This window comes from Gopherus evgoodei, chromosome 9, assembly GCF_007399415.2.
Source record: "Gopherus evgoodei ecotype Sinaloan lineage chromosome 9, rGopEvg1_v1.p, whole genome shotgun sequence".
Taxonomy (NCBI): Eukaryota; Metazoa; Chordata; order Testudines; family Testudinidae; genus Gopherus; species Gopherus evgoodei.
In genome coordinates this window covers 29,140,238-29,716,953 of record NC_044330.1, presented here as the reverse complement: position 1 = coordinate 29,716,953, position 576,716 = coordinate 29,140,238, and the positions used below count along the sequence as shown (strand labels likewise).

At 42.0% G+C, this 576,716-nt stretch overlaps 11 protein-coding genes across 26 annotated transcripts; 7 read left to right on the top strand and 4 right to left on the bottom strand.

The window, feature by feature from the left end:
• Nucleotides 1–110,543: 110,543 nt before the first annotated feature.
• Nucleotides 110,544–157,291, top strand: AGTR1 (angiotensin II receptor type 1). Of its 2 annotated transcripts, none has more exons than XM_030575354.1 (2): nucleotides 110,544–110,704; nucleotides 155,504–157,291. In XM_030575354.1, exon 2 carries the CDS (start codon nucleotides 155,553–155,555, stop codon nucleotides 156,630–156,632), a length of 1,080 nt encoding a protein of 359 aa, XP_030431214.1. In that variant the 5' UTR covers nucleotides 110,544–110,704; nucleotides 155,504–155,552; the 3' UTR covers nucleotides 156,633–157,291. The 2 variants fall into 2 exon arrangements, with proteins under 2 accessions (XP_030431214.1, XP_030431213.1); XM_030575353.1 differs by lacking the exon at nucleotides 110,544–110,704 and adding an exon at nucleotides 111,048–111,124.
• On the top strand, nucleotides 111,098–233,520 carry LOC115657462 (carboxypeptidase B-like). 3 transcript variants are annotated; one of them, XM_030575351.1, is made up of 11 exons: nucleotides 111,098–111,142; nucleotides 206,486–206,561; nucleotides 212,442–212,566; nucleotides 216,556–216,655; nucleotides 216,749–216,850; nucleotides 217,697–217,798; nucleotides 220,685–220,795; nucleotides 220,887–220,977; nucleotides 221,680–221,882; nucleotides 231,130–231,214; nucleotides 232,788–233,520. In XM_030575351.1, exons 2-11 carry the CDS (start codon nucleotides 206,556–206,558, stop codon nucleotides 232,973–232,975), a joined length of 1,113 nt encoding a protein of 370 aa, XP_030431211.1. In that variant the 5' UTR covers nucleotides 111,098–111,142; nucleotides 206,486–206,555; the 3' UTR covers nucleotides 232,976–233,520. The 3 variants fall into 3 exon arrangements, with proteins under 3 accessions (XP_030431211.1, XP_030431212.1, XP_030431210.1); XM_030575352.1 differs by lacking the exon at nucleotides 111,098–111,142 and adding an exon at nucleotides 188,470–188,598; XM_030575350.1 differs by lacking the exon at nucleotides 111,098–111,142 and adding an exon at nucleotides 206,307–206,377.
• A 17,532-nt stretch (nucleotides 233,521–251,052) lies between these two features.
• Nucleotides 251,053–390,218, bottom strand: HLTF (helicase like transcription factor). Of its 9 annotated transcripts, XR_004001978.1 has the most exons (28): nucleotides 390,055–390,218; nucleotides 387,050–387,260; nucleotides 385,901–386,067; nucleotides 382,806–382,939; nucleotides 381,557–381,654; nucleotides 380,871–380,945; nucleotides 380,417–380,608; nucleotides 380,232–380,327; nucleotides 379,125–379,173; nucleotides 375,163–375,253; nucleotides 373,774–373,853; nucleotides 373,647–373,691; nucleotides 372,460–372,549; nucleotides 372,135–372,232; nucleotides 368,837–368,980; nucleotides 366,479–366,617; nucleotides 361,838–361,973; nucleotides 361,369–361,548; nucleotides 360,112–360,236; nucleotides 357,231–357,409; nucleotides 353,223–353,348; nucleotides 351,887–351,999; nucleotides 351,251–351,431; nucleotides 348,327–348,407; nucleotides 339,169–339,264; nucleotides 296,244–296,501; nucleotides 294,182–294,255; nucleotides 291,323–292,143 (listed from the first exon to the last, which is right to left on the bottom strand). XR_004001978.1 is itself a non-coding variant. In XM_030575346.1 (26 exons), exons 1-26 carry the CDS (start codon nucleotides 390,072–390,074, stop codon nucleotides 251,068–251,070), a joined length of 2,961 nt encoding a protein of 986 aa, XP_030431206.1. In that variant the 5' UTR covers nucleotides 390,075–390,218; the 3' UTR covers nucleotides 251,053–251,067. The 9 variants fall into 9 exon arrangements, 5 of the variants coding, with proteins under 5 accessions (XP_030431206.1, XP_030431205.1, XP_030431202.1 ...); XR_004001977.1 differs by having other exon boundaries at nucleotides 291,314–294,255; XR_004001979.1 differs by lacking the exon at nucleotides 291,323–292,143 and having other exon boundaries at nucleotides 372,460–372,546.
• LOC115657461 (mast cell carboxypeptidase A-like) lies at nucleotides 253,893–270,756 on the top strand. 2 transcript variants are annotated; one of them, XM_030575347.1, is made up of 11 exons: nucleotides 253,894–254,031; nucleotides 254,120–254,195; nucleotides 256,210–256,334; nucleotides 260,508–260,610; nucleotides 261,260–261,361; nucleotides 262,737–262,838; nucleotides 264,170–264,280; nucleotides 265,510–265,600; nucleotides 265,775–265,980; nucleotides 268,034–268,118; nucleotides 270,365–270,753. In XM_030575347.1, the coding sequence occupies exons 1-11, from the start codon at nucleotides 253,928–253,930 to the stop codon at nucleotides 270,550–270,552; spliced, it is 1,293 nt and encodes a 430-aa protein (XP_030431207.1). In that variant the 5' UTR covers nucleotides 253,894–253,927; the 3' UTR covers nucleotides 270,553–270,753. The 2 variants fall into 2 exon arrangements, with proteins under 2 accessions (XP_030431208.1, XP_030431207.1); XM_030575348.1 differs by lacking the exon at nucleotides 268,034–268,118 and having other exon boundaries at nucleotides 253,893–254,031; nucleotides 270,365–270,756.
• On the top strand, nucleotides 297,081–326,966 carry GYG1 (glycogenin 1). 2 transcript variants are annotated; one of them, XM_030575355.1, is made up of 8 exons: nucleotides 297,081–297,244; nucleotides 305,092–305,227; nucleotides 308,182–308,356; nucleotides 308,659–308,821; nucleotides 315,749–315,875; nucleotides 320,760–320,979; nucleotides 322,597–322,647; nucleotides 322,887–326,966. In XM_030575355.1, the coding sequence occupies exons 1-8, from the start codon at nucleotides 297,238–297,240 to the stop codon at nucleotides 323,070–323,072; spliced, it is 1,065 nt and encodes a 354-aa protein (XP_030431215.1). In that variant the 5' UTR covers nucleotides 297,081–297,237; the 3' UTR covers nucleotides 323,073–326,966. The 2 variants fall into 2 exon arrangements, with proteins under 2 accessions (XP_030431215.1, XP_030431216.1); XM_030575356.1 differs by lacking the exon at nucleotides 322,597–322,647 and having other exon boundaries at nucleotides 297,086–297,244.
• A 17,660-nt stretch (nucleotides 390,219–407,878) lies between the features above and the next one.
• On the top strand, nucleotides 407,879–408,874 carry LOC115657641 (G-protein coupled receptor 55-like). The gene has a single exon (XM_030575703.1). It carries the CDS (start codon nucleotides 407,879–407,881, stop codon nucleotides 408,872–408,874), a length of 996 nt encoding a protein of 331 aa, XP_030431563.1.
• A 6,724-nt stretch (nucleotides 408,875–415,598) lies between these two features.
• Nucleotides 415,599–426,721, top strand: LOC115657344 (tubulin alpha-3 chain). The gene is made up of 5 exons (XM_030575050.1): nucleotides 415,599–415,658; nucleotides 417,440–417,662; nucleotides 421,494–421,642; nucleotides 423,163–423,843; nucleotides 426,425–426,721. Exons 1-5 carry the CDS (start codon nucleotides 415,656–415,658, stop codon nucleotides 426,719–426,721), a joined length of 1,353 nt encoding a protein of 450 aa, XP_030430910.1. The 5' UTR covers nucleotides 415,599–415,655.
• A 14,090-nt stretch (nucleotides 426,722–440,811) lies between these two features.
• Nucleotides 440,812–478,297, top strand: HPS3 (HPS3 biogenesis of lysosomal organelles complex 2 subunit 1). 3 transcript variants are annotated; one of them, XM_030574350.1, is made up of 17 exons: nucleotides 440,812–441,144; nucleotides 442,525–443,019; nucleotides 444,783–444,969; nucleotides 452,389–452,477; nucleotides 452,982–453,174; nucleotides 453,409–453,490; nucleotides 456,651–456,805; nucleotides 460,369–460,477; nucleotides 460,703–460,884; nucleotides 461,208–461,388; nucleotides 462,052–462,282; nucleotides 464,255–464,440; nucleotides 466,001–466,189; nucleotides 467,023–467,127; nucleotides 470,350–470,556; nucleotides 474,005–474,095; nucleotides 477,034–478,297. In XM_030574350.1, the coding sequence occupies exons 1-17, from the start codon at nucleotides 440,922–440,924 to the stop codon at nucleotides 477,159–477,161; spliced, it is 3,033 nt and encodes a 1,010-aa protein (XP_030430210.1). In that variant the 5' UTR covers nucleotides 440,812–440,921; the 3' UTR covers nucleotides 477,162–478,297. The 3 variants fall into 3 exon arrangements, with proteins under 3 accessions (XP_030430210.1, XP_030430211.1, XP_030430212.1); XM_030574352.1 differs by lacking the exon at nucleotides 440,812–441,144 and adding an exon at nucleotides 441,151–441,277; XM_030574351.1 differs by lacking the exon at nucleotides 467,023–467,127.
• A 1,913-nt stretch (nucleotides 478,298–480,210) lies between these two features.
• CP (ceruloplasmin) lies at nucleotides 480,211–521,417 on the bottom strand. Its single transcript, XM_030576110.1, has 19 exons — nucleotides 521,214–521,417; nucleotides 515,714–515,958; nucleotides 513,708–513,920; nucleotides 511,776–511,949; nucleotides 510,790–511,044; nucleotides 509,281–509,446; nucleotides 507,448–507,587; nucleotides 500,342–500,482; nucleotides 499,994–500,205; nucleotides 499,199–499,349; nucleotides 496,731–496,943; nucleotides 494,383–494,590; nucleotides 491,427–491,566; nucleotides 488,650–488,778; nucleotides 487,132–487,238; nucleotides 486,136–486,352; nucleotides 485,286–485,425; nucleotides 484,443–484,605; nucleotides 480,211–481,329 (listed from the first exon to the last, which is right to left on the bottom strand). Exons 1-19 carry the CDS (start codon nucleotides 521,366–521,368, stop codon nucleotides 481,268–481,270), a joined length of 3,231 nt encoding a protein of 1,076 aa, XP_030431970.1. The 5' UTR covers nucleotides 521,369–521,417; the 3' UTR covers nucleotides 480,211–481,267.
• A 20,596-nt stretch (nucleotides 521,418–542,013) lies between these two features.
• Nucleotides 542,014–549,768, bottom strand: TM4SF18 (transmembrane 4 L six family member 18). The gene is made up of 5 exons (XM_030575504.1): nucleotides 549,441–549,768; nucleotides 547,602–547,691; nucleotides 546,772–546,914; nucleotides 543,800–543,980; nucleotides 542,014–542,380 (listed from the first exon to the last, which is right to left on the bottom strand). The coding sequence occupies exons 1-5, from the start codon at nucleotides 549,615–549,617 to the stop codon at nucleotides 542,366–542,368; spliced, it is 606 nt and encodes a 201-aa protein (XP_030431364.1). The 5' UTR covers nucleotides 549,618–549,768; the 3' UTR covers nucleotides 542,014–542,365.
• A 10,119-nt stretch (nucleotides 549,769–559,887) lies between these two features.
• TM4SF1 (transmembrane 4 L six family member 1) lies at nucleotides 559,888–567,682 on the bottom strand. The gene is made up of 5 exons (XM_030576013.1): nucleotides 567,506–567,682; nucleotides 563,580–563,669; nucleotides 563,341–563,489; nucleotides 559,973–560,153; nucleotides 559,888–559,893 (listed from the first exon to the last, which is right to left on the bottom strand). The coding sequence occupies exons 1-5, from the start codon at nucleotides 567,680–567,682 to the stop codon at nucleotides 559,888–559,890; spliced, it is 603 nt and encodes a 200-aa protein (XP_030431873.1).
• Nucleotides 567,683–576,716: the final 9,034 nt, after the last annotated feature.

Here is a 576,716-nt window from a genome sequence, read left to right as displayed (position 1 = left end):
AAGACAAGTTTTCACTTATGCAGCTCATTCTTCTAACAGATAACTAGAATGGAGAAACAAGTCCATTATCTCAGTAGCAGCACATTAAAAAAAAAAAAAACAACCAGCCATTGTTTTTAACTATTTCAAAAAACCTAAATCCTTCACAAAAACATTTTAAAACATGAGTTTGTTTGTTTGTTTCTGGAGTGCAGGTGTGCAAAATGATTTATCCTCTACACACCCAGACAACTGACTGTCTAGAGAGCCTGCAGGGAGGAAAACACATTAAAATTGAGTGGCAACCTAGATTCCTGTATTTTCTGAGAATTGCTGTCTAAACCCTTAAGAGATCTGTGGGTGTGGTGACTGTCTGGCAGTGTCTATGTGGGCCCAGATTTGGTTGGCTATAGCATTGCACCATCTGTATTGTATGGACAGATACTAGATGCAGTTATTAAAAAAACAAAAATCACATATTCTAATTACGGCTATCAATTAATCGCAGTTCACTCACGCCATTAACTCAAAAAAATTAATCGTGATTCGTCACAGTTTTAATCGCACTGTTAAACAATAGAATACCAATTGAAATTTATTAAATATTTTGAAAGTTTTTCCACATTTTCATATATACTGTATTCTGTGTTGTAATTAAAATCGAAGTGTATATTATTTTATTACAAATATTTGCACTGTGAAAATGATAAACAAAAGAAATAGTATTTTTCAATTCACCTCATACAAATACAGTAGTGCAATCTCTTTGTCCTGAAAGTGCAACTTATAAATGTAGATTTTTTTTGTTACATAACTGCACTCAAAAACAAAACAATGTAAAACTTCAGAGCCTACAAGTTCACTCAGTTCTACTTCTTGTTCAGCCAATTGGTAAAGCAAACAAGTTTGTTTACATTGACAGAAGATAATGGGCTCTTCTTATTTACAATGTCACCAGAAACTAAGAATAGGCATTTTCCTGGCACTTTTCTAGCTGGCATTTCAAGGTATTTACGTGTCAGATATGCTAAACATTCATATGCCCCTTCATGCTTCAGCCACCATTCCAAAGGACATGCTTCCATGCTGATGATTCTCATTAAAAAAATTAATGTGTTAATTAAATGTGTGACCGAACTCCTTGGGGGAGAATTGTATGTCCCCTGCTCTGTTTCTGTCATATATTTCGTGTTATAGCAGTCTTGGATGATGACCCAGCACAAGTTGTTCATTTTAAGAACACTTTCACTGCAGATTTGACAAAATGCAAAGAAGGGACCAATGTGAGGTTTCTAAAGATAGCTTCAGCACTCGACCCAAAGTTTAAGAATCTGAAGTGCCTTCCAAAATCTGAGAGGGACAAGGTGTGGAGCATGCTTTCAGAAGTTTTAAAAGAGCAACACTCTGATGTGGAAACTACAGAACCACCAAAACCACCAAAACAGAAAATCAACCTTCTGCTGGTGGCATCTCACTCATATAATGAAAAGGAACATGTGTCAGTCCGCTCTGCTTTGAATTGTTATCGAGCATAATCTATCATCAGCATGGATTCATGTCCCCTGGAATGGTGGTGGAAACATGAAGGGACACATGAATCTTTAACGCATCTGGCATGTAAATATCTTGCACCACGGCTACAACAGTGCCATCCATGAGAACACCTGTTCTCACTTTCAGGTGACATTGTAAACAAGAAGCAGGCAGCATTATCTCCTGTAAATGTAAACAAAATTGTTTGTCTAAGCGATTGGCTGAACAAGAAGTAGGACTGAGGTGGATTTGCAGACTCTAAAATTTTACATTGTTTTATTTTTAATACAGTTTTTTGTACAAAATTCTACATTTGTAAATTCAACTTTCATGATAAACAGATTGCACTACAGTATTCTTATTAGGAGAATAGAAAAATACTATTTTTTTTTCGTTTTTTACAGTGCATATACCTGGAAGCAAAAATAGATATGAAGTGAGCACTGTACACTTTGTGTTCTGTGTTGTAATTAAAGTTAATATATTTGAAAATGTAGAAAACATTCAAAAATATTTAAATAAATGGTATTCTATCATTTTCAACAGTACAATTAATTGAGCAATTAATCTTTTTTTTTTAATCACTTGACAGCCCTAATCCTAACTCTTAATCCATGTCTGTGTTATCATACAGAAACATTATGGCTGGTGCATTTCTACAACTTAGACAGACTCCTTTAAGTGCCTATATCTAACTTCATTTTATCACTAGACAAGAGTCCCATCTCCTCACTCTTGCATTAAACATATTCACGGGATGCAAATGTTATTGAGCATTTCTTTATAAAATCTTTTTGTTTGTAAGTGTGGGTAAAGCAAGACTTTAGTCGACTTTTATGGCATTTCTTATCAGAAGCTCAACAGGGAAGCTGATAGCCTAGCTCAGTCAGTCACTCATTCTTGTATATGAGTTGAGCACATGGGAAGAACAGTATCTTTTGGAATCCATGCAGGATTTTCCTATACATTGTGCTTAATTCCAAAAATATATGGATATCGTTAACAAAAACCCAAGAAAGCTCTGCACCAGGGTGTGATTTTCTGAGGGAAACTGGGGGCACAATTTTAAGGATTGTATTTTTCCCCAGATGTCTAGAATCTTTTGTCCTTGGTTTCTATTGCACATTGATCCTGAACATAGCTGACCCATTAACCTTTGAATCATTTAAACAATGTTCAATAATATCTCATGATCTCATGATATCAAGGAATCATTGTAATTGTAATATCATTTGAATGCATGTTTTATGTCTCTCTGGACATCCTGCTCCACATATCTTAACCAGAGACTCCTTAAATTTTCTAATCTAATGAAATTCAAAATCACAAATAAGTGATGGTCAAATCATGTACTGATCAAAACATCAATTTTTTAGTGCACCTCACTTCTGTTGTCAAACAGAAGTGGATACATGACAATGAACAGGTCACTTTCAAAAGCACTTCCACGTATTGCTTGAAAACGTTCAGCTTAAATAGGAAAACAGGGAAAGAGTAGCTGTGGATTGGGTCCATATGGCACTTCGTATTCCATGTACAATGTGGAGCTTGGTGCCAGGCACATTCCTTGAATGGGGAGTTGGGCACAAGCCTTAGGGAAGTGATACTGTGTGGCCACAACTAGATCTGCAGTTATATAGATCCAGTGGTCACAAACTTTTGGGCAAGGAGTGCATAGGGACTGCAGCCAGTATTCTTGCCAAAAGGCTGGAACAATTACCTTGAAAGGGCTATATAAAACCGCTGCATTGTTCCATTCAGGCAAGGACATGGCTTCCATGCACAAACCCCATTTGTTAGTGTTAGTACAAGTGAGTGAAGCTGGATATGAATTTCACTTGTGCCATTTCATTCCCGGTAAAACCAGGAATGACAGAACATCTCACAAGAAATCTCATTCAGAGAGCTTCCTGCCTAATTTATTCATCCAGTAAGGCTCTTAATGAGCTTCTGGAAATTCAGCTTCCATTTATTTTACAACATTGGGGATTTTCTTAGTGTTTTTTCAGAATATTAATTAGTCTATCAGAGGTCAGAGAAAAATTAATTTACATACTTAGTTGGTGGAGTCGAGAGGGCCATCTCCTCAATATAGCTCTAGTTCAATGGAGCCAGCTGTTTAACACCAGCTGATGATTTGGCCCTAAATTCGTGAGAATAAAAGATGAAGGAGCAAACCCCAGGCCACCTCTTCCATCCTCACTGGAGAAACAGGCAGGGACCAGGGAAAAGTAGAAGATATAATGCTTGCACCCTACTTCCAGCTCCACTGAAACTCATGCAGGTCACACTCCACGGGTTTTCTGGATCCAGAGCTGTTCCAGGATGATCAAGGGTTAGGAAGGTATGGTAAGCATGTAAGCATCCCGACTCAGCAATGCCGTGTTTTGTTCAGATAATTGAGTGTCCAGAGCACTGGCATGGGTTGGGTCCAACATTCATTGTGCTTTCAATTCACCATTCACCGTTGATTGGTTTATGGATAAGCTTGAAGAGGCAGCAGTTGGTGGCATTAAGCTGAACACCATTCTGTCTCAAAATCTTGAGTACACTGATAGCAATGTCTTGTTGGCTCAGTTTGGTGAATTGCTGCAGCTAATGGCCGACCTAGTTGGGCAAGAAGCAACACACACTGGTCTGGATATTGATCCAGATAAAACTAAATACCTGGCCATTACCATTAAACAGCCTCCAGCTCCAGATTATAACCAGCTCAATATTAACCTGTCCAGACAAGATATCAAGCAGGTGGCAGCTGTCAAATATTTGGGCAGAGTCATAGACAGTGCTGGAGGATGCTCAAAAAATGTGGTTGCTCATATAGTAGCAACTGTTGCCATGTTTTGGTTCCTTCAGCACACTTTTTCAGTGCATCATGACATCAGACTTAGTACAAAGCTCTGGATCTATACAGCCACAATTATACCCACTCTGTTGTATGGAAGTGAAACATGTACTGAGGAAGGCTGAAGAACACCTGATTGATGGTTTCAGTTCTCATCATCTCCAACAACAGCTTCACATCAAGTGGCAGAACAAGATCAGAAACAAAGATATTTGAAGCCAAACCCAACAACTGCCTCCATCAGCACCAGCTCAGTTTTGGTAGCTTTCTCGGTATGGACATATTAGAATGGAAGAGCAACAAATTCTGAAGACTGTAACCATTGAATGCTGCTATGCAGATGACGAGCACATGGGTGCCAAAAGTTCTGGTGATTTGACATGTCTGCCAATGATGGACAAACAGTGAACATACAATTAATATTACCTTAGGAACCTTGCCAGATATCGATCTCAGTGGCACTTAGTTTGTAATGAGGTCATATCTCTATGGTATTTTCCATGGTGGTTATGAGGATGAATTCTGTTCAATCAGCACTGCTGTCTGCCCATTTCCAACCTGGAATTGTAGGAATTCACCCACAAAATACAACATGCTATTTTAAAAAGAAATTTCTCTGTTTTGGAAGAGACAGAAATTATCCTAATTTCATGCATAGAAATGCTTAATTTAATCAAAAGAATCAATGAATAAAACCAGAATCTAACCAACAAATGTATTGGAATGAGCATAGAAAGAGAGAGAGAGAGAATGAGGAGCCTAAGAGAGGCTGAGGAGGACAAAAATAATAGAGAATTCAACACATGAGGAAGTCTCCAAAGAAGTACCAGTTGTATCTTCCATCAAATAGGGAATTTCATGTGGTCTTGCCTTGAAAATTAGGTGAAGGTTTTGTAGCCTACAGGGATAGGTATTTGCTTGGTATGGCCTGTAAGACAATTGCTTAGCTAAACCATTCAAAGCATAAGGCCTAAAAAGCCTTAGCACAAGCAGCTAAGCAGGAGTAACCCTAGATCATACGGTAGCATGTATAACAAGTGTAAGTAAACTGCTGATAGGTAACCACAAGATGCCAGCTGATATCAGCTTTTGATATTTTAAGTTAGGACATCCACAGATGTCTGACCACAAGAATGCTATGGTAACTAATTGACCTACATGCTAATGAGCTTGAGGTAAAAGGCTTGGTAACCTGTGGGAGAATGGCACCCCAAGATTAGTAGAGTGGGGAACTACAGATAAGGAAAACGGGGTAAAATCCCTACTGATATGCATTAGACAGAGTGGTCATCAGCATAACACATTATAAAACCTTTATCCGGGCCTGCTGCCTTAGGAGATGCCAGGATGAGGACCACTAGTAATGATGATGAGGTGAGGATGAAGATGACTAACACTTTGGGTTTTTTCCACAAGGGATGGTTTGAGTATACAAATGATCTGGATGCCTAATATCTTGACCATTCTGTATTGTTTCTATCTACTTTGCTGGATGGGAGTGTTTGTGATTTTGCTAATTGTACTAATAAAACTATTGCAAATTCAGAAGAACTTTCCTTAGTGTGAGTCTCTCCTGTGCACAGGGTTTTCAACTGATGATAACTCTAACAACTCTGTGTCTGATCTTGAGACAGCAGCCTGCCAAACCACAAAGTTAAATTGGGGAATTCTAATCAATCGATCAGGCAATATTCTCATCAGAAACATGGCGTATGTGTCTAGCATTTGTTTTTGCAATTCCCAGTTCAGTGTGGAAAGTGAAGCTGCCAGCAATATTTGCAATATAGCAAAGAAAGAACTATGTCACAGGCTTTTTTTTTATTAAAAATAAATTACTCAACTGATTTCTCAACATATGTTTTCAAACTGGCTAATCAACAACTAAGAGAAATTCACCATTTGGAAACACTAGCAGATGTTAATCATCCAGTCATTGTAGGCCTATTCTCCACTGTCCTGCATGCTGAGCCAGATCCTCCATCCCAATAATGCCCTTTACATGATTGCAAAGGGTCCAAATAGCTGTCCTAACCTGTGGCAGCATCTACACGAATGCAAGCTCAAGAAGAATCTGTCTTTACTTAAAGAAAAGGCAGATTTAAAAGGAAAAAGAAAACCACTACTTACATATTATTACACACAATTATATATAAAATTTGGGGAAATTAATGTCTAGGGTTCCAGCCCAACAAAGACTTAGCCCACCAACTTAGACAAATGCATAACTCACCAGTCCAGGAAACAACAAGTGCCCCATGCCTGTTTCCAGCTCTTTCTTCAGTGCACATCTATTATTCCAACACAAAAACAATTCAGTTCCCTGATCAATGCAGACTGCAGCTCAGAGATGTTTTCTTAAATCACCTGCTGGGTCATGTGACAGGTAGGAAGCCCTTAACCCTTTCCTGGATATTTTATCTAGTCACAACATGCTGACTTTTTTTCTTATTCTGCTATACAAGTTTAGAACTTATAGGAAAACATTTCAAATTGTGAAAGATGGATACTATATTGTAGCAAAGTGTGTAATTTTAGTGTTTCTGGATTATTGGATATCTGTGTTCATAGTTATCAAAAACATATGGCTGGCACAATAGAAATATGGAATTAGCTGCCTAAATTTAGGCACCCATGTCTGAAAATGCTAGCCTAAATTTTTCTCTTTTCTTTAACAATTGCATCCAGTCTTCTCCTAAAGCTCAAAAACACTAAAATTATACACCTGTTTCCTAAGTAAACAAAATATTTCCAGCTATAAAAGACAAAAACTTTTTCAAACCAATGTTAAGAATGTAAGGATAAAAATGTTTGCTTATGCCTCTTAGTCTTATCAATATTTTGCCATTATATTTTATTTTAAATTTTTACTGGATCTTTGTCTACCTTTCTGAAAAAAAGGTACATTAATTATTTGGATAAGAGCCCTTTATTTTGGGCACTGTCAGAATTACCTAAGCCACTAACCTATTGTACCCAGCAATGACTTATCTTTTGCATTATTTTAGCAAAGACAATATGCCTAGTCTCACATTTTTGATTTCGTGTATTCAATAGGTCTTGATTTGAACTGAGGAAAGATAAGCTGTTTATACAGTTGTGACAGAATTAGAAATCCTAAATCTCAACTCTCCCTTGATAATACTAATTTCCACTGAAGTGAATTGGGCTTAGGGTAACCAGATAGCAAATGTGAAAAATCGAGGGGATGTGGGGGGGGGTAGTACAGGGGTGTAAATAGGAGTCTATATAAGAAAAAGACCCCAAAATCAGGACTGTTGCTATAAAATTGGGACATCTGGGCATCCTAATTGGGTTTTTGTCCCTCTCATTTCATTTTCTTTTAAATAAGAATGTCATATCCACTACTGCAAGACTACTTGCCTTACTCACTCAAGTCAATGGAACTGCTCACATGAGTAAGATAATGAGAATTTGCAAGTCTTTCCAATGACCACAAGGGGGTTTATATCATGCAATATTTTTCCATGTCATTGTTTGCAGACTTTCTGAACCTTTCCACATGTCTACCTTTATTTATTGGTAATAAAACTTTGAAGATAAAGAATAGATTTGAAATTGCAGCAAAGCTCAAACAAACAGCACACTGCATATAAACACACTATTTTTCTTAATGGTGAAAAACTTAATCCACTCTGAAGACTGTAACTGAACTACCAATTTGAAAACATTATTATAAGACATTTCTTCACCTCCAGAACATCACAACATATGTAAACAATTTTAAAAGTGACCATGTCCAGTTACAGATCATATCATTTACTTATTTTGCATACATTACTAAATTTTACTCAGCCTATTAAAATGTAATGGGCCTAATCATGATATGCTGCTTGTGTAAGTAAACAAATAGAAGGCAGCCATGTACATGGAACTAAAACAACACATCATACAAATAGCTTCTGTAGTTAAAGAATGACAGGGGAAACAAGGTTAGAAGACAAAGTTACAGCGAAAATAAATAAATAATGGAAAATTAGGAGACTTAATGAGTTGGATATTATTGTTTTCTTAGAGAGAGAGAGAGACAATGTTTGGAGTAGCGTGCCATGGAGAAAAAGTTAACTCCAAGATGAGACCTGAATGAGCAAAGGAGAAGACTGTAGACAGCAAAGGAGAACAGAAACACACAGAGAGACCATGGGGCCATATAACAAGATGACATAAGATGACTGAGGGGCGGCCCGGGGAAAGTTTGAAGGATAGAGATTTAAACTACAGTGTGTGATATAAGCATAATAAAGGGCAGACTGAAATGGTTATGGTGATTGTTCTGGAGGTCTTGCATGGGTAAAGGGGAAAATTATCTTGTGCCCAAGGTTTTTTTTGTGATGAAAGACAAAGTGGAGGTTGGACAGGAATTGGTCAAGGAAAAATTAAGAACAGATTTGTGAGAAAGTCCTATGGGATCAGTAAAGATGCCAATAAAGAGGGAATGCTGGTTGCTTATATATTTAACCCATCTAGTAAAGAGAAGGGGGGAAAAGTCACTTCTGATAAAAGTCACAAAAGTATGGGGGGATGTCTACACAAGAAGAGATGCACTGCTTTCCTTTAGCCCTTTGCAATGGGGGGACCATAGGCAGAGCAGCAGCAGAGTCGTGCTTTGTATTCTGCAGGAGTTCCCAAATAGACTGGGATGAAGGGAGCTACTGGAGCAGCCTAGGAGGTCTGGTGTCTTTATGCTTATAGAGAACTAGGGCTCCAAAAACCCATGTCAAGACACTTAAGGACAGTATCATAGGCTGTAACAGTGGTAACAGGGACCTGCACTTGCAGCCCCAAAGCCTGCCTATGAAGCAGAGGGTTGGATCTCTGGAGCACACCCACATAAATCCCAAATTACTGTGATTTTGTGTGAGGAATGGATTTCCCTCTTCAAGCATGGGGACTTGCATAGCAAGTTTTAGCAATATCTTCACCCAAGTGATATTAAGATTCCAAACTGCAAGTTTTTTATTATGGCAAAGCATGAGCCAAATTCACCATTTACCTTCACCTTGTGTTGGCATTTACACCAGTGCAAAATGAGACAACGTGGGTATAAAATGGTACAGTTCCGATCTGGTGGCATTGTACCCCAGCTCTGCACTGGTATAAATGACAACACAAATTACAGGGCAATGGTGGATCAAGTCCATTATCAGCACTACTGCTGTGGGTATGGAGGCTTAAACAAAAATGGAAACATTCTGGGGAAGTAGTTTTAAATCCATTTTAAAAAAATTTAAAACCAGCACTGAGTGCCTGGCAACAGTTAGATGCAATCTCACCAACAGCTCTCTCAGATAAATCAGCAGTGCTTCAGAGGCACAGAAGAAAGTCTCTGAAATCCTGTAGTGCTGTGCTTACTAGACAATATGCCACCTGTGGAACAGTTACTTTAATGCTAATCAGATTTATACACTAGAGGTGAATGCCAGGGACCAACCTCTCCACATTCCGGAAGAGCACATTGATTGTTCCAAAGTACAGACAGCTTCAGAAGGAGCCTTTCCATATCTTCACAAGACACAGTGGCTGCTGGGAAGACTTTGAGGCCGTAATACTGCTCTCACTTATACCCGACACCCAAACATCTCAGTCTACTCAGTATCAATTGATTCATTCCTGGAAACTTAAAACAGCTCTCTTGGCTTCCTAGGCTAAAAAAAACCAATAAAAAGGATGAGATTATCTGTAATTGAAAAGGAGGGAGCGTAGCAAGAGAAAAAGGTGTTCAGGTGCTTCAAGGAAGATCAGAGCTGCAATTAAAATCAAACAGAATGAGAAGTGTAGAAGATAGTTAAAGATTTGTCAGTGTTTCCCTAGAATGCTTGGACCCTCTGTTTTCTCAGCATTAGAGGTTTGACTTGATTTGTCAGTTTGGAACTGGCTACTGCATTTCATATGTTCTGTGGGGGGAAGAGATAAGGGAGAGAAGATTAGTGTTGTAGGGGCTGACTTGACCTTTAGTGAAGTACAAAACATGAATAGCACTCCAACATCGAAATTGGCACACTCAAGAAGATCATTCATCACTTCATCCCAAAAGATAACAGTTAAGGGAAGTTAGTCATTATTCCTTCTCCAATGTTGCTCCAGCAAATATTGGAGACAGAGACAAAATTTTACACCAGTAATAAATAACTAGTCACTAATCACAAAAGAAAAAACAATAGAACAACAAGTAGCTGTAGAGCTAGTAGGGTTTTTTCAAGTAACAAAAATCAAAGATGGCACAATGTACAAAAGATGAACAAGAAAAGCAAAATAATAAAGAAAACACACAGTGCTCTATGAAGGGGAGCAGTGAAATGGAACCTTTAAAATAATAAATAGTGAAAAGGACACCAGTGAAAGCACTAGGAACTTCAAGGACTCTGAAGCAAAAGAATTAAAACAAAAAGAGAACTACCAAAATTTTAGAGTGTAAAAGTCAATATAAAAAGGTGCTGAATTTTTCTAATAGCCATCTATTAGCCCTGGTCTTTTTGCCATGACTTTGAAACCTCCAGAATTAGTTATCATAGGCAACAGATTACAGAGGCAGAGTTTCACAATCTGCAGGCTGTTAGAATTATAATAAATAGTCTTAAATATACATTAGAACGTTTTTGCCTTAAAAAGGTCAATAATATAAAAATGATGTACATCAGTGAAATTCATATACAGTATGTGGGATTCTGTACTCAGTGTTTGTGTGTATTTGAATGGGGGAAAGAAAAGTATACACCATGCTCAATAATTCTTAAAATGATAACTAACACTGAATTCACAACTACAATTTATTGCATGTTTGTTTGTTTGTTTTTTGTTCACACTAGCCCAAACAGAGAGTGAAACAGAGAGTGAAATTCTGCAAGTTGTAATTCAGGAAATTAAAATAGTAATTCAAACAATTCATGTAAATCTTCAGACAAATAATTCTTGGCCTGCAGACTGATGGTGAATTATTCATTTTGAATATATGCAAATTGAAATTGTGTTGTCTTAGATGGTTAAATAAGTCATGTGGTATTATTTCTGTTCCCTGATTGGACAGCTTATGTAAATAATATAATGTGAATTCTGAATTTAGAGTTTTACAGTAGATTATGCAAAGCAAAGTTTGCTTTTGGCAAAAATTCAAGCTACTAATTGACTTTCCACAAATATTTGTGATAATAAAATTTGAGCACTGTAATTAATAAGAAAAAAATGAAAGGGTAATAACCATGATCAAACTAAAATTCACCATTGTGATCTCAGAAATGTACTTTTCTGTTTGTTTCTGATGCTTAATGTACAGAAAGAAAAATGGTTCAAATTATCTTAAAGGAATAAAAAGTGATATCATGCAACATAAATGGAGAATCCAGAAATCCAGCATTGCAGCACAGACCTGCCAAATGTTCCAGCATTTCATCTGAGTTCTTCTCCAAGCTCAATTCAGAGTCTTGGCCAGATACTAAGCAGCAGAGCTTCAGGTACAGATAATTCTTAATAATTTAATTTTGATCCCTCTGCCATTAGAACAAATACAAGTCAGTCTCATACCATGTTAGGAATACACAGAACTCAAAACTGAGGGAGGGAAATGAGACCTTTGGTGTATCTATTAAGCCAATTACTTAACTTTATTGAAGAGAAGAGAAAGGAAGAGTGGTTCCCTTTAGTAAATGTTTCCCATGTGTGTCCTAGGACCCAGCAAGTTAAGTGAGATGTTCGCATGCAATCAACCCAAGGCAATAAAAGAAAGTTGTGTGTTGACAACACTTGAGGAGGTATCCAATAAGAAAATAATCTGCCTATTTCATCACTAGTGATCAATCACTGCTCTTCCTCATCTTATTTTATGGCTCCAGCTGCTTGAAATTTATCTGCTAAGCATCTCAAATCCAGAGCACCTGAGTACTATCTCCAGAATCTGCTGAACAAGAGTTTCTGGGTTGAATTTAATTTCCTTCATTTAATAAATCCCAGGAAAAGCAAGATACAAGAGTATGTCACGATGCTCCTACAAAATTAGGGTTGCCTGGCGTCTGGTTTTTGACCAGACCATCCGGTCGAAAAGGGACCCTGGAGGTTCCAGTCAGCACTGCTGAACGAGCTGCTAAAAGTCTGGCCAGCAGCACAGCGAGACTAAGGCAGACTCTCTGCCTATCCTGGTTCTGAGCAGCTCCCGGAAGCAGCTGGCATATCCAGCTCCTAGCCATGGGGCGGTCACAGAGACTCCATGCACTGCCCCTGTCCAGAGTGCTGGCTCCCCAGCTCCTATTGGCCAATAACCACCTTAACTCCCACCCAGAGCAGGCATCCCTCACCCTCTGCCACACTCCAACCCCCTGCTCCATCCCTGAGACCCTTCTTGTACCCCAAATCCCTCATCCCTGGCCCCACCCCAGAGTCCACACCCCCCAGCTGGAGCCTGCACCCCCTCCCACACCCCAACTCCCTGCCCCAGCCTAAGAAAAGTGAGTGGGGGCAGGGGAGAGTGAGCAACAAAGGGGGGTATGGAGTGAGTGGAGGACGGTGCCTCAGAGAAGGGGCAGGGCAGGGAGAGTCTCAGGGAAGGGGATGGGTGGGGGGAGCCAGGGTCTTCAGTTTTGTGAAGTTAGAAAGTTGGCAACCCTATACAAAATGTAATTTATTGTGGTGATAAGCATTAAAGTAAGTCAGTTTACCAATTTCAAATTCACATTAATTTCCAAAACAAACTCCAACGGAAATGGAAAAAATTAACAACTGTGGAAGGACTTGCCTTTTCAAAACAGTGCTAATGAGAAACAAACAAACAGAGTATAAAAACAAAATCAATACAATAAAAATAGCTTTCATAAACCTGACATCACAGACTAAAGGGCTAAATGATATTCACATAAGTGCAATTAGGCATTTTCTTGGGTGACGTTCTGTTCTCAGTTATTGTGGTATGAATCCAGAAATAACTGCATTGTGTACAATGGATTTATTCCAGATTTCTCTCTGTGTAACTGATAACAGGATTTGACCCCTTAACTGTAATGCACCAGGTCAGAATTTAGTGCTGTAGAAAGGTCTGAACAGGCTGTGCTCAGCACAGGAGCAGACACAGTCAGGGAGAGAGGCAGCCTTTCCTATACCCACCACTGCAAATGGGTAGATGGACGTATGCCGAGAATAGAGACTATGGGGCAGATCCTCAGTTGAGAATCTGGCCTTATACTTAAAAATAAAATTCCAGAACCATGTAGTCTGATCAGTCATTTCTCATCAATCACAAAATATTAACTATGTGGCCAGATGTAGCTATGCTGATTTACACCGCTGAGGATCTGGCTATAGTGGACATCTGTTTAGGAACAGAGTCTCCATTAAAGAGGAGAAGAGTAAATACACAGACTCATGTCCTGAGGTTCACTGACTATCCTATTAGCTACCTCATTATTTATAAAACTCTTTAACATTCCAAGAGATAAATCTGGCCAACTGTGTATAGAATAATTTAACACTGACATGGTTTTAGATGTTTCAAGGCAGTTATGAATCTATGATGAAATATACCTTTAAGTAAATACAAACATTTTAATGACAACAAAAGACAATTACCATCATTATATTCTGACCCCAGTACAATTTAGTCTATTACTATACTACAGCAACCAGAGCTTCTTGAAAGTTGAAAAAATATAGAAAAAAAAATGAAAGTTCCAAGTTGTTCTCATTTTCAAACAGGGTTTTGGGGGGGGGGGTGTTTCAGCAGAAATATTCATTCTTTTTTTTTAAAAAAAAAATCATCTCTCCCCCCACACATGGACACACACTTGTAATAAAATGTAGTCCAGGTTTTCTTTTCAGAAGTTCTCCAAGAAAAAATGAAAAACTTACGAAGTAGCAAAATGAAAATTGAAGAAAGGACAACAAAAACCCTACACATAATTTGTCTATTGCATTCAGTGGCAAAAAAATAGTAAGGGGCGGGGAGGAAAAAAGAGGGAGAAAGGGAAGAAAGAAAACCCCCAAATTTGGATATTTTAAAATTTCAAGTGAAAACTGGATGCCATTTGTAAAAATGAAAGCTTCTCGCAGAAGTGGTCAGGTTTTCTTAAAGGCCATTTTTATGTTTAAAAAAAGTTTCAAATGAACAGTTTCTCCCAATTCCAATAGTACCTGACCCTCTTGTAATCACTCAAGTTTAAGGAGCTGGAGACAAAGCTCCATTTCTCTTTTGTTTGATGTTGGTTTGTTTTGATTTTAGAAAAGAATGATGTTCTCTAATGGCGCAAAGTGTGGTCTTGTGCTCACAAGGAATTAAATCTTTACATCTGCCCCTGTACCGTATGTAATAAAAATGTCCTAACCAAATTGAACCGATGCTAAACACCAGAACCTGGATTACAAACATGACTCCTCTTCCAAAGACATTTATGGCAAACATCTATGGACTCTATTCTCTGATTCTTCAACCATTGTAAATAACTAAACAAGATCTTGCATAGATAACTATTTATTTTTTAATTATGAAAAATATTGCTGTAGGTGAAAAAATAATTAACAAGTCCAAATCTAATTTGCTATATGTCTGATCTTATTCATAAACACTTGCATTGAAAAAACAATGTTTCAGTAGGAGAAAAAAAGATTATCTACTTAAAAAGAGCAAGTACACCCCTGGGTGTAAATACAATAATCAGAACCATTTGCCCTTCTTGAAGGAATTGCTGTTCCTGCTTTGCTTATTAAAATGTGAATAACTAGCTATTGTAATTTTCTGTCATGTGCTGAGTTTCAGCCTCTGATGATAGCTGGATCATCTCACTGCATTACAGCAACTGAATAGCTTGAAATTTATCACAGAACTGGAATATTATACTTCTGTAATATGTCAGGAAACTCTTCTAAGTGTCCAACAGCCCTATCATTTCTCTGACAGGCTATATAGTAGACCTGTTGTTAAAAATATATCAAATTAACATGGGGTCACTGGACAGAGCAAAAGGATATTTACATTGGCTCCTTAGCATCATTTTTCTAATTTTAATTAGAGAAAGGAGGAAAACAAAATAGCAGTGCTCCATCCTACCTTACACTGTGGTATTATAACTTCTTATATGGCATGTTTACAAAAGACATAGTCAAAGTAATTCAGATCCTATGTTTTCTCTAAAATTCGAGTCTCCTAAGACTAAACAAAGGAGAGCAAAGAGCAGACATGTAATTTACAGAACATTTAACATAAGGTGGAAGATTCTTAAATCAAAGGAACTATGACAATTTACAACAACTCAGCATTTTTGCCCTCAGGAGAACAAATCTATTATAACTCAAAGTGGTAACTGTGGTTGTCAATAGCTTTTATATATGTTAAATACACACACAAATAGTGAGACAAATATGTCCACACTTGTATTTAAAAATAAGAAGAATAACACTCTTACTCCAATGCTCACCTTTGTTTGAAATATTTTCAGACTTTTCAGACACCAGTTTTACCCTCTGGATGGTTTCTATTAGTGTAGCAGGGTGAACACCCGCTCCTGCTCAGAGGGGCTTAAAACAGCCCTAGGAAAGGACTGTGGCAGGAGAAAACAGACACTGAGTTGATTGGGGGAAAGCAGGCAGAGCTGCGGCCATGCCCTAAACAGAGCCCAGCTGACCCCTATATATGAGGCTGGGAGCCAGGAGCTTAGCAGTCTTTCTCTAGTTGTAGAAGGAGATGGGCCTGGCTGTAGGGAGCTGGAGACTGGGTACCTGAGTGGAGCAGGGCTGGGGAAAGGCGGAGGAGCCGGGGATCTCCAACCTGGAAAGCCCCAGGCTGCAGCCTAGCATAAGGCTAATAGATACTGGGGGTTGCAGAGGGCAGGCCTAGGGTAGGCAGATGCAGCGGCAGCAGGCCTAAACCCCTTGCCAGTGATGAGTGGCATATGCTGCAGTCTGCCCCAGGAAATGGGGGCTAGCTGCTGACTGGCAGTAGCCTTACACTAAGGCAAGGTGGGGATAGGGGGTGGGGGTTCTCCTGGGTGGGGAGACTCAAAAACTGTGGGGGTACTGCTGGGGGCAGCACCCCAGAGAAAGGGGCACTGGGGTACTGGGAGGGACACGGAGGGCCAGCGGTAAGGCAGATCACAGGTCTGCAGAGGGTGTTCTGGAAGCTGAATGAGCTAATTCCCTGGGAGACCAGCAGGAGGTGCTGCAGGGGTGAGTCCACACGCTTACAATTGGCAATGAAAACGTTAATCTAGTTATCAGAAATCTCATCTCTTTAGACCTGTAGTACATTAGACAAGAACAGATCTCTATGAAATATTATCCATATGGAGACGCAAGCTTTTCATACAATTCTATTTTTGTCTTCACACAATAACATACAAAAAGGTTCACTCTACACTTACATTGCAATCATAGTGATACATGTTAATTTGTCAGACTCTTGTCTTGTTGGAGCTGATATAGAAGCATCACCAATATTTTCTAAAACAGAAACTAAAACCAAAAAGTTTCAGTATAAATATACTTAGGCTTAATTCTATGATAACCCATTTGCTCCCCCTTTTTAATAGATTTTTAAGACCAAAATTTGGAGCACTGATATTGCAGATGATACTGGAAGTTATATTATATAAAGGAGCATGTGTACTATAATGTTGGGGGGTGCATTAACAACATGGTCTGCACGATCTAAAATTATGAGTTTCTGACATGGCATTAAAGATAGTGAAACATGCTTTGTAGTATCACTGTAACCTGACCCAAACTAATCCAGACATACAGGTAAAACAGAAGTTTGAACAATTTTTTTGTATTATTACTTTACACCTACTGCCTGTGACACATTTGTGTATTTCCCTGCTACCAGTCATTGGCAAGGTTTGAGCTCAGCACTGACCACCACATGAGCAAAAGGAGCAATTCCATTAGTGATCAGTTTCTACAGACTGCTTCTCTCTGTTACCCAATGGAGGGGCCTCTACACATCCTTTATTATCATATTACATTTGTACTCTGTGGTCCAGACTGTGAGCCTGCCTTATGCACCCACACAGTGGTTAAAAGGTGGTGTTATATCCACCCACTTCCCTGGGCATCTTCCCCACATTTCTACTGCAGGTGAGAACAAAGTCTGTATGCTCAATAATTTGCCTCCTTCCTTGCCCCACAAAAGTGAGCAGGAGTGAGTAAAATGGATGTGGAATGGGTGGAGTCTTGGCTCTGTTGCCCCTATAATGAATCAGTCAGCGCAGATGTAGAGGTAATCTGCATCTGGAAGGGGCATTGGTTCATTCCTTATCCTTGGGATGAGGATGGAGCAGGGATGTAATTGTGCCTTACTGAGCCACGTTGCTTCCATGGGATCTTCCTAGGAGAGTGCAGCTACAAGTCATCTGTTACATAGGGCTGTGTCTAAAAGCACTATCTTGCCCTACGTAGGGATGCACTTTAGCCATTCTGTATGTTTAAGAATTATGTCACGATCAAATATCAAAAAGCAAAAATGTTCTAGATTATAAGGAAATATCTTCATTTTCCTGGCCTTAAATTTAAAACCAAAACATTGAAGACATTCAGTTTCCAAGACAGATGACAAAAAGGTACATAAGAATCAGCACATACCTTTGTTTCTGCAACTATGAGAAAAGAAAAACGGCATGCATTAAAGCTTCATCCTGATGACAGTACATAGGAAATATGAGCTCACAGTAATGCCAAAGATGAAGAAATAGGGAAATCTATCAAGGGTCATATCTGGATTACAAGAATCTGTAACAAAGTTGAGAAATAATCTTTCCAATTTAGCCTCTAATAGGCCTATTCTCACAGTGGATTTTACAATGAACTATCACACAAGAAATACATTTTCAGTCTGTTGCAACAGTGAGCTTTACTTTTGTGACTATGTGTGGCCCTAAGAATCCCTCAATGCCCACAGGCAAAGGGTTCATTGTTGTGTAACAGCTATCACTAAAAGGCCTGACATACATGCTACACTTAACATGCCACTTTCATAGTATTTATCTATAAATGATATCATGTGAGGTCTGTAATAAAAGCTGATGTCATAATGATCTTCATATCATGGCAAGATTATATACAGATTGTTTAAGGAGGTATGTGTGTATGTATGTACTAAAAATATGTTTAATGTCTGTCACCAACCAAAAGAGAAAAAATCCAAGTTTCTTCCAGATAGGAGGTAAGATGTGTATCTCTTGGAAAATGCAAATTAACCATTGAAAGCCAACACAATGGAAGCCCTGTTTATATTTAGAGTCTACTGGAAAGGAGCACAAAGGAAAAAACAAGGGACAGTGGTAGTACTATCTCTGAGGAGAGACAATGAACTTTGGGGATATAAGTGGAAGGCACGGAGGCACCCCTTTGTCCTGCACCTGAGGAAGTACATGGACAGAGTATTTACATTCATGACAACAGGATCTCAGCCAGGCTTGGCTGAAATGCTGAAAAAAGACATTTGGTATGAAATAAGCTTCTATAGACAGCTGATTGAAGTTTAATCTCTAGGAATTGTGTTATGAGTTTGCTTTATATGTAAACTTTCCATTCACATTGTCCTTACTCACTATCTCTTAAATCTAAATCTTTAATACACTTATGACTGTTTTCACTATAACCCTTTCTCCGGAGCAGATTGTGAATTGTTCAGACAAGCTGGTGTGTACACTGTTCCTGTGGGGACAGCTGACCTGGTAATTCTGTGACTGTGCAGTGGATAAGTGTCTAGACACTACAGAGGGATGTTTCAAAGGGGCTCAGGGCCTGGGATGTGTCTGTTGTTAACCTGAAAGGTAAAGTAAGGGCTGGCATCACCCAGGGGAGAGTGCATGTGTGGCTAACAAGCTGGTGGTATCAAGAAGCTGACACACAGTTAAACATAAGCAAGTCTGCTTCTTGTGGGAAGCAAGGGGTAACAAAGTGACTCACAGTCCTGGGCACCCAGAGAACTGTCACAATCTGAGTCTCTTCTCCATTGACTTCAGTAGGATTATTCCTGATTTACACCAGGAAAAGTGATATCTGAATCTGGCCCTGTATCTCTGCAATAAGCTTAAAGTCATCACTAGCAGTCTAACAAGATTTAGCTGTAAAGGGGTAAAACTATCTCCTTCACCAAACCTAGGAATCCCACCTTGGCAATGGTAAAGTTTTGTTGTCCTCTCCCCAGTCTGCAGAGAAGTGGGCATTGGCGAGTAGGTATACTCAATGGATATATATGTTGCAGGAATATACTTCTGTGACATATCAGAGACACAATCCAGACCAATGAGTAGCTGTGTCACCCCTGCCCTGTAACCTGCAGTGCCCTTTATAAAACCTTGCTGCTGTAGCCTCCTATCTGGGCTGCTCACTAACAGCCTACAACATGTAAGTCACTCCCAGTTATGTCTGCATGTGTTGCAGTCAGTCAGCCACACTTTGGCTCTTACCATCCTTAAAGATTACCACAGGGTGACCCCAACAGACTCCCAAACCTAGATTTCCCCCCAGAAACATATCTCCTGTACTGCCTTGCCCTCTCCTGGACCATATAAATACATTGTCTGTTATTCCTTTATGGGGATAATATGCACACAACTTGTTGCCCCCAAGTTACCCAGATGCTTCAAGTTGAACACACTGGATTAGATAAAAGCATAAAACACGATTAACTACAAAGAGAGAGCTTTTAAGTGAGTATATGTAGTGAGGCATAAAAGTCAGAAATGGTTACAAGAAAAATAAGAGATAAAACACTTACTGGTATCTACAAAAGAAATGATCTTAGTTGCAAAGCAAACTTTCTCACCACATGCTCCAACAAATTAGTGACCAAACTCAAAGGTCAGGACCCTTCACCAGAGTCAAACAGCTGCTTTCTTTGTCTTTTCAGGTGCAGAGAATGCAATGGGCAGAGAAAGGAGCGTCTGCCCCTTCTTTTGACAGGCCTGCTCCCTTTTGAGAAGCATTTCCAGCTGGGACCAAGGCAACAGGCAGTCTGCCTGGAAGGAAACTCCATGTTGTTTCTTTACTAAATGTAGAATATTTTTTGACCCTGCTCTCTTTCCTGCCAAAACAAAGAATGGCCACCTAACAGGTAACAGTCAATCAGCCTTGTTAAAACCTGGCTGAGGCATCAGCTTGCCCTTTGTCTCTGAGGAAATGGTCTGGCTATTTTCCAGATTTATCTGAAAAACACACTTTTAGTCATGCGCTCGTCTTATGTTTATAACTTCACATATAACTCTGCTATGTACATTTTGCCATGATATTACTGATCAGCTAATTATGGGTTTTTTAATGATATCTCACAAGGCATCCCTGGTATAAACATAGTTAGAACAGCGTGTAGGGTGTGAACACAGGGATATATTCTGTTACAAGTTCCCAAGAAAATGTATAAAAGATCTCCTTGACAAAGTATTAATCTGACTACAAGTCTATGCCTCTGAAAATTTAGAGCCTGAGTCAAAATGCATTGAAGTCCATGGAAAGACTCCCATTGGCTTCATTAGGATGTAGATCAAAAGGATCTGGGAGAACTTACAAAAAGGTTGACTGTGAAATGCAGCATTTGATTGCAAAACCTATCCAGTATTTTTCTATATCAAGCCAAAAAGAATGGCTTCATATTATAAGAATCAGGTTTGTAATATCCAGACTCCCTTATAACCATAGCCATAAATCCATGTGGTGCCGACTCTGACTTTCATCCTTCTGAGGCAGAGAAATTGAATAAGAAACCACCTTATAATGGAGAACGTATTGTATCTGCTCTACATGGATCTAAAAGATGCCACTGCACAAGAATTACGGTACATGTACTACAGCAATATTGTATACACTTTTCAAGCTACTGCAGTGTCATTTCTGCCACCATTCTTTAATTGTATATCATTGATTCCTTTGCTGGGCAAGTAAAACAAAATATTCAGAACTAGTCAAATGCTAAAATAAATAAATAAATAATAAATAAATAATCACAAATTTACCTTGGTAGTATTCACTAACCCTTGAGGGAGCAAAATTTTCTTTGCAAGGAGAGTTGGCTGAGAAAGTGTTGTGATTTCTCTTGTAAATAGTACTCAGAGGGATCTATTTCCTCATTAAATGGATTGATTTCCCCCAACAATGGGTAAGCATGTTTTTCACTTTCCTTCCTATTAAAATGGAGAAACTGGTTTGCTCAGACTTTTCAAATAAACTCACTTCTAGAAAAAAAATCAGCCCAAAAGATGATTTAAGAAAGTTAAAAGCAACAAGACAGGACCTAGAATGAAAACAGCTACCTAATACAACCATAACTCTTTCTACCACTCCTGCTTTAATGCAAAACATCAGGTTTTAGAACACTAATCTTACGAGGTTTTAGAATAGTAATCTTATGTGAATGCTATTGATACAGTTTGACCTTCCCTTTAAAAATAAAGAAATCTTGTGAGAAATGTGTTTCATGACCTTTTTTGTGCCCGGGTATCTCATGAGACTTTGTTTTCCAGAATGATGAGGTTATGTGGTGAGGGAAAGTCCTTTATTTTCATGATGAGTACATGCATGACAGCTTATTTTTATATATCATTATAGTAGGGAACATGGAGTTCTGGAGAGAGACAGGCAGTTCTGGATGGCATCTGTCTGTGAAAAGAAAAATAGCATTTCACTGGGAGCTAACCTAATAAGAGAACACAGTAGCAGAGCACTGCACCTGTAAGCATGCTATTATTCAAGTATCCATGCCGTAGGGATATTAAAGAAGGTACTAACAGTGATTCTCCCAAGTGACAAAAATCCCACCAGGTTCCCCAAGTACAAAAATATTTTAAGTTCTTATGTTAAAACTTGTAAGCTCCTGTCTGCAGAAAACACTGATTGTATCTGTCCTGAGAAAAATACTCTATTACTATGTAAAACTTACAAACAAGTTAATTGACTTTGTTCTTGAAATAAACACTATGCTAGCCTTAATCTGTAATTGATACAATATAAACAAACAGACTCCCACCCTCTGTGATTACAGGGCCAAGGATCTCATAGGAATTAACACACACCCCAAAAGTGGTGGAGACAGTAAATTAAAATATAGTTAAGATATGGAATGTATGTTGATGAATGTTTGATGTACGTGAATGGTTAGAGAGATGCCAGCATGGAAAGGATCCGTGGGCCGAAGAATGTGTCAAGTGGACCACCAGACAACCCCTGGAGGGTAAACTGGGATCCACCCCAAACACCTGGAAGGAACATGCCACTTTAGACAGCGTGGAGCCACCAGGAATGTGCCATGTGCTAATTGAGCCAACAACAGCAGGATGAAACTGTTCCCATAGACATAGGAATTAATTCCTATAAAAATGGACTCTAAAAACTGAGGATTTTGAGTCCCTGGTTCTGCTGCCAACCTCCAGGAGCATCAGGTGCATCTGACACAGACTCAGCTCCATCCTCATGACCAAGATACCTGGCCAGTAACTTGGCATGAGCAACTTCTAGACTGGTAACTATAACACCTATACAGAACCTGAATGAATGATTGTGTGAATGAATATATATATGTGTGTGTGTATAAGGAATAAGTAGTGATAGGAATAAATAGTAAAACAACATTGTTTGCTTTTATCTTTTGCTTTATTATTATATTTACAATAAATGTGGCATCTTTGCCTTATCCCTCTTAATAAGATCCTGCTGGTTTTTATTATATTAATATAACAATGTTACAATTCACTGAGGGGAAATTCACACCTTTGCAGAGAGCCAGCACAAGATTGATGCACCACTTAAATCTCTTGGAAAAGCCAGAGCATTTGGGACTTAGCGGTTGCTTAGGGACCAAATCACAAAGATACATAGACAGCTAACTACAGGAGTTGCCTCCTTCAATAAGGATTCTGAGCTGTGACTCCTTTGCAGGAGTTAGGTGCCTATGTCAGGTCAGTTCTTTCTCTCTCAAAAAAATTAAAAATAAAATAAAAATAGATACACGGGTTCAAATCCCCACTCTGCCTGATTTAGGGCAGGAGCTTGAACCCAGGTCTCCAATGAAAGTGCTCTAACCACCAGGCTATTGGTTATTCTGGAGGATTGGTGGTTCTTAATTCAATATTCATTGGGCCAGAGAGAAAGAGAGATTGACTGTACATCACAGTGGTTAGGGTACTTCAAGTCCCCGCTTTGGGGATAGCTCTGTGGTTTGAGCATTGGCCTACTAATCTCAGAGTTATGAGCTCAATCCTTGATGGGGCCACTTAGGGATCAGGGGCAAAAAATTGGTCCTGCTATTAAGATGGGGGGCTGGACTTAAGGTCCCTGCCAGTTCTAGGAGATAAGTATATCTTCAATGTTACTTTATTATTTTTTTTAAGTATGTGCTTAATGTTATTGGTGCTTAATGTACACTAGTTTGCATAAATGGTGCAGGTAATGCATATTATTAATACGATATATATTTATATACTGGCTAGAATATATTATGCAACAGACTCTCACTTGTCACCTTGATTGTTATAGTCAAGGCTAAATTAACATATGAATTAGTGGTAAGGGCCTTTCTATGTGATTATAGTGTTTTAACAAACTGTGTAAACAGCAATACATAAATTAACACAGCTAAAACTAATACACATTGTAACACAAGAAAAGCCTTAGATGCAACTTTTACCAAGTGTGGGAAATCAGTATTTTAAGATCCTCCCCATGGATAAAGTCATTCAAGGTTTGTTTTACCTTGTGCATGTCATTGCTAATCAGAATACTAATGGTATGCGTGTGTTTTCTTTGTTTAGCAATGGTTTTAAAATGTCAAGTGATTAATATGCATGTTAAAACTGCTGGTTGCCATTTGATAAGCTGTACAAGCAGGAGACAGAAGCAGCTAGATTCTCCATCTTACTATTCTGAGCTGAGCCATTGTGACCACACACTGGAGTGGCAATGTCAAAAATATCACTTCAGCACATACACTGATATCCCATAATGGAACAAGCTGCATGTGGTTCCCTCCAGGTTTGTGTTCCTATGTGCAACACCAATAGTTGCAGGAGACCCAATTGTTCCCTGTAGATGCAGCTTTCCAGATAACCTACTTCTTATCCAATTTATCAAATATTGGCGTGTCAGGATCCAATATTGGTAGGATACCATAAAAGAAATGTATATAGAACCCGACACTGAGCAAGATTGTTTTGAATAACACGTGCCTCTATTAGGAAGAGATGCCACTGATCCCAGATTAGGACTGATACTAAAAGGGAATTTGTTTACATGCTTTAATACAGTACCAGTTAGCCTTAGTTTTTGTTATATACTGAAGGCAATACCAGTTAGCTAACTGTTCACTTTTAATAAGTGTAGGCAATTTTCCTTTTTCAATGTGCCCTAATGAGTTGGTTAAGGTAGGGTAGGGTAGTTACTATTTAATTCCCATAAGCCATTCAAATAATTTCTCTACCAACGTGGTTTTCCCTTACCTTCATATTAGTTGTTCCAGTTTGTTAATTTTTACTTGTTTACTGCTGAGCACTCTGTTTTAGCAAAAGAGTTAGCAATGGAATTTTTATCCAAGCTTTTTAGAGTTAATTTGTTTGTGATAGCATTAAACCTTTGTTAAATATTTGAAAGTACAAGCTTTAATAACCAACAATTTAACATAACACCAAAGAAAATAGTGAAAAATTAAACCAAAATGAATTTTAAATCAAGTTTATGCAAATACTTTGAGGGTATTAAATTTTCATGACACTAGGTTGTTCTCAGTAGACAAAGGTAGAAACTTGTTGAAATTGTTTTGTTAGCTAATGATTTGCAACATAATCAGACATAATATATACTGTTATATTTTTAGACATTTTGCTATGTTTTTATAATACAATTTTTGTGTTTATGTTATTGGTGCTTAATGCACACTAATATATATTACATATATTTATATGCTAGCCAGCACATAATAGTTAACACTTATTTTTAGAGGCTGGCAGTGGATACTGAGAAGTATTATGTCCAACAATATACAAGTTTTCAAAACAGCACCTGGCTCTGCAAAGACAACAGGAGCTGAAAATATGAAATTGATCTGAGTGTTGGCAGCGGTGAAGCAGCAAAGGTGAAGGACTTTTTCAAGTGTCAGACAATTGGCCAGGTAGGATGAAGTGTTTCTCCAAATACTTTATGAAATTTGTTTGGACTGTGGTTTGAATAACTTGTTGTTTTCCACATCTCTAATGATCGCGTAACTCGCTTAGCCTGAGCAAACAGAGGGCTGGAACTTAGCACCAGAGCTAAAAGAGAGCTTAAGCTAGCTCATTAGCTAACTTGGTTAAAATAGCAGTGTCTACATGACAACTTGGCTTTTAACTCAGTTTAGCCACTTTAAAGCCTGTAGGGGATCCTAGAAGGAGTTAAGCTGCTAACCCAAGTTAAAAGCCAAGTTGTCATGTCATCACTGCTATTCAATCTGTTAGCTAACTCTTGATTAGAACACAACCACTTTTGTGGGGGTGGGGCATTGAAGAAATACCCTGGGATAACTCTATCAGCTTTTTTTGTCCGTTTATAATTCTCAGGTTTTTCTCTTAAATAATGCATAAATAGAGGCAAATCAGGTTGAAATGAAAGATAGACTTAACAGCCACATCATTTTTCTCTGTTTGAGCTCAGCTTACTTACTTTTGCATACACTCTTCTCTTTACAAAGAAGAAAGTTCTGTATTGCTCCTTTCAATTACACACATAATACTCAAGCATTAGTTTCACATCTTTTGGTTACCAGTTCACCTTATATTCAAACATCTATCAGAATAAAATCTATAATACAATTTTGTATGGATCCCCACCTCATTGATGCATTTTTAACCCCAATATGGTTCACACTTCAGATTCACAAAGGAACTGGTTTGGTAACACTATTGCTAGGAGTCTTTAGTTCCTATAAAATCACAACAGCCTTCACATCTTTAACTCAAACTTCTTTCAAGTGACATTCTCTCATTGCCACCTACTTCTTTCCTCTCTATCGCATAATAATTTTATGACCAACTGCTTTAATTCAGTAGTTTTACAAACTTTGTCATAGTGAGAATCTGCCTGATGAGCTACTTTCCTTCCCATTTGTTATCGCATAGACCACTTTCCCTCCCATTCATGATCATATAATACCGCTGAGAAGTTACAGCTATGGCTTACAATGAAAAATGATATTACCTGTCTTAACTGTCTTTAATGTCAGAATTGCTTTACTTTCTTGGAAAAAAATTAGTCCCTCTCATGTTGCTCCAGATGTCATTCTCCTCCAGCCCCTATTTCTGTTCTGTTCCTCCCTCCAATCATGTTCACATCTCTCCACTGCCTGGTTCCACTTCTCCTACACATTGTCTAGACTTTTGGTTTTCTGCTCTCATCTACACTACCCTGCTCCCATGGTCACACCTCTCCCTCTCAAGGTTGATGGTAACTGGCTGCTCCCCTCATCTTTGTGGCTTCAGCCCTGCATCTCCTGTTTTTCAATGTAGCAGTAGCTCTGAATTGGATCTTCTCCCTTGTTTTCTTCTTTCATCAGAACTTTATGCTAGCATATATAAAATTATGGCAGAAGCCATGAATGGCTGTGGTTAATTGTGAAGTATTATCAAGTTATTTAGGGTAGTCCCCTGACTAGGTTTGAGAATAATGGCCAACACTATCCGATTCTTATTTAGGTACCCAATTTAGTGACTTTGTGAAAGTGCTGAGCCACTTCAGAGTCCACCCATTATGTCCATAATGGTAATATTTTTGGTGGTTGAATTGATCATTACATTTGAAATTTACAATTCAGGTCTTAACGAAGATCAATAAAGCCCTTGCCCTTGACAATGGTGCTTAAATATTTGAAAGACCATCATCCAGCTGCAATAGCTGTTAACAACTTAGCATCTTTATTGATTTTTATGACTAAGGTCTGCACTTTTTAAATTAGCAGAAATCACTGATTAACATTGAAGATGCATGAAGAATTCTGTCACCCAAAATAAGTTGTTTTCTTTTGTTTTGTTTTTGTTTTTTTTAAATATAAACACACCACATACATTCCCAATAGGGAATTCTATTATGAGAATCCACAAACTATAGAAAAAAGTAACAAACTCATGAGAGTATTGAGTACATACCATCATATTTGACATATAAATGTAGTAACCCACTGGATAGTTTACAATGTATAGTATATTTATTAATTCACGTTAGAAAAGTGCACAGTGATGTGAGAGAAACAAGAGGTACTTGTTTGCAAACAAGTTCATAACTACCTAGCAGAATACATCTACACCAATTCATTTGAGCAGAGTACACTTCAAATTGCTGATAAGTACATAACATCAGTCCTGTAAATCTCCTCTGCCTATAGGGTATTTATACAAAATTTAGTGATCTACTGTAGTTCAAATGATTGAGTAACTATTGTAGCTGAAATTAGAAAATGTTGCACTTTACATTTAGCATAATGAGGAAGGATGGCCATTTAGTCAAAGTACACGCTGGAAGTAAGGAGATCTGGATTTCATTTCTAGCTCCACTACAGATATCCAATGTGATCTTGGGCAATCATTCATCCTGTCTGTCCATCTGTTTTCCCCATCTGTGAAATGGGAATAACACATTGCTATCTCACAGGGGTTTTCTGAGGCTATATTCAATAGTCTGTATAAAAGGTCTTTCAGATTTAACAGGATGATGCCTGTGTATGGATCATTTGCATCACCCTTACCATTCCAAAGAGACATAAGCAACCCCATTCTCCAATCATCTGGTATCCTAGCTTGATCCCAGCAAACACATAGTAATCTATGAAGCCACTTCACTGTCTCCAACTGCCTTGATTATATCAATAGTTCTCATCTTTACCAGCTGCTTTACCATTCATTTTATTCAGTGCTTCTTTTACATTCTCTACAGAGATTGATATCTTTGAGGTTTCCCTCACAAGTCTTCTTTCTATGTTTCAGTTCCTCGACTGTAAAATAGGGATAATACTTTCTTTCTCCTGTTCTCTGTTCTCCTTGTCTATTAAGGTTCAAATCCTGAAATGTGATACACGTGTCTCTGAGGATCCCCACTGACCTCAGTGGGGTTCTGTATAGCTGCAAGTCCACCCATCAGTATCACATCACAGGATGGAGGCCTCAGACTGGAAATTGTTCAGGACAGTATATTGCACAATGGGGCTCCAGTTTTGATCAGTGTCCCTAAGCACTACTGTAATATAAATACAGGTAGAATATAAATAAGAATAATAAAAAGGATCAACAAGCTGAACAAATGAGAAGGCTCTGTACATTAAAGATGTCTGATCAGAAGTTATTCCCAGAATCCTAGCCATAGATACAGAGGAAGCTGTTCAAGAATTAGTCTCCAAAAATAGACAACTGGGAAATCATTTCCAAATATCCAAGGTCACCCACGTGGCCAACTAACCAAACAAACACTGATTTTAATCTTATTCAAGCTTAGCTTTAAAAATTAAAGCTGATTCCATTATATCACATCAGCCAAACTATGAGACTTAACCAATAAAAACTGGGGAGATGATGAATTTGCATCATCAGCATGAAAATGCCACAAACCCATGCAAATGAATTAGTTCTCCATATACATAAAGAAAATAACAATGGTCCAAGAACAGAAGCTTCAAAAGAATGCTGACTGATAAGACATAGGAATGGGAAAAATGTCCCTTAAGCTGTGACACAAACTACTGTGACTGATGGCTTTCAGCAAAGCAGAAGTGGGGGGAGATAGCTCAGTGGTTTGAGCATTGACCTGCTAAACCCAGGGTTGTGAATTCAATCCTTGAGGGGGCCACTTAGGGATCTGGGCAAAAATCAGCATTTGGTCCTGTTAGTGAAGGCAGGGAGCTGGACTCAATGACCTTTCAAAGTCCCTTCCAGTTCTAGGAGACAGGTATATCTCCAATAATAATAATTATTATTATATAGTTGATTAAGAAGAATATTAGTCAGTTTTTATCAAAAACTGGAGTTTAAATCAAACAGAATTAAAATAAAAAGGTAAGCAGCAGGACAAGTAGTCAAGTAATGGAAAAGACCTTGAGCCATGCAGTTTCATACAGTGCCTTATTTTAACACCACACCGACAAGCGCCAAACATCATGGCCACAAAAGAAATGCATACAGGAACACACAGTAGGAACTGCCATATTGAATCAGAGCAGTGGTCCATCTACACCAGTATCCTGTCACTGACGGAGACTTCAGATGTTTCACAGATGGGTGCAGGAATCTCCACAGACAATTGCAGAACATCTTCACCATAGCGGAAGTTCTTCCTAAGCCCCTATCACAGTTAGTTGGCTTATGCCCTGGACAATGAGATTTGCATTTCTCATATTTTTTATTCTACTTGATGTAATTTAGATGGTTCTCATTATCTACATAAGGCTCTGCCACAGGCTAGCCCTTTTAGAGGAACTGGACTCAGTCTCATCTGTAACAGATCAGTTACCTCCAACTGACCCTGATCAACTGGGGATCAGGTGGCCCAGTTCAAATATCATACCCATCGGGGAAAAGTTGGATGATTTCCATGAAGGGCTGGGAGACCTCAGTTGGGGAGGAGAGCTACATGAGGAAGGTGGCAGTTTCTGATAGGAAAGGGCATAAGGAGAAGAGGCAGCTCCTGTGGCATTCTGAGAAAAGACTAACCCAGAGGCAGATCACCTATAGACAGATAGAGAATAAGGCTTCAGACTAGGGAGAACAAGGCTGGGAGAAGGACTCCAGGGAAGAAGTCCAGAGAGTCAGGAGCTTGAGGAGGATCCAGTCCTCCAGCAAGAAGGTCCAGAGAGTCAGCAGTCTTTGAGTGCATAGGGTAGCAGGGTAACCTAGGAGGGGCAGAAAACCTTTGAGTTTTAATGGTTTTTGAACTAGAGAGAGCTACTTGACAGAGCCTCCCTTGAGGAACATAGGCCTGTTACAAGACTATTTTGGGGACTAAGAGGAAAAGAGCAATTGCCACATTGCATCACAGTGGGTCACAAGGGGGTGCAGTAAGATATGCTGCCACTGTCATCTTTTTTAAACTTGCTAAATTCTTGGACTCTGACATCTTGTAACAGTTAATCAACATGTTAATTATGTGTTGTGTTTAAAACAGGTCCCTCTGCACTACTGAGAGGGTAAATAGAAGCACCTGCTTTATCTTTAGAACATCAGAACATAAGAACAGCCTCTGACAGTGGCCAATGGCAGGTGCCTCAAAAGGAATGAACAGACAGATTATCATCAAGTGATCCATTCCCTATCACCCAATCCCAGCTTCTGGCAAACAGAGGCTAGGACACCATTCCTGCCCATCTTGGCTAATAGCCATTGATGGACCTATTTCCACGAATCTATCTAGCTCCCTTTTGAACCCCATTATAGTATTGGCCTTCACAACACCCTCTGGCAAGGAGTTCCAGAGGTTGACACTGTGCTGCATGAAAAAATACTTTTGTGTGTTTGTTTTAAACCTGCTGCCTATTAATTTCATTTGGTGACCTCGAGTTCCTGTGTTATGAGAAGGAGTAAATAACACTTCCTTATTTATTTTTTCTACATCTATCATGATTTTATAGACCTCAGTCATGTCCCCACTTAGTCATCTCTTTTCCACGTTGAAAAGTCCCAGTCTTATTAATCTCTCCTCATATGGAAGCCGTTCCATACCCCTAATCATTTTTGTTGTCCTTTTATGAACCTTTTCCAATTCCAATATATCTCTTTTGAGATGGGGCAACCACATTTGCATGCAGTATTCAAGGTGTGGGCATACAACAGATTTATATAGAGGCAATATGATATTTTCTGTCTTATTATCTATCACTTTCTTGATGATTCCCAACATTCTGTTCAAATTTTTGACTGCCGCGGCACATTGAGTGGATGATTTCAGAGAACTATCCACAATGACTCCAAGATCTCCTTCTTATGTTATACAAAATAATGACTCTCTCTATACTAAACAGTATTTATCTTTTCAATCCAATATTTTTTATCGCCCATCTCTAAACCCCCTCTAGTTCTAATATTTGAGATGTGTGGTCAGTGTGGAGCACATTATTCCAAGTCAAGACACATCATGGATTTATATAATTATGTTATTTTCAGTTTTGTTTTCTATCCCATTATTTGACAATCACAGCACACTGAGATGTTTTCAACATACAAACAGCCAGACTAATGATAGAACAGTAAACATGGTTACATGCAGGGCAGATAAGATTGTCCATGAACATTGCTGGCTTTGCACTGTTTACATTTTTCATGAGATGTTAATGTGCTTTGTTTCAAAGTGATTAATGATGACATGACAAATCTGCTGCCACCTTGCTCTGTCATGGACTGTTGCTTCCCAGTTGCTGGGGTCAAACCTGAAAGCATGTCAGGCTGACGTCAGTGTCTTTATATCATTGGACTGGCAATAAGAACAGGTGCCTTGCTTAGCTAACCATAAAATCTGGTCTTAGGGTGACCAGACGTCCTGATTTTATCGGAACTGTCCTGATATTTACTTGTTTGTCCCATGTCCGACCGAATTGTCCTGATATTTTGCCCTCTGGCACACAGGCGGAGGGGGCTCACACCTCCCCTGCCCCTACTCCATCCCTCCCTGCCCCAACTCCACCCCTCCCTTCCCCATTGGATCCCTCCCCAAATCCCAGACCTGACCCCGCCCCCAACCCTGCCCCCTCAGTGCCCTATTGGATCACTCCCCAAATCCCCGCCCTGGTCCCACTTCTTCCCCAAGCACATCACATTCATCCTCCTCACCCCTCCCTCCCAGGCTTGCATTAATCAGATGTATGGAAGTGCAAGCACTGGAGGGAGGGAGGAGAAACAGGATGCAGCAGCCAGCTTAGAAGAGTTGGAGGCAGAGCAAAGACGAGCTGGTGCAGGGGGGCGGGGCGTGGAGCTGCCGGTGAGTGCTCAGCCCCCACCAATTTTTCCTATGCTCCAGCAGCTGTGGAGGGGGGGAGAGGGTTGTTCGTTTTGTTTTTGTTTTTTCCCTCTACCGCCAGTTCTTGGGTTTTGTTTTTGTTTCACCAGCACACCCACACACACCCCGTCATCCTGATATTTCACATCTCTCATCTGATCACCCTATATGATCTTGGGTACTCTTGAGTCAGCCATATGAATAAGATGCGCAGATCAACACAGCTGAGATTTTATGAGCATGCTTTGAAAGCCAAACATCCAACAGCAATGAAGAACTTAGATACTGGAAATCTTGTACCACCTTTGATCTCACAAGCAAACTGAGGACAACACATACGGAACTAATCAAGTTTCCTAAGGTGGCCGCATGTTTCCATATCTCACAATCATATAGAAGCATTGTAAGTAGGATTTCCTGATAGACATTTAGCGAAGTACTTATTTTGACTCCTCAATCATGCCATAGGCAGCATGACAACATTCCAAATGCAGAGCTGGCCTTGGCTATGCGAGGGGTAATCTCAATCAACTCTGGCATTCTGTGACCGCATACACTGTAGGAGCAGAACTTCTCCAAGGATTTGAGGAGCACTCTTGATCTTGCTAATTGGATAGACATTAGCATCCCCCAGCACAGGTAGGTACAATACTTCAGTTTTCTTTAGGCTGATTGTAATTTAACTGCATGAGCAAAGTATTCACTTATAAAGTGAACGTCTATCAAGTGAGCAACCAGTTCACAGTCATCAGAAAATAAAAGTTCCTGACTCAGTAAGTCTGCCACTTCTGTGTGAGCATGGAAGCACTACAGATTAAATAACTTCTCCATCTGTATGGAAACTGGATATTCTCTCTTAAAGTCACGATATGCATTCATAAGTATAACCAAAAAAAAAAAGATGGAGAAGTGTGTGAGAGCCAGCACACAACCTTGTTTGTTTGGATGAGTGATCAGAAAGGGGTCAGATCTCTCTCCTTTTTCCAGCACTGTGGCCATCCTCCCATCATGGCAGGACCAGATAACAGAAATGACAAGGCATCCAAAGATGAACAAAAGTTTCCTGAGTCCCTCATTATTTACTGAGTCAAAAGTTTTAGTTAAGTCTTTGAACACCAAGAACCATAACAGCAAACAAGTAAATGTCGCAAGGAAAAGCACCAGGACCAGATAGCGTTCCAGCAGGGGTCTATAAGCAAGATGGCTACCACATTACAAGGCATCTCACATGGCTTTTCCTACATATCTGTCAGAAAGAATCAGTGCCACAGGATTTCAAGGTTGCCAACATTGCCCACCTCTATAAACATAAGGGTGATAAGGTAAACAGTGAGAATCCTGCAGCATTTCCCTACTCTCTGTTGCTAGGAAAAAATTTGCTCATGTCATATTGACTAGACAAAATGTCTACCTTGTCTCAATGGTGGATTTGAACCTGGATGGGGCACTACAGATGTGCTCTTCAAAGCCCATCAGCTTCAGGAAGCATGCTAAAAGCAAAGTCATGGTCTTTATACAGTGTGCGTCAACCTAGCTAAAGCTTGTGACTTTATTTATCGACACAACCAACATGAGCTATTTGGGGTATGACCCGTTCCTTCTTTTTTGTTTTGAAAGCATCTAGCACACTGCAGGTCTACTAAAAACAGAGACAAAGATATGTCCTTTATTCCACCTACACAGCATATGGTCTCTTTGGCATGTTAATCCTAGAAGATCATTTAAGCCACCTGTGGCCTGAGCTGATGTGTTACGGGGAAAGCTGACCTCAGTGCACCGATGGGATGAAAAAAATAAATGCCACCAAGTACCTGGGGTTGTGAATTCCTGTTAGTAATGGGATCCTCCCCCTCAATAATATATTGAACACGTTTTATTTGGTGCAATTTGGTTCACTCTAAAGGAAATAATCTGCTATTCAGAAGCATTTTTGAGAGCTCTAGATAGATAATTTCCCTTTTCAAGAAATTCTCTGGGTGCTACTTAAAGTGTGCACTCAGTCAAAGGCTACCTTCACTTTAGTTCAGTGGTGAAATCTCAGTGATATCTCATCTATCCAACATATACTGTCTCTAGGGTTTTCCTGACAATAAACCATGGGGGACAAACTGGACCCAGGCAGGTTCCTGCTCACTGAGAGTCAAACAAGTTTTCCCTATGCAGATATGGAAGAATGATTTTGCATGGTTGTAAACACAGAAAATAACAAACTTGTAGTGTACGTATATAAGTGTAATGCTTATTCTAAATCTACAAAACAACCCAAAAAGAAAGCATGAGGTATTAGGTTACACCTTAGTTTAGAGTACTCAGTTTAGAGGCCAGATCCTCAGGTGACATAGGACAACATAGCTCACTGACTTCAGTCAAGCCCAGAATTTTTATGCATTTTCCTTCCATAGGACTGACATTTGACTCTTATGCACTCATCAGGAATTTTCAAAAGTAAAGTTTCAGCTCCCAAATACTTGTTCCAGTCATATCTTGTAACTTAGGCAGCTGGCCTTAGCAACATTAACACAGCTTAAAAACTGTCCTTTTTCATTTCTTTTTAGTGCTACCGAAGCTTGAAAGCATCACCTAATAGCAGAAACAGTACTATGAATACAAACCTCTTTTCAAAACTGTTTTGAGTACTTTAAGGGCCGGAGGTATACATAAGAAATTGTACTGGCCACATCCCTAGGAGTGTTGTACATAAAAATGTGGAATATATTTTGTTCCACATAAGAAATGTGTAGATGCATTTCACTGAACTCTATTTACTCTCTGTATAGGGGATTTTTGAGCTAATATTTCATATCTCATTCATACTTTCCACTATGCAGATCAAGAACACCCTTCTCCAACAGGTCTTAAGCAAGCAGGAAATTAGCATTCTGACCACAATCTTTAGATCTGTATTTTTAAAGAGAATTTAATCGTCTGTACTGGGGTTAATTAGATGATGAATCTGCTATTTGCAGGGTCTGAGCAAAAGTGTCTGCTGCAGTAAATAGTTCAGCATCTCACCTATAGGCTGCCATATATCATTCTTTTAATAGAAGAACATTTGGGAAGCTGTCTGATTCTGATGACTTCTGATTTTATATAGATGTTACTGCTTGGTCTCTAAGTTCTGTGCTAGATTCAAGAGCAAAAAATCAAGACACCTCTTGTCAAGGTTCCTTCCCCACTCTGAATTTTAGGGTACAGATGTGGGGACCCGCATGGACACTTCTAAGCTTAATTACCAGATTAGATCTGGTATCGCTGCCACCACCCCCAAGCACTACCTTTTTTCCCTGTGCAGCCTTGAGAGACCTCACCAATTTCCTGGTGAACACAGATCCAAACCCCTTGGATCTTAAAACAAGGAGAAATTAACCATCCCCCCTCCTTTCTCCCACCAACTCCTGGTGGATCCAGATCCAACTCACTTGGATATTAAAACAAGGGGAAAAAATCAATCAGGTATTAAGAAAAAGGCTTTTAATTAAAGAAAAGAAAAGTAAAAGAAAACCCTCTGGGACAGATTAGCATACCAGCTACTCGCACAGACAACAGATTCAAAACACAGAGGAGGTTCCCCTGGGCACAAATTTAGTTACACAAAAAATACCCAAATACCCACTTCTGATAATTCCCTTAATGGTACCAAGACAAGTTATAAAGAAAATAAACATAAACCTATTTATCCCTTTCTAAAACTTACTACTCTGATAAGAGGCTGGTTCCTTGATCTTTTTCAGTCCGGCTGAAACTGAAATTTTAAACAAAGGAAAACTTCCCTCCTTCCTTTTGAAACATCTTGTTCCCCCATTGGTTCTCTAGTCAGGTGTCAGTTAGGCTAGGTGAACTTCTTAACCCTTAACTATCTGTTTATGACACCTCTAATGAATTCTATATTGTGGCAAGATATTGACGATTTTGGCAGCACACTTGAAATCCTGAGTTATAACTTTGGTTCGGAAGTTTGTTGCCCATTATCTTCAATTTGGGATGTAAGGTGTGAAGCTTCTTTCTGACTTATTAGCCAATGCAAGACACAGCCATTTTGTATCCCCATTCATATCATGTTTTGCTTTATACTTAAAGAAGAGTGGTAGCTAATAAAATGGTTTCAGCTCTGGCGTTCACTACTTTATCATCATCCAAAGACCTATGTGAGACCAAGTCATGCTTTTCTACCACCAATAATAATATTTCTCTCTTATATAGAACATTTCTTCTGTACATCTCAGAGTGCTTTTCAGAGGCAAGGCAAGTATCATTATCCCCATTTTACAGATGAAGAAACTGAAGCACAGAGGTGAAGTGACTTGCTCAGAGTCACACAGCAGATGAACAGCAAAGCCAAGAACAAGACTCAAGATTCCAGACCCATTCTCACACTTTGCCTCAACATATGGAATTAATTTGCTATATGGTGCTTTTAATCCGGACAATGACTTTGCCAAATATAGCCTTTGTAAAGGCTTCCCATCTATTCTGGGATAGCAGTTTGACTGTGTTGAAAGTGTTTTTTATTTTAACTTTTGTGCTTCTTTATAAGGGGCCTGCCTTCCTCTGAAGGTGAAAATGCTGAACTCCAGGGATGGAGAGGAAAGGTACTGCAAGACAAGTAACTGATAAAGAACAAATAGGAGATATTTGGAACATTTAAATATACACAAGTCTATTCCTTCCTTTAACTCATTTTGGATATATATTGCTTGAGTTGGCCAACCAACTCTACATTTTAATAAACAAGTTTTGAAAATCAGAGAACTGGAAAAAGGCAAGAAAAGAGTGGTAAAAATCATCAGAAAAAAGCAGTAAACTCGGAAATTGCTGCATGGCGAGTCTAACTTTGATTCTTAGAAAAACTAATGTGAACAAATAGTAAAACAAGTCATTAAAAATTAGTTTGCACAGCAATTTTAGAGATAAGGTAAGTGCTATGTAAATGTTAAGTAGAACTGTTACAAATAAAACATCTAGAAGATAACATACCCGTGAGCAATGAGCCACATGGATTTATAGAGAACAAATCTGTCAGACAAGCTTGATGATTTTAGTAGAGTTACAAAGTTAGCGGAACAAAGGAAAAACAGTTGATGTAATATATCTGGATTTTATTAAAGCAGTTGATAGTCTCTTGATATCTTAGGCCTTAAGTATACTAGGAATACTTTACTAAAAAGTTTCCCACCACTGCTACCACTTCATCTTCATCAGTGGCAGCAATTGAAGGAATGCAATTGTAGACAAGGTGCCAGCCTGTTGTGTAGACAGATCTTTCTGAGTGCCAAGTTGCATAGGCGCACTCTGTAGTATTAGATTACAGTGTTTCAAAGCCCAATGGCCCTCTGAGTGCCTTTAGCTTTGCTCCCATTGTAAAAATGGTGGGAATTTTGGAGCCAAAACCCTAATACAGACATGCCTCCATTTCTGAACATTAATTCAGGGTGGGATGGATAAAACAGTCATGTGGATTGAAAAGTGGATGAAAGACCATAAACAAGTAGTAATGACGAACAGTATTGTATCACCTTTCAGCGTGCTGGACAAGAATATCCAGGTAAGCTTCTCTGAGATCTTTCCTGTCTCATGAGCAAAGGGAGACACATGACAGAAGATTCTAGAAGTTAACTGTTGGCTAGGTAAGTGGTATAGGGTACAGGGCTTTGGTTTTGTGGAACATTGGTCCACCTTCTATAGGGAAAGGAGGCTGTATAGTTTGGATGGCCTCCACCTCAGGAGGAGGGAGACCAGTGTCCTTGGTGACAGGATGGCTAGAATAGTCAGGAGAGTGTTAAACTAATAGCAAAAGGGGAGGGTAAAAAAAAAAGAGGGAAAATATGAGCACTCAGCACAAAAATGGAGGTGTTGAGAACAGAATTATTCAAGGAACCAAAGGACATGAAAACAAGAAATTCCTGAATTGCCTATACACCAATGCTAGGTGCCTAAGTAACAAACAAGAGAAATTGGAATTGCTCATTTACAAGTATACATTCAATCTAGCTGGAATTACTGAAACCTCATGGGATGATTCACACCACTGGATTTTTAAAAAATGGTTATATAATCTATTTAGTAAGGATCAAGTGTGCAAAACAGGAAGGGAGTAGCACTCTGTCAAAAACAACATTAACTGTTTCTGAGTCACAGATAACTTAGAAGAAAATGAACTTGAGTGCATATGGATTAGTGTCCTAACAGTTAAAGCACAAGATGGCATACTAGATGCTGCCTGCTACAGACCACCAGGTCCCACTGAGGAACAGGATAACTACTTCCTTACACACTATTGACAATATGAGTGTGTCAGGAGGGGAGGGGGAAGCTTATCATGGGGGACTTCAATTTGAGTGAAATATGCTAGAGCTCTCATGTTGCCATTACTAAACAAACATCCTTGGAATTTCTAAACATTATAGATGATAATTTCCTAACTCAAAAGTGTTGCAAAAAACATGGGGTAGTTCTACATGACACCTTGTACTAAAAGATGATGATCACAGATTTAAAAACTAATGGTAGCTTAGGTACAAGTGGTCATGACTTGATGACATTTGTAATGTGCAAGTAGAATAAAGTCCAGCCCCAGTAATATATACATGATGCTTTAATAGCATCAATTTCACACAGCTGAAAACAATTATAAACCAAATTAGCTGGGAGAAAGAATTTAATCAGAAAAATGTAAATGATAATTGGGAATCATTTAAGAACACCATACTATTTACTTCAAAAGCCATAATTCCACCACTAAGGAAGAAGGCTGCGCTGGTTAAACAATGAACCTGGTTTAGGTATGAAATGAAGGAAGCTGTAAAAATAATATATAACAGATGGAAGAAAAGGGAAGTTGACAGAAAGGAATATAAATCAGAAGCTAGGAATTGTAGAAAATTGATAAAAGAAGCCCAAGGGACACAAGGAGACATCTACAGCCAGCAGAGTTAAGAACAATAAAAGGGAGTTTTTTAAATACTAGGAACAAAAAGAATCCTGACAATGGTATTGGTCTATTGCTAGATGGATATGGTAAAATTATCAATAATAATGCAGAAGAGGCAGAGGTATTCAAAAGTATTTGGGGCGGGGAATCAGATGATGTAGTCTCATCTTATGTGATAACACTTTCTAGTCCACTTGTATCTCTGGAGGATGTTAAATGGAAGCTACTTAAGTAAGACATTTTTAAAATCAGCAGGACCAGAGAACTTGCATACAAGAGTTTTTAAAAGAGCTGGCAGAGGAGCTCACTGTACCATTAATATTGATTTTTAATAAGTCTTGGAGAACTGCAGATGTCTGGAAAACAGCTAATGTTGTCCCAGTTTTTAAAAAAGATAAACAGGATGGCCCAGGTAATTATAGGCCTGTCAGCTTGACATCGATCTTGGGCAAGGTAGTGGAGCAGCTGATACAGGACTCAACTAATAAAGAAATAAAAGGAAAGTATGTAATTAATGCAAAGAAACATGGGTTTATGGAAAACAGACCTTATTAAGCTAGCTTGATTTTTTTTTAAATGAGATTACAAGTTTGGTTGATATAGGTAACAGCACTGACATCATATACTTTGACATGATGCCGCACAACATTTTGTATAAAAAACTAGAATGATCTAAAATTAACATAGCACGCATTAAACAGATTAAAAACTGGCTGACTGATAAGTCTCAAAGTAACTGTAAATGGGGTATTGTCTTCAAGCAAGTGTGTTTCCAGTGGGGTCCCACAGGGGTTCGTGGCCCTATGCTATTTAAAACCATTATCAATGACCTATAAGAAAACAAAATCATAGATAACATTTGCAGATGACACAAAAGTTGAAGGAGCGGTAAATAATGAAGAGGACAGGTCACTGACAGAGCAATCTTGATTGCTTGGTAAACTGGATGCATGCAAACAATAGGTGTTTTAATACAGCTAAATGTAAATGTATACATCTGAGCACAAAGAATGATGGCCACGCTGACAGGATGGGGGACTATCCTGGGAAACAGTAACTCTGAGTCATGTGGATAATCAGCTGAACATGAGTTCCTAGTGTGATGCTGCAACCAAAAAGCTAATGCAATCTTGGGATCCACAAACAGGGGAACCTTGAGTAGGAACATGGGGCATGGGTCACTTGCCAATATGCACTAATAAATGGTAGATTCTCTGTAACTGAAAGTCTTCAGTGCCTCAGACAGAGGTTATGAGTCTATTACAGGAGGGTGCGAGTTTGTGGCCTGTAAATGTGCAGGAGGTCAGACTAGATGATCACAATTGTCCCTTCTGGCTTTAAAGTCTATGAGGAGTAAAAAGGTTATTTTAAATCTGTATATGGCACTGATGCAACCCCTGCTGGAATACTGTGTCCTTTTCTGGTTTCCACAATTCAAGAAGGATGCGGACAAACTGGAGAAGGTTCAGAGAAGAGCCATGAGAATGATTAAAAGATTAGAAACCATGCCTTACAGTGACAGGCTCCGGGTGCTTGATCTATTTAGCTTAAACAGAAAGTTTAGGAGTGATCTGATTACAGTTTAAGCACTTACATTGGAACAAATATTTAATAATGGGCTCTTCGATCTAGCAAAGAAAAGTATAACACAATCCAATGGCTAGATAAATTCAGACTGGAAACAAGACATAAGTTTAGGTGAGAGTAACTAAGCATTAGAACTATTTATAGTTGTGGTGAATTCTCCATCACTGACCATTTTAAAAATCAGTAATGGCTGTTTTTCTAAACAATATGCTCTACGGGTTACTTTGAGGAAGTTCTATGGCTTGTGCTATACAGGAGGTCAGACTAGATGACCACAGTGGTCTCTTCTGGCTTTAGAAACTATGAATCTATCAATCTAATTTGGGGAATGCCTCTCATTAGTTTTTACAGAGATCAGTATTAGCTTTAATAGTCTTTAGCAGCTTCTTTAGTGGTCTGAAAGAGCTGGCAAACAGAATATGAATGAACTTCACAAATGACAGACTGAGACTGGTTGTATATACCAGTAAGAGGCAAAAATGAATACAAAAGGCAAGCCCTTTGCATACTTGGGGAGCTACCTAAATGTCTTTAGGCTTCTGCAAGTATTGGTGAATTGCATGAAGTTCAGAGAGTAGTAACCAGAAAATGGGGGAGTGGATAAAAGACATAATCGACAGATATTCCTCCACCACTTTCAACTCTTTCACAAGATATTGATCAAGAAACATATTTTGCTTCAACTTTCACTTGTGAAGATGTTTAATCAGTGTTTGATCTAACATGTACATTTCACCTATAGCATTTACAACTCGCAGCAAATTAGACACTTATATACTGGGTGACTGGCAAACAAATGGTCAGATTTGCTGTAGTCACCATGGACACCAAGGTAAAACATCAATACAATTTCAAATGTCTGTTGTACTTAGATGTCGGTACTCTGATGTTGAATCAATTTTTTATCTTAAATTATAATTTTATACCAATTTTGATAACAAATGTGATCAGCAGCTATCTGGTTCTAGTTTAGATGTCTAATTGGTGCCTGGTATATTATATTACTTGAGTATATTCAGCTGAATGGTGTTTCAGTGAGCCCCAAGAAGCACAACATAAATGAACAGTGTTAGCTAATTAAGGATCTAGCAGCAAAGAGATTTTTGTGGCAGATGAAGAATTTAAATAGGTAACCCTTATGTCCCATCTAAATGGCATTGTTTACAGTATTTCCTATTATACTGTACAAGACCATAGGACAGATTCTCTCATTTGAAGGCCTAGGGTGACCAGACAGCAAATGTGAAAAATCGGGATGGGGCGGGGGGGGGGGAAATAGGAGCCTATATAAGAAAAAGGCCCAAAAATCGGGACTGTCCCTATAAAATCAGGATGTTTGGTCACCCTACGAAGGCCCTTACTTGTGGAATTCATCCCTATTTGTAGTTTGACATGGTCTGCATTTAGGGCTGGATCCAAAGCATATTGAAGTCAATGGGAGTTGGTTCTTGGTGATTGCAACATTTGACAATAACTTTTTTGTTTATAGTTGCTTTGTTTATATTTCTGCTTACAATTATAGGACTTTCTTTGCAGCTTATGCTATCCAAAACATATACTGGACTAAACTCAGCCCTGAAGTATGTGTCTGCAATTTACGCTGAAGTCAATAAGAGTTGTGTCTATCATAATTCATACAGCATGAATTTGGTCCTTTGTATTTTCAACTTTGTACTAGAGCACTCCCTTATTAAGGTTAGAAGCTTGTAAGTTAGTTATTAAATAGTTAAATTTTGCTAAGTGTACTACACCCGGAACTTTTTATGTATCATGTGTTGTATAAAGGTACTTGATGCATTTTGTATTTTGAAACAAGATTAACAGATGCTTTTCCCACTACACAACTACATAACAAATCTATAACAGCTCTCTGTAAATCTCTACTCATTCTGGCTGTCTGGAGAGGATTCCCTTGAAATGGTCAACAGGTTTTTCAATCAACGCATTTTTTTCCCATGTCAGAGCAACTGCCACAGAGAAAAACAGCAGAGATATTCTGTACAAGAAATTCCATCCATTAAAAAAACCTAGTAGAACAGAGCCAGATTCTGATCTCAGTTGGATTAATGTAAATCTGAGCTAATCCTTAACATTTCAAGACATTTCCCTGGATTTAAACTGGTGCAACTGAGAACAGAATTTGGCCTAGTAGGAGAGAGATTGTTCTTCAATTTTATAAACTACATTGCAGTTACAAAATGAAGTGCCACAGAATATTATGGACTCTTCCTATTGCAGATGTGTACAATAGTTCAGCAGGTTATGAGTCAGTCTGGTCTAGTGGACAGTGCATGAGAGAGAGAATTCACATACCCCCAGTGTTCTAATCTTCATTTTGCCCAGATTATCTGTTGCCTTGTGCAAGCTGTTTCACTTTGGTGCCTCAGTTTCCCTCTCTGTACAAAGGAGATAATATTGAAGGGATGTGATGAGGATTACTTAGTTAAAGTTTATTCAGTATGTGAGTATGAGCATGTATGTAAAATGAACTGGTCACACAGGAGAGGTATCCACACATCTCAAACCACTCTATTTCAATTAGCAAAGTCATTCATTAAATGAGGGTGCAAGGCCATTTTCTGCTAGTGCAGGGGTTCTCAAACGTCATAGCACTGTGACCCCCTTCTGACAACAAAAAGCCCAGAGTGGGGATCGAAGCTTGAGCCCCACGACCCTGGGCAGGGAGGCCAAAGCCAAAGCTCAAGGGTTTCAGCTCCAGGTGAGAGGCCTGTAACCTGAGCCCTACCACACGGGGCTGAAGTCGTCAGGCTTGGGCTTCAGGCTCAGGCTTGGGCCCTGGACCCCCAGCAAGTCTAATGCCAGCCCTGGCAACCTCATTGAAACAGGGTTATGACCACTTTGGTGTCCCAAACCACAGCTGAAAAACCTCTATGCTAGTGTAATCCAGAGAAGGAAGCCCCTGAAATGGAATTCCAATGATGCAACCTCTGTTCCACCAGATACTGTACTGAGTAACTGCACCACAAAAATGGTGGCTTTGACTAGAAAGTGGAGGATGGGGATGTACTGATTCAGTCTTGTGCAGCCTCTGATAGTGGGGATCTGAGTTCAGTTGAAAGCTGCTCTGCCTCAAAGGAAGGAAGTGATGAATAAATAGATTGTCCTCCCCAAGGAGGAATTGCCAGTCAGTGGTATGTGCATCTGATACCTCCCTGAGCCAAATGGTCCTTCAGAAGACAGGGTTTGAACACTGACGTTTCCACTGACATTGCCCAGGATGTTCTTGTTGTGCAACACTGATTCTGTCAATGTCACACTATTCACAAGCACTAAAGTTCAATTTAAAGACAAATATATATGAAAGGAAGAAATTCTGCATATTGTCTACTGCAGTCTGACAATTAAGTACTGTAACATATCTATAGGAATATATAAAAGGGAATGAATTATTCAAAACAGTAAATCAAATGACTATGACAAAGCACAGCATTCAGTACACTGTAGCAGACAGTCAAGTATATATATTTTGAGCTATACTGATATTCACCAGGGACTGCAATGCTACAAAAGATATAAAATTATAAGTAGTCAAGGGTGCTCTATTTAAATACTCCAGCATTTGATATATCAGATGCAAATATGAAACTGTTAATGCAACGTAAAAATTGCACAACGAAAAGTGTCAAGAACTCAAGAAATGGAACAGCTTTTTCAGCCTGAACATTTACATCTACCACAACGCACCTATTAGCTGTCACTACTGACAGGGCTCTTATCTGTGGGCCAGCATGATCTTAATAGTTAGCACTTACATAGCTCTTCACTTGCAGATTTTCAAAGACATTTACAAAAGGAGGGTAAGTATCGTTTTATAGATGTGGAAAGGAAGGCACAAAGAGGGAACATGACTTGTCAACATCGCAGATCAAGTCAGTGACAGAGCTGAGGATATGGTCTATGTTTCCAGACAGAAATCCTGTGCTCTAACCACTGGACCAGCTGGTTCTCAAAAATTAAACATATTCACAAGTCAGAGTATTACAGCAGTGTAGTCATAGAGAGAGAGACCTAACTCTTCTCACTCCACACCCACAACAGTAGTGTGGTTGGTATCAGGGGAAGTGAGAACAAGAAAGGGGCAGAAAGAACTGAATGGTTCTCACAGGGAGGAGTTTCGGGGGAGTGGAGCAAAAATATGGGTGGAAAAGATGCTTTCAAAGAAAGAAAGAAAAATGAGCAAAATAAACAATGACACCCGTAATAGAAGTTGGTTTTCCTCTGAAATACTTACTTCATCCACACCTACTGCTACACTCATCCTTAAAATATTTGCTTTACCATATGAAATGCCCTAATATTCCAGTATGGAGATCTAATTAGTCAGGATCTAATTATTTAAATCCAATGTGCATCTTGGAGGAAAGCTATTTCAGTCCCTGATTAATTTATTTGGTTCGTCTGATGAAGGTAAAAGCAGCACCCTACTATACATTTGTTTTTGGTTGTATGTCATTTTAGCTTTTATAATTAATGTAGGCTTAATTTGCTGTAACCATTTCTACATTTCCAAATAATAAAAGCTGCTGGTTGGATTACTGACAAATTATAGCCAACTTCAGCTGGCAACTAACACAATGAAAGGACCCGTATACTGCCACGCAGAAAGTGTAGCATCTAGCACCTCTGAATTTCAATTCCATTCAGGTGACACTTTGCAAAGTTTTGCGTCTTGTAAAACAGATTAGGCAAAAAAATACAAACCACCTTCTGGGTATGAAAAATGATGGTGGGGCTTTTGTAAAAATCCTCTAGTAAGGTGCTGTGAATATGAAACATTAACATTAAAATGCAATTATTATTTTTTTTACTGGAACATTTTGGTGAAGAGATTTTTTTTTAGTTTCTGTTTTCAAATACAGAACATTAAATAGACATTGCCATCTCAGTAAGTCTACAGAGTAGGAGCTCAGTTTTGTATATAGACCTCAATATCACCATGCCTATACACACTTTCCACCATCCATACATCTATATTACCTAGAGTCAACATTCTAGGCTGTGGGCAGACTCAGTTTTGTTTTCATATTTCATTTGTGAATTGACGTTTGTCACTTGACTCTAGCCCACTTTTCCTAACTTGCCAACCAAAGCTCCAAGTCACCATGAAACAATGTATACACTAACAACGTAATAATGTGCTTCCCACTGAAACTGAAAACGTTTACTTTTACCTTCTGGAAATGATTCTATAACTGCCCATCCTTCTCTGGGCATCCATATGAAAGTAACTTTGCCAACCTAAGTGCTCAGTGAGCAAGAGTAAGTCTTCTAATCTCCTCCCATATGTATGGCAGATAACTGATGACTGGGTACCTCCTATGACTTATGTGAGTTGTAGGCATCATGTGAGCTGGTGGGGGGGGGGGATTATGTACTTTAAAGAGGATCTCACATCCTCCTTTTCTTTGGACTAGTATATCTCATTAACTTTGATGGAGTAAATCCTGATTTATACTGGTTGAATGACAAGCTAAAAATATGGTAAAACAAGCAAATTCTAGGAACTATAAGAAGGAAGCATGTCTTTCAAAGGAAGGGGCAAAATAAAGAGCGGCAGAATGATCACAGAGGATCGACTTCAAGTGTATTTTTCCATTTGCCAGACAGCACAATTTAAAAAACTACATGCATATTATACAGTAAATTTATACTCTTAAAATAACCAACAAGTCACCAGAATAACCTTACCCTAACCAACTCTGACATGAGAACAATCACATCCTTATCAGAGTTCCCTTAAACCTTGTTTCTATGAAGTGCAGCTTTTAAACACTAATGCCTTCTGGACTAGTAAGTGATGAACTCTTTAGCCTGTTCCAGTTCTCAATTAGCCAATGTAAATCTTTACACTGAGTTCAACAGGAGTTGGACTGGATCCTTAGTGCCTAAGTACAGTACCAGAATTTTACATCAGTACAACGATACATCTCAGCATGTTTTGCAGAAACCACTGTAAGCTATGCATTATATGAGAAAAGAAGTTTAAAAAATACAGACCATGAGGACACATGAGATTTTCTGAAACGACTCTACTCAGTATGCAAAGATGTCATTGACTTTTCACTTACTAACATACAGGGATCAATGCAAGAGGTGGAGAACTTGAATAACTGACTCATGATTAACGTGGCTATCCCAAATTCATGCCAATTGAACTTATAAAACTGTAGAATGCCACACCAACATTTAAGTATCTGTCAGTCAATTTCTGGCCCACATTCTGTGGGAACACAGAATATTTCTCTAGGAAATTTATGGTAATATGCCAAGCATTTTCTCATGATTCCCAGCAAGTATTTGGTACACAGACTTCATAAGTATATACCCACACAGCCACTATTAAATATTGACAGATTGAAACCATAGTCATGCAACTGCAACCCCATGTTGAATATGTTGCATATTCCATCTCTGAGGCTGATCCAGGGACAGTACCCCTACAGCTGCCAGCTACAGCCTTTCTCTCCCTTATATTCATTATATATTATGAAGTTAATAATGAGAAACTGAAAGCTAGGCAGAAGGAATGATAAGGATGAAAACTGGAGAATCAGAAACCAAATGAAAAAGATTTGTGCCATTATTTAGATTATTACTGGAATGTGTTGTGTGCATCATAAATTGTAAAGATATCTGTGTCTTCCTGTCTTGTTCGAGGGTCTGAAGATGACAAGAACAGAAGCAGCAGCATTCCATGAAGGTCAGAATGGCAAAGTACAGAGCCCTCTGGTCCAAAAGGAGAGACAAAATATTTTCAGGATTATCCACTGCTGCTGAGGATGTTGAGTTTGACTCTAATTCATATTTAACCCTTTTAAAATGTCATACCCATGGGGGGACTGAAATGTTTACCTGAAAAAATCCTGTAACAAAAAAACTAATATCAAAATCCTGTTCCTATAACAATCAATATTACATACTCGAATTAAAATGTACTATATACATAGTCAAAAACTGGTGATAGATTTAACTTTTTGAAGGTGCATGCACTGGCTGCCTTTGAAGAGTGATCTTATGGCTATTTTCTCCATCATGCCAATTCCCTCAAAGAGATGAGCATTAGTTCACAGTGACTTTTGGTGATCAGTCCCTGCTAGTGCCCCATGAGCACGGTCTCAAAGGGTTTGGGATAGATATAGAGTCATGGCCATGCTCTACATCCACACTGGCTATACAACACCTCTGGACTTGCACTTCAGTCTGAACATCCTAGGAGCCTCCAAAAAGAATTCTAGCTGATTCAGCCAGACTCTTCATGGGGGGCTTCAGGCACACAACAGCCCCTCTGCATGCACAGTTTTGCATGTTTGAAGCACGCAGAGCAGCACTGCACCCACAGTTTATTCTGCACTTTAGAATGTTTATAAAATGCTTTGAGATCTTTCTGAATGGAAGACACTCTATAAAATCCTAATTACCTGATGTTGAGTAATTTCCTTGGCCAGCTGGTGACCTTTTCTATCCCAAAATTCTCCATGGATACCTCATGAAGTGTTCTTTAGACCTATGGCTAGGAGCAGAATAGCTACCAATAGATGCCAGGTGTTTCAAGACAGCAGTACTACAGAACTAGATAATAATTATCTAGCTTTTAATCACTGCTGTTGACTTTATGGGTTTTGGAGTTTTATCAACTTTATTTTATTGTGCAACGGGCAGCAGGATACAAGACATAGTATAATACAAATCCCTTTGCAGGAAGATGAGCATGTTTCAGTATCATTTCCAATTTATTTTACATCTAAAAGAGATAAAGAGCAGTTCATGCAATATAGGGACCAATTCTGCAGCCTCTACTCCTGATGAATAATTCCACTGATTCAAGCAATACTCAGTGGGTGAAATTCACCTGTGTGAAAGCCCTTCACACTTCTTAAGCTTTGCATAGAGGCATTGTGGAGGTTCTGCTGCGTGAGCAGCTGTACTGTGGTGTGTCCATTTCCCCCATGGGACAAAAGAGATCTCCATACCAGGCCTACACAGGTTGGACGGTTACATAACACTGAGAGGAGAGAAAGGTGGCCTAGGAAAAGTACTACAGATACATACTGTACTCCACACAGCAACCCCTGTACTCTCTGGCCCTTGTGCATGGATTTCACCTTCACAAACCAACCCCACACTCCAAAAGAACCCTAACAGGAGGACAGATTTAGCCCAATGTGAGTAAGGGTTGCAAAATCAGGCCCTAGGGAGTCTTACATGGGAAAACTGTTACTGATTGCATTCCCAGCGAGAGTGGGGACTTTAAATCATTCTCCACACCAGAGTTTAAATCAAGGCATTAAAAAAAGAAAAAGACAACTTAAGATCTATGTTGTAGAGTTCTCAAGATCAGCTTTACAGGACAGGGTCAAAGATCAGAAATCATAAGTGGACTGGGGGGCATTCTTCCTAAAAAATGTTAGTGGCTATTTTTCACGTCAGTTTTTGAAATATGATTCACAATTAATGAGCCTTTTTCTGAAATTAAACACAACTGGAAGGAAGACAATTCACAGATCTCAAACAATGGATAAACCTAATTGTTTGCAAGGCAAAACATGGGAAATCAAAGTTTTAAAAAGAGAAGGAAAAGTTATAGCACACACATGCATTGTTTGTCACAGGAAATCATGAGAAGAGTCAAATAAAATTTCCTATACTCTACAGTAAACATAATTTAACACATTTAATATTTGAACTAATTGCTTGAAACTACCTCCAAGACCATACTGCACTACACTGAATGTATTTGTATAAACTACTTGCAGACATCTAGCCCAAGCCCTTTGAGACCACACTCATGGGGCACTAGAAGGGACTGATCACCAAAAGTCACTTTGATCAAGTCACTGTAAACTAATGCTCATCTCTTATATGTTTTGCAACCCTTACTCAGATTGTGCAGCTGAATAGTCAAGAGTGCAAACCATGGTTGAAATTCTGGATCCAGTGAAATTAATGGCAAAATTTATGAAAACGCTAAAAATCCTTATTTTTTTGTCACAGAAGTCATGCTCATGATAAATATACAGCTTTAGGGCCTGTCCTGCAAAGACTTACATGCTTAACTTTAAGCATGTTAGTGGTCCCATTGACCTCAGCAAGACTACTCATCAATAAAGATAATGTACTGCATGTCTGAGGCCTAGTCATAACCAATATCTTGAGCTGCACTCAGATTGGAACAGCGTGGAGATTTTGGTGCACCATTGCAACAAACTCCTTTAGTGCTTTGGAAATAGTTCTTTGAATATGAACATCATGCTAAACAGGAAAATAATAATCTGGACCCCAAAGTAAAATGTTGTAACCTCTATCTCAAAACAATTTTCGGTTGCCTTTTAAATATTTAATCCAAACGAGTTGCCTTTATCACCACAGGAGGGAGAACACAGTCAAACCAACCACGGATTTACAGCACAAACAGTTCAGAAACTGTCTTCAACTGTCAAGATTGAAAGCCAAGTCTCTCCTATATTTGCTGGCAGTGAGGATGATGGTTTTTATAAAATGGTCTAGGACCTGTGCTAAAGTCATTAATTCATATCTGTCACCCATCAGATGGTAGCAATTTTCATTTACTAGAAACTTGCATTGAACTTAAATAAATGACCTAGAGAGGAGAAGCCAGGTTGCTTATAGAGAAGGAGTTTCAAGACTCAAGTGATTCTACTTTTTCTAGTTGTTTTACGAGAGCCCCTAATCCTGCATGGTGCTGAGCCCTCATAATCTTTGATTCCATATTACTTACAACAAAAAGAGCATGAAGATTACGAAGTCCCTCACTCAAGTTAGGCATTATGTTGCCTGTTCCACCTTAGTTCAGACCCCTTGAAGAAACACATTATGATGCAGTCTTTAATTACAATTCACATACTATTTTTTCGAAAGGACCCAACCTCACTCAGTTCACAGCATAGTGCTCAATTAATAAGCAGCTATTCAATATTTTGCTTTATCTAATGTGTGACCATAGGCCTTATTTACTGCACGCTATTCAAGCCTTGCTGTGATGACAGAATTATTCATTTCCTCCTGGGCTTTTCTATGGCCCTCATCACCAGAGCATCCGAGTGCTTCACAAACAATTGATCTTTAAAACAACCTTGTGAGGTGAGGAGTGCTATTATTGTCATTTTACAGATGGGGACTGAGGCACAGAGCGATTAAGGCTAAGAAGCGTGCACCAATTTTGAATGACCAGTTTAAGACACCTAGGATCTAATTTCAGAGCACCTAGCATTATATTTTCCCATCACGGCTACCACTGAATTCAGTTGCCAAACAAGTGCTCAGCACTTCTCCGAATCAGGCTCAGAAAATGAGGAACACACAAGTCTGCTACTGAGAATGATAGGGGCAGAATTTCACCCTGGTGTTTAGCTAAAGGTTGTAAAGTGAATTAGTGTTTCAGAGTTACTATAGCTGTTGATCACAAGGGTATGTGTGACACAGGCTGTGTCTACACTGTAGCCAGGATTGACGCTCTGAGATCAATCCACCAGCAGTCAATTTAGCGGGCCTACTGAAGACCCACCAAATCAGCAGCTGATTGCTCTCTAGTCGACCCCTCTATTCTACCCCTGAAAAGAAGAATAAGGTAAGTCAACGGGAGAGTTTCTCCGTGGTAACTTGACCTAAGATACATCAGCTCCAGCTATGTTATTCATGTAACTGGAGTTGCATAATGTAGGTTGACTTACTGCAGTAGTGTAGGCATAGCCACAGTAAATTTCCCCTATATAAGGATTTGCAACCGTAATTGCAAAACTTCAGAAAAGTCAGAAATGTAATGTGTCCAGTACACCCAGCCAGAAACAAAGATTTGTATTAGAAATAGCTACCCTGTTCTTACAAAGAGGTGGGCAGAATGATACAATCTTAAAGTGTTGATGTTTTTATTTAATTTAGTTGCTTTTTTTAGGAGAGATCGTCTCTTGCTTATTGAAAATTGAGTAAATCAATCAGAATTTTTTTCCCCATAGTTAGCTTTTTTTTTTGTCCCAGAAAGAAAGAATATATGACTGTTGAGTCATCCACTTACTGAAATCTTCATTCATCCAACTGTTAAACTCGAGTTGTATAGCAGTTTGGCTCTGACCATGGGGAAATGACTATGCTAGCTTGATTGATTTGAGAAAAGAAAAATAGTAATCTAGAGTTTCAGGTTTTTCTAAAAGCTGGGCCTCCTCTACTTAAAGATCTCAGGAGCTATACAGATTTATTTTGAGGATTCACTTAGCACCAGAAAGGGAATTCTGATGAGATATTTTAAACTTGAGATGGTAATTTATTGGACAATATAAATAGGGCCCCTATCAAGATGTCAAATCATTTCTAATAGTTCATAGTGGTTCACTATGACATAATTTGATGCTGAATTACATCCTTCCAGCTTTCATGATATGAACGAACATCTCTTTTTAGCTACAGATTAGGAAAAGTTATTAATATTTGAAGATACGAACAGAATTTAAAATAAGAAAGACTGGAGAACAAATTCTTGTCATCTTTTATGCTTGTTCAGTACCTAGAAGAATAAGCTTCCAATTCTGACTGGGGCTTCTGAAGAACACTGCAGAATAAATAAGTAATATTGTTATAAACCCTCACTCCAGATTTTTGTCAGGATCAACCATTTGTGATGCTGTGTATGCATATATGACAATAAAATAGCATTTATAATCAATCATTTCTATATGGGTTTCTGAATGCCATGTACTTTAAAGAGAATAAAAAAGTAAGACCCATTTCCTGTGTTAGCCCTGATATCCCTTTCCTAGACCTGGAACATATTAGAACTAAATATATTTTCTTGCACAGGGCTCCCAAAGCTAACCAAGCTTTGTAAAAAAACACTCAAAAATATTATTCAGTTTCAAAATTGACTTTGTTATTAAACTTCTCTTTTCTTCTCATTTTTGTGTCTTACAAATACGCTAAGATAGGATTTTAGAAATTTTCATGAAAAGTATTAATATGCTCTATTCAGGCATTCTCCTAAGGGGGTATGTAGAAAGGTTCGGCCGGGTTCATCCCTCTACAGGGTGGTGAGGAACCAGACGGCCTTGCTACGTCCATTGGGTTGTTTCAGGGGAACTAGCCTGGCCACAGAGTTTCACACCACGGCAATGGTAGAGACCAACAAACAGCTCTATTCCGCAGACCTTGGCCCTAGTTCAGGGCAGGGCAGTCGAGAATATCTAGCTCAGGTCCTTAGGCGGGGCTAAGAAACAGTTTTAACACAGGCCCTAGCCCTGGGTCAGAGCGGGGCACTAGAGAGTCTATGGCTCAGGTCCTTATGCAGAGACTGAGCAAACAAATGAATTCAGGAGGTCTAGGCCCTGGTTCCAAAAGGCCTGGGGAGAGGGGGAGACTGCTACCCGCACATTGGGTGGCGGGGGGGAAGCAGGCCCACCCACTCCGCTGTGTCCCAGTCCGGGGCCCTAACAGCTGTAGATGGCCTGCTGCTGTGTCAGTGGAGATCCTGGCTGCAACACATTGACATCGGCTCTGGGTGTGCTGCAGCCAGACTAGGGTCGGCTGCCCCCGAACTACTTCCTACCGCCCCCTCTAGAGGTACCTGCGTCTGGACAGTGTCCTCCATGGAATCAAGCACCATGGGCTCCTCTGGGTACCCGGCGAGCGGTAGGCTTGGCAGCTCCTCTAGGTAGCTTGCAACAGGCAGGCTTAACAGCTTCCCCTGGGTCTGGTCAGCATCAGGCCTCTGCTGGTCTGGCCAGTCCTCAGGTCAATCACAGACTGCAGGAGTCTCCCCACCAGGAGCTAGGCCACAGGCATCTGGCTTCTCCGATGGCTGGGCCTCTAGTGAGCTCTGGGGTTGGGCTTTTGTACCAGAAAGAAAGAATATATGACTGTTGTAATACATATATTCTTGTATTCATAATTGTATGCTATGCAACATACAAGAATATATGACTTCCTGTCCTGTGCCCTGACCTCTGGGTGCAAGCTCCATTAGCTCCGCCCACTTTGGCATCCGGAGGGGCTCGTCCCTCTCCAGGGCGGCAGGGAACCAGACCGCCTCACTACAGGGTGTATTCCCTCCTCACTTCACACACGTAATTTCCACTAGAGGCAACAGGAGTTATACAATTACACTGAATGGAGAATATAATTTTTTTTTTTCAGAAAAAAACCTAGAAAAATTTACAATTTACAATAGAAAAATTAAAGTAATTGACCTCTTCTGTGAACTGCCCACAGGCCTTCACCATGCTCCCACTGGCAAAACTCCAGTGGGAACAGGATCAAATCCAAAATAACTATTAATCAACACTAATTGCATAGCATACAGTGTTGAATTCATCTGGCAGTTAGCTGGAAATGATTGAAGTTATGGTGGCCTATAGTTACTATTTCTGCTCACCGACCGGGCTGTATGATGAGCTGTGGTCTGAGCCAAAGCTCCAATACTCACTTAAATCAAAACAAAGATTTGTTTATCAGCTTTTCACTCTGAAACCTTTCCCCCAAGTGTTAGGTTTCATATGCAACAATTCCCCACCATTCAGCAGAAGAGTACTCCCAAAACTGGCTCATCTGTATTATGCCACTGAATGGAAACTGCAGTTAGCTTTTAAAGTATTGTTGATACTCTTTACCCAAATTCCATGAGTCTTTTATGTTGTCCCTACTATTTACAGTAAATATGCTTTGTACTGCTTTCAAAGACAGTCTTGGAGGATTGCTTACTGCATTTTTACAGCAACTGGCCCCAGGGCTCAAAATCTCTATCTGCACCACCACTCTCAACATATCACTGACCTTTAATACCCATGGGAAATGGAAAAGCCATGGCCTTTTACATCAGGAAATTGTCCATCAACTGTTTGTTATTCAGTGGCTACTTTAATGATGATACCAGAAAGCAGTCAACTATTTTTAATAAATAAAAAGACATCCCCCATTATGAATGTTTCCTGATTACTGTGGGAAATATGATGTTAGGTGAAGGTTTGTTTGCATTTACTTTTATCTTTAAATGTAGCAAAATCCTTCAAACTTTTCTTACCTGACAGCTTATTGCCTGATTCTATGCCCACTGAAGACAATGGAAAGACTCCTATTAACTTCAGTGGGTGTTGGATCCGGCCCTTATGTGGCAAGACACATCGTTGCAGCTTCCTAATGACAGCTGAGTTGTGATAATTAGCAAAGTACTAAAAAAAACCTTTGCCATTATTGCTCTGGCTAGTTAACATACACAGATTCACACAGGAAGCCACCGCTGCCTCTACAAAAAAGTGTTACTGAAAATATTCTGTCCAAACGGTAAGTTTACTGCAAAGCCAATTAGAGTACATGAGGAGGATGAACTAAATTATGACCTGATAATGAATCCAAAGTGTTTTATAAACTTCGCTGTTCGTTAATGAAGTATGAGCATGAAACTGGAGGGGGCAAAGGGAAGTCAGCTCCTTCTGACTTCAGTTTCTATTGACTTCAGCGAGACTTGCATGTGATCAGACCCACACAGAAAGCACTCATCTTGTAGTGTTGGACTCCATAGTACATTTATAACACTGTTCTTATGTGCCCACCACTGTAATATATATAAAAAGCAACCAACAACAAATTTTGTCTGCCCTGATTTGGGTCTGCTGGAAGGTTGTGAGGGGGAGACACCCTTCTTCCTTTCCCATCCACCCCACAATGTAATTGTCCCAGATAGGCAACACTGATGCCTGCTTTGTGGTTCACTGGGCACAAATAGGGCGCCAGTAGCATTGCCATTAACATTCAACAGCCCAGGAGGTATGTCTGGATGGAGTCATGCTGGCAAGAGGTTGCAATACTGCGCTGGGAGGAGTGCATGATCCAACTGTTCTGTATGGATAGAGAGTGCTACTACTGAATAGTCCCTGGAGGCATTATGTCTGTTCCTGGCCTCCACAGGCATAATTGCTGTACAAATTGATTCTTGAGTGGTGGTGGTTTTTCTCCTCATGTCCTGCCATCAATCATAGATTTTCCAATGTTCTGAATATGGTATGGCCCAGTCTGTAGCCCTGACAATACCTTCCATGGTGTACAGTTTCTCCAGGAGCCAGCAAGCCAACAGATGTTCTATGGTTTGTATTTCATCACAGTCACGTGTCTAAATAGTTGGAATAACCCCAGTTCCACATATTGATTTTGACCTGCCAGCTCTGGTTCACAGGGAATTTAAACAACACTACACTCTAATAGAACCAAAAATACATGTTTTGGGTGGTTCACCTCCTCCTCACATTCACTAATATACTTCAGGCTTTTACAGCTATAATTAAGGCCTAGATTAAACAGACTATAATAGACTTGTATAACTCTTCAACACATGATAAAAAACCTCCTCAGCACTAACTGGGAGCAAAAGAACACATCTCACACTAGCTAAGTACTGTCTAGAACTGTGATATTGCTGAGTAGGGAGCAGAGGTAAGTTGAAACAAGCATTTTTGTTTAGTTCAGAGAGTTCCAGTTGCGCTATATTTTGCATTATGGGCAACTTGGGGTCAATAACTGCCCATGATCTGCATGTTACAGGCGATGTGGTTGGTTTTAGTGGAGTTCAACAGCACTATTCTTTGACATGCTTTGTTAAAAGACTGCCATTACCTCCAGTATCTTGAATGGGAGTCTTTCTATTGACTTTTGTGGGTGTTGGATTGGGCCCTATGATAGCTATGCACTACATGCCACTCTGCTATGGCATAAGGAAACAGAAGGAAAATACAGCTGCAAATAATTTGTGTTGTGCTGTCAATTTAGATGTTCAAGACTAAAGCTAATCCAGAATTTTTCCACAATATTTTTTTTCTTAGAAAAAAAGGTCTGTCAAGTCCAAAATAGAGGCAGCTAGTAAGGCATGAAGAATCATGCCCCCAGTGTATTTTTTAAGCATTTTACAGCTTCCATTGCTATAGTAGCTCCGTGACTGAAGAGTCATGCTGCCATGCCTGGGGCAGAAGAGGTACCTTGCCTACTGTCCGTTACAGCTATTCCCCTATTCCATTTTGTTTCCCCAGACTCCATTTTGTTTTCTGTTCTTCCGTGGCCGCCCTTCCCTGGCTGTTAAGTTGTTTACCAGGGCCACTGCCCTTCTCAAAGGGAGGGCCCCTTAAGTTGTTTAACAAGAGCCATTGCCCTTCTCAAAGGGATGGCCATTTGTGCTGCATGCCAAGTGGGACCACTGCCCTTTTCAAAGGGTTAGTCCTGTTATCACCTCATTGAAGCTGGGCTTGGTGTAGGGTAGGCAATGTCCAGAGCTGCAAGGCCTATTGTGGTTTTAAGATCCTGGGCATGAGTCACAGTCTCATGTGCTCTTGAGTCACCTATTGCACAGGACTATGTCCAGGCATGTCTCTGGGCTTACCTTCAGTTTTTCCCCTGTGCCCCCTCCCCTGTGACAGAGGGAGCCTATCAGGATTACTGGTGGGAAACTGCCCAAGTTTGCCTTTAAAACCAGACATTTTTGAAACACACCTCAGAAAGGTTCCTGCATTGCTGCCTGGTCTGATCAGCCAGGGGTCCTGGGGGGTCCTTTCTCTGCTCTCGTTTTATTTTTGAGCGTACCCCCGTTTTTGAAACCCCCCCCCCCCCACGAAGAACGAATTGCTACCTGAGAGATCTCCTGATTATTGAGACTGTACCGAACCCTCCTTGCCTCTTCTGATGTTGCTGCTGCTTCTGCCTTTGCTGCTGCCTTGGGGACTGGTAAGAATCCCTCTGTAAAACTTTCTATACTTTTATTTTATTATTTTAGCTGCTGGCTCTGTTTCCCCAGCACACAGACTCAAGCTAAACCTTGGTCTGTGTCTTAAAACCTCTCTTAAACTACAGGGCTCTTTGCCACTGCTAAGCTCTGCTCCTGTGGGCTTTGCCTTGGGGCTCTCTGCTTTCAGCTGGATCCACTGCTGTAGCCACCATCCCTTGGCTTCCTTGGGAGCTGGGTCCTGGATACATACCACTCTGCCCTCTGTAACCTCCCCATAGCATAAGGTGCACCATAGGTCTTGTTTTTTTTTTTAATTTAATAAGTCATAGTTTGTTAAGATTGTAGAGCTTGTAAGTTTCTGTGATATTTGTTGTGTTGCCTAATTGTTGGTTAAGATAAGTTTAGAAAATCATTGCCTGGTTGTATTCTGTAGCTGCTTGTCATTTTATATAAGTTTGATTAAGTTAGGGGATAGATAAGGTTTTTACTATTTGAATTTGTCTTCCCACTGCCCCAATCTCCCCCCCCCCGAGCTCCCCAGTAACTCATTGCACTCTCTCTGCTGTTTAAACTTGCAGCCTGTCTGCTCTCTGTGTCTCCCTGAGTTTAAATCTCCCTCTGTAGCGCCTCTATCTTTGGTTTCTGCTCCACCACGTGCTCCTCTTCCCCCATCCCCTAACCTCATTCCTCTACCACTGCCTTTCTCTCTCTCTCTCTCTCTCTTTTAATCCCTTCCCCCACGTGTTCACCCCGCTCCTACTGCTGCCAAACCTCAATTGTATTACTGAAGTCTAGCATAAAACCCCATTGGTTACCCTTTTTCTCTCTCACACACCTCACATTTTATATTTACACCACTGTGACACATTTTTACCTAGAGTTGTTGGTTATTTAACACATTTTACCCATAACTGTTAGTTGGTTATATGCTGCTGTGACACACCCTTTACCTAGAAATTGTTAGCTACCTGTTACATTTATACTTCAGTGTTAGTTGGTTACCAACTGTATTGTACCCCACTGTATTGTACCCCACTATTGAAACCCCCTATACTATACTAAAAGAACTCCCTCCCCAATTGCCTACCTTAACAAACCCCATACCCCTCACTATTAAATTTTCCCTGTTTTTGCATTTTCTTAATAAAGTTTATTTTGCACCCCACCTGTGTGGTAATTGCTCCCCAAGATCCCATATACCTGCAGGCAGGGACACCTACCAGTCTGTTCAATCTGTGGTTCAGGGAATGAGGCCTCCCACAATCCTTCTCATTTTCAGCATCCAATATAGTGGGCAGGCAATATGCTACTCCCTGCACAATAAAGTGTGAACAACACTGGCCAGGATTGCATGCATGTATGTAACTGGAGGAGCTGAATTGGGCACAACAGACCAAAATCATTGCTGCTGCAATTCCAGACTTAATCATAGAAGTTTAGGACTGGAAGGGACCTCAACAGGTCATCTAGTCCAGTCCCCTGCACTCAAGGGCAGGGCTATGTCACAGCTAGATCATTCCAGAGAGGTCTTTGTCCAACCTGCTCTTAAAAAACAATGTCCAGTGATGGAGATTCTGCAGCCTCCCTGGGCAATTTGTTTCAGTGCTTAACTACCCTGACAGGAAATTTTTCCTAATGTCCAACCTAAACCTCCCTTGCTACAATTTAAGCCCATTGCTTCTTGTCCTATCCCCAGAGGTTAAGAACAGTTTTTCATCCTCCTCCTTGTAACAACCTTTTATGCAATCATTTCAAGTGGAATCACACCAGGCAAGAATTTAGCTCTATACCTTCTAATATTTGTTGTGTACATCTAGGAAAGGGTCTTCCATTTTTTTGTTAATTGTATTTAAGATCTCAGTGCTCAGCTATAGTGGATAAGATTAAGGATATCAACCACAGGGTAGGGCTATTTCATACTAATTTTATAATAGAAGTAAATTGATCAGATTCAGAGATCTCTTGGTCTTCCTTGCAGCACTTCCCTTTAACTATGCAGGCCAAAATGACTTAATGGAAAGTTGCTCATTGACTCAGATTTTGTATTATAAAAACTGGACTTATTTGCTATATTGGAAATTAATTCACTTTAATTAGCTTCAACAATTCTTAGAGTTTACATTTTTTTAGTTCTGTTAAACAAATAAATCAATCCTGCCATGTTAAGAAACTATTGATGCAAGAAGGGCCAGTTAGCTGCATGACAAGCTGTACACCTGACAGATGACAAATTAAAAAGTGTTTTTTGCCCTTGGGGCCCAGTTCTGAACGATATTGCTGTTCACCTCTTGAAAGGTAACAAGGGTCTGTAGCTCCCTGTGAAATCAATGGGATCTGAAAGTGTTCAATATTTTGCAAGATAGAGCTCTTGGTGAAGAAGTAGGCCAAGTGAGCCTGACACCCAGAAATTCCTCTCTACGCAATAGTTCGAACTTGTGAACCATTTTAACACCTACATAGATCTGTTTATTGCCTTTCACTTTCTGGAAATTTACTGACAATTTTTCCCTCTCATAGCACCTACTGTACATTTTAGAATTATTTCAATAATTGAATACTTTAATAGTGAATTAATATTGTTGCATAAATCCCAGTTTGCCTGAGATACAGTCATTTAAGTCTAGTTTGATACATGGTAGGAGGGGCCCTGGTCATAGATGTTTATGGAGATTTACAGATTAAAGCAATTATGTCCTAGCCAGATTACATCCCATGTTTATTTGGGATTATTTACATACATTGTTTTTTAAAAGATGCATCAGTTGCGTGTTTATATAGTATATATTTTAAAATAACGCAAGTTTGGCAGCCTCCTGTCTAAACTATAATGGCTTTCATGTGGCAGAAGAATTTTCACACTGGGTTTAATCAGGCATAAATCTTCATTTAGGATTTGGCCTCTTCCAGAGAAGCCACATGCATTGTGTTAATATAGCATAGACTGAGTTTATCGGTAAATACCTTGTCAAATATTTAACACATAGAGTTATTTTATTTTATACCTAATGCAAGTCATTCACCCTGTCAGTTGCATTGCCTACTTCCTTTCCTTGGAAATGGAAATGTCATTAGACAAAGTCACCATACAGTACCTTGGAGGTGAGAGTAAATGCATGAAGTGTAAATAAGTATAGCAGAACCTGGGTTTCACATTCCTAATGGTTGTTGAATGTATGCAACCATATTGACACTGTATTATCTTCAGAGGCAACAATGAAATTCATATCAACCCAGACACAAAAGATGCATCAAAATGCCAGGAACCCCCAATACAGAGGCCTTGATTAACAAGATACAGTACCCTAGGGCACCAGGAGTAATCTTTCCTACAAATAGTAACGCCCTCCCTAGGCAGGTGGCAGAGTGAGCTCTGTCACTATTGGTGTGAACCCTAAAGTGAATGATTTGAATCAGTTTTGAGAATATATTCTCTCTCAATATTGTTAAATATAAAAAAGTTAATTCAAGGTCCTATGCTGTCCCAGTGAAGTCAACTGGGCAAATCTACATAATCATTTTCAATACTCAAACTTGTGTCCTCAGACATGGGGACTACTCATGCAAAAGGAGAATATGGTCAGTTATCTCTCTTCAATAGTTCAAAATACCATATTTATTGCCAATATATGTCAGCAAGTGGTACAGAGACAGTCCTTGTAAAAACTTGCCTTTTGTCTTAGATAACTGTGTATTTGAAGTTACACCCTCTATTTACTATTGTAAGCACAGAGAAGTACCAGGGACTACTGGAGATTTGGGGATACACATATCCCTTTATCTCAAATATTTTCTGTAGCGTTTGAAGGGTTACTCATAATATTATTCATATTACTGAAAGATCGGAAAATTGAGGGTGTAATTAAACATACCACACACACCGCACAATAGCAGTAGGGAATTTTAGCTTGCGCTAACTTCCCCTTAGCTGGAAGCTGTAGTAGGCTGTTATCCTCTCAATGGAAGAGGCAGGAGGAGGGGAAAATGACCTTTTACTAACATGTTACACACAGAGAGAGCCAAATTATTGCAGGGGCTGAATACAGATCTGCACCAGAAAACCCACACACAGAAAAAGGGCAGACAGTTGAAGTTCTCTGTCCCAGTCCTTGCTATCCAAAAACTCATACATAGGTCTATCAAAAGGCCCTCTGGATATTTCCAGGGCGAAGTCAGGAGGCGTGCACCACATATTTCAGCATGGGAGCTCTCTGACTGGGCAATCACTAGTCCTTCATGTGCACTATTCCTGCTCAGAGCACAGGTGACCTGTGTGATGTTATGAGGATGCCATACTGGTGGTGTGATAATCAAGCCTATGGGTTCACCCAGTTGTGAGCTAATCTGCAAGGAGTGTAAGTTCATAACATGTCACAATAACCTGTAACAACAAATGTTGATGGGAAGAAGTGCGAAAGACTGAATTAGTCCAAACAGAAAGGCGTCCAGATGTAATCAAGGATTATGTTATGGTCATGATGGGTGAACAACAGTAACGTTGAACCAGAAATCAGTGAGAGCCAAAATTGATATGTTGAAAACCAGGCCTAACTGATGGACAAAATAATGAGAAGATGGGCTATTTTGCCCATAATTCCCTTCTGAAGTTATCAAAGAGACTCTAGGGGAAAAAGCAGGCTACTGTGATTCGGGCTGGCTGAAAGACAAGAGAAGAGGAAGCTTTGTGATCATGGCTGTCACCTGCACTGTCTCCTGGGACCCAGAATGACACCACTGTGCCTTCTTCATCCTACTCCTGAGGAACATCCTGACCAGATCAGGCCAGAGAGAGGGGCATCACCACTTCCACTGGCTCTAGATTAATCCTACCCCCCACCTGGGATGTGAGACTTTGTCTCCCTCAACCTCTAAGCTCCTCCAATGCATCCTTTTCTTTCTCTTCTTTATTTCTCCTTCCTATCTCTCTCCTTTCCCCTTCTGTCCAACAGAAGTCTAGCTTAGCCACTCAAGGCTGCATATTTTCCAACACTGCTCTAAGCCTATGATGAGAAATGCCACTAAAAGCAATGGTCTGAAACAGCCTGATGCTGGTACAAGTTTGCCAGGTGTCAGAGTGGCTGATAAGACTGTTTGCTGGTCTGTGTTTCTCCAGCAGTGAGGTTGCAAGTGAGCGTTAAAACCAGAGGCAGAAGCTGCATTGTGTGTGTTTGACACATTTTGTCTCCTAGGAAACAGGACTGGACTTTAACAGCTCCAACCATTCTTAAATTCTCTTTGGTCCCCAGCGAACAATTACCACGTAAGAGGGGGTCAAAGGTGTTTTTTTCCCTTCTAAGAAATTTCTACAGCTCAAAGGAAAAGGAATAACAAATGTCAAAATAAAAGCCTTATTTATTACTTTGCATTTTAAAGACTAACTGTGACAGGTTCAGTCACAGAGATCCCCTTGGGACTGTCACTTGATGTGCTGAAATTACCCCTGAGCCCATTTTCCCTGATGGGTTGGGACTCCAGAACCCTGCCTTGTTGAGCCAGACATGCTAGTCTGCTACAACACAGACCAAGGTCTGGTCCATGCCCCCAAAGCTGCAGGCTTTAACCAAAAACTGTGCAGCAGGTCACCCATCTCCAGCACCCAGACACCCAACTCCCAATTGGATCCAAACCCCAAATAAATCCATTTGACTCTGTATAAAGCTTATACAGGGTAAACTCATAAATTGTCCACCCTCTATAACACTGATAGAGAGATATGCCCAGCTGTTTGCTCCCCCAGGTATTAATCACTTACTGGGTTAATTAATAAACAAAAGTTATTTTATTAAGTATCAAAAGTAGGATTTAAGTGGTTTTAAGTAATAATAGATTGAATAAAGTAAGTTTCCAAGCAAAATAAAACAAAGCATGCATGTCTAGGCCTAATACATTAAGAAACTGAATACAGGTAAATCTCACCTTCAGAGATGTTCCAATAAGCTTCTTTCACAGACTAGACTACTTCCTAGCCTGGGCCTAATCCTTTCTTCTGGTACTGTTCTTGTTAGTTCCAACTCAGGTGGTAACTGGGGGGCTTGGCTACACTCACACTTTACAGCGCTGCAACTGGGATGTGAAAAAACACCCCCCTGAGCGCTGCAAGATACAGTGCTGTAAAGCATCAGTGTAATCAGGGCAGCAGCGCTGGGAGCGCGGCTTCCAGTGCTGCACGCTACACCCATAAGGGATGTGGTTTACATGTAGCACTGGGAGAGCTCTCTCTCAGCGCTGCCGCTCCGACTACACTCACACTTCAAAGCGCTGCCGCGGCAGCGCTTTGAAATTCCAAATGTAGCCATACCCAGGGATTTCTCATGACCGCAGCCCCCTTTGTTCTGTTCCACCCCGTTTTATAGTTTTGGTACAAGGTACAAGACAACCAATTGTCCTGGTCAATGGGAGCCATCAAGATTCTAAACCACCATTAATGGCCCACACTTTGTATAATTACAGTAGGACTTCAGATTAATACTTCGTATTTCTAGCTTCACATACAAGAATGATACATTCATGCAAATAGGATTAACACACTCAGTACATTATAAGCTTTGTAATGATACCTTACAAGAGACCTTTTGCATAAAGCATATTCCCATTTCAAGCATATTTTTATAAAACATATGGAGTGCAATGTCACACTAACCTTTTTTCTTCTTTTTCTATATCTGTAATAAAAAGTTAAAGGTGTGTTTGCCATGATACTAAGCAGTCTGCAGTCTCTATATACCAACCCCAAAACCTTGCTCAAAATCATTTAATGTTGGATAGGGTCATGTTAATATCTTTAACTCTTTGGGATCATTTATTTCATCTAAATTAATACAACACTGCCATGCCCTCTCTTTGGCCAGAACAGGCCTCCTCAGATGAAGTACTCTTATTTCTGAAAAGGGTGACTAATCAAGCGGACTCTGTATTAAATTACATACAGATCAGCCCTCTATCTTATTCAGGTATCGGTAATTAATCAAAAACTCATAAAAATTTTAATTTGTGTTAATAAATACAAATAGATCCTTCAAAAAATAAATCTCATGACAGCAACTAAATGTCTAACTAGAGGCTGAAAGTAATCCTTGTATTACCAGCTCCTCCAAGAATAGTTGATAAGGATCATGCTTTGAATATTAGGGCATCCTATATTTTAGCTGATAATCCTCTACTTCAGTCTGCATTACTCATTTCTCATGCTGTGAGGGAAGATCTACCATCTGTCATTACAATTCAGGATGACTAAATGGATTCTTAAAGAAGCTGTAGACATTAGCAGTAATAGCACAAATTAGTTCCTTCAAATATTCATCCTGGAGGGCTCACATGGACAGAAACGTGGATACAGTGAATGCTCAGGGGATGATTTGTTTGTTTTGTTTTTGCTTTTTCTATAATGAAAAATAATGCAATAAAGAGATTCTACCCACATTACAGTCTAAATCATTTAAAGAACAAGTGCTATATTTAAGTTTCAAAACCTTATCACTACTACAATTTAATGTTTACAAACACTCCTTATTACACATGCATTAAGGGTCAGATTTTGAGTGTTTAAAAAAGTTAACTTTGGACTCTGTCCTTGTATATCTTCTGCACAGCAAGATGTGTGGGAGCTGATCGAAGAACACCCAAGATACTACTTAACACACAATCTCCCAGGTGAGATTTGGTTATTCCATAAGAGTGTTTCATTTTCACCACACATTTCACTTTGTGGTTCTTGGAAAACCATTTCCAAAACAGCTAAGTATGCCTTAATATATAAGATAGCGTTAATAGTTCTATAAAGATGAAACCACCATCCAAAGCAGTCACCCCATGCCTACACATGTGAGATGTGACCATATCAAATTTTAACTACACAGATGGAAAAAATTAAGAAGCAAAAATAAAAATAAGGGTTACACTGGAATAATGCCCCAAGGAGGGATGATTTAGCTTAGCTGGAGAGTCAAACATTGATGTGAGAAAAGATTATGTAAACCTCTCTGGGCCAAGGATGTGAAGGATGGAAACTCAGGCGAGTACCCTGGGAAGAGCTGAAGGAATTTACCTTGGGCAAGCAGAAGAGAGGACCTGAAGCTGGGAGCAAAAGCCTGCTTGCTCCCCTTGCCAGAATCCAAGAGCAGAGTTTGAAGCTGAGGGCACAAGTGCAACCTTCAGCCTCATCCTAACAAAATGGGACCATATACAGCATATTTTCATGTTTGTCTCCATCCAGCACTGTTACCTTCCTCATTACAGAGAACTGAGCCTTCCAGAGTATTTATTCAAGATCATCAAATAGTTTAATGATTTTAAAAAATATATTAGATATTAGGTAATCAATACATTCACCACCTATCTGTGCAGGAAGATGAATGGCTGCATTCACCCTGTATGGCATGCTGTTACTAAAGGCTCACTCCCACTCCCACTTAGGCCTGTGGGAGTTTTGCCATTGAGTTCAACAGGAGCAGAACTGGGCCCTTCAGCCTATTTTTTACAATATAATAAACACTGGATGGCCAGAATTGAGTTGGCTATATGTGAGAGTGATACAGACACGCACAGAAACCAGTATAACACATGCCTGCTCAAGTATGGTGCTCTGATCCCCTCTAGTGATGGCTAGGCCAGGTAGAGATTGATGTGCCTGATATAGCCCTGCCTAAGGGTACGTCTGCACTATGGGATAATTCCGATTTTACATAAACCGGTTTTATAAAACAGATTGTGTAAAGTCGAGTGCACGCGGCCACACTAAGCACATTAATTCAATAGTGTGCGTCCATGGTCCGAGGCTAGCGTCGATTTCCGGAGCGTTGCACTGTGGGTAGCTATTCCATAGCTATCCCACAGTTCCCGCAGTCTCCTCTGCCCCTTAGAATTCTGGGTTGAGAGCCCAGTGGCTGATGGGGCAAAAATCATTGTCGCAGGTGGTTCTGGGTAAAAGTGGTCAGTCATTCCTTCCTCCGGGAAAGCGATGGCAGACAATCATTTCGAGCCCTTTTTCCCTGGATTGTCCTGACAGACGCCATAGCACGGCAACCATGGAGCCAGTTCAGCTTTTTTTTTTTTTACAGTCAGCGTATGTGTACTGGATGCCGCGGACAGAGGCGATACTCCAGCGCTACACAGCAGCATTCATTTGCTTTTGCATGATAGCAGAGATGGTTACCAGTCGTTCTGTACTGTCTGCTGCCAGGGTAATTTGGCAATGAGATGACGCTGTCTGTGCTGTCTGCTGCTATCATGGGTGCCCCTGGCTGAGATCGGCCGGGGGAGCAAAAGCAAAACTGGGAATGACCCCTTGAGTCAATCCCTCCTTTATGGTTTCTAAAAATAGAGTCAGTTCTGCCTAGAATATGGGGCAAGTGTACTAGAGAACCAGTGTATCAGAGAGCACAGCCACTCCATGTCAGATCCCGCAGAAATGATGAGCTACATGCCATTCACGGGGGATGCCCCTGCAACAACCCCACCCGTTGCTTCCCTTCTCCCCCAACCTTCCTGGGCTACCGTGGCAGTGTCCCCCCCAATTGTGTCATGAAGTTATAAAGAATGCAGGAATAACAAACAGTGACTTGTTAGTGAAATAAAATGAGGGGGAGGCAGCTTCCCGGTGCTATGACAGTCCAGGCAGGACATTAAGCGGTGCAGGGGAGAAGAGCCCAGTATGCCGCTGCTATGATAGTCCAGGCAGTATAGAATCTTTTCTTTACACAGGAAAGGGAGGGGACTGATGGAGCTCAGCCCCCAGTTGCTATGATGAGGACGGTTACCAGCCGTTCTGTCCCATCTACTGGGAATGACCAGGAATCATTCCATTTTTACCCAGGCGCCCCTGAGGCCAGCCAGGGGTATTCAGCAGTTATCAAGCACGGGCTGATGGTGACGACGGATAGCAGTCATATTGTACCATCTGCCACCGGGGAGGGGAGAAGAGCAGATACTGCTCTTCACTGCTGCAGCATCACATCTATCACCAGCATTCAGTAGACATAGGGTGACATTGAAAAAAGTCAAGAAACGATTCCTTTCCCTTTTCTTTCACGTGGTGGGGGGAGGGAGTAAATTGACGAGCTATACCCTGAACCACGCTGGACAATGTGTTTGAACCTACAGGCATTGGTAGCTCAGCCAAGAATGCAAATACTTTTCGGAGACTGCTGGGGACTGAGGGATAGCTGGAGTCCTCAATCCCCCCTCCCTCCCTCCATGAGCGTCCATTTGAGTCTCTGGCTTCCCGTTATGCTTGTCACGCAGCACTGTGTAGCCTGGAGATTTTTTTTTCAAACGCTTTGGCATTTCGTCTTCTGTAACGGAGCTCTGATAGAACAGATTTGTTTCCCCATACAGCGATCAGATCCAGTATCTCCCGTACGATCCATGCTGGAGCTCTTTTTGGATTTGGGACTGCATTGCCACCCGTGCTGATCAGAGCTCCACGCTGGGCAAACCGGAAATGAAAATCAAAATTTCACAGGGCTTTTCCTGTTTACCTGGCCACTGCATCCGAGTTGAGATTGCTGTCCAGAGGGGTCACAGTGGTGCACTGTAGGATACCGCCTGGAGGCCAATACCGTCGATTTGCGGTCACACTAATCCTAATCCGATATGGTGATACCGATTTTAGCGCTACTCCTCTCGTCGGGGAGGAGTACAGAAATCGATTTAAAGAGCCCTTTATATCGATATAAAGGGCCTCGTAGTGTGGACGGGTTGGTTTAACGCTGCTAAAATCAGTTTAAATGCGTAGTGTAGACCAGGCCTCAGACACACCTTTCTTTTAGCTCAGACAATAGAGGCTCCTGCGTTTAGTTCAAGAATTCCCAGGTTTGACCCCCAATAACAACGACCAGGGTAGTTGGTGTTACACCCTCCATAAATGACCATCCAAGGGACCTGCAAAAAGTCACTTCTTATGCATTTTTCTCCTTTTTCTTTCCTATTTTGCTTATTTTACATGTTTTTTGCTGACTTTTCTCTTCACCCAGCAGCTCTCAACCCCTTCCAATTCCCCTTCTCATCAGAATGCTGCTGGGGTAAGGAAGATCCAGCAGCAGACCCAGAAGAGAGAAGCTTAGAAAAGCAGGCTGCTTCCTGAGCCTGCAGTTCTGCATGTGAGCTTTGTCCACAGCCTGCTACATTATCGGCCATGACAAGAGCAGGGTGGGACTGTGGAGGGTTCTTAGAGCCACAGAGGAACATACATGAGGGAGATGAGGTTTGGAACCAAGAAGCTTATACTGACTGCCTACTAATGCTTTTCTATAATGAGCAAGTTTTCATAGGGAGCTCAACCCCCACAAGAGGGGACAGATTTTCACAAAACCCCAGCATGTTGATTGTGGAGCTCTTGAAAATCCAGCTTCACAAGCTTGAACCTACCAGCTGTTGAGCATACTGAACCCCCACTGATTTCATCACCTCTCAGGAGGTGCTCAGAACCTGGATAGGATCAGACTAAGGACTTTGGGAGCTCTGGACACAGTCCAGGCTATGCACAATCCTTCCTAGAAGTAGTGCAGCTGTACACCACCAGCCACCCAGGGCTTTGCTCATTCACCCCGAAGAAGCATAATTATTTTTCAGTCATTGGACTTAAGGATTAATGTCAAGGATGAAAAGTACACCAGAGAAAAAAATTCTTGTTTACATATTTCCAACCTTTGCCAAGTTGTAATTTTTCAGTATTGCTTTGTTTAATTTTGCCATTTGCTATCATCTCCCACCCTGGAATCTGTCCCACTGAATTACTGATTTGTTAGCCTCTCTCAAATCTCCTCTGTGGTACACCAGGATCCTCCTATGCAAATGTGATTTATGCATTCTGGTTACAATCATTACATGTCTCAAATATATTACTATATATTTAATACAATGCATCTCCAGCTGCACACCTGGGGAAGCAATTTGTGAGTCTGAGGAACCTGGCATTTATTGGGATACCAATAAAATTAAGATCCACCCACTTTAATCAGTGAACTTTGAGAAATATATATGCAGTCAGATGCAATAGTGAATAAAGTCTGAGGAATACCTCAGTTATCAGTCATTGTTAAGTAAACAGATTTGCACTGGCATGTTTGAGAGTTCTCAAACAGGACAGATTTGTGTTTTAAAGATGGTTCTCATGCTCCAGCCTGCTCTCCTTGGGTATTAAGTGCACTTCTTCTAAGCACTTAGAAACACAGATAATATGCTTTATTAATATTGAAATAGGGTTTGATGTGCCTCACAACTGTAATGTACTGAGACCAACAACTTTTGCAAGTCATCTTATAAACAAAACCACAACTTACAGTAATACTGCTTATTTAAGCTTCTGTTTCCCATTTCCCACCAGTTATGTTGCGGAGATTACTCTAAATGTATTTCTCAGAAAATCCAAAATATTCATAGAAAATTCTAATGTTTTTGGCTTAATTCTAGTATAAGATGATAGAGGAACACTTGGAGAGGATATAAATCACTTCTGTCATGTCTTTTCCATCTTTTAATTTCTACCTTCCTTTCTAACTCTATTATCTCAAATTCAATTTGAACCTCTATCAGAAAAACCACAGTCTAATGAGAGTATCTAGAAGTAAATTTATGAGCTGATTTTTCTTTCTAGCATCTGGGATAAAGACAGGAAAATTTACAATGGAATAGACATTTTCCTATAGAATTTCCCTGTATCTCTAAATTTTTCAAATGTACAAACAAAGCAACTTTTAAACACACACCCGCTTTCCTAGATTTTGTTGTTACTAAAGTATTCCCACATCAAAATAAGACATGCAGAAACAAAAAGCTCACTCCAGTGCACTCTTACTTTGAATCCAGGACACACCACCATTTTGCACCACTTCTTGCACCTTTCTCAATGAATCATTTCTTTAGGCATCTGCTATAATGAATCACAGGAACCATGTAGCTACCAGAAAATTAGGTGATCCAAAAGGTAAATCAGTCAGTCAAGCAATTGACTGAGCTCAAACTAGCTATGGGAATAAAGGGAAAAAAGAAGACTTTTTATCAATACATTAGAAGCAAGAGGAAGACCAAGGACAGGGTAGGCCCGTTGCTCAGTCAGGAAGGAGAAACAGTAACAGGAAACTTGGAAATGGCAGAGATGCTTAATGACTTCTTTGTTTTGCTCTTCACTGAGAAGTCTGAATGTCTAACATAGTGAATGCCTATGGGAAGGGGGTAGGTTTAGAAGATAAAATAAAAAAAGAGCAAGTTAAAAATCACTTAGAAAAGTTACATGCCTGCAAGTCACCAGGGCCTGATGAAATGCATCCTAGAATACTCAAGGAGTTAATAGAGGAGGTATCTGAGCCTCTAGCTATTACCTTTGGAAAGTCATGGGAGACGGGAGAGATTCCAGAAGACTGGAAAAGGGCAAATATAGTGCCCATCTATAAAAAGGGAAATAAAAACAACCCAGGAAACTACAGACCAGTTAGTTTAACTTCTGTGCCAGGGAAGATAATGGAGTAAGTAATTAAAGAAATCATCTGTAAACACTTGGAAGGTGGTAAGGTGATAGGGAATAGCCAGCATGGATTTGTAAAGAACAAATCGTGTCAAACCAATCTGATAGCTTTCTTTGATAGGATAACAAGTCTTGTGGATAAGGGAGAAGTGGTGGATGTGGTATACCTAGACTTTAGTAAGGCATTTGATACGGTCTTGCATGATATCCTTATCGATAAACTAGGCAAATACAATTTAGATGGGGCTACTATAAGGTGGGTGCATAACTGGCTGGATAATCATACTCAGAGAGTAGTTATTAATGGCTCCCAGTCCTGCTGGAAAGGTATAACAAGTGGGGTTCGCAGGGGTCTGTTTTGGGACCGGTTCTGTTCAATATCTTCATCAACGACTTAGATGTTGGCATAGAAAGTATGCTTATTAAGTTTGCAGACGATACCAAACTGGGAGGGATTGCAACACCTTTGGAGGACAGGGTCAAAATTCAAAATGATCTGGACAAATTGGAGAAATGGTCTGAGGTAAACCGGATGAAGTTCAATAAAGACAAATGCAAAGTGCTCCACTTAGGAAGGAACAATCTGGGAGGGATTGCAACTGCTCTGGAGGACAGGGTCAAAATTCAAAATGATCTGGACAAATTGGAGAAATGGTCTGAGGTAAACAGGATGAAGTTCAATAAAGATAAATGCAAAGTGCTCCACTTAGGAAGGAACAATCAGTTTCACACATACAGAATGGGAAGAGACTGTCTAGGAAGGAGTATGGCAGAAAGAGATCTAGGGGTCATAGTGGACCACAAGCTAAATATGAGTCAACAGTGTGATACTGTTGCAAAAAAAGCAAACATACTTCTGGGATGCATTAACAGATGTGTTGAAAACAAGACACGAGAAGTCATTCTTCCGCTTTACTCTGCACTGGTTAGGCCTCAACTGGAGTATTGTGTCCAGTTCTGGGCATCGCATTTCAAAAAAGGTGTGGAGAAATTGGAGAGGGTCCAGAGAAGAGCAACAAGAATGATTAAAGGTCTTGAGAACATGACCTGTGAAGGAAGGCTGAAAGAATTGGGTTTATTTAGTTTGGAAAAGAGAAGACTGAGAGGGGACATGATAGCAGTTTTCAGGTATCTAAAAGGGTGTCATCAGAAGGAGGGAGAAAACTTGTTCACCTTAGCCTCTAATGATAGAACAAGAAGCAATGGGCCTAAACTGCTGCAAGGGAGATTTAGGTTGGACATTAGGAAAAAGTTCCTAACTGTCAGGGTAGTTAAACACTGGAATAAATTGCCTAGGGAGGTTGTGGAATCTCCATCTCTGGAGATATTTAAGAGTAGGTTAGATAAATGTCTATCAGGGATGGTCTAGACAGTATTTGGTCCTGCCATGAGGGCAGGGGACTGGACTCGATGACCTCTCGAGGTCCTTTCCAGTCCTAGAGTCTATGAATCTATGAATTATTTTTGAGATTTACATCTAAAAAGACATTGGTTTTCCATGTACAGACATCACTGGTCATATAAAAAGCTTTAAAAAGGGTTTGCTTCTGGAGATCCTTATTGCGTAGGATTTTCATTGAACCTTTCACATTAAGACTTGAAAAGTTATATTAGCAATCAAGCAAGGACAAAATTCACACGAGGGTTTGTTTTTTATTATGACCTATGCTGTTGTCAGCCTATTCAATACAAACAATGAAAAAATAGGTTTGGTTCTCCTCCTGCCCCAATTTTATTTTACCCAGATCACTCCACTCCCTGATTCTAAAGAGAGAGCAAAAAGTTATGCAAGAATTTGAAAAACCTGATTTTGTATTTTAGTTCTATACTCATGACACTTTTGAGACTCACTTCGGAGATACCCAGAGTTTTGTTTTCTTAAGTCCATGGTGATTAGCAACATGAGGGAGGAAGCTGCATACCTTGAGGACCATCATGCTCTGGAGCTGGAGATAGAGAAATGACATTTTCCCAACAAGTTCTAATAGAGAAGTGTTATTAAAATGTCATTGAACGCTTATTTCCCATTGTTCAGTCTCATGTCAAGGTCTTTGTCAATGGCTTCAGAGTGAACAACGAAAGCCAGGGTTTTCAGACTGGGAACAATGGGAAATAAGCTTTCAATGACATGTTAACAACACTTCTCTGTTAGAGAAGTGACATTTTCTCAACACTGTCAGGTTCTATCTCCAACTCCACAGCATGATGGCCCTCAAGGTGTGCAGCTTCCTCTCTCTAGCGTGGCTAATTGCTACAAGCTATTTTTGGACTGAAATTCAGACAGAAGAGCTCAAAATTCAACTCAGAAAAAGACAAGTTCACAATGATAGCACTTGACATCCATTCTGCACAGGTGTAAATAACTACTGAAGGTGAAAAACAGAGGAGAATCATTTCTACTAACTTTACGCCAGATGCAGCTACTCATACTCTCGATAAATAGCAGCTCACTTTGTGAGTTAGTTAATGGTGACAGAATCTGGCACTTTCAGCTTAAAAAGCCAGCTGCTCAGAAGATATCTAGGGGGACCAACAACACTCAGTGCAACACTAACCTGATCTTAGGCCTCTCATGGCAATAAATAATGTTGTTTTTAGATTCCTGCTCTAAGTTTATTTTTGTTGTTTTATCCCAGGGAGACTTTCAATAATACATCTAGATTTTTCTATATCGTGTTTTTTTACTGTGGTGTGGCTGGAGCAGATCCATTTTAGATGGACACTTGGTTTTGTTATTGATATCTCTGTCCCTCAATAATTGTGTATTTGGTGTCTTATAAAAATTGACAATGGGTATGATTCATGTCTGAAAATCAACAAAAATCAACAGGTGCACTAATCTAACTTCAATACCTTCTCTCCATTTCACTGGGAATTTTATTCCTGATTCTGAATGTTCAGTCCCAGTTTTATAGTGTATGAAGTATTAGGGCAAGTAAAAAATCTTGGAAATAAGACTCCATAGGACTGTTTACTACCTTCTCTCTCACGCCATATGCTAGTAGAGACTAGCTGGCTATCTCTACAGATAAATCAATTCGATTTTTAAAAATCTTGATACAAGTTTCCATATGTGGCATGGCATACAAATGATGTACTTTTCCTCAGCATACAAATGACAGGGCCAGGACCACTACTCTCTTCTCCTTCAAATCCCTTATCAAGACCTGAAGCCTTGCTTTTCCATTTCATTGCCCTTGTCTTCTCTCTCTGCTCCTTCCAGTGTTCTGCACCCAGCTAGCATAACTTACTCCTGTTTACAACTAGCCCTGTCTCAAAGAGCTTACAATCTAATGGACAGTCTAGCCCATAGACTCTTAACTCCCTGGAGCTGGGATGAGACCTTTGTAGGTGTTCCTAAAGTGCCCAATGCAATGGGGGGCCTTCACCCAGACTGGGGTTTCTGGGCAATGTAGATATTGAACATTAATAACCTTCAATCAGAAGTTGGATACAGAGATGCAACAAACACAGGACATCAGTTTTAATGAAAATGAGTATGTTCCAGTTACACAGGATGAATAATTTTGCCCACATTTTGTTAATGTAACTTCAGTACATAAAATGTTCCTTTCTGGCCCCTTTATTATTTCAGCACAATCTTTCAATCAATCATATACCATCCCTTTTAACTAGATTTATTACAAATGTCCTTAAGCCCTTTTCAAACAAAAACACATTTCTAAGAATGGCTTAGAGAAATATTTCACAGCAAATGAACTACATGAGCCAAATGTACCAACTTATCTCTAATGGGGAAAAGGTAGATAATACAAAACATACTTTTGCTACTAGGGCAAAATTAGCATCACTGCTATATTTGTTCTGGAATTAGGGAACTCTCCTAAATTTTTTGATGTGATTTGGAAAACATCCACATTAACTTTGAAGTAAATGGCTTGTCTCAATCACCTGAGGAGGATCCCTTAGGATAGTTAAAGAAGATAGAAGCCAAGATGAAAATACATTTAAGCACCAGTTCTCACCCTTGTGGGCTCTGAGGTAAGATAATTGACTGGAGTGAGTTACGCATCTTGGTCTAGATGCATCAAAACCAATTAGTTCATGGCAGAGCATGTCTCAAAAGAGACTATTGTAATTAGGATAACAAACATTAATGCACATTGTGAATTTTGGGGGATTTTTTCATTTATAAATCCCTTTTGGACATAATATTGTTGTTTTGATATTTCTACTTTGTTTTTATTTCAACCTTATTAAAATGTCACTAATAAGCACTGGTTAAAGTGTATGTAATCCTCCCACACAATGTTAAACATAAGGGAAAACATCTGTTCTAAATCTTTAAGTATATTAATTGTGTTTAAGTTACCATAAATATTCATCTGACACTGTTAAAGGGCTACTCCAGAGCACTTCTAACATGGATTAAGGACTTCTGGAAACAAAAGTTAATCAGCAAAATTAAAATATTATGATTTCTCCCTTAAGATATTACATTGCATTACAAAATAAGTGGCAGGAGCTCAATCTGTCCAGGTCTACTGAGGAGAGGCATACAGGAATGGAAGGGTATGAGGACACAGGGAACCTAGCAATGAGACACAACGAGGACACAGGGAACCTAGAACCGGGCAAGATTCCAGCCTAAAGGAATGTCTACACCATGAAATTAGGTTGAATTTATAGAAGTCGATTTTTTAGAAAATCGATTTTATACAGTTGATTGTGTGTGTCCCGACTTAAGACCATTAACTCGGTGAAGTGCGTCCACAGTACCGAGGCTAGCATCGCCTTCCAGAGCATTGCAGTCTCTGCCACCCATTAGAATTCTGAGATGAGATCCCAATGCCTGATGGGTCAAAAACATTGTCACAGGTGGTTCTGGGTACATGTTGTCAGGCCCCCCCTCCCTCCTTCTCTCCCTCTGTGAAAGCAATGGCAAGACAATCGTTTTGAGCCTTTTTTCCTGGGTTACCCATGCAGACGCCATACCACAGCAAGCATGGAACCTGCTCAGCTCACCATCACCGTACATCTCCTGGGTGCTGGCAGATGTGGTAATGCATTGCTACACAACAGCAGCTCATTGTCTTTTGGCAGCAGATGGTGCATTATGATTGGTAGTCATCATCGTCATACTCCTGGGTGCTCTTTTAGGCACCCTTGGTGAGGTCACTCGGGACTGCCTGGGCAGACATGGGTGCTCCTGGCAGACCTCAGTGAGGTCTGTTGGGGCATCTGGACATAAATGGGAGTGACTCCAGGTCCTTCTCTTTTTTAAGTTTCATCTCATGGATATTCAGTCCTGCCTGCAGTCGTACTGCAGCATCTTCTGGCGAGCAGCCAGGAGATGACGATGGCTAGCAATCGTACTGCACCATCTTCTGGCGAGCACCCAGGAAATGACGGCAGCTAGCAGTCGTACTGCACCATCTGCTGCCAGCCTAAGATGTATAAAAGAGAAGGAGTGGATCAAAACAAGAAAGAGACCAGATTTGTTTTGTATTCATTTACTGCCCCCTTCCTCCCTCTGTGAATAGTGGGGGGAGGGATAGCTCAGTGGTTTGAGCATTGGCCTGCTAAACCCAGGGTGTTGAGCTCAGTCTTGAGGGGGCCATTCTGTATGACAGTTGTGTGTGCTTCTCCTTGATGCAAACCCACTCCCTTTGTTGATTTTAATTCCCTGTAAGCCATGTCATCAGTCACCCCTCCCTCCATCAGAGCAACAGCAGACAACCATGTCACGCCTTTTTTCAGCACAGATGCCATAGCATGGCAAGCAAGGAGCCCGCTCAGATCACCGCAGCAATTATGAGCACTGTAAACACCATGCACATTATCCTGTAGTATATGCAGAACCAGAACCTGCAAAACCAAAACCAGGCAAGGAGGCGACGGCAGTGTGGTGACGAGAGTGATGTGGACGTGGACACAGACTTCTCTCAAAGTACGGGGCCCGGAAATGTGGATATCATGGTGTTAATGGGCAGGTTCATGCTGTGGAATGCCGATTCTGGGCCCAGGAAACAAGCACAGACTGGTGGGACCGCATAGTGTTGCAGGTCTGGGATGATTCCCAGTGGCTGTGAAACTTTCACATTTCATGGAACTTTGTGACTTGTTTTCCCCTGCCCTGAAGCACAAGAATAGCAAGATGAGAGCAGCCCTCACAGTTCACAAGCAAGTGGCAATAACCCTCTGGAAGATGGCAACGCCAGACACTACTGGTCAGTCGGGCATCAATTTGGAGTGGGCAAATCTACTGTGGGGGCTGCTGTGATCCAAGTAGCCAACGCAAAGAGCTGCTGATATCAAGGGTAGTGACTCTGGGAAATGTGCAGGTCATAGTGGATGGCTTTGCTGCAATGGGATTCCCTGACTGTGGTGGGGCGATAGACAGAACCCATATCCCTATCTTGGCACCGGAGCAACAAGCCAGCAAGTACATAAACGAAAGGGGTACTTTTCAATGGTGCTGCAAGCACTGGTGGATCACAAGGAACGTTTCATCAACGTGGGATGGCCAGGAAAGGTACATGACGTTCGCATCTTCAGGAACTTTGGTCTGTTTCAAAAGCTGCAGAAAGGGACTTTCTTCCTAGACCAGAAAATAACTGTTGGGGATGTTGAAATGCCTATAGTTATCCTTGGGGACCCAGACTACCCCTTAATGCCATGGCTCATGAAGCCATACACAGGCAGCCTGGACAGTAGTCAGGAGCTGTTCAACTATAGGCTGAGCAAGTGCAGAATGGTGGTAGAATGTGCATTTGGACGTTTAAAAGTGCACTGGCACAGTTTACTGACACGGATAGACCTTAGCGAAACCAATATTCCCATTGTTATAACTGCTTGCTGTGCACTCCACAATATCTGTGAGAGTAAGGGGGAGACATTTATGGTGGGGTGGGAGGTTGAGGCAAATCGCCTGGCCGCTGATTACGTGCAGCCAGACACTAGGGCAGTTAGAGTACAGGAGGGCATGGTGCACATCAGAGAAGCTTTGAAAAACAGTTCATGACTGGCCAGGCTACGGTGTGAACGTTCTGTTTGTTTCTCATTGATGAACCTCCCCCTTCTGGTTCACTCTACTTCCCTCTAAGCTAACCACCTTACCCTCCCCACTTCGATCACCGCTTGTAGAGGCAATAAAATCATTGTTGCTTCACATTCATGCATTCTTATTAATTCATCACACAAATAGGAGAATAACTGCCAAGGTAGCCCAGGAGGGGTGGGGGAGGAGGGAAGCACTGAGTGGGGTGGGGGGAAAAGGGAAGGACAAGGCCATACTGCACTTTAAAACTTATTGAATGCCAGCATCCTGTTCCTTGGGCAGTCCTCTGGGGTGAAGTGGTTGAGTGGCCGGAGGCCCCCCCACCACATTCTTGGGCGTCTGGGTGAGGAGACTATGGAACTTGAGGAGGAGGGCAGTTGGTTACACAGGGGCTGTAGCGGCAGTCTGTGCTCATGCTGCTTTTCCTGAACCTCAGCCATATGCCAGAGCATATCAGTTTGTTCCTCCAGTAGCCCCACCATTGCCTACTGTCAGCAAGCTGATACCACCTATCATCTTCAGCCTGCCACCTGTCCTTGCATTCATAATGTGCTTTCCTGGACTCTGACATTGTCTGCCTCCATGCATTCTGCTGGGCTCTTTCAGTGTGGGAGGATTGCATGAGCTCAGAGAACATTTCATCGCGAGTGTGTTTTTTTCACCTTCTAATCTTTGCTAGCTTCTGGGAAGGAGAAGATACAGCGAGCGTTGAAACATTTGCAGCTGGTGGAAGGGAAAAACGGGAGAGTGGTAGTTAAAAAGAGAACTTTTTAGAGAACAATGAGTAGACTTTTTCATGATAAACCTTGCTGTTAACATTACATAGCACACGTGCTTTCGGTATAAGGTCGCATTTTGCCTCTTATTGAGGGTATGCCATTTGGTGAGAGAGATCACTCACATAGGACTGGGCAATAGAATTTGCCTTGCAGGAAGTCATGGTAAGACACAGTATTTGGCTTCTTTAACCTTCATAACATGTGGGAATGGTTTCACACAGCAGCACCCTCATTTCCCATACCAAGCACCTGTTGGGTTGGCCATTTAAAATGGGTTGGCAATTTAAAAGGAGGGGCTGCGGTTTTGTGGTTAATGTGCAGCACAAACCCAACCAATCCCCTCACACACATCCAATTCTCTGGGATGATCACTTCACCCCTTCCCACACTGCATGGCTAGCAGCAGGGAACATTTCTGGTCAGCCACAGTCAAACAGCCCAGCAGGAACGGGCACCTCTGAATGTCCCTTTAATGAAATCAACCTATTTCAACAAGGTGACCGTGAATGATATCACTGTCCTGAGGATAACACAGAGAGATAAAGAACAGATGTTGTTTGAATGCCAGCAAACACCGGGACCATACGCTGTGTTAGGCAATGATTCCAGATTACGTGCTACTGGCTTGGCATGGTAAAGTGTCCTACCATGGAGGATGGAATAAGGCTGTCCTCCCCAGACACCTTTTGCAAAGGCTTTGGGAGTACATCCAGGAGAGCTTTATGGAGTTGTCCCTGAAGGATTTCCACTCCATCCCCAGACATGTTAACAGATTTTTCCAATAGCTGTACTGGCCGCGAATGCCAGGGCAAATTAATCATTAAACACGCTTGCTTTTAAACTATGTATAATATTTACAAAGGTACACTCACCAGAGATTCCTTCTCCGCCTTGCGGGTTCGGGAGGCAGCCTTGGTGGGTTGGGAAGGTACTGGCTCCAGGTCCAGGGTGAGAAACAGTTCCTGGCTCTTGGAGAAAATAGCTCACAGCAAGCAAGCAGAGAAACCATCTTCCTCATCCCCAAAACCCGCATCCCTGTTGCATGCTACTCCATTGATGGAGTCAAAGCACAGGGTTGGGATAGTGGTGGCTGCACCTCCTAGAATGGCATGCAGCTCATCATAGAAGTGGCATGTCTGGGGCTCTGACCTGGAGCAGCTGTTTGCCTCTCTGTTTTTTTGGTAGGCTTGCCTCAGCTCCTTAAATTTCATGCAACATTGCTGTGGGTCCCTGTTATAGCCTCTGTCCTTCATGCTCTTGGAGATTTCGTCTTTTGGAATGGAGTTCTGATAGCACGGATTTATCTCCTCATACAGCGATCAGATCCCATACCTCCCGTTCAGTCCATGCTGGAGCTCTTTTGCGATTCTGGGACTCCATCATGGTCACCTCTGCTGATGAGATCTGCACTCACATGCAGGTTGCCACGTTGTCCAAACAAGAAATGAATTTCAAAAGTTTGCGGTCCTTTTCCTGTCTACCTGGCCAGTGCATCCGAGTTGAGAGCGCTGTCCAGAGCGGTCACAATGGAGCACTCTCGGATAACTCCCAGAGGCCAATACGATCGAATTGTAACCACACTACCCTAAATTCAACACTATTTCAGCACTAATACCCTAATTGGGGGATGAGTATAGAAATTGATTTTAAGAGACCTTTAAGTCGAAAAAAATGGCTTCATCATGTGGATGGGTGCAGGGTTAAATCAATATAATGCTGCTAAATTTGACCTAAAAACTCATAGCGTAGACCAGGGCTAACACTCTTTTTGTTCACTAGCAACCTAATCCAAAACACACAGAAGTCATCAGGAATCTTTCCACTGACTTCAGTGGGTTGCAATTAGGCCCTAAATGAGACTGGTGCCCATACAGTATACAGTTACTACAGCTCCATGAGAGTACGGGCATGGTGAGATACCAACCCCTCCTCCTAGCTCCAATATTGAGGTAGCTAGCAGATGCAGAGGTGGAAGTACCGGGTACATCAAATGCTCTTTTTTGGAGCACATTTCAACCTGGTCCTCATCAGTATCCCCTGTGCTGCCCCCATAGGATGTCCCCTGGACACTTTTCTTAGCTGCTATTTTGCTCTCCCTACGCTGTCAACCAGAACATGACACAGAGATGGAAGAGGAGGATTTTGCCTTACGCAAAAATAATACTTGCAGTCATCTGACTTTGTAATAGGGCAATTTCATCTGTCTATCTTTGAATTTTGTGGCTGTCTCCTTTAGTAAGTGCTCCAAGGCAGCATTAGGTATCTGGCACCAGAGAACCATATTTATAATTACATCTCAGTCAATTTATGAAACAATTTGTTAACATACAAAAAGCAAAAGCGCAGCACTGCTTCCCTCCTTTGAGTGCTATCTTCAGGATGATGCGTCTATAGATTACAATACAGATCACTTCATTTAACAGAGGGAACTGCAATCCACAGTCCAGTTTTATTTCTGCACTTAACCCCAGACAATCAGTTTTGGTGTTTCACCCCAATATCCTTTATCAAATCCACGCTAATATGCTGCAGCAGCTTTGACAGTTAAGCCAGATTTCCATTCACCTCAAAAGAGAACGTGGCAGCAGTTCTACAGCAGCATATCACACAGGAGGAGCTACTTTTAATTAGAGGCGGGCCTTATGCTATACAGCAAAGCCTGCAAAGCTCAGGCCTGAGCTTCTCCAAAGTTCATTGTGTCCAGAGCCAGGAATTTCATTTTGGCCTCGTCTTCAGTTTTGCCCTGATACTGGAGTGGTGGATGAGATAAAAATTCATTCACCAGAAGACCGACTGTGTCCCAAAATAATTCATTCCCACAGTCATCCATCTCAACTCTGTTCAGAGGTGAAAGGCAAGTTTTCCAATCATTAAGTCAACATCACCACCACCGAGACAAAAATCAAAACGTATCTGACTCATTACATCCCCAATCCACTAGGTATTGAATTGTGCTATAGTAATACTGTTACTCATGTTTTCATAATTACGTTGTATTTTTTGAGAGACTAGTAAAGATACAGTAGACATTTTGACTGCTATGCAGATCAATTGGGAAGTGTTATACTTTTAATGACTTTCCTCTGAGGACTAAAACATCAGATTCTTGCTCTCATTTGCGGGGTGTAATGGTCCCTCGCTCTCCTGCTCAGAGGGACGCCACTCAGGCTGGTCCTGTCAGGCCAGGACCAGAGTCTGTGAGATAACCAAGAGCCCACAATAGGGCTGGGCAAATAATAGTCCCTGTCAGGCTTTATTTAGCCTGGGTAGCTCAAGCAGTCAAGCCTTAAACAGAGCCTATCTGGGCTGGCTTTGGCCAGGGCAGAACTCAGGCAGCCAGCATACAAACAAGTCTATCTTGGCTGACTTTTGCCTGGGTGCTCAGGCAGCCAGTCAACAAAACAGTCTACAGGTGAAGTGGGTCTGGGCTTGAGTAGGCTCAGGGTCCCAGCAAGCAAACCAGTCTATCAGGGCTGGCTTTGGCCTAGGCGGATCTCAGGCAACAAACAGTGTCTCAGTGAGCTGGGCCTGAGCTTGAGTAGGCTTAGGTTGCCAGCAAGTAACAGTCTTAATTCTGGCTCTAGCCGGGGCAGGACTCAGGCAGTCAGCAAATGAACAGTCTACAGGTGAGCTGGGAAAGGAGGCTCCTTCCTCAAGGCTAGAACTTCCCTGCCCAGTGTAAGGAGTCAGCCACCCCAGGGTGGGGTGGCGGGGGACACAGGCCCACCCTACTCCACTGTGTCCCAGGCCAGGGCACTGGCAGGGGCAGGACTGGCTGCCTCTGCGGGGATTCAGCCACAACACACCAATTGAGCCACCCCAGGCTTGGCATCTGGCTTCTCCGTGACTGCCTCTGGGCTACTTCCTGCCACCCCGGGGCTCGGTACCTCTAGCCTCCAGTCCTCTTCCAGCTCCTCGGGGTAGAGGGCAGCAGGCACTCCGGGCCCATCCTCGTCGGCACCTGTGGATGAGGGACCACTCAGCAAGGGTTCCTCCTGGGGACACAGCCAAACCAGCAGAGAATCCTTTTCCTCCACAGGCTCCCCTGCAACTGTGTTTCAGGGCCAGCCTTTTCTACTTCTGGCCACACCGTGGCACTTCCAGCTAGAGGGGCTGGGCTCCGCCCTCCAAGGGGCATATAATGGTCCCTCACTCTCCCACTTGGAGCGGAGGACACTTGGCCCCATTCCAGGGGGTTTCTGCCAACCCTAGGAACTTCCCTGGGTACTCACTAAACTACAGAGTGCATCCCTTACTGGGGGAACCATCCTGTTTTTAGGCAGTAAATTCCAAGGAAATAACATTTAGGTTCAAAGTCTATGAATGACTTATATTTAGGCCTATGGCTAGGGTGACCATACATCTTGATTTGGCTGGGACAGTCCCCTTATTAAGCCCTGTCCTGGCCATCCCAACTTTTTTGGCAAAAGTGGTCATTTGTCCTGTTTGCTCTTGCCGACTTGATCAAGTTGGCAAAGCAAATGGGACAAATGCCCACTTTTGTCAAAAAAGTGGGGTGGCGTGCAGAGGAACATCAGATGGGGGGGTGAGCAGTGATGACAGCCCCTTGTGGTGGAGGAAAGCAGGGCTCATACATGGGAGCAAGCAAGGTTCCAGCAACCAATAACCCCAGCCTTGCAGGGGCGAAGTGTAGGACTCAAGCAAGCAGCTCGGGCCAGCCCTGTGCAAGGGAGAGGGCACTGGAGGAGGGCCAGCACTGAGCGGAGGGGGAGGAGGGCTTGGGAAATATGGTAACCATTTTCCTTTGGGAAATATGGTAACCCTACCTATGGTATAGCTACTGGACAGAAAGGAGCACTTGTTGTGCAGATTTCTGAGTACTGAAAGATTTTTTGGACAGAGCCTGACTTGGAGCAAACAAGTAGTATTGGTTTGCAGCCTTTCCTCTTGCCATTGTGGCTAATGTACCTTGAACGGAGCAGGAAGCATTCTAGCACCACAATGTCAGAGGTACAATCACCACACAAGTGGAAGGCAGTTCTATAAATAAACTGCCTAAATGTGAGGAAAATTTCAGTGGGATCAAAATTAGCTCACATACCAAGGATTGAGAAGTATCTGGAAAGCTGTAATGCCCGTATTGACAGCTTATACTCTGGCAATAACTTTCCTTACTTGATTAAGGAGAACCATAACAAAACAATGGGCCCAGTTCTCCTGGAATCTGCACAGCTTTACTTTCATGGAGCTATTCCTGATTTATACCAGGGTAAGAGAGGAGAATCAGGCCCAATTTACTGTGTGTATAGACTTAACTGCATAAAAGTTCTGTTGAACTGATTTTTCTATAGAATATTTTTAACTGTAGAGTAATTAGTATTAGTGAAAAAGGTCAGAGTCATTTTGGCAAAAAAAGCCTTTCCTCAAACTCCCCCCCCCGCCCCCGCTTACACATTATTTTCCTTACTGCCCCAATACGGTTATTTTATGAAGGCAGAATTTGCCCCCAAAATAGTTTATTTTCCTGATAGCATACTACAATGACAATCTTAACCATCAAATATAGAGAATTTAAATGTATTTTAAATATTTTCTACAATGAAGTGCAGTTGCATTGGGAACTAGTGATTTTTTATAAAATAAGACAAATAATTGAAGAAAGTACATTTCTGTATCCTCCTGAGTATTCTCTCAATACCTCAAATAAAAGGTTGATGTAGGATGGGAATTTTTAAAAGCATTTCAGGGACTCAGGACCACAAGTCCCATTGAAATTTGTTTAGGAGCTTCTGAAAATCCAACTCCCAATCATTGTGATTTCCCTGTACCTGTTACAAGATGAGTTTTCACTTTGGGAACCAGTTTTTCCTCACTGTCATCAGTATACTCTCTTTTTATTCACATTTGCATCAAACTTCCTGTATATAAATGAAAATTGCCAAAATAATCTTGGTCACTTCACTCAAAGACACATTGGTTTACATAAAACAAAAAGCAAGTTTATTAACTACAGAACGATAGATTTTAAGTGATTATAAATGATAGCAAACAGATCAAAGCAGATTACCTAGTAAATAAACAAAACCATAAACTGAGCCTAAAATACTAGAAAGATTGGATATAAATTAGCAATTTCTCACCCTGGCTGATGATAGAAGCAGTCAGCTCAGAATCCTTTTAACCTGGGACCAGAACTTCCCCCAGTTCAGTCTTTGTTTCTCAGATGTTTCCAGGAGTGTCCTTGTCTGGGGAGTGAGGCCACTAGATGGTGTGACACCCCAACTTATATAGCTTTAACATATGGCAGGAACCCTTTGTTTCAAAAAACAGTTCCCAGCCCAGTTTGTGCAAATATTCAGGTACGCAAAATGGAGTTCAGTATCATGTGGTCTGGTCACATGCCCTTTCTGAGTCATAGCAGCCATTACTTACAAGCTGGCCAAAACATTTACAGGAAGGCAAAGCTTTTCCACAACCCATTGTCTTTGTTGATTAGCCATTAGCACTGTCTAGCTTCATCATTGTTGTACCTGAAAGGCTAGACTCTGTTTTCCAGAGTAAGCACATTTGAAATACAGATATATAGTCAATATTCATAACTTCAGATACAAAAATGATACATGCACACAAGTAGGATAATAATATTCAGCAAATCATAAGTTTTCCAATGCCACCTTACATGACCCATCTTGTACAAAATGCATCATAATTATGCCATGACTGTATCATAATAACATCATTATGATAAATATAGGGTGTAGTGTCACATTCACCACTTGGCACCTCCTCAGAGCCAGGCATGGCAGCTCTCTCTCCCTCCTAGGGTCTGCAGTCACTGTCTGATCCATCCCTGCAGTAGCCTGTCTCTTCCTGTGACTGGGCACTCTAGTCAGGTCACTTCTAACTCTCTCCCTTTCCAGAGTAGTCCATAAGCAAAAAGCAAGGTGAATTAACTCAAAATGGGTTAGTAGGTGAGAAGGAAATGCCTCCCCTCTCACGAGGTATCAGAATCAGGCCCTCCCTTCCGTCAGGGTGGGAGATCCTGGCAGTTGTTACCAGTAAAGATCCTGTCATTCCTCAGAAGCTGAGGGTTGAAAGTCTGTTCTCTTCCCTGGCCTACTCACAAGTGAGCTGTTTCTGCTCCCCTTTTTTAACTCTCCTTCAGCTTGTGGATTGGCTGAGCCCAGCAGCAGCTCCATAAGCTCTTGTTGTCCAGTGTGGGGTTTGTACACCACATCACAACAGCACAAACGTTTACATCTAAAAAACGCTTCTTTGTATGTACTCTCTGCAGAAACTTCAGTGAGCTACAAATCACTTTCCTGACATTTATTTTCTCTAAGGTCATAGTTCTAAATATTGCTGCTTTCAGGACAATAAAAGTCATGTTTGTTAACAAAATAAGGCCTGAATATTGTATACCCTATGGAAACAAACAATCAATCAATCAATAATAATAAAATGCCCAACTACACTCATATACTTTGCTTGTTGTTAGTTTGTTATTCCTGTCTCCACATATACCTAATTAACAGAACAAGCTAGCCTAAACTGAACAATGCTGTAAACAAGCTAAGATGATCTAAATTGAACCACTTACCATTCATTATGGTTGCCTAGTAAGTCATTTGATTGTTTATCAGAAACTAAATGTCCTGATATACCACCACAATCCACCCAATGCATCTGAAAGCAAGGAAGCAAAAGTGACAAAGGTACACTCAGAGCCTATGTATAGCCATAGCTAAAGACTGATATAGCAGTTTACAAATAGGGGAGGTAATGTATTCTAGCCAAGATTTTTTAAAAGAAGCATTTAAAGTTAAGCTTCCAAGTTCATATTTAAACACATAGGTGTCCTGATCATCAAAATGTTGAATATCCAGTGGCTCTTACTAAAGTCAGTGGGAGCTCCTAGGTCCTCAGGCTTCTAAATTCATATTAGGTGGCCTAAATGAGTTGTCTGATTTCAAGAATGGTAAGTATAGGCACCCATTTTTAGAAATCTTGGTCTCTCGTTGGTTTTATCTGTTTAAAGATGGATCCAAATCAAGCCCTGGATTCAACACAAAGACACTGAAATAATGGTATGTTTGAAAGCTGGAATATGATCCATACTCACAATTTACAGCTTGAGACCAGCTCAAAAAAAAGTCTTAGATATCTACTCAGCATGATCTGCAGTGTTTTTCATCTATTGCTCACAGAGGTGAACATTTAAAATATTAGAAGAAGCAGCTCCAAGGAGGATACTTAGTCATTCACACAAGGGAGGGAGGGAGGTGACAGGACTCTTGTAAAGGCAACAAAATGTTAAAGGTCTGCACTACTTAGTTCATATGATGCGCAATGTTCATATTTCCAACTTACTGGATTCACCCCTTAGATTGCTTTTGAACTGGGCAAAAGATTTTTGAAATTTGAGAACCTTTCACATTGTTCATGTGTATATAACTAACCAAAGAAAAAGTGTAAATGAATTCATCAGACTGAACGCATCTTAGAATACCAATTTAACATTTATGTCTGAACTAACAGATGAGGCATTATGCAATGTGTTAATGAGGATTTTTAACCCCTGGACTCAAAAAGCCATTAAGCTTTATAAAACTAAGGGCAGCAGAAGGATGCTTAAGATACACTGGACCTGACTCTCCACTGCCTTGCTTCCTGTATAGTCATTTGTAGGGATGGTAAAAAACAGTTTTCAGTCAGAAAATGCAATTCCATTAAAATTGAAGTGTTTCATAGTAATGGGTCGCTTTTGACAGAAAAAAAATGATGGGAAAAAGTCAAAATGAAATTTTTTACCTACCAAAATGAGAAATTTGAAAGGATTCATATGACTATCATTTCATCTTTTATGTACCAATATGTTATATTATAATATTATAGTGTTTCAACATCATTAAAATAATTTGATGGCTCCAGACAATTTTTCAGAAATGTTCATTGCATGGGAAATTTCACCTTTTCATTCCAGTTCAAAACAGAGATAATTTCAAAATGCTGGAACTTCCTGCAGAATGAAAACTCTGGTTTCCAACCATTTCTAGTCATTTAGATCTAGGCACAGTGGATATAAAATGCTATTCTGTTCTGGCAGGGTTTCTCATACACCCACTTTAGACAGGTGTAAGTGATTACACAAAGTGTAAGCCAATGCAGAGTCGAGCCTATTGGCTCTGTAGGTGATACACAGCATTTCAGTAATATACTCAACTAATAACCTTGAGAATTAGAGAAGGAATTGTTTCTGCCATATCGCATATTTGGAAACTTAAATCTATTGCTTTTGTGATATCTTTAGTAATATCTTTCTTTGTATAATAAATTTTGCTTATATTTAAAACAACCTGTTTTGGAAGTGATGATTCTCATGTTAATCATAGAGGAAGGATGATCTTGTGATAAAGGCACTGGCCTGGGACTACGTAGATCTGGGTTCAATTTCCTGCTGTGTCACAGACTTCTTGACTTTGGACAGGCCACTTACCCCCTCTGTGCCTCAGTTCCCCATCTGTAAAGTGGGGATAACACTCCTTTTCTCCCAACCTTTGTCTCCTCTATGTAGACTGTAAGTTCCTCAGGGAAAGAGCTACTTATTGTCATTACAGTGCCTAGCACAATGGGGCCTCAACTTCAGTTGGGACTTCTAGGTATTACTGTGATTCATCATCACCACCACCACCACTGCCAGGTACTCTCACAAGAAAAGGAACATTTGACTTTATGGAAGTGAAAGCTGGAGCTTCCTAACCATCCGTTAGAAGGTAGTGTCTCATTTAACTCTTCTTTTAATTACATTTCCTCAAGGAGACAGCAGGCATCCTTGGCACTCATTGAAATATGGTCTGAGGTTTCCTCCAGCCAGTGTCCCCAACAATCAGTCAAGAGCCTCCACCAGTTAATGCCTATACAATATCACAAAGACAATCTTACAGCCATAATTCTAGCTGAGTTTAGGAGAGGCCCACAGATGGAAATAGGCCTCTGACTCTTCTCCCAACTAAGTTGGAAAGGAGAGTCCCTCTCCTTTTATTTCCCAAGGAAAACCCACAGGTAATTTGCAGTTCAGCAAAAATCCTCCACCTAGTAAATAAAGGGCAATACACACTTCAAAACATGTACTACAGCACTGGCCAGCTCTCTCCAGGTTGCATGTAAACCTGAGACTGTATTGTCTCAAACAGTTTGCTAATTATGGTTAATCTAAAACTCTTGTAACCTGTTAAAGAAGGTCTGGTGGTTAGAATGAAGAGGTGAGCCTTAAGGTTCTTGAGCCAGAGAATAAGTATGCTGAAGCACCGCCTTGTAATTCAGCACAAATAATAGGACTGCAAGTTTTAGATATTTGTAGCATAACTGACACTTATTCTATGTAGTCACAAAAATATGTCACCGGGAATCTTATCCATAATACATGGGCCAGCACTGAAATACTATGCATGCTCCAAGTCTGCCAAATTGAGCAAAGACTTTGTGGTACACCACAAACTCTTTTGCTTGTTACCCAAGAAAAAAATAATTCCCTTTGTGCCTTCTCCTGATTGCCACCACATTTGCTGGTACAGCCCAATGGCATAGACTCCCTGTTTCCATTTTGGGCAACTGGTAGCAAAGTATACTGGTGTGACAGGTGGGCATTAATCTGTCAATATAAAGTACAAATATTGGGAAAAGGAAATTATATTGGAAACCTATCCTGTTTCTTTTAAGAGACAAAAGTTGGTTTCAAGGTTAAGTCTTGGAATACAAGGGAAGCGCCAGAAGGCTGAAAGAAAGCTAAAGTTGTTCCAATATTTTAAAAGTATAAGTAGAATGACTTTGATAATTACAGACTGTCAGTCCTGACATCGATCCTGCGCAAAATAATGGAACAGCTGATACAGGACTCTATTAATAAAGAATTAAAGGGGGATAATGTAATTAAAGCCAATCAACATGGGTTTATGGAAAACAGATCCTGTCAAACTAACTTGATATTTTTTTCAATGAGAGTACAAGTTTGGCTGATAAAAGGTAACAGTGTTGATATAATAAACTTAAACTTCTGTAAGGCATTTGACTTTGTACTGCACAACATTTTGATTAAAAAACTAGAATGATAAAATTAACATGGCACAGAATGTGAATTAAAAACTGGCTTAAAAACAGGCTAACTGCTACATTTCAAAATGTTGTTGTAAACGGGGAATCATCATCCAGGGAATACATTTCTAGTTGGGTCCCACAGGGATCGGTACTGGGTCTTATGCTAGTTAACATTTATATCAATGACCTGGAAGAGAATATAAAATCAGGAACTTTCTGGAAACAATTAAGGCAGACAGGCTGATTAGAACACCTGCAGCCAATCAAGAAGCTGCTAGAATCAATTAAGGCAGGGGGGTTGGGTGCAGGAGGTGGGTCGGGGCAGAGACTCCAACTGGGTGGCATTTACCTCAGGTGGCTCCCAGCCGGTGGTGAGCAGTGGGGCTACGGCAAGCTCCTTGCCTGCCCTGGCTCCGCGCTGCTCCTGGAAGCAACCAGCATGTCCAGCCCCTAGGCAGAGGCATGGCCAATAGGCTCTGCATAGTGCGCACTGTCCGCACCCCAAGGCACCACCCCCACAACTCCCATTGGCCATGGTTCACAGCCAATGGGAGCTGTGGAGCTGCACTGGGAGCAGGGGCAGCACATGGCACTTCCCTGATCACTCCTGCACCTAGGGGCCAAAGGGACATGCCAGTTGCTTCCAGGGGCTGCGCAGAGCAGCTGAAAGGGGAGGAAATCTCTCCAACATTCTCCTTGCAGATTTCTTCCCAATCAGAAGAAGACTTTTGAACAGACTACAGCTCAAGAAGCCATATCCCATAGACTCTCCAGAATATTCATGATTTTAGGAGATCCGGCATTGTTCCCTGGGGACACTGCCTCTCTAGCAGCTCTGGCCCATACAGCCCAGGTCTTGTTACTTCGTGGTGCTGCTCCAATGGCCAGGATTGCCCCAAGGCTCCTCTTAAAAGGGACATTCCCCCACCCTGCCTGCCAGCAAGACAGCATAGCCTGGCCTTGTTCTATTGCCCTAACCTGAACTCCACAGGGGTGGTGAAAGGATGACAGATTTCCCTGCAGCCATCCATTCCCCAAATCCCTCCCACACAGATCCAGTGACTCAACACAGAGGCCACCAAAGGGTGAAGAGGAAAGTAAGTTGTTCCCACATAGATGGCTGCATCTTCTGTGTGGAGCATGGAAATCAGGAGGGACACAATCAAGCCCTTAGTTATCACTGTTAACTTCAGGAGCTGATAGTTTTATAACTCTACAGTCAAAACCAGCAAAATATTTACCATCAGTACTGAGGTAATCAGAATCTAAATGAGAAACATCCAAGGAATATAGTGTAATTAATACAGAACCATCCACACTCAGTTAACTTGGACAAACATGCAAGGAACTGTCAAATATTTCTGCTTCAGTCCATTACAGCTTCTAACTTTTCATAATCAGAATCTAACAAAGCTGATTAAACCCTACAATTTTGAAAGGCAGCTCTGATTTTTTTTTTGATATATCAGCTTTTTTAAAGACCTACATGCATTAGATTTTTCATCATGCCCTGTTATTTTGCTTGCACTATGCCACAATGATTATAAATGGCATAATTAAAGCACACAAGCTGAGGAAGACTTTATCTTAAACCATACAGCATCCTGGAAAGAGATTAACTATTTTAATTATTCAAGGACCTCTTCAGCAAATAAAAATAAATTTCCATGGCTCTGGCCAAGCAGGCTTTGTGGATATCAGCAAGTTTGCTACTTGAAAAGCTCATTCTAATTCAAGAACCTACATTACCTCCTTTACTTGTTTACAAAGTTCACACACATGCATATATCTGTGTTATTGGCTGTACCTGCTGTACACAATAAAACATGTTTGGCCCCAATGGTGGATTACAACAGTGATAGCCATTCCTAAATACAGGATAGGCTGGCTGCATTGTGGCTACAGCTGATAAGAAAGTGGGAGGGTTTGAGGGGAGGGAAAGAAAATCACAAAATTTTCTCTCTCGTCTAAACTTTTGTTTTCATTTAAGTTTTCCAGTCACCTTTAATTGTGGTAGATATTTAGGCTTGAAGGGAAACACACATTTGTTGTAAACAGTCAACAGAAATCTACAGACAAATGCCCTGACTGACTCTTCATAGCTGCACTGATGCAACATTGACTCCTTGCCCCTCTTCTCAGAACCGGTGCACAATTTATGAGCAGGGTTCTACATGACTAATGTTTACTAGTGTGAAGGAATTCAAAGGATGCTGAAGACTTGTGGAGTTTTCCTCCCCCTGAACCAGATTTTCAGCTTATGTAAATCCGTATAGCTCTACAATCTGTCCCATTATTCCATACTATGGGTTTTCCTGCAATTGCGCGAGACCTGGCTCTGAGTTACTAATCTTGTATTAAAGGGAAAAAAGAATTATTGACAGTACTAGCAATTTTCTGAAATAAACAACTGTGGAATAAGACGTCAGAAATACAATGTAAGAGAATACAGCAGAGTTGAGTTCTTACATGTAGTGTTGCCAACAATTGTGATTTCCTCAGAAGTCTAACCAATATTTGATGTTACTTAGGCCTAGATCTTGAAGTCACATGATTCTGTGAGCTCAGCTTTAATTTAAATACAAAAAAAGTTTCTAATCTCATGAACCTCAGAAGCTCAGAAACCAGAAGACAAATTAGAACCTAAAATGTATTAATTCTTAAAAATTCTGAGATTTTTAAAACAATCTCGTGATCTTTTGAAGCCAGGCTAAGGATTTTTAAATGCATGGAGTTAGTAATATTGTATATGGTATTGGTGACAGTAAATACAATGTTAATTAGAAAATTTAATATATACTAACTGTTTTTATAAGTTCATACCACCAGATCATCTTTCCTCAAATAGCTCCATAGTTAACAAGCAGTGGGACCAATTCTGCTCTCATATACCACTTTGATATTGTAATTCCATTAACTCTGGTGGCAGTACTCTGGATTTAGAGCAGTTAAAATGAGAGCAGACTCATACTCAGTAAATCTTTCTATTACTGGATTTTTTTTTTAAATAAACCACATTTCTATATGGGGTATTTGTTTGCACAGCCATAGTATTAAAATACATTTACTGAAAGCAGTCATAAAGATTCTTTGTTCAACTTCAGTCAATGAAGATATTTCCCCAAAGTTACATGATACATCATCATCTCCCATGTGAACTGCCACCAGAGAGAACTTTTTAGGAAAAAAATCCTTGTGAGAATTTTCTAATCGTGTTCCCACAAATTTCCCATTGGGGATGGAGTTTGCTCATCACTTTATGCAAAAAACTCTCTCCACAAACTGGCAGATTTCCAGAGTCGGGGGGGCTGCACCCTTCAGCATCTCTGATCTTTAGCAGCAACCATTGTACAGCATGGCTCCAATGGTGATGTACTTTCAGGAATGCTTTATGGCCACAACTGCCATCAGAGGGGCAGGGAGGCAGAGCTTAGCTGCTTTCCTCAGGGCAGGGAAAGGAGATCGAGGTACTTCTTTACCCCTAACCTGCCTCTCTTCCTTGCCTGGCCTGCCCTGACTCACTATCTTAAGATCCAGGGGCAGGTTGGACATTGTTGAGAAGGCACCTGACTGCCTGTTCTGCACAGAGGAGGGGAGAGGACACAATGAAGAACCCTCTGTGTGTAAATCTAAGGTTGTGATCATGCATCATAATAATAGGGATTTGGCCCAAAATAAAGTTTGCATCTAACTCCATAGTTAGGCACTTTATTTACAGAGGTGCTAAGAACCAACAACCGTTATGAAAGCCAACAGGAGTTCTAACTGCTCAGCACCCTCTGGAGATTAAAGTGCCTAAATATAGATTTAGGTCCCTAACTTTAGTAACCCAAGTCTGTTGGCCAGGATACATTGTACATGCCCCTGCAATAACTCTCTAATTTTCTGACATCCAGTCAGATGCCTTTTAGTTGTTCAATTCACTACTGGAAGGCGCTGAGATACTGCAGTGATGAGCATGGTATAAGATCCCCTGTAAAAAAGAATAGACAAGCTATCTCCAGTCTTTTCTAGTATAATGTTCCAATTAAAGGACATGGTTTAATTTTGCAATATAAGCTAAAAGTAGTTTCAGATGTTACTAGTGTTCCTTTGCCAATTTGTGGTTTTACAATCACATTTTTCCTATTTTTTTTTAAAAGTCTCTCTTCCATGTCACTGTCTGAAACATCCCCTCCCCCCACACAGAACATTTACTCATGGTGTTTAACTCTGCACATGTGAGCAATCCTATTGAAGACTACTCATATGTATCAAGTTAACTATCTGTGTGTACATGTATAAGTGCAAGATGAGATCCACACTCGGAAAAACAATTACTACCCAGAGCCAGGAAAAACATGAAATGGACTATATATCAAGTGCTATGAAACACACAAAGCAAATAAACTTGGGGTGGGGGACACAGCAAATATTTCTCTAGTGTCTATCAGTGATAATCATTTTATTTGTAACAATAATAGATTAGAAAACTCTGAGGCAGAGGAGTAATTTAAATTGTTAGTATACCTTTAACTAATTTATAAATATAATTAATAGAATATTTTTCAAGATAAAAATGATTTGGTTTTTCACCAAGCTTTTTAGTTTTCAGTACCAGTGGTCTGTGTTAACAGTGACTGAGAAGACTTTTTAGAGTAAAATTATTTAACTGATTTTAGTTATATTTGGAACCACTAATATCCTCTCCCTTCCATCTCATTTATTTGGCCTCAATACTGTCATGTTTGCTGCAGAAATATTTTGGGCCTCCTATTTGGACATCTTAAGAGTTTCCCTCAGTGAAGTGTTTAAAAGTAATTTAGGGCCAAAATCTGTTCTAACACACACAAGTTTAAGGATCTGATCCTGCAATCTCATAGACTGATAAATAACTTTACTCTTGTGAGTAGTTCCATTGGTTTCAAATAACTACTTATGTGAGTAAAGCTACTTATCTGTAGACATGCTTACAGTATCATACTGTTAAGACTGAACACAGAAAAGCACCTCTATCCAGGAAGAGCTCTAAAGTTAAGCACATGCTTAAGCGCTTTCTTGAATCAGGGTTTTATGAATCATGAGTAACTCCCCTGGAATTAAACTAGCGAAAGTCTGGCATTACTAAGAGGAAAACAAACAAAAAAAAACCCAGTTAAACAAGCCCTTAAATTTGTTTTTGTTTTGTTTTATTTTTTATGATTTCACACACTCACTGCACCACTCCAGCAGCCCACGCAAAGCCTCAGCCCCAATGTAATATTGCACTTATGGTGATGTAATTTTAATACATAAAATACTTTTATAAAGCAATTTATAATAAACATTAGGCCAAATTCCTCTCAATCACATGGATGCAAATCTGCTCGATTTATTACAGACCACAAAATTTTGCCCATGTCATTTTAGAAATGATTCAATATTTCAGTCCAGGAAACAGTTCCTGGAGGAATCCTCGCTTTTAGAGTGACAGAGGATATGCTCATCTCAAAAAGGGGAAACACACAAACGGAAATATTGTACATACCATACACATTTTACTGCACTTCTCTGCACCTGATTATCTTCCCATTAAGACTGAAATCTGGCTCTAGCCAGCACTGCTGGGGTACAAAAAATATTGCCTGGTGCATCCTCTGCCATAAAGAGCCTGCCAGCTAAGGCAAAGTTCCATGGAAAGGGATAGGGCACTGTGGGGTGCATTTTGCTGTTTGTCTGAGTGATATGCATTTCCACCATCCGCCAGATAAAGCTTGCTGCTGATAGCAGCATCTGTGCTATGGGATTTGAGGAGCTGAAAACCCCCACATATAGTTGCGGTGCATAAGTTGGCTTATTAACCTAGCTCATGTCCTAGTACATTGTCCAGGGATCCAGCCATAGGCACTGGAACTAGAGGTGCTGGGGGTGCTGCCACACCCCTGGCTTGAAGTTGTTTCCATTATACACAGGGTTTACATTATAGTTCAGTGGCTCTCAGTCAGGGCCTGCGCTACCATTTAGGCGCCTAGGCAATCGCCTAGGGCGCCAGGATTATTGAGGGGACAGTATTTTGCCGGGGGGGGCGGCAGGCGGCTCCAGTTGACCTGCCGCAGGCATGCCTGCGGAGGGTCCGTTGGTCCGCGGCTCCAGTGGAGCTGCCGCAGTCATGCCTGCGGACGGTCAGCTGCTCCCACGGCTCCGGTGGACCTCCTGCAGGCATGCCTGCGGCAGCTCCACTAGAGCCGCGGGATCAGCGCAGGGGGTGGCGAAATGGCCTTGCGCCTAGGGTGCGAGAAACCCTGGCACTGGTCCTGCTCTCAGTATGCCCACTCTACAAATTGTTCCAGCGCCCCTGAATCTAGCCCTTCTGTTTGTTCTGGAAGCAGATGCGACCTACACTCTTTCCTCCCCCACCACCTTTGACAAGCGTAGGGTAGGAATGAAACCTAAATGATCTCACATGCATTTCTTCTTAGAGAGCTAATTTAGAGCTCAGTCCCTGCAAACTGCTGAGCACTATGACCCCAATCCAGCAAAACACCTTGTAGGGTCCAGCATTTGGCCTCCTGTTATAAGCAGTATTTGGCACTCCTTAGTGATGCTCGATTCTGGCAGAAAGCCTTTTGCTGATGCAACAAAAATGGAAATAAAAGATAATCAGAAACTATTTTTAAAAGGTCACAATAAGGTAAATTCAGTGTAACCTTAAAGTTACACCAAATAATTAGTGGTGTTCACTGAAGCAAAAAGTGTGTGTGCTCATTATACTACTTCCCCGCACACTACATTATTGTTAATTACCAAAGGCTGTTGCCAAACTACAACTGACACAGAAAAGGTAATGGAGCTGTGGCTCTTTATACCCTCCTAGCTCTTCCATGGCCCTCACTCTATCCTTTGCAGTACCCACCACATTCTACAGATAGATTTTTCCCACAATTAATATTTATTGATAAAAATAGTTCAAGTTAATACAAATAAACATTTTTTAAACTGAGGACAAGTGAAGAGCAACTCTCATCTCTAAAACTCCTTTAATCATACTATGTAACGGGGATAATGGAGGCCAGAAAGGAGCCAGGAACAAGATAGCCAGTCTGGAGGTTAGGCTAGGAGAACTGGGCTAGGCAGACAGACTGGAGGGTGATGGACAGTAGGGGCCAGGTTGTCAGGCAAGAGCACAGTTGCATAGCCATGATTCCCAACCTGACACACTGGTCCCTGAACACCTTGCCTTTATGGTCTGTAGTTCCCCTGCCCTTTCTGTCTCAGTCGCTGTAAAACTGCAATTCATTCAGGCCTGTTCTCTCACCCATGCCTCTCCAGAACAATACTGCCATTCCCATGCCTCTAAAGTCATGAGCCGCAACCTACTCAAAAAAAAAATCAAGAAATTGGATTTAAAATTATTAGGGTTTTTTAGACTGGAGTTCGTTTCATTGGCCTTCTGGGGTTCATGTCTCAAGCTTTTCTTCACAGTCATGAGAGGTAATTTTTTATTAATGAAAGCTGAGTTTCTCGCATAATAACATGACTCTATGAACTCAGGCTTTAAGAACATCACTAAATATCAGGTTTCAGAGTAGCAGCCGTGTTAGTCTGTGGCCTTGGCTACACTGGAGAGTTGCAGCGCTGTAAACCCACCACCAGCACTGCAACTTACTCACCGTCCACACTTGCAAGGCACACACAGTGCTGCATCTCCCTGATTGCAGCGCTAGCTGTACTGCTGCTCTGCTTGGGGTATAAGGATTGCAGCACTGGTGATGCAGCTCTGCTCCGCAAGTGTGGCTACCAAAAGCGCTGTAATTGGCCTCCAGGGTATTAGGAGGTATCCTAGAATACCTGTTCAGCCACTCTGCTCATCAGTTCACACTCTACTGCCCTGGCCTCAGGTGACCCGCCCTTTAAATGCCCCGGGAATTTTAAAAATCCCCTTCCTGTTTGCTCAGCCAGGTGTGGAGTGCAATCAATCAGTGAATCTTTCCAGGTGACCATGCCTCCACGTGCCAAACGAGCCTCAGCATGGAGCAATGGCGAGTTGCTGGACCTCATCAGTGTTTGGGGTGAGGAAGCTGTGCAGTCACAGCTGCACTCCAGCTGTAGGAATTGCGATACCTATGGGCAGATCTCAAGGGTCATGCTGGAAAGGGGCCATGACCAGGACGCGGTGCAGTGCAGGGTTAAAGTGAAGGAGCTGCGGAGTGCCTATTGCAAAGCCCGTGAGGGAAACCGCTGCTCAGGTGCTGCCCCCACGACCTGCCGTTTTTACAAGGAGCTGAACGCGATACTTGGGGGTGACCCCACTGCCAATCCGACGACCACGATGGACACTTCAGAGCGAGGGGGGGGAGGGTGGGTTAGAGGAGGGGGAAGAGGAGGAGGAGGGGGAAACTGAGAATGAGGGTACTGGGGTGGGGGGAGACACCCCGGAGTCCCAGAAGGCATGCAGCCAGGAGCTCTTCTCAAGCCAGGAGGAAGCTAGCCAGTCGTGCAGCTGGAACTAGTTGGAGAAGGACAAGCAGAGGAGTGGGTTCCCAGTAAGCAGCTTTTAGTTTCAGGATGCAAATGTTTCGGGAGGGGGGCGGGGTTAGGGCTGCATGCATGCATGCCTAGATGTGGAACAGCCCATTGATGTGGTCTATCACGTCGCAGTAATCGGCCTCAGTAATCTCTTCAAAAGTTTCAGCCAGAGCGTGAGCAATGCGCTTGCGCAAGTTTATAGGGAGAGCCACCGTGGTCCTTGTCACAGTCATCTAACGCATCCATGCCACTGTGCCGCAAGGGGTGGGAGGACCATTGCTGCACACAGGCAAGCTGCATAGGGGCCAGGGCAGAATCCGCATTGCTGTAGAAGACCCTCCCGCTCTTCCCAGGTGACCTGCAGCAGTGAGATATCTTCCAGGATTAACTCCTGTGGAAAATGTTGGGAGAGCGTTCAGTGTAGGTGCCCCCCGGGCCGGCACTACCATTTAGGTGACCTAGGTAATGGCCTAGGGCGCCAGAATTTTTGAGGGGCGCTATTTTGCTGGGGGGGTGGCACGCGGGTCCGGTGGACCTACCGCAGTCATGCCGGCGGACGGCCCGCTGCTGGAAAGGCCCCGGTGGAGCTGCCACAGTCATTTCGGTGGACGGTGCGCTGGTCTAAAGGCTCCGGTGTATCTACCGCAGTCATGCCTGCGGCAGGTCCACCGGAGCCTTTAGACCAGCGGACCGCCTGCCGACATCACTGCAGCAGCTCCACCGGAGCCTTTCCAGCAGCGGACCGTCCGCCGGCATGACTGCAGTAGGTCCACCGGACCCACGGGGGGCGGCGAAATGGCTGTCTGCCTAGGGCGTCAGAAACCCTGGCGCTGCTCCTGGTGCCCCCTGCAGCATTTTGCCCTCCCCCATGCACAGAAACCCCTGCACATCCCTGAAGCAATCATTCCCCCTTCCCAGGTGACCCGCAGCAGCGAGATAGCTTCCAGGATTGACTCCTGTGCAAATGTTGGGAGAGTGTTCAGTGTAGGTGCCCCCTGCAGCATTTTGCTCTCCCCAACGCACAGAAACCCCTGCATAACCCTGAAGTAATCATTCCCCCTTACTCACCATTTCCTGCCTCCTGTGGGTTAGGTGCACTCTGTTTGGTATGGGAAAAGTATGCTAAATGAAGACTGTAAACTCCTTCACTGTGTGAGAATAACTGTCTGGGTGAGATTATAAACAACGCAGCCTGTGTCCTGTTTTAACTGTTGCCATTTTTGTCTTTCGAACAGTGTCCTTGACTACTGGACTGCCCGTATCATCCACTGGGCAGAGGCTACAAAACCTCAGGAAGAAGCCACGAAAAAGCAAAGAAGATATGCTTAAAGCAGTTATGGATCACTCTGCCAGACTGGAGACAAAGGGAAAGCACGCTCCGCCAGAGAAACGCAGCAGCTAAGAAGAAAAGCACAAAGCAGCTGATAAGCGTCCTGGCACGCCAAACGGACTGTATCCAGTCACTCGTAGCCATGCAGGCAGAGCACTACCATGCCGGCCCTCACCCCTCGTCCCAAAGCTCTTTCCCTTGTGCCCCAATGTCAGCTCCAAACCCCCTTCCCCAGCATCCAGGTTCTTACCAACACCAGCTGCCCCCAGCACCTGTACGTTCACCAACCAGCCCTGAGAACTACGACCCTTACCTTCTGCACTCAACCTCCATCACCATGCAGTATTTTCATCCTGAAGTGCAGCAATCATTGCACAGCACTCCAGACAGGACATATTCAGACCTGTGACTGTACAGTTCACCACCCCCCCCCGTGCCCTTTTAGGTTCCCAAAATGTTGTGTGTCTCTCAGGAAAGTTATTTTCTTTTCAAAAAATGAATTCTTGACTTTGAAAACAGTCTTTATTATTGCAGAAAGTCAAAGATACCATAGCCCAGGAAAGAAACATGCACTGCAAATCATTTTAGGAAAAACAGATTCCTTCTATTGTAACCACTGCACTTCACTCCCGTGCAAGGCACCAAACATTACTGTTGGTTTTCAGCTTCAAATTCCTCCCTCAAGGCATCCGTAATCCTTTTCAGCCTTAAATTCCTCCCTCAAGGCATCCCTAATCCTTGAAGTCCTGTGCTGGGCCTCTCTAGAAGCCCTGCTCTCTGGCTGTGCAAATTCAGCCTCCAGCATTGAACCTCGGAGGTCCGTTCCTCACGGAATGTTTCACCCTTCCCCCTTCACAAATATTATGGAGGGTACAGCACGCAGATATAACCGCAGGGATGCTGCTTTCCCCCAAGTCTAGCTTTCCATAAAGAGATTGCCAGTGCCCTTTTAAACGGCCAAAAGCACACTCCACAGTCATTCTGCACCGGCTCAGCCTGTAGTTGAACCGGTCCTGGCTCCTATCAAGCTTCCCTGTATACGGTTTCATGAGCCAAGGCATTAATGGGTAAGCGGGGTCTCCAAAGATCACAATGGGCATTTCGACGTCCCTTACTATGATCTTCCAGTCTGGGAAAAAAGTCCCGACCTGCAGCTTCCTGAACAGGCCACTGTTCTGAAAGATGCGTGCATCATGCACCTTTCCAGGTCAGCCTGTGTTAATGTCAATAAAAGGCCCATGGTGATTCACAAGCGCCTGGAGAGCCATAGAGAAATACCCCTTCTGATTAATGTACTCGGATACCAGGTGGGGTGGTGCCAGAATAGGAATATGCGTCCCATGTATCGCACCTCCACAGATAGGGAAACCCATTTGTGCAAAGCCATCCAGAATGTCCTGCACGTTCCCCAGAGTCACGGTTCTTCTTAGCAGGATGCGATCAATGGCCCTGCAAACTTGCATCAACACCATTCCAACGGTCGACTTTCCCACTTCAAACTGGTTCGCGACCAATCAGTAGCTGTCTGGAGTTGCCAGCTTCCAGACTGCAATAGCCACCTGCTTCTCCACTGGCAGGGCAGCTCTCAATCTCGTGTCCTTGCGCCGCAGGGTGAGAGCGAGCTCCTCACACAGTCCCATGAAAGTGGCTTTTCTCATCCGAAAGTTCTGCAGCCACTGCTCATCATCCCAGACTTCCATGACGATGTGATCCCACCACTCAGTGCTTGTTTCCCAAGCCCAAAAGCAGCGTTCCACGCTACTGAGCACGTCCGTTACTGCCACAAGCAATTTATTGTCACGTGCGTCAGGCGAATCAATATCACTGTCACTTTGGAGCTGAAGGAATAGCTCAACTGCCAAACGTGATGTGCTGGCGACAGTCATCAGCAAAGTGTTCAGCAGCTCGGGCTCCATTTCCCACAGAAATCGCACTGCACAGAGACTCACAATGGCGCCAAACGTGGACGGAAAAACTGTGAGTGCTCGGATGTGAAGCGATGCACCAAGGGGCGTTGCGACAGGAAGTGGAATGACCCACACCCTTCCGTCCCCTTCCCACAACCCACGGCGCCAAAATGGGACGAGGTGCTCTGTGGAATAGCTGCCCACAATGCACCACTCCCAACAGCGCTGCAAATGCTGCAAATGTGGCCACACTGCAGCGCTGGTAGCTGTCAGTGTGGCCACGCTGCAGGGCTTTCCCTACACAGCTGTACAAAGACAGCTTTAACTCCCGGCGCTATACAGCTGTAAGTGTAGCTGTGGCCTGTATTCACAAAAAGAACAGGAGTACTTGTGGCACCTTAGAGACTAACAAATTTATTTCAGCATGAGCTTTCATGGGCTACAGCTCACTTCTTCAGATGTACAGAATGGAACACATAGACAGCAGATATTTATACATACAGAGAACATGAAAACATGGAAGTATGCATACCAACTAAATATCAGAAGGCTCGCAATAAAAGCCACAAGAGTTGGTAACGCTCCCCAAATCCTCTGATGAACTGTCATAACATTTTCCCCAGATCTGGACCTTAGCGTCCAAAATATGGGTGTTAGCATGAAAACCTCCAAGCTTAGTTACCAGCTTGGACCTGGTAAAGCTGCCACCAGCCAGAAATCTATACAGTGCCTGGCACACTGTGGTCTCCCCAAAACCTTCCCTGGGGGACCCCCAGACTCAGATTCCTTGAGTCTCACAACAAAGGGGAATAAACCATTTCCCTTCCCCCCTCCGGGTGTTCCCTCCCTGGGTTCCTGGAGAGATATACAAAAGCAAGCTCCGTGAATCTAAACAGAGGGACTCCACCCTCCCTATTTCCAGTCCTGGAAAACACAAGTACCGAGAGAGAGCTAATCTCTCCTCTTCCTCCCTCACCCAGAGGGTATGCAAAGTCAGGTTAGTAAATCTAACACAAAGAGATTTCCCCCCCTGACTTCTTCCTCCCACCAATTCCCTGGTGAGCTGCAGACTCAATTCCCTGGAGTCCCCACTAAAGAAAAAACTCTAACAAGTCTTAAAAAGAAGGCTTTATATAAAAAAGAAAGAAAGGGACATAAAAATGGTCTCTCTGTATTAAGGTGACAAATACAGGGTCATTTGCTTAAAAGAAAAAAATGAATAAACAGCCTTACCCAAAAAGAATATAATTTAACATATTCCAGCAACTACACACATGTAAATACAAAAGAAAACAATATAAACCTATGGTCTTCCTATCTTTGTACTTACAACTTGGAAACAGAAGATTAGAAAGCTGGAGATAGAAAAATCATTCTCATAGCCGAGAGGGCACAGACACAAGACAAAGAACAAAGAACTCACACCCAAAACTTCCCTCCACCCAGATTTGAAAAAATCTTGTTTCCTGATTGGTCCTCTGGTCAGGTGTTTCAGGTTACTCCTTTCCAGGTGAAAGAGACATTAACCCTTAGCTATCTGTTTATGAGATGAACCTGCTAACATTTGGCATAGAAATCCTCAGTCTACTGTAGTAGTGATTCTCTGACCAGGTTTCCAGTCCACAGGAAGTTCAGACATAGAAGATGCCTCTTATCTAAGTTACAAGTCCAGCTGATCAGGCAAAGTTGACTAGTTTATAAACCTTTCCCTGCCCTGGTTGAGGGAAAAGAGGAGATTTGGCGCAAAGTTGCCTGAGAAGCATAGCCCTCGTGTCTTTTCAGTTTCCTCCTTTGGGAAGAAATATATTTTAATTTTATACAATGCTAGTTTCTACTTTTATTACAGACTATTTAGGATCATTTTAAAATAAATGAAAGGGTGTGGTGAGTACTCCATTTTTATGATTAGTGTCATTTCAACATGCTGCTTGATTGGTAACGACAAACTGGCCAAATTCATCCTAGATGTATCTCCATGGACTTCTATTGAGTTACATCTGAGATGAATTTAGGCGACAATGTTTACAAACCATGGAGATGTGATTTAATTCAGAAACAGTACAGGAAAAAGCAGAGTGAAACAGACTGACTACAGCGAGATACGAAGAAGTAATTATGATAATCATTCTGTTCTTCAAGATGTGCCAAAATAGAGATTGAGGAAATTATCAACAAGTTAGTTTAATATCAATACTGGGAAAAATACTCTAAAAAATAATAATTGATTTGGATGCACTTAGAAAAGCCTAATGAGTCATAAACACTGTGGCTTCTTTAGCAGAGATCATGCCACACAAACTTAATGTCTTATTTGATAAAAGTACAAGGACTGATACAGAGCCTGATCCTGGATTTACATGGGAGTTTTGCCTGAGCAAGGACTGCACGATCAGACCCCCACTACATACACACAATGAACTGACTAAAAGAAGAGTGTTATATCAAATTTGTTCCAAAATTTACATTGTGTAAAAATAAACTTTTACAAAATTTAATCCCAGTATCAATAAAAAATGTTTCAGAGTTGTCACGTTATACTAGCAGAAAGTCGTCATCGTTCCACTAGCCACTTCCCCTCTCCAAATAAATACCCCCAGCAGTAGGATGACCAGACAGCAAGGGTGAAAAATCAGGACAGAGGTTGAGGGGCAATAGGCACTTATCTAAGACAAAGCCCCAAATATAGGGACTGTCCCTATAAAATCGGGACATCTGGTCACCCTACGTGGCAGTGTTTGCAATTCAAACATTGCAGCACGGTGCTTGTGCATGAGGACAGAAAACTAAAATTAACTAGAAGCAGAACTAAAGACGACTAGTCTAGTGTCAGTCTTCCAGCTTAGAGCAATAAGGGAACCAGCAGCACAAATAGCAACTCTCACATTCAAGCTTTAAAATACCAGGTGTTTTGTGCTTCAAAGCCCCGTCGTATTCCCTACTCCAATCCATACGTGGTGGAAATTGTCTGCTTATGGACTGCACCTGTACCTTCCCTTAGGCACATCAGTCTCTTCCACCTCCCTCCCAGGCAAACAGTGGAACTCAGAGTAGAAAGATAATAGTCCTCTGTGGTGAGGATCTTCCTTAAAGAGGGTTCCCTAGGGCTAGGGTTGGCTGCAGGAGTCTATCAGCACAGCTCCACTGAAGCCAAGGGAACAATAGGAGACAAATCTCTGCAAGCATAATCTTGCAAAGATTTCCTCCCTTTTAGCCCCATTCTCTGGGTTTTACCATAGGAAAGAATGATCAGGACCATGCTTTTATACTGACAATGTCCCTTTAGCACATTTACATTTTAGTAAAGTTTGATACAGTCAGTTGTACAAAAGATACAATGACATTTGAATAACAATTAATGTGTCCCATCAGACATTTATAATATTGCTCACATTAAATGTTAGTAGGTGATCCAGACTTCATTGATTCTTTGGAGGTGAGCCAAAGTCTCACGTGGCTTATATATATAAATCGTCGTATTTGAACTAGGGCTGTCAAGTGATTCAAAAAATGAATCACAATTAATCACACTGTTAAATAATAATAGAATACCATTTATTTAAATATTTTTGGATTTTTTTTCTACATTTTCAAATACAACACTGAATACAAAGTGTACAGTGCTCACTTTACATTCATTTTTATTACAAACATTTACACTGTAAAAACAAAAGAAATAGGATTTTTCAATTCAACTAATACAAGTACTGTAGTGCAATCTCTTTATCCTGAAAGTTTAACTTACAAATGTAGAATTATGTACAAAAAATAACTGCATTCAAAACCAAAATAATATAAAACTTTAGAGCCCACAAGTCCACTCACTCCTACTTCTTGTTCAGCCAATCGCTAAGACAAACAAGGTAGTTTACATTTGCAGGAGATAATGCTGCCCACTTCTTGTTTACAATGTCACCTGAAAGTGAGAACAGGTGTTCCCAAGGCACTGTTGTAGCCTGTATCGCAAGGTATTTATATGTCAGATGCACTAAAGATTCATATGTACCTTAATGCTTTAACCACCATTCCAGAGGACATGCGTTCATGCTGATGACAAGTTCTGCTCAATAACAATTCAAAGCAGTGCAGACCAACTGCTTTGGATCATTATCTCAGTCAGATGCACCCAGCAGGAGGCTGATTTTCTTTTTTGGTGGTCTGAGTTCTGTAGTTTCTGCATCGGAGTGTTGCTCTTTTAAAACTTCTGAAAGCATGTTCCACACCTCATCCCTCTCATATTTTGGAAGGCACTTCAGATTCTTAAACCTTGGGTCGAGTACTGTACCTATCTTTAGAAATCTCACATTGGCACCTTCTTTGCATTTTGTCAAATCTGCAGTAAAAGTGTTCTTAAAATGAACAACATGTGCTGGGTCATCATCCGAGATTTCTATAACATTAAATATATGGCAGAATGCAGGTAAAACAGAAGGACACATACAATTCTCCCTGAGGACTTCAGTCACAAAATATTTAATGCGTTATTTTTTAACAAGTGTCATCAGAATGGAAGCATGTCCTCTGGAATGGTGGCCAAAGCATGAAAGGGCATATGAAGGTTTAGCATATCTGGCATGTAAATACCTTGTAATGCTGACTACAAAAGTGCCATGTGAACACCTGTTCTCACTTTCAGGTGACATTGTAAAGAAGAAGTAGGCAGCATATCTCCCGTAAATGTAAACAATCTTGTTTTTCTTAGCAATTGGCTAAACAGGAAGTAGGACTGAGTGGACTCGTTGGCTCAAAAAAAATCTACATTTGTAATTTGCACTTTCACAATAAAGAGATTGCACGACAGTACTCATATGAGGCGAACTGAATAACACTATTTCTTTTATCATTTTTACAGTGCAAATATTTGTACTAAAACAATAATATAAAGTGAGCACTGTACACTTTGTATTCTGTGTTGTAACTGAAATCAATATATTTGAAAATGTAGAGAACATCCAAAAATATGTAATAAATTTCAATTGGTATTCTATAGTTTAACAGTGTGATTAAAACTGTGATTAATCGCGATTAATTTTTTTGAGTTAATCGCGTGAGTTAACTGCAATTAATCAACAGCCCTAATTTAAATTGAACCTTAGCTTGTTATCAGTGATACACTGCATGTCATCTTTCTGATCCTTAAGAATTGTGTCCACATGGTCAGAAAGGGACTACATGTGACTGATGTGAGGAAGCAGTTTTTTGTGAATGATAATGATCTATTGGGAGATGCTTTGAGCTTAGCAGGAACTTCTTACAGATGTTTTTGTCATAATGACTTTACTACAGGTGTCTTTCAGTTATCAGTTAGGTAAACCAGATACCATGAAAAGACCTTCATGGGTCAATGAGTCATTTTCTTTGTCTCTTTTGCTGTAAACATGCATGATATATTCAAGGAAGAGTTCCTGGGTGTTAGCTGGGAATGAATCTAGCTGGAAAGTCACTTCTCCACACTGACTTGGTATGCATAACCTTTCTTTCTGTATTGATCTTTGACTAATAATCTCTGTTAAATAAATTTCAGTGTAGCCTGATTATTCAACATCTTGTATTATTATTCAAATGCAAACTTGGGACTTAAAGAAAAAAATGCAGGAATTTGCTGCTAGTGCAAAAAAAGGCCAGGACACTACTACCCTCCACATTGGGATGCCTTCCCTGTCTTGGAAACTTTGAGCACACGCACAGCTTGTTTAGATACACTGCTAAAACAATATAAGATATACCAATAGATTTTGTGTATAGACTAAGCCTGTGTCTTTCTATCCACATGGCAGGGGGCAGCACACTTCAATCCTGAGGCAGCACTGACAGCTTCTGGGAAATGGAATCCTGCCTGTGTAGCTGAAATTTCGTCAGGCTATCGGTTTTGGTCATGAGAGAAGAAGAACAAGAGAGGGAAACGTAAAAAGGAGAAAAGGAGAAGAATAGGGGCGGGATCTGTTATAGGGTGCACTCACCAACAGAGCACCCCTCATGTCAGGACATGGCATTGCATCTTTATCTCTAGCACCCCCTTGTGTCCTGATTCTGCAACAATATGTCACCTCCATGACCTCGTCCTCTGGCCAGATAAGGTCTCAGTCCAGTTTCCTTCCAGGGTTAACCAAAAACAAATTAAATCTTCACTCAAAATAGCCATCAGAGCACTAAAGTCCATAATATAAATGCTAGTCCTTCATAGAGACCCATAGACAATGTTGTGAAGGCTCACCCACAACTGGGCCAGGTTACTTGGGTTAGGGCAGGGAGCGCCTTCCTTGCCCATCCTGGCTTCACCCAGAACTGTCCCCTAGTAGAAGCAGCCAGATCTCACCTCTGCTTAGCTCTAATTTGCCTCTAGCCCTTCTAGGTGCTGGAGGATCAACTCTTGCTGGTTCTGCTAGTGACTGATTGTGGGAGGCCTCTCTAGACAACCCCTAGGGGTCTGAACTCACTGTTCTTCCCTTCCAGCTGGGCATCTTTTTAGGGTGGGTATACCAAGGCAGAGGGGCCTCCAGCAGGGGGCACTGAATGCCTGATCTACCCCATCACAGGAGCCTATATTTAGACCCCCTGTGTAGGTGCATCAATCCTGTAGCCTAATGTGAGTGACTAGTTAAGAAAAGATTGTATCTTGAAGCCCCAATGATTTGTAAAAGATTTCCAGGCAGCCTGTATGGCAGGGGAGGATCTTTTCTATGCTCAGAATATAGGTTTGTTCATTTTTCCATTCTGTGAAGGGGGGGGGTGGGGTCTTTTGGTTGCCTAAGGAATGTTGTTTCATATAGTGACATGAATTTGTTTAAAATGCAATGGAAATGGATTCCCTTCATTCAGGCCCACTCAATACAGCTTGATCATGAAGGCAATGAGTTGTTTTGATTACCTTTGTCCAGCAGGAAATATCAGTCAGTCACAGAACACAGGAGGATGAATGAGATCCAAGAGGACTGGAAAAGGGCAAAGCCTGACCTGTGAGGAAAAATTGGCATGTTTAGTGTTGAGAAAAGATGACTAAGGTGGGACCTGACAACAGTCTTCAAATATGTTATGGGCTGATATGAAGGGAACTGTGATTAATTGTTCTCCATATCCACTGAAAGTAGTACAAGAAGTAATAGATTAGATATTAGAAATAACTTTCTATCTATAAGGATAGTTAAGCTTTGGAACAGGCTTCCAAAGGAGTTTGTCAAATTCCCATCATTGGAAGTTTTTAAGAACAAGTTGGACAAATACCTGTTGGTAACGGTCTAGGTTTACTTGTTCCTCCTTCAGTACAGGGGGCTGGACTTGATGACTTCTCAAGGGCCCTTCCAGCCCTACGTTTCTTTGAGGAGCAGGCAATTTCAGCCAGATGTGCACTGTCTGGGACACATGGCTTTTGGACTGTGCAAAGTCATGTGGGCTTGCTACAACACTGCTCGTTTAACACATGGCAAAGTCAGATTGCTCTATCATTGTCAAAAAAGCCTGCGTGACATGCCTCCCATTTTGCTGACATATAACACCTTCCACAATTACTGCAACCTCAGAATGCACTTTGAATAAGCTCTCTAGTGTGTTACTGAACAGATGGGATTTTAAAATAAAGGAAAATTGTGCCTAAATTGCTAATCACAGAACTATGGAGCTTTTAAATGTGGTCTGATATTGTTATACATTAGTCATTTTGTTCATGCACAGAGATGCTTCTCTCCTTTAGAAATTTCATAGTATTATCCTGGTGGAAAAATACCTTTTCTTTGCATAACTTAAACAATATTAGGACAACACTGTGTCCAGGGATGTATTTGTATCTCCAGGTATTTCATTAATTGCTAAGAGCAATAAGGCACTCTTTAAACAGTTTAAGTCCATGTCATGCTTCCAAGTTCTATATTTCTCATCTGAATTTCTGGTTTAGCTAGCAGATGTTTAAAAAAACCTGTAGCCAGACAAATCCCTATCGAATACACATATGCAGATGCTGAAGAACATATGTTATTCCAGCCAATGTCAGCATACAGAATTGGAATTTTTCCTCCTGATTTGCTTTTCTTTCTTTTGTGGCATGGCATAGTAATGTATTTCCATGGTTCCAACCGCTTATGGACACCATGAAAATACACCAACATTCAGTGAGTTTTATTATCCTGCGTAGCAAGGTCATCCTCATTAGGGGGCTTTCACAATTCACCCTGGACAACAGACATTTAGAGATCAGCCTTTTTTGCAGCATGCCATCATACCAGAGGGATCTATATTCCCTTCACAGAGGGATCTATATTTTTGATGGTGAATGATGGCACTTAAACACATTCCTAACAGCATATTTAAAAAATCCTGTGCTGATCCAGCAACATCAGGAGGGTCTTAGAAATCCTGCTTGTGAACTTTCTCTATTTCAAGCTAACTGAGATCAGACTTAAGATAAAAAAAAATTCCTTGTCTGGCACTGACCTTCAGTGCATGCCCATTTGCTGGGCATATTTTCCTACCTGATGTAAAGTGGATGCTTCCCTGTCCCTTTCTTTCACCTTTGTTTGGGTATTCAGCTGCAAGTAGTAAAGTCTGATTTACTGCATATTATTAATTTTCAGATCACTGTTAATATTTTACCACATGGCTCTGGAGATGCCTACAACTGAAGCTCTATGCAAACTGGAAATGTATATGCCTCTTCATGCAGCATGCACCGCAGAGACTGAAAAACCCAACCCCTCCCCTCCCCCCCACATCATGCATGTATTAGCCCCACACAAACTACCCGATCCGCATTTATGGTGGAGTTGCCCCCCCGCCTTTAAAATAACTTTTTTCCCTCGGGCTGCCGAGCAGCATGTCTATTGGACGCTGTTTTAGGGTGTGAAATAATGGCCCGGGAGCAGGAAACCTATGTACAAGGTCGCCTTTATTTTATCCAGTGCTCACCACAACTACATGTCCGCGTGCCTTGCCCTTCCAAAGCACGCAGGTTGCGATCAAACAGCTAACACCCGAAAGGGGAATATCGGAAACAGAGCAGCCCAGACGCTGCAGAGCAAAGTTTCAGCTCGTTCGGTCCTTTCGATTCCCCTCTCACTGGGCCAAGTTCTGGAGGAGGAACGAAAAGTTCCCTGCTCCGGGCGTGTAATGAAAAGGTAGACAGACAAGCACCGTGCGAAGAGGCAGACAACGCAGCCCAGCCCGACTCTGGATGTAAGCTGGACCCGGCAGGGGAGGGGGTCAAGCGGCAGCAACCGGAGAAGAGGAAGGGGGCTGATGAATTCGGGGGAGTCTCTAGGCTCCACTCATGCGTGGGGGGAAGTGGGAGGGGCAGAGGTCACAGGGGGTCTCCCAGGAGGGAGAGGAACCGGGAGAGTGAGAGACGAGAGGGACCCGGCTGCGCAGCAACGCCTCTTGCTATAAATCTTGGAGGTCCGAGCCGCAGAGGGATACAAGCGCGTGACAGGGACGGGCGGCCGGGCGGCTGCTCCTAGCAGAGGAGGGAAGATCCGGAGGAGCCTGGTTCGCCCAGGGTTGAGCTGCTTGCCCCAGCCAGCGCGCACAGAGCCCGGGTGGGACCTCCTGGCTTTGCCATTGCACCGCCAGCTCACCACGCGGAGCACGCACCAGCCTGTAAGTTCTTGCTGCCTTGTAAGTTTTTTCAACGGGGCTTCATGCATAGACTGTACTGGTGGCGGCTGGGGCGCGTGTACTTTAGCAGCACCGAGGAGGGGGCAGTAATTCTAAGTCTGTCAGTACTTCAGGTAGTAACAGCCCTTGCGGTTTTCCTTCCTCTCCCCACATCAGGGCCAGGTAAGTTGGTTTTGTGCTCATCTATCTCTCAAGCACTGCGGGGGCTACTTTATAGACATCAGTGAAAAGTTTAAGGCTTTTTGAATTTGCTTTATGAGAGCACTAAACTATTCTGCATTGTGTCTTGGTTCAGTTGCTTTTAAAGTTAATTGATAGGACAGAATTGCAGGAAAGTAAGTTTACAGCATATCTGAGGGAGTTAATTCATATTTGTTGGGCATTGCATTTTCCCTTGGAAGGTATTTTTGTTTCATTTTCATCAGGGGCGTATTGGTTCAGATTATTTTAATTTACTCTTATTCTCACAGAAAAAAAAATGTCCAGTTGCCTAATGAAAAAATGTATCCATGGTTTCCGATCTGTTACATAGTTTATAAATTTATCATAACTTTGTTTATATAAAATTGGAAGTGGAATCCCTTTTCCCTTGCCAAAATGCAATCATCTACAAGCTGACCCCAGCATGACGATAGTACAGTTGCATCAAGGCCAATTTATTGAAACCATGTCACATACTTATCTTTATTTTGCAGATAGCTAGATAGGTCCAGCTTGCAAACTCACAGCCATGTCATGCTAATGCCCTCTAATGTCTTGTCAACAGTTCCAAGACAGAGTAAAGATGCCACTTAACCAAAAGTGATGGAACTTAGAGCAGTGACCCCTCTGACTCAGGAGATTATTCAGGCTATTCATAACAGACCATATGGAGTCCTGGTGTAACTCCATTAAAGGCACCAGAGATGACAATGGTGCAATCTCTTCTATTTACTTTTATTACAAATCCAGACTGAACATTCTAAAGGGTTGGAAAAGCAGCTTTCCTATCTAATGTCAGATATTGGTTTGTTCTAGATTCTATAACTTTCTCTCTGCATAACCAAATTTCATTCCACTTTTTCTGAACGTGTGGAGAAAAATACAGCAACAGGAGGTTTCCATATTGTAATATTTAAGTGACTGCAGACCTTAAATGTATGAGGTACAATGCTTGTAAAAATCTATGATATGTTATTTACAGAGATATGCATCCTGGAATATCTCAAGATCTGAGCAAACCCATTGGTGCCAGCAAAGCAACTGGATAAATCACCAATTGGTTCACAGTATTTACAAGTAATCAACTTGCAGAGTCAAATTATGCTCTTGTTACACCTGTGCAACTCTTCTGAAATTAATAGAGAATTAATTAGAATGAGTGGCAGGATTCAAACCATAACAGTTTGCAATTCATTTTGAATTTCCACAGGTATTGGAGTGTAACCATATTGTATTTTAAAAACCAACTGCCATATCATGGGAAAGTTCAGTAAATAAACTTGGTGAACCTGTCACTTGTAATTGCTGGACGTAATGAAACCTTTCCAAATTCAGTCTGTATATTCTTGATGGGAAATCACCACTCCCTTTAACATAGCTGTATGAACACAACAATGCTGTAGATTAGAATTAAAGTCAATAGGACTGGCCTGAATAAGGGGGGTTGAATATGGCCTAAAGCAAGTAATCAATGTGGTGATGTTAAAGTGCTCTGGCAGCAGCATTTTATGATTAGACAAACCTTTCACACTCTTGATTAGGGTGATCCTTTTTGTTTTACGGACATCATAATATTTTAAAACATAATCTTTTACTGGTATAATTCTCCAGCTGGAAATGAGTATTTGTTGTGTATTTTTCATCTCTACAAACCCTGAACCACATTCTCATAGCAATGTTAAGTCAGGAATACGTCCCTTGAGTACTTCCTGATGTACTTGCTAAGAGTATTGCTAAGGCTACATCTACACTACAGCATGAAATCGAAATTATTAAAACCGGTTTTATAAAACTGGTTTTATAAAATCGATTTTACGCGTCTACACTAGGGCACATTAATTCGGTGGTGTGCGTCCATGGTCCTAGGCTACCATCGATTTCCGGAGCGGTGGACTCTGGGTAGCTCAGTAAAAGAATGAGACCAATAACTTCGATTTCCGTCCACAGTAACCCTAAATCGATATAGTAATATCGATTTTAGGGTTACTCCTCTCATTGGGGAGGAGTACAGAAATCGATTTTAAGAGCCCTTAAAATCGATTTAAAGTGCCGTGTAGTGTGGACGGGTACAGCGTTAAATCGATTTAACGCTGTTTAAATCGATTTAACGCTGTAGTGTGGACCAGGCCTAAGAGTGGGAAGCTAATTTGCCCCTTTACTGCTTGTTGTAGGGGGAACAATGTTCATCTTGAGATTTGAAAATAGTGAGCACAATTATTGTGTATTTTGTTGACTGAAATTGAGTTAATTCCTGATTTACACCGGAGAAGGGGAAAAGAGAATTGGGCCCATTGTTCTGAGGTGGGTGACATGTCCTATCTTCTAGCCTAGCAACAGTGCTTTGCAATGTGCACATGCCATACCAACCCATGGCAATGGGAAGCTATCTGTTCCTATGGCAATAATGACAGACAGAGGTGTTAGTACCACAACATTGCAGAAGGGAGGAACATGGTGTCTTGTCAGGTTACATCACCACTCTAGATATTGTTAATTAATCTCCTAATGTAAGATAACAAAGAAGTTCAGTTTCTACATTTTATTTGCAAACTAATAATAATGTCTGCCTGGTAGCTTCCTTTTTGCCACTATTGCAAATGTGTAAAAGAAAGAGGCAGAGAGACAGATTGTGGAAGTAGAGTCCAATTTACACTTTAATTACACCATTGAAATACTGTACTGTATTTGCAGACCTAAAGGGGATTTCCCCCGCCCTCTTGAAGTCTACAGCGAAACTGATGTATGAAACTCTCTTCTTGGGCTAGATAATCTATTCTTTTAAAGTGCTGATCTATGAGAACTGACTGAAATTGGCATCATGGTGTTACATATTTATTGCCTCTCCACAAGTTCCAGATAAAATCTGTTCAGTTAAAAGCTAGTTTTGAAGGCTACCAGCCATCAAAACTCAGCCTGGGATCTGAAAGTCAAATTGATTTTTTTTTTCTGGCTCATGGATTAACACCACTAGAGTCTCCTTAATCTGAATTTAATTAACAATTCTGCTGATAATACATGAGCCAGAATCGATTCCATTTCAGTCTCCTGGTGCTGTATGGAATCTCCAGAGCTCTCAAGAGTGAGAGGTAGGAAATATTTATTTTACTCAGTAAATTAAGCAGATATTGTGAATACATAAAGGTAGCTGCTCTCTGGAGCAGAAAGTGTTCAGAAAGTATTAATATTCAGAGTAGAACAATATTTTAAATTCTTGACAATTTCATTTCAGATGGTGGGAAAGCACTGCATTTATTTGGGCCCACTGCATAAGTTTTCTGTACTGTAATCATTTTTAAGTCCATATTTTGTAATGAAATAAATATTTAAAAATCAAATCTCTTACTTCAGTATTACCAGTCTCTCTGGCAATCCCCTGTGCTTCCGTACCATCGGTCACATTAACTACACAAATATGGGAATGTCATTGTTTTAAAAAAATGATATAAATTACAAGCTCCAGTCACAGAGCACCAATTAAACAACTCTCACTAGTGAGAAAGGAGAGCTTCATGTATGGATACTAGATCGAACATTCACAGTCATGCATTCAAGTACTAACTAACCCTCCATTTTCTTCAGTACATTTCTGGAACATATTTTTCCCATGTGGAAATAAAGCAGCCAAACTCCTTGCCAGCACAAAGCTCCTCTGTCATGACTGGTATTCTCCTGCAGTGCTCAGACTGCAACCACCTCCCAGTATGACCCCAACGAGATGCCAAGCAGTACCAGAAGAATAAGAAACTGCTCTCGTTTATAATTCCTCACGTTTTACAGCATCTGAGCTGTTATGTAAAACCTACAGTGCTTTCTGAATTTTAGACACACTGCTATGTGCCTAACAATTCCATCTCCTTCTCTTCCCCAGTGAACTTCATAAAGGATCAATTCATGTCCATGGTTTCATATGTACAACTCCTGTTGAACACAGTAGAAGCTGCAGGCATATAACAAAGTTACTAAACATGGCATCATTTTAATTTCCTGTTCCCACTTATGACTTTAACATACTTTCACACTCTACAAGGTATAGAGCAAGGTATCGGATCAGGGCAAGCTTTTGTTAGACACATTTTCTTTCAGTTTAAATGACATCAACAGATTTACCTCCCCCAATATCATTTCCATTTATATGTACCACTTACAGAGCAAGCACTCTGAAAACACCACTACCGAAAAGAACATGAGTGTAAAAGTATCTCGCACCACACTCTCTTTCTCATCTAATACAGCTGTGCACTCTTCAGTCAAATATTCAGTAACAAATCAGAGCTTCTAAAGAAAAACATCAAAATGCTCATGCTTCTTTCCTTTCTTTGTAGATACGTGATCTGAAATATTGAACACCTTTCTCTAATCCCTGTTGTTCTGCTCCTTCTAACTTTTGTACTTTGCAAAATATATTTTGGCAAAAAAATAGTATTTGATAAAGGTGCTTAGCCCATGTCTTCACACTAAGAAGAATCTGCATTATTTTGAACACTTTTGGGGGGACTCAATAGATAATAATACTTTAGACACCCTAAAATATATAGTTCCTGGTACTTTGTTTTGGACCTTTGTTAGCCAGCAGTCTTGGGAGGTTGTTTTTTTACTATAAATCATAGCAACTGTGATTGCTCGCAACAAAAAGGCTTATGAAACTAAATGGTTAGTTTAATCATTTACAGACTTATCTTTTAGATAAATGATGGACCAAGCTAAATTGACTTTGGGCTTTCAAGTGAATCATAACTAAAAGTGGAAAACAGGATGGTCAACAAGGTCTGATCTTTCTATTCACTTTTGTGCCACCTCCTCAAACTATTACAGATTTACTCTCCTAATCACCTCTTGCAATCTTCATTCCATATGGTATCTGTGAGATAGCAGAACTATCCAGGTACGACATGTATCAACTGTGTACAAATATTGGCTAGCATGCTTGGTTATCATTTGTGGTGTTATCTGGTATCATTATTCCATAGCATGTCTCCTGTAGGGGTAGAAAAGGGGTAACAATTGAAGACAATCTCACATCAATAAAACAAGGCAACAGTTAGTGGCATGACTGTGGGAGAGAGAAAAATCAAACAGCAGCAGAAGGCAGCACTGGCAATATCTGAAGAAATGTGCTAAAGTCAGGCACCCTAAGATGTAGGGTGACAGGGCGGCACGTGAAGGGAAGATGCTCTCGCTGGTGCCTTTTAGGAAATAACTGTTAGATACAAGGCCAAAGAAATAATGTATATTACCAGTGTCTGATGATAGACTCCTTTGAGGGGAGACTTCCTGATAGAAAAGTGAGAGTGGGTACCTCTACTCCCCCGCTCCTTACCTCTCAGAACATACACATTTCCCAGTGGCTGAAAGATTGCTGGCTAATGACATCACAGTGGTGTCTAAGCACTGTGGTGGGTGCAGTACGAGACCCCAAATAGAACAGATTTTTCACTCCACTTTAACCTTGCCCAAAACGTACAGGTGTATACTGAATGGAGTACTGTGCCTTAGCATTTCTACCTCAGACAGACCTATGTAAAGCTGGGGAAATATTCCTGGAAACTTCTGCATAACAACTTTCCTTTCATGTTGGCGGGCTTAGGCAAGGAAAAAAAGAACATTTTCTAGTGAAGTCAGAAAAAATGTTTTTCTATTGGCAATATCCTCCAGCTGGCCCTGGTTCTAGTTTTGCTCTCTCCTGGCAGGCTTGTCTTCTTGAAAGATAAGCAATCACCCTGAACATTGTTGCCTAAATAACATCCTTTCCATGTAATCTACCTTTATAAGGGCTAACAATCTTTTCTCCACACACCCCTGAAGTTTCCCTTTCTCTTTCACTCTGTCCTTGAATTTATCTCCCCATTACTCTTCCATTTGTCTCCTCCTTTTCTCCCTATCTCTTTCTCTCCTGAAAGGCTTCCTTTCCCACTATCCCCTCACCTATGCTCCTGTTACCTGAAGGGTTGAGGGTGGGTCTGTTGTCTCTGGCAGCTGTTCAATGTTCTCTCTGCTCTGAGTTTTCAGTTACAGCCCCTCATGTAAGCATGAGAGGAGCTGGACACAGAGAGGCAAGTTCCTCTATGAGGTCCTGGAATGGAGAGAGAACAAGAGAGTCTGCTACCCTCCATTCCCTAGCAGCAGTTACCCACAGCAGCGCCTGGTTCCTCTCTCCTATGGAATACATTGTATTTTCCATACCCATGCTCCTGCTCTATTTAGCTGCATGCACTGAGTGGGTATTTTAGAAGTGCTATTCTAGTTCTGCACGGAGGTGCACCTCTCCACTATTAACTATTTTTCCGTGTCATTTACTCCTATTCTTTGCTTTCTTTGTCTTAATCAGTTTTAACCCATGACAAGTGTGATGGATTGGACCCCCTTTTCAGGGTGCCAATGGATGTGCTGGGGTTCCACTAAGCTCACCTGTCCCACCAGCCTGGGTTTTCCTTACTCTGTGGTGCTGTGATAGGCTCTCAAGTCCCTTTCCAGCACACACACAGACAGGGACACACCCAGCTGTAGAATCACACAGAGTCTGAGATTAGCTGTCTGTGGGAGGGCTCAGCTAAGGGAATGCCCAGTTTTCCAGTGCACACAGTCTCTGGAGTATAGACCCAAAATTATATTGTCTTGCGCTGTACAAAGATCTACATAGTGTAAGCTCATAAAAATCATCCCCTCCCTCAGTGTGGAGGGAGATATGCACATATTCAAAGATCCAGTGTCTTTCCTAATGGCTCATCTAGATCAATTGCATATTGTCTGTTGGGCATTTCCCAGATGTAACCTCAGTTGTAATTGTTAGTCAATATTCCTAACATCAGATACAGAAGTGATACATGTATACGAATAGGATAATCATAGTCAGTAAAACGTAACCTTTCCAATGATACCTTACATGACCCATCTTGCATAAAACATCTTAGTTATATCATATTCATATAACAATATTTCTATGAAGAATATGGGGTGTAGCATCACAACAAGATTCATCTCTAACCCAGTTACAAAATTTTCTTAAAAGCACCTTGTAAGAGAACTTTTTTTAAAAAGTTAACTAAATAATATCTTCCTACTCTTCTTTAACAAAATAGTGGATGTTTCTATCATACAGTTAGGCTACCTTCACCCAGAAGGTAATTCTATTAGTATCAATTTTCTCTACTATTTCCCTGGTACCAAAGTAAAGCTTACTGGAACATAACTGCTGGGATTGCTTTTAGAACTTTCTGGTGGGGATATCCCTGGACCTCTGAGGGCTGGAGAAATGAACACAGGACAGGGAGTCAGGAGGGCCTGAATTCTAATCCTGGCTCTGTCACTTACTCTCTGTATGATCCAAGGCAAGTTTCTTCAACTTCAGTAAAATGGGAATAACAACACTTATCCACCAGTCTTACAGGGATGTTGTGATGAGTGATTTCATGGAAATGTAGGGCTTGAAGGGACCTTGAGAAGGTGGCAAGACCAAGTCAACCTAGACCATCACCGACAGCTGTTTGTCCAACCTGTTCTTAAAAACTTCCAATTATGGGGATTCCATGGCCTCCTTTGGCAGCCTATTTCACAGCTTAACTGTCCTCATAGTTAGAAAGTTTTTCCTAATATCTAATCTAAACCTCCCTTGCTGCAGATTAAGGCCATTGCTTCTTGTCCTACCTTCAACAGACATGGAGAACAATTGATCACCATCCTTGTTATAACAGCCCTTAATATCTTTGAAGACTTATGAGGTCCCCTCCTCAGTCATCTTTTCTCAAGACTAAACATGCCCAGTTTTTTTAACCTTTCCTCATAGATCGGGATTTCTAAACCTTTTCTCATTTTTGTTGCTTTGCTCTGGACTCTCCAATTTGTCCACATATGTCCTAAAGTGTAGCACCCAGAACTAGACATAATACTCCATGTGAGGCCTCACCAGTGCTGAGTAGAGAAGGACAATTAGCTCCCATGTCTTACATGCATCATTCCTGTTAATACGCCCCAGAATGATAAGCCATGAGAGGCACAAAGTAAAAGAAGCAGTGAGAGGCAAAAAAGCATCCTTTAAAAAGTGGAAATTAAATCCTAGTGAGGAAAATATAAAGGCGCATAAACTCGGGCAAATGAAGTGTAAAAATATAATTAGGAAGGCCAAAAAACAATTTGAAGAACAGCTACCCAAAGACTCAAAAAGTAATAGCAAAAAAAAAATTTAAGTACATCAGAAGCAGGAAGCCTGCTAAGCAACCAGTGGGGCCACTGAACAATCAAGGTGCTAAAGGAGCACTCAAGGACGATAAGGCCATTGCGGAGAAACTAAATTCTTTGCATCAGTCTTCACATCTGAGGATGTGAAGGAGATTCCCAAACCTGAGCCATTCTTTTTAAGTGACAATCTGAGGAACTGTCCCAGATTGAGGTGTCATTAGAGGAGGTTTTGGAACAAATTGATAAACTAAACAGTAATAGGTCACTAGGACCAGGTGGTATTCACCCAAGAGTTCTGAAGGAACTCAAATGTGAAATTGAAGAACTACTAACTGTAGTCTGTAACCTATCATTTAAATCTGCTTTTGTACCAAATGACTGTAGGATAGCTAATGTTAGCGGAAAGCCAAAGAATCAAATGGATGCTCATGGAGGGAGGGAGGTGGGATTGAGGACTCCAGCTATCCCACAGTCCCCGCAGTCTTCGAAAAGTATTTGCATTCTTGGCTGAGCTCCCAATGCATGTAGGGTCAAACACATTGTCCAGGATGGTTCAGGGTATATCTCGTCAATTTACACCCCCCCCCCCGTGAAAGAAAAGGGAAAAAAATTGTTTCTTGACTCTTTTCAATGTCACCCAATGTCTACTGCATGCTGCTGGTAGACGGGGTGCTGCGGCAGTGAGCAGCAGCATCGTCTCATCTCCCTTCCCTGGTGGCAGATGGTACAGTACAAAGGACTGATAGCCGTCCTCGTCATCATCCTGTGAGTGCTCCTGGCTGGCCTCAGGTGAGGTCGGCTGGGGGCGCCTGGGTAAAAATAGGAATGACTCCCGGTTATTCCCGGCAGATGGTACAGAACAGTTGGTAACCGTCCTCATCATAGCAACTGGGGGCTGAGCTCCATCAGCCCCCCACTTTCATGTCTAAAGAAAAGATTCTGTACTGCCTGGACTATCATAGCAGCGGGATGCTGGGCTTCTCTCCCCCTGCCACCGTTTAATGTCCTGCCTGGACTATCATAGCAGCTGGAGGCTGCCTCCCCCTCATTTTATCTCACTAAAAACTCAGTGTTTCTTATTCCTGCATTCTTTATTACTTCATCACACAAATGGGGGGACACTGCCATGGTAGCCCATGAGGGTTGGGGGAGAAGGGAAGCAACGGGTGAGGTTGTTGTAGGGACATCCACTAGAATGGCATGCAGCTCATCATTTCTGCGGGATCTGACATGGAGCAGCTGTGCTCTCTGGTTTTCTGATGCACTGGCTGTCTAGTACACTTGTCCCATATTCTAGGCAGGACTGACTCTATTTTTAGATAAAACATAAAGGAGGGAATGACCCAGGAAGTAATTCCCATTTTTGTCTTTGCGCCCCTGGCCGACCTCAGCGAGGCCAGCCAGGAGCACCCATGACAGCAGCAGACGGTACAGAATGACTGATAACCGTCATCTCATCACCAATTTACAATGAATGGCACAGCAGATGGTACAGAACAACTGGTAACTGTCTCTGCTACGTTGCAAAGGCAAATGAATGCTGCTGTGTAGCGCTGCAGTACCGTCTCCGTCAGCGGCATCCAGTACACAAACGGTGACAGTGACAAAAGGCAAAACAGGCTCCATGGTTGCCATGCTATGGCATCTGCCAAGGCAATCCAGGGGAAAAGGGTGCGAAATGATTGTCTGCCATTGTTTTCACGGAGGAAAGATTGATTGACAACATTTACCCATAATCACCCGTGACACTGTTTTTGCACCATCATGCATTGGGATCTCAACCCAGAATTCCAATGGGCGGGGGAGACTGCAGGAACTATGGATAGCTACCCACCGTGCAACCCTCCAGAAATCGACGCTAGCCTCGGTACATGGACGCACACCGCCTAATTATTGTGCTTTGTGTGGCCGCATGCACTCGACTTTATACAATCTGTTTTACAAAACCGGTTTATGTAAAATCAGAATAATCCTGTAGTGTAGAATACCCTTTATCAAAACAACACATTGAAAACATGTATCTCTGAGTTATAAGAGCACAAGTTGTTTTAGTTTGGTAGGGGAGGGCATAAGCAGCTATTTTTGTGCATCTGAACTTAAACCGTTTTTACTTTCTTACTTAAACAGTAAGACAAACATTACTTGTTCAGTTTTAAGCCTTAAAACATTGCAGTACAAAGGATTTTTTTCTCCCAAAACCCTTGGATTATAATAGAATTCCTGATAGCTCTTTTACTATAATATGAAGAACGTGATGCCATAATTTGTGTGTTAGTTGAATTTGTAAACATGCCTGTTATCTGGGGACATAATGCCGGCACACACGTGTATGTGAGAATACTATGTTAGCATGAGTAAATATTTTTATAAGCTAGTGCTGGCATACATTCTTAAAGTAAAAGTTTCTGTCAGTAACTTTAACCTCATTGGTACCAAATAGGAATATTCTTATGTATTATACCAAATCAGTCAGTAAATCCTATATTTAGTAGATGGGAGAAACCCTCTCTTTGTAAGTATGATGTGTAATTACTACTTTTTTTACAGCTGATTAGTTGGTCATATAGGCTCTTTACATTGGCTAAAACGTGGGAAGATTTTTAATTTTCAGGGGTATGGTGCCTGGGTGCAGTATGCCAACATGAAGTTACTTTGTTTCTCTTCCCAGTTTGTGTGTGGAGGCGGATTAGTTTGGTTTTATTTTGGTGAGGTTACTCCTAGTTGCAGATGAAGATGCATTATGTGCTATAATGTTATCTGAAAAGTTTCAGTGGAAAATCTATTATCCTGGAGCCATCAAATTATATTTGTCCAGCAGGTGAATACTAGTAACACCTTAGTTCCAAGAATAAAAGATTCTCCCTCCCTCTCTGCAGGACAGGTTGTTTTTTAAGACATCAGGGCTCTAGCAGTGTATTGTTGAAACACTGCTCATACCATGTAGCTTTGAGAAAGCTACATGGAAAAGTGGCCTTGCCAAGGACTAATGTGGTAGAAATACCACACCTGAACATCAGAAATGAGCAATAAGGGTAGAATTTAGGTGGAGAATTTCCAAGGCATGTATGTCAGTCAAGCACTGTATCTTTGAAAGTCTCTAAACAACGTAAGCATTGTTGCTCCTGTTACCAGGAAGGAACTAAAGCTTACTTTATAGCCACAATGCTATCAAATGTTGATGTGCCAAGGGTACACCATCTAGAGAGGCCCAGCAGTTCCCCATTTGCAGTACAATGCAGAAGGGGCTATTTTATTCTATCCAGGTTCTTACACCACCCTCATCATCAGAGTACATAAGTACATTCTAATAGTGCATTAAGTAATGTAACGAACATCTGTTACATATGGTTCATCTCTTTCTCATCCTCTTCCCTGGGGTAAAAGTGTGTGTTCAGTGCAGTGCTTGTTATTTAATTATATGTACACTATGCTGTGTGCCTTATATTAGCAAACTCAAAGTTGCACACCTTTTGCTGTGAATGGAAAGTGGAGAGGTTTGAAAGCCTGAGTTCATGTGGGAGTTGCTTCTTGTCTGGGACTAGCCCCCAAGGGTTCTATTTCCTGCATAGACAAGCTTTACCCTGGCTGTGAATAGCTGCATTTTGCCTAAAGAATGAAATTATCAATCACAATCTTAATCCCACAGCTTTAGTCAAATTTGAAGGTGTTCTGGGCCTAGAGAATGTCTCAAAGGTAAGGACCAAGACCATGAACTTGATTTTGCATTCCATGGGAAGCCAGCATAAAGAGCAGAGGACAGGTGTAATGTGCTTGTGTTAGCCCCTGTTCCTTACAAAACATTGTCATATGTGGACGACCTGAGATCTAGGTGGGAAAAAACACCTTCTGTCTTTGCAGAGGGGGATAAATGTGCAGCTGTGAGGGAGAAGGCCAAGGGCAGTATGGTCCCTGAATAAGCCAAGCTACTAGACAGGAGAAGGAAGGAAAGGCAAAAGGCAAAATTTGACAGCAAGCAGAGGAAGTCTCTGCAGTCTTTGCCCACAGATCCTTGAGCTCTTCAGAGTTTGCCAGTCACATCCCCTTCTTTCTTCATGCAGACAAAGGCTTCCCTATTGAAGCAAGACTGCTGCAGAAAATTTGAGGGCCTGCTTATAATATCACTTTCACCATTTTCATAAGGGTGTAACTCCATCGATTTCACTGGAGTTACTCTTACTCCTAATTCATAATGGTATACATGAGATCAGAGTCAGGCCCAAGAGTTTAATGCTTGGAGTTACAACAGGACTCTTCCTCTCCCACAAGTTTTTCTGTGTGAGTGAATGACTTGGCCCAGAAGGTGATTATATTTTCGGTCTCTCTTTCTGTGATGACGTGTTATCTCTGTCCATAGTATTAAGGATGCTAATGATGTTGGTCTCTTGCCTTATGCGTATTACCTACATATTACAATGCTTTGGAATATTCTAATCTCCCAATTTTAGACTTCCTAAACCCTATTTTTGGTTAATTGTCAGGCACCCCTCATAAAACTACCTATGTTCTTCTTGGAATTACTGTAAATCAAAAACCTACGCCAAGTGTCTAAAGAGATTTACTTATAGACTTTTCTATGGCATTCCTCACCATAATAAATGAGCACTTCAGAGACATTAATGAATTTATCCTTACAACAGCCCTGGGAGGTAGAGAAGTATTATCCCCATTATACAGATGACAAATTGAGGCACAGAGAGATTAAATGACTTGCCCAAGCCAGGTGTTCTTAATCCTCTCCTATACCTTCCCATACTATACCATACTTCACCTTCCCTTCCCCCGCACCCCAGTGTGACAGGCCTTTTTATGGCTTTTGCAAATTCAAGAGAATATGAAGGATAATTCTATGTTTTGTCAGCTTTTCCTTCTCTCTCCAGGCTAAGAAGGCTCCTGGGCCCAGATTGAAGTACATAAGACTTCAATCCAAATTTAGTAGCCTTGATATGCTTCATGATTCAGAAACAGCTATCAAATATTTTCCTTAATCATTGACTCATCCATAGAAAACAAATGTTGAGGGTGGTAAACCTCCCCAGTGCAAGGGACAAGAATCTCTAGAAGAAAAGTGAACTTTATAAAGACAATTACAAATCATTTCCCTGCAGACATTCTACTAGACTAGCACCGCTTTTCTGTGGAATAGGAATCTCTTACTCCTATAAGAATGACTCGGGAAGAAAGAGCTGTTAAACAAGATTTAAATTTCTGAACTGGAGTTATTATATTATATATTATTTGCACACTCTGTGCACTGGTAGGAAGCCCTATATGTATATTTGCAGTCTCTTGCATCCTGGAGAACCAGAATTATTTATTTCCATGAGCAAAGAAAGCCCAAGAGACTCTAATACTCATGGGCTCTGTGACGGGTTCCCCCAAGGGTGCGACCTGGAACTGAGCCCTGACCCACCAGCCTGGACTCTCTTTACAGTGTACTGCTGTGACCAGCCTGCACTTTCTCCAGCACATATACATGAAGGGACACACCCAGTCATGGCCACCAAGAGCGGGTTTGGGCCCTTGTGAAAACTTTTTTTCGGGCCCCCCAGCAAAGGCAGACCGGCTAAACAGGGCCAACGAAGCCGGGCCCCAGGCCACCTTCCAGACTGCCAGGCCCCAGTAATTTGTACCAGCTTCCCCCCATCCCCATCTGCCCTGCACCCAGTTGCAATTACATGCAGATGCTGTGATCAGCCCTACATGAGAAGGCTCCAGCTACGGAACTTCCCAGCTACTCAGGCATGCACCCCCACTGAAGTGTAAATCCAAAATTATACCATCTTGCTCTGCACAGGGAACTGTGCAGCGCAAGCTCATGAAATTCGCCCCCTCCTCACTGTGGAGAGGAATACACAGTAGCTTTCTGCCCTGAGTTATGACTCCCACACACTGGTTTAAACAAAGTAAAAACAAATTTATTAACTACAAAAGATAGATTTTAAGTGATTATAAGGGATAGCAAACAGATCAAAGCAGACTACCTAGCAAATAAATGAAACACACAAACTAAGCTTAATATACTACATACGAATAGCATACGAATAGCAAATCCTCACCCTAAGTGATGATACAAGCACCCTGCAGACTCCTAAGGGGCAAGGTGCACTTGCTTATAGCTTGGAATCCCCAGGTGTTCCATTCACAGGCTAAAAGGATTTTTAGCCTGGGTCCAGCACTTCCCGCAGTTCAGTCTTTGTTCCTTAGGTGTTTCCAGGAATCTCTTTGGGTCAGGAGTCAGTGAAGAACCATGATGATGTAACTCCCTGCCTTATACAGCTTTTGCATATGGCAGGAACCCTTTGTTTCAAAGCTTGATTCCCACGCCAGCCAGTGGAAAAATACTGATATCCCTGGATGGAGTCCAGTATCAGGAGCCCTGGTCAGATGTCCCTGTAGTGTCACAGCAGCCATGACTTGGAGGCTGTCTGCAGCGTCCTCAGGAAGGCTCCCGAGGTGGGAAATAAGCTTCTTCTACAGGCTATTGTTTTCTCTAATGGCCCTTCCCCACCCAGCTTTTCAGAATTATAGCATCTTGTCTAGTGGGCATTCCCCAAGGATAAACACATTTGAAATACAGATACATAATCAGTATTCCTAACTTCAGACACAAAAATGATACATGCATACAAATAGGATAATCATATTCAGTAAAGCATAACCTTTTCAATTATATGTCACATGACCTATCTTGCCTAAAATAAATCATAATTACACCATACTCATATCATCATAATATCACGATGAAGAATATGGGGTGCAGTGTCACAGGCTCAATTTGGCAATCCCTAATTTATGTGAAGAGTCCTTACTCATGCACGAAGTCCCTTGGATTTCAACAAGGATAAAGACTAAAAATCTGAAAAATTACTTGCTGGATTGAGCCCCATGGGATTCCTTGTGTCACAACTGTGGTCTTCAGTAAATTAAAACCAAAAGTGTATATGGGGGGGAAAAAATCAAAGGATGAAAAATTTCAAACTCACAAAAGAGAGTTAAGTGGTACTTTGGAGATTAATAATCTTGGAACAGTCCTTAGTCCTGTGTAAAAATAACTTCCACCAATATCATACAAACTCTGAATTCTCAATGTATGTTTGAAACTCCTACCGGATAGATGGCTTCATCTTTCCATTGTCTCTTCTTTAACAAATAAAAAGGCTGTCACACAAGAGCATTCTCTACACCCAATACAGTTTTTGGGTTCCTGTGCTTCAAACATTTTCCTCCTAGAACACTGTCACTTTGCCAACCACACTAACTAGGAGTGTGCCTGCTCCCTGCCCTTTGTCCTCTTTCTATACTTAATAATGCCAGCCACAAGCATTCAAAAATTATGAGTCAGACTCCAAAAAAATCATCATCAGTCTTCGCAGAGAGAGGTAAATATCAGGGTCCCCCAGGGATCTGTACTGGCACTCGTGCTGTTCAACATATTCTTAAATGATTTGGAAAACGCAGTAAACAGTGAGGTGGCCAAGTTTACAGATAATATAAAATTACTTAAGATACTTAAATCCAAAGCTCACTGAGAAGAGTTACAAAGGGATCTCACAAAACTGAATGACTGGGCAACAAAAGGGCAGATTAAATTCAGTTGATAATTGCAAAGTAATGCACATTGGAAAGCATAATTCCAACTATACATACAAAATGATGGGCTCTAAATTAACTGTTACCACTCGAGAAAGAGATCTTGGAATCATAAGGGACAGTTCTCTGAAAACATCTGCTCAATGGGCAGCAGCCATTAAAAAAGTTAACGGATTGTTAGGAACCATTAGGACAGGGATAGATGATAAAATAGTGTCATAATGCCAGTATATAAATGGTACTCCTAACCCTTAAATACTGCATGCAGCTCTGGTTGCCCCATCTCAAAAAAGATGTATTAGCACTGGAATAAGTACAGAGAGGACAATAAAAAAATGATCAGGGGTATGGAACAACTTCTGTATCAGCAGACATTAAAAAGACTGCGACTGTTCAATTTAGAAATGGCACAACTGAGGGGGGATATGGTAGAGGTCTATAAAATCATGAATGGTGTGGAGAAAGTGAATAAGGAAGTGTTATTTACCCTTTTACATAATGCAAGAACCAAGGGTCATCCAATGAAATTAATAGGCATCAGGTTTAACACAAATATAAGGAAGTATTTCTTCACATAACACACCATCAAACTGCGGAACTTGTTGCTAGGGATGTTTTGAAGGCCATAAGTACAACTGGCTTCATAAAAGAATTTGATAAATTCATGGAGGATAGCCATTGATAGCCATTGAAGAGGACAGTTGAAGCTCGTGAGACTGGGGCTACAGAGGAGAAACTGATGGGGTGCAACCACTGGAAGGGGTGTTGGCCTGACCAAGCTAATCTCCAGAACCGCCAGGAGGCAGTACCATCCAACAGTAGGTAGAGTAACTGTGACAGGAATACTGATCGATCTTTCTTTCTGACCATTTTTAAAATGGCTCATGAGTGTTAAACTTCACATGTAAATTCTATATCCACTTTAACCTACCCTTTCAGCTCTCTCTCTTTTAGGTACTTTTATGGTCCTCTTCACCATGGCATCTGGGTGCCTCCCAAGTATATAAAAATAGAAATAACAATAATAATCTCTCTCCCGCTCCTGCCTGTAGGAGAAATAGCTTGAGTAGTTTAGTGTTTGTGTGTAACTTATTGAAGGAAAGCTAAATCACAGGAATAGGTTATGTATATCATTCTGAGTGTAATTACTTCCCAGGTCATCCTTATTTCTTGCAGAAGCGAATTCCATAATGTACATTCAGCCCTGTGAACATTCTGATTTTCACACTCAAGATCTTTTCCTCGATGATCAGCACTTTCATTATTCCAATGGAATGTAGATGTCACAGCCATGGGGGGAGGAATATTTCTCAGGTAGTGAGGCCCAATCATGGGGAGGGCTTTGAATATCAGGGCAGAGATTTTCGTTTGGACTCTCCCTATTGAAGGGAGAACCAATGCAGAGATGCATTAGCTGTGACCTGTGTTGACACTGCACTGTTTTTCAGTAGCATCTTGAGCTCTATCAAGGCAATGGCTTTATTTCTAGACATAGGCACCTCTGTGGGTGCTCCAGCCTTGGAGCACCCCAGGAAAAAAACTTAGTGGGTGCTTAGCACCCTCCAGCAGCCAGCTCCACCTTCCCACCCCCCCATGCCTCCCGTCCGCCAGTAGCCCCATTAATCAACTCCTTCTGCTCCCTCCCAGCGCTGCAGCCCGCCGGGAACAGCTGTTCTGCAGCATGCAGGAGGCACTGGGGAAGAGGAGGAGGAGCAGGAATGAGCTGTGCTCAGGGGAGGGGGTGGGACTGGGTGTGAAGAGGTGGGGTGGGGGCTTGGGAGAAGGGGTGGAGGTGGGGCCTTGGGGAGAAGGGGTTTGGTGAGGGCGGGGCCTGGGCAGCGCATAGGGGTGAGCACTCCTAGGGCCCAGAGGAAGCTGGCACCTGTGTTTCTAGATACAAGTTATAATATTCGAGCCTGGGTGTCACAAGCCTTTTTGAGATTGATGGCTGTGAACTCTCCCTTCAATTCATGTGACAAAGGAAAAGTGAATGACAAGCCCCCACCTAAAATAAAAGGAGTTTGCTGTAAATTGAGAGTCATGGGTGGCATGTAAGTTGAGGGGGGGGGGGAACATACGAATTCTTCCCAGGAGAGGTCTTGGGGCTGCAGCAAGGGGAAGGAGGTTATGGGGAGGGGGATAAATGGGGATAAGTGGTAGGGGGAGGGGAGAAAGGGTGGGACAAAGATGAGGGAGGCATGACACCCCCCGAGTTCCGCCAGTGCAGCCCAATCCCCTTACATCTTACAACTCTGCCAGTGCCCCTCCACTTGTGCTCAACCCCCCCGGCCACATCCACAAATTCACTTAGGTTGTGAGCTCTTTGGGCTAGGGACTGTCTTTGTTATAACTGTGGCACGGCAGTTACAGTTGTGTCACGATTTCTGTATAAAGGTCAACCTTTCTAAGGCCTCAAAATCAACATGCTTCGTTGGAGTCCTTTGAAATGGGCGTTCAGGGAGTTCAGGATAGGGTTACTGACCCAAAGTGTGGGAGGGGAAGAGTCATTCAAGATAGGGGTTGCAGTAGGGTGACCAGATGTCCCAATTTTATAGGGACAGTCCCAATATTTGGGGATTTTTGTTATATAGGCTCCTATTACCTCCCATCCCCTGTCCCAATTTTTCACACTTGCTGTCTGGTCAGCCTAGGTTGCAGGGATATAACCCTAAAAAAAAAATTGCCCATTTTTCCAAAAAGTTTCTATAAGGGTAGGTTTTGCACAGGGCTACATCTCAAACTATTGATTTCATGCTGGTCAAACTCGCTCTGCCAAGGCAGTGCATCACCCTCACTGAATCTTTGGGGGACCCAGATTAACCATTGTATTTAAGAACATGTTCACTTCTTCGCTTGTGAAGATGTATTGTCCAGAAGGCTTATAGTGTGCATGCACCAATAAAGAAAAAACATGCAGGGTGAACTGGGGGTGAATGGGTGTCAATTGTACTGAGCCCCGAATTCAGTATGCACCAAAACATCTGTAACATCTGTATAAATAAAGTGAAATGGGAGGGTGTGGGACCTCACTGAATATGATAAACCAGGGCCTCAAATTTTTCTCACTGGGCCTGAAACCATGAGAAGGTTTCTATGCAGCCATTTTGTTTTCCTGGACAGTTGGAGGGAATATGTCAACACCATTACTCTGGTGAACACCTTGACACTGATGTGTCTAGTCCAAACCTTTGTACACCTGTGCAATAAAGATTTAATAACTCATGTTGCTTGCCAAAAGTTGTCTCTGTTATAATAGGATATGTTTTTATTTTATGGGAAGATTTACAGTGAACACAGCAGAATAATCACCACTTGGTCTAATCCACATTTTTGTTATATCAGTGGGGGAGGAACTGCAGACATTGGGGAAGAGGACGATGGACAGGGAGAGGGGTTGCAGTTGCAGAGAGGGTAGACAATGAATATGGGTTGTAGGTAAACCTTGGAGTGGTTGAGAAAAATCTGTATTTTACTAGGCCTGGGGAGGGAAGGAAGGGCAAATGGCTACTTCCTGGCTGAAGGATAAATTAATGTGGCATTTGCAAAGAGATATAGGGTCAAGGTTTGGAACTGACAATGCAGGTACCTTGACTGCTGAGGGGAAATAAATATATATGCAGCCAGGGTTGTCAACATGCAGATTCTGGGCAATTCCTGTATCACAAGGTTGCAGAAGTCTGAGAGAGAGCAAGGAGTACACCATGACATGGGGATTGCTTTTTCAGTGTAGAGAGGTGGTCTCCGCTGGCATCATGTTTTGCCCACTCTGCATTGCCTCACTGATGGCTTCTGAGGTTGTGATGAAATCCAGTGACTCTGTAACGTTTTGGAATGCAGTGATTCTGCAGCATTTTTTAATTCAGTCCTAACTCAGAGTTTTTCCGTTAACTGCAGTCATAGCATAGTCAGGCCCTTTATAAGGAAGAAGAGCATATGGAAATCAAAGGTCACCTTTCGAACGAAATCCAACTGATCTGAAAAATGAAACGTACAAAGTGAAGTACTTTGCTAAAACTGTATGGGAAATTGGAAAATAGCATTCTTTCAGCTAACCCTTCCACAAATGCGCTTGCAAAGCAGCAAATAGCATACAACAAATTGTGGATTATATAAAAGTATTTTAAAACAAAAAGTCAGTTTAGTGTTAATGTCTGAATACTATTAAAGTTGCATAATCTGAGGGTGGTGCAATCTATCATGTATGAATAGAAATTGTATATCAGGATTTCCCAACTTCTGGCAGGAGAGCACAAATGAGAGATGGAAAATTACAGCTCCTAGGTCTATGCAGAATTAACTGTATGCTGCTAAAGGTGAAGAAAAATATATAATGTTCCTGGACATTGTAAGTAATAGTGCAAAGGCAAAATTGTAACGATGAAACTTTTGGTTACAACTGATGTAGTTCCCATATGTGGAATTACCACTCTGTAGTTTACTCACAACTAGGGCTGTTGATTAAATCGCAGTTAACTCATGCGATTCACTCAAATTAACTGCGATTAAAAAAAATTAATCACTATTAATCGCACTGTTAAACAATAGAATACCAACTGAAATTTATTAAATATTTTTGATGTTTTTCTACATTTTCAAATATACTGATTTCTATTACAACACAGAATACAAAGTGCACAGTACTCACTATCATTTTCACAGTGCAAATATTTGTAATAAAAATATAAACAAAAGTAGTAGTAGTATTTTTCAGTTCACCTCATACAAGAAGTGTAGAGCTCTTTATCATAAAAGTGTACCTTAGAAATGTAGATTTATTTTTGTTACATAACTGCACTAAAAAACAAAACAATGTAAAACGTCAGAGCCTACAAGTCCACTCAGTCCTACTTCTTGTTCAGCCAATCGCTAAGACAAACAAATTTGTTTACATTTACAGAAGATATTGCTGCCTGCTTCTTATTTACAATGTCACCTGAAAGTGAGAAGAGGCATTTGCATGGTACTTCTGTAGCCAGCACTGTAAGGTGTGTATGTGCCAGATAATACTAAACTTTCATATACCCCTTCATGCTTTGGCCACCGTTCCAGAAGACATGCTTCCATGCTGATGACACTCGTTAGAAAAATAATGCATTAATTAAATTTGTGACTGAACTCCTTGGGGGAGAATTGTATGTCTCTTGTTCTGTTTTACCCACATTCTGCCATAGATTTCATGTTATAGCAGTCTCTGATGATGACCCAGCACATGTTCATTTTAAGAACACTTTCAGAGCAGATTTGACAAAAAACACAAAGGTACCAATGTGAGATTTCTAAAAATAACTACAGCACTCGACCCAAGGTTTAAGAATTTGAAGTGCCATCCAAAATCTGAGAGGGACAAGGTGTGAAGCATGCTTTCAGAAGTCTTAAAAGAGCAACACTGTGATGCAGAAACTACAGAACCCGTACCACCAAAAAAGAACATAATCAACCTTCTGCTGGTGGAATCTGACTCAGATGATTAAAATGAGCATGCATCGGTCTGCACTGCTTTGGATTGTTATTGAGCAGAACCCATCATCAGCATGGACTTATGTCCTCTGTAAAGGTGGTTGAAATATGAAGAGACATATGAATCTTTAGCGCATCTGGCATATAAATATCTTGCGACATCGGCTACAACAGTGCCATGTGAACGCCTGTTCTCACTTTCAGGTTACATCGTAAACAAGAACTGGGCAGCATTATCTCCTGCAAATTTGTAACCAAAGTAGTTGTCTGAGCAACTGGCTGAAGTAGGACTGAGTGGACTTGTAGGCTCTAAAGTTTTACATTGTTTGTTTGTTTTATTTTTGCATGCAGTTATTTTTTGGTACATAATTCTACATTTGTAAGTTCAATTTTCATTATAAAGAGATTGCACTATAGTACTTGTATTAGGTGAATTGAAATATATTATTTCTATTTTTTTACAGGGCAAATATTTGTAATAAAATAATATAAGTGAGCACTGTACACTTTTTATTCTGTGTTGTAATTGATAAATATTTGAAAATGCAGAAAACATCCACAAATATTTAAATAAATGGTATTCTATTATTGTTTAACAGCCCAATTAATCACACGATTATTCGCAATTTTTTAATTGCGTGATTATTCACGATTAATTTTTTTAATCGCTTGACAGCCCTACTCACAACAAATGTTTAGGCAATTTAGCACATTTTTATTGATACAGTGTAGTATTACTAAACATTATTTCTGCCTTTTAATAGTAACAAGATGTTTTACTAAAATGAAAACTTTTCTGAATAAATGTTGTTAGTACTTGGCTAGTCCTGCCTTAAGGGCCTAATCAAAAGCCCACTGATGTCAAATGGAAATCAGACCCTATGATTTTGACATGCTGGAGGCATGACTTTGTCCCAAGATGTCCATGCTGATCTCTCCTGCCCCATACGCAGCAGGGGGGTCACTCATCCCATTCCAACTTCTTGGCTTTCAGAATGGCCAGGTCCATGCTGACAGAGCAGTGATAAAGCACACCTAGGGTTCTGTTCAATGTGTTCATCAGTGATTTAGATAATCGCACAGAGAATACACTTATTAAATTTGCAGATGATACCAAGTTCGGAGGGTTGCAAGTGCTTTGGAGGATAGGATTAAAATTCAAAATGATCTGGACAAACTAGAGCAATGGTCTGAAGTAAATGAGATGAAATTCAATAGGGACAAATGCAAAGTTTTCCACTTAAGAAGGAACAATCAGTTGCACACACAAAATGGGAAATGACAGCCTAGGAAGGAGTACTGCGGAAAAGGAGCTGAAGGTCATAGTGGATCACAAGCTAAATGAGTCAACAGTGTAACAGTGTTGCAAAAAAAATTGAACAGCAATCTGGGATGTATCAGCCGGAGTGTTGTAAGCAAGACACAAGAAGTAATTCTTCTACTCTACTTCATGCTGATAAGACCTCAGCTGGAGTATTGTGTCCAGATCTGGGCACCATAATTCAGGAAGAATGTGTAGAAATTGGAGAAAGTCTAGAGAAAAGCAACAAAAATTATTTAAGGTCTAGAAGAAAGACCTTATTAAGGAAGATTGAAAAAATTAGGTTTGTTTAATCTGGAGAAGCGAAGACGGGGAGAGGGGAATTTTCAAGTGCATAAAAGGCTGTTATAAGGAGGAGGGAGAATTGTTGTTCTTAACCTCTGAGAATAGGACAAGAAGCAATGGGCTTAAATTGCACCAAGAGTAGTTTAGGTTGGTCAATAGGATGGTTAAGCACTGGAATAAATTGCCTAGGGAGGTTGTAGAATCTCTGTCACTGGATATTTTTAAGAGCAGGTTAGACAAACACCTGACAGGCATGGTCTAGATAATATTTGGCCCTGCCTTGAGTGCAGGAGACTGGACTAGATGACCTCTTGAGGTCCCTTCCATTCATATGATTCTGTGATAAGAGGGTGGGCTGGAAATAAGACTGTAATTGCTGCATTCTCCTCACCAATCCTGCAGATTACTAGAAAGAAAGAATGCTGCTTCAGGCTGAACCTTGGCAAGAGAGACCCTGCCAATGTAGTCCTGTTGGAGCTGCACAGCTAGGATACTGGAGTGAGCAGGGTACTGAAGCCTCAAAGCACAGGTCCTCTATGCAGATGCTCCTTGTTTCCTCTGAATCTTGGAGAATCTGCTGGCTTCTGGGGGCAGAAGAACTCATTATGTCTGTTGTGGGGGGGAAGGGGCAAATTCAGTCCTCCTCCAGTGACATTACTTTGGGAGAAATTCCCAAGGAGAGCCTCTTGGATTGTTCATCTGCAAAAGTGCAGATGTGTCCCCCACCCCAGCATTTAGGTGAGGCCTGTTGTTCCTGCTGACTTTTGCCACAGTCGACTCTCATGCAAAGTGCAGAATTTGGGCCTGTGCAGGTGAAAGCCTTTTTTTTCTTTATTCTGTCTTTTAAACAGCCTAGAAAATTGGTGGCACTAGTGCGATCCATTCACCTTGGGTTTTACAGCCACCACAGATGTCCAGCCCTTCTCCCCACCCCCATCATCACCCCATTTTCTCAGATCCCTTGTTTTCTCTCAAAAATATTGCTGTTTTTGCTGGATCTGAGATGCACCACGTCATTGCTTAACTCTGTAATTCCTTAACTCTCATGAGACATAACATAACCACTTTATTGGACACAAACATGAGACATGGTAGTGAAAAGCAGAATACACCATTTATTTCTGTTTGTCTGGCATGAAGTAATAGATCTCACTTGTGGTTCCCTATGGTTCCTCTTCCAGTCCCCAAATAAATAAATACCATTGTAGCAATCAACTACTGCAGAAGTTCACCTCTCCGTAGATTTAGAAGTCTCGTATGGAGGAAAGAGTTACAATGATGTTTACTTCAATGGGGACTGGCAGGTGGCCTAGCTCAAAGGAGAATTATTTTAGTATAACAATTATATAAACACCATCATGTCTCACGAGGGCCCCAAAGGTTAATGTGAGAGTTAGGTGTGTAAACAGAAGGAGGGGAAATCAGACAACTATTATTTTAAAACCTGAAACTGATTTTACAGGAAATTAAATATGTCAAGACCTTTAAGTCTAAAATTGACAGTGTGGGTATTAAAAATCAATATAGAATCACATTGCCATGTACTTTTCCAAAATCCCAATTTAAAAAAAATGGTGCTTTTTTTTTTAATAACAACCACAGTAGATCTGAAGTGGAATCTTCATACAACTTGAACAACAAAAACACCACCCACTAAATAGGAAAATAAATGTTTAAGTCAAGTAGACCTAGAATTAGCTAAAATTACTTTCAGTATTATTCTCTGGCTGGCATTTGAAAAAAAAATGCTGTATAATTAATAACAAAGAACTAAAAATTTTACAGAATAATATTTAGTTGCCAAGTATTTTCATTTACAATTTTATATGAAACTATAATTTTCTCCCAGACTGCAAATACATTTTTTAAAATTTGCATCAGGAAATTTAGGGAGGTCAAACTCCATGTATCCTTGGGAAAACAAATGTCAGGATGTTGCTCCATGATTTACTAGAACAGGATACTGGGTTAAATGTCAGCAAAACCAGGAATATCCTAGATTAATAGCAATTGCAGAGAGAAAACAACTATTATGTCCTATAATCCATCCTAAAATTGCTCTTTCTGCTATACTCTTTGGTGCTTAAATGCAAAGCTTAAGGATAGTACTTTTTTGTTCTGTGTTTGTGTCTTTGAAGCAATTCTTCTCGTAAACAACATTCTGGGGTTGACACTGAATGATGACAGGAGAATAAAAAACTGTTTTTCTATATTTTTTAAAATAGCAAATACAGACCTCTAGTGGTCAGAATGTCATACATAGTGTGAGCAGATTTCAGAGCAAATTAAACAGCGTCACTATGATTATTGCTATTATCTTCTTCCCATTGCTTTTCCATTCCAAAAAAAAAAAAAAAAAAAAAAAACCTTCAAAATACCTTCCCCATAATTTCAACCCTGGTTACTCCTTCTGAAAGCAGATGATTTTCCACAGAGTATGCACATTAATCTGCACTTTTCCTTTACAGAAACTTGCACTGGTAAAACTGAGCAAAGTTGAACGAGGTTTGGTAACGAAGTGAAAAAATTAATCAAAGTCAGGAAAGCAGATGGGGGGAGGAGTATGAAAAACTGGAAGTAAGGAAGAAAAGCAAGAAATGAAAATAATTTGATTTTTCTAAGTATTGAAGTATGTAGAAGGAGATAAATATAGAGGAGAGTTCTCAGCATCACAAAGTGTACCAGTTTACAGGCTAACAATAGCTGGACCTCTGCCACTCAAGAGCCAATATCATGAAAGCTAATTTGACAAGGAAAGTCAGTGTTTCACTCTAATGGAGAAATTCACATCCTCCTAAGATGTCAGGCCTCACCTTTGCAGTTTGCTGATTATGAAAAACTGGCACCATAAAGCAGCCCATCTTTTACCATGGTAGCTTAAAAACTGTTGTCACATATTTGAAAACTCTCATCACAAACTGAAAATTTTAAGATTTAAAATATTTTGATTAAAAAAATGGTATTTAGATCATCTAACTGTCCAGGGCAGGCGATAACTCAGTCCTTCTACTCATGCATTACTTCAGCTGACAATATTAACCAAGTATGTTGAGTACACAAGTAATTAGCCTAATTGTGTCATTCTTACAAAGCCTAAATAGAACAGGACTGCCCGGGGTGGGGAGGAGGAGTGAGGCAGTTTGCCCCAGGCCCCGCAGGGGCCCCCACGAGAATAAAGTATTCCACAGTATTGCAACTTCTTTTATGGAAGGGGCCCCTGAAATTGTTTTGCCCCAGGCCCCCTGAATCCTCTGGGCAGCCCTGAAATAGAAACACAATGAAAGAAAGCAACCAAAATAATTACTGCAAGTTAGGGCCCCAATTCTGCAAACACTTGAACACACAGGAGTAGTCCTGCTGAGCTCACTGGGATTATATACTCGTATAAATGGACTGGAACATACATGGGAGTAGCACAGGGTCAGCCAAAAGCATATCAATGCAGATCTTACAAACAGACATTGTTTTTCAAACAATAGTACTTTTACACAGTACATTTTAACAGTCAATACAAGGACATACATTCACTAATACTTGTGAAACATAAAACCAAAAAGTAGCTTAATCCAATTCAAAAGATGGTAGCAGAAAGAAAGCACTTAAATAATACTGGTAGTGAGTTCTCATGTGATTATGGTAATTGCTTAGTGAAAAAGTCCAAATACGTTAGAAATGGATAGGAAGGCATACAGTTCCTGGAATTTCTGGTGACTCACATGCTAAATCACTTGTAAGCCGGTCGCGTCGGGGCTCGTCCCTCTCAGGCGCGGCGGGGAGCCAGGGCGCCTCCTAGCACGCTGCAGTCCGGGTAGGCTTAGCCCCTCCGCAGGTGTTGAGGGGGTACAGGGTCTGCAAACAAGGTAGAGCCCCGGCCCTCTAGCCGAGGTCGGGGCTCTCAAAGTAAATAAGCCCCAGCCCTTGGACAGGGTGGGGCAGTAGCAGTTCAGGCTCAGGCCTCTAGCAGGGGCTGAGCAAACACAGTATCAGCCCAGGCCCTTGGCAGGGCGGGGCAGCAGCAGTTCAAGCTCAGACCTCTAGCAGGGGCTGAGCAAACACAGTATCAGCCCAGGCCCTTGGCAGGGCGGGGCAGTAGCAGTTCAAGCTCAGACCTCTAGCAGGGGCTGAGCAAACACAGTATCAGCCCGGGCCCTTGGTTCGGGCGGGGCACCAAACACAAGTCTCGTTAGCTCTGGCCCTCTGGATCAGGGCAGAGCAGTGGCAATAGGCGGGAGGAGGGGGAGGCTGCCACCCGGTTACGGGTGGCAGGGGGAACGCAGGCCCTCCCACCCCACTGTGTTCCAGCCCAGGGCCCTAGCAGCGGTCAAGACCCACTACAGTCAGTGGGGATCCTGGCCGCAACACACTGACATGGGTTCGGGCTCTTCAGGAGCCAAACCAGGGTCGGCTACCCCCGGGCCACTTCCAACCCCCCCTCTCTGGGTACCTGGTCCTTGCCAGCATCATCTGGGGGGGTCCCAGACCATGGGCTCCTCCGGGTACCGGTCGTGGGGAAGCTCAGGCCACTCCTCGGGGTATCGGGTACACGGCAGGTCAGGCCGACGTTCCTCCGGGTCCCGGGTCTGAGGCAAGTCCAGCCAGCACTCCTCTGGGTAGTGGGCGCGGGGCAGGTCCGGCCAGCACTCCTCTGGGTAGTGGGTGCGGGGCAGGTCAGGCCCGGCGGGAGCCCGGGCACCAGCGTCTGTCCTCTCCGGCAGCCTGCGCCCAACTGAGCGCTGGGGCCGGGTTTTTATACTTCCTGTCCCGCCCCTTGACTTCCGGGGGGCGGGAACAGGCAGTGCTGACTCCGCCCACTGAGGCACCTGCTCTGGCTCGTCCCTCTCAGGCGCGGCGGGGAGCCAGGGCGCCTCCTTAAATCACTGTTTTATCTAATTATTCCAAAATGTGCCGAAGCAGAAACATATTCAACAATTATTATCAAAGCTGCTTTTCTGTCTGCTTGTATGATACAAATGAGTATATCTGGAGAAAAGCTTCTAGTTCTGTATTGTATTTCTCTAATTTTATTCTTCATGATTACATTTGTAAAAGGTTAAAGTCTTAGGCACTAAGCATCGTGAAACGTGGGGAGGCTGTCACGTGACTGTAAAGCCCATGCAATTAGGAAGACTACAATATTTATAAATACATGGTGTGATTTAAAGGCAGGAACACATTTTTTACAATCTCCTCAGCCTATATGTGGGCTCCTCAGCAGTAACTCTGGACTAGAGAGACCTAAGGAGCCATTTGTTGGGGGGAAGGGCAGAAATCCCTGAACCAGCGAAAGGGCAGATTGTGGCTGAACAGCAAGTTAAACTTGACAGGTCTGAGGAGTTCATGTCTTGCCAGAAGAGGGCGCATGCCATAGCTCCCGAAAAACACCCCTGGGAAAGTCTCTGGCACTTAGTTCTGATCCGAGCTGCATTCTGATCCCACTTGAACCCCTGCTACCCTCCATTCCAGTCTCTGCCAGCAAGGCCCTGAGGCTGCTGCTGCCTGTTCTCCCACCTGGTTGTTCCAGGCCAGCTGGATGCCACTAGGGTGAGCACTGAGAGCAGAGGAGAAGAGTCGGACTCCCTGCCTTCAGTGGTAGCCCCACAGGAGCTCTTGAAATCCAGGAATTGTAACCGCAGGGGAAACCCTGTGGCTCAGCTCAGTCCCTGCTGGGTTTGGGATAGGCTTTAGCTGGAGCTGGACAAGTACAGAGAAAATAAGAAAGAAAATCCCCTGCAGCTATTTGCAAATTCTTATTTAGGATTGTAACTAAAGTGAGACCAGGCCACATAGTTTGCCCATCAGCCTACTATATATACTAAAAAATATATTTTAAAAATACACTCATCTTTAAATCTGAGAAACTGAACATGTTTCTATCTTGAACTGCAAGTTACATCTGTTACATGGAAAGCTGCCCACTAGGGAACAGTCTGAAAACAGCAGCTTATTCTAGACAGGCCACTGAGTAGCCATCATACTGTTAACACTTTTTGCTTTTATTGACTTGTACTGGATTGACCCAGCAATCTAGAGGAAGCAGGCTCTCTGGCAGTGCTCATCAGGCTTCACCATCAAGTCTTCCCTCTGTACCATAAGTCTGGGCAGAGGAGCAATCACAGAGCTCTTTAGAATTCAGACCACCCTGCGTTAACTTATCCTATTTAAGCACTTATATTTTTTCTGCCAAAATATCTTGTCATGTAGAGGCAGAGAGGAGTGTCATTAAGTACATCTGCTACTTTATCTTTTGTATCTGTTTTGTTAAACAAGAATTCTACCACCACCTACTTTTTCTGTGGGTAGGCTTTGGTTCTAGTTGGTGGCAGAGTGTTTACAGGATGCAGTCTGTCTCATTGCCATGAGAAGCGAGATCCTGGGAGATAAGTAGGAAAGGAGGATGAATTTGTGATCATATGAGGTGGAAGAAAGTACAGTCACTTATGGCTGTGGGGATGAACATACTGTTTATACTGCTATATAGGAAAAGGACAATGAAATAAAAAGCTTGTAAAACCTTAACAGTTTTGCAGCAACCAGTTACAACACACCTAGAGAAGGAATGAAAGCAAGACTACCTGGGACAGTTTTTTTTTAAAAGGAACACACACACACTTTTTAATATAGAACATATTATTCCAAAATGTTTTCCAGCCTGTCTCAGGAAGTTTACTCTGAGTTAACTCCACAGCCCTCTCATATGAAAAGAAGATTTCATCTTTATAAACACAGAGAAGTCTTATTTCTCATTTACAGGGGGAACAAATAACCTAGGCAGCATCAGGAGAAGAAAAAGGGCATATTACCTACTGTAATACAGCTAAATGCTTAAGGCTGGGTCTGCCTGTATCGATAGAGTCAGTGCCAAAGCACAAATATTGAAAGCATTTTTGTTTGTTTGTTTCAAACCTGACTTGTGACATCTGGTTACCCATTTATAGCTAATGAAGTTTTCACAGGAAGCTGGAGTCCGTGGTATCTCATCTTATGTTTCAGTTGGCAAAGCACTATTTACCTTGCCTGGGCCCAGCATCCTGCCTTGTTACCACAGGCAGTTTAATTAGAATGCATGCTCATCCAACACAGGAAATGAATAGAGTGGTAAATAATAGCTAGTAGAACAGTCTGAAACCCTGCATTACCAGTGACTTATTATAATCATTGTAATTAAAAAAATAAAAGGTCAAACAGGACAGTAATGTACAACAAGGATTAGCAGCTCACCAGACACTTAGCTTAGAGATTGACTCTGAAGCAGCCCCCACCCGCTATTCTTAGTCACTTGAAAGCAATCCTTTTAGCAAACGCTACTGCCATGTCACGCTTAAAGTTACCAGGCACTGGCTAGAGTAAAATCTGTCTGTCTGCAGCCTCTGTGTTTGTCTTTTATGCACCATTCAGACTATTTTGATGCTTTGGCACTCATTGATGAGGTAATAATGCAGATTGCAGTAGGTGAAGTGTCCCCACATTAACGTATTCTATTCTGTATAGCTTTAATGTAACTAAACCCCAGTGACGTCTAGCAAAGAAAGAGCACAGTTCACTGCAAGGAATTGATATCAACAGTGATGTTCCATCACACCTCTCAGAGCTGCCATCTTGAGTAGCTCTTCAGAAGGAATGAGTTTCCACTTCAGGTTTCAAGCTTTTTCTATCGCTTTAAAGTTTCCAGAGCAGTGAGGGGGATGTGCATCTCCTGAGAAGCAAAACCAGCTGTGTCTTCTTTTGAAACATTAAGAGTTCCTTAGACTGTAAAAGTCCCATTTGAGCATTAGCAATGCTTTCCTTATGAAACCTTAAGATGTCAGGCCATTCAGAAATTCAGTCTCGCAGTGATATAAAGCCATTTGTGTTCTCAAATATATAGAGCACAACATACATCCAGGTGATAAGATTATAAATGTGTAAATTTCCCTTGATTGACTAACAGTGACACATCTGTTTCTCCTAGGAAGACATGGTCCCCATTCTTTATTTGCACTCAAAAGGAAACGTCCTTCCATATTCCTATTGCATGCAAACACTTTACAAAGCTACTGTGTATGTTTCTAACACTTCAAATATATCCACAAAAACATTCTTTTCTTTCTGATGCATCAAAATCTTTTATAAGGAAAATGCAACAAAACTAAGTTTCTTACCTTATTCCTTCTTAATAATCTCTTTCTCCACTCTCCACTTCCTCAGCTCTGTAGTATTTTTTAATTATTATTTTGCTATTTCTCATTTTGTAATTAGAATTAGCATATTTTCTTTTTTGTACATGTGCATTTGAATAATTAATAAAATATTTGCAATTGCTTGATATATTTTGAAGATGATAACGTGCCAAATTCATCCCTGGTGTAACTCTGCTGAAATCAGTGGTGTTACACCAGAAATGAGCTTGATCTGTTAACTTTGAAATGGCTGTTTTTAATTTAGTACTCATGTACAGCATTTCAAAACTCTTTCCTGACCAAGGACCTGATTCTGCTTATGAAAGGCTGAACTTCCTTATTTCCCTCCTCACTTCAAAGGGAGTTAAGGCCATTCAGTACCTCACAGAAAGAAAGTGCTCACAAAGCCCACGTCCACACTACAGTGTAAAATCGATGTTATTAAAATCGATTTTATAAAGCAGGCTTTATAAAATCGATTTTGCGCGTCCACACTAGGGCTACTTACATCGATGTTGAGCGTCCATGTTCCCTGGCGTCCATCTTTTCCCTGAGCGTTGCACTCTGGGTACCTATCCCACAGTTCCTGCACGGGTCCCTGGCCTTTGGAAACTGTAAATACTTCACGCATTGTCGTTCTATCACTGCTGACCCATGATGCAGAAATGCAAGAGAGAATGCTTGAATGCGGGGATGACAGCGATGACGAACTGGAGAACGAGTTTTCTGACACCCCGGGCCCCTGCACGTTGGAGATCCTGACGGTTATGGGTGAGGTTCTACCCGTTCCGCGCCGCTTTTGGGCACGGGAAACTAGCACTGACTGGTGGGACCGCATAGTCCTGCAGGTGTGGGATGATTCGCAGTGGCTGTGGAACTTTCGCATGCGTAAGAGCACTTTCTTTGAACTTTGTGACTCGCTTTCTCCTGTCCTGAAGCGGCATAATACCAGGATGAGACCAGCCCTCACAGTGGAAAAGCGAGTGGCAATAGCCATATGGAAGCTTGCAACGCCAGACAGCTACCGGTCAGTCGGGAATCAATTTGGAGTGGGCAAATCTACTGTGGGGGCTGCTGTGCTGGAAGTATCCAAAGCAATCATTAAGCTGCTGCTTCGAAAGGTTGTGACTCTGGGAAACGTGCAGGCCATTGTGGATGGCTTTGCTGCAATGGGATTCCCTAACTGTGGGGGGGGCCATAGATGGAACCCATATCCCTATTTTGGCACCGGAACACCAGGGTGCCCAGTACATAAACCGCAAGGGGTACTTTTCGATGGTTCTGCAAGCCCTGGTGGATCACAAGGGACGTTTCACCAACATCCACGTGGGATGGCCAGGAAGGGTTCACGACGCACGTGTCTTCAGGAGCACTACACTGTTTAAACGGCTGCAGCAAGGGACCTACTGCCCTGACCAGAGAATAACAGTTGGAGATATCCAAATGCCTATAGTTATCCTTGGGGACCCAGCCTACCCCTTGATGCCTTGGCTAATGAAGCTATACACAGGCAGCCTTGACAGTGCTCAGGAGTTGTTTAATTACAGGCTGAGCAAGTGCAGAATGGTGGTAGAATGTGCATTTGGCAGGCTTAAGGCGAGATGGCGAACGCTTCTTACTCGCTCAGATCTTAGCCAAACCAATATCCCCTTTGTCATTGCTGCTTGCTGTGTGCACCACAATCTCTGTGAGAGCAAGGGGGAGGCCTTTATAGCGGGGTGGGAGACTGAGGTAAACCACCTGGTCGCTGATTATGCGCAGCCAGACACCAGGGCAATTAGAAGATCACACCAGGATGCTGTGCGCATCAGAGAAGCACTAAAAAGTAGCTTCCTCATGGGCCAGGGTACAGTTTGAATGCTGATTTTCCTTTCAATTGATTGCTGCCCTCCCCGTCTATGCGGTGTTGCTGCTGCAAGATACTTTCCCTGCAGCATTACTCAATTGCGTGCTTAGGTTACTTGCGAGAGCTGTCCATTGGAAAACATATAATTCTATATTTCCCAATTATTACCTACCTCCACCATTAGCTGCTTCCGTCTGCTGCTAGGCACTGTACCTGCAACCTCCCTTAACTGCTTTTTTATTGAAAAATAAAGTCACTATTATTTGTTAAAAGAATTGTGCTCTTTATTTAAAATCAGACCCTTTCATCAATCAAGCATCATGCTTGTTGTTACAATACTGTGCATGAAATTTCATAACTCAGCGTTCTATGGGTGATGGAGCGAGGGAGGTTTGGAGGAAGGGCAAGGGAGGTTGGAGAGAAGAAAGTGCATCAGAGAAGACAGAACAGGAATTCTCATGGACCAGGGTACGGTATGGCTGCTTTCTTTGTTTTCCCTTTATTACCCATATCCCCAATTGTCAAATCCTGATGCTGATAACTAGCTTCCGTGCAGCTTTCCAAAGCTGCTTGCTTTACTTCATTACCAAGCTACTGTCACACTGCCTTAATAGCATGACCTGAGAGTAAAAAGAGGCAAAGGTGCCATGGGATAAGTTTGGATCATTAGAGGAGGGAAAAAACAGGACACAAAGGCCTTTTCAATTTAATGAAAGACTTCTGGTTGGAGTGTCCGCAGCGGTGGAGGGGGCTGGTGCAGAGAGCCTTCCCCCACGCGTTCTTACACGCCTGGTTCTGGAAGGTGTGGGACAGGGTGAGTACTGAGGGAGGTTATACACGGGCTGTAGGGGCATTCTGAAACCACGGAGCTCTTGCAGCATATCGCGGAGGATGTCAGTCTGATCACGAAGAAGATCCACAGTTGCTGCTCGCCAGCGCTGATCTTCCTGCCACCTGACATCATTTTTGGCGTCCCTCCTGTCTTCGCGTTGGTCCCTCCTGTCTTCGCGTTGACTGGCAGCCTCCCTGTACTTTGCGACCAATTGTTTCAAGTCCCCCTGCTGAGCTCTCTCTGTACGGGTTACTGCCATAATTTCGGTGAACATGTCCTCACGGGTCCTCCTTTTCCTCAGTCTTCTTATTATACCCCCCCCCACGTAGAGGAGAAGCGAGAGGGAGGCTGGAGAAATGTGCAGCTGTGTGTGTGGGGGGGATTGGAAAGAGTGATAAAAGAATCATAAGAGGCACATTTCACACAGCAATGCATACAGTCTTTCTCCTCACTGACCTGTGCCTGTTATCGAACCTTGAACATGTTACTTTACCACAAGGTCGCCTTAGGATTCCTTTAATACTTATTGCTTGTGGCTGAGGACAAAGATTTCTGCTCAGACGCAGGTCAGGGGAGCACACAGACCATGTCCCGAGAAAATGGTAAGTTAATAATGGCTAGTAATCCCTGTAGTAGATTGTATTGGTAATCAAGCTGGTCTCCTTTCCCGGTTTGATCTCGCGTTCCCCGAGCAAGCAGGTCTCCTTCCCTGCGGTTTGCTGGGTGGTTCGGGGAACGCGAGAGCAAACCGCGGCGAAGCTGGTCTCCTTTCCCGGTTTGCTCTCGCGTTCCCCGAGCAAGCAGGTCTCCTTCCCTGCGGTTTGCTGGGTGGTTCGGGGAACGCGAGAGCAAACCGCGGCGAAGCTGGTCTCCTTTCCCGGTTTGCTCTCACGTTCCCCGAGCAAGCAGGTCTCCTTCCCTGCGGTTTGCTGGGTGGTTCGGGGAACGCGAGAGCAAACCGCGGCGAAGCTGGTCTCCTTTCCCGGTTTGCTCTCCGTTCCCCGAACAAGCAGGATGAATCCGCCCTGTTACAATGGAGACTTTTCCAAAAACCACCTCATGGGTCACTGTTTTAGAAAAGGTTTTTAATCTACTTGGTCAGTGACTCTAAGTACAGGTAGTGATTTGAAGCACCCAGTAAAAAAGGCTTACATTAAACAGAAACTTTTATTAAAAAAAATTACACTCACCAGAGGACGGTCCCTCAGCTTCATTTTCTGGAGTACTGCCTTGAGATGGCTGGCAGGGAACCTCAGTAAGGGTGAGGAAAAGATCCTGGCTGTTTGGGGGGATAAAATGCTCTGTGCTCTCTGCTGGAGCCTCCTCCTCTTGGTCCTCATCATACTGATCATCGCCATCAAATAAATCTTCCGTAGTGGCAGGAATCACGACGCCCACCTCTGAATCCACAGACAAGGGGGGGTTCGTCGTTGCGCTGTTCCCCAATATTGCGTTAAGCTCGTCGTAGAACCGGCATGTTTTGGGGGCAGAGCCTGACCTGCCCTTTGCTGCTTTGGTCTTCTGATACGCCTGTCTGAGCTCTTTCACTTTCACTCGGCACTGTAACGAGTCCCTGGTATGTCCCCTCTCCCGCATGGCATTAGAAATTTTTTCAAAGGTTTTCTCATTTCGTCTGCTTGAGCGCAGTTCTGAAAGCACTGACTCTTCTCCCCATACAGCTATCAGATCCTGTAACTCCTGTGTGCTCCATGCTGGAGCTCTTTTCCTATTTTCAGGAGACTGCATTCTTCTCTCTGCTGCTGAGAGCTCCACGCTGTGCAAGCAGGAAATGGAATTTCAAAGTTCCCGGGGTTTTTCCTGTTTACCTGGCCAGCAGTAGAGTACCTTTACCTGTGTAGAGCGGCCACTAGAGCACTGTGGGATACGTCCCGGAGGCCATTAACTTCGATGGCCGTCCACACTATCATAAAATCGATTTTAAGAAATCGATTTTGGGTTTACTCCTCTCGTTTAGATGGAGTTCCAAAATCGATTTTAGGGACCCTTAAAATCAATTTTATGCACTCTGTAGTGTGGACGGTTACAGCTTTAAATCGATATAAAGCTGTTTAAATCAATTTAAAGCTCTAGTCTGGACCTGCCCAAACTTACAGGGTCAGGCTCAAATTAACAAACTTGATTTTATTGCTGATTGCAATGAATTTTAGAACATTTAAGGTAGGTGCTTGTTTACGAACATTTAAAACACAGATAACAATAGTTAGCATTAATCAAGGCTGTCACCAGAAACATTAGCCACCATGTGAGCAGGAGGGGGAAGTCAAAACCTAAATACTGATGCATACCCTGAAGCACACTAGACTATGTGGTGCGTTGCCAAAGGGAATAAATTCCAAAGGTGGGCCCAATCTACAGAGAGAGCCCGGTATTCCTGCTGGTTATTAGAAATGCTTCAAGATTAATGGACTCACAACCATAAAAGCTGCAACCTGTTTTGAGAGGAAAATACTTAAACCCTCTGCAGAGGGACATCTACCAAATGTTGTATTAGACATGACTTGACTATTTGCTATGAAATCCATATCTTATGTCACAATTCCACCAACCTTACACACATAGAGTAGAACCTTACTACTTGGAATCAGTGGGTCTGCTCATGGAGTAAGGTCCAGCTCAGCACAACACTGGTAGAATCAGATTCTTAGCTAGCATACAAGAAGTCAGACTAGATGATATAATGGATGATAATTGTTCTTTCTGGCCTTCAAATCTATGTGTCTATTGGTAAGTGATCCTGAAATGACAGAATTCATGACTCCAAGGAATGATGGGCGAGACAACAGCAGAATAAAGACAATGGATTTCTAGAAGGCAGACTTTACCAAACTCAGGGAGTTGGTAGATAAGTTCTTATGAGAAGCAAGCTTCACGGGAAAAACAGTTTGAGAGAGCTGGCAGTTTTTTAAAGAGATATTATGTAAGGACACAAGATCAAACTACCCCACGGTGTAGGAAAGATAGGAAGTATGCCAAGAGACCCCCCCTGGCTTAACGAGGAGATTTTCAATGATCTAAAACTCAAAAGAGAGTCCTACAAAAGTAGAAAATGGGTCAAATTACAAAGGATGAATATAAAGCCTGTAGGGACAAAATTAGAAAGGCCAAGGCACAAAATGAGATTAAACTAGCTAGAGACATCAAGGGGAACAAGAAAACATTCTACAAATACATTAGAAGCAAGAGGAAGACCAAGGACAGGGTAGGCCAATTACTCAATGACAGAGGAAAGACAAAAACAGAAAACGTGGAAATGATAAACGTGTTAAATGTCTTTTTTGTTTCAGTTTTCACTAGAAAGGTTAGTAGCAATTGGACATCTGGGACAGTGAATGCCAGTGAAAATAAAGTAGTGTCTGAGGCTAAAATAGGAAAAGAACAAAGTTAAAAATTGCTTAGACAAATTAGATGTCTTCAAGTCGGCAGGGCCTGATGAAATTCATCCATCCTAGAACTGACAGAGGAGATATCTGAGCCATTAGCAATTATCTTCAAAAACGCATGGAAGACCAGAAGGATTCCAGAGGACTGGAATAGGGCAAATATATGCCAATCTATAAAGAGGGGAATAAGGGCAACCTGGGGAATTAAGCTGACTGGTCTGATATTTTCAGTACCTGGAAAGATAATGGAACAAATAATTAAGGAATCAATTTGCAAACACCTAAAAGATAATAAGGTGATAACTAACAGTCAGCATGGATTTGTCAAGAACAAATCATGTCAAACCAACTTAATAGCTTTCTTTCACAGGGTTACAAGTCTTGTGGATGAATGGAAGTAGTAGATGTGGTATATCTTGACTTTTTAGTAAGGCTTTTGATACTGTCCCACATGACCTCCTCATAAACAAACTAGGGAAATATAGCCTAGATGGAGCTACTATAAGATGGGTGCATAAATGGTTGGAAAGCCATTTCCATAGAGTAGTTATCAGTGGTTCACAGTCAAGCTGGAAGGGCATATCATGTGGGGTCCTGCAGAGATCAGTGCTAGGTTTGGGTCTGTTCAATATCTTCATAAATGATTTAGACAATGGCATAAGGAGCACACTTGTAAAGTTTGTGGAGAATACCAAGCTGGGAGGGGTTGCAGGTTCTTTGGCGAATAGGATTAAAATTCAAAATGATCTGGACAAACTGCAGAAATAGTCTGAAGTAAACAGAATGAAATTCAGTACAGACAAATGCACTTAGGAAGGAACAATGAATTACACATGTGCAAAATGGGAAATGACTGTCTAGGAAGGAGTACTGCGGAAAGGGATCTGAGGGTCATAGTGGATCACAAGCTAATGAGTCAACATTGTAACACTGTTGCAAATAAAAAAAATTAACAGAAATCTGGGATGTATCAGCAGGAGTGATGTAAGCAAGACACAAGAGGTAATTCTTCCACTCTACTTCATGCTGGTAAGGCCTCAACTGGAGTATTGTGTTCAGTTCTGGACCCCACATTTCATGAAAGATGTGGACAAGCTGGAGAAAGTCCAGAGGAGGGCAACAAAAATGATTACGAGTCTAGAAAACATGACCTATGAGGGAAGATTGAAAAAACTGGGTTTGTCCAGACTGGAGAAGAGAAGACTGAGGGGGGGACCATAACAGTTTTCAAGGACATAAAAGGTTGTTACACGGAGGGAGAAAATTGTTCTCCTTAACCTCTGAGGATAGGACAAGAAGCAATGGGCTTAAATTGTAGCAAGGGAGGTTTAGGTTGGACATTAGGAAAAACTTCCTGTCAGGGTGGTTAAGCATTGGAACAAATCACCTAGGGAGGCTGCGGAACCTCCATCACTAGAGGTTTTTAAGAACAGGTTAGACACACACCTCTCAGTAATGGCCTAATTATTATTTAGGGCAAATCTGCACTATATCACCTAGGGAGGCTGCGGAACCTCCATCACTAGAGGTTTTTAAGAACAGGTTAGACACACACCTCTCAGTAATGGCCTAATTATTACTTAGGGCAAATCTGCACTACAATTCTACATCAGCACAGCTGCATTCATGCATCTGCACCGTGGTAGTGCATTCTGTGCCGCCAGGAGAGCGCTCTCCCATGGGCACAATTACTCCACCTTGTCAAGAAGCAGAAGCTATGTCAGTGGAAGAGCATCTCTGGCCAACATAGCGCCGATGTGGACAGCATGAAACTTTCGTCACTTGGGGGATGGGGAGACTTTTTCATACCCCTGAGTGACGTAAGTTATATAAACTTAGGCTGTAGGGTAGACCTGCTCTTAGTCCTGCCTTGAGTGCAGGAGACTGGACTAGATCTACTGAGGTCACTTCTGGTCCAATATTTCTGTGATTCTATAGGAATGAAGAAAGGCTATAAAGACTAACAGACTGTACAGTCCCAGCCTGGAGCTGAAGCAAGCTATAAAAAGATGGACCATGTTGTTGCAGAGCACAGGCTACAAAAATATGCATTCACAGGAGTTCACATCATGTTGGGTGGCTCCACAGTGTGCTTCAGGGAAGTATTTGCTATTTTCCTTATAGGATCTGGATAATGTGCAGGCCACAAAGCTAAAACCTGTGACATGCCAGATTTTGTGAGGTATGGACAGCCATGAATTTGAGTCCTGAGGGGTTAATAAGTTAACATGCCACTGATAATCAGAATATAAGGTAATTGTTGTGCCAGCTGGTTTAGCGAGAGTTTTTTACTTGAATAAAAAAATGGTAAAAATAACAGGGTTGGTTGGGAGGGTTTTTTTGTTGGTTGTTGTTTTTGTTTTTGATGGTTTTTTTGAGGCATTTGTAACAAACGAGGTACCTAGATTGTAATTTACAGAAGGAGTTGCTGAGATTGGGAGGAATTAGCTGTAGTTCTTTTATATTTAAAGCTACATTTAATTAGATATTCCAGTTTTGGTGTAATTCCCAAGAAGCTAAATCTTGAAATTGCCTTTTATCTTTTTTTAAATTTAATCAGCTTTGTAAGTCCGGCATTATTCCTAGAACAAGGAAGTGTATCAGAAGGATAAATGAGGCATTAATAGATCATTACTCATGAAAAAAATATATTTGAGGCTCACTCCATTTTTAGAAAAGAGCAACCTATTAAAGTAAAAGGATGGTCTTGTGGCTCAAAGCACTGGCTTGAGCTTCAGGAGATCCAGTTCAGTTCCTGGCTCTGCCTGATTTCCTGTGTGATCTTGGGCAAGTCACTTAGGCCCAGATTTTTAAAGGTTTTTCGGCATTCCTCAGCTAAACACTGGAAGGCCAAAGTGACTTGGGCACCTAGGCACCTAAGTCCCATTAACTTTCAGTAAGACTTAGGCTATGTTGACACTGCTGTCAGAGGTGTGATGGCAGCTTGCATAGGCTTTACCCAGGATTCAAAGGGGGCTTGTAAGGATCTACTGTGTCTTCACTGCTGTTTTTAGGCATGCTAGCATGGGTATGCCTACCCAAACTGCAGTCAGGCCTTCAACTGCAGAGTAGACATACTTGGAGGCTATTTCTATGCTGTGCTGCATAGTGTGGACTACAGGGGTGTGAACTGCAGTGTGCACCAAAGTGCTGCGCTGTAACTCCCCCATGTGGACACTGCCAGCATGATACCTAGTTTGCATTAACTTAGCCCTCTTCCAGGAGGACTACATTAGTACGAACTAGGTACCTTTTACTTCATGCCAACAGGATCCACATGGGGCAGATACAGCGCAGCACTTTGGTGTGTGCTGCAGTTCACACCCAATCCAAACTGCAGGGCTGTGTAGACAAGTCCGTAGACATGTAAATCAGATAGATGTTGCAACACTGAGCAGAACACCTAAATACTTTAAAAAATCTGAGCTTTAATTTCTGTGTCTCAGTTTCCCGTTTTTTAAAAAAAAGGAAGATAATTCTCCCATTGTGTGTCTTGTATATTTAGGTTTTAAGCTCTCTGAGACATGACGTGTCTCCCACTATGTCCACTATGTCTGTGTAAAACTTTTATCATGATCTTAATTGGAACCTCTGGTGCTACTGTGGTATAAATAATGAACAACAACAAAGTATCAGTATTAGTCCCTGAAGTTTTCCGTTGCCTGTACAGTACTGTATATAGTTAGATTATTCAGATGCAGATGTCAATTTTTTTAAATGAACTAAAGTCATTATAATGCCCCAGTGGTTTAGGGGCATATTCATTTTTGTAATAGTGACTTAACATTTACCAGGTTGTTTTAAGAGTAAAGCCAATATATTAATCTGTGTTTCGGGCACAAGTTAGGTATGATAGTCAGCTAGGGTCCTCACAGACCTGTCAAATGAATGCTGTGTCATCTTGTAAGTGTCCACCAATTTGGGTGCAAAATTTGCTGATCTGTAGGTGGTTGAGAAAATGTTCTGCCTGTTTCAGTTATAATTTAGTATCTTGGAACCTCAGGGTGCATTCATTAAGTAGTAAGTTGTTTGTGCACACCATGGAGGCCCTAGCAAAGCCAAAGGTAGATTTTACACAACTTGCACATGTTTACACTGCTTGGATATATTTTTAGTAGATTTGTCAAAATTTTCACACTTGGGCACCTAAATTTAGGCATGAAGATCCATATTTAGGCACTAACTGAAGAGGTAACTGAACTGCGATTCCTTCCCTGGACAAAAACAATCTGGCCCTGGATTTTTACAGATTTGTTTTCCATTGTCAATTAAACATCATATTTTTCAATCCAAATGGCTGGGATGTGTAATTTGCGAGTGGTTTATGTGTTTACAATCCTGGTGAATGCAACAAACCACTTAGTTGTAAGACCCACTCAGTTCTGCCTATATAACCTCCAAATAGTCCTAAAAAATTAGGCTTAAATTACTGTGTCGAAAGAATATTAGAGTACAGATACCATAGAACAAAATAAGTACCTAGCTTGAATTCACAGCTTTAGATAAAACTCTAGCCTATGGCACATGTATCATATTTACTTTATGGACTGACATGACATCCAAGTATAGAATCTAAAAGACATCTGAGTAAGTTGGTCCATTTGGCACATCATTTTTATGATTATTGAAAAAGTAGCCTGGATAGACAGAAGATTCTTCTAAAATGTAATTACCTGTGGGGGAGTTTATTCCCTGCCTGTTATCACAGGAAGGCTTTTTTGCATAGTCATTAGCTATTTCCGCTTTAAGTTGCAGCCTCACTGAAAATTATACTGAATCTGAGTTTTAGCTTGCCTTAAAAAGAAGCTATCACTATTGAGCCAAATCCTAAAGACCTTACTCATGTTCAGTTCTGTTGACAAAGGTCTATTGACCTTCTTAATAGTATTACTTGAGTAAGCACTTCAGAATTTTACATTTACAATTAAAATGTTATGAGAAATATCATTTTAGAATTTGTAAGAATAAACATTTTGCGGGCTGAACCATCAGAAGGCGTAAGTGAGGATAGTTCCATTGTAATCCACGGAGCTATCACAATTTATAACTGCTGAGGCTCTGGCCTTCTGGTTTTTGTGCATGTTCAGAGAGTTAGAAATGCTGGTAAACCTCTGAAGGCTGCAGAGCAAATCTCTTCAACACAATTCATATAGTTTGCCATGGCTTCCAGAGAGCAGCCAAACATATGTTGGGGACAGATACAAAATTCTCACTGCATTTCAAAGTAGTTTATTTAGGTGGTTAAAATTAGTTTTTTCCCATGACTGAACTGGAACAGAAAGCAAGGACTTTTGGAACCATGGAAATTTACTATCTTTAGTCTTTACTGCAATGACACTAGAAAGATAGCGTCATAGAAACAAAAGAATCATTTATGCTAAATGAAAACTTTCCTTTTTATTTACAGTGCCACAGAAAAATGTGGAACACAGTTACACATCCTTTCTTTTCCCCATTTCTTTAGTATGCATTAAGGAAACTTATAAGTAATACTTTCCATTTGAGTATTGTCAGTTTCAGCTTGCTGTTCTCCACTAAAGAGTGTGGTATATAAACCATACCTTCAGGTTTGCTTAGAGAAGCAGCTGACTGCCAGTTCTGGGGATGGGAAGACATTTTTTTTTCCTATAAATCATGGGTTGGCAACCTTGCAGAAGTGGTGTGCCGAGTCTTCATTTATTCACTCTAATTTAAGGTTTCACATGCCAGTAATACATTTTAACATTTTTAGAAGGTCTTTCTCTATAAGTCTATAATATATAACTAAATTATTGTTGTATGTAAAGTAAATAAGGTTTTAAAAATGTTTAAGAAGCTTCATTTAAAATTAAATTAAAATGCAGAGTCTCCTGGATCAGTGGCCAGGACCCAGGCAGTGAGAGTGCCACTGAAAATCAGCTCATGTGCCGCCTTTGGCACATGTGCCATAGTTTGCCTATCCCTGCTGTAGATAATTGGCAGTGCAGTGGGGTGGTTTTTACCTTCCAGAACAGCACTGACATTATGTATCACATTTTGAGCTTTGTGTTTGTTCCTTGTTTGAGTTTTGCCTCATATTGTTTGTGGGCAAGTGTTGAGGATTCCCATAGGTGGGTTTATTCTTTTGTTACTACTTTGATATTGGGCAGTGCGTTGCAGAGGCTCAATCCAGTCCCACTGGAATCCATGGAAAGATTCCTGTGGATTTCAATGGGAGCTGATCAGGCCCTTAATTCATTACCTGACTTTATCTCTCATCCCAAATCAGTGAACAGGGCTGGGTGAGATACGTCATTGGCTCAATGAGAGCACAAACTTGGTTAGGGAATTTAAACATCACCACAACTTTTATTGTACTCCATATTTGGTCCTATGCAGAAATAACTATATTCTACCTGTTCCATGCATATTATTTCCACCTAGGTCCAATTACAGAGATTCTCTGACTTCAGTGGGAAATTCACACAATAAGAGTTCCAGGCAAGAAACAACTACAGGATTGAGACAGTTAATATCAATGGGAGTTTTGTGCAAAGAGTCTGGGGAAAATAGACCTGTGAGTTTGTATTTCTAGAATGCACCACTGAATGTTTGCTTCCACCTGAAACTAACCAAAGGCCCTATCCTGACATCCCTTTGTGCACTGAAACTTTGATTTCATAAAGAATGATGGCAGGATATGGCCGGGGGAGTGTAAAATGCAATAGAATAAATACAATGATATGAGGTTTAAAAGAATTAAAGATTTTGGTAGTGTTAAATACATAAAATAAGCATGTATAGCCCAGGGTACCTTAGTACAAAGCGAAGACAGCACACATTGAGAGAAATATAAAGAACTGGAAAATGTTTCCCCATCAGTTTGCAACAGGAATTTTGCCTGAACAAGGGCTCGTTAAGGATTTGGCCTGTAACCCAGATTTCAACTGAATCAGATGGAGCTGTTCAGTTAATGAAAAGTAGATTAATTTCTCATGTCCTCATTTCCTTAGAAGCGTAGTTAAAATTTCCTTCAGTGAACTGGATTCATCACTGCTACATAAGGTACAGTCTTGAAATTTAATGGCAAAAAAGCCCCCAAAAAACCTTCACTCATGATTTTTTTTTTCTTTTTCACCCAGATAAAGTTTATATTTTGCCTGAAACAAACCTGCAACTGAAGAGATCAAGATGAGCCTTAATTCATCTACCGAAGGGACTGTTAAAAGAGTCCATGTTGACTGCCCCGTTTCAGGAAGGCATGCCTATATATACATTATGGTTCCAACTGTTTACAGCATCATCTTTATTGTAGGCATATTCGGGAACAGCTTGGTGGTCATTGTCATTTGCGTCTACCTGAAATTAAAGACTGTGGCTAGTGTCTTTCTGTTGAACTTAGCCCTGGCTGACTTATGTTTCCTAATGACATTGCCACTGTGGGCAGCCTACACAGCCATGGAATACCACTGGCCTTTTGGGAACTGTTTATGTAAATTAGCATCAGCTGTGGTAAGTTTCAACCTGTATGCCAGTGTGTTTCTACTCACATGTCTTAGCATTGACCGTTACCTGGCTATAGTACATCCAATGAAGTCCCGACTTAAGCGCACCATGCTTGTTGCCAAAATAACTTGCATTGGCATCTGGCTGCTAGCAGGATTGGCTAGTTTGCCTGTCCTAATTCACCGTGATGTATTTTTTGTCGAGAATATGAATATGACAATTTGTGCTTTTCGGTACAAAACCCATAATACAACACTGCCTGTTGAGCTAGGTTTATTTAAGAACATGTTGGGTTTTTTAATTCCCTTTTTGATAATTTTAACAAGCTACACCTTAATCTGGAAGACGCTGAAGAAGGCTTACCAAATTCAGAAAAACAAGACCAGAAATGATGAGATTTTTAAGATAATTGTGGCAATAGTACTTTTCTTCTTCTTTTCCTGGATTCCTCATCAAGTGTTTACCTTTCTGGATGTATTAATCCAGCTAGGTATCATAACAGAATGCCAAGTTGTTGATGTTGTGGATACAGCTATGCCCTTCACCATCTGCATAGCTTACTTCAACAATTGCTTGAATCCCTTTCTTTATGGTTTTTTTGGAAAAAAATTTAAAAAATATTTCCTGCAGCTACTAAAGTACATTCCACCAAATGTCAGAGCACATCCAAGTCTAACAACAAAAATGAGTTCCCTTTCCTTTCGACCATCAGAAAACTTAAGTTTATCCATGAAGAAGACTATTGGGACTTTTGACATTGAGTGATGTCTTTTGTGCTATATGTTTCTAGAACAACCTTGCATATGAAATAGCAAGAGTGTCAAAGTTCACCCACGGTCCTGACCATCACAGCTTACTGCTCATTATTACTAAGAAATTAAATCATCTACTAGAAATCATCTTTGGAAGATTTAGCAGTGGCCTTTTATATTGTCAAGAGGACTGTTTGTTATTTTTATTTGAAGCAACCCAAGAAGGTGGCAGTCTTTTGGCATCCTGCCTCCAAGCTCAGGACTTTGGAAGAAGCACACATGATGCTCCTGGAAAGATCTCAGAACTTAGGTTAAGGCATGATCATTTGTGAATTATATGAACTCGGCAGAATTTACTTTCAACACACATAAGCAATTCTAAGCTAACCACTTGGAATTGTTATACAAAAAGCGTTGCCAGAGTCAAACAAAATGTTTTTCTTTCACATGATATTTGGTGGGGATGGTGGAGAACAGAGTTATGTCTGAAATACGAAAGATATCCATTTGTCCTTGATACAAATATAGTGCATCATTACATTTATAATACACCCAGTTGGTGAAAATATATGTATTCTACATATGCAGGTCTCACTCCCATCTCAGACTGAGATTTAAAGACTTCAAGACTGTGTTCACATATATTTTTGCTATCATTATTCATTTTAAACATGGCAAAAGTTTATATAATATATAAAATAAAATGCAGTTATTTATTAAATATATTTTTAATAAATCTATATTTCTATTAGTTATATTCTATACAAGGAAATATTACTTTGTACACACACATTTTTATCACTATGTTAAATGTAGGTTGGGTATTTTTATAGCCACAGTTTATATATGAACCAATCTTACTCTCACTTGACCATGAATATCCCTTATTGACTTCAGTGGGATTACTCATGGAATAAAATTTTACTTTATGTGACTAAGAGAATAAGAATCTGCTCCATATTAGCAAAATATGGACATCCTGTGACAGAGGTCATTATATCAGCCAAAATTATTTTCATAGAATAATTACAGCACTAAGTGAAAAATAAACACATTAATCCAATCCACTCAGAACTTCTCAAACTCCTAAAAATGTTCCATTTTCTTCAGTATTTCTGGACACTCAAAACTCTACAAAGCAAAAATGTAATAATACTTATTGGGTCAAATTCTGCTCTCAATCATAGAAATGAAAATGTACGACTAAATTTTGCTCTCAATTTCTATATTTACACCAAAGTAATTATGAGCAGAATTTGATCCTGAAGGACATCTTGAAGGATGTGGAACTATTCCCCTATTTACGTCTGAATAACAGAGCAAAATCTGGCCCAGAAAAAAAAAATATTTGCAGACAGATTCCTGCTGATAAACCTAGAACTTTTAAAATTTTCTCACTATAAGGGATAGTTAAGCACTGGAACAGGTTACCTAAGGAAATTACAGAATGCCTGTCACTGAAGATTTTTAAGAACAGGTTAGATAAACAGTTGTCAGGGATAGTCTAGGTATACTTAATCCTATCTCAGTGAGGGAGTTGGATTAAATGCCCTCTTGAGGTCCCTTCCAGCCCTACATGTCTACGATTCTATAATTCTAAATGAGAACAGTGACACCCCTTTGAGGAAACCTAAACTAATGACATAATTACATTTTCTTACCTCCTTTTTAATTCACCTAATAACTTTCCAGAAAACTTTGTTCAATTCTAATTTAAATGTCTAATCTCTGCAAAAGGAAATCTTCTCTTTACAAAACAGTCTGGCAGTGAAAGATAAAAATTTAAGAAAAAAGATCCTGATAATTTCAGATGAATGGTATAAACAAATACATAACAGTGAGATGATTATCCTAAATGTAGTATTTTCACAAATTAGAGATGACACAACTAGTTTTTGAGTCTGATTGTGAGTTGTAGGATTATCTCTAACTTCTGAATATTATATTATACACAGAGAAATATTATTCCAGGATTTATTTTCACTGTGAAAAAATGAAAGGCACCATTATTGTTATATTAATTATATTGATTTTAATATTAAAGTATAGCTCAGAATTAGACAATGAAATATATGTAAATTATAATCACCTAAATAAACTTTCTACTTATGTATTTAATATCTTACATTTAGGCTAAATCTGCTCTCAGATTTGCACATGATATTCAATTAAAACCAATGGGAGATATGTACCTGAAGGCAAAATTTGGTCCATTATACTTTGGAAAGTATCCAAAATAGTTGCATTGCATTAAATACTCAGTAAATTGAAGCAGGAGTATTAGATTTTGATTTATATGGATATAGGTATAGATATGCATTGATATTTAGGTCCTCATCTATCAGAGAGCATCCATCTTTCCCATCTGCAGGTTGGCTGGCTGTGGATGCTATCTGCTGGACAAGGCCATTTATGTGTGTTGGATACTCATATCAGCTTAAGATGAGAGATGATCTCCCTGTCTTCTCATGCATCTGCAAGCCAATTCGTCTTCCTATCTGGGGTATGAGTTCCATAGGAGTAACCACCTCACAGGCTTGTGAGTTTTATTTTTAAAATTATCTGGAGGGAAAAACATTTGTCTAACAGCAGAAAATGAACAGAGAGGTACATTGGTCAATGGTTTTGATCACTTTGGCCTCAGAAAAGCTTGTGGCTTAGTAACAAGTGCAGGAAAACTACTGCTTGGGGTTCTAAGCCTGTACAAATCTGGGGCAAATAAGAGAGATGTATACTTGGATGTGTGACTATGGGAGAGGTAGAGAAGGGGTGCAAATGGTTTGTTTTTAATGAACAACCAACCCCACATAGGTAATTAGAGGGAGTAGGGGATTAATCTTTTGCTACATAATTCTTTAGTCATGGCTTTTATTGGAGGAGAGGAAGAGAATAGATGCTAAATGTGTGTGGTTCCTAGTCTAGCATTTGCAAAACCAAATTAACAGATGGTGGATAAGAAACTACCCAAATACTAGAGATTAAAATCAAGAAATCTTAAAAAAAGACCGGGCTTCTAAGTATGAAGCCTCCAGAGACATTAGGTGGAGGCAGCCCTGCTAACTCTTTTAAAACAGAGAGTCAAAAGAGTGGGAAGGACAGTATGTACTGTTCCCGGGCCCTCTGCAAAGCCACCAAATTGACATTTAAGAGCAGACTCATCCCTGGTGCTAGTGCTATGGGTTGTTGCAGCAACACAAGTGTGTTATTGCTTTTGTGCCTCATATCTCCTAGCCTGCCTTGGAATGCTCTCCACAGGCCAAGTCTTGGTCTCTTGTACAAAATCTGCCTGAGCTCACTATGTGTAAGAGGGGAGAACAAAGCACTAGCACAGCTCCTTCATAGCCACTACTACAGCGCACTGGCTGTAGTGACAGCAGCTGCCCCTAATATATGGGGAAGGGGACTTGGCCCAGTGAATCCACATAGTGAAGACACCCCCCCCGGACACACCCCCATTTCCTCCTCTCCACTTCTGTGGAGAAAGCTGCCTCTCCACAATCTACTGTTGCAGTTCAGCTCTTTGCGTATGGTCAGAAGGAAGGTGTAAGATTTGGCTCCTTAGACATATCGGATGACTCCAATTCACTTCAGTGGACCTTTAATCAGACCTGTATAATTTGCCCTACATAAATGCTAGTTATACAGGCCTAAGGAGAACAGACCCCTACGGGCTTAATAAATACACGGTTTAATAAATATACTGTACACATTGTCCATGTATGCTGGAAGGAGGACAGGAGACACTGGATGTGGTTTAATTAGGCCACAACTTTATTCTCAAATGTCTGGGAGTACCCAGCAGATAAAAGTGTACAGTGTAGGTAATTCCATAATCATTTTACTATATACACCAGTAGCTTCCATCAGCCTACCCCCTTACTCATCTTGGTCCCCAGCCAGCCAGCTGCTGGGACCTCACCAAAATGAGGGCTATGGGGTAGCTATAAAGGAGGGGCCCCAAACACTTCATGTTTCTGCTCTCTTAAATCTTTTACCAATCCACTTTATCCGATCACTGTATCCATTCCCAATGGAGTACTGGTAATGGTCATCTGCCCAACCATGTAAAGAGTTGTGATATTATAGCCTAACTCCCATTTCATGTTTGCCCCAACTAAGCCCCCTCAAACCCACTGTGGGGAAGATGGAAAAACCCCACTTCACCTTGGTCAATCTGGCAGTGAAGGAAAACAATTTCTTCCCAGCACCCCAAGAAAGGAGCAACTAACACAATGCCCACAGCAAGTCCTGGCAAAACCTAGGATTTGACTACTTCCACAGGTAGGTGCTGCTCCATCTGGTTCACGTAAAAGAGGGCTTTTCCTGCATCAATGTGGACCTTTATAGTCCCCCACTCTTCTGGTAAATGTGGGGGGATGGATCAACATCCTCATGCTGACCTGGTCTTCAGCTGCAGCAAAGTCATTCCCTGGCTCTCTAACTCTTATGGGGCACACACCTTTTCCAACAAGCCAGCCAAAGGTGCCCACAGCTTAATGTGTGGTGAGGTCATTATCATGTGACTATTTTAAAATAGATGCATTTATAGATCACCTTTCATTCAGAGAAAGGCCACAGCACTTTACCAACTATGAATCTATCTCTATACTCTCCTCTGTTAGTATGGGAAACTCCTGCAGATATTAATGGGGTCTCTAGCTGTGAATCAAGGACAGTATACAGTCCTAAATACAGGAATTACTTCACCCACTCCTGTCACTTCACACATATATGCTGTTGCCATGTTTGAATGAATATTTTATATTTCCTTTCTGCTGGCAGAATCAAGTTTAAGCAATGGTATACCTGAGATGTGCATTATATTTATTCTATTTATTGTGTAATAGTTCTTTATATGACTCATGTTTCATACTGAACATTCTCCTAGCTTGTACTTTGTGTTCTTATGTTCCATCATATATGTGCGCACTTACTGGACTAAATTCCAATGAAGACAATAGAGTTATATCGGGGATGAATTTGGCCATTATCTTAACGATTTCTGTTTCACAGCGTTCGTCAAGGTACTGCAGAGTGAATTATGCCAAAAGGCTTTTCTGATTTTCCAGAATTATTTTAAGATTCTCATCATGTACTTAAACAAGGAGTCTGGTGGCACCTTAAAGACTAACAGATTTGTTTGGGCATAAGCTTTCATGGGTAAAAAAAACCCACTTCTTCAGATGCATGGAGTGAAAGTTACAGATGCAGACATTATTATACTGACACATGAAGAGAAGGGAGTTACCTCACAAGTGGAAAACCAGTATTGACAGGGCCATTGCCTTCTGAGGTACTCCCTTCTCTCCACTTGTGAGGTAACTCCCTTCTCTTCATGTGTCAGTATGCCTGCATCTGCAATTTTCATTCCATGCATCTGAAGAAGTGGGGTTTTTTTACCCACGAAAGCTTATGCCCAAACAAATCTGTTAGTTTTTAAGGTGCCACTGGACTCCTTGTTTTTGTGGATACAGACTAACATGGCTACCCCCTGATATGTGTCATCATGTACTTGACATTCTGGCAGCATCAGTGGCTGTGTATGATTCCCACGTTTTTCTCTTTTCCTTGTGTAGCTCCAGTAATGATGCATCTAATGTGACTTCCTGTCAAAATATACTGTATATTACAATTGTATATGCTGATGTTCCCCAAGATAAGTTTTGCAAAGGAAAGAGGGCCAAATGTCAGAAACACTGAAAAAAACCCTACAAAGTGGGAGGTTGCTTATATTGAAAATTTTCATCATTTAAGTTTGTAGAAAGTTGTTTTTAGTATGTGATGTTAAAACTCTAAACACAAAATCTGTTCATTGTGTTAGTAATAGCTAGAAAAAGTTTTGAAAGGCATATCTTTGAAAACAGCATGACCAGATCCAAATATACAATATCTATCTACTCTCATCAAACTATTGTTATCCCACTGCAAGGCCAAGGTCTCTTCCATGCTGTTCCTCTACATCATGCTGAAGGGCTTGGCCAAAACCCCATGACACCTGAGGGTGCAAGCCGACGAGGCCGAGTTATCAATCATCAAGTCTGTTTCCCCAGCAACCTTGCTACCAAGGCTGAACTAGCACATTGCTAATCCCAATGGCAAGACTTGTCAGGCTCATTGCCATTGACTGTCACCTTAGGTTCAAGCCCTGTCTATACACTCATTCAGATAATTGTGGGGGGATAACATATGAATTTAAAATAGCGCAGCAGTGAGAAATATGATAATTGTAGTGGCTAGTGTGATGTCCTATAACTTTAAATATACATATGAAAAACTAAAGCAACAAGATTTAAATGTAGAATGTTTTCTACAGTGTTTTTGTGCAGAATTTGTAAAGTGGTGAATGTTAACTGTTTGTTGCTTTCTTAGAAATAATTTTAAATTGCATAAGGCCTTCTTGTGTAACTGTATTATTCTTGTATGGGATAACAGTTGCTTCTGTTGTCTTTATTATCAACATTAATGCCTGGGTCATCATTTAATAGCTAATGTTTTTCAGAGGGGCAGCTTTCCTGTTATGTTGGCCATTTGAGAGTGACAGTTAAAACATTTCCATTTTATTACAAGTACTTAAGAAGTATTAGAGTTATGATGAAAAGCTAGAAAGTGGCAAATATAATGGCAGTTTGAATGAAATGTTAGCTCTGTTCCTCAATCACTATGAGTCATACCAAAGTTCTCATAATTAATACTATACTGTGTTCATTGTGCTTCAGGGAGGGTCTGATCCAATTCCCTTTGAATAAATACAAAGACTCCATGTGACTTCATTGTAAATTGGATCAGGCACCAGACTCCATGGATGTTTATTTGCAGAAAGAATGCAGGATCGGGCCCAAACACAGCACTCAGAACTTCTAGGCTGAAATCAAATGGCACCACTCCTGTCTATGTTTTGAACTCTAGAAACCATGCAAATACTTAGCAGTGCTCAGCCCGTAGGCATAGCCTTGTAGAGATTTCCACACTGTAGAAAACAGGATTATAGTACGTCTGGGCCTGTACATTCTTATTTAACTTACTTGGTTTCTATGTACTTTAATTATCTCTATTATTTATATTGTGGAAGTGCCCAGAGTCCCCAGTCAGGATCAGGGCCCATTTTAATAGGAGGCAAACACATACACAGGAAGACAAACTCCATGAAGCAGGGATTGCATAATCTAACTGGGGGAGAATACTGGCAATAGCTAGAAGCTAGCTAAATAAAAATTATTTATTTGTGGCAAAAGTGCAAAAATTTCAAACTCATTTTTGTTCCACAGGTTTTAAAAAAGAGCAATTAATTGGTCCTTCTGTTCCTTTTTCTCCCTTTACCACTGAAAAAGCAGAAAAAACAAAATATTGTAAAGGTTTTAATTTGGTGTTTTCTTGCGGGGGAAGCGGGGGGAAATGTTTCCCGTGCACAAAAAAAAAATTCCCCCAAATGTTCATAAAACAGGCTTTTTAATATAAAACTCAAACACAAATAATAAAATAAATCAAATCTTTGGACCAGATCTATTAGTGGCTAGTTGCCCCTGTTTGGCAGCTCTTTCATAAAAAGAACGGTTCTTAAGGGAAAAAGGCAACAATAGATCAATGGTTTTCAAACATAGTTTGGGAACCCCCTCTGGGTCCCTAGATCAGTCTGAGGGTCCATAAAAGGAGACTATGAAAATAAAAAAAATGTCGGAGCCCAGAAAAGGCATCCTGGTTTTCTGATCAATCAAAAGTATGTGAATATCCCCATCCACAGGTCAAAACCCGGACGTGTTGTCATTACCATAGAAGCCCACAGTTTAGTGCCCTTTCTCATGCTGCATCACAAGCCATGCTGAGCATGTGCAACATTTATAGTTTAATTCTGTTCTGTCCGTTTCCAGAAATTGTTCAGGACTCCACAAATGGAAAAAATAAAGTTGAAGACCACTGCAATAGATAATTCTATATCTATGAAAAGGAATATATGGCAATGTGTATTAGCTATGCATAAATAACCTGAGATCACATATTCCTTAGTTCATTGCACAAAAGATATACATCTATTATATATAAAATATATACACATAGAAAAAAACATCAGAGCTGGAAAGAAGAGTCTATATATTTAATATTATAACTTAGAATGTAATTTTTCACTGTGAAAAATAATCAGGTAAGCCAACAATGTTTAAACACACCCCCATCCCCTCACTGTGTACACCATATGACCACCAAGAAAGATTGTAAATGACCTGCAGTGTACCCTTCAGTGATTTGGTAAAAACAAATTATGTGTTCATTTTAGATAATAAAAATATATTAATTTTTAAACTTTTTCAAGAAGCTGGCTCAGATGATTACTTTTGTATGAATGTCAAGAAAAATATAGAAAAGAGTGTGCATTTTCCCATATTATACACTGTTCAGTATGATATTACAAAGCATCTCTGTGCTTTCCATATGGAAATGGTGTGTATCTGATATAATTGAGTAGTTTGGGTATTTACACTAACTTTGTCAATTGCCTATTTTATTTATTATCCCTCATATTTCATTCTTTTAATCTTTACATGAGAGTTGAGCAGCAGATGTGTTTATTGCACAATCATTAAATAGATGAGATATTTTGATAGTCATGTATTACTAGTTTGAAAATCTATCAACATTTTGACAGGAATCCAGTAGTAATTATACTACTAGTCTCAGAAATAGTAATGGTTTTTCACAAAAGGTTTTCCCATCAAGTTTTTTAAGCTGTCAGAAACATTAAAATAACCTCAGTCACACTTAAACTAAGCATTGATTCAAGTTAATCTTCAGTTTGTAACCAGTGGTGGTTTGTTCAAGTTTTGTTTGCCTACAATGTCTAATGCATGTGTTTAGCTTCAGCAGGATATTTGTGAACCTACTGAGGCTACTATTTGACAGTACAAACTAGGAGGCAAGACACCTGGGCTCTGAATGGCTCAGCCGCTGACTCTAGTAGGGCTCACTGCAGTCAGGAGGCATGATCACTGCACAGGTAGGCATATCTGAGCTAGCTTTGATTGAGATAGTTCACTAGCAAGGTAGCCACGGCAGCATGAGCAGCAACTCAGGCTAGCCTCCTGACTACAATCCCACCGGAGATCCTAGGTACACAGTTGGGCAGCTAACATGATGCCACAGCTACTCTACACTACTTTTAGCAAGCTAGCTCAGCCAGCCAGCTCTGGTATGCTTAAGTGTGCTGTCCCGACTGTGGGATAGACATACCATATGTGTGACCTTAGGAGAGTCTCTTGTTTACCTATCCAAAAAAAAAAAAAAAAGTCATACAGGTCTGTTGCATCTTACATGCATTTAACATGCATGAATTCAGCTTTACACGGTTGGCAAAAACAAAAGAAAGAGAAAAACAATTAAAATACTGTTCCTATAGTGCGGGTGATTCCGCCCGCCATTACACTCAATGTAATTTTGACTATACGCAGTTTTCGCTTTACTCGCTGACTGCAAAACGTAACCCCAGCGTAAGATGAGACAGGTCTGTACTTCTTTAAAAATGAAGCCTCTCAATACCAGTGTGATATCTTTGGCTGAACAGTGCTATAGCAAATCAGTTTAAACAAGTCCCAGTATATATAACAAAACAAAAGGAAGAATGCTGGGTTACAATTGGAAATGCAAATTGTCTACAATATATACTCCTAAAGGTTAGGAAGCGGTAATGTGATTTTTACATTGCTGATGAATTTGGTTTGTGAATTAGTTTACATGATAGACTATAAATGCTTATTAAACTCAGTGAGACTCTTCAGGTGTATAAAGTTAAGAATGTGCCTAAGAGTTGGCAGGATCAGGGCCAAAAAGAAACCGTAAAATTCAGGTTTGTGGTCAATACATTACCTTTTGTCTTTATGTGGACCAGTGAACTATGGTATTGTCAACATGTTACAAAAATATGGTACATTTAAAAAATCTTAAGTTATGTTCTTCAGTTTTGACCCTCTCTCCAATGGAACGCTGGAAACTTTAAATAAATTACAGTCAAGAAGCACATTTTTCACCCTGCATTTTAATGCTTATCTTGGAGCAGGTTTAGGGTCAAATTCTCTACAAATTAACTCCATTGACTTAAATTTACACTATCAAAGAATTTGGCCCATTATATTTGTGTAAAATAAGTGGTAACAGTAAAGTAGAACAAGAGCAACTCTTTTGTGTTACCATTTTGTTGATAATGCATCTGTGCAACAGAAGAGGCTAGCAGTATTTTGTCAAATCTACAGCTCCATAAATTCCAGCTTTAGACATGCTGAGTAGTGTTTTGAGGAGTAAGATCCTACTTAAAGTGATCAAGGTGGATGAATCTGGCCCAATGAATTGCATAGGCTGTGACCTCTTTTTTTCTTTGAATTCTAAACCAAACCAGCCATGTCCGTGCCTGCAATGTTCATTTCCCTTTATAACATACTGCATATACCAACTAGCAACCGCATGCAGTATTTGTTTGGTAGCCAAATTCTCACACACTACAAATGCTAATGAAGTACAGTTTGACTTGGTTTTAGGATTTGGCAGAGGCTTTAAATTTGATTAACTGTATCTATTAAAGTTTATGCTGAATTCTTGTAATACATGTTCTTTTCTTAACCTTTGGATAATACTTGATCCACAGCTGTTAAAGTGGGGGAAATACATAAGATAATATCAAGGATGCAATCCATAATTTTGTCATTTTATGTTTCTAGTTTTTAAATCCAATACAATTCTATAAAACATAAGGAGAAAGGATAAGGCGCTCTTTTATTTTTGGACTTTTTTGTCTATTACCTCAGATTATGTGCAATTACTTTTAAAGGACATCATCAGCTTGGAAAAAGTCAGGTTTCTGCATGAAAATTTTTTGTTTGTTTTTTTTGCAAATAAGATCCAAGGATGAAAACTGATTTTTCTTTCTAAATTTCAGTCTGTTCATTTTGTACAGTTAACACCACTCCCTGTGCAGTAAGATTCACTGTTTCCTCTGCATATTCAGTTTCTCCTTCCATTTGTCTGGATCCTTCACAAGAAGACAGAAAACATTTTTAAAAAAAAAATGGAAAACAAGTAATAAAAACCACACAAAATGGGAGGGGGACTCATTGGCAGGAGTAGTATCTAAAGCTATTTTTGCTATATTACTATTAATAATTAGGCAACTTGAAATCTAATCTGTTTCAATGTCCCTTTTCAGCTCTTTATTTTAAAAAACAAAGGGGGGGGCGCACATGTTCTTTCGGCCAATCAAGGCTGATTCCCATTTTAGTTTGGTTTAAAGATCTACATCTTCATACACTATAGCAGGGGTAGGCAATCTATGACACGCGTGCCGAAGGCAGCACGCGAGCTAATTTTCAGTGGCACTCACACTGCCCGAGTCCTAGCCACTGGTCCAGGGAACTCTGCATTTTAATTTAATTTTAAATGAAGCTTCTTAAACATTTTAAAAACCTTATTTACTTTACATACAGCAGTTTAGTTATATATTATAGACTTCTAGAAAGAGACCTTCTAAAAACGTTAAAATGTATTACTAGCACGTGAAACCTTAAATTAGAGTGAATAAATGAAGACTCAGCACACCACTTCTGAAAGGTTGCTGACACCTGCACTATAGCAATCAGAAATGTAAAAATACATGCAAGTACATGAAGTTTTATACCTAGAACTTAAACTGTTGGAAGATTCTATATTTCACCAATTTATTTCAGCAATGTTTTATGGGCCTGATGCTAAGAGTTTTGCCATCAACTTCAGTGAGGATATAACCAAGCCTTAAAAGCAATTCTGAAATAAGATGGTCCTGTGATCAAATATGACCCTTCAGTGTGACTTCTAGCATTCTCTCGTACCATTCTGAGATGGGTCTGCCTTAGTTCTTTCTACCTAAAGAATTACTTTCAGGAACAAACTGTATTTCAAGCCGGTTAAATGAGACTAACTTGGAATCCCTTGCAATGAACAATATTTAAGAAGTTGCATAGCATGGGTGGGATTATTGGAAGCTCTTCGTGTTGATTTAGCTCTGGTCCTACTGATGTCAAGGGATGGTTTTCCTATTGATTTCAATGGAAACACACCAATACTGAAAAAAATCGATCAGAAGTAAAATTATCAGATGTATAATCATGTTATCTCTTCTTGTACACACATGAAAATGACATACAATCACAACGACAGCTCTTGTGTCACAATGGGATGTACACAGTGCAACCCACTGAGCTGCTTAACAAAAAGCAATGCCAGTCAAAGTGATAGAACCTTGGGCAGCAAAGTTTTGGGGCTTCTGGTTCGAGAAGGAGGGCCAGCTCTTACATGTGCAATTACTACACTAATTCAAATTAATATTAAATCTTTGATTCCCTTTTGACCTTCAAACCAGCTTCCCAGCCTTTTTATCTGCCTTTTCCAGTGCCGCAGCATTTCTTTTTACCACATATTAATCAGAAAATTAACCCAGTGCTATTGGCACTAGACTGTGCCTCACTGACTGAGAGTTTGGAATAATTTGCGTTAACATGTACAGTGTTGCTTAGACACAAACAGCAGAATAAAGCCATTGGGGAAAAAAATCATAGCAGCATAAAAACTTTTATTGGCACTTAAACATATTTTTCCCTGATTGAAGCAGAATTCATGAAACAGTTACAACCCCATGACAAAGGCTGGTAATGATTAGCCTTCAAGAACTGCTGTTATTTTCTGACAGTTCAGACGCTGTTTTTGTTTGTTTCAGGAAAGGAAGCATCAAATCTTTTATGGACTATCCAAAATGAAGAGACAGAATAGTGCCTGTTAATTATCCAGTGTCAGCATTTCACTAAAGCTCCCACTATAGAACAGAAGGCTTATGTAATAATTTAGAATTCTAATTAATTCTTGTCACCCAAGCAGAGTTTTTGAAGTAATAACATACACTTTAGTACTGAGCACTTACATATTTTCCACCTTTGTACAACATAATATAACCCAATTACAGTAAAGGAATTATAAAGGGAACTGCAGTTATGAAACAATTTTATTAAGTACTGCCAAAATGACAGAAGAAATGGCAGAAAGAGAAATGTTATAAAGAGAAAAGTCAATGTTGTAACAAAATCTATTTTACATGAGCTCTTTCAGCTATTTCACTAAAATTTCTACTTCTACCTGAACAAAGATAGCTACAAATAAAATTGCACATGAATTACTTCTTCCATCTAGCAGTAACACATGTTACTTTTCTTGTTAACTTACACTAACACAACATTTCCAAAGATCAGGGGATTCTGAATAGTGTTCTTAAATGTGGACCACACTTCAGAAAGACCATTTCCTGGATCACCGCCCCTTCCAATCAAACCTATTCATAATTAGTCAACATCCTTGTGGCAACTACAGCATTTGTTTATATAGAAAAGCAGTATTGGGGAAGACATTGTACATTTTTATCTGCTTTTAATACAACACATATTTACTCCTCTTTGAAAAAGGACTGATCTCCTGGTCTCTTCTGGTCTTCATGTCAGCTGCCTCTTCCATTTGTTCCTGTCCATAATCCTGTACCTCCTTCTCTGCCAACAGGCCCCTAGGTCACTGAAAGGAACTACTGTACCCCTTTCAGAAGTTGGATTTGTTTCACCTAAGTTTTGCATACCCCCAAGTTTCACCTCACTTAAAAACTACTTGCTAATGAAATCAGACATAAAAATACAACGTGTCACAACACATTATTACTGAAAATTGCTTACTTTCTCATTTTGTCTGTATGCAATTTTAGTTTGTATTGACTTTGCTAGTGCTTTTTATGTAGCCTGTTGTAAAAGGAGGCAAATAGCTAAATGAGTTGATGTGCCCCCTGGAAGGCCTCTGCGTACCCCTGGCTGAGAACCACTGCCATAGGTCGCCTTCTCCTCATCTCATTTGACAGGACCACATTAAGGCACAGACACTATGACCCAGATCAACAAAGGGATTTAGTCTAAATACCTTTAAGCCCTTCCTCTTGAAGTCAGGTGATTATATCAGAATCTCAGCTTTCATTTAAAAAAATTATTAGATGTTTACGCCTTACTGTTAGAAGCTAGGACTGGACAACAGGGGATGGATCATTCAATAATTCCCCAGTCCTGTTAATTCCCTTTGAAATATCTGGCACCAGCCACTGTCTGAAGACAGCTGGGCTAGATGGACCATTGGTCTGACCCAGCATGGGCATTCTTATATTTCTCCTGGTTGTGGAGAAAAGCTTGAAAACATAATCACAGTTAACCTATGCAATGATGTTTGCCTGAGTCTTCAGACAGCACAAAAGAACAGTTCTAAGAGGGGGAAGTGTTCAATTAATCTGAATAGCGTCTTAACTCCAAGCACCACTGCCCAGGAGGCCCTACCAACGTGGCCCAAGCAGAGGTCTGTGTGTAACAAAAGAGTGCAGCTAGCCCAACCCACCCAGACAAGCAGATATACTCTGGCTGTTGGGTAAGTATTGAGGGTCACCCTGCTTCTCCAGAGGGAGAGGGTGCCCCTGCTCCTCTGCTGATACTGCCTCATGCCACTACTTCTCTGGGTGAGGAGGGGGGCGCTGTCAGCACTGCTCCAAGTGTGGGAGCCCCAGTGCAGACATGAGGCTATAGGGGCAGAGACACAGGGGCCCCATGTCAGGGCTCTGCCCTGGATTTTCTTAAACTCGCTCTCCACTTGCACATATTGCCTGGCATTCTCAGGAAGAGCCCGTGTAGCTGAAAACAAGGTCTAGCAGAAACGTAGGTCAGATGCCAGCTCCCTACTGACCACCACCAAGCAATTCACATGGTGCAAGATGAAAACTAACATCATAAATTAAAACATACAGCCTATTCAATGACAACTTACTTTGGGTTAACACAACTTGGTGCAAGATGCCAGGCACAAAAATAGCTAGATTTTAGCACTATAATTTGAATTCCATGATGATGGGTTGCGATCCCCCAGCATAAACACACAGCTGTGAATGGATATACGATTGCTAAGGAACGAATGCCAGAAACCCAAGAGAATGACTCGAAAGAAAAGCTCAAACAAATCCATAATTTGCTTCTTTTTCCTCTACCCTGAATGAGAGAGACATATTAACATCTGATACTTTCATACAATTGTAGAAACAACCAAGTAGGAACAGATGTATCCCAGCTACATAGAACAGTGAAATATGCTGGATAATAAGGATAAGCATTTCTTGCTGAGGGGTAATTCATTAATGGTATATCCTTAGCTTCCCATTACAAAACATGAAGGGTTTTATTTTGACATCACTTATGCAATACATAACACACAGAAAAGTGATGTGTAACATCAACATTCTGTTTAACTCGACACTTGTATCATCTGTTATTTTAAATATACACAGAAAGATCATGAGCATTTCAAACAGGAGCATGGATCAAGACAAAGGAGGATGAAATAGCCCAAAATAAGCAATTTACGCATCATTGCTTCTTGGAGAGAATGACGGCCAGAAAAAAATCCATCACACGTTACAAGAAACTCTGCACAGATTTCAATGACATAATACTGACTTTTTGCAGGAACCATTTGCTGCTTTCTCATGAATATAAAATAATCTCTACAAACTTGATATAACAGCTATCCTCAAACATCTATGATTTTCCCCTACAGCATAAATACAGGTTCTGTACACCGATCATAAAACAGTCTAAAAATATGACTGCATGAAAATAAAGAGGAAAAATGGCACCACCTTGCTAAGAATGACAAAAATTTGGTAGTTAGGCCCGTAAACTGCTGTCAATCCCACCCTGCTCTTGCCAGGATAGGTTATACATACATTGCATATATTGAAATTTACTCCCTACCTGAGGTTTGGGTTTAACTGGTGACTCAAACAACAACAAACACATATCTCGGCCTAAGCTTGCTAGATGGTCGGCTGTTCCAAGTGTTTTGCCTGCACGACCTCCTGTCCCAGGCTCTAGTTCACTCTATGTGGAGAGAAGATTTTATACCCTGATTAAAGTTAGTTGAATTCATATAAGAAACTCAGCAGTAATTCCACTGCATTTTCAGGAAAGCTTCAAATACCTGATAGGATGCCTAAAACAAAAGAGTCCTCCCGCACCATTATGTAGAGCCCTAGTATTCTACCCTGTTACAAAGCCTAGTATCATGACCCTGGTGTGATGTCTTGCATTGGCAAAGAAGGTACTGTATGCTCAGCCCCTGGCTTTGTCCCATCCATCTTGCAGGACAAAGAGATGCAGCAGATGGGGCAGAAATTTGGGATTGGAGCACAGGATCTCTCTGCCCTCTCTGTTTTTTCCTTTTGTATTCACATCATGACACTAAAGCATTAGCATGAGGTAAATCATACATATGTATAAAATTCATTCCATGTAGATTATCTTCAACACTGTAATTATTAAATAAATCCCCCTCTTTATAGTTAGAGACAATATACAGAATATATATTTTTTAAAAAATCAAGCAGGTGTTCCTTATGGATTTTAATCATGTTGCAAAATTATACTGTAGATGCATATGAATTATACTATATTCTGTATTGCCATTGCCTCTGCAGTTCCATTTTGTTCAAGTCACTAACTCCCCATTGTTAGTAAAGTTTGAGCATCCCTCCTGGACATTTTCTCTTCCACACTTTGCTTGCCCTTGCCCTTGCGCTAGCTCTCCACTCTCCTGAAACTTCATCCTAATTCTCCTCCCCTCTGTTTTTCTACCCTTTCATGTACCCGCCCAACTCTTTTACCAGTTGCCACTCCAGATCTGCACACACGACAACCAACAACTATATCTTTAAAAAATAAACATTCTTATTTACACACACATTTTGGTTCCAACAAACTCAAGCAACTGCAGTATTTTATCTGTGTTTTTGTGCTCCCTTGACCTTCCTTCAGACTCCTCTTCCCTCCCCCTTACTGTTATCATTCATGTTGTGCTTACATTTAAGATTGAAAATTCTTGGGGAAGAGATGCTGTTTTATATATTTGTTCTGTAAATCGCTGGGTGCATTTAAGATACTGAATAAATATTATTATTTCATAAGATTACTAGTAGGTATTTCTGTTCATGCATACAGTCAAAAAACCTAGAAGCCAGTCTGATCATTGAAAATTCTGGCCTGTTTCACCAAAATCCAATGCTTAGGAGACCATCATTGATCCACAATTTAAAAAGTAAGCGAGAATTCATGGTTAAAATAATATTTGAATTTTATAACCAGTGATAGGTCAATATTTTTTTAAATATTTTTGTTAGTGTAAGCCATACTACAGTACAATTTAAATACTCTTTCTTATGTTCCATATTCTTTATGTCAATATTACATTGTATCACCAGATGGAAAAAAAACACAAGTTAAAACTACTTGTCTAATGAGTACTGTGGTCCAGCATATTGAACATGGGCACGGGTGTCAGGAGAGTAAAATTCTGTGGAAATGCAAAATATTAAGGCCAGTAAGGAGTAGGGGCACAAATAAAACTCACCCCATTTCTGGTTCCTGTCTGTGCTTTTAGAACACTGCCACTTCTCCTGTTCCTTTGGCAGATGTTTCAAGATTGAAACAAATGTCACTTTCTGAGCAAGAGTTACTTTTTGAAATTTTGCAAACATCAACCTTGATTACTATGCCACTATCATCACCATAACAGCAAATTATCTGGAAAGCCACAAAAATTTGCAATTTTTTGTAAAATAATGCCTGCTTTCTTCAATTTTCAAAGCACAAATCCATCAAAAATATACCTTGAAAGACAGTGCACCCAGCTCTAACAATAAGTAACAAAATATTTAAACAAAAACCTCTCTCCCTAGGGTTTTCTGTGCTTTGAACAAAAAAAAAAACCAGACCACACACACACATATACACAACAAAAAAGAAGCCACTCTCCTAAACCCAAAAAACACAAATGCTATACACCAGAGGAACGATTTTGTTTACTATAACTTTTAGAACGACATATATGTTATTATCGACTCCCTAGTGATTAAATTTTTTGTTTGTTTGTCGGATGGTTGGTTTTAAATGGATGAAGCAAATCCGATGTTGCAATATGCAAGTACATAGCACACAACAAAGATAGACACAGTTGTTTCTACAGTCTCCAGTGTAACATCTATATTATCTGCAATAATTTAAGATCTCATGATTATATGTACTGGGCCAGAGTGTAGCACTACAGCTTTGGGAGTTGCACATGTGCAACTGAGACCAGAATTTGGCCAGATATTTTCTTTCTCAGCCTAACCAGCCAGAATCTTAGCAACAGATCATCTCACAGATACAAGACCAAGCTCAGCTCAGGTGTAATGACATTGACTTTTAACCCTACGGCTGAAAACACCATGGCAGGACTTTCAGCAGAACTTTTACAGATAAAATAACCTGGAATGTACCATTCACACACTTTAGGCATGTCACTTCTCAAAACAAGAGTTAAGAAGCAAACTTTTGCAACTCCACTGCCACATTTAAAACACTGCCAATATGAGTATGTACAGCACTACAATAGTGTCAGCTCACCTCATGACAGGTAATCTGCCTTGGTTTCCCTTGCTCTCAGATAGCTGGGTTCTTCAGCGGGTCAGTGGTTTTACTGCTTTGGCCCTCCAGCTAAAGCAAACAAGCCTTCCCCTCCCAGAGTAAATGAAGTCCAAAGCATACAGATACAACTTTGACCCTCCCCAGGCCAAAGCCTTCACCCCCTCAGGGAGGGCTCACCAGGCTAGACAATTTCTTGGTCACCCCAAGCCAAACAGTTCATTCTTCCTTTGCTTCTCAGTGCAGAGCACACACAGTTCCTCAGCCCTGGACCACAGAGCTGTCCATACCATCTCTAAGTGAGAACAATGTATTGCAGGTTCCAGCCCTGGAACCCTAACCACAGAGGGCTGGCTTGCCTTCTCCCAGGCCAGCTTCATCCACTGCCTATCTTCCTTTGAGGCTGCCTAGGAGCTAGCACCAAAGGACTAAGAGCTGAGCAAAGACACACCCTGCTACTGACAGGGAACCAGCAATAGTTATAGCAGATGGAATGTAGCCTACAGGCAGCAGACCACTGTGGAGGGCACAAAGCTTGGTTTATATAGTGCTGCACCCATTTCTCAGCCGGCTTACTTTACAATCCGGTGAGCCTCTGCAGATTGCAACTCACAGAAGATCTGTCTTTATGGGACCAAAACTTGAAGCAGAGACATACAGACCCAGGCTTGTCCTGAAAGGGACAGTAAATCCTGTGGCAAGCACCTTTCACAATGTGTGCTTAATCTTCATTGGTACCTCTAGGAGTTGCTGTAATACATATATTAATACTAACAATTTTTATCCATTAGAATGGTCTATTTCTCTGGACATTAAATTTTGGGTGTATTGAGTTCTGCAATAGAGATGGGTGCTCTGTTAAACTTTAGCAATTTACCTCCACATGAGTTTCTTTTGCAGATCAAGAGATAATGTGGAAGTGGAATTTTCTGTTGATTTTTTCATCTTTCTCCCCCAGAAATAATCAGAAATGTATATTCTTGCAATTAACATCAACCAAGAACAACTCCTCTTAAATCAGAGGACAATAAAAATACCATGAGCTCCTTGAAGCAGGAATTATATTCTAAAATTTTTGGGAAAGGCCTGTCATATAGCTGAAGTCACCATTAATAAGTAACAACAAAACCTATATAAACACACTAGCAGCCAGGATAGTGAAGCAATAGGTAGAAATGTAACTTGACATGAAAAATAATCATTACTAGCATAATTTCCTTAAATCCTTTTGAAAAACAGTCTTTTTTATTTAGTGGCAAGTTTGAGTTTAATTGAACAAGGAGCTTTTGAAATAAGAGACAAGAAAATAGTTGTTTTTTGCCTTTTGAAAAGTCTAATGATTTTTGTCAATTCGTAATTTAAAAGCTTGTTCTAAAAACTTCTCATTTCCTTTTATGGTAGTTCTCAGTGGCAACTGATATGCAGGACTATTTTTACTGAAGTGTAACTTGAGGGAATAATCACATTATTAGAGGTCAAATATAGAACTTTCATTATGTGGGAATTTCACAGGATAGTAGAATTTCTATGAAGTGTCCTGCAGACATTAGGAGCAACAATAAAGATATGCAGAGGTTGTAAACTCACTGATACAAAGGGCTATAGCTTGCCAGGGTTACAAAGGAATTTACTTGTGTATCCTATGAGAGAAATATCTATGATCATAACACTTACAGCTTAATCCAGCACCCACAGAAGTCAAAGGGGGGGGGTTCCATAAATACTAATGGAAGCTGTATCAGACCATTACTCTCCACTTTTTACATTTCACAATGCTTTAGAGGTCATCTCAAAAGCAGAGAGAAAAATATATGGTTGAAAGTACTTACAGAGCTGCTTCAGTTTGTAAGTTCTAGGAGAGGAAAAATTACAGATCATGGAACTTAGAAACTGTGCTGGCTTTGCTTCTACAGCTGCAATTCATGACACTGATAAGCTCCATTTGCACAGCTGAGAAGTCATAAGTGCCATATGTGAAAGAACTGTGGTTTGCAGCAGTTAGAAGCTTCAGAGGCAGAGCTGCCAGAGCTTGTAACTTCCACAGTATAATTCAGTGCAGTTATTGGCCTGCTTGGACCTTGGGATATTTTGACTACCCCAATATGTGTAAACTTGCAAAAATAGTCAAGAGAGAGCATCTATGCATAACCTCACTTCATGCAATTTTTAGTCTCCATCAGGCACCTTGTATTACTGATAAACTCTGAGACTGCTACATATGTATTGTAATATCCCACAAACCCTTTTTTTTATGGCTTGTAGTGTTTGTAAGCGCCCCCCCAACCAACACTTTATAGGTCCTGATGGCAGATTTTACTATTTCTGCCAGCCTTCCAAGAATCCAGTGGAGACTGTGGGTATGTCTACATTACGGGATTATTCCAATTTTACATAAACCGGTTTCGTAAAACAGATTGTATAAAGTGGAGTGCACGTGGCCACACTAAGCACATTTATTCGGCAGTGTGTGTCCATGTACCGAGGCTAGCGTCGATTTCCAGAGCATTGCACTGTGGGTAGCTATCCCGTAGCTATCCCATAGTTCCCACAGTCCCCCCCACCCCTTGGAATTCTGGGTTGAGATCCCAGTGCCTGATGGGGCAAAAAACATTGTCGTGGGTGGTTCTGGGTACAGCCTCACCCCTCCCTCCGTGAAAGCAGCAGACAACCATTTCGCACCTTTTTTCCTGGGTGAACTGTGCAAACGCCATAGCACAGCAAGCATGGACCCTGCTCAGATCAAGACCGCAATCGTGGACGTTGTAAACACCTCGCGCATTCTCATGCAGCCTATGCTGAACCAGGACCTGCAAAGCCAGGCGAAGAGGAGGTGGCTACGGCAGCGCGGCAACGAGAGTGATGAGGCCATGGACACAGAATTCTCTCAAACCGCGGGTCCCTGAGCTTTGGAGATCCTGCTGGTAATGGGGCAGGTTCTAGCCATTGAACGCCGATTTTGGGCCCGGGAAACAAGCACAGACTGGTGGGACCGCATAGTTTTGCAGGTTTGGGATGATTCACAGTGGCTGCGAAACTTTTGCATTCATAAGGGCACTTTCATGAAACTTTGTGACTTGCTTTCCCCTGCCCTGAAACGCCATAATACCAAGATGAGAGCAGCCCTCACAGTTGAGAAGCGAATGGCAATAGCCCTCTGGAAGCTTGCAACGCCAGACAGCTACCGGTCAGTCGGGAATCAATTTGGAGTGGGAAAATCTACTGTGGGGGCTGCTGTGATGCAAGTAGCCAAAGCAATCATTAAGCCGCTGCTAAGAAAGCTTGTGACTCTGGGAAACATGCAGGTCATAGTGGATGGCTTTGCTGCAATGGGATTCCCTAACTGTGGGGGGGCGATAGATGGAACCCATATCTCTGTCTTGGCACCGGAGCACCAGGGCACCCAGTACGTAAACCGCAAGGGGTACTTTTCAGGTGCTTCAAGCACTGGTGGATCACAAGGGACATTTCACCAACATCCACGTGGGATGGCCAGGAAGGGTTCATGACGCTCGCGTCTTCAGGAACACTACTCTGTTTAAATGGCTCCAGCAAGGGAATTACTTCCCAGACCAGAAAACAACAGTTGGGGATGTTGAAATGCCTGTAGTTATCCTGGGTGACCCAGCCTACCCCTTGATACCATGGCTCATGAAGCCATACACAGGCAGCCTGGACAGTAGTCAGGAGCTGTTCAACTACAGGCTGAGCAAGTGCAGAATGGTGGTAGAATGTGCATTTGGACATTTAAAGGCACGCTGGCGCACATTACTGACTCGCTCAGACCTCAGTCAAACCAATGTGCCCATTGTTATTGCTGCTTGCTGTGTGCTCCACAATCTCTGTGACAGTAAGAGGGAGACCTTTACGGAGGGGTGGGAGGCTGAGGCAAATCACCTGGCCGCTGATTACACGCAGCCAGACACCAGGGCGATTAGAAGAGCACACCATGAAGTGGTGCGCATCAGAGAAGCTTTGAAAACGAGTTTCATCACGGGCCAGGGTAAGGTGTGACTGTTGTGTTTGTTTCCCCTTGATGAACTCCCCCCTTGATTGACTCGTTCTCTGTAAGCAACCCATCCTCCCCCTTTGATGACAGCTTGCTTAAGGAAATAAAGTCACTATCATTTAAAAATCATGTATTCTTTATTAAAAAGTCATTATAAAAAGGAGAGAACTGACAAGGTATCCCGGGTGTGGTTTGGGAGGAGGATAGGAAGGAAGGAAAAGGCCACTAAAAATATTTCAAAGTAATGACAGCCTTTTGGTTGGGCTGTCTACAGGGGTGGAGTGGGCGGGTGCACGAAGCCTTCCCCCACGTGTTCTTACAAGTCTGGGTGAAGAAGATATGGAACATGGTGAGTGGTGAGGGTGGTTACACGGGGGCTGCAGCAGCACTCTGTGACCCTGCTGCTGTTCCTGAAGCTCCACCAGACGTCAGAGGATGTCAGTTTGATCACGCAGCGGCCCCAGCATTGCATCCCGCCACCGCATATCTTCCTGCCTACACCTCTGATCTTCCAGGCGCCACCTCTCATCTCAAGCGTCCCTCCTGTCCTCATGTTCACTGGCATCTTTCCTGTAATTTGATACCACGTCCTTCCACTCATTCAGATGAGCTCTATCATTGCAGGTTACTTCCATGATTTCCAAGAACATTTTGTCTCGCTTCTTTTTTTTCCTCCGCCTTATCTGCGATAGCCTTCAGGATGGAGTAGGGAGGCTTGAAAAATTTGCAGCTGCATGAGGCAGGTAAAAAAGGGAGAGAAGTATTTAAAAAGATCACATTTTACAGAACAATACTTATACTCTTTCACAGTGAACAACACTATTCACCTTACATAGCACATGTGATTTCACTACAAGGCTGCATTTTGCATCTTAATATTGAGTGCCTGTGGCTCTGGTGCTAGAGATCTCACAGATGCAGGTCCGGGCAGCAGAATTCGGCTTGCATGCAGCCATGGTAAGCCATTGTCTTTAGGCTTCTGCAGCCTTCATATACACAGTGCCCTCCTTTCCCAAATACCAAGCAAATCCCATTCAGTGCTGCTTCTTTCCTGTTAACATGCAGCAGCAGAAACCACCCCCGCATCCAATTCTCTGGGATGATCGCTTTACCCCTCCCCCCACCGCATGGCTGGTATCATGGAAGATCACTGCTAATCACCCCCTTTCCCCCCTCATCGTGTGGCTGGTAGCAGGGAAGATCCCTGCTAGCCAAACGCAAAAAAGCTCAGCACCATTCCCCTCCCTCCCCTCCCCCAGCTTGGCTACCTGCAAGGAAGGATTTCTTTTAAGCAGCAGGCAAACAGCCCAGTAGGAATGGCCATCTCTGTCCCCTTAATTAAATTCCTGAATTTCAACCAGGTTACCATGAACGATATCACTCTCCTAAGGATAACAGCAAGATAAAGAACGGATGTTGCTTGAATGCCAGCAATCACCGGGACCATAGGCAGCTAGGCTTTGTCATGCAATGATACCAGATTACTTGCTACATGCATGGCGTGGTCAAGTGTCCTACCATGGTGGACGGAATAACGCTGCCTTGTCAGAAACCTTCTGCAAAGGCTTTTGGAGTACCTCCAGGAGATGTCCCTGGAGGATTTCCGCTCCATCCCCAGGCATGTTAACAAACTTTTCCAATAACTGTACTGGCCGCGAATGCATCAAGTCCTCAGGGCAAATCAGTCATTAAAAAACGCTTGCATTTAAACCATGTTTTATATTTACAAAAGCACACTCACCAGAGGTCGCTTCCATGGCTTCATTGTCTGGGCTACTGGCTTGGGAGGGCTGGGAGGGTAATTCTGTCTGGGTGAGAAAAAGCTCCTGGCTGTTGGGGAGAACGGAGTGCTGTGTGCTCTCTGCAAGCTCGTCCTCCTCTTCATCTTCCCTGTCCACAGAATCCTCAGCCATGGCTGAGATTACCACTCCCACCTCAGAATCCACGGACAGGGGTGAGGTAGTGGTGGCAGACCCCCCTAGAATTGCATGCAGCTCAGCTTAGAAGCGGCATGTTTTTGGCCCTGCCCCAGACCTTCCGTTTGCTTCTTTGGTTTTCTGGTAGGCTTGTCTGGGCTCCTTAACTTTCACTCTGCACTGCACTGAGTCCCTGGTGTGGCCTTTCTCCATCACAGCCTTGGAAATTTTTTCAAATGTTTTTTCATTTTGTCTTTTGGAATGGAGTTCTGTTAGCACAGAATCCTCTCCCCATATAGCGATCAGATCCAGTACCTCCCGTGCGGTCCATGCTGGGGCTTTTTTCCGATTCTCAGGAGACTGTACTGTTACCTGTGCTGATGAGTTCTGTGTGGTCACCTATGCTGGTGAGCTCTCCACGCTGGCCAAACAGGAAATGAAATTCAAAAGTTCACGAGGCTTTTCTTGTCTACCTGGCCAGTGCATCCGAGTTCAGATTGCTGTCCAGAGTGGTCACAGTGGTGCACTGTGGGATACTGCCCGGAGGCCAATACCGTTGATTTGTGGCCACACTAACCCTAATCCGATATGGTAATACCGATTTCAGCCCTACTCCTCTTGTCGGGGAGGAGTACAGAAACGGGTTTAAAGAGCCCTTTATATCGATATAAAGGGCCTCATTGTGTGGACAGGTGCAGCATTAAATCGGTTTAACTCTGCTAAAATCGGTATAAATGCGTAGTGTACACCAGGCCTGTAACTCATATGAGCGCCTATCACCTTTTTGTTAGATCTTACAAGAGCCATAAATCATGGTGACTTATATTTGTTATGAATCCCTTATATATCAAACAATTGTGAGTTAAAAGGTTCATCAGCTTCCTGGTAGAGCTTGTAAAGTCCTGAAAGCATTGAAATAAGAGACATGCAAAGGTTATTAGCCAGACAAAGTGGGTGAGGTAATATCATTTATTGGACCAACTTCTGTTGGTGAGAGAGACAAGCTTTTGAGCCAAACAGAGCTCTTCTTTAGGTCTAGGAAAGCTACTTTGAGTGTGACAACGAAATGCAAGGTTTAGCAGAAGTAGTTAGCGCATATTCTAAAGCAGGGGTTCTCAACAAATTTTTGGTGGCTTCAGAGTGTGGCCACCAACCTTTTTCTAAAACACTTAATAACTTTAGGAAAAACAAATAAATATGCATGTATACACATCCAGATCATTGTAATTTATTTATGTAGAAGTGGGGTTTTTGGAAGACTCAATAATAAAAATAATGCTGTGAAAGTGATATTTGTATCTTTGTTAATATCGCTTTTCACGGCAAGTCCTGGTAAATTAAGAGATGGATAGAGGGGTGGGATATGAGGCAGCAGGGGTCAGGGAGGATAGATGTTGGGGTGGGGAAAAGAGCGGAGAACAGGAGTGATGGATGGGGCAGCCCCGCTGCAGCCATGTGGTCGGAGCTAAGCATCAGCACCTGGGGCTGGAGGTCAGTGCCCTGGGCCAGCACCTGCTGGAGCCGGGGTCAGTGCCCACTGCTGCTGATTGGCTCCCAGGGTTGGGGTTTGGCTCCACACAGCCACAGCAAGAGACTGGAGCTCACCACTGCATGGCCAGGGTTGGAGCCTGAAACCCCATAGCTGAAGGCCAGGGCCACGTGGCCAAAGCAGGGGGTCAGTGCCTGAAACCCCAGACCCAGTTCTGGGTGTTGGCATCCAAAGCCCCATGGCTGGAGCCTTGGTCAACTAGGCCCCCTGAGTCCCTGTTGCCCAACCACCTCAGGGCTGAAGCCTGAGCCTCACTAAACCCCCTTCCCCCCTCGGTAAAGAACTCACCTTGCTCCTTCAGCAATTTGCCTCATCTATCTCCAGAGGCAGTGCAGGGCAGTGCATCCAGGAGCAACAGGGAAGGAGGGTGAGGGACCAATGCTTATCCCCCTCATCACTGCCCAGGAGGCTGTCGTGGCCGCAGGGAAATCCCCCGGTGGTGGCATTTGAGAAACATTGCTCTAAAGGGACCACTCAAAGTAGATTGGCCCATTAACACCTCTGCAGCCATAAGACAAAAAGAGGGGGATAGTGGGTTACAGATTGTTGTAATAAGCCACAAATCCAGTTTCTCTATTCAGTCCATGATTTTTAGTGTCTAGCGGAGTTATGGATTTAAGTTCCCAGGCTTGTTTTTTGAAAGTGTTGTGCAGGTTTCCTTTGAGGATGAGGACTGATAGATCAGATATCGAGCGACCACTTTGTGAAAAGTGTTCACCCACAGGTGATAGGGTGTTTTTGTCTTTTATCATTTTGCTGTGTCAGTTCATTTGGGAGCGTAGTGATTGTCTGAGGTAGCTATATGAGGGTTGTCCATTGTCTTGTAAATATTTGAGGCAAGCAGCTATGCCATCATTGTGAGGGATGGTGGTATGTAGAGAAGTGACATCCATAGTGGCAAGGATGGTGCTCTGAGGGAAGTTGTTAACATTTTGGAATTTCTGGAGGAAGTCAGTTTTGTGCTGGAGTCCTTTATCTGGTCAGTGGTTTGAGGATGGTTGCTAGGAGTCCTAATAATCCTTCAGTAAGAGTGCCGTGGCCAAATATGATGGGTCTGTTTGGGTTCTTTTCTCTGTGTATCTTGGGAAGCATGTAGAAGCATAGGTGCTGGAACTAAGAGTGCTGGGGGTGCTGCCGCACCCCCTGGCTTGAAGTGGTTTCCATTATATACAAGATTTACAGTTTGGTTCAATGATTCTTAGCACCCCCGCTATAAATATTGTTCCAGCAACCCTGTGTACAAGGTCCCTGGGGTGAGTTTCTGGGGCATGAGTTTGTAGAGTTTCTCTTTGAGTTGTTTGGGGAAGGATTTGATGATGTCCTTAAGCTCCTGGGTAAATTGTGGTGCGGTGTCTTCTCTGAGTTCTTTATAGTAAGTGGTGTCAGAGAATTATCAGTTGGCCTCATTATTGTAGTCATCACAGTTGAGGACTACATTGGTGTCCCTTTTGTCTGCTGGTTTGATCACTATCTAGTTATTAGATTTCAGGGACTGTATGGTAACACTTGGTGGTGGAGAGATTATGGTGTGTGCATACAATTGCAATGATTATAGAATTCTCCAGTTCTTTGTGAACTCTAAAATGAACTCCTGGAGATTACAAAACCTGCCTGCTTGCCAATGCTAAACATAAAACGAACCATGAGTCTGAGAAGAATGGCTCCTGAAGGTTCTTAGCATGAGCGTAGAGTTTATAAGCCTGAAGCCCTGAAATTAATAGCTTATGCAGTTTGCTGATTCCATGAGACTATCCAAAAAGTTTCTAAAGTTTGTAAGAATGAAATTATGGAGTCATGAAGATAATAAAGTCCACTGGATAGTTGAGCATATGAACATAAGAACAGCCCTACTGGGTCAGACCAAGGGTCCATCTAGCCCAGTATCCTGTCTTCTGATAGTGGCCAGTGCCAAGTGCCCCACAGGGAATGAACAGAACAGGTAATCATCAAGTGATCCATGCCCTGTCACTCATTCCCAGCTTCTGGCAAACAGAGGCTAGGGACACCATTTCTGCCCATCCTGGCTAATAGCCTATCCTCCATGAATTTAGGTAGTTCTTTTTTGAACATGGTCTTGGCCTTCACAACATCCTCTGGCAAGGAGTTCCACAGGTTGACTGTGCGTTGTGTGAAAAAATATTTCCTTTTAATACTGCCTATTAATTTCATTTGGTGACCCCTAGTTCCTGAGTTATGAGAAGTAGTAAACAACACTTCCTATCTACTTTCTCTATACCAATCATGATTTTATAGACCTCAATCATATCTCCCCTTAGCTGTCTCTTTTCCGAGCTGAAAAGTCCCAGTCTTATTAATCTCTCCTCATACGGAAGCCATTCCAGACCCCTAATCATTTGTGTTGCCCTTTTATGAACCTTTTCAATTCCAATAGATCTTTTTCGAGATGAGGCAACCACATCTGCGCACAGTATTCAAGATGTGGGCATATGATATTTTCTGTCCTATTATCTAGCCTTTTCTTAATTATTCACAGCATTCTGTTTGCTTTTTTGTCCACCGTTGCACATTGAGTGGATGTTTTCAGAGAACTAACCACAATGATGCCCAGAACTCTTTCTTGAGTGGTAACAGCTAATTTAGACCCCATCATTTTATATGTATAGTTGGGATAATGCTTTCCAATGTGCATTACTTTGCAGTTATCAACATTAAATTTCATCTGCCATTTTGTTGCCCAGTCACCAAGTTTTGAGAGATCCTTTTGTAGCTCTTCACAGTCTGCCTGGGCCTTAACTATCTTTAGTAATTTTGTATCATCTGCAAATTTCGCCATCTCACTGTTTACCCCCTTTTCCAGATCATTTATGAATATGTTGAATAGGACTGGTCCCAGAACAGACCCCTGAGGGACCTCTCTCCACCCTGAAAACTGACCATGTATACCTACCCTTTGTTTCCTATCTTTTAACCAATTACCAATCCATGAGAGCACCTTCCCTCTTATCCCGTAGCACACTTTGCACAAAAGCCTTTGATGAGGGACCTTGTCAAAGGCTTTCTGAAAATCTAAGTACACTATATCCACTGGATCCTCTTGGTCCATCTGCTTGGTCCCCCTCAAAGAATTCTAGTAGATTTGTGAGGCATGATTTCCCTTTGCTAAAACCAGTTGAAACAACACTTTAAAAGAAGACAGGTTAAATTTGGTTCCCAAAACTGTTAAAACAAGCTAAGAGAGCTAAGACAAACAGAAGAATAGTTAACATGAAATATTTAAAGGACTTTTTTTCTTTTTTTAAACAAACATACCCTTGCAGTGATCTCATCCCAAATAGCACTGGGCTAGTTTATAGCAACAAAAATATGAAGTTTGATTTAGAAATTGTCTATTCTCTAAACCCAATTATTTTATTATTGTCCAAACAGAGAAAAAACAGAAAACTGAAATAAACAGCACAAGTAGTGAAAAGTTTGATTTTAAAATATTCCTTTACTGTGTTAGTCTATAAGGTGCCACATGATTCGTTGCTGCTTTTACAGATCCAGACTAACACGGCTACCCCTCTGATACTTAATATTCTAAGGCTCCCAGTCTATGATGAGCTATATGCAGGTGAACCTCTGGGGCCACACAGGATTGAGGACTAAGTTAGCAGTTCTCAAAATGTGGTCTATGGGGAGCGGCTGATGGCATGGTGCTGGTTCCTCCTTGTTTTCACATTATAGTGGAATAAAACAAGCTCAAAAGTACATTAAACTCTTTTCCATGTAAGCCAGTTGCTGCAAGGATGTTATGTGATTATGAATGAAAGCAGCTGAGGTCAGCACAGTTTATGAATGGGAGGGGAAGTGGTACACAAGACAGTCTCACTCTGACCATGTGGTCTACACTCTGAATAAGAACCTCTGATGTAGATTTATTTTAAACAGATTTTTTAAAAAACATGCTTATGTGATTTCTCAGATTATTTATATAGACATTCATACATATACATATAGAGACATTTACAGTACACATTTATATAGACTGTTCATGTTCTTCCAATCTCTTATCCTACTGCTCGATTGTAATTGTTCAAGGCAGATTTAATTATACAAGATAAACAGTATAAATCAAAAGCCCTTGCAAAATAGTACTGCAAAAAAACAAAATCAAGATCTGTAATGATCTTATTCCTTATACTCAATTACAAAAAAGGTACCTTCAATGGGAAAATCTTACTTTTATGATTGTTCTTCTATTGACCTATTTGTTCTGAACTCCCCTGAAAATCTATGAGTACTTTTTAAACTTTGAGATAAAAAGAGCGAAGTAGGTCAAAGTACACTTACATCTATTTTCTGTTATTGAGACACACTGAACTGTAGCAGCCAGAGTCAGCCTGAATTGTATGAGGCTCAGCATGATAATAAACTTAAAGCAAGATGTATTCCCTATAGGTTTAAATGCAAAATAAGAATGTAACTTTTTATTGCCAGTTTTAAAACTTATGCTGTTTTTCTTCCCTTTTAAGGTCAAGTATGAAGTATTTTGGAAAACAAACAATAAAAAAGCATTATAAGAAAAAAGGAAGATGATATTTCCTTCAGTCAAAGAATACAGAATCATTCTATCATTCTAGTGTAACTTTAAGTTGCAAACAGCAATGGCAGCATGAATGACGCACACACACTGCTTAAATTGCAAATGCAGTATTTAAGACAAAGCTTGAATTCAAAGAACATTGAGATGAGATGAGAAAGAGTCACAAGGGTTATTAGATTATTACTGGAGTCCAGACATTCCACCACAAATCCATATAATATTTTAAATTGCCATACATGGTTTCATTTTATACACTAAATATATACACTTTACTATCAGTAATTGAGATGAATAAAAGAAATCAAGAGGTGTAGTTAACATTTGACAATGGCATAATCTTTAACAGTGTAAATATATGCAGAGAACTTGATAATAGTGGGGGATTTCAATATTGACTGGGTACGTCACCTAAGGACAAAATGCAGAGACAAAATTTCTCAATATTTTAAATGACTGCTTCTTGGAGCACCTGGTATAGGAACCCACAAGGGAAGAGGCAATTCTTGATCTAGTTCTGAGTGGAGCGCAGGATCTGATCCAAGAGGTAACTCTAACAGGACTGCTTGGAAATAGTGACCATAATACAACAACATTTAAGATTCCTGTATTGGGAAGATAAAAAGGCATCTTTTAAAAGGTGGAAGTCAAATTCTAGTGAGTTAAATAGTAAGGAGTATAAACACTGTCAAATTAAGTGTAAAAATGTAATAAGAAATGCCAAAAAGGAGTTTGAAGAACAGCTAGCCAAAAACTCAAAAGGTAATAACAAAATGTTTTTAAGTGCACCAGAAGGAGGAAGCCTGCTAAACAACCGGTGGGGCCTCTGGACAATCAAGATACAAAAGGAGCACTTAAAGATGATGAAAGAGGAGAGAGCAATGGGTGCAATGGTGGAGGAGGGAAGGACAAGGCCACAGTGCACTTCAAAATTATTGAATGCCAGCTTTCTGTTGCTTGGGCAGTCCTCTGGGGTGGAGCGGTTGGGTGGCCGGAGGCCCCCCACTCCGTGTTCTTGGGTGTCTGGGTAAGGAGGCTATGGAACTTGGGGAGGAGGGCAGTTGGTCACACAGGGGCTGTAGCGGCTGTCTGTGTTCCTCCTGCTGCCTAGTTTTTATGGAACATGTGGATTCATTAAAGATTTGTACTTCATTTGATTCTACACTTTCTTTCACAAACAGTGCCATTCCCCTCGCACAACCTGTTCTGTCCTTTCAATATATTTTGTACTCCGGAATGATTGTGTCCTATTGATTGTCCCCACTCCGTCAGGTTTCTGTGATGCCTATTATATGAATATCCTCCTTTAGCGCACAGCAAAGAAGCGGAGAAAATGTTTTCCCCAACCGCCAGGAACTGTTTATCACCCTGGACCCAGTACCCTCCCAATCCACGCAAGGCGGGCTCACAGACCTTGAAGGCATCGAAGGCACCTCTGGTTAGTGTACCTTTGTAAATATTGTACATGGTTTAAAAGCAAGCATGTTTAATGATTAATTTGCCCTGAAGACTTGAGATGCATTCTCGGCCAGTACAGCTATTGGAAAAGCCTGTTAACATGTCTGGGGATAGAGTGGAAATCCTCCAGGGACATCTCAGTGAAGCTCTCCTGGATATACTCCCAAAGCCTTTGCAAAAGGTTTCTGGGGAGGACAGCCTTATTCTGTCCGCCATGGAAGGACACTTTACCACGCCTGTTCAGTGGTTCTCAAAGCCTGTCAGGTCTGTCCGATAGCACCTCCCACTGGTGGTGGTTTGCCGCTCCAGGCCAATGGGGGCTGTGGGAAGCAGTGCAGGCCGAGGGATGTGCTGGCCGCCCTTCCCACAGCCCCCATTGACCTGGAGTGGTGAACTGTGGCCAGTGGGTGCCGCAATCAGCCGGACCTGCAGATGTGGCAGGTAAACAAACTTTCCCTGAACAAGCGCAGACCGGCTTTGAGAACCACTGCTCTAGTTCACCCACCTGATTATTTAGACTTCTAGCATTTGTGTACAAGCACTTTAAAAGCTTGTCACTGTTTATTTGTCTGCCATTTTCTGATGTGTCAGATTCTTTTTTATGTAAATGTTTCTCATCTGATCTGGCCCATACTTTATCCTCTTCCATCCTCTCCTCCTGACTAGAACCTAGAGAATTTCTATCAATAGACTCTCCTCTAAGAGAAGTCTCTGTCCGATCCACGTGCCCCGCTGCAGCAATCGGCTTTCCCCCATCCCTTAGTTTAAAAACTGCTCTGCAACCTTTTTAACGTTAAGTGCCAGCAGTCTGGATCCACTTTGGTTTAGATGGAGCCCATCCTTCCTGTACAGGCTCCCCCTATCCCAAAAGTTTCCCCAGTTCCTAATAAATCAAAGCCCCTCCTCTCTACACCATCATCTCATCCACACATTGAGACTCTGAAGCTCTGCCAGCCTATCTGACCCCGTGCGTGGAACTGGAAGCATTTCTGAGAATGCTAACATAGAGGTCCTGGATTTCAGTCTCTTTCCTAGCAGCCTAAATTTGGCCTCCAGGACGTCTTTCCTACCCTTCCCTATGTCACTGGTACCTACATGTACCACAACCACCGGCTCCACCCCAGCACTACACATAAGTCTATCTACATGCCTCGAGAGATCTGCAACCTTTGTACCAGGCAGGCAAGTCACTGCTTGCAAGTCATGTTGTTACTGCTTGTGGTAGAGTGGTTTGTTCAGTCAACAGGCCTAGTGGTCCAGGCCTCCAAGTCAACTCTTTCTATCAGTTTGTTGCAGGATGGTTTGGTTGGCCAGCAGGCCCATTGGTCTGGGCCTCCAATTCCAGCCTTTCTGTTAGTTCAAGGTGTCCCTGCCCCCTGGATGAGGTCTTGGCTGAACTGGCCTCTTCAATGATAACCTCTAGCCCTGCCCTTCCTGGAGCCAGTGGCATAGTTCCAGGGTGATTAGGGGGACCTCTCCACAAGGTTCTGGCCCAGGGCCCTGAAAGTGGAGCAGCATGCACTGGCCTAAATTCAGCCAACCCACTTGCCCACCTTCCCCTACACTACTTCCTCCCACCATTACATTTTAGTTTAGGGCATGATCACAGTGGACTTAGGGTCTTTACTTTCAAATCAGCCCAGTCTAGGGCCAATGCCTGCAGCCTTCTCGAGCCCTTCCCAACAGTTCTTCCTTCCTCCTGGGGAGTGTCTAGGATGTCAGAGGAATCTTACAGCTGTAAGCCTTGCATGAACAAGGAGAGAAAACAGAAGTAAGGAAACAGAGGGTTAACAATGGACAAAACATGAATTCACAAGTGGCCTGGTAAATAACAGGTAGTCAACAGATAAGGAAATAGTAAGAGGCGTAATGTGTGATAAGTTGGTATCTGCAGTTTTGCCTACTAGCATATTTTGCAGCTTGTGGACAGTTGAAGATTAGTACTGGGGTTGGTTACAAAAATTATTATGGAAATTATGAAGTGTGGTACAATGTAAAATGTAATGTGAATGCATTAGTCTGTTTTAGAAGATGCATATAATCTGATTTATTATTAGGTGTTTTGGAGCAGTGGTAGGTCCCTATACGCACCACATTATGCTAGAGCTGGATCACCTCAACACAGTGTTCCTGTACGACAATTTTAAAAAAACCAAAACGCTCTGAGAAGTCCAAATTCAAGCTAATTTCTTGGGAACTGAGTGGAAAGGTCTCGGAGAAAAATCCTAACAGCCAGATGGTCTTGGTAGAAGTTTCCACTCCTATTGCTGAGGCAATGCCTGAGGAGTGGGGCCTTTCTGGCCCACTACACTAGCTCTTCCCCTGTCTCTGCCTTAGTTTGAGGTTTATAAACCCTGTCACACTGCTGTTACAGTATTGCTAGGATGATCTGCTGGCCTTTGCGGACACTGATTTCCCAACCCAGCAGCTTTCCAAACAGCAAACTACATAAAACATTCACTACAAACCAACCAAATCACCCAACTGTGTTTCATGCAACTTCTAGATTGAGAATTTGAATGCAAAAGAGAAAACAATTCAAAGTCATTTTCTCTGCAAGTCCTGTATCTTGAGGCCTTTGCACAAAAGGAATATGTTTTTATTATTGTATATGCCATTAAGGAGACATGTGATAGAAAAGTCCTGTGGCTCAGTTTCTGTTGCGTGGAAACCATAATTTTAAATACTCTGGCTTTTCTGCATTTAAATTCTCAAGCATTAACCTAGTATTTGCACTGAAATTTCTTTGTTTGGGTAATTTTAAAATGAAAAGAAAAAAAATAAGTGATTGCACATTGAAATAAACATGCACGCAATGTGAGATTCAACTAGTTAAGAAAAAAAGACTAAAATACAAGACTGATCACAAACTGAAATAATCACATGCTTCTGCAGGGCTATAATAATGCAATCAGAGGCACCATTAACCCTGCTATTATTTCACAGTTTCCCTGGTCTGGATGCATACCTTGGCCCAGAAAATCCACATAAAATAGATACAGGGATAGATACACTAACGCTGCTTTACAGTTCTCTGTAAGTTATATTTCCACTCACTTTCAGGGCCCTTTACACTGCCAGAGCAGAGTAAAAGGGCCTTAGTTTAAATGACAATCAAGCCCACAGTGAATAGATGTGTGCAGTCATAACCTTGCATGGCATTTCAGGATACAGGGTTAAAAAACAGTTAGATAAGTTCACCATTGATCTGATCTAGTATAACTATTCTTATGTTCTTATACAATAAGAAAGCCTTCAGTACTGCCATTTACAAATGTTTAGCCAGAACTATCACACTATGAACTGGAACACATGTTGTTACTCCTATATTACAGCTGGGCTGGGCTGATTCTCTCATCCAAAGTCTTTCTAAACAGCAAATTACATACCTTTTCAATACAAATGAAAAACCACAACCCCCACAAGGCCTTGCATTCCATTTTCTATTGATAATTTCAATATAAAAGAAGAAACTCAAACTTATGGTTCCCACGGGTACCATATCAAGTTTAGCACAGGGGTGAGCCTTGTGGAAAAAAATAGTATGTGCTCATTAAATTAAAAATGTATCATAATGCACATGCCAAGGGAGTAGGATTAAAGTTACATGGACAGTCATAACACTGACATTTCCTAGCTTCTGAGTGCTTGATTTTTCAACTTTAATAACATTCTTTAAGTACTTTTGTAGAATTATTTTGCCCATGTTTGGGAGGCAACACTGAAAAGGGTATTTTGATTTGCAGCATTCACAGAAGGCCATAGTGCTGTACAGAAGAACACTAAGAATTCTGAGACACCTTAAAAAATTTTAAAACCTCAATGTGAAACTAATAATCAGGATATAATTTTCATTTTCTGATTAAAAAAGCAGTATCATGCCAATCCTTTCCCACCTCTCTCATTACTGCTAGAGGAAAATGTATATGATACAGTGAATGAGCATTACTCTTAAGGAACTAATGCTAAATAAACACCCTGAATGTAATAGGAGTGACTTCAGAATAACATAGGAAAATGAACAGCGGTAGAAGGAAAATTAGGGAAGGAAAGATACATGCCAATGCAGTGTCTTGTGGGAATTGTAGTTCAGGTGCCTCATGCCCACATTTTCCCCTATGAACCAGTCTCCTTGGCCAGACTACATCCCCTATGATGCATCATAGCCTTCCCTCTTGGTGTGCTGCTGCTGTGCTTCATGTGAGTCCATGACCAGAATGCATCATGGGAGAGGTAATCCAGTGGGAGAATCTGGCCCATATAGGAGAATGGGCTAGGAGATATGCAAAATACAACTCCCAGGGAGCATGGCAGACATATTTCCAAATTAAAATTATTTGAGTTTTGGCTGAAATTGTTCAACAAAAAGTCAAAATTTTCCACAGAAAGCACACTTTTCAGAAAAAAAGACCTTTAGTCAAAAAAACCAAAATATAGTTTAGACAGAAAATTTTGGACCAGACCTACCGATAGCTTTCTGGAGGCATGGAGTCTACCATTTTGTCACCATGAAAGCCCAAAGTGCCCAGATTTCAGGGAAAAGATTCAACTGAACATTGATTAAATGGCCTTAGCCCTGAGAATTGGGCATTACAATTGTTTCTCCTCTGTCAGCAAGGTTCTAGGTACCATTCCACATGTGACAGTGCATGTGATGATAGCTTAAACTCTAGCAAGATATCTAGGATAACAGCACAAAGGCCATCCTTTCACATACATCATTTCAGACAGGAAAAAGTACCTGCAGTTGTATCATTTGGGGAGAAGTGGAAAGAAACCTAGGAGTAACAAAAACCTATCTAAGAAGGACACTAAACAGATTATCCTCGTCAAACAGTGTGAAGTTGCTGTACCGTGATATCTGTTCCTCAGTGAAGGACAGTTTCTCCATTTTAGCTGTCACAATGATACTTGTGTGCTCAGTAAATTATCCTGAGAATACCAATGTCTTTCTCCAAGTTTTCAGGGAAATATATTGTGATAAAACCAGAAACTCATGAGAGAAGATGAGACATGAGGGAAATCTATAACTGGTTATCACTGAGAACATCCAGGGCACAAAGCTCATATGCAACCCTTCATTTATGTCTGTGTTTCTTTACATCCTTCATAGTGTCTAGAGTAGCAGTGGATTTCAGGAATATGTTCCTCACTTATGGTTGTCATGTCAAAATCTCTCTGAAATGCAAATATTAGTGTGTATTGACCTTCTGCACTAGGAATGGTATAACTTTTGTAGATGTAAAATTTAACTGCATCACTGTAAAAATGAAGAAAAAATTACTTGTCTAATATTAATGGACCATCCTCCAGTCACTTTTCCATGTGCATCTTGAAAGTTTCATACAATATAGGTCCTACTGAAACACACAATAGATGCAAGCTGACACCTAAAATGTGTCGCTCCAGTTAAACAACTAAGGAGCTCTAGGTTATAATGGGCTGGAGGCTAACCCACCATCTCGTATTATGCAACACTTTATGTACTGGGCCTTTTCTTTCCTCCCTTATTCCTGTGTAATTTTTTGTTTTCCTGGGGAATCTCATACACCATTCAACTCAGGACTACACTGAAGACGAGTGTGCTTCAGATACTAATGTAGAAGGCTCTGGCCTCCATTTAAAGACCATCCTTTTATTTGTTAAAAAAAATCTACATAAAATGTGTTATTCATTGGCACTATGGCTAGCCTAGAAAAAAGGACAATGGAGCTTCACTGATGGTGATGGTGGCTGTCACACAAGAGAGCTGTTGACAAACTGACCTTTTAATTCAGTTGGTAAAGACAGTGGGGGGTTTGTTTGTTGGTTTTTTTTTAATGATACTTTATTGGGTAACAACAGAAATAGTCAAGTTTCACCACACACAGGTACAGACATGCAGAGTCAAATTTTGCTCTCCATTATACTGAAATAAACCAAGAACCACTCTACTATGAGATCAATGGAGTTTGGATTTACACTGAAATAACAAAGCAGACTATGGGCCATTGAATTTAGAATAGTTATGCTGGCTGCCAGGGCAGGCTCTACTGTTTTTGCTGCCCCAAGCAGCTGAACATAGAAGCTGCTGCCGAATTGCCGCCGCTGCGGAAACGTGCCTGCCACCCTAATGGCACATGGACTGCCCCCAGCCTCCGCAGAGGCAATTTGGTGCATTACTTGACGGCAAAAACACACAGACTGCCACCCCTTGCAGATTGCCAGCCCAAGCACCTGCTTGGGATGCTGGTGCCTGGAGCCGGCCCTGCTGGCTGTATCTGTGTTACCTGAGACCACACACTGAGGGGCAGGCGGGGGAACCTACTGGTCAGAGTCTGGCCTAGTTCTTGGAGCAGAATCAGATGGCAGAATCAGCAGTCTGGTCAGGAGACAAGCCAGTGGTCAAAGCCAGGAGTTAGGAATCGGGCGTCAGGCAGGACTAGGACTGGAGCAGAACATGCAAGGCCTGGAGCAAGGGCTGGACAGGAAGCAGATTTAACACAACTGCGGTGTAAAATGCATTGAACAGTACTGTCCTTCTGTTGTTACTAGGACTAAATTAGAGAGCATAGTCACTTGGATGGAGGAGGCGGGGTATTAGGTTCAGCTGAGCTCATTGGGTTGCTAGTGACCATGCCCAGTGCCAGCTGAGTTCCTGACACCTAAATTGTTGCCATATGGAGGGAGTGCTGAATTTGTTCCAAAATTTTGCTGATTTAGTTTGTACTGTAGTTTGCACTGTATTTTACAGGCCTGGTTGTGATCTCAATCTAGCTTTATACCAGTATTATATAATGTTATAGATTTCAGTGGAATTAGTTAACAGTTACATTGGTACAAGTGGGTTCAGAAACAGAACCCATGACTCTATCTTTTTCATTTTAGCATAGAATAAATTTTAATATGATTTCCCTGTGTGTCCTGGTAAAGTACAACATTCTTTTGCCTACTGAAGAATCATAATGAATTATCCTTTGGCTGAGAAATCTGCTGTTACCCTTATTTACAGAATAAAAAGAGTTTCAATGAGCAAGTGACTTGGGCCAAATTTAGTCCCATTCACTTCAATAAACAGAATTTGGTCTTTGGTATTGTAGCCCTGCATCACAAATGGCTACTATGATTGTTTAAATCCAATGGTTCCCTTGTGTATTCAAACACTGTTTACTTGTAAATTTATAGAGGAACAAGAAGTGCCAAATTCAATTCTTTCTGACTAATCTGCTGTTCCTTAATCTGATAACAAGCAAACTGCAGCTATGAACTTTTTAAAAATGCATAGCTGTTCAATAACTGCCTTGCTTGAGGTGTTCATATATTATTTTATTAGACTAATGAATTACTATGGGAAGTATTTTATGAAAATGTTTGCTTAATGAAGGAGGAGGGGACTGTTTTAAACAGAACATGCTGTGGTTAGATTAATAAATTTATGTCTAGAGTACTTGATTTATTGAAATTTGGATTGTTTAGGGATTTTTCACATTTTGTTTATTGATTTTCACAATTTACAATGTGATATATCAAACTACAGACCCATAACTTCTGCATTACAAAGAAAGGGCAGAAAGTAATATTAGTGTGCCTCAAATTATTTCTATCTTTTGTTAGTAGACAAGAAAAGCATTTACCCAAATTCATCCGTGGCTGGAATTTCTCTGCTTACTTAATTCTTTTATTATTATTTATTTTATTTATTTATTTGCATTACCGTAGTACCCAGGAGCCTATTTCAGTGAAGTTGTTCCTCATTATGACAGGGGTAAATTTGGCTTATTTCCTTCAATAAATAGAATTGAGAAAGTTCTCTTAGCTCTAAAATGTGTTGGGTTTTAGTAAATAGGGAACTCCCTAACCTTCATCCCTTCACACCAGCCTAACAGTAGTTCATCCAGCCTGCTTCTCATCTAAGCAAAGGCCACCAGATTTCAAAACCATTCAGAGTTGAAGGTAACCATCCAAACACTAAGCTTTAAACTTTATCATGTCTAGGGATCACAAACACCAGATGCAGAAGAAAAGAACGTTCATGATTTACATCATCCATGAAGGCCAATACACACCAAAAGCAAAACAGAACAGTAAATTACCCAGCAATCCTAAAAAAATTCCACTACAGTCCACCTTAGAATCAAAGCAGCAATTCTCTGTCTACTCTGTTCCTGACCTTAAACAACACATTTTTTGTGATGTTTTACAATGCATACTGAACTCTCAGCTTATCTTTTCTACTATTCACAGTGATCCAGGCATATCCTACAGTGCTAGGCTGGTTCCAGGCCTGTGTTGTTGAGACTTATTTAACTGGGCAAGATGGAGTTTCAATTGTTTGCCCAAATCCTTATGCTAAGGAGGCAGATGGATGATTGTACTACTAGTGACTGATTCATCAGACCATGCAGAGCCCAGGACAGGTACTAAGAGAGTATTGAGAGACACAGTGTGCTTTAGAGCTTAAACTAGTCTCTAATGATCAGAAATCAGGATTTTTTTAACTATTATATGGAGATATATCTCATAGAGCTGGAAGAGACCTTGAAAGGTCATTGAGTCCACTGCCCCACCTTCACAGCAGGACCAAGTACCATCCCTGACAGATTTTTGCCCCAGACCCTTAATGGCCCTCTCAGGGATTGAACTCACAACACTAGATTTAGCAGGCTAATGCTCAAACCACTGAGCTATTTCTCCTGCTGTAGGATGAGACCTATGTGGCCAGGGGGTGGGGGTGAAAAGTATCCCCTACTTAATGCGGGGGGTCTATGCCATTAACTGAAGCCTCTGGTTCTGGCCACTGTTGAAGACAGGATGCTGGTCTAGATGGACTGCTGGTCTGAATCAATATGACAGTTCCTATGTCCAGAGATAGGATAATGAATTGAAAGTCAGGAGACTTGGGGTCTATTCCTGGTTCTGCCACTCACCTGCTGAGTAATACTGTGGTAAGTCACTTCCCCTCTCTATGCCCTAGTCTCTGGTGTGGTAGGACCCTCCATTACTAGTACCTTGATTTGCTTTTTTCTGTTTAATATTGTCAAGAATGAACATGTCAGTCTTCAGACATGAATCATCTTCCACCCAAGAGGGCTACAGTCAGATTGCAGCACTTGAGAACAGGTTTTCCAAAGGATGTGACTGCAATGCATTCGTGAATTAGACAGGCTGAAAGTGACAAATGCAAGGCTTTGGGTAGTATTAGCAGAGTTGTAAATATAATTTGAATGTTATTTTTATTCCAGGCAGGAACACTTGAGGTAGTTACTTAGAGTGGCAGTAAATTGTACCAGATGCTAAGTGCATTTTAACAGCATTTTAGCTGTATTTCTCATACTCACAAAGAGGCTCCCATTTTAATTTTCAGGTAACTCCAGATTTTCTGCAGAGTACCTAGGAAGAGAGAAATTAAAATTGTTTTGTATTGAAGCTTAGTGCATCAGTTATTTGACTTTTCTTAACATATGCTTAACTTTATAAAGCACAAACTAAACTTTCCTAGGACCTTGAGGAAGAGCAAACCGCTGAGAAGCTAGTTTCCTGCTTAGCAGCTCTGTTATTGCTCCGCAGCTGCATCCACACAATTAAATTTTGCAGGTTCAAAGTACAATATTTTGACTTTTGACTATTCCCAGGGTCTTTTATCCAACAGGAACACAGATGACATACAGACACTAGTCTAGACCATCTACACATGTTATAATTAATAAATCTCTTTTGTTGCTAGATTAGATTATTGCACAAACATATCTAACAGCCTCTTTTGTAAATGAGTGATAAAAGTGGAACATTTTGAATTTATACAGCTGATTATCCCAAAATGCTTTCCAAAGTGGGAACAGACCCCAGATTCCTGACACCTACTCTCTTGCTTTAATTCCTAGACACACTCCCTACTGTAGAACATATATAGTGCCCATCTATAAAAAGGGAAATAAAAAACAACCCAGGAAACTAATTTAACTTCTGTGCCAGGGAAGATAATGGAGTAAGTAATTAAGGAAATCATCTGCAAACACATGGAAGGTGGTAAGGTGGTAGAGAATAGCCAGCATGGATTTGTAAAGAACAAATCGTGTCAAACCAATCTGATAGTTTTCTTTGATATGATAACAAGTCTTGTGGATAAGGAAGAAGTGGTGAATGTGGTATATCTAGACTTTAGTAAGGAATTTGATACTGTCTCGCATGATATTCTTATTGATAAACTAGGCAAATACAGTTTAGATGGGACTACTATAAGGTGGGTGCATAACTGGCTGGATAACCAAACTCAGAGAGTAGTTATTAATGGTTCCCAATTCTGCTGGAAAGGTATAACAAATGGGGTTCCTCAGGGGTCTGTTTGGGAACAGGCTTTGTTCAATATCTTCATCAACGACTTAGATATTGGCATAGAAAGTACGCTTATTAAGTTTGCAGATGATACCAAACTGGGAGGGATTGCAACTGCTTTGGAGGATAGGGTCATAATTCAAAATGATCTGGACAAATTGGAAAAGTGGTCTGAGGTAAACAGGATGAAGTTTAACAAAGACAAATGCAAAGTGCTCCACTTAAGAAGGAAAAATGAGTTTCACACATACAAAATGGGAAGAGACTGTCTAGGAAGGAGTATGGCAGAAAGGGATCTAGGGATTATAATGGACCACAAGCTAAATGTGAGTCAAAAGTGTGATGCTGTTGCAAAAAAAGCAAACATACTTCTGGGATGCATTAACAGGTGTGTCATGAGCAAGACACAAGTCATTCTTCCGCTCTACTCTGTGCTGGTTAGGCCTCAACTGGAGTAGTGTGTCCAGTTCTGGGCACCGCATTTCAAGAAAGATGTGGAGAAATTGCAGAGGGTCCAGAGAAGAGCAACATGAATGATTTAAGATCTTGAGAACATGACCTATGAAGGAAGGCTGAAAGAATTGGGTTTGTTTAGTTTGGAAAAGAGAAGACTGAGAGGGGACATGATAGCAGTTTTCAGGTATCTAAAAGGGGTGTCATAAGGAAGAGGGAGAAAACTTGTTCACCTTAGCCTCTAAGGATAGAACAAGAATCAATGGGCTTAAACTGCAGCAAGGGAGATTTAGGTTGGACATTAGGAAAAAGTTCCTAACTGTCAGGGTGGTTAAACACTGGAATAAACTGCCTAGGGAGGTTGTGGAATCTCCATCTCTGGAGATATTTAAGAATAGGTTAGATTAGATAAATGTCTATCGGGGATTGTCTAGACAGTATTTGGTCCTGCCATGAAGGCAGGGGACTGGACTCGATGACCTCTTGAGGTCCCTTCCAGTCCTAGAATTTATGAATCATAGTGCTTCTGTTTTGCAGTTTAATCCGGAAATTTGATGTCATACTGGATGACAGGAGATAAAGAGCCTGTTTATTTTACCATTAATTGTATGAATTACCAGCTGAAGCAGCAACTCTTGCAGGCCTTTGTAATAAATCAATGTGCCGCAAACAAGAGACAACTGGTTACACATCACACACTTCTCTAGCCAGAGGTCTCTACCACTTGAGCTAAAGGACAGCTTCCGTAACCGTTTGTACCAGTAGACCCTTTATCCTTTCTGTGTTTCAGCACTAGGGGGCAACACTGACTCACTCAGTGATACCCATTAAATCTCAGAGGAAGCAAGTAAGGAGAAGAAAAGTCCATGAGAATGTATGATGTACAGTATGTTCCCTCACAGCTGTGGTTTTCCTACATCTCAAATTCTTCAAAAAACAGCTTTCATCGGATAGAGCCACAGAAACCTAAGACCCAATAGGTCACAGGAAGTTGTGGCATCAGCCATATCTTTTTTGACCAAGCATCCCAAAAGGCTGAGGTTCTTTGTTTGAAGAGAGCTTTCAGGGGGCACTGGGCCAGCAGTATATGCAGTCTGAAATCCTCCCAGTCAGGAAGAAATGGGATGTCTCTCCCTATAACAGCAAACTCCTTCTACCTCACTGCCTCTCTATAGCTGCTCACTAATGACTGGGCCAGCTGCTCCTGCTTCCTTGTCCTACACCTTGAGAAATATTCTCTTGGGTCCTAGGTCCCCAGTCACACCTCACCCCCCAACTCCAGTAGGTATTCCCTGTTTTATAATGAAACTGGAGCATAGGGGAAAACTTGAGGTCTTCTTCCTATACCCTATTAGAGATGGCCTATCAGGCATTGCCACTAGCTATTTTTGCCCTGAGAACCCTCATAAAGGTGGGTTCTCTGCTACAGAGGGGGCTATAAGGGGACAGAATTGGAGGGGAACAATATGCAGCCCTCCTGCCATGTCCGTCCCTTTCCTCACCCATCCAGACCCTGTCCCCTCCTCCCAGACAGATCCCAATTCCAGGAAGTGCCCTCAGTTGGCCTAAGGGAAGAAGAATGTGGCCACAGAAGGGGACAATCTGGTCCTAACACATTAAACTATGTCTGCAAAGGTGAAAATAATGGAAGAAATCTATGTACAGCCACTAAAACAGCCTACCTCAATAATTAGGGTTGTCCCAGAAAATAAAGTTGAAAAAGCCTTTGATGAATTAAAAATGTAAATAGAGAAAAGGTTACAACAAAGCTTGGCACATAGGCTTGATGGCAGATTCTACAGTTCATGATATATTCAAAGAACTCTCAAAGGTCGTCAGAATATATTCAATGGCAATATCTTCCAAACTCAGGTTAAAGTTCAGGTATTATGTTAACAAATAAATGAAGGCAGGAAATTTCCCACTATTCAAACATGCATTGGTGTTTGGCTACATATATATGACATAGTTCAGATTTGGGCATTCATGAGTTTCTCATTAGTTAACTCTTTGGAGCATAATAAAGATTTTCAACCAGGATTACAAGAACCTACAGTATTTTGTGACCAAGAATACTGGAAAATTTTAAAACATAGTTCAGCCAGATATCTGAGTCAGGAAATCTGTTATCATGTTAGAACTAGAGCACAGATATTATTAATACTCACAGTGTTGGACTCAGTATGATAACGAATAGGACAAAAGGCTTCACAGGATGAAGGATGCTTGTGAAATGGTGACACTAATATGTATTTTTCCTCTTATCAGTCTGTACTTAGCCTTCACATGCATCTTCAAATTGGAGTACTGCAACATTCATGTTCTTAAAATTGAAATCAATAAATTGCTGGGAAAGTTGATTCCCTCTGGAATATATCCATTTATTAGTACACAATCTTTATTAGAGTTCATGTAACAGAGCCCAGAGAACATTTCTTGCAAGTGGCAAAATTCTATGTGGCTTGAATGCTAGAAGATGCACAAGCAATAATGACCAGAATAAAATTGTGGTGGCCAATAAGGTTTTTTTTTATGCATTAAATAACTTACTCCTTGTTGATGAACTCCTAAACCATGATACATGCTGTTTCTTCTGTAAAAGCAGCAAAGAGTCCTGTGGCACCTTATAGACTAACAGACGTTTTGGAGCATGAACTTTCGTGGGTGAATACCCACTTTGTCGGATGCATGCTGTCTCTTCTGTTTGTTTGTTTGTGTTTTATTTTTGGTTTAAAATAATCTTGCCTTCCAATCTTTTCAAGAAGATAGGCAATGTGCATGAACAAAGCTACCCAATTCTAACCTTTTCTGTCAGTTCCCATATATATGGCGATGGTTTACTCATCCATGTCCAGCTGATGTGCTATGGTCTTGTGTCATAAAATGAAGGGAGCAGCTGGTCTATCTAAATTTAATTCGCTATTTGATTTCTCCCTGTGCTGCTACTTTATCATACCGATACTGAACATTTATCTAATGCAGTTAGAAAAACAAGCCCGTGTTTAGAGCTAGCTTATGAGATAATTTGACACATAATCATCAATCCTGGGATGCAAAATGAACCACTTCAATAAGATTCCATGTCACTAGTTTTCTCTGACCTAATCTGTGATGGACACAGCAAAGACTGTCATCAGAAATTATAATATTCTACATAGCTTAACAGCTCAGTAGTACTAGCAGTAAAGCTGGGTTAGTGATTGTTTTGGAAACTGCATGAAAAGGCAAAAAGAATTTCTTGAAAGTGAATTCAAACACTGAAATCTGACAGTGTTCTATTTCTGAGATGCTTCCTAGAGCTCAACAGGGAATGATGACATCTGCAATTTGTTTGATTACTTCTTGTGATCATTTATTCATTGCAAGTTCTGGGCTTGATCATTCTGCACTATTGTCTTAGCAATGTTCATGAGACCATACAATTTTATCAAATATGGTAGATCTCATCTTAAAATTAAAACTTTTGAAGTCCTTGCATTATTGTTTTGGCAGTCTGTCAGAATAACTCCTGCTGTCATCTTGCTTAACAGACTTGACTCTAAGTAAGATTATTGTTTATGGCAACGTGCAGTGTTACAAAATTAGGTCATTAGTTGTACATTAAGTTCAATCCTTATATTTTGGCAAATATAATTCTCAGGTACATAAGATACATGCAATTTGGGAATCTTGTTTAACCAACAAATTCATCAGGGATCAGACTGTTAGGTGCAAATGGCTGCATATGTTGGATGTTCCAGTCTTAAAGTATTTCTAGGCTGTTCAGTGTAGTTTTGCAAAATTGCCTCCCAAGAGGATCATAGGATATTCAGGTGTGGAATCATGTTCATTCTTAAAAGAGTGTGACAAAGTTCCTCCTCTGTCTTGGCGAGTTCTACACTTTCTGGCGGATTTGCTCGCCTCGGAGGTTTTCGGAAGTCCTCAGTTTGGCTCCTTTTGTTAGTGGCACAAACCTGCCGTTCACTCGTCACTGGCCAGCATGGGGAAAAGGAGGAGAATAATCCCCCGCAGTCTCTGCTGGCCCACCTAATGGGTCGGGGGACAGGCCAGAGACCTTCCCCTCTGGTGGGACCCACAGTCCAGGTCAACTCCTCTTATATCAAATAGGGAGTTGAGGGGATGGGGGAACCCAGGCCCGGCCTCTACTCCAGGTTCCAGCCCAGGGCCCTGTGGATTGCAGCTGTCTTTAGTGTCTCCTGTAACAGCTGCGTGACAGCTACAATTCCCTGGGCTACTTCCCCATGGCCTCCTTCCAACACTTTCTTTGTCCTGACCACCAGACCTTCCTCCTGATGTCTGATAACGCTTGTACTTCTCAGTCCTCCAGCAGCACGCCTACTCACCTTCAGCTTCTTGTGTGCCTCTTGCTCCCAGCTCCTCACACCTCCTCACTGACTGCAGTGAGGTCCTTTTTAAACCAGGTGCCCTGCTTAGCTTGACTGTCTTAACGGACTGTAGCAGCTTCTTAAATGGCTCCAGGTGTCCTAATTAGCCTGCCTGCCTTAATTGGTTCCAGTAACTTCCTGATTGTTCTGGAACTGCCCCTGTTACCTTAACCAGGGAAAAGGGACGTGCTTAATCTGAGGCTTGTATACCTACCTTCTATCACTTTCCTGTAGCCATCTGGCCTGACCCTATCACATATTTCCCCCCCACACACACCCCGCTCAACATCATGGGGTTGGACAACTTGGGACATCAGGCAGTGTACCCATGACAAGCCATCTGCATTGCCATGGTGGCTTCCAGCCTGGTGTTGTATGGTGAATTGAAAAGTTTGTAGGGACAGGAACCATCTGGTCACCCTTGCATTCTTCTCTTTATTTTGCTACATCCACTGGAAGGGTGCATGGCTGGTCACAAGGATAAATCCTAGGGCCCTGTGGATTGCAGCTGTCTTTAGTGTCTGCTGTAACAGCTGCATGACAGCTACAACTCCCTGGGCTACTTCCCCATGGCCTCCTCCCAACACCTTCTTTGTCCTCACCACCGGGCCTTCCTCCTGATGTCTGATAACGCTTGTACTTCTCAGTCCTCCAACAGCACACCTACTCACTCTCCGCTGCTTGTGTGCCTCTTGCTCCCAGCTCCTCACACTCCCCTCACTGACTGCAATGAGGTCCTTTTTAAACCAGGTGCCCTGCTTAGCCTGCCTATCTTAATGGATTCTAGCCATTTCTTAATTGGCTTCAGGTGTCCTAATTAGCCTGCCTGCCTTAATTGGTTCCAGTAAGTTCCTGATTGTTCTGGAACCATCCCATTACCTTACCCAAGGAAAAGGGACCTTCTTAATCTGAGGCTTGTATATCTGCCTTCTATCACTCTCCTGTAGCCATCTGGCTCAACCCTGTCACCAGAGGTGTCAACAATTTTGGCCAAATTCAAACAGACATCTCTGGATCAAAGAGCCTAAATTACATCATGTGCACCCACAGTAGCATTGAGAGTAGAATAGACTAAATGGAACTTATATATTGCATAAAAAACCTGCATCATAAAACTTGGGGCAGCAATATTTCTATAAAGGAGAAAATTTTGTCTGATTAGTGCACTGAACTAGTGTTTCGTCATTATACATAAAAGGATTTGTTTATCAGGATATATTATATAATGTAGTGTCAAAATCTGTAGTTTTTATTTGAGCAAAAGGCTCACTGTATTAATTACATTTGAATTCAATATTAATTTTGATTGTTACAGGCCTCCAAATTTGATAGACAATGTTCATCCTCATACTCAGCACAACAACCCTGAATATTTGCTCACCTCTGTTGAAAGCCTCATGGAGCTATTTCTAAGTAGAATTCTGCTATGCTGATGAATATCTGAGAAACATATTAATTATTTCAATCATCTGCATTTCCATATTGACTCTATAGTTTCTAAACTGGGAATATAAATATGTTGATCCATTAGTTAAAATCAAAATGCAAAAGTGCCGCCATAAAGTCCAATTCTGTCTTTAGTAACATGTATGGCTGAAGCCCTAGAATCTATAGGACCACTCAGACATAACTGAGGACAGAATTTAGCCTTTACACTCCATTTTTTGTACATCTGGGGATAGCCCATCAAAAGAAATTGAAAGACTATAATACAAAGTTTAAGTTAGTATCAGTGAACACCATTAAAATGAATCTATTGCTTGATGAATTGAGTAGTATGACATCTAACTATCTGAGTTATGTGTTGTTATGAGCAAAATAGGGGCAAGTACTATTTTTCCTTTGCAACCACCTGTGTGCATTTTTGCAGGTGTGGAACGGAGGGAACAGCTGAAAAGTTGGCCCTTTATTTATATGACTACATGTCATTAGACTTTCTTTGTCCATATGCGGAGTAGAGTAGAGTATTATGTGAGCATTCAGAATATATGAAGGGTTAGAGGCAAATTCCTCCTAGACATTTAGATTAGAGATGCAATCATCACCTAGAGAATCACCAGCAATGATCCCCACCTTGCTGAATGACGTACAGGATGTGAACACTGCCCCTGTGGACCAGAGATATACTGTAGGCCCAATTAGCATACAGCTTGTGCATCCAATTTGTTCTCAGGAACATCCATTGAATTACTTTGAATAAAAATTCACTAAAATTGTTCACCAGTAATTCACAAGTGAAAAAAAAAAAAAGAGCAAGATTATCATATACATTCTCCACTATGAATAGGTCATCCAGTTTTAGTGGTGAGTGCCCTGGGCCAGCTGTGAGACTCAGCTCTGTTTCCACAGGTGTGCAACAAAATACACAGACCATAAACAGTGTACAGATGAAACAAGGACTGGAGAATAATCAATCAAGGACAGTAGAATAATCAATCAGTTAATGAAGGGCTGCTTTGCTGTGTGATTAGTAACAAACAGGATAAAACGGATTATAAAAGCAGATGAGAATAATCACACGCCCTTTATTTCTAAGAAAATGTGGGCTGTATTGGTTCTTGTAGGTGCTGCAGCTGCTTCAGCTCCACTTCGCAGTCACAACTTTGACGGGTAAGAATTCAAATTAAGGTTAAACTGGCACTTTTTTGCTAAACAAAACTTTTAGCTGATCTGCCTGTTTCAATTATGCCTTTTTCTCCCTCCTCCTCCACCGCCAAGAGAGAAGGTGTTTCGTGTAACACCACACAATGAAGAGCATGTAGAATTCCTCAACACCTTGGCCAGCAACATGCAGGTAAATAAGATGGAATTGGGTGGGGGAATAGACTGTAATTTAAAGCTCTTTTGTTTTACCAATACTGATCTAAGAAATACTGTATGTCAGACTGCTGAATTAGAAGCCTGATCCTGAGTCCATTCAAGTCAATGTGAATTTTCCTATTGAGGGAGCAGGACTAGGTCACAAGACAGGAACTAAATAAACACATTTCTAGAAAATCTAGCTGAATAATCCAAGCTGCATGTTAAAGCACATAATGCAACAGACTCTAAAAAACAAGAGAAAAAATGTATGGTACGATACTTTTGAATACGTGTTATGCTAAACACCACATGAAAATTCCAGTTTCCAGTGGTTTTAACTTAATAGATACAACAGAATTTGGTCACTTAGAAATAAACTAAAAAACTAGGCTCGCATCCAACTTCAACTTTCCTTTAGCCTCTCATGCAATATATTTTCTTTCTTGGATTTTCTTTAAAGCATCCTATCATGCCCAGTCAAGCTGCCTGTTTTTTTTACTGACCTTGATGTAGATATATGATGACATGGCGATGACGTGAGAAAAAATAATAAAGACAGCAAATGTGTTTTTAATACTTCCCTTCAGCTTTGATGTAGTAAAATAGCTGTGGAAAGAAAAAATGCCATCATCGGTGAGATGAAAACATGATATTTTTAATGATATGCAGAAGTGGAGGCACTATCACCAGCAATAGGGATATATGAAAAGACAAGGCTATTGGTGTGCCACTGCCTCCTCATCCTCATTATATAAATTACCATGCCATACTTTCTTTCAAGGGTGCCTTATAAAGGAATTAAGTTAGAGGGCTGGTTTTTCTTTTTCCTTCAAAATGAAAATCAAAAATCTATGCAAAATTATGGCCAAAATAGTTGACAGTCAGGATTAGTAACCAATTCTGGGGTAACAGTTAGCTCACACACAAATACAGCATTCATGGATGGACACACCAGTCACAACCTCCCTTATACTTAGGGAGATGATGGCCCGAGAGGGGGCATAGCCAGGAAAGATGGTGAATTGGCTCCTTGCACAGCACCCTTTACTAACTGGAGTTTAATGAAGCCACCAGTGAGACTAAAAACTGACTTCTCCAAAAAGTAAACCCAAGGGAAGTTTGCGGAAGTACCACCACCAGTCCTCTTGGGGCTGAACTCCCCCATCTGGGGAAAAGAAACTAGTACAATTTGCATCTTGTACCAGATTTAGTGAATTAGGCCCCAAATTATTTACACACACGGTGATCCCCATCTTACCGATGTATGTACAGTATGTGTACAGTATATCTGTGGACTAGAGATACTCTGTGGGCTCAATTCTGCAGATACTTTGCACTCAGAATTTGAATTGATTTGAATAGGTGTGCAAGGAATGCAGAAGCTGGTCTTATCTGTTGTAAAAGGTAGTTATAATTCATGCAAATAATAATAAATTTAATATTTATTCTATATACAGTAATAATGGGGAAAACATGCTGGTGCCCATATAACAGCAGACTTGGTTATCAGGAAATAACAATATTGACTACAAAAGGACCAAGAAAACTATAGTAATCTTTGCATCAAAAATTACTATTCCAAATGAAATATACTTGAAAATATTTGTTGTTTTTGGAATCAGAGTTGCCTGTGCTTTAAAACATTTATGCTTGCCAAAACTCCCCCCCTGAAATCCTTCAAAAAGAGAAAAAAAAACTTTGAACTATGCTGAAAATTACAGACTGTGAGGAAACTGCATAGTAAGCAATATTCACTTAAGGAATGGTACGACACAAGTGCAAGTAAGATATAAATAAATAAATAAATAAATAGAGCAGCAACAGAAACAACAAAAGATGTGATTTTTTTTATTACTGTTAGGAAGAGAAAGTTATAAATCTTAAATAGTGAACACACATTTATCATTGTATATTTCAATGACAGCACTCCGTTTACATTATTGTAATCCGCAAGGTAATAATATTTTGTTCATTGCTTAGATTCCAAGGAAAAAGATGCTTTAGAAATGTCTTTACTCACATCAGTAGCCTTTACTCATGCAAGTAGGCTTAGTTAGTCCCAGGCAGAATATATACACCTTAAAGTATAAATACAAATATAACCCCTACGGCAGTGGTGCTCAAACTTTTTCAGCAAAAACAACAAGGAGTCCTTGTGGCACCTTAGAGACTCACAAATTTACTTGGGCATAAGCTTTTGTGTACATTGGCCAAACCGGACAGTCTCTACGCAAAAGAATAAATGGACACAAACCTGACATCAGGAATCATAACATTCAAAAAGCAGTAGGATAACACTTCAATCTCTCTGGTCACTCAATAACGGACCTAAAAGTGGCAATTCTTCAACAACAAAAAACTTCAAAAACAGACTTCAGTGTGAAACTGCGGAACTGGAATTAATTTGCAAACTGGATACCATCAGAATAGGCCTCAATAAAGACGAGGAGTGATTGGGTCATTACAAAATCCAATACTAATTTCCCCCTACTGTGACTCACACCTTCTTGTCAGCTGTCTGAAATGAGCCACTCTCATTACCACTTCAAAAGTTATTTTTCCTCCCTTGGTATCCTGCTGTTAATTGATTTGTCTTGTTAGACTGACCTCACACATTTGTAAGACAACTACCATCCTTTTATGTATTTATACCTGCTCCTGTATTTTCCACTCCATGCATCTGATGAAGTAGGTTCAAGCCCACGAAAGCTTATGGCCAAATAAATTTGTTAGTCTCTAAGGCAGGGCCGGTGCAAGGACGTTTTGCGCCCTAGGCGAAACTTCCACCTTGCGCCTTCCCCCCCCTCCACGCCCCTGCCCTGAGACGCCCCCCCCCCGCAGCAGCTTCCCCCCACACCCTGAGGCGCCCCCTTGCGGCAGCTCCCAGCCTCCGCCCTGAGGCACCCGCCTGCCCCAGCTCACTCCTGCTCTGCGCCCGAGCACCCTCAGCACGCTGTTGCCACTTCGCTTCTCCCACCTCCCAGGTTTGCGGTGCCTAAGCTGATTGGTGCCGCAAGCCTGGAAGGCGGGAGAAGTGAAGCAGCTCACTCCCTGCCCCGCCTCCTCCTTGAGCACACTGTGGCTGTTTCACTTCTCCTGCCTTCCAGGCTTGCGGCACCAATCAGCTTAGGCGTCGCAAGCCTGGCAGGCGGGAGAAGTGAAGCAGCCACGGCGTGATAGGGGAGGAGGCGGGGCAGGGGTGAGTTGGGCGGGGAGTTCCCCTGCATGCTGCGCCCCCCCTTACTTGCTGCAGGCGGCCCTCCCCGCGCTCCCCTGCCCCAGCTCTCTCTGCCTAAATGCCGGTGGCGACCAGGGCGGCCGAAGATTCGGCCGCTGCGGTTGCTGCCGAACAAAATGGCGCCCCCCCAAATCTTAGTGCCCTAGGCGACCGCCTAGGTCGCCTAAATGGTTGCACTGGCCCTGCTCTAAGGTGCCACAAGGACTCCTCGTTGTTTTTGCTGATACAGACTAACACGGCTGCCACTCTGAAACTTTTTCACTCCCCTTCTGCCCCAGTAGCGAAATCTGTCCCTGCCCCACCCCTCCATTTCTGCACAGCCAAGTCTTCCTCAGCAGAGAAACTAGGGCTAAGGGCAGAGCTGGGGCAGAACTGGGGATGGAGGAGGAGCTGAGGCTAGGCACAGACAGAGCCAGGCTGGGGGTTGAACAGGGGGCAGAGTGGAGCTGTGGCTGAGGGCAGAGAGGAATGAGGGCAGAGGCCAGTTGGGAGTGGAGCAGGGGGAGGAGCGGAGCTGCGGCTGGGGACAGAGCTGGTCTGGGGACAGAGAGGGAGTGAGAGCAGAGCTGGGCCTGGAGGTGGAGCAGGACTAGGGCCTGAACAGGGTTGGAGGAGGAGAGAGGCTGGTAGCAGAGCTGGGCTGAGGGCAGAGTGGGGCTGGAAGAATGGTGCTCCCTCCCTGCCCCCTGTGGGGGCTGGCTCCAGCCCCATCACATGCCCCCTGAACGTTCCTCCATGACCCCCTAGGGAGGCACAGCCCACAGTTTGGGGACCACTGGCCTATGGACCTAAGCCTATAAGCAGCTATCCAAAGTCAGACCACTGAGCTCCATTGAGGGTTCTATCCACACTGAGTTTATTGCAGGATCAGGGCCTAAGTGCCCAATCCTACAGTCCTCATATAGACAAAATTCTCACTGAAATCAAGAGTTTTGGCTGCAAGAGGATCACAGTTGGCATTAGTGAGACCATTACTGTAACACTGTGGAAGTTCCAGTGTTCACTCTTCAAAAAGAATAACGAAAACTTGTAAAGGGGTTGGAAAAGAGCTAAAAGAATGATCCAAGGTCTATAAAACTTGCCTTTATAGTGAGAGACATAAGCCCAATCTATTTAGTTTATCTAAGATAAGGTTAAGGAGTAACTTGATCATGGGAAAGAGATTTCAGTTAGTAGAGTGCTCTTTAAACTTGCAGAGGAAGGCTTAATAAGTATAATGCTCAGAAGTTGAAAATAGATACATTCAGAGTATTAAAAAGGCAGAAAGTTTTAACAGTTAAGATAGAATCATAGAATTGTAGGACTGGAAGGGACCTCGAGATGTCTTCTAGTCCAGTCCTCTGTACTAAAGGCAGGACTAAGTATTATCTAGACCATCCCTGATAGGTGTTTGTCTAACCTGCTCTTAAAAATCTCCAATGACAGAGATTCAACAAGCTCCCTAGGCAATTTATTCCAGTGCTTAACTACCTCGACAGTAAGTTTTCCTAATGTCCAGCCTAAATCAGCCTCGCTGCAATTTAAGCCCATTGCTCCTTATCCTATCCTCAGAGGTTGAGAACAAATTTTCTCCCTTCTCCTCCTTGTAACAACCTTTTGTGTACTTGAAAATTGTTATCAAGTCCCCCACTCAGTCTTCGCTTTGCCAGACTAAACAAACACAATTTTTTAAATCTTCCCTCATAGGTCATGTTTTCTAGACCTTTAATCATATTTGTTGCTCTTCTCTGGACTTTCTCCAGTTTGTCCACATCTTTCCTGAAATGTGGCACTCAGAACTGGACACGTTACTTCAGCTGAAGCCTAATCAGTGCAGAGTAGAGCAGAAGAATTAGTTCTTGTGTCTTGCTTACAACACTTCTGCTAATACATCCCAGAATGAAGTTTGCTTTTTTTGCAATAGTGTTACACTGTTGACGCATATTTAGCTTGTGATCCACTGTGACCACCAGGTCCCTTTCCACAGTACTCCTTCCTAAGCAGTCATTTTCCATTTTAATAATTATTAATTCATTATTGATGATAATTATTCATTGGAACAACTTACTTAGAGACATGGTGGATTTTCTACACTTGCGTCTTGAAATCAGGACTGGATATCCTTCTCAAAGATGTGCTATACCTCAAACAGGACTTATGGTCTTGCTGGAGAACTTACTGGAAAAAAGTCTGTGGCCTGTGTTATGCAGGAGATCTCACTTGATGATCATAATCATCTCTTTTGTTCTTAAAAATATATGAAAGATGATATTTCTAATTTACTTACTCAGATGGACATACACATTTGTCCAGAAGTTGTCTTTGAACCTGCATGCTCATCTCCTAACTTAGGCCTCCAGCTCTTAAACATATGCTTAAGTACTTTGCTGAACTGAAATTTTGGAAAGCTGTCGCTGCCATCTGAGCAAAACTACATCTCACAATGTGTGAACTACATGCCCGAATACAATCATTGTAGTTAATTTTCCATGTGATTTTATGTTTAATTTTGGAAAACTTAGGTAGATCAATGGAATATAGCCCTGGTGCTGTCTTGAGTTAATGAAGTTACCATATTATTACTATCAAGCCAGAGATACCAACCTAACAATCACAATCACATATGTATATATTTTCATCTGTTCCACTTTTCAGATTGATTTCTGGAATCCAGAGACCATCACACAAGTAAAACCAGAAATGAGAGTTGATTTCCGAGTTGAAGCAGACAAGTCCTCTGATGTTGAGAGTCTCCTGGAGCAGAGTGGAGTGGAATATGAGTGTGTTTTTTTCTTATTTGATATTTTGAATATAAGAAGGGTAAATACTGAGAAAATTTACCCAGCCAACCCTCCCATAACAGAAAGGCCTTCCCATAACAACCCTCCTACAACAGACAGGCATAACTGTTAGTTAATATATTTATTATTAATTATTATTATTATTACTGTCGCCCCTAGAGGCTGCAATTAGGATTAGGGTCATGGGTGGTGGATATCAAAGGCTGGGGGGATGCTGAGCCTCCCCAAACACAGCCCTACATGGCCCCGCTCACGCTCTGCCCCCAGACTCCCTCCTGCTTCCCAGCACTCTGCTATGGACAGCTCTTCCCCTGTGGCTGGGGCTCTGTGCTGGGATTTATGGACATCGGCCTGTGGCCAGGGACTCCGCCTGGCGCTCCGGGGCTGAGGGCCACGTCACCCGCCTGCCCAGCACTCTGGGACTGGGGATGCTGGGGGCTTTGATGCCCACTCACCTGGTGCCCTGGGAATGGGGGGCATGCTGCCCACCTGGCACTTCAGATGGGGAGTCCTGCACTGCCTGCTCTCCCAGTGCTTTGCAGCTGGAGGCACTCGGGTGGCCTGGGACTGGGGCCGGGGGATGAGCTGGCAGCCGCAGCATGGTTGGGGATGCTGGGCTCCGGCGGCAGGGGTGGAGCCCCGGGAAGAAGGGGCAGGCTGGCTTCCTCAAGCCAGGGGCTCACCCACTGCCCATTATAGGTAGACTCTGTAAAACATATAGTAAGAGATTTGAAGGATTTACAGTATAAAAAGTCAAAATAGACAAAAGGCAGGAAAAGACAGAGGCCCAGCAAATTGAAATGAATTGCCAAAGGCCTCACAGCAGTTCAGTGAGACTGGAAGAGGTTTCCTCACACAAACAATGTTTTCATTTATTTTTAAGTATCATCATAAAACTAGAAAACCTAGATTTCACAGACCCATCTGTTTACAAAATAATCCCATTGCGCTTTCTGAAACAATCTGTCCAATACAACACCTTGAGCAACGTGATTTACTTACAACAAAGAATATTGAATCAACTCATTTATTTATTATTGAATGGCTGCAGAGCTTTGTGGCATGAGAGCTTGTCTCTTTCACCAAAAGACTACATCTGAAGAAGTGGGTATTCACCCACGAAAGTTCATGCTCCAAAACGTCTGTTAGTCTATAAGGTGCCACAGGATTCTTTGCTGCTTTTACAGATCCAGACTAACATGGCTACCCTCTGATACTTGTCACCAAAAGACGTTGCCCAATAACAGATATTACCTCACCCACCTTGTCTCTGCATTAAACAATGTCTCTGATGGTTAGAAATTCAGCAAATTAGTCATCCTATTCTTATTTAATCCAGGAAAACATCTCTTGGGTGCAGTGCCTTCAGTTAACGCTTCCTCCTTCTGAGGTCACTTGGAATCTTTCCACTGACTTGAATACAAGTCAGATCAGGCCTTCGGTGGAACAGTTGCAGTATTATATACATTGTCAAGTCCTCTATTGATCTCAAGGAAGTTCCACACTTTAAATAATGCTCTAAGGAGAAGAGTAAATAATCAGTCTCTCCAAATAGGTCCTGGATCCAGTTATTGTCATGAAGTTGTAAAGGGACCATACATATAGCTTCTTACAAAGTCTTCCAATATATCTGATGAAGTACTATTCAGTCCCAGAAGCTCCTAAGAGATATCACAGCAGCACTCAAGCAGGATGGAAAAATTCTGATAGTCCTCATGCCCACACAGTGAAGGACTTGTGCTGCTAAGTCATTTAGGTGCCTTTGAACATCCCACCCGTAATTTATATTTTCAAATGACTATGCAAACACTGATCCAGGAGCAGCAGTATGTTCTGGCTCCTTTGTGCCACTCTGGGGCAGCTGCCAATAAGATTTATGGAGTATAGTTGTAGCCATGTCGGTGCCAGGACATGAGACCCCCGAGGTGGGTGAGGTAATATCTTTTATTGGACCAACTTCTGTTGGTGAGAGACAAGTTTTCTGAAGAAGAGCTCTGTGTAAGCCCGAAAGCTTGTTTCCCTCACCAACAAAAGTTGGTCCAATAAGAGATATTACCTAACCCACCTTTTCTCCCTAATAAGATTTATGGCTGACTTGTGTCACCAGAGTAGTACAAAACAGCTAGGGCATATGGATATATGTGGACCATTAATTGTATAGTGGGTAAGTGAGTATTATCTCATTTTACCAAATACAGAAACAAACACCAAGACAAGTGGCAGAGCTAGGTTAGGGTAGACAAGCTTTTGGCTCACAGCCCCATGCTCGGCTCACTAGATCAAACTCCTTCCTACTAGATCATGCAGCTCTCATTAAATTAGTCCGTTTAATCTGTTAAATCTGTGTTTTCAATCTGTTAAGAATTCATCCCTGGAGACATTTACTGGTGCTCCTTAACATATCATAGGACAAATGTATGCAAAATAACTAATGCTAATGGAACATTTACAAAAAAATTACCACTAATATTAAAGCAGAGACCTCAATAGTTATCAGAGGTAGTAACGTTATTTCATTAAAAGACATTAAAAGACCAAACGGTTTCTTTTTCAAGTCTTAAGGAAACCACAGCAGATCTATTAATGCTTCACTTGCTGCTATAATTGTATTTCTGACATATTCAGAGTAGCCCTATGAAGGAAAGACCTATATATTTTGGCAATAAAAATATAATTATAGTTCTTAAAAAGATTATTTTCAGTGCTCTTACTGCCCCCTTATAGCATAAGAATCCATTGATAGTAGGATTATCTCTTTGGCAAAGGAGTTATACTGGTATGTGCTAGAATTTCCTACAATATACATGAATTTGCACAAGTTCATGCACCTGTCTTCTGACTGCAGGGCCGTGAGGGTCGCAGGGTGTCCCTGACAAACTTCAGCAGAATGTCCTTGTGACAGCCAAAATAAATACAATTCTTTGATCTGCAGCTGCAGTGCCCTGAAATTATGTCAATGCAACCAGTTCAAGTGTTTGTTATGAAGGCTGGCGTCACACAGCAAATTGATCTCTTGCTCTTCTATCCAGATCACTTTGATCAAGATCATATTGTTTTTGCAAATTTTGACCCTCTTGCCATTCAGGGTAAGACAAGCACTGGGAAAACAAAAAGTTAGAGTAGCTGGAATAAAAGCAAACTGTCCCAACGTACTACCTGATGATAAGCCTTATCCATTAGTTTCAGTCCATGGGAAAGGTGAGTGGCAGAGATCCAGTCAGGGGCAGACAGGACTACAGTGCCTGTGTGATGTTTGTTTGTTGGATGACTGCATTCACCTCGCTGCAGCCGGCATACAACAAATATAGTAGAGCTGAGATTATTGTTCTGTCCATTGGCACTATGAGGCTGCCAAACCACACCTGAACACGGGGAGTTTGGTTTGACAGAGCAAGGGTTACCATTTTACGGATGTTTGCTCGGTGGTGCCTCTTCAATGCATTGGGATGTTACATCATCATGTTGTGACATTATGGGGCAAATGTCATTCTGTGCTATCAACTCAAGAAAGGCCCCATTCTCTAGAAGCCCGTGTCCACAAGCAAGAAAATGATGGCCGCATAAGCTCACACTGCGGTGAAGGGGAATGGGCTGCTCACAGAGGAAGAGCACTTGCTCCATGAGCTTATCCTTAGAGCATGGGGAAAAAGAAGGTTGTGAACTTCCCTGCAGCTGACCCAAAAGAGTTTGCACTGTGGAAGGTTGGGAGCAAAGAGCTGACCTGGTGGATAGGTGCTGGCCTAGAAGAGCACATCCTTGGAGCAGAACATAAGGCAAAATTAGGCTAGATGTGAATTCACCGTACATTGTGGTCAAGAATGTAGTCCCAACCCAAACACTTCATTTCAGAATCATTGTAGTTCCAAATGATAGATCAATGACATCTGCCCAATCAGATCTTTCTGGACAATTTCACCCGACTGACAAGTCTTCTTTCTATATTTGATATTGCTGTGGGTTTATTGCAGAATTCTGATCGACAACCTGAAGACGGTACTTGATGCTCAGTTTGACAGCAATGTTCGTGCTACTGGACACAATTATGAAAAATACAACAACTGGGAAACGGTAAAATCTATAAATATGCTACACTCTTCATTCATTAATTGCTTTGGAACTCGGGTTAGAGATGCCATTTAACTGAATGGTTGTATTAAACAGATAGCTGCTTGGACTGCTGACATTGCTGCTCAGAATGCAAACCTTGTCTCCCGCACTGAGATCGGGACTACATTTCAGGGACGGCCCATATACCTCCTGAAGGTGATTGTTTTTAATTTCTTTTTAACAGTCTGGTCTGTTCTCCTAACAATAATAAAATTACAATATTTATTAAGGCATCACTAACTCTGACATATATTATAAATCCTCTAGGAAATCAAAACAGATTTTGAGAGCTACTTTTATTGTGAATTTTTATCCTTTTGATTTAAGGTAAAGGGTTTATAGAGTGAAACCCATAATAAATATTTTGGAAGTTCAGACCTATCAATTTAACCACATTCCTGTGAGCAATGTAAATGATAATTTACCTTTATGTAATTGTTCACGCCATCTGTTGTTTGTAAACCCATTTACTATAAAGGGATCTATAAATGTCAGTCTATCTGGCAACAGGAAACAAACCCAATTTCTCTGTCTTCTTCAGATATTATTTTCTGTCACGTAACTCTTATGAATAAATAAGATACCAAGAAATAAATGGGGGGCTGAGAGGGAGGGGAGAAATGGAGAAACAGACAAAATTACTTACTCAAAACAACACCAGCATTCACTAGAATGTATATAGCCAACTTGGTCTTTTCAGCTAATACTACTATCATATGAAATCTACCAACACTATGTAGTAATGAATAGTCTGTGAAAATATGATCGTGTCTGCATTAATAAAAAATCAAGCAAATTAGATTGTACTATTTTAACGTGAACAACTTAATTGTCCAGAGGGGCAAGAATATACTCTGTTAGTATTAGGTTTTCAATTTAATCAAGGAATATAGCTCATACTGCTGTCAAGTTTCACCTTTAGAGTCACTAGTCTGGAGACAGAATATTAATAATTTGTACACCAAATAGGCTGTTTTTTTCATGACATTTTATTTACTATAGGTGGGGAAAAGTGGTTCAAACAAAAAAGCCATCTTTATGGATTGTGGTTTCCATGCAAGAGAGTGGATCTCCCCTGCATTCTGCCAGTGGTTTGTGAAAGAGGTTGGTAAACTCAGTAACAAAAAAGAGTTTTCGCAAAATAAATCAACTTTAGAGGAAACTGACACAGACTGTAATAAACGTGAAACAAATACAATAATATGATCTCTTGCAGTTCAGTCCTTGGCAGTTTCTAATCCAGTGCTTTCTAATTTTATTCTCTGATTTTGGATTTGGGTCAGAATAATACAACTTGGGCTCCATTCTCCCCTTGATGTGAAGCGTATACACACTGTGGGCCAGATCCTCTGGACTGGCCATTTGACACCTGAGCAGCTTGTGGAAACAAAGAGCATCAGGACGCATCATGGATGTGATGACCCCTGAGGGGGCCATTCCAACATCCAGGAATTGCTGCTATCTGGGCTGCGTCTTGTCAGTGGCCACATCCACTACACCAGGGACAAGGCTGGGCGGCAGAGGCATAGTGCAGGCTATTCTGGCTGTCCGGCAGGGGAATCCCAAGGCAACCACTCAAGTGTGCTTTGAGGTTTTAAGTATTGCTCTTTAATTTCCAATAAATTATTTAAAAGAAATGAGCTACCCATTCTCACTGTGGTAGGCATGACTAGAATCCCCTGTGCATCTATGTATAAAGAGAGCGGTGACAGACGAACAAACCAATGAATCTGCTTCATGTCTATATTATAATAACACTATAGTAACATCACAAATCCAGTCATGCTCCTGGCTCAGTTTGTGGTGTAGAAGTTTTGACACTGAATTCAATGATTCAGAATTCAGCCCTATGTGTGGTTTTAAAGAATGGGAGAAGTCAAGGTAAACTGTAGAAGGCATCTGAGTGTACATTACAGAAGTAGGATGGATGCCTGTCTTCCCAATGCTTCACATTCCTGGGTTCCTTGGAATCATTGTTTTTCTCCAAGAAAAGAAAGAGAAAAGATGGAAGCTTTTCTTCACCTAAACAGAACAAGAAGATTATGGAAATGTAATCAAAGGCTGAGAAGACAGCTCCCTAAATGTTGTATTCAAGGGGAGGAAACTAATAATGTTGGTATTATTTGCCTCAAACAGAGTTACCACTTCTTACCAATAAATATAATTTGTTACATATAATAAGAAATAACATTTTTCTGTAACAAGAAAGCATCACCTTCTAGTACCTGAGATGCACATGTGAGGTGAGGTTCACTCCATGCTGGCTTCATGAATTCTTAAATGAAATATGTTTCTATTCTCTCTCTCTCTCTCATCTCCTAACACTACATAGGTAGGGAGTGCTGGTGAACACTGTACACACAGCCTCCTCTAAACGGAAAAAGATATACTCCTCTTCAGTAGAATAATCTTTAAAAAGAAACCTCATGCTGCTTAATTCTCAAATTTTATAAAAATTCCTACATTTAAAGCTTTTAAAACAGAAGCAACAGGAGATCATAAAAATCCAAACAAAGGAAAACCAAAGCATTTGATTGGCTCATGCTAGCATAGACATAGTGGTGACGTGGCAAATCTTCCTGTCCTCTGAGAGACATCCATGTAGTTTTGCATAAGGAGCAATGGAAATTGAAAGTGACAAGTATATGGGAAAGTGATCTCTTTATCTGCCAGTAAAACTGAAGATAGTATCTGTTACTATTTTTCTTTTAGCAATTATTTTTACTACAATCATTGGGGCGGGGGGGTTATCTGAAACAGCCAATATATGAATGTACTTGACTGAAGGTGATGACTTTCTTCAGTGGTTTTGGGAAGGGAGGAAGTACTTTAACATTATGATCCTCCTTTGTTTATTTAAAAGTGCTACTAGACACAAATGTCCAAAGGCAGAAAGGAAAGGCATTAGCTGAGTTAGAGAATATGCAAAAGACAAGAAGAAGCACCAGTTCTCCCAGTAACCACAATCTGCTTTTGAACACTGTTTACCAGTCAACAAACTACAGGCCTGACTCTCAACTGCTTTGCACCCTCTGTAGTCATTCACACGTGTGCAAAGTGAGGGAAACATAAGTGCAATACATTACCAGATCAGAATGGCAGCTTTTCCATGCCCCATTTAAGCTCACTTTATACAGCTGTAAGTCTGTAAATGATCACACAAAGCACAAGGCAGTGGAGAATCAGGCCCTATAGCTTTAGTGAAGGAGTTTTGATTATGCTTCTGTGTGTTAAGGAAAGGAGTGGGGAAGATCATGTAATGTTCCATTATCTATGCTTTTGAGACTGTTTGTGATGAGAGCTTGCCAGAGTCAGAAGTGTACTTCTTGTACTGAATGTCTCAGGAGGATCCTCTCTGTACAATTCTATGGGATATTTTCTTGCAAGCAGATAAAAAGTTTTAAGATAGTGAGCTGCAGGGACGCAAGAGCCCTTACAGAATATGTGGCCAGGATCACTGAATACCTCTAAACAGGAAGTCATTCTTTGGGGAGCTGAGTCTGCCCACTGGCATGCTGATTTAGTGCATTGCTCATGATCAGTTAAGTTAGATGAATAATGCTGCTTTAAAAGAGTAGTGTGGTTCTAGCTGATATAACTTGGGATTTATTCCTTGTTCTTTCCAGTACTTAAAAATATCTCAAAGCTTCAGCCTGTCTCATGTCAGAATATGGAGTGTACAGAATCACTTTCCAGTGCTCAACTATTATCGTTAATTCTAGGGTGCTTGGGTCAGAGCCAAAACCCACTGAAGTCAGTGGAAAGACTCCCACTGACTTCAGTGGCTTTTGGATCAGGCCATTAATGAAGCAGACTGACTCAGAAGAACATACTTGCACTTTTAGATTTTCATTGGAGGACTGGTTTGCACAAAAGATTATGCATCAATTGCAAAAGACAACACACACTTGTGCTTTTAAAAATACATTTCAGAACCACCAGCAATTCCTGATTCCATGAAAACAACAGCTCTCTTTAATCTATATCTAGGCTGTTAGTACCTATGGAAGTGATACCCTTATGACACGTCTTCTCAACAACTTGGATTTCTACATCCTGCCTGTCCTTAATATTGATGGCTACGTCTACACCTGGACCAATGTATGTACACTCTTCTTTCTGAACAAGAATCTCACTAAATGGGTCAAATACTGTAACTATCCATTAGTATTCACATGCACTTCCATTTCAGTACCGCATGTGGAGGAAGACACGTTCTACAAACTCTGGCAGCAGCTGCATTGGTACCGACCCCAACAGGAATTTTAATGCTGGGTGGTGCAGTAAGTATTTCCTAATGTTTGATGAAAGTTAACATTGAAAGGTGCAGCATGTAACATATCAAAAGGATGCTTCCACAAAGATGCTTCCCTCGCTTCTAAAGTTGGTCCTTCCAGGCCTGGAGGAAGGATCATCATCAGTGTACTTTAGGGAAGCTTACACCAGTGTTGTGCATGCTACACCTGTTCCTTAGGATGAACAGAAGACTTCAGGGCTGTCAGTCTGGAAGTTTCTGTGTGCACTGAATTCATACTGGGGGAAAGCATTGTACTGAAGCAAGAAAAGTGACAGTCACTAGACTTCCACACTAATTCCCAGGAGTGCCCGGTGTTATGCAGCAGACATTCAAGGAAAGGTCCCTAATAAAGCACTGCAGCTCAACAGAATTGTTCACTTCTCATACATTAATTCACTTACATAATAGGATGGCTTACTTCAGTAATGTATGAAATGGTTTTATTCCTCCAAATATAGTAGCTGTGAAAGAAAAAAAAAGTATTTGCAGAATGCTATGACACATTGCCTAAAAGTGTGTGATCACATAATAAATATTCTGTTTCCATGTATAGTATATGCTCCAGGGGACTAACTTATGGTTGCCTAAAGAGTCTTAACTATAACTTCGGTGACAGTAAATCACCATCTTTATGGTCCATTAACATAATTCTGTTTCATTAAATACAAACATTCGCCCTTCTCTGCAGGTGCTGGTGCCTCGAAAAGACCATGCGATGACACTTATTGCGGCAGCGCCCCCGAGTCTGAAAAAGAGACCAAGGCTCTGGCTGACTTTATTCGTAAAAATCTCTCCACTATCAAGGCATACTTGACTATTCACTCCTATTCCCAGATGCTGCTGTTTCCTTATTCTTATACTTACTCCGTTCCAGAGAACTATGCAGAGCTGGTAAGTAGAACACAAATATTGTATCTCTTTGTAATTTTGGTGTACTGGGGAGAATATGCAAATTTCATCATTTGCTCTTTAGGTCAGGTTAATTTCAGAGGTTTTCTTACACATCTGGAGAAAATCTGGACCATAAGCTTTTTAAAGTACATTGGTCTTTTATAGCAAGAGACCTCGAAGAGGGTTTAGGCATGAGATAAACTCAAGAATCCCTGATACATCTCCATTATATAAGGGTTGGATTTGTCTACAAGGCTGTGTTTGTCTGCAAATAATGTCATATTTAGAGATGTAAATTGTATAGCACTGCCTCCACTTTATTCAATGGGTTACAGTGTATCCGGCTGCAATACTTTACATACAAACATCATGCTCTGTTGGCCAGATTCACAGCTTGTGTAAATTGGCATAGCTGTATGGCTTCAATAGAATTAGAATGATTTAAACCAGCTGGGGATATGCCCTGAAACATCATTATTTAATGAAGTTTAGGGCCACACCCAAGCCCTACAGCTTTTGAAGTCTGATAAAGGCAATTTAGTAAGTGAATTATTTATCCTTTAAAAAAAGATTTAAAAAATTATAAATAATAAAATGACTTCAGTTCTCTGGAATATTAGCAATTAAAAGTTGTTGGCATGAAAAGCAACACAACAAACAAAACAAACAAAACAAAACAAAACACCATCTTGATCCTCTCTCTTCCCTTTAAGCTGCCAGAAGTCTAAAGCAATAGCATTAAGTTGGCCTTACTGGTGCAGAACTATGACAGATTTATGAGGGCTCCCATATGGATCTATCATAATTCTGAAGCAGAAAGGAAGAGTATGGCCAACTTAATAGTTTTCCTTGGACTTTTGGCAGCTTAAATGGAAAGGAGCGCATTAAGATGGGGGGGGAGGGGTGTTTTGTTTATTATATTACTTTACATGCCAGAGAGTTTTAATTGTAAATATTCCAGTCATTTCTTACATCTTTTTTGTTTGCCTTTGATTTTTACTAAATATTTCAAATTTCACACATTAGAGCTCAGTCTAAATAAATAATATAAACTCCTGAACTGCTTCTTTGTCAAGCTCACAGTTTCCCCCATATGCTAGAAATTTGCATGGTCTTCCCAGTTTGCTGAGTCAAGCTCAAGTGTGATGAAACATATTGCTCCAAGTACAGCATGTTTCTAACATCATTACATTCAGATGGGAAAAGGTTCTATTGACACTCAGACACAAAAAATACAGTAAAATTTAACTTTAAAAAAAAATAGACAAAACATTAACAAAAAAAATCCTGAATGAACAATTTTCATATTAACTTGCCTGTTCTACAGTATTATAGACTAGAAGAATATATAAAATCTTGAAGCTCGGCTACAATCATCCATGCCAAGGTTTTGCAATTTTATGAATAATAAAAAGCCCAAACTTTTTTTTTCTTTTGACTTAGAGATTGAGTCTTCCATTCTTCAGTATAAAAAAAGGTAATTCAGGAATGCAAAGATATCTATGTCAATAGCTATCCGTTTGATTTCACTTAATATAAGTTAGTCTTTCCATTGTAATTTTATCCCATATTTAAAATCAGCTGCCATGATCCCAGGGGGAGTTCTATTATTTTCCACTACAAAAGAGCACATCCTGTCACCACTAAAAGGCGGTGATCTGATCAACTGTCCTCATGTCCTAATTAAGGAATATATTTCCTCAATTGAAGCGCCCAACAAAAAAACAGCAAGATTCCAAGAGACACACAACTTGTACTAATATTTGACTTTACAAAAGGAGGATACTTTTAGCCAAAAACCTTGGCTTTTGAGAATGAGATCACAGTATCAACCAATCAGCACTGTCTGTAGCTGGGATATCTAAACATAAAGGGCCTGATCCAAAGCCCATTAAAATCAATGGAAAGACTCCCACTGACTTCAATGGGCTTTGGGTCAGGTCCTAATGGTGTAGCTTTCTGGATTACTTCAAACAACTAAACATGTTCACATGAACTGTCACAAAGAAATTAGGTTTTCTCTTAGCAATTCCTCCTTGGTTAAAAAATGAGACAGGAAAAAAGGGAGAAAAAAATAAAAGGACATTATATTATATACCATTTAATGTGTGTTATATCAGCAAAATTCTGCATAGATACAGACTTCAGAGAAAGGCTGAAGAACTGGCATCTAAAACTTCATATAAATTGTTCTGGCAAATAAAGGGACCATAAATCATGCTCTAACTGAAGAAGTAAAATTTAGAACTATTATCTTATCTTAGATGTTTATTTTTCCGCTGACAGATCTAATAAATTAAAGGAAGTAGAGTTGATATTTCTTATCTTTTTCAATGTGGGGTGAGATGTGTAGTTGAACAACAAAACTTCACATGCCTACTTATCATTATTAACATATTGCGCCACACTGTTTAATTCAGAAGTTAGTTTAATACTGTGGAGCTAATGTTCCATTCCAAAGTGAGGCATGAAGGAAAGGAGCAAAATCAAGTAAAATTGGACTGAAATCACCCTAAGCCTGTGGATGAGAGGAATGGAGGAGCCAACATAGCCTTCTTCCAAGCCCACTGAACCTTCCTTTGGGCACAGTCCACAGTAGGACTCTGCAGGTATTCAGGAGGCACATCAGGGTAGGTGGGTGATGCTGGAAAGCAGCCATTCACCACAACATTCTTCTCTTAGAACCAGATATATAGAAAATATCCACAAGGATGTTAATTAGCATTAATGCCACTTCACAGCTTCACTGCCTCTGAAAGAGGAGTGTAGAGAATGGGCCCATGGAAGTTAGCAAATGACAGCAGCACTCTTCATTAAGTTGTGCTTCCAGATGGGAATGGGGCAACAGGAAACAGAAACCAAAGTCAACAGTGGTGGAGATGGTTGCCACCACATCTTCTGGATGGGTTCCAGGCCATGCCCCCCGGCTCTACAATAAAGCCTTTGAAAGGATAATGTAGCTGTAACTCGATGGGGCAGATCCTTGGCCCTATTTTGTTCCCTTTGCACTGTCCTGGCAGCACAAGGAGGACAAACAGCTAACTTAATGAGCAAGATGGAACCTGCTCTTGTGTAAGGCAGTCCCTAAATGTGTAAAATGGTGCCACAGTTCTTGGTTTTCAAGGCATGACAGGGCATTCTAGAGACATTCTGGGAATTCCAGTGATCTCAGGCCTAGAGGGTCATTACAAGTTACAGCAGCCTTGATGCTACTCTAACAAATTGGGGACAAAAGTCGCCCTTCACTGCTTCCAGCATCAGGGTGGAGGAAAGTGGTTGAAGCCACGCATGTCCTCCCTGGAGCTCATGGGGTATACACGAAGGATTTTCCCATTCATGGGTTTTTTTCCCATAGGAAGGGAAACATAGCCCTGTATTAGACACAAGTCAGTTCTAAGGTCAGCATTTTCAAGCAGTGCTTGAGCGACAGTGAAAATACTGACTCTAGAACTGACTTGTGTCTAATGCTTGAACAACCAAGATAATGCCACTCAAAATAGGAAAAACTGGGTCAGCTCAGGAGTTTCACACAAGTAACAATATTCCTGTGATGTTTTCTTGGGAAAAGTATAACTGTCCTCTAAAATAGTACATTCTGTGTATTGCACCACTCCCCTCAGCTCACTCTCCACTATATCCCCAGGTGTTGCACAAAAAGAATATGTGCTTGGATCAACCAGAAAAAAATGTATCTTCCGTTTAAAGAACAAAAGCTTCCCCCAGCCTTCCATAACTGAAAAAATGGTTGGATACAGACCAATTGTCCATCCACTCTACAGCCAAGCTTCTCTTCAGCATTCTTTTAATATTTACACTTAGCTTCTCTCTCAATAAAACTCTGTGCACATTTAATCACTTTTTTCAGAAACATTTCAGGCTGTAAATTGAATTTTCTCACATTTTGGCCCATGTTGGAGGAGATTAAAATACTTTTTGCATTTGTACCTACATAAGGAACAAATATTTAATAATGGGCTCTTCAGTCTAGTAGAGAAGGTATATCAGGATGCAATGGCTGAAAGTTGAAGCTAGACAAATCCAGACATGCACAAGCAACAGAAGTCCTATATCAACAGAGATCAGGCTTTGGAGGCATGTGTGGCAGGAAGCAGGTTACCTGAACATATACTGACTACCTTACTATTCATATATTGGTTATATATTGTATTGGGGGAAATTCACCCTTCTGCACCAGCTCATGGACTCCTTAAGCCCTACTTGAGCCCTTAAAATGTGCAAAGGAGTGAATTTCAGCTATACTGCATCGGGTGGTGAATTTTTATGTCATGACTATTCACCTCTTGGTTGAAAACCAGGTCCAGTAAACTAGTTCTGGATTTTACTAGTGCTCATTTTGAAGTTATTTGTGAACGAAGTCAGCATAAGGAACTCTTAATGATCCAGGACCCAAGATTAGTTGGGCAGGTATATCTCAGTGGGGCATAATCTATGTTTTGGCCACAGGGACCAAAGTGAACTTACACTTTTTCTAGCGGCTTTCTGATTTCTTGCTTGACTTGTTACAAGTAGATGTAGGTGATCTTAATTGTGGAGAACAGTGAACAAAAGGAAATAATGAGAAAGGAAGATGGACAGGTGTAAATTATTTTTAGAGGTGACTGCAGAAGTAAAGAAGAGGACAGTGGGTTTATATATTCCTGCCTCTCACATTACCTCATACAATGATGTGTTCTGTTATCAAATTGAGCTATCTTTAGTAACAACTTCTTCATCTTGGCTCATGTAGCAATCTCGAACAGCCTCAAGGCAGATTTCCCTCAGCTTGATGCTACTGGATCAAAACACTGGCAGCATGCACATATTCCTTGGAATGTCTGTGTAGCAGTCACAAAGAGAGTATAAGAAGGGCAGTGTTATATACTGTGATATTAAAGTTCTTGCATTGGATGGACTCACTTTGGACTTTTAGTGCAACCATTTCAAAGAGAATTCAAGGGATCGCTGGATAACATGTAAGAGCATTACAGTGAGGAGAGTACAGTTTAGAGCTCCTTGTGGAAAGCTGACTTGAGACGGGCAGAGCTTAGAGGCAATAAAGAACAGGATATGGGTAGAATGACAAACAGGATTCATGGAGCCCAGTGGTTAAAGGAAGCATTGCTATCCAGCACAGATTTTTCAAGATCTTGGAGTCCTATTATGTCAATAATCCCATCAAATATCCCACTGATGTCAATGGGAGTTGCCTGTGTGCAGAAACTGCGTAATCAAGGCCCCTGGAGTGTTTTTAACCAGCATCAATTTGCAGAGACAAATCTGAGTTGAGAATATGAGAGCAAAAATGAGGAAGCTGCTCCCAAAAGATAATCTATTAACAGATAAAGGTGATTAGTCTACTATATTATCCTATTAGTACAAACCCTTAGATGCAGTAAGGAGGGAGGCCAGCATTACATGCCTTTCTTTAAAAGCTAGTGGCTGAACTGCTAAGTAACTGAACTTCAGTTAAATAAGATAACGAGATCAGGGAACATGATCCTTTTGTTACACTGAGTAACTGACATCCTGCACAAGATTAAGCAAAACATCAAATCACTAGGAACTGCAATGGAAACAAAGCTGAGAGATCAGCACAGAGAATGTTAGATTCTCCTGGAACAGGCAGTTTCTGGAAGTTCAGCAACAAGTCAGAGAATGGAAGATCATTTTTGCACCCAGTTACATGGTATAAATCCAGAGTAAGTCCTTTTACTTCAGTGATGTTACTTGGTTTTCACTAGTGTAACTAACACCAGAATTTGCCCCTATGAGTGAAAGGTTCTTGACAGAGCAGGAGCCGGTGATGGGTCTTACAAACCCCACACTCGAGAGCAAGGGGTTAAGGAGCCCAGGCTGCCCTGCCCAGCTGTACCTGCAAAGCCTGCACAAGCTGCAGGCAGAGCAGCTCAGATAGGGGGTGGGAACTACTGCCCAGGAGTTCTCGTTGCCTGAGAACTGGAAAAACAGACCTAATAAAACCTACAGAGGATAGAGATAGGTGACTGACTGTGAAGATCAGAGATTTTGTTTGTGGTTCTGTAATTTACTCTGAGCGGAAAAGGGAGACTTAGAAAGGAAGTGATCCACGGGCAGCTGCATGGCACTGCAAGATGCAGAACATACCTGCCCTGGACTGGAGAGTGTGGGCCCGGGCTCCCCTACCCACTCCCAAAAGATGGCACAAGAACAAAGCCTTTACCTCAGTGGAGAAACCTGCTGGGGAAGACCCTGACCCCCAAATCCCCATACTAAGGTGAAAACCCTGAAGCCCTTGAGAGAGCTGAAGGCCAGGACTATAACTGAAAAAGAGTGACCACCTGCTGCACCCCTGCCTGACCACTAGGCAGAACTGGTTGTGAGCATTCCCTTTTACAGAGCCCAAACCAAGAAAGCAGAAAGAGAATTCTGTAACAAACTAGATGTTCAAATTAATCTTGAGATCCAGTAGAGTCCGTAGAGAGCTAAGAGTTTTTCAAAGTTAAGGGTGGGGGGGAATCACAGCACTGCCTCCTCTTTTATCAGAGACTCTAGGCCTAGGTCTCATCTCACAAATGTTAGATACTGTTTCCACTTTTGAAAGTAATAGGCATACAGACAAGATGAGGCACATAGTGAAACCTCATTCCCGTTTCCCCGTTGTTTTAAGAATGATAATTGTTTGCCATCATTATTCCTTTTTTCTTTCTATTTTTTTTTTTACTTACATTTTCTAAATGTTCTTGCTTTGGTTGCTATAAAATGGCACTTTCATTTTGGTGCTGATGTTTTGTTTTTTCAGCCCCTTTCATACATTAAGCAGGCAATTGCGAAAGAGTGTTGCCTGGTGATCACAGGAAGAGATCAGATATCAGGACTTGTCGGTTCTGTTCCTAGCTCTGTAACCGACTTATTTTGTGGTGAAATCACACAGGCACAGTCAATTTACCATATTATAAAATAAGCCATTTATTTCCAACTCCATGTTCCAACCTGGAAAACCTGAGGGTGTCTTTCAACGGCGGAGAATTTCAGTTCTTCCTCTACAACAGTGGTGTAGTCTGGGCCACCAGCCTGTTTACAATTGCACGGCCCCAGAGGCTGCGGTTCACTGTTCCTGACCAATGGGAGTTGCAGGAAGCGGCAGCCAGGCCTGTGCCACTGGGAACTGCGGGCAGCCATGCAAATGTAAACAAATGGTCTGGCAGCCCGCCAGCGGATTACCCTGATGGGCCATGTGCGGCCTGCAGGCTGCAGGTTGCCCACCACTGCTCTACAAGCACCTTTCTTTACAGTTGCCTGGTCATTATGATAATTCTGATCCACAGTAGGGTCATCCTTTTCATAGGAACCTTTCCCAGCATATTTTTCTGATAGCTAGTCTCCTAAATTTGGCAGATACAAGTATCTGATGTTTTAAATTTGCCATTTGGCAGCTGGCTGACACTTAATGCCTCCCTCTCCCTCCCTATAGGAAATATTCCTATTTTATTTTACTTAGTTTCTTGCCACTGAGGAAATGACACACTCCCACAGACACTATATTAGCACCATGTCCCATCCACAGTACAAGGCACTGCCATGTTGTATGTTTTCTCTCTATGTTCACTATAAAAGGAAGCAAATTATAAATGTGCAACAGAATTCTTTTGTGAGGTGAACAAGAAATCTTTTATCTGCAGATCTCAGCTGCATGCACACTGATTTAAAGTCAATATAAACAAAAGGTGACTGAACAAAATTTGATACATCACTAATAGCAGATACTAGTCCCATGGACATCCATAGCAAAATTGCCATGGATTTTAATAGGAGAAGCGTCATCTCATTAAGGCAATTTTCAGAAGTGGAAGATTTAACTACTCTGATTATTAAGATTCCAAGGTGTCTCTTTGTATGTCACAACAGCACTCTTCTTCAAATGAATATATATAGAGAAGAGAGAGGCCAGAACCAAAGCCCTGCATTTAAATCCCACCCAGTCTTTGGGGAGTGTTTGAAACCTGCTCTCAGATCTAAACCTGGCTTTTGTAAAAGGTCTCCATGTAATGCGACAAACCAAAGCCCTACATACAAACTCCCAGAATTCTAGGGTGTACAAAACTCAGTTCTCAATGTGAATTTTGCACCATGAACCTGTTTTATCCCACTAGAAGCAGTTACAATCCCGTGATATAAAAAACTGCCATACCATGAATATGGCTTGTTGCTACTTTCACAGAAACAAATACCAATCTATTTTTCAAACCATTTTCAAATGCAGCTTTTGGAAAAATCATAAAAATGTACAAGAACTAAATGGAAGTCAGAATGTTTTAAAATATCCCCCCTCCTTGGGAACATAATTTATGGTGTAATCTAGAGTGGAACAAGAGAGTTGAAGAAATTCTTTTGAATACCACATGTTCAACTCTGAACTACAGAGGCGGATATGATAATCCATTGTTTGTTTGCATGCTGAACATCTGTTCTCAACTAATGATATATAGACAAATATTTACTATCTCTTAGGAATACTTTCCATAGTTTTATTACCAACATGCCATATTATGAAGAAATGGGAGAGCCACACATTCCAAAGAAAAGTCTGTAACTTTTCATAATGCAAACATTCAGAGCTGCATTTTAGTGTTGACAGACTTTATGCAACCCCCACTGAAGTCAGTGGGACTTGGATGGATCCCAATCTGCACAGGAAATGCAAACTGAAATCACTGAAGTGCTGTATAAGGCTCCAGGGTAATTCATGCACTGGGTATAGTATTGTTGACATTTGCAATCTGCATTTACAGGATCTAATTCTGATTTCACTTATACCACTTTTACTGTGTTGCTCTGGAATTATACTTGTGTAAGTGGGAAGAAAATGCTGTCCTCATCATTTCCATATATACATCCACTGTTGCCTAAACCTCACCGTCATTTTATTTCATATTTTTAGTTAATTTTCACAGATCCAAGTACACATTTCTGATAAATACAGTAATCCCTGGATCCTGTTGTGCCCTTAGTTTCCAGACTCCAGATAAATTTCATAATTAGAGCTCTGAGTACAGACCACTTATTGATATGCTACATGAACAAAGTGTTGACATTTGCAGATTGTTAGACGATGACAGCATAAACTCTGTTACTGATTCTCAAAGAGGAACAACAGTTACAAATAATTTAAAACTTCTAAAATGAGGCACTCATGAGTTAAGTCAAATGTCTGAGTAAAGCTTTAAATGTCTGGAATAACTTCTTATTCTGCAATTGTCCTTCCTTGTAGAATACCATTTCTACAGCTGCAGTTCAAGAGTTGGCTTCATTGTATGGCACAAAATATACCTTTGGTTCAGGTGCTTCAACAATCTGTAAGTATTAACCTAAATATCAGAAGCAACTGTAGTAAGAATTATTTATCTAGACAGTGGGAGAAAATTATGTATTATGACTCAAGAAAAAAACACAAGATGAGCCCTGCCCATACACACCCTACTTACCTCTCTCCTAATGGTGTAGACTGTGATATCTTTACTCTTGTTGAGTAGTACTTTTCTTCGCAAGTAGTCCCCTTTACTTCACTGTCCTGAAGGTGTGGATGCAACAGTTCCAGTTCTGCAAATGTGCGAACATGCGCCTGTAGGTTACCAATGAGATTTGCACAATAACTATGTAGCGCCCAAATATTAAGGTGATGGGCACACTAGGAATTCCTAAAACTAACAGATAAAATTAGATTAAAACATGAGCGAATTGGACTTGTTCAGCCTGTGAGTTTCTTGATTTCTGGGGCCTGCAAACCTATGCGACAATAGTATGTGAAACCTTTTTGACCAGAACTTGCCTTCATGGCTCTAGCCAGCAGATTGTCACTTTCTGTTACTGTGTGAGGATTTTAAAAATATATAATTCCAGCCTCACTCTAATCCTCTCTTGAAACCCAGCTGTTGTGTTCTGTCCTTTGTGATGTTATAAAGCTGACCTTAGGGTGACCACATGTCCCGATTTTATAGAGACAGTCCCAATTTTGGGGTCTTTTTCTTATATAGGCTCCTATTACCCCCCACTCGCTGTCCCAGTTTTTCACACTTGCTGTCTAGTCACTCTTGCTGACCTGGTGTTTCCAAACCCAGTTTTCCAGAGTTTTATAGCTCAGATGTTTTGGCTCCTAATTCCTCAGCCTACTGCCTGCTTGAAATTCAGCATTGTAGGACTTATCAATCTGAAAGCCAATTTTTTTTGTCTTAAAGATAATGGCTGCAATTGTTTGTCAATGTTTAAAAGATCTATTGAGATTTTTAAAAATGCTTTTGAGGATTTCTAGCAATTTTGAGGACCACCTATAGGATAAAATGTATTAGAACCCCATTCTCTCCTTACAAGGAACAACCAAGAGAGTATACTCTGAATTCTCTCATCAGGAGGGAAAGGAGCAGAGCTTATTTCCCAATGAAAAAGCAGAGTTCATATCCCCAGCTTTGTGGATCTCCAAAGCTCTGTGTAGATCTCAGGGAGATCCTCCAGAGACAGGAGAGTCAGTGTGATAGATCTTTGCTCCTGCAGATATCATGCTTCCAGTCCTCTCCTCAAGCAAAATATACCCCTCCCACCTCTTCTCAGGAGGAATCTCTTCTGTGAGGAGGGAGCAGCACTGCAAAATAAACCAGATTCTGTATTCTGATCAGGATTGTTTTTAGAAGGGGGACATGGTTATATTCCTCTTTTTACAGCTACAGATTTCTATTTTCAAGGTTATTAAAGTGTTTGGCAAGCTCTCTTCCATATTCTGGATGCAAACAAATGGTTCACTGACTCTCACTGCTTTTTCTTCTGCCCTTCCTATATTTCTAGTTATATGGTATAATAGTTATCAGTTATAATAAACCCCACTGATTACCAGTGACTTGTCCTTTTCTAGTCAAGTTTTCTTCTCTCCCAATGCAGATCTTGCTGCTGGTGGCTCTGATGACTGGGCTTATGATCAGGGTATCAAGTACTCCTTCACCTTTGAGCTCCGTGATACAGGCAGATATGGGTTTGCACTCCCTGAATCTCAGATAAAGCCAACCTGTGAAGAGACTCTGAAAGCTGTCAAATATATTGCCAATTATGTCCTTGACCATTTATATTAGAATGGTACTACAAAATTATTCAGGAAAACATGTTTCAAATATACTGTCCCTTCTGTTCTCTTTCCCTGATGGCTGATGATTTCTGCTTTGCAGGGTGCTGTTAGTTCTCCCTTACACTTGCGCTCTAGAGCCAATGGAAATATCTTGGGATTTTTCTATTAATCACAAATAAAAATGACAATGACTCACCTACTGTTTGAATATTGATAGAACATCTGTTACTCCAGCGACTGGATTGAATGGATGAAGAAGTCACCAGTGTCTATTCTGACTGTTTGGCCAGCTAACATGATTTTAAAAGCGCTTTAATGAAACCAAATTCAATCATGGGGCATTAACAGCAATGGAGCTGCATGATAGATCTAGGAGCAGAACCTGGATCTCTCTTACTAGGCTAATATTAATCAGAAGCTTTAATAGCAGCTAGTTCCTACGCGAAACAAGAGTGAGGGCAAATGAAAGCCCCACAACAATGGAGTTGGGGGGAAACCTAATAATGGACTATATCTAACCCATCCCTATATCAGAGGCAGGCTGAGATCAAAAATCAGATAATGAGAATGGAGGTGGGGTCCTGTCCTGAAAACTAAATGTAACAGGTTAGCATTTGAACTGAAAATTAAATATAATAAAGAAAATATGAAAAATAATAACATAGGAATGAACTGATAGACTTCATCAGTCATTACAAATTCTACACATACTTATGTAGAAAATGGTTACACTAATTACTCAGGCTTTGTTCCAACAGGTTTAAATTAGTTAAAGCAATATGGGCAGTAGTTAAGAAGTCAGTCAGATAAGTAACTCCTTTCATATGTTGTACATCATCCATCAGGTAGGTATGCTCATGTCTTTATATTACTGCCTGTGTAGAATGTAATCCTTGAATCAAATAATCAAAGTCACGAACATAAAACCTGAGCTGCTAGCTTCATTTTGTGACTGAGAACCAAATGCACAGACATGCAGGAACACCTGCACTCCCAGCAAAACTTCAATAGCTAAACAACTGAAAAGAACAAAACCAAACAAAATGCCAGTGGAGCAAAGTCTGTATGGATTCTCTCTGCATGCAAGACAGCTGTCTGGTGGAACTTGAGGAACTACTTAAAATGTGGATGGATTGGCATACCGTGAAAGGCAATTAAACCCTCTTTCTAAGGCTACGTCCAGACTACCCGCCGTATCGGCGGGTTAAAATCGATTGCTCGGGGATCGATATATCGTGTCTCATCTAGACGCGATATATTGATCCCTGAGCACGCTTATATCGATTCCGGAACTCCATCAACCCCAACGGAGTTGCGGAATCGACAGGGAGAGCTGCGAACATCGATCCCGCGCGGTGAGGACGGGTATGTAATCCGATCTTAGATATTCGACTTCAGCTACGTTATTCATGTAGCTGAAGTTGCGTATCTAAGATCGATTTCCCCCCGTAGTGTGGACCAGCCCTAAGCCATGACCTTTAAGTCTCAGAAGCTGTCCATCTGACTAGATGTGCTCTTTTCCCAACTAGTATAGGCTAGAGTCATTAGTGTTATTAGGCTCTCAGTCACTTGAAGAGTAGAAAGGTTCAGATAATAATAAAACATCTCCAGTGAAGCTCTAAGAGAAAGTCAGTTGCTTGGTGAGCAATAAGAAGGGGAAATATAAAATGTGACAGACAGTATTTGCTATACAGAGAAAAAGCAGAAACATGAAGTTTATGTTGCTTTTAGGGCTTGATTGCAGCAACTCGTGTTGTTCCTCACGTTCGTCGCTTTGACAGATAGAAAGCTCTCTGAGGATCATAGGCAGAAATTGTATCAATGATCACATTAGTTCCATATTATGTACACGTAGCACAGATGAGCTGTACCAGACAAATGAGAGGACCCCTACTTCAAATGGACTAATAGGCAAAGAAAGGGGCTGGAACCGAACAGGACTGTACAATGTAAAGTTATGGCTGTGACTGGTTACTAATCTCTTTTGAAGTGAGAAAATATTTCATGTGAGTCCTCAGAATAACAAACAAGTGAACTTCATGAAGGACTTGGCCAGCATCATACAGCTGAGACATTTTTACACAGTGTGCCATATATTTAACTCTTCACTTTAACTTTTTTTCAGCTTCTTGCAATGGTCTCAAATCTCAGATATGCAGGTGTAACTCACCATTTACTGTACATACATCATTATAATATGGGGCCAAATTCAAAAGTCGTACCTCAAGTGGCATTTCTGGATTCTGTCTTACACCTACACTGATGTACAAGGGAGTATAAACAGCAGGTGGAAGAAGGCATAAGAACGTGTGTGTTAAAGAATCCTCATCCAGAACTTAATATACACCTTCTCCCAGCTCTGGGGCATTTAAGTTATGTTAATTTAGACTCCTTTATGCTTGGTAGACCAGGTGTAAGTAGGTCTAAGGGAAACTATGGGTTACGCTATCTTAGACATCATCTAACAGTTTTGCCCACAAAATATGCTCATTCCCATGGATACACCGAGTAGCTGATTCTTTTTATAAGGTTTAGTGTAACACACACCTGTTATCTTGGGATTACAGTTGCACCTTGTGTACCGTGGTGCAGTTTCTGTATAACAAAGGGTTTATAACAACTCCTAACAATTAAGGATATCACTGGCAGAGCAAGCATAGGATACATTGGGAAGGAAGGGATTGATCTTCTGTAATTTTAAGCAGTATGGTTGAATATGTGCTCTATTTTTTCTGGTTTTCTGAGCTGACAAGCTACATTGAGTACCTATGTATCATAAATGTTTAGTTTTTATTCCTATTTGGTGGTGTCAATATTATTTTGAGCCATTGTCATATTTGACATCTTAATGGTGTTTTAAGATGAACGCAAAACATTTTCCTGTTCATTCTTCAGATTAGCAATCTATGCAGAAAAGCCTGAAAAAGGCATAAGTTCTAGCACTATAAATCTATATTCAACATCTCAGAAATAATTTGTACTAATTACCATAATACTGCGCTATAGTACTGTGCTATAGTGAAAGAGGCTTCTCAGCAGTACATTGGACATTCTCCAGAATAGATTATTTCATGACTTCCCCAAAATGTAATAATCCTTGGTTCATGTTCCGATCCATCTAGATATTGAATGGAATGAAAGCCACAACCATATTCCTGTGAAATATTTAACACATCTTTAACTCAAGAGAAGCATTCCAAACAATTTATTAATAAAGGAATTGAATTCTATATAGCTATAAATACAATTTATGATAGCTTTGTGGTGAGAGAAACCAAGAGAGGAAGGACAGTTCAGTGGTTAGGGCATTAGCCAGAAACTTGGGAGACCCAAGTTCAATTCTGTGCTCTACTTTTCTGTGTTACCTTTGGAAAATCACCTAGGATCTTAGCTTCCATTGGTATAATTGAGATAATAGCTACTCCATACCCCACAGGGATGTTCTGAGGATAAATACATTAAAGATTTTCAGATGTTCCAGGAACTGGGGTGATATAGGTATCTTTGATAGATATGTAACCTCCATTTAGAGACAGAAAAAAGGGTGTTTCTCACTGCAAAAAAAAGAAAAACAAGACAGTTTTGTTGAATTATCAGAGAAGCTGATAAAGATTGTGTCAGCCTAGGGTAATGTGAAAAGTACCACAATACAAATCGGGGAAAGTCCAAGACTTCTAAACGAATGATGTCACTCTTTTAAAACTGAAAATATATTTGTGAGCACATTTAGTGTTTGTGAAAGTGGCCAGATCAACAGTCCTAGAGACAAGAGTCCTGCATTTATCCCTACAACAGATACAGCAGTGACAATGCCTTGCCAACGTGCCTCGGTCCTGCTCTAGAAAAGTCTCCTCAAAAGGCGAGAAGGTATTTTCAATCCTCATTTTCTCTTCTTAGGCTGCCAACAAGGTGACCAATTAATGCCTGGTTTCTGCAATGTGGGCACTTGCCCACCAGAAATTGAACTGAAATGATTACATTTATTTCCCACAAGCAAGCAGAAAAACGCCCAGATATAACAATTTTGGTCACTACTCACATGGACTTAACTTGAAAGACCAGATATGCCAAATTCACCCACAATCTACATGTGAAAGACTCTATGAGTCAAATTCACTCATGATATAAGTGGGCAGAAACTCCATTGACATCAAGGGGATTGCATCCATTCACATCAGAGATGAATTTGTCCCCATGGGCCATCTATAGACCCTAAAGGATACACAGTATTTGCAGATCTGAGTGTACTAACCATATTTTATTTAAATGAATGTTTTCCTAAGGATTTTGAAGAGAAAATAGATGAGGTTTTCTGAAAGTAGGATTGTAAATATCTTTATAAATGTGTGTTCACAATTTAAAAAATAAAATCAGTCAATGTCTAGAGTTGTGGCAACGCTGTTCCAAAAGTTTTTCATTACAGCTGTACATACTCACCAGGCCAATTGCACTGTGTAAGCACTAAAATGACACACTCCTCATTTCTCTGTGCAGCTCGATTTCTGTCATCTGGATTCAGCTCAAGATGAAGTTGCTAATGTGGAAGTGGATTTCCAGGTCAATCCAGATATGTCCAGACTCTCCTGCAGTAGAATGAAATACCAGTAGTTGTGTATTGAAGAGTAATGGGAGACCATGTGCTTTGTGGTCTCTTCCAACGGAAATCTCTTAGCTGGTAACCAATTAGATTAGTGCGTTGGTAACTGTCTACACATTTTTAGTTGAGCAGTTTCTAATACTAGCACCAGAAAATAGACATATGACAGTAGGATGATGGATCACATGGATGAGATATTGCAATACTATTAGGAGGCACCCTGTGGTGCTTGCACGATGTAGGTGGTCAGGTGTAGCTCCGTCACTAGAAAGAGTAAATAACAAAGCTCTGAGGAAAACAGAGCTTCATTTGCAAGGGTCTGTGTGAATGTTTGCTTAGGTTTTGCTCCAAGTGATCACTGAGCTCCAGGCTGGAACAAAACCCAAATCTTCAAACAAAACTTAGTAGAAACCACCACATTTCACCTAGTTTTGTCAAAGTGTTCCAGTAGGTGAATGAAGAGGGATGATAGAGACCAGCAGAAGGTTTGGGAGGAGGGGAGGCAGGGATGCATAAAAATATCTAAACTTCAAATTGGCCACCTCTTCTTCCTCCCTGCCCATCTCCTGTTCTCTGCTTCCTCTTATTTGAAGCTTCAAATCATTTCCTTTGGCCTTTTAAATGTCTCATTCTCGCCTTTTAACATCTCAGCTTCTCTCATCCCCCTACCTCTTTCCCTCTCCTTCCTCTAAATATCCCTATCTCCTTCACTCTTCCCCCTGGTTCCCTTAATTCTCCTTTCACATCACTCTCTTCCCAAAATCCCCAACTTCCCAATTTTCTTTCCTTTATTCTGTTCCCCCCTTGTCTCTCTTTCATCCTTATTTTTCCTTCCCATCCCTTCTCCTTTCCCTTTATCCTTTTGATATCTGCTCTCCCACCAATATACACTGTCCATAATCCTCACATAATAAATGATTCCGGCATAGGGATTTCAAATTAAAAAGGCTTTCACAGTCTAAGGAAATATATAAGGTGTTTCTGATGTGCCAAAGGACAGAAAGACATAGGATTTTTAGAGGAATATGCACGTCACTCTTTTCTCTTAGTCTTCCCTTACTCCCCACTCATCTCTCTCTCTCTTACTAGAGCTTGTCAGAAAATGATGGGGGTCTTCCATGAACAATTTCAATTTTGTTAAAACAAACATTTTGACAAAAAGCCACATTTTTCCATGGAAAGCAGATGCTTTTTGTGAAAAACTATATAGTTGAAAACCAAATTTTCCATTTAAAAACATTTCAGTGGAAATTCTTTGAGCAGCTCTACCTCTTATTAAAACTTCTCCATGATCTTTATGAAAATCTGACATGCACCTGCAATTGACATTCCTGTTCCCAATTACATCAGATGCTTAATTTGCTCCTCTGATCCATGCACATGCCATTATGGTTCACTGTTCACTTTGAATGCATTCTTGAAAAATCAGGCCTCTGTGACTGATAACGTGTAGTGCCTCTCTGCCTAGCGGAATTCTGCTCACTAAGGACCATATATTAGATTAGTCTATCCAAAGTGCCCCATTGATGTCAATGAGGATCCTGCAAACAGACAAGTCGTTTGTTATAGGGGACAATTAGGTAAAATTTCATCTGGGCAGTGTATCACAGAAACATAAATTTCTCCATCTTCTCCAGTCTTACATGAATTCCTGTAGCATGTATTCTGGTCATGCTAGTAGTGTTCTACAGAACGATTTTATTATTCATCATGCCTTAGTTATACAAAATTAATAAAACTGAGTGCCAGAATGTACATAATGCCTATACAGCCACTCGTCTACTTGGAGGATGAATGGAGACGTGCATGTGCTCTGACTTTCTTCTCTGACACAATATCCCTCTGCTGCTATGTTTCTGTAAACAAGTAGTAGATATGCCAATTTCCTTTAACCAAAACAAATATATTTTTTCTGTCAAAATGAATTTTGTTCCCTAATCTCCAAGAGTTACAGCGCTATTCCTTCAGATTGCTATCCTGGACTGAGTAGGGATCCTCCCTTTTAAGGACACACCCATCTCCAGGCTTGACAGATGTCACGGGCGCATTGGGCTGGGGCTGATTATGCCAGAGAAGCACTGCAACACCTTGACTGGGTTGGGGATTTGCCCCACTGTGCAGGGGCAATATTCAAACCCATCTCTGCTCTTTACCCTTATTTAAATACATTTCAGGGTCTGATAATTGTTCTCTCATTTAAGATTGCTGCACAGATCGCTAATATAGCTAAGCATCATCCCAAACTGGTCTCTCGCATCCACGTTGAACAGCTTTTGAACCGAGCCTTATGTACCTTCTCAGGGTATGGAGGCTTTGTCTGATTTAAAATCTTTTATAATAGCTTTTGTATTGAGACACAGGTCACTGACTGAATGAAAAGGTAAATAAAAGCCAATTGTTTTCAACCAACCAACCATCAAACGATGCCAGGCTACTCCAAAGTATTTCTGAGCAAGAGGAATGATAGCTTGGACATATGACAGTGAAGGCAGAGAGTGAAAATTAAGAGAAAATGGTGGGGACAGGAACATGAAGCATTTCCCTCTTTCCCTCTTTCAAAGTTAATGGACAAATCTGATCAGGTCCTGGAACCCAAAACCTCCTTTAAAGTATTTTACAGCTATACCTAGAATTGCGTGGTTATAGCCTTTCAATGGAGCTGAATACTTTACTATTGGTTCGAACATTACTATCTATGGGAGGCTTCTTACAAAAATTAATGTTTCAAATGAATTAATTGGAGTGTTTTTGTACGGTCTGTAAATATAAAGGAGCACAGAGTGTATGGAATTACTTCACTGCTCATAAAGAGTATTGTGTGTTGGCAGGGCCAGTGGCAGGGGAAAAGGAAGATGGGCCACAGTGCAGATTTTTATTATGGGCCCCTCTCTCAAATTTTAAGGAGTGTAACATTTACTTATACACATCAAACACACCATGCAGGGAGGGCTTGGAGCTCAAGGTCCAGACTTTCTGGTCAGAGGTGAACTGGAGGAACCCCCGCCCAACACACACACACATCTGGCAACTGCGGGAGAGGGGCAGTGAGCTGAGACACATCCCAGAAAACACATAGCCCCCACACAGGCCCATGGGGGGCAGATAATAAAGTGGTGGTGGAGATGGAGTTCGGGGCAGAAGGCCAGGGTGGTGAGTATGAGAGGATATGGATACTAGGATGTCGCCCAGCTGTGGAATGGGCAGTATATTGGGCTTCCAATTGGTATTTACCCGAGAACATGACACCAACCGTTACCTCCTGGCTCCTGTCCCATGGGACTGGCTGGGCTCAATTACCCATGTGAGGTGTTGTGATCTTAGGAAGGGCCAACTAGGCCAAATTTGAGCGAGTGGCACTAAGACCCATGAGTAAGGCTATGCTGATGTCACGGAATCCCTGACTTCCAGAGACCTTCCCAACATTCTCTGCTTCAGCCTCAGGAGATGCTGGACTCTGGAGCTGGCAGCCAGCAGGGCCCCGACAGGGTTCCAGCGACAGGCAACAGCAGCAACAGGTGGCTCCCTGCAAGGTTCCAGTGACAGATGACAGATTTCCAAGGGGGACCTCCTCAGAGTTCCAGCGATGAGTGAGAGCCTCGCGGGAGGGGTAGGAGGGGCGGATGCCTTGGGCAAGCAGTTGGGGGTGTCCCGTTTTCTCTTTGGGAAATATGATCACCCTGCAGCTCCCAGCCACTGTGGGCCGGGGGAGGACCTGCCGCTTCCAGCTGCTGCAGGCAGGAACCCAACAGCTCCCAGCCACCACGGTGGTGGGGGAAACCAGGGAGCTGCAGCAGCAAAAGTTACAGACAGGTCACGGCTTCCATGAATTTTTGTTTATTGCCAGTGACCTGTCCATGACATTTACTAAAAATAACCATGACAAAATCTTAGCCTTACATGTGCCATGTCACAATGCCACTCACACAAATATGACTCGGCCAGCTCCCCTAATCAGGGGTTAGCCAGATCAAACCAAAGTGGCACTGTGAGGAATGGAAGGGAGCTAATGGCAATACAGAGACCTGGCTGGCTAGCCTGCAATTACTGGAGGTGCTCAAGTGAGACTTCCTCCAACCAATGCCCGGACAATCCATGTTACAAGGGATATCTTCCATGGATCACCAGCCAATGCAATAAAGATAGGCCATAATTCCTTCCTGCATCACATTTCTGGCAGCAGCATTCAGGGGAGATCTAGCTCTCCAAACCTTGCAGAGGTTTTGAAGCAAATGGTCCTCTCTTTTGCCTTTGCCCCAGGGAGGGAAACATAGGTCCCATATCTGTAAAGTCAATACCTCAGCATTAATTTTTCTTTATTCTGAAACCACATTTCGTGCATTACAGTACCTAGTATATTGCGAAGTACAGAGATGGAAATAATGAAGGACCCAAAGGAGCAAGGCTCCAGCCATCTATTTGTGTACCTGTAATCAACTTCAAAATAAAATCTAAATTTCTCTGTCTGAGGAAAGACTCTTAAGACGTTTGTTCAGCTTCCCAGCAGAGAACACACTGATTTTCTGAAGTACCCTGTACCTCGCACAAAGCTCCTCCTCAATGTAAAACAAAATGATACTTCTTTCTTTAGAAAACAAACAAACCTCTTATGGTTTTATTTCTCATACAAACCAATACCAAACTGCAGCATTTTCCAATAATTCTTTGAAGAGAAAACTGAACAGTAAAAGTACATGGAGTCCTGAGTACAAAACTACTTACTTAGGTGGCCTTACGCTCTCAGATACCACAATGATGAGCAAAACACAGCAATTAAACATACTGTATACCTCTGGTTTAAGACACAGGGATGAAATGGCCACATAATTCATGTTTAAAAGAGGTGCAATTCAAAACCACACGATAATTTGTATATAGAAAAGAAAAAGAAAGTCATTGGCCAACTCCCATTAGCCAGTGGCAGACAAATTAGGCTTGACCTAAACCACATGATTAATCCATTTGTTCTTTGTCATAGGGGTAAAACAGAGCCTGCACATGACAGAGCCTCTATGAAGCATTTACCACTGCTATCCTCTTTTCAACTAAACTAGGGCTTACATGATTAATGAGAGCAAGAAAACAAGAAGTTGTTCAAAAAGTTATGGAGACACATTTTGCTGGCTTAATAAAGCTCAGATCTTTTCAGTGACTCAAAGTGAAAGTATTTAATTTTTCTAAAATGAATCTCTCTCTCTCTCTTTCTAAACTCACAATGAAGTTGCAAAGGAAGCAGAGGATGTTTTATCAAGTCTCTATTGCACAAAATATAAATATGGACAAATAGCCCAGATATTCTGTATGTTTTCTATTTTTCATTAGTGGTACAGTACTAAATTGAGATTTTATTATGAATAACAAACTTATACCCTAAATATCTACTTACAGTATAAATGTATCCATCAGCAAATCTCACAATATAGTGAGATGAATCTTTACGGTATGTTATTGTAATTCATTTGTATTAAGGCAACATTCTGAGGTCCCCCACAAGCTAGTAAATGATAGTCCCTAGCCTTCCAAACCAATGCCCTGATTCTGCTAACACTTAAAGAACTCTGTGCATGTGAGCAATCTCACTAAAATCAATGGAATAACTTATATGTATAAAGTTAACTGTGTCCACTAAGTGTTTGCTGGATCAGGGTCACCCGTATTCTAGTTGAATAGTGCCTTCTTCCACAAGCAGTCCCATTGAAATCAGTGAGGAATATGCTACTAGTGGAATAAAGTATTAGAGGCCCCAAATAAAGCAAGGTGGAGGGCTAAATCCTGTACCCCTGATGTGGTCCTTATTCATGCAAAGCTGAAGGTATTGGGAATTTTGCCTGAGTATTTACCTCTTGACCTCATGTAGCCAGTTTATTCCCCTATAAATATATGTCCATTTCTCCTGACTAGGGCTAATGAAGTGTTAGATGCACATCTTCAAGTTTTTATACTGTTTTTTAAATAAAATTAATTACCAAGGAGCATGTCATACTTGTAACTGAAAAGTTCATGAAAAATATGTTACCTTTAAAACTTTAAGCTATTGTGTAGCTAGAAGTGGCCAAACACTGGACCGTTATTCATTTCAAATCTTCAAAACCCAGTGTGGATTAAGAGCCAATATGTTTTTTAAGACAGTTTACCCTATACATGCCAGATTTCATAGTCTATGTGATGTCAGAGTGTTTATATTCGAAATGCCAGGTACAGTTTTCAGAGGCCTGAACAAAGGTTTTTGTACACATTCTAGGTTTTTGTACACATACACCAGGTGGTTATACATGCAGCCCCAACAGCATGTACACATTCATGTAGGTGTTTGAAGGTTTGTTCAAAAGAGTTTTAAAACTGTCCAAGTCACTAATGAGCTTCAAGAGCATTATGAAGTTTGCAAAGTTAAACACTCAAAAAATAGGAATTATCTGTGCAACCTAATTCTGGCATTTCCTAAATTCTGAATGCTTGACTTTGAAACCTCATTAATATTTTTAATATAGTTCATGTGTTATTTCCTAGGTTTTTAAAAAAGCAAACAAACAGAAATTCCACCATGTGCCATCCTATGGAGAACCACAAAGTCCTCAGTCAGGTTGAAATCTTTAGATCCATAGCACATATCTCTGCCTCTTCAGCTAATAGAGTAACTGATAGCAGTCATAGGTTGTCATCTTTTATGTGAACCAATCACTAGAAGCGAATGAGACTTTGTCAGTGAGTTTCAGAGATATTTGCTAACAGCAGAGGAAAGGTGAGACTCAGGAATCTTGAAGTCCATTCTAGTCTCTGGAAGGGAGTTTGTTCTAGTGGGCATGAACCTTTCTGCCCATTCCTCTAAAATTTGACCCCCATCTGCCTCATCTCCTCCAACTTGTTTCTGTCATAGACCTGTCTTTTCCCCACCCCTGTATCCTTGTCTCATTCTCCTCATCTAGCCAGTCTGAATCACCAATCCTTGGGCTTCTCAGACCAGTCCTAGTCTCAGCTCTCTAGGAACCTTGACTCAGTCCCAATCTACCCTCCCAATCCTCAGTCAAAGTATCTCTGCACCAACTCCTAGCCTCCTTGCTCAGCCATTCATCCTCTAATTCATGGGTCTGCCCACAAAATCCCTTCTAAATTATTATAGTTTCATTTTCTGTTTTTTTCCTGGTATGTATACAAGACACTTATTACACCTGCACTTCTGACAATCTCAGTCTTTACAAACATTAATGAAATAATCCTCTGAAAACCACTGTGAGGTAGGTGAGTGTTATTACCCCCATTTTAAAATGGTGGAAACGAAACACAAAAAGATTAAGTGACTTCCCCAAGGTCACACAATGAATTTGTGCGACAGATAGAAAGAGAACCTAGATTTCCTGACTCCTAGTCCTAGGCTTAACCATCAAAACTTCTGCTCTAATCATTTGCTTTGTGATATTTCTCTTTCACATAATCTTTGCTATCTCTGTCTTACAGACCCTGCTGCTGGTCCATCTGTAGACTAGTCTTATGATCAACACATTAAGTATGCCTACGACCTTTGAGTTCTATGACAAGGGGAAATATGGTTTTCTCCTCCTTGAATCTCAAATAAAGTCAACCTGTAAAGAAACTATGCAGGCAGACAAGTATAATGCCAATTATATCCTCAGTTATGCTTTATGAAGGCTTTCTATTATTATTACATATTAAAGATATTCGCTTTTCTTGCCATTACAAATTTCTTTCTTTCTGAAACTATTGCATCTCAAATACGATAGCAGGTTAAAAATAGTATCCTATACTTGATTTTTATGGCTCCTTTTATATTTTATACAAGCAGAAAGAGATAACTAGAGCGTACATATCAAGTGCTGAAAGTTTAGTGCTTCATATATTCCAGTTTCTGTAGAACTCAAATCAGAAATCTGAGGCATTTATGCCATCCTTTTTTCCTTTAAAATATTCATGTACATAACACTCAACACCAGCTTTTTTATACGTTCTGAGTCTGTTTCTCTTCTCTGATCAGTTTTATGACAGCTTAATCCCTCTGTAAAGTTACTCTTGATTTGTCCTGGTGTAACTGAGGTGGGAGGCAGATCCCACTCCAAACCTAAACTAGAAATAGAGGACATTAAAAATAGTAATAAGTTATGTAACCCTTCTGCCCATCTGAGTTGGCAGCAACAAGGGCCGGGTTCAGTATCTAGGGATTCCGTTTCAATAACACAATGCAAAACCGGCTCGAGCCCCAACCCAGTCACCTGGGACAATTATGTACCACTCCCCAGACACCTCTAAGAGACAATACTTCCCCTCTCGCAAGCACAGAGTCTGAATGTAGCAAAATCCTTTTAATAAAAGAGGGAAACAATGCAGCATTATGTTGGGGAAACACCACAAACAGGATTCATAACACAAACCATGAGCAAAAGATTCATCCCATCCCCAAGTAAGTTTGGCAGTATCCTTTTCCCCTCAGGGTCTTAAATCCAGCAACCCAAAAAATCACCCAACAGGTGACAGGCCCAACAAAGAAAATAACAGAACACCACTAGCCATTACCTTCAGCCCCCAACTAAAACGTCTCCGGCGCATCAAGGATCTACAACCTATCCTGAAAGATGATCCATCACTCTCACGGATCTTGGGAGACAGACCTGTCCTCGCTTACTGACAGCCCTCCAACCTGAAGCAAATCCTCACCAGTAACCACACACCACAGAACAAAAACACTAACACAGGAACCTATTCTTGCAACAAAGCCCGATGCCAACTCTGTGCACATATCCATTCAAGTGACACCATCATAGGACCTAACCACATCAGCCACACCATCCGGGGCTCATTCACCTGCATATCTACCAATGTGATATATGCCATCATGTGCCAGCAATGCCCCTCAGCCATGTACATTGGCCAACCCAGATAGTTTCTATGCAAAAGAATAAATGGATGCAAATCTGACATCAGGAATCATAACATTCAAAAACCAGTAGGAGAACACTTCAACCTCTATGGCCATTCAGTAACAGATTTAAAGGTGGCAATTTTGCAACAGAAAAGCTTCAAAAACAGACTCCATTGAGAAACTGCTGAACTTGAACTGATATGCAAACTAGATACTATCAATTTAGGCTTAAATAGAGACTGGGAACGGCAGAGCCATTACACACATTGAATCTATTTCCCCCATGTTAAGTATCCTCACAGCTTCTTGTCAAACTGTCTTAAATGGGCTATCTTGATTAACACTACAAAAGTTTTTTTCTCCTGCTGACAACAGTTCATCTTAATTAATTAGCCTCTTAGAGTTGGTTGGGCAATTCCCACCTTTTCATGTTCTCTGTATGTATATATATCTCCTCACTATATGTTCCATTCTATGCATCCAATGAAGTGGGCTGTAGCTCACGAAAGCTTATGCTCAAATAAATTTGTTAGTCTCTAAGGTGCCACAAGTAATCCTGTTCTTTTTGCAGATACAGACTAACACAGCTGCTACTCTGAAATATAATCCTTATAAATGAAATGTAGCTTTATGTAATTTAAAAGGAAGAATGGATAGAAAAATGTTTTATGTTTAGCTTTGGTCACCATTATTCCTTTCACACTTTCCAGTTGTAAGTTGTGCTGTCATGGACAATAGCAGTGGGGACAATATACTCTACAATAAAAAACTGCTTTTAAAATAATCAGCGTGTTCAATTTTTCTTATCAATTTTTTTCTAAGTCCACACAAGGTGAATTTACATCACATTTCTTTCAAATAAGTCAGACATTAAAGAAAATTCACACTGAGACAGTTAAATAGTTAAAGAGCTAGATTCTGACCTCCCTTGCACTGACGTTAATCTGGAGTAAATCAGTGGAGCTCTATCAACATACCTGTGCAACATATCAAATTCTTTGGGGCGGATACTTTCTTAATAGTTTTCCAGTCACTTGTACTAAACAGACTCAAAGTAGTAATCATAGCCTTTCTAAAAATTATTATGGGCCAAATGACGGCTGACTCAGTATGGGTGTGCAGTGAGCAAAGGACTCAGGAGCCAGTCCTTCCCCTAGCCCTTTTTACAGGAGTCAGCCACAACAGAGCTACCTGCATTCTCTGAATGTAAGGATGAGGACTCTACAATTGCTAGCACTGCTGAGTGCCCTAGAGGGTGCGACACAGGTGACTGTTGTCTCCTCCCGCTGCAGAAAAGGGATGGCTTGTGGCTGGAAGTGCACAAGTTACACTTTTTGTAAGAATAGAACAAAGTTCACTAGTTTACTGGGTTAATTACTACGATATCTGATGCCGTGATATGCTCCTGGCATCCCCATGTATAAAGCCTCCAGCTATCACCACTCATGTGGTGCACCTTCACTCCCTTCCAAGTGGCTCTGGGTACTGTGGATCTGCTGATGTACAGTGCCTTTGCTGCTATGGATCAAAATCAAAAGAACGGTGTAGATAAATCTTATTGTATAAGTAGAAAATTACTTAATTTCATACTAGAAATGGATTGATGCTGCAAGTTGAAATGGACTGTTCATTGAAGTTCCAAATGCGGTAGCAAAAAATAGTATCTTCTTTTAAATCCTGGAGCCCTGGAAGACTCTCTTCTAAGAAACGATGATTAAAACTAACAGTCAAGTTATTTGTATCCATTGCCATGTCTCTGACACAAGATACCAGTCAATCTCAGTGTGTTTTAGCCTTGGTCTATACTATGAGTTTAGGTCAAATTTAGCAGCGTTAGATCATTTAACCCTGCATTCATCCACACGATGAAGCCATTTTTGTCGACTTAAAGGGCTCTTAAAATCGATTTCTGTACTCCTCCCTGATGAGGGGATTAGTGCTGAAATCAACCCTGCTGGGTTGAATTTGGGGTAGTGTGGATGCAAGTTGACAGTATTGGCCTCTGGGAGCTATCCCAGAGTGCTCCATTGTAACCATTCTGGACAGCACTCTCAACTCAGATGCACTAGCCAGGTAGACAGGAAAAGCCCCGCAAACTTTTGAATTTCATTTCCTGCTTGGCCAGCACAGTGAGCTGATTAGCACAGGTGACCACAGAGTCCGAGAATCGCAAAAGAGCTCCAGCATGAACCGAATGGGAGGTACTGGATCTGATCGCTGTATGGGGAGATGAATCTGTGCTATCCAAACTCTGTTCCAAAAGATGAAATGCCAGAATATTTGAAAAAATCTCCAAGGGCATGAAAGACAGCAGTGCAGCGTGAAGCCTACCAAAGAACCAGAGAGGTAAATGGCTGCTCCGGGTCAGAGCCACAGACATGCTGCTTCTATGATGAGCTGCATGCCATTCTAGGGGGTGCTCCTTCAACTACCCCACCCCTCCCGGGCTACCTTGGCAGTTATCCCTCCATTTGTGTGATGAATTAATAAAGAATGCATGAATTTAAAATAATAATGACTTTATTGCCTCTGCAAGCGGAGATCAAAGGGAGAGGAGAGCGGTTGGCTTACAGGGAAGTAGAGTGAACCAAGGGGGCAGGTTTTCATCAAGGAGAAACAAACAGAACTTTCATACCGTAGCCCCCTGGCCAGTCATGAAACTGGTTTTCAAAGCTTCTCTGATGCACTGTGTGCCCTGGTGTGCTCTTCTAACCGCCCTGGTGTGTGGCTGTGCGTAATCAGCGGCCAGGTGATTTGCCTCAACCTCCCACCCCACAATAAACGTTCCCCCTTACTCTCACAGATATTGTGGAGCACACAGTAAGCAGTAGTAAGGATGAGAATATTGGTTTTGCTGAGATCTGAGTCAGTAAACTGTGCCAGCGAACTTTTAAACGTCCAAAGGCACGTTCTACCACCATTATGCACTTGGTCAGCCTGTAGTTGAACTGCTCCTTACTACTGTCCAGGCTCCATGAGCCATGGGAGCACGGGGTAGGCTGGGGTATGTGCGACTGTGTGGTGCTGCTGACTGGGAGAGCAGCCTAAGGCAGAAGCCTCCAGCTGGCATGATATTCCAGGCAAGACTGAATCTCCATTAGATGAAACTTAAAGAAGAGAATGACCTGGAGTCATTCCCATTTTTGTCCAGGTGTCCCCGACCGACCTCACCAAGACCAACCAGGAACACCCATGTCTGCCCAGGTGCCCCCGACCAACCTAACTGAGGTTGGCCAGGAGTACCCACGGGACGACAATGATGGCTAGCAGTTGTATTGTACCGTTTGCCATCTGCAAGGCAAGGCAAGAGGATGCTGTTGTGTAGCACTGCAGTACTGCATCTGCCAGCAGCACCCAGGAGACATATAGTGACAGTGAGTTAAGCGGGCTCCATGCTTGCTGTGGTATGTCATCTGCATGGGTAACCCAGGAAAACAGGCGATTTTTTGCCGTTGCTTTCACGGAGGGAGGGAGGGAGGCAGGGGGGCCTGACAACATCTACCCAGACCCACTCACCCCATAAGGCACTGGGAGCTCAACCTAGAATTCTAATGGTCGGCGGAGACTCCGGGAACTCCGGGATAGCAACCACAGTACAATGCTCTGAAAGTCGACAGTAGCCTCGGTACTGTGGATGCACACTGCTGACTTAATGCACTTATTGGGGACACACACGATCAACTGTATCAAATCCATTTCTAAAAAAATCAACTTCTATTAAATCGACCTAATTTCGTAGTGTTGACATACCCTTAGTGTCATATGTGTACTTCTCACACAGAACACTCCAAAGGGTAAGTCGCTTTGAGTACAGCTGGGAAAAGGATATGTCACTATTCACACAGATGATGAAAAACAGAATGACTAACTCATACGTATACATGTTCATAAAGAAGAAACACAATGTAACTGATTCTGATCTCATACCAGATTTATACCTTTCGTTTCAGTGGAGATGTGAGAGCAGATTCAGACCCACTGTTACCAGGAATTGTTAAGACCTCTCCAGTAATGTTTTATAAAAGTCCTAACTGATGACCATTTTCATCCAGAGCCTGGATTAGTCGTGGGCAGGCAGATTCCTCCATTCTGCCTGCCCTCTCCTAAGGTAAAACCTCTTATCTTTTCCCCCCACTGAGCAACATTCAGCCCTAATGACCTTTTGTTATGACTTCTACTGTTCCTAACAGCTTATTTTTGACACTTCCCCCCAGAGGGATATTGATTCCCTCCCAATAAAAAACCCCAATCATTTTTGGTAAATTTATTCTACTCAGCCTCCCTGCCTCACCCCTATGGGACACAGTTCAGGAGCCAGGGATGCTGTGTCACACGCGCCCAAGAATTTCCCCAGCATGTCAGCTTCAGCCATCTCCTCAGAATACTGTCAGATCTGGATTAATTATTGCAAGGTCTGTTTCACTGTCTCATCTCCAGCATCCCTAAGAAATCTTGAAGACTTATTTCCAGAACTGCTGACAAACACTAGCAAATCTTGTGTAATTCACAGTAGGTCTTCTCCTGGTTATGTCAGATGAGAGAATTCCTCAGGCAATTGAATGTAAGGAATGTAAGAGTGTGCATCATATGCATGGAATGCTACTGCATGATGTTCATCGGAAATATTCTGTGGTTGCTATGGAGCCGCCATCTGTTTATAAATTTAAAGAAAAATGGGGATTCAGTATTTCTTTGTATGAGAAAGACTTGAAAGAGCTTAACAAGTTCTTTGGGGGGGAAGGGAGATAAGAGAGAACATAGCATAAGGTTTCTCTACAGTCAGTACTGTACCTTTCATGCTGTTCTTTCTTCCTGAGAGAGAAGAGAGACTGTTTCATCAACAGTTCACATGAGGAACTGCTAGGTAGAAATAGGTCAGAGTAGATAAACTCAGCAGCTGTTTATACCAATAAGTGACAAAATATTACCCATTTTCATAGGCTGTATAGCTACATTTGAATGACTAGGACTTGGAACTTAACTCTAATGCCTAAAAAACACCAACAGAAGCTGAGAAATAAAAAGAGATAGATATACTGAAGGCAAGGCAATTAACACAGTTCTCCATCTCTTTATGCACCTCCTAGAATGTCCACAGTTTCTACATTTGGAGGATGATAATCAGAGCAATAGTAAGAGCTAATACCACTATCAGACATAGCTATAATTACATTGTATTTGCGGCCAAAGGCTCAATGTTGCTCTGACTTTAATTCTTTCAGCCATCAGCAGAGAGAATTATGTACACGATAATGCAAAGCCCAGGATTCTTTTGAATTGAAAAGCAACATTTTATCAGAGAAATGGACTTCATCCCTACTAAAACAAGTCTGACTACTAGTAGTATGGAAAGTAATCTGGCTAGCCTTTTAGGTCAATGAAAGAGGGACAAGAAGGAGAATGTAAAGGAGGTTCATGGATCCCTAATTAAGACTCCAAATACTTACATGTATGCTCATGAGTCACCCCACTGAAGTGAGTGGGACTGTTCACAGTTAAGCACAATAAGTATTTGTAGGATCAGGGCCCAATGATAGAGAAAGTGTGAATAAAGTGGAGGTAAGAAGGGAAAGTCCTACAGAAATGTTAAATCTTTTATACCAAATCTAGAAATACCACATGCACATGATTGGTGAATACTTTTTCATTGCTAAACATTAAAATAGCAGAGAAGGAAAAATGGAATGTACATGGCATAAAACTCTTGAATAGATAAGTAAATACTTTTAAATAACAAATCTAGTATAGAGGAATATTCTGAAACCTACAAAAATAAGTGTTAAAATAGATCATTAAAACAACATCAAACTGGTCAAACTGGACAGAATATTCAAGCAATATACGTAGCAAACATATCTGTAGTACATGAAAGGTAAAAATGAGAAAGTGGGTCAAATTCAGCCCTGATGTAAACAGGCAAAGCTCCACTGAAATCAGTTAAGCTGTTCCAACTTATATAAGGGCTGAATTTGAAAAAATGGGGAAAAGATTTCTCTCAACTACACTTGTGTAAATGTGAGCTATTGATTTTATTATTTGTGCTGCAGTAGTGCTTAGAATCCCCAAAAAGAGACTGGGACTCATTATGCTAGACACTGCACACATATAATAACAAAAATACAATCCCTGCTCCAAAGATTTTACAATCTTTCTCTAAAGTTACAGTGGTGTAACTGAGAGCAGAATTTTGCTCAGAGTTGATAGCAGAGAATGTGAGGAAGTAACAGCATTGGTAAGCAGTTTTGTGGAAGGAAGAGTTAGATAGTACACAAGTAACAAAGGAAATGGATATGAAAGACTACCGTTGACAAAGTACTAGGTCCAGATAAGATATAGTATGTGTATGTGTGATAAAGGACATGGGGATAAAAATCAAGCAGAACTTAATCATAATTTTTGACATTGTCTGATAGCAGTTTAGATTTCTGAGGAGTGGCTGACACATACATTACACTTATCTGAAGAAAAAGTGTCAGACATCTGAAGATGTAGTGCCAGATCCTGTTCCCATTGAAATCAATGGCAAAATTCAACACTGACTTCATTAGCCAGGATTTGACACAAGTCTAGGGGGTATGTCTACACTTCCCGCCGGATCGGCAGGTAGTGATCAATTTATTGGGGATCGATTTATCACATCTAGTGTAGACGTGATAAAAATCGATCTCCAATCCCTCTGCCGTTGACTCTGGAACTCCACCGTGGCACAGGAGAGTGGCAGTGGTCGACTCGCCGACATCCTCACGGCCAGATAAATCAACCTAAGGTACGCCTAAGATACCTAAATTGCGTATCTCAGGTCAACTCTCTGCTCTAGTGTAGACCTAGCCTTGAAAAGGCCACAAGCAGAAATAAACAAGTTATTTAAATGAGCAAGTTAAACTAGACACAGGTTGGGATAACTCTGACACTCCACTCCCATATGTGCCTGCACTGTGAAAAAGGAGAGGAAATCACAGACATCCACTCAAAAAAACCTTCTTAATAAGTGTGTCTTATTTAACTTGCCATTTCCCACAGTCCTTTTAAACATAAGCTCCCAATGACTTCAATGGGAGATTTATAGGTGAAAGGGCATGGGTAGCCTGTTGTTAGCTGAGTTCTAATTTATACAAATCTGATCTTCACTCAGGTAACTGTTTCTTATTGTACCTTTTAGCCAGACTGAGCTTACTCAAAATGAAGAGTACCTTACACAACTAACTGAAATGAATGAGACTTTCTGTGGAGTAAGTTACTAATCAATGAGTCTTTTAGTCACAAGTCAACCTTCAGTTGTGCGGGGGTTTTTTAGATGTTAAATGCAGATGATCACACAAAGTAGACATAGTGTTTTTCTCCGATCTAGCCTGGAATAATTAATAAGAATCTTAATTACATTAAATATGCATGTAGGTTAAGTCACAAAACCCCACAAAACCACCACATGCTGTCCAATAAAACCCCCAAAGGAAGTGAGTTGCTCACGGAGCAATAAGAAGCAGAGTAGAACTGAGATGACAGACAGTATTTGCTCTAGAGAAACAAGAAACATGAAGTCTATGGTGCCTTTAGGCTTGATTGTAGCAACTTTTGCTCTTACTTCTAGCATTTTTGACAGGTAGAGCATTCTTGCTTTAACCTAACCTGGATAGAAACATTTTTTATGCTTAGATCTGTTACTCATTTCTTTCCTTTATGTTTTGAAGTGCAAAGGTATTTCGTGTGAAGCCTCAGAATGAAAAACAAGTGAACTTCTTGAAGTACCTGGCCCAAATTAAACAGGTGAGAAATTTTACAGGGATTTTACAGGGGATTTGGGTTCTGGTTATTCAATACTTGATATGTTGTAGTGTGGAAATTTTTAAATGACACTACATTTCAAGACAATGTCATATTTTTATTGAGTTCTGACAACGTGCTCAGGACTGTACAGACATTAAACAAGACACAGCCCTTATTCACAGGGGCTTCCAATCTAGTTTAGAGACAGATAAAGCAGTTACGACATCACAGACAAATTCTGCACTAACATATATATGCACAGTGCCATTGAACTCAACTGAGGTTGCAGTCAAGTTTCTGAAGACAGAGGACTCTACACACTATCCTCTGCTTTGTGCTACACACCCCAAAAAGCCCCTACTCCCACAAAGGTGGTCAGAACAGCATCTGTGCTGAATTCTTCCCCACAGTCCTAGACTATTGAAAAGCTCTTTCTCTTTGCAGACTAGACAAATTTCCAGCTGGAAGTTTCTGCTGATTGGACAAAGATACAGAGATCTTGAGGGATCCATGGATTTAATGGGGAAAAAATCCCATGCCAATTCTGAGGAAAACTCATTTCTCTTCCCAGATGGAATGAATCAGAGGAAAATATTTTCTAGCTGCTATGTGGCCTTTATGTTAATATAAGCTTTTCCACATTCAGAGCCTTTCAGAAAGTACTGTACCTGGCATTTCAGTATTATAGCAACTCCAGGTTTACTTAGGGGTCTATGAGAAGTTTATAAATCGTCATAAAATGTTTTTCTCATGTGAACCTTAGCATAAAAAGGTTTCTGCTCAGAAAAGAGGGCACTAAAATAGATATATGGCAGATCCAGCGGCTTTCAGCACACTTATCTTTCCATATCAAGATGTTTATAAAGCAAAAATGTAAAACAATTTTTGAAAACCATACAGGGGTTCCATTGACATTTTAATGGAACTGTTATGAATTCAGTGGCAGCATGACAAGCTGACTTTTCCACACTGTGTAGCCTAAGGACTTTTCAAAAACTAATAAAGCCAAAAGCCAAATAAATAAAAGCAACAAGAAGCACCAATTTATAATCAAAATAACATCAAAGTGCTAGGAAATTTTTTCAAATTAAACATATTTTTCCTCCCCACATCAAGAAAACATCTAAAGTCACTTAAAAATACTGAACAAAATTGGACCATATTTTGAGAGAGAAATATATTGTTTGAAAGTTTCCATAATTTTCAGCATGATGCAATGTAAATTGTATGCAATCTACATCTCCAAAAAGAGGTGTTGATCTTGGAATGCCTAACACATTATTAACTATGCAGAAAAAAATGAAATGCTGTGCATTTACTTAATAACCTTTGGTGAGCCTGGTCTTTCTCCCATTGAAGTCAATGTCAACATTCTCTTTTTGGAATGGGAATTTTGCCATTGGCTACAATAACAGAAGGATTGTGACTTCTGCTATAATATTAAAAGAAGTTCTACTAACATCTAAACAGCAGCAGAACTGGAGCATCACCTTTTCATAAAAGCAGGGGATGAATATTAAATTCAGGCTTGCGTGTTTTAAATGAAGGACCCTCCTGATCCAGCTCTAATTGAAACCAATGGGAGTTAGAGCAGACATGTAATGTCTTTTTATTGGGGCCCTAGTTTCACTTTCTTCGGGTTTGTAGGTATCCTGAAACATGTTTTGTGCGACTGGAGCATTGATACAATTGCAGTTCTTTTCTCCTGTTTGCCTTCAAGGAAAAAATATTATTTTTACATCATAATCTAAAATTACACCAGTTCTGATTTAGCACAGTTATTGTTGAATGGTCAATTCCAGAGCAGTTGAAAAATGGTCCTTCATAGCAGACTTGAACTTCTGAGATGGCTCCATTCTCATAAATATGTAGAAATAGGGCTTTATTTCAAAGAGAAAACAAAACACTGACCTATAATGGTTCTCCTGAGCATTAAACTACTCGCCATTCACAAGTGCACGCTTGACTTTGACTACATACTAAAATAAGACACTATGAATTTCTCCCTGTGCAGCTTGACTTCTGGCACCCAGATTCAGCCCCTTATATAGTCACTCAGATGCAGGTGGATTTCCATGTCGGTGCGCATCAGTCTAGATCTGTCCAGACCCTCATGGAGAAGAATGAAATACAATATGAGTAAGTTTTTACTTAATTCTTCTAGCCCAATGGAGAATAAAACGAAGTTGTCTGGAGACCAGTGGGGAGGTTTTCAGAAACACCTAACTGTCTAATGAACTCATATCCCTCTGACTTTCAAGTAATCCCATATCTGCACTCCTCTCAAACAAGAAAACCTTTAGACAGGAATACCATTGTATAGGGTTGCGAAAGGTCCAAGGATTTAGATTTTACTTTGGTTCCGAGTGCTAAGAATATTGCATCAACCTGAGTTTACGCAAACCACTTATCTGATTTGTTTTAATGCTACAGAATCCCAACAACACAACAAAGGCCCTTAATCTTGTAAAGGATGCATGGGGCAGACCCTTACTCATACATGGAGTCTCACTGACTTTGACAAGCATTGTGGGTGCACAGTACTGCTGAAAATCAAGCCCAATGTGTCCCCAGATGGATACCTACAAAAAAGGGAAATCTGGATGTTAATCTGCTTGTCACCATCTGTAACATGAAGATATTAATTACATCACAGTGAGACTTATAATTCATAAGTATGTGCAAGTGCTTTGACGTCCTTAGATAAAAGATCCTAGAGAAATAGCACATGCTATTAATATAGTGGGCTTACCAGAGAGAGAACAATTGAGTACCTAGAGACCTACAACTTCCTTTAGCGCTTTAAGCCGTTGTCTGAAGTAAACTCAGCTATACTAAAAATAATGTTCTGGAAGAGTATTATCTTTCTGAACCAAGTACAAAGACTTTACTGCAGTTAGTCTGTGCAGCGTTTTTCCTATGGCCTGATAATACTTTGTTATTAAATATACCTGATGAGAGAGGAAGGATGGTCCAGTAGTTAGAGTGCTAGTCTATGACTCAGAAAATCCACAAGCTCAATTCCTTGCTCTGCCACAGAATGTGTGTGTCAACTTGGGTTCTTAGGGCTTCTCTACACTTAAAATGCTACAGTATGCTCAGTGCCCTTAGATCTAGTATGGGTGCTCCACTGTAGGCGAATCTATGCCCCTGTACCTCTAATTGGAGATTTTGGTAGCAGAGTCCATTTGGTCCACATATGCGCCCTCCCTCCCTCCAGCTCTGCCATAAGGCTATCTAGCGCTGTGCAGACCAACCGCCCTTGGTTCGTTCTCAGCCACCCTTGTCCTGAGACGGAATGAGTAGCAGTCCAGTTCATTTACTTATGTTATATTTAATAGTGTTAGTTTATAGTACTTCTTAGAGTTTCCATTCTTTTTTGTAGTACTTTAAAGTTTCCGTTCTTCAATTCTAAAAAATATATAAATTGTTTTGACTGGTTTTCCCACCTTTGTTGTGAGATTGCCCCCACAGGAGCATGCCTGGTTCCCCTGGCTTTAAAAGGTCCCTCTCCTGCAGGGAGGCAATTCCCATAACTGACAGACACTCTTGCTGCATACAGTGCCTTGTAGAGGGACAGATGCAGCAGAAGTGCACCTTCTGCCACCAGCTGGAAGCTAGGTCCCAAAAGAATTGGGAGCTAAAGCTGAAATTCCTCCTCATGGAGGGCACTCTTAAACCAGCATCTGATCCAGTCCTAAGTCCTCTCCAGGACGTAGATGATCCCCAGAGCTATCTGGCACTCTATTGGCAATATATGTAAAACATGCATGCTATCATGTCTAGAATCAGGGCATAGCCATGTTGGTCTGTATCCACAAAAACAACAAGGAGTCCAGTGGCACCATAAAGACTAAAAGATTTATTTGGGAATAAGCTTTCGTGGGTAAAAAACCCACTTCTTCAGATGCATAGAGTAAAAATTGCAGATCAGTCACTATATAATGACACATGAAAAGAAGGAAGTTACCTCACAAGTGGAGAACCAGTGTTGACAGGGCCAATTTGATCAGGGCGGATGTAGTCCACTCCCAATAGTAGATGAGGAGGTCTCATTTCCAGGAGAGGCAAAGCTGCTTTTATAATGAGCCAGCCACTCCCAGTCCCTATTCAAGCCCAAATAAATGGTGTTAAATATGCAAATGAATTTTAGTTCTGCTGTTTCTCTTTGAAACCTGTTTCTGAAGTTTTTTTGTTCAAGTATAGCTACTTTTAAATCTGTTATAGAATGTCCAGGGAGATTGAAGTGTTCTCCTACCGGCTTTTGTATGTTACCATTCCTGATGTCCGATTTGTGTCCATTTATTCTTTTACGTAGGGACTGTCTGGTTTGGCCAATGTACATGGCAGAGGGGCATTGCTGGCACATGATGGTATATACTACATTAGTTCATGTGCAGGTGAATAAGCCCTTGATGGTATGGCTGATGTGATTGGGTCCTCTAATGGTGTCGCTAGAGTAGATATGGGGACAGTGAACAAAAAAACTTCAGAAACAGATTTCAAAGAGAAACAGCAGAACTAAAATTCATTTGCATATTTAGCACCATTTATTTGGGCTTGAATAGGGACTGGGAGTGGCTGGCTCATTACAAAAGCAGCTTTGCCTCTCCTGGAAATGAGACCTCCTCATCAATCATTGGTAGTGGACTACATCCACCCTGATCAAATTGACCCTGTCAACACTGGTTCTCCAACTGTGAGGTACTCTCTTCTCTTCGCATGTCATTACATAATGCCTGCATCTGTAATTTTCACTTCATGCATCTGAAGAAGTGGGTTTTTTACCCACGAAAGCTTATGCCCAAATCAAACTGTTAGTCTTTAAGGTGCCACCAGACTCCTTGCTATAGTGTCTGTCACAACTTTTGTCTGAGTCTCTCTGATGAGGGAGTAAGTGCGTGCAGGCATTTCTGACAGCTCTTAGTTCCAAAAGATTGTTATGGAGGACCAATTCCATGAGAGACCACTTGCTCTGGATTTTGCGGTAATTTAGGTGGGCTTCCCATCCTATTAGAGAGGCATCTGTTGTTAGAATCAGTGTTGGTGGGGATTGCATGGAAGGGATGACTGCATAGATGTTGGATGGGTTCTTGGATGTTGTTTGGTACAGAGGTGGTAGCTAGGTCGACAGAAGAATTCTTCTAATGCTACCTACACAGGAACTTAGGTTGGCTTAGCAACACTGCTTGGAGGTGTGGATTTTTCATACTCCTCATCAATGTAGTTAAACTAACCTAATTTTCTAGTATAGACTAGTCCAAAGTATCTCTGTGCCTTAGATCCCCATCTGTAAAATAGGGATAGTTCTTCCCTATCTCACAGAGGTGTTGTAAGAATACACTCATTAAAGTCTGTGAGGTGCTCATAGGCTATGCCAATGGGTCTTTTAAGTACCTTAGATCATTGGCTTTCAATCTGTTGTCCTCAGACCCCTGGGGGCCTACAGACTATGGGCTTGTCTACATCACAAAGTTGCAGCGCTGGTGAGGGGGTTACAGCGCTGCAACTTAGGAGGTGTACACATCTGCAGGGCATCACCAGCGCTGCAACTCCCTGTTTGCAGCGCTGGCCGTACTCCCGTTTTGTCTCAGGTGTAGAGGATCCAGCGCTGGTGATCCAGCGCTGGTAATCAAGTGTAGACACTTACCAGCGCTTTTCTTGACCTCCGTGGAATAAGCAGGTATCCCAGCATACCTGAGGAAGCCTCTCTGGTAATCAAGCAGGTCTCCTTCCCTGCGGTTTGCAGGGGGGTTCGGGGAACGCGAGAGCAAACCGCGGGGAAGCTGGTCTCCTTCCCCGGTTTGCTCTCGCGTTCCCCGAACCCCTGTGCAAGCAGATCTCCTTCCCTGCGGTTTGCTCTCGCGTTCCCCGAACCCCTGTGCAAGCAGGTCTCCTTCCCTGCGGTTTGCAGGGGGGTTCGGGGAACGCGAGAGCAAACCGCGGGGAAGCTGATCTCCTTCCCCGGTTTGCTCTCGCGTTCCCCGAACCCCCCTTGAAGCCGCCCAACAGCGCTGCAGTGTGGCCACATCTAACACCACTTGCAGCGCTGGTTGCTGTAAGTGTGGCCACTCTGCAGCGCTGGCCCTATACAGCTGTACTAATACAGCTGTAACAACCAGCGCTGCAAAATTGTAGATGTAGACATACCCTATGTCTAAGATTTCCAATGGGGTCTGCTCCTTCACTTGAAATTTTTTAGGGGTCCGCACATGAAAAAAGGTTGAAAACCACTGCCTTAGAGAGACTTATTGAATGTGATTAATATTTTCTTTACCAGCTAGCACATATATGTATTATTTTGTATTGTAGAATTTTATTGCATAACCTGCAAGAAGAGATTGAAAAACAATTTGATAGCAAGAGGAATTTTACTGGCAGACACAGTTACACAAAATACAATGACTGGGACAAGGTATGGTACAAAGCTTATGGATTTGCGGGCAAATCCTGGCCTCCCCTTCACAGCTGCAGAGGTCCCTTTGGCAAGATTTGTAGAGGCCTCTCCAGCAAGATTTGAAAAGGCCACAGAGAAAGTGTACACCTTTTGCACAGAATGGGGCCCCATCCCTGTGGGTTAGTCATGTGCAATGGGGGTTGGGAACGGGACATTGTGGGGGAGAAGTGGGATCAGAGAATCTGCCACCATACAAATCCCTCTGCACAAAGGGAATGGGAGAACAGGGAGAAATTATTGAGAGGCCATTCCTGCTTCCAAGTAGCCACCAAAGAGCATCTTCGCAGCTCCCCTGAAGCCTTGAAGAGGGAAGGGGGAAATGAGATTGCTCCGATTTTCCCCTGTATATAACCCAAGCAGCCAGCCAAATTACTCAGGTTGAGGAAAAGACATTTAACTCTTTGAGACAAATGGAGCCCTGAATCAAGAAAACAAGAAAGCATGTGCTTACGTCCTACTGGCTTAAAGTTAAGCATGTGATTACATGCTGCCCTGAATGAGGATGCTTTCCTGAATCAGTACTGTAATCAGAGACAGTCTCCCTTTGATTGTGAATCATATTTAATCCAAAACTTGTTCAGTAACTGCACATTATTTATTAATCTAGATTGCTTCCTGGACTGCTAGAATTGCTAAAATTTATCCAAAACTGGTCTCCCGCATCCAGATTGGAAATACTTTTGAAAAGCAACCTATGTACCTCCTTAAGGTATGCATTTCTTTCCGGTGAAATTACGCACATGAAGAGTGGTTCAGATATTCAAATATCTTACCAAATAATTAAGTAGAGGTGAAAACAGCATCATACATAAATAATACTGCTCCAGTCTATTAAATTTCTAACGCTAATATGCAGAAACACATTTAGATGACATATTGCCTTAGAAAGTGGCCAGATTAACACTGACACTGCAGTTGGGAAATAGCAATGGAGATATAGGGTTTGCAGAGGCAGATTGGATACTGCAGTGATGTGTGTGGTAAAAGGACCTGGACAGACAGATATAAGCCAATACTGAGTACATTAGCTATGGTCCCTTAAATATGGTCTAGATGCTGAATACTTAACAAAAGATCTACAGAAATACACAGATCAGTGGGTCTTCATTTACAGCCAAATCCTGTAAGCCTTATTTAGGCAAGACTTCTGTGAGAAGGACTCAAATCTCATGGATCGCACCCACGGGGTGAGGATGGAGTGCTGTTCTCATAGCATTTCCCACCACTTTTGGGACCATGGAGAAACTCCTCTCCTGCGCAGGGACTCTGTTGCTGAGAGAAAGAGAAGTGGAAGAGAGGCTCAGCCACTTTCTGTGACACTGTCTCATACTGAGTCCATGGATATCCAATAAGGAGTTAATCCTGCTTGAAATAACATTTCCCATCACGACTTTTCAATTCTGTGTCAGAGGAATTGACATCAGAAAGACATAAAAAAATGCTGCAGCCAGTACAAAAGTGAACTGGGTTCTAGCCATACACAAAATACCCATGGTTTAAAAGCCCAGTAGTCTTGAATCTCAGTTACCCCATTTAGACTAGGGGCAAAATAAATGAGTTTGCTGACAGCACTTTTAACACTCAGTAAGTTTTCTGCACACAAAGACTATATACTTTCAATGTGATTGACTTACTGTAGGTTTAGAGAAAACAATCAAAACAAAAAAATAGTAAAGTCTTCATGAAACAGCAGCATGTTTCATGACTGACGAAATGGCAGTTGCTTCTTCAAACAATAGTCTATGCGATATTTAAAGCAATCATAAAAGAAAACAAGAAAACAAAATTCTGTATAGCTGCAAGCACCATAGTAGGTAACTAAACTAACATCTTCCTTCTACCACACAGAAAAGAGGGGCAGATTTCATGGCATCACTATTCATATCAGATCTGAATGTTCTAAATATAAAATGCAGCATTCACTACTTTGGATACTTTTTTTTTTTGTAAAGTTCTCTCAAAGGGCCACAGGCTAAGAGGGGCATGTTTTATCTTGTAGAAGTGTCACTGTGGGCTCTGCTGGGCCCAGTTAACAGAGGAATAGCTCCACAACGAAGAAGAGTAACATCTTTGTCTTTGAGCAGGTTGGGAAGGAGAGCGTCAGGAAGAAAGCCATCTTCATGGACTGTGGGATCCATGCACGAGAATGGATCTCACCTGCATTCTGCCAGTGGTTTGTGAAGCAGGTGAGCAAACATGATCTTATTCAGATAGTCCACATCCATAATTTTGCTAGGGGTTATATCCTGGCCTACTTCCTTTGCTGTATGGAGCTATGTAGCCCAGTCATGCTCAATTATCACAGAGTACTACTTGTATCCTATGGTGGGTGCTCTAATAAGAGCAGACAAATATCCTTTCCCCAGCAATTAAATGGAATGTAAAAGAGACCTCATAGACTGTAATAACTGTTCTGTAGAAGAGGAGAAGAAAGCCAAATTGGAGACTTGCCCCTTTTCTCAGATGTGGCTGTTGTTGGGGTGGAGTAAGAGAAGCTGGATCTGAAAAAGATGCCTCTGGGTGGGATTTTGGCCTAAATTAAAAGGCAAATTTATAATGAAAAATATCTTTTTGATCTCTTTGCATATTCTGTGTTAAAGTACTTGTTTGCTGAAGCTCATCTGTATTTTGTGTAGTCATTTTTTATTACATAAGTGGAGTCTTCAGCAATGTAATGCTCGGACAGAGCTGCACTAAACCAATGGTTTTCAAACTTTTTTTCTGGCAACGCAGTCGAAGAAAATTGTTGATGCCCACGGTGCAACAGAGCTGCGGATGAGGAGTTTGGGAGGGGCTCAGGGCTGGGGCAGAGAGTGGGGGTGCAGGGGTGAGGGCTGCATGGTGGGTTCAGGGTGTGGGAGGGTGCTCTTGGCTAGGGCAGGGGGTTGGGGTGCAAGGGAGGGTCAGGGCTCTGGGCTGGGGGTGCAGGCTCTGGGGTGGGGCTTGGGATGAGGAGTTTTGGGGTGCATGAAGGGGCTCTGGTTTTAGGGGGGCTCAGGCCTGGGGCAGGGAGTTGGGATGCGGGCTTACTTCGGGTGGCTCCCAGTCAGAAGTGCAGCAGAGGTGCTATGGCAGGCTTCCTGCCTATCCTGGCACCGTGGATCACACTACACCCCGGAAGTGGCCAGCAGTAGGTCTAGCTCCTAGGTGGAGGCACGCAAGCAGCTCCATGCAGCTCTTGCCCACAGGCACTGCCCTGCCCCCAGCTCTCATTGGCTGGTTCTGGGCCAATGGGAGTGCGGAGCAGTGCTTGAGGAGGGGGCAGCGCGCGGAGTCCCATGGCCCCCCACTTAGGAGGCAGACCTGTTGCTAGCCACTTCCGAGCAGCACTGACTTAGCCGAGCAGCCTTAGCCGAGCAGCACCGCCAACGGGCCTTTTAACGGCCCGGTCAGCGTTGCTGACCAGAGCCGCCATGACCCAGTATCTTACATTCCGTGATCCAATACTGGGTCACGACCCGCAGTTTGAAAACCACTGCACTAACCATACTTCTATGTACATGTCTCTCTCTTACAGGCAGCCAGCACCTATGGGAAGGACAAGATCATGACACATCTACTGGACAGTCTGAACTTCTATGTTCTTCCGGTGTTCAACATTGATGGCTATGTCTGGAGCTGGACTCAAGTACTACCCACATTTGTTTATTTTCTATCACTAACTATTTTAGTGTCTGAGAGTCATTAAGATTTTACATCCCCACTTAAAATAAAAACATCTCTCTAGGACCTTGAAGTTATTATTCTGCTTGGAAATGGGGACCATAATATAACAACATTTAACATTCCTGTGATGGGAAGAACACCTCACCACCAGTGGGGTCCTGGATGATCAAGATACAAAAGGAGCACTTAAGGCAATACTGTAAAGCCAATATGGCTTTTTTATGTTCTTGTTCAAGACTGAGATTCATATCATTTTCCATATAGAGGATCATAGGTTTTTTATTTTTAGTTCATGTCACCACCAAAACCTTAGGATAAAATTAACCCAGGTAAAATAGGAGGCTTGATCAAAGTCCTCGATGTCATATAAGTCCCTCATTGACCTTTTGTGGAGATGGGGAAGTGGATGAAGAGGTAACACAGCCAGTCCTTTGCATCTTCTGCTAATCATAGTGGGGCTCTACACTGGCCCTGAATAGACTGGTGCAGAGAATACTATTTAAGTTGGAATGGGGTGGCGATACTTGATCCACACTTGCACCAATCCAATTGCCCCAACCCCATGCATAGGGGACACCAAAAGCTGTGCCCCTCTTCAGACAACAGTGGGAGTGGGGCTGTGTTGCAGTCCATGGACTGGCTGTGAGGGATAGATTCTATCCCCTGCCCCTATACAAAGCTTGATTACATGAGTTATATGGAGCAAGGGGTATATATTAATTTCACCCATTAATAATTACTTCATTGCTTCTCAAATATGACATTTTGTTCTAAGATCAGAATAGGACACTTTCTCTTTGTATTCTCCACAGCTCTCAGTACTTTATCTGCAGTCACATTAGGCCGTGTTTATAGTTACTTGATAGCATCATATATAGCCAGCTGGGAACTGAAATCCAAGCAAATGGGAAGAAAAATGCCTGTTCTAATTGTTCAGTTCTTTGCTAACATATTGTAGACTCGAGGTACAGTTCATGCTTTGGAGACTCAGACTGACACAGGAAAAGTTCATTAGATGTGCATTCCCAGTGGACTGCTTTTCCTTTGACTGGTATTGTCTTTTATTTTAAAGATGAAAGTCCTCCTGCTAGCCATGTGGATTTTAGATAAGTTCTGAATCAATTTTTACCTTTCACATTGTGCCCAATCTGAGAAAATAAGGAAGATTTTTTTCATCATTTTGCCTTGCAGGATCGCATGTGGAGAAAGAACCGTTCCAAAAACTCCACCACCAACTGCATTGGCATTGACCTGAACAGGAACTTTGCTGCTGCGTGGGGCAGTAAGTAATTTAACTAAAATGAAGATATTAAAACTAATCAGGAGGAGCTGGTTGATGATGTGGGTAAATTGGTCAGTCAATGAAAATGAAGAAATTTAATATTCCAATGAACACTTAACTAAATTTAGGCTGTAATTCAAATAATGATAAACTGAATACAAACCTTATTTGCAGCTACTGGTTTCATCTCAGATGACCCATGTGATGAAACCTACTATGGACCTGCACCAGAGTCAGAGGATGAGACTAAAGCTGTTGCCACCTTCATTCGTAACCACCTATCTTCCATCAAGGCGTACCTGACTTTCCATGCTTATTCGCAGATGCTGTTGTTCCCTTATGGCTATACTTTCCATAAAGCACCTAATCACAATGAACTGGTACGTAGAGAAAAATAGACCCATGATGAGTTTGTAAGGGCTGAATTTGAACTCACACATCACTGACTTCAGCAGAGCTACTCATGATTTACATCAGGATAAATTAAATCAGAATCAGGTTGGGTAGCTTACTCATGTAAACTTTTGGAAACTTTTTTGGGGGGAGATTGATCTAAGTTATGCAACTTCAGCTACGTGAACAATGTAGCTGAAGTCGACGCACTTAGGTCTACTTACTGCTATGTCTTCACTGTGGTAAGTTGATGGCTGACACTCCCGTCTACTCTGCCTGCGCTTCTCGCTCTGGTGGAGTCCTGGAGTCAACGGGAAAGTACTCAGCAGTCAATTTACTGCGTCTAAACTAGAGGTGATGAATCGACCCCCGCTGGATCAATCGCTGCCCATCAATCCAGCACATAACATAGACGTGTCTTAGATACTGGGACCTTCACATGGGTTCTTGTGTGCCTTCAACTCCCATTTAAAGCTGGTGAAAATTTTTCGACTGAAACTTTTTAAAAAATCAAACAATGCCTTTTATTAAAATGTTAAATTTTCACATCTTTATTTGCTTATATTTTTTATGGAATTGGAAAATGAAACATTTAGTCAGTATTTCTTTTTCTTGTTTTCTTTTCAATTTAGTATTTTTTTCTTTTTTAGAGGCAAAATAGGAGAAGGAAATAAAAGTTTAAAGAGGAAAGAGGGAGAAATAGGGAAAATAAGATAACTTAGTTTTTTCCATATTCTGTTTTCAACAAATATTGTGAAATATTTCAAATAATCAAAAAATTTCTTTTCAAAACGTGGAATAAACACAGCTTCAAGTTATTTGTGGTTTTCCTCCTCCCCATTATCCAACCAGCTCTGCCCCTCTTATCTACCCAGACATCCATCAGCACCTTGGAGGAGGAGATCAGATCCCTCTCTACATTTGCAGCCAAATTCAACCTTTTCTTGCCAGATCACTGTCAAATTTAACAAGCTCCAAACTGCACCCTCTCTAAATGCCCACCCAATAAAGAAAAAAAATATATATATACCAAACCCTCCAATGTAAGTGTCTCCTCCAGTTGCTTGCTTAGCTAGGCAATCCAACAACAAAGTCATGGTTATTAGATTGGCTGGACCTTTTAATTAGCTGCTTTTGCCCCATTTCTCTATTTGCCAGATGCAGGTGATCATCTCCTGTTAATATCAGATTTTATAGTAATTGTTCCTTAAGTGAATTTAGAAAGGTGATTGGCTGATCTAGAGCAAGCTCCTCCATAGGGATAGAGGCCTGCTTTCTGAGTCCTTAGCCTATCAAGTAAGACTGCCGCAATGGCATTTGTGGTTTGGACACGACAGGAAATATCCTACATCCATCAAATGAAAAATAAAACTGGCCACTAAACAACAACAAATGTCTAATCATTCACTACTCTACCAATTTGTGCCACATTCAAACCAGTGATTTAGGCCTGAGGCACTACTGTAGTTTTATTTCAAGTTAACTCCAAAGGAGTAACATCAGTGCAGAACTGGAATAATACAGTGGTGAACCGGTTCAAAGGGATCCTCATCCAATTATCGAGCCCCTCAGTCTTTGTAATCCTTCTTCCAAAAGCTATTGAATGACGCCACAGAATAAGTGATTCCTTGATGACCATTTCCTTGGCCACTTTTGCTTTGAACTTAATTTGTAATTTAAGAATAATGTAATCTATCCCCTTTCTTACAGTATCACCTGCCAGATGCCCTGTGTGGAGATGAAACTCAATCCCGCTCCATTGAAGTCAAAGGCAAAACTCTTGTTGATTTCACTAGGAGCGGGACTGAGCCCCTACTTACCAATAACAACTTTTACACATAAAAGCCAATGTATCTTTCCATAGTTATGATGTAATGTTCTCCGAGAGTACAGGCAGAAAGATGCAGGCATGTTCTAATTGTTAAGACAGACTTTGTTCACCAAACAAATATGCTTTCATGGCATTTGCTCAAAGGATTTAAATCTCCAAACAACTAGCTCTCCTTTTCACCCTCTCTCATTCTTCCTTTTGAAAGCCAGACTGAAGTTGCAAAGGCCGCCGTGGAAGCTTTATCCAGCCTGTATGGTACAAAATACGAATATGGTCCATCGGCCACTCTAATCTGTAAGTATCTGAATCCATTTTCTTTCAGATATATTCATTCAGTTGCATCTCGTTATAAACACAAACCACTCATACCAAAGTTGTTTAGTAATATAAGGACTCACTGCCCTTTCCACCTCCAAAGAGAGAGGAAATAAAACCTGGCAGACCCCCCAACTGGGGGCTGGCAAGGTCAATTCAGTAAGGAGTGTTGCCTCACTCCCTTCCCTGACCCCAGGGAAGATGCTAAATCTGTAGCTGGGGAGGGGATGGTCAAGAAGTGTGGGGTGGCTACTCTCTGTCCAATCAAACCCACAGGACATTAGTATTAACCCCATCAGCTTTAACTTTAATTAAATGAACTTTCCTGCTTTCATAGTAATCCCTCCAGAGGAAAATTTTCTGGAGCAAGGTAAATTCTCTGATAGCCAAGAAGGTGAAGGGATCAAAGGGAACCAATACACGTGCGCACACACCCACACACTTAATGTGCCTTATCTTGCTGCCCCATCTAACACACACCCACACACCACTTAATGTGCCTTACCCTGCTGCACCACCCACTGGAAGATAAGGATTTTCTTCTCTCCTACATGGGAGAGACCCATGTAAAGGACAGTATGTTCCTCTGGTCCAGCTCTCTCAGACACAATTGTGCATAGTGTTTGTGAGATCTATAGTTGGATCTGATGGAAGAAATACAGCATGAAGGCCAGGTTTTACTATGTTTGTCTTTACTTGAGAAGAAGAGTGGAAAATTACATCAAATATTATAATAAAGAATGCAAACACCAATAATTTGATCACCCAAAAAGAAGCAGGTTTAGTGCACAAATGTCATGCAAAGATGTAGGTAGCCAAATATAATTTTACAGCAAGACCCAGGATCCAAAATGTATTTTGGCCGGGAAAGACATTTCACTATATGCTGCAAGCATTTATGTTTGCAAATTAAAGCACAGTAAATGAGAGAACACAAACATCCTTGGCAAATACATTCACTGAGCAAAAGCTTTTTTAAAAAAAATACAAAAGACTTCTAGGCTGTAACAGCAGAGGCCAACAGTTCAAGTGAGCTGTTTACTTGTTTTATTATTTACATTTACTATGGTAATGATTGGAATTAAAATGTCCATTTTGCAAGCCTCTCCACCATAAGGAACATGGATCATGTTAGAGGGACACTGTCAAGTATCCAAATAGGTTTTCTTTTTTATGTAACTTTCCACTGTTTGTAAAAAAGTTTAGAAGCTTGAAATCAACATTAGTTTTATCCTTTTTATTTGGCAAATACTGATTTTGTTTTCTTACAGAGTGAAAGCCAACCTCCATAGTCTGCTAAGTATTTATTCTTCTCATCAGCATTAGCAAACTTATTATGAAAAGTGTCAGGGTGGTTTTAAGAATAGGGCCCTAATTAATAGGCTCCTCATTCTGTCTGGTGAATCAAAACATTACATGGTCTTGCATGAAAACAGAGGGGGTGGTACACTGAACTATGTGACTTATGATTTTGCTCTGGAGATTATATCTTTCAAATAGAAAGCTTGTTCTGGCACATGATGCTTTTTAAGCATCTATCTGTTAAGTCCTTGTACTTCTTTTTGCCCAGTTCCCCTGCAAAAACGCAACTGTCACTATTTCCACCAGTGTTAGAAAAATAAGACCTTTTCCTGCCACTATCTTCAATAGTATTTCCATAAAAATACTACAGCATTTCCATAAAAACTGTGACCCAAATTCTTCCTCTTGTCATTATTGGAAGAGTAGCCTCCCACTTTTCCATCAGTAGCCACTATTCCTTTTCATTTGGTTTTGTTTTAAATTCTTTTTAGACAAAAGGACTACTTCACTATCTCTGAATGGATTTCTCTTTGTTTAGATATCACCCTATTGTTACACTTCCTGTATTCAATGAATGGCTATATGCTTTTGGTCAAAAGTACCGTTATTTTAGATTAAAAGAACAACACAGGAAATGAAGTAAAATCTCTGAGCCAGATCCTGCCCTAGTATAGTTCAGTCCTTTTACATACTAGTCGAATACATACTCCTGCAAGATCTTCTGGGCAGGGATCAGTCCTCATGCTTGACTACTAAGCGCCTAGCACATTATTGTGCTATATACACAATAATAATAATCTCAATGACCTCTCCATCCCTCTGACACACATACCCTCCTATTTAAAATGGATTTTTGCCCCTTCTCTCCTGTCACTATGTTTCTGTAATACCAACTAATTAAGCCAATGTTGTATGTTTTACAGACCCTACTTCTGGTAGCTCTGTGGACTGGGCTTATGATCAGGGTATCAAATACTCCTTCGTCTTTGAGCTCCGTGACAAGGGTAGATACGGTTTTCTCCTCCCTGAATCTAAGATAAAGTCAACTTGTAAGGAGACTATGCTGGCAGTCAAGTCTATTGCCAATTATATCCTCAGCTATGCTTCATGACTCTTCCCATATGTACAGAGCATATTTTGCTTTCAAATAGTTAGAAATGTATTCCCTCCAGAGCCACTATGAACCCACAGAAGAAAAAACAGTACCTATTAGTAGCATTTGCTAACCGACCACTGATATTTACAAACTAATAAACAATTTTTTAAATTAAACCAACAGAAATTGAGTTAAAAAATAACACTAATATTGAGCATAAGAGCACTTCTCATGTTTAAGCCAGATTCAATAAGGTTCTTAAGCATGTGTCTAAATTTAAGCACATGAATAGTTCCACTGAAATCCGTTAATTAGTAGAACTGGTTGAAAAAACAAAACATTTTAAAAAAAGACATTTTCCCTCATTTTTTCTGGAAATTTAAAAATGTCCAACTCCCCTTTACAGGCGAGGAAATTGGGATACAGAGCATTTGGGGCACCTGTTTTACATTAATTTACAAAAAAAAGTCAACTAATCTTTCACTTCCAATTCCAGATTTCCTGTATTTTATTTTGCACCTTGGGCTATAGGAACCCACCCCTCATGGATTAGATTTTTAATCTACTATGAACATAAAACAGTTGGATTAATTGGCCCAGGTGATTCCCTCCATTGAGGGGAATGGAGAAAATCCAATGTGGGTGGAGTTAGGATGACCAGGCAGCAAGTGTGAAAAATCAGGACAAGAGGTGGGGGGTAATAGGTGCCTATATAAGAAAAAGCCCCCAAAATCAGGACTGTCCCTATAAAACTGGGACATCTGGTCACCCTAGGTGAAGTGGAGCCCCCTCACTGTTGGAGTGAGGGAGAATCATCTCCCCAGCATGGGATACAGTGGAAACTGTTACACTGGTGTACCGGGGTACTGAACTCCTTGGGTTTTGAAAGGGAACAGCTGGGACAAAGATGCTTTCACCAACACCATTCCCTGTTGGCCCTGCGAATAACCACATGAATATCCTATTGAGAGTTAATGCTGCCTCAGGCAATGTAAGATTTCGGGGCTATTTTGGTTTGTGTTTGGTTGGTAGATGGAAGGGGAGCACTTCAAAAACAATGAGTAAACTGTATCAGCTTAGCTGTCCATCCAGCATGTTGTCTGTGCTAGGGGGACATAACAGTCATCCACATACAGGAAGCCAACACAAACACAAGAGTAAATGTAGAAGAAATCAGACCAAACGAGTACTGAGCATACAGCTCACTGCAGTGCTCTTTACCCTGGCATCCCAGGATCTCATCTAGTGGAGCAGGACGTGTGATATGCTAGGAACAAATCACTGAGCACATGCAGCCAAGTGCAGTAACAGCAGGGGGAGTTGCTCCCTCAGGTATGTCCATGTTGTCCATGTTTTCAGTTGCTTTGTTACTGAAGTATTAGCTATAAGAGAGAGACAAGGTGGGTGAAGCAATATCTTTTCTTGGAACAACTTCTGCTGGTGAGAGAGACAAGATTTTGAGCTTACACAGAGCTCTTCTTCAGTCTGGGAAACTAACTCAAGTGAGGGAGGGCAGGCGTCTGCAGCCCCCTGAGCCCCGGAGCACTGGGAGGGTGAGCGGCACGTGGCCCCAGTCTCCCCAACCCCAGCCAGAGCACTGGGGGCTGGAAGACTAGAGCCAAAGGAAGTGGTGGAAAGCAGCGGGTGGGGCTGCGCCTGGCTGTTTGGAGAGGCACAGCCACCCCCAGCCTATATGACCCGCTGCCCATGGCTGGGGCATTGTTTGAATGCTCACCAGACACTGTCAGAACAACAGATGCAAAACCTGCAGACATAGCTCCACTGTTCAATGATCAATGCACACACCCCCAACACACCTTTCAAGATCCGTATCTCCTACACACACCTAGAACAACATGTGGGGCACCTCATCCAGTGCACTAAATAACCCAATAGCAACTATGTGGGTGAAACCAGACAATCATTATGCTCTTGTCCACCTTGTTTCTCTAATATCCTGGGACCAACAAAGCTACAACTCCTCTCCATATTAGCTATAATAGCAGAATCATTGCAACTGTATGATGGACAAATTTACTTGCATGTGTCATACAAGCACTTGATGGGCCTTATTCTGCAGCCACTGACCTCAGTGGGAGTTGTGCTCTCAAGCGCACATACAGCATCAAGCTTAATGAGATCTGGCAAACCTGTTACACAGCTATACACATCACTGTCATTAGAACACTGTTCTGGGAAGCCATAGGCTTTGACCAAGAAGAATTCTAAGGTGCTTATAATGGGGGAGCAGCACATTTGGGAACCAACGTTCAACAGACATTTATCACACAGAGTCCGAGAGTTGAGAATTCAGGTGGTGACTGACGCAAGAAATATTTCATAATTTTGCTTCTGTTGATATATCTTCCACTGCCAGAGAATAGTCTAAATTGGATCAACAGTGACACTCTGTGGGCAGGTTTTGCCACAACAGCCTAAGCTGTCAGGAATGGTGCTCTCTCAGATGCTTTCAGACATGTATATATACTGAAGACCAGTCACTATAATTCCAAGGCTAACAAAGACCCATTTCCTCTCTTTTCATGCTCAGCTACCATGACAACCTACTGTGCCATAAATACATAGAGATAAAAAAAAATAAACAGGTAAATTATTCATGGGGCTGAAGTTGCATAGAGGTGTCATCAGCTACACTGTGATTCAGTGATTTGTGCAGTCAGGAGTCAATCATCCAAATCCTTCTTATGTTTTATTACATTTTAATCTAATACATGGATTTAAATTTTAGATTTACACCCAGTATAGACTTCTGCCCTTCCTCTTCTGCACCATTTCCTTCTGCTATGCCCTTACCCCTAGCTGCCCCAGATGTTACAGGTTAGATTTTTCCAAAGCCCCAAAATTTACTTGACTGCTGCAACTGGTCTAAGCTCCCGCTTGCGGTGGTGGCTGCCACTTCAGAATACCTCTCAGCCCCTGTTCTTAGATCTTTTATGGGCTTGCATGAAAACGCAGCACAGGAGGTGGTGAGGAAGCCATTGGGTGGCGAGACAACTCTACAGCTGGCTGACTTGAGTCCTAGTCTCTTGTGGGCTGTAATATTTTGGTCTAATTTCAGTTGTCGGATTTATTGTGCAGGCGTTGGGTGGTGCTGGTGTTCTGTGATATAGGAGGTCGGGCTAGATGATCTGGTAGTCCCTCCTGGTCTTAAAGTCCTTGACTCTATGTGCAGAAGTGGAGCAGACAACTTCTCCCCTATTCCTGGGCTACAGGAAATAGTGGTTGCCCATTATATTAAAGCTGTGGTTCCCAAACTTTAACAGCCCACGAACCCCTTTCATGAAATTGTGAAATCTCGTGAAACCCCTCCTAAAAATGAATATTTCCAGGGATTTAAGTTTAAAGTTCCTCGGTGCGATGGATGCGCTTGCTTTGCTCTGCATAGCTCTTGGAAGTCTGGAACCACTGGAGAAAGATAAAGTCTCAGGTTTGGTAATACAGACTGCTAACAACCAACAAACTAGAAAATGAGAAGATTCACTCAAGTCTCACTGAAGCAAAACAGCACTCCAGAGAGAACGACAATTACTGAGGCACCTTAACACTGCTACACTGGCTACAATGTGCTTCTGGCTGGTTTTGATCACAAACAGCTTTTCTTCTGCCACAAGGGTTCCCTGCGAGGGACAAATTAGCTTGGACCATCCCCCAAATGCAGCATGGCCCCTGCTCACTCTGCCCTCAATGCCAACTTTCCCTGTCTGACAAGGACAGGGATCTGAGCTGCCACGCGCCTGAGGTCTCAGCTGCCGCCCTGTTCACCACAGGGCTCAGGCTACTGACCCCGCATCAGGGTCTGGGCTGCCGGCTCTGCACTCCGTGGGGCTCCTGCTGCTGGACCTCATTGACCGCTCTGGTCCACTGAGCTCAGGCTGCAGGTCCCACTGACCGCCAGGGCTTGGGCTGCCAGCCCCAACTGCCCAGCCCAGCTCTTCCTGGGGCTCGGGCTGCCAGCTCCCCCGCTGATGGGGGTAGGGCTCGGGCTGCCAGCCCCAACTGCCCAGCCCCGCTCTCCCCGGGCCTAAGGCTGCCAGCTCCCCCGCTGAAAGGGGTAGAGCTCGGGCTGCCAGCCCCAACTGCTTGGCCCCACTCTTCCTGGGGCTCGGGCTGTCTTCCCCACAACCAGGTCCCACCTGCTGCCTCCAATGCCTGGGGTCCTCTGGCCGCCATTAGTGAAATTTTTCTGGCGAACCCCCTGTAATGTTCAGCGAACCCCCAGGGGTTCGCAAACCCCAGTTTGGGAACCACTGTGTTAAAGTAAGGGACACAACAGTGTTCCCTCAGCAACCAGGGATGGTCTATCCTGGCTGGACATCACTGAAATAGTTGGTTTGAAATTACTTCAGTTGGCAGGAAGCAGCAAAGCTGCAGTGGGGAGAGAATGTGGGGGTCTAGAAGTAGAAAGGACATAATAGTCTGCTTTCCTGCCCTGCCTGTTCTCATGGACTAGAAAATGATTAGAGAGAGAAGCAGATCAGGGAAAAAAGGGAACACACAGCTCAACCAGGCCAGCTGAGTCCAGGAAGTTTAGGCAAGAGAAGAGTTAGCAAGTGAAAACTATTTGTATTCTGGCTTATCAAAAAGAAGGGGCCAAGACAGATCTGGTACAGAAATTTAGCTAATAGACAATGGGCCCAAATGGGCTAACATCGATCAGATGTCTGGCCTCAGGAACAGGGGCCCTCTGAATATAGACAGTGAGTAGCACACAGCCCACAGCCAGGCCTAACCTTGACTTTCAGAAGAGGATCCAGACAATAGGTCTAACTGCCAATGGAATCTAGAGCAGTGCAGACTAACCAGATAAAGCAGAATCTTAGATACAGCAACCAATTTACCTGAGACCAAAATCAGCCGCAAAACCCCAGCAAGATTCTGCTCCAGAATTCATCAAAACCACTAAGGGTAGATGTACCAGTACTAGAGACTGTGACTGGAAGAGCAGTCTGGACTGTGTTTGTGATATGAGTTGGGATCCTTACTTGTTAGATAATAATCTAAAGTCAATTGTGTTCATCCTGTTCTATTATGACAGCGCCACCTCTGTATGTGTGTCTGACATGAACTTCCCTTGACAGCATGTTACATATGCAAGCAGTGGGTGTCAGTAAACTCCTCAATGGTCATTACTGCATACAGCTAGTCAAAAACAAAAGGAAAGGGATTTGCAAGAAAAATAAAATAAAAGCATTTTAACATTCAAAATTTCAAAATCTGAAAAAAATTGACCAGCACCATAGTTGGTTACAAATGAAGGGAGAAATTCTTCCTTTTTTATTTTTCTCTTCAAAATTTCAACATTTTGAAGTTCTGAAATTTTGACTCTCTGTTACTGATAATCCCTCATCATCATACATGTGTAACTTCCTCATTGTTCACTAGAGACCTCACAGAAGAGTTTGACCACATCCCTTGGGTTGTAAGAGACTGTCTCTTCCAAAGGGAGAGAAGGGACCCAAGTAGGTTAAGTAGAATACAGAAACATTTCTCACTCTTTAAGTTTGGTGAGTGGGGGACAGCCAATGATGACAGCCAGGGAGCCCCCATTATAAGTCAAGTCACAAGTCTCAAGTTTTAATTGGATATTTTTAATAGTCAGACTCTTAGTGAGTTAAGTGCCTTTGGGACATCGTACAAACCAGCAGTCTCAACTCATGATAAGACAGTAGAAGCCACCAGCATTAGCCTGGTTAAATGACAGACAGTCATATGCAGGTTTGGGAGTTTTAAATTAGGTTATTTCAGCAGGTGCTGAAAGCAAAGCAAATAGTAAGTTCCTGGTTTGGCTGGACGATTTAAAGATAAACTCTGGCTCTTGGCTTTAGGGATCAGCAAAGACAGACTTCTTCACGTTAGTAGAGATGTTCTGCATCACAAGAAGCCCAGCCCCACCAGGGACTTCTCTATTGCTAACAATTTTACATGGAAGGCACTCAGATACTATGGTGATTGATGGGCAGTAGCATAAAACCCTAAGATAGTAATCATCTTTGCTTTTATACCTGATCCCTAATAGCTCCCATTTAAGTATGCTCTTTCCAGGGCTGGCAACTCAAGGAGATTCTTCAGGATGGGACAAATTGTCTTGCAATCTCCAGAGACAAATTTTATCCCCAGCCTTGCTCTGCTGCTATGGAGTATGTACACTCCATCACAGCAGACTTCCTCATGCTGCCCTGCCTCTACCCTGATCCAGGGCTCGTCTACAACACAAACACTCATGGCAAACTGGGGTGTAAATCTCCCGCACACTAAGTGTCCGTGCAGATCCTGTTGCCAGTCATTAAAAGTTTTTTCGTGCGCTTAGATCTACCCTGCTTTGAAATGACGGGGAAAAATTAAAGCACAATAGGAAACTTTCACTGCATGGCAGCAGAGTCCACATGGACACTTGGCACACAGCAGGTTAGTGCAGGGTAGATTTAAACCCCAGCTTGCTGCAACTATTTGTGCAGACAAGCCTCCAGAGGAACCAGCTCATGGACTGAGAAGATAGCTTGGTCACTACTGACATTTCGGTCCTGAGTTAAATCTTCCTGCAAGTGGTTAGTAATAGTGTTTTGATGCTGTTATCTAGGAGTTGGACAGAGACCCCCCAGCCCTGTTTGCACAGCCAGGAGATAGGAAAGATTTTGCCAGTTTTGTTGATAACAATTATTTCAGCTTTATCTTGCTAAAGCAGCTTTGTGCATCACCTTCTACCATGACGTCAGCACAGCTCTGAGTAAAGTGCTTAGCTGCTGCTACATAGCCAGAAAGGGAGTAAAAAAATTATCAAATAGCAAAATTACTGGACTGTTTCCTCTTATTTCTCCACAGTGGGGTCCTGGTTTAAATATATATATATGCGCTTAAATTAGAGGGCTCTTCCCATTCAATTAGTAATGAGACTGTAGGTCAGATCTGGAGCCAAAATCAACACAGTATCACATCAAAGAAGCAGGTTGCTTGCCTGGACCATTACTGAAAAAGCAAGACAGCATATATATGAAATGAAGCCAGCAGAGCACACTCTTACTTTTACTGACCTCATCTCAACTTTTAGTCCCTGATCCTCAACGAAATCTCCACAGATTCCTTCCTAGATAGCTCACAGCTATTTCAGCCACACTGTGTGGGAAGAGGGGAATGACTTAGAGGGAAAAAAAAATCATTAGAGCAATGGCCATATTAAGAGGATAGAAGGGCCTGTGCTTACAGTCACAGGCAGCTTTTGAAACTCAAAACACAGATCCAGGGGTGGAAGACACCTCAATTTGTGGGAATAGCATTGAATTTAATGCCAAGCTGAGGGGTCTGCTCATCTTAGTACACCATTTGGTGCTTTGCTACCTACGTCTAGCCTAAAAGCACAACTAGCTGAGGCAAGCATGGGTGGCAGGTTTGTAGAAATTTTGGTGGTGACCAGAACCCGCCCCCCCAACTCCGCCCCAACACCTGCCTAAGGCTCTGGGAAGGGGGTTGGGTGGGGGGAGGAGGTCTGGGATGCAGATCCTGGCCTGGGGATTAGGGTGCAGGAGGGGGTGCAGGGTGCAGGCTCTGGGATGGAGTTTGGGTGCTGGGTCCAGGCTGGGGCAGGGGGTGGGTGTGCAGGAGGGGGTGAGGGATGCAGGCTCTGGGATAGAGTTTGGGGGTGGGAGGCGGTGCAGGCTTTGGGAGGGAGTTTGAGGCAGGAGGGGATGTGTGGGAAGGGGGAGGGGTGCACATTCTGGGAGGGAGTTTGGGGGTAGGAGGAGGTGCAGGGGTGAGGGCTGAGGATGAGGGGTTCATGATGCAGGAGGGGGCTCAGGCCTGGAGCAGAGGGTTAGGGTGCAGGGGATGAGGGTTGGGATTGAGGATGAGAGGTTCATGATGCAGGAGGGGGCTCAGGGCTGGGGCAGAGGATTAGGGTGCGGGGGGATGACAGCTCTGGCTGGGGATGAGGGGTTTGGGGAGTTGGAGAGGCTCAGGGCTAGGGCGGAAGGGCAGGGTAAGGGCAGCCTGCCTTGCCATTAGTAAATGGGGGCACTAGGACCCCGGGGCAACAGACAGCAGTTGCTGCCAGGAGCAGGCTAGGAATGTGCTACTCGGCAGCACAAGCAGGCACGGGAGAGGCGCGCGCTGCTTTCTTTCAGGCAGGGATGTGGGGCGGGGAGACCCATGGTGGGGGGACACACAGGAGGGAGGGGTTGGCAGGCAGAGGCCAGGACCTGCTCCAGGTAGGGACGCGGTGGGGCGGGGGCGAGAGCCACGGGGGCCAGGGCCCGCTCCAGGCAGGGCTGGGGGAGAGACCCAGCTCCAAATATTGTTGGAGCAGGGCCCCCAGCCCTGAACATTGCTGGAGCTTGAGCATCACAAAAGAATATAACCTGCCGCCTATGGAGGCAAGGTCAGGACACTCTATGTGAACCGATCTCCTTCTGCCCCCTAAGGGGCAAGATGCTTCATCATCACTCCCTCATCTGCTTAGGGAGTTGATGATGGTAAATGGAAGAGTGGCGATAAGGCAGAAGAGAGAGTGAGGGGGGTTCTGGGAGGGAGTTTGAATAGAATAACCTCTGGGGGCTGAGGGTGGGTAAATAAAAGATAGCACAGTGTGCAGTGTGTACCAATTGGGATTTGATGGTACTTCTAAAGGGCTTACAGCATCATTCTCAGTAGAGACTTTAAAATCGTAGATTAGCCAAACTCAGGAAGGCTGATCAAAGCAGTTATCACCATTTCTGAAAGTGTCACCTCCTGAATCCTCCGTTCCGTACAGTCTTCCATTAATTAAGTAATAATCAAAATATGGTGCACTCCTGTTCCTCAGGACTGGCCACTACAATGCTGGCTACTGGTGAAATTCCTGTAGAGGCCTTGATAAGAGCCAGGGAGTCACTATTTGGCCCATCTCAACTCAAAGAACCAAATGGTCCCACAACTGTGAGCGCCATGCCATTCAGTAGCATTACTGAACACAGAACAGAAGCAACCCACTGACACAGAGCCTCAAGTCTGTTCAGGAGGCACAACGCAGCTGGAAAGTTAGATAGCTGTGTATCCAAAGCTCCCATAGTTAAAGTGGAATCCCAGTGTGGCATATCAGCAGCACAGTGCCTGCCCCCAGCATAGGAGACCTTTGCCAGGAGAAAGGGATGTGCAGCCCTGTGCCCCAGCAATTCCTCGCTGCTGAAATAGACACATTTGGCCATGGTGTAATTTAGAGCAGGATTGAGGCTGGATTGATCCCTGGCTGGCCCCAGAAGAGGGGAAGCATAAAGTAGCATACAGCCATATTTATATCTCCCCACAGTCCTTGTAAACTAAAGTCAGTGCAGCTTGGATGCAGCCCAGGATAAGGCTAAAGTTACTATGCTGAGGCAACACTCCATCAAAATTGTAGGTGGGTCACTCTGGTTCTCCTTAGCTACCTTAGCCCCTCATCATCTACTCTGGCTGGTGGGCTGTTCTCTCAATTATGGATACTCTCCCTGAGTTTCTGTTGTTGCTTTTATAGATTCATAGATTCCAAGGCCAGAAGGGACCATTATGATCATCTAGTCTGATCTGCTGCATAACAGGCCAGAGAACTTCCCCAAAATAATTCCTAGAAAAATATCCAATCTTGATTTAAAAATTGTCAGTGATGGAGACTCCACCATGACCCTTGGTAAATTGTTACGGTATTTACTCTCACCATTAAAAATGTACACCTTATTTCCAGTCTGAGTTTGTCTAGCTTCAGCTTCCAGCCATTGGATTGTGTTATACCTTTCACTGCGAGACTGAAGAACCATTATTGAATATTTGTTCCCTATATAGGTACTTATAGATTGAATCATGTCACCCTTTAACCTTCTCTTTAAACTAAATAGATTGAGTATCATTATAAGGCATATTTTCTAATCCTTTTAGAATTCTTGTGGCTCTTCTCTGAACCCTCTACAACAGTGGTTCTTAAAGCCGGTCCGCAGCTTGTTCAGGAAAAGCCCCTGGTGGGTCAGGCTGGTTTGTTTACCTGCCACGTCCACAGGTGCGGCCGATTGCAGCTCCCACAGGCCATGGTTCACTGCTCCAAGCCAATGGGGGCTGCGGGAAGCAGCGTGGGATGTGCTGGCCGCTGTTCCGGCAGTCCCCATTGGCTTGGAGTGGCAAACCACGGCCAGTGGGAGCCGCAATCGGCCGAACCTGCCGGCACAACCAGTAAACAATCCGGCCCAGCCCGCCAGGGCCTTTCCCTGAACAAGCGGTGGACTGGCTTTGAGAATCACTGCTCTACAACGTATCAGCATCCTTCTTGAATTGCAGGCACCAGAATTGGACACAGTATTCCAGTTGTGGTGACACCAATGCCAATAGAGAGGAAAAATAACCTCTCTCCTCCTATTCGAGATTCCTCCATTTATCCCAGAATCACATTCTCTCTTTTGGCCACAGCATCACATTGGGAGCTCATATTCAGCTGATTATTCACTACAACTCCCAAGTCCTTTTCAGAGTCACTGCTTCCCAGAACAGAATCCCCCATCCTGTAAGTATGGCCTACGGTCTTTTCCCCCCAGATGTATATATGGCACAGCATGCCATATTTTTCAAAGTGATATTATTATGATATGATTATGGCACAATTATGATGCATTTTATGCAAGATGGGTCATGTGAGAGGTCATTGGAAAAGTTATGATTTGTCAAATATTATCCTATTTATGTGCATGTATCATTTCTGTATCTGAAGTTATGAATATTAACTATGTATCTGTATTTCAAATGTAGTTAAACCTGGATAACACCCACTAGACAAGATGATTGCAGTCTAGATAACTGGTTGGGAAGGGCCTATTCAGGACAATGAGCCATTAGGGAAAACAACAGGCCCTAGGAGAAGCTTATCTCCCACCTGGTGAGTCTTCCTGAGAATGCTACAAACAGCCTGAGAGTGATGGCTGCTATAACTCTACAAGGACATGTGACCAGGCCACATGATGCTGGACTCCATCTTGAGATGTCAATATTTTTCCACAGACTGGTCTGGGAACCAAGCTTTGGAACAAAGAGTTCCCGCCCTATGCAAAAGCTATGTAAGACAGGGAGTGACATCTTCTGTGGTTCTTCACTCCCCACATTAGAAGACTCCTGGAAACACATGAGGAACAAAGACTGAACTGGGGGAATTGTTGGACCCAGGCTAATGGGATTTCTAGCCTGTGTATCAAATACGTGGGGATTCCAAGCTGTAAAGAATCTGCAGCCTGTTGTACCATCAGTTAAGGTGAAAATCTGCTATTCACATCCAATGTATTGAGTATATTAAGCTTAGTTTATGTTTTTGTTTGTTTGCTAGGTAATCTACTTTAATCTGTTTACTGTCACTTAAAATTTATCTTTTGTAGTTAATAAATTTGTTTTTGTTTTTCTACACCAGTGAGCTTTGACAGGAGTGCTTGGGGGAAATCTCTGCTAGGTTACCACAAATGTGCATTGTCTTCTTCACACTGAGGGAGAGGTAGACCAGGTATTAAACCCATATACTGGCCTGATTTGACCAGGATAGGATGGTACAGCTCTGGGGTCCTAAACTGGGAAGCTGGTGGTTACAGAGCCTGCATCTAATTGCAGCTGGGTATGTCCCTACCTGGGTGAATGCTGGTGAAAGCGCAGGCCGGAGGGCTTTGCAGCTTGTCACAGCAGTACAGTGTGATAGGGAGCCCAGGCTGGTGGGTCATGGGGCTGAGTGGTACCCAAGTTCCAGCTCACACCCCAGGGAGAACCAGTCACAGTGTATATTTACATTTAGCCATATTAAAACACATTGTTTGGTTGCACCTAGTTTATCAAGTGATCCAGATCACTCTGAATCCATGGCCTGTCCCCTACATTATCTACCACTCCCCCAATTTTTATGTCATCTGAAAACTTTATCAATGATGATTTTATGTTTTCTTCTAGATCATTGATAAAAATATTAAATAGCATAGGGCCAAGAACTAATCCATGTGAGACCCCACTGGAAACACATCCATTCAATGACAATTCCCTGTTTACAAGTCCATTTTAAGACCTATCAATTAGCCAGTTTTAAATCCATTTAATGTCTTCCATGTCAATTTTATATTGTTCGAGGGTTTTTTAATCAAAATGTCATGCAGTAGCAGTCAAACGCCTTAGAGAAGTCTAGATAGATTACATCACCACTATTACTTTTTTCAACAAAGCTTGTAATCTCATAAAAACAGGATAGCAATTTAGTTTTACATTACCCCCCCTTTAATTCTTTATTAATCAAGTCTTGTTTTAACTGCTCCATTATCTTGCCCAGGATCGAAGTCAGGCTGACAGGCCTATAAATTACACAGGTGATTCAGTTTACCATTTTTAAAAATCAGAACATTATTAGCTTTCTTCCAGTCTTCTGAAATTTCCCCAGTGCTCCAAGATTTATTGAAAACCGACATTAATGGTCCAGCAAGCTCAGACAGCTCTTCTAAAACTCTTGGATGTAAGGTATCTAGACCTCCTGATTTTAAAATGTCTAACGTTCGTAGTGCGATTTAACATCCCCCAGAGCTACTAGTGGAATGAAAAGAGTGTTATCAGCACGAGCTGTATCTCCCTGCTGGAACGTGTGCTATGCAGTCTGGGGCACTGCATTGCTGCTGTACCCAAATGGACACTTCTACATGGTTAAATAGCTGTGAATGATATATCGACTTGGGGAGTTAAGATAAAATTAAACTAAATGTTTCACTTAGTAGGAGAAGGCCCCAGGTGTTCCAAGGGAAGAACTGCCATTGGTTCTAGAAATGAACTTAGAAAAAAATATTTTACAAAAATTGGTACGTCAAGATCAGAGAGACCATTGAAAAGAGAGGCTGATGGTGTAAGATACTTTTCACATTGCAAACAACCAGAGTGGTAATGATTGTGTAGATTACAGTGTACAGCGCCAGTCATATATAAAGGAAGTGTGAAGTGCCTGGGGACAGTAACTCCTTTATTCTCCCACACTGTACCCCTGTCATTCCTCCTATGCCCAGAAGCTCAACAAAAAAATATTGCTTTATAGCTGCCTCTGGGGTACAATGTCAAAGGGTGGCATGTCCCTAGGACTGGCTCTGCTGCAAAGCACTGTAGAGTTAACCTGTCCATTTTGAGCTTTAAACAAATAGGACTTGGTCCAAACTATATTGAGATTGTTCTGTTCTCATATAAGCAATGGCAGTATGCCAGTTCCCATCATCTGATGCAAGTCAAGGATACCCTTTGTCATCTATGCCTTATGTTCTGTCTCCAAGATGTCTGAATTACCCTCCTCTGGGTTATATGCCTACAGTTTTCCAATCAATAAGGCAATGCAGTTTTTGAAAGAACAAAATAACTTTGTAGAGCACTACTATAAACTTTTAGCAAATCTGGTAGGAGGATCAGCACCGTTACTTTCCCTGATTATTAATTTACTGAGTAACAAAAGCATGCATGGTGCTGTACAAGACATGGTCCCTGCCCTAAGAAATATACATTATAAAATTACACAGAAAATACAGTTTAGATACATTGCAGGAGATGCCAAAATCTCAAAGAAGTACTAATGTTTTTAATGTTCTTCTGACTTTGGTAGATTAATGAGGGTAGGCTTTGAAGACAAATGTGTTAAGGAACAACTGGAATAAAAACAAGGTGGTCATTTGACCAGTTAAAGGGAGGGAGCTCCCAAGGGTAATGTGTGACATGGGAGAAGGCACCACGATGAGAGTGGCAGAAGGAAACAAACAGTAAGTTAAGGAAGGAGGCATGGGTGAAACTGTGACAGTGGGTGAGGAGAAGAAGGATATGAGAACTAGAAACTCCCCAACAGACTGCCTTTCCAAAGCAATTTTAACAATACTCAATGAAAGTAGGAAAGGCTTTCTTAGGACTCATCAAGCTTGAATGTAAGAAAGGGGTTGACAGTTGCAGCAAAACGTTACCCTGAGTTGGGGAGATGCAGACTCACACCGCCCTCAGTAGAAACTCCAGAGGGGATTGAGCCTTGGGAAGGTACAGTCCCACGCAAAACACTCAGGTGCCCAGGGTAGTGTGCTTATTGCATCATCCCGTAGTGCAGCATATTCCCATCTCCACAGCCAGATAGTGCTGTTGATCTCGAGGTGGGGGAAGGAGCTCCCCTGCCCATTTTGGGATAACATGCTTCTAGAAGTGCTAGGACACACAGGGAGTGCAATTGTGCTAGGACACTGCACAAGGGGAACAGCGTGAGGAAAAGCTTCTTCCCGCTTGTGCGGCTGGTGAGCAGCAAGCCACTGACCCAAAAAATTTGCATGTGCCTTCTGGAGGGCTTTCACTGGAATAACAGCATACAAAATACACTAGTACTAGACTAGAATACAAGCTGCAGAGCAGTGCTAGAAAGTGGGTGTGATGTCTCAATAAAGGGAGCTTTCAGGTTCTCGAGCTAATTTAACAGAGAACAATCTTCAGGTACCAGTAGAGAAGAACATACTACCTGCCGCGCACACTCTTTTAAAGAGAAAATTAGAACATTAAATACTTGTGAGTGAACATATCTAAATCTCATAAGGAACTTTAGTCCCTTCATTATAAACCTCTCATAGCCCAAACTAAAGCCAATTTGTCAATAGAATTTATCCTTGCCCTGTCTGCAGTTGGCAGGCTTAGTGTAATAAAAACAAATGTGCTGCCAGTGTTTCTCCCTCTCTCTCACTTGCCATTGATCTGCACAGACAATTTCTAATACACCTCTACCCCGATATCACGTGACCCGATCTAACACAAATTAGGATATAACGCGGTATAGCAGTGCTCCGGGGGTGGGCGGAGGGGCTGCACACTCCAGGGGATCAAAGATAGTTCGATATAATGCAGTTTCACCTGTAACACAGTAAGATTTTTTGGCTCCTGAGGACCGCATTATATCAGGGTGGAGGTGTACAATTTTTGGTCAGTTTTATTTGGAATAATTGAGCTTCTGTTCCAGACAGACAAAAAGCAAGTCTCACATTTTTGAGGGGAGTCTCTGTTCATAGCTGGCTGCAGGAACTGAAATCTAACTGGAGTTTGTGGAGCTTTACTCTGGGGGACGATACAAGTCTTCTGCAGTGAATAAAACCAAGAGTTTGTAAAACTGAATCCTGAGGAAAAAAATATTGTGACAATTGAGGATCTGATTCTGGCTATAAAGGGACTCACTCTACACCTATTTTACAGCTCCTTTACACTGCCAGTGTGCTATAAAGTAGCTAGGCTCTTTTTGTACTGCTTTGCCAGTTAAAACATTTAATGTGCCTTTCTCTCCTCCCCACCACCACTTGACCAACGTTAGAATTCACTACAGGTCACACCCCTGGACACCAGACTGCAGTGCCCTGTTAGGATAAGGTCAGAAAAATAAAAAGATACACATATTGTGGATTTTTTGGTGTAAAATGTTTCTCTAAAACATTTTTGTAATAAATTAGCAATAGTCGGCACTAAGGCACTTTGTGTTGGCAGTGGGTCGCCAGATGTTGTTTTCTCTGTGTTTCAAAGGTGGCAGCCCTGACAGCAGCCTTAGTACAAATGAGAATCAGGACCTAGGTCTGCTGGAGAAAGTGTAGAGAAAGGGGAAGAAATATAGTTTTATCAACTGAGATCTATAGCAGGACCCTTAGCCTGGTTAACTAGTTTAAAGGATTTCACAAATGTCACTTCATTTATCTTTGGCCAGAAGATTATATATTCAAAATTTGTCTTAAAATGATTCAGCAAGTCACTGACCTCACTTCAGTAGAGTTACATCAGGGATGAATTTAGCCCACTGGGCTTAAGCAATTTTTACACAGTAAACCACAAGGGCATATAAATACCTCTCTTCATTAAAAAAAATTGGCAACATATTCCGTTGCAACCCAAGAGTCATTTTTCCATAAACAACACTAGTATACACAGTGACCACTGCATCAATGGCGCCTTTGATCCCTCCAAGCAAAACATTAACGTAAAAATATCCATTTATTTTTACGTTTTCTGAATGTCGATTATGGACAGAAACGGTCTGTATTAATTTCTTAGAAAGTATGGACTTCACCGCTCCACCCCTCAGCTAACAGTGGGTGCATTTTACTTTATCCTGTTTGATGATTTCTTAAGTATTTACATGTTATCACCAATATCCCATAGGTATGATTTGGGGTTTTCTTTTACATACAGTGTCCAATGTTTAAATCTATAATCCTATAAAAAGATAGATAAAAAAAGAAATCCGAGCTGAATCCTCTTTTTGGACCACCCATACAAGACTCTTTCAGTGATGAAGGCTCTCTGCAGATACATTTTCTAGTTTTCAACATGAACATGGCTAAGACAGTTTTAAATAATGTTATCATCCATGCAAAGGAGGGAAGACTATGGAAAAGATAAGCTGACAGCAGCAAGAGAACACTCTGAATAAAATCGCTTTTATATAATAAGATTTTTATTCTTTCAAATCTTCATACTAATCAAGGGGAGAAAAAAAGACCAGAAATCCAACAAGGCATGTGCATCTTGAATGACTCTACTTTTGTGCACAACTTTGCAAATCTGACCCATCCTTAACGTTCTTCTGGATATTCAAAGCCAAGTCCCAGTCACTGAACAATTTACATTATTCATCATTTCAAAGGAAAACAAAGGGCAAAGAACACTAGTAGCAGAAGAATGTCTCAGATGCTGAGGCAATGGCTCTGTTAAGGAAAGATGGTTTCACAAAAGTTGGACTGAACAAAGCCACTCTCGTGAAGCACAATTAAGACACACAAAACCACATAGAAGTTGCGAACACAAATTACTTCCTTCTCTCTTGCCCTCCACAAATTATTTGGGCTCACTTTGCCTCTCCAGCTTCTCCTCCCAAAGAAGTCTCTTTGGCTGACTGCCATCTTTCCTTCACAGGTCTTTCCTGGCAGTTGTTTTTGGAAGCCACAAGAAGTTTCCAGCTACTGGGAAAGCACTCCAGGCCTCCTCTTCTTCCCCTCCAGACTTCTCTTTGTTTAAAATCCCTCCCCCACCCCTACTTCCCTTGAATTTATCTAATTTCTCATTCCCCCAAACACCTCATTTCTCTCTCTCTGCTCTCAGCACTCATCTCTTTTCTGAAATTCACCTAATTCCCTCCCTTCCCCCAAACACCTATTCTCTCCTCCCTAGCTCTCTAAATAAGTCTCTCCTTCCCCAACTGCACTTTCCCAGTTCTCACCTTCCCCAGCCACAACCCCTCCCCACCTTCTCTTTTCTATTTCTGCATATTCCCCGGGCCTAAAATTTTGCCAGTTTCTCCTTCCCCTCCTTTATAATCTCACTTAATCTCTTCTCACAATTGCTAGTGCCTATGCCCTCTCCCAAAAATCCGGTCTCCTGCATCTCACTAAATTCTCCCATCCTCCCCCTTTCCCAAACTCACCTAATTTTCTCTCACCCCAAATCACTTCAGAACTTGTGTTTTCCTTCCTGTATGCATTCTCCCTTCCCCTAAGGTGATAGACCTGGCAGCTGAATACATCTCCTCTCAATTCACTCTCTTACTGCTTGGCCTAGTTGCTCTCTCTGCTCTGCCCTGTAATAAAGCAGAATGCTGCAGTGTGGCCCAGAGAGGTTGCTATCTGAAGACAGACCTAGCTGCCTCTCTTTGCCCAGCCAGCAGGGGACCAGAGTGGACTATAATGGCTTGATGGAGGTCACTCAGAAATCTAAAAAACAGTCATCAGCTGGGACTGGAAAAATGGGAGCTATCAGGTAACAATTAGAGTTGGGCAAATAAGGGGTTTTTCAGTTTGCTGGCAATTCCAGGAAGAAAAACTAAAAACATTTTGTTTTAGATTGAACCAAAAACATTTTTTTTTTAATTTGGGCAACAAAAGGTCACACAAAAAATCAAGTGAGGTTGAACAAAATGTTTTGTTTGATGCAACACAAAAATTTTCATTTTGATTTCGGGTATTTTAACAAAAGCAAACAAGGACTAGATTCACAAAACAACTGGAGGAAGAGTTTCCTTTTTCCCTGTAACTTTTAGCCCAGTGATTAGGGTACTCACTTGGGAGACAGAAGACCAAGATTTAGTTCTCCCTTTGCCTGATATGGAGAATGGAGATTAACTTAAGTCTCCTACATGGCAAAAAGGCCCATTAGTCACTGAGCTATGGAATATTTTGAGGTGTGCTTTTTCTCTCAAGCTCCCCACAATCTATAAACTTGGGTCTCCAATTTACTGTGTAGGTACCTGAACTACCAGGCTACAGCATCAGTCTTAGTACTGCTCTCTGGCCCAATGACTAATCATTGTCACTATGAATTACAGTACTATGATTTGTAATGATGAATGACTATGAAGTACCACTATGAAAGACAATGAATAGCTATTGGGTGAGAGAGAAAGAGTAACAATTCTGTTAAAATTCAAGGGTGTTACGATACTCACCTAGAATGTGGGGTACCCAAGTTTATAGGTTGTGAGGATGAATGTTTGTGAAGTGCTCAGATACTACGGTGATGACCACCACAGAAAGACGGTGAAGATATGGGCCAAATTCTATGATCCTTAATTAAGAAAAACTCCCACTGACTTCAGTTTTCAAGCTGACAGTTTTGTTCAATGAAAGACTATTAAATTTGACCCTAAATATACTCTGCAAATACAGTACAATGGTATAGGTATTTTTAAATCAATATCAGAACATAACAATGGTGGGTTAGGCAGGGCCGGCTCTAGCTATTTCGCTGCCGCAAGCACGGCAGCACTCTGCGGGGAGCGCTCTGCTGCTCACCGGTCCCGTGGCTCCAGTGGACCTCCCACAGGCATGCCTGCGGATGCTTCATCGGAGTCGTGGGACCAGCGGACCCTCCACAGGCACGCCTGCAGGAGATCCACCGGAGCTGCCTGCCCACCTCCCGGCAACCGGCAGAGTGCCCCCCGTGGCATGCCGCCCCAAGCACGCGCTTGGCGAGCTGGAGCCTGGAGCTGGCCCTGGGGTTAGGTTTTTTCCCCCAAATCTTCACCAATTGTCTAAATGGGGTCCAAATCCAACTTTCCAAAATATTGAAAATAAAATATTCTCACTCAACCCAGTGAAAGGCCTGTTCTGAACCTCAGGACATAAGCTGGTCAGTGACATTGAAAAGTTTGCTATTCTAGAGAATACTTGGAACTCACTAGATCTTATAGGAAAGTAACCCTCCCTATGAACTCAGTATGATCTCAGTCTATTTAAATTTTCTCAGTGTTTCCTAATCTCTAAGAATTAAAAAATATCATTTTGAAATCATCAATAAGTATAGAATTGAAAATCTTTCATAAATTTACCTTTTTCAGAGGCTGACTATAATATTTCATTCATAGTCTGTAGAAAAACTATCTTTAACTCAGGGGTTCCCAAACTTGGCTTATGGCTTGTTCAGAGGAAGCCCTTGTCGGGCCGCAAGACGATTTGTTTACCTGGTACAGCTGCTCACAGCTCCCAGTGGCCACAGTTCGCCATGCCTGGCCAATGGGAGCTGTGGGAAGCAGTGGCCTGGCCCAAGCTACGAGCGGACGTACCTATGGACTCTCAGGTAAACAAAGCATCTCATGGCCCACTAGGGGCTTACTCTGAACAAGCCGCAAAACCAAGTTTGGGAACCCTTGCTTTAGCTAAACTAAAGACGCATCTGACTCTGACCCACAAAGTTTGTTTAGCTTTGGATTTTGGTTTAGGCAATTTTAGAAATGAAGCAAATTTCAAATTCATACATAAACTTCTCTAAACTTCAGGGATATCAGATTTGGTATTTTGGCTGGGCTCAATTCTAATCTAACATTCTGAAAACAACCATCTGAGCATGACATTTTCTTTCATAAATTGTCGCTTTAATTTCCTTTACAGACATATAGCTTTTTAAATGTGGGGTTAAACTCTTTGTCAAGAATAAGAAGCTGTAAGCCTGCCAAACAAAAAAGATACAGGTCTGAACAGTAACAAGCATAAGTGTTCCCAATATTTTTTCTACAGCTGCATTAATAATTAATAATTTTAATTAAAGATTTCTTAAGCCAGTGATCAGCCAAGACCATTTGCTTTCGGAATGAAACTGGATATCAGAGGGTCATGATTTTTTTTTCCATCTTCTTTTCTCTGCATCTGTATGTCAAATGCTTTTTACTACACAGCTTTGTCCTAAGGTATGGAAACTGAATATATCTGCACTCTGTAAATGTTGGCTGTGTATAAAGTTGGTTTTCTGTTTCTCTGCCTTGTTATTCTCTCAAAAATAAAAAATATTTGTATTTTAATAACTTTTACATGTATATAACAAATACAGTTTCCTTTCCACACATGTGACAACGTGGCACAATTAAAGTCTTTCCACATGTAACTCAAATCTTAGCTGTGGCCCCCAAACCAACCTAAAATGTATTTATAATGGGGAGGGGAGGGAACGGCAGAAATTTAAATGGAGATACCGATTTTAAAGGCAATTCCAGAACTAAAATATATTTATCATCTTTCTTCAGAACTGTAGTTTTCTGGACCAACTGAAGTCGACTTTCTGTTTATTTTTACTGACAGAACAAAACATTTCCCCAACCCATGTTCACGTAAGTGATGCTCAGCTCTAGCTATCCAAATGGTCTTCCTGAATATAAGCCATATCAGCATTAAGTGCTTAATGCAAGACATGTTAAAATCTATGCTCTCTCAGCTGGACAAGTATATCCATTAACATTTAATGAAACAGCTTTAACTTTATTTATAAATTTATTCCATCTTATTTTTCTAGCAACATTCATAACACAAATCAGCCAGTATTAGAAGCAATAAAATAAACTTAGATTTAAAATAATGGTTGTGAAACTCCCTAGCTATAAATTATTTTTATAAAGAAGTTCAGTAAAGTAGGCATGCTCTCGGTGGAAGATGGGATTATTTTAAAGACATTTTGATCTAAACTATGCAGTGTGTACCCTGTAAACAAGACTGTTTTGAGGTTATAGAGCGCCCCCTCCAAATACCAAAACAGGGGCATCTGAACCATTCAGAAGGCAGTGAAAACTATTCCCACTTTAAACGGTGCTTCTGTTGAGAGATACTGGAGAATTGTGAAGTGGGAGGATCTCTACAATCTATAGTTACTATTTTACACAATGTAAAATTAACCTGTAGAACTCACTGTTACAAGACAGTACTGCTGCCAAGACTTTAGCAGGATTCCAAAATGGATTAGACATTTTATTTAAATAATAAAAACACTCACAGTTACAACAGACAAGATTCAAAAATTATCAAAGACCAAAAAATACTCAAAGCCACAGGCCTCAGAGAATAAGCACTGACTGCTGGGGTTATGCAGAAACTTCCACAAAAAACATGGTCTTTGAAACTTGTCCATTATAGGATTTCTTGCATCTTCTTCTGAATCCCCTGGAACTGGCCAGATACAGGGTACTGGACTAGATGGACCATGAGTTTGATTTGGCACCAGATCCAAACTTCCACAGAGTTTGGATTCCAGTTTTGGTTCATTCCATTGTAGAGCCATGGCCCAGCCATCTAGGATTAACCAAACCTTCATGCAAAATTCACTGTGTTCAGATCTGAGGGTTTGCTTTAGGCCCATCTAGGATTTTGACATAAGAGTGCAAACAGCCATCAAACCAAGTCATGAAAGACAGTGCAAATGTAGACCAGGTCTACACCATTAAAAGATTTTAAAAAATCAACAACTTAAATTCAATCTGCCACTTTATAAACAGCTAATGCAGAGGAAAGAGGGCAGGTGTAATGTGACTGCAATTGCTCACCCCAGTGAGAAAACATGCTGCTCCATTCTGAACAATCTGTGAGCAATAGAGATGCTGAAAACCTGATAAGAAGGAATTAAGTTGTGCAGTGAAAAGGGCATGAGCTGCTGTTGTGAGGGTACCATGAGATAAACAATTGTGTGGTCTGTGCAAACCATGTGGAAAAACACCTTTACACCATCTCTGACACATGGGGGCTAATCAATGGAAAGGACATGGTCAGAAATGATACCGAGTTTCTTAACTTGACTCACTATTTTAAAGGGACAAGGTGGGTGAGGTAATATCTTTTATTGGACCAACTTCTGTTGGTGAGACCTGTGTAGCTCCGTAGCTGAAGTCTGAAGAAGAGTTCTACATAGCTCAAAAGCTTGTCTCTTTCACCAAAAGAAATTGGCCCAATAAAAGATCTTCTCTCACCCACTTTGTCGCTCCAATATCCTGGGACCAACACCACTACAACACTGCTATCTTGAAAGAGTTTTTAAAATTGCATTGGATATATGCAAGACTCTTAACTACAGCTAACAGATGTGAGAACTGTGACACAGGGAGTAAATTCAGATATTGAACAGTGAATGTAGGGGGAATTATTTGGAGTGATACAGCTGAGATGGCAAAGATACTTGGTACAGCTGTTATGGAAGCTGTAAATGTGACAGCAGGAAGTTGTTTTCTATATTTTGAAGTAAAAGAACAATTATTTATCTTATAAGAGCTATACTACTACTATAATCTGATTTGGGAGGGAATCCTTCGGGTCTGGTTTAGTTAACATTTGCTTCTGATCCATGTAGTCATTACTATGGCAGGGCACCTTCCCTTCAGTGTATATATGCTGCTTACATAGGAGGCTTTAAATTCCAGCAGTGCAGCCTGTTTGCACTGCTATACAGATGATAAAAGGGATCTCTCTCCAATCACCACTCTAGTTTAAGCCTTGACTAATGAATGGCAGCTTTTACGTGCAGACCTGCAGGTCCTACAGATTTCAACTTTATTAAACTGAACTCCTATAAAAAGGAAGCATTATTAATCTGCTTCCATGCAGACACACCTAGGTCAAGAACCCAGGAGTATCTACCTGCAGTTTCACACAAAGTCTACTGTGTTATATGATGAGTAAAGGCTTGACGACGGAGCACAGATCGGGGAGTGGGTTCTTCTGAATTCTGATTCTCGCTGTGCCACTGATTTGCTGCATAGTGCCGGGCAAATCACTTAGGGCCAATGCTGTTCTAATTTACATCCGTATAAGACTGAAGTAACTCCCTTGAAGTCACTTAAGGGAAACTCCACATTAACGCCACTGTATTTTTACACTAGCATAAATGAGTAAAAATTATGCTCTTTAATCTCTATGAGCCTCATTTGCTTTCTCTATAAAATAGGAATGATAATACCTGCCTCATAGCTCTGAGGATTATCTGATTAATGTTTATAGAGCCCTTTGAAGAAGGCAACTGCTAAGCACTATTCTTACTGTATCTTGCAACACTGAAGCTGTTTGCACTTTTGGGGCATGAAATGAGTGGATGTCCCTCTACTTGACTACAGCAAATGAGTGCAATTGACAGAGTCAAATTAGTACACTCAGAAACAAAACTGCTTAAACCTTCATTGGGTCAGTCATTTCCAGTATGTCACCCCTTTTCTCAATCACTGCACCAGCCCTTAGTAAAATCCAGGAATGGCCAAACTGGGTGGGGAAAAAAACAAGAAAGCCTCAGCACAAATATTAAATCAAAGCCTTTTCTTAGGTTTGATAACTATGGGTAAGTATCACCCCTGCTTCTTCCCAAACCCTTGCAAGATGCCTACACTTCCTGATCTTGAAATTTCAGAGAATCTCACCACTTTTTGTGCTGACTGTTGTCTTCAAATCTTGTGAATTTCAGGGCTTCCTGGTATGAGGGGTGCAATACATTCTGAAATGCAGGATGCCTTACAGTTAATTCAAGGCTAAGATAACAGCACAATGCTCATCAGAGAGAATACAAGACTTTAATATTATCATTTGTAGCACCTAGAGACCACAACTAAGAAGAGGATAAACTAAAGCTTGCTGAGTAGTCTGGGGCAAGGTTGGTTCAGATTATAAATGGTGGTTAAAATAAAGCATAAATAGTACAACTAAACTATACAATATGACTCTTTAACAATCACAGCTGATTATGGAACAGAATAGCTCATACTCCCTTCAGAATCAGAAAGTAAAATACTGAAGAGAAAATATTTGCATTTTAAATACTAAGAACTACATTAGGGTAGCCCAAATGCAGGGGAAGTGCAAGGTTCAGCAACTGTGGAACAAAGTTACTAAAGATTAGAAATCAAAAAAATCTGTTGAACGTTGTGCGCACTCTGTAGTAAGGACAAATTGTTATAGCAGTTGCACTGTTGTAAAATCTGGAGGAAAAGCAGTGAAGTCAGTAGAGTTACTCCAGATTACACTTGTGTAAACTTTAGTAAAATCAAGGGAGTTACTCCAGATCTAGATTTATATCAGTGTAAAACTCCCGTGGTATCACTGGAACTATTCCACATTTTACATCTTTCAGGTGCAACTGAAATAAGAACCTTGCCCAGAGAAAATAGGCTGTGGTGGACTAAAGTGAATAGTTGTGAACATAGAAAGACCAAATAAATAGTTTGAACATTTATTACTTAAAAGCTTAGTGTGCACAGAAAACTTAAATCAGTGCACTATTTTAACTCTGATAGGGTTTCAAGTTTGGATGAGTCTATGGGAGATCTGAAAAAAGTCAAAAATTTCTGTTTAGACAGTCAAAAAGTTTAGATGCTTATTCTCTCTTATTCAAACATTTTTAAGGCTCCCTTCTTCTACCAATGATCCTTCTCCCTCCCTCCCTCCTTCAAAGTCAGTTATATACTTCTCATTCCCTTCAAAAACCCCATCCTTCCCCAGAACTCTACTTCCTCCTTCCCAACAGCCACAGTTCCCTTTCCAAGGCCTTGTTTACACTAGGAAAACAGATAGGTTTTTTTTACCATGTTAGCTAAGATGTGATAACTAAAACATAGTAGAATATTAGCGTGGACAAGTCAGGTACAGTTTTAACATAGGTTAGCACATTGAGATAAACATAGGCTGTATCCAACTAACGTGGTTTAAAAAATTACCTTTTTTCTTAGTATGGATCTACCCCAACTCTGCCAAACCCCTCTCTATAATCTCTACCTTTGGTGATGCTCCAAATGGGTGACAGTATAATCCAGTTCAGAGATGGACAAGCCACATGCTGTTCTTTTACAGTTAAAGTACGGCTCACGGAGCTCCCCCTCTCCCTATTCCATTCTCCACCAGACTGGGGTAGGGGGAGCTCAGGGATTCTGTCCTGTGGCACAGTAGTGAGGCGGCTTCTGCCCTGCAGAGAGGGCGGTCTTGGGCCTTCAGACCGAGGGAGGCACCTGAAGCCCTGAACCCCAGCTGCCACACTCCTAAGACCCAGCTGCCACGCCCAGCTCTCAAAAACTTCTGAAGATTATCATATGCAGCTCAACAAGTCAGTAAGTTTAGCCACCCCAATCTAGCGGCTAGGTCACTTGGGTAGGATCCAGAAGACCTGCATTCTTAGCCCAGCTATGCCACCGATTTGCTATGTGGCCGTGGGCAAGTTGCTTCACTTTTCTCTGTCTTTGTTTCCTCTCGTCTTATATACTTAAACTATAAATGATTTGGGGCAGGAACTGTCTCTCACTATGTGTCTGAACATCACCGAGCAGTGTATTAGTGCTCATCCCTAGCCTAAAAAAAAGTTTTTCACCCTCAGTACAGTGTCTGTGGGTTAGCTGATTTGAGCAATTTTATCAGGCTCCTGTGGAAATTTATTGTACTTCTAGCCAAAAAAATGACTAAAAATGTTAAGCAAATTTACTTACTGTAGCTGCTCACCTTACTGAATCAAATAAGACTGTATTTGTGTTATCCCTGCAGAGCCAACACAGCTTTGAGACAGGCAGCTGGATTCTCTCTCTCATATGCACCATCAACAGACTCTTTTAGTGGGCAGTTGTGATTGCTGAATATTTATTAGCAGCAGCAATGCAAGCAACAGGCAAAATCCAGCTTGATTCTCAGATCCCAGGTGGAGATTGCAGCACTTGGAGGTAGAAAACGTGTATTTTTATTTGTAAGGTGAACAAACTGGACCTAGAAGTTGTTGAGAAAGAATAATACAAAAAAAAAACTTGTGTCATTTTCAAAGGGTCACTTATCAGAACATAACCCCTGGCTAGCCATAAGCACTAGCAAAGTACAGAAGCTGCTTGGGGTCACATCCTCTGTGGGAGTCTTGCACCCCATACAACCCCTTCAATTCAGGCTACGAAACTCTTCCTAGCAGTGGGAAAGGAAGAGGAGGCAATGCCACATTCACCGCCACCCGCCTTCAGCAAACCGGAGGGCAACCCTGTCAGATACCCCAGCAATGAACGCCGCGTAACACTCTTCATAGCCAAGAATTCCCTAGCAGCAGGTGAGGCCGTCGGGGCAGTTTTCCGGCAGCACAGAGCACCTGGGAAAGGAATGGAGGATCTGGCTCAGAGCACACGGTACTTAGAGACCGCGGTGCGTGCAAAGCAGACACCGGGAATGGAAGGAAGGAATTAGCCCGAGGAAAGGCTGTTCTCAGGCAGCCCTAGCACACAGGCTACCGCTGGCCGCTCCTCGCCCGTGCCGGGATCGCCAGCCCGGCGAGTCTCCCCGCCCCGGCGCTAGCGAGAGACTGCGGACATCGTACGTGCCCCACGTGGCTCCGCCCGCCCGGATATAAAGGGCGGCTCCGGCAGCGGCTCGCGAGTAGCCGGCGGCCGCAGCATCTATCCGGGAAGTAGGGTCCGCCGGCGGCGGCGGCGGCGGCAGCAGCAGCAGCAGCAGCACTGGCACTATGGCTGGTAAGTGCGCCCTGCCCTGCCCTGCCCGAGCCGGGCCCGCCCGCGGGGGCTGAGCGATACTGCGGAGCTGCAGGAGCGTTACCGGGGGCGGCTCCTGCGGCCGGGGCTGTGCCGAGGCCCCTGCCCGCACTGCCGCTGCCCCCCGCTCGGGCCGGCTAGCGGGACAGCTGCCCCTCCCCCAGCGCGGGAGCTGCCGCCGGAGGCTCGCGGAACAGGAAGGAAGCGGAGCTCGGCCTAGCGCGGACCCCGGCGCTCACTCGCTTATGGCGGCTCCTATTTTTAGGTAGCTGTGCTGCCTGCCTGCCCCGGTGCTCCCCCGGCCGAGGGGCGCCTCTACTCCCCGGCTGGGCAAGCCGCGCGCCGTCGCGGAATGCCCCCACTTGCATCTCCTCCCCGCCCGGACCCTGCAGCGCCACTGCCCGTCACACTGGGCCACCCCCGGGAGATCCAGGAGCTGGGGCGACCCCTACCCCGTGTGCACACAGCTAAGTTACGTGCTTCCCGGGCACGTAACTTACAGAGCAGATAGACCTGGCCCCAGCTGTCCCCTGAACTTTGGGGAAAAGTCAGGTCTGGACCTGCTGCCCATGCCTTGAAGTGGAATCCAGGCGGTGCATCTCCAGGAAGTGAAAGTCCTGTTCGGCTTCTTGATCGGGGCTTGTCAAACAGCTCAAGTTTAAATTAAAAAAAAGACACACAACTCGAAATCTAGTTGCCCAAAACGACTTAAAGCCACCTTCTAGTGCTGTGCCTGTCCCTGGGATCCTTGGCAAATTCCTCAGTGTTGTGCTCTTAAGGACCCCACCACCCCCCAGCTGTAACACCCCTATACATGGTGGAAACTGACAAGACCAGGTACTCTCAAATGCATGAAATTTAACAACTCTGATCCTTCAGCTATAATAATAATATAGCTCTTGTAATAGCAGGTATCTCAGAGAAGTGCAACTAACAAAAAATGGAGATACTTTTAAATAGGTCAGAAGATGTTCCTTTGACTCTGCCTTTCAAATGCTGAAGGGACGCTGTCCATTGAAAACCTCTATTAATCTTTCCTTGTAACACCTGTCATAGCAAGAATTTTCTTAAAACTTGCCACATGTAGATGATCTTCTGTCATCTCTGATGGCTCAGGTCAAGAGAAGTGAAATGAGGAAGTCAGTTTTGCTTTGAATATTAGTACTGCTATGTCTGGGTTTAACACAAGTCCTGGTAATTTTTTAAACAACTTTCCTTGCATTTTTTCCAACAGCTTATACAGATACCCCTATTGATCTGACATAGATTCTAATGAAACTATTATTTGCAGAATTTCAACTTGCTACCGTCTGAAATTCAGGCTGAACTCCCCTCCCTGCCTGCCTCCCTCCCTCTCTCTAAAAGAAACTACCTAGAATTGAAACAAAGAGCAAGCATAGACTTGTAAATATAGTGACCTCAGGCATATGTGGAAGGTGTTGGGCCAGTCACAATTGCTTAGCAACAGGTCAATCCCACATAGGCTAAGACAACCTTTTGGAAGGAGCCAGAAGCTTTATGTTCAGGCAAGTAAAGCAGGTGCTCCTAGGCTATAGATTTGCACATGTGTCCACAGTACCTCTCTGACACATTAGTGTGAAGGGTACTCCCCTGTTCAGCTGCTGTAGCCTATAAATAAAACAAAGTGGGGGGGAGGAGGGTGTAGAAATGATAGCTAGGGGACAGAGTTGATGGAAGGCTATTACCAAAAAGTCAATTGACAACATTGACAGCACAGTTTGGAGCAGCTTCATTGTTTCTAATAACAGTTGTGTGTTCAAATTTTTAAAAGAAATGGCCTGAATCTTCCACACCAATACAAAACATAATAACCAGCCTAGGCTTGGTGCTCCATAGGGAGGGTGCATTCTGTATTAACACTAACATGTCCTGTTTCATACTGCATAGACTTGAACCATGTCAAGTGACCCTCCTCTGAAGGGGTTGCCAGCACCACACTTTCATTAAGAAAAGTAAATAGCTTTGCTGTCCCAAGGGAACAAAAACTAGCAAGTAACTTAGAAAGAATTTGCCTTATATTTCTAGCTTTCCTCATGCTTTCTCTGTTGCTCATCCTCAAACTTAATGTTTCAGTCTGACCATAAACCCTCATACATGTTACATTGGCCACTCTAAGAATTTCCTGTATTGCTCCGTAGTGTTGGGCTAGTAAATCCATCAGTGTGGTACTTGACTATGCAGTTTCAGAAAGGCAGGCAGACCCCCTGATGTCATGCAAAGGTCTTAACAAATAAACAATAAGGGTGTTAGATCACTGGAAGAGCCTTGTAGCCTAGAAAACATCTGGACACAGACTTTAGTTTGAATGATGGCACAAGCGATGCAGTCACTAGTTTGTAAGACTATTATTGTCTGTACAATCCCTGTTTTTAAGTGTAATACACCAGTGGCTCACTGAGTCAGGCCTAGTGAATTCTTAGCTTTTCAAGGCAAAACTCTTCATTCAATGGGAAAGTGAGAAGAGTAAATCTCCAAATCCAGGGACAAGAACAGAAGTGATTGCTACTAGAGGAATGTTTACACTGCTTAACACAGTAACAACTTGCTTGTCTGATACAGTTCATGCAAGCAGTTTATATAACTTCTGCATTCATACTGGCTCCTTTGGGGCAGAATGGAAAAATAGTTCTTCAGAATTTTGCCAGATAACTACATCTATACAGTATGCATGACTTCTAGAGCTGTAGTTCAGCATTAGTGCTACTAGTTTCTGAAGTTCTTAACAGACTGAGAATTGTTCTGTCTGTACGGTCCCTAGACGCACCAACCAACATGAACTACTACAAATCACTACTTCTCAGTGAATTTAAGAAAGAAATTTATCCTCTTCCATGCATGACTCTGTAGAAACTCTTCTGAAGTCTAAAATTTGGCTAGGTGGAAAACATTTATAAATAACGTAATCTAGATGACCCAAGATTAATTTACTTTTTGCCATTCTAGCCCAAGGTTCTCAGATTGGTCTACAGAACTTGTTGACCACGATGGTGGTGGCTGTGTAGTAGGTTCCAGGTACTAAACTGCCCTAAAGTACAGCAGACTCTTACAATTGTTTACAGTTTGCCATATAGACAACTGCTGCTGAAAAAATAACATGTATGCCTTAAAAAGGACCCTTTAATATCTCATTTGTAATATTAAAGATGTGGCCCACCCTATGAGATTAATACCAGTTTCTTCATCTACAGCAACTGGGTTACACTAGTCAAGACTGACTCCACATAAAATTTTAATGCAAAAATATAAATAAAGTTGCAATATTAGATAGAAGCTAAATGTGAACTTCCTTATTTCAGGTGCAAGGGCTGGCTTTTATTGCAATAAGAATCAATTTGCTTCATAATTTATGTGGCCAATTTACTATAACTTTCCACTAAAATTTTAAGGCATAGTGGTGGTTGCAGCAAAGAAGTGGGGGGAAGAAACCCCAGTTACCATTTTGAGGTTAAGACATAGCTGCAGACCTCAGGTTCTAAGTCAACCATTTTTGCATAAGAACTATCACAGCAATATGCACTACACACTCCGACAACTCTCTGGATGGCTCCATAAAGCAGCAGTTTGCATTGTGGACTGCAGAAAGTGAATGATACCTGCCACACGGTTGCTCCACGTGGCATTCCAAAAGCATGGCCTCTTCTGTGCAGAACTAACTCCTGCAAGACTGTGGCCCTTTGACAGTGGTAGGCCTGGTCTACACTAGACGTTTAAACCGATTTTAGCAGCGTTAAACCGATTTAACGCTGTACCTGTCCACACTACGAGGCCCTTTATATCAATATAAAGGGTTCTTTAAATCGGTTTCTGTACTCCTCCCCAACAAGAGGAGTAGCGCTAAAATCGGTATTACCATATCGGATTAGGGTTAGTGTGGATGCAAATCGATGGTATTGGCCTCCGGGCGGTATCCCACAGTGCACCACTGTGACTGCTCTGGACAGCAATCTGAACTCGGAAGCAGTGGCCAGGTAAACAGGAAAAGCCCCACGAACTTTTCAATTTCATTTCCTGTTTGCCCAGCATGGAGCTCTGATCAGCACGGGTGGCGATGCAGTCCCAAATCCAAAAAGAGCTCCAGCATGGACCGTACAGGAGATACTGGATCTGACCGCTGTATGGGGAGACAAATCTGTTCTATCAGAGCTCCGTTACAGAAGACGAAATGCCAAAGCGTTTGAAAAAAATCTCCAGGCTACACAGTGCTGCGTGACAAGCATAACGGAAAGCCAAAGAATCAAATGGACGCTCATGGGGGGGGGGGGGGGGGGAGTGAACTGAGGACTCCAGCTATCCCACAGTAGTCTCCAAAAAATATGTACATTCTTGGCTGAGCTCCCAGTGCCGGTAGGTTCAAATACATTGTCCGGCGTGGTTCAGGGTATAGCTTGACAATTTACTCCCTCCCCCTCCCACGTGAAAGAAAAGGGAAAGAAATCGTTTCTTGACTTCTTTCAATGTCACCCTATGTCTACTGAATGCTGCTGGTAGACGCGATGCTGCAGCACTGAAGAGCAGTATCCGCTCCTCTCACCTCCCTGGTGGCAGATGGTGCAGTAGGACTGCTAGCCGTCCTTGTAATCAGCCCGTGAGTGCTCCTGGCTGGCCTCAGGTGAGGCTGGCCGGGGCCGCCTGGGTGGAAAATAGGAATGATTCCCGGTCATTCCCAATAGATGGTACAGAATGGCGGGTAACAATCCTCATCATAGCAACTGGGAGCTGAGCTCCATCAGCCCCCTCCCTTTCCTGTGTAAAGAAAAGATTCTGTACTGCCTGGACTATCATAGCAGCGGGATGCTGGGCTCCTCTCCCCTGCACCGCTTAATGTTCTGCCTGGACTGTTATAGCAGCGGGAGGCTGCCTCCCCCTCATTTTATCTCACTAACAAGTCACTGTTTCTTATTCCTGCATTCTTTATAACTTCATGACACAAATGGGGGGGAGGGGGACACTACCATGGTAGCCCAGGAAGGTTGGGGGAGGAGGGAAGCAACAGGTGGGGTTGTTGCAGGGGCATCACCTGTGAATGGCATGTTGCTCATCATTTCTGCGGGATCTGACGTGGAGCAGCTGTGCTCTGATGCACTGGTTCTCTAGTACACTTGCCCCATATTCTAGGCAAGACTGACTATTTTTAGAAACCATAAAGGAGGGATTGACTCGGGGAGTCATTCCCAGTTTTGCCTTTGCGCCCCCGGCCAATCTCAGCCAGGGGCACCCATGATAGCAGCAGACAGTACAGAACGACAGATAACTGTCATCTTACTGCCAATTTACAATGGCAGCAGATGGTACAGAACGACTGATAACCATCTCTGCTATCATGCAAAAGCAAACGAATGCTGCTGTGTAGCGCTGCAGTAACACATCTGTTAGTGGCATCCAGTACACATACGGTGACAGTAAAAAAAAAAAAAAAATCTGAACGGGCTCCATGGTTGCTGTGCTATGGCGTCTGCCAGGGCAATTCAGGGAAAAAGGGCACGAAATGATTGTCTGCTGTTGTTTTCCCGGAGGAAGGAATGAGTGATGACATTTACGCAGAACCACTCGCGACAATGATTTTTGCCCCATCAGCCACTGGGATCTCAACCCAGAATTCCAAGGGACGGGGGAGACTGCGGGAACTATGGGATAGCTACAGAATAGCTACCCACAGTACAATGCTCCGGAAATCGATGCTAGCCTCGGACCATGGACGCACACCGCCGAATTAATGTGCTTAGTGTGGCCGCGTGCACTCGACTTTATACAATGTTTTACAAAACCGGTTTATGTAAAATCGGAATAATCCCGTAGTGTAGACATACCCTTAGTCTACCTCAGCTTGTTGCACCTTAGAGGTTAGTGTCAAAGCTGTTGCCCTGGCAAATTTCTTAAATATAGAATAAAAGAAATAGTGACCACTTAAGTAAAATGTACAATCACCTGAGGTGCTCAGAAGTCTCTGGTTACTAAAAAGACATGAAGAACAGCTCTGTGAATGCTTGTCTCTCACCAACATAAGTTGGTCCAATAAAAGATATTACTTCACCCACCTTGTTGCTCTAAAAATACCTGCAGTATCATTCAAAATGTGAAGTAAATTGATATAATCTAGCTAAATCTCCACGAAGCAAAATAAAAATTCTGAAACTTGTTTCAGTAAACACAGTTCTCAGCACAGCTACCCATCTTCCTTGTAAGCAACCAGGGTGGACTTGAAACTGGTGGTTTAAACTGATTTAAATCAGTGGTTTGATCGTTGGCCTGCTAAACCCAGGGTTGTGAGTTCAGTCCTTGAGGGGGCCATTTAGGGATTTGAGGATTGGTCCTGCTTTGAGCAGGGGGTTGGACTAGATGACCTCCTGAGGTCCCTTCCAACCCTAATCATCTATGATTCTATGAAAAGCTGGTTTGGCATGTCATACCCTGGTTACATGTGCTTGTTTTCACCAGTTCAGTGCATTTTTTTTTCTCTTTAAAACTTGGCAGCAAATATGTACTAATTAAGATTTTTTAAATTTAATTTTAGGCCTTTTTAGGTTGTCTATTATTTCAAATTAAATTTTAAATAAGTTTATTTCCAAAACTTTAATGTTGATTTAAAATCTAACTTATTCATCCACCTTGGAAACAACTTTCGTAGAAATCCGTGAGCATGCTTCTTTGCAAAGCATCTTAATCTTCAAAGGATAGGTCAACTGCACAAACATGACTAAACTGCAGAATTTGTTTGGTCAATAGTGATTCTAAGGTAGGACTGGTAGAGGTAGCTTGGCAACTAAAATATGCATTAGCTAAAGGTCACTTTTTAAACTAAGTTCTTGTTGCTGAGTCACCTGACTTGATATGGGGTAAATGAGAAGGGTATGTTAGTGTATTTAAGATTGTTGGGGCACCAGAGTGATGGATAGATGGATGGTCTTACTGTAGTTTATAATAATCCAGATGTTGTTCATGGTAGAGAACAATGTGAAATACAACACTAACTAACTCCTACAAGCTTAACTGTTGCCACAGTTCCAGTTGTAATTCACTCCTTTTCATATTACTAGATAGAAGCTAACAAGACACTTCCTATTAAAAGCTTGCATTCTCATTGTAGTTTTGCAGCAGTCTTGCTAAACAAATAATCTGCAAGTTCTAATAGAATTTCAAAATACTGTTACTCAATATGTAGATCTCATGTTACAGCAGGAGTGAATTATCAAATGTACTAACACAACTCCCTGAATATTCAGTTTTAAACACCTTACTGAGAGACTGATTCTAAAACTAAAGTAGTACTAGCTGGCAGACAGATACTGCAGGCTGGCAAGTACAAAAACACCTTACATTTGCAACTGATACCTACTTACCCAGTTAGCAGTCCATGGTTTAGTTTTTGAGTTCCTTCTGGATGAGGAACTTGCATCCAGGTCCTAGCTGAGTTGTATCCAAAGTGTAAACGAGAATGAAGTTTCTGCTTGGTAAAAACTAGAGGATTGGATGTGGCAGTTGGATCTCTCTCCACACAATATAGAATGTGCTTCCTTCTACGTTTAGGACCATGTCTGTCAATACGCTGGCTGATCTAATCAAGACATGTTGCTGTAGCATACCTCAGCTGTGCCAACCTCTTCCATAAATGTTGTGCGTGCCTACTAATGTACAAGGGATCTTAAACACAGTGAGTGGTTTATTTACTCTTTTGAGGCTCCTCAACATAACTCTCTCCCTAGCATCTTCTGGCATGAAACACGATGGTGGAGCTGAATAATTTTAGCAAGCATACTTTCATTTAAAACTAAATGTGAATATTAACACAACATTTTCTCTTCCTTTTCAAGATCAGTCTTTTGTGACTCTAGCTACGAATGACTCTTATGTTAAAGGAGCACTGGTCTTGGGTTCATCTCTGCAACACCACAGAACAATAAAGAAACTAACTGTGCTCATAACGCCTCAAGTCTCTGCTCCCATGAGGTATGTCACTTCATGAATATTTTCATCTAGTTGTTCATTGAACGCTCCTATTACAATAATTTTTAACCCCCAAATGAAAGCTCTCTGTAGTGACCTTCTAAAGCTGGTCAGAATATTACAAAATGCTAAGGACAGTAGATGCCAATCAGTATTCCATGAGCTTCTTATACACCAGCTGCTTCCAGCAAGAAACTATCCAGTCAGAGCATACTGGTTGACAAGTCGTACGCTGAAGAGACTGACAAATAGCTAAATTTAATCCACTAGCCAACGAGAGAAAGGATGGTCCTGTGGTTAAGGCACTGGTCTGGGACTCAGATGAAAGTTCAATGTCTGGATCTACCACAGACTTTCTGGGCAAGTGATATAATCTTTCTCTGCCTCCCTTCATCAGTAAAATAGAATGCTTCCTCTCCTACCCCTTGTCTGTGTTGTATTTTAAGGCTATGTCTATGCTACCACTTATGTTGATATAACGTATGTTGCTCGAGGGTGTGAATAAACCACCCCCGAGTGACATAAGATACACCAACATAAATGCCAGCGTGAACAGCACTATGTCCACAGGAAAGTTTCTCCCACCAACACAGCTAACACCACTCATTGGGGGTGGATTAATTATGTTGACAGGAGAGCACACTCCCATTGTTATAGAACAGCTACATTAGAGAGCTTGCAACAGTGCAGCAGCGCTACTGTAAGATCTCTAGTGTAGACACAGCCTTAGACTATAGGTTCTCCAAAGTAGGTTCTCTTTTGCTGCCTAGCACAATGACACAGTAGTTTAGGGCACTAGCCTGACACTCAGATTAAGGCTGAATACCCTGCTCTTCTACAAGGTTTCATGTGACCTTGTTCAAGTCTTAATCTCTCTGCCTTTGTTTCCCATCTGTAAAACGGGAGAGACTAGTCTCTCTAACTCATAGGTGTTTTGAGGATAAATGCATCAAAAGCTGAGGCACATGGATAATCTAGTAATGGAGGTCATAAGTAAATTCAATAGTGTTTCAAATTTGAAACAACTCATCCCCCCTGCAAACTTTAATACTTACCTTTCATATTAAATTTCTTATGAAGGCAGGAAATAAGCAAGTTGGTTATAGCTCATCTTTGAGCTTCTCAGTCTTATCTGTCATTGAATATACTAATGTAACAAGCCTTTGCTACAAAAACAACTAAACTTCGGCATGGAACAGAGCTTCAAAGTCTTTGACTAGATGAGAGTTTAACTTCAGGCCATGACTTCCCTTTGAACTTGGGAGTGGGAAGTAACTAGCTGAACTAGTTACGTGATCCTTGTTATCTAATCCACAGGAAGCTGTCTTGGCCAAATACTGCTTGCTTTAATGACAGGTGATTCCAGGTTTATCTCTACTATCTAACACAAAATGGACTACTTAATCAGTTTCAAGGCTCTCAACTCTAGTGCTTCACTTATACAACAGCATTCTATTCAGGCCATGGCTACACTCACACTTTACAGCGCTGCAACTTTCGTGCTCAGGGGTGTGAAAAAACACCCTCCTGAGCACTGCAAGATACAGCGCTGCAAAGCGCCAGTGTAAACAGGCATGCTCCCAGCGCTGTAAGCTACACCCATAAGGGATGTGGTTTACATGCAGTGCTGGGAGAGCTCTCTCCCAGCGCTGCCGCTCCGACTACACTCACACTTCAAAGCGCTGCCGCGGCAGCGCTCCCGCAGCGCTGCCGGGGCAGCGCTTTGAAATTCCAAATGTAGCCATACCCTCAGATGAATAGTCTTCCTGTCCACCAGGCTAGCAGTTTCTTCCTGAAGAGGAGGGCGTGAAAGTACAAACTCCAACACAACAATTACAACAAATATATTTGGACAGCCACTGGAATGTGTCATGAATAAAACTTGCAGATTTTATTATTGATCTGCAATATTCGTGTATATTTTTGAAGTAATTTTTTTAACTTCCCCTGGGACTAGAATAATATTGACTATCACTTAAAGTACAACCATTGACAATCTAGAGGGTAAAGTTGTAGTTCGAGACTATTCAGCTTGTAGAAATATACAATTTAACTCCCTGATAGCAGCTCAAAATACTCAAGACACTTACGGGTTGTCTAGCCCAACCTGCACTACTGGTATTAAATGTAAAATGTCAAGAAATCTGAAACCATAAGCATTAGTCCCTCAAAGTAGTCTGTAGAAATCAAGATACCTCTACGGATACTGATGTTTAATTTTAGTGGATAGACTAAACGATGATTAAAAACTGGAGTTGCATAACTGCCAAGAGCTTTAAGAACTCATAATATATCTTATTTCAGTTTAGCTCTTCAGAGTTAATGATGCTTTTCACTTACAGTGGACACAACATTGCTCCAAGAGACCATTTCCAACTAAAAGGAAGTAAACTAAACTACCTAGAAGTCTACTGCACTCACTGCCACATGAAGAGCCACGGCTAAGTAAACACTCTCTTGATGAGCTAGATAAACTAGCAGCAGTTGGGTCTGTTCCTTGTGGCTTTAAAGGTCAACAAGAATTGTTCAGGATTCAGCTGCTGTCCAAAGTCCTGCACAGACCAGTCTAATAGCTTCTTGTTTCTTAGCTATAAGCTTAAAATAGTCTGTCACCTCACCAAGAGGCGGTGTTCTCAGGTCTGGCTGAGACAAACTGTGTGGGAGGCTCAAACTACAAGACCTGATCGGCCTGACTTGTGTATATACACAGGGCTTCAGTTTTCATTTTTACTACTCCAGCACCAGTCAGGAGCACTAACTGGTAACTAAGGTATTTTTATGCTAGAAACTTGACAAGACTCTTGCACATGTTTAAATAAAAGACTAAATACAAGACAGTCTAGGCTTCAACTCCTTATTGTGCACTTAGAGTCTAGGCAATACAAAACTATCTTGGGGTTGGGGATATTGGAAAGACTATCTTGCAAAAATAAATCAACAATTACTACTTTCCACAGGAAAGTGCTAGAAAAAGTCTTCGATGAAATCTTATTGGTAGATGTCTTGGACAGTGGAGATTCAGCCCATCTAGCACTAATGAAAAGACCAGAGCTGGGTGTCACACTAACAAAACTCCACTGCTGGGAACTGACTCAGTATTCAAAATGTGTGTTCATGGATGCAGACACAATGGTAAGTTATATATTTGTTATTCAGAATACAGTTCCTTCTAGTGGCTTGCAATAGAAATCTTTTCTTATTGGGAACCTGTAACTTGGTATGCGGGGAAGTGTTCTTAAGCCTACAAAACAATTTGTAAGTGGCAGTAATAAGGGAATATATCCATGTCAAAGCTGTCCTCCATAAAATGAGACCTTTGATATGAACACTTACCTTCATATCTTGGAGTGGATGGCAAAATCAACAAAACATAATGCTATGAAGCATTAGAAAGCCTAGAAAACAGAAAGCAATTTTTTCCTCCCTACAACTAGGTTTTATCAAATATTGATGAGCTTTTTGAGAAAGAAGAGCTATCCGCAGCACCAGATCCAGGCTGGCCAGACTGTTTTAATTCTGGAGTTTTTGTTTATCGACCTTCCATTGAAACATACAATCATCTGTTACAACTTGCCACAGAGAAAGGCAGCTTTGATGGTATGTATTGACCGCAACTCCAATATTTGAGTTTAGATTGTTTAAAATGCTGAGGGGGGGAGGAATGTCTCAGATGGGCATGCCTTAGGGGATACCACTTACATTAGAATTCTAAAATTCCAGCACCTCATTGGAAAGAGTACTCATGTTTACAGGAAACTCATATGCATGGACTTCTGTAGATTGAGTCTGACTTCATTATAGTCAGAAATCTAACATCAAACATTAATAAGCTTATCTTGTATTAAAAGCCTAGATGGACTTCAGAGGGACTTTAATGAGTCTTAAGTGGGAAACTAAACAAACTAAACAGCCACTTCCAAAACTTTCTCTGTAGCTCTTAACTAAAGAATTTTCATTCTTCAGATTATAAACCAGTGTCCTGCATTTTAGATACAAACTGGTCACTAATGGATTGATTGTGTTGGTCACTTACTGATTAAATCAGTGAAAACAAGCTCCCATCAACTCAACTTTTCACAAAAATCATTTGTGGATATCCTTAGAGATAAAGTGAACATGATGTTTCCAAAGCTGGATTGCTCTAAGTGGCTTTTTGAAATGATTTGTTCTGAAACGTATTCTTCTACTCTCCGTAGCTAATCAAATAGCTGAGTAAAATTAGGTGTTTTTATTAATCAGTAGCAGCATTTCCTCAAAAAGAAAAAGGGGGGGGATTTGTCTCTATGGAGACAGTGGTATTACTCAGAGGCAATGCATGTGGGGGAAGCATGTAGGGTCATGTGCTCTCCCCCTCTTCCCTTTCGTATTCCCCCCATTTGCTGCTTGGCTTGTACTGAGCATGCTTGGTAACACACACATGCTATTGGCAAGCATGGGTCATCTCTGGTGTTACTAACTAGTTTTAACAACCTTGTTTATGCTGATTGAGTAGCAAACTGTCTTGCAGGCTTCTTATCTCCAAAGAGAGTTCAGACCTTATAGTCCCAGGAGTAAATGTCCTGGCCCATGCAGTTCCTTGCTTTTTTATATTCATTCTGGCAAGTACTGCTAATGGGCCCCCTAGTCTAGAATGGTGGCCAAATGAGATTCTACAAGTGGCCTACTGACTGTGGATGACCTCTGTGTTAACTTCCTTTGAAGCACCATTTTCAAGTAAGTTGGTAGTACAGTTGAATTTGCTGCCTCACTGAATAACTGGACATGCCAGAAAAGGGCCTCCGGTTCAGTCCAGAAATCCCATACAGTTGCTACATTGTGGACCAGCAAACTAAACTGGACTATCACCATGAGGGCTATGAGGTAAGACTTGCCATAGGTAGTACTTAATGGTGAAGAAACTCTGCCCTTACTCAGGTTTTAGCCCTCAACAGCAATAAAAAGCAGGAATTTAGCCTTTGAATTAGTCAGTGGTAGTCCCTATTAGAATTCTAGTAAAAAGAAACTTTACTGACTGAAGATGTATTAATCATAGCCAGTGCTAACAAGTATACAACTTGGTTGCAAGATAAATCAGGTAATTTTGTACTTGCGTATCACCCATACAAGAATACACTGAAGTTAGACTAATCAGCTGCTAGAAACTGCTTTTAGTATTTCTGTAATCCTGAAGCTTTGACTCATGTGGCTGCATTAAGTTCAAGTTCATGAGGAAAACAGCATATCAAAAAGGATAACTTCAAGGCCGTGGGTTGAATAACCCTATGTTGTCACCTGGCTCTACTCTAGGTCCTGCTGCACTTGATGTTTTTACATATGCCATAGGCATTTTGTTTGACATGGTTATAAAATGGCAGTCAAGCAAATATGCCTGTGGTATATGTAAAAATATGAGTTAAACAGGCTTTTGATCTAATTTAGTATCAAGAAATACCTCTCAAATCCAGTTGGGACAAATTCCTGACAACTGGTCTCCCACTAACTCGGTAGTACTTTTTTAAAACCTTAGAAGAGCTGTGGTTCACTTTAAGCATAAGACTCTTCCTGAGAATAGTATAGCTTCCTAATCTACAGATATCATAAAATACTATTTCAAATGAGGTTAGCTTGACAAACTGGTGTCAGACAGGAAGTTTGACTTCAGTCTCGATCATGCAAACTCCCCAGTGTAGCCATAAAGAGCTTGATAAAGCAACTAGTGTAGCACATAATAAACTTAACAGAATAAATCATATTTGTGCTTCTTTAGGGTCAGACAATAACTTCATCTGATGGCACTGACAATGATACAATGGCCAAGGATCTAAAAGTACTGCTGACCAGCATGTCTGTCCGAAATGATTTCAGTGAGTGCTAAACTCAAGCATTCTTCCAACATGCAGCTAATCCCATGTTTATAAAGCAGTGGTTCTCAACCCATGGCCCATGAGCTACTTACGGCTCAATCAGCACGCAGCTGCAGCCCATGTGACAGCCTCAGGGCTATACAGGTAGTATTTGTTGTATTATGTGGGCCGCATCCACACAACACAGACTAGAGAGCAGCATATGGGACTCTCAATGGTAAATAAGTTGAGGAGCAGTGTTATAAAGCAAAACCTGCATTATTGCTATGATAGAGACTCTAATGTGGTGTTCAAAAATCTCACTCCTAAACATGGGAAATGAATTGTCAGAACACTGCTATCCGAATATAACGCGGTTGTGAGGAGCCAAAAATCCCTACCGCATTATAAGTGAAACGCTGTTATATCGGGGCAGTGGTGATTTAAAGAGCCCGGGGCTCCCCGCAGCAGCTGGAGCCCTGGACCCTTTAAATTGCCGGCGAGCCCACTGCCGCAGCCCCGGGGTAACAGCAGCAGGGCTCCAGCACTGATTTAAAGGGCCTGGGGCTCCCCACAACAGCCAGAGCCCCGGACCCTTTAAAACACTGCCTGAGCCCCACTGCCGGAGCCCTGGGGTAGCAGCAGCAGGGCTCCAGCACTGATTTAAAGAGCTCCGGGCTCTGGCCACTGCAGGGAGCCCAGGCCCTTTAAATTGCCATCCGAGCCCTGCTGCTGCAGCCCCGGGATAGCAGCAGTAGGGCTCCGGTGGTGATTTAAAGAGCTCCGGGATCCCCGCAACAGCTGGAGCCCAGGACCCTTTAAAGCGCCGCTGGAGCCCTGCTGCTACCGCGCTATATGTGAACCCGTGTTACAGCGGGTCGTGTTACAGCGGGGTAACAGTGATATCATTGTACCATCTTAAACTTTGTGCATAAGCATTATTAGATCAATAGGCTTTGATGTAGTTGTATAATGTATAAAATGTAAATGTATAAAAAAAGCTGCTTTTTTGCAGACCTAGTTATAAGAATTGAATCTAGTAACAAAAAAGAAGCAAGCCTAAGGCTGACTTACAAGGGTAATGGATGAGCACTGTTAATGTTTTAACTCTATTCATACTGTTTCCACCACTGGGTCTGTTAGTGACCAGTCACTATCTAAAACAGGAGCACTTTATTAAATTCATCATAATCCAAAAAAAGCTTGCACATGCCCACTGCTAAAGTCTTACAGTGGCATGCCATTCTGCTGTGATCATATCTGCTCACCAGAGCTATCGTCAGCAGAACACCAATCCTTAAGGGATAGGGTACAAGAAAATATAGCTCAGGCATTCCACCCTGTTAAACAAGATTCATGTTACATTTTAACTCTGTACACTACACTAAGAAAGCAATTGTCAGTGGCCATCAGACTTGCAGAATATTTTAATACAGCACACAGTGGTCACAACTCTGGGATACTAATTCTTTCTTAAATCCCCAAGAAGTTTGTGAAAATATCTTCCACTATAATACTGCTTGCCTCAAAATATTGGTATACATGACTACAAAGTAGTCAAAATGTCTATTCTGTAAGAGACTAAAAATGTCCACTAGTTTGTCCTTTCCCAGAAATGGAAAACAAATTGATCTTATCTGTGAACTCAGCTGCCCTAAAGGTTTAGGATAACATGATGCAGTAATCTTGGTCCACGCTACTGTATCTAATAGGGAGGGAGAAGGGAAACTGAACTTCGTAACTGGAATGTCTGATGCTTGCCTTAGACAAGACTTCAGTGTTTCTAGCAAACTTCTTAAAAACCTGGGGCTTTATGAATTTAAAAGCAAAACTAGCTAGAATAAAAAGTTTGCCTATTTTATAGTTTAGAAGAGTGCAAGGGAAACTGGTTCCATAGGTTACATAATCTACTAGACTTTCTTCTAGCCTGGAATCCAAGCCGGTATTCTAGCAGTTAATAGTTTCAGATCTAAACCAATGTGTAGATGTAAAATATTGATTATACCTGCAACTATAGTAGCATATTGCACAATTATACAACACTAACTTGAACTGGCATTCCACTTTGGTGGGATTGGAGGGGCTCTTGGTTTTTGGTAAGACTAGGACACAAACAGTCCATAACATAAGGAGTGAAGAATATGCAGTGGAGAGGAAGTATTGGATGATGATTTTCGGGAAGAATTTAGTAACCTGTACTATGCAGGAGGACTAGTTTTATGATGCAAAACATACAGCTGTTCTTTATGTCTACATGCAAATCTATTCCAAACAATCACTCAGGATAGTAGAATCACTTAGTCTAAACTTACAGACAAACACAAAACATGGGAGATCTGGCTCCTCTGCCTCAAACTGTTTTTGTAACAGAACTGTATTAAGATGTTTTCAGTTGGTAGAAGACCGCAGGAATATGCAGAGACACTTTCTAATATGGTAGAAGTCTTACAAAATAAAGACATGCAAGTTCCCAATATATAGTAATAGTTGCATCTCTCTTGACTTGGAAGAGCTTTCTTAAACATCAGATGACAAACTCACTTAGTTTCTGTGCTCTCGCAAATTTATTCCATGTCTGGGGTCCTACCAAATTTATAGCTGAAAAATGAGTCACGGACCATGAAATCTGGTCTCCCCCTGTGAAATCTGGCCTTCTGTGGGCTTTACCCAATACTATACAGAATTTACAGAGGAGACCAGTCTCTCAAATTGGGGGTCCTGAGTCTCTAGCCCAAAAGGGAGTTGTGAGGAGGGTCACAAGGTTATTTTAGGGGGGGGCTGCAGTATTGCCACTCTTACTTTTGCGCTGCCTTCAGAGCGGGCAGCCAGAGTGTGGCAGCTGTTGGCTGGGCACCCAGTTCTGAAGGCAGCGCCCCATCAGCAGCAGCGCAGAATGGTGGCAGCACTATACCAGGCCACCCTTACTTCTGCATTGCTGCCTTCCACGCTGGGAGGTTGGAGAGTGGCAGCTTCTGACTGAAGGCCCAGCTCTGCAGGCAGCAGTGCAGAAGTAAGGGTGGCAATACCATACCATGCCATTTTGCTTCTGCTGGTGGCGACAGTTCTGCTTTCAGAGCTGGGCTTCCGGCCAGCAGCCACCACTCTCCAGCTGCCCAGTTCTCAAGGCAGTGCCACCACCACCAGCAGCACAGAAGTAAGGGTAGTAATACCACCCGCCATCCTCTCACAATAACCTTGGGATCCCCCCACAACTCCTTTTTGAGTCAGGACTCCTACAATTACAACACTGAAATTTCAGATTTCAATAGCTGAAATCATGAAATTTACTCTCTTTAAAATCCTATGACCGTGAAATTGATCAAAATGGACCCTGAATTTGGTAGGGCCTTCTACAGTTCACTTCTAACTTCCTGCTCTATCAGTTGGCTGCTTGGCAAAAAGCTAATAGTAAAACACTGCCATGATTTCTTCAGAATCGTTAATCTTACTTTTTGGCTCTGCTAGTGGTGATTTCATTCTGACAAGTGATAGTATGGTTTCTCATGCACCTTTTTTTGCCCTGGCTGGTTGGAATAAACATAGTGGAATTGTTTGTCATACTAACAATGGGGGGAAGAATAATAATGTAGTAATTTTAATACTACCTTAATCCAAAAGCATACATCAGGAATCTCACTTGTGTGTCAAAGCTGTCTACTCTTTACCAACATTATAAGATCAAATTTAGAATAGTACTATCGTGTCCTAAAACAGAAATGGCCCAGTTAGAGGGGGGCTTGCATAGTTCTTGGTCTGGAAAAGTGCTCAGGCTGTTTCTGTAAGCAGAGAACAAATGTCAAGGTAACCCCACAAGCAAAGTCAGTTTCTCTAACTAATCCACTTTCTTGTCAAATTCCTACATTCTGTTTAGCATTCCAAGTCTCTTAGGAAAACAGTCATAATGGCTCTGCATCCAGGCTATCGTTCACTGACTTCTGCTGTTGTAAACTAGCCTACATTCAAAATGAAGGTCTGAACATTTTTTGCAGGCATCAACTGAAACACAAAACTTCTAGCTTATGAAGTTAACTAGGAACTTTAATATAGTTGACTTCTAGTATGACATCTCTCAGAAAATGTAATTAAGGCCTAGACTGCTTCTAGCAAACCAATCAGTTTTTGAGTCAAAAAAGCAGCCTCATTTATGTACAGGATTGCTGAGCCATATGTGGGCCTCTGATAATCAACCAGCGGTCAGAGTTTATCTTGGTTGTGTGTGTAAATCTGGAATGACAGATCGTAATCTAGTCTACTGTATTTGCCTCACTGCAACTGGAATAACAAATCTGACACTTCCAATGCTTACTACTCCAATTTAACTCAACTTCAGGTTGTGAATGGAAACTTGAGTTGCATCGTGCAAGAACAAATGCATGTTCACATGTAAATTATGGCAGTAGGGATTCTAAGCCTTTGGCTGTCATCTGATAGGTAAAATAGCCTAAAGTATGACTTAAGTTTACAAATCTATAGCTGCCTCTGGCGAGAGGAAGAGGGCTAATGTGCCCTCCCAAGGGTGAAAATGTTATAGTTTAAGAATTCTAACTTCTATAAATAGAATGCTACTGTATTGTTGATTCCTACTGGGTATGCTAGCTCACATGACTAAACTCAGTCTTGAATCAGTGATTTAGTGAAGAAACTTATAAGGAATATTGATCATTTTCATGCAACCTGCTAACTCTCCATCTTTCCCTTTCAGGTGGGGACCAGGGGTTATTAAACACCTTCTTCAGCAGCTGGGCAACAACAGATATCAACAAACACTTGCCATTTATTTATAACTTAAGCAGCATTTCTCTGTACTCCTACCTTCCAGCATTTAAAGCGTAAGTTCAACATTCTTTCTTGTAGAAAAATTATTCATAATCTAGTGTAGTTATTATAGGGGCCAAATTTACTAGAGCTTTTGTGAAGCTGACCCATCTCTTACTAGATGATAAGGCTGTATAAAATCAGTTCTTTGACTCAATTTCAGTGTGGAGATCCAAGGTTAGGCCAAATGAAGGGTATGTGATAGCTAGTGCAGGCTCTTATTTCACTTTGAACCATGTAATGGTTTAATTTCAATAAAAAGAAAAAAATTAAAATAGAAGTATTCTTTACACATCTGTGACCTAAACTACCTCAGTCAGTGGCAGCAGCTAATTCTTTGAATTAATTTACCTAGCATAGGTGCATTTGCCAAGGACCCATTCTATTGCAAGAGTACAACTCAACACATTTTTAGTCGCAGGTATACTAGTGTGACCAAAGAGGCATTATCTGCACTGCAGTTGTCCTTGCTAAAGAGTTTGGTTGAGTGAGGTTTAGCCCAAGTCAATGTGGGCTAGGTATGGTGACATCTATATAAATCATAATTTCTCTCCTCCTTTTTTGACCTTCCTGTTACTAAAACTAATCATGATACAAGCATAGTTATTGGGTTGCCCCTTTTTGCAGCTGTCATCGGTGGCATAAATATTTGACTCATAACAAAAATGCTGCAGGGACAATCATGTTCTGTATCCTGCAAATAAAGAGACCCGGGTGTCATCAGACATGAGGTTTTTCCTCTGTTGCTTACACTCGACCTCACAGCAATCTTCGTAAACCTGCAATAGCCAGCTCCTAGGACAGCCAGTAACAAACCTTGTTTTTGTCTTTCTGAGCACAATGCCTCTGCAATTCCCTGCCATTTCAGGTAACATTTTTCCCATGTAATGGTACTTTGTGATGGAATCAGCCTAATTCTGATCTAAACTCTAGGATTGTTACAGCATAAAGTGTGTAAAACTATTCAAATATGGTTGCAATTTACAATCTTTATTACAACTGGGCCATGTTAACTGCTAGCTTCAAAAGCAAGTGAGGAGCAATTGCATGAAAATACCAACTGATCTTTAGATGACGTCAAGTTGCTAGAGATTAATGGAGCAGCTAACATAAGCAGTATTGTTGCTGGCTCAGGTTCAAACCATGTCTTGTGATCTGAACATCTGAAATATTGTCAGGTTAAAATTAGAATGCTTATTTTAAGAAGAAATACATGCAAGCCAGAGTGAATACTCACTACTGAGTAGTCAGAATAAACAGCATTCAGTAAGCTGAAAGTTATTGTTATGTACACCATAGTCTCCTCGGCTACTCCCTTCCTGAGATTAGTCATGTCACAAAAAAAAACAACCTTTTATAATTGACCTTGTTTTGCCATGAGAGGTCAGCTGGATCTGCCTGGCCCAGGCAAAAACTTCCTTCAAACTGAACGGAGTTAGATGCACGTAATGAGCTGTTAAAGCTAGTGGTATTTGGATTTTGCAAGTAACACATGGGCTGTCAGAGCAGGCATTCTAGATGAACATCTATAACCATATCCACTAGACACAGTTCAATAGTTTTAATGAACCAAACTTTAAACCTACTCTGTCATCAGTATCTAACCCTTCAGAGTCTCTGTACCATGAGGCTAAGATTCACACCTGCATAAAAAGTCTTACATGCTGGGTACCCCTGCTTTTGGGGAGTGAGGGGAAGGAATACAACTAGTGATTGCAATCCATTTGAACATACTTAACAGGTTTTCTATAGAAAATAAAGGCACTTTCATCCTGACTGATTCCAGAATGAGTGGCAGCAGAGAACAATCCAGGAATGCATAGAATGTGCTAGTGTAACTGTTGTAGAAAACCAATTTCCTTTACAAGTCTAATCTTATTCACACAACAGGTAGGATCAGCCTAAACTAGCATTTCTCAAATGCGGCCACCATAGCTACATGTAGCCACTATGGGCTTTTTGTGCAGCCACAGCCTCTTGGGCAGTGTTTGAAGGGGCAAAGCAGAGTTAACAAACAAATATCACCTTTCACAGAAATAGACTTGCTAGCTAAAAAGTCTTATCTTAAAGAGAAATCCACCAAAAAAAATAAAAGAAACAACAAAAGACAAGAATGTGCAAAGCACATTATTTGTTTCTGTTCTCTTTAGGTCCAATGTAGTGCTGTAGTGTAGACTTGCTCTGAAACAGATCCAACTGAGAGAAGATTGACCCTCAAGAAGACAAAATGGAATTGCCTTAATTCCATTAAAGTGGTCTTGACTAGCTTAAAAACTAAACTTGGCCATCTGTTCTGACCCCTTTAGCCTCTCAGGCACTGCACTTAAAGCCTGAAAACAAAGTTCTTCAAAGCAATCTCTTGTATGTTCCTTGTATTTAACAGCGAATTTGACCTAAACTCTGGCAGCAAGATTCCTCCTGCTGATCATACAGCCTCACATCACTTTAAGGCCATGTCTACATCTAAAATTTTGCAGCGCTGGTTGTTACAGCTGTATTAGTACAGCTGTATAGGGCCAGCGCTGCAGAGTGGCCACACTTACAGCAACCAGCGCTGCAAGTGGTGTTAGATGTGGCCACACTGCAGCGCTGTTGGGCGGCTTCAAGGGGGGTTCCGGGAACGCGAGAGCAAACCGGGAAAGGAGACCAGCTTCGCCGCGGTTTGCTCTCGCGTTCCCGGAGCCACCCAGCAAGCAGGTCTCCTTCCCTGCGGTTTGCTGGGTGGCTCCGGGAACGCGAGAGCAAACCGCGGCGAAGCTGGTCTCCTTTCGCGATTTGCTCTCGCGTTCCCGGAGCCACCCAGCAAACCGCAGGGAAGGAGACCTGCTTGCTCGGGGTTCCGGGAACGAGAGAGCAAACCGGGAAAGGAGACCAGCTTGATTACCAGAGGCTTCCTCCTTCCACGGAGGTCAAGAAAAGCGCTGGTAAGTGTCTACATTGGATTACCAGCGCTGGATCACCAGCGCTGGATCCTCTACACCCGAGACAAAACGGGAGTACGGCCAGCGCTGCAAACAGGGAGTTGCAGCGCTGGTGGTGCCCTGCAGATGTGTACACCTTCAAAGTTGCAGCGCTGTAACTCCCTCACCAGCGCTGCAACTTTCTGATGTAGACAAGCCCTCAGACATTTATGCTGACAAATGAAAACATACAATTTAGGTTTAAACTACCACAAAACACTAAACTTTTAACATGCTGCATATTACCTCAATGGAGCTATGTTTACCCCAAGAGCTGAGGAAATTGGGAGCATTTCCCAGCTGCCGAGGAGAGAGCCAGGGCATCCGGCACGGTAACCTGGGCTTGTTGAATGATCTGATTTCCGCTGACATGATCAGAAGTGAAATGGGGGAATATGGATATCAAAACCCACTGATTTAAAGTTTTCACTAAAATGAAAATGAGGCAGTTCACTGTTGGGAAGATTTCTGCCTGCAGACTTGATAAGACAGTGTACTACTTGACTAGGTTCCTGATAGAAAGCTGCTTCTGCAACCAGAAGGGCTAGAAACTCTAAGGGCTTGTCTACACTAGCACTCCACAGTGCTGCAACTTTCTTGCTCAGGGGTGTGGAAAAACACCCCGCTGAGCACAGCAAGTTTCAGTGCTGTAAAGCGCCAATGTAAACAGTGCACCAGCACTGGAAGCTACACCCCTTGTGGAGGTGATTTTTTTTTTTTTTTTTTTTTTAAGAGCACTGGGAGACCTCTCTCCCAGTGCTCTGCGTTGACTACACTACGTTGCCAGTGTAGACTAGCCCTAACTCATACTTTGAGTGGAGGCAAACTCTATAGCAGTGGTCCCCAACCTTTTTCGTCTGGCAGGCACCAGACGAGCCATGGAGGACCATGGCGGCGGACAGGCATCCACTGAAATTCCGCTGGCAAGCGGCAACATCGATAAGCATCATCGTCGAAATGCCGCCGACAAGCTGCGTCATCCAGAGGTGTCATCACTGAAAATCAGCAGCATTTCGGCGGCGACGCCTCTGGATGACGCAGCTTGTTGGCGACATTTTGGCAGATGCTCGTCTGCTGGCTATTATGTGGGTGCCATGGTGCCTGCAGGCACCGCGTTGGGGACCTCTGCTCTGTAGCATGCAACATCAAGAGTTCACTGGGGTGGGCTCTCTGATCCTACTAGACTACTACTAGCAAGGTAAAGGGACTTTAAAAAGTACACCCACTGTAGCTGCATGATGATTTATGTAGCCCTTCCATAAAAACTAAGTGTAATCAGACACTCTTGATCTACCTGGAGAACTGAGATTTTAAGGGTTCTGAACAGCCATGTAATTGAAGAAAGAAATTTGTCGAGGCAGCAGTGGCGGGGGGAGGGAGGGAGGGAGAATCATTAAAACACTTCCATGCAGTCTCACCATGGCAGGTGAGACAGACTATCCTTCTAGGATGCCTGAACTACCCGCTGCATTGGCAGAAGCTTTCTGAAGCTGGATATTCTGACCAACTCGAACGTCCCCTTCTGTAGGGCTGCAGACTTAAAAAACCAGTGATCTTGTCACTGATGAGGCTAAGTGTATATGGTGTCTAGCTATTTGGATCATTGAATCTGTAGTGGAAACTCTCACTCTTAAAACTTGTTCTGATTGCAACTGCTGCTTGAGACTGTTCGATCCTGAGCTCTCATGGACACCAACTACCAAGAGACTGTCTGCTGTAAGTACTGAAATGGCCCAGACCACTAGGTTTTGGCTGTTTTCAATCTGAATAAGCTATTTGAGATAGAATTCTATCTGCATTCTCCTGTTGCATAGTGATGCTTTCAGTGCCAGTAGGCAGTTGCAATTTCTTAGCTTTTTCTTTAGGAGATGGAATGCTATCATGTATGTACTTTTCCTGGACATCTAGTATCTAATTCAAATTCCTTTTTTTTGGCAGGTTTGGTTCAAATGCTAAAGTAGTGCATTTCCTAGGAAGAATGAAACCATGGAATTACACATATGACTCTAAAACCAAAAGCATAAAAGATGACACAAGTGATCCCACAATGGTTCACCCAGAATTCCTCAACATGTGGTGGCATACCTTCATCACCAACATCTTACCACTACTAGAACAACATGGAATTGTTAAAGACGCCACTACAGGTGTAAAGGCGGTATGTCATCATCTTATATCTTAGATACCTGCATTGAAACATCCTAAATGCAGATGTTCTGTACCTCCCCCATCCCAAACGTCAAATTACTGAAGGCTTCAGGGAGAATCCATTGAATTGAAGCATAGCTTTCTTCAACTCTTGTTTAAGGCTTGAAATAATATAGAACAGAGGAAGTAACTGGGTTAGTCTGGTCACTGGTGAACTATTTACCCACCTCCCTTTCTAAATAACTACTGTGAACTGCAAATAATTACTGAAAAAGTGGCTACTAACAATCGTGTAGAAACCAATTGGGTAAAAAAAACTTCCTCAACTACATACAGAAGCCTGATTCTCACTGGCTTCAAACAAACAGACTTCGTCTTCTAGCTCAAGCAGTAAAGGCTCATTGTTTTGGGGGTCAGTCCCCACAGATGATACCCAAACAAATATTGTATGACAAAACAAGGAGTCAAGATCCTGAAGTCCTTAAGTAATTTGTAGCAACCTAACATTTGTACTAACTAATAGGAATTACCTGGCTGTTAACCAGCTTGCAGCTCACCAGATTAAATTTGAATAGTTCTACAACAGGTGTTCTCAAATATTCTGAACTAAGTGTCTCTAACTTTCCAAAGTCAGCACATCCCAAGTTGGAAAGTGCTTGAACCTATTTGAGATTAAACTTTGTCTGAGTTTATTTCTAGTACTGAAGTTCTGCTAATGCTGCAGAAATATTAACTCACTTATCTTTTTTAAAAGGATTTTTGTCTTGTAACAAAATACCAAATTTTTACTGAATATCAAGATTTACCCCAGATATTCTGGAAATGATTCTATTCAGTGGAAAAGACCATACAGAAATATCTTGCAACCCACTCTTTACTGGCCAGAGCAAACCCCCATTTTATGCTCCCTAAAGACTGATGAAGAGCAAAATGTTGATGCTGAATGGCCTAAAATTAAAACTAGGATTGAGCAGAGACCTCCTGTGTTAGAGGTTCCCTCTTATCACAAAAGTGAATACTGAACATTAGGTGAGAACAAGCAATCTCATACAGTGATTAAGATCTCTCCCTGGATGACCGTGTGTGCAATGATGGTCACCACTACAGTGATATTATATATGGGTGTGGTCAGCCTTGCAGTTCAGAAGCTGCTCTGTAGAAGTAACGTAACTGCACTAATATTCATGCATCACAGATTGAGGCTGCAGATAGTTATAAGCATAACTAAAAGATAACTTGGCATACTAGGAGTGCTCCTGCGACACTCCACAAGCTGGTATTGACAAGCTCTATAGGAGGGAGGGGAGAGAAAGTGAATCTTACATCTCTAGGGATTCAGTCAGACTCATCTACAAGAAGCCAGAAAAGCTAGTCTAGGAAGATTCCATCTGTAGAGTAAGTGGAAAGTATAGGTTAAGGCAACTTTTTATCTTTATTTTAACCTTTTACACATAGAGTTTAATAGCATGTATGGAATGCAGCTTTGCAGTAACTTTATACTAAATTTAGTATAACAGAAAATAAAAGTAGTTTTAAGTTCTCAACCTTTCAAAGCCCAAAGTTACTGATCTATTTTAGAGTATGCTTTCACTTGTCCATTTACACCTTTCTAATGAACTATTTGCAGCTATCGGGCTTGGTCTATTCTCTGGCTTTCTCTTGTGGCTTCTGTAGAGAGGTATGAAGAACTTAAACCAATATTGACCAGTACTTTCCTGTGCGTTCTCCATTGACTCCTCAATTTGTTCATTCTTCTTTTTGGCTAGGAAAGTTGTATAACCCTGCTTTTTTTTTTTCCCCTAACTGTGCTTGCTGCTTTGCATGAGAACATCTCATTGGTTCTCCTACCCTCTATTGCTTGCTTAGAAATAGGTCCTATAACTCTTATACAGTCTACTTACTATGCTCTCCTTCCAGGAAGAGGTTACAGAAGCAGTGTCCCACATGTCACTTTCAGCAGCAGCACCAACTTCGCCACCATCTCCCCCACCAGCTGAATCTTCAGAAGAACGGAAGGAGAGGTGGGAGCAAGGCCAGGCTGACTACATGGGAGCAGACTCCTTTGACAATATAAAGAAAAAACTTGACACTTACCTCCAATAGAAGCACTTCTATTGCCAATGTTCACAGAGATACAAGGACTTGTTCCAGAGCTATCGCAGCTAGGACAGTGTTGAATATGGTCAGTTAAGCTTGCCTAGTAACTTGATAAAACTCATCAGGCTGAAGATCTTTGCAGTACTACAGGTGAGAACTGAGCAAAAGCTATAAAGTAGAAATCCTTGTGCTGGCTGTACCTGCACAATCATGAAGTCTTCCCTTTTAAGTAAGACTGCTGGATATGCCTATTTAAAAAAAAACAAAACAAAAAACTGGGGAACAGGGCACTAAACTGGTTTGACACTTATTCCTTTAAACCTGTAGGGCTGTGCTTTACCTCTTAAAAGATGAATGGCGTTACTCCTTTTGCTTGCTATCTTATATAGGAGACCCTATATTTTTTGGTATTGTTTAGAAGTTGAAGTGTTTGCAACACTGCCTTACTGTAAATGTTAGTACTAAACTATTAGCATACATGCAAACTTGATACAACTTCTAACAGCAAGGGCACTGCTTTACGGTATTAGTCTCACACTGAAGATCTTAACCAGGTTTTTATGTACAATACATACCGCATGGTAGAATGTCTTTTAGGTCTGTATACTATAGGACTAGTAAAACTGAGTTTACCTGTAATATTGCACTCATTGCAAAATAAACTCATGATGCATTTCTGGCTTCCCTACCTCATAATCTTGAGCCATTCCTAGTAAAATATTGGAGAAATCTGCAGTGGTTTCAAAGTTCTGACTGTTAGAGATGGGAGACTACTGCAGTAATTTTAAGAAAAAACAAACTAAGGTTAGTGATACACCTATTCCAAATCTTAAATTCACAAGCTATTCTATGAGCCTACAACGTAATGGACATCTTTATTCTGGGGACACTGGAAGAGTGTTCCAAAAAAAGTGAGTCCACTAGCCAGCTGCTTGGGGCAAGCTCCCTAGTTATGTGCTACCTGGAAACTATCTGGTGTAGTTGCCATTGGATAGAGAGATAGTGATGAGTAAAGACACTCACTTTTCTGCTCATCAGACTAGGAGCAGAGGAGTCCTGTAGGGAGTACCTCTTGAAACAAGCTAGTCAGCTAAGCAGACCTGAGATCCAGAGGATCTTATCCCTTAAAGATCAACCAAAAGTGCTTCAAGGAGATGGAACATACAGGAGGTCTGCCTGCTGGGGGACAAATAAGCAATCTAGCATACAGCAGCTGGGAGAGACTAGAAAGGTTTACTCCCCAGCTTTCAAAAAAGAAAATCTCTCTAATCCTACAGCGACCTTAAAGGGTGCTCTGAGGAACACTTTCAGTAGAAGTTGACATCTCTGCCTTGAGCAAACCCGTGGCTTAAAAGTCCAATACACCAGGTTCCAGCATAGCACCCTAGTACTTAATGTACTTCCGATGGGGAAGAAGGGCTACATGAGAATCATGCATGGAGTAAGACAAGGTACTGTGGCTTGCCTCCTCACCTACTCCATTGTTAGTTGCTGGCCTGAATATTAAGGCAACGAGGTGAGGCAGTACGTGGCAGGAGCACAGGCACTGCAATAAAGTCTAGTATAGCTCCAAATACATACCAGCTTCATGAAGTGTGTAGCAGGGGTAGGGTGAGGAGGATATTCTACATCTGTGATAAAAGAATCACACTCATTCTGAAGGTTCAAGGGTTTAACCATCACTCCCAGAACTTTCCATTGCCTACCCTTCAGCTAGTCCATATCAGCCTGTATCTTTGGATGCAACCAATGGCATTAATTTGCAGTTACCAATTCATCCTACTATGCTAGTGCCTGATCACTGCTCTAATATTACCTGTGCACATGTTTAAAGGGGCATGTTATCTTACTCAAGATGTAGTGAAGAGTCTATGCTAATAACTATTGACAGGGTTCCAGCTGCTAGTTCTGAGTTTAACATCCTACTTAGCAGGACTAGTAAGCGTGGAGTTCACCATTGTATGTAGCAGGACTAACAACATTACCACCAATCCCCTACTACCAGTAAACAGTCCTCCAGAGGATCTTCCATGGAGGCACACAATCAGTAGTATTGCAACAGCATCCATCTCTGCACACCAGTTTATTTACTGCCTGAATACCGCAATACTGACATACTGGGCCTGTGCATACAGCTTGTGGTAGCATGTTTGTTACTGTGCAACTATGAGTGCACAGTAGCTACAGCAATTGGTCTGCTTTTAAATAGAACACTCTCTACCAAGACTGTTTATATAGCTTTCATTACATGAATCTGAAATGACTTAAAACTCAGCCAGTGCTTTATGACATAGTACTATGTTCCCTTTTTAATGGCAGTCTGGTTTGGGCCCTAGTGGTATATGAAGGTCTGTAGAAAAGCATCTAGATGTTTAGTAAGGAAAGATTTCCCATATCCTCTGAAAAACAAGGGCTAGATATCTGAGCAGACTGTATGCATTTTAATTTAATTTTTCAGTATAAGGAAACTGCCAGTTAAAATGAACATGATATAAATTAATCTCAGCATTCCTTAGGCATCCAACTCACTGAGGGCAAGGTGTTTTTCCTTCCAAAGGAGTTAACCAAGAGCTGCACTCTCACTTCTATAGCTGTGTTCATGCTACATTTACTGTAGATCTCAATATCACATGTGCTAAGAAATGTGAGGCTTCACTTGTTTTCCACAGAAAAGACAGCAGCCACTTTCTGTTAAGTGTTTCCACTGTTTGAGAGAGAAAAAAAATATCCCTAACACTGTTAGGTGGAGGATATACAATCAGAATTAAGATTGTCCATGGAACCATACTACTGAATTAACAGTTTAAAGGACCTCATCTTTTAATGAGAGTTTAAAGTGTGGTGTTTCCAACTTGACAACTAATGAAGCTTTTGGCCTAAAAGCTAACACGGGAGTTCTAATTTTAGGGGAGATTCTTCCCTGAAAAATATTTAGTAGCTACAACTGTTTTAAGTAAATGTTTTATTAAGCAGAAAGGCTATACATCACTGCTCGAGAGCCGGGGAGCAGAAACAGTCTGTTTAATTGCTTCCATTTGTACCTGATAGAAGATGCAGTCAGTTCAGTAGAATAGTTTGAAAATTTGTTAGGTATGAGCTAGTTTGATCTCAGAACTTACAAGCATCCGCTACCGTTGCTGTAGACTGCAACTCCTTCAATCCATAGTTATCATAGTTCAGTGAAACTTAAAAGGTCTATTGGGCCAGCCTTGGAAGAAAGCCATAATTATTTAGCACTTAGAGCTTAAATTCTATACAACATGCCAATAAAACATTTTCAATTCTTTAAAAGTAGGGGAAGGTCATTCAAAATTGACATGTGCTACAAACTTTTATCTCAACTAGGCAGAGACTACCATGGTTTGACCAACCACACCATGTGAGCAGACAGCTACATTCCCATCCTCTGCTGGTTCATTAAATATTTCCAAACTGCAGAAAGAAGAAGAAAATACCTATTCCCACTACTTTGATCTTTTGGGTGTTACTAAAGTTACACCCTTCCTATCTCTACTTCAATTTCTGCAGTGAGATTAAGGTGTAAGGTATAGATGAGAGCAGAATTATGGCAACACATGACAAGAAACAGTGTAAAAGCTGAACAAAGCTTAACTGCGGTAGTATAAGTTGACCAATATGTACAGTGATCATTTTCACAGTATTTTCCAAAGTTTGAATTTGACCATGCAATATTAAATCTTCCTGTCATATTCTAATGCTGAAGTGAATGGTTCACCATAGCAACAGAAAAAAAGATAACACCTCTGTGCACTCTCTTGCATGTTTTCATGCATCTGAATCTCCCCTGCTCTTAGATTAACATATGCACACCTCTTTCCCAAGTGATATCTTTGCAGAACATATGCTACTTTTGCTAATAAATTTTATTGATCCATGCTGTAGGTTAGTACTGCTTCTGCATTATCAGCATATACTAGTTTAGTTTTCATGTGCCTGACATAAAAGTGCAATCAAAGATGAAAAGATTACTAGTGCATAACATTAGTGCCCCAAGAATCTCAGCCTTCCTTGGATATGGTCAGTGACTCAAGCAGTAAGGCTCCACATGCTAGAGTAACTGCTTTTATAAAGCACAATATTTGAACTGTTTATGCTAGAACAGCTGTAACATGGTGGAGAGAGCACTAACATACTTTGGGGAAATTCTGCACATGCACAGAATTTGTGTCCCCTGCAGCTTTCTTGGTTTCCCTGCACAAAAATGACTCTTTGACAGAGGAAGCAAAGGGAAGAGCAGTCATGAGACTGCCCAGCAGTATGTTTGGGTGCCCAGGGCAGCCAGCAGAGAGGTAAATCACTGGAGGGTAGGGATGGGACTGGAAAAGACCCATCTGGTGGCTCCTACCCTGTGCCAGGTTCAGCTGCTAGTCCCAGCTGGACTGGGGAGTATGGGACTTCCTCTTCCCCTGCACAGTATCCAGGACTGGGTCAGACCCACCCCCCGATTTCTACCCCAGCTGTAGGAAGCAGGATCACTGTGCGGGCAGCTGTTTACCAATCCACCCAACTTCTGTGCATCCAGACCCCCTCATACTCAGACCCTCCCATTGAGCCTCACCCCCCTGCACCCAGAACCGCCCCCCAATGAACCCCACTCCCCTTACACTGGGACCACTCCAACGAGCCATCTGTACCTGGATCCCCACCCTACCAAGCCCTCACCTGCTGCTCCTGGATCCCCCCGCCACTCCCCCAGCATCTGGACTCTCCCAAGCTCTACCCACCTAGACCCCCCCCCATATCCACCCCACCCACTACTGAGCCCCAACCACCTTCACCTGGACCCCCCTGCAGAATCCTATTACCATTGCACCCAGAACCTCTCTCCCCAACAAGCCCCTGGGCAGCCAGATCCCCCACTGAGCCACCCACACCCAGATTTCCCCACACAGAACCCCATCAACCCACACCTGGTTTCCCAATACTAAGCCCCTCTATACTTGGATCCTACCTTCCTGAGCCAGCATGCCCACATCTGGTTCACCTGGTTCGGAGGGGCAGGCCTGGTCCTTGCACTGTGTTAGGGATGGGTGCAGCCTCACCGCTGAGTCCGTGTCCCAGGAAGGAGCTGCACCGTGATCTCCCATCTCTGTGCAGCCAGTGGCCTATGCTCCCCAGTGCCATGCTGGAGCCACCACATTTATTTGACAAAATGCAGAATTTTAAAATATTGTGCACAGAATTAAGTTTTTGGCACAAAATGCCCTCAGGAGTAACTAACAGACGGAGAAGCCCCTGCCAAGGGGTATTTTAAATTGGTATTTAATGTTGCCAAAATTTGCACTCCAGTTTTTCCCCTATGAATTACTGATACACTTTCTTCCAGAATCAGACAAAAGCTCCATTACTCATTTCTTGGAATCCAGGGGCACTTCCAATGGAAAATTTAGTAGTCCCAAATCTCATTTTAAGAGCAAAGACTGAAGCACATTGTTACATCCCCCCCAAGAGGGATAGCCACTTAGAACCCATTCCCCCGAATCAATCCCCTAGTCTTTCATTGCTCAGCCCCCTTTATAAGTGGGAAGCCAACTCAACACACAGGTACTTGTCTTAATTGTGGTTGGCTATCTTAGCTAGATATACTGAAGGAAATACAGGCCCAAAAAGAAAACCTTCATCCTGAGCTTTAACCATTCTCTTTTCCCAAGCAATATACGAAGACGTAGGTGAGATCTTCCACGGGTGGTTTATAAAGTTTCCCAGCATCATTGTATCGGAACACTTCAGTAGAGTGGAGAAGTAAATTCATGCTGCAACATGGAGGTGTCAATTGGGAGGCAGAACTGGATCAAGACGAGGGTGGAACAAGTCTCGCCATAATTTACTCTCCCCCACTCCCATGACACTTTGCTCAAAACAAGCAGCACAATAGATTAAAGTTAATATTAGGTAGCCATATTCAAAATGAACCGGTGGTACTATGAAGAAGACATGCTCAACTGGAGTAGAAGTAGCAGACAAAATTTCATATCCACCTATGGTATAAGGGTCAGGTAGATTACAGGCAAATTACTTAAAGTAGCCTTTTTGAAGCCATCTGTATCCCTAAATTATTTCTACTAAAAGCTGCCTTCGTTGTGCAGCATGTGGTAAAAGCACAATCACTTCAGAATCAAATACTTTTTTGGGTTCCAGAGAAATGCCATTCTGCATTAGACTAAAGGGATGAGAGTGCCTAGCATCTCATCTTCAACAGTGAGCAGTACGGTACTGGATTTTTAAGAGGAAGGGCAAAATTCCCCGTCATGTACCTAACCCAGCAATGGTTTATCACAAAGAGATTTGAATGTCAGTTTGTGAGCAGATTTTGTTACAAAGTCTGAGGATTAAGCTTCATTGTAGTTGTGCCTAATATAACAGATGTTTTTATTTATCTAAATATCTAGTCGTTTTAGATTTATTAAACTACTGTTCTTGACTTTTGGGTAAGGGGGCAAATCAGTGACTTGTAGGTTTGCTCCAGCCTGACACCCCATTCATATCTCTGGGACATGCTATTTCCCAGCTCGGTTTAGGCAATACTGATATAATCAATGTATCCTTCCTAGGGCTAGACCTGTGGTTTCAATCCTTCAGCATCAGAGCAGTAGCAGCTGATGATGAATTAGCAGGTTCAGAAGGAAGGCAGAGGCCTACGGCTAAACTGCAGATTTTAGTCACTACAAAAAAGACAGTTACTCACATTTGTAACTGTTGTTCTTCGAGATGTGTTGCTCATATCCATTCCAGTTAGGTGTGCGCGCGCTGCATGCATGTTCGTCGGAAGACTTTTTACCCTAGCAACACTCAGTCAGTCGGCTGGGCGCCCCCTGGAGTGACGCCGCTATGGCACCGGATATATACCCCTGCCAACCCAGCCACCCCTCAGTTCCCTTCTTGCCGGCTCCTCCGACAGTGGGGAAGGAGGGCGGGTTTGGAATGGATATGAGCAACACATTTTGAAGAACAACAGTTACAAAGGTGAGTAACCGTCTTTTCTTCTTCGAGTGATTGCTCATATCCATTCCAGTTAGGTGATTCCCAAGCCTTACCTAGGCGGTGGGGTCAGAGTGAGATGTGGCAGAATGCAAAACTGCTGAGCCAAAGGCTGCATCATCTCTAGACTGTTGAACCAGAGCATAATGCGAAGCAAAGGTGTGGACCGAGGACCAGGTAGCCGCGCGATGTATTTCCTGGATTGGGCCTTCCTACACGAGCCAGGAAGGCAGCAGATGAAGCCTGAGCCTGGTAGAATGTGCGGTGAGATGGTCGGAGGGAACATGAGACAAGTCATAGCAAGTGTGGATGCACGCTGTCACCCAAGAGGAGATCCTCTGGGAGGAGACAAGTAGGCCCTTCATTTGGTCAGCCACTGCAACGAAGAGTTGGGGCGATTTACAAAAGGGCTTTGTCCATTCGATATAAAATGCAAGCGCCCTACGGACATCTAGGGAGTGCAATTGTTGTTCCCGTTGAGATGAGTGCGGCTTCGGGAAGAAGACCGAAGGAAGATGTCCTGATTGGTATGGAAGGCCGATACCACTTCAGGGAGGAACGCTGAGTGTGGTCGCAACTGCACCTTGTCCTTGTGAAAGACAGTATAACAGTGGGTCCAAAGTGAACGCTCGAAGCTAGGAGACTCGTCTGGCCGATGTAATGGCTACGAGGAAAACTGTCTTCCAGGACAGGTATAGCAGTGAGCAAGTTGCCAACAGCTCGAATGGTGGAGACATAAAGTCTGTTTAAGACTAGGTTGAGGTCCCAGGTAGGGGCAAGGCGGCGTACTTGGGGATATAGGCGTTCCAGGCCCTTGAGAAATCTAGTAACTATAGGGTGCGAGAACACGGAGTGGCCACTCTCCCCTGGGTGGAAGGTAGAGATGGCCGCCAAGTGTACCCTCAATGAAGATACCGCCGGGCCCTGCTGCTTAAGAGACCAGAGGTAGTCCAAGATGGTAGGGATTGAGACCTCAGTGGGAGTAACATTCTGCGTTCCGCACCAGCAGGAGAAACGCTTCCACTTGGCCAAATACGTTGACTGAGTGGAAGGCTTCCTGCTACCCAGGAGTACTTCTTGTACTGAAGCAGAGCAACGCAACTCTGACTGGTTTAGCCACGCAGCAGCCATGCCGTGAGGTGAAGGGCCTGCAGGTCTGGGTGGCGAAGACTGCCGTGGTCCTGAGTTATGAGGTCTGGGTGGAGTGGCAGGGTAACTGGGTTGGCTATCGACAGGTCGAGCAGCATGGTGTACCAGTGTTGCCTGGGCCATGCTGGAGTGATCATGATTAGGTGCACTCTGTCCCTGTGGAGTTTTAGCAGGACCTTGTGAACCAGCGGGAACGGTGGGAAGGCATAGAGCAGCTGGTTCTTCCACGGCATTAGGAATGCGGCCGAGATCGATCCTGGTGAGAGACCCCGGAAGGAGCAGAACATCTGGCATTTCCTGTTTGCGCGGGAAGCGAACAGGTCTATGTGGGGAAATCCCCACTTCTGGAAAACCAAATGAATAACATGCGAGCGTATCGACCACTCGTGGCACAGGAAGGACCTGCTCGGTTGTTCCCCCAGAGTGTTCCAAACCCCTGGGAGAAAGGACGCTACCAGGTCTATCGAGTGGGCTATGCAAGAGTCCCAGAGTCGGATGGTCTCCTGACAAAGGGGGGAAGATCAAGTCCCTCCCTGTTTGTTTATGTAATACATGGCCGTTGTGTTGTCTGTAAACACTGAGAAACAAAGGCCTTGTAAATGTTGCTGGAACGCCTGGCACGGCAGGCGGACTGCTTTCAGCTCTCGGACATTTATGTGTAGCGCCAGTTCCTGAGATGACCAGAGGCCTTGAGTATGAAGGCGTCCGAGGTGAGCACCCCAGCCGAGGGATGACGCATCTGTCATCAGGGACACTGAGGGTTGGGGTGGATGGAACAGCAGCCCTGCACACACCAGGGAGGGAGTCAGCCACCAGTCTAGGGAGCCTAGAGTGCTCGGGGGAACGGTGACTATCATGTCTATTGGGTCCCTGCCCGGGCAGTATACCGAGTTGAGCAGGCAGCCATGTGACCTAGGAGACTGAGACAAGTGCGAGCTTAGGTCGTCAGGGAGTTCTGTAGACCTCGGATGATTGTTGCCATTGCCTGAAACCGCGGCTGTGGTAAGTAGACCTTGGCTAGATTGGAGTCCAGGGTAGCTCCTATGAAATCTAACTTCTGCGTGGGAACCAGAGTGGATTTCTCCATATTCATCATCAGGCCTAGATGTGTGAATAGGTCCTTGACAATGCCCACATGCTGGGTGACTTGTGTCTCAGAGGCTCCTCGGATGAGCCAATCGTCCAGATACGGAAAAACGCGCATCCAACGTCAGCAGAGATATGCGGCGACTACGGCCATACACTTTGTAAATACCCTTGGGGCCGCAGAAAGGCCAAAGGGCGGGACCGTAAACTGGAAGTGCTGATGGTCGGCTATGAAGCGAAGGTACCTCCTGTGCGGAGGAAAAATGGTGATGTGAAAGTACGCGTCCTTCATATCGAGGGCAGCATACCAGTCTCCAGGATCCAAGGACGGGATAATGGTCCCCAGGGATACCATGTGGAACTTCAACTTTATCATAAACTTGAGTCCTCGCAGGTCTAGGATAGGTCTGAGACCTCCCTTTGACTTGGGGATTAGGAAATAATGGGAGTAAAACCCCTTGCCCTTTTTGTCCTTTCTTACCTCCTCTATTGCTCCCATGGCGAGGAGCATCCACACCTCTTGCAAGAAGAATTGCTCATGAGAGGGGTCCCTGAAGAGGGACAGGGTGGGAGGGCGGGGCTGAAACAAATTGGAGGTGATATCCATATTCCACCGTGCATAGGATCCAGAGATCTGAGGTTAACTGGGACCACGCCGGGAGGAAGTAGGAGAGACAGTTGGAGAAGGGAGGAAAAGGATCCTGGCCTGTAACGCTGTCCTCGGGCGCACCTTCAAAAGTTGGACTTTGGCCCCGCTGGTTGTTTCGGGGGACCTTGGTTTTGGCCCCCTTAGGGTCCTGACGGGCGTCTACACCCACCTCGTCCACGCCGCCTCCCAAAGTTTTGTCTGTGTCTAGGCACAAAGTACGGGCGGTGAGAGGCTGGGGACGGAAAGGCCTGCGTTGGGTCACCAGCGTATGCATTCCTAGAGAATGCGTTATGACCCTATTGTCCTTCAGGCTTTGCAGTCTAGGGTCAGTCTTTTCCGAGAAAAGACCTTTACCATCAAACGGCAAGTCCTGGACAGTATACTGCAGCTCCGGTGGGAGGTTGGAAACCTGCAGCCATGAGATGCGTCTCATGGCAACACCCGAGACCAGAGTCCTGGCTGCTGAGTCGGCTGCATCTAGCGAGGCCTGGAGGGAAGTTCTGGCTACCTTTTTCCCTTCCTCCAAGAAGGCAGCGAACTCTTGGCGGGAGTCTTGAGGGAGTAGCTCCGTAAACCTACCCACCTCCGCCCAGGTGGTGTAATTATAGCGGCTGAGCAGGGCTTGTTGATTTGCCACCCAGAGCTGTAGGGCGCCTGCTGAGTACACTTTGCGGCCGAGCAGGTCCATTCGCCTAGCCTCTTTCCACTTCGGGGCTGGCGCCTGTTGGCCATGGCACTCCCTCTCATTAACGGACCAAACAACTAGTGAGCAGGGAGGAGGATGGACATACAAATACTTGTACCCCCTAGAGGGTACCATGTATTTACTCGACTCTCCTGGCCGCAGGAGGGATAGAGGCTGGAGATTGCCATATAGTGTCGGCATTGGCTCGGATGGTCCGGATAAATGGTAGAGCCAATCTGGTGGGGGTACCTGCCGACAGAATGCACACTACCAGGTCCTCTACCTCTGGGACCTCCTCCACCTGGAGGTTCATATTGAGTGCTACCCTCCTGAGGAGGTCCTGATGGGCTCTCAGGTCGATTGGAGGAGGGCCCGAGGAGGATGTTCCTGCCACCGCCTCATCTGGAGAAGAGGAAGAGGAAATGCCAGGAACGAGTGGGTCCTGTGTGGCCTGTTGCTCTTGGGCAGCCTCCTGCTCCAGTGGGACCAGGGAGACCGGTGAGTGGACTGGTGCTTCCTCCATACCACCCGGAGGGGGACGGCTAGCTGTAGCCTCTGGCACTCGGTGCTCTGATGGGGCAGAGCGAGATGGAACTACTGGAGCACCTTGGGCCTGGTGGTACGCCCAAGGTGTCCAGAAGGACCACTGATGTGGGCCTTGGTCCTGGATCTGGGCCTCTTGAAAGACTCCGGTGGGCACATCAGAATCGCAATCCTGAGCATAAGAGTTGTCCGCATGGGACGACACTGAAGTGTGTCTGGATGGCCATGGAGGAGCGGAGAAGCCCTGGGCAGAGTTTCTGTCTCTAGCGGACCTTGCTCAACTCGGCACTGGAGACCAGTACTGGGAAGCATACCGGTACCGGGAACGAGATCTGGACCTGCGACCGGAGCGGTGCCGGGAGGTCGACCGAGATCTTGAGGCTCGACATTGGGAGCAGCTATGGGAGTCTCGGTGCCAGGAGTTGGAAAGGTGACGAGAGTAGCGGGCCAGCAAACGGGATGCCGACTAGTGCCGCAAGTGTGACCGGTACCGAGGAGAATGGTGCCGGGACTGCAAGCGGCGTCAGGAGCGGGAGCACCGTCGGGACCTAGAACGTCCGCTGTGCCGACAGAAGGTGGTCTTATCAAGGCCGGCTTGCCTATAGACTGTATTACCTGCACCGGGGGTAGAGGCAGCGTCGGCTCTGTCATGGCAATCAGATCACTCGCCGTTGAGAACGTCTCCGGCGTGGATGGGATAGTAAGCTCTACCGCGGCTCGCACCGGGGAGCTAACAGGCGCTGGACTCAATGGTCCTTGTGGGACCGGAATCGACGGTGCCGATGTTGTCGGTGCCGCGGCGAGTGTCGGCACCAAGCGATCCAACTTAGACGAGCTCTCTGGCTGCAGTGCAGGCGGCACAGAAGCAGCAGGAGTCTTAGTCTTTCTCAACCTCAGGGAGAGGGAGCGGTGTGGAGCCGACTTCAGTGCCGGCGCCGGCCGGTGCCAAGAGGCCCTTGGCAGTACTGGCGCGGTCCAGTGCCGAGGAGGTGCTTCTGCCCGCCGATTGACCGGTGCTCGGCGCCGAAGGCGGAGGGGTGAGAGCCACCTCCATGAGGACCTGTTTAAGTCTGAAGTCCCGCTCCTTTTTTGTTCGTGGCTTGAAAGCCTTGCAAATGTGACACTTAGCTGTCAGGTGCGATTCCCCGAGGCACTTCAGACAAAAGTCGTGTGGATCTCCTGTCGGCATTGGCTTGCGACAGGCCGAGCATGGTTTGAAACCCGGTGAACCGGGCATGCGCCCTGGCACCGGGTGCAGGGAAGGGGCTAATCCCCGAACCCCTCTTAATTATATTAAACTAAGTATAACTATATAAAAAGTTTACAACTATGTACACAATAATTAACGAGAGAGCTACAAGTAGCTAGGGAAGTGGAGGTCAGCTAAGCCGCGCTCCACTGTTCCAACGGCCGACACGGGCAGTAAGAAGGAACTGAGGGGTGGCTGGGTTGGCAGGAGTATATATCCTGTGCCATATGGGCACCACTTCAGGGGCGCCCAGCCAATCCACCGAGTGTTGCTAGGGTAAAAAGTCTTCCGACGAACGTGCACGCAGCGCACGCACACCTAACTGGAATGGATATGAGCAATCACTCGAAGAAGAATATATGTTGCCCCCTTGAAGAGCAGCAATAAAGGGCAAAACCACTGAACACCCCGCCACCAGAATTAATTTTAATCTGCTTCACTCCAGCATGTCTACACAGCAAAGAAAAATCTATGGCTAGCCCACACCAGCCAACTTGAGCTCACTTGGGCTGCGGGGCTGTTTCATTGCTGTGTAGACTTCCGGGCTTAGGCTGGAGCCTGAGCTCTAGGACTCTCCCAACCCACACATGGTACTAGAGGCCGGAATCTAGCCCAAGCCCCAGAGTCTGGACAGCAATGAAACAGCCCTGCAGCCCAAGCCCCACGAGCCCAAGTCAGCTAGGACAGGCCAGTTATGGGTGTCTAGTTGCTGTGTAGACATACCCAATGAGGCTACTAGTCATTTCATAATCTAACGTCCGGAACAGTCATAATTCTACCTTAGCATTGTTAGGTCAACATATCTCAGGACAAATTAAAGGTTAAAAGGCTGATCAAGAAGAGCATACAATAGCACCAGTTGATGTGTAACCTGGTGAGGTTTTCTTCGGAGTGGGAGGAGGAAAGTTAGGCAGGGAAGATTCAGTGCTAAACCCACCTCTGATCCATAAGCAAAAATGATTTCCTACTTCTAACCACACTAATTGGATCCACAAAGATATCAAGGAAAACTTAATTTGCCAAGGGGCATAACTGCATACGGGTGACCTGCTTGTATACACCTGCTCTACATTTGTTACAGCATGAGGTTTAATGCATGAGTTTATACAGTGGTCATATGGGATACCTGCTTGTGGCTGACTGGGGCCATACAAGCTATTTAAATGGCAAATACTAAGAGTCAGACATTAAGAGTCATCACTGCTGAAGCTATTTTCTTAGGCCTTGTTACTGGCGGTGGTAGAACTGGCTACTATGACTCCTCCCTGCCTTGCCCCACACATCAAGGCAGCATCCAAATCTTGTCAGTTCCTCCTCTATAACATCTCTAAAATCTTGCCTTTTCTTTCTTACCACACAGCTTAAACTCTCACCCAGGCCATCATCTCCTCAACCACCTTCTCCCTAAGCCATACAAGCCATATTAAACCATACAAGTCATTCAAAACAAAGCTGTTAAAGATCATGCTTTTGCCTGCCTTCACCATATCACTCCTTTGAGTTCCTCAACTGGCTCCCCATTTTACAGAGTTCAAGCATCTTGTCCTCATCATCCAAGCCCTTCCAACTTATCTGCACGTGTTATCTTATGTAATGCTCTCATACAGTTCTTCCCCTCCATCCTTTGTGCATAAAACGTTTACCCCAACCTAATTCATGAAGGTCCTATCCTCTTCTCCCTAAAACATATTTGTACAGTAAGACCTGCATGAAGTCATCACCTGATAATAGCTAGGTAGAAGGTAAATTCATGCAAATAACTAGGTAAATGTGAATTACCAGTTAGCTTCATCCTCCCTCCCCATTCCATACTATTATTTCTCATACACACTTGTTGCATCTTGTTTTAAATTACATTTGTAATCTGCTGGGGCAAGAATCATGTTTTTCTACCTATTTATGGAGCACCTAGCACAACGGGACCCTGATTTTGATTGAGTGCCTTTGGGCACTATGATAATAGACTAAATAAATATTGCCACCACCATGGAATTATCCAGTCATGTTAAGTAGCCCTTCCTGTTAGGACCATTAAACCAGAAGGAAAAATATAAATATAATGGATATGAATCTGTTATTTTATATCTGTACAGAATAGGAACTCCTACCCTTTATATTTAATTTTAAGAATTTAAACTATTCACCCAAAACTAATCTCATTGGATGTGCAGTTGCTGTGCAGTTACAATTTTGCACTAACAGCTAGAGTACTGACCAGCTGATGGTAAATGGAAAGAGGAACATGTCAAAAGCAAATTTTGACCCACTTCCCTGTTACTAGAAACCCTTCTTGAATTTCCCCAGACACATAATTCCCTGCTTCCAATTCTGAGCCCATGCTAGTTGAGCCAGGTGTCAGTTATCACACTGGAGGGCAGAATGGAACAGTAAGGAAGCACATGTCTGGGGACAGAGGCAACTGGGAGGAGGTAGGTGGGAGAGGTGATACCCAACCTCAGCTCTTTGGTGCTACTTACTAAGTTTGAAAGAACAGAACCATAGATTCTCAACTAACATTTGAGTAATTTTTAATCAAATTGCTCCTTCCCCTGTAAATCAAGTTCTAGACAGATCAGTGTTCCACATGGCATCTTCCAACTTATATATATAAAAAAGTATTTAGTGATGAGGGGAAAAATTATAAAGTTTCTAACCACTTAAAAAGGAAATTGTAGTTATTTTCCAAGTGGGGGTTACAAAAAATGCACAACATACTTGTATACTGCATACAGCAAAACTATATATAGTGGCATATTCCAAACTCCAAACACATGGATTGGTTACATACAATAGTACTAATGCCAAAACTAGAATGTATGTGTTCTTTCCCACATAGCGCAAAAAAAAAAATCATATAGAATTACAATTTTTATACACTTAAATTGAATTCTATTTAACAGAAGGAAAATATTAAAATGTAAGTATTTTATATTTACAGTTAAAATAGTTCACTTTGATAAAATCCTGGAGACTCTTGAGCATTCATTTCCTGTTGCAACTGTACTTTATACACAAAAGTGTCTTCCTCTGTTTTACTTATAAAATATTTTATAACTACCTATACAGACTGACAGAAAATAAATCCATAATTAAATATTAGTCTTCACAAGGAGTTACACATTTTTAGTTTTGCAATTACTATAAACTATCAGTCCTGAAGCACAATGAACAAGACCTGACTGGTTAAAAGGAAGTTTTATGTTCTAGTCTGCATTTTATTTACATTTTTTAATGTCTCTATTCGGGAGGCGGGGGGGTGGGGACAGATGGTCATATTTTCAAAGAGTGCCAGAAAAATACAATTTTCATTTTCATTCTAGAAATAGGTCAGAAATTTACAAATAAAAATGCACAGTGAAATAAGTTATATAATTCTGTTTTGATATTTTTGGTCCACTTCTCAAATAAACTACTTGTATGCAGAAATGCTGTAATGTTTGAAATATGACTTTTTATAAAAGTTTAATGACTACAAAAATATTTACAGAATTTAATTAACATTTAAATAGTGAAACCAATTTTTATTCTTTTCAGCTGATTTCACAGTCTATATTCTATCCGCCAAAGTACTTTAACAGCATAATTATAAACACACAGAGTGTGTGCACATAAAAACTAATGCCACATCAAATATAGTACTATATCCTTTATTCAGAAAGAATGATTGACCTATCCTCTTACAAAATTATAAATCAATCAGAGTCTTAATTTCATTGATCTTGGTTTGTTTTACTTCACTTACAGTAAGCTTTTTAGCTGCAAAGGCTCCTGCTGCAAGTTCCCTCTTCTTGTTCTGGATTTTCAGCATATTTTCTTCCACTGAGTTCTTCACAATGAACTAACATACATTAAAAAAAAAAAAAAAAAACACAAAGTAAAAGGCAGACATTTTCAAAAATGGGTGCCTAAATTTAGGCACTTAAGTGATTAATTAGAATTACTCTGTACTTAGCACATTTGAAGTCAGGCCACTTATTTAAGTGCCTATGTATGGATTTAGAAATATAGGCCTATGTTTCTGGAAATTTTACCGATTATGGTAACGCTCTGAATGAAGTGCAGTTCTATCATTCACTTACTTTGCCAAAAGAGCAAGTGACAAAGTAAAACAAATCTTGGGTCTTGGGGGAAAAAAGACGGTTACTCACCTTTGTAACTGTTGTTCTTCGAGATGTGTTGCTCATATCCATTCCAATTAGGTGTGCACGCACTGCGTACATGTTCGTCAGATGATACCCTAGCAACACTCAGTGGGTCGGCTGGGTCACCCCCTGGAATGGCGCCATTATGGCGCCAGATATATACCCCTGCCGACCCAATGGCCCTTCAGTTCCTTCTTGCCGGCTACTCCGACAGAGGGGAAGGAGGGCGGGTTTGGAATGGATATGAGCAACACATCTCGAAGAACAACAGTTACAAAGGTGAATAACCATCTTTTCTTCTTCAAGTGCTTGCTCATATTGATTCCAATTAGGTGATTCCCAAGCCTTATCTAGGCGGTGGGGTCGGAGTGAGATGTTGCAGAATGCAAACTGCTGAGCCAAAAGCTGCATCATCCCTGGACTGTTGAACCAATGCATAATGTGAGGCAAAGGTGTGAATCGATGATCAGGTAGCTGCCCGACATATCTCCTGGATGAGAATATAGGAAGGCAGCAGATGAAGCTTGAGCCTGAGTAGAATGGGCAGTGGGGTGGCTAGCCGGAACATGAGCCAAATCAAAACAGACATGGATGCAAGATGTCACCCAAGATGAAATTCGCTGGGAGGAAACCAGCAGGCCCTTCATCTGGTCTGCCACCGCTACAAAGAGCTGAGGTGACTTTCGAAAGGGTTTTGTTTTTTCGATATAAAAAGGCAAGAGCCCTGCGGACGTCTAGAGAGTGCAGCTGTTGTTACCGACGCGATGAGTGCAGCTTTGGGAAGAAGACGGGAAGGAAGATGTCTTGATTGACATGAAAGGCAGACACCACCTTAGGGAGGAAGGCGGGGTGTGGTCGCAGCTGTACCTTGTCCTTATGAAACATTGTATATGGGGGGTCCTCTGTCAGGGCCCGAAGCTCGGATACTCGCCTTGCTGAAGTAATAGCGACGAGGAAGGCCGTCTTCCAGGAGAGGTACAGCAGCAAGCAGGTGGCTAGCGGTTCAAAAGGAGGACCCATAAGCTTGGCTAGAACCAGATTGAGGTCCCAGGTAGGGGTAGGGGTCTTACCTGCAGGTACAAACATTCCAAGCCCTTGAGGAACCTCGAAACCATGGGGTGAGAGAAGACTGATGGCCTGTCCTCCCCCGGGTGGGAGGCGGAGATGGCTGCCAGATGCACTTTTATGGAAGAGACCGCTAGGCCATGTTCTTTCAGGGACCAGAGGTAGTGCAGGACAGTAGGAACTGGTACCTGCATGGGGACAGTGTTACGTTGAGCGCACCAGCAGGAGAAATGCTTCCACTTGGCCAGATATGTCAACTTAGTGGAAGGCTTCCTACTGCCCAAGAGTACCTGTTGGACCGAGACAGAGCAACGTAACTCGGACCAGCTTAACCACGCAGCAACCATGCTGTGAGGTGAAGAGACTGTAGGTCTGGATGGTGAAGTCTGCTGAAGTCCTGAGTTATGAGATCCGGCCAGAGTGGTAGGGGAATTGGGTCTGCCACAGAGGTCGAACAACATGGTATACCAGAGCAGCCTCTGCCACGCTGGAGTGATCATGATCAGGTGGGCATTGTCCCTGCGGAGCTTGAGAAGGACCCTGTGGACCAGCGGGAACAGTGGAAAGGCGCAGAGTAGACGGTTGGTCCACGGTATCGGGAATAAGTCTGAGAGGGAGCCCGGTGAGCGCCCCTGGAAGGAGCAGAACACATGGCATTTCCTGTTCTCGCAAGAGGCGAAGAGGTCTATGTGGGGAGAACCCCACTTCCGGAAAACAGAATGGATGACGTCCGGACGAATTGACCACTCGTGAGACAGGAAGGATCTGCTGAGGTGATCTGCCAGAGTGTTCTGAACTCCTGGGAGAAAGGATGCTACCAGATCGAGCGAGTGGGCTATGCAAAAGTCCCAGAGCTGAATGCCTTCCTGACAAAGGAGGGAGGAGCGTGCGCCGCCCTGCTTGTTTATGTAAAACATAGCCATTGTGTTGTGTATCAGTGTTCACGGACACACAACGGCCTTGGAGATGCTCTCAGAACACCTGGCACGCTAGACGAACTGCCCTCCGCTCCCGCACATTGATGTGTAAGGTTAGTTCTTGAGCTGACCACAGGCCTTGAGTGCGGAGGCCCTCGAGGTGGTCACCCCAACCCAGAGATGACGCGTCCGTGGTTAGGGCCATCGAAGGTTGCGGTGGGTGTAATGTCATCCCTGCACAAACTAGGGTGGGAGTCAGCCACCAGGTTAGAGAGCCTAAAACATTCGGGGGAACAGTGAGGATCAAGTCCAGGCTCTCTCGGCCTGGCCAGTATACCGAGGCAAGCCACGTTTGAAATGGACGGAGGCGTAGCCTGGCGTGTTTGGTCACAAAGGTGCAGGCGGCCATGTGATCAAGTAGGCTGAGACAAGCGCGAGCCGATGTTGTCCGGAAGGTTTGGAGGCTTTGGATAATTGTAGCCATCGCCTAAAAACCAGGCTGCGGCAGGCAGGCTCTGGCCAGAGTGGAGTCCAGAATCGTCCCGATGAAGTCTATTCTCTGCATGGGTATCAGAGTAGACTTCTCTATGTTGATCATCAGGCCTAGGCTCCTGAAGAGGTCTTTGACGATGTACAGGTGGTGTCTCACCTGTGACTCGGAGGTCCCTCGAATGAGCCAATCATCGAGATACAGGTACATGTGCACCCGACGACGCCGGAGAGAGGTGGCGACTACGGCCATGCATTTTGTGAATACTCGCAGAGCCGCAGAAAGGCCAAATGGAAGGACCGTAAACTGAAAATATTGATGGTTGACCACAAAACGGAGGTACCGTCTGTATGGTGGGTAAATCGCGATGTGGAAATACGCGTCCTTCATATCGAGGGAGGCGTACCAGTCTCCAGGACCCAAAGATGGGCTAATGGTCCCCAGGGATACCATGCGGAACTTCAACTTTATCATGAATTTGTTGAGTCCTCGCAGGTCTAGAATTGGTCGTAGACCTCCCTTTGCCTTGGGGATTAGGAAGTATCAGGAATAAAACCCCTTGCCCCTCAGGTCTTTTGGTACCTCCTCTATGGCTCCAATGGTTAGGAGCGACTGGACCTCTTGCAAGAGGAATTGCTCGGAGAGGGGGCCCTGAAGAGGAACGAGGAGGGAGGGTGGGAAGGTGGGGCTGAAACAAACTGAAGGTGGTATCCCAACTCCACTGTGCGCAGGACCCAACGATCCGAAGTTAGGTGGGACCACGCAGCAAGGAAATGGGAGACGCGGTTGTAAAAGGGAGGAGAAGGATCCGAGAAAACAACTGGTGGGCCGTCTTCAAGTGTCCCATCGAAAGTTCTGTTTGGGCCCCGCCAGTGGTTTGGGGGGGGGCCTGATTTTGCCCCGCTCGGGGGCCAGACTGCCTTCATCGATTCCCTCAGCCACGTCTTCTGCTGAAGTCCTGTCGTGGCCTAGACGAGGGGTAAGTACGGTGAGGCTGGGGCCGGAAGGTCCTGCGTTGGGTCACTGGTGTGTGCATCCCCAGCGAGTGCATTATTACGCGACTGTCCTTCAGACTTTGTAATCTGGGATCAGTCTTGTCTGAGAAGAGCCCCTGGCCTTCAAAGGGCAAGTCTTGAATAGTTTGTTGTAATTCAGGAGGAAGGCCTGATACTTGGAGCCAGGAGATACGCCTTATCATCACTCCTGACACCAGAGTCCTGGCCGCAGAGTCCGTGGCGTCCAGAGAAGCTTGGAGGGAGGTTCTCGCCACCTTCTTACCTCCTCAAGTAGGGCCTAAATTCCTGGCGGGACTCCTGGGAAGAAGCTCCGTAAACTTCCCCAAGGACCATGTGTTATCGTTATACCTACTTAGGAGGGCTTGCTGGTTTGCCACCCTAAGTTGAAGGCCCCCAGCCGAATATATTTTGCAGCCTAGGAGGTCCATGCGCCTAGCCTCCTTGGGAGCAGGAGCTTGCTGGCCATGACGCTCCCTCTCGTTTACCGATTGAACTACTAGGGAGCAAGCAGGTGGGTGTATGTAGAGATACTCGTACCCCTTGGAGGGTACCGTGTATTTTCTCTCTACTCCCTTGGCTGTGGTGGGGACTGAGGCTGGGGATTGCCAAATGGTGTCCGTGTTTGTTTGAATAGTATGGATAAACGGCAGGGCCACTCTAGTAGGTGCGTCTGCAGATAGGATGTCCGCTACAGGGTCCTCTATTTCAGGGACGTCCTCCACCTGCAGATTCATATTCTGCGCCACTCGTCTCAAGAGGTCTTGATGTGCCCTTAGGTCAATTGGGGGAGGGCTGGAGGAGGATGTTCCTCCCATAGCCTCGTCTGGCGAGGCGGAAGAGGAGAGGCCAAAGACAAGAGGGTCCTGTGGGGGCTCCGGTTCTTGAGGAGTCGCGTCAGACTCCGGTGGGACTTGGGTGTCTGCAGCTGGTACCAAAGCCTCATCTGTACCCATGGGGGGGGAGGGCGACTTACGGTTGCCTCTGGTGCCTGGTGTTGTGACGGGGCAGACCGTGGTGCAACTGAGGGAACACCTTGGGCTTGGTGGTACGCCCAGAAAGACCACTGATGAATCTTTGCTCGTGGCTCTGGCTCTCAGGAAACATATGGCTGGGGACATCCGAGTCACGATCCCTTGGATAGGAAATGCTACCCGCCTGTGATGACACTGAGGTGTGTTTCAACGGCCAAGGTGGTGCCGATAGACCCTAAGAAGGAGCCATGTCTCGGATGGTCTTTCCCCGGGACGGCACTGGGAAGCGGTACCGCGAGGGTGACCGGGACCTACGAGCGAAGCGGTGCCGGGAGGTCGACTGGGATCTCGAGTCCCTTCGCCTGGAGCAGCTGCGAGATGCGCGGTGCCGTGAACGGTGCCGGGAGTCAGATCGGTACCGTGAGTATCTGGCAGGTGAACGGGAGGACGAGCGGTGCCGCGAGTGCGACCGGTACCACGATGGAGAGCGGTGCTGGGACTGCGAGCGGCATCGGAACCGGGATTGTCAGTGGGACCGAGATCTTGAACGATGCCTCTCAGCAGCTCCCACGGAGGGCAGCCTCAGCAAGGCAGGCTTGCCAATAGATTGGATGACCCGCACCAGCGGTGCCGGGGGTTGAGGCAGCACGGTCTCCGTCATCGCGATCAACTCCCGTGCAGTGGAGAAGGTCCACGGCGTGTATGGGGGAGCAAGCTCAACCACGGCATGAGTCGGGGAGCTTTCGGGCACCGGACACAATGGCCCCTGTGGGACCAGAATTAACGGTGCCGCACTCGGCGGTGCCGCAGCAGATGACTGTGCCGGGTGATCCGTCGTCGACGGGCGCTCCTTCTGTGGTGCGAGTGGTGCCGAAGCAGCCAGAGCATTGTGTTGCTTCCTGGGCTGCGGGGACAGGGAGCAGTGCTGAGCAGACATCGGTGCCGGTGAGGGTCGGTGCCGTGGCTTCTTCGTGGTACCAGAGAGGTCCAGAGCCAAAGGAGCGCTCCTCACAGATGCCGGTTGAGTGCTCGGTATTGACGCTGCAAAGCTAAGTGCCGCCTCCATGAGGAGCTCTTTCAGTCGAAAGTCCCGCTCCTTCTTCGTCCTCGGTTTAAATGACTTACAAATGCGGCACTTTTCAGGAAGGTGGGATTCCCCTAGGCACTTGAGGCAGAAGTCGTGAAGATTCCTATTGGTATCGGCTTTTGGCAAGCCGAGCACGGTTTGAATCCCGGTGACCTGGCATTAGCCTGGCTCCAGGGTGGAGGAAAGGGGCTAATCCCCGATTCCCCCTCAACTAAATACACTAACTATACATATACACAACAACTAACACTAACTACAACTGTAAAACTCAAACTATAAACACAATTAACAGTAAAGAACAACGAGTAAGCTAGGGAAGTGGAGATCAGGAAAGCCGCGCTCCACAGTTCCAATGACCATCACGGGCGGTAAGAAGGAACTGAAGGGCCGTTGGGTCGGCAGGGTATATATCTGGCGCCATCATGGTGCCACTCCAGGAGGTGACCCAGCCGACCCACCGAGTGTTGCTAGGCTAAAAATCTTCCGACGAACGTGCACACGGCATGCGCACACCTAATTGGAATCGATATGAGCAAGTACTTGAAGAAGAAGGAGTAATCTCTCTTTTGCCTCCGTTTTGATTATTGGAATAACCAATTCTTCCTACTTGCTGCTGATATCAGAAGAGGAACAACTCCAATTTCCTAAATGAGATTCCCCTGGTTGGTGGAGGAGGAGGAGGGAACAGACAACTGGCTGGTGAAGAACAGATTAGCAGCTAGGAGACCTGCAGCGACGTAAGGAAGAGCACTTGGGTCCCTCCCAAAAAAGACCAACACCCTGGCTGGCTGGATAATAATAGCATGCCTAGGGACCTACAGACTTGGGTAGTGGCTAGATTCCATTCAAACTTCTGGAGCTTGAAACACCCTGGGAATCCAGAGCACAGAAGCTCAGATTCCCCTCACAGCAGTCCTAGTGGGTGGCCGGGCAGGGGTGCTTTCTAGGATCTGTGACAGAATGGTGGCAGTGCAGTAGTACATGAAGATTTTTACAACACTGTTGCAAAGGCTTATACTTTTGCTCTTTAAACTGAAAGCAAGAGCAAGTCTGTTCATCTGTCTCAGGTAAAAGCTATTTAGCAACACAAATTACAAGCAGTTCATGAAGAGTGGCTTCTGGGCCTGTATGCACAGTGAAGTCTATCTGCTGCTGATCAGCAGAAATTGGAGTTGGTGGCCAGGGTACACTCATGTGCCATGAGGCACAATGGGTCATCTGCTCCAAACCAGCAGCCAGAGGGGATCCCTTTTTCTCCTATAGGGCATGCAGTGACTAAGGAGATGGGGCCATAGATGATCCAGCAGAGGTATCTACAGTGAAAAGATCCAGAGCTGTGGAGGATGGAGGAGACATGGATGGAGCAGGAAGCCAGACATCAGAGTGAGGAGACAGAGCTGGAGCAACAGAAGCTTGCTGACCTGGAGAGAATACAGGCAGCTCGAACAGGAGATGAGGATCAAGTCACTCCCATGGGACCCAGAAGGAAGGACATAAGCGTGTGCCTCATCAGGGGCTAGCATACAAATAGATGAGGGAATGGGCGCCATCACTCTGCCTGCAGCTGAATCACTATGGACACTAATGTTTGTTCTGGGATTCTGACTGTGGAAAATTATTTATCTTGATGTGTTTTCCATAACAGTGTACCGGGGTCAAATTATGAGGGTTCAGGTACAAGCCCGTCATGACTAGACTCAGTAGCTGAGGGGGAGAGCTCGACATCTACCTTCACTGGGGAACTGAGTCAGTGCTGAGTCTCTCTGTGGCACAGCTAAAAGGTGCTATGGCTCAGAATCGTCTGCGAGCAGTGAGATAGTGGTACAGTTAGGAAATGCTGTGGACCAGAAATTCACTAGAAGTAGGGAAGATTACTGGGGACGGTGAGACACTGGCGCAGCTAGAAGGTGCTGTGGACCAGAATGGCGCTGGGAGAAGGGAAACTAGGTATGGCTGTAAGATGATGTGTCTCCGAGCTCTCCTGGAAAGAGGCAGACTCTGGGTGCTGAAAATGCTGACAAATCCATGCTACCCAGTAAAGACGGGAAAAGCCCAGACAGGTTATAACCACTGTGGCAAGTGAAGATGTTAAGGAGAGGGAAAGGTGCCCTTTAATCTGTGGGTTTAGCGTGGTCATGAGAGATATGATTAAACCTATGGGGGATGAGAGAAGGAAACGCCTCACTTCTCCCCAAGGGGGAATTAACATGGGAACTAACCTATGACTGTATTGTAGTTTGATTATTGGAACAGTTTACTAGCTGAATGAATGTATGAAGTTCAAATTAAAACGCGGATACCCTGTCCAGGCAGAGGGACTTTAAACCAAGATCTGTGGAGTAGACAGCAGCTAATCCTACTGGGTCTATATCAGGGGAAAGCTGTGACACAGAGGGCCATTGGTACCAGCTGACAAAGGATTCACTGTCCTGTAACAGCAACTCCTAAGCCCGACAAATTCACTACAGCTAAACACACTGCTTTCATGGTATGTATCCATAAATTATATCCTGTAAGGTCTCTAACAAAAACTTATATCATACTAATCCTCAGTCATCGCATCATGTATGGACAGATGATATTTAAGGAGTTGTGTACATGTAGTGAAAATATAAAGACTGTCACCAACTAAAGAAGAAAACAGGTTTCTTCCAGACAGGAAATAGGATGTATATTCACCTATCTCAGAGCCAAATTTATTTATATATATATTAGTGAACAGAGGAATGGTAAGTCACTGGAGACTAACCCACAGGGCTTATCCTGCCCTGAAGAGATTGTAATGATTGCTAACAGACTGGTGGTGTCAGGGAGCAGCTGACACCCGTTAGGCATCAGCAAGTCTTGCTCTGACTGGAGATGGTGAGGAGTAAGAAGGTGACTCTCAGTCCTGGGCACCTTGAGAAAGCATCACCCCTACCCACCTTAAGATCTCAGCCAGGAACAAGCAAACTCTGCTCCAAAAATTAATATCATCTCTTCAGAGAAAGGGGTCATACTCCCATTATTTTTGCAAAACTTTCACAAAATTTCACATTTCTGTAAGTGAGGAAAACGTAGCCCAAGCGAACATTTAAAAAAAAATGGAATCCCAACTGAAGTTATAGTTGTGTTATACTATAGCTATATCCTCTGCCCAATTCTTTTAAATAAAGAGTTGTTTAAGAGAACATCACTCCTATATCAAAATCATAGTAGTTCAGACAGCTCACCTTAGTGATAACAACATCTTGCTTCTGGCCAAGTCTGTGACATCTGTCAAAACATTGGTCTTCTGCAGCAGGATTCCAAGCCTATCAATGATACATGATCATCAATCTAAACCTTATGGTGAACAATTAGTTTTTCAAAACTACACTTCCAGTACATTAAGACATGAAGAAATTTAAAAAATGAATTCACTAAAACATGTTACCATAACAGTATGGCCCACGATAAAAGTAGCCAAGTGATTAGCATTGTTTATTTTCATCAATAACTGTTATTCTTAGGGAATGTGACACGATCACACTATTCTGTATAAGGATGTAAGGTGGATTAAAAAAAATTAAGTAAAAACATCATTTATATTTCCAGTAAAACCATGGATGAGTTTGTAATCAGGACCAGCAAATTCCAGCAAGACTCCATAGATGAAAAGTTCGCTCAGTTCATTTATGCAACCAGTTCTGCCTTTTGTTTTGTTCAGAACAAACATTCCATTGACATGGTTCAGTCATTACAACCAGACTACACTCCACTCAGCAGAACAGACATTTCTGGAAGGTTGCTGGATACAGTGAATGAGAAGGAAACTGAACAGCGTACATAAAACATTGATGAGAAATTTGTTAATATGAGGCTTGATGGGTGCAGCAATGTACACAATGATTTAGTAATATGTGCTTGTGTGACAACAGAAAATGGGTTTGTCTATCTTTCAGAAAAAAATGATACATCAGGAAATGCCCATGCAGCAGAGTACTTAAAAACAGGCAGTAAAAGCTGAACTGAACAAAAATTCAAGTGTCAAGCACATAGCTTTGTCACCAACAATGCTGCAAATATAGCAAAGATGAGCAGAAATCTAAAAGAGGGAACTCGAAATGTATATAGGTGCAGTGCTCGTCTGATGCATCTTTTATCCAGACTTAAAGTACCACTCCAGGAATAAGTAAAAATGTTGCTGAAATTGCAAAATACTTCATCACTTTTCGTCAGCTTCACTAAAGAGAGCGAGATCCAAACTAATTACTCCCCAATGGTGTACAATTGAATTCAGAGGTTGACTGCTTTGAGCTATTTATTTAAAAAAAACTTGCCTATTCTGACGACAATTTGTGATGAAAACCAGGACAAAATAAATGGAACTATCATAGCCAAAGTAGTCAGAATCAGACTAAAGGGAAATGTAGAAGATATGCTGAATGTCAAAAAATCCATTTTCATTGCCTTAGACAAACTGCAGAGAAATTACTGCTGTATTGCTGATCCAGTTGACTGAAGAAAGACTCCACACAAAAGTTAAATTGCAGATAGGAAAGAAGCGATGGATCAAGCACTTACTCCACCTCAATTTCTTGCCAATATTACCAACTCAAAATACTAGAGTAAATATCTCACTATTGAAGAAGATGCTGCTGCTATGACATGGCATCTAATCTCATCAATCATGCCAACCATAATAGATTTCAGAGCTGGAGGTGAACCATTCAAGTAATACATGTTAGCTGAAGATATTTTAAAGAACATCACACCACCAAACTTGTGGTAAGTCCCTAGCTAAACACCTGAACGTTGAAGTGCTAAATCAGCTTTTGACAGGAATAGCGTCTTCTGCAGGCACAGAAAGAACATTTTCTTCATTTGGACTATTTATTCAAAAGTTGAGAAATCAAATGGGAGTTGGAAAAAAAAAAAAAAACCAGGAAAAATGTCTCTCTTCCAGTCTATGAATAAAAACGATGAAAGAGGGGATGAGAACTACTGATTTTAAAAGTATGAAGAACAGCGTAAGTGATTTAGGAGACTGTGCTCTCATTTTCAAGATACTTACGTGAGTAGGAACTTTAGCTCCTGTCTAAGCTAATCCTAAAAATACAAGGTGAATCACATCATGCACAAGTGAAACAAACACTGCCAAGAAGTTTGTCTAGCAGCCATGGTCATCAAAAAGGAATATGGGGCAGGTGAGCCTGCTCCACCCTTTATGCCCTCAGTGGGGGACACAAGAGGGTTTAGAAGTGGCCCCAAAAGAAACTGCTGGGGGGGGGGGGTGGAATCTGATCTCATGACATGGGCTGCATGTGCTCCAAGAGTGGAATCTGCGTGGACAACACAAAGAATAACCTTGTGTTCCTCCATCTGCAGTCACTTCATATCAGGAGTGCTAACTCAAACAAAGATGTTTAGACTGAAAATGGCTCATGCACAACCGCAGTCTGCTGCACTCTACAACCTGATACAAAAAATACAGGACTTCTGAATTCAAACACAGTGCTATTCCCCTCTTCGATGCCTCTCAAAGAAGAGAAACATAGAAAGCAGGACACAAAGAACAACAGATAGAAAAGAGGAATAAATATGTATGAGAACCGACAGTGATAGTTTTTAATGTCAGTACCTCACATGACATTCCACTAAATTTGACTTTTAGCAGCCAGCTCTCCTACTATTGCACAAGTAGGTCTGCCTTTTCCAATTTTTTTTTTTTAAGAATACAAAAAGAGTGCTACATTACCAAAGAAAGACACAAGATATTCTCTTCTTCCTCTATCTGCCCCTCGCCCAGGTAGCACTGATGTAATTAATTCTTAGAGTACGTCGACACTGCAATTAGACACCTGCAGATGACTCTGGCTAAGGGGCTATTTAAATCCAGTGTAGACATTCAGGCTCAGGCTGCAGCCCACACTCTGGGCCCCTCCCACCTCCGAGTCCTAGAGCTGAGGCTCCAGCCTGAGTCAGAATGTCTATACACAATTCAACAGCCCTTTAGCAGAAGCCCTGTGAGCCCAAGTCAGCTGGCCGAGTCCAGGGTTGGGTTTTTAATTGTAGTAAAGGCTTTACAGCCACCCCTTCCTAAAATCCTGAGGGAACAACAACTAGTTTTGCATCTATCACTGTCAACATAATCAGTGTTAAGTCTATTACTTACAGGATCCATTAAAAACACTCGTGAAGCAGCTGTCAGATTTAAACCAACTCCACCAGCTTTTAAGGATAGCAGCATTATGGTCGGGGACCCTGTTTGGCTGTCTTGGAAGCTCTGAATTGCTTGCACCCTCTTCTTCTGTGCCATGGACCCATTCAAACGAGTAAACACAAACCCCGATTCTCTGCAGTAAAAAAAAAAACATTTATCAAGTTACTATGACAACAGGAAATACATCTACACCTCTACCCCAATATAACGCTGTCCTTGGGAGCCAAAAATTCTTACCACGTTATAGGTGAAACCGCATTATATCAAACTTGCTTTGATCCGCTGGAGTGCGCAGCCCCCCCGAGCACTGCTTTGCCGCGTTATATCCGAATTTGTATTATATTGGGTCACGTTATATCAGGGTAGAGGTGTATTTAAAATCCTGACCTCTGCTATGAATGTTTAAAAGGTTATGTTTCTAGTCAAAACAGAAATTAAGATACATGCATCTATACCATTAAACAAAGAGTAATATAATTCTCTAACATTCTAAAAGAAAACACATATTTTGTCCAATTAATTTGAAATGGACATGTCACAGACATTGCAGCCATTAAGTAGTACAAAATTATAATTAGTTCAACTTACTTCAGTGGTGTTTCTATTAGAGACAGGAAAGTGGTGAACTGAGAAACAATCAGACACTTTACAGCTGGATTCTGCTTCCTTAGGTCTATCAAAGCATGCATTAGAGCATTGATCTGAAATGCCAAAAAATAAGATTTATGCAACAGGATTAGGATCCCAATCTTATGGATACTTCAAAAGCTTTGTGCTTAGGTACTGTGCTGATGGCTGATAAATTATCATTTTAGCCTGTAATAAAACAGGATAATCCTAAAGACATTTTTTTTTAGAACAACTCCTGAAAAGAAAATAAGAACTGGCCAGTTTTTATGGTTATAAAGGTGGCTACTGGGAGGCTGGCAACATTTGGAAAAAATTTCCTGGAGGAATTAATATCAATCTAATCTGTGTATTCAATGCACTTTTCTCCTACTGACAAGTGTCAACAACCTTTCTCAGGCCAGAAAGCCTGCAAAGACGAAGGACGTGGACCTCAAAGCAGTGACACTGAGATAGGGGTTCGGGGAGGGGGTGGAAACCAGTGCTATAGAACATCAGGGAAAAAGGAAGATCAAAGATTCCTTCTGGAGCTGAGAAGAATATAGAGTGACCTCCCTCCACCTTTGAGCCCAAGGCCAAAAATATTTGTTCTTCAGTTTTTATAACTGTCAGGACAGAGATATTTTTAAGGGCTCAATATATACTGCCTTTGAAAGGGCAGTAACCTTCTTGAAAATTTTAATTAAGTTTATTGAGAAACAGTCAAATTCTGCAATTAAAACCAAAAAAAAGAAATCAAATGAAGGCAGGAAAATTTCAGATTTGGCAATAAGACCTTGTTGTACACTGATGAGGTTGAGGCTAAACAAAAAAAGATAGACATAATCAGCTACATAAATTAGTGAAATAATGTTTCTTAATAAAACATTTGTGAAATATAATGTGAGAAGCTCATTTATTTAATTTTAATGAATGAACCTCAGGAATTTTAAGAATTTTCTAAACAAATTCATTCATTTCTGATGAATTAAAGATAATTTACTTATATTTAGTTACAAAATATATCTTCAAAAGAAAAAAAACATTAGGATTTCTGCTTTTACTGAAACAATATTTTAATTAGTACACTCCACAAACAGCCCTTCACTAAGGAAATTCTAGGTCAACAACATTACTTAGCTGCAATTTGCACTACTTTTGTCTATTTCCTTTTTGCAACCAAGGCTTGTGGTAGGATTTTATGCTTTTAGTATATTGTATTAACTTGATGTATACACTGAAAATTCAATTTTAAAGCTTAGAAAACTACTTCTATACAACGTGCTAGATTTCACTACACAAGACAGTGTGAAATTACTTTTGAACTGGATATCCATTCCTGATCACCCTTCTTCTCAATGCTAGAATCCGACTCCTCGGGAGGACATTCTACCAAATGTTCTACTCGAAGTTCGTTCCTACAAAGAGGACATTTGGCATTTGGCTATAAAAGAAAAAAAAAAGAAAAAAGAAAAAAAAAGTGAGTTGAAACATTAGGAAAAGCACTTTCTTCATCTTAGAACAGATTAAGAGCATTTTCCTCCTAAAAGCTACTTTATCACTTGCGCATCAAAGAGTTCCAAGACTGCCATTATGAAGTACATTCAGTGAAACTGAGGACTGCATTCTCATCCAGGCTAATTCACACATGGTACTTTTTTCCACAAGATATATAACTCCTCCAAACCACATCTGACAGACTCTGTAAAAGCACTACACTGACATTTCCATTTTAATACTATTTTATTTACACTTAAAAAAAATTGCAAATATTTGTTTGAAACAACCCAAACATTTATTTATTTTAAACTTTGAGCTATATATGGTATATCATTCAGACCCTCTGGAAAAGGGAGGGAAGAGAAAACCTCTGTCTTCAAAATATTAGAAGCAGAAAAATAAACCATTTTTTAAAAAAAATCTGAATTCTTGGATCAAGGATACTCTTCTCTCTTTGCAATTAATCTTTCACATTTCATTTTTAAAGTTAAGGGTAGGGATGTGCTTATGCTATATTTAGGGGCAGATATTCGGACACTGCCGGTCATTTTTTTAAAGCTGCAAATAACAACAGACATAATTTTATGCCTGCAAATATTTGCTCTCACTGAAATGGAGACCTGGTTAAGGCAGAGCCAAGAATTTCTCTGTTAACATTTCTATGGGATTGTATTCGACAAACATAGTATGGATTGTCTGTGGTGCTGGAATGGAGAAGGGCAAGAGTTCTAGTCTACCACTCTACAGAAAGGAAAGGGAAACTTTTTACCAAAAAAAAAAGACAAAACAAAACAAAAAAAACCACCACACCTAACAGTGGCTTTAACAAAAAACTTCTGGTTTGAGGTTTTGACTGCTGAATTATGACAAGAGAGAATGACATCCATGTAAGAAATAAAGCGTGACAATTCTGAAATAATTATTCTCCCCTGGCAGTTGACTAACACAAGACTACTCAAAAATGATAGGTTTCACTATAGTGTTTGCAATGTTGTAGCTATGTTGGTCCCAAGGAATTTTTTTTTTTTTTTTTTTAAGTACATCAGAAGCAGGAAGCCTGCCAAACTGGCAGTGGGGCCAATACACAACAAAAAAGTGTTAAAAGGAGCACTCAAGGATGACAAGGCCAGTGCAGAGAAGCTAAATGAATACTTTGCATCAACATTCACTACAGAGGATGTAGGAGAGATACAGACGCTCCCCAACTTACGCAACTGTTCCATCCAGAACGCCTTGCGTAAGTCAAATTTTGCGTAAGTCGGGGACATATACCTGATAATTATGCAAAAAAAATTTAAAAAAAAAACCACCCACTTACAGAACCTTTTCTGTAAGTGCAGGTTTACATAAGTTGGGTTTGCGTAACCCCGGGAGTGTTTGTACCCACATTAGAGCTATTCTTTTGGGGCAACATATCTGAAGAACTGTCCCAAACTGATGTGTTAATAGAAGAGGTTTTAGAACAAGTTAATAAACTAAACAGTGTTAATTCACAAATACCCCAGAACTTTCTGCAGCACAGAAAACAAACCCACAGACAGCACACCCTTAGTTGTCACCTACCATCCCCATACTGGAACCCATACAGGGTATCATTAAACAATTACAACCCATACTTGACGGGGACCACATCTTTACTAAACACTCTATTCTGGCCTTCAACCACCACCCAACCTCAGCAAGCTCATCATCAAGCAGACTCCCCAGAGGCCAGGATACACCAAAGCAGCATGAGACCAGGATAAAACAGATGTAAAACATGCAGACATATCAATACCCCCAAACAAACACACCTTTCAAGATGAATGGGTCTTACACATGCCGAACCCAACACGTAGTGCACCAAATGCCCCAACCACCGAGGGCTGAAAATGGACAAGCAATATACTCTCAAATGAACACACGCTGAAAAATGTAAAAAACAAAAAGCACCCTATCACTCCTGGGTGAACACTTTTCACAAACAATCACCTCAAATCTGACCTCTCTGTCCCCTTTCTCAAAGGAAACCAGCATAATACCTTCAAAAAATGAGCCTGGGAACTTAAATTCATAAGTCAGCTCAACATTAAAAATCAGGCACTTAACAGAGACTTATCTGTCAAACCTTGTATTTAGCTCAGATACACTGGTTGCCTTCAAGACCTGAGGAAGATCTCTGTAGCTTGAGAGCTGTCCCTTCCACCAACAGAAATTGGTCCAATAAAATATATAATACCTAACCTACTTTTGCTCTCTCAGTTTTCACTATCTCATGCTATCATTCCCCAACCTTCCACTCAGTTAACTACGGGGACAGACAATAGCTTCACCAATGTCAATGTAGTGTAGGTAGCCTCAGTGATCTACTATAAAATGATTACCACTGACCTCTGGTGACAAATCTAGAGTATACACATTTCCTCTGCTCAGTGCATAAGTATAAATGGGGCCAGGCAATCTATGGCACGTGTGCCGAAGGTGGCAAGTGAGCTGATTTTCAGTGGCACTCATACTGCCCGGGCCGCCAGTCTAGATGGGCTCTGCATTTTAAATGAAGCTTCTTAAACATTTTAAAAACCTTATTTACTTTACATAAAATAATAGTTTAGTTATATATTATGGACTTCTAGAAAGAGACCTTCTAAAAACATTAAAATGTATCACTGGCACACAAAACCTTAAATTAGAGTGAATAAATGAAGACTCGGCACACCACTTCTGAAAGGTTGCTGACCCCTGGCATACAGTTTGAACAGATGAGAGCTAACGTACAAAAGGGTTGGTGGGTCTACATGCTGTAGGCGAAATTACAAGACTGCTGGGGCTTCCAAATGATCTTTTTTACTCAGTTGCACAATTTACAAACAGAACTGCTAAAAAAGCATCAGTTTTCATTAGGGTCTCCCATATGATGCTAGTGATAGCTTCAGTCACTGAATAATTTTTGAAAATTCCAGTTATTTTAAGTGCTGTTAAACAGAACAACAGAAAGGTCGCAGTTGAATAGTAAAGAAAGGTGTTTTTTGTCCTCACTGGGAAAAAACACACACCTTACTTTTTAGATTTACTATTAATTGGTCATCTTCAAACACAAAAGTAATTTTGATTTCTTTTAAATGCAGATAGAGAACATGCTAGCCAAAGGCTTGAACGAAGTATGCATACAGCATATCCACAGTGATAGTCCTGTGGATGTACACAGTACCATACATGATGCTATCATATTCTTTTCAAAGACTAAAATGGAGTGACCTGGTATAGCACAGCAGTAATCTCAAAAAATTATTCCCATTTTATCATGAGAAAAAGTGAACAATGACTGGTAAAATCTGCATCAGAAACAGCTGTGAGGCTCTCATTAAAGCTTATGGGATATGCGGGTGCACATCCAAAGACAAAATTTGGGCCTTAGGCTATTACAGTAGGCTTAGCATCCATCATACACTCTTTAGCCTGACAGCTGCTCTCTGTTTATTAATCCCGAAGAAAAGAAAACACTGAACCAAGGGCTGCATCAGCATTTCAACTCAAAAACAAATGTTACATGTTTTCATTTTTGAAAATATATTAATTCTGATGGGGGCTTATTAAAAAGGCTCCTAGAGAGCAATTTAATATCAAAAATATACCAGTATGATTTGTCATCTGGAATGCAACGTTACCTCTGCTCTGGTGGAAATTGACGTCAACAGAGTTACAGCAGGGATGACTATGGCCCACTGCCTCAACAAAAGCTATGTAGTTTATCAACACAATGGACAGATAAGCTTCTGGCTGTCCAGATTCAATCCATGTTGCTTTGGGATTGGTCACTATGATTAAATGCAACAACAAAATAGCTAACCTGTTCACTTTGGATGACTTCACAAATGCATGGTTTACAAAACACATGTGCGCAGTGTGTTATCACAGGAAGGTTCAGAGAATCCAAGCAAATTGCACATTCTTCATCTGAGCCAGAGCTGAGAACCAACTTCATTTTATTTACTAACTTCTCATGTAATTCTTCAGGAGTACTCTCACCTAATATATACAGAAAACACAGTTTTGTTAAAAAACAAAAAAAGATTTTACACCTGGGGCCAGATCAGCAGCATAGTTCCACTGAATCCAACAGAACCATGCTGATTTACACCAGGTTAGGATCTGGCCTACAATTTATAAACACACTTAAATATGGCAGAATCATCAAGAATAATTCTGTATTACTATCCAAAAACATTTTTAAGAATATTCAATTCGAGTCACTCAGACTAAAAACCCTCAAGAAACCCTAACTATGGGCACACTGGTGCAACGTGCTCAGTGACTGAGGGGAAAAGAGCATTGTTTACGCAACAGCAGTTTTGGACAGTGATTCTATTATGAAGATATTGGTAGCTACTCTATAGTTGAGATTGCACTGTGATTTCTGCTTAAAAAGGAGGAACAAATCTATCTGTTTCACACTAATTGAATGTAGTGTCCAAATTTAGCACAGTAAAACTCTACATGGAAAATTTATATCCTATGATTTTTATTTTTTTTTTAGGAATAATGTTTAGCAATATTTTAAAATGTTTTCTTTGAAGTTTTGCCTCATTTTTTCAAATTTCTTTGTTTCCAGAAGCTCAAAACTTCATACTGATCCTGATGACATCTCAGACATATGATCATTCTGAAATTTTACAACTGGGCATCAGAAGTTATTCCTTATATTCAAGATATCTTATATGGACTGTGCTAAATGCAGTCAATGGACCTACTCAGATCCAGTAGTTACTTTCCATTTTCTGAAGTTACAGGGGCATCTGCCTATGCAGTGAAGCTGCATACTCTTGGATTCCAAAAACTTGGCCTTCAACTCTCACACTTTCCCCCACCCTGCCCTAGCCCATATAATGGCAAAAGATCACGGGGAAAGAAAAACCCACAGTTTGCTACTCCTCCGCAGAGGCAGTTTCTTCTTCTGATAAAGCTACAGGGCTGTCCTCCCACACCTCACTCATCCTGTTGTCCTCAGAAGGGGAGAAGTGGGCCCAAGACATTAATAAACTTTCTGTGGCAGAGCACAGAAGTCCTCTGATAAACCTCCTGCAGTTCAACAGTCAAAAGCATGACTGAGGTCTGCAACAGAAGAGCTGTCAGATTCAGCCAAGAGAGTATCATCTCCTCCCTGTTTTTAGCCTCCATGACCTCCCATACTGCTCTGCTTCTCCCATATGTACTTGCCAATGTATTCACCTTTTAAATGTGTACTAGTGTTGATAAATCTAAACATTAAAAGTTGAATATAGTAGGAAAGGAGGACAACATGTTGGAAGTATGGGGAGCAAGGCTACCCGGAGGCAATTTAGGCAGTGAAGGGCACTGCGGAGTAGCCCAGGACAGGGAGCAAGGCATAGGGTCAGGATAGAGAAAGGAGGTCATGGGAAACATTAGGGCTTTGCAAAGGGCTTACGTGGGATAATATGTATTAATGCCAAATAGCTAATCACGTGTATTAAAATAAGACTGTCAACGCTGATACATACTCATTAAACCCTGGTAATTTCCCCCACCATAAAAACCAAAACATGTACCTTAAAGTTAAGTTTGCTAGACTGTACATCCAAATTTATTTTAAAAAAAAAAAAAGGGAGGGGAGAGAACATGCAGTTAAGCCAAGAGTAAGCAACCTATGGCATAGGTGCCGAAGGCGGCACGCGGGCTGATTTTCAGTGGCACTCACACTGCCCAGGTCCTGGCCACCAGTCCAGGGGGCTCTGCATTTTAATTTAATTTTAAATGAAGCTTCTTAAACATTTTAAAAACCTTATTTACTTTACATACAACAATAGTTTAGTTATATATTAAAGACTTATAGAAAGAGACCTTCTAAAAACGTTAAAATGTATTACTGGCACGTGAAACCTTAAATTACAGTGAATAAATGAAGATTCGGCACACCACTTCTGAAAGGTTGCCAACCACTGAGTTAAGCCATTCAACACCCTCCTCCTATCTACATGCCGCTCCTTATTCCTCCACTCATAATATACACAGGTCTATTTTCATCCTTCAAACATGCAGTTTTAACTTAGTTCACAAATATAAAATTCACTAGTGCATGCACATGCAGACTTTACATAGCAATTACAGAACTGATATCGAATTCAGAATGACACATTACCCATTCAAATTTTCATAAGCATTACAGAAAGAAAAAAAAAAATAATAATAATCTCACAACCACTATTTACAGAGACAGCATACCTCATTTATTTACACACTAATACAAAATCACTTACGGAACTACAGTACAATTTATAAAAGCTACCCTAACCCTATCTTAATGATTAAAATACACCAGCATTTGAACACTCAGAATGGTTGTTCAGGAAAAAGATAGTGGAAGGGAGATATTTAAGGATGACAATGGGAACCAATGAGTAAACTGTAGATGGGTAGTTGAATGACTCAGCTAGATATTTCATTCTTTTTTTAGGGCTTGCCGTTTGTGGGATATGAAGACTAGCATATATAACTATAAGTTAAGGGGAGCGGGAAAGTGGGGGGTATGTTTTAAAGATCTAAAATTCCAAATATTGTATGTAGAACACATTAATACACCCAATTAAAGACTAATTGTTTTTGTCCATAATACAACAGGTAAAAAGTCTACCAACAACATTTATATTCTTGGGACTTGAACTAAAATGCTGTTACAGTTTTAAGAACGATATACAGAAAGTACATCTGCTCACCTATTTGACAACTGGAAGACGATGTATTTGTGCAAAGATGAGGATGGCAACACAGCTGCCTCAATCTGAGCAAGACACCAAGGACATCTGCATAATGTGCCAGAACAGTTCCTTCATTAAAATACCTGAAGAACAATTTTAACATTATAGTATGAAAAACATTATACCCTAAATACATGGTCTCAGTGGGTCAAGTTCAGCAATATAAAATCATGTCCTATTCTTACAGGCATCTTTTACCTGTTCTTCCATGCAAAACATGCCCTTTCATGTTTTTTTGTGGGTTTATTTTTTTTTTAAATGCATACACACCTGAATGGCAAAACTGGAGCACTACCATTTACCTAAACAGTGGCAGTCCTGAACATTAGTGTTACCTTTGAATCTGACCCAGACTTTAATGAAATTGCAGATGATCACACTCTATACTTTAACTCACAGAAACCAGGGACTTCTGAATATCTGAACATTCTCAGCTATTAAAACTTTTTGTGGTGTAGATTTTCAAAGAGGTATGTGAACTTTTAGTCACCTATTTTACATTGGCCCTGGTTCTCCACTCACCCACACTAGTGTAACTTCACTGAAGTAAGTGGGCCACCAACTAAAATAAATCATGTGGCTAAAACCTTGTGCAATGATTTGAAAAAATTACTGCTCTGTGTAAGGTGTGCATGTCACAGTTTCTTTGTCCTCAGTTTTGTTAAAGCTGTGAAATACAAAAGCAAAACTAAAAATCCTTCAAGGTTATCTAAACTTACTAAGCTATATATAGGCACTTGCCATACAGGACAAAGTAGGAAGTTCCATATACCATCAGTAACTAGTTCCTAAGATTCATTTAAATTTAAGTTACACTATTTCAGAAAAAAAGTAGATGAGACTGTATGTAATGTTCTCCAGAAACAAGTTTTTCAAGTGCTAAAGAATTATTTTTAAGACCACTGTTAGTGTATTTTGTATTCTTTTTTGCTTCTCTCAAAGACAGTTAGCTCATTTATGGCATATGCTAAACCATTCTTCATTTTCTTCCTCATGCTAACAATTGAACAGACGCTATAGTCATTTGCAACTATTAATTCAGGGCATACGAAGAGTGAAAAGGGTGGGGGGTGAAAGTTTGGCATATTTTAGACATATTCTGCTATTACAGCTAATATGCTTGAAACATCTGGACCAGTAGTTTTCAGAAGTCAGACTACAAAGAAAACTAACAACTCTAATAGTAACTACACAGTCTATCTTCTTTCTATCTACCTGCTAATAGCAACTTTGCCTTCGTTCTTCACAGACTGATAGATTTTTCTCTCTTCCTCTGTAAGCGTAACATGCTGAATAAATACCTTACGTTCTGGTAACTCCAAAACAGGCTTTCCTTTAATTTTGCTTGTTTTCGTTCGCCTAAGGGTGATGTTTTTAATTAGGGCCTGTAAACGCCTAGAAAGACACATGAACCAGTTTTAGTACACTAACACAAATTACTAACAATTTTTTTTATTCTGTATAACTGATTCTTTTGCATAAAATCTAAGCTTGGTAGTATGCTACAAACTAAAATTAAGTTATATACAATATATTGCATTTTACAACCAAAGTATAAATAAATCTCATAAACCAAAAATGTACATTATGTTTAAACAAAGTATAAATGTGTAAGTTTGTCATGACTCACTGGCAACCAAAGACCAGATTTATAATCCACAAACATTTTACAAGCTCTTCATACCTCAGTGCCCCTTGCTCTCCCAGCATGACAGGGCGCTGGATTGTTCTGTGCCACCACTCTCTATCAGTAAAAGGTTTCAGTTTTAAAAAGGAGAGAAGAGACCACAAATCCTTTAAGGAATTCTGGATAGGAGTGCCTAAAATAAGAAAAAGAATCTGGAAAACCTCAAGAACCAAAAATATAAGTTTGATTAAAAGTAGTCCACCCTCCACAAATACACACTAGCCCTACACAAATACACAGAGCAAAGCTTTAAAACCCAGAGCACAGAAATATTTTTTTCAGATTGAGTCACAGATCCATTATAATGAAACAAAGTATTAGTTTTCATAAACAAGACACCATTACACTAGCATACACTTTTTCAGGGGAGTCTTTCTGCAGCTATTTTAACCTCATATTTTAAAATGTATTCGTTTTCCCATATAGTTCCACTTTAAAGAAACAGGCAGGACTGAGGGAGAGAGAGAATTGTCTGAAAAGATTCTAACCCATATAATAATGGGACAACATATGGAAATCCGTCAGATAACAAACCCAAGGGAAAGGGAAGAAGAGCTATCCAAAAAAAGAAGTGTTAGGACTCTAAATGATCTTAAAGAAAATCTATTTTAAGTGAATTTTTAAATATACACCAACAGCTGATAATAAAATGCCCAGTTTTCTGCCCGAAGTGGCAGTCTCAGCATCTACTACAGAGAACCCCTGAAGTAGCCATACACTTGGCTGAAGCTATGCCCGCAATTTAGAAGAAACTGGTGGTTTGGAAGAGTTGGGAGGATTCCAGTCTGCTCATAGCAGTTTTGACACAAAAGGGCTTTGTTAAGATCGATAGGCATAAAATGTTACTCTGTATTTGTTCATTTTTCAGAGATCATCATCAATCATCATCATCTTGTCAGACCTCTCATCTTTTAGTCTAGTTGCAAAGATCATTACAAATCCTTTAGTATTTTAAAATTAAAAAAAACAGTTTTCAGAACTAAAGCTTCAGTGCTTCTCCCCTCCTTTTAAAACAAGCAGCTAACAGGTACTAATAAGAATTCAAAAACAAAACAAAAAAAAACCCACACACAGCAGTTTGTTAAGTAAAAAAAAGCAAGTATAGCGAAAGTTTTCAGTTTCAAGGTGTCAAGTATCAGAGGGGTAGCCGTATTAGTCTGGATCTGTAAAAGCAGCAAAGAATCCTGCGGCACCTTATAGACTAATAGATATTTTGGAGCATGAGCTTTCGTGGGTGAATACCCACTTCGTCGGATGCATGTAGTGGAAATTTCCAGGGGCAGGTATATATATGCAAGCAAGCTAGAGATAACGAGGTTAATTCAATCAGGGAGGATGAGGCCCTGTTCTAGCAGTTGAGGTGTGAAAACCAAGGGAGGAGAAACTGGTTTTGTAGTTGGCAAGCCATTCACAGTCTCTGTTTAATCCTGAGCTGACGGCGTCAAATTTGCAGATGAACTGAAGCTCAGCAGTTTCTCTTTGAAGTCTGGTCCTGAAGTTTTTTTGCTGCAGGATGTCCACCTTAAGATCTGCTATAGTGTGGCCAGGGAGGTTGAAGTGTTCTCCTACAGGTTTTTGTATATTGCCGTTCCTAATATCTGATTTGTGTCCATTTATCCTTTTCCGTAGAGACTGTCCAGTTTGGCTGATGTACATAGCAGAGGGACATTGCTGGCATATATTACATTGGTGGACATGCAGGTGAATGAACCGGAGATGGTATATATACGCCATCATATGCCAGCAATGTCCCTCTGCTATGTACATGTCCCTCTGCATATGATGGTGTATATTGCATCGGCCAAACTGGACAGTCTCTACGGAAAAGGATAAATGGATACAAATCAGACATTAGGAACTGCAATATACAAAAACCTGTAGGAGAACACTTCAACCTCCCTGGCCACGCTATAGCAGATCTTAAGGTGGACATCCTGCAGCAAAAAAACTTCAGAACCAGACTTCAAAAGAGAAACTGCTGAGCTTCAGTTCATCTGCAAATTTGACGCCGTCAGCTCAGGATTAAACAGAGACTGTGAATGGCTTGCCAACTACAAAACCAGTTTCTCCTCCCTTGGTTTTCACACCTCAACTGCTAGAACAGGGCCTCATCCTCCCTGATTGAACTAACCTCGTTATCTCTAGCTTACTTGCATATATATACCTGCCCCTGGAAATTTCCACTGCATGCATCTGACGAAGTGGGTATTCACCCACGAAAGCTCATGCTCCAAAACGTCTGTTAGTCTATAAGGTGCCACAGGATACTTTGCTGCTTTACAGTTTCAAGAGTTATTCCTAAAACAAACAATTTTTAAATATTGACAAGTTCACACTACTTGCATGCAAATCTGAAAGGATATAGCCAAAGTCATCTCCACCAACATTTTCTGTCAGATGCAAAAATAGCTTCAGCCCAAATTGAGCACATAGTACAGTAACTCCTCATTTAAAAGTCATCCCGGTTAATGTTGTTTCATTGTTATGTTGCTGATCAATTAGGGAACATGCTCGTTTAAAGTTGTGCAACACTCCCCGCTCCCCTAAGTTTCCTGTGCAGCAGCTGCCCAGCAGGCTATCAGTTGCAGGCAGTTCAGCTGTCCCTCCCCCAACTGCCATGTGCTGTTCCTGCCCTCAGCCTTGGAGCTGCTCCCTGAGACTCCTGCTTGCTGTGCGAGGGGTGGGGGAGGTGGAAGAGGGGGACTAATGTCAGGGTGTCCCCCTACTGCCTGCACCCCGCTTACCCCATCTTCCACAGAGTAGGGGGGACACATGACAGGGTCTCAGCAAGTTGATCTAATTAACAAGGCAGTGTACTTAGGAATAGGGCCAACTAAGGGGGAAATGCATGTGTCTCTCTCACACACACACACACACAGTGTGTATATCTGTCTGGGATGCAGTCTTCCCTCCCTCCATTCCTGTTGCCTCGTAGAGCGTGAGTTAACCCTTGATGGCTCAGCCAACTGCTAATTCATCATTTAGCAGTAAGACATTTTCTGGGAAATATCCCACCCTCTGATTCCTCCACCTCAACCAAGCTTCACAATCATCATCATTGTGTACCAGAATTAAATTGTTTGCTTAAAACTTAGAGAGAGAGAGAGAGAGAGAGAGAGAGAGAGAGAGAGAGAGAGAGAGAGAGTGTGTACAGTCTTTTATCCGGTGAAAAAAATTCCCTGGAACCCAACCCCCTCATTTATATTAATTCTTATGGGGAAATTGTATTCGCTTAACATCGTTTTGCTTAAAGTCGCATTTTTAGGACTATAACTACAATCTTAAGTGAGGAGTTACTGTACCAGAAAACAAAAAAAACCTCCATTTAAAAAAAAGGGCACATATAACTTCTTAAGAATGACTGAACACCAAATAAAATTATTGAGTCTTCTTTTTCTAAGAGGAATACTTCAAAATACTCTGAAATGCTAGACTGTTGTGAGAAATCTAAACTTTGCAGGCACTGGAGAAACTTGGCCACTGATCTTGTGATTTGATACTATGAATGACAAAGACTAATATTTGGGTCTAGGAAAGAGAATGAGAAAGACTATATAGGCTGGTGCTTAGAGTACTCGCCTAGGATATGGGAGACCCACATTCAAGTTCCTGCTCCAAATGACTTTTTAATTTATAAGAAGTGGAACTGGAGAGACAGAGACACCCATACCAGAATCTCTCACAGTCCAATAGGGCACACTCCTGTAACATGGGAAACTCAAGTTCAAATCCCTTCTCCACATCAGGCAGAGAAGATCTCCCACAACACAAGAGAACACCCTAGCCACTGAGCTAAAGGTTTAAGAGAGGCTTTCCTCCTTCCCTCGCAGCTGTTTTGTGAATCTAGATGTCCGAAAGCCAAAATTAAAACCAAAAATCATTTTGACTCATTTTTTTGACTTTTTGATTCCCTAATTCAACCCAAACAAAATTTTGTTTGGTTTTTCAGAATTGACAACAAATGGGGAAAAATCCATTATTCACCCAGCTCTATTCTTAATACATGCCTTTTGGGCATTATTCCTTAGACAGCACATGTTTGCAAGTTGATGTAGATGGTTTGCAGTTCACTTAGGCCCCAGTTCAGGAAAGAATCCCTACTCAATCATTGGCTTAAGTGTTGGCCTAAGTGCCATTGATTTAAGCCAAGCACGTGCTTATGTGTTGTCCTGAACAACGATTTTTCCTGAATCAAGGACTAAGTGAACAAAAAAATCTGGGTTTCAAAGAAATCAAACATGTTGGTTGGTAAGTCAGTCCTTTCCTTATTTGCTGATCATGTAAAATGAAGCTGGGATAATAGCATTATTTTAAATAGTTTGATTTGGTGGCACTCTCATCAACTTTTATAAAGATGATAGAAAACTGCTGCTGCAATGGACTTCTAATTTGCTACTGAGGACTTATGAAAAACTCTGATATTACTTTTTCAAAACCATTTTGAGATCTTCTTTCTGAACTAAGATTAATTTAAGAGCATTCTAAAGTAAGTCTGAACTTAGAGCCCAGCATCCAAAATAAATATTAGGTTTTCTGGATAAAGCTAAAATGAAAACTTTTTTTTTTAAAAATGTAGTGTCATTGTAGTACAAAAATAAAAGGTTAATACTGCAATTACTGTGGTATAAAATATTTTACCTGTCAATATCCATCTTCTCTGTGCCTCCAAATTTAATGCAGCTTTAGTTTGCTGAGCATTTGGGTTTCGAATAGTGTGCCCCTCATCCAACACCACTCTCAGCCACTTTATTCTGTGTAACAGGCTATCGCCTCTGCTCTGAAATACAATTTTATTTTTGAACCTGTAACTCAAATCAAAATAGACCTTTTTGCAACTATGATAAATCAAGTCATAGACCTAACACAAAGCACAAGTGAGGTAGATTCATTAAGAGATTTCTAATAGTAGAAAGTACATTCATTTTTATCTTACTTACTCAAAGAACAGTAAAACGAGGAATGCAAGGAACCCACTCTTTTGGATTTAAAGAATTCCTGGACATGTATACCAAGTGCCCAGGACTAAGAGAATGCAAAAGGGTGACCAGAGTGAAGGCATGGAAGCCAGAGCAGAAAGCAGAGGAGTGGGAAGGGTTCTACATGATGCTAAATTAAACAGAAGGGGCCATTTCAAAGATCTGATACCCAGATATTTTAAAAGGACTGAGATTTGTATGAAAACAAACCTAGTCAAATGCATGGATTCACATATAACAGCTATCTTATTCAGGAAATTAATAAATCTCTCAATAAAACAATCAGTTTTTACATACTTTCATAGACTATGCATAGGGCCCCACCAAATTCACGGCCATGAAGAACGCATCACAGACCATGAAATCTGGTCTTTTGTGTGCTTTTACCCTTTATTATGTAGATGTCATGGCAGTTCTGCGTTCAAAGCTGGGATCCCAGCCAGCAGCCACCACTCTTCACCTGCCCATCTCTGAAGGCCGCGGTGGGGCCAGCAGCAGTGCAGAAATAAGGGTAGCAGTATTGCAACCCCCTCCACAACTCCTTTTTTAGGTAAGGACCCCTACAATTACAACACAGTGAAATTCAAAATTTAAAAACGGCTGAAATCATGAAATTTATTATTTTTTAAATCCTCTGACCATGAAATTGACCAAAATGGACTGTGAATTTGGTAGGGTCCTAACTATGCAATTCAAAAAGCTTTACTGAAGTGCCATGACTGTGTAAAATTAAGCAGCAGGGAGGATTGGAACCTTTAGATCAACTGCAGAGAGCTCTCCAAATTGAGCTTACGGAGAGTAACTAATAGCAGTAGTATGTGGTCATCCTTAGTGTGGATCAGCACTAGAAGGGGATGGGCCATTTTGCCAGAGGGTTTCACAGATTTTTTGCTGACATCAGAGGAAAGGTGAGACTCAGGAATCTTGGGTTCCATTCCAAGCTCCTGAGAGGAGTATGCTATATACTGAGAACAAACACTTCGCCTAATTCCCTCCCTCCCCCCACCACTGCCCTTCAACCTCAACCTCTTCTGCCCTGTCCAAGTCCAGTCTCTTTTCCATCAGGGCTCCTTCCCCCAATCTACCCAATCCCAGTCCCCTTACCCAGAAAATCCTTGCCTCACCCCTCAGGGCTCCCCATCGGTTTATTCCCCTCCCTCACTTTCATTTCCGCTGCCCAACCTACTTCCCACCCATCCCCAGCTTCCTGTTCCCAGTTCTCCTTGCTCACACAATCCTCTGTCTCTTTTCTATTCCAGCCTCCATCTTCCCCTTCCCCGACATTCCCCATCCTGACCAGCCTCCAAGGCTCCTCATTCAGTTTTAGTGTCCCCCATCCCTCCAGCTCTTTGTCCCAGATCTCTTTTCCCAACCAGTGCTTGTTCTACCTTTGTCTCCTAGTTCCTTGTCAGATCAGTCTTCCCTCCCATCTTAGAACCAAAGGGGGAAGGAGATAAGTCCCAGTCTCTCCCTCAAGCTCTTCATCCAGTCTCAGTCTCTACCCACTTCTCTATCTGCTGCCTCTCAGCCCATCTGCGCCACTCCACTCCTAGTCCCAGTCTCCTTGCAAAGCTAGTCCCAAATTATCAATTGCCCACCCAGCCCCAAGTCCCAGTTTTCGCCTTCCCTCCAGTTGCCTGTCCTAACCTGCTCTCAGCTCAAGTCTGACTTTTGTCCCCCTCTGCAGCTGAATCAGGCAGCTTCCTCCTCCATGCTGCCAGAGGACTGAGGGGTCACTGACAGCACTAAAGGTACACATTCCCTGCTCTCAGTTCAGATGCCCAGATCTAGCACAGCCCACTGCTATCCAGAACTGAAATTGTAAGGAAAACCCTGCTCAGCCCCAGGCTAGATCAAACCCAATGCAGTCAGAATCTGTGGGGAATTTAAACTGCTAAAAATACAATAGACACATTCAAAGAATGCCTCCTACTCTTCATAAATGGCCATTTTGGGCTTGTTTGGTTTTAAATCATCAGATATAAAAAGTTGCTATACAGACATCTAGTATTTTACTTACTCCATAATCGCTGGCTAAAATGTTGTAGGTTGTTAGTACTATGTCTTGTTTTGAAAGAAATGCTGGGTCTTTGCTACGGTCAGGACCATAATAAACATATATATTCACGTGAACATCTGGCCTGATATGTTGTTCAAACTGGTCCTGAAAGACAAGTCATTAGAGAAACTGCGATTAATCAAATGTTGCCACATAACTATATTCCTTAAGGACGGCTTACAAAAACAACTGTAGATTCTGTTCCAACTCTGTGGCATACTGCAACTACCAATAGTGGAACACAGGACAGACATATAACAAAGTCAATTTTGCTGGGGTAAGAGAGACAGAGGGAACTGTAGCAGCCAACTCAGTTACAGCAAAAACAGAACCAAAAACAAAGCAAAGCTTCATAGTCACAAGTAATTGTACTGCAATGGAGTTGAGGAAAGGGATGGAGAGAGGAGGAGATTTTTTTTTTTTTTAAAAACACATGTAAAATAAAGCTACAATGGCATTTCTGAATAAATAAGAAAAAATAAAATGAAAGAATGACAGGTTAAAAATTAGTATTTCTCATGTTACTAACATTTTATTTAAAATGAGAGATTTTCAAGATCTATTTTTCATTAGTGTTTAATTTTTGTACCTCTTAAATAAAATAGTTAATCTCCACTTGTCACTTTCATTTTTGTTTCTAAAGTGTTTCACCTTTGTCATTCTCCAGCACTAACACTACGTTGCGGAATTTGAGCTACTGACAAAAAGAAGGGGTAAAGTTTAAAGATAAAGTGATTTCAATAAAAAGTATCACACGGTCCTAGGACGCAAATATAATATATGGAGAGAGTCCTTTCATCTCCCTCACTCTGAGTTCTCCACACAAAGCTTCATTTGTTGAATTTTCTGCAAGTTTCTCCATTACTGAGTAAGTATTAGGCAGCATTTTTTCTGGTAACTTTCTTATAGTAACTTCACAAATAACAGAATCTAGAGAAGGAATTTTAGCTACAGCTAGGCAAGATTTTTCAGATAAATAGTTTATTCCCCCTACAAAAATTGCAGTTTCGGATGATTCAAAACTATTTGCAAATTTGTCTCAGTTTCAAACAATGAAATGAAAACAGTAGTTTCAAATACCAAATCCACAGTCCAATTCTGTAGTTTTACAAAAAAAAATTTAAACAGACCAACAAAAAAAAAAAAAAACTAAAAAAGCAAGAGTATTTTCTCTCATCTCTTTTCAGTTTTAATTATCTTTGTGTTGTAAAATCCATTGGCACAAAGCTTCGACAAAGACGTGATTTTTAAGCTGAGTATCCCTTTAACATGTTTACAAACAACAAACTCCTCTCCTGCAGTAAAAATGGAGGGTGGAATTGTGAACCTGTGTGGAAGCCATTTGCTCAATAACGACTCTTCTCACAGGGTGACCAAGATTTGTAGCTCTTTAATGGACATGAAATCAGTGAATAAAAGCCATTTAGTCTCATGGCACTACTATGTCACTTCAATTTATTCTAGTATCAAAAATTACTAGGGCTGTCAAGTGATTTAAAAAATTAATCGCGATTAATCACCCTGTTAAACAATAGAATACCATTTATATAAATATTTTTGAATGTTTTCCACATGTTCAAATTTATTGATTTCAACTCCAACACAGAATACAAAGTGTACAGTAACACTTTATATTTATTTTTTATTATAAATATTTGCACTAAAAATAGTATTTTTTCAATTTACTTAATACAAATACTGTAGTGCAATCTCTTTATCATGAAAGTTGAACTGACAAATGTAGAGTTATGTACAAAAAATACCTGCATTCAAAAATAAAACCTCAAACTTTAAAGCCTACAGGTCCACTCAGTCCTACTTCTTGTTCAGTCAATCGCTCAGACAAACAAGTTTGTTTATATTTGCAGGAGATAATACTGCCCACTTCTTGTTTACAATGTCACCTGAAAGCGAGAACAGGCATTCGCATGGCACTGTTCTAGCCGGCGTTGCAAGATATTTATGTGCCAGATGCGCTAAAGATTCATATGTCCCTTCATGCTTCAACCACCATTCCAGAGGACGTGTTTTCTTGCTGATGATGGATTCTGCTCGATAATGATCGAGAGCAGTGCAGACAAATGCATGTTCATTTTCACCATCTGAGTCAGATGTCACCAGCAGAAGGCTGATTTTCTTTTTTGGTGGTTTGGGTTCTGTAGTTTCCACACTGGAGTGTTGCTCTTTTAAGACTTCTGAAAGCATGAGCCACACTCGTTCCTCTCTGATTTTGGAAGGTGCTTCCGATTCTTAAATCTTGGGTTGAGTGCTGTAGTTATATTTAGATATCTCACATTGGTACCTTCTTTACATTTTGTCAAATCTGCAGTTAAAGTGTCTTAAAAAGGAACATGCTAGGTCATCATCGGAGACTGTTGTAACATGAAATACATGGCAGAAAGCGAGTAAAACACAGAGCAGGAGACATACAATTCTGCTCCAAGTTCAGTCACAAATTTAATTAAAGCTTTTTAAAAAATAAAAAATAAAAAAGGCGTCATCAGAATGAAAGCATGTCCTCTGGAATGGTGACCAAAGCATGAAGGGGTATACAAATGTTTAGCATATCTGGCACGTAAATACCTTGCAAAGCCGGCTACGAAAGTGCCATGCAAAAGTCAGTTCTCACTTGCAGGTGACATCGTAAATAAGAAGTGAGCAGCATATCTCCTGGAAATGTAAACAAACATGTTTCTCGTAGCGATTGGCTGCACAAGTAGAAGGACTGAGTGGACCTGTAGGCACTAAAGTTTTGCACTGTTATGTTTTTGAATGCAGTTATTAAAAAAAAATCTCCATTTGTAAATTGCACTTTCATGATAAAAAGACTGCACTACGGTCCTCATATGAGGTGAATTGAAAAATATATTTCTTATCATTTTTACAGTGCAAATATTTGTAATAACTTTATAAAGTGAGCATTATGCATGTTGTATTCTGTGTTTTAATTGAAATAAATATATTTGAAAATGTAGAAAAAATCCAAAGTATTTAATAAATTTAAATTGGTATTCTATTGTTTAACAGTGTGATTAAAATGGCGATAAATCACGATTCATTTTTTTGAGTTAACCAAGTGAGTTAACGGCAATAAATCAACACTAAAAGTTACCTATTTTTTGAGTAACTACTTTATTTCAAAATTAGGAGAAGCAGTAATTTTTAGTTAAATGACATGTTACTGGAGCAATGTTATTTGTACTATCATAATTAAGATTCACAATATATTCAAGAATTAACATGATAATGTAAAACCTACAATCCAGATGCTTAGGACAGACAGCGGACATATGATCAGTGTTGTTCTGGGACTCTCTTCAGAATCATTTTTCTTAACAGACTGTACACTTCCAGTACCTGAGAAAATAGAAGTGACACTTAGCAGGATAATCATTTACCTTAATCCTTTATTTTGAAAGTTTATAACAAATACAATACTAAAAAAATACGGAGTAGTTCCCTGTAGTCCTTTTGAAGGTCCCCATCAAAATAATGTAAGCTTCACAGGATAAAAAACATCTGTATAGTTTTTCAGTTTGAAAAGAAACTGAAATTCATAAGGCTTGTGTTTATTTCTTCATTACCTTTTTTCTTTGCTTTCTTTTTTAATGGAGCAGATGGAGATGCAAGAGCAGATACAAAGCCTGTGTCTTCTTGGATAATACAAGCAGCTGCTGCCAAAAGACCACATCCAACATGTGTGCATGGGTAGGTATATTTTTGTTACATTTATGTCACACTAAGTGAAACCTGTTAACCAAATAAACCGGTTTTCTCACTGTTTTACAGGTAGCTACTAACAGAGAGTAACTCTCAAAGGGACAGAATCTATTGGCCATGAGGACAAACGATTTAGCACAAGTTTCACTCCAAGAGTACATACACACATACAATACTTTAGATTTGTTTACACAAACACTTAGCTCACATCTAGCTTGGGTGTAAACCTACCCTCTGCTAGCCTGCCATGCACTAAGTGCCTATGTGGACCCTGCTGCTGAGCACTAAAAGTTCCCTAGGGTGCTGTGATTTACTCGTTTCAAAGCAGCATAGATCAAAGCGCATTAGGGAACTTTTAGTGCACACCATTTGTGTCCTCACAGACATGTAGTGCAGGCAAGGTAGCATGGGGTAGATTTACATCCCAGCTTGCTGCAAAGTGTTTGTGTAAACAAGCCCTCAGTACAGAGTACCTATAGTCTTTCGGATTTTCTTCCATGCGGGGTATTTAGTTTGACAGATAACATATGTTCTTGTACTTTTAGATTAGCATCTAAGCATTTCATCTTGTAATATAGCTTTGCCTTTCAAATGCGCTTTTTCTGTCTCTGTGCCTACATACTACCGCATGCTTGTCAGAATCTAAAGCATCTCATGTTTCTTCGCTACACCTTCCAACATCCCCTCCCTTTTACCACTGAGGAAAGGATTCTCTTCAAAGCCTGTCACATCATCATTACTTACTTCTTCAGTCAGAAAAGCTGTTAAGAAACATAAGCCCAGAGAAGGAGTGCATCATTACTAGGCTAGCTCAATAGCCCTTTCTTAAATAAGAGTTCAAGGTTCTACTTCTAATGGATAAATTTACTCTTATAGATGGTTAAACCGAGTTACATGCTCACAGGATTAAACACGTCTGCAGGCATTTTACTGAAACATTTGTAATATAGATTATTTTCTTGATAAGAAGTTAGTCTGAAGTATCTTCTAGTATACAATTTCTGCTTAAATTTCTGGTATGGAAACATACTTATACTCCAAAGAAACATACTTTTACTTCTCTTTCTGGTTACTGGGAGATCTTTTTCACATTTGGCTGAAAAGAAAAACAACAATTGATTTTTAAAAACTGAATTAAATTAATTCTATTTTAACCCAAGTATTTAAATACAGCTTACTTCTTGTTTGTTGTGGTAGCCACTCTTCAGATTCTTCTGAGTCACTGCATACTGTATATTTGGGTTTCTCAGCTTTAGCTCTAAAATATCAAAATAAAAACACTTCGCAACCTTACCAAAACGTAAAGAGCATGTTTTAGCCACACAGACTAACATGCAATAGATATGGCCAATATGTTTTGAAAAGTTCCTCTGAGGGTGCGGGACAAAATAAAACGTACTCTGTTCATTGTTGTACTTCAACAGGCAAAAAAAAAATTCTGTACACAGACTATTTTCTCATAAATGTTAAAAAAAAAGATCTTTACACTAACCAATAAAAAGAATAAGCTGTGCCATGATGAAATGGCATGAACACATTAATATGTTTCAAACACAAATCAAGCCAAAAGCTGTCCCTTTTGTCTATAGAACAATGCATCTAAAGCAGTGGTTCTCAAACTTCATTGCACTGTGACCCCTTCTGACAATAAAAATTACTACACAATCCCAGGAATGGGGACCAAAGACTGAGTCCACCCGAGCCCCGCCACAAAGAGGTGGGGGCCAAAGCTGAAACTCAAGAGCTTCTGCCCTGGGTAAGGGGTATGTAATCTTAGCCCTGGGCGGTGGGGCTCAGGCTTCGGCTTCAGCCCCGGACGGTAGGACTCGGGCTCTAGCTTCGGTCCTGGGCCCCAGCAACTCTGTCACCATCCTTGACAACCCCATTAAAATGGTGTTGTGACCCACTTGGGGGGTCCCGACCCAGTTTGAGAACCCCTGATCTAAAAGTATACTTGAAACACTGACAAAAACTACTGGAATTTAGCCCATCAGAATTTTATGTCAAGTTTTTTTAAATAATAAATACAGAATTTCGGATTCATTTTAATTGTGATGTCAACACCTGGCACTGCTATCATGCCTGTCGCTTAGTCTCAATTAGTGGTCTTTGATACTTCCCACCTTATAATATACACTACAGCATATTTCTGACAACTAAGCTGCAGGTTGGGAAAGAAAAAGGAATATTGCTGCTAAGGACACTGGCAGATAAACGAAGCAATCTAACATCATTGTTTACATTCTTTTTAAAAAAATTCAAGAATGGGTATCAAAACATCATTACTACAAGAATGGATTACAGTTACCACCTTTGATACTATTATACTGACAAGATGGACAAAAACAACTGAGAATGTAAACAAGAGTCACTTAGGAAAAAAAGTTCATGATGGGAGGAGAGGACACCAAACACTTACCACCTAGATAAGATCATCCTTACTCCAATCAGATGGATGTAAAAACCAGGAAGGGACTGCATCTTCTAGTTTCTTGCTAATCTCTTTAACTTTATTTAAATGTCATGTAGCAAGCCAGCAAAGAGAAAAAAGTGTGTTTCAGGATTACCTTTTTGGTCGGGAACTAGAATATTGTGACTGAATAATTTCACTCTTCTTCTTTACATTAGAAATGTTGGGCTCCACATTACAGCTGGTCTCTTCAGGAGAGAGAAAAAAACAAAAAAGTTATGAAAAGGAAAATAGTCTTTTTGCCTGAAAGCCAAGCTACTTGATGAATAAAACTAGTACAAATTTAGATCACAAATAATGTCCTAAATTCCTCAGAGTGAAATTAGCATAACTGGCATTTTGAGTCACAACTGTAAATGTGAACTAAAAATACTGTGAAGATCTTCCTAATATATTTCCAGCCATCTAAAATGCTGACATAGTAAAACAACCACTCACCATCTTGCCCAGCTAAATTTGCATACAAAAAAAGTGTTAACGGCCGTGTGATGGAATACACCTCTGCATTCACACCCTACACACTATTGTAATAATCTTCATAGTAGGTGTACCTTTGTAAGATATCATTTGAAAACTCATACTTGGCTGGTCAATAAATGACCTAATAAAATATATGTGGGAACATTGTATGTGAAGTTAGACTACCTATGTATAATGTTCAAAACTCACGTTCCACCAAAGCGGTCAAAAAGTCCTGTCTTGAACAAAGGAGTGTATGTTTGCCTTAATTTGCATTTAAGTAGTAAATAGAGTCATCAAGCAGGAAGGGAAAACAAAGAAAGCTCAAACAGGTAGGAAAAAACAGCGGCGAACATCCTTCCACACAGACTCTTTGTCTCCTAGTTCCCAACTGGAAAAAAATTTCAGAAGGTGGGGAACTGAAATTTCAAAAGAAGGGGCAAACACCCCAAGACTCCCACTCTTTCTCCCTGTCTGTCTCTGACATCACACTTAAGTTGACAAAGGAAAACAGCCGTTGGACTCTGGGGGGCGTCTGTACCTGAAGAGTTTGGTCAGTAGCCTTGCTGGAAGCATGTGTTGAGAAATTCTGCTTGAATTTAACATAGTTTGTTAAGTTAAAACACTTACTAGTGCCTATCCTGATTTTTTTTGTAACCATTTCTGACTTTTATGCCTCATTACCTGAACTCACTTAAAATCTCTCTCTTTGTAGTTAAACTTGTTTTACTGTTTCATCTAATCCAGTGTGTTGAAGCTGAAGCATCTGGGTAACTCTATGTAAGATAATAAGCTGACATATTTTTCCCTTAAAGGAAGAACAGACTTAATATATTTATACTGTCTAGGAGTAGGCTGAGCAGTACAGGACATATGTTTCTGGCGGGAAATCTGGGACTGGGGGTGTGTTGAGGTCCCCCTGCAGTATAACCAAAGCTGGTGAGAACCAGTGGGTAACAAGCAGGCTGCAGTTACACATGACACTCAAATCATGGCTTGAATGCTGGAAGGCTGTTTGTGAGCATCCCAGGTGGGAGCTACTTCAGCAAGGCATTGTAAGGCACTCAGGATTGCAAGCCAGGGGTGACACAGCCCTCCACTGATCTGAATTGTACCCAAGTATGTCACAGCCTGGTTCTAACTGACATAGCTTTGACTTAGAATTTCCAAGCTAAAGATATGAACTAGCTTTCTAATCAGGCCCTGAAAGCTATCCTAATACATTTATTGGCTTTTGTGGGTTTATTCTAGACTCTTTTTATTTTAAAATTACTTTTGAAACAGATGACCCTTTTAATGTTAGCTTAAAAAGAAAACAACATTAAGGATGGGCCTGTATTTAGATACTATTTAATATTTTTTAAATCATAATTTAAAATGTCCAAGAATGTGTTATTTAAGTATCACATAGACAGTCATGTAAGTTCATATTTAAATACAAAGCACTTTGAGAAACTCAACTTGTCCCAACAGACCACAACAGAGAAGACCAAAAGGACTCAGTCCACATACCAAGAGACAATTAAACATTATTTGACCAAGTACAGTATCAGAGTGTGGCTCTATCCCAAAGCAGGTTTATTATATTAGAAATGGTAGTTAGTACAGGTTTGGTATATCCTTGTTACAAGCACTGTTTACACCGAGAGGAGAACAAATATTGTGAAATGGAGAAATATATGAGACCAACATTGAGCTGATGAAGAGCTAGGAAGAAGAAATAACTAGAAATGATTTACAACAGAAAAAAGTCTTTCCTCTATAGCAGGATACAGTGACCTTTACCTTGTATTAAAGTACAGAATAATAAAACCTACGTTTGTGTGCAAGATCAAGGCATAAAATTGGGTCTGACCACATTATTGTAGTAGACCCAAGTTCAAAAAACTTATATGACACAAGGAGAAAACTAATGTAAATACCATACGGATAGCAAGGACAGTCCCAACAAAGCTATGTCAGGATAGAGCACTTCCAAGATGAGGGTTATTCTAGCTGCAGACTTGACTAATTAGGGATGTCTGAGTTTCTGGGTTACCTAAAACTAGTTAAAGTCACCAGAAACAGAGAGATATGTTGCAATGGATCCATAAGTAAAAAAGTAAACAAGGTCATCTTAAATAATTTTATCTGTTGGAGAAAAAATAAACTAAGAGAATTCCCAAGAATATACATAAAAGTAAATTCAAGAGATAAAATGTAGTAGGATAGACCTGGCGGAGGAAAACTGAAGCAGCTGAACTTGCAGAAGCAGTTTTGGTGTAAGTGCAAATAGTACTCAAAAATGTGTGCACTTAAATACCAGCAAATAAAAGGTGCAGCAAATAAACGGTGAAGAAAAAGCATGTACTGTATGCAATTTCTGCTCTCTCCAACTCAGTAACTTTCCTTTCACGAGTCAACCAAACAAATGCAGTGGTGCTACACTTTTACATTACTAAAAAACCCTCACAATCTTGGGGAAGAGAGTGGAAATAACAAGTTACTTTGACAAGTCAGATGGCCTCCATACGGCTCAGTTTAAATATGTATTTTATTACTTCTCCTAGAACTGCTGAGAGGGTTAACTAGTTTGCAAAGACCTTTCACGTCCTCAGAGAATTGCTAATGTAAGCAGACCTGGTGAAAAAACCTCAGGATTTCTGATTACTCAGAAATTTTGGCATTTCAGAATTTGGTATGGAATGAAGCCAAAATTATCATCAATATTGCTCACAAACTAGAAATTCTAAAAAAATATTGTTTTTTGGAAACACTGCCTTATGATGTTTCTGAAACAAAATTTGCTCTCGGGGACCACAGCAGAGCTAAAACTGAGAAGAATAGTGATTTCATCCAGCAGCTGCCAGAGTTACCAGGATCTGTGGCTCCAGGATAACCACACCATACTTACTGACAAAGGGCAGGGATCCCAGGGCTTCCAAACTCCAGAGGAGCCAGCTAACCCATGAGTCTGGGACCTCTGATCCGAGGCATTATGCATGGCAGGGTTACCTCAGAGCTACAGACCCTCAGAACCCAACCCAGGATTTCCAGGCTCCCAGTTCTGTGGCAATAATCCTGGGATCTCTCATGTCTTCCCAGCTCCCTACCACAGAACTGGGAATCTAGGCTGAGAGCCCTGGCAAAACCCCAGTTTCTTAGGGCTTCCAGACTCTGTGCTGCAGAGCCAGGACCCAAGCCCCAGTTAGAGTCAGAACTTCCAGGTCTGCCAGGCTCTTCGCTGCGTAGGAGCCTGGAAATCCTGGCATAGCAGAGTTGCCCCAGAGTGATGGACCTTGTAAACCCCAGGGTAGCCCACATGGTGGGGCTCCTCAACAGCCTGCCAGGCAAGCTTGCAGGGTTCCATTGGGCTCTGCCAGAACCCTGTTTGTGATCTGGCAAAAGTTTGTCGAACTTGACTCATTTTTTAGAGCAATTTCAAGTTTGATGATCCGACATTTTCCAGTTTGGTTGGAAAATTTCCAACTCACTCTAATTGTAATTGCATATTGCTATTCTAATAGTGTTGTTGTATACTACTGAGTTAACAGACCTAGCGCTAGCATGTATTATTCATAATTCAAGTACTGTTGTGCCCTTTCACATTTTCACTGTTACCTTTCAAAAGTTCATGTCCTTCATTTTTCACACCAGTGACAACAGATTCCTAAGGAAAAATAACAGTTTATTCTGTAATGTAGTAACAAACTAATAGTGTAATATGGTAGCTATGGGTTTCATCTGTCTACTTTTTTTTTTTTGCATTCAAAAAGATTGATTTAGTGGTAATACATTTACATTAATCAAAAACTGTAAAAGTTATGAGTTTAACACATTCATATAGTAAAAAAAAAAAAAAGCAGATTCACCAAAAGGGAACTGTAGACAGGCAGAAAGAGAACTTCAAATTACACAGGTGTATTGGAAGGAAAATAAACCACTAAGCTCTTCGGACTATTCTGAGCCCAGACACAAAGCATTGTGATGCAATCAAGCTTTTAAAAAAAAAAAATTCTAATTCCTGTACAGATTACAATAAAATAATCAGACAATGCTCATACTTACTTTTTCCACGGCATAGTTAAATCAATGTATGGGAAAGGGAGTGAGTGCAGCAAAACTGACATTTGGATTAGATGATCCAAGAGGACCTTTTCAATCCTCCCTCCCTCCCCACCCTTTTTTTAAAACTATAGGGTAAGAAGGTGTTCCACAAAGTAAATAAATCAGAGGTGTTTCCCCCCTATATTCAGACCCTCTGCTTCATATTTTTAGATATAGTCTCTGCAATGCATGGGAACTATATAAATGAGTCCTTAGAAGAACACATACTTATTTATGTATTCATGACAAAAAGTAAAATTTAAAAAAATAGGACCATTATATTTTATATGAATTAACCTAATAAAAATGCACTTTATTCAAGTTCTATGATCTCTAAGTTTAACTCTTCCCTGGAGTACATTGTTTCAAAGTTCAAACACACAGACTATTTTGTTTCAAAAATATATTTAAATGAAGTCCTCTAATTATATCTGACCCAGCGGTGTAACAAAGTAAGCAGAAGAATGGTAATAATATCCAGTGATATAAAAGCATAAAAATCTCATATCAACTATAAAAATGACATGAGGTAAGGATTTTTGATTACTTGCTAGAAGAAATTATTTCACACAAAAAACAAGAGTCATGGCGTGCCTTTTTTTTTTTTTAAATACATCTCACCTTATGCAATTGATCACTTTTAATCTTTTCAACAGGAAGAGGTTTGCCATCATGAAAGTTGGTAAGAATCAATGCAATTGTTGCAAGTGTTTTACCCTAGATAAAATGCAAAGGATAGAATTTATGGGTTCTCCAGAGATAAGTCAAACTGTATTCAAATTCACTAAAGCATTACACATAGTTACCAGTCCCATATCATCAGCCAGTATTCCTCCAAGAACAGTTTCTGGTCGGTCTTTTTCAGCGAAGTTTGTAAGTGTATTATAGTAGAAGTTATTTTTCTCTTCCCAAAACAGTGGCAACTCCTTACTGTTCTCACGTGAAACCATCCAAGTTAAAGCCTGCTTTTGGTGTGGAAGTAATGGTGTTCCAACAGCCTATAAGTAAAAAAAGTAATGTTATACATCTTTCACATGAAATAACTGTTTTCCCATTCGGAAGGGGGAGGGGAAATAACATTTGATTAATTGCTCTCTTAAAACTTTATTTAAAATTAACTGATATTTAGGACAACTCATTATTCTAGCATGACACTGCTAAATTTTGAAGATATGTATAGATGTTTATACATAAAATGTGTAACAGAATTTAAGGTTTGATTTAAAAACCTACATTAGCCTTTTTCAATAGAACAAATACCTCTGCTCCTTCCATTTCATGAGTTTTATCATCTTCTTTCACATCTTCAAACAATTTGTCAAACTCACTTTTAAGCTGCAATGTATAAACACAGAAGTTGCAATTAAACTCAACTTCTACATTAAATAAATACTTGATGACAGAACAGATGCCAGTCACAGGGCCATATGGACACCCAGATCTCCAAATGACTCCTCGAGCCACTAGAATCTGTAACTGCTGCTACTGGGGAGGTAGGTAACAAAGAACATGTGGCAATGTGAAAAAGCAGAAGCAGTGGGGGAACAGACCCATTCAGATCTCAGCTTGGCACTAAAATGTGCATTAAAATAGGGTGAGTATACTGGTACAGCTATGTGAAAAAATTTTCACAGTGCTAGGTACACCTGGCCAAATTTAGACTTGAAACAGGTGCAATTCAAATTATCTCTGTGAAACTCTTAGCTTAAACCAAGGCTTTTCATGGCTTGATAATTTAAATGGACAAAGTCACGTAAAAAACAACAATAGTGAGCAAAATATCGACACATGTGCCCTTTAAAAGATTTGTTTCAGAGAGGGAAAAAAACAAAATACTTCAGTGCTCATGAAAAAGGACTAATCCTCACTTTCATGACCACCAAGTTCACTTTTTTTAAAGTACATATTTTCAACATAACTACCTACCAAAAAAAACCACCACACACCTGTTCTGTTGTCATCTGCACAGCAGCATGTCCTGGAGCACTATAGCTTGGTCCAGCTCTCCCAGAAACCCAGCTAGATCCAAAAGCAAATTCTGAACCTGTGTTCCATTTAGAAAAAACACAAACACAGCAGTTAGAGACTTGGCTTGCTCAGATGAATAAAACACAAATGGGGAGAAAAAGGCACCAGATCCTCTTATCAGTTAACTATGTGCAGTGGAAACCAAAAGTTTTTACCAACTAATGGCTATTTGTGACATATGGGAAATGACTAGGAGCATAGTTCCTTGTGAAGAGTCCTACTGCTTACCAGTTTGGCATTTTTATTCTTACGTTTTGTAATGTTTTAGTAGTCTAACAATTCAATGCACAATTAGATCAACAAAAAAAGGAAAGTGCTGCATAAGAATATGCAAGTATAACATATCAAAGCATGACTTGTTGATTTCAAGAAGCCTGGTACAAGGGGTTGGGGGGGGGGGGAATGTTGACGCGATTACATTCCTGTTATAACATGGTTTGATTTTTCACCATGCAAAAAGATGAAACTCTGTTCCATTCACATTAAGATCAGGACTATAGTACAGTTTCTTTCATCTTTGTTTTAAATATATTAAAGCACTTAATTATATCTACATGCTCAACAATTTTACAAAAACACAACTTTACCAATGTCAACATTGTACGTTCATCCACCTTTAAATTATATACCAACTCTATGATTTATCCCAGTCAGGAACAAGGAAAAGAAATTGGCCTAATACTATGCCAAAAGCCAACAGGCTCTTTTGCACACCTGCAGGGGAGGCAATATTTTGCGTCAACACTATGAAAAGAATTAGCATGAACACTTGACCCCCTTTCTTTCACAAGGAGGTTAGTGATACCAACACAATTTCCAGGTCAGACCCAGGCTGAAAGATAAAAGGATTTAAAAAAAAAAAAAAAAAAAAAGATTCCAGAGGATAACAAATCTGCTTTGCCACAACCTTCAATCACTTTTCATGTCTACAAAGTCAAAGAAAAACCTACATTATAGCACAGATGGAGCACAACAACTGCACACTCACTATGAATTCGGATCTGGCCAGTTTGGGGCTGGTGATGTTCCCAATGAATCCACAGGAATATTACCACTGACTTCACTAGGAGCAGGATCAAGCCTTCAGAGTTTCTTCTAACAGCTGGGGTTTTGCAAAGCTCATCTTTAAAATATTTTAAAGACAAAACAAACAAACCTATAACTTACTTTTTGAAGGAGGAGCCAATTTAAATCCATGCATTTTCAATTTATCTAGAACAGCTTGCTTATTTTCTTCTTTTCCCCAAAAACTCATTTGTACAGGCATAGTAAAGGCATTCTTTGCTCCATAAGGGACAACCCTGAGAACAAAGAAAAAAAGGAAAATACCTCTCACTTAAAAAGTAGAACATTTCATAGCAGACTCCAATAGAGAAAATACATAATTAATACTCCCATGAAATAAAGAACTTGTTATAGTCATTAGAACATTGAAACAGTAAGTCACAAGTTCCACCAAGAAAGCAGACTCCTAAGAAAACTATCACGCATATATCTAGATAGTGAGATTCCATTATTGTCATTCTGTGTGTCATTATGGAACCCAGAATTTCCATCGTGTCAGTGTAAACGGTAGGTGTTTCCATACAAGCACGGTTGAGAATTCTTTTTGTTCAGATAATCATCAGGTTGAATCATCAATGAGATTGGTGGTGTGTTACCAATTTGTTTTAAGTTCTCAGCCATTTTGACTTTATGAAGTATATCTATGTGACATACAGCTACAGTAAGGCAAGTATTTGTGCCATACCAAGAGTCCCTAGACCATGATGATATCAGAGGGAACTCAACCAATCATTGTTCTACAGCTAATTTTCATGCAACAATTTCAATTGGCTATATGAGGCAAACTGCACAGACAGTGGATTACTTGGTCCAAGTGCTATATCCATGCAACAGCACAAGCTTTCAGCTTCTACCTCAGTATTAAATATGCAATGGGCCAGATTCTCATTTGTACGAAGGCCTGTTTTACACCACTATGGCAGCATATAACTGTGCTTAAACTAACTTTATGCTCATTTTAAGCCCCTCTAACCCTACCAAAATAGTGTAAAGTACCGTTAGCATAAGTAAGAATAAGGCTCATAATAAGTATTTTTATATGATATTAATACATTACAGATGGAGCAGTTAGTTCCACCAAAAGTGAAAGCTATAGGCAACTGTAAATTATAAGATCCTGTTTTAGTTACTTTTAACTTTTTGAAACTTTACCCACTCAGGTTGAAGTTTTCCGTGCAAGATATCTGCCTGGGGCTGAATTTTTCTGGAATGTTTCAGCAAACACAGTTCACCTGCTCCTCAAATTAGTTTAGGGGAAAATAATACATTATTTTGTCCATGATTAAAAAAAAAATCTTACAAATATTTCATTGGGGAGCGCTAGCACTTCCATGTTTTGGAGCAGGGACTTGAAATTTAGCAGGAAGCAAAAACAACAGGGTGCAAAGAACAGAGCTAGGGATATTTTTAAAACAAATTTTTTTTTTTTTTTTTTTTGGTGAGGGGGCAAAACAAACACACATTTGACAAAACCTTTTACAAATTCATATCAGTTCTGTCAAAGTTGGTCATGTTAAAAAAATACACTCTAGAAATGAGAAAAAAGTTTAAACTTATGACATTTTCTATGGGAAATTTTTCAAGTTTTTTGGTTCAAAACACCTTTTTTTCAAATATTTTATAAAAATATCAAACATTAAAAATCGCTTTAAATCAAAACAAAAAGTTCTGTTTTAGGTTGTCCTAAACATTTTATTTGACCCAACACATTCCTCCCCTTCCCCCCCCAGTTTTCTGGAATTGCCAGTGAACCAAAAAACAAACAAACAAACAAACAAAAAAACACTCTTGTTGGCACAGCTCTAGAAATGTTCCTTTTGCTATCCCCCGTGACAAAATGTCCAAATTTAGCCAAGTCAGAAACCTACAAAAAAAAAATCTCAGTTCCCACAAGCTCAGCAGAGGTATGTTGGAGGCTGGCACCATTATTAACAAGGTTTCCAGAGGATGCTATCCATGAAGGACAAAAACAAAAATGACACAAGAAGATGAGTCTGCAAAGAGAACAAAGCTGCAATTATTGTTAAAAATAGTGCGGGAGTGGGAGCTGGGATAGGTGAGGAGAATGGAGAGCAATCGCTTGTACAGGACAGTTTACACTTTAAGAGCTCAAAATCTGAAGACAAATGTCCAAATTTAATAAAAACCTAAAAAACTATTTAAATAGTTTTAGGATTTTTCTACTCATCTTAGCATGTGTTCTGATTTTTGAATTCTTGGGAGTTTGGCACTAGTCACAGAAAGATGAGATTAGTAAGAATTAGCCAGGACTGTAAAATTGTCATGAAAATTTGGCAAGAAGACTTTTACACCAGTTTAACATTATATAATTGCTACTTAACATTGAACATTTTTCTGATTGTTACTGTGAATCAAATCAGAATCAGAAACTGATTCACAGCCACTTATAAATTTTGCAAAAAAAAAAATCACAATTTTGCCTGTGTTACAAATTGTCATTTTCCAATAAGACAGTTGCTCAGAAGTACTAATTTTATTGTATGTACATGATGAGAAAAAAAACTTTGCCACGTTCACTTTCAGAAAAAAAAAAAGTTTTTCTTTTACAATAAGTCTGCATAATGTATTAGAATACAGAATTAGTTCAAAATTTTCCCACCGAAGAAAAAATGTTAATGAAAATTTAATCTTTTGTTTTTGTTGAAATTTTCCACGGACATATTTTAATTTTCTGAAAATACTGAAAGATTTCAGCCAAAAAACTTTCTGGTTTGTTACAAATATTTTGATGAACAAAAAAAGTTTCCCATGGAAACGAGACTTTTTTTTTGGGGGGGGGGAAGAGGAGGGGGTAATAATTTAGTCAAACATCCATGTTTTCCATCAAAAACAGTTTCAAACAGAAAATTTTTCACCAGCCCTACTAGAATCCTTTAAAAAGAGCCAAACCAATAAGTAAAAATTACAAAGTAAACTTCTGTCAATTCAGCTCTCCCTGATGCCTCTAGAATTTGTCATTTGCAGAGGAAAATGAACTGTAATCTGGATGGTTCATAAAGGGAGCCTATAGCCTGCAGCTATGACACTTAAATTCTATTATGGCAGACATCAGTGTTACTTCCAGTAATCTCAGCTAAAAGGATATATACTTTCATTGTTGCTACATAAAATATATTAAAAATATTAAAATTGACATTACCGTATAAAAATGAAGCTAAATACATCTGCCCACTTACCCTTCAACTATTGCTAGCTTGTTGTCCATGATATACGCCAAGGGCACTGCAAGTTCTTTTTTGATATGGCCAACCTGGTTTCCATTCACATTGTTTACTTTTACTGCATTTTTATCATAGCGGTTATTGGGCTCTCTCTGAAGTGCAACCATTTCATTATTGTTAACCTTTGGGGGGGGAAAAAAGAGCACAGACTTGTTTAATTACAAGTTATTTACAGAAATATCTACATGTATAGCCATTCTGAAGCTAAATTAAAAGATTATTTTAGCATAATGGGCTGTTTTTACCTCTAATAATTCTTTATTCAAAATACTAAGAACTTTAGAAATTAGTAAGAGATGGACTTCAGAGCCCAAGCTCCATCCTAAGCAGCTACTTCAAAGTACTGTCTACACAACTATTTTTTTGGCTCTAGCACAAACCCTGCTAGGCCAAGTCTGTCAACCTGGATTGGTAGGTTCGCTGCCCGCAGGCTGGTTAGACAGACCCTATAATACTTCATAATTATTCAATACTTCTCATCTGTAGAATTCATGGCTCCTTACAAAAAGCTAGTAAATATCATCATTCCCTTTTTACCAGTGGAGAAATTGAGGGACAGGTATGTTAAGTGACTTGCTTAAAATCACGTGGGCTAGATATACAATCCATGTCTCCTGGCTTCCAGTCCTATTGAAGTGCTATATCATCAAAAGTCTCCTCCATCCACCAACACTGTAAAGACTGTGGCTAGCAGGACTGAGCCAGGATGTTTGCATAGTTCTAAATGAGTGTACAACTGGAGACAGCAGGAAGGGGAGGGCACTCTGAGAAAGGAAAACACCTTCCCTTCCACTAGGGTCAACTTCCTGAGCCTGCTCTTACCTTACCCCCAGCCAGCTCCTGAGTAAATAACTAAAGCAGAACTAAAAGATACCTTAACAAATCCTGAAATTTAAATAGCAGGTTTAAACTACTGAATTCTTTTAGAACTGTGTAGAATCTTAAATGCACTGATACGAACAAATGAATGAGAAAACCTTAGGACTTGTCACCAAATACTGGAAAGCTGTGCAAGTTTAACAACGAAAGGGCAAAATGTTCAATTTTTTTTCACTTTCCAACTACCTCTGCTTAGTAGCACTTTATTATTCATACTGCACTTACAACCCCTGTGTAATAACGTAGTCCAACCACATTTCCTCGCAAGGTTCCAAATAAAACAGCTGAATCTGTATCTTCATCTGTCCCAGGAATGTCATCTGTACATAGAAAGTCTTCTAACCCAAACTGGGAAGAAAAATCACGAGAGGTATAATGGGAATAGTTCCTATCTCCTCCACGATGGGCAGACTGTAAGTATTTCCAGGCAGAATCTCTGCAGAAAGACAGAATAGAAGTTATTTGACATTATATTTTAAAATGTAGTCTGAATGTTTCAGTTACTCTTGATCCCCTTTTATAAAAGTGTCTATTTAATTTTCCCTTTTACAGTGTGAATATATATATTTCACATCTTTATGTAACCATTCTATCTTACGTGGCAATTTTCACCTAAGTTATATCCTTAAAAAAAAAAGTCTCCAGGACATTACAGTCTCACATAAACACCACATTGTCAAATTACTTTTACTATTTAACTGACTAGAATATAATCTTCAAGCACTCAGAAAAAGAGACAACACTGTAGAGTGGGAGGTTTGAATTGCTTTTAGGGCAAGATTGAGCAGCAGGAGCTTGGTTGGCTTTATTGCTTCAGAATTTTTTCTGAGTGGAGGATCAAAAGACCAAGGGGCAGAAGAGAGTAATGTCTCACACAACAGAGCACCAGAATTCTGAGTTGGTTCCTCATGCTCAGAGGTTTATAATTTTCTGCTGAAAAAGGATACAGAGACTTTGCCATGGCAAAAATGCTTCCATTTCATTCTCCAGAAAGGGCTGGAAAAAAAGGCAACACTGGCGTTTTCTAATAGAATACTACCCTAAACTTCACTGGCCCCCATATTCCCAATTTCGTCAAAAGTCATAGAGAATACGCACACAGATGATGTTTTTCCAACCTTAATATAGTCCCACGTAATAAGCACTTTACAAACAATTTATTTCGCATGGGTTCTCTCAAAGAGCAGAGTGGCTCTTCTCATTGATAATACCTGATCACTTCTGCCTGACATCACATTTATGGACTGTCAGAATCCACAAGACAGAGCAAGTAATATAAACAAATTATCATCTGCATTAGAAATCTACACTTTTCAGGTGAGATACAATGAGGTACAAAGCCAAACTGTAATAAGTCACCTGAGTTACACTTTATTGAATATAGTACAGTTCAAGCAGTGAAGTTACTTTTATAACATACTTTACTCCTCTCTCCCCCCTTTATAACACCTCTGAGACAACTACTCAATCTTGGTATATATAGTTATACTAGATACTCACAGTAAGAATCTTCACCAACTAGATGAAGTTTCTTTCTTATACGTCTTCTCTCTTATTATAAAGAGAAATCCTCAGTAACGCCTCAGTATATTGAACTTTTTGGCTAACTCATAAAAACATCTGTGACCATGTATGTCAAATACATGTATTCACATCAATACAAAGAAAAGCACTAACACTTGCTGATCTTTACAAAAGCAACACAAAAATGAGTGTTCAGTGCTTTGGAAGGCGGTTAACAGTTAACAGCACAGCACATTATAACTTTGCACAGCAAGACCTTCCTGCACAGTCGTATTATTTACTTAAATTATCTTAAACTACTGTCAGTGAGTGTGACTAGGCTTCCAAATGTTGTATATTTGGAGCTTTTTCTGGATCAACTTTGGTTTCTTTTGCACGTCATTCTAAAATTAGAGTAATCCATGGCTGGGTAAGAACCACAGAATCAGACTCAAAATTCAGCCAGGGTTTAGCACAAAGTCATCTAAGCTTTGCCCACCTGAAGGCTATACTAGCAACTTGTTAATTCGAGAGCCACATCTATGCTGTGCCACATACCTCCTATGTTCTTATAGGACTAAACTGGCATTACATGGGTGTGTGACGGGAAAAGTGAAATAAGCAACCAACTCCACCAGCTACTGGCTTGACATGGAAGGGAACACATATCATACCCGTATAAAGGGTGGCTGAGCAACTGGTTCAAGATGTACTTGCTTCCTGTGGAACTCCAGGTGAATCATCCATAACTCCTGCTGGGACTCCTGAGGCAGCCCTTTCCTCTCTATATACACCTCCACCTCCATACAACACTGTTCTTGGGAGCCAAAAAATCTTACTGTGTTATAGATGAAACCATGTTATATCAAACTTGCTTTGATCCACCAGAGTGCGCAGCCCCACCCCCTCCAGAGCAGTGCTTTACCGTGGTATATCCAAATTTCGTGTTATACCAGGTTGCGTTGTATAAGGGTAGAGGTGTACTAATTCAAGTAAGATGTGCTTTAAAGGAACAATCCTGCCTTGATTTGGAAATGTGGTGGTAGCAGAGAATAATGACCTAAATGCATTAATGTAATGTGTATAACTGAAGTGGGATGCCAGGATTTAGGGAGCACTAGAGCCCAGCTAAGAAGAAACAACAGCGGTCACAGGATGGGTATGGGAGGATGGAAGAGACAGGCATCTCACACCAGTGAGAACTGGCTGCTCTCTCTCCATTATAACTGTCACATGCTCTCAACACTACAAATGATAACTGTCTCCATAAGAGCCCCACTAACCCACTCTGGCCCAGGGTGCCCAGCTCCACCAGCCATCCCAGCCCAGGGCACCCAACCCAGCCTCTCAGCTGCACCAGCCAACCCAGCCTCTCAGCTCCACCAGCCAACCCAGCCCCAACCCACCCTCTCAGCTCCACCAGCCAACCCAGCCCCAACCCACCCTCTCAGCTCCACCAGCCAACCCAGCCCCAACCCACCCTCTCAGCTCCACCAGCCAACCCAGCCCCAACCCACCCTCTCAGCTCCACCAGCCAACCCAGCCCCTCAGCTTCACCAACCCCCTGGCCCAGGGCGCCCAACCCCAACCACTCCCTCAGCTTTAGCAATCCCACCCCCTGGCCCAGAGCGCGGAGCTCCAATCCACCCCCCCGCAACCGGCCACGCTGACCCCAGCTACACGAGCCCTGCCCCGCCTTTCCATCCCAGCCCCACGCCGGGCCTCACCTCATGAACATCCAAGCCATGGTGCTGCTGGGGCCCGCCGCACGGCGAGGGTGACAGAACAGGCCCAGCTGGCGCCCGCCAAGGAACCAACAGACGCGCAGCCCACCAGCGACTTCTGTCCTAAACCCACACCCGCCAGTGCACAGCTTAGCGCTACCAGTCTGACTGACAACACCAGAACCAATCCCACCCAAAGTTTCACAGTCACCAGCCAATGAGAACAGGGCTGTGAAAAGGGGCGGGACTTTCCTCATGCGTTCTCTGTGCGACGAGAACAGAGCCGATGAAGATCCGACAAAATCGCCGTCGTCAGTCCCGCGGTGTCCCTCCGCCTCCCTTCCACCGCTGCTGCTAGGCGGCTGCAGACGGGCTGGTTGCAAATGAAGCTTCCCATCACCGTAAGGGGCTACCCTGGTACTGGCAGCTCTATTTGAGGTGGCCTTTGGCTGGCTCCGTGTCCCGACACAGCACTCATGTTGCAAAGCGTGCAGCGAAGAGATACTAACGGGGGTCAAGGTCGTCTGGCTCACCTGCCTCCTAGTAAAACAACGAGTCCCACTTGTGGGGGAGTGGCACTGTATGTTAAAGAAAGTATAGAGTCAAATATAGTAAAAATGTTAAATGAATTGAACAGTGCCAGAGAATCTCTATGGATAGAAATTCCATGCTTGTATAGTAGGAGTGTAGCAGTAAGAATATACTACCAACTGCCTGACTAGGATGGTGTGGGTGATTGTGAAATACTCAGGGAGATTAGGGAGACTACAAAGAGAGAAACCCCAATAATAATGGAGGCTTTCAATTACTCCCATAGTGAGTAGGTACATGTCAGGAAGAAGAGGTGGATGAGGCATTATTTAAAAAACAACTAACAAACTCCTGCCAAGCACAGGAGTTGGTGGTGATGGGTCAACTACCCAGACATCTGTTAAGAAAACGCAGCATGACACAGATTATCCAACAAGTTCTTTCAATGCATTGGAGACAATTTTTTACTTCAGAAGGTGGAGAAAGCAACTAGGGGAGAGGCTGTTATAGATTTGATTTTGACAGATAGGGAGGAACTGTTTGAGAGTTTGAATGTGGAAGGCAGCTTGAGTGAGAGTGATCATGAAATGATGAGTTCACAATTCTAAGAAATGGTGGGAGGAAAAACAGCAGAATAAAGATAATGGATTTCAAGAAGGCAGACTTTAGCAAACTAAAGGAGTTTGTTGGTAAGATCCCACGGGAAGCAAGTCTAAGGGGAAAAAAATTGAGAGTTGGCAGATTTTCAAAGAGACATTATTAAGTGCACAAGAACAAACTATCACACTGCATAGGAAAGATAGGAGGTATGGCAAGAGACCACTCTGGCTTAACCAGGAGATCTTCCATGAGCTGAAACTCAGAAAACAGTCCTACAAAAAGTGGAAACTAGGTCAAATTATGAAGGATGAATATAAACACAAGCATATTGTTACCAGGTTTGCCCGTTACTTTGGGATGTGCTCATTTATTAGGATTACTCTTCTGGGGGGGTGGGATTATAATTCTATCAATGCACTGCTTGTGTCACTTGTGTTCTCATATGGAACTCTACTTCTTCCTGCTGCAAGTTCCCTCCCAATGGAGCTATCCTGCAAGACCTAGGTTCCCCAGGGCTGGGTTCTTCCAGCCCCAGAATCAGATGAACACAGACACACATTAACAGAGCGCGTCTGAGAGGAGCAGGTTAATCGGCACTCCCAAGCTCTCCCCTTATATGTCCCTGGACTCAGTAGGCTGGGTCGAGCAGCACTTCCAAGCTGTCATCCTCATATGTCCCAGGTTCAGCATGTCTCTATTCCCACTTTCACGTTACAATTGTTCTGGTAGTAACCCACTTGATGAGCAAACCCCACAGGATTTTTGGGTGCTGCAGGGATCGTTAGCTTAGGTACGAGGAGTATTGCTGCAGACCGAATGAGGAAGCCAAAAAACACCCATGAGGGGGAAGGAGAGAAAGAGAGAGAAGGAACCAGTTTAATTATGAAAGTTATTTATTGCCAGGTAATAACCACAGGGGAGCCAAACAAACAAAACAGTTATAATATTAAATCTAACTTACATTTGATTATAAAAGTCAGATTTAGAAAGCAATAACTTATCACACGAGTCAGGGTCAGAAGGCTATAGCTAGAGAGAGAGAAGTGGGTTCTCACCACTCTGTAAAGCTTGAATTGATTGGGGATCCCAGGTGGTGGTGGTAGCCGAGGGTCCAGAGTGCTAGAGACAGGCAGAGCCCCCAGCACGATCAGTCAGGAGAAGATGAAGTCCCAGTGGAACTGATGCAGATTTTGGATCCATGCATCAGAACACTTATTTGAGCATGGGTAGAGATTTTTGTAGGGAAACAACAATGGTTCAAGGGAGAACACTAGATTTGTTTATGGGTAAACTGATGGCTCAAGGGAATATACCAAAGTTGTTTTGTTCACGCTAGACAATAGGAACTGATCATTCCTGGCTATGGGCGGTGTTCCTTGGAGGGAGCTCACAGTGCAATTTTGGATACCAGTAAAGGATTTATTACGAGAATTGGTCTGATAACTACTCAGCTGGGTGTGTGCAGGTGTGGGTTCATTAATATCTGGAGCAGACATCCCCCATCATGCAGTGCTTTCCTGCTTTTCTTGTCCCAGAGTTCCATGCAGTTCTTGCCTTAGAATCTCTGTTCTCCATTCTGTATGCTAATGGAGATGCCTCCCTGTCCCATCATCAACACAAATGAAGCTAGGGGAGTTTCCTTAATCCTGTCACCCTTGTCCCAGGGGTTTGGGTGTGTCCCCCCCTGCCTTTTCATTGCTTTTTGCAAGTCTTTCTTCTGATCAGTTTTGGCTCAAGCAGAGGCTGTTGGGGGGAAGGTCTTTTGTGAGTCAGACAGGCTGGGTACTGTGCCCTGATTCCCCAAGAACACAGAGCTGATAGGTAACAATGTAGGGGGAAAATTAGAAAAGCTAAGGCACAAAATGAGATTAAACTGGCTAGAGACATCAAGAGTAAAAAAAACATTCTACAAATACATTAGAAGCAAGAGGAAGACCAATGACAGGGTAGGCCCATTACTCAATGACCCTGTGGGGTGTGAGGGTCCGAGAGCCTGGTCTCCAGTCTGAGCCAGGAAGTCTACACAGCAATGAACCAGCCTTGCAGTCTGAGCCTCATGAACCCGAGTCAGCTGGAACAGGCCAGTTGTGGGTTTTACTTTGCTGTGTAGACATACCCTAGATAATCAAGGTGCTAAAGGAATATCAGTGAAGACAAGGCCATTGCAGAGAAGCTAAATGAGTTCTTTGCATTGTCTTCACTGCAGAGGATATGAGGGAGATTCCAACACCTAAGCCATTCTTTTTAGGTGACAAATCTGAAGAAGTGTCCCAGATCGACGTGTCAGTAGCGGAGGCTTTGGAACAAATTGATAAACAGTAGTAAGTCACCAGGACCAGAGGGTATTCACCTACAAGTTCTGAAGGAATTCAAATATGAAATTGCAGAACTAATAACTATGGTACATAATCTATGCTTAAAATCAGACTCTATATCAGATGACTGGAGGATAGCTAACGTAATACCGATTTTTTTAAAAGGCTCTGAAGGCAATCCTAGAAATTACAGGCCAGTAAGCCTAAATGCAATACTAGGCAAATTGGTTGAAACTGTAGTAAAGAACAGAAATATCAGAAACAGAGATAAACACGATTTGTTGGGGAAGAGACAACATGGCTTTTATAAAGGGAATCATGCCTCACCAGTCTATTAGAATTCTTTGAGGGGGATCAACAAATGGACAAAGGTGATCCAACTGATACTGCGTACTTAGACTCTCAGAAAGCCTTTGACTAGGATCACATCAAAGTCTCTTAAGCAAAGTAAATACTCATGGGATAAGAGAGGAGGGTCCTCTCATGGATCAGTAACTAGATAAAAGACAGGAAACAAAGGTTAGGAACAAATGGTCAGTTTTCACAATGTAGAGAGGTCCCTCACAGATCTGTGTCCCTCACAGATCTGTACTGGGACCTGTGCTGTACAGAATATTCATAAGTGATCTGGAAAAGGAGATAGATAAACAGTAAGGGGCCAACATTTGCAAACAATACAAAATTAATCAAGACAGTTAAGACCAAAGCTGACTGCGAAGAGTTACAAAGGGACCTCACAAAACTGGGAGACTGGGCAACAAAATGGCAGATGAAATTCAACATTGATAAGAGCAAAGTAATGCACACTGGAAAACATAATCCCAGCTACACATACAAAATGATGAGATCTAAATTAGCTGTTACCATTCATTCTTTGAAAACATCTGCTCAATGTGCAGCAACAGTCAAAAAAGCTAAGCAGAATGTTAGGGAGCATTAGGAATGGGACAGATAATACAGAAAATATAATGCCATTATATAAATCCATGCTACACCCACACCTTGAATACTGTATACAGTTCGGGTTGCCCCATCTCAATAAAAGTATATTAGAATTCGAAAAGGTACAGAGAATGGCAACAAAAATGATTATGGGTATGGAACAGCTTCCATATGAGGAATGATCACGAAGACTGTTTATCTTAGAAAAGGGACGAATGAGGGGGAACGTGATAGAGGTCTATAAAATCATAAATGGTGTCAAGAAATGAATAGGCAAGTATTATTTCCCCCTTCACATAATATAAACCAGGGGTCACCCAATGAAATCAAGGCAGGAGGTTTAAAACTAACATAAGGAAGTACTTCTTCACACAATGCATAGTCAACTTGTGGAACTTGTTGCCAGGGGATGTTAGGAAAGCCAAAAGTATAACTGGGTTCAAAAAAGAATTAGATAAATTCATGGAGAATAGGGCCATCAATGGTTATTTATCAAAATGGGCAGGGATGCAACCCCATTGTCATAAACAGATAGTTAAGGGTTAATGCCTCTTTTATCTGTAAAGGGTTAACAAGGTCAGTAAACCTGGCTGACAACTGACCGAAGGACCAATCGGGGGACAAGATACTTTCAAATCTTGGTGGAGGGAAGTCTTTGTTTGTTTTGTTTTTTGTTCTCTCTTGGAGCTAAGAGGAGCCAGATGTGCAACCAGATCTTTCTCCAATCTTTCTGAAACAGTCTCTCATGTTCAAAATAGTAAGTACTAGATAGAAGGCAGATTAGTCTTTATGTTTGTTTTCTTTATTTGCAAATGTGTATTTTGCTGGAAGGATATTTTACCTCTGTTTGCTGTAACTTGTAACTTAGGCTAGGGGGGATGGAGTCCCTCTAGCCTATATAAGCTGAAGACGCTGTAAATATTTTCCATCTTGGTTTTATAGAGATAATTTTTACTTTTTTCTTTCTTTAATTAAAAGCTTTCTTTTTTAAGAGTCTGATTGATTTTTTCCTTGTGTAAGACCCAGGGGAATTGGGTCTGAACTCACCAGGGATTGGTGGGGGGAAAAAAGGGGGGGGAAGGTTAATTTCTCTCTGTTTTAGGATCCAAGGAGTTTGGATCAGTGTATATCTCAGGTTAACCCAGGGAGGGGGAAGGAGGGGGAATGGTTTATTTCTCTCTGTTTTAAGACCCAAGGGATTTGGGTCTTGGGTCCTCCAGGGAAGGTTTTTGGGGGACTGGAAGTGTACCAAAACACTATATTTTTGGTTGGTGGCAGCGCTATCAGATCTAAGCTAGGAATTAAGTTTAGAGGGGTACATGCAGGTCCCCACTTTCTGGACGCTAAAGTGGGAATAATACCTTGACACCCATACTCTGGGTATCCCTAAACCTCTGTGTCAGAAGCTGTTACTGGATGACAGGGAATGAATCACTCATAATTGCCCTGTTCTGTTTATTCTCTCTGAAGCATCTGGCACCAGCCCATAGGCCCCAACTCCATGGGTGCTACGGGGCTGGAGCACTCACTAGGAAAAATTAGCAGGTGCTCCGCACGCACTGGCAGCCAAGCCCCCCCACCATCTCCTCGCCTCCTCCTCCCTCAAGCATGCCTCGTCCCCTCTTCTTCCCCTCCCAGCGCTTCCCATCCGCCTCCTAACAGCTGTTTGACAGCGCTTAGAACTTTACCAGAGGAGTGGGGATGCAGCACGCTTGGGAGAGGAGACAGTAAAGAGATGGGGCAGGGGCGGGAACTTGGGGGAATTGGGGCGGGGCAAGGGGAGAGGGAAAGGGCATGGCCAGGGGCCGGGGGGTGGGTGTCGAGCACCCATGGGGCAGAGGGGAAGTGGGCACCTATGCACCAGTCTTTGTTAGAAAACAGGATACTGGACAAGATGGATCTTTGATCTGACCCAGTATGGCCATTTTTATTTTCTAAAGTACTTGTCTCTTGCAGGATTGGACCTGTTGACAATAGTTTTGTTACGGGTGCTCCAAGAAGTGAAACTGAACTGAAGCTGGCTACCACTGCTGCCACAGCTGTAACTGAATGAGCTGTAATTTGAATCTAAAAGCTATCACTGTAATTGATTAATGATGAGGAGAATGCAGACACAACCAGTTTTTTGTTTCGCAACACAAGACTAATTCAAAATAAAAAAAAAAGGAGAGGAGAGGAGATAGAGTGGACTTTTTAAAAGCTTTTTTGGCTGCATACTATATAATACCCCACCATTCAAGGATACATGAGATTTCAATAAAGAAACTCAAAGGATGCTTTCTGAGGTTATTAAGGAAATAATGCTATTTAGTGAAACAGTGGGTCTTTTGGAAGGGGAATCTATAATATAACCATCACTGACAAATCTTCCTGCTAGCTAGGAGAAGGTCACAAATACAAAATTGTGTTTTTTTTCAGCTGTTTATCCATTAAAGTGTTCCACTGGTTCATATAAGGATTATCAATTGGACAATCATTCTAAGTAGTGAAATTAATACATCAGAATTTGTTGACTGTGTAAGGTTTTTCACAATAACTTCAGTTCTCTGTTACAGCCAAAAGGAACATTGACAACAACTAAAGTCAGACTTTTTTTCAAAACTAAAAATTATTCATGCACTGAATGGCTTAAACAGCAACTCTCAGGAAGGACAGTTTGAAAACTGAACTACTTTACCTTTTAGAAGCCAATTTAGATGAATCAGGGAACACACTGATGTTTCAAATAAGAAGGTTGCTTTCTGGACATAATCGTATTCCCACTGAAGTTATTGGCAAAATTCCCATTTATTTAATGGTATACCGTCAAGGTCTTCAAATTCATCTCCACTTTGTTTATTAGAAATTGTCAGGTCACAGATACTCCAGCAAATTTCAACTAGCGTTTGTGCCTAGAAGCATGCAAGAAAAAGTACGTCCATATGGGACATCATAAGTATGTCTGCATATTTGTCACAGCCTTTTAATAAAAAATCACAAAGCTCTCACAGTACATTTAGTAACAGTTAAAGGTTACTAATTTTACCTTGACTGCTCCCTGAGTTTTGATAAAGATTACCCTCCTCCTCACCCAACGAGGGGGCTGGTCACCTGCAGCAGCACCCTTTACCACTAGCTCCACTGCCACAACCTTAATCCTGGCCTGGTGCAGAGGGGAAGCCCCAGAAGTATGCAGAGGGGTGGCTAGTGACCTGTGGGGCTGGGCTCAGCACCCCACACTTACCCCCACTGGTAACTCCTGTGGTACCCATGTCAGCTGGACCGAGTGACCTGCCCTGGGCATTGCAACCTGGCTCACAGGGTTACAGTGCTGCTCAGGTTTGACCCACCCCCATTATAAGGGAGGGTGGGTCAAGCCTAAATTGTTCTGTGAGCAGAGAACTGGCCCCATCCCTATTGGGACAGGAGCAGCAAGAGCCACTGCTTTGGGGTGAATATGACACACAGAAAAAAGTCAGACAAATGGGAAAATCGCACGATCCATGACTCTCTCCCTTGCGTATCCCTGTGACAAATCTGAAGCCCTAATGAGGCTGCTTATTGGAGATGGACAGAAACATTCTGATAAAACATTTTTTCCATAGGAATTTACTGATTTGTCAAAATTGGAACATTCTGTGGAGATGGTTTCAACAAAGTTCTGATGGAAACCAGGCAGGGTCTGACAAAACCCTGCCGCCCAGGTGGGGCCTGCCGGGCAGGCAGGTTTCTGTCACAAACCTGCCTGGTTTCCTGCCAGTTCACCCACCTCCTTGGTGGCTCTCCTGACAAAGTGTGGGAGAGCCTAGGCTTTCTGGCTCCTTAGCAGTCCACCTGGGAGACTGATGGGGAGTCAAAAGAGAGCCCTGGGTTCTTGGCCAATCCCAGTCTCTCTTGTGGTAGGGAAGAGGAAAAGAGGAGCCCTGGAGAAGGGGCAGTAGCCCCCAGGACCTGGCTTTCCACTTCCCAGAACCCTGGGCCACCATCACCTCATGCCATCTCCTTTCCCACTTTCATTTCCAGGAGCACTTCAGAAGGAGAAATGGCAGTTTGGTGAGAACATGGCAAGTAACCTGGGCCCCCTCATTGGGATTCTTCTGGTTGTGGCTTTGCCAGGACCCCAGGGCTTATAGGATGTGGGGCCCTGAGGCAGCCTGCCATGCAGACTGTCAAAAACCTCCATGAATTGGAATTACCTTTCTCTACCCTTCTCCACTGCTTAATGTGCTAATTATGATTACCTTGTGCTCTGCCCATATGTTTGTTGTAGCCACCTGTTGCGTTTCCTCACACAACCTCATCTTGTAAACTCTTTGTGGCAGGTAATTTATTTTTAATACATATTTGTACGGTGCCTGGCCCAACAGGACTGGGTCCTCTAGATGCTGTTGCGATACTACTACTACTACTACTAATAATAATAATAATAATAAAACAGTAGCACAGGCACCGACTTTTGTTTTTCCTGGTGGGTAGTCCACCCCCACTCCACCCGAAGGCCCTGCCCCCACTCCTCCCCTTCCATTGAGGCCCTACTCTTGCTCCACCTCATCCACTCCGCTCCACCCTGCCCAAGGCCTCTCCTCGCTCCACCTTTTCCCGTCCCCCTCTCTGCCCCCCTCCCATGTGCGGATCTCTTCTCTCAGGCCCCTCCCGCAAGGCCTCCCCACCTGCCTGCTACTTGCTCCTCTCTGCATTCCCCTGAATGCTTCCCACGAGGAGAACAGATGGAAGGCCTACCAAACAGCTGATCATCTGCCATCCCTGGGGCTCGCCTGAACAACTGATCGGCAGCCAGCTCCAGGGCCCTCCCGAACAGCTGATCGGCGGCCAGCCCCAGCACCAGCCCAAATAGCTGATAAGCAGCCAGCCCCAGGGCCCACCAAAACAGCTGATCGGCAGCCAGCCCAGAGGCTATGGTTGCCAGGCATCCAGTTTTTGACCGGAAGGCCTGGTTGAAAAGGGACCCTGGCAGCTCCAGTCGGCACCGCTGATCAGGCTGTTAAAAGTCCGGTCAGCAGTGCAGCGGGGCCGGAGCTAAGGCAGGTCCCTGCCTGCCCTAGCTCCACACAGCTCCTGGAAGCAGCTACCAGGTCCTTGCAGCCCCTAGGTGTGTGGGAGGCCAAGGAGGCTCCACATGCTGCCCCTGCCCCTAGTGCAGCTCTGCAGCTCCCATTGGCCAGGAACCGTAACCAAAGGGAGCTGTGGGGGCAGCAACTGCGAGCACGAGGGCAGTGCATGGAGCCTTCAAAGCTGCCCATGTACCTAGGGGCTGCACTGCAGGGACCTGGCGGCTACTTCCTGAGAGCTGTGGTAGGCGCCACCGGGACCCTGCACTGTTGGATTAGGTTCCATTCTGTTGTGTTTCCCTCAGTTGCCATTTTGGATTTATAAAAGAACAACTAGTCCTCCATATTGGGAACACTCCTTCATGGAGCATTTGGCGCCTTTTTCCAAAGAGTGGGAAAGGTAGGGTCATGTGACAGCCTAAGTCTGTCCAGCAACTGCAGACTACTTAAGGGTGGTGCCCCCATCACTCTGGGCTGTCCATCAGAGTGGCAGTCAATCTCCCACATACACAGCCTGCAGTTATCAGCCCCAGAGCAGACAGGATTTGGGTGAATCCTCTGCCCCATCCCAGAGCTCTTTCCCACACCCCAAACCCCTCATCCCCGGCCCCACCCCAAAGCCCACACCCCAGCTGGAGCCCTCACCCCCCCCGATGCACCCTAACCCCCTGCTCCAGCCCAGTGAAAGTGAGTGAGGGTGGGAGAGAGCAAGCGAGCAGGGGCAGGGGATGAAGCAAGCAGGGGCAGGGGATGAAGCGAGCAGGGGCAGGGCCTTGGAGAAAGGATGGGGCAGGGGTGGGCCTCAGGCAGTGGGCAGGACAGGGGTGTTCGGTTTTATGCAATTAAAAGTTGACAACCCTACCAAGAGCCCACCCAAACAGCTGTGGCTGGTGGGTGCTGAGCATCTGCTATTTTTTCCCAGTGAGTGCTTGAGCCCTGGACCACCCACAGAGTCGGCACTTATGGATAGTAGGACTGTAAGGCCAAGCCCCCCATCTGGAATGACCAGTGTGACTGGGTGCAACACACAGGAGTGCACACTCCACACTGTAAAGGGGTGTAGTACATTTCACAGCTGTTTAGATACATCCAATGCTCTGACACATTGTACTTGTCATTGTGCAATGAATGAACTGTAGCACATCAGTAGACCCATATAAGAATAAAGGATAAGGATGCAGGGATCCAGAGTCATTTTCAGCTCTATTGTTTTTAGTAAAGTTTTATTGACACTTTCTTTGGAAAATACATGAAAGCAGCTGAAGCATCAGTTTCAAGGTTGCTCCCCAGCTACAGCCGATATGTTGAAAACTCTCTCAGTCAGACTCATTTGCAAAAAATGGAAGTAAAGTAATGGTGGACAAGGACCAAATTATCATTATTTAGGCCAAAGAATTTATATTTTTGAGTGCGGGGTGAGGAGGAAGCAAAATCAGGACTTAGGTAAATTTACTTTCAAGTTTTAATAAATGAAAAATATCTCTTCTCTCTCCTTGGTTAATCTAGTCCATTTCATACACATAATTCCCACAAGATGGCACTGCTGTGTACTTTTTCCTTTTACCAATGCATTTATTGCCTAAAATCTGTAATTACTTTGTCTTTGATCCCAGTGGAGAGATACCTCTAAGCATTTCTTTAAACCAGATTTCTTTTCTTATTTTATCATTAGCATATGCTATCTTATTTCTGTTTGATCAGTGACTGTGTCCCCATGCTAATCAGTGCCTTGTAGTGATTAAAAAGTAGGAATCCAACATATCAGAACTTCTCAACAAGCATGACTGCAGCAGCAGACAAACGGAATAATACTGCACTCCAGTTCTCTTTACTTCCAAATCAATATACGTGATACTAGTAAGAGCATTCCACAGTAAGCGTATCTCTTCAACGTATCTCTCTCTCTCTCAAATAGAGAGTGAAACTCTTCTAGGCAGGTGTAATATGAGGAAAACTGAAGAAACTTTCCAGATAGTAACGATTCAAGAAATTTCTACGTTAACAAAACTGACACTGATGTAACTATGTTGACGTAATTAGAAAGAAGGCCTGTCTCAAAGTTAATTGACTTTATCTGAGGGTTCTCTCTCTTTTTGAATTCACTTCACTTCCTTGCTTTGGGTAGATTGAGACTGATTTGGGCATTAGGTAAATATGAAGTTTACAACTGGACAACTACCACCAACTATCCAAACTCTGTATTTTATTTCTTCAAAATCTCTGTTCCACCCTGTCCTGTAATTACTAATTTGGACTAGATTTCCTATTCCTTGTGACAGGCTTGATCCCAAGAAATTTGAGCAATGGGAATTCATGAGGAGTTGCAGGTGCTTAGTACATCTGGAGGTCAGGTGAAGTTTCAGCACCCCATTTGAAAATGCTGGGCTCTATGACTGGTCTCTGAGTACAGTAGTGCCAACAGCTGGATGAGAACTCAGGAATGTCAATTTCCAGCTGCACATTGAATCCACAGGACCAGTCTGCCTTTTAATTTCTGGTACTAACACTCAGCTGAAATATACTACAGTTTGAAAACAATAATAATGTATTGCCAATACTGCTGGGATGCCAAGACAATTTTCCTTTAAAACTCATTGGTATTTTGGTGAGAATAATGTTTACATTTCGATTGTCAAATAAATAATGCAAAAGAACTCAGAATCTTATTAATTTAGGAATTCACTGCTTCTTCCTTATTTGAAGTTATGGGGATCATGTGGAGGCACAGTAGGAACTCCAAGAGGCAATGTGCTGGGAACAAACATAATGCCTACTGGAGTAACATGTAGCATGGCCATTTCAACATTCTGTGACAGTATACAATACGTGTTGCCCTGGAATGGAGTTGAGAGTGATGGTTTGTGGCCCTTCCCCTAAGGCTAACATCAGGTCAAAGGTATCAAACCTGGCTGATAACTTTGTCCATGCTCCTCTGCTCTATTACACTGAGAGTTCCCTCTCGAAAAGTATAAACTAATTTATTTTTTATAATTTTATGGTAAAAATGAGAAAGTAAGGAATTTTTCAATAATAATGTGCTGGGACACTTTTGTATTTTATGTCTGATTTTGTAAGCAAGTATGTTGTAAGTGAGGTGAAACTTGGGATATGCAAGACAAATCAGACTCCTGAAAGGAGTACAATAGTCTGGAAAGCCTGAGAACCGCTGGCTTAGAAGATTGCTAATAAGATATGAAGCCTTTTACATTTAGATCCCAGATTTATATCCAGCGCACATATATAGTGACTATAAATTGTTGTCAGTTGATGGCTGTAAAATTAGCTGGTGTTTTCATCCAAATCTTAGTGGACTGGAGTTCACACCACTGAACTATCATTTAATTTGGTACTTCGACCACATATCAAGCATTATTTTTTTGTGAAATAAAGAGCTTTATATACTATAATAGGTAATTTAAACAAACAACCTCAATATGTTTCCCTTTTAAGATGGCTACTGAAAGGTTAGATCCTGGTTCATCTCCTAGAATAGACTACAAAGACTGTACCGGTCTTGGTATGGATAATTATGCTATGGGCCTGAATCATCAGTACACTCTGGATCCCTTGAGTCATTATAGTGATGCAAAGCAGCCACAAACCCAGATAAATTGACTGGCCATCAGAGCAGCACAAACTAGTTGTAGTGTATTGGTGAGCTGGACCCAATGTACATATGATTTATGTATATGTGTGCACTCCCAATTTTAAAAATGTCCACACTAGAAGACTGAAAAGCAAGCAAGTTAATAAGCAAGTTCTATATTAACAATATAGAACAATAACAAGGTGATACTTTGTTTTTAGATGTCCTGCATCCACATAGTGCCTTAATCAGAAACACATGGACCAGATTCTGAATTAGTGTTAATCAGCATAGCAACTTCTATGGACTTCAATGAAACTTTCTATTGACTTCAATGGGATTATGGCAATTTATTCACTTCAGTTGTGGCCAGTGCTTACTGAAAACAGCTAAGGATTCATCTTCACTTGTTTGTTAAAGCACCATGAGAGGTAAACTGCAATATAGCAAATACTCTGTGTTATGTTGTTTTTTTCCGAAGAGCAGAAGGATGTGGTGGACCAATGCCTTTACACAGATGATTCTGACGTAAGGGTGTTTGCGATAGATTTATTCTATAAACTAAGTTCATCTGAAGCAGTCCCTTCAAATTTGCTATCTGAAAATTAAGGTAAAGTAATTAATATTTTAATTTATATTTAATTGTAAAGAGTTTAACAAGAACATTAAAATTAGCTGAGCACTAATTTTAACCTAGTCTAATGAGTATTTCTGCTAAAAATAAATAGAAAAGATCAAATGCAATGTACTGTTTGTCTTATAGCAGAAGACATAGTTCTGGGATTTAGTGATGAATATAAATAAATATGATGATCAAATTATTAACACCTTAGTATAAAAGGAAAAATATGTAAATATCATTTAATTACATGAAAACTACATGGGACTTTTGTTAATGGTTGTACTGAATAATTCCATTCTCCTGTTGACTACCTATAGTACATTCCAAAAATAGTGTCCCTGTATCATGGATAATGATATAGACAACAGAAATAAGTAAATTCTACTTAATAGCAGAAATTAACAATACTTAAAGTCATGTTATTGACTATAGGGGAAATCTATCATAAAAAGCCATATTCTGCTCTCCATTATACTGATGTAATGCTGCTGTTAGGTTTGAGCAGAATTTTCCCCATTACTGTATTGCAAAAATTGCTATATAATTCTTGCAATTAGATTAATATGTCAGGGCACTTGTGTTTTAGTTGTCATCAGTTAACCTTTAGTTTCCTTTCTATTTAAAACTGCACCTACACTTTGCATCAAGATCCAGATTATATAGTAAGAGAGTTTAATATGAGCAAACTGATTCTGAATCAGTAGTTTCCACTTATTATTAGTACTCAGCTTTGTAAGGGATTCACAGTACCACAAGATCAGCTCCAATTTTAGCTTCATAAAGGAAGACATGCACATAGTCTATTTTTCACACTGGTAATCATCAAAAACATGATGTTTCCTGGTTTACTGTAATTGACTTTATTAATGACATTTGTGGTATTCTTTCTACTTGAAGGGCTAGACTGTGGCTTTTAAGCCACATCTCTGTTTACAGAGCTGTGCAGAGCCAAAATGCCCTGAAGGAGCATTGGAAAGGATTGGCGGATGGTGCAGATTAGCCCCTTTTGGTATTGCGGGCAATGCAAAGGGGACTCGGCCATTGAAACTCCTTACTTGCATACAATCTAGCACAGAACAGAGAATATTATGACCATAGTCATATTAATTATGGTAAAACAGTAATTGTCACACATTTTTGCCTTTTTTCTCTTTGTGAATTGTCTATGATTTTTGCAAATTTATTCATAAATTAAAAATTAGTTTCCAAATACCTGTGGTAAATAATGTGTGCTCTGTAAGGAAGCTGCAGTAAATATTCAATTGTGATATTCAAAGTCTGAGAGGTGCTGATCATTTTTGATTGGACGGATAAGTCACGAGTAGTATCTTGTCCCAAGCTTTTGTCAAAATGAGTGAGATAAGAGATTGATGGAGAGATAAGGGTGATTGTGTCACCAAACATGTTACCTCCTATGATGATATCTCAGAAATGATGTTATGACCTAAGCTTTTGCATTTCCAGGGTCCGGCCTTACCCCTTACATCACCTGACCCACAACTCAAAGGCCCACCTTACCTAGTGAGGGAAACCAATAGGATTTGGTTTATGGCCCCAGATCCGTAAACCATTGTCCGATATGTTGCACCACTCATAGAAATAACAAACAGATGCTAAAACAGTGACAAAGCCAACATAAAAAGAGAGAGGTTTAAAACATATGAAAAGAAACACCCATCTGTACTATCTGCACACATTCATATGTAATGTTACAGCTATTTCAGAGAAATAAAAAGAAATGTTATCATATCCCCATACATACATGCAAAGCCTATATACACTGTTCTGCATGTATACAGGATATACGCAAGAAATACCCCAAAGTACAGAGACAGGCATATTTGTTTTTCAGCAATTTTTGGAGAAAAAAACAAAAATGTGCTAGCTTAAAGGAACTATATGTGAGAAATATACATTTTTGTTTATTTTGCTACCAGCGCTACACATTATCTAACTTTAGACTAAAGCTGAGTAATGATGCAAAATGCAGGCTTTGTTTAAACTTTTCTCGGTAAAAGAGATGATAAAATTTTTGACTGTTCACACCACCCACAGTCCCCATTTTGTAAATTAAACCTGTAACTCTGCCATAATTTAAGTTACTCATAGACAGAAATACACACAGGCATCTTATTTTATAGTGTTTTCAAATAATAGAATGTAATTTTATAAAAATGATTAAACTTGGATTTAATAAGTAAAATAAAAATAATGTTAGAGAGCTATGGAAAGCTTCTTTTTGTAGTTGGGTAGCAGCAAATACAAACAAAACATTATCAATGTATCTTAAATGCTTTAGCATATTTTGCATTATGAATGCATTTGGCTCATTTAGCGAAATACAAATTACAAATATAAAACATGAGCCCCATAGGTACAAACTTCTCACAAACACATATCTCACATGAAAATACATACCGGCAGATAATTTGTTTAAAAGGAAAACTGAGGCCAGACTGCTCACAAGAAAAAGCTGGCTTTCTTCCTGACTTCTTCAGGGTTGTCAAAAGACCTCCTTGCAAGGCTACATCTAGCCTAATACTTCTTGTCTACAGACACTGAGTCAGTGTGGGGTTAAGTTTTGGGCACATAAACTGTGAGCAATGCACACAGGTTTACAGACCATCTTCCTCTGCTCACCCTCTCTCTTTATACAAAAGTCACATTGCATTAACATTTCAGAAACATGGGGGAAACTGCACACCAGTTTTTGTGCAAAAGTTAATGCATATACAGAGAGGCTTTACCAATTTTGCAAATACATACAGGGCCCATATGAACATCAAGAGCAAACAGTACAAGTTTGCCCAAACAGAAACACGGGAAATTAAGTTAGACATAGACATCCGTAGGAGTACAAAAATGCCACTTGTAGATATACATGGTTTTATAACAATGATTTCAGAAAAATAATAAATTTACATAAATTAATTTAAAAACAGTTGCACCAAACCCTTTGGTTTCCCTCTGCAGGTAAGTGGGGTGTGTTTTGTTAACACTTAGATTGAAACATTCCTTTACTGCAAACATCCATTTTTTCATTTACAGATCTTTTTGCAAATATTTTAAAACACCTTTTTTCTTTCTTTTAACTTTAACTTTTTCATGCTTTTAGCTTTATTTCTTTATCATTCTATGGGTTGTGCTGCTTATCAGTCTATTGGTTTCCCTCCCTAGGTAAGGTGGGCCTTTGGGTTGGGGTTCAAGTGGCAATAGGGTTAGCCCAGGCCCTGAAAGAGCAACAGTTTAGCACCATTTCCAAGACATTGTCATTTCCTGTGAAATCATAGCCAATTACATCACTTCTAGTGAGGATGTCATTCTTATCTTCTCTCTCCATCAGTCTCATTTTGTCATAAATTAGGGGAAAGATACTACTATTGCATGATATGAACAAACATAACTGAGAATCTGGTTTCCAGCATGAATACTTGAAATTTCAAGTTAGAAATTTGCTCTCTATGAATATTTGCTGATATTTTCTTGAAATTGAATTCAGTTATTCTACTAGTGAATACATTCACTAAAATATTCAAAAGGAAATTTACACAGTGGAGGTTATGAACAGAACTGAAATTAATTTTGTTTTTGTGATTTTTTTACTCAGTTTTCTGATGTATTCACTCAGCTCTAGTTTACCTTTAAATGAAGAACACTTAATATCTACGATAAGGAAGTTAGGTGCCTATGCTCTTTGAAAATCCCACGAGGCATCTAACTACATTTAAGCACCTAACTACATTTAAAAATCTGGCCCTAAGTCACATTTTTAAACATTAATGAGACTGGGGCATTTAATATGCTACAGCAGCACACTGCAGTGCTGCAGCTCTACCAATATAGGGCTACAGCGATGGGAGAGGGTTTTCCATCACTGTAGTTAATCCACCTACCTGAGAGGCAGTAGCTAAGTTGACGTAAGATTTCTTTTGTCAACTAATGCTGTCTACACTGAGGTTAGGGCAGCATAGCTACATCTCTCAGAAGTGTGAATTTTTCAAACCCTTCATAGATGTACCTATGCTGATGTAAGTTTTCAGTGCAGACCAGCCCTTAGGCACCTAAGTCATTTTTGAAAGTGTCACTTAGCCACTTTTGAAAATGTTTACCCTTTAATATGTTATCTATTTGGAATATAGGAATATAGTGTTGTTTAATCTTCTTTGTATGTTTTAGAAGAGAAATGAATGCCAATAACTCCAGCAAGGAATGCGTCTTTGAGCATGTTGATACCATAATGAAATATCTCCAGCTAGTGATCTACATACCTACTTTCATTCTTGGTTTGATTCTCAATTTGCTAGGCCTATGGGTTTTCTGCTGCTTTTGGAAGAAATGGACAGAATCATCAATCTACATGATAAACCTTGCTCTTATGGATCTTCTTGTTCTTTTCTCTCTTCCTTTCAAGATGTACTACTCTGTACAAGAGGGGCGGTGGTTCTTGTGCACATTTATGGAATCTCTCTATTTTGTCAATATGTATGGAAGTATTTCCCTTATTGCCTGCATTAGCTTGGACAGATATATTGCTATCAGGCACCCTTTAAAAGCTAGGATTTTCCGATCCCCTAAGAGGGCAGGCATGATATGCTGCTGCGTTTGGGTTATAGTTTGGCTTGGCAGCATCCCCATACATAACTTTAAAAACATTGATAAGTTCAACTGCTTCCACAATATGTCAGAGGAGACATGGAGCATGCCAGTCATCTTTTCTGTTGAAATCTTTGGATTTCTCATCCCATTTACTGTGATGGTTTATTGTTCTGTTAAGATCATCCAGACTCTTCTAAAATACAACAACCAACAAGAAAAGAGGGCTGAGCAAGTTACCAGTGTATGGATCATTGCAGCCAATCTCATAGTGTTCATGGTTTGCTTCACACCAGTCCATCTGGGGATCTTTCTACAGTTCCTGGTAAAGCGGAAAATCATTGTGGACTGCAGTGTAAAACAAAGTATTAGCCTCTTCATTCAGCTGGCGATGTGTTTAGCCAACATCAACTGCTGTCTGGATGCCATCTGTTACTACTTTGCTGCAAAAGAGTTTCGCAAGAAAACTTATTTCAGGGATTTAGCAAAACCATTTTATGTCTCTCAGACTAGTGCTGGAAGATTGAACTTCATGCTAGAGAATAATGTCGTTTCCTCAGACAAAACTTGTCAAATAGATTTCTGACAAAACTCAAGTTTATTGCTTTGAAATAAGATTACAGCAGTAATCTTGTATGTGTGCATGCATGTATTTGGGGGGAGTGACAGAATGTGGGCATGCATGCAAATGTGTGTGAGAGCGCATATGGACATAGAAAAATATTGTAAGCATTGTAAAACTGAACATCTTTCTTTTCTTTGAAACAAAACAAAAAATGTAAAAAAAAAAAGAACAAAAACAAGATGGCTCAGAGGCATAATAGGAAAGAATGTTGTCATCTCAAACTGTAAAATGTCTGTTAAAAATCTGAAATAAACTTGCTAAAGTAGAAGAATCCTTGTAGTACAAGTGTCCACTGAAATCACTCATTCACCCCAAATCCACCCTTACTGAAATAAACAAAAACTGTTAGGGATGGATCGAAAGCAGAACTATTTATCTGAAGGTCTTCTCCATCTTTGGAGGTAACTGTGTGCACAAATTAGGCATGCATTTTGAGTGTGCAGTTGTGCACTTGGCTTATTAAAAAACCACAACTTAAGAGTCCAGTCAAAATGTAGTCATAATGACCACTATAAGTTATCTGGTCCTGGCTTCTTATAGCGACAATTTTCAGAATATCCAACAGGAGCAACACTAGTTTGGGATTTGTGAATGTTTCATTATCACAACTTTTCAAACCAGCATGGGATATTTTTGCCATTTTGGCATGAATTGTCCATGTGAAAAAATGAGACTAGTGCTCTTATTGAAATATCATATAAAAGGAATTGTGGTGTAATCTAACGTATTTATACTTAAGGCAAAGATATAGAACAATACATACGAGAAATTTGCTGCCTGCCTTTGCATTGTTTAACTTTGATAAGAGTATTATAAAGGCATATGACTCATGCTGCTATAATCAAAGGGACTTTCAGTGTTTAAGTTATGGCATTTATTTTTCATGACCTTTTAACCCCATCATAACAATTTGCTCTTCTTGACTATTCACATAAGAAGTTTTTAGTACTTGGAGTAAACCAGTTTTTTTCAAATTTGAAAAGAAATTGATTTCCCTGAAAGGGCACAATTATGCTGTTTTTAAAAGAAAATTGTATAGGCAGTTGATCAGTTGTATTGTCTAACTGGATGCATGCTGTAGCTGTGTTTATTTATACCTCTATCCGATGCATATATGTTTGACCTAAGATACATTAGCCAATACTAGGAGAATGACTATAACTAATACGTACAAAGAGCTCTATTGCACACGAAGGGCTCTATTGTAACTTGCATTTGGGGCAGATGGGAAAGCTTCTCTGCAGTGGCGGATCCCAGAGATAAAATGTGGCTTTGTGCTGCAGTTTCAGAAACTCATATTCTTGAGGATATTATGAGTCATTTCTGTCTCCATCAGCTATGTTACTTAGCAAATTGTCAGCTAAAGATTTTTGTGGGCAATAGGGTATTCTTATTTTTTTAATTAATACGCATCTTTATTTTAATTATAGGTTAGAAAACCATATCTTCTTTGAATTTCTTGGGATGACTCTCCAATGTCATAACACTTGTGGGCTCATTTGCATCCTTCAGACTGTATTTCTGCTTTCAATGCCTGTACTGGACATTTTCTTTTGAAAACAGTTTTAAAAATTAATCAGATTTCATTCTCCAGGATGAAAATGGGGACTCACAATTGTGGCAGTAGAGCACAATTGAATCACCAGAAATAAACTCACAAGAAGGGAAGAAGAGGCCACCAACTCCACAAATTTCAGACAACTAAAAAAAAATGGAAAATAATTTCTAACTCTATAATTTCCTTCATCCTATCCACTTTATTCCCTGAAAAACCCCATGAGTTCCATTACTCCTCTTTCATACTATGTAACTATCTGACAAGTTATATTACAATTTAAATAATTTAGCACTCTTTTAAAATAAAACATAACATTTTAAAAGTTATAGTTGTAGAACAATATTGATCCTTCTTTAAAAAGTTTTGTTTATTTTGAAAATTAAATTGAGAACCATCTGTATGAAAATTCATTTTTTGTTTTTTCTTCAAGAAGATCCTTCCTAAGTGTTGCTGATGTAAGTAGCAAAGATACTGGAGGCTCTTTGTAACTAGGAGAAGCAAAACTGAAGAAAGTCAGTGTTTCTCAGGCTAAATAAATAAATAAAATCCTCTGGCAGTCAGGAACGACAATCTCTGATGCAAGGCCGCTGATCAGAGCTACTGCATCTGATGTCAGAACCACTGCAGAAGGGTTCTGATTAGTAGATGATTTTCTTTTTCACTTATCACCAGAGTAGCAATACCTGTTAGGTTTAAGGGGGATAGGTGCACAGATTCAGCAGGCAAAGGAAGGAAATATTTGGTTGTTCTCACAGTTACAGGGAGAATCTTGACTTCTGGAGCCTGCCAACACCAGAAAGAGGACAGACTGGACATCCATATATTCATACCACTGGCCAGAGAATCCAGGTTGTGCTCTGTCCCTCAAATGCAGTTGGAAGTATGTAGGGTGCAGAAGTCCATAATCAGAGGACACTCTTGAGGAGATTAAGAGAACTCTCTTGTACAGATGTGCAAGGATTGTGGTTCTATCTGTAGTGAGAATTCAATTTAATTTTTTTAATTAAAAAAATTGTGGTCTACCTCAGAAAACTGGCAATAAAAATAGCATCATGGGATTGTGTCTGAATGTTTTGCTGATCAGATTTGCTCTGTGAATAAAAATATAGTTTTCCTATTTGCTAGCTCTACAATTTCAGGGCAAGATCTGAAAGTCAGGCTGGATTATTTCTTTGCTATTCCTGATCATCACCAATATGAAACATTTTGCTGACCCAAGATACTTTTATATAACTCCCTTGTCTTCAAATTATGTCTTCAGTTACACACATAGATGAAAGCAGAATGTGGCCTGGATTTATTCAGAAATTCACAGCAGTGCTGAGTATTTATGACCAATAGAAGTTTAGAATAGTCAAGTCTTTTCATCACTAACTTAAGCAGGTCTGGAAGTACTATTCAGCAAAGAGATGCCATTTTGGCATCATCAGTTTTCAGAGATGAACTGTACTTTTAGAAAAATAAAATCAAGATCAGTCTTTGTAGCTAAACTTTCAATTGTTTTAGTTATTATTTTGAGTATAGTTTCCTTTAATATAAATTGTTGTTAATGGCTGAAAATCTTATGAAAAAATAAAATAGAGAAGCTCCAACCCCTGAAATCTACAACTACTATTTGTAAAGTTTTATAATTGTATGTGAGTTTTTTTCTTTTCTGCTTGAAGCCCAGGCACACCATTTCCCATTTTGCAGACAGAGACAAACGGAACTGGCTGCCCACAGTAACCAGCTGTCAAGACTCAGAAGCAGATTAAAGTACAAGAACACCTCTTTTGCTCAGCTCAGCAGTCTGAAAATTTGTAAGATACACTTTTGAATAAACTTTGACATTAAAAAACAAAAAAACACATTGATCTTTCTGAGTCAATGCTTTTTGCCATTTGAACTTTCAGGTTACTCTGAGCAAAATAAGAAGAGCTTTTCCCTCTAATGTTTATTCCTAACACATTCTGCCATATATAGTCACACTAGGAGCCTTAAATTCTTGCACAACAGAAACTCCCACTATGGTCCATGCCAGGCGTATTAAGATGTTAATAAAGCATCATCCAGATGAAAAAAATCAGGTGATGACAGAAAAAAGTAAGGACCTATTTAAAATTTCACATTTTCAACTCTGCTTTCCTCTGCAATCTTGAATAAAAGTTGATTCAAATAACTAAACACTTTAATAATAACAGTCTGTATTTGATCTGAATTCTTTTGAATGAGATACTAGGTGCTTGTTTTCAGTTGGTTTTATCTGTCATGACCCGACCCTCCCCCTCAAGTCCTCTCCAGTGTCACTGCATTCCAAGATACAGTCCCCACATCTTGTAAGCATGACCTCCATTCTTTGTTCCTAGATGTATGACTGTAGCATTTGGCTATAAAACATAAGTTGTAAAAATGAGCCCATCTTTCTCAGTAATCCAGATTGGTCCATCTCACTGACCTGTCCCCAGCATTATTTACCACTTCACCAGTTTGTTTCATCTACACATTTTTATCAGCAATGATTTTATATTTTCTTCCAAGCCATTGATAAATATATTGAATAGCATAGGATCAAGAACAGATCACAGTGGGACCCCACGGGAAACACCCCAAATGGATGATGATTCCCCATTTACAATTACTTTTTGTGATCTATCCGTTAATCAGTTTTTAATCCATTTAAGATGGACTATATTGATTTTGTATAGCGCTATTTTTTTATATTAGACTGTCATGTGGGAATAAGTCAAACACCTTACATAAGTCTATTATATCAACACAGTTACCTTTATTAACCAAATTTGTGATCCTGACTACCTAAACTCCTCTCCACCCATGTGCCATTCAACTGGGACACTTTTGCGGACTACTGCTAGATTTGATAATTTGGAGGCAACGTATTCTCCGTGGAGGTTCCCTGACTCTAGAACTCACTTTATCAACTGGTCAAATGAGCCAAAGACTACTGATCTTCAGAACACAGTGAAAGGATCATCGTCTGAGGTTGGTTATTGTGTTGAGGGTATATAGTTAATGGTGGATGACTTTCAATATTGACAGTAGTTAACAAGTATTTTTGTGATGGGTGCTTTTACAAGGTAAATAAATATGTATAATGAAAAGTACTTTAGGCCCAAACAAGTGTATATTTTATGTGTAATGTATTTATATTGCTACATTCCTCTCTTCTGTTCCTTAGGCATGCAAATTACATTAGCTTAATTCCTAAACTCCCTGCCTGATTCACATCTGCATTTTATGATGATGTAACTGACTTAAATCCACTATGCCATGCATGTGGTGAAACAGTGCTTTAAGGGGGAGGATCTACATTTGAGTCAAAGGATGGATATATTTTCCCTACCTAGCATCCTTCAAGCTGAAAGGTGCTATTACAAAGAGAGGGCAGAAACCTTTCTGTTGTCTTTGCTCTTTACACAACAATATGAGGAAATCACAGGCACACAAACAGGTTCCAAATAACCATGTTTATTAACTCTATACAAACATGCAAGGATGGCCTCGTTATGTGTTTAAGTAATGTGCTCCTTGGCAACCTACCAGCAACTTTTGAAATACAGAGTATAGTAAGTGCCAGTAGAGGTGTTGCAGGCACAGAGGGTGCCCGAGGCAAGCAACAGTGGTTCGTTGCCCAGAGTGCGAAGCGCCAATGAACACACACCAGGGTGGAGAAGAAAGCAAAGTTTATTTGAGGTCTCAAAGCGGTGCAAGGAGACGAACGCCTCAAATCATGCACACCTACACAAGCGGCTTTTCCGTTTTTATAATTTTTTTTCTCTTTCTTTCCCCCCCCCCTCCCCCTGTAGCAGTTACGTAAGCGCAGGTGCATTAAGTAATCTTGGCCGTGGAAGCTCGTTAGTAAGTTTTCCTTCTGCAAGTTATCTTGTCCTTCTGCTAAAGGTGCACAGGCCTTATCACCACTGCTTTAGACCGGTTTTAGCTGTGCTGCAACTGATAACTTACTGTTACACATTTAATTTCACAGCTGCTAGCTTTCTAGATCAAGTAGAGTTCAACATGGAGGAGCTTTGGCTCACTGAGGCCTAGATTTAAGCCTAGTGACACCAACAGAGGGCTCACAACTATTTAAAGATATACTACTCTGTTCCTTTAGGCTACAGCCATTAGTGTGAGAACTGTGGGAAGTCTCCCTTATAAAGAGGGGATGGAGAAGGGAAATGTCACCATTACAGAAAACTTGAAAGTGGCTATTATAGAGTGAAGTGAACAGTGGCTATTGTTACACAAAAAGGGAGAGTGGCCATTACAGTTTGCTGATGGCGCCTCCTAGAGCCCAGGGCCTGCAAGGTCACACTATTGCCAACTCTTGCCATTTTGGGGGGAGTGGTTGGATTTCAGAGGGTCTCAGAGCACTTCTGACAAAGTTCAGCATGCTACAAGCTGGCAGAATCTCTCCCCTCCACTGGCCACTCTCACAGGAGGGTTGGGGAGAGGAGCAAGTAAAGGGACCTGCAGCTCAGCACAATTTCACCCCTTCCTCCCTTTCTATGAGAAAAACAAGCTGTTACCCTGCAGAACCCAGCCTACAGAGAAGCAAAGGGGGTGAAAAGCTTCTACTGGAGAAGCCCCTCGCAGCCTGGGAAAGTGGAGATGGGACCTGCTGCAGCCTCAGGCCTAGGAGAGGGGCTGAAGAAGTCCAGAGGTGAGGTTGGGGGAAGGCTGAATTGAGGGGGGGGAGCAAAGGGGTCAGAACTGAGAGCGGGTGAAGTGATGGGAGCCCAAAGAGGCTGAACTGAGTGGAGTGGGGAAGGGGGGCAGCAGAACAGATGGGGGGGGCAGGATTCATACACCTAACCAGCACACGTGTGAGAGTGCACAGACCTAATTAGAGGGCAAGAGCTCTTCAAGAAACAAAAGAGAAAGACCAAAGACACATCACAAGATTGTTGTTTTTTTGTTTAAAAACTCATCACGTTTGGGCCAACATTCATTCTGAGACAGCCACCAACTGTCTCAGCCCCACGTGGCAGAGGAACTCGTCCAGCCAATGAATGGGTGGGGGCGGGGCACGAGAGGCTGGCCTCCAACCAATGGGGTGATACCGCGTGGAGACAGAAAGCGCGAGGCGGGAAGCAGCGGCGGTTGGCTGTTCACAGTTGGCGCGTCTAGCAGGCAGAGGTGGACGTAGACTCGCGGTTTTGAGGCTTCTCCCATTAACGAGGCACCATGGTGGGGAGCGGGCGCCTCGGGGACGCGGGGCTTGGAGGATAGGGTGCCGCGGGGGCGGGGTGGGGGAGAAACTAGACAGCGGGCTGGAGGGAGCTGCGGGCGGCTTGACGGTCTGCGCTGCGGTGAGGAAGCCACGGCGGCCGTTAGGGAGAATGGGAAGGGGAGCAGATTTCGTGGGCGTGAAGCGCTTGAGAGGAGAGTGAGGTGGAAATGGGGGGAGCGTGGGCTGTTAGTGGAACTGTAGCAGCGCGAGGGGAGTTGGTTGGCCCCTCGTCCAGGCAGAGGCGGACAGGGAGTCTGGGTTGCGTAGCGCGCTGCAGCGTGGTACGGGAGGATTGGGGCCGAAGCGGAGCACATGGGGAGGCTGCCGAGGGCGGACTGAGGGGAAAGCGCGCGCGGGTGGATATTTGCGCGCCAGCCAACCCCAGTATTTTGCGCTTCGGCAACCTGCCCCCTTTCCCTGTGTGGGGAGGAGCGCGCGCAGCCAATCGCGGGGTGCGAGTCTGCCCGGCAGCCAATGGGGTTGTATTACATGTGGCCTAGAGGCGGTTGGCGCGCACAGTCCCGGAGCGGATTCGATATTTTGAGGCGGAGTTTTTCGCGCCATGGTGGGGAGCCGTTAGGGCAGAGGTCGCTAGGAACTGAAGCTGGGCCAGTGGTGTTGAAAAGGGGCCTGGAATACAGTAGTGAGAGGAGCACTTAAGCGTGAAAGTTCTCGGGGAGATAAGGGATCTGGAGTGAATGAAGTGGCAACTGGGGTGAAATCAAGGAGAATTTGAAGAGACAAACTGTTGTGTGGCCAGATGGAGAAGAGGGGGCACAGGCACAATGGAGCCCATTTTTTCTCCCTCCCCAACCTATTTACTCACTGGTATAGGGGCTGGGGGCCATTTAACTGTTGTAGGAGGCTGATTTAAAGGTGCATGGATGTGTGGTACAGAAGTGAGTTATGGGATGATAGTTGTAGGATTAAAGGGTGCTCCTGAGCAGGCAAAGTGACATCCAGGGAGCTGAAGGATAACATTTCTAGATAGAGTAAGAGAAGGAGATTTGCTGCCCAGTGGGGAGGGGGGAAAATATTACTGAGCAAGTATTGGTAAATGTACATGAAGTCTGTTTAGATTCAGCAGGGAAAATTAAAGGCAGATTAGGAGATTTGGTTCAGGACCCTCAAAGGATCCAATAGAGGAGCCACAGAATAAAGAATTGCCAGGCAGATGACCAGAAGTAGATTTAGTGTTTATAGTAATTTTGATTAAGCTAAGAAAGGATAACTTGTTGGGTAAATTCTGATACCGTTTATCTAATGCATCATTACACAAGAGATTGGAGGTTTTGGGGATCATTAATATAGACATTTCTGCCCTGAGTATGTAATATTATTCAATGAAAAATATGCAAATTAAAGAAAGGTGTAAAGGCAGCTAACAGGAACACTTATCAACGATACTATCTATGCAGCACACTGGAAGGGAAAGATGAGATAATACACTACTTGTACAACTAATTTCATTCATGAGGGCTTAAACTGGAAGGTGGAGGAATTTTTGCATAATACTTTATTATTTAACCATTGGAACAATTTACCAAGGTTCGTGTTGGATTCTCCATCACTGAGAATTTTTAAATCAAGATTGGATGTTTTTTCTAAAATATATATTTTTGGGGAAGGTCTTTAGCTTGAGCTGTACTGGAGGTCAGATTAGGTGATCACAGTGGTTCCTTCTGGGCCTGGAGTCTGAAATGAATCTGTTTGTTCCCTGTTTTGTCCTCTTTTACAGCGTGAGTGTATCTCTATCCATGTTGGTCAGGCTGGTGTTCAGATTGGCAATGCATGCTGGGAATTATATTGTCTTGAACATGGAATCCAGCCTGATGGTCAGATGCCCAGTGACAAAACCATTGGAGGTGGAGATGATTCATTCAACACTTTCTTCAGTGAGACAGGGGCTGGTAAACATGTGCCCAGAGCTGTATTTGTGGACCTCGAACCAACTGTGGTTGGTATGTATACAATATGAAGTTAGGAGATCTCTTACTTAGGAGTACTTCACTATAATTTGTTTTTCCATTTAGTTTTTCAAATGAAATGGGAACAGTCCACCTTTCAGATTGTGATAGTCTTAATGGACACTGTAAACTTAAAAATACATTTCTGTCTGCATATTTTTACTGTTAAGCTAATAAGACTATTGTATTTAAAAGAGGCTGAAATGTTTTCCCTTTTGTGTGTAGCAAAGGTAAGAAAACACACTTTTAAAAAACATGAAAATATGAAAATTCACAAAATATTGGTTGGGGGTTCGGGGCAGGTATTGTACTGGAAATTATATTGACTGACTGTTAAAGAACTTTCAACTCGTGTAGTAAAAAAAAAAAGTTTGAAATGCTGTTCTTCTGTACTTTTTAGAAACCATATGTCCTAAAATGCTTTTGTTGCAGTGAGTGTTTGCAGTTTATTTTGTCTTAAACATAACTAGGAAGATACACCGTTGTAAAGACTTTTCATGAATAAGGTCATTTGAAGTGCACTTGTGGCATACGAGGAGCATGTAAATGATATCTTGTTTTTCTGAAGGTGATTACTACAGTGCAGTGGTCTCCAACCTTTTTACACCCAAGATCACTTTTTGAATTTAAGGGCAACCCAGGATCTGCCCTGCCCTTTCCCCAAAGCCCTGCCCCACTCATTCCATCCCCTCCTCTCTCTGTCACTTACTCTCCCCCACCATCACTTTCACCGGGCTGAGGTAGGAGTTTAGGAGGGGATGCGGGCTCTGGGCTGGGGCTGAGGGGTTCGCAGTGTGGTAGGTGGCTCTGGGCTGAGCCTGGGGTAGGGGATGTAGGAGGGGGTGAGAGGTGCAAGCTCTGGAAGGGAGTTTGGGTGCAGGAAGGGGCTCTAGGCTGGGGCAGAGTGTTGGGGTGCAGGATGAGGTGCAGTGTGTGTTCCCTGGGAGGGAGTTTGGGTGCAGGAGGGAGTAAAGGGGGTTGGGCTGCTGGAGGGGGTACAAGGTGCTGGCTCTGGGAGGGGGGTCAGGGCTGGGGCAAAGTGTTGGGGTGCAGGATGGGGTGGGGGTGCTGGTTCTGGGGGGGGTTCAGGGCTGGGTTGGGGTGCTGGCTCCAGGAGGGGGAACAGGGCTGGTGGTTGGGGTGCAGCCTCCCACTGGGCAGCATTTACCCCCAGCAACTCCCAGTTGGTGGGCGCAGTGTGGCTCCCACCTAAGGCAGGCTCCTTGCCTACCCTGACCCCATGCCACTCTTGGGAAGGGGCCAATGGGGTTGGGGGAAGGTGGCACGAGGTTCCTTGTGTGCTGCTGCCCCTCTCTGCAAGCACCAACCCCGCAGCTCCCATTGGCCACAGCTCCCCATTCCTGGCCAATGGGAGCGGTGCTTGCAGACAGGAGCAGTGTGGGGAGGGAGACCCCTGCCCCCTCCTGCCTGCAGCACCGCACTGGCCCCTCCAGGAGTGGCATGGGGCCAGGGCAGGCAGGGAGCCCAGCTTTGCTGCCGTAGATCGCAATTGACCAGTTGGTGACCGCTGCTATAGAGGGTAGTGGACCAATTAGCATACCGGATTGTAACCTGAAATAAAAACAGTTTGTATTTCTAACGCAGCTTTCATTTGAGGATTTCAGGTTACTTTACAAAAGTGGGTAAGTAGTGTAATCATTTTATAGAAGGCTTTCCATCTAAGGCAGGGGTGGGCAAACTTTTTAGCCTGAGGGCCACATCTGGGAATAGAAATGCTCACAAAATTGGGATTGGGGTGCAGGAGGGGCTCTGGGCTCTGGAGTGGGGCCAGAAATGAGGAGTTCGGGGTGCGGGAGGGGACTCTGGGCTGGGGCAGGGGAATGGGGTACGGGGAGGGTGAGAGTTCCAGTTGTGGGTGCAGGTCCTGGGGTGGGATGTGGATGAGGAGTTTGGGGTGTAGGAGGGTGCTCTGGATGTGGACTAGGGGATTTGGGGGGAAGGAAGGGGATCATGGGATGTGGGAAGGGGTGCAAGTTCTGGCTGAGGGTGTAGCCTCTTCGATGAGAATGAAGAGTTTGGAGTGCAGGAGGATGCTGCAGGCTGGGATCGAGGGGTTTGAAGGGCGGGAGGAGGATCAGGGCTCAGGCATGAGGTTGGGAAATGGGGAGAGGCTCAGGGGTGCAGGCTGCGGGCAGTGCTTACCTCAAGTGGCTCCTAGAAGCAGCGGCATTTCCTACTCCAGGTCCTATGCATCGGGGCAGCCAGGGGGCTCTGTTTTGGACACTGCCCCCTCCCCAAGTGCCACCCCTGCAGCTCCCATTGGTCACGAAGTGTGGCCAGTGGGAGCTGCAGGGATGGCGTGTGTGGGGCAGCATGCAGAGTGGAACCCCTTTGCTGCCCCTATGCATAGGAGCTGGAGCGGGGCCGTGTTGCTGCTTCCAGGAGCTGTGTGGTGCGGCCCCTGACCCTGCTCCCCAGTGGGAGCTCAAAGGCCAGATTAAAACGGCTGGCGGGCCGGATCCGGTTCCCGGGCGATAGTTTTCCCACCCCTCATTTAAGGCATAGAAAGGGGAAGTTACTTGATTAATGACTAAATAGGTAGAACTTGTGTGTCACAGGAATGTTAGGACCCAATGCTTTCAGCCTCATGGGAAGCACTCCGTCATTTGGGTTATTTCTCTTGAGCTTGGCTTCCTAATTATTGTTTTTTTCAATAAAAAATATTTTTAAGGATCTTTATGGAACACGTCCTTTGAAAAAGCAGCTCCTTAGAGCTTTACTGATACAGGAAGCATTGATTTCCTTTTGAAATGTCACTGCTGCTGTTTCTCCTTGCCATAATATGGAAATCACCACTTCTTAGCTCCTCCATGGTGCTCTACCCAGCATCAATGCAGTAGTAATATGTTACTTTTAAAATCAGTCTGAAATATAGCATTGGGAGCTGTTGTAGGAATCCCATTTTGCCTTCCTCTGTTATGAAGATTAAGCACAGTGGCCCAGATGAGAGGAAGATGCACAAGTAGTGAGACAAATATAAGGGCAAATATAATTACCAGTTTTGGGTCCCCTTGCTCCTATAAATCTAAGATTATCACTTTAAAAAAGAAGAAATAGAAAAATCTTCTTTTCCCCTTACACAAATTACTTTCATCCTTTAAAATAATGTGATTTTTTTTTAATTGTTTTACTATTATCACAGCATTGTATTTTCATGGTTTAATGTATATCTAATCGACTCCATCGCTTAGCATAACTATTGTCCTGCATGTTTTCTAAAACCATTACGTACTGTTTGAGCCACTTAGAAAGTAATAAAAAACCTCTTATTCTTAAAACTCTTCAAATAAACAAAGTAAAGTGTGAGATTTTTTTCTCATTAGAATATGGAGCGGGGTGTGTGAGTGGAAGTACAAAGTAGGTGTATCAGAGTTTGCAGTTGAGGAAAATTGGGCTTTGTATCTCCCATTCATGTTAATAACATCTATTTTAGTCCATTTGACATCTATGCTGAGCTACAGGCAAAGTTCAACTCAGTCTCTATCAGCTCAGTCTCTAACAGCAATCTAAAGGCATGGGATGGCTCCCAGGGTAGGTCCCAGTTTTCCCTGGTGCTCATAGGGAACATAGGCCACAACCACCTCTTTCTAGGTACATCATGTCTCCTGAAATTGTCAGGGCCTTACACAAGAGATGTGTATGTATGTGTGTTCATAGCAGGGGAGGCTCTTTATGTCCTCCCGTTCCCCTCCCCCAGTGCACCTACATAAGTGTCAAGTAAGATGTGCTGAGGTAGCATGCCAAAATTATTGATAGAGAATGGAACAGACCGAATTTACATCTGAATATTTTGTATTTTTGTAGATGAAGTACGTACAGGCACTTACAGGCAACTATTCCATCCTGAACAACTCATTACTGGGAAAGAGGATGCGGCTAATAATTATGCCAGAGGCCATTATACCATTGGAAAAGAGATTGTTGATCTAGTGCTAGATCGCATTCGCAAGCTGGTAGGAGTCCAAAGAGCAAGATCAGTATTTAAAATATTTGCAACAAATCTATCTTTTGCCATACATAGTTGTGAAACTGATGGTTATGTAAATACATACATAAAACTGAAGGTTCTGGTGTGTTTCTTGGACAACCAATGCTTTCTAGTTACAGAGTTTATGTGCTGTGATTCCTTTCTTTGACTCAAATTTTATTGGCTAAACATTTTTCATCAATATTACTTAGACACAGACAAATGGATATGCAGTGCAGTATTTCTTTTGTGAGAACCCAGTAACATCTGTTAGTGATCTCTACTCTAAAATTTTTACAGATGCTAGTTGTATGTTATTCCTGGCATCATGAATACTTTTAGGATATAATTTTCAAAAGCACCTAAATGACTTAGAAACCCAAATCCCTTTTTCAAAAGAGATGACAAACTCTATCTCTTTTGAAAGTGGGACATGGGTTCCTAAGTCATTTAGGTGCTTCTGAAAATCTTACCTGTAATCTTCTCCAGTGGTAAATAGCTGCCCAATCCAATATGAGCCAAACATTGAACATAAATTCCCAGAATCTGAAAAGCTGTTATGTGAAGTGATATTCTCAGCAAGGTGAGTTAACATTTCTTAAGCACAATAAGCCAGCAATACAATTTCATTGCATTGACGTGCACTCACAACTCTTTTGAATTGAACTGTCTTCCTAGCACGTCTTGCAATACAATTTCAACATATTAAAATCTTAGAACTACTTAAGAGTGACTTAATTTAAAATCTAGGTATTTAAAAGTAGTTCTCTAATTTTAATTTACGGAAATTGTATTGTGAGGCATGCATATGAAGGCATGGTTCAATTCAAAATGAAAGTAATTGCACGAGTGGTTATAATGCTAAAACCAAAATTTTGCAAGGTGTGAATTTTTAAACCAGTTTACGAACACTGTGACAGTCTAACTATAGCAATACTTTTATATGCAACTAATAAAATAATCCTGCCTATGTTTATATCAACTAGAGTTTTGCTTTTGACTATACTAGAAGTATATTTGCACCCTAAAAATGCTGTTTGGTTTTGAAAAGTGATTCAAATTGACATGATAGGGTTCAAGTTTTTCTCAGCATGCATCTATATCAAATTTGCTTAATTTACATATATATAAAACACCTTTTTCTAACTACCAACTCTGCAGCTTCTACCAGGAGAGCTAAATTGGGTTCTTTGTTACTTATACATCAGCATACCATCACAAAAAAAGTGTACACTGGCTATCTTTTGCCCCATTTATACCTGTAAAATCCCTTTGTTTTCAGTAAAACTGTACAAATATAACTAAGGGCAGAATTGGCCTTGCATTTGGGATTGGCTTAATTGTATTAATACATGCAAGATAGAATAGAATCCATTTACACTCACACAGCTGTGGGCCATAATCTGCTTTAATTTACACTGGTGCTAATCTGAATTAAGTCCTTTGACCTCAGTGACCACGCCTCACTTTTGTGTGGCCTTTTTTTTTTTTTTTTTCCTCCTTTAGGCTGATCTGTGCACAGGGCTGCAGGGATTCCTCATCTTCCATAGTTTTGGAGGAGGCACTGGCTCTGGATTTGCATCTCTACTCATGGAAAGGCTTTCTGTTGATTATGGCAAAAAGTCCAAACTAGAGTTTGCCATTTACCCAGCACCACAGGTTTCTACTGCTGTAGTGGAACCCTACAACTCCATCCTAACTACACACACAACATTGGAGCATTCTGACTGTGCCTTCATGGTAGACAATGAAGCCATTTATGACATATGTCGTCGCAATCTAGACATTGAGCGTCCTACTTATACCAACCTAAATCGACTCATTGGGCAAATTGTGTCATCCATCACAGCTTCACTGCGTTTTGATGGAGCCCTCAATGTAGATCTGACTGAGTTCCAGACCAATCTTGTCCCATACCCACGAATCCATTTCCCACTGGCAACATATGCGCCTGTCATCTCTGCTGAAAAAGCATACCATGAACAGTTGTCGGTGGCTGAAATTACCAATGCTTGTTTTGAGCCAGCCAACCAGATGGTAAAATGTGACCCTCGCCATGGCAAGTATATGGCCTGCTGTATGTTATACAGGGGTGATGTTGTTCCCAAAGATGTTAACGCAGCCATTGCCACAATCAAGACTAAGCGAACCATTCAGTTTGTGGATTGGTGTCCAACTGGATTCAAGGTATTTAGAAACTTGTCACATTGCTTAGTTTAGGAATTGTCAGTCAAACAATGCAGTAGTGTGCACATTGTTGTACTATTCATATGTCAGGTTACATTTTAAATATGCATGAGTAAAGCCTGCAAAAATTAGTAGCTGCTTTCATAATTTTAAATTTGTGATCAGAATTATATTTTTACAGAGTGCTTTTTGTTTTGTTTTTAAAGTCATAACCTACTTTACTTATCTAAGTGGAATTACCCTAGGAATGTGGCCATCTTTAACTAATGCACTCAAGTGCGTTTTCAACACAAATGCAAATTGCATAACTAAGCTAATTGGAGGGATTAACGTTCTTAGATCCAAGCTTTTAAAGGAATATACAGTAGAACAGGGATTCTCAAACTTTTTTGTTCCAAGCTCTCTTCCCTCCCCCTCACCCTGAGCAATAAAAACTGCATGGCCCATCTGTGCCACAAAAACTGCTTTTCTGCGTACAAAAGCCCAGGGCTGGTGTTAGGGGGTAGCAAGCAGGGCAGTTGCCTGGGGCCCCATACCACAAGCACCCCCACAAAGCTACATTGCTTAGGCTTTGGTTTCAGCCTTGGGTTGTGGGGCTGAGGGCCCTGGGCAGTGGGACTTGTGCTTTCTGCTCTGGATCCCAGCGAGTCTAATTCTGGCCCTGCTTGGTTGACCCCCTGAAACCTGCTCGAGGCCCCCTAGGGGGCCCCAGACCCTGGTTGAGAACCACCACAATAAGAGAATGAGTGAATGCCTGTGTATTTTGTACCAGTGAATGCAAATACAGGATTTTGATCCACTTTTCTTTTCCACAGGGGTTTAAAAACTTTGCCATTCAAGGTATTAAGAAATGTAAATTAACCACAAACCCACTACTAGCTGAACAAGTAACATCACCTGCCCCTCACATACTACTTACTCTAAATAATGCTTCAGAAACACTTTGTCTATTGCCATAAACCACAAGTGTCTTTTTAGTGGGTTACTGGTACACACCTCCCGATGATTATGGCGGCTGACTTCATCCTGATAGTGCACAAATTACTTAAGAAGTACGCTGTGGCCTGGCTATTGCTATTAGGGCAAGATTTCCTGACCCCCACCCCCCCACCCCAAAATTGGGCTTCTAAATCTATATTTTTGGTTCCTAAATACATGTAATGTGTCAGCACTCTGAAAAATCAGAACAACGCTCATTACATTAATTAAGAACTGCTTGGTACTCAAGATTTTTGAAAATCAGTTCACTTATTTATTCAGGTGCCTGGATGGTGATGTAATCTAATAACAGGCTATTAATAAAAATCTTGCTCTGAGAATTTATCTACTCTAACATTTCAACTATCAAAGAGATTTTTTTAAAACCATGTCTTTAGGGGAAGCAGATTATGAAATTGTAACATGGTTCCTTACCCAAGTCAGCATCAAGTTCTCAAGCCATGTCTTGGTTTACTTCCTTATCCATGTCAGCTTGCTAGTGGTTCACACCCAGCACCTGGTGAATGAATATTTAGCTGTCAAGCCAGATCAAGTGTCCATGCATTGCAGGGCACAGAAGACCAAATACAAAAAGAACTTTTTCAGGGTTCAATAATCTTTAAGTCCACTCAGCTTCAGAAGTCTCATTGGTCCTCCCCAGCCTCTGTTAGTCTTCCCCACAGGGTCTGCCCTGATGTCCTCTTCAAAACCCTGCAAATTGAACCAGGCATTTGAAAAGGAAGATGTTCTTTCTGGCTTATGCAGCATCACTTTTAGAAAAGAGTGTGCTGACCAAACTATCCTTTAGTTGTCCTTGACCCAACCCCGTTTTCCTCAGTGGTGTTACACACATGTAATAGAATTTGGCCCTGTAGTTGGGGTTTAGTAAATTGTGTTGATGAAGCACGAAACAGTGTATAAACTAGCCTCTTCACTCAAATGTGCTAACGCTACAAGCTAATGAGGAAACAGTAGTGACATCTTATAGTTTTCCCAGAGCAAGAAGATAAAGACAGTTTACAAAAGAACCCTGCTGGTTAAATTCATTTACTCATTCAACATTAAATAAGAGTCAAATGCTGTGACCCTTACTCAGCATGAACAAGGGGGGCAGAATCAGGATCAGGGCTGTGGACAAAATTAGGTATTATGCTAAAAATACACATACTGGTTCTCAGAAGCTGAGAAGTTATGTGTGATAACGTTGCCAACTGAAAATGAGATTGTGTTTAGTATTTTTCTGAAAACTTCAGCTGCTGAAATTTTCAACTTTCATTTAAAAAAATATCTAGTCCTTATGGTTTTAGAGACTAGTTCAAAAATAAGAAGCAAGAGCACACTGAAGTCTCAAAACAGGCGGATAAAAATAACATAACAGTTAGCTTGATTTTTTTTTTAAGCCAATCTCACAATTTTCGGGAGCTGGATTTAGGATTTTTGAACATTTTAGAGTTGGCAATACTGTGCCAGCACAGAGAATGGTAATCTCTCGTGCACAGTATTGTCAGCATGTCTTAGTTCGCTAAATAAACTATGAGAAAAATACAAGAAATGGACACTTTGAAATACTAATTTAAGTTTGCTGTTTTTTTCCTCCTCAAAGGTGGGCATTAACTACCAACCTCCCACTGTAGTGCCAGGAGGCGACTTGGCCAAGGTGCAGCGTGCTGTGTGTATGTTGAGTAATACAACTGCTATTGCAGAAGCCTGGGCTCGTCTTGACCATAAATTTGATTTGATGTATGCTAAGCGTGCCTTTGTACACTGGTATGTTGGAGAAGGGATGGAGGAAGGAGAATTTTCTGAAGCCCGGGAAGATTTGGCTGCGCTTGAGAAAGATTATGAAGAAGTGGGTGTAGATTCTGTGGAAGCAGAAGCTGAAGAAGGGGAGGAATATTAAAAGATAGACTAAAGTCAGAAAATGTTTATTTCAAGTTTTTTTTTTTAATTCAGTTCACTTGTTTGGTTTTCAAATAAAAGTTTAAATGTTATAACATTTTTTGTATTTTTGTTTCAATTATTTACAAAAAAAATTACAAAGCAGGAGTATTTTTTAGGCTAAACAATTAAGTAATAAAAAGTGTACTTCAGAAGTTCCTGTTAAGCAACAAGAAAAGGATGTGGCCTGATGATAACATGGGCTTCTGTGCCAACCAAAATGTAAATAACCTATAAGGTACATCAAAATGGTGGTTTAGCATGACCTTTGCTGCTTCTGAAATAAAATGCTGTGCATTTACAAACCTCAAAAGATGCAATTTAGCAACAGCGGATACCCAGCAGAGTGATTGCTAGACCTGCAGACCCTGGCGATCACATTTCAAACATCTGAGGGGGGCAGAGTGGAGATATAGGTATATATTTTTTATTATTATTTTTACAGGGAAGAGGCCCTATTTCATGTAGAAAGGAGTGGTGCAGGGTGCAGCAGTAGCCATATTGTGGATCACCACTACTATCATTTCCTTATGCTGCCTTGGTTCAGGTTGGGACAAGAGTTCAAGATGTCCCTAGCTTTGTCTGAATCAGTTTACTCATCCTTCACAAGCATCAAATATCTTGACAGAGGAAGACATGGAAATGTCATAAAAAGAGAAGAGTGTGGGCCAGACTGTGGGTGGCCCATCCGAGGGTGTGCATTGCAAGAACTTTATCCCTCAGCTCCCTCATTCTTGAGCAGAAGCCAGCTGTAGATGCAGTGTCTGCTGGTGTCCCTTGGAATGCAGATTGTTCCAAGGGAACAGGGAGGAGTGTACTGTCCTACTTACTGTCTGCACACCTTGCCAATTGCGGAGGGGAATGCATGCTACCTCAAGGATTTTTTTTGTTTGTTTAAGGTTCATTCCCCTTGAACCTAATATCTGGGCACTCCAGAAGGCAGTATGTTGCCCTGAGGCACAATACCTGTGGGGCTAAGAACCGAGCTATTGTGCAAGTTAAAGGCTTAGATATTAAAAACTTGGAAGTTGAGAATGGTGAACAATAAGGCAGAATCTCTCTCTGGCCTGAGGTGGCATAGAATTCTTACTTTTCAAATAAATGGGAGATGGCCTTCCTCAAGTAAGCAAACATAGGCTGGTGGCTTATGATCAGACCATCCTCCTTCAGTCATGGTACATTTATCCATCTTTCCTTTTAAATCCTTTTAACTCACTGAACCCTGCACCTGATGTTGGAAATGGGAGGGAATCATTCAAAGCCAGAAGTCATCAATACAGTTATCTCCAAAGGGGTATTCTAAAAGTAAATCAGTATGTGTGCACAGAAATGTATACATGGAGCCACTTCTCACATATTCCTCCCAAGGCTCAAATTGTAGAAGTTCAATTCTGTTTGTGGATATAAACACAGTAATTACATAGCTATGTATTTAGTGGGTAATATGTTCAGGGATACAAGTGTGGAACATTGTCCTGTTATTCATGAACGCCATGGTAAGAACATGAGTAGGTGTTTGTTACTTTGGTTACATATAGAACATGGGCTGAGCTGCGTAGGTGTGCACTGGGAAAGAGGACGCAAGAGGCCTCCCTCACTTGCACTCACTGGCGACAGGAAGAATCTCAGTACTTGCATTCTCAGAGTAGAAAGACTTTGGAACTCCTATGCCATTATAAACTCCTGTGTAATAAACTACAGTAACTTCCCACTTAATGTCCTCTCACTTAACGTTTACATGCCTGCTCAGTTACAGAAAATGCTCCATTCAATGTTGTGCAATGCTTCACTAGAATGTTTGACTGCCTGCTTTGTCCACGGCTGGCAGCCCGGCTATCAGCTCCCCTACACACACACACACACACACACACACCTCAGCGCCTCCCGCCCGCTGGCAGACCCCATGGATCAGTGCCTTCCCCCTCCTGCCCACAGCAATCAGCTGGCTTGTGGCATTCAGGAGGGAGGAGGAGCCTGTGCACTGTGTCCTTGCTCCTCCCTCCTGAATGCTGCAAGCCAGCTGATTGCTGCGGGCAGAAGGCAGGGGAGGAGTGAGGATGTGGCGTGCGGAGTAAAGGAGAAGGGGGGGGAGGAGAGGCGGGTTAAGGGTGGAGGCTTGGGGGAAGGGAGGGTGTGGGCGGGCTGAGGGTTGAGCCTCTCACCCCTGCTGCTTGCAGAGTAGGGGAAGCTGCTGCTGCGCAATATGTGTCTCCTAGCTTACAGCACCTTCAGCCTCCTTGCCTGCCTCACTGTCTCTAGTGCCAGTGGGCTGTGCCTGTGTGGGATAAGGCGGGGGCACCTCTCAACTATAGTACTGTACTGTATGGCAAAAATAAAATAAAATCCCCTGGAACCTAACCCCCCCATTTACATTCATTCTTGTGGGGAAATTGGATTCGTTTAACATCGTTTCACTTAAAGTTGCATTTTTCAGGAACATAAGTACAATGTTAAGTGAGGAGTTACTGTATCCTAGTGTTGGTTCCCCAAAAGCCTGGGAAAGGCCTCTATAGATGTTCAGTGATCAGAACTACAGTGGCACTCCGTTGAGATGAACAGGCATCGTCTGCACATTTCAGAGCATTATATCTTCTGATCCACCCCACATGCCCCTGATCTGCAAAAATTGGCATAATTTGCAAGATAGGGATTTTAGAAACCCCATTTTTCCTGTGTAATGGGAATTCACAGAAGAATCAGAAATGTACATAGTTGGTTAAAAGACCACTGAATAGTATGGTATGCAATAAAGTATTTCATTTTACTTGTCTGCAGTTACTGTAGATGATTTTACTAGGCCTGTCAAGTGATTAAAAAATTAATTGCGATTAACTGCACTGTTAAACAATAGAATACTTTTTATTTAAATATTTTTTGATTATTTCTACATTTCAATATATTGAATACAAAGTGTACAATGCTCACTTATATTTATTTTTGATTACAAGTATTTGCCCTGTAAAAAAACAGAAGAAATTATATTATTCAATTCCCCTAATACAAGTACTGTAGTGAAATCTCTTTATCATGAAAGTTGAACTTGCAAATGTAGAATTATGTACAAAACACCTGCATTCAAAAATAAAACAATGTAAAACTTTAGAGCTTACAAGTCCACTCAGTCCTACTTCTTGTTCAGCCAATCGCTCAGGGCTTGTCTACATCACAAAGTTGCAGAGCTGGTGAGGGGGTTACAGTGCTGCAACTTAGGAGGTGTACACATCTGCAGGGCATCACCAGCGCTGCAACTCCCTGTTTGCAGCGCTGGCCGTACTCCCATTTTGTCTCGGGTGTAGAGGATCCAGCGCTGGTGATCCAGCGCTGGTAATCAAGTGTAGACACTTACCAGCGCTTTTCTTGACCTCCGTGAAATAAGCAGGTATCCACGCATACCTGAGGAAGCCTCTGGTAATCAAGCAGGTCTCCTTCCCCGGTTTGCTCTCGCGTTCCCCGAACCCCCGAGCAAGCAGGTCTCCTTCCCTGCGGTTTGCTCTCGCGTTCCCCGAACCCCCGTGCAAGCAGGTCTCCTTCCCTGCGGTTTGCTCTCGCGTTCCCCGAATCCCCGAGCAAGCAGGTCTCCTTCCCTGCGGTTTGCAGGGGGGTTCGGGGAACGCGAGAGCAAACCGCGGCGAAGCTGGTCTCCTTCCCCGGTTTGCTCTCGCGTTCCCCGAACCCCCGTGCAAGCAGGTCTCCTTCCCTGCGGTTTGGGGAACGCGAGAGCAAACTGCGGCGAAGCTGGTCTCCTTCCCCAGTTTGCTCTCGCGTTCCCCGAACCCCCCTTGAAGCCGCCCAACAGCGCTGCAGTGTGGCCACATCTAACACCACTTGCAGCGCTGGTTGCTGTAAGTGCGGCCACTCTGCAGCGCTGGCCCTATACAGCTGTACTAATACAGCTGTAACAACCAGCGCTGCAAAATTGTAGATGTAGACATACCCTCAGACAAACAAGTTTGTTTGCAGGAGATAATGTTGCACGCTTCTTGTTTACAATGTCATCTGAAAATGAGAGCAGGTGTTCACATGACGTTGTAGTCAGCATTTGAAGATATTTATGTGCTAGATGCATTACAGGAGGAACCTGAGCCTGAGAAGGAGACAGAATTTACCAATGTACATTGCCAAAGAGCCACAGTAATACGTCAGCAGCCCCCTATCAGCTCCCCCGCTCCCAGCGCCTCCTGCCCACTGGCAGCCCCTCCCTGCATCTGCCGATCAGCTGTTCTGTAGCGTGCAGGAGGCTCTGGAGGAGGGAGGAGGAGCGAGGGCATGGCAGGCTCAGGGAAGGGGTAGAGTAGTGGCAGGGCCTGTGGCACAGTCAGGGTTTGAGCAGTGAGCACCCCTGGCACATTGGAAAGTTGGCGCCTGTAGCTCCACCCCTGGAATCGGTGCCTATACAAGGAGCCACATATTAACTTCTGAAGAGCTGCATGTGGCTCCGGAGCCACAGGTTGGCCACCCCTGCATTAAAGATTCATATGTCCCTTCATGCTTCAACCACCATTCCAGGGGACATGTGTGCATGCTGCTGACGGGTTCTGCTTGATAACAATCCAAAACAGTGCGGGCTGATGCATGTTCATTTTCATTATCTGAGTCACACGCCACCAGCAGAAGGTTGATTTTTCATTTTTTGGTAGTTTGGATTCTGTAGTTTCTGTATCAGAGTGTTGCTCTTTTAAGACTTCTGAAAGCATGCTCCACACCTCATCCCTCTCCGATTTTGGAAAGCACTTCAGATTCTTAAACCTTGGGTCGAGTGCTGTAGCTATCTTTAGAAATCTCACACTGGTACCTTCTTTGCATTTTGTCTAGGGCTGCCGAGAGGATTCAGGAGGCCTGGGGTATTCGGCGGCGGGGGGGGGCCAGCTGAAGACCTGGAGCAGAAGCAGCTCCAGGGGCCCAGGCCCCACCAGAGTTTTCTGGGGCCCTCGGAGCGAGTGAAAGACCCCGTGCAAATACCTTTCCTCATTTTCTGGTGATATTGTAAATAAGAAGAGGGCAGTATTATCTCCTGTAAATGTAAACAAACTTTTTGTTTTAGAAATTGGCTGAACAAGAAGTAGGACTAAATGGACTTGTAGACTCTAAAGTTTTGCATTGTTTTGTTTTTGAGTGCAGTTATGTAACAAAAAAAATCTACATTTGTAAGTTGCACTTTCACAAAAAAGAGATTGCAATGCAGTACTTGTATGAGGTGAATTGAAAAATACTATTTATCATTTTTACAGTACAAATATTTGTAATCCAAAATAATATACACTTTGATTTCAGTTACAACACTGAATACAATATATATGAAAATGTAGAAAAAATACAAAATATTTAATACATTTTAATTGGTATTCTATTGTTTAACAGTGCAATTAAAACTGTGATTAATTTTTTTAATCGCAATTAATTTTTTGAGTTAATCGTGTGAATTAACTGTGATTAATTTATAGCCCTAGAAGTTACATTTATTAACTAAATTAGCCATTATTAAATTATTTACCAGTGAACTACTCAAATAAAGATTACAACTTTCAAAAGAAAAAAATAGGACAAAAGTGTGCAATGGAAATTTTCTTAAGAGTACTGCTTTCTGACCAGCAGATGTCCCTATTGATATGATTTTCCTTTGATGACAGGACACAGAAAGATTGCTAGATTTAAGTTGTCTCAGTTTTTAAAATTCCATATTAATTTTTACTCCTGGAAATTATATTTTCCCCCAAAAATAAAAGTAGTGAGCTAGTGGTTGTCTCAATGCAATTAAGCTGTATTCTAGTAAAGCCCACTGAAGTAAATGGAAGGATTCTCATTTTATTTCTAAAGCCTCAGGTTCAGGGCAATAATTCTTTTCCCTCCTCAAATGGATCTCTGGGAATGGCGAACCATGGCCATTTGGAGCTGTCAGGGGCCATGCCTGTGAATGGTCAATGTAAACAAATTGTCTTGTGGCCCACCAGCGGATTACCTTGATGGGACGCGTGCTGAAGATTGTTGACCCCTGCTATAGACACTAACTTTTCACATGGTAATTTAATTTCTTTTAAATTAAAGCTAATGTTAAAATTATATAATACACAGGTTAAGGAAAGAGTGTCTGTACATCTGGGCATAGTGCTTAAATTGGCTAAAAGTACAAAGTTTGATTTAAAAGTCATGCAATACATATACTACATAACTTGCAATAACCTAAATTTAGGTTAATAAACTTAACCATACAGTTTAGATATTAGCATCCAAATATTTAGGTACAACACTCATGAAAGGTTATACAGAGAGTAGCTTGTGGAAAGCAAATATAGCAATGAGTGCAGCATTTAGGATAGGTTGTCCTTCAGTAGATATAATCCATCAGAGAAGTATTCCAGTTATTTTCTCGACTTCGCTTCTGAATGGCACTTCAGCTCATCTCTCCTGGTATTGCCGATGTCCAGTGATATGTCCCTCGACCACCTGATGGCATCTGACACCATGACTTGCTACACTGAGTAATCACACTGTTAAAAAATAGAATACTAATTTAAATTTATTATAAATATTTTGGATGTTTTTTTACATTTTCAAATATATTAATTTCAATTACTACACATAACACAAAGTGTACAGTGCTTACTTTATATTATTTTTATTATAAATATTTGCACTGTAATAAAGATAAACAAACAGTATTTTTCAACTCACCTCATGCAAGTACTATAGTGCAATCTCTTTATTGTGAAAGTACAATTTACAAATGAATTGCTTTTATTTATTTACATAACCACTCAAAAACAAAACAATGCAAAACTTTAGAGCCTACAAATTCAGTCAGTCCTACTTCTTGTTCAGCCAAGCACTAAGATAAACAAATTTGTTTACATTTACAGGAGATAATGCGGCTCGCTTATTTACAATGTCATCTGAAAGTGAGAACAAGCATTCACATGGCACTGCTGTAGCTGGCATTGCAAGATATTTAGGTACCAGATATGCTAAACGTTCGTATACCCCTTCATGCTTCAACCACCATTCCAGAGGACATGCTTCCATGCTGAATTTAATTTGGCATTCTATTATTAAGAGTATGATTAAAACTGCTATTAATAGCGACTATTTTTTAATCTCTGGACTGAGGGTTTTTTCAGTCGTTTGACAACCCTGATATTTATCCTTGCCTCCTTTAACTGTTTTCTTTTTTAAAGTGGCTGGAAATACATCATTAGCCAAATCAAACTCAGGATCTTTTCATTATACTGAAGTTTCCTTTGTGAAGGGGGCTTCATTCAGTTCCAATAGGCTTTTCAGATCATATCCCATTAAGAGATTAGAGAAAACTTTTGAAATGTCATGTGAGAGAAGGTGCAATTCATGTTGATGCATAGAGAATGCAAAGATATATAATCATATGACTCAGCTGAAGATCGTAGTGACTATCTTGGTTGTAACTGATTCCATATGCCTGAGGCGTTGGAGAAAATCCAATCTTTTGTTTCTATAACCAGATATCTGGCACAAAAGGAAAAGCTTTAAAAGCCAGAGGAGAGAAAACATACTATGCACATATGTTGTTTTAGGTTCTATAGGTGTCAGTAAAGCAATTATAAAGCCATCCAATGGTAAATTATATGTATTTTAGAGGTACTTGTAAATATTTATTTGCTGAGTACACAAGATATAGAACATGCCTAAAAAAGAAAAGAATTACTGCACTGAAAAACTTGCCATATCATTGCTTTTAAGTTCTAAAATTCTCATCTATGCTCCTCATTGTCCAGACCTCTGAGTTGCCAAAGAAAAGTTGGACTTTTGGAGTGTTTAATTCATCATAGGAAGAACAATGAGCAGAAGCAGAATACTTAATTTCTACTCTATTTTATTCACAAGTATTTTTGCCTTTCAGTAAAGATAAAAGTGCGGGAAGGAAACAGACGCAGACAGCTTGTGTGTTCAGGAAAGCGCCCCGCCGTGAGGCGTGGCAACCTTTTTATTCTTTCAGTTACAGCATCATGCATAGCTTACAGCCTTGTTTACTTGTTTCGCATTGGTGGAGGACTCTTTCTTCCCCCTTTCCCCCCACCCGCTGCATGTGGGCAGAGCGTGCTGTACTTTCCTAATCTTGTGATAATATGGAGTCAGCATTCTGAGACAAATCAGCATTCTGTGGCAAAAGGGGGTTTTGCAGGAAGCGGTTTCTGGTGGCCTGCCAGCCAGGACCGATCCCTACATCTCCCCCTTTTCTTTAAAAGGAGAGGGCAGACGTTTGTTTGGACCATGGGCACCCTTGGGTGCACAACGAAATTAAGGAGGGGATGCACTGAATGCCACAGCAGGCGAGTACGAGGAATAAAAGGCAGAGTCCTCCATAGGTTATTAGCTGATGTAGCCAACCCCATCCTGGCAGCCAGCTAGATAGCCAGTCCCACCAGGATGAAAATGGGTCATTGTCAATTTGAATTTGAACAGTAAGATTCTTAATAATGGCTAATTGATTTTCAATAGCATGAGAATGATCAGAAATATTAAAACAACACATATCATTAACTTTTTCACAGCCATAATGATGCAAGAGCAAAAGATAATCAATAGCAGCTCTATTTTGCAAAATGCCATGGCGTAATTGCGTTTGTTCCTCATTAAGCAATGCCACTGCAATAGACGTGGCATTAAGAGCTTTAGCTGCTGAACAGGCTAACCGGTTAAGATTTTTACTATTCATAATTGTTAAGCCAGGTATACCAACTAAGGAAGCAGCCAGAGCCACATACTCAGTTTTGGACAGGAGCTCAACTTTGGAATCACAATCAGCTGACAGCTGAGTATACGAACGCTTTGCTCGTGGTGTATGCTCAGACCGGGGAATAAGAATAAGGGACAGGCGGCTGATGCAGCAATAGGTGCCATCAGTAAGATTAGCTGGGATATAGTTAAAGGTTCGGTCAGTGCATGTTCAGAACCATCCAGGGGGCAATTTTATGTGCTTGTAAAGGTAAGAAATATTATATGGCCTGGAACAATTGAGGGGGGTGGCAGGGAGAGTGACACAGGTGTGCGCTGTGCAATTGGTCATACGTGCACAGCTAGCATTTAAATCAGCAACATAAGGGGTAAGCAACTGAACAGCCCCATTTGGAAGATGTTGGGACTGGGGTCCCCAATTATGATAGGCTGAAAAGCCCAAATTCTTAATTGTGGTGTTGCTTTCTAAGCTGGAGTAAAACCAGGTACTATTTTCTATCTCATTGGCATCATGGCAAACTGGGATAAGGCATGTACCAAGTAATTGTCCTACTGCTGTTTGCTGGGAAAGGCAGAAATCGGTACGATTAATAGAAAGAGCCAGAACCTCCCACACGTTGGTAGCCTGGGAATAGGGGGGATGTATTGCTGTCCCAGATCCCAAGGGCAGACAGACAACAAATATTATTATGCTCAATAAAACACAAGAATTAGCATTTAAACAAGCAATGAGGGCAAGTAAAAAATTCTCCGGGGACTTCTCCTTATCTTGTTGCTTTAGCAGGTGTTCAGCCTGTTGGGAGAGAGACTTTATCTGCCCCCACGTTACTGGAGCATTGGGAGGACCGCGGTATCGCTCTTGAGACAAAGTCACTGTTGTAGTTACCAACGGGTTAAAATTAGGAATAGGATTGTTAAGGCCCTGGTGCCACGCCATGCTGCGGGCCGCCTGTGGGGTCCTCTTTCCACGGACGGATGTAACGGGCTGGGACCCACACAGGCCCCTTAGGTATGTTAACGGCTGCGTAACCTCGCCCCCAGGTAATCAAGGGGACTGGGGCACTCCACGTTGTTCCAGGGAGTTGTCGATACGTTACTTTGGGGGGGGGGGGGGGTTCTTCCTTGCACCGAAAGTGTTTTTGTAAACGGGATATATAATGGTTACCATCAAAAACAAGATTTAAATGATTGATTGTATAGAGCACAGCTAGAGCAGTCTTTCATTGGTGGACCTTTATATCAACCCCGTCTCCTGGTTCCAAGGAGTGGCAGGGCTGCTGGGGTCTTTGGATAGCGCTTCTTTACCTGTGAGAAAAGAAACTTAACACATTTTGTTAGTGCCTGGCAGTGTTTTGCAGATCTCATAGCTGCTTGGGCACATTCAAGCCCCACCCCCCTTTCCTTGGTTATTAGCCAAGTTTTAGCTGTGAGCAGTGTCCTTGAATGGAGACAGTGTCTTATCTACAGTCTCCTAGCTTCTTTTTTCTTTTTAGTTAACTCATTTTGTTCTCTTTTTTTTTTTTTTTCTTCTCCCTTTTTGGCTTCCTTTAACCTGCAAAGGAAACTTTCACTCTTCACTTATACACCTTTTCCCAACAACGAACACGTAAACATTGCCATTATACAGTACATTAGTCTTATTATTTAATATATGCCACACATACTTTTTTACTAAAATAACCTTATTACAGAACTTTGGAGCAACGAGCTAGAACAAGCACACCCACTTTGAGGAGTTCATTCAATTCAACCTCTAGTCCAATAGCTTTCCACCATCCCCAGCCCTCTGGCTAGAAATTTGAGGCAGCCAGAAAGATCCCATGTACAATATGGGGAGTGGGTTAACTTTTCATGTCTTTGCTTTCAAAGACCGTTGGCATGCAAATTATAACAACAATTTCTTTAATTAACAATTTGGCCAATGAAGCTTCTTTTTCTTACTTAAGCAAATGCATTAGACTTTAGTGTATTACATTTTCCTGATTTATCCAAACACCTTGTATTCCAAAGTTGAATAAAACAAGTATCTGCATTTAACCCTTTTATTTAATTTTAACTAGACTATCCTATGAAAATATTAAACACAACAATTTTGGCCACGAGACAAACACCACAAGACAGGACATAGAACACAAAACATAATTCCTGTTGTGCCAGTAAATGCATGATACGTTGAATGCTGTTCAGCTGGCATTAGTTTTCTTTGATTATCTGAAAGACAAAAAACAGAGGTCTACCCACCCCTTCTGGGCAGACAATCATTGCTTGAAACATACAAATACCCTTGTTGACTTCAGGCAAGAACAGAGGAATTACCCCATATTTTCTTATATTTGTTTCATAAGCAGCCTAGGTTTTCAATTACATAACACTGTATACATTCTTCAGCTAATTTAACTAAATTGTTCATAGCCAAACCAAATAATAGCAATTCAATAATTTCTTTGCCTAAATTTATTTACAAACATTTCGCAGACACCAAGAGCCCTTTTCTTTAGCATTTTTACAAAGTTCAACTGCTGTTTCCTCCAGCAACTACAGAGTTAACTTCTCACTCTCCCTTAAATCACTTGCTTGTCTCCCAACAGCCACTTTTATCAACTTAAATCACCATGCCAAGTAAGTCCTGGGTATTTGAAATCCCCATGCTTACACTTACTGACTTCTTCCTTCCACTACACTCGTAAAGTTTTCCAACCTGCTTTTCAATCTCTCTCTCTGTTGCCTGCCTGCCTGGGCCCGATCCTGCTTTTCTTGCTGAACCGTCCCTTCCATGGGCACCAACTTGTTCCACTACTAGTTTAGCTAGGAGGGTGGGCTTTTTAACTAGCCCCCACCCCTCCTGGTCTTTTTTCTTAAACCTTCTTACTCACAAGACTACCCGAGTCCTCCTTCATGAGGCTTGCCACCTGAACAAAAATCCAAACCCCTTTAGAGAGTTTACCTAGAGACCCACCCATCTGTCTGCTGACACTTAAACAGAAAAAAGAAATTACACAGAGCGCAGAGGGAATTACAGTCTAAGTCAGACTTTCCCACTTCTATACACTGTCCGCTACAGGGGACGGGACAGAAGGATCTCAATTTAACCTCAGAGCTTCCTCGCACTCATGGCTTCCACTCCAAGGAATTACGAACGAGAGGTTCAGTTCCGCCCACACTCCTAACGCCCAAATGTATACAGAGCAGAAAAACAACAGTAACCGGTTAAACAGAACAGAACCAAAACCAAATAGCGTTTCCTTATCCTATTAAGGCATATTTTTACTCATGCAATTCTCAACATATAGCACCAACAGTACCAAGCAAGGCAAACACAAAATAACAAGGGTAAAACAAATAGATGGTGTAAATTCTGCAGTGCTTCCCCCTTCTTAATTGCTCACCAAGCTGTGACAAATTTCTGTTACCAATCTATCCCTCGTGTCAGGTGATCAGGCTGACACTACAGGATCGCTGGGGGAAGATAAAGAAAATACACCATATAACTGAATTTTGAAGCTTCATTAATAAAATAATAAAACAACAATGGAGAGTGTTGGGAACGCTCCCACATCACTCAGGAAAACATTAATGCCCCAAGCCCGAAGCTCCTTTCATACTTACACAGGTACGTCCAGACTGGCCACTTCTGTGTGTAATGTTCAGAGGAGGGGGAGAGGTGGAAGGGAGATTATCCTGTATACAGCTTGTCCAGAATTTCCAACATGCTTCTGCTCTTGGGAGGGCTGTTCTCTTACACCCTGGAATCTCCTGCGGCGTCTCTTTCAGAGATTCAGTCCAGGTCGGCTGCCTGTGGCTTCTTTGGTGTCACCAAGCCACACCGACTCCAGGGTCACAAAGGCACACTGTTGGGTCTTACTGGACAGTTAAGCTTTGCAAACGTAATTTCAGTTCTGTAACTTGTATTTCCTTTTGCTCCGCCTCTGTCTATATTTTTTCCTTCACAGCCATCTGGGGCCGAAAGCAGCCTGTACTGCGCTCGGAGCCGGAGGGGGCAAAAGGGAGGGGGCGACGACAGCAAGGACTCAGAGGGGGCTAGACTAGGGGCTGTCGCCTTGGGTGCAGGACTTGGGGTTTCAACCTCCGTGACATATGAGGGAGGTGGGGTAGGGGTGGGAGAGGCAAGCGGGGGCGCCTCCTTTCGCAAACGCCCGATTGCCTCTGTACAATGTTGCCACAGCAAGATGTGTTGGATGGGCGCTCGTGGCTCCCTTAGGAGCCATTCGCCCACATTTTGCCAGTCAGAAACCTCGAGAGTTCCTTTCTCGGGGTACCAAGGGCATTTAACCTCTATAACATGGAGCAAATCCTCCACATGTTGCTGTGATGCTGTTATGCGACTGGTTACCTTGAGTAACTTAACCAGCTCTTTCGCATGAGCCTTCTGTTGCACGGACAAGTCCCCCCCCATACTCACGAGGGAGTGCGCAAAGACGCACTGTGGTGCACCACGGCTCGACCGGCCGGTGGGTACGGAGGGCTGGAATCACGTCGGGGTCACCAGATGCGGGAAGGAAACAGACGCAGACAGCTTGTGTGTTCAGGAAAGCGCCCCGCCGTGAGGCGTGGCAACCTTTTTATTCTTTCAGTTACAGCATCATGCATAGCTTACAGCCTTGTTTACTTGTTTCGCATTGGTGGAGGACTCTTTCTTCCCCCTTTCCCCCCACCCGCTGCATGTGGGCAGAGCGTGCTGTACTTTCCTAATCTTGTGATAATATGGAGTCAGCATTCTGAGACAAATCAGCATTCTGTGGCAAAAGGGGGTTTTGCAGGAAGCGGTTTCTGGTGGCCTGCCAGCCAGGACCGATCCCTACGTAAAAGAAACAGCAAGTTTCATATATGTGATTCCACTTTCTGAACTCCAGCTAAAGACCTGTGTCTCCACACCTTCATTCAGCAGCAATATCTCTGCTCCAAAAACACAATTTCCAACTCTGGTGCGTGTCTGTCCCAACCCTGCCTGACATATCAAAGACACTAATAGCCGCGCAAGCACACTGGTGCGCACACAGATATACAAACAAAAGTGCGGGCACTGATATGCACACTAGCACACGCAGATGTAGATCCACGCACGATGCGTGCACTAACAGTTGTGCGCGCACGCTCACACGGACATGCATTGCTAACACACACGCACGCGTAACTAATACACCCACAAAAGTGTGCACCCCCTAGCTGAGCACCCCGGGACGCACATACACATCCTCCCAAGGCCTGCGCTCATTCGGGCTCCAACGCAGATATTGCCCTTTTGGGAAGCACCGGCCGGTGCTGACGCCTCTCCCCACCTGACCGGGACTGGGCGGTGCGTGTTGCGGAAGGGGCAGTCTCCCCTGTTCTCTGAGGCCTTGCGGGAGGAGTCTGTGTCTGGGGGTCTCCGGGCTGCAGCCTGCTCTGGGCCGTGGAATGCGGGTTGGTGCAGGTGCGGGTGCCCCGCTGAGGAGGGCACCATGGTGCAGCTCTACAACCTGCACCCGTTCGGCTCGCAGCAGGTGGTGCCCAGCAAGCAGGAGCCGGCGCTGTTCTGCTGCGGCCGGGACGCGCTGCTGGTAGCCTGCGCGGCGGCCGGCTGCAAGGTAGAGGCGTTTGCCGTGGGCGACCAGGAGCTCTGCGAGCCGCTCGGCTGTTTCAACACGCTGGGCCGGGTGCTGCACATGGCATACAGCGAGGCGGGTAAGAGCCGGGACTGGGGCAGGTACCAGCTCCGTGGGCCAAACTCCGGTGTCTTCACGGAGCCATCGTGTCCGGCTGTCGCCCTGTGGGGACGCGGCGGGAAGGTGGGGTGACCCTGCGCTGGGAGCACAAGGTGATGTGCCCAAAGCGGTGTTGTCACAGGTTCTGGGTCTTGTGAATGCAGTTTCGTCTTGCAAAACAAAGGGTGGTGCTGGAAACGGCTAGGCCAGTGGCAACCTGGTGGGGCCGATAGGGAAGTACAGCCCTTCCTCAGCTCTGTGCCACTGAAAGTGACTTGGTTCTTTTGAGACAAGGAGTGTGAGGTAGCGAGTATCATTTATTGGACCAACTGCCCTTGGTGAGAGAAACAAACTTTCCAGTTACACAGAGCTCTTTTCCAGGCGTTGTTTCTTCTGTTTGTTCCTTTTTTGGAATACTTCAAACAAGTTTTTGACTCCTTGGAAAACAACTTGCAGTTCATCATTCAGCCTAAAACATACATCTCTGCCATCAACACCTTGATCTTTATAAATATTTGTTTTCAGGATAAACATATTGTCTGTTAAGTGTGAACCTAAACAAGAGACTTTTTTTTTTAAGAGTATAAGCTGCTTTTGCATATTCTGCTGAATTCATTTTTAATAAGAGGATATTTCCCCTCCTTTTCCCCCCACCCTCTTCAGACCAAACTCTTTCTTCCTAGCTGAGTTTTTTCCTCTGAGTAAAACTAAAGATCGAACTACAGAGTGGTAAAATGATATGCCTGGAAAAGGACGGAGGTGTTGATTACACTGTTCTTGGAGTACATTTTGTTATAGTCTTGACTTCTGTTTCAAAAGAGGTCTCTGGAAACTTCTAGTTAGCAAGAAAAAGTAATACTAGGATTAGGGAATAAAAGCACTTGATCTTACATTCTTTGTGCTCCTACTGAGGTCTAAATTCAATGGTAATTTAAACAAATTTCAGAACGTATGTCCTAGTACACTCTCTCTAAAGTATACTGCAGATCTGCATAAACTTCTCAAGTGCATGCTGGCCTAGATAATTCACATTTAAAGTATTGTAACTTATTATTATGTACTGCTGACAATAGCACAGAACTCTGGCAAACATTGGGGTGGGAATCCTTTATCACTGTATTGCTTGTATGATGATGTAGGAGTTTATAAGATTAACTGTGCTTTATAGTTTTAACCCTTTTTATTACAGAAAATTTTCTGGTAACAAGAATGTAAAATCTATCCGAAATGTCAAACTTGCTTAATTCCATAACTCTCTTAGTCAAAGTGCATTGGATTTAGTAGCAATAGGATGCAAACAGCATACATTTTGTCTCATCTATGGGTTAGTGTTACCGCAATATTGTTGGTCTTTTTTCAGGAGATTACTTGGTGACAATTGAGGAGAAAAACAAGGCCACGTTCCTACGAGCTTATATGAACTGGAGATGCATGTCAACAGAGAACACTCGAGTTTGTGTCCGGATGGTGGGTCACAAGATGGAAGAGTCATACAGTGAATCTTCTAAAGTTCAGATGTCAATTGTGGAAATGCCTCTTTCAGACCCACCACTGTGCATTTCGTGTTGTCCTGTAAATGGAGATCTTCTTGTTGGCTGCAAAAATAAACTGGTCATGTTCTGCTTGAAATATCTTGTCATAACTCAGGATCTGACTGTTTTGGATTTTAAACTCTCTTTAATTTTGCACATTGATAACGTCACCCCTACAGAAGTAGCATTTTGTGCCGGGTACATAGCTCTAACAACAGAGTTGGATGTTTTAATCCTGAAGCTGGAACCCATTCATAGAGGTGCAGATAATACTGAACTATGTGCAGATAAAGTCAGAGCACCAGAAAAGCTTGTAGATGAAGGTAAATATGGAATTTAATTTTCCTTTTCATAAATCTGGAGATTGACTTGTATTGATTTCAAAGTGTGCTCAAGGAAGTTGGTTGCTCAAAAAACTTTTTCAGAACATCTTAGAGGGACACCATCAGCTTAATATTGCATTTGTCTGAAAATTTTGTACCTTCTATATTTACACGGAACACCAAAATGATTGATTATTCCCCAGTCCTGCAAATGAGCACATGTTTAGCTGTTCTTCATTGAGACTACTCACATGCATAAAGGTATGCACTTGCATATATGCTTGCAGGATCAAGCAAAAGACTGAGCTAATAGTTGCATATTTGTCAGCACTTTGTGTATAGTCAGCTTCAATGCTTTCCTGTCTAGTCAGTTGCTGAAAAGACCCTATAAACATCAACAGGGTGCCCTAAAATATTTTATTTTAAAAGGAATTTAAAAGTACAAATAATTCAGTCTGTATTGTATAAAAGGTGGTCCATCAGAAACTAGAATTTTTAAAAATTAAATCAGTAGTGTGGGAGGCAGAAAGGCAAGTTGACAGGTTTCCCATTTAAATTTCTTGTAGCTTTCAAGGATGGGTCTGAACTTCCTTAGATGATGGGATGGATGCCTGTAGTTGTTCTTCTGTTACTTACAATTAATTGGCAATTTCAGACCCCTTTCTAGGTGCTTTTGGGCAAAAGTGATCATAGAATCATAGAATATTAGGGTTGGAAGAGACCTCAGGAGGTCATCTAGTCCAATCCCCTACTTAAAGCAGGACCAACACCAATTAAATCATCCCAGCCAAGACTTTGTCAAGCTGGGTCTTGAAAACCTCTAAGGATGGAGATTCCACCACCTCCCTAGGTAACCCATTCCAGTGCTTCACCACCCTCCTAGTGAAATAGTGTTTCCTAATATCCAATCTAAACCTCCCCCACTGCAACTTGAGACCATTGCTTCTAGTTCTGTCATCTGGTACCACTAGCTCCATCCTCTATGGAACACCCCTTCAGGTAGTTGAAGATTGCTATCAAATTCCCTCTCACTCCTCTCTTCTGCAGACTAAACAAGCCCAGTTCCCTCTGCCTCATAAGTCATGTGCCCCAGACCCCTAATCATTTTCATTGTCCTCAGCTGGACTCTTTCCAATTTGTCCACATCCCTTCTGTAGTGGAGGGGACCAAAACTGGATGCAATACTCCAGGTGGGCCTCACCAGTGTTGAATAGAAGGGAATAATTACTTCCCTCAATCTGCTGGCAATGCTCCTACTAATACAGCCCAATATGCCACTGGCCTTCTTGGCAACAAGGGCACACTGCTGACTCATATCCAGCTTCTCGTCCACTGTAATCCTTAGGTCCTTTTCTGCAGAACTGCTGCTTAGCCGTGCTAAGACCACATTCAGCACTCTATTCTAGCTGCTTCTCTCAGCTAAGTGTTACTTCTGTTAGGGCAGACACACCTCTGAATTTCCACACAATGTTTATATAAAAAATCTGCTACTTTCTCCAAAAATCACATTGCACTTTCTCTATATTGGGAAATATAGTTGTTCTCTGTCATTACCCTGTACTTGTATCTTCTCTAACATTTTAAAGATTGAAAAGAACCAACTGTTTTATTACCAAACCCAAATCCCTACAGTTTGAGGCTGATATGAATTACATCTTTTCCCTTGAAGTATTTAACTGAACACTCTCTCATTTTATTCTTCTGTTGTTAAGATTTGCATCGTACTGGTTTGGAAAACTGATACAGTATTTTAATTGTTTAAGGTGTAAAAGATGAAGTTCCCTCAGCCTTTTCTTCCCAGCTTGAATCAGATGACTTTGTCATCTGTCAGAAGCCTGTGGAACTATGTGGGGAGGAAAGCAGACTATGCGGAATACTGGTAACACTGGAGTCAACAGGGTTAGCTAAGGAAGACACAGAATATTTTCAAGTGCGGTACCTCCTATACAGGTAATAAAAATTGCACCTGACACTATGTGGCATGTGTGCGCCTATACTGTGTTGATATTTTGCCTTTGGGGGGCATGAAATAAGCCATAGTTCACTTCCTGTAGGGCAGAATCCTTATAAATTGAGCAAAGCCTGAGTAAATGGGTTTAGGGTTAAGGAAATTGCTCTGAAACACTGAGGGAAGGTATCCTCAAACCCATCTCTGTTCCATTCCTCTGGGTTTTCAAATTCACCTAGCTAGCCTATAATCAGTTTCTGCAGGGAAGGTGGCCCAATGGAATTACTGTGTATATAAATCTTCTGGCTGTGTTTCAAACATCCCTCTTCCCGTCCCGTCTCTGTGGGAAATGTAGAGAGAGAGCTTCCACAGCAGCTTCTCTTGTGTTATGGAGAAGGACACTGAGTCCCTCCCTGCATTGTCTCTGCACTGTCTCACTGATCCTAGAATTGCATTTTGTCCACAGTGTTGGAGCCTTACTCTTGTTTTGGCCCTTTATTGGTTGAGGCTGAATATTCCAATCAACAGGGCACTAGTTTCTGTTGCTGACTTGCTGTGTGACCTCATTCAAGACACTTGGGTCCAGACTTTGAAAGGTGTTGACTATCTTTAGCTTTCATCAACTTCAGCTGGATTTGTACGTGCTCAGTCCTTCTCCATTTCCAGCCAGAAAAAAGAGACAATTAACCCTGCAGAATGTTCTGAACTCATGGGATGAACAGCACTAAGTAAAAGGGCGAATATTTCATTTTATTAGCTATCAAAGCCATTCAAACAGTTGGGCAAGCTGAATTATGACAAGAGTTCCTGCTCAACAGTAAATTCCAAAGTAAGACATTGAAGAAAATGATTGGGAAGCTGGATGGGGGGGAAAGAAAAGACTAGAATCTGAGATGGAAAGTACTGGCTGTAGTTCAGATGAATAAAGAAAACGGGACTAGTCCAGTTAGAACAGGGTGAAAATCCATTGCTGTGTCTGTCTTGTTTACTTATTTCCCATCTCTGGTACCCAGAGGTTTTGCTGTAAACAAGCAGAAAGAAAGGATCCTGTTTAGAGGTCTCTTGAGGCCGCTGTGCATATAGCAGTGGAATCTGTGTGTGCCATACACTTGCCATCACTGTGTCCCACCTGCTGACAGCTGCTAAGTCCCTGGAGTGGTCTCTTTTCTCAAAATAGCCCTCCATCCAGGTCACTTTAAAGCAGTGGTTCTCAAACTTTTGTACTGGTGACCACTGTCACATAGCAAGTCTCTGAGTGCGACCCCCACCCCCATAAATTAAAAACACTTTTTAATATATTTAACACCATTATAAATGCTGGAGGCAAAGCATGGTTTGCGGTCCAGGTTGACAGCTTGCAACTCCCCCATGTAATAACCTCGTGACCCCCTGAAGGATCCCGACACCCAGTTGGAGAACCCCTGCTTTAAAGTGTACTCCCTCTTTGGATATCAATGTCCCAAATGGACGGTATCCCACCTGACACCAGTTATCAACACATCTTCTTCCCCTTAGGCTTCTCTTCCATTCCACTTTTCTGTCAGAGTAATGGCTCCAGGGCTTCTCTCTGGAATCGTTACCAAACTGAGGTGTTCTGCTGAAGACACTCAGAACTGTAAGCCTCTGTGCTACCTGTCTGCCTCAGCAGGTTAGAGCTTTGCTGCTGCTAAGCTGTGTGTCAGCTACCTGACATAGCAGCTTGTCTGCCTTTCAAGACTCGATCAGTCTACCTGCTGTGCAGGTAACATACAGTGAACCCCAGTTCCCTTGTTCCCCCAGAGGTGTCTCTCTACAGTGTCACAGTCCCTGTCACTGACATAGAAATTATTGAGTTTGCTGTCTCCAAAGAGACAGTGTACACACCAGGTAGTTAGGTTAGCTGAAGACACACTTCACTTTAATACACATCCTTGAGATGGTTTTGTAATAAAACAAGAATAAGTTTATTAATACGAACAGAGGTTTGAGTGATACTAAGTAAGAGAGAAAGACAGATATGATTACAAACAAAACAAAAATATTTTCTAGTGACTAAAACTTAATTCTTAGTTATATATTTGCCTACAACAGTTTCTCACAGCAAGTTATCAGTGACTAAGGCTAAGAGGATCCAACTTCCACAGAATCAGAGGATGCAGTTTCCTCTGTCTCCTAAGTGATGGGAAATTAAATGTCTCTTGCTCCCTTTATATTACCCAAAGTCCACTGTCTCTGCCTTAAGAGCCATGAAGGTGTCCTGGGTTGCAGACTCTGTTCCCTGCTAAGCTCACTAAGTTGTCTCCTCTGCTCATTAGCTTTGTTTACCTTTTATATGTAAATATACTTTCATTGTCCACTACCTGTAGTAAAGCCAGTCAGACAGGAGTACAGTTCTTTTTGCGGATAGACTAACATAGCTGCTACTTTGAAACCAGTCAGACAGGCAATCCACATTTCTTTGCCTAGCCTTTGTCTGGTTTGGTGTATGCACTGCCTCTCAAACACATTTTAAAAACCTATTTCCAGGGTGCGCACACACAACTGTACACAACACGCAGTGATTTTTTAAAAAAATATTATTTATTTTTAGGGACCAGCGTTTCACCAGTTTACATATGATTCCTTACATGATCCCTTTTAGACACATGACAACAATGGGGTATAGGTAGCAAAGTGTCAGGCCTGATAAGGCTCACAGTATGGTGAGCCCTCTGTGAGTTGGCACTGAGTGGCTCCCAGGGTTGCACAAACTCAAAACAGAAGACATGGAAAGAAACTCCTGCCTGTTTCCCAGGCTTGGACTTCTAACCCATCCTGGTTTATCCCTAGTTCTTCATTCTTTTGCAGAATGCTGACTCTCAGGGACTATCTTCCTGAAGTCTTGCCCCTAGTCTGGATCCTGAACTCCACTCCACTCTAGAGTTGGCCTTCTCTCAGGCCCACTTCAAGACTCTTTTGCTCCTGCTGCCCTCTCCCATCAGGGCTGGTATGTAAACTCCCTTCTGCAGCTCCTCTACGCTCTAGTACTCTGATACACCTTCTATTCTGAGCATCCTCCCTTCATAGAAACCACCCAGCTCCTCTGGGACTCCTCTTTGACTGCACCTGACCTAACCTCTAAGTACAGTCAGATGTGTTAAATGGGCTCGGAGGCCCCCATTGACCATTTATCACCTGTGTGGGGAAACACCCCATCACACTTAGCTACATTAAAAATGTTGTTAGTTGGACTTTTAAGAACATAGTGTTCTTCTATGAGTGCTTGCTCATATCAGTTCCAGTTACATGTGTGTGCGCACTGTGTGCATGGCTATTGGAAAATTTTCCCTAGCAGCTACCCGCCAGGCTGGCTATGGAGCCCCCTGGAGTGGCACCGATATGGTGCTCTGTATATGACCCTACTGGCCCAACCCCCCTTCAATTCCTTCTTACCGCCAGTGATGATTGTTGGAACAGTGGTCTCTTGTTATCAAGTGCTACACTACTCCCTAGCTGTCTTCCCAGCTCTGTATATAGTTACCATTGTTAGTTAATTGTTAGTTATATAGCGTTTATAGTAGTTGGGAGGGGGTCTTTCCCTTCAACGAGTGCCCCGTGGGCCTCCTTGGCATGCTGGCCCAGGGCTTCAAAACCCTTCACGTCCTGCGGCAAGCCTATGCCCACGGAGTCTGCTCTCCGCCCTTCACAAGATTTGACGGCCAAGGCCTATTCGCTGAACAGACCAACTCAAGACTGCATACCCTGAAAGATTTGTGCAACACCATTAAATCTTTAGGTATGCATACCCTGGCAACTCAGAGAAAGCCATTTAAGCCACAGCCCATCCAATAGCGTTCCTTTCCTGCTAGACCCAGACAGGATTTTGCCTGTAGGAGGAGCAGATACTCTTGGCACAGGCCATCATGCCCTCCCCCAGGTCAGGACCAGGGACAGTCCAAGCCCCCTCTGGCCCTACGCGCACCTTTTGAAGATGCGTACGAGGACGGATTACGCTGCTCTACAGCCAAAATGCTTCTGAAATAAATGTAGTCCAACTTTACTAATTCTGGGTCACTGAGAACAAAAATGATGCTTAAAATTGTTGATTGGCTCTAGTTTTCAAGGTATGCTATTGGGTCAGTATATACGACCCTTGACTTGGGAATGGCAGAGGATAAGTGAGTTATAAAGGGAAGGGATCTCAATTTAAACCAGAAATGACTAAAATACATCTTTGACTGGATCTATGAATAAATCTATGACTGGGTTTGGACAGTACTTGCTTTTTAGGCAAAACAATGAATGATGCGTTCTGAAGCTGGTATTGCATCATACATGATATGAATTGCATCATGTTATTCCTAGAAGTCATGGATGATGCAATCATAATGAAGCTTACATCGCTCTGCTGAACAAATTGCCCTATATCAGCTCTAGAAATCATACAGTGTGGTGCTCTTTTATTTGTCAGTGTTTGATTTTGCAAAGGGACACATTCCTGTTTAGCCAAAGTGAGCAGAGATGCCTCGTATTTGTGTGAACAGTGCAGATAACTTCTGCTGTGTTTATGGTGAAGTGACTTTTGCATCACAAAAGCACAGTATAACCACTATGGTTAAGAAAGCCTATCACCTTTCTTTTGGCTGCAAAATTGGAGATCAGGACAAGAGATGGGCCCCAGACATATGCTGCAATACTTGTGCAACAAATCTTGGCCAGTGGTTGAACAGGAAAAGGAAATCTATGCCTTTTGCAGTGCCAATGATTTGAAGAGAGCCAACAAATCATACCAGCAATTGTTACTTCTGCATGGTGCCTCCAGTTGGGAAAGGTGTGTCAAAGAAGAAAAAGTGGACTGTGCATTATCCAAACATTCCATCAGCTATACGCCCAGTACCCCACGGAGAAGGACTGCCGGTTCCTAATGCACCAGAATCATTCTCACTTGAGTCAGACGAGGAAGAGGATGAAACTTCTGGTCTTGAACCATCAATGTCACAGGACCCACATTTTCTCCCATCCTCCTCCTCTGAACCACACCTCATAACACAAGGTGAAGTGAATGACCTTGTCAGGGATTTGGAACTACCCAAGAGTAAGGCAGAGCTGTTGGGCTCCAGACTACAGCAGTGGAATCTCCTGGCAGGCTATCAGGGCAAATGGAGCCCATCAATGCTTGCAGACTATTGCTGGACAGTGACAAGAGATGCTCCATTTAATGAATACAAGAGACAAGCCAAGAAGCGCCGAGTAGACACTGAATAGGACTAAACTATGTACATAATCGTTTTTTGCCTTTTGTTTCATAATAAATTTTATTTATATAACCCTTTTGCTGATTTTTAAAGTGTTACATAAACAGGACAGGTGAAATATTATCATGTAAAGCAACCATAAACACATGAAAAGACCTAGGTTTACAATTTTTGATTAAAACTCTACTATCTACACAATATAGATAGACATAAAATGTAAAAACTTAAATATCTTAGCAACAGTAGCCAATCAGTTGTTTTAATTGTCATATTTGAATTCAGCACATCAAAATACATAATAAATATCACATTTTATCTCTGAAGCAGACGACTTCTCAAAAATTGTAGACCAGTGTTACCAGTCCGCAAACTGGTCAGCTCTCCTCCCTTTCTGAACCGTCTATCCTGCTTCTACCGTGCATGGTCCCTTATTACATCAGATGGATGGGCCCCCCGCATGGTAGTACTGTGGTATTCTATCCACTTCTGTTCCACCCTGCCCTCCCACAACCCTTGCCCATTCCGCTTAAGAGACCCCTTTCAAGAGTAACTCCTTATTCAGGAGGTACAGTCCCTTGCTCTAGGAGCCATGGAGGAGGTGTCTCAAGAGCTCAGAGGCAAGGTTTTTAATCTGAACCTCAGGGAGCTCGACAAATATATCGTCAATCTGAAGTTTCGGATGGTCTCCCTGAGCATGATCATTCCCTCCCTGGACCCGGGAGACTGTTGTGCTGCCCTCGATATGAAGGACGCTTACTTTCACAGTTCAATCACTGCGTCTCACAGACGCTTTCTGTAGCACCGCGATCAGTTCACAGCCCCCCCCCCGCGTCTTCACCAAATGCATGGCAGTTGTGGCAACTTTTCTTTGCTGCCATCACATACATGTCTACCTATACGTGGACAACTGGCTCATACGCTGCCAGTCTCTCCAGCAGGTAGATTCTCAGGTGTGAATGAACAGAGACATTCGACTGCTTGGGCATAATTTTGAACGTCAACAAATCTGTTCTCACCCCATCCCGAACAATAAGGTTTATTGGGGTAGTCCTGGATGCAAATCAAGCAAGAGCATTCCTCCCAGAGGCCCAACCTCTAGCCATTGCACACATAATTGCTGGTCTGTGCAGTTTTCCCACTACCACAGCGATGTAGTATCTCAAGTTGCTGGGTCACATGATGTCCTCCACTTACGTGATACAACATGCCAGGTTGAGGCTTAGGCCCCTACAGGTGTGGTTGGCATCTGTATATCACCTGGGCCGCGACAGTCTAGACATGGTGCTCACCGTTCTAAGGCGTACCCTCGATTCCCTGTGTTGGTGGCTGGACCCCCACATGGTGGGCACCGGAGTCCCATTTCACCCTCCCCAACACACTCTGACCCTATTAACAGACGTATCCATGTTGGGCTGGGGAGCACACCTTGGGAGCCTGACAACTCAGGGTTTATGGCAAGTAGAAGAACTGACTGCCTGCATATCAATATCAAAGAACTCAGGGCTGTCTGCCTCACGTGCCAAGTGTTCCTCCACGAGAGTGCAAACCTCTTCTGCAGCCTTCTTGGCGCATGTATCTCTCCATGAAATCTGCAGGGCTGCCACATGGGCTTTGGTGCACACCTTCACATCGCACTACACCATTGTCCATCAGTCTCGTGATGATGCGGCCTTCGGCAGGGTGATTCTTCAGTCTTCAGTACCTTGATTCCAACCCCACCTCCGAGGTAAGGCTTGGGAGTCACCTAACTGGAATTGATATGAGCAAGCGCTCGAAGAAGAAAAGACAGTTACTCACCTTTTTGTAACTGTTGTTCTTGGAGATGTGTTGCTCATATCTATTCCATTTCTCCCCACCTTCCCCTCTGTTGTACTAGCCGGCAAGAAGGAACTGAAGACACGGTTGGTTCATCAGGGTCATATATAGAGCGCCGTACATGCCACTCCAGCAGGCTCCACAGCTAGCCCAACGGGTAGCTGCTAGGGAAAAGTTTCCGACAGCCGTTTACACAGCACGCGCAAACCTAACTGGAATAGTTATGAGTAGCACATCTCGAAGAACAACCATTACAAAAATGTAATCGTCTATTTTTAATAGGTAATGATGTCTTAAAACAACAGCTATATTTTCTACAGTTATTGCTGTTTACTTGTCCTAGTTAAATGTCTTGTAGTGGTTTCTCATTGATTTCCTATGTTTTTTCTCTAGACGTTTTACTCCAGATCTGTCATCTTTCGTCTTCTCTGTTGAAGAGACCAAATTGCACTCTCTTCAGCTACTGCCTATGTATCAGACAGGTAAATGTCTGCATATACACAGACTGCATGATTTTTATCTTTTTTTTTTTGCCACAGAAGGTCTAGGAGAAAACGTGCTTTATATTCTCCTGCTTATACACTTTATATTTTAGCAGTTACACACTTTCATGAAAAAAGGACTTCCTCCTTTTCAATGACTTGTGCTGAGCTTCCAGTAACAAAACTAGAGCCCCACACTCTCTTTAATGTTGTCCTCACAAAGTTTATGCAGAACTTAATCTGTAGAGTATTAATAAAACATTGACTTAAACTTAATCTTTCTGTGTGGCAAGCTGACATTTTGTGGCACAAGAGCATTGCTCATAAAGGTTGTTTAAATTACTGTTAATGTTATCATAAGATGCTAGGCTACCTATAATCAACAGTAGAAACTTCATCTATATAGTTGGAATGGAGTAAACATTCCAAATCCTGCTAGATAGGGATGTAAAGTACACGGTAAATCAAATATTAGCAATCACTTTCTTCTATTGTTATGTACAGAAAGTTCCATGTCAGTCAATGGAAAAACTGCAGCCAAGAAAGAATTGCTGAGTGTCTTCTGTTTTTTCTCCTTGCCGCATGTTGGGTATCTCTATACCGTTGGGAGCTTAGTAGAGCTGGTTTCTACCTATCAGTACTCGGAAAAATCTCAGCAGGCAGTTCTTACCCCACAATTCCTACATGTTATTACAAGGTACTATGTTATAACTTTTGATTCTTGTGTTCACTGATCTTCTGTGCTTTTCATAAGTAAGTCTTCTTCACACCTTTCAATGCAACTTGCTAGGTTTGCTTGTATGACAGTGCTTTCTGCTTCCTCTCTATGGCTCAGTCCACACAAGGGAAAATTTTGAATACACATGTACTCTGGCAATAACTAAGCAACCAAATCTTCTTTTTAATCAATATTGTCATTTCTCTGCCTTAGTAACAGCTTGCAGTGTTTCACAGTCCGATGCAGTGCAGCAGCAGCTCGTGAGGAGGACCCATACATTGATACAACCATGAAGGTGCGCTCCTAATAGTCTCATGACAGATGCAAAACTTAAAAAACCAATGCGGGTACCAAAGGGCATTTATCTTCCTCACGCTGCTGTATGTCTTCTCTTTATATCTTACTTAATTGCTTCAGCCTATAGAACTTAGTAACACAAGAAAGCATTAATGATTTGACTTTAATATTTCACAGTTGTACAATCCTCTAGTTGTAGCTGAAACAGGATATACTATTGCTCCTTAAAATCCTAAATCATTAACAGAATATTTATGAAGGCTTTACAAATGTGAATTTATTTTTGTAACTTTTAACTAATAATAATGGAATGTGACTGCCTGCTTTCCTGCCAAGACCTGAATTCAGGTTCAAAGTTCACCTTGTGACAGCTGATTATTTTTCTGAAGCCTAAAGTGATGTAGCAAATATACCTGGAAGCCCTCTCTTCCTAGCTGTTGTAGGAGAAACATAGGCCTCTGAGTTTGAGTCTTGGCAAGTAAGGTTTTCAATCCATTAGAGGCTTAGACTTCCCATTCTTCAGACTGTTTCAGTATTCAAGTGTTGAATTATGCAGGACTGAATTAATATCTGTATATTTATTATAAGGGCAGACAGGTTGAAGCATGTTTTAAGCATATTTTTTCCTATGCTTTTAAAATATATTGGTTGGCATGTAATTGCTGAGAGAGGGAAGTTGTAGAGCTCTGAACAGGCACTCTACCGTGAAATAGATGGTGTTTTTCGATATGAGAGTGACTTTCATATAAATGGTGTATACGAGTCTGAACTGAGAGTGTGTGTGACTAAAATAACCTCGGAGAAATCTTGGCGATTTCTCCAAAAAGCACATAATCTACTTGATTGATAGTCAAGATAACCAGGTATAGTTGCTTGACTAAGTGGATTCACTTTATGCCTGTTTAATCCTTTGGGAACACACCATCTTCTCATTCTCCTGAAACTGTTCATCCAAAATGCTGTTCAGGCTGACTCATTTTGCCTTAGGCCTAATATATAGGATAAAATAGTGCTTAAATGATAGAGGTAGAAACCAATTCAAGAGTTGAACAAATCGGGAATTAAGTTTTCTATTACAGAATATTGTGTGTAAATGTAAGTGTTTTTGTTAGTTTATATACTATAGGCGTCTCATGCTGGGATTCCTATAGTTAAGGTTGTCTGACACTTTCTGTTATAAAACCCTGTTGTTCAGGGTGGATTGTTTGTGTGTTGTTGTTTTTGATTTTTTTTAAATCCCTGATTTTAATCACAATTTAAATCAGCAAACAGGAAACTGATTTAAATAATCAGTTTTAACCTTGTTTTGCATTTGTTCTCATTGATGGGTACAACCATTAAAGTATGTTGATTTGCAGCTAATGTAGCCTTTACACTAAATTTGGTACTTTTTATTAACCAGTCGGATGTACTGTATCTATACACATTTCTTTAAGCAGTTATGTAGCTGAATAAATGCATATTAAATCTTAATTTTTGCATTTTTATGATGTTATAGTGAATGACGCACTTATTTACTACATGATGATTTCCCTCTTTGGGATTTGTCAAACTACAATTGGATGGGAATTAAAATTGGATTGAAGTTTCACAAAACCAGCATTTTAAAAAGTACTAGTTCTATCAAGCTACTTTAAATGTGCAGGGTATGCACACCTTCTTGTCAACTGTCTAAAATGGGCCATCTTGATTATCAGTACAAAAGCTTTTTTTTTTTCCGCCTGCTGGTAATAGCTCATCTAAATTAATTAGCCTCTTAGAGTTGGTATGGCTTCTTCCACTTTTTCATGTTCCCTGTATGTATATATATCTTCTTACTATATGTTCCAGTCTATGCATCTGATGAAGTGGGCTGTAGCCCACGAAAGCTTATGCTCAAATAATTTGTTAGTCTCTAAGGTGCCACGAGTACTCCTCTTCTTTTTTGAAGAAAAAGTATGCTTATAAAAAAATGTTTTTGCATTTAAAAAACTAATTTAGTAAACAGTTAATAAGTTCCTTCATAATTAGTTAATGGACTGTTTGTTTCTGGTTGCAATGGGTCAGATTTTCAAAGCTATATTGGGAACATAGTAGTGTTTTTCAAAAGTGTCTAAGCAGATTACACACCTAACTGTCATTGAAAACAGTGTAATTTAGGTGCCTAACCTGCTTAGGCCCTTTTGAAAATACCACTAGGTGCCTAGATATCTCTGAAAATCTAGCCTCCTATCGTTCAAATTCTAAGACTTAGTAGATCTGCTCCTCTTCCTCACGGATTTTATTCAAACTGGAACAGGAAAGCAACCTTTCTTGCTTTTTCAACTAGTCTAAATGAAGAAAATATTCTGTCTGCTAGATAAACTGAAAATACAAATACAATAAACAAAAATAATTAAAATCAAAATCTTTCCTCACAACAAAAATTGAAAATATTTATTTGGAAAATTTAAATACCAATATTTACTCCATTGTAAAGACCAAAAATAACATAGATACTTTCTGCAGTATATGACATTGTGACATATTCTAGAAGCTTAAGTTGACTTCCAAGTTAGATGTCTTCCCCTGATTCTATATATGATTTAAAAAGCAGCACTCTTTAACTCATTAAAAAAATTGAGGTCTCACTGGTACAAACTTTTTTAATTTGAATGATAAATAGTTTTATAGTGAGTTTAGTCATTAACATAGGTTGTCCTAAATTTCAAATGTATTTTAAAGAGGCTTATTATTTTAAAATAAACCTAAATAAAGTCATATATTAATCTTTTATCCACCCTGCTGTTTTCAGTTCCTTAGAAAATTGCTGCCTGAATGGCTTAAGTTTGGCAAAGTTATATGTGGAGTGCTTCAGGCTGAATTTTTTGGGGAAGCTTTAGCTAAACCTGTTCAGCCACTTCCAAGAATAATGTTAAGGAAATACATGTTTTCCCAATGTTTTTAAAAAAGGTTTGGTTTGTTTGTTTTTACAACCCTCACTCTATGGGCAATTGTAATTCTGGCATTTCCTAATTTTTGAGTTCTTGGCTTTGTAACAATAATGTTGTTTTAATGTAGTTTTTTTTGTATGTAATTTTAAATAGTTTAAAGTGTAACCCTATTTATGAATTCAGATTTTTTGTTTCTATCTTGTTAATTATAGTTCTTTAACCCTAAAGTAATCCTTTTCGTTACAGGCTTGCCCACCTGTGTCTCTAGATGTCTGTACATTAAGAATGCAGCTTTTTATAGGGCTGAAAGCTATTTGTCACTTCAACAACCATGTAATACTTCTGACTAAGGCAGATAGTGAAGATATTACTGAAAGAAGAAAGCCTCCAAGAAGGATCCTGTAAGTACTATATTTCAGTGTTCAATTTCGTGGAAGAGATAAATTTGTCTTGTTAGAGTTGAAGGAGTGTATATGAAAGGGCAGTATCTGTTGGAAATATAATTAGTTTTGGGATGAGAATAGTAATCAAGATTATGAATTTTTATTGAGCCTTAGCACACCAAATGAAATAGTCCTTATTCCAATGGATTGTCTTGTAAAATTGTGGAAAGGGTAGAGGAAGGCTTATAAATGTCTGTAACTTAGTGTATAAATTACTCAAGATGCTGAAAAATTGGTACCCTCCAAAGAGGCAGTGTGTTACATTATTAGAAATAAATATGCTTTTATCCCTACTGTCTTTTACGTTAAATACACATTATAGATAGATTTGTGTTTCTGCATGATAAATTCTAGAATTCCAAAATAGATGTATCACAGCACAGAACAAGGTGTAGTTCTTATACATCCTCTTGTGGGGATTTTTGGGGCATATATTGCCAAAAGCGGGGGTATATTCTGAGGAGGACAGTATACTTCTGTCCCAGAGAACAAAGTCTAATGCATCATTGTAGTGAGGTATAACAAAAATAGCAGCAGTCGTTGGGCCAAAATATGCTCTGTTGCACATATGAAGTCATTAGGGTTGCACAGTTCCAACCGAAAGCTGAATATGATTCACGACTTTCTATATTGCAGGGGCTTTTAATAGAGTTCTCTGCCACAGCTATCTGAACAACACATTTATCAATCCAGTTGATTCAAACATGTAACTGTATTTCAGCAGCTATATTCAGTTGAAAAGAAAGGTATCTAAATTACTTCACATCATATCACATAAGAAAATGGTGTAAGTACAACTATCCAAGAATAGTGAACTAAATAGTCACCTCCCAGAATACTAGAACTTCAAAATGTTAGGGACCTTGCCAATACCTGAGATGAAAAAAATAATTTTCAGGTTTTTTTTGTTTTTTGACCCACTGTCTTATAATGACCCCTGAAGTGGTAGAAGTGTGCTGAATGCTGTGTGAAATGCATGTAAAATCACAGGTACAGATCCTCAGCTGATATAAATCTTTAGCTCCGTTGAAGTCAGTGATGTAAATTGTACAGCTAAGGATCTGTCCAGCAGTTCTTGCCAACGAGACAATAGAGACAATGGATTTCAGGAAGGCGGATTTTGGTAAGGTCAGAGAGCTGATAGGTAAGGTCCCATGGGAATTAAGATTGAGGGGAAAAACAACTGAGGAAAGTTGGCAGTTTTTCAAAGGGACGCTATTAAGGGCCCAAAAGCAAGTTATTCCGATGGTTAGGAAAGATAGAAAATGTGGCAAAAGACCACCTTGGCTTACCCTTGAGATCTTGCGTGACATACAAAATAAAAAGGTGTCATATAAAAAATGGAAACTAGGTCAGATTACAAAGGATGAATATAGGCAAATAACACAGAAATGCAGAAGCAAGATTAGAAAAGCAAAGGCACAAAATGAACTCAAACTAGCTATGGGAATAAAGGGAAACAAGAAGACTTTTTATCAATACATTAGAAGCAAGAGGAAGACGAAGGATAGGGTAGGCCCACTGCTCAATGAGGAGGGGAAAACAGTAACGGGAGACTTGGAAATGGCAGAGATGCTTAATGACTTCTTTGTCTCAGTCTTCACTGAGAAGTCTGAAGGAATGTCTAGTATAGTGAATGCTTACGGGAAGAGGGTAGGTTTAGAAAAGAAAATAAGAAAAGAGCAAGTAAAAAATCACTTAGAAAAGTTAGATGCCTGCAAGTCACCAGGGCCTGATGAAATGCATCCTAGAATACTCAAGGAGTTAATAGAAGAGGTATCTGAGCCTCTAGCTATTATCTCTGGGAAATCATGGGAGACGGGGGAGATTCCAGAAGACTGGAAAGGGGCAAATATAGTGCCCATCTATAAAAAGGGAAATAAAAACAACCCAGGAAACTACAGACCAGTTAGTTTAACTTCTGTGCCAGGGAAGATAATGGAGCAGGTAATCAAAGAAATCATCTGCAAACACTTGGAAGGTGGTAAGGTGATAGGGAATAGCCAGCATGGATTTGTAAAGAACAAATCGTGTCAAACTAATCTGATAGCGTTCTTTGATAGGATAATGAGCCTTGTGGATAAGGGAGAAGCGGTGGATGTGATATACCTAGACTTTAGTAAGGCATTTGATACAGTCTCGCATGATATTCTTATAGATAAACTAGGAAAGTACAATTTAGATGGGGCTACTATAAAGTGGGTGCATGACTGGCTGGATAACCGTACTCAGAGAGTAGTTGTTAATGGCTCCCAATCCTGCTGGAAAGGTATAACAAGTGGGGTTCCGCAGGGGTCTGTTTTGGGACCGGTTCTGTTCAATATTTTCATCAACGATTTAGATGTTGGCATAGAAAGTACGCTTATTAAGTTTGCGGACGATACCAAACTGGGAGGGATTGCAACTGCTTTGGAGGACAGGGTCAAAATTCAAAATGATCTGGACAAATTGAAGAAATGGTCTGAGGTAAACAGGATGAAGTTCAATAAAGATAAATGCAAAGTGCTCCACCTAGGAAGGAACAATCAGTTTCACATATACAGAATGGGAAGAGACTGTCTAGGAAGGAGTATGGCAGAAAGAGATCTAGGGGTCATAGTAGACCACAAGCTTAATATGAGTCAACAGTGTGATACTGTTGCAAAAAAAGCAAACATGATTCTGGGATGCATTAACAGGTGTGTTGTAAACAAGACACGAGAAGCCATTCTTCCGCTTTACTCTGCGCTGGTTAGGCCTCAACTGGAGTACTGTGTCCAGTTCTGGGCACCACATTTCAAGAAAGATGTGGAGAAATTGGAGAGGGTCCAGAGAAGAGCAACAAGAATGATTAAAGGTCTTGAGAACATGACCTATGAAGGAAGGCTGAAGGAATTGGGTTTGTTTAGTTTGGAAAAGAGAAGACTGAGAGGGGACCTGATAGCAGTTTTCAGGTATCTAAAAGGGTGTCATCAGGAGGAGGGAGAAACCTTGTTCACCTTAGCCTCCAATGATAGAACAAGAAGCAATGGGCTTAAACTGCAGCAAGGGAGATTTAGGTTGGACATTAGGAAAAAGTTCCTAACTGTCAGGGTAGTTAAACACTGGAATAAATTGCCTAGGGAGGTTGTGGAATCTCCATGTCTGGAGCTATTTAAGAGTAGGTTAGATAAATGTCTATTAGGGATGGTCTAGACAGTATTTGGTCCTGCCATGAGGGCAGGGGACTGGACTCGATGACCTCTCGAGGTCCCTTCCAGTCCTAGAGTCTATGAGTCTATGAGACCTTATAGCTTATGGTCTTGTCTACACGTGGAGTTATTTAGGGATAGCAATTGAACTCCCTACCTTTATCCAAATTAACTTTCAGATGTAAACAAGGTCTAAAAGATATCTATGCACATGTGTGTGAGTTGTTCCTGATTCTGTTTGCTTCATGCAGATACCAGTTTAGTAAGTCAATGATATAAAGCTTTTGTGTTCAGTCACATAGTTTTTATTTGGACAGTAATGGCTCCATTCTTTTGCTTCTCTCATTTCAGTTCCAGAAAGGCTGACAGTGCCAAACTCAAGACTCCACCTGAGTCAGAACCTGGCTGGAATTTATATATTGTGAATACTATTTCAACCATCCAGCTTTACAAAGAAATGGTATTCCTCAATTCCTGTTTTGATTATTGTTGATAAAAGCATCATGTTGTAGATTAGATGTCTGAGATACTTCATTGCTCAAGATAGCCTATCATGTATTCATGCATATACTGTAGTATGTAATCAGTCAAGATTTAAAATTGTTGTTTCTGCCAACTTTAAAACTGTTTATAAACATTCTGCCTTGTGGGCTAAAGAGCTAAGTATTTCTTTAATTTGTTCTAGGTAGACTACAGTAAGACATATGAAAACGTAAGAACGGAGAGTTGCATCCATCTTCTAAGTGAGGCTCACTTGTTGATCAGAGCAGCTCTAATGGATCCCAGTCTGATGGAATCAGAAGAGAAAGAAAAGCTCCTGGCAGCATTCAGAGAAAGTTGTGCTCAACTAGGAGACTGTTACAGCAGGTTTGTACTTTGAAAGGTATTAATTTTGGGTTTCCCAGGGTGCCCTCCTAGGTCAATTTTAAGCATGTTGGGATCACTTGTTCTCGTCACCATTTTGCATTTGTATTGCATATACAGTCTCTGAGCTGACTGTAAAGATTTTTATCTGTTTGGTTTTTCATTCATTAGACTTGTAGTCTTGGCTTAAGTATGGAGTAGGAATGTAAATGCTGAAATGTCTCCAGTCTCAAACACTTAATGGATCAGGGTGAAATCTTTTTTTTTTTTTCTGTAAGTTTATTGCTGCAAAGGTCCCCAATTCTTTTTTCCCCGATTGCTTTCAGGTTTGACACAAAGGATTACCATCTTGCCCTGCCTTACTACAAGATGTCTGGCTTATCCGTAACTGAAGTTTTGAAGAAAATAGACTCAGTGGTAGAAGGTGGAACACAGAAATATGAAAAAGGATTTATCTTTTACTTAAATCATTCTCTTTATGAAGATTTAAATGAAGAGTTAAGCAAAGTAAGAATAGGAACTTTCTCTTTAATCTACTGCTTATTTCCTATCCTGAGGAACTTGGGACACTTTTCTAAAGGAAGCATTGCTTAAATTTTGAAATCTCCATATCTGTTGGCTCATGATTATTCTCCTTTGCATGTGAGAGGCACAAGGGGGACCCATCCTAGTTTTGCTGACAAAATATAAACAAGATGGAATTTCTATAAACACAGAGATTACCAATGATATTTCCTGTTCAGGACTCTCCTCAGAAGAATGTATTGTGTTTTTTTGTTGTCATGATGCATAAATGTTTTCCAGAGACAGGGTTCCAGCCAAGTCTGGGGATACTAACATGCTAGGAAAGTCTCCGTCCAAACTTTTTTTGCTACCCCTATCAATGTAATGAACTGAGCCTAAGCCACATCTCCAAATGCCACCTTTAAAGGGTGCTGAAACTCCATGCCTACTCTCCCAGCCCTTCAGAGGAATTTTGGTTGAGTTGACAGAATGTCTCTGCAGACATGCTGTCAGGTGGCGTTCCTTTGCCCCTAGCGTTGTGGCTTACCAACTGTGTTTGAAAGCAAATCTCTATCATTTGTACACACCAGTAGTTTAATTTTATTTATTCATTCCAAAGTGTATTCAGGAGGCTAAGCTTATGTTAAATGGCTTTTATTTTAATAGGAATCAGCAGCCAAAGTGCTCCAAATATTCCATCTTGCTGAACCAAACCAGCTGCCCCATGTGCTCTGCAGTCCGTGTATGAAGAATGTATGTCCCTCGATGGCAATGAAGCTTTTGCAGAAAGTGGAACTGATTGTGCCGTCAGTTGTATTGACACTAACCAAAGCTGCCATTGCTCTGAAAATGGGAGACCTAGAGGCATATAAAAATGAGATGGACTGTTATACAGAGGTACAGAATGTTGCCCATGTAATCACCTTCCCATTTACTACCAGATTCTCTGTTAAACCCAAACCAATTGAGTTAGGTTTATATCTCATGGCAGGGGGAAATCCTGCTCTTCCCCCACACACTTAATAGTCTTTATTGGGCATCTGGGAGGAGGTGGGCTAAGGGGTATGTGTTGAGTTTGTTTAGGTTGTGCTCCAGGGAAGCTTGAATTCCCATTAATATACACATGGGCAAATCGTTAAATTATTGCTTTAATATTAAATATTATTAAAATTAAAATGTTTTAATAATCACAAAACACTCAAGTGTTTTTAAATCAAAATACAGTAAATAAATTAAATATTAGTTGCTGAGCATAGTAGCCTCTGCAGCCCTTGCAGTGTCCCACCTGACCCTTGGCTTGCACACCGAAAGTCCTTGATATTCGTGTGTGAAGAGCTGTGGGCAAGATGTCCATGCCATGGATGTAGAGTTCCCTGTATCAGTTCACTGCCCTCTTCTGTTAGACTGTAGTCAAGGGACTTTGTCCGTATTGAGAAAGGAGGAGAATGTGCTTTGGTGCAGTCACAGTAGGAATCCTATTTAATGGAAGGAAATGTAATGCAGCAAGGCTTTATATCAGTTGTTGATGGGATGGATTCACAGACACTTTGAAGGGAGGTCATTATACTCTGACTAAATCTGATCCCGATATTGATGTTTCAGTCCAAATCACCATGTGTGAGGTTAAAGGCCACAAATTAGTCGAGGTGGTCGGGGCACTTAAAGACGAGTATTGCAAGAGAGGAAGAGATATTGGACCTGCATCAGGTTCTTGAGTTAGCTCATCCCTTTTGTATTTTTAAATCTGGTTTAAAAATGACTTTGGAAGGGAAGTCAGAAGTGTCTAATTTTGGGGAGAAAATAAGCTCATGGGTGCATCACAGCCCGGGGTTGTGCCAGAACCATCACTAAATACATGCTCAGCCTTGATTTCTGAACTGCAGTGTGTGGAGGTTAGGATATGTTAGAAAATCAGCTGCAGTGTTGTTCAGCACCTGCTGTCTCTTCTGCAGCAAAGCATAATCATCTCTTTCTAACTGTATGCAAAAGTACTGATGAAGTAATATAAATGAGGAACAAAGTAGGTCCTAGAGAGTAAAGAGAGCCTCAGATGCCAGGTTAATCTATGATGAAGTTATGCTTGCTGCATAAATAGCAGCAGCTGATGAATAAAAAGGGGCTATTACAATATATACTGCTGCAAAATAATTTTTATTATTAATGGGTAGCATTTTCAAAAGTATCTCATTGATTTGGGAGCACAAGTCCCATTGAAAGCCATTTGGGTGGGGTTTTCAAAAGCATCTAATACATTGGTTTTGGTTTACAGTCAAATCTAGGTGTGTGTGTGTGTGTGTGTGTGTGTGTGTGTGTGTGTGTGTGTGTGTGTGTGTGTGTGTGTGTGTGTGTGTGTGTGTGTGTGTGTGTGTGTGTGTGTGCGCCCTATATATATATAGAGAGAGAGAAGTTCAGACTCATGGAACTGGAAGATCCCTAAGACAGGGAGCAAGAACAAGGGGAATAAAATCGTACAACATTAAGGGTAAAGTATGGAGGACCAGCGCAAACTTCTTGTGCCATATAAGGCACATGATGGGCCTGCAACCCCGGCACACCTTGGATGCCAGCCATGTATAGGGCGGCACTGTGGGCTACACATGGCTGAGATCCACGATTCTACAGACCCAGTGGCCTAAGTGCCCACACAAGTGGTGCAGAGTTTTTGAAGCCATTACTCCTGTGCATAGCTTGAAGTAGCAGCGGTGGAGAGCTGCACTGCAGTCCCATGGCTTGGCCCAGTGAGAAGGGATATAGTTCACTTCCCATATCCTCTCTGCATTTCACCTACATACTCCAGACTGCTTGAGTAAGCCCTTAGTTTTGGAAGGATTGAATTCTTTGCCTAACTTGTAAATGGCTATGTCTATAGATGAGACTGGCATATGGCTTTATTGGGGAACCAAGACTTCTGATGCAGCAGAGAGATGGCCGGATTGTTCCAACCAAACTTGCCTTTCATCTGAAGGAGACATGGCCTGGGTTGCTGGTGGCTTCGATGTTGGCTTTACATGAGAACAGTAAAATCGAATTGGAAGAAGCAGACTCTTACTTCGAGGTTTGTCTGTTTGCAGGGTTGTTGAATTTTTTTTATTTTGATTTAACTTCTGCAAAGCCCAGGCCTGGTGTTAACAACTAGCGGTGACCAAAACAATCAGAGTGGTCCTTGGAGTTACAGCAGAAAAAACTTTAGGAAAGCCCAGCGGCTTCTGTTACTAAGCTCGAAGGAAATTTTAACTGGAGTAAGAAACTGGTTCTTTTTGTGAATGGCCCAGCCATTAAATTTAGCCAAAGAAATGCATTAAATTTGTCTGCATCCCTCAGTTCAACCAAGCACATGTTGATCTTGGAGACTGGAATTTTCAAAAGGAGGTAGTCATCCGGCGCCTATCAAAATTTAATAGGAATTGAGTAAATAACTCCCTTATGAAAATTGCAGCCAGGATTAATACCATAGCATACAAATCCTTTTCTGAAGGGTATCAAGTCAGATGTGACGCTACATAATCTTCTATGTACATATTCAAAAACACTCTACAAATGAAGTAAATAGTCCTCTCAAACCTGAGAGAGGTGGGCCTATCCCCACATTACAGATAGAAAAACTAGAACACGTGGCTTATTCCTAGCCTCAAAAGTGACCTCTGTCAGAGCAGGAATTAGAACTAAGGAGTTCCTTGCTCCACAGATCTTGACTATTCTTCATTATAAAGGTTTCAGTCATTTTAGAGCCAAATTACATCCATCCTTACCGCATCCCCAGGCCTTTTGTGATCTTACTTCGATCAGTCTAAATTTTCATCATGAAATTAAAGATCTAACAGTGTAGTTAAGGTTAATGTGGTTGGTTTCAAGTTTAGGGGTTCAGTGTAAATGCAGTAATCAAGGTCCCCAACCTGTCTGGCCAGCACTTAAAAGCCCAAGGAAAGGGTCAGTGGTGATGGGGTCCCCCTTGGTGCAGTCCTCCAAACTCCTCACAGAGCCCTATGATTAGCTCCCACTGGCAAGTGAACTGAGGAGGTGCTTCCTTTAACTTAGCCCCAGCTCTCTGATTAAAATGACTCTTCAAAGGGGACTTGCCTAGGTGTGGACATATTTTAGATGGCTCCAGCATTTCGGCTCTTTAAACATTTTACAGTGTGACCACCATTGATAGCAGAATAAAAACTCACAAAGGAATGTGTTTCTTGTATACCAAACCTGTACATTAAGGAATCAAGAGTTTAAATCTGTTGCATGCACTTCTGCATTGTCCATCACCACAGTATCTGGCATCACATATACTAGAAATACATCAGGATTACACAAAAACAAGAACACACTCATCTGTGACGAGTAGAAGGAGACTTAGTTTTCATCCATTGAAACTTTTGTTCATTCAGACTTCTGCTGCTACTATTATTATCTTACCTTAGCACCTAGGAGCCCTAGTCATGGACCGAGACCCCATTGGGATAGGTACAAACACAGAACAAAGTCAGTCCCCTGCCCCAAGGAGCTTACAATTTAAGACATGACACTGTTGAATGTAGACAGACGAGGCAGTACAGGTAAACAATGAGACAATGTAATAGTCATCTTGATTTTCATTAATATTTGAATCTTCTGTGGTGCTCAGATGCTGTGTGAGAAGAAGGAAGGTACTACCCCTCAGCTCTTAGTAGACTTCTGGGAAGCCCTCCTTGTAGCAGGCTCTGAGAAAGAAATACTCCAGAAGCTCTTATTCAAGCTTACTTCACAGTATATTTGGAGACTATTGAGGAAGCAGTTTCCTGATACCAAACCACTGAAAACAACAGAGGATCTGGTAACTATAAACTGCAAATACATTTGCATGAGACAGACAATGAGAGTAAGGGAATATTCAGTCACAAAACCATCTTGCAATGCTTTAATTCTGGACTAATTGTCCTTAAAAGTAGTGAGAATGCGAGGAGATAAACTTATGTGTTGAGTTACCAAATGCTAATTCTTGCAAAGAACTGCTGGCTTTTGATTAACAGGTCCTTAATGCTGCTGTTGTGGGGGTTTCAAATTGTCTTGTGGAAAATGCATGCAGCGTATCTGTCAGTTCCAGTTCCTGACATCAAGGGGCACTGACATGAAACTAGATTACCTGTAATTTGACACTGCAGTGTTTCAAGCATGAACTTGACCCAGAACACGGATAACTGATACGTGTAAATTACTTTAGAATATTTGGATTTTGATCATCTGTTAATCTGGAGCTAAATGAGAGATCTAACTTCAGGAGAACTTGGCTTTCCCAACCCTTTTATGTGGAAAATTGAACACAGTTTTAGATGCATTATCTGAGAAACGAGCAGGGAAGGTGCCAACTGAACTGCTCACATAGTAATTTTAACTGGCTAATAATGGAGTAACAGAGGCATTGGATGTACAGTTAAAGCCTTGCATTGGTTGGTGGGTGGTAGGAGAGGCTTCTAAGTAACAAATGTGAAATAAATCATTGGACCGCATTAGGCTTCAAGGCATACTTCATTCACTTATTCTAGTTTGAATATTTACCCAAGATAGAAACAATAGCTGCTTTTCTAAAATGGCATCCTTTATTCAGAGATTTCCTTCACTGGAATAGGTTTCATATGTGACCATATTGACTTGAAATATTTTTTCTAGATAAACTCCTGTAATCATTATGGGTTAATTTTCCCTTGGGTGACCTTCATAATGTCATCAGGACCTGCATGTGATAAGTATCCTGAAGATCTTTCAAAATTACAGGTATGATACTCTTACATCTTCACTCTCTACAACTTAGGCCTCTACTCCTGTGAACACCTAAGCATATTCTTACCTTTAAACATTGGAGTTGACCTATCAAAGTTATGTGTGCCCAAGGTTTTGCAGAATTGGGGCCTTGTGAATGTCTATTTTTCTTTTACCTTTTGTGTATTTTTATTAATTTGTGTAAAATTGGATTTCAGTGCTTCAGTCATGCAACCATTTAAATTGTTTTCTTAGTTAATGGGTGTTAGGTTACATATGTGAATAGAAAGTAATATTTGGCTTGGTGTAGCAACTGGACTTTATTCAAGCTCTGTAGAGAGCTGCCAGAATGGGCAGAAGAAGCTTCTTCGGGGGTCAAAAGAAAGAAAGAAAAAAGAAAATATGGAGATATACCTATCTCATAAAACTGGGAGGGACCCTGAAAAGTCATTGAGTCCAGCCCCCTGCCTTCACCAGCAGGACCAAGTACTGATTTTTTTGCCCTAGATCCCTAAGTGGACCTCTCAAGGATTGAACTCACAACCCTGGGTTTAGCAGACCAATGCTCAAACCACTGAGCTATCCCTCCCCCAAAGAGTGAAGGAGTGGAAGTGGGTGGAGATAATAGAATTTTTAATATATTTTGTCTACATGAGGGGTCCTGGACATGTTCTGGTGTCTGGAAAGTCCCCTCCTTGGTGGTAAGGAGGAGACTTGAACTTGATCCTGAGTGGAACTGGTCAGAAATTCTCCAGCAGAGCATTTTTCCAATGGAGAATGCCTGTTAGTCAAAATCAAAACGTTCTGAGATAGTTTGAGGTCTGATAGAAAGCAGCCAGGCGTTTATTGGAAATATGTGAGGCTTCCTGCCAGCTTGCCATCCTGGCCCCTCAGCAGCCTGTTAGGTGGGCTGATGGGAGCCAAGAGCTTGGCAGCAGCTAGCTCACAGCTTCACATGAGCCGAGCTCCCAGGATTTCAGAGTCCCAGGCAGTCAGCCAGTCAGACTACCTGTGAGGCAGGGACCCCAGGGCTTTCACAGAGAATTTTAAATTTTTTGGTTTTCATTCCAGATTGGAGCAAAACTAAATTGTGAAATATCAAAATCCTTTGCAAAATGGAATTACCTGTCTCTGTATAGCTCTTGCCTGAGCACTGACATGCCCTTAGTTGTTGCATGCTGTTTCATGACTTTCAGGTTGTCCCTTTGGCAAATCCATTAACCAGCCAAGACAGGGTGTTCAGGGGTGGGATATTGCACGTGTCCTGCCATACTGTAAAGAGTCAAGGTGGTTTAGTGGCTGGAATGGGATAAATATAGCATGAAATGCATCTTTCTTGATGATGAGGGGAGTTACCACCAACACACAATAAATATTTTTAAGAGGGTGAGATGATTTGGGGCTATCTCAGTATAATTTATGAATTCTGATTGATATTGTGAAATTGTATTATGAAAATCTGCTGTGTCATGAGTGCTATATGTATATTGGGTCCACCATTGCTGACAGGGCCTGTAGCTCGTGTGCACCAGGCAGATACAATAAGAAGATACTTAGGACTTAACCTTATTTAGGTGCAAACATCTGGGACAGTGAGTGATCTGTGTCCTTAGAAAACCAGTTTCGTATAGTATCAGAGGGGTAGTCGTGTTAGTCTGGATCTGTAAAAGCAGCAAGGAATCCTGTGGCACCTTATAGACTAACAGACGTTTTGGAGCATGAGCTTTCGTGGGTGAATGCATCTGACGAAGTGGGTATTCACCCACGAAAGCTCATGCTCCAAAACATCTGTTAGTCTATAAAGTGCCACAGGATTCTTTGCTGCTTTTACAGTTTAGTATAGTTTACTCCAGAATGAAGCAGGGAAGGTGAGAGTAATGGAAAGTTTCCAGGAGAAGAACAAAAAAGGTCAGGTGATCAGGAAAGGGTTAAATAAACACATAGGAAGAAGCAGCATGAGCCAGGAGAGAGCAGGCTCACATCAGATCCATGAGCGAGAGAGACCAGCTAGCATGCAGCAGCCTGCGTGAGGAGGGACTCCCTACCTGCCTGCCTTCCGGATGATTCCCCAAGGGCTCAAAGAGAAGAGTAAGCTAGAAAGTGAGGGACGTTTCAGTTTTAGATGTTTGTTGTTTTGTATGAGCTGTACTCTCCTGTGCTTTACATTATTAAATATAAAAGAACATACAGGTGTTAGAATGGGCAAAGTCTATGAGTTGAGTGCTTCGCAACTACTGTGGCCCCTGAGAGAGTTATACTGTAAACCAGAAGCGTGCATGCATCTGACGAAGTGGGTATTCACCCACGAAAGCTCATGCTCCAAAACGTCTGTTAGTCTATAAGGTGCCACAGAACTCTTTACTGCTTTAACCAGACGCGTCACAACTTTGGGTGGAATTCTGGGGGAGGGGTGTGTTGGGTCTGTGCAGGCCTAGGGCGGGTAGGCCAAGGAGCCCCATTTCCAAGAGAGGGTAATTGAAGGTCAATGCCTATGAAATGTACCAGAGAGGCCAAATGAGGAACCAATGCTGCTGCCTGCTGAGGCTCTAGGAGCTTGAAACATCATGGGGATCCAGAGCAGCGAAGATTTGTATTCCCCTCAGAGCAGTCCTAGTGGGTAGCTACCGGGGAAGGGGGGGTTTACTAGGATCTGTGACTCATAATAAATTGAATAATATCTCAGCTGTAGGGGAAAAACTGTAGTTTTAATCAAAGGGGATGGGGTGAACTGTCAGTACCAAGGCTGTGTACTTTCTGTAGAGCAATGGCAGCTCAGATGACTGAGTACAGGAACTACATCAGGTTTAGTGGAGGCCTTATTTACAATGATCAAACAATCCAGCATAAATTCTTAGGTGATTCTGATTCTTAGGGTGGGCAGAATTTAGTTCACTTTGGGTTTAAATGAAGTAAGGCTGTTAAAACCTCTTGCTAAATAGCCCAGTGTGTTGCTGATGAATATAGATATGATGTAAAGCAGTTGTTAAAACAGTACTTCCGTCAGTCAAATTGAAGCATGAAAGAGGAATGGTGCAAACGATGGGAGAGGAAATGATCAAAGAATTATGTAAATAATGGTCATGTAGGCTTATATTTTACTCAGTATTTTTGGCCTAATTGTTTAACCAAGCAGTATCAGGAAGACTTAAAACTATTTCTTTTTAAATTAATTTTGTGCGAATGTGAGCATTTTGTCTGTTTTGACATCCAAATGGCAAGTTTTCCTCTTGTTCTCAGTCTCTTTTATGTGGTCCATCAGTCGACATAGCTTCAGTTCTGCCTTTCTTGGAGCCATTATCAGAAGACAGTAATGCTGGTCTCAGTGTCCATGTTCTTTGCACTACGGGGGTAGGAGAGTATGAGAAATCCATTGACAAGCTCCTGGAGAAGTGTCCTGAAGCACTCATACCGTATGCCCAGCATGAGCTGAAAGATGAAAATCGGGTGAGCTTTTAAAATGCTAATCTAGTAGTTTATTGTAGTCTTTCTTTCTCTTTCTTTTCAGTAGTTGTTAGCTGTGCATAGGAGAATTTGTACTACACTACAGAGATAATCAACTGGCACAGATTTCTATTAAAGTTGAAACTCCCACCCATAACTCACTCTAAGCCTGAAACTGCCTGCATTGAATTTTATGGCCAAATTGCCATTGACTTTAATGGGAGCAGGGTTGGACCCTTTTTGCCTAAGCATTCTAGCACCAAAAATCATAAATACCTGTTGCTTAGACACTTGCAGTGGACAAGCTTAATGAGACAAGATAGGAGCTTCATCCTTACCCTTAAAATTCATAGATTTCATTGACTGAGTTCAAGTCACATTCATATAAATGTCCAATTTTTGCTTTTGTGTTTTTATGATGGTAGTTCTTACTGCAGATGCTCCTGGTCAAAGTTACTTATACTTAGAAATATGGATTATACATGGCATTTTATTATACAACTTCTTTCTGAAAAACTCTTTGGGCTGAGATTTTCCAGTTTAGTTTCATCCTGAAGGTGTGATATTTTATTTTATATTAAGGTTGTGGAAAAAATGTTAAGATGGCTGAGTTACTTGCAAGCAGAGAGGGGAATAATACACTGATCTGCTGTAAACAGAGAAAGCTGAGTATTTTTTGGCTTACAAGTAACTCAGAAGTAGCTGAACTTTTTCATGTGAAACTTGCCACAGTAAAAAAGATCATTATTAATGTCTCAAAATGCCATGATTAAATATGTTCCCTGCTCCCTAATAACATCTGAACTGTATTCTCATTGCCTGATTTTGCACCACTGATGAGCAGGAACTTGAGTCTATTCATGCTTCCTTCCCCCATGGCCTATAATATTTGAGGAAGAACTTGATCTGTCCAATTCTGGTCAAGGCTCCAGCAGTACTGCTGTGGTTTTTCCCCAGTCCTTGCCAATTAACTGATAACATAAGAATAACCATACTGGGTAGGACCAATGGTTCATCTAGTCCATCTAACAGTAACTGGTGCCAGATGCTTCAGAGGGAACAGAAGAGGGCAGTTATCGAGTGATCCATCTCCTGTTGTCCAGTCCCAGGTTCTGGCAGAGGTTTGGGGACACCCAGAGCATAGGGTTGTATCCTTGACCATCTAGGCTAACAGCCATTGATGTGCCTATCCTCCTTTAGCTTGTCTATTCTTTTTTTAACCCAGGCCTTGTCTACACTACAAAGTTGCAGCGCTGGTGAGGGGGTTACAGCGCTGCAACTTAGGATGTGTACACACCTGCAGGGCATTACCAGCGCTGCAACTCCCTGTTTGCAGCGCTGGCCGTACACCCGGTCGTGCCTCGGGTGTAGAGGATCCAGCGCTGGATCACCAGCGCTGGTCATCAGGTGTAGACACTCACCAGCGTTTTTGTTGACCTCCGTGGAATAAGCAGGTATCCCAGCATACCTGAGGAAGCCTCTCTGGTAATTAAGCAAACTCCACTGCCCTCCAAGCAGGTCTCCTTCCCCGCGGTGTGCTCTGGCGTTCCCCGACCCCCCCTCCAAGCAGGTCTCCAGCCCCACGGTGTGCTCTGGCGTTCCCCGACCCCCCCTCCAAGCAGGTCTCCTTCCCCGCGGTGTGCAACAGCGCTGCAGCGTAGCCACATCTAACACCACTTGCAGCGCTGGTTGCTGTAAGTGTGGCCACTCTGCAGCGCTGGCCCTATACAGCTGTACTAATACAGCTGTAACAACCAGCGCTGCAAAATTGTAGATGTAGACATACCCCCCGTTATATTTTTTGGCCTTCACAAAATCCCCTGTCAATGAGTTTCACAGATTGACTGTGTTGTATGAGGAAGTACTTCCTTATGTTTGTATTAAACCTGCTGCCTATTAATTTCATTGGGTGCCCCACGGTTCTTGTGTTATGTGAAAGGGTAAATAATACTTCCTTATTCACTTTCTCTACACCATTCATGATTTTATAGACCTCTATCATATCGCTCCTTAGTCGTCTTTTCTAAGCTAAACCATACCAGTCTTTTTAATATCTCCTCATATGCAAGTTGTTCTGTACTCCTAGTCATTTTTATTGCCCCTCTTGGTACTTTTTCCAATTCTAATATATCCTATTTTTTTGAGGTGGGATAACCAGAACTGCAAGCAGTATTCAAGGTGTGGGTGTAGCATGGATTTATATGGTGGCATTGAAATTTTCTATTATCTTTCCCTTTCCTAATGCTTCCTAACATTCTGTTAGCTTTAACTACCACTGCACAATGAACAGATGTTTTCAGAGAACTATCGACAATGACTCCAAGATCTTTCTTGAGTTGTAACAGCTAACTGTTTTGTATGTATAGTGGGTTATGTCATTTTGTATGTATAGTTGGGTTACGTTTTCCAATGTGCATTACTTTGTGCTTATCAACACTGAATTTCATCTGCCATTTTGTTGCCCAGACCCCAATTTTGTGAGATCCCTTCGTGACTTTCTTCACAGACAGCTTTTGGACTTCACTATCTTGAGTAATTTTGTATCATCTGCAAACTTTGCCACTTTGCTGTTTAACCTCTTTTCTAGATTATTTATGAATATGTTGAATAGCATTTATCCCAGTACAGATCCTTGGGAGAGTCTGCTATTTGCCTCCCTTCACTCTGAAAAATGTTCAGTTAATAGTGGACATAACTTCTGCTGAATATATCAGCCAAGGGGGAGACACTCCAGTAAATGGAGATGCTGGAACCCCCAGTCAGTACAGTTGGGGCTCATGTATGCTCCCTTTGGCCCTTGATCAAGAAGTGGAACAAGAAAACTAATATCTAGGGTAACTGTAGCCTTGCAGTACTGCAGGCAAAGAAAAGAGAAAGACACAGAGTTTGAAGAGAGATGGGTAGTGTTTTCTTTCCTCCCCTCAGTCTTTGTAAACACAAAATTAATAGCTTTTTGCATTATTAAAATGTAAATGGTGTATTCATGCAACATTAAGATTATTGGAGGTAGAAGGGGTATGTCAAGAAACATAAGAGCATAAAGTTTTCATAGAAAGTTTTTTTACCCGCACTGCACCGGTCTATAATGAGAGATTTATCTTATTTGTTAAATCCATAACCATAATACTGCATTCACGTTTTTTTCCCCCCTGCACCAGTTTGTTTGAACCACATGCACAGCCTGTCAGAAACAGGCACAGCCTTATCTTCAGTGGCACTAGGGGGTGCTATCATCATTCTAATTTGCTGGGTTAAAAAGGATCACACTGAAGTCTGAAAACATTGCATTTCAAAGCACTGTGCAGACTAATTAATTACTAGCCCATCTCAATTTACACCACTGTTTTTTGTACCATCTTTGATGTTAATTCAAAGTACTTATTAAAAATTTGTGTTCACAACCTACTATTCATAGTCACCACTAACTTATATTTATTTTTGGATGAATTAGGCTCTGTGGTGGAACAAACTGCTTCCTGAACTCTGTAAACGAACCAGATATGTTGGAGATGACTACTCCATTCTCATCTCATCGCTGAAAGGTAAAGAACTTGGTTTACAACTGAATGCCATACACGAAAGCCTTTGTACTGCATCTGAAGTATTTGAAAGCCATTTCCTCTAGAAACAGCTGTGACATGGCATTTTACCATCATTCAGTTTGGGGAGGAAGGTCTTCCTCTACACATAATGTAACTCAGCAGAGATTAGCAGAGTAGTACTGTGAAATGTGCAGTAAGCATTTACACACATCCAAAATTGTTGCATACATCCTTATTTTTTTAAACTAATTATTAGGGCTGTCAATTAATTGCCGTTAATTCACACGATTAACTAAAAATATTAATTGAAATAAATCATGATTAATCACAGTTTTAATCACACTGTTAAACAATAGAGTACCAATTGAAATTTATTAAATATTTTTGATGTTTTTCAACATTTTCATATATATTGTATTGTGTTGTAATTGAAATCAGTGTATATTATTTTTGATTACTAATATTTACACTGTAAAAATGATAAACAAAAGAAATAGTATTTTTCAGCTCATCTCATACAAGCACTGTGGCGCAATCTCTTTGTCATGAAAGTGCAGCTTACAAATGTAGAGGGGTTTTTTTGTTGTTACATAACTGCACTCAAAACCAGAACAATGTAAAACTTGAGAGCCTACAAGTCCACTCAGTCCTACTTCTTCTTCAGCCAATTGCTCAGACAAACAAGTTTGTTTACATTTACAGGAGATAATATTGCCGCCTTCTTATTTACAATGTCACTAGAAAGTGAGAGCAGGCATTTGCATGGCACTTTTGTAACTGGCATTGCAAACTATTTATATGTAAGATGTGCTAAAGATTTGTGTGCCCCTTCATGCTTCGGCCACCATTCCAGAGGACATGCTTCCGTGCTGCTGATGCTCATTTAAAAAAAAAAAAAGGTGTTAATTAAATTTGTGACTGAACTCCTTGGGGGAGAATTGTATGTCCCTTGCTCTGTTTTACTCGTATTCTGCCGTATATTTCATGTTATAGCAGTCTCGGATGATGACATGTTGTTCATTTTAAGAACACTTTCGCTGCAGATTTGACAAAACGCAAATGTGAGATTTCTAAAGATAGCTACAGCACTCAACCCAAAGTTTAAGAATCTGAAGTGCCTTCCGAAACCTGAGAGTGACAGTGTGTGGTGCTTTCAGACGTCTTAAAAGAGCAACACTCCAATGCGGAAACTACAGAACCCAAACCACCAAAAAAGAAAATCAACCTCTGCTGGTGGCATCTGACTCAGATAATGAAAATGAATGTGCATTAGTCTGCCCTGCTTTGGATTGTTGTCGAGCAGAACCCATCATCAGCATGGACTTGTCCTCTGGAATGGTGGTCGAAGAATGAAGGGACATATGAATCTTAAGCGCATGTAAATACTTTGTGACGCTGGCTACAACAGTGCCATGAGAACGCCTGTTCTCACTTTCAGGTGACATTGTAAACAAGAAGGAAGCAGCATTATCTCCTGCAAATGTAAACAAACTTGTTTGTCTGAATAAGAAGTAGGACTGAGTAGATTTGTAGAATCTTAAGTTTTACACTGTTTTTTTTTAATGCAGTTTTTTTTTTAATACATAATTCTACATTGGTAAGTTCAACTTTCATGATAAAGGGATTGCACTACAGTACTTGTATTAGGTGAATTGAAAAATACTATCTTTTTTTACAGTGCAAATATTTGTAATAAAAAATAAATATAAAGTGAAAATGTAGAAAACATCCAAAAATATTTAAATAAATGGTATCTATTATTGTTTAACAGTGCGATTAATTTTTTTAATCATGATTAATTTTTTTACCCATTGACAGCCCTACTAATTATGCATGACAAGAATCAAAGATTATTCCAGATATAAATATGGGGAAAGACATCACAGAACTATCTGTTGAAAGTAATGTGCAATTACTTATTTCCATAGCCAAGCCAGGTGAAAAGAATACCTGGGGAAATAACTGCCTGGCTTGTATTGAGAACTGTACTGGTTGCAGTGACTCTAATGACAGTAAGGACTGTTTCTCTTCATAGCTGGACTCTTGGCTGAGGGAAGCCGTGTTGTGTTGCTTGTGGTCACTAGGATTACACGGAAGGAAGCAGTCGAGTATTTGTTCTGGGAGATTTGAATCCTTAGCCAAAGGAAGTGACCCCCTGACTCTTTGATTTTCCTCTTCCTGAGACTGGAACTTTTTCCCCCTCTTCCTCTGGAAACTTGGCTGAACGGGAAGTGACCAACCGTGGCAGCTGCCGTGGTCCCCTTAATCATTGTTATGGAGGAAATAAATAATAGACTAGTGGTTTGACTCTTTTTATATCCAATTCAGAATGCTGAATAAAATTAGTCATTTTTTTTCCATGATAACACCTGCACAATGTGTGAATAGAGGAGTGTCCCTACCAGGTTGCCATAGAGACCATGGCAGAACTCATTGTCAGAAGCATAAAAGCGGTAAACTTCTGTTGTCAGATGCTCATTGTCCGACCGTTATCTCATTGTAATAGATACTAGTTGGCCCAGGAGAGCCTATAATTAAATAGCTTTGTCTCATAGGTTGCTCCCAAAGCACTGACGGCTGTGTTACACCACCAGCATAGCTCTATTTTAATGCTTCCTTTCAATTTTATACAGCACTGAAGATGCTAGATGAGACCTACCTAGGATTTGGTATTGTATGTGGAGGTGATTAGTTCAGATAGACGTTATAGTGGTGTGTCTCATCACTTCATCCATAAACATCCCTGAATTGCTACCTTCACTTCTCAAACTGTTCCCCAGCTGCCAAATGTATCCGCTGCTATTTGCGTCTATCTCTTAAATCTACTGTAATCACAATATTTAGATAACTAAATCAGCAAAATAAGTTAAAAATCACATCTATAATGTGTTGCACTTAATAGAAATGATTTTAAACATAATATTCTTTCCCTGTGCAGAAACTTTATCAGTTGTTGCCATGGACCTGGAGCTGAGGGATTTCCTTAATGTTCTACCAGACGATGGGACTGCAGCATTTTTCCTGCCACATCTACTTCAGTGCAGCAAAAAGAAATTGATGACTTAAACACAATGCAAAGTGTGGACTTGAAAGCACTGGAATAAATAGGAAAAACTAAATAGTAGAATTGTACATGAAGTATTGTGGGAGTCCATCTACTTGCAAACTACCTGGGTATATTGTAAAAACTGGCCCTTCTGGGTTGTGGCTTTATTATATTGTATAATGCGATGACAGTCACCACTTCAGGTTGAGTATCAATTTTGTAGATGAAAGAACAGTGTTTCCAGTGATAAAATGTCACTGATACTGGCAAATCGAAAGGATCCCTCTGTATCCTATGGAACTGAATATTGTGGTGTTCAGCCAAATAGTTGATGAAGTTCAGACATTTCCTAAGTGAGAATGTGAATTCTTAATGGAGAAAAATATAGCCAGAAGGAATATTGTACTACTTAAAGTTGCACAAAATTCTATCCCACTCTGGTGTGCATGTAAAAGTGAAGCAGGGAATGGAAGCTATCACTCTTGGATCCCGTGTCTTCAGTTAGTTAGGCCCCAATCCACAAAAATAGTTGAGCTCATGGGTGTTTTTAAACATGTGCATAATCTCATTGACTTGTTCTTCCAACTGGAATTTCTAGAGACTTGTCATGTGCTTATAGATATGCACATGCTTGAGTAAAATTGAATTCAGGTTGGAAGAACAAGTTAAGGGGACTGCTTGCATGCTTAGAGGTATGCACTTGTACAAGACTTTGCTGGATCATGTCTTATTCATCAAGTGTGTAGAAAGTGGTTCCCAAGAGAAATAACTGTCTTTCTGTAAGTAGGTGACAGATGTTTCGGTAAGGTGTCACAGATATTTTCTGCTGTTAGTTTCCTCTTCTCACATCACTATATTCAGTCTCTAATGGACAACAAGCATCTTCACCTCTGGTTCACTTCTTTCCAGCTACATTATTTTCTAGATGGACCACCAAACTAGCTGTCTGATGTCTTTGTTTTTACCGTATATTTTGAAAAGGGGTCTCTTAACTATAAGGTCATTTTTTTCCCCGTGTTCTGAGTGGAAATGCCTGGGTCTTTCAAGTGCAATGCAATGGGGAAAAACTACTATCAGGATGATTGTATGAACAGTGATAATTAAAGTTGAGTATTTCATTTTCATTGCATTAAACTGTTTTTCTAATATTCTTCAACGGTAAGAGAAGCATTCTTTTATACAGTGTTATTAACAACTCTATTCTAAACAGCTGTGAGCTAATTGCAGTCAGACTATCACAATAAGGATCAACCATCTGAGAATCTAATTAGCTGACTAATTGGATTTCATATTGTAGTAGAGAGAGCCTGGAGTGCTGGGCTTGGGGCAAGATTTCAGGCCTAACCCAGAGGCTGTGAACCAAAGTCAGGCCATGTATTAAAGCAGATGCTTACAAGTCCACTGTCCAGTACATGAACTTCACAAAGTTGTTGCTAGTGTACTAGCAACTATATATTTACATAAATATATTCCAGCTAGTACAGATACATCCCAATCTAGTACAAGATAGGATGGTTTGAGAAAATAATGAATAAGGATATTTTATGCAAGATATCCTGAACAAGGGGAGGTAACAAACAGACGTAATGAATTACAGAAGGTGGTATGTAAACTATATTCCAATTGTTTCTCAGCCTATAAATGTCAGGATACTTTGTCTAAATCCTTTGTCCAGCTGAGGGGGCAGCTGAAAGTCCTGCTGCTGTTTGAGTTGGGTCCATTGTAATAGGCATACATGTGTTAGTGTACCTGTAACCAGGGAGCCTGGGCACTAGTACCATTCTTCATTGACAATAAACTTGGCTGAGCACCTTCGTCACCGAATTGTGCCTGTGGTTTTTATGAGTGACATCAAGGTCTGCTAAATTAACATGTTGCACTGTCTCCAAGGACAGAAGCACTGAGCAGCCATAACAGCGTTACCGAGGCAATGACATTCCAGCCTGCAGCACTTAACACTGGGTAGTACTATCGAGGTCTGCTGAACCACCTATCTGTGCAGAGCTGGACAGCACACTGAAAGAACACACACACACAAGCCAAATGACAACACATGTAACCAGTCTCACAAAAGCACTAACATTGCTTAGGGCTGGTCTACACTGAAAACTTAAATTGACATAGCTATGTCTCTCGGGTGTGAAAGATATAGCTGTCAGGAGTGTGAATTTTTCACACCCCTGAGAGATGTAGCTATGGCGACCTAATCAAAGGTATAGACAATGGTAGGCCAATGGAAGAATTCTTCTGTTCATCCACCTCCCTAAAATGTGGTAGGTCGACTGCAGCAACGGGAGAACCTTTCCTGTTACTGGAGTGAGTGAGTCTGTACATTGAAGCGCTACAGTGGTGTAGCTGCAGCTGTGCCACTGTAGTGTTTTAAGTGCTGGTGTACCCTTAGACTCCCAAATGGCTATTGGAAAGTATCCTCCAGATTCCAAATACTTAACTTAGGGCTTGTCTACATGAAACACTTCACTGCAGCAATGGGAGGGGCTCTCCAGTTGGCCTAGGTAATCCACCTTCCTGAGAGGTGGTATCTAAGTCAACAGAAGAATTCTTCCATCAACATAGCACTGTCAGCACAGAGGGTTAGGTCAATTTAACTACATCAGTCGAGTGTGTGGGTTTTTTCCAGTTACATAGCTGGGTTGATGTAACTGCTGAATGGAACCCAGTCCAGTGGGTGCCCTCTGAGGATGCATGACAGATCAGGTTCTGCCTGTGATTTCGATAGCTGCATGTCTTTTTTCCCTGGGTGTGTGGATAGCTCTGAGGCTTAAGTAGGAGATAGGCACATGGATGCCTAGAGGGAAAAAGATAGAGAAGCAGAAAGATAGGCACCCAGGGACCTTTTACCTTGAAAAACTTAGGTGCTGAGTGAGTTTAGGCACCTTCAGTGTTGGATGGGCATTTTGTGGATCATAGTGGAGCCAAAACTGGGAATTAAATGCCTAAGTACTTTTGTGGATTCCACCTCACCTGCTTCTTTGTTATCAGTTCATTTCCAGTGATGCCTAAGACACCCGTGACTCTTGAACTCTGGTGAAAGCAGCTAGGACAAAACTCTGTGAAACAGATTTTATGTTTTAATTTGTAATCACACACTGTGGTGGGATTCACCCCACACCAGGCCCTGAAGGGGTTAAGGTGGCTAGGTTGGCCAATTAAGTGCCTAGCCTGCACCTGGAGGAGGAGCCAGGAGACATGAGGTCTAATGAAAGGATGAAGCTTACCTGGACAGGAACAGTCAGGGCTTGTATAAAGCAAGGTAGCTGAAAGCAAAATGGGACTGCAAGGAGGAGGGCTGTAGTCTCTGAGGGACAGAGGGGAGTCTGGCCCACAGGGAAGGGAATACCTGGAGGAGAGTGGGGAAAGAGCTTGAGGAGCATTTTAAGAAGTCCAGGGAAACAGCATCAAGGTATGGTACAAAGCAGAAGACCTTAGCTGTTGGTTGGGTTTCTGGGGTGGAACCCAAAGAAAAGGGTGGGCCTAGGTTCCCCTACCAGTCACTAGGAAGTTGCACAGGCTGGGTAGTGAATTGAAAGATTGCCTGGGACAGCCAGTACAGAGAGACTTTGGTATGCACCCCGTGCCGCTTCCTCCCCCAGGGGCAAACTACAGTGACCTGGCCAAAGGGCCAAGCCGCAAAGAGGGAGCCATCAAATCCTGAGACAGAGTGAGCAAAGGAAGAGGCATCAGACTGGCAGAGCTAATCCCCAGCAGGAGGTGCCCCAGTGGTGAGTAGAGCATGCTGTGACACAGATATGCTGGGAGTTGTGATAAGTGCTTATTTACATATGCCAGTTATTCAGGTGGTAAATGACAAATGCCATTCTTATGCAGAAGTAACAGAAGCAGCAAATGGCTGTACCAGGAACCTCCTTGAATGTTCAGTGGTCAGTTATACAAGAGGGTTTTTTATTTATGCAAAGAGTAATTTATAGGCTATGTATTCACATAGCTGTTCCAAACTATGGTCCATGTGTTACCAGGGTTGTTCTTGATGGTTCAGATGAAGCCTTTTGTGAACAAAGTTGAGAAAGGAAGTGGTCCAGATGTTCTGTCTTAAGAAGTGCTTCATCAAGTGAAGACTTTGGAGAATCCTTGTGATGAGCCAGTTCCTTCATTCTGTTGGGATTTTTTGTGTGAACTGCTCAAACATTCTTGGGAAGAAAGACTGTTGCTCTGCAAAGGGGAGAAGTGTTTCTGTAAAACCTCATATCAATGCAACAAGCTATTTTTTGTGTGTAAGATAAGCCTAACACAAAATGATTTATCTCAACGCACCCATTTTTGAGAGAAGTTAGGATCCAAATGCTGGGAGTTCAAATTGGCTAAAGTCATAACATACAACCCAAACTCTGTATCATTATGAGGAATCCATTTTACTATGTAGGTGTGTAGGGTAAAACAGTTTTTACATATCTCACAGTATATTGTGTAAATCAACTTTTACTTGCTGTACAGGTTTAGTATAAGCTATACTTGTACTCTGTTTTCTAAACAAGATTTATGTACAAAAGTTAGATGCATTTTCTGGTATTCAAACTAAATCATGTACACATTTAAATATCTCAGAGTGGTAGCCATGTTAGTCTATATCAGCAAAAACAATGAGGAGTCCTTGTGGCACCTTAAGAGACTAACAAATGTATTTGGGCATAAGCTTTCGTGGGCTAAAACCCACTTCAGCAGATACATGGAGTGAAAAATACAGCCAGCAGTATATATATGTTTTATAGCACATGAAAAGCTGGGAGTTGCCTTACCAAGTGGGAGGTCCGTGCTAGAGGCCAATTCAGTTAAGGTGGAAGTGGCCTATTCTCAACATTTGACAAGAAGGGGTGAATATCAGAGGGAAAATTACTTTTGTAGTGCTAATGAGGCCGATGCGATTAAGGTAGCAATGGGCAACATCCAACAGTTGACAAGATGGTGTGAGTATCAGCAGAGGGAAAATTACTTTTTTTTAGTAACCCATCCACTCCCAGTCTTTATTCAGGCCAAATATGATGGTGTCCAGTTTGCAAATTAATTCCAGTTCTGCAGTTTCTCATTGGAGTCTGAAGAAAAAAAAGTCTTCAACAAAAAAACTTCAAAAACAGACTCCAATGAGAAACTACCTACTTTCTGGTATTTTTGATTGCGGTGTTTACTGTAAACTCAACATCTTTTATCCCTTTCTAGCACAGGAAAGTTTTTAGGAGTGCTTTTTTAAAAATGGTGCTCATTTGATTTCAACGTAAGATTTAATTATTCCTCAAATATCTATTCATGGTGTTTGTTTTAAGTAGGAAAACTTGTTTTTAATGAGGGCCCATTCTGCAAACCCTTTGTCTTTTGTGAGCAATCACATGTAAGACAGATTTTTGTCTGAAGAATCAGATCTCAACTCTCATATACTGTATCTGGGGAGGGGAGGGGAGGGTAGATAGGAAACTTCCTTTTATTATGTTGATGGCCAGCCTTCTCCTTAACTAAAATACCCTCCCAAGCATTAGAGATTTTTCCTGTTTCTTTGATCTGTTCTTCTGCTCACTGTCATATCCTGTACCTACAGATCCCTCCCAGACATTCATTTTCTCTAGTTTTGGGGGGAAGGATGGGAGTGGGAAGAGGAATCAGGCTTTTTGTAAAACAATTGTTTTAAAAGTTCTATATTCTTTACCTTCCAGGCCCAGGCTAACCTTTTCTAAATGATTAACACTCCTTTATGAAAACTTACTACTTTTAAAAAATTATTTTTATAGGGGCTTTTCAATTTTACATATCAAGCTAAGGGAAAATATTTATATAAATTCATGAGAGGGCCTGTAATCCTATAGAAATGACATTACTTAGCTATTGCAGCATTCTGTCTCGTACATAAGAGTGAACACTGAAGGGATAATATTTTTATTCTCACTTTCACTGACATGAATCTGGTTTAATTTGACTGCCTATGGTCCTAATTCTTTAAACACTTCAATGGAATTATGCATGCATGCGGTAAAGGTCATGTGCCTTGGTAATTGCAAGCATGGGGCCTTTGCCGAGATTCACAAGTGTAACTGAAATGATGATATTTTTACACTTTAGATCATAATGTGTGCCCTGTCGTTTGTTTTGTATTGCTGTAGTAACCTCTCCCTTTGATATATATATGTATAAGAGTTAGCAGGAAGATTTTGATAAACCTTAATTGTAAAAACTTCATTTAAAAGTTTGGATTTTTGTTAGAGATCATTAGAAACCAGGGTAATATTTTCAAAAGGGCCTAAATCTCACTGAAAATCAATAGGATTTAGGTGCCCAAGTCACCTAAAACTAATCAGCAGTGCTCATGTAAGTACCTTTAAAATGGCACATATTATAAGACAGTTCATGAATTCTATGTGCTCCACCCAAATATTTGACTTTCCAGTTTACAGTAACTTTTTTCTTTTCTTTTGGCTTAGAACATTAAGATGTGAAAAAATTCTCTCACACTTGGGAATAAATAAGATACAGATTGATTGAAGGTTTCTGGTACAGGGCCAAAAATAGAAATATAAGTTTGTGGCCAATGGAATTGTACGTGTTCAGCTGCTTGTGGAATCAAGTCTTTTATCAGCTTTAGTTGCCCCTGCTTACACATGGAATGAGACTCTTATCCCCACTCTGGGACTTTTAATGCCTGAAAAGACTGTCAGAAAGGCAAAAAGAGGATTTAAAATCCTGTGATGCATCGGGGAATTCCTCCCTGGAAGTGAGAACGCCAGCTGCAGGCTGTGTTCCAAGGCTGCCTGTGTAAGCCTTAATGTAGGGGTTGTGCTGGGGTAGGGCCTTGGCATGTAGAGCTGTGGAGATTCTGGCCAGTGTTACCCATACAGCAACCCAAGGGGGCTGCTGTAACTTATTGTTGGTATGATAGTGCCTAGGAGTCCATATTGAACTAGGCACTGTACAAACACAAAATTAAAAGGACAATCATTGTCTCAAAAAGTTTACATAGATAACCAACCCCATCTCTCCTAGGCTGTGTAAATTACAATGGGGGCTGACCTGGCCCAGGTTTCTGGAGCACTCCAGAATCAGGAGTGCAGGGGTTGCTTAAAGCTACCTTCTCTCTGGTCATGAATTCTGTGCTACACCTACAAGAGTACAGAATTTCACCCAGGGCTGAATTTGGTCTTCTGTAATACACTTAGGCCTTCTCATCTCTCTTCTTCTCCATGGGCCTGATAACCTGCTGCTCAGCACCTCTTGGGACATACTCTATATTCAGTAATGCATCCTTAAACATGTCCCTCTGAGTGATCTAGATTAGACATTCTTACCTTCTTTGGGGAGCACTGTGTAGGTAGTTTCCATGCCACCATGGATATGGTCAGTCACATGACAGTGCAGTAACCAGGTACCAGGGTACTTTGGAAACATTTCCACAGTTTGAAAAGTGCCAGGGAAAAGGTCAAAGACATCGGCCCGGTAAACTCCAGTTTGCTTCAAGGGGAAAAGTAACAATAGCAATTACATCTATGTAATGGATAAATACACAGTGTTGCATCAATAGATGGCTGTACAATGGGCTACATTTTCCTAAAATATTTCACAGGTGCTCACTCTCTCTCAGAAGTTATTCAGTGGTCTGAACAGTACTTCTAATGGGAATAAGATGACAAAATTTTGACCCAGGATGTTAGAGAGACAAGGTGGAAGAGGTTATATCTTTTCATGGACCAACTTCTGTTGGTGAGAGAGAGACAAGCTTTTGAGCTTACACAGAGCTCTTTCTCCAAGTATGTCAACTCCAAAGCAGCCTCACTTCACAGATCCATTAATTCATATGTTCATATCCTTTTAAAATTTCTAACTAAAAAAATGTAAGTAGGACAACTGTGTGAGGGGGTGGGGGAAACAGTTTTTATATCGTGAGTGTGGCAACTTCGAGATAAATTATGGAAGTAGCATGAGACATGTACCTATACTAAATCCCATTATCAAACATCATCTAGCCTTCCTTCATATAAAGGTATTTTGGCCTGAGCAAACATTATTTTTATATATAAATACTGTAACTTGAATGTACAGGACTGTGGTTTAAGATCGTAACATCTCATTCTCTCATAATCCTCATGAAAAGAGTGAACACAGTAAGAAATGAACATAAAAAGAAATTTTACCTTGTAATCAAAGCTATGGCCATGGAAATGTGCTGTATGCATGTCTACTTCATTCCCCATTCCCATCAGGTACCAGCTTACTTTATCTCCAACATGCATTGTAAGACCATGCAAGTTTCCAAACAGTTTTCCATTAATGGCTGGGGAGAGAATGATACAAAACACATTTTGTTTTATTGTTATCTAGGTTTTAATGGCAGAGGAATTTGAGAGTTTAATGCTAGTGGTAGGCAACCAGAACTACTTTAATTGTCCCTTTAAAAAAATAAAGGCACTGACTGAATGCACTGTCCCTATCAAATAAGGAAACCTATGAGGATAGGATCTAATGATATGATACATCCCACAGTTGCTCAGTGGGAAAAGAGGCTTGGAGAGTGCTCTACCCTAGCATGGGGCTGATATTGCAAGGTCTTGTGAATCTTTAGCTCCTGTGGAATACAGAATCGAAGTTATCAGGAGATGCTCAGTACCTTTCAGGATTAGGCCTTATATTATCACTTGGCCCCACATGTTTGTTTGCTGATGAAATTTAACAATTTATATTGATTTTAGAGATTAGGATTTCAACCTGGATAACTTTTTTATGGGTAAAAAATTAGAATATGATAAAACCATATTTTATAATTTAGTATTTTTATTAAAATGGAACTTAAGCATATGTTTAAGTGCTGTCCAGATGAATAAGAGTTCTTGCCTGTCTGAGTAAGGCTTGGGTCCAATAACAGGGCATCCATTAAAGCTTGGAAAGTCACATATACACCCAGAACCAAAAGATCACAAGACTTCAGAAACAAATTTGACAGCCAGAGATTTCAAAGATACAGTGTAATGAAATTGGGAAACGTACCATGCATTTTATTGCTTTCAATAAATTCCTCCTCTTCTTTGTTTACTATGCCTGGATTGGCAGAATAAGTTTTGATATTTTCATCCAAGTACCAAGACTGGTTTTCATCAAAAACCATAAAAAGAAGAGCAAATTCAACTCTCTTTTGCAACAGAAATGTGGGCAAATACTGCTTGGAACAGACGACAAGCGTCCCTATTAATCCACTGTAGGTATCCTGAAAACACAAAAACAAAATTCTCATGGGTGCCTTATCTAAGTAGAATGAGCTTTAATAGCTGACTAAAATACTCAGTAGTAACAACATCACTATTGAGACTGAGAATGCACTTTTGTTGGCATTTGGTAATTGACAACTGAACAAGGAAATGTCACAGATAAAGAGGAGGGTTATTGATTTAATCCTGGGGCAGCACAAGGTGCAATACAGCATAAACAACAACTGTTTCTTCTCTCCGGATATTGTAATTGTTGCTAGAGTTAACGTTACAAAAAAGCTTCAATTTTAATCCTGGTTTAACTTGCTTGTCTCTCTTTCCAAAACTTATTAGAGATATTCTTTGTACTTTGTCTCCATTCAAGGGTGACTTCAACTAAACACATATGCAATAACCTCTGCTTTCAGATTATTTTGTTGTGGTGGTTGTTTTTTGGCACTATTGTGCTCAATTTGCATGTGGCATTGTGGCAGTTTTCCATGAAAATGACCAATTTACATATTTGCTCCATTAATTCTCATCAGAATTAATCAGCTCTTTCGCTTTCAAGGATTTTTAAGTTGGTTGATTTAAATATTAGTTTAGGCTAACCAGTACATAATAACAGGAATGCAGTGACTCAATATGGAATTATTATACCCTTTAAAGTAACAAGTCTGTCTAAATAGCAGCAGTCGCAGGGGCTTTGATTTTATCAGAGAAAACAGAAAATGGAAGAGTTCAAACTCCTTTCCTTTTCACTGTAAAGGAATTTATTTAACTGTCATTAGAAATGTACCTTAACTTTATCCACAACTGAGTAATAAGCCCAAGGAATACAGGAGGGATCTCCTTTCCCAGAACCCGATCGGTCAGGGATTTTCCAGACATATGTTCTTGTTTCACCTGAATTAAGTAGATATTAGTGTATTTTAAATGTATATTCACTTTGTTCACCCTGTCCACAATTTTATTTATCCAAATAAGTTGATGGCAAGTGATTCAAAGGATGTTGTCAAAGATTTTAAGTCTAAAAAATTGACCAAGTTGATGGGTTCTCCTCCCCCTCCCTCCAGTTGACAATCAAATCATGCTTCCCAGGAGTTTTAACAAACAGCCTCGTGCAAGATAGAATTCATTGCCCTTCAGGAAAAGTTATCATCTAAGAAGTTGTCCTGAAACAGATGGTATTTTAATTTTACAGTTTATTTTTGCAGGAACTTCTTCTTCTTGAGTGCAGCTGTGGCTGACTCATTTATTGTTATTTCCTTTCTGCGGATACCTGAACTCTTGCTCAAATCCCTTTGTGTGATGGCACTATTCAATTCTGCCACCTCTTAGCGAAGTAACTCTGTTTTCTATAAAGAAGACAGAGACCCCAGAATAACTTTTGAAATAATATAGAAATTGCACAGGCCAAATCATGTTGCTCTTACATGGCCAAATCTCCTATTTTTTTCAATGGGAGACTAGCCTGTTTAAGGACTGTGAACTGTGACTACAGGATCTGGCACTGTACTTCTAAGGCCAAGTCTACACTAAAAAGTTAAGTTGACCCAGTTACGTCACTCAGGTTGTGAAAAATCCAAATTCCTTAGTGACATAGTTAAGCTGTCCTAACCCCCGGTATAGATAGCACTAGCTTGATGGAAAAAATCTTCTTTTGACCTAGCTATTGTTTCATGGGAGCTGGATTAACTATGGCAACAGGAGAATCCCTTCCATCACTGTAGTGCAGTGGTCCCCAACCTTTTCCGTGGGGCAGGCGCCAGATGACTAGCTGCCGAGGACCGTGGCTGCCGGACAAGCAGCCACCGTGAAGCAGTGTCATCAAGAGGCATCACCACTGAAATTCGGCCAGATTTTGGTGGTCGCCCTTCTTGACATTGCTGCTTCTTGGCGGCATTTCGGCAGCTGCTTGTCCAGTGGCCAGTAAGCTGGCTCGCATGGATGCCCCAGCGGGCGCCATGGCACCTGTGGGCACTGCATTGGGGACCCCTGCTGTAGTGAGTGTCAGCACTGAAGTGCTCTAGCAGCACAACTGTAGTGGTCACACTATGGCATTGTAAGTGTAGCATAGCATAAGATACAGTGCAATAATTGTAAATGAGGAGCATTACATGCTAATTAACCAATAGTTCTATGAAAATATTATAACTGATTGTATTTTCATGAAAGCAATACCAGCTTAGTAAAATTGCAGTGGCTGAGCGGAAGGGTTTTTTGTTGGTTTGTTTGGGTTTTTTTCCCCATCCTAAGCCTTATTAGCCAGCTTGAAGTTTGCTGTGAGCACAGTAGAGTAAGTGATATAGTTTACCTGGCTGAGTTACAGCAACGGTGGAACTGTCTGTTTTCACTCCGTGGGCATGTATAGAATAAGGTCTCGTGGCCAAATTCTTAAAAACAATTGTAACTTTGTCGCCTACGTTTGCAAGAAGCAGTGGACCTGTTGGGTTAAAAAGAAAGACAAATCTTGCCCAGCTCGAAAGATGGTCACACCAGTAAAAAGGCCGCTTCTTGTGTTGTGAGAACATGCAGCAGAACTAGGCATGAGGTGTCCACTCTTAATACCTAGCCCAGGAAAACTGAGTCAAAATCTGGTGAATTATTCATTACGGAAAGAGTAGATTCAATAAGCACAAATCATGTGTGTATAATAATTGTAAATTGTTTATTAGACTCAGATTAAGGCCAGAAGGAACCATCCTGATTATCTAGTTTGACCTCCTGCACATCACAGGCCGCAGAACCTGTCCCATCCACTCCTGCAATAGGCCCATAACCTCTGGCTGAGTCACTGAAGTCCTCAAACCTTGATTTTAAAGCTTTCAAGTTACAGATAATCCACCATTTACCCTAGTTGTAACCAGCAAGTGACCAGCGCCCCATGCTGCAGGGGAAGACAAAAAAAAAAACAGAGTCTCCACCAGTCTAACCTGGGAGGAAATTCCTTCTTGACCCCAAGTATGGTGATCATTTAGGCCCTGAACATGTGGGCAAGGCCCACCATTTGGGCCCCAAAAAAGAATTCTCTGTAGTAACTTGGAGCTCTCACCATTTAGTGTCCCATCTCCAGTCACTGGAGATACTTGCTAATAGACACAAATGGTATATGCCACTGTAGGCAACCTTATACTATCTCCTCCATAAAACTTATTAAGCTCAGTCTTGAAACAAGTAAGGCTTTTTGCACCCTCTGACCCCCTTAGAAGGCTGTTCCAGAACTTCACTTCTCTAATGGTTAGAAACCTGCATTTCATTTCAAACCTAACCTTGCTGGTGGCCAGTTTGTATCCAATTGTTCTTGTGTCAACACTGGCCCTCAATTTAAATAACTCCTCTCCCTCCCTGGTATTTCTCTCAGATGTATTTATAGAAAGCAAACACATAACCCCTTGGCTTGCTGAGCTTAATTTTCCTCTAGTAAAGCACGTTCTCCATTACTCTGACCATCCTAGTAGCACTTCTCTGCACCTGTTCTATTTTGAATTCATCCTTCTTAAATATGGGAGCCTAGAATTGCATGCAGTATTCCAGGTGAGGTCTCACCAATGCCTTGTACAGTGGTAACAACACTTACCTATCTCTACCGGAAACAACTCACCTAAGGCAGCCTAAGATTGAATTAGCCTTTCACAGGCACATCACATTGGCAGCTCATAGTCATCCTGTGATGGACCAGTATACACACGTCCCACTGCTCCTCCTTTATTGCTTCTGACTAAGTCCCTAGTTTATAGCAAAAACTCTTGTTGTTCATCCCTAAGTGCATGACCTTGCACTATTTAAATCTTATCCCACTTCTATTACTCCAGTTTTCAAGGTCCTCCAAATCTTCTTATATGATATTCCAGTCCTTCTCCATATTGGCAATACCTCCCAACTTTGTGTCATCAGCAAATTTTATTAGCACATGCTGTCTTTTTGTGCCAGGGTCATTAATGAAAATGTTAAAAAGATTGGCCCTCAGACCTATCTTTGTGTAACTTCATTAGTAACCTCCCTCCTGACAGTTCACCTTGCAGTATGACCTACTGTTAGTGTTACCAGGTGTCTGGTTTTCGAGCCATTAAAAGTCCAGGTGGCAGGGCTGGCAGGCTTCCTACCTGGCTGCAATGCAGCTCCCTGCAAGTGGTGATATTTGCCTCAGCTCCTAGGTGGAGGGATGGCCACCCAGGCTCGGTACACTGCCCGGCCCTGAGCACCGGTTCCCATTGACCAGAAACCACAGCCAATGGGAGCTGCAGGGGCGGTATCTGCAGGTCCAGGTAGCGCACATAACCGCCTGGCTGCATCTCTGTCTAGGAACCAAGGGACACTTCGCCACTTGCAGGGAGCTGCCTGATGTGAGCACCACCTGGAGCCCACATCCCTCACCTCCTCCTGTGCCCCAACCCCCTTGTCTTAGCTTAGAACCCCCTTTCACATGCCAAACTGTTCTACCCTAGCCCAGAACTCCCTTCTGGACCCCAAATGCCTCATCCCTGGCCCCACCCCAGAGCCCACACCCCTAGCTTTTACTCCAGCCTGGATCTACCTCCTGCACCCTGAACCCCTCATTTCTGGCTCCAACACAGAGCACGAACCCCCACACACACCACAACTGCACCCAAAAGCACAGATTATAATGTAATGTGATAGCTGAATGTGTACGACAGCAGCTTAAAAACAGCTGATAATTTCAGCTAATGGACATTGACCTGACCAATATTTTCAAACTTGTGTCTAAAGTAACTCACCTAAGTTGGTAGCCTAATTTTCAAAGGTGCTGAGCATCTGCAGCTCTCATTGAAATCCGTATGGATTTAGCTGTCCAATCTTAGGCCAGATTTGAAAATAGTGCTGTATATACCTTAAATATAATGCATACGTTCATAAATTGGGATTTCCTCTTCTACTGCAAACACAGGTCCAATCTCACTTACATCTATGTAAATCCGGACTAATTACATTCACATCCTATGGAGGTATGCTGGTGTGAGTAGAAGCAGGCCCGCTGTTGTTTTGCTTACTCTCTAGTTTGTCTTGTGGTCTGAAAATCACTGTATTCTGATAGATTAAGTCTGCATTTCTGTAAATTTATTATGACCATACCTAAAATTTCCAGATGCTGCTGCTCCTCTGCCCTTTCCTTGGGCGTGCTGAACATCCTGTCGTTGTATTCTCTATAAACAACTTTCTTGTACTTCGAGCCAATGAACTTTTCTTCTTTATTTAAAAATGGATTTCCAGGGCTAGCAGAAAGGAAACAAACTCAGGAATTCAGTAAAAGCCTCTTTCTGTGTTCCTACAGCATCTTTCATGACGGTGTGTCAGAGCCCTGTACAGTTAACCATAGTAAAGTTGCAAACACAGCTATATGCTATAGTAAATGTACCACTGGACTGGCTATTTCTACTGTACAAATACGTTTTGTTGTAATGTGCCTCTGGCCCATAAAGAAAACAACCATTGGGAAGAAGCTAGAACCTCAGCAGAGATCAGGAAGCCTACAATCACAAAGGTTCAAATTCAGCAGGTGAGCATTGACTTAAATGGACCTGACCAACTTGTGTATTTAAACATTAGGTCCCTGCCCATGTATCTGGCTGAAATGAGACCCTGGTCATTTTGTGTGGGGTAAGCTGATACAGAAGCTATTCTCCCCAGAAGTGGCTTTGGCACCTAAACCGCCTCACTCTAGGAAGGGGGGATTCCCAGCTTTGGATCACAAGCAGACATGAGTGCTGCTGCATCCCTGGTTTGAAGTGGTTTCCATCATATACAGGGTTTACAGTTTGGTTGAATGGCTCTTGGCACCCCCACAATGTAAATTGTTCCAGCATCCCTATAAGCAGAGAGAGGTACCTTGCTGCGGCCTGCAGTTTGGTGCCTGTAGCACTTTCTCAGGGTATCCTGGACTATGGGTCACCATGTCCCTCCTGCCTCAGCAAGAGAGTCTTGCTGGTATTAAACTTAGTGTGTGTCTTAGCTCCCTGACAATGTCTGTTAGCGACCCAAACAAACTCCTTGGGGCTCTTGCTTTGCCTTGGAGATTAACACTTGGGGTACTCTGGGCCTTGGACACCTCAGAAGTGTCTCTCCCCCTGTTGTGTCCAGTTCCCTCCATGGATACTCTCAGTAATTATCAGGCTTGTTAGTATACACACATCAGCTTGTTTGATTCAACTGAGTATCAGTTCCATTATAAAACCTCCACACTGTAATCTGTTTATACTGAAAGCAAGTATAAATTATGAGCAAAGGTTCAGATTTTAAGAGTGAGACAGGGTAATACGTTACAAATAAAACAAGTATAACACACTTCACTAGATTAAAAATCATAACTCCTAACAAGCTAACCTTGTCTAAAGCAAAGTCCATTGTCTAGAACCCTCTGTGGTTCTAGTCTCTGTTGCTCTGCATACACCATGAGCAGGTGGATGAGAGACATAAATTACAATACTTAATTTACAATTGACTGAGAGAGACACGTCTTACATTCTGTCTGGGAAAAAGCCTGTTTATCAGCTCTCCCTGGTTAGACTTTAAAATATAATTACAGTATTTATACATAACTTTTTTTAAATATCAGTGCATGCTTTTCACAACAATATCCATGACCAGTGTGATACCAGCTTTCATTTGATACCTTACAAGATGCTATTTATGGATGAATGCCGTGAAAGCTTTGTGTTGGGTGTAGTGAGTTTGTCAGGCCAATTAGGAGTTACTGACAGAGTAATGCAGTTGGCACCAATGGGCCCCTGTGTCACAGCACTGACCCTGTGGGAGAAGCCAGGCTTAGGAACCCTCCTGGTGGCATCTCCTATTGGCAGACTTAGATGGCTCCCGACCTAGCACACTGGCTTTTGTGGATCCCATACTTAAGTATCTATCTCTTCCCATTCATTGTACAGGGAACCTGGGCATCTATAACTCAGTCTTTGTGGATTACAATAATTTTCAAGTATCAGAGGGGTAGCTGTGTTAGTCTGGATCTGTAAAAAGCGAGAGAGTGTCCTGTGGCACCTTATAGACTAACAGAAGTATTGGAGCATAAGCTTTCTTGAGTGAATACCCACTTCGTCAGATGCCAAAAAGGTGCCCAAAAATTAGGTGTTGCAATTCTCAGTGTCCCAAAACCTAAACCCCTTTGTGGTCCCAGACTCAAGTGTCCCCAAGGATAGGAAGAAACCTGCAGAGCTCTGCAGGGACTGACAGCTGCTGGAGAACAGGGTAATTAATTGAGAAAACAATAAAATGAGGGGCAGGGGAACAGCTGAATGGAAATATGAGCAAACTAACAGGTGTAAATATAAACAATTACTTAGTGTATTTCATTAGTCTTGCCTGGAACTGGAAGCTGGACAATTTTTAGTAGGCAGTAAATACCACAGCTGGGATTCATAGTCACAGAACACCCTCGCTCTGTCGTGTAATTATATGTTTTGTATGAAGTATGTCATATGAGGTATCATAGGAACGGTCATGATCCACTGAAACCCATTGTTCTGTCAAAATATGTATATTATTAGTGGGTGTGAAATTCAGATTTTGCTGTAGGGTTGTTGAAATATGTTTGTAAATTTGGGAGTCTCCAAAGGTGGTGAGCCACACCCCAGCAGGTGTTACAGGACCATTAATCAGCAGGGGAGTTGTAAACAAAGGTTTTTACAATTCTGTCAGAGAAGCATCACATGATTGGGATTGCTCAATCCTGTGATTCAAGGCCCACCAGGAGATTCCAGGGCTAGTTTCCTGTGCCTCTACCTTCACCCCCCTCCTCCAACAGTTAGGCTGTGCCTACACTGGCACTTTACAGGACTGTAACTTTCTTGCTCAGGGGTGTGACAAAACACCCTCCTGAGCGCAGCAAGTTTCAGTGCTGTAATGCGCCAGTGTAGACACTGCCCCAGTGCTGGGAGCTGTACTGCCAGCACTGGTAGCTACACCCCTCATGGAGGTGGTGGGTTGCTTGTTTGTTTTAGAGCACTTTAGCGTTGCTAATGTAGATGTGCCCTTAGTCTCAAATATATTGATGATGGGGTTTTTGGATATTCATTATTACCTTTCCTCATGGAATTCATGTCTCTCATGTTCCCATGTCCTGTTGGGAGAATAATCCCATTCAACTTCCACTGCTGCAATATAATAAGTCTTTTCATGCAAATATAGGGTTGGAGACAGATTCCACCAACTGCATTTTTGCACTTTGTATTTCTGTTTCATGCCCCCGGTGTAGTGATCTGTTGTCAAGCACTCCACTTCAAAAACCCCTAGAAAGAGACACACACATAACAAGCAAGGAGATTAAAAGAAAACCTGCACAGACAGATGACACATAGGTTGAGGGTTCCTATGTCTGTGCTGTATCACCTGTGTTGATTTAGACTATAAACTATTGAAGCACAGACTATAAGCTCTAACAACATGCAAGGTGCTTGTCCAGTGGTCCTACTCATAGTAGTAAACATGTGTAAATACTGGCAGAATTGAGGCCTTAGATTGTGCTGTCCTTCACCCCTCTCAGAGAAATAGGCACTGAAGGAAGGTGCCAATCTCTCTGTTTAGCAATTCCCAGGAGAGGAGTCAGTCAAACTGAGCACCTAAGTAGCTTCTCACTCCATACACAACAGCTACATGTGGTGGGGGTTCCCCCCTTATTGGTCAAAGCTGGTTGCCTAGGATGTGGGAGACCCAGGTTTAGTTTTAACCCCCTCTCTGCCAAAGGTGGGGGAAAGGATTTGAGCAGGGGTCTCCGACCCCTCGGGAAAGTGCACTCACTGAGCTATGGGATATTCTGATGTGGGCTCTCCCAGTTTGTCCTGGTAAAGCGCTTTCCCTATGGCTAAATAACGGAAGAGTGATTTGGAGCAGGGGTACTAGAACCAGGGTCTCCCACTTCCGAGATGGATTTCCTAACCACAAAGTCATTTTTTCTCTCTCTTTCTGAGACCCAATGAGTCTCAGAAAGAGACTCATTGGGTCTCAGAAAGAGAGAGAAAAAATTGTGAATAAAAAAAATTGTGAATAAATACTTAATAGCCAGAGGCTGCCTACCAGATCTGGCCCTGTGTGCAATATAGGCAGCTAAATGCCTGTCTTCCCCTGGTTTGTGGATTGCTCTGGGGCTTACGTGGGAGATGCCTGGAATGAGGTACCAGTGATCCTGCCCAGAGACAGAAACATAGGTACTGAGGGAACTTCTATCCTGAAATTTAGTTACTGAGTGTTTAAGAGCCTACAGCGTTCATTGTGATTCCAAAAGCCCTGCTGGAGACAAAATTGGGATTTAGGTACCTAAAACCAAGATTTAGGTGCCTGAATCCGGGCTTTAGGTGCCTAAATACCTTTGGATTTGGGCCAACATCTAAAACTGTTCTCAGCTTTACACCTTCTTTCAGTCGTCACGTTCTGTAGTAAGCAATGCTCCCTAAAGTTGTGGTCCTCACTTTCATTCTGGGGAGCACTTTGGAAAGAATTATCTTCTCTTTGCCTAGCAACTCATTGCTTGGCTCAAATTGACTAGATTGTGGCCTGATCTACACAGCCAGCCAGGCAAGGATAGAAGGAGACTCCACTTCCTGCTCTTCTGTGCCACTGCATAACCTCCCCAGGGCCGGCTCTAGCAATTTCGCCGCCCCAAGCATGGCAGCACAGGGCTCCGGTGGACTTCCTGCAGGCTTCCCTGCGGGGGTTCCGGTGGTCCCGTGGCTCCAGTGGACCTCCCGCAGGCGTGCCTGAGGATGCTCCACCGGAGCAGCGGGACCAGCGGACCCTCCGCAGGCACGCCTGCGGGTGGTCCACCGGAGCCGCCTGCCGCCCTCCCAGCAACCGGCAGAGCACCCCCTGCTGCGTGCTGCCCCAAGTATGTGCTTGGCCTGCTGTGGCCTGGAGCCAGCCCTGAACATCTCAGCACCTTGGGTTTGGAGTCAGAAGGACCTGCACACCCACTACCTCCCTCCAAACAAGAAGGCAAGGCATGGGTAGAGTTTTGATTCCAGCTATGTGCTAGCCAGCACAGCCTAGCTGGTGCAGGGAGAAGTGGGGGAAGCAATCTACTACTAGTAATGGGCAATAGGGAACAGGGAAAGACTTGTGTCTGCCTGAGGTATGATTCCTCCCCTGTACTGCTTCTGAAGCAAAACTACCCACATCTTTCACAGGGCATAATGTACAAGCACAATCTAGTGCTAAAATGTGTCATTTTGCAAAGCACTGGGAGGGCTCCACTGGCTACTGGTGGTCCATGGTTCATTGTCAGAGAACTACTGCCATAAAATGATCAATGAATTTCCTGGTCTAAGCTGCTAATATTACATTTGCTATGGCAGATGCCTGTATCAGAGGCAATGCCACAAAGACCCGAGTGCCCACACTAAAAAGGAAGCATAGTAAGGATGGTCATTTATTCACCTTCAGAATCAGGCGTCATAATAGCTGTAAGAGTGGTGTGTGGAAACAGGTTTGTTGTGTCCCTTCTTGTTCCTTTACTTAGGAAAGTGTTTTCTGAGAAGTAGATCCCATGGATATCAACCTCCGATCCCAAGCCAATCAAATGCCAAGAAACAGTGTTTCCTTTACACATCTCAAGGCCAGGCTGGTTTCCATACATATATCCATTAATAGCTACAGGAAAGTTGTGAAAGCCAAAAGTATTCTGATTAGTGCATGTAACAAATTTTCTGTTGCACCTATATTTGGTAACACACAGATAATGTGATTTCCTAGTCCGGCAAGATGTATCCTTGTCCTCTTCTATTATTGTCAGAACATAGCAACTTCTAAACTCTTATTTTTTTATAAATAAAATATTCAGTAACTTTGAATTACATACTTAATTTTTTTTGAACGTATGAGTCTGATGAAAAGCCACTGGGAAAATGGGACCTTTCAATTCAACAGATCAGCTTCCTATGTGTATTCAGGAACACATTTGCAGACTTTACTGACTAAAATACAGTTTCACTGCTTTTTTACTCCTCCTATCACTTCAGGGCTAATACAGCTAAGAGAGAATGAGATAGATTCTATTTCGTCTTGGGTATTAAACTTAATTAAGTGTCAGTTACACCTGTGCAAACCTAGCAATGGCAATAGAGCTGCACAAGTGTAACCGATGGCCTAATTTCAAGGCAATGGGGGTTGCACAGGTGTCAATGAGACCAAAACTGGGCTTGCTGAATTTGGTGATGAGGCACAAAAAATAAACGAATGCTTGATGCCAAAATCCCAGCTAGAGTGTGCAGGGCTAGTAATTTGGGGAGGGGGAGAGGAACACATCTTGAAGTCTGAATGTATTTGATCTAGACAATAAGGGACAATAAGCATGAAACTCCATCATGCCATTGTTAAAGACTCAGTTGTGGAGTAGCCTTCACTTTAAGGTGAATTTTTAATGCTGTTGGAAGGTGCCAGAATCAGCCCTTGAAACTAAGATCCTTCATTCATCCACATAGCTGTCTGCCTCTGCTGTATGTTTTCGCATACTACCCAATCCAGGTCCTTCAACCCACCCTTGGAGGGACACCCCTTAGGGCACTTCACACTTCATGCTCATTCAGTCTTCTCTCTCTCTCTCTGCTGAGACTGCCATGAGGGGTGCATATCAGTGCTAGTAGTGGTGTAGATGCCTGTCTAGAGATCATGGACTTGTTCCCTGAACAACTGTCAGCTGGGGCTGAATTGTGAAGCGGTGGCCTAACAGCTTATTACTGTACATGAGAAGAGTTGTAGACTATAACTGAGTACAAACACATCCTCAAACTGTTACTTAAGTGACCTATATCCACTATACAATGGATCCACTATAAAAATGTTAATCCTTAATGAATGCTTAATATTCAGTTTGTATTAATTAGTATGCAATAATATTCCTCATATATCTACACCAGTTAGTTGAACTGTACCAAGCACATTCTTGTCCGTTGCTGCAATCTGCTAGGGCAGAGGTGGGCAAACTATGGCCCACGGGCCACATCTGGCCCGCGGGACCATCCTGCCCGGCCCTTGAGCTCCTGGCCCCTCCCCCGCTGTTCCCTCTCCCCCACAGCTATGCCGTCAGTGCTCTGGGCGGCAGGGTTGCTTGCTCCTGCCACGCAGCATGCCAGCGTGTCTGGCGCTGGCCGGGTGGCGTGTCTGTCAGACATGCTGCTGTGAGCAGCATGGTAAGGGGACTAGGTGGGTGGATAAGGGGCAAGCAGTCCCGGGGGGGCAGTCAGGAAACAGGGAGCAGGGGGCAGTTGGATGGGGAAGAGGTTCTGGGGGATGATCAGGGGATGGAGAATGTGGGAGGTGCAGGGGTTGAATAAGCATGGGAGTCTCGGGGGCAGGGGTGTGGATAGGGGTCAGGGGACTGGGATCAGGGGGGTTGAGTATCAGGTGGGGTCCCGGGGGTGGTTAGGGGAGGGGGGCTCCCAGGAGGGGGCAGTTAGGGGACAAGGAGCAAGGGGGTGTTGGATGGGTCTGGTGTTCTGAGAGGGGCAGTTAGGGGGTGCGAAATGGGAGGGGGCAGAGAGGGGGCAGGGGCAGGCTGTTTGGAGAGGCACAGCTTTCCCTACCTGACCCTCCTTACAGTTTTGTAACCTCAATGTGGCTCTCAGGCCAAAAAGTTTGCCCACCTCTGTGCTAGGGAGACATTTTTCATTATATTTATACACTGTTTTACTGCAAAAGAGCTTTTTACAAGTAATTCCTTAAAAATAATTAAACTACATTTTCAAAATAGTCGCAATGCAGCCTCTAACTTTCTACATAGAAACATGCAGCAGTGTAATTCTGCACACAGTAGAACTTGCTTGAACTGAGATAAAGGTGTGTGTGATACTGACAACATGCTATATAAAGAATTTGCCTATTTAGTTATAATAAAGTTAAGTCCTTACAGTGCATCTTGTTGGACTCCTGGAAGTCCTCATCTTCCTTGTCAATGTCAATAGGATTTATTAGAAACATCAAAATGTTGTCATCCAAATACCAGCTCAGATTCTCATCAAACACTGTAGCAAGTAGGAAAAACTCCTTGTCTACATTTTTCTGTGGATAAGAACCAGCACACACAGAAAAAGAAAAAAGAGTAAAATAAAGGACATCAAAGGGCTTCTATTGGTAAATTGCTTTGTGAATATATTTACCATAAGGGAGGCATACATAAATATGAATGGATAGATAGAACCTTTCATCTGAGGAACTCAAAACTCTCTACCACCCAACCTGGTCTGTATCAACTCTTCTGCCAACCTGTCTCATTACTGACCTGCAGAAACCATCCCTAGAGATGAGGGGGAACCTCAGTATCTGAATCATTCAAGTCCCTGGCCTCCCTGCTGAGATTTGCCGGCCAGGATGCCATTTGGTGCCAATGGCTTTGTGATATGTACATCAGCCCATCAGGAACTGGACTAGAATCCTCATTTCATACTGTCCAACAAACACCCATTAAATAGTCACTATCAATAGTCATTGCTTATCATGATCTAGAAATAGCCCATTCCCAGTTCTCTACTGAATAATCCCACCATCCCAAACAAAAAAGACACACATCTTCCCACCCACCCACCAAAAGCCACCCCCCCAGGAAAAGCATGTTTAGCCTGGCAGGCTTTTAAAGTCACAGTTCAGGAGGGGAAAGTAGATTGGGTTAGAGTGATGTAAACACTTTCACTTTCTCCTTGAGTTACCTGTTTCCCAGAGAGAAGCAGAGTTCCTTTCCTGCATACTAAGAGAGGGCCCACAAGGCCAGAGTTGGTGTCTTTGACTGAATCTGCAGCTGAATAGTAAAGCCAGGTTAAGCAGTCTGGATCTTCCTGGGTGGGACCCACATCTTCTGATACCTTCCACTCGTACATATATGTAGCACCAGGACGCACGTGTGACGAAGGAGCTTCAGTGCCTGTTATAGAATCAGCATTAAAAATCAAAGTTCAATAGCTAACCTCCTGGTCATAAACACAATTACTTTGATCACAAATGCATCAAAATATACAACTGCTCGTTCTCTGCAGGAATCTCCTGGCTTCCATATTCACCTCCAGAGATGGTATGGTACAGTGCACCCTCGTTGCCCTTGCTGTAGCTCACACCATGAGGCTGAATGCTGAATGGGTGGCTGCCATTGTTCTTGAAGGTCACCCTGATGATGTCACCCACTTCTGCCTTGATGACGGGTCCTTGTAAAGAGCACAAATTTCAATTGTCAGATTGTTTTGATCCAAATGTACCCTGATCTTAGCCAATTGAAAAGTGCTTTGGGATCTAGAATACACTGCTGCACATACAGCTGCAGGGAGCACTGTACTAGAGTCCAGTACAGGCAGGTGGGTTCCAGCTTTCATTAAGGGAGAAGCTATGGGACTGGATGGTTGTGGGGGCAGAGATAGGCTACTTTTGAAGGAAAGGAAGGCAGAGGAAACTGAAGGGAAAATGGGTACAGTAACAAGAAGGGTTGTGACGAGTGTTCTCTTCAGCTAACCGTAGCCCTAGACAGTACAAGGAATGAGAGAGGTACTGTCTGACCCCTCTCTCTTTTCCAGCAGGTGTATTTCATCCTAGACAACAGCACATATAACCACAACCCTATAATCCTTTTGCTGCCCGAGCACATCCTCCAACTCCTGCTGGTATCCTACCCATCACAGACACCACCTCTATCGCAACCTTCCCCCATTAGTTCATGTGCTTCTTCGCACACCCCTCAACAGAAGTAACCGAGTCAATGAAAGCACCACCTGCTCTCCTACCATTCATTCTTCTTCGAGCGATTGCTCATATCCATTCCAGTTAGGTGTGCGCGCGCCGCGTGCACATTCGTCGGAAGACTTTTTACTCTAGCAACACTCGGTGGGTCGACTGGGCGCCCCCTGGAGTGGCGCCGCTATGGCACCGGATATATACCCCAGCCGACCCAGCCACCCTTCAGTTCTTTTTTACCGTCCATGTCAGTCATTGGAACAGTGGAGCATGGCTTAGCTGACCTCCACTTCCCTAGCTACTCATAGTTCTCGTTTGTTATCGCGTATATAGTTATATAGTGTTAATCCTTTTATATATATATATATAGTTATACTTTTTTTCCTTACTAGCACAGTTAGTTTAGTAATGTTAGCGGGGTTCGGGGACTAGCCCCTTCCCTGCACCCGGTGCCAGAGCCCATGCCCGGCTCACCGGGTTTCAAACCATGCTCAGCCTTCCACAAGCTGATGCCGACAGGAGATCCGCATGACTCCTGTTTGAAGTGCCTCGGGGAATCGCACTTGACAGCTAAGTGCCCCATTTGCAAGGCTTTCAAGCCGAGAACAAAAAAGGAGCAGGACATCAGGCTTAAGCAGCTCCTCGTGGAGGCGGCCCTCACCCCTCCACTTTTGGCACCGAGCGCTGGTCAGTCGGTGAGCAGAAGCGCCTCCATGGCACCGGACCGCACCGGTATGCCCAAGGACTCACGGCACCGAACGTCGCCGGCACCGAAGTCGGCTCAATGACACTCCCTCTCCCCGAGGTTGAGAAAGACCAAGAATCCTGCTGCTTCGGCACTGACTGCACCGCAGTCGGAGAGTACACCTAAATCGGACCGCCCAGCACTGACACCCACTGCGGCACCAACTAAATCGGCGCCATTGATTCTGGTCCCACAAGGGCCGTCGAGTCCGGCGCCTGTTAGCTCCCTGGCGCGTGCCACGGTAGAGTTCACCATGCCATCCATGCCAGAGGCGTTCTCAGCGGCAAGGGACCTGATCCCCCTGACAGACTCGGCACTGCCTCTACCCCCGCCACTGCCGGTGAGAGTAACCAATCCATAGGCAAGCCAACCTTGATTAGACCACCCTCTGTCGGCGCAGCCGACCAGCACCACTCACGATCGCGGTCCCACAGACGCTCCAGGTCCAGACGGCGCTCCCGCTCTTGACGCTGTTTGCAGTTCCGGCACCGTTCTACCACACGGCACCGGTCAGACTCACAGCACCGGTTGGACTCTCGTTCACCGGCTCATTACCCACGGCACCGCTCCAGTTCACGGCACCGCTCCAGGCACCGTGCCTCCCGAAGCCATTCAGGATGCTGGGATTTGAGATCTCGGTCAACCTCCCGGCACCGATCTGGTCGCAGATCCCGCTCTCGATCCCGGTACCGATACGCATCCGGCACCGGTCCCTGATACCGAGGGGAGCCAGGTCCGTTGGAACATCCGCACAAGGCTTCTCCGCTCCTCCATGGCCATCCAGGCATATGTCGGTGTCCTCCCACGTGGACATCTACTATGGCCAAGACTGCGATTCCGATGTGCCCACTGGAGTGTTTCAAGAAACCCAGTCTCAGGTCCCAGGACCTCACCAGTGGTCCTTTTGGACACCTTGGGCATACCACCAGACCCAAGGTGCCCTGCTAGTTCCGGCCCGCTCCGCTTCATCAGAGCACCGAGCACCAGAGGCCACAGTTACTCGTCCTCCTCCACCCGGGATGGAGGAACCACTACTCCACCCACTGGGTTCCCCGGTGCCACTGGAGCAGGAACTGCCACAGGAGCAAGAGGCCATACAAGACCCACTCGTCCCCGGCGTTTCATCTTCTTCCTCTCCAGATGAGGCAGTGGCAGGGACTTCCTCCTCGGGGCCGCTTCCAATAGACCTAAGAGCCCATCAGGACCTCCTCAGGAGAGTGGCGCTCAACATGAACCTCCAGGTGGAGGAGGTCCTGGAGGTCGAGGACCCTGTAGTGAGCATCCTGTCGGCAGATGCCCCCACTAGGGTGGCTTTGGCCTTTATCAGGACCATCCAGGCTAATGCAGACACCTTATGGCAGTCCCCAGCCTCCATCCCCCCTACGGCAAAGAGGGTCGAGCGCAAATACATGGTACCCTCTCAGGGGTACAAGTATCTATATGTCCACCCTCCTCCCTCCTCGCTGGTTGTCCAATCGGTCAACGACAGGGAGTGCCATGGCCAACGGGCGCCAGCCCCAAAGTCAAATGAGGCTAGGCGAATGGATCTATTCTGCCACAAGGTGTATTCGGCAGATGCCCTACAGCTCTGGGTGGCAAATCAGCAGGCTCTACTGAGCCGTTATAGCTACAACACCTGGGCAGAGGTGGATAGATATACAGAGCTACTCCCCCTGGACTCCTGACAGGAATTCGCTGCATTCCTAGAGGAGGAGAAAAAGGTGGCCAGAACCTCCCTCCAGGCTTCTCTAGATGCGGCCAACTTGGCAGCCAGAACTCTGGCCTCCGGTATCACTATGAGACGCATCTCATGGCTACAGGTGTCCAACTTACCGCCTGAATTACAATATACCATCCAGGACTTACCCTTCGACGGTAAGAGTCTGTTCTCGGAGAACCCAGGCTACGAAGCTTGAAAGACAACAGGGTCAACATGCACTTCTTGGGCATGCATACACCTGTGACCCAACGCAGACCTTTCCGTCCCCAGACTCACCGCCAGTACTTTGTGCCCAGACACAGGCAAGACTTTAGTAGACGGTGCGGGTGGGGTGGCCATAGACGCCAATCCAGACCCCAAGGGGCCCAAAACCACGGCTCCTCAAAACCACCAGTGGGGCTTAAGTCTACCTTTGAAGGTATGCCTGAGGACGGCGTACCAGTTTCAGGACAGGATCCTTTTCCTCCCTTCTCCAACCGCCTCTCCTACTTCCTCCCGGCGTGGTCCCAATTGACCTCAGACCTATGGGTCCTACGCACGGTGAAACAAGGATACCATCTCCAATTTGTTTCATCCCCGCCTTCCCACCCTCCCACCCGGTCCCTCTTCAGGGACCCCTCTCACGAGCAATTCCTCCTACAAGAGGTGCAGACGCTCCTCGCCATAGGAGCAATAGAGGAGGTGCCACAAAACGAGAAGGGCAAAGGGTTTTACTCCCGGTACTTTCTGATCCCCAAGATGAAAGGAGGCCTCAGGCCCATCCTAGACCTGCGAGGCCTCAACAAGTTCATGATAAAGTTGAAGTTCTGCATGGTCTCCCTAGGGACCATTATCCCATCCTTGGATCCTGGAGACTGCTGCCCTTGATATGAAGGACGCGTACTTTCACATTGCCATTTTTCCTCCACATAGGATGTACCTTCGCTTTGTAGCCAACCACCAGCACTTCCAGTTCACGGTCCTCCCCTTTGGCCTCTCTACGGCCCCAAGGGTGTTTACAAAGTGCATGGCCGTAGTCGCCGCACACCTCCACCGACGTCGGATACACATATTCCAGTATCTGGATGACTGGCTCATCAGACGGACCTCCGAGACACAGATCAGACAGCATATAGACATTGTCAGGGACCTATTCACACGCTTAAGCCTGATGCTCAATGTGGAGAAATCCACACTGGTCCCCACACAAAGGCTAGACTTCATAGGAGCTACCCTGGACTCCAATCTAGCCAAGGCCTACCTACCCTACCCGCGATTCCAGGCAATGGCAACAATCATTCGAGGTCTGCAGAACTTCCCGACGACCTCGGCTCGCACCTGTCTCGGTCTCCTAGGTCACATGGCTGCCTGTACTTATGTGACCAAATATGCCAGGCTCCGCCTCCGACCCCTCCAAACGTGGCTTAACTCAGTCTACCATCCGGGCAGGGACCTGATAGACACAATAGTCACTATTCCCCCAAGCACCCTACGCTCCCTCTACTGGTGGCTAACACCCTCCCTGGTATGTGCAGGGTTACCGTTCCATCTGCCACAACCCTCACTGTCCCTGACGACGGACGCGTCATCTCTTGGATGGGGGGCTCACCTCGGACACCTTCGTACCCAGGGCCTTTGGTCACCACAGGAGCTGACGCTTCACATAAATGTCCAAGATCTGAGAGCGATCCACCTGGCGTGCCAGACATTCCAGCAGCATCTACACAGTTGTTGTGTCTCAGTGTTTACAGACAACAGGGCCATGTATTATATCAACAAACAGGGAGGGACTCGATCTTCACCCCTCTGTCAGGAGACCATCCGACTCTGGGACTTCTGCATAGCCCACTCGATAGACCTGGTAGAGTCCTTTCTCCCAGAGGTTCGGAACACTCTAGCGGATCAGCTGAGCAGATCCTTCCTCTGCCATGAATGGTCAATAAGACCAGATATTATTCATTCGGTCTTCCAGAAGTGGGGCTTTCCCCACATAGACCTGTTCGCCTCTCGCACGAACAGGAAATGCCAAGCGTTCTGCTCCTTCCAAGGTCTTTCACCGGGATCAACCTCGGACCCATTTCTCATGTCGTGGAAGCACCGGCTGCTCTATGCCTTCCCTCCATTCCTGCTGGTTCACAAGGTCCTGATAAAACTCCGCAGGGACAGAGCGCACCTAATCATGATCGCGCCAGCGTGGCCCAGACAGCACTGGTACACCACACTGCTCAACCTGTCCATAGCCAGCCCAATTACCCTGCCTCTCCCCCCGGACCTCATAACGCAGGACCACGGCAATCTTTGCCACCCAGATCTGCAAGCCCTCCACCTCACGGTGTGGCTCCTGCATGGCTAAACAGGTCAGAGTTACGCTGCTCCGCTCCAGTACAACATATACTCCTGAGTAACAGAAAGTCTTCCACTCGGTCAACATATCTGGCCAAGTGGAAACATTTATCCTGCTGGTGTGAAACACAGAATACTACTCCCTCTCAGGTCTCGATCCCCACTATCTTGGACTACCTCTGGTCCCTTAAGCAGCAGAGCCTGGCGATATCGTCTCTAAGGGTGCACTTGGTGGCCATCTCCACATTCAATCCAGGGGAGAGTGGACACTCCGTGTTTTCCCATCCTTTAGTTACTAGATTTCTCAAGGGCCTGGAGCACCTCTACCCCCAGGTACGCCCCCTGCCCCTACCTGGGACCTCAATCTAGTCCTAAGCAGGCTTATGTTTCCACCATTCGAGCCGTTGACAACTTGCTCGCTGCTATACCTGTCCTGGAAGACAGTTTTCTTAGTAGCCATTACATCGGCCAGACGAGTCTCCGAGCTTCAAGTGCTAACGGTGGACCCACCGTATACTGTCTTTCACGAGGACAAGGTACAGTTGCAACTGCATCCGGTGTTCCTCCCTAAGGTGGTGTTGGCCTTCCATATCAATCAGGACATCTTCCTTCCGGCCTCTTCCCGAAGCCTCACTCATCTCGGCGGGAACAGCAGTTACACTCCTTAGATGTCCGTAGGGCGCTCGCTTTTTATATCGACAGGACGAAGCCCTTCCGGAAATCGCCCCAACTCTTCGTTGATGTGGCTGACCAGATGAAAGGCCTACTTGCCTCCTCCCAGATGATCTCCTCTTGGGTGACGGTATGCATCCACACGTGCTATGACCTGGCTCATGTTCCCTCGGGCCATCTCACCGCACATTCTACCAGAGCTCAGGCTTCATCAGCCGCCTTCCTGGCCCATATACCAATCCAGGAGATATGTCGCGCAGCTACCTGGTCCTCGGTCCACACCTTTGCTTTGCACTTTGCTCTGGTCCAACAATCTAGAGATGATGCAGCCTTTGGCTCAGTGGTTTTGCACTCTGCCACATCTCACTCCGACCCCACCGCCTAGGTAAGGCTTGAGAATTGCCTAACTGGAATGGATATGAGCAATCACTCGAAGAAGAAAAGACGGTTACTCACCTTTGTAACTGTTGTTCTTCAAGATGTGTTGCTCATATTCATTCCAAACCCGCCCTCCTTCTCCACTGTCGGAGTAGCCGGCAAGAAGGGAACTGAGGGGTGGCTGGGCTGGCTGGGGTATATATCCGGTGCCATAGCGGTGCCACTCCAGGGGGCGCCCAGCCGACCCACTGAGTATTGCTAGGGTAAAAAGTGTTCTGACGAACGTACACGTGGCGTGTGCACACCTAACTGGAATGGATGTGAGCAACACATCTCGACGAACAACAGTTACAAAGGTGAGTAACTGTCTTTTCTTTTACTCTGTAGCAGATGCCAGGCACCACCTCCCTGCTCATTTTTGGAGCTGACTTAACCCTCTCAGTGCCAGTATAAATTGTCATTTCCACCCTTTCTCCCATATGAAGCCTGTAGCATTTATAAGCTCTGCCAGTCAAACCAGTCCTGTTCAAGGGGCTTACAAATGCTGCAGGTTCAGAGAGGTACCAAACTCCACCAGCTTTACCTTAAATTGTTTTAAACAGTCTCACCTAAGAGTCCAAGATGTTCTTCCTCGGGGAGCCTTTTCTTACACTTTGTGAAGGTGCCATCTGTGTACTCCTTATAAACTGCTTTTTTATAAGAACCGCCAATTCTTTTTTCATTTTGTTCAAAAAATGTCTGAGATTCACTGTTCAGAAGAAATTTGATAGAAACAAACTATTTTTAATAACACCGTCTCTTAGCTAGTGCTTTCATTAGTCGCTCTCAAACTGCTTTACAAAGGAGAGCAGTATCCTCCCCATTTTACATTTGAGGGAAATGAGGTACAGGGTGGTGAGGTGACTTGCCCAAGGTCACCCAGCAGGAGCAGAGCTGGAAATAGAAACCAGATCTTCTGAGTCCCTCTTTAATGCTCTATCTACTAGATCAAATTATAGCTCGTCCAGCAATTCATGAGTATGCAGAAAAAGCCTAGTAGACCCCTACATTAAATTCTGTACAGCCTGTCTTTCTTTTCTGAGATCCTGCCTTGTTACTCTTCTGCACACCGTGCATTAGGAGACCCACAAACAATAGTGTCTGGCCAGTGCTTTGTAATTTTTAATTTGGTTTTAGGAAAAAAGGTGTTTTTATTATGAGTTACACAGGAACGCAGAGAAATAAAATGATAAAAACAATTCAACAGTTTGCAGATTTCATGAAAGCTTACTCTATGAGGTTTTTTTTTTTATTATTCTTGCCCTTTTCATTCAATGACCTCACAGCACTTCACAGATTTTAATTAATTAAGCCTCAGCCCACGAAGGTAACAAAGTGTTGTTAAACCCATTTGATAGATGAAGACTAGAGATGTTAAATGACTTGACTAAGGGTATGTCTTCACTAGCAACGGCAGTGCTTTAACGTGGCTGTGTAGTCACAGCAGAGTGCAGGGAGAGAGCTCTCCCAGCGCTGTAAAAAACCCACCCCCACGAGGGGCGTAGCTACCAGTGCTGGGAGTGCGACTCCTAGTGCTGGTGCACTGTCTACACTGCCACTTTACAGCACTGAAACTTGCTGGGCTCAGGGGAGTGTTTTTTCACACCCCTGAGCGAGAAAGTTGCAGTGCTGTAAAGTGGCAGTATAGACAAGGCCTTAGTCTTAGTTAGAAGAATCATAAAGAGAACAAGAGGTAGATTCTCAGCTGGTATATGTTGTTGTCTGCTGATCAGGGCTGCCCGGGCAGAGGCAAGTGGGGCAATTGGCCCCAGGTCCTGCCAGAGCCCAGCGAGCCCTGGCTGAGAATCCTTTCTCTGTCTGAGAATCCCTTCCCGGGTCATCAGTGACAGTTTGGCGGTGTGTCCTTCAGTGCTGCAGAAGACCCGGAGCAAGTGAAGGACCCACTGCCGAAGACTCGGAGTGGTGAGTACAAGCACTGCAGTGGGTTGCACCATTTTTATGTCCTGAATCCTCTGGGTGGCCCTGCTGCTGATTTCAATAGACGTCTCACAACTTACACCAGCTAGGGATCTGGCCTCTCATTCGCATTTTCTTACCACTGTAGACTGATGGATGACCAGTCCTGAAATTTTCAGGGATCCTGACTATTGTCTATATAAGGTGACACAACATTTCTTCATTCCAGTGTAGTTATTAATGCTGCAATGAAACTTCCTTCAAGGTCTCAAGGGAAGTAACAGGCATAATTGTTATGGGCTATATATTGCAATCAATGTTCAAGAAGCACTGAAAAGAAGGGGGATTTTTTTCCTTAAAAATCAAGGGCTCTTTATGGCTGTGTATATTTAGCATGTTCAAACTAAATCTGTTTTAGTAAACAAAGATTGTTCACTTGTGGCCATAGTCTATAGCTGCTTTCTTATTTAATAGGAGGTATTTACCTGTCAATAATTAATTGTTGTCCTGTAAAATGGTTTATTGCAGATGGACCATAGTTCCAGATAATTTCCTCAGCTGCAAGGTAGTAATGTCTTATATTTGTATATTCATTGTGATCTGTTGTAGGTTTTTTACAGTCTTTTACTTCAAATATGGCCTGCATACCACCTGGGGGAGGGAGAAAAAAGGGAAATACAAATACAACAAACTTTAAGTGGAGAGGGAGGGGATTTTATGTGAACCCTGTTTTTTTCTTTTCTTCTCCCATTTAAAATTGTCTGTTTCCTTCCCCTGAGACTCATTGTTGCATGATATAAAAATCACAGACAAAAGCAAACTACATGAAACACCACACCCAAGCCAAATTAGTGTGTAGTATGCAATACAGGCTGCTATGTGGTGGTAAAGGATGTCTTTGTTTTATGAAGGTACTGTTCACATTAGTGACAAGATTAGAATTGAGTGAAAACAGACTGTCAGATATGCTTCAGCTTAGACAAATGCTATTAGATTGGCTCTGCTTTCACTCAGAGCTTAATCAGTGACTCATTTGTGAAATTCCTATGCCTTGTCTAAACTAGAAACAGTTTCCAAGTATAACTATACCAGTAAACCCTCCTAGTGAAGATGGAGTTTATACCAACAAAAGAACTTAAACCAGTTCCCTGAAAAACTTAAACCGGTGCCCTGAGTGAAATAAGCTATACCGAGAAAAGGTTTTTTTTGCCATTATAACTGCATCTACACCAGAGTGTTTACAGGCATAGCTACATCAGTTAAGAGTCTGTGGGGTGGGTTTTTTTGAGGGAGTGTCTTCCCCCCCCTCACACACACACACACACACACACCTGACGTAGTTGTGTCAGCAAAACATTTAAGAGTAGACCAGGCCTTAGATGAGAGAGAAGAAGCCACACAATGGGCCATGAGGTATGGTATAAATTACTATAGCCTTGCCTGAACTTGGAATGAGACCCAATTCAGCCACTGGTGGCCAGCAACCAATGTAAATAAAAGAAGCTATGATTCACACTGGCTGAGCTTACCCCATTTGTAAGCAGAGGTAAACTTATCCAGTGTAAATCATGGCTTTGCTCATCTACATTTGGAATTTGCACCAGTTCCTGCCCACGTATTACTGAACCCAAGTAGTGACAATATGTCCATTGACTTCACTGGGCTTTGGTTCAGGCCTTAATGTAATGCATTCCTAGATGAGCTGCTGAGAATGTGAGATGGCTTTGTTAACCAGACGGTGATATATCAGATGACATTCTTCCTAATGTCAACGTTCATGCAAAAGTGACTCAGTAAAGGGTAAGCTCAGGCACAATTAATTCAAATGGTTAGACCATTACAATTCTGACTGGGGTCTTGTATCCACTTGTATAATATTTACTGTGGCTCTTCTGTTTTTTGTATCATGATTATGGCATGCGAAATAAAACACTCAGGTATGCCGCATTACCCTGTAGATTATAAAATACAATAGACAGTAACTTATTTCACACCTTCTATGTGATCATTGACTTGGCAGCTAAGCAGCCATTCCCCAGGGTTCTTCGAGACCATAAGAGCATCAACAAAGGTAGCAGGGAAGAGGCTGATGGAGTCAATGCGGTGATTCCTTTCTGTAAAAACCTGTCCATGGAAATAGGCTGAGTGGATATCAGCTTCATTACCCATGCCAAAAAGATGCCATTTCACTTTGTCTTCTGCACACATGGTGAGATTGGGAAGATATCCATACATGTATCCATTGATTGCTTAAAAAATAAGAAATGCTATTTATTATATACTCACCATCACAGGGCAAAAACTTATCTTGCCAACCATGTAACCCTGAAATCACTGCCACTATACTATAAGGTAGAGATGAGCTCTAACCAAAACTCATTCTGAGCATCCTTCACATTAGGCCATGGGGTTCCAAAACCTGAATCCATATCTAATCTGCATGGCTAGTATTTGTACTGTGGTTATCAGTCCTTTCCATGAATGTTTAGTTCAGGCCAGATTTAAGGCTAGCTTTTGTGGTGACACTAAGCAGTACAGACTATGTTTTGGAGTATAGTAGAATGCTTGGGGGGAGGAAACAAACCTCTGCCTACAGTGGTCTGGGAAACTATTCTAGTACAGATTCAACAGCAATTTGAGCAGCCTAGTAAGTGACTCAGACCCACTGCGTATGCTCTTTGTCACAATTACAATTTGGTTTTCCCATACCTCTGGTCTGGCCAAATACTTGCTCTTTTCGTTTCTAGTATTAATAAGTATTGCCCCCATCCTGATCACACTAAAATCAGTGGCAAAACTTCCACTGACTTCAACAGGAGCAGAAGCAGGCCCTAAACCTTCACTTTTATATAAAAACATCTACAAAGAATAAAACGCTTAATTAAACAAACAACCTAGCTATAGCTCACCTTTTAAAGATTACAAAAGGAATGTTAATGGGATACAACAATGATGAACAGTTCTTTAAAAAAATTCTTACAGTGCATTTTATTGCTCTCCTGGAAGTCTTCATTCTCTTTGTCAACTTTGGCAGGTTCGGAGCAATATTTCTCAATATTGTCATCCAGATACCAGCTGAGATTTTCATCCATCACAGAGAACATAAGGATAAATTCAGCATCAATGTGTCTATCACTTCCTCCATCCAGTGTGCCTGAAAAATAGTCATTTTCATACTCTGGCTGGTGAAATACTCCTTTCCTCAATTCTTAGCTATAGTAATTGTGACTTTGCACTTTATATGTTTATGGAAATATGCTTATGAGTGTGAATATAATGTCACTGAATATGCTTTATGCAAAAGGTCTCTTGTAATATATCATTACAAAGCTTATAATCTACTGAGTGTGTTCATCCTATTTGTATGTACGTATTATTCTTGTATCGAAAGCTAGAAATATGAAGTATTACTCTGATGTCCTGTTGTAATTATGCAAAGTGTGGGCCATTAATGGTGGTTTAGAATCTTGATGGCTCCCATTGACTAGAACAAGGAACTGTGAATGGGTTTGTTTACCTACAAGTCTTCTTGAGTATGTGGCTTCCAGCTACTAGGTAATGAGGAAGACGGTCTCACAGGACATGTGAACACGTCACATGATACTGGAATCCATCTTAAACCTGGTGCTTTTCCATTGAGAAGGAGGGGTGGGAATCCAGGGAGAGACAAAGGATTTCTGCCTTGTGCCAAAGCTATAAAAGGGGGTGGAACAGAACAAAGGGGGCTGCAGTCATGAGAAATCCCCTAGTTACCATCTGAGCTGGAGCTAACAAGCATTGTGCTACAGGAAAGGATTGGGCCTAGACTAGGGAGAAGTCTAGTCTGTGAAAGAAACCTGTTGGAACATCTCTAAGGATAAGATTTACCTGTATTCAGTTTGTTAATGTATTCGACTTAGATTTGCATGTTTTTGTTTTATTTTGCTTAGTAACTTACTTTGTTCTGTCTGTTATTACTTGGAGCCACTTAAATCCTACTTTTTATACTTAATAAAATCACTTTTGTTTATTGATAAAGCCAGGTAAGTGATTAATACCTGGGGGAGAAAACAGCTGTGCATATCTCTCTATCAGTGTTACAGAGGGTGGACAATTTATGAGTTTACTCTGTGTAAGCTTTATACAAAGTAAAATCCAGATTTATTTGGGGTTTGAATCCCATTGGGAACTGGGTGTCTGGGTCCTAGAGACAGGAGTACTTGCTGAGTTGTTTTCAGTTAAGTCTGCAGCTTTGGGGGCATGGTTTAGACCCTGGATCTGTGTCACATCAGGTTAGCATGTCTGGCTCAACAAGACAGGGTTCTGAAGTCCCATGCTGGCAGGGAAAATAGGCTCAGAAGTAGTTTCACCACATCAGGTGACAGTCCCAAGGGGGGTCCGCGACTGAGCCCATCACAGTAATGTTAAGGTAGATATATATTGGTTGCCTTTAAATACAAGTTGGTATGTCTGTCTCCTATAGATTTTTCTAAGAGAAAGATAATGTAGAGTGACTCTACAAAAAGTGTTTTGATAACAAGTTATTGCTCATTACTAAGGCCAAATATGACAGGAAACACCTTTCACTGGATTTTGCTTTTAAAAAAAATATCAAAATAACGTATGTGTAAGTGGTAGGTTTCATTTTACATTCTATATACGTGCAAACCCCCACACTCAATACCTTATATTCATATTATGCCTTTCATTCCAACTTATTCCAAAGCACTTCACAAGCTATATCAATTATTCAATATGCACAAATTCTCTAAACCCAGGGATTCCTACTCAAAGGCAGCTGACTCTGGGATGAAATACAGTCGCTGTTTAAAAGCATATAGGAACATTACACAGCAACATCTATCTCTTATGAAAATAGAAACCAAGTTTCACTCTTCTGCTTCCTGCTGTTTACACATTTTATCTCTCTTACCTTTCCTGCAAGTTATCAAAGGTCCAACAAGCCCAGAGGCAACATCCTTTGGGGCATCTGTGTGTGAGTGATAAATTCTGGTTATACAATTACTATCTCCCTCAGCTGGACCATGATCTTCTGCCACATCCCATTTGTAAGTATACAGTTCTCCAGGCTTCACGGCATCATCTTTCTTTAGCAAATCTTTGGTATTGTCAGGATAAAAAGCACCTAGGGTACATAACATGCAATGCAGTCAATGGTAACACATCTCCTTCATGGTTTGGAATGAGATTGACAGGCTACAAGCAGGATTGTGTGTGCTTTAGGTAAAGCTACTGAAGATGACTCTTGGACATCTTGCACTCTGTAAAAAGGAGTTTGTGCATGATTTGAAAGAAGTTGATAACAATGCACCTGCAATGCTTTGACATTGATTAATTGTGGCAGTAACACAGCCCAGACTTGGAAATAAATAATTCTCAAAAGAGCAGCTGAATACATCTTTTTGCTTAAGGGCCTAATCCTCCTCCCTCTGAAGTCAATGAGAGTTTTACCATTGACTTTAATATAACCATGGACCAGTCCTGAGTTTATTAGAGGGGCAACATGCTCTTCTGTTTGGAAAAATAACAGCTCAAAAACTTGTTAACATCTGGTACATATGAATCGATATGGCTACTCCGAATTGCATCATTTTTGGCCATCCCCATAACTTGACTCCAAGTAACAAAGCTACAACTAAAATGAGAAGAAGTAAATATTGCTTTGAAAATGACCCAAAATATTATATAATTCACTGTTCTGCTCATCTGGAATATGTCTAAATTAAACCATATGTTAGGTTTAATGAGAAATTTCATATAATAGAAAGTTATGGCTGAAGGGAATTTCATTAGTGTTTTTGAATGAAACACCTGAGAGATAACAGCATCTTCACTTATCGCTTCCCATTTAGTTTATTCTTAGGGTTCACTAAGAATCTGGCCCTAGATAATGCCAGTGTTGCTCACGTTGAATGGTACTTTACTCAGGTAACCTTACTGAAGAGAATGAGACCACTCAAAGTGAGCAGAATCTAGCTCTTAACTTCTACAGCTTCATCACCAGCTTGCTACATTATAAAAGTAGCTTTGCAAGGAGGAAGCCAAATTAGGGGCTAAGTATTATCCTAAAAACAAGTTCATATTTTCGTGAGGTGAATGTTTCGAATTCTGACAACTGACATTTATATATGCTAATCATTTCTGTAGCCCCTTTCATCTTTAAGCACTTCACTTTCACCATGAACTAAGTTAATGAATTGACTGGTAGAGATCACAATAATACTATGGAGAAGATCCTCAGCTGGTGAAAATTGACTTCAGTAGAGCTGCGACAATTGACACCAGCTGAGGATCGACACCTGTCGCTCAGTTCCAGCTCTTGAGTTATCTATGGCATTTGTGATGGGTGCTCTATTAAATAAGCACTGGTGGCATTAAAGTCACTACAGTATTCCTGCAGGATTTTGCCCTATAAATCTATGTAATGAACAGTAACTTCTAGAAATGTCTTTAGTTATACCTTTGTCATTACATATTAAAGAAATAAAATTCACTTTGTCTTTTTATTTGAAGTTAAATGGGTTTCCATTTAGTGTCCATGCAAGAGGTGTTTATCATTGCTCAATGATCTCTTTTTCCATGTTAACATCAATTTTCTTACAAATTACCTTAGTAGCCCTGCATCTCACCTATCGACCTTGTTTACTGAAGTGTTGATCAAAAATTGTCCTCTTTGCAGATCGATAGGACCTTAGTGGGTTCCTATTCGTTTCATTTTTTGGCCCTGGACAAACCTTCTGTGATCTCAGAAATGTCCCTAACTGAATCCTATCTTCTTTTAATTAAGTTCTCTCTTAAATCTTAATTCTGTAATCTTTAGTTACTTGAGCAGTCTTCATTGCTAGAAGGAATCCCATTGAAGTCAATGGGACTTTTGAAGTACTGATTAAAATCTGGACAGAATCAGCTGAAATTTACCTTCATTTTCTTTAGTGTATTTCACGCCATGTGGATGAAGAGTATAGGATCTAGAAGCAAAGTTTTTCAAGTGGACGATAATGGAATCTCCAACTTCTGCCTTGATAATGGGGCCTAGGAACCCCAACCAGTCAGGTTTCTCAACTGTTTTTTTAAAGGAGTTATCAGTGAACTGTTTGTAGACAGCTTTTTTGTAACTGCTTCCTATTCTGTCCGGGCCTCTTTGGAGAAAAACTCTGGCCTGTCTGCAGAGAAAACAAACACAGTCCTGTCAGAATACACTGATTCTTGAAAAAGAATCTGTTAAAATGCCAGGGATGATATTATTTGTATGGTGATAGCAACCAGAAGCCTCAATCATGCATCAGGGTCCCGTTGGCTAGATAATGTATAAATATGTACCAAAAAGACAGTTCCTGCACCAAAGAGCTCACAACCTAAATAAGAGAGAGACTAACCATTTGATACTGAGACAGATTTTTCTAAGTACTGTTCGTAGGGGGATGATAGTATCATTAGATATATTCTGAGTTCTTCATTCATGGACAAAGTAAACAAGGGACGGTTTTCAACTTTTCTGAATATATGTTAAATTAATTTTGAATCTTAAACTGAAATGGGTTGTTTTACCTTAAAGCGAAACTTAGCTAAGAAAAAAATCCTGCAGCTCCTTATCCCATGCAGAAATATAAATACAAGGGAGTTTGGTTCCATCTCTTCTTATGTTTCCATAAATACAGTGTATATGTCACTCACAAATTATACTGAAAGCGCATACATTTTATTGAAATAACACATTACATTTATACCTTAATTTCTTTAAATCTCATTATAAATGATAAAACTGTTACTTCCATTATTAAGTTATGGTGGCTATAGAGTCCCTCGAAGTGGAGAAGAGATATTACTCAGTTGTAGAAAGAACATTAAGGATATTCTTTATTGAGGTGGCTGTTATAGGCTGTGCTAGCCAGGGAGAACTATATTCTATCTCCCTAAGTACTGGCCTGGGTCATGTATTTACAGAAGAGATTACTGACTATAGCTGAGGAAATTTGGCTGAATTGGATATTGTTTATGTGATGCAAGTATTATCATTTATATACTTTTAAATTCACTCCTGTTGGCTCCACTGAATAAGGACTGCAGGACTGTGCCCTTTGAATTTGTGAGTTTTAAAAGGAAGATGCCCTTTTGCAGGTTCCTCATTTTATCAGAGATGATTCAAAACCTTTTATCTAATTCTCCTTGAGCTTTAATAGCTTATATTAAATAGGAGCCAGATCCAAGCTGTCCCTAGTTTTTTTGTTTTGTTTTGTTTTTTGTTTTTGCAAAATCATCCAGTATGACTGGAGCAATGGTATAAAACCTAAACTTGTTTCAGGGTAGACTGGCCGTGAGAATGAGTGAGCCTGGCACACACACAAAGTGTGACAACTGAAAGAAAACTGATCCTATCATCATTGAAGTTGACAGGAGTTTTGCCATAGACTTCAATGTGGTGGGTGGAAGGGGAAGCAAGCAAGCAAGTGTATTTTTAAAAAGGCCCTGTCTACAATGGCCAGGGAAACTGCTAGCACTGACTCATGTTTGATTACATGGTTGTCAACATGATGCTAATATTGTTAACCAGGATATTTAGGCCAAATTCTGTGACCCTTATAGCCTATGTAATGACTGCTCACATCAATTGCCTTAGTTGTTTCAAAAGGACTAATTGCTGGATTATTAAGGATTATTCTGTGAGGAATCAACCTCCTAATTAGGAAAACGTTGTTTGACATTCTGAAGTTCAAAATTTCTCTGATTTCTGCTCCTATGTGTAATTTGCTTGTACAAGATCCAAAACATTTAGTGTGGGGTTGAACCCTGAGTAGGCACAGTTTGTTCAGTCTGTCAACCACACAGCTTCAAGGACTGATAAGGAGCTCTGTGTAATTTGGACAGCACAGACTCAGTGCAAGAGGGTGAGTTACTGGAAGTCAGATTTCAGGAAGCTTTGCCAGACACAAATTAAAATCAGGGAGCATGTTATGGCTCTTTTTGGACTGTATAAATAATTAGTGTTTACTTGTAAGGCTTCCTACTGATAGCTGCATTGTGTTCTTTTCTTTCTCTTCTCTAATAGATAATAGGGTTCATAAAAACACAACCTCATTGAACTGACGGCTCAGGAAAAGAGTGAGAGTTAAGGAGTAGTTGAAAATAAAATGGAAGACATAATGGGCCAAATTCATCACAAATATAGCTCTACTGAGTTGAGTAGATTTATACCAGGTATGGATTTGGTCCTCTGTAGTTTGTCACAAAGCAAATAAGAGGAGTGCAAACACCTCGTCTGAAAGCGTTGCTCAGCATTTTGCTCTTCAGACTCCTGACCATTTACTCGCATTACACTTCCCAACCAGCTGTTTGTTGGATCACTGGCTTCATGCTTCATGCCTAACAGCTTCTTAGAAAGAGAATGAGATTGATCGATAGTATTCCATGGAGGTTATGTTTGAAGAAGGGATGTTGTTTAGAGTGAAGAAATTTGAACCCTTCCATCAAAAACCCCAAAAGAAAGTTTCCCTCATTTTCTTTTTTGATCATCTGTTTTTCTCTGATTTGATGATCTCTGATCTCTTTTTATTGTCCATATTTTTACTGTCTTAATTTGTCAGCCTTTTAGAATATTTCACTTTTTATTTTTTTCTCTAAAATTTTCTTTCTTCAAGACACTTAATTTCTTATTCTTCCCTACTGACTATTTATATGCTATTCAGTGTTTTCTCTTTCCTTTCTCCATCTGTCCCAATGTTACCTCATCATTGTCCATCCTCCTCATTCACCTTGGCCTTCCTTTCACTCAAGAGTGGGGTTATTGCAGGGCCGCCCAGAGGGGGGTCAAGTGGGGCAATATGCCCCGGGCCCCGCAGGGGCCCCCATGAGAGTTTTTTGGAGGCCCTGGAGCGGGGTCCTTCACTCGCTCTGGGGGCTCCGGAAAACTCTCGCGGGGCCCGGGCCCCCGGAGCTTCTTCCTCTCCGGGTCTTGAGTGGCAATTCGGTGGTGGGGGGGTCCTTCCGCCCTGGGACCTGCTGCCAAAGTGCCCCAAAGACCCGCGGCGGGGGGGTCCTTCCACCCCAGGACCCGCCGCCAAAGTGCCGGGTCGTCGGCAGCAATTCGGCGGCGGGGGGCGGGCGGCCCTGGGGCATTGTACAAACACTCCCACTCTTCAAACCATTTAGGATAGAGGGAACAGAGTACAGCACTGTTCTTCTGATGAATGAAGGTGGTGAATTTCTCAGAGTGACTGACAGTGAAATTGCAGATGTCACTCTTCAAATATGTATGAGCTTAAGGCCCCATAGTTCTAGGATGTCAGACTTTTTGAGATTTATCATTATCAGTTAGGAGCATGAAATCATTCCATGTGCTTGAGTCAGTATGTCTCAGTTCATTGCATAGTTTATAGCCAGTTTAAGTCCCTCGTGAGGACTTGGGCTCCTAGCCAGTGCTGATGCTGCATTGCTGTACTTTGTTAGCCTTTTCTTCAGCTGGAGCGCCCAACCCCTAATATGTGCTGTGGTTCAAACAAAAAACACGCATCAAAACTTGGCCAAAACTGCTGAGTTGCACTCAGTTTCAAAGCTAAAACGATACACATGCCCAGGTGCATTAGGAAGGTTCATAAAGTTCTCCATAAACTTAGTGTAAGGTTTCAAATTTACAGCAAAATGTAAAAACAGACAAGTTTGACTTAGTCTCAGGATCTGTAGTGAAAGTTTCCAGACCCTGCAGAAGTAGGTGAAAACTTTCATGCCCTGACGGTATCCCTTCCCTCATTAAGACAGGATTGAATATCTAAAGCACGTATATTATATACTAATATTATTTGTATGGCAGTACTGCCCTTTGTGTTATGCTCTGATCAAAAAGATGGTCACTGCCTCATAGAGTTTACAACTGAGGTAGCTTGTAATTCTACATACTAAGATTCTGAATGACTGTGTCAAATAATCCATCATAATGATCTATGTACATTGCAAAATATGAGATGGTAGTAACCATATTAAGTCCTTGTCTCTGTGGCAAAAACAACTTACTAAAGAAGCAGTTTGTTGCTGACCTGCAGCTGGTGGGTTCTTTTATTTCAGAGACTGTTTAGGTTCCAGATGTAGTTATGTGAGTGAGATGTATTCTCACACTTATGGCTGATTTACACATCTATGTGTAATCATCTTAGCAACTATTGCATGTCTTGTGCTACTCTTATCTAACTCATCACTTCATGAAGAATACCAAAGTGTCTGTGCCATGTGAGAAACAAATGTTTTTTCTACACTACCATGTAATTCTAAAACTGAATAGTACAGAAACTCTTATGGCCTTAGCAGAAAACCTCCAGCAAAATTGTGAAGCCATTAACCATCAATTAAAGGTGATCCAGAAGAAACATGCAGCAAATGTCAGGGGGTTGCCAACAAAATATACCAGCTTCTTAAAACAGTCTGCAAAATCTATTTACAGTAGACTTCTTAATACTCCTACTTCCATTTCCTCTCCTTCTGAGATGCTTTTCCGTTTTCCCTCCTCATGAATTCTCTCTCTTTTTGAATAGACACTTTCTTTTGTATCTTTTTCACTGGCACAGACTAAGGTCCGGATCTTGCAGTGAGCCCTGTGTGCCTGGAACCTTGTGTCCACAGGAAGCCTCTCTCTGGAGGAATGCAAGGGTCTGCCCACGCAGAGCTTTCTGCAGGATCTGCAGTTAGTTTCTCTCCTACTTGTACAGTGATTGATCCTGGTCTCTTAGTGTTTTGATGTCACATACAGGAAGAGGATTCCACCGTACTGACAGACAGAAAGAACAGTCTCGATGTTAAAAATAAATCAACAGAAGAAACACCTACTGTGTAAAAGGAACTGTGAACAAAATAATGCGAAATTAAGCCAATGATGCATATCTCAGTACAAATGGGATTAACTAAAATAGCCAAAGCTTAGACAGAGCTGAATAGCACAGCTTCAGTGCTGTAAAATTCTGAGTTGCCACAGCCACCATTACAAAATAATAATAATAATAAAATCCTACCTCTAAATAAATATATGAACACACAGCATCTCATCTATTTATTGACAGATCAAAATTATACATCATTAGACATTCAGGGCCTGAACCTGCCATCTTTAATCAGCAAAGCATCTGTTGTAATAGCACTGTATTCCAATGGGAGAGTTTTGCCTATGTGAATGGGTGCCTAGTTAGTTGAGAGGGTCTTCTTTCATAAATATAAATGAATTATTAACATGTTAGGGAAAAACAGAATTCCCCTTGCAAGCCCTGTAGAAAATTACTAGGAATAAGGGCCCGATTCAAAGGCCATTCGGAGCAATGGGAATCTTTTCATTGACTTCAATGGGCTTTGGATCTGGTCCTAAACCAGCAGTGTCTACACCAACCATCATTGTAAAGTCAAGAGCAGTTATAGTAATTAGCGCAAACTGAGGGTTACTTACTCTTCTTCTGAAAAAAGCTGCCCAGATATTATATTTTTATTCCCAGGTGCGTAGTTCCAAGTGGTCTCTGTAATCCCAATGTAATACTCTCTGCTTACTGCCCAGACTTGGCAACCACAACAAGCCAGCAAGCAGCTTAGTAAGAACAGCTTCATTTTGCAGTCACAAACCTTGTTGGAATGATAGAATAAAACATGAGACCAACACTGTGTCCCTTTATAAGATCAGTTCCCCTCCCACCTACCTCCAATATGCTTTGATCAACAAAAGAAAAGGTTGCACAAGGCCCCTATGTTGTCAGAGTAAACAGATGTTTGGATTCCGGTAACTAAGTTGACTCAGGTGATGTGAAGTAGGCAAGACAGCTCCTTCCTTCTTTGGTTAAAAAAAAAATCTGATATTCATGCAAATTAGTTTATGTGCAATTCAGATGATCAATTTTGTGGATCAATTTTCAAGTGTTTCTGATTTAAAGGAACCCTCGATTATCACAGTGACTCTGAACTCATTTAGTTCCTATGTCATCCAAGTAAACTCTTTGCTTTTCCACTTAGTTTTATTGCTAATACTCTAAGAATATTGGGGGAAGCTCCAAACTGGCATCTCTTTTCATTTTGACACCATTGACCCTGTGCTTTTCTTCAGTAATGCAATAGAAGAGAGCCAGAATCTATGGGTTGCTCATGTGCGGGCAATGATTCTGCTGTATGTCCCCCTACTCCTTTTGAAACTATGGAAGCTCCTCTTCCTCCTCTTTGTAGGGCTGGGACTCTATAGCTGTTATAACCTTATTCCCAGATTCTGGACCTTAGCGTCCAAAATTTGGGGGTTAGCATGAAAACCTCCAAGCTTAGTTACCAGCTTGGACCTGGTACTGCTGCCACCACCCAAAAAATTAGAGTGTTTTGGGGCACTCTGGTCCCCCTGAAAAACCTTCCCTGGGGACCACAAGACCCAAATCCCTTGAGTCTCACAACAAAGGGAAATAATCCTGATTCCCTTCCCCCCTCCAGGGGCTCCTGGAGAGATACACAGACACAAGCTCTGTGAAACTACGCAGAGTGAGTCCCCCTCTCCGTTCCCAATCCTGGAACAAAAGCACTTTCCTCTTCACCCAGAGGAAATGCAAAATCAGGCTAGCAATCCAACACACACCTTTCCCCTGATTTCTTCCTCCCACCAATTCCCTGGTGAGTACAGACTTAATTTCCCTGAAGTAAAGAAAAACTCCAACAGGTCTTAAAAAAAAACTTTATATAAAAAGAAAGAAAAAATACAAATGTTCTCTCTGTATTAAGATGATACAACACAGGGTCAATTGCTTAAAAGAATATTGAATAACAGCCTTATTCAAAAAGAATACAAATCAAAGTACTTCAGCACTTATATTCATGCAAATACCAAAGAAAAGAAACCATAGAACTTACTATCTGATCTCTTTGTCCTTACACTTAGAAACAGAAGACTAGAAAATAGAACTACTTCTCCAAAGCTCAGAGACAGCAGGCAGACAGACAAAAGACCTCTTACACAAACTTCCCTCCACCCAAAGTTGAAAAAATCCCGTTTCCTGATTGGTTCTCTGGTCAGGTGTTTCAGGTGAAAGAGACATTAACCCTTAGCTATCTGTTTATGACACGCCCCCCAAATTGCAGACAGTGGGGAAGCTCACTGGCGGCAATTTCCTTCTAGAACTTGAAAATAAACAGATTAATACAACACATGCACCTTTACATATACTACTAAGTATATAACTAACAGACTTTTACATGTTAAGAACACTTTTTAACTACTGGATTCTGGGAAACTCTCACGGGAGAGTGCATCAGCAACTTTGTTAGAAGCTCCTGTGATGTGTTGAATTTCAAAATCAAAATCTTGGAGAGCTAAACTCCACCGAAGAAGTTTCTTGTTGTTCCCCTTGGCAGTATGAAGCCACTTTAGTGCAGCATGGTCAGTTTGTAGTTGGAACCGCCGTCCCCAAACATATGGGCGTAGCTTTTCCAGGGCGTACACAATGGCATAGCATTCCTTTTCACTGACTGACCAGTGACTTTCCCTCTCAGACAGTTTCTTGCTGAGAAACACGACAGGATGGAAGTTGTGATCTGTTGCTTCCTGCATGAGCACTGCTCCTATACCACGCTCAGATGCATCCGTGGTTACTAGGAATGGCTTGTCAAAGTCCGGGGCCCTGAGCACAGGGTCCGACATGAGCGTTGCCTTAAGCTGGGTAAAGGCTTTTTGACACTCATCAGTCCACTTAACGGCATTTGGCTGGGTCTTTTTGGTCAGGTCGGTCAATGGGGCAGCGATTTGGCTGTAGTGTGGTACAAATCGCCTGTAGTATCCGGCCAAGCCTAAGAAGGATTGGACCTGTTTCTTTGACCTTGGGACAGGCCACTTTTGGATAGCATCCACCTTGGCCTGTAGGGGGTTTATGGTTCCTCGACCCACCTGGTGCCCCAGGTAAGTCACTCTGTTTTGGCCTATTTGACACTTTTTGGCCTTAACAGTTAGTCCTGCCTGCCTGATGCGCTCAAAGACCTTTTCCAGGTGTAGTAGGTGTTCGGGCCAGGAGTCTGAAAAAATGGCCACATCATCGAGGTAGGCAACTGCAAATTCTCCCAGTCCAGCTAGTAGACCGTCTACCAGCCTCTGGAAGGTGGCGGGTGCATTTCGAAGGCCGAAAGGAAGGACATTGAATTCATACACCCCCGCATGGGTGACGAATGCTGACCTCTCCTTGGCAGGTTCATCTAGCGGTACTTGCCAGTACCCCTTGGTTAAGTCTACTGTAGAGATGAACTGGGCACGTCCCAACTTTTCCAATAGCTCATCAGTACGTGGCATTGGATAGTTGTCCGGACGAGTTACAGCATTTAGCTTACGGTAGTCCACGCAAAAGCGTATTTCCCCATCTGGTTTGGGTACCAGAACCACTGGAGATGCCCATGCACTGGTAGATGGGCGGATTATACCCATCTGTAGCATGTTCTGGATCTCCCGTTCTATAGCAGCTTGGGCATGAGGAGACACCCGGTAGGGTGGGGTTCTGATTGGGTGAGCATTACCTGTATCAATGGAGTGGTATGCCCGTTCAGTCCGTCCTGGGGTGGCTGAGAACAATGGGGCGAAGCTAGTGCACAGCTCCTTGATTTGTTGCCGCTGCAGACATTCCAGGGTGGTTGAGAGGTTCACCTCTTCCACGCCACCGTCTTTTTTTCCATCGTAGTAGACACCGTCAGGCCACTCAGCATCATCTCCCTGGACTGTAAACTGACAAACCTGTAAGTCTCTGGAATAGAAAGGCTTGAGAGAATTAACATGGTACACTTTAGGCTTTAGTGAGGAATTGGGAAATGCTATGAGGTAGTTTACAGCTCCCAGGCGCTCTTGGACCGTGAATGGCCCTTCCCATGATGCTTCCATCTTATGGGCCTGTTGCGCCTTCAAGACCATAACCTGGTCTCCTACCTTGAAGGAACGTTCTCTGGCATGTCTGTCATACCAGGCCTTTTGCTCTTCCTGAGCATCCTTTAGGTTCTCTCTAGCAAGGGCTAAAGAGTGTCGGAGGGTGCTTTGTAGGTTGCTTACAAAGTCCAGAATGTTAGTTCCTGGAGAAGGCGTAAACCCCTCCCATTGCTGCTTCACCAACTGTAATGGCCCCTTAACCTCGTGACCATACACAAGTTCAAATGGTGAAAACCCTAAACTGGGATGTGGTACAGCCCTGTAGGCAAACAGCAACTGCTGCAACACTAGGTCCCAATTATTGGAGAATTCGTTGATGAATTTTCTTATCATGGCCCCCAAAGTTCCATTGAACCTTTCCACCAGGCCATTGGTTTGATGGTGGTACGGGGTGGCAACCAAGTGATTTACCCCATGAGTTTCCCACAGTTTTTCCATGGTCCCTGCCAGGAAATTAGACCCTGAATCTGTAAGGATGTCGGAGGGCCAACCTACCCTGGCAAAGATGTCTGTTAGGGCCAGGCATACAGTGTTAGCCCTGGTGTTGCCTAGAGCTACTGCTTCTGGCCATCGGGTAGCAAAGTCCACTAAAGTCAGTACGTACTGCTTTCCTCTGGGCGTCTTTTTTGGGAAAGGGCCCAGAATATCCACAGCTACTCGCTGAAATGGGACCTCAATTATGGGGAGTGGCTGGAGAGGGGCCTTGACCTGGTCTTGAGGCTTACCCACTCTTTGGCATACCTCACAAGACCGGACATACTTGGCAACATCCTTGCCCATCCCCTCCCAGTGGAAGGACTTCCCCAACCGGTCCTTGGTTCTGTTCACCCCAGCATGGCCACTGGGATGATCATGGGCTAAGCTTAAGAGCTTCTTCCGGTACTTAGTTGGAACCACCAACTGTTTTTGCGGCTGCCATTCTTCCCGGTGTCCACCAGAAAGAATTTCCTTGTATAAAAGTCCTTGGTCTATAACAAACCGGGATCGATTTGAAGAGCTGAGAGGCGGTGGGGTGCTCCGTGCCGCCGCCCACGCTTTCTGAAGGCTGTCATCTGCTTCCTGCTCAGCCTGGAACTGTTCCCTTGAGGCTGGGGTCACCAGTTTTTCCTCAGACTGTGGACTTGGGCTTGGTCCCTCTGGAAGCGATGTAGGTGATGGGGTTGTTTCCGTTGCTGGTGAACCGCTCTCCGCTGGTGCACCTGAGGGTATTTCAGGCTCTGGCTGAGCCTTTTGGGTATGGCTGTCTTTTGCTTCTGCCAGTTCTGGCTTGCTGGCGCCCTCTGGCGTTGAGTTTGAAGATGTGGTTGCACTTGCTGGTGCTGGTTGCTGTTCCAGTTCCGGGCCTGGGACTGGAGATGCTGTGGCTGTTTCAGTGGTAGACATGGAATCCGGGTCCACTGCCTCTGTCTGGGTCTCTGGTAACACAGACGGGGCTTCTGTGGACGGCTCAGGAACAGGAATGGGTCTGGAAGCTTGCCTGGTTTGGCTACGGGTAACCATTCCCACTCTCTTGGCCCGCCTCACCTGGTTGGCCAAGTCTTCCCCCAGTAGCATGGGGATAGGATAATTGTCATAGACTGCAAAAGTCCACCTTCCTGACCAGCCTTTGTACTGGACAGGCAGTTGAGCTGTAGGCAAGTCTACAGCTTGTGACATGAAGGGGTAAATTGTAACTTTGGCCTTTGGGTTGATGAATTTGGGGTCAACGAAGGATTGGTGGATAGCTGACACTTGTGCCCCCGTGTCTCTCCACGCAGTAACCTTCTTTCCGCCCACTCTCAAATTTTCCCTTCGCTCCAAGGGTATTTGAGAGGCATCTGGGCCTGGGGATCTTTGGGGTGATGGTGGTGTAATGAATTGCACTCGCATGGTGTTCTTGGGACAGTTGGCCTTGATATGTCCCAGTTCATTACACTTAAAGCATCTTCCATCTGATGGGTCACTGGGCCGAGGTGAGTTACTGGAGACTGGTGAGGTTGAAGAGTAGGGTATCTGTGGCTTTACTTGGGTGGTATGTAGGGTCTTTGGCTGTCCTCGGTTGTAGGGTTTATGGTCTGTGTGCCCCCTGGGGTAATCGTGCCCCTTGACAGTAGCTTTTTTGCTTTCTGCCAGTTCCATCCATTTGGCTCCAATCTCCCCCGCCTCAGCGATAGTTTTGGGATTTCTATCTTGTATGTACCGTGTGATGTCTTCAGGAACACCATCCAAGAACTGCTCCATTTGTATGAGGAGGTTCACTTCTTCCAAGGTTTGAATGTTGTTTCCTGTTAACCAGGCCTCATAGTTTTTTGCAATGTAGTAGGCGTGTTTGGGAAATGACACCTCTGGTTTCCATTTTTGGGTTCTGAAGCGCCGACGGGCATGATCTGGGGTTATCCCCATCCTGTATCTGGCCTTGGTTTGAAAAAGTTTATAGTCATTCATTTGCGGCTTGGGCATTTCAGCTGCCACCTCTGCTAAAGGTCCACTGAGGTGTGGCCTTAATTCTACCATGTACTGGTCTTCGGGGATGCTGTACCCAAGACAGGCTCTTTCAAAATTTTCCAAGAAGGCCTCGGTGTCATCACCTGCCTTGTAGGTGGGAAATTTCCTGTGCTGTGGAGCAATAATTGGCGCCGGGTTGTTAGGGTTGGCTGGCACATGCAGCCCAGCTTTTGCCAAGTCCAGTTCATGTTTTCTCTGTTTTTCCTTCTCTTCATTCTCTTTTTGTTGTTTTTCCATTTCTCGGCGGTGGGCCACCTCTTCTTCTTCTAGTTTTCTTTTGTGTGCTGCCTCTTGGGCTGCCTGTTCTCTTTGGAAGGCTGCCAGTTTGAGGCTTTCTTCCTTTTCTTTTATCTCCATCTCTTTTTGTTTTATTTCTAGTTCCTGTTTGTGTTTTTCCATCTCTCGCCTGTGTTCAGCTTCTTTTAATTGGTCTTCGGCCTCCATTTTTGTCCTGGTAGACATGGTTCCTGTTTTCTTGTGTTGGGGTGCCCTCCGGTGTTTCTCTTTTGAACTGCAGGCTCTGTTGCCTCCAGAAGTCTGCCTAGCAACAGTGCTTTTTTCCTTTTCTCTCTCTAGCTAATGTTCAATGAAGGGAAACCAGAAAAACCACTTAATTTGCATGCATATAAGTGCTGGTACTTGCCACCTAATGGGAGGGCTATTGCATGACAAAAGACCCTTAACAGTCTTCTCGCTTAATATGCAAACCACAAACTGCTAGAGAGCAGAAAAAAAAAATTCTCTCTGGTTCCCTTTTAAAACCAAACTGTTTCTCTCTGCTAAAAAGCCCTTAGCAGAGAAAAGAAAATATAATATTCCTACTGGCTTCTGGATTCTGTCTATATCCCGCCGCTGCCACTCATGACATAACCTTATTCCCAGATTCTGGACCTTAGCGTCCAAAATTTGGGGGTTAGCATGAAAACCTCCAAGCTTAGTTACCAGCTTGGACCTGGTACTGCTGCCACCACCCAAAAAATTAGAGTGTTTTGGGGCACTCTGGTCCCCCTGAAAAACCTTCCCTGGGGACCACAAGACCCAAATCCCTTGAGTCTCACAACAAAGGGAAATAATCCTGATTCCCTTCCCCCCTCCAGGGGCTCCTGGAGAGATACACAGACACAAGCTCTGTGAAACTACGCAGAGTGAGTCCCCCTCTCCGTTCCCAATCCTGGAACAAAAGCACTTTCCTCTTCACCCAGAGGAAATGCAAAATCAGGCTAGCAATCCAACACACACCTTTCCCCTGATTTCTTCCTCCCACCAATTCCCTGGTGAGTACAGACTTAATTTCCCTGAAGTAAAGAAAAACTCCAACAGGTCTTAAAAAAAAACTTTATATAAAAAGAAAGAAAAAATACAAATGTTCTCTCTGTATTAAGATGATACAACACAGGGTCAATTGCTTAAAAGAATATTGAATAACAGCCTTATTCAAAAAGAATACAAATCAAAGTACTTCAGCACTTATATTCATGCAAATACCAAAGAAAAGAAACCATAGAACTTACTATCTGATCTCTTTGTCCTTACACTTAGAAACAGAAGACTAGAAAATAGAACTACTTCTCCAAAGCTCAGAGACAGCAGGCAGACAGACAAAAGACCTCTTACACAAACTTCCCTCCACCCAAAGTTGAAAAAATCCGGTTTCCTGATTGGTTCTCTGGTCAGGTGTTTCAGGTGAAAGAGACATTAACCCTTAGCTATCTGTTTATGACAATAGCCCAGGCTCTTGTGGAGAGAATGGGGGAAAGAATTGGTAGGGGAAGGACCTGGTCCCCTGCTCGTGTCAGCTGATATCTGAGCACAGCATCACTCCTCCATTAATGTGGCACTAATACCTACAATAGCATTAACCTACATTTCATAACTGCAATTCCCAAAAGATGTGGGTTTGTGCAGGGTTGAGAATAGTTAGCTAGCAGGAAAACAGCCCCTGAGGAGCTATTCTGCCATGGGGAAAAACTTCCTCATGATTGCCCAGGATATTTGGGGTTGGGAGTGTGGGCCCTTAAACTACTCTGCCCCAGAAGAAATATAGTTGTGAAGTCCATGAGCTGAATGTCCCGGGGTTTTCTGGACCCATTCTTTCTCCTGTGACCTTTCCATGGGGGAGGAGGGCTATATCTTTTGTTCTTATTTTCAAAAGTAAGGAAAAAAACCAATTCTGTAATGACAAGAAGCATAACACATAGCCCGTGTGCAGGATTGCTTATAACTGCAAAATACAAAGTATGTACAGAATGGTCAAGATTGTCTGACCTAATGGATTAATCTAAATCTACATTTTTCAAAGGTTTGGCCCTGCAAAATTTGTACACGCACCTGTTGTCTGAAAATCCACAAACATGGCAGCTCCAAGTGTGTTTTTCAAAAGCACTTAAGTGACAGACCCATGGCTCTTGTGCTTTTATGTCACTGGAGTGTGCAAAAGAGGAGGCAAGCAGGGGCATGGGCCCCAGGGCGGTGGCGGGGGCAACGAACGTACCCCTCCCAAAGTGGTCAAATTTAAAATCCTGTGCATGTCCTTGTATGTCGTTTGGACATTTTTGAAAATCTCCCTTCACATGCAGAAACAGGCACAAGCACACACTTTAATAACAGCACTTCTCATTGCATAGAGGCCAAAAAAATTCAAATGAGATCTTATCAGAAGCTATTTTACTACATTGCAAGCCCCAAATTATTTATACTCTTTCAGACAGAAAATTGACTACAAACAAGTCAGTATATTGGGTAAAACCAGCAGGTTCCTTTTTCATTACATGCCAATCCAAACATTGCTTTACATGAACTGTTCATAGGAAGAGCAGAGTAGCCATTTTAATCACCATTCCTATACAGGAATTCAGATCATGTTTACACAAATAAAATACTCAAATTTGCTTTTTGCAAAATACCTTAAATAACAGCTGTATTAAATGTAGGATTCATTATCTAGTTCTCTATATGGTACACAACAAAAAAGCAGCAGCAACATTCAAAGCATAGGTCAACCGATGACTTGGATTCGTAGGGCTCATGTGGCAGGGCTGGAAATCGAGTGCATGCTCCAGCCTGCACCTGAACATCTACACTGCTGAGACCCAGCTGACTTCCCCACTGCGTTGCTCTGAGAAGAGAGTGATTCTGGTGTTCTTGTGACACCGTGGAGCTCTGCTTCACTCCCAGTGCAGGCCTGACCGGTGCTGAACACCTTCAATTGAGCCCTTAGTGAGTGATTCTCCATTGACTCAGTTTCTTTTACAGTGAATCTCTGGGACAATATAGATTCATTACTGGAAATCTGAGCCCATCTACCTTCAGGTGCAACTTCCATTGATTTCAAGGAGAAATTTTTGTACCTATGCATCTGAGGCATATATTCCTTCAAAAGGGCTCAGCAGCAAATAATTGTGCTGGCTTTTTTACCATTAGGTTTCAGAGTTACTTCTCCATTTATATGAACGGGGGCAATTTGCAACTTTTTTAGAGCTACAACCAGGATTAATTTGGCCTGTTGTGTCTATTCGCAGACTTGAGCAGTCTGTATCACATGTATCATTTTATGTTCAGTGGACTTTCTTCACAAGGGAACAAATCTCTTCTGCGTTATATCAACTTTGTTTGCTGACTCTCCCAGCTTAGACCAAGTTTTTTCTGCAGTCAGCACTGCAGAATCAACATGCTGCACTGCATAAACAGATCACAGTTGCCAACTTTCATGCGGTAAATAAGCACCCTGACTTTCACAATAAGCCAAAAATCAAGGTAATCCCATTTCAAAACCAGCCAATCCCCAAGAACCCCAACATTCTATGTGACTAGAGCCCCCTAGTGTGCAGTCTGGGACTGTGGTGGGCTCACTATGCACCCCGACTCTTTCCCTTCTTGCCCATGTGTCCTTTATCCTTGCCGGGAGCTGATAAATAAAAAAGTAGTAACAAGCAACTCACAAGCAACAAGCCAAAAACAAGCCCAACTTCAGCATTTTTTTTTTTTTTGCAGGTTTGGCATGCCTGAAAAGATGTTTGCTTTGCCTCCTGTGCCATCAACAAAGTTACCAGCTATGTTCGGAGTTCAGAGTTGCTGTCAGTGCATTGAATAGGGGAATAGGCACAAAGTAGGAAGAATGCAGGTTGGGTTTTAGCTACCAAGCAGAGCTAGCAGTGCTGCTAGTTCAGGGGTTCTCAAACTAGGGGTCAGGACCCCTCAGGGGGTCGCAAGGTTATTACATGAGGGTTCATGAGCTATCAGCCTCCACTCCAAACCCCGTTTTGCCTTCAGCATTTATAATGGTGTTAAATATATAAAAAAGTGTTTTTAATTCATGGGTGAGGGGGTCACACTTAGAGGTTTGCTGTGTGAAAGGGGTCACAACACAAAAGTTTAAGAACCGCTGTGCTAGTTACAAAGATCTAGTTTGGGGTTGGTAATTGGTTAGAGAGGCTTTCACCTCTAGATCATTAGTCCAAATTCAGCCTAGGTTTATCATCTGATAGCCTATGTTTTAGCCTAGACCCTAGAGGACCCTGACACAGGTAAGGGTCATTACCAAGACAGCATGGAGAGATGCTTGCATAGCTGCTGCCTATTCTGTGTATAAAGAGAAGATTTCATTCTCTAGAGCTGTCAAACCAGCTCTTTTCATGAGCAATAAAGTCAAACGTCTTTGTTTGAAACTACACAAATGTGAAATGGAAGCTTCTGACAGAGTAAATATGGTCCAAGATGTTACCAGGCTGGAGGGACAAAGTGAGAAACAAAGACAAGGGTTCTCGCATAAGTTTCTCTCTCTCACCAACAGAAGTGAATCCAATCAAAGATATTACCTCACCCACCTTGCTTCTCTAATATCCTGGGCCGGACAGGGCTACAACAACACTGCACACACAGTGAGAAACAGTTAATCCTTCTCAGTGGTGCTAAAACAAACCATAATGAACAAACAAATAACATCATTGTTTCCTATGGCTTCATGATCTTCTAGTCCATTGCTCATGTCTCTTTCCAGCCAAACCCATGTCTTTTTGTTCCATACTTAGAATAATTGCAGGAGTGCTTGAGTAAGGGCGGTGTTCAAAAGATACCAGTAAACCATTTACTGTAAATGTCCTTTAAAGTTTCTGGTTTCACTCAATTCAGTAAAACCTCTCTCAATAGCCAGTATGTGCTTAAGGATATAATACAGGCTTATGTCATTAATCAGCCCAGAGCCTGAACAGAATAGCTTGTTTATTGTCTTTCACCAGTACAAAGGAGTCTTTTCCTTAATGAAGGCTTTGCCATGCTGGGGATTTCTGTTCTTGAGACACACCACTCATGTGATTTCACAATCAAAGATAAAGCATCAATAACATAAAAAAAAAAAACTTAAAAAAAATCTCCAAAAAATAGCAATTCCATTGCATCTAGGGTTGAAATCCAGATTAGACAAAACATTTGGTTGGAAAAGGTTTTTATTTTCTGCACATTGGATATAAATATTTGGAGGGGGGGGAATCAAACACCTGTAACTTCACATATTTGAATGCTACAACTGTGCCCCAGTGTTACTCTAGTCTAGGGGGAAATGTTCCAGTCTAAGGAAATGCCAAGTGGGAAGCTTCACATTTTGCCAACATTCCTTTCCACCATAAACTTCTGATTTCCCGTTCCACCCTGGAATGTGATACTGGGGACTAAACCGTTTGTGACATTAGACACTGAGGGCTTGTCTACATCAGAAAGTTGCAGCGCTGGTGAGGGAGTTACAGCGCTGCAACTTAGGAGGTGTACACATCTGCAGGGCACCACCAGCGCTGCAACTCCCTGTTTGCAGCGCTGGCCGTACTCCCGTTTTGTCTCGGGTGTAGAGGATCCAGCGCTGGTGATCCAGCGCTGGTAATCAAGTATAGACACTTACCAGCGCTTTTCTTGACCTCCATGGAATAAGCAGGTATCGCAGCATACCTGAGGAAGCCTCTGGTAATCAAGCTGGTCTCCTTCCCCGGCTTGCTCTCGCGTTCCCCGAACCCCGAGCAAGCAGGTCTCCTTCCCTGAGGTTTGCTGGGTGGTTCCGGGAACGCGAGAGCAAACCGCGGCGAAGCTGGTCTCCTTTCCCGGTTTGCTCTCTCGTTCCCCAACCCCCGAGCAAGCAGGTCTCCTTCCCTGCGGTTTGCAGGGTGGTTCGGGGAACGCGAGAGCAAACCGCGGCGAAGCTGGTCTCCTTCCCCGGTTTGCTCTCGCGTTCCCCGAACAAGCAGGTCTCCTTCCCTGCGGTTTGCAGGGTGGTTCGGGGAACACGAGAGCAAACCGCAGCGAAGCTGGTCTCCTTTCCCGGTTTGCTCTCACGTTCCCCGAACCCCCCTTGAAGCCGCCCAACAGCGCTGCAGTGTGGCCACATCTAACACCACTTGCAGCGCTGGTTGCTGTAAGTGTGGCCACTCTGCAGCGCTGGCCCTATACAGCTGTACTAATACAGCTGTAACAACCAGCACTGCAAAATTTTAGATGTAGACATGGCCTGAGACTCCTACAAGATGACAAGCCCTTACGGTGTGAAGCCAAGTCTCTTCCCCCATTAAGAATGGCCATCCATCTGGTGCTCTTTTAATCCCCCTCTTTTTCCAAGTATATCCCATTCCTCTGCTCTCTAATTACAGTAAGACCTTAGCTACAAACACTAGAGTTACGAACTGATCAGTCAACCACACACCTCATTGTGTATTTCCAGTTCCAAGTCAGGTAGCAGCAAAGACCACACCAAAAAAAAAGGAAAGCAGCATTTTTATCTTCATAGTAAAGTTACAAAGCTGTATTAAGTCAGTTGTAAACTTTTGAAAGAACAATTCTAATGTTTTGTTCAGCATTACAAACATTTCAGAGTTACGAACAACCTCCATTTCTGAGCTGTTCATAACTCTGAGGTTCTACTGTAATTCCCCCTTTTATGGAAAATTCCTGTAGAATTTAATGGGAATTAAACTAGTAGCTGTCAAGCTGTCTGGAGTGTCTCAGGAGCATGAGTACCAACCTCAAGGCAGACTTGAAAAGCAGGTACAAACCTCAAATTGGTTGTGAGTTCTAGACTTACATTTGATCGATCAAGCATAAACTCCTCAGGCATTTTAATGGCCTGCCCAGGGAGTCACAGACAATCCCCTTTGAGCTGTTTTATTCTTTTTCAGAGTATGATGCCTTTCCTCATGACTTTTATAGGCTGAAAATCTCCCCCCATCTCCATAATGGGCTCTGTATTTAGAAAGGTATTGTAAAGTAGATTTTGTTTTTGTTTTTGTTTTTTTTTGTGCTCAGGAGATTTAATGTCCTAAGGCAGGGGTCAGCAACCTTTCAGAAGTAGTGTCCCGAGTCTTCATTTATTCACTGTAATTTAAGGTTTTGTGTGCCAGTAATACATTTGAACATTTTTAGGTCTCTCTATAAGTCTATATTATATAAGTAAACTGTTGTTGTATCTAAAGTAAACAATGTTTTTAAAATGTTTAAGACGCTTCATTTAAAAGTAAATTAAAATGCAGATCTTATCAGTTTAGTTCAGCGGTTCTTAACCTGGGATGCAAGCACCCCTTGGGGATGTGAGATGCCCTTTCTGGGGGTGCAAGATGTGAGATTTTTTTAGAAGGTAAATCATTGAAAACACAAATTAAGCACAGGCACATAAGTACAACTACTTTGTTTTATCAAACCTATGTATTTATTAACATTATACATTTTTAATGATTACTGTAATATACAAACCAAGTTTTTCTGTTTTCAAGATTTTATGCTAATTGTAGTGTAATTTTTTATAAAGGGTGCGAGAACATATTTTGAGAACTCCAGAGCATCAGTGGGCTGTGCGGGGCCGGGTGTAGTGTATTAAATTGCCCCCCATAGGAATGTGCTACTTACAGAGTACTACTTAGGACTGCCAGTCCTGATCCTCTGAGTGGCATGGTAAGGGGACAGGGAACAGGAGTGGTTGGATAGGTGGAGTCCCAGGGGTCCTGTCAGGGGTCAGGGATCTGGATCGGAGTCGGGGCAATCAGGGAACGGGGAACACCTTTCACCCAGGCCAGCAGTGGGCTGAGCGGGGGCAGCAGCCAGGACTCTGTCCAGAGTGCCAGTAAAAATTGACTTGGCATGCCGCAGGTTGCCAACCTCTGTTCTAAGGGCTTGTCTACTTGGTGCCGGCAAAGCACATGAGAGGGGAGTGATTAATAAAGCACTTAAATGTGTCTCGCTCTAACTGTCCCATATATACTCTACTGGTGTGCTCAGAAAGGACTGTGTTAATGTGAAGTAGGTTCCTTTTTAAAGTGCATCAGCATTCAGCAGGGTCTACATGGGGCAGTTAGAGTAAAACGCACTAGTGTGCTTTACAAATCAGACCCTTCTGGTGTGCTTTGCTCCGCTGTGTAGGCAAGCCATTTTAGTAATTCTCCTAAAATATGTTCTAAAGGGATTATTTTCTTTGAGTATCTAAAGATAAAGAAACCAAAACCTGTTATTAGGTATGTTGGTGATACCATGTTGAGCGTAGCTGCCTTCCAAGCAGTTGACTCAGGGCTTTAAATCACAACTTTTAAAAGATATGTGTGAAAGTAGAATGAATTATATTGTGAAAATAGAAAGGATTAAAGAAATGCTGTCTGTATCTTTAAGCAAAACTGTTGGAATGCTGCAATCCAGGTGTCAGGAATACAGACATTCACATAGAACAATTGCACCATTTAAGGGCAATTGGTGAAGTATTAGCCTCAAATCGATAAGAGTTAGTAAGGAAGTAGGATATGCATGCTGTGCCCCAGGTAAATTTTACAGTTTTGCTTTCTTTGTCCCTTTGTCTAATTCCCGCTCTTTTATCTGTATAAATAAGATAGTTTGTGCCTTGCATGGGGCTCACATTATCTGGGTGTTACTGGCGGAGCGCTGCGCTAATAAAACAGAGTGGTCTGACAAATTGTGAGTCCTGATTCTAACTTTGACAATTTGGAGGTTCCACTGAGATGGCAACCGTCTTCACTGGGGCTGTGTGATTCCTGACCGTTTTTGTAGGATGACCGTGGTAGCCGGCACCTGGGCATTTGGCCCGAGCAGTCCTCCACTAGAGCAGAAAGGCGCACAGCCACAGTGAGGTCTACGCCATCGAACCTGTTGGTTCCCACTCTGTTCTGGTAGGGATCCCGGGATCTGACATCAGGAATCTGGTCAGGTAATTATTTCTTTATTTTGTCCAGACTGAGGACTGTCCTGTCTCTATGTCTATCCCTCCTCTTGTGGAGTGTTTGAGTCTGGGTGCCGTCTCCGTCCGGGGATAGGCCGACCAAGGGGTTCCTGTCCCCGTGGTCTGAGTGAGTGGAATCTGCACAATCGCAGCCGCACTGCACTTTGGGTAAAACCCCTGGTGTGAAAGCAAGGGCGACTGAGGCAGTAGCCTGTGGGTTCCTTTTGTGTGTTGCACTGGGCATCGCTCTGACGAACCCAAATTTTCTTCTTGTGTGATTGGTGTGTGAAGTCCTCCTGTATGGGTAACCAGACGTCTAAGTCGGGACAATTCCCTAAATGAACGCCGGCTCATTTTATGTATTTAGGATGTGTCCAGACTCCTGTAAAAAGAATCTGGACTCCTGTAAATTTCTGGAAAAATGGTCTAGGCTAACTCAGGGGGATCCCAAAACTCAGTGGCCACTGTTAAAATCTTGGAACAAAGACTGAGTGGACTTCTTAAAGGACAAACTCAGCCAACCTAAAACTAAATTGGCTAAAGGAAAGGTTAATTGTTTCATGCAGTGGTGGCAAGAGGCAAATCATAGGTGGACAAAATCAAAACTCGCCTCTCAATTATTAAAATAATAAGTTTAAAGCTTTATTAAAAGCCTCCTCTCCCATCACCAGACTGAGCGCTCCCCTTTACCCTGTTCTCCAAACCCCGGATCGATCCAACCCCCTTCATATTCCCATCTTATTGTAAAAAGGACAAAAAGCCCCTTATTCTGTTCCCCTTTGTTGTCTGCCTCAGAAACTGATTCTTTAGTGTTCCACTATCAATTCAGCAAGGCTGGGGGCGGGGGGGAGCTCCTCAACTAGCCCCCACCCTTCCTGGTCCCTTTCCTTGAACATTTCTTTCAAAATTGTGAAATGACCACAATATCACTCACAAACGGTTCATTGGAAAAAGCAGGATCGGGCCCAGACAAGCAGGCAAGCAACAGATAAAGAAACAGGTTGAAAGCCCTAAGGGAATAATGTCAGGAGTAAGAAAAGTAGTAAGTGCAGGCATGAACCCCTGGAACAATACTTAAAAGGGTGAAATCTGAGGTGATAAAGGTGTCATTTTGGAACATAAACAAGTGATTTAAGAAAAGAGAGTGAAAAGTTAACTCTACAGAGGCTGAAGAGAATTAAGCAGTTAAACTTTGTGGAAAATGTTAAAAAGGACCATGTTAAAGAGAGAGAATTCTTGGTTTCTTTGCAGCCATTCTGAAGGGAAAATGGGCCCTTTTCCAGAAGAGTGCCTGTAAATAATCCATATATATATATAGCTATGCAAAAACAAAGCAGTGTAAAAAAAATGTTAAGGAAAAGAAAATGTGTATGTATCTATTTGGCTGTGAAAATATGTAAAGTTCTAAGAATCTAAACCAATACATCTGGTTTGTAAAACTCCTGTTTTGTAGGTGTAAGATAAATTGATTTTGTTTTTGTTTTTAATGCCATTAAAAATTCATTTGACTCTTTAATTCATAGTTGCAAAACTGACAGACCTTTTTGCAAGACACAGGTAATTAATGTTGTTTGGCTTTGGGATTTAGTATTTAACCCTTAAGGGGTAACTTGATTCTTTACAAAAATTAAAATGTTTTTAAATAAAGACCAAGTCATGGCTGCAATAGGGCAGTCAAAATCAGGAGAATGTCTTTTTGTTTGTTTGGTTTTGTTTTGTTTTTGTAACAATAGCAGATAAGAGCTGTAATAAAAGAATAAAAAATTAACAGTGACCCTCTGAAGCAACAGCAGAGGTGAGGTGCACAAAACAAAAAGCAATGTTAAACACTGAGCCTTAAAATGACACTGTGTAATCAGACTGTCACTTTAATAAAAGTACATGAAAACTCTGTAAAAACAAAACAAACAGTTATACTTTATGTAAAAATTAATATGGCTAATGTTTTTGAAAAGTTATAGTATAGAAAGAATATGCATTTTCCCTAGGACATGTGCAGTGTATATTGTAGAAAGGGATGTAAAAAAAAAAATGCAAATGAAACATGCTGCTGATTTAAAATCCTATTAGGGCTCCAAAAAGAGCCACAATAGGCTGTGTTTTCTTTTTCAGATCCCTGTGTGTTAAGACAGAGAGTCTCTGAGCTCTGCTGATGGCTTTGAATCCAAATGCCTAGCCTGTGTTGATGCAAATTACCCAACTGATAAAGAAAGGTAAGAACGGCCAGACAAAAGAAGCTGCAAATAAAAAACATACCTGGTCAGCAAACAAACTGCCCACATAAAAGGCATGGTATAACAAGATACCTTTAATAGATTTGATGCTAATGTTACTGTTAATATTAAACATTAAAATAACTTTAATGTTAGTAAGTACCCCTGCAACAACTTGTAGTGTGTATGATTTTTGGAAAAATCCTTTAAAGTAATATGGTAATGACGCTTCTCAGCTATTACCTGTGAATAAACTTAAAGCTTAACACAGCAGGAAAAACATTACAAACTTGGTCTGCTATATAAGAGGAAAAACTTGAGGTACACCACCTCATGAATTTAATAACTAAACAGTGCAATAATTTCTGCATAACCCTTAAAATGTAAAAGCCATTAAAACCTGGCCTGCCTATAGAAAAAAAAAAAAACCACAGGAAAATATGGGGTAATTCCTCTGTTTTGCCTGCAGTCAGGAAGGGTATTTGTAAAAGAATGGAATCTATAAGCAATAATCAATGCCACCCCAAAAGGGGTAGAAAATTGTTCTTTTTGTCTTTCAGATAATCCAGAGTACTGTATAATGGGCTATGTGTATTCTTGGGGAAAAGTGTTTAAAAAGTGTTAGCAACCCACCAGAAGACAAATGTAAATGTAATGTAAGTACTGTGTTTACCAATAATCACATTTACTATTTGCCACAACAACAACAAAAGAGTCTCAGCTTACTGTAAGCACTGATTTAGCTGAGTTCTCTATCAATCTTGGCATTAAATGGCAAACAGTTACCAATCATCTGTTTAAAAGGTAAAAAGGTAACACGGGTCCTAAAAAAAAAAAAAATAAAAATAAAAATGTGGAAAACTGGGTTATTCATATTATACATGCAAAATGGGACATGTTAAGAATTGCCACTGCAAAAAAGAATAACAGCTTACCATTGGTATAACATATTTTCTGGATGGTCTCCCACAACTACTGGCATACTAATGTTACTACCCCTAATTGTTTTTGGTTTTAAATTGTATGTGTTTAATTGAAATGTTTAAAATGTACTGGTAAATAAAACAAATGTATGTAAAGCTAAAGCCACAGGCCCAAATCACCGCCCAGTATTTTCTATTATGTGGACTAAATAAGAAGTGACACTGGCGATTAATAATCTTAGTGTCAAAAGGGGGATATGTAGGAGCAGGATTTTATAATGTCCCATAAGAATTAAAGTATAATTTGATTTCATCCTGCTAGCCACCTTTTTTAAATACCAGAAAGAAATGACCCCCTGGGACTATAAGATTCTGTTTTCCCATATGCGTTACAAATTGGGCCCTCTCTAACTCTTTGTTTTAAGATTTAGGTAGTAAGAGACAGGATTCTCTATTGTGTCTATGTTAAATAAATTAGAGAAACATTGAAGGCCTGGGTCTCAATGTAAATTGTCTTAGTTATCAATTGTAAAACTTAGCAAGGTTTAATTTGCAATGCATTTTTGTTCAATATAAAATACTACTGTTTGTATTCTCAATCGATTTGTGTGAATGAGGAATGTATGCATCAGGAAAAGATAAGGTGTGAAGACCATTGTTATAGCCAGAGTCAAGGGAAGGCTGTTAAACTGTCTGGCATCTCAGAGTGGATACATGCTTCGCAGTGTAAGAATGCACCACCTCCAGTGAACCAACCACCACCTCAGGACCACGCAGAGTCAATTTTTTTGACTTCAGAAGAAGACGTAGAGGAACAGCCTGCAATACCTTACAATCTACGCTCTCGTAAGGGTTGCCAGAAGCAGATGACTACATAAAGCAAGGCCCAAGAAGAAGCAGTAGTGAGCCTAGCGCCTGCTGCCTGGTGGACATAAAACTGTGACTGCAGTTCCCTCAGTTGAGGTTGTCAGAACCAGAAGGGCCCTGCCTCCAACATGCGCCTCTGGTGGTGCCTGTTCTTCGGCTGCTGGTGTCTTAAGATCTGGGGAGTCCACAATGACAATTCTTTTATCCAGCAGCAAGTGTGAATAGCTCAGACCCTTATTATTTCTAAATGCTGGGTCTGCAGCCACATCCCAGCCCACTCTCAAACTGGTGTTCCTGTCCTGGCTATCCCACTCAATTCCCCAGACCTCACTGGAGGACCATGTCCGTTGAACACAATATGGAACAGCAATGACACCTGGGAAGAGGCTATTGGCAATTCCTTTATCCCACTTGGGGGAGCAATACACCAGGCAAAAAGGCTCCTAAGGTTACAAGCAGTAGTTGAAATAATGGCAAACGAAACCAGAGAAAGTTTAAAAACCCTGGCCAAAGAAAAAGGGGCGATCTGACAGGTGGCCCTCCAAAACCGTCAGGCATTAGACATAGTGCTGGCAGCCAAAGGAGGGATCTGTGCTCTCATTGGAAAACAATGTTGTCTGTTTATACCTGACGATACCAATGAGGTAATAGATCGCGCTAGCCACTTAGAACAAATTGCATATCTTCCCCATGAAGAGTCAAGTTCTTTATGGAAGTGGCCAAGTAACCTGTCCAATTTCTCTGGCATAGGAAATTGGTTGTTTCAGAGAGCCCTAACTATCTTGTTTGGAATCTTAGTGATTTTTGTATGCTTTCAGTTAATCTCCTGTTGTATCCAGAATTGTGTCACCCAGATGACTGCCCCAAAACAGAGTGCTAATATGATGATTTTGAATATCACTAATAAACAAAGAGATAAGGAATGGTTAATTTGTGGAACCCAGTAATTGTTGGTCATGGCATGCGCTTGACCAAAAGGAGGGATTGTGAAAGTAGAATGAATTATATTGTGAAAATAGAAAGAATTAAAGAAATGCTGTCTGTATCTTTAAGCAAAACTGTTGGAATGCTGCAATCCAGGTGTCAGGAATACAGACATTCACATAGAACAATTGCACCATTTAAGGGCAATTGGTGAAGAATTAGCCTCAAATCGATAAGAGTTAGTAAGGAAGTAGGATATGCATGCTGTGCCCCAGGTAAATTTTACAGTTTTGCTTTCTTTGTCCCTTTGTCTAATTCCCGCTCTTTTATCTATATAAATAAGATAGTTTGTGCCTTGCATGGGGCTCACATTATCTGGGTGTTATTGGCGGAGCGCTGCGCTAATAAAACAGAGTGGTCTGGCAAATTGTGAGTCCTGATTCTAACTTTGACATATGCTATAGCTGAAAAAGAAGTTAGGGATGCAATGCAGAAATATTGAGCAAGGTTTGTAGCCTGTGTTATGCAGGAGGTCAGGCTTGTAGAAGATCCCTTCTGGCCCTAAAATCAAGTAGTTTTCTACTGATCAAAAAATTGAAATCTGACCCTATGCACTGATGTCAATGGAAAGACTCCCCTTGACTTACTGAGGCCCTTGGAGACCATTTGAAATATTTATAAAGTCTAAATAAGGAGACGAGACAGTGGAATGTATGAAAGCATAGCAGCTTTACAGCACTTTCTTTATTGGAAACGAGATTTCTCTGTGAAGGCAGTTCCATAGCTCTCATGCAACACAAACTGGATGGCAAAGCAAAAGAGACACAGTTATCATTGTCTTTCAGGATTCGTTGTGGTTAAGAAATGGCTCTCATTTTTAAGAAAACATGGGAGAGCTTCATTTTTAGCTATCAAAAACCATTTAAGTGAATATAAAGGTACATCTCATGAGAGACGTGGATGTGAAAAAGAAATCAGTGGAAAATTCGTTTTAATGGCACCCACAGATCTGCTATGTAGAACAGTAAACGCTGGAGGAGCGAAGCCTGCTTGGCAATGAAGCGTTCTCTGCCACATTTAGATAATCCCCGGCTGTCAAAGGAAATGGGAAGAAGTCAAGGAGACTTGTAGCATTAACTCTCAGTATAACTTACAATTTGCACAATGGACACATCCACATGATACTAAATCAACAGAGCTTCTCAGGATAAAACAGGGCACCCATCTGTGTTATCAGTGAAGACAGAAGCAAAGCTCCTGTTGACTTCTGTGAGAGCAGTATTGGGGCTCCAGGTGAATCAAACCTGTTTATTACCTGAGTCCCTAGCAAGCAGAGTCTTATGCTGGGGTTCAAATCCCTGAAACAGTGACATCCCCATTACAGGCTGTTAAAAGGGGATTTTTATCTCCATTTACTCCAGGCATTTTTTATTTATTGAATGATCCTTTGTTTCACTTCTAGTAAGTAATGTAAATTCTGCTGATTTCAACATTTCATAATGGAAAAACTAATGATTTGTAGTCTCTCTATACTTCTGCTCAACCGATGTGTTTTCTGCCTATTTCAGCAGATGCTTTATAGGCCAAGGTAAACATGCTCAAGTTTTCCTTCCCTTCTAGAAATACTGGCCAGTGCATTTTGATAAGACGGTCACTTGCTGTTTAATAAAAGCAAAACAACCTGAAGGCTGTGCTGAATGATCTGCCCACGATGAATATTGGGGGCTGCATAAGAACACTAAAGGCTTCCAAAGCCTAATGAATGTGGCCATTCTTGAACTAGCACTTCCAGCTGCCAGAGAGGACAATGAAACATGTCATACACTTTATAACGGCTGGCTGCCATGCTGAAAATATTATTTCACACCATAATGCCTACTAGCGGCACCACCTATTTAAACTAAGGTCATTCAACGTTATTTTTTATTGTAATGTTGTTGTGGACCAGGAGCCTTTGTGCTAAACCCTTACTTCTGAAGCAGGGATTTCTTGGTCATTTTAATAGGGCTCTGCTGATATGTCCCACAGAACAACATTGTGCACATTTACATAAAATACATGCCAAGTTCTTGAGTGCCAAAACCCACCAGGTTGCTTCTTACTCTCTCAGCTATGAAACCCACTGGATGTTAAAGACAAACTTGGACTTGTTCCTAGGAGGTAGATGCTCAGTACTCTTCACTGACATCGAAGTCCTGTATTCTCTATATATTAAGTACTGATGTTTAATTTTCAGGGTCATTTTACTTAACCTTCACAGCCCCACATTTCCAATCAGATGAGTGTAAGTGAGAAGCCTGGAATCCCTGCAAGTTGTATGGAATAACAAGGTGAATTTGAATAGTATAACATGTTGTTAAATGCACTTCACTACAATGCCTGGTATCAGATTAGAAAGTAATGTTTCAAATTCATAAAAACCAATGGCCAGATCTTCAGCTGGTATAAATCAGCATCTGAGTGAAGTTGATGGAGCACCACCCTAAGATTTGGCACAAGGTCTTTTGTTACCTGTATAAAGACAGAGTAGGTCCCACAGAGTATCTGTTTTAATTCAGCCATCACTTTGAGAAAGCAGATGATCACTTGAAGTCCACTAAGGGCTATGAGAATAGAGAATAAAATGATGTTCCATTCCACTGCATGCGCAGGCTCAATGCACTGAGACCAGGAACTGTACTCAATGAGGTAACTACCAGAGAAACAGAAAAATGGGGAAATTAGACCAGTTTAATGCCTTGAAATTTAACACTCAATAGTAATAAATCTAACAGTAATCAGACAAAATAATAAAACCTGTTTGTTCTGATGTCCTGGAGCCAAATTCTGCTCTCAGTTACACCAGTGTAAATCCTAAGTAGCTCAATCAAACCCTGTGGTGTTACTCAAGGCTTACAATGGTGTAACTGAGCCCAGAATCCAGATCAGCATTCACAGAATGCATAGTCTTCATTCACTTCACTGCATTTTTGTCATAGAAGTGTCTGAAGTTCTACATTTTCTGCTAATGATACAAACTGAATTTAAATAGAGACCGTTTAGAACCCGTCTATTTCATGAGTACCAGTCAAGCTGCAGTTGATTATACTCTGGCTGAAGTTGGGGTTTTTAACCAGCATAGATCAGCAACGCCCAAATGATATTTCACTATGGCAAGTGGATGGAATGGTGACTGAGGGCACTGCCTAAGGGAGTATCACCGTTTGTTATTCTCATTTGGCCTTCAGGCCACCCTCTGCCTCCCCGCTAGCCCTATAGAGTATGTCATTCACCTTCTCTGTTGTATCATCATAACAACATGAAGGACATGCAGTATTGCCATCCTCAAGAGATCAGAAACTGTGAGTCAGATGTCCCTCTCCGTCCATGAGTGATCATTTCAGACCGAAAAGCCAGTCTTCAACGCACACAACTGCATGCCTCTCCCTGGCTGCTCAGATGGAGACAACACTTATCCCGGGGTGGCTCTAGGTATTTTGCTGCCCCAGGCGGCTTGTCTGCAGGAGGTCTCTGGTCCCGCGGATTCGGCAGTACGCCTGTGGGAGGTCCACTGAAGACGCGGGACCAGCGAACCCTCCGCAGGCAAGCCTCCGAAGGCAACCTGCCTACCGCCCTCGTGGCAACTGGCAGAGCGCCCCCCCCCTTGGCTTGCTGCCCCAGGCACACACTTGGCATGCTGGTGTCTGGAGCTGCCCCTGCACTTACCCTGTCCTCACCCTGAAGATAGGAAATGGAAGGCAGTTCCCCTATTTGCATCTTGACTCTCTCCCTTCCAAGTTTATTCCCTTTGATAAAAGAAAGGCTGGATGGTAAATAGTTTGAGAACCACTGACCCAATTAATGCACCATGATTCACACTAGCACATAGAATTTATTTTATTTTTTAGAATTGTTGAGTTACAGATTACATATCAAAGAACTTCTAACTTGTATCATCCATTCATACAGGTGATGATGGCACAGTACAAACAATATAGCATTGATCTAGCCTTTAGCAAGAAGCAGCACTTCCCTGATACCCCGCCCCCCCTACAAGACTTCTCTGCCCAACACGGGGTAGCACTTTGGGCCCCCCTCTCCCACTGCTCCCTCTGCCTCTGGGGCCCCTTTCCACTCCCCTGCACTCTAGATGTGCCTCCTGCTCCCCCTCATTCTTCCCATCCATCTTTCACAGTGTCTCTGTTGCCCCTCACTGTCCCTGTGTTCTGTCCACACCCCTCTCCCCCAAACCATAAAATGGCAGGCATTTCCCTATGGGCTTGGCTTCAATCTCATTGAACGTAGTAGGAGGTGGCAGCCTACTTTAGTAAGGGAAGCCTCACTTCCACATGCTGATAGACTGCAGGGACATGGAGGCCATCTTGCTGGCTTCAGCCTCCTTGACAGTAATGGGAGATGGTGACCATTGTGAATAAGAGAAAATTCCTGCATTGGCACCTTTCATCGTGTTTTTATAAAACAGATTAAAAAACCCATATCATTAGTGTGGTGATAAAATCATGAGACTTGGCAATACTGGAAATGGCATGGTATTATTATTGGTTCCAAGAACTATCACTGTAATCATATTTGTTGGCCTCTATTTCTCCTCTATTAATAAATTACACAGTTTGGGCTAAATCCAGAGTCCCTCACTCGGCCTCTGGCCCTTCATGTTCAAATCAGACTCTTGTTTATTTATGAATTTAAAAACAAACAAACAAACAAAAAACAGAACATTGTCATTATTAGTACATATCTCAATGGTGTCACCATAACATAAAAACAGAGCATACATCACATGCGTATAAGGATCCACTTCTTTCATCTCTTCTCCAAACGGAAGTCAGTAATTCCTATATTTTAGAGCCATGGCTTTCAACCTGTGGTCTGCAGACCCTTGAAGGGTCTGCAGGCTAAGATTTTCAAGGGGTCTGCACCTCCATTCAAAAACTTTTAGCGGTCCACAAACGAAAAAAGGTTGAAAAACCACTGTTTTAGGGAACAATCCCATACTTGCTAAGAAATTTAGCTTTTCATCTTCTTCTATCTAGGATTTCATGACTAGTCCAATGCTTAGTGTGCTCCACTGGAAGTTGGAAGAACTTGATTTTATCTTACTTGAAATATTTGCATATTAAAAAAATCTTATCCTTGAAAAGGAGACAGTTTTAAACTTCTGCATTCAAAGCAGTCACAGGTTGTAGATCTGTACTTGACATATTCTTACAAGCTTTGATGTCTCACTGGAAGATAAGCCGAATTAGCTGAACATTAAACTTTCTCTGTAAAGATGCAAATAATTTTTCTCCTTTGTGTGTTCTGCTCAGAAACAAATTTGAAATATACAGTATTCATTGTGGAGCAAAGATTTTTAAAAGCTAAGAAAATACATATGCTATGATAACGGGTAAATTTATTTTTATCTATAAATTACCTCCAAAAGGACCTATTTATCTTCTTTCTGTATAGTTTCTTACAGTAGATATAAAGATGTTTCTTACCCCCCTGCAGTGTCTTTGAAGATATAACCCCAGCCAGCTGGCGTATTGCAGAATGGGCCTTGGACTAAGCCCAAAGTAGAGATGATGACACTATATCCAGAAAAAGCAATTCCAAGCAGGGCTAACACAACTGAAATGAAACTCTGTATTGAAGAGAGAATAAATGTTGTCAGCATGGGGGTTTCCCTTAGTCACCTAATCAGAGCCAACCACCACTCAATGTGCCCTGGCTCCTTTGCCAGGTTTGTACCTTACAGGTATGGTTGTTCAAAATTCAATAGGAAATGGGATCAGGACAACAGTGAGACCATCCCTGGCAATAGCATTCTCTCTTTTGGGATTGCGTCCTCAGGGAAAATGCCAAATTTCTCCAGAGGTCAGACAATTTTACTCCCCTTGGTTTTTAAGCTGTACTTTTCCAAACACATTGCAGGAGGCCAGGAGGGCACCACAACACTCAGAAGACTTGTTTGCATCCCACTCAGCATTTACACAGATTATTTATTTTCCGTCTAATCACTTCCAAATGTAAGAAGAGGGTGTGAGGAGGTGAAGGAGCAATTCCGCAGGGGAGAGAGTTGAAAGATAACAGTCCAAGGCCATCAACTCTTTAGTTTCCTGGGAACTTCACCTGTGCAGTCGGAGGAAACAACTGGACTTGTGGTAACTCATGGGGTTGTCTCTACCCTGATCCAGGGTTCTGTCGTAATTCAGAAAGAGGAAGGAACTAGCCATAAAGAGGGAGTCAAGGTTTGGCTGGGGGAATGGGGGCAGAGGGGAACTCAGAATGAATGCTGAATTGAGAAACAAAAGACAAAACAAAGACTCACCCTGTATGTTTTGTTACAGCTCTCGCTCTGGCAGCATTGATAGAACGTGTCACGCTCCAATGTTATTAGAAGTGCTGCTAACAGAAGCATCTGTAAGGGGGAGATTGTAAGATGAGTGGAAATAACTGGAGATACTGTGCCTGATTCTCTCCTACCCATGCACAGTAAGTGCAAAATGCCAGCAGTCTGAACTGGTAACACTTTACACCCAGTTTGCACAGAAGTGTACAACTACTGCAGGAGCATGGCAGGGGAGAGTCAGGGCCACCGTATTTATTAGACATGACTGGAAATTTTGCAGAAAAGAACTAATGAGCTTCACTTCTCTCTCTGCCAATCCTCCACATGCAGCTTAGGACTTTTCTCAAAGTGTTAAGTTATTTGACATTGATTGAGTAATTTCACCAAGTAAATCTTGGACTTTCGATCATAATAGTTTCCAACATTTAAAAAAAAACATATCCAAGGGGCTATGGGAAGGGCCATATGAGGAAGGGAAGGGATGGCCCCTCTGGGTTGGAGGAATGGGGAAGGTAAGAGGAGGAGTGCTAATGTAGACAAGGTGCTGGCAATACCAGCATTTTAAGCACCATGTTGTGTAGATCTGCTTAAAATACCAGTAGCCACCTGCATTTCTGCCTACACTAGGGCTCTCATGGATGTTCCCATCACTGGAACTGAACCAATTGTAACTACAATGGGAAATTTTAGTAAAAATATCCTGGTGTAGGCACAGCCTGAACCTCTTGCTTTTTGATTCTCTGTAAAATGAGGATAATGGTAACTCTCAAGAACTCTCATTAAGGGCTCTGAAATGGAAAAGTGCTGAATGGAAGTTTTGAAATCTCTATATAGGGTATTTCTAATTTTTGTGGTTGGTGTTTCCCAAACCTCCAGCTCACCAGTGTTTCTCCTTTTGAGTTTTTGGGCTTTCAGTAAATTTTCTCTGATCACCACAAGTTTGACATTTTTTAATGACTGATGCAGAACATATACAGTGATAATTTCAAAATTAGGTCTCATCTTTATTCATTTAACATCTTTCCCTTTTTAATGCATCAGTAGAAAGACCCTACCAAATAGAATTGACATTAATAATATAAGGTACCTGTCTAAACACATAAGAGGGCTGTGGCTTTTTAACATTGTGTACTATGTTCATAGGAACTAAGGGTGCTGGGGGTGTTACTGCACCCCCTACTATGCAGTGGTTTTCACCATATACAGGGTTTACAGTTTGGTTCAATGGCTCTCAGCACCCTCACAATGCAAATTGTTCCAGCACCCTTGACTATGTTGCCACATATAAGAACATTAAAAATCTATTAGAAAAAAGTTACCGTGCCCAATCTTCCACTGGCTGTAATTGATAGACTTATCTAAGTTTTTACACAGCACCAGAGCTTTATTGATTAGTTACCATGGCACATCATGGTATAATATGCACAGCATCTGCAGTCAGATTTGCAGTTACATGTATAAGAATTTTCACTTTTAGCATAACTCCAAATCCAAGTAGATGGTTAGCCAATCCCCTCCCACACACTACTGCACAAGCTTTGCTTATATGGCAAAAAGCATGCAAGTCACCTCCCAAAATCATGTAAAAAAAAAAAATCAATTACATACATGCCAGTTTTGTTCATCAGTGCTCTTGATTTTTAAAGTTGATCAAATCTGCTGTCTATAAAATTAGCTAAAATAATTCATCTCCCCTTTAAAAGCAAGGTCATGACACAATCACACCTTGCTGCAGGGTTATCCCTGCTGATGTGATTGTGCTAACATCATTTGCACTAGCATTTACAACTCAATAAAATGCACAGAACCAACACTTACCATCACACCAGAGAAACATATTCCTTCAAAATACCACACGTAGTTGGTGAGCTGATTACTGGTAGCGTATGAAGTTTTCCCATTAGGGAAATATAACAGGATATTAACAACAATACTCCAAAGTGCAAGAGGTATCAACAGACAACTCAGACAGCCTCTGCATTTTTGCAAACCCATCTCTTAAGAACTTTAAATCCTTTCGCTATTCTAAGCTCACACAGCGTTACTTCTTTTAAAGTTGCAAAACCCTGCCACCTTCTTGTTTTGATACAGTCATTTTGTATTCATGGGAACCTGGTTGCTGGGTTCCAGTGCTAAAGTAAGTGCTTTACTGTTTGTAGAACAAAGGGCAAAATATCACTGGCTGAAGGGCTAGTCTATGTCCTGTGCTGGAGCATGTGACTGTTTCTTTAAGTAACTTTTGTTTTCCTCTAAGGGCTATTCCTTGGGGAGCTTGAGATTCAAATAAGTGTCTAGAAGAATCAGGAAGGAACACAACACAGGGTTATAACAACAGCACATCAAGCATGTGTATATCACTTTTTCATCTTCTAAAACACATGGTTTAGAAATAGTAACAAAGTAATCCACACAGCACCCTCCACACAACATGCCTTGCAGGTAGGCCCTGGACTGTGGGACCTTCCAAAGTTTACCGTGTTCTGAGGGGCAATGAAGTATTATTAGAACTAACATCTTTCATGTACTTTATGTTATTATCTTACAGCACTCTTGTGAAGTAAGTAGGTATCACTGTTCAAGAACTGGGTTCTATTCTTGGCTCACTTCTGTGTCTTCCCCAATCCCCCTTTGTCTCTTCTGTCTATTTAGATTGTATGCTTTGGGGGGCTAGGGCTGTTTCTTATTACTATATGTATGTTTGGGGGTTCTAAGTAATATCAATTATGAAGAATAACTTGAGCAATGAGAAAAGCAAGGCACAGAGAAGATAAGGATGGTCTTGAGAGTAAAGCACCAGAGTGGAACTTAAGAAACCCCTGGGTTCACTTCTTGGCCTTGGGACACAGATTTCCTGTGTGATGCTGGGCATGTCACTCATCTTCTTTTTGCTTCAGTTCCTCCTCTGTAAAGTGAGGCTAATAATGCTCCTCAGGGTATGTGAGGCTAAATGTATTCATGTCTATGAGGGGGCCCATAGAAGCCTCTAGATAGAAAGGCTGTGTATTACCTATGGCTTCAGAGAAAGCCAGGATTACAGCTCAGCACACGTTGGCCCCTGTGCAATAACTTTATGCCATATCTGTAAACAAAAGTATTTGAAGGGGGGAAATATCAAATGAGTGGGCAGGGAACTGAAAACAGCAAACTTTCACTCAAAACACAGATTGTTTGTAGTCCTGTCCCTGTAAATGAGGGATCTCCTCTAATAGCTTGTGCCAGGTGGAGCCAGCAGCAACCAGGGCCGGGTTCAAAATCTAGGTGTCCTTTTCCACTGATACAACAGAGAACCAGCTCGAGCCTCCACCCAGTAACCTGGGAAATTTACACACCATCTCTGGGCACCTCTGAGAGGCAATACTTCCCCACCCACAAGCACAGAATCTGAGTGTAGAAAAGAAACTTTTAATAAAAGGAGGGAAGGAACTTGGCATTAATTTGGGAAAACACCACAAACAAGGTTCATAAACATAAACCATGAGTAAAAGATGCACACCCAAATAGGTTGGGCAGTGTCCTTTTCCCCTTATGTTCTTAAATCTAGCAACCCAAAAGTCCCTTTCACATGCCCAACCCTTCTGACCCTGCTTATACTTGCAATGCTGTACAAATTTCTTATGTACAATACAACAGAACATTTCCCAACCGGTGGTTAATTGTATTGGGCAGTATAATTGGGATCATTAGTGATTACAGAATTATGGAATTGGAGATTATCCAGTCCACCTTTGAGCCAATACAGGATATTCTCTGCAGAATGTTTTCTAGGGTTTTGTCTAATCCAATTTACAATGTTGTAAACAATGAGTAAGGCTACATTTTAGCCACCGGTATTTTTAATAAAAGTCACGGACAAGTCATGGGCAACAAAAAAAATTTCACAGCCCGTGACCTGTCCATGACTTTTACTAAAAATACCCATGAATAAAACTTGGGGAAGGGCTGCCCGGGGGCCCTCCGGGTGCTGGGGGAGGGTGGCACAGGTGCTGGGGGGGGTGAAAGTAGGCAATACTGGCCGGTACGGTGTACTGGTAAAAAGTGGCCGCTGGTACCAGCCTGTACCGCTGACTTAAAGCGCTGCCGTGGTAGCACTTTAAGCAGGGTCCTTTGCCACGGCAGCGCTTTAAGTTCGTTGCTTCTTTTGCCCACCCCAGGCCGCCAACGGGGGTGAGAAGACAAAAGAAGCAGCTGCCCCAGGGCCAGAGATTTAAAAGCCTCCGACCCTTTAAATTGCTGCTAGAGTCCCAGGAAATGCAGATAGGCTGGCTGGGCGATGCTGACCACCAGCTCCCACCTTCCGCCCAAGGCCAGGCCCCGCCCCTTCTGGGGGGAAGAGCGGGTGGAGCCGGCCACATACCAGTAAGAGTTCAATTTTACTTTCACCCCTGCCCAGGACCCCTGCTGGTTCTGGGCAGGCCCCAGGCAGAGGTGTGCAGCCGGAGACCCCTGCTCTTGTTGGGTGGAGGTTGGCAGGGCCAGCAGCCTGCCTACCTGGCTCCATGCCTCCCTCCCAGCAGCAGCAACAGAGTTTGGGTGTGGGAGGAGGCAGGAGGTTGGGGCACGGGACGGGGTGAGGCAGGCTCTGGGCAGCGCTTACCTGGGGGGCTCCCTGGAAGTAGTGACATCCCCCTCGCTCAGCTGCTAGGCGGAGGCATGGCCTGGCATCTCCATGCACTGCTTCCATCCAAGGCACTGCCCCCCACACAGAGCATTGCCCCTGCCCAGGGCACCACCCCTGCAGCTCCCATTGGCCAGACTGCTGCAGAGCTCCCTGGCCATGTCTAGCAACTGAGCGAGGAGATGTCACCACTTCTGGGGAGCCCCCCAGGTAAGCGCCATCCAGAGAGCTCCTCACCTCCTCCAGTGCCCCAACCCCCTACCCACTCCAACACCCAAACTCTTCTGCTGCTGGGGGGGCCTGGTGGCTTGAGAGTGCCCCAGCAGTGGTTGGTGTGCCTGGTGCAGGGGCTGCCTGAGCTGCCCCTGAGCCAGGTGCACTGGCCACTGCAAAAGTCATGGAGGTCACAGAAAGTCACAGAATCCATGACTTCCATGACAAACTCACAGCCTTAACAATGAGGCATGCACTCACTTCCTTGGAAGTCTATTTCAGAGCCTTTTAGCTCTGGGCTGTCTGAAAGCTTTGATAAATATGCAGCATACGTTTTCCCTGTTAGTTCAGTCCTATTTTGCCACCATCAAGAATACTGCTCCATCCTCGATCTGTCGAATTAAGTCCTCAAACACCTTGTGGCAACTCTGCCTTGTTTGCTAGCCATTACATATCAGAATGAGGTTTCTGAGGGCTCCCTCTGGTGGATATTAAAACTCAATTTTTGATGCTTCTTAATATTAATAATAATAATGTTATTTATTTATATTATTTAGCTTTGTGAGATTTTGGGTCACTTTGTGCTCTATTACACTGATATAAGCCTGGAAGAAAATAAGTGATGCAATTCTGCACTTACTACAATGTAACTGAGGGCAGAATTTGGCCCAACGACTGCATGCAACTTGAAGAGGCATAATCAAATATGGTGCTGCAAAATCCTTTTTGATATTCAGTAAATGTTTGTTTCACTGTGAAAAGTGTATAATGCAAAAGACAGACTTTTTGCCCAACCTTACCTGGGATTACTTAGACAGCTATAAACACCTGAGTGTTCCAGGGTATTAGGGACACCACAATAATTGCCTTGTTTTTTGGGGGTGAGGATGGGGCCCTTGTCCATTTCTGAGGAGTTATTGAATTAATTCATAAGAGCCAACGAAGAGGCTGAGGGCACAAAAAGGGAAGTTGTACTGAATAAAAAACAATTAAACTTCAGGAGGTCGGGATGTGAAGATACTTTGGGATATATTTTCCCTTTGCTCCCTAAAGCAAACAAATGTATGAGCTGTTTAGGTCTCAGTTAAACTTTGCCCTTTGGGGTCCTCTTTAAAGTTGATTCTGTTCTCTGGTTGGTTTATGCACCATTCAAAGCAGCAGTAGCGAAATAGCTAGGAGAGCACAGAAGGAAGATGTACAATACTAGTTTTGTGATTAGACCTTTCTCTTCACCTTTTCTCTGATGTGAGCCTCCTTTTCCTCGATTCTTCCTCCTTTCTCCAGGATCCTCTATATTTCTTACAGGTCTCTTGAGGATCCCTCATTTAGCCCCTGTCTTAAGCCCAGATTCCCCACATTGTCTTGGGTCTGCTGTTGCTCCTATTGAAGTCAATAGCAAACCTCCCTTTGCAGATCTTGGCAGCTTAACAAGACTGGATGGGACGGGATGTCCTTCATCGAGGCTGCTCCATAGTGACCCAAGGGGACATTGTTGATTAAAGCAAGACATGTCTTATCCACAAGCTGAATTTTTATCCAGAGCCCAATGGTTAGTTGAAAACCTGACAGCATCTGCTTTTTTTAAAATTGAAGCCTATAGTAAAAAGTGGCCATCTGTGTTTGTAATCCAATTTGCTGCTGTTTCCAGCTATATTCTGTCCCAGTTAGACTACGACTCTCTGAAAATGAGATGTCATGCACAGAACTTAGTCTGCACAAATAACAGTAAACGATGCAATTCAGATGCCTTATTACTCAAATTAAGTTCTGCAGATACCATATTAAATTGGATTGTTCCTTAGTATGTTGTGATGCTAGAATATAGAGTAGCTGTTTTATATATGGTATTAGGCAAAACTGGTAAACTCCAAGGTCAGTTTCTCAGCTATGTTGATCAATGTTGCAAGAGCCCCCATTCTGTTCCTGTAAACCTCTGGGAGCAGATGCTGTTACCAAAAGACTTTGATTACTCATGGGGTGGGTGACTTCTCTGCTAACTGAATCAGACTTTATTTAAAGTCATTATTTTCCTAGGGTTTGATTGCTACACTTCCTATACACGTTTTTGTGCATCAGCCATTAATAAAGGATTTCAATTGGATTTTTCGTTCTGAAGTGATCTCAGGGACCTAGCACTAATGCTGCATACTACCACTACAGAGATCAGGGCTGAGCTCCAGTCAAACTTTTCTCCCTTTGTGCACTAATTCTAAAGCTGATTCTGTCCTCTCCTCTGTGTCCTGTGTGGATAGATAGTACAAGGAGAAACAGCCATCGGAGCCCAAGGTAAAAAAACGTACAATTCCAATAGAATATTATATTCTGCGCTATTCCTCCCTCCCCCCAGCTCCCCACCCTTCATCCTTAGCCTAAGGTCAGAACTCGGTTTTTCCCTCAGCTTAACTCCACCACTCCTCCCTCAAATAATTCTGTTTCACCACCAAAATGTCAACCTAGACCAGCAGCTAGAGAATATCTTATCCCATTACAGGGAGGACAAAAATGACACAGCTACAGGAGGCACTAACATATAAGAGCTGCCATGCTAGATCACACAAGTCCATCAGGCCCAATAGCCTGTATCTGGTAGTGGCCAGTACCTGTACTCTACCAACTTCTTTCCTGTCCTTTACGCTAGGATATAGAGTTCATCTTTGATAAATTCATCCCTAGAGGACGTCTCCACCCTCTACACCTGTCGGCTTTCCACTAGTCTTTAGTTTATAAAATCCTCTACAACCAGCAGCGTGGTTCCATTTTGGTTACAGTTGAGCCCATCTCTTCAGTAGAGGCTACTTCTTCCCCTAAAGGCTCCCCAATTCCTAATGAACCTAAATATCTCCTCCCTACACCATCGTCTCATCCATGCATTTAGAGCCTGCAATTCCAAAGGCTGAGTTAGCAACAGTTTAGCTTTAACAAATAGCATCTCTTGCGTTCATCCCATGGCAGTTGGACGAATGACATAGACTGTTAAAATGGATTAGGCACTTAGGCTCAGATCCTCAAACATATTTAGGGGCCTATCTGCTACTGAGGATCCAGTCTACAGCTGCGGGCAAACGTCTTCCGTCTGGGAAACCTTTGCATTGCCGTGGATCAGTGAGAGAGATCAGGGCTACATGTTGAACAATTTCTTTCCTGTCTCAAATGTGCATTCTCAATGTGCAGATTTAGTTGTGAGGGAAAGTGTGCTAAGCTGCACCTGAGAAATATGTGTTTAACTTCTGGATACCTTAAATGATAGTGATCATCTTCCTCGCTTGGAGTACTATTATATAATGAGCATTGCTGTCTCTGTGGAAAGACTGTAGCAGTGCAATGAATAATCTCCAGGATGATCCATGGCTCTGAAATATCCTTTCTAAGAATGTCACACACACAAGTCAAATGACTTGTAACACCTTTGCTAGGTGAATAATGCTGGCCAGCATTTTGTGGCTTGAATCTCTTACTTCTAAGAGGCAAGGTGCACACCAGCTTTTCAGCTGTGGAATGGCACCACCTTGTGCCAATTCATTACTAGCTTGGGGCACATCAATGTGACTTTGCCTTCTGAGATGTGATATTCATTATATGCTGTAAACTATATTTTGAAGGTCTGACAGACAGAGCATTTATTGCAACATCCCTGAAAGACCTTATTGTATGAAATTTATGTATTATTGAGGGCCAAGATTGTGTATATAAGCTCTCTATAGGGGAGATGTGACAGATGTGAGACCTGAGAATTTAAAAGACTATATAGAATATGTGCCAGACACGTATGGGACTTCTGGGACAAGAAGTGTGAAATGGATTTCCTGGAAATCCCTAGGGAGAGGTTAATGCAAATTCACCAACTCCAATTATGCTAAAATTCAGCTGTTTGAAGCTAAGCTCTGAGATGAGGGTTAGTGTCTGCTGAATACCTGTTACAGGGGCCAAGGTCAAAGGCCTAAGCTGTATAAAGAAATGGCTGACCTGCCCAGCCATTATTCTGGTTCTGACACAGATGCACTTGTAACTCTAGGAAAATCCAGTTGTGGTTTTTGAAGGACTAAAACCTACCAGAGCCTTAATTTGGAGTTGGGATGACTTCCAGTAAGGTTTCTAGCTTTATTGTTTTAGTATGTCTGCCATAATGCTTCTACCTTAAGAATAAATATGCTTGTTTACAAGGAACTGTGAGGTAACTTATAACTGCCACCATTAGACTGGTCAGATCCTTGAGAGAGACAGAAAAATGCAAGTGTTGGCCTTTTTAGGCAGTCTAGCTTGCTGGGGCTATCTCAGTCTTGTTCATGGATCTGTGAAGCCTTAAAATCCCTGGACACAATGGACTGGTCTCTGCCCACGAGAGGTTATAGCTAGGACCAGAAGGCTAAAGCAGGTGTCCTTGGTTGGCCACAGAGGAGAATACAGGTGCATTTTCCTTAACTGTGACAGAGCTCCTCACACATGATGTTGGAAGAAAGCTCTCTCCATTTTGCTCACTATTTACATCTATGATGTCAGGGGATGCCAAATTATTGCATAGTGTTTGGTGTTTATTCATGGTGAATGATGATCTTCTCTTCTGAGAGACTCACAGGACTGGTCTGAGGCAGAAAGGATACATCAGCATGATTATGTGGCACAGGATTATTTATTTTTTCAGAATTATACTCAGATTCCTGCAGGGACTTGCTAATGCTCACCTGCAGTTCTTGGGTTGAGAAGTTTGCACCAAACTTTTCCTAGTAAATAGGTTTGTACAAAAACATGTTGCAGGTCAGATCTTGGTTCTACATCTCCTTCTCCTGGCTGCATTCCAGGTTCTCCAGCATTTTCCCTCAGTCTTTCATTGTTACATTACCCCTAACGCAGCCCCACTGGTGGTAGCAATGGTGGATGCTCTAGTGTAAACATCTTTCAGGCATTTTAACCATCATGTTGTCTAAACTCGCTCAGATCAGGCTTAGACAACATAGTGGTTAAATGCTGGTGGCCAATGGCAGCCTGTCTACACTTGTGCTCCATTGGTACTACCAGTGGTAGATTTATGGCATTGCAGAAGAGAGGCAGAAAGAGCCTATTTATCTACCAGCAATAATCAGGGAATGGAAGGGACTGGAGGTTGCATCTTCCTTTCAGCTGGAGAAGAGGGTAAGTGCTCTGATCCTTCCCAACAGTGAAGAGTCGAGGAAAGAAATGGTGAGATCCAAGAAGAGCTAAGGCCTTATGTACATAGGAAAAAGTTTGACCACTATAGTTCTACCTTTATAACCCCATGTGGACACTCTTCTCCTAGCATAACAGTGACTTTGTGCAAATTAGGTTAAATCCCTTCCCAAGTGATACAAGCTTAACTACAAGCCACTGTTATGCTGAACTAAGAGTGGCCACAGAGAGTTATAATTAAAACACTTTAGATACACACCATAGCTTATACAAAAAAATTCCCATGTAGACATGATCAAGAGAAACAAAACAGCAAAAGAAGGCGGAGGGGTTGGGGAGATATGGGGGTGAGCGGAGAAGAGGCTAAAGGGCAGCAAAGCTATAGGAGCAATAAAACTCTGGACCAGAAAGAAAACACTGACAGTTGGTGGGTGTCTATATTCTATTTTACTGGCAAATAGAGAGGGAAAGAAGTTTGAAACAATCCAAATTACTACTCCCCTCCAAACTCCCCATTTTCGTTTCTTCAGACTTGTCTTTTTTTGCTGCTGTTCTATCTCCACCTCTTCCCTGGGGAGACAGAGCTCCTCAGTATGTGCCTACCTTTGTCTGTCCATTATTTGGCACCATCTGTATTTTCTGTTAGACTAGATGAATACCAAAAACATGGTATTTGTGATATTTGGTTTGACCTAATTAAAGCAGCATTCCTTCTGTGAGTGACGGCTCCTACTGAGGGCTTCAAGGTCAGGATGGCAATGGAACACTAATGGAAAAAGCAGCTTCTGTATGAAAATCAAGAACTACCATGCCAGTAGTGAGAAACTGTACCCAGCAACACAATTAATCAATCAGTTACTTGCATTATGTTTAAATAAACCAATGAAATCCTTGTATGTAAGGTATATGTTTATAATGACAAAAATCACAGTAGGCCAAATTCTGCTGTCAGGTGCAAACACATAATGACTATTGTGTTATTCAGGAATCCTGAACATCTTTACAAGAACAGAACCTGGCCCAATCTCTGAATTAATGGTGACAGTGTATAGTTTGGCAAGAAGAAATGTAACATGAGTAAACTGTTCTCTTTATAATTTACAGTATGTGCAATATAAAACAAGATATTCAAATACATGTTTTACAGAATACCACAAAGATATCATGACAGTGATTTTAGCCCATTTTCAGGTGCAAATGTTCTAGCAAACATATTTCTGTGGGGGAAAAAAAAGAATATGTGTTAAACGAGGGAAAACAAAATCACAGAATCACATACTTTGTTCATTGTACAAAGTAAAGTTAATAGGCTGTATAATGTGTATTCAGCTTGTGGATCTATTTCCATGCCCGCTAATCCTCAAAAATCCATTTATGACAGAGCCAAAAATATGTCTCAATGTCCCCAGTTAGATCATGTGAGGAGGAGCGAGAAAGAGACAACAGCTTCAAAGGTGCCATCATAATCTACCATGTCAATAATATCAATGATTAAAGCTGTGTGTAATAAACATGAAACATCTTCTCAAAGAAAACATTTTAAATATCTGAATAAAGAATAACTTTTGAAACATCTTTGAGCAGACATCATTATAGCTTTTGTTGCATTTTAAGGGCAATCAAGTTTTACCATCATTCTGTACACAATTTCTTTTGGTTTTTGAGAACTTTGATCTTTTTCATTGTAAAAATTGCCAACTTTTTCCTTTCACAAAAGAATAAAAGCTATGGAGGATGGAGAGTCACAGTGAGGGAATAGTGGATGCCAGGGAGAGTGGGTGTTTCCAGGATACTTGAGTGAACCTAGTGGAGCAGACTGTAGACTTGCTTGTCTGGTATCCTCAGTAGGCCATATATCGCTCCCACTGAAATCAGCTTGGCAGTTTCGCAGATGTTTCAGTGAAAGGTCAAAAGCTGCAAACTAAGCCACAAACCTATCATACAATTGTGTAATGTTGTAAAATGGGGGCAGGGTAGGAGATCAGGACAGAGAATTTCTTCCTCACCCAAGACTTAGTTCCTGCCTGAAGCATATACCTTATTCCCTGCATGGCTAAGGTGACCAATAATTTCAAAAGGTAGAAAAGGAGATTTCCTTCTCATGTGCATATCTAATTCCTTGCATGTAGCTGATCACTTGCCCAAATTCACTCACATTGTATTACAGTTAAATGCCCCAGGGTTTTTGTGAATTATGTGGCTCTAAGCTACTTACTGAAACTGAGCTTCAGAAGAGGAGCCATGACAGGGAAATAATGGAACTGAATGTTCTCCTGGATTAGACCCTGATTTACTTTAGTTCTGGATAATACATTAGGCTATATGCTTTTTATGGGAAGTGTGGTTGTAATCAAATGATCCCTTGAATAGATGCACTTACCTCTTCTCGATTACAGCAAACCCCACATATTCCTCCGAGAAAACCGTTGACTACTTGGATGGAACACAGAATAAATTCAATCCCCCCCAAGACCAGAAGAATGGAAAAGAGGGTCAAGTTCCATTCCACGATATTCCTTGGCTCCCGACACTCAGACCACCTGTCATGCTCAAGCAGATACCTGTTCATATCAATTAAAAATGTATTAGAAACTCATGATTCAGTGAAGCGTGTCACTCCCTGGAATTTAATGTACATCAAGAGAGCAGTTGCAATATGTGCGCCTAATTGAGATACTACTAACCTTGTAAGTGGGGGTGAGGGAAAAAAAGGTTTGCTTCATGCAAAACTCCCTGACACTCTAGAATGCAAGAGCGGTTATTAGGTATAGACTTTTGATAAACCTAGTCTTGATTTTGCTTTTAAGTACAAATAGAGGGCAGGAGCAGGGTGGTAGGGGACAGAGGTAGCATTAACACACCTTTTTAGTCTCCCCAATTCCAGAGTCAGACAGAGTGACCTGGTCCCCAGCATAATTTAGAGCAGTCACAGGACTGCTCTAAGTTATGCCTGGTCATAGCCATGCCCTGGCCCTTTTTCTCCTAAGAATGGCTGCTAGGACGGGGGCTAGGATGGAATTGGTGTAGAACACAGCATGCTGGAGGTTGCCCTTTTGCAAGGGTGTAGTGGGGTGGTTACCCTGCTCCTGCCCTGAAGGGCTAAACAAGCCCTGGTAAAGGGCTGTGGCAGGGGAAAAGCTGGGCTGATAGGGAAAGCAGCCACAGCTCCAGCCAGTGCAATCAGGGCCCAGCTGGCCCTTGTAAGAGGGTGGTGGGCCAGAAGGAAAGAGAGAGACTCTCTCTAGCTTCCTAGAGAGAGAAAGACCTGGCTGCCTGGGAAACTGAGGAGGGTACCTAGGGTGGAGCAGTGCTGGGAAAGGGCAGAGGGAGCTGGGGAACTCCAGCCTAGCAAAGTTAAGGGCCCACAAAAGTACTGGGGCTGCAGAGAGGCAGCCGATAGGTAGGCAGAGACAGCTGGTCCAACCCCCTTGCCAATGATGAGTAGTTAACAGACTGTCATCTGCTCCAGTGAGAGGGGGCTAAATGGAGATTGGCAGTAGCCACTGAGGCAAGGTGAGGATACAGGGTTGGGGGTTCCCCTGGGAGAGGAGACCAGTGGGCAGAACCCTTGGACAAAGGGCACCGGGGCCCAGGAGAAACATGGGGGCCAGCGGCAGACACGACACAAGCCTGCAGAGGGTGCTCAGGGCTGGAAGGAGCTAATTCCCTGGACAACTAGTGGGAGGTGCTATGCCGGTGAGTTATTGCCCCACCATAAAGGGACTTAAATGATGCACAGCCTTCTGAATGAACTGAACTCACTGAACACTTCTCAGATGGGGCTTAGAACCTTGCAGGATCCGGCCCTTGTTTTAAGATAGTGATTGCATCCAAAGGGAACTTTGCTCTCCATTTGTCACTGTCTTACATGAGACACTCTACTTGCTATCTGAAAATGCCCTTGAACTGCTCTGACCACAGGATGAACTCACTGTGTCCTAAAAGTAAATGCCTGCAGCTCCTGCCCAACCATCTGATCAGAATATTCAGCAAAAAATTACTCATCTCCTTTCTGTGCCAGTGAAAGCTAAAGAAACCATCATGACAAACAATAGCCAGGTGTGTTCAGATCAGATTATCTGCTTCAGGGGGCCAGTGGAATGTAGGTGCGGCTTCCTGATTCTCAGGCCAGCCAGCTCTGCTCTGGCATCAGACATGCACTGCTCTGGAAACAGGCTTCAAGGGGCTACCCACCAGTAAGATATTGCTGGAGTACGTACTGCTCTGACCATGCATGCACTCCTCACCCTTACTACACCCCTTACATGGGAGCTGACTTGGAAGTGATGTAGGACTCAGCTATGCCAACTCTATGTTTCACGGGAACTCACTCCACAAAAGGAGAATCCCAAACTAGGGAAATCTAGGGGCTTTTGGGCACTTTTGTGCAGACCAAATGGTTCTATTGTGCAAATTTATATCTGGTCACACTTTTTATATTGAGGGTACCTTCAGAAATAATTTGTTTTAGATGCACTGTGTGTAAAGTCTAGGGTTTAAACTTGGGAACATACCTTGGTATCAACTTCAATAGCTGGGTAAATTCTATCACATTGCTCCCAAACCACAATGTTCTAAACTAATTTAAAGATCTTTGATATGTGGCTTCTGCATCTTGCATCTTAACTCTAATACCCTCCATGGTTATTACTATTAATCACCCTCCATGACACATAGTTTCTCAATATGCTTAAGAGTCTTTAGGATTCAAAATCTTTAGGATCATCAGGATAGTGTGATTCTGGTCTCCCTTTTTTAAAACTGATTGTTAATAAAGTCCTAAAATTGTGTCGTCTGTCATTGATTTCCACAAGACTGGATAGGGGAAGGGATGGGAATCAGAATTTGATTTGTGGATCTCCCACAGTCGTGTAGACAGGAGTGTTACCTGGGTGATGCTCACAGCCCCTGGGAAGGAGGTTGTCATTCATACTGAAACACTAGGGGTCTCTGATGATAAATGCAGCTTCTGAAAGAAGCACTATGCTGATCACCTGCAGAATGCTAGGGAACGCTTACTGGGCTGCTTGAGAAATATTTCCAGGCTATCGTGGCTAAAAAGGGCCATATCCAGAGGCCTGTCACACAGAGTGTTACCTATGATAAGGAATTATTCTGCTTTGGTAGTCATTTTGTAAAGCTTGGGATAGTTGAGAGTCCCAGTTTATATGGTCTTGAGACTTCTCTTTCAGCCTGAGTGTACCCATCAGCTTTGCTGGAGGGGGAATAATCTATGAGCCAATTAGGTGGCGAGGCAGGATGAGAGCTGGAGCGGAAGAGAGTGTGTGTGCTGTTTGGAAAGAAACAGTTTATTGCGAACACAAATAACTTAGTGACCACACACTGGTCCTGATTTCACAGGTGCTGACTCCTCTTGAAACTTTAGTGGGAGTTGCAGGTGCTTGCTACCCGTTTTTATCTTGCTTCTCAGCTGTACAGGGGACGATTAGGCCCCCAAAATGAGAATACAGTAGATCCACTAGTTTCTACAAAGATCAACAGCCTTTCTCCCTCTTGACTAGTTTAGGGTCCAAAAGGCAGTCCTTATTCACCTGAGTAGTCCTATGGAAACAATGGGACTGCTCATTTGAGTAAGGAGCAAATTCATGGGACAGTTTCTCCTCTTATTTTACACCAGTGCAAACCTGTGTCAGTGTAATTACCCTCCTATAAAACACAGTAAGCAGTATCGGGTCCACGGTGTTTATATACTGCAGTGCACAGCTTGCTGGTAAACAGACTACTCACCCTCCACTGGAGTTAGTGAAAGGATAGACCCAGTTCTGTTCTACAGCGGAGAGGCAGTAAGGGCCATGGGATAAACCTAAAGCTGAAATGATGAAACAGTAGCCAGACCCCAGGATTCCGATGATGGCAGCCAGAACAGAGGACAGCATCTGCAGAGTGAACACACAAGAGATTCTCAGCACTCTGACCATTCCCTCGGAGGGACCACCCAAAAATGATTAAGCAAAAAGTTCACTTACTGCACAGCTTTTCCCACAGTTCTCATGCCCGCAGCATCCACAGCAATTATCGTGTTCTAGTCCAATGAACACTGCAGCTGGGAGGAATATCTACATAAAAACAAATAATTGTGCCTGAGTGTTTGGTAAAGTACCCTACAGGCAGGGCTGTCCCTAGGGGGTGCAGGGCCCAGGGCGGAAGTGATGGATTCGTCTCTTCTGGGACGGACTACGCTGGCCAATTGCATCGGTCTGTGGGGCCCAGATGGACGTCTACAGGCTGTGCATATCAAATTCTGTCCTCGCTTTGTTTTTATTTAGAATTATAATTTCACTATTTAAAAATTCTGCATAGCCGATTCAGTATGTCTCCCATTCTGCTCAACCGGAGTTCTCCCCTTGGCTTCAATAGGGGCAAGACTAGGCTTAGGGATAGACTGATAAACTATGAGAACTTCATTTATTTTTTTTCTGTTTGTACAGTGCCTAACACAATGGGATCCTGGTCCATGACTGGGGCTCCTAGATGCTACTGCAATTCCAATAAATAATAGTAATATTCTTCCCTGTCAATCCAACACCGTTTTTGACACACTGTGGGTCAAATCCTGCAGTCCTCTCTCAGCAAAAGTGCTCAACAAAGTAGAAGGGTGTTTTCACTGAGAGAAGGGTGGATTATGGTTTTGTGGGGTCCTGGTCCAGAGTAAATGGGGGCCCCTCCACACCCCTTCCACCTGCAGTCCCTCCCACACCCATGCTCCTGCTGGGGAAATGGGGTCAGGGCTTGACCCACCCTATCCCCTCTCCTGGCACTCCTGCCAGGGAGCAGGGTCGGGGCATGAGGGCTTGCCCTGCTGCGCAGGAGCGCCAAGTGGGCTGAGTGGAACAAGCCCCCACTCTCTGACCCCGCTCCCCAGCTGGAGTGCTGGGCAGGTGGAGCAGGCCCTGCACCCCGACCAGGCTCCCCGACTGGAGCACTGGGCAGGCAGAGCAAGCCCCTTGCCTCAACCCTGCTCCCCATCAGGAGCGCCGGGCAGGTGGGCAGAGCGGGTTGGAGTGTGGTGACATCCATTTTTCTGGGGCCTTCCAATTGGCCATCGCACCTGGGTATGGGCCTATTGGCCCAATGGCTAATCCACCACTGACCACACTACTAAGCTCTTTTGATGACAACCATCATTTCAACTATAATGAGGTATGATGACACTAGTTACTGAAAAGTAGTTGCAAGTGTTTTGCTTATACAGGATATCTAATATGAATGGAGTCAAAACACAAGAAGTTTCTAATGTTGGTAGAACTGGGCAAAATATTCCACACAGAAAATGTTGTTCCTTTATTTTCAAGTTCACAACGCTGCCATAGAATTGCAGAATTAGTGTGAAAACGTCTGATGAATTGACACTTCTCAGATTTTCCACTCTGAATCAGTTACAATAAAAAAATTCACACTTGCAAATTTTCAAGCTGCGGTGAAAAGGGAGTGAGCAGCATGACCTAGTGGATTAAACACAGGAACTGCTGAGGCCTCAGCCAATGGCTGGTCTGACTCATATTTTGTACTCATAGCACTTGATAAACACTCTCCAGTGATTGCTCATAAAACCCTTAAGAAGGAGGTAAATATCTGTTGTGAGCACTACACACATACTTTAAAACATATGGAAAAGTAAAAAAAAAAATTCTTTAATTGAAAACCACAACCATGCACCTGCTGGCTCTTAAATGACATACCAGTGCCCAAATCCTCCAAAGACTTATTTAGGTTCATAACACTATGCACTGATCAAGACCATTAAAGTCAAGCTGGAAATATTCACATAGTTAAGTGATGTCAAGTATCAGAGGGGTAGCCGTGTTAGTCTGGATCTGTAAAAGCAGCAAAGAATCCTGTGGCACCTTACAGACTAACAGACGTTTAAGAGCATGAGCTTTCGTGGGTGAATACCCACTTTGTCAGATGCATGTAGATAGAAGAACTTTCCAGGAGCAGGTATATATGTGCAAGCAAGCTAGAGATAACGAAGTTAGTTCAATCAGGGAGGATGAGGCCCTCTTCTAGCAGTTGAGGTGTGAAAACCAAGGAAGGAGAAACTGGTTTTGTATTTGGCAAGCCATTCACAGTCTTTGTTTAATCCTGAGCTGATGGTGTCAAATTTGCAGATGAACTGAAGCTCAGCAGTTTCTCTTTGAAGTCTGGTCCTGAAGTTTTTTTGCTGCAGGATGGCCACCTTAAGGTCTGCTATAGTATGGCCAGGGAGGTTGAAGTGCTCTCCTACAGATTTTTGTATATTGCCATTCCTAATAGCTGATTTGTGTCCATTTATCCTTTTCCGTAGAGACTGTCCAGTTTGGCCAATGTACATAGCAGAGGGGCATTGCTGGCATATGATGGCGTATAGTACACTGGTGGATGTGCAGGTGAATGAACCAGTGATGGTGTGGCTGATCTGGTTAGGTCCTGTGATGGTGTCGCTGGTGTAGATATGTGGACAGAGTTGGCATCAAGGTTTGTTGCATGTATTGGTTCCTGAGTTAGAGTTACTATGGTGCAGTGTGCAGTTACTGGTGAAAATATGTTTCAGGTTGGCAGGTTGTCTGTGGGCGAGAACTGGCCTGCCACCCAAGGCCTGTGAAAGTGTGGGATCATTGTCCAGGATGGGTTGTAGATCCCTGATGATGCATTGGAGGGGTTTTAGTTGGGGACTGTATGAGATGGCCAGTGGAGTCCTGTTGGTTTCTTTCTTGGGTTTGTCTTGCATTAGGAGACCTCTGGGTACACATCCGGCTCTGTTGATCTGTTTCCTTATTTTCTTGTGCGAGTATTGTAGTTTTGAGAATGCTTGGTGGAGATTTTGTAGGTGTTGGTCTCTGATGCTCTAGGTGTTGTAGGTGTTGGTCTCTGATGCTCTAACTCCTCAGACAGAGACCAAAACCTACAAAATATATATACCTGCCCCCGGAAATTTCCACTACATGCATCTGACAAAGTGGGTATTCACCCACGAAAGCTCATGCTCCTAAACGTCTGTTAGTCTATAAGGTGCCACAGGATTCTTTGCTGCTTTCATAGTTAAGTGAGTCTTTTAATATAAGCTTCAAGGGCCCCATCTTGCAATCAGGGTCTGCCCTGATGCAGGGTTCCACTCACATACAGCTCATTTCAGATTTGGCGCCTAAATTAACCATCTGCTGTCCTATAGTGAAAGTTTCAGTACTTCAGAAAAAGCAGTATATCCTCCTTCCCTATTTCTCCTAACACACTTGGTACAGCAACTCCCATCTTTTCATGTGCTGTATATTTATACCTCCCTATTGTATTTTCCACTCCATGCATCTGATGAAGTGAGTTCTAACCCACAATAGCTTGTGCCCAAATAAATGTGTTAGTCTGTAAGGTGCCACAAGGACTCCTCATTATTTTTTCTAACACACTGGTGTGACAATAAACAACTGTTGGATTTCCCTGGATGAACACCTAGGGCATGGCAGCAGCCAGTGCCTTCCAGAAATCTTAGGCACATTTGAAGAAACAGTTACTACTTTTAATCAAATATTATCATTTTTAAAAGGAGAATAGATTAATAGTAAACTACTTTTATAAAATACAGTACAAACCCAAGGCCCAAACCTGCCAACATTTACACACGTGCGTAACTTTACTCACATGAGTAGTCCCACTGAAGGGTCAGGACCTTATTTTGCATTTCTTTGTCATACAAACTGTGAAAGCTCCCCAGATTTAAATCATACAAGATGGCAGATTAATAGTGTGATTAATAGTAATAATTTATATGGCATCACATATATGCTATAAAGTTACAGAGGTGTAACCACTTGCTGAAAGAGCAGTCAGACAAAAATCCTACAGCTGACAGAGAAATATGAATCTTCAAGATGTTCCTAGTAAGAAAACAAATTAAAACATGCTAGCTTTAGTTACTTACCAAAATCCCCCCTCCTATAATTCCATGAAGGCACGCCACATACTTGCTAAGTCGATGTTCTGAAGCGAATCTTGTTTCACCATTGGGAAAGTATAGCAAGATGTTAGCTATAATGCAGAAGAAGGCAAGAATGAGCAACTTGTACCCAATGCACCTAGCACACTTTCCAAAACACATGTCTGAAATTCTATAGATCTTCCTTTAGTAGCTCAGCACTACCACAGACCAGCCTGTATGGTTCCCATCCAAGTGTAAAAATAAGAACAGGTTATAGTCACACCTTCTTAAATACTCTGGGTTACTTAGTTACCTGGATGATGATTATATGTCTACATGAGTGTCAGGCCTGGTTGCAGAATGCAGGAGCAAGAGGAGAGGAATATCACCACCCATTTTAAATGAAACATTTCACAACAAACGAAACCCAAGGCAGGGAAACAGTGTTTTCCCACAGTGCTGATTTTGGCTTTAATACACAGTTTGGAATGAATGACAGTGGACGTGATTAGGCATGAAGAACAACTTTACGCCATAATGAAAGCTCTTTTGGGAATCAGAAAAGGGTCAAGAAAAATTAAAAGAAAATGAAAGCCCTTTTCAACTTCTAGGTTTATGGCCTGATTCAAAACCACTGCAATTAGTGGAAAGACTCCAAGTAACTTCAGTGGGCTTTGTATCAGATTCTTAGTAGACATGTAAGAATAACTGAGCCTGCTGGTATTTAGGAATGTCTAAAACACAATCCCATGTTTTAATCAATGAATAAGAACTCATATGGCCTTGGGATGAAGCAGAAAGATGTCTTTAAAAAAAAAAGGCAGACATGCTCCTAAAGATGTGTCCTTTTGTATTAATTGTCATTATAGTCTAACTTAAGGTTTAATTTGGATTTGTTAGCAGCCATTTTTGTCACATCTATACAATGCAAATATCGGCAGAAAATAGTAACTTATTACAAAAATATTATTGGAATGAAAATGTTTGGAGTTCTGACTGCAAGAAATAATCTTAGGAATAGATAATATGGATATAGCACATGCTAAAACACACTAACTTATAAAAAAAATTGTTCCTAACAGCAAAATATACTATAGTAAGGACATGAAAATTAGTCTTCCTTTAAGCAGTAAATGGCATGTAGAGGAAAAGGACCACTAAACTTAACATTTTCAGACAAAGCAAAGAACTTTAAAGTGCTTTTGTCTCTTAGGCTACACGAGAGACTATCCTCCAACTCTGCAGAACAAGAGCAGAGAGAGAAAAACAGACAAATGGTCAATTTAAGATTAAACAGGACTGACATGAATTTTACATTTTTGGAGACTTCAGTGTGAACTATTAGACCCTCTGTGTCAGTGGAGTAAGGTGCAAAATTATTGTGTGAAGATACTTGTTTAAAAACATACGTAATTAATATTATATATCAAGATATGTCATTAAATCTTCATTTTTAGGGCAGTTGGTTTTTATTTTGTTTTTGTTTTTTCTCATTTCAACTCATGGAAGGTATCAGGCTGATATTGCTTCCATCTAAGAGTTATGGAGTAGTTGTGTTGAAAAAGCAGTCCTAAAATCAATGTACTTAAAGTCAAATCCTGCTTCTTCACTCATGCAATTTGATTTACACACTTGACTTCGATAGGCCTACTCACGCAAGCAATGCAAGCAGGCTTTGAACCTTTAAAAAAACAGTGAACTTTCTTGTGCAGATGTGGAGGCGTCATGGACTCTCCGGGTATTGTAACTTTTGGCCTTGGTAATTTCCTTCAGTACAAGATAATATCCTCTGATTGTCAATAGTGTAGAGTTGAAGTTATTGTGTGTGTTATCTTTGAAGAATTTAAACCAAATGTAAACATCATACCTTAGATTTCCTCAACAGCAGGAGAGTATGTACTCTAACCAGATGAATCTTCAACTGAAAACTCCCTTAATTCTGTTATATTTAATATATGATCTCTGGAAACCAGATACAAAAATCTGTTCTGTTAATAAATTGTATACTTCCATATTCTTAAAAGTAACAAATTACATATGGTCAAGAATTTCCTATTTAATTTGATTTTAAAACATAATTTAATTGTGAATTGAAGTATTATTTTCCAGACCAAAGGAATTAAGAATGACAGTCCTTTTAGCACTAGAGATATCTGGTAATTCAATATATTTCTTCTATCCTGAAGCCAGTATTTGGCTTGTCAAAAACTGGAGTTTCTATTCTTATTGTCATTTAAGAGACCAGTCCTGCATTTGGTTACATAGACAGTCTTCCATGATACAACTAATTTAGATGCAGGACAGGAGCAGAAAATACTCTTCTCAACAATTATACTAAGAGCAGTGACTGGATTGTGATCTCACTTCCACAGGTATGTACATAATGAGCTGTTCCACTGAAGTTACACAACTGAAAGATCCAAATAAGACCTCAAGACTCATATGCAAAAGGTACACTTTCTGTGCTTAAGATACAAGGACAACTGCTTACTTGCCCAGTTATAGTCTCACCTGCCCCAGGGAATATCCGCTCCTTTTTTCCTTACATGACCAACCCCATAACGATGTTGTCTGTCTTGAAAATGAGAAATTCATGCCAGAAAATTACATAACATGTGATGTCAGTAGAAGAGCATATTAAAAAGAAAGCACTAATGAATTCTAGATTATGGCCCCGAACTTCAGCTAGGGTTGCCAACTTCGGAACATATAAAAACCGGACCTCCAGCCTCTGTCCCACCCTTTCCTCCTGAGGACCCACTTCCTTTTGGTTCTCTTTCCTCCTTCCCCCGTCACTCCCCACTCAGGTCAGGAGGGACTCACCTGCAGAGTCAGGGCTGGGAGCTGCAGCTGCCTGACACAGGTAGGAGGCAGCCCTGGGTGAGTAGGGATTGGCGCGGACGTTGACTCGGTGCCTCTCTGCCTGCAGTAACCAAACTTTGGGTGTCTCATCAGTAGATCTGACTCGACATTGTCGAGTCCCCTTTTTTACCAGACTTTCCTATCAACAACTGGACACCTCGACACCCTATCTTCAGCTCTTGCCAAAGAGCACTTGGCAGAACTCACTGCAGAGAGAGTAGGTGAGACACAAAGGTGGCTTAAAATGACCCCAAACCATTTGCACACTTTGATCTATGGCAGCTGGACCTCACTTGGGCACAGAGATGACCAATACATGCCCCTTGTTTACCCAACTACACCCTTGTGCCCACCTCGGGGAGCAGATTTGGTGCAGGAGCCATTAGCGCAATTGCCCTTTAGCCAATGATGCCCCTATTTTCCCAGGTCTTGATCAGCCAATGACGCAATGCAAAGCTGATGTGGGACTGGGTATGGCCCTTGTGTGCCAGAGATCTTGCAATGCCTAAGAGTAAAGGCCACTTACCTCAGTGCCTAAATGTGGAATTTGGTTTTTCAGAGACTCTGAGTACCCAGCAGCCCCTTATTTTTTTAAATTTAACTCAATGTTACTTTGTTCTTACAACAATAGAGGGAAGCTTGTTTTGTTCCCCCTCTCACACACTCACAAAACAATTAGAGACAGACATTTTGTGATGCTGAAAGCAGGCACCAAACCAAGAAATCACTGAGCTAACTTCACACTCGGGTTTTGAAAAGTTGCACAGAGTATAATAAAGTAGTAACTAAATCAGTGAAGAAATGAGCTTTACAAATCAAGTAGGACAGGAAGGATGGTCTTGTGGGTAAGGAACCAAACTAGGCCGCAGGAGATCTGAGTTGAATTCCTGGCTTCGCCACCAGGCTCCCTGTGTGGCTTTGTGCAAGTTACTCAGTCTCTCTGGGCCTCTGTTCTCCATCTGTAAAATGAGGATAACAGTAAGAGTGCCTGTCTCCGGCTTGTCGAACAAGGGCAGGGGCTGCATCTTACAATGTGTGTGTAGAGCAATCTCATCTGCGGACTGTTGGCATTATTATAATACAAAAACAATTATAAAAAAGGAACTGGGGATTTTGTTAAGTAAACCACATAGCACCTACTAAAATGATTAAGCTTCAGCTGCAATTGCAACTAGTAGCTCTGCTCTCTAGGGGTCAATCCTTTATTAGTGATGAGTATTTGTGACTTCCATTTGGCTCCAAGTGAACCATTCCCGTAATTGGCATCCTTGATATCAGCAGCACTGCAAAAAAATAGCTGAAAAAATACATGGGTGGTATCTTTGGGCCTTGCAGTTCTGTTATCTGAATTCTACAATGCTCTGTAATGCTCACAATGATATTGATAAGACCCATCACTCTGTATTAAAAATAAAATCAATGTCCAAGTTAAATATAGGAAACAGGCCACCAGAGACATCCACTGTATCTGAATCAGAAAGGAATCAAAAAATAATAGAGGGCCTCAAAGAAATTTGTGAGAACAAAACCGAACAACACTCAGGTTCCTAAGCAGGTCAGCCGGCCCATCTAAAATCAGCGGAGGAGTCATTGTTGCAGTGATAAGAACTGGCTTTTGCTAAAGAAGGAGTCACACCCCTCCATATGTACCTGCATATTAGAATGAGAAAGCTGGAAAACACCCTAATCTACAGTTCTCATATTGCAAAACAAAATGATCTCAGCTATTCTGCATATGAATTGCTCTCAACAGTGGTGCAGGGTAGACATTACCAGAAAACCTGTTCACCATCTCCAGGAAAATTCAGAATGGACATGCTTGAACAAGACTAAGGAAATTTCGCTTTCATGCCTCTGGCCCATATATATGTGAAGAGAAGTTTGTGACTCATTCTGAGGCCATGAATACATCCTGGTAATAATAGCAATGCCATACCATTCTGCACAACTCTGCTCTATTTAAACAAATGGCCCAGCTGATCAATATACCACATTCAGATACATATAACTGCCCTTCTATGCACTGACTGATGATAGTCTAATTCTCCATGTGCTCAGCCTTGCTCTTCATCACACTTCCAGTGTACAACCGTGGCACTTATACAGGAACCGTTCAGCATTTCAGCATGTTGCATGCTATGATGTTATACAGACAGCTTCATCAACAGGCATACATAGCCAGTGTTCCATATATCATCTACAACAAGCAACTCCAATAAAAAATACCATTTGGGCAATTTTACATGCAGATTGCAGATCATAACATACTCTCAACTGGACCTGCCATCCTGAACAGTGCTCTGAGGCAGCTGGTTATGCACAGCAGACAGCAATGAGTACATATCAAACTGCGTGACTCACAGTGTGCATAGCAGTGACTGTCAGCCTCAATCACTGATGAATGCAGCCCAACTGGCTCTGAAAAATAGCTAATTTAGTCCTCGTGTTTATATGACAACCACCTGTACCCTGCATTAAAAGTGATAAAAGGAAATACTTCTTTACATAATTTATAATTAACCCAGGAAACTCATTGCTACAAGATGCAATTGTAGTCAAGAGCTTAGTAGGACTGAGAAAAGGATTAGGCATTTGCATGAATAATGAGCTCATTCCAGTTAGCTCAGAAAGAATAAAAACTTATACGGCATGCTAACTGTCTTGGTTCATCAACAAAGCCATTAGCTGACAAAGATTAGGAAGATACTTCCCCTTTGAGCATCTTTCCATAATAATCTCAATATGGTTTTTCTTGCACGTTCCTATGTAGCATTGGGTACTGGCCGCCAGTTGGTTGGGTGTTATGTCTGAATGATACATATCTGGGTGGGATAGCTGGGGAAAATAATGGAGCTGCATAAAGGTGTTTTTGTGATAGATTGTGGAAAACATGAGCAATGCATTATGTGCATATTGGCATGGATAGGCCACACAATGCAGGAGTGTTTTTACAATCTAACCCTCCCAGTTTTTATTAGGGTTTATTATGTCAGTGGTTCTCAACCTTTCCAGGCTACTGTATCCCTTTCAGGAGGCTGATTTATCTTGCATATCCAAAGTTTCATCTCACTTAAAAGCTACTTGCTTCCAAAATGAGACATAAAGATGCAAAAGTGTCACAGCGCACTATTACTGAAAAATTGCTTGAGTTCTGATTTTAATTGTATGAAAATTTCATTTATAATGGAGCTTTTTATGTAGCTTGTTGTAAAGCTAGGCAAATATCTAGATGAGCTGATGTACCCCCTGGAAGATCTCTGCATGCCCCAGAGGTATGTGTACCCCTGCTTGAGAACCACTGTACCACGACTGGTCACACGGGCACATTCTGGCTCAGACTGCCACCAAGAGTGTCTGATTAATATGCCATAACCTGTAATCTCCACAGCATGGAGGCTTTCAGCCAATTATTCAGATAAGAGCCCATAATGACCTCTGGCACCTGACTCCATCCACAGCTTCTCCTTATACAAACCGAAACAGACTCACACATGAGCAGCCAACCTCCCAATACACAGGTGTTACATTGTTCATGTTTTCCACAACCACCCATAAAATCTCTACGCGGTAGCTATTCTTTCCCCCAGCTACACCTCCCACAGCTGTATATCAATCACCTTGCCCTGCAAAAGAACTCTCAATGGGGACCTCAGTTCTGCTAACATCACAGCTGGCCAGGTTCTCCTGCACACAACTGACTGCAAAACTTCCATATTACCCATGGCCAATTAGTTGATTCAGGCAAGGAATTCTAATGTGGTGGAGGTACCAATCAGCCCCAGTACCAGATCTCTTTGGAATGTCAAACAAAACTGGATAGCCATTCCACAAGTAACATTTAATACACACACATCCCTCTTGCAGGGACACAAAAGCTACTTTGAACTGCAGCACAAACCAGCCCCCACAAAGCTAGTATTTGTCAAATCACTGACAGCTGCATTACATAGGAACTACATATTAGCGTGCAACATTGTTGCCAAGTATAGCCACACAGTACCATGGTTTGCCTGATATCCATATAATGTTTAGTATGTAAGTAGTAAAGGTGTTGGAAAATTGTCAGCAATATTAAAATTCAGCAAAGAACAGGAAAAATAATTGCAATGTTTGTCTCACCAGCATTATTAACCAGCCCATTTTGAGAAACTGCAAGGCTACTGCATTTTGCTAAAGGGGTATAATCACTCTCTGAGTCTGGGCTCAAATGATGTTAATATTGAGTCTGGGCTCAAATGATGTAATGCTGCTACTGGAATTGTTTTTGCTAGCGAATTCTGTGAGTGGAGTTCTGTGAATCTGGATTGGTCTTGATAGTTTAGGGAACAGCCCAATTCTTCTGCTTGGGCAGCTGAATTACACTTCTTAGTCATTAGCTGTTTTTCCTTTTTCTTTCTAATTTGCTTTTGTCCGTTTTAATACTCTTACCAAGTGTTCTGTTGCATGTGATGGTGCTATAGAGCCAGTTTCACTGATGTAACAACTACATAAAGTGGTCATCACTGGACATTAACTAATGCCTTGGTACAACCGCCCTGGGACTCAGAATGCTCTTAGAGCCCTCGTTCAGTGTTCTCTGGTCAAACCATCTGTTTCAACAAGAGCTACTTTTTGACCGTGTATATGTCTGACTGTGATGTTGCATACAACACTGTACCTGTGCCAGTGTTTAAAAGATAAAAGCAGAGGACTAGGGTAGCTTGAACTCTATTCCTCTTTCTGCCACTGATTCACTGAGTGACTTTGGACAAGTCACTTAACCAGTATGAGCCCGTTTCCCTATCTGTAATACAGGGAGAGTAATACTTGCCCACCTTTCTAAATGGCTTTGAGATTCTTAGATGAAAGGGGCAATGCAAGTGCACAGCACTATTATTAATGTACTGCACAGAGCCGCCCAGACGATTCCGGGGGCCTGGGGCCATCAGCGGCAAGCGGCTCCGGTGGACCTCCCACAGTAGTGCCTGCGGAGGGTCTGCTGGTCCTGCGGCTCCGGTGGAGCATCTGCAGCCACTCCTGCAGGAGGTCCACCGGAGTCGCGGGACCAGCAAGCGGCAGAGCGTCCCTCGCATGGCAAAATGTCTAGAGCCGGCCCTGTTCGGCGGTGGGGGGCCCTTCCGTTCTGGGACCCACCGCCGAAGTGCCCCGAAGACCCATGGCGGGGGCCCCCCGCCGGAGAATTACCACTGAAGTGGGATCCGCCACCGAAGTGCAGCCCGCTTTTCGGGGGTAATTTGGTGGCGGGGGGCTCCCGCAGCGGGTCTTCGGGGCACTTCGGCGGCGAGTCCCTCCCTGAACAGAGGGGCCCCCTGCCGCCAAATTACCGCCAAAGAGTGGGTTGCACTTCGGCAGCAGGTCCCGCTTCGGCAGTAATGCGATGGCAGGGGGGTCCTTCCACCCTGGAGCGGAAGGACCTCCCCGCAGGCGAAGACCGGGAACGGAAGAAGCTCCGGGGCCCTGCCCAGCAAGAGTTTTCCGGGCCCCCTGGAGTGAGTGAAGGACCCCGCTCCAGGGGCCCCGAAACACTCTCGTGAGGGCCCCTGCAGAGCCCGGGGCCTGGGGCAAATTGCCCCTCTGGGCGGCCCTGGTACTGCAAGCAACTTGTACTGCATACCATGCATGATAGTGGCAGCATGTTAATCAGCACAGACTAGCATATTGCTGGCACCTCCTGGCTGTGTAAACTGTGTTCCCCTAATGCAAGTGGAAGACAAATATGCTGATACAGTTTCTGCGTGCTCATGGTGGTAGCACACTGCGCTGTGCAGAATCACTCCCTTTAGACTGAATTGCTCCAAGACTAGCACAATGGACTAGGAGCAAGAAGAGCTGGGTTGTACTCTTGGCTCTGCCATTGATTTGGCAAGTCATTAAACCTCTGTGTGTCCATCTGTAAAATGGAGACAATATTAACAATGGGGCGGGGCGGGGAACATTTACCCACCTCTGCAAAGTGTTTTGAGCTCTATAGTTTAAAAGGGATTGGTACTGTTAATCATATCAGATTTTAAATTATATTTGCAGAATCAGAAAAATTGTACCTGTGTTCTCTTTATTAGCATAGGCTACCTCAGGTAGTAGCAATTAATAAACAAGTTGTTGATGATAGTTAAATATTTTTCTAATGATTTTTGCTGGATGATGCCATAACTACTTCTTTTCAGTGATGTTGTAGCCCTGTTGGTCCCAGGATATGAAAGAGACAAGGTAGGTGAGATAATATTTTATTGGACCAATTTCTGGTGGTGAAAGGTACAAGCTTTCAACCTACACAGGGTGCTTCTTCAGGAAGTTGAGAGTCTCAGCCAACTGCAAATTAGGACAGATTGTTAAGCAGAAGGGGTAATGCATG

What these genes read in the sequence shown, in the direction of transcription:
- AGTR1 (XM_030575354.1), top strand. Translation starts at nt 155,553, where the DNA reads ATGAGCCTTAATTCATCTACCGAAGGGACTGTTAAAAGAGTCCATGTT.
- LOC115657462 (XM_030575350.1), top strand. Translation starts at nt 206,307, where the DNA reads ATGTGGGCTGTATTGGTTCTTGTAGGTGCTGCAGCTGCTTCAGCTCCA. An exon ending in CGCAGTCACAACTTTGACGG is followed by an intron (nt 206,378 to 206,485) that starts GTAAGAATTCAA and finishes TCCACCGCCAAG; the next exon opens with AGAGAAGGTGTTTCGTGTAA. An exon ending in CAGAGTGGAGTGGAATATGA is followed by an intron (nt 212,567 to 216,555) that starts GTGTGTTTTTTT and finishes GGTTTATTGCAG; the next exon opens with AATTCTGATCGACAACCTGA.
- LOC115657461 (XM_030575347.1), top strand. Translation starts at nt 253,928, where the DNA reads ATGACAGACAGTATTTGCTCTAGAGAAACAAGAAACATGAAGTCTATG. An exon ending in GCCAGTGGTTTGTGAAGCAG is followed by an intron (nt 262,839 to 264,169) that starts GTGAGCAAACAT and finishes TCTCTCTTACAG; the next exon opens with GCAGCCAGCACCTATGGGAA. An exon ending in CTTTGCTGCTGCGTGGGGCA is followed by an intron (nt 265,601 to 265,774) that starts GTAAGTAATTTA and finishes CCTTATTTGCAG; the next exon opens with CTACTGGTTTCATCTCAGAT.
- GYG1 (XM_030575355.1), top strand. An exon ending in CCACTACAGGTGTAAAGGCG is followed by an intron (nt 320,980 to 322,596) that starts GTATGTCATCAT and finishes AACTATTTGCAG; the next exon opens with CTATCGGGCTTGGTCTATTC. An exon ending in CTTGTGGCTTCTGTAGAGAG is followed by an intron (nt 322,648 to 322,886) that starts GTATGAAGAACT and finishes CTCTCCTTCCAG; the next exon opens with GAAGAGGTTACAGAAGCAGT.
- HLTF (XM_030575342.1), bottom strand. Translation starts at nt 390,074, where the DNA reads ATGGCTTGGATGTTCATGAG. An exon ending in CTAATAGAAACACCACTGAA is followed by an intron (nt 351,432 to 351,886) that starts GTAAGTTGAACT and finishes TTTTTACTGCAG; the next exon opens with AGAATCGGGGTTTGTGTTTA. An exon ending in AAGATGTTGTTATCACTAAG is followed by an intron (nt 339,265 to 348,326) that starts GTGAGCTGTCTG and finishes AATGTATGTTAG; the next exon opens with TTCATTGTGAAGAACTCAGT.
- LOC115657641 (XM_030575703.1), top strand. Translation starts at nt 407,879, where the DNA reads ATGAATGCCAATAACTCCAGCAAGGAATGCGTCTTTGAGCATGTTGAT.
- LOC115657344 (XM_030575050.1), top strand. An exon ending in CCTCGAACCAACTGTGGTTG is followed by an intron (nt 417,663 to 421,493) that starts GTATGTATACAA and finishes GTATTTTTGTAG; the next exon opens with ATGAAGTACGTACAGGCACT. An exon ending in GGTGTCCAACTGGATTCAAG is followed by an intron (nt 423,844 to 426,424) that starts GTATTTAGAAAC and finishes TCCTCCTCAAAG; the next exon opens with GTGGGCATTAACTACCAACC.
- HPS3 (XM_030574350.1), top strand. Translation starts at nt 440,922, where the DNA reads ATGGTGCAGCTCTACAACCTGCACCCGTTCGGCTCGCAGCAGGTGGTG. An exon ending in TTCCTACATGTTATTACAAG is followed by an intron (nt 453,175 to 453,408) that starts GTACTATGTTAT and finishes TCTCTGCCTTAG; the next exon opens with TAACAGCTTGCAGTGTTTCA. An exon ending in CTAGGAGACTGTTACAGCAG is followed by an intron (nt 460,885 to 461,207) that starts GTTTGTACTTTG and finishes GATTGCTTTCAG; the next exon opens with GTTTGACACAAAGGATTACC.
- CP (XM_030576110.1), bottom strand. Translation starts at nt 521,368, where the DNA reads ATGAAGCTGTTCTTACTAAGCTGCTTGCTGGCTTGTTGTGGTTGCCAA. An exon ending in GGAGAGCAATAAAATGCACT is followed by an intron (nt 511,045 to 511,775) that starts GTAAGAATTTTT and finishes TTATTTTTTAAG; the next exon opens with CAATCAATGGATACATGTAT. An exon ending in CACAGTGCTCCCCAAAGAAG is followed by an intron (nt 481,330 to 484,442) that starts GTAAGAATGTCT and finishes TCCCCTTTGCAG; the next exon opens with AGCAACAGTCTTTCTTCCCA.
- TM4SF18 (XM_030575504.1), bottom strand. Translation starts at nt 549,617, where the DNA reads ATGGGTTTGCAAAAATGCAGAGGCTGTCTGAGTTGTCTGTTGATACCT. An exon ending in TATGTTTCTCTGGTGTGATG is followed by an intron (nt 547,692 to 549,440) that starts GTAAGTGTTGGT and finishes TCCCCCTTACAG; the next exon opens with ATGCTTCTGTTAGCAGCACT. An exon ending in GCTGTAACAAAACATACAGG is followed by an intron (nt 546,915 to 547,601) that starts GTGAGTCTTTGT and finishes TCTTCAATACAG; the next exon opens with AGTTTCATTTCAGTTGTGTT.
- TM4SF1 (XM_030576013.1), bottom strand. Translation starts at nt 567,682, where the DNA reads ATGTGTTTTGGAAAGTGTGCTAGGTGCATTGGGTACAAGTTGCTCATT. An exon ending in TTATAGGAGGGGGGATTTTG is followed by an intron (nt 563,670 to 567,505) that starts GTAAGTAACTAA and finishes GTTTTTATGTAG; the next exon opens with ATATTCCTCCCAGCTGCAGT. An exon ending in ACTGTGGGAAAAGCTGTGCA is followed by an intron (nt 563,490 to 563,579) that starts GTAAGTGAACTT and finishes TTCACTCTGCAG; the next exon opens with ATGCTGTCCTCTGTTCTGGC.